A 502,634-nucleotide genomic window follows, 5' to 3' on the forward strand; every position below is an offset into this window, starting at 1 on the left:
CCTCTCTCTCTGCCCCTCCACTGCTCACACTGGCTCTCTCTCTCAAAAATAAACATTTAAAAATTAAAAAAAATAAAATATCTTTTTTATTTTATAGCTTTAATGAGTCATATTATATATATCTTAAAATTCACTCACATCAAATGGACAAGTCAATATTTAGTAAATGGACTGGGTTGTGCAACCATCACTATAATCCAGCTTTAGCTCATTCTCATCACCCAGTAAGATCCTTTTATTTATTTTTTTTTCAATCTTTATTTTATTTATTTATTTATTTTAAACGTTTATTTATTTTTGAGACAGAGAGAGACAGAGCATGAACGGGGGAGGGGCAGAGAGAGAAGGAGACACAGAACCGGAAGCAGGTTCCAGGCTCTGAGCCATCAGCCCAGAGCCCGACGCGGGGCTCGAACTCACGGAACGTGAGATCGTGACCTGAGCTGAAGTCGGACGCTTAACCGCCTGAGCCACCCAGGCGCCCCTCAATCTTCATTTTTGACAGAGAGAGAGAGAGACAGTGCAAGCAGGGGAGCGGCAGAGAGAGAGGGAGACACAGAATGTGAAGCAGGCTCCAGGCTCCGAGCTGTCAGCACAAAGCCCAACGCAGGGCTCGAACTCACAAATCGTGAGATCACGACCTGAACTTATGTCAGTTGCTTAACCGACTGAGCCATCCAAGCACCCCCCAGGAAGATTCTTTAAATGCATGTACGGTTAATTCCGTTCCTGGCAACCACTAATCTACTTCCTGTTCCCATCAGGTTTGCCTTTCATGGAAATTTCACATAAATGGAATCCTACGATATGTGACCTCTTCCATCTGGCCTCTTTCAACGAAGCAGACGACTTGAAGGTCCGTGTTGTGGCACGTGCTTAGCAGTAGTTCGTGCCTTTTCATTGCCAAATAGAACTCCACCAGGTGACGGGCCACTATGTTGCTTCCGACGTTTGGCTTTGAGGAACAAAGCTGTTCTGAAAATTTCACGGCAAGTCTTGGTATGGGGGGGATGTTGTCATTTCTCCAGGGTAAATTCCTAGGAGTGGATTTGCTGGGTCCTATGGTAAATTTAACTTATCACATGACCACATTTAACTATCACATGACCACACCCAAGGGTCTCTTCTGAGGCCAGCGCCCTGCATTACTCCTGGCCTTGCCCTCTTCTTCCTTCCACGTGGCCGCAGGCCTCTTAACCCACGACCTCTCCATACCTTGGGACCTGGGCTAAAGTGATCCCTGCACCCAGAAAGCAACGGGTCCCCTTACCATAGAGTCTGCTAATGTCCCCAGTACCCACTCGCCTCTATGAGCTCCTGAGTGAGCTAGGCGTGTACCCATCCAGGAAAACCTTCCTTGCTGTTGGATATGGTCACGTGAGTAAGTCTGGCTAATGGGGTAGAAGTAAAAGTGTCATTTCCAAGCAGTGTCTATCCAGGGAGGAGGTGAGACCTTCATCGTTCCTTCTTCCTGACAGTTGGAATGCAGATGTAATGTCTGGAGCTCCAGCAGTGACCTTGGATCACAAGGTGGGGTGACCTTGGGAATAGAAGCCACCCACAATGGAGCAAAAAGTCTGACATACCCTACGTGGTGCACACTTTCCATTGTATTCTATGATAAACAGAACACAGAATACAGTGTAAAGGGCATCCCTGGAGTCTGGGCCCCAGTACCAGAGTGCCGCATTGGCCTCAATTACTAAGGGGTTTTCTGCACCCAGTTTCAACATGGGGCGTGTGGTTTCCCCACATCACCAAGCAATTCTCCATCACCAGCTGGGTGGCTTACATAACTCCGTTGTGACACTGTCTACCTGGAGATAGTGTCAGATCCCACAGGTTAAGGGCTTAGTCCCACACGACTGCCCCCACCCACTTCAGATGCCAGTCACAAGCCCAGGCTGTCACCTGTCCTGACCGATTGAATCAGAGGTTCATATGACCCCCTCCTCAGGTTTTGTGAAGTTGCTAAAGCAGCCCGCAGAACTCAGAGAAACACTAGATTACCAGTTTTTATTATAGAAGGATACAACTCAGGAACCAGCAGCAGAGGGAAGAGAGGCATATGGCAAGGTACGGGAAGGGGGCTTGGGGCTTCCACGCCCTCTGAGTGTGCAATCTCCACGTGGCCACCAACCCGGAAGCTCTCTGAACCCCATCTTTTTGTTTTTTTATGGAGGCTTCATTACATTGGTACGATTGATTAAACCATTAGCCGTTGGTGATTGATCTCAATCGCCAGCCCCTCTCTTCTCCCCAGAGGTCAGAGGGGTGGAACTGAAAGGTTCTTTCTTTCTTTTTTCTTTTTTTTTTTTTTAAATATAATTTATTGTCAAATTGGCTAACATACAGTGTATACAGTGTGCTCTTGGTTTGGGGGGTAGATTCCCGTGATTCATCGCTTACATGAACTGAAAGTTTCAACCCTTCCATGGCTCTGTTGGTTCTCCAGGCAACCAGTCCCCTATCCTAGGTGGGGTCCAAAAGTCACCTCATTAACATAACAAAAGACATCGTTAGGAGCTCTGTGCTAGGAAGCACAGACCATATATATAAGACCAAATATATACTTCTTGTTGTAAATCACAATATCACAACTGCCTACCTCTGGACATCATGCAAGAGAAACATCCTTCCATTGTGAGCAAATACCATTTGAGAATTTTTGGTTATCTGCAGCCAGATCTACTTGTAACACCCCTGGTCTAAGACCCAGTCCCATGTACTCCTTTTCTTTGCCCAGATCCGCTGTGCCCAGGATGAGGGACTGTTGGCTCCCTTCAGGAGAAAACGTCGTCCTACCCCAACAGTGGCCCCACGAGACGACCCGTGTAAGTGCCACAGCCCGGATTCCCCCAAATCTAGGCTCTCCTGCTTTGAGTCTCATCCAACCTCATCTTGTGTTTGATCCTCTACTGCAATTACTCCAAACAGTGGCACCACACGCAATTTCTCTCTTATGGGTTTTCTGGGTTCACCAGGCATTTCTAGCTCAGGGTTCCCCCTATGAGGTTGCAGTCAGGTGATGGCTGGGGGAGGAGTCATCTGAAGGTTCAACTGGGCTGGAGGTTCAAGATGACTTCCTTGACCTGTTGGTAGGTGGTGCAGGCCGGGAGCTCAGCTGGGGCTGTGGGTTCCTCACAGCATGGAGGCCAGAGTCCAAGGACTGTCCTGGGAGTAAGGCTTCTAATGCCCCAGCCTTCAAAGCCACCCGGCATCACCTCTGCCACGTGATCTGAGCCAGCCCTGGTTCAAGAATAGGGGACTAGACAGGGCGTAAGTACCAGGAGGTGGTTCATTGGGGGTCACTCTATCATAGAGATAGGAGTCTGGGGCTCGGCGAGAGACTGGACCAGTCACAGATTTGGGTGTCAGCAGCATTTACGTGCTAATCAAAAGCCCAGGAATGGATGAGTTCTGCATGCACTTGAGTGTGCATGTGGCACGTGTGTGTGTGTGGGGGGGGTATTGTGTGGTGTGTGTATATGTGGGGGTGTTGATGTGGCGTGTGGTAGGTGTGGGGTTGGGGGGTATATGTGCCTGCGTGTGGTCGGGAGCTGGAGGTTGGCAGAGAAGAAATGGAATTCAAGGGAGGGGTGGGTCCTTTAAATTAGAGTCTTCCACAGTTGGATTCCCATTTCTGCTGCCTCCCACTCTCCTCCTTCAGAGCTCCTGACACCTTCAGACCCACCCCTGGCCACCATCAGGCACAGAAGAAGCTACCAGAGATCAGAGATCACCTGGAGGGAGGAGCCACGTCCAGGGCCCCTGGGGCAGCATTCTGGTCCTATCCTGCCCACCAGTCCCTCAAGGACCCCCCACCCCCACCCCCAGTATAGCAGGTCCAGGCGAAGGCCCCGCAGCGAGGTGGGCGGGCCTCACTGAGGCCCCAGTCTTGCCGGCAGTTCCCCATGCCAGGAGGCCTCTGGGGAGCATGTGGGGTGTCATCCCTCTGCCCAGACCCTAGGGATGTGCAAAGGCTGCTCAGCCCAAAGTCAGGGGTCCTGGGGTCCACCCCGCCACGTGACTGCAGGGAGGTCACTCGCATTCTCTGAGCCAAATAAAAAGACTGCATTAGATCCCTTAAGATTCCATCCAGAGTCCCACGACTGAGCACAGCCCCACTCAGCCTCTCCAGGATCTGTCATCCATGTTCTCCTACCTTCACAGGTGAAACCTGGAAGGGCCTACAGAGAGGCAGGAAAAGCGCCTAAGCTCCAGAGATCATCTCAGGCAGCCCCTGCCTAGGTTCTAGGCGTCATCTCTGTCTGAGTCAGAGGCCCTCATCTGTCAGGCAGGGCCCAGCGGCTGCAGGGGGGGGAGCAGAGGGGGAGTTAATCTTCCCTGGAATATTAATGGCCCCGTCAGGAGTGCTGGGGACGAGCTGAGCAGCAATCTGCCTTTATTAACGAGGCGGGCGCCAGCTGGAGCGCAGGCGCCCCAGGAGACAGAAGAACCCAAAAGCAGAGGCAGCTGGGAGGAGCCGGCATCCTGGCCAGGAGGGCTGGCAGCAGGTAGCCAGCTGAGGAGGTGCCCAGCGGCCACCTGAGCCCCAGGGCCCCTCCCGCCTCAGCCACACCACCACCTATCCCCGCACCCCCGCCCCGCCCCGCCCCCATCAGCCTTGTCCTCCACCTTTTCTGCCTCTTCCTCCAGGAAGCTCTCCTGTAGTCATGCTCGGCTTGGACTCCCAGGTGCCTCCATGTGGGCTGTGCCTGTCACCCAGACTTGCCGCCCGGCCGGTAATTGGCTAACATGGTGGTTCTCGGTCCTACTGCACAGTAGAGTCACCTGGAGAGTTCTAGCAATCCTGATGTCCTGACAACATCTAGAGATACTGATATCAATGGTCAGGAGAGCGCCTTGTCATGGAGATCAACATGTACTTGACCTAGGGCACCCCTCCCGGCTCTCCCCAGCACCCAGCTGCTGCTGCTGCTGCCAGGAGTGCTAACCCTCCTGTGCGCTCACTGCAGGCCGGCACAGCTCTATGAGCTTTATATACTCATTGGACCCTCACAACAACCCCTGAGACCCAGCCGGCATGCCCCAGTTTATAGAAGGGAAATCTGAGGCATAGAGAGGTTCAGTCACTGCCCCAAGGTCACACATGTGTAGGCAGTGGGGCTCCAGAGCTGGGCTCTTCACCACTCCGCCTGGTGCCTGCCTGCGAAAGGGACCTGGTGGGAAAGGCTTAAGCTGCAGGTCACTTGGGAGAAGACGCGCAGCCAGGCCATCAGTGACTCAGTCCTTTCCTGAGACCAGAGGCCACAGACTCAGGACACATGCCAGAGAAGTCACCAGGACACAGCAAGAGGTGCAAAAGAAAGCTCCAGCACGCCTTGATCAAAGTCCCCGGCAGTTTTCAGAGCTTCCCCCACTTGCCTGGGCGCCCTCCGAGTCCTGTTCCAGTGCCCACGTTACTGATGGAGAAACCGAGGCTAGGAGCGATGAGGGGCCAGGTCAGCTTCTCAGGCCCGTGTGGGGAGGGGTGGGGTAGGCCTGCACATGCACATGCAGAGAGCTGGGTGGGAGGGCCTCCTCCTTGGCTCACGGAGCGTGTGCGTGCACACGTGTGAGTATGCATGTACATGCATGTATATAGGTATGGGGGTGCACGCCTGCCCTGAGCCCATCTGGGTGCCTGACTCACACCGTCCCCGGCCCCCGAGGACATCCGACCCAGGGGCCATCGGCTCCTCTAGGAAAGCCAGCCCTCACCTCACTCCACCTCAATTTAAGCCACCACCGGCACAGGGTTCCGAAGCCGAGATTAACCACTGGCCCTATGGCTGGAAGCAATACACATTTCCCTCCCTTTTGCCTTTTTTGTTCACCAAATTGAATCAGTTCACTAAAGTGGCTCACATTCGATTTGTTGTGATTCCCCAACGGTGAAGAAGAGACAGGAGAGGGGCGCCTGGGTGGCTCAGTCGGTTGAGCGTCCCACCTCACCTCAGGTCATGATCTCGTGGTCCGTGAGTTCGAGCCCCGCGACGGGCTCTGTGCAGACAGCTCATAGCCTGGAGCCTGTTTCAGATTCTGTGTCTCCCTCTCTCTCTGACCCTCCCCCGTTCATGCTCTGTCTCTCTATCTCAAAAATAAATAAAATGTTAAAAAAAAATTTAAAAAAAGAAGAGACAAGAGGCTCTGGGGCCCCAGGGCCAAACTTCACTACTGAGATGAACTCCAGCTGGCCCGAGGGGGGCCCAGCCAGGCGGTCTCGTGCCATTCTGCTCGCCCCCTCCCCCTGAGCTGCCGCACCCCCCCAAGCTGAAGGCCACCTGCCCCCCAACAGGACATGTGGCATGCCCACACCCAGGTACCCTGCTCTCTGACCCTAAACTTCTCAAATTTGAAACCAAGTCCTGACCCCGCCTGCCTCCAGGAGCACGTCACATCACTCGTACCTCAGTGAGCAATGCTTTCCAAGGCAGAAGCCCACAGGACAGGGGCATGGCAGATGCCCCACCCCCGACACGCTGCCACCGTGCCCTAGACGCCACCACCGGAATCGTTGACCTCCGGGCTAACATTTATCGAGAGTCTCCCATATACCAGGCTCCATTGTATGAAGTCGCCTAATGGTGTAGACACTACGCTTATCCCCATTTTACTGACGGAGACACTGAGGCTGGAGCGGTTACATGCGCTGCCCAAGGTTCGCCAGCAGTAAGTGGTTGTGGCCCACCTAGAGAGTAAGTCACCCCAAAGCTAATCTCCGGCCCGCTGTCTCCCTTTCAGCGTCTGCCTCCTGGGAACCCAGCCCACGACACAAGAGCTGGAAAGAGCTGATGCATGTGTGCTGAAGAGGCCCCTGTCATCCATGAACAGGGACAAGAAGCAGGAACTCGGAACGGTGACAGGCAGGCATGAGGCCCCACGGTCCAGGGAGGGAGCGAGATGAAGCCAGCGTCTGTGCCGATTCCCAACCTTGCCCAGCTCCCGGTGAAGCCCTCAGGTTCTGTGAGATCCCCTGATTCCTCATCATACTCCCCACTAGCTTGAGTGGATTTCTGTTTCTTGCCATCAAACTCTCCCGGAACAAGACAGGCTGTTAGTCCACGTTCTTTGAATCAGAAACCAAAACCCAGAGGGAAGGGGCCTTCCCTGAGGTCACAGCCGGCTAGTGAAAGAGCCAGCTCTTCACCCTTTATTTATGTAACAAGGAGCTACTGCGGCCCTACTGTGTGCCATGCATTTCGTCGATTTGCGGGTTATAAGCAAGGCCAACACGATCCCTCTAATCGCGGAGCTGAGGCTCCAGTGAGAGAAAAAGACAAGTAAACAGACCATTACGACACAGGGAGACGAGCACTATGGAATCACTTAGGAGGGGCACTTATCCTGGGTTTGGGACCTCACAGAAACTTCCTTGGTGGGGGGGGAGTGTGTGATATCTATGCCAAGGCCTGTAGGAGAGCAGAGCCCTCCAGGGAGAGGGAATAGAATGTGAAAAGGCTCAGAACTGAAAGGGTGTATGGGCCACATGCTGGTTTTAGCTGCTCAGCATCTTTTCCTTGGTCAGGGGAGGGGGACGCATAGCTTTCCTGGCTCTGTGTTGCTTCTGGGAAGTGGCCAGTCACCATCCCTGTGTCCCTGACCATAGGGTTAGGTCCAGGACACATTCCAGCCTGATGAGCATCTCTCTCAAGAATCTGCGTCTCTAATGGAGACACACGGGGATGGCAGGTGGTGAGACCTGAGGCACCGAGTGGCGGTGCCCCAGAGGGACGATCTAAGCTACTCAGATCCCCAGAGCTGCCCCAGCTCGCGTCCATCCTGAGGCCCATCGTCTAGCTTTCCCTTCTCTTTTGGGACCTGTTCCACTGCCTCTTCAATAAATCCCTCCTTCCTTTCTCACTTTTCGAAGTCAACTTCTGATGCCTGCAACCAAATAGTCCCAATTCAGAAATTGGTACCAGGAGTGGGATTCACGGAAAACCCTTAGGGACGTATGAGCTCCTTAGAATTGGTTTTCGTTACTCCTCAAGGCCCGGATTAGTAAGCCTCGGGTCCGTATGATTGGCCAGAAGAATGGTTACCAGGTGTACACAGTGGTGAACCGCTAGTCGTGCTATACCTCCCAGTCACCTGGGACCATGCACCAACCCAAAGTGAGATCTGGCCACTGCCACGGCCAGTGTATAAAGGATGGGGAATGCTGGGCCCATAAGCTGGATGGTTGTTCCCAACACTGGATAATTTAAAGCAATGAAATGACAGGTTCAAATCAAAATGTTCGCCTCAAGGCCCAGAATAAAATTTAGGGCCATCAGGTGACCACGCTGAAGGAATCTTTCATCACAGATAGCCATGGGAGTTGAAATTGCAGAAGCCTGAACTTACAGATCGATTTTGAAGTTACCGAATTACAGCATCTGTTGAATTCACAACCTTACCTGTTCCCCTCTGTGAAAGGGCAGGCATTGGTCAGGAAACATTTGTGTCCTATTGGAATGGTGATATCTGGGAGGCTTATGAGGAGTCGGAGGACCCTAAGTCCCCAGGTAGCTCACTGTCCCCACCCCCCCGACTCCCCTCATGGCCCACCCTCAGTTTCTCCCAGGATATTGAGGATCTGGGCTCCACGCGGTCCAGAAGGTACAACGAACCATCCGGGGACTGGAAGAGTTATACCCAAAATGAGCTGCAGGAAGTCACCAATTTATATTTGTAAGATATCAAGAATACATGTGTGAATGACTTTTGAGGGTGCCTCGATCAAGTGGGGAGGGATGTAGGCATGGACCCGGCTACATTTATGGAGATGGGTGTAGTCACCGGAAATTCTGCACTCAGGGTGCTCTCTCGGGCAGCTGGCATAAATTCTGACATTTTGCAGAAGTCACTACTGTGAACCTGGGCCAAACGATGAGCTGCACTAATTCGGCAAAAAGGACGAGGAAGCCCCTGGCCTAATTAGAGGAACGGAGCCAATGCAAGACAAGAATGTTTACTGGATCTACCCATCCCCATCAATTCCGGGCACCCCGCCCCCTTCATGCTCCCTGTGAAGATACCGCCAGTGAGAGGGGTTCATAATCTTTTTTTTTTTTTATTAAATTTTTGTTTAACGTTTATTTATTTTTCAGACAGAGAGAGACACAGCATGAACGGGGGAGGGGCAGAGAGAGAGGGAAACACAGAATCGGAAGCAGGCTCCAGGCTCTGAGCCATCAGCCCAGAGCCCGACGCGGGGCTCGAACCCGCGGACCGCGAGATCGTGACCTGAGCCGAAGTCGGACGCTTAACCGACTGAGCCACCCAGGCGCCCCTCTTTTTTTTTTTTTTAAAGAAAAAAATATGGGGCGCCTGCGTGGCTCAGTTGGTTGGGGTCTGACTTCGGCTCAAGTCATGATCTCACAGTTCGTGAGTTCAAATTCCGCGTCGAGCTCTGTGCTGACGGCTCAAAGCCTGGAGCCTGCTTTGGATTCTGTGTCTCATTATCCCTCTGCCCCTCCCCTGCTCGTGCTCTGTCTCTCTCTGTCTCTCAAAAATGAATAAGCGTTAAAAATTAAACAAAAAAGGAAAAGAAAGATAATATTAATTAACAAAACACGAATTTAATATTAGTATTTAATAAATGCTAATTTAACCGAATTAGTACCATATTTCAGATAGACAAAAGGTACAAAGAACAATGTAACAAACATCCATGAACCTCTTATCAGACCTAAGGTGAAATGTGCGAATTCGAGTTCTCCAGGAAAGGAGACATCAAGAGGGGACCGGGGAAACATCTGTGAGGGGAGGGAGAAGAGGAGGTGGGCAGGGCCACCAGCTCACAAGGCAGCCTGACCATTGGGAAGGGCAGAGGGGAGGGAGGAAGGCTGGCTGGGAAGAATCCCAGAGGGCAATGCAGTTGTGGAAAAGTTTCACCAAGGCCAATGGGAGGTCCTGGAGCCAAAGTCACTGATAAGAGGAGCCCTGCATGTGGCAAGCCCTGTCTTGCCTGGTGTCCCTGCCACACACAGTTGGGCTGGGTGCAGCCCCAGGAGGTGTGGCCTTGAGACGAATCCAGTGGAGGACTCAAAGCAGCAGCAAGGGCCGTGGATGTTACGAACCCTGCAGTAGGCGATATGCATTTTCACGGCCAATACCAATCACACTCCCTGTTAACCATTTACTTTCCAAATCCTTAAAATGGGCTCAGCTACCCCCTCTCTGCGGTCCAGGAATTCTGGCAGAGGGCTGCTCTTGCCACAGGCTTTCTAATCTTAGAGCGAGTGGTAGAGCTTTGGTGGCCCAGCCTGCTATAATCATGGTGTGAAAATAGTGGGCATGGTCATCCCTAAGAGACAGCGGGCATCTGGGGGGGGCAGAGATCCCGGGCAGGGGTACTTGCTCAAAGGTGGCCTGGGATGCAATGAGCGAGGAGCCCGTTGAGACCCCACCCACCTCTAGGTTCGCTGAGTAATGGGCTCTGAGTCCCTGTAACTGGGCTGGGTCCAGACCCAAGGCATCTCGAAGGCAGGGGTGGGCAGCGCCTCTAGGCAAGGACCTGTTGCAATGGCATTCAGAGGACACGCTGAATCTTCTTCTATCCAGCTTCCCCCAGAGGAAGCTCCTACCCCTTACCGGGGTTGCTGAGCACAGAAGTGGGGCGACGGTTAGATGAGAATCTGGCTAACTCTCACTCCCAGAGCAGCACGACTTTGGGAGTTCAGGGTCACTGCGTTCCCCGCTGAATTCAACCTACCCTAGAGGTCAATGGGGCCTCGACCGCCTCCAGAGGTTATGTCTCAGGAGATGGAGGTCCTTGTGGGTGACAGAAAACCCACATCAGCTTCCTGAACAGAAAACCAGGGCCTGTTAACAAGAGGAAGGGCCAGGAGGAAGCCATTTAGGCTTCCATTACCTACAAACACGGTGACTGCCCGGCTGAGTGCCACCCTCAAACACCAGAAAGACAGAGCTGTGATGATCCCCATCACACCCTCGTTCTACGCGCATCCCCACCGGCCGGTATGGAAAACAGCTAGATCTCAGCAAACAACAATGGCGTGTTGCAAAGTTATGCGGGTGGTGACTCCATTCGCAGCTGCTGTTCCAGATGTGGGCCCCTTGGGAGAGCACACTCATTTAGCCCCATGCTTGGTATTCAGTTGTCGATCTGGAAAATGGAACGCACTCCGTCTGACAAACAGAGAACAACAGAAGCAGGCAGCGTGCACCTGACCAAGGCAGTAGCAGAACCTTACCGCCCTGCCTCAGGGAGGGTGGCTTTCCAGCTCCTCCCCAAGCCCTCTCCCCATCCCACAGGGCATCGGGTGTTACGATACACCTGACAGGGGCACCTGGGTGGCTCAGTCAGTTGGACGCCTGACTTTGGCTCACGTCATGATCTCGCGGTTCATGAGTTCGAGCCCCGCGTCGGGCTCTGTGCCAACAGCTCAGAGCCTGGAGCCTGCTTCGGATTCTGGGTCTCCCTCTCTCTCTGCCCCTCCCCTGCTTGCTCTCTGTCTCTCAAAACTGAATACACATTAAAACTTTTAAAAAAAGAAAAAGATACACCTGACAGACACAGGGACACAATTCAGGGCCTGCCACCTCAGTAGGGATCCTGCAGGTCTGTGGTCTGAGCTATGCTGGGATACTCTCTTCAAAGCCAAGGAGAATTTGCTGTAACTTGAACCCCCTACCTCTGAAAAGGAGGCACAATGCTTGGTGGACTTCTTTGGATTTTGGAAGCGGCCTTGAGGTCAACTCTGCTGACACCTTTTCTAAGCCAGCTGGAAAGGGTCCAGCTTTGAGCGGGGTCCCAAGCAAGCCAAGTCTCTAGGGGCTTGGGCCGTGATGCAAGCCCCCCCACTCCCCCGGACCTCAGCGCTTGCCCAGTGGTGCTCAGGGTGTCCAGGGCGGGGCGCAGTGCTGGATGGAGTTTGCTGCAGGCAAAAACTTCTCCAGTGGGAAAGTCCCAATGGAGTCTCTCTCTAGAGCTTTTTAATAAGGAACACTTCCTTCCCCCTTGAGGAAATGGGTTCTTGCCTCAGGCTCAGAGAGACTTGAATACCTAACCCTGAGTCTCCAAGCAGTTGGGAGCCTGAGCTATCCATCATGAATCAGATGCCACTGGTGCCCCCAGCCCTACGTGGGCTGTGTCCAGAAGACTTCCATCTTCAGTAACCCCATGCATGTCCCCTTGCCAGGGCTTCTCCTTTCTGTCCTACACGGTAGTGACCTTTTATATTCTCCGGAGCAGAAACCAGGAATATCAGGAAGGAATGTTTTCATTGCAAGCAGCAGAAAATACTGGCTTAAAAAGTAGAAGGGCTCACACAATTTTCAAGAATACAAAGTTAACTGCTTCAGGTGAGGCTGGATCCAGCAGCCCAGTGATAACACTAAAGGCCTTATTCCTGCCACTCCTCTCTGCCTTCCATGGTGTCGACCTTATCTTAACATTGCCCTCTCCATCTCCCACAGAATAGCTATCAGCAGTCTGTACACTTCCTCCTTCGAGTCTGCTGGCAGTGAGCACAACACTGTTGACAATGCTTGGGAAAGCAGAGAGGCTCCTTTCCCAGAATCCTCCAGCGTCCTTGTGCCTCCTGGGCCTAAACTGGGTCATGTACTCATTTGTGGACCAATTTCTGTGGCCGGGGAGTTTCACTGACTGGTTGCAGACACCCAGGCCCCGCGCCTGGGGCTGAGAGGAGCCAATCCTATCCAAACAACACGAGCAAGGGTAGAGAGGGGCAGTCCTCTAAAGGAGATAAGGGGCTTTATTGCCATAAAGTGGGGGAAATGGATGCTGGGCCCCACAAACAGCAGACTCCACACAGGCAAGCGGGTGGGGAGAAGAACCAGCTTTGCTACTCCTGCCATGATTATAGAATCACAGCCCATGTGTTGACTTGAATCTTAGAAGCTCCGACTCCAACCATGTTCATGAGGTTTTTTTTCCTCCTCTGGAACCTCAGCCAGCTGTTTGGAGGAGATAGAGCTGTGGCCCCTGGGTGGACCGCAGGAGGGAAAACCCACCTGCTTCAGCTCTAGTACTATTTCTCCTGAATTCCCAGACACCCTCCACTACCAGAAGGGTTGGCTTCTCCTCTCAAACCACTCCCCCCGCCCCCACTCTGTCGGCCACCTGGCCGTGTAGAAGCCATCTACCAACATGGCTGGGAAACTGGGAGCGGAGTCCTGGGGAGAAACAGGCCGTTGCCTCAGGCTCTGCTCTTGGAGACTTTTTGCCCTACCGGCCCTCCACAAGGTACACAACTTTTCAGACAACAGCTCCTCCCTCTTTTTGTGTGATAAAAACATTTCACCCCCAAACCCAATAATTAAACCTACTCTAAAAGTGATAATTCTGCATGACGTTTTCAGACAAAGACACCCTCCCCATGTGTTTACTCAACTCAGCCGTCTCCGGGCTAGAGGTTGTCCCGTGAATGATCCACTGGAGTCGGGGCCACGTTTGCACGCACCAGACCGGTTTGCTCTGTTGTGCACCGAGCAGCGCGCAGCGCAGAGGCAAGAGGCAGCTCACACCGCTGCTCAGGCTGTTGCCTGCGCCCCCACTTCCATCTGTTTGGAAGTGCTCTCTGGTCAGCCTTGACTTTGGCTGAAGTTCGTTTTCTCTAACTACATCTCGGCGAGATCACCGCGACCCCGGAAGGCGCCGCGGGAAAGCTGGTCCTGGGAGAAGCCCCGCCTTCCCCACTGACGTCAGAGCACTGGCCCCGCCCGTGCGGGAAAGCTAAACGTTCCTCGCGTTATAGTTTAGTTACAAACCACAGTGTTTAATTTCAGGTCGTTGTTTATTCCTTCCATAAACCTGTTTTCCTTGTCCAATGGCTGTTTTCCCGTCTGTGAGAAATTGGGTGTCTTGGTATGGGATGGAACGCACTCTAATTTTTTTCATGAAAATTAATGAAAACATTTTTTCATTTTTATGGCTTTGCAGTCAGGGGCAGGGCTTTTAGAAATTAATTAAAGTCGCCGAGTGAGGGATGGGTGTATTCACCCTGGAGCTTTACCTCCTCCTTGCACCTCTGCTCCTGACAAAACAAACAAACAAACAAACAAACAAACAAACAAAACGAAACAAAAAACAACCCCACTTTCCCTGAGGAGGTCTCCTGGGAAGGCAGGGGCTATCTCCAGTGGGGTCCTCCAGGCGCCACATTTCCCCCTCACGTCATTAGCTTGTCAGCCATACCCCCACCTCCACCCTCACCCCCCAGCCTCAAGGTTAGAGAGGTAAGTGCTGCCCAACAAGGTTCAGCCAAATCTCGCCTGCACTGGGCAGAGTGGGACGTTCTGGACAGTTCCATCCTTCAGGGGATCTCTAAGGCAGCACCGGACTCCGGTCTCCCTCCTCCAGAGACTGGACCCGTGGTCTCTCCCGTCTCTGAGGCACCAGGAACCAGGTTGTTCCCAGAATTCCCCCACCTCCCCTGTCTGGACCATTTGGAGCAGTCCTGCCACACCTCAGCACCCCACCTGAAGATTAGGGACCAAAGAGAGTCTGTCCCCAACACACCTGTGTTTAAAACGAGCCCCTAGCAGGTGCCAGGAATGGATGGGGGGAGCACAGGCCAGGAGGTTGGGAGAGAATGTGAGGGTACTAGCACCGTGAGGTACCAAACGGGTAGCCAAAGTGGCTGTGGAAGTGAAGGAAGCCAGAAGGAAAGGGCAGGCCTGACAGGGGAAGGGCTGGGAGGGGTGAAGGGGACAGTGGAGGCGGGGGCAGGTGCGTTGAATATGAGACAAGGACCTGGTGGGGTGCAGATGGGATGTCTAAGCAGGCATGTCTGGTGGGAAGCTGGGTAGAGCATGTAGCTTCCAGAGCCCAGAGGAAAGTCTGGGTGGAGACAGAGTGGGTGTGGGGGACGGAGCCAGCGGTGCGGGCTCACTGGAGAGACCAGGCCTATTCTAAATATTCTAATGTATTCCTCTCCTTAGCTTCTTCCTTTAGAGTTTAAATACATCTCCACCTCCAGAGTTCTTTCTATTTAAATCCAAATACCCATAGAGAGGTAACATCCTAAACCCTTGTATTCATCAAGCTTTAAGTCATAGAAACCGTATTCAAATTAACTTAAACAAAATAAAAAATGGGGGGGGAGGATGGAATTATTTCCTCAAGTTTATGTAAAGTCTGGAGCTTCAGGTACAGCTGGATCCAGATGCTCAAGTAATGTCACCAGGATTGTCTTGACTCCTATGAGCTGGCTTCACCCACAGGCAGGCAGGGAAGACCCCTGAAAGCCCAGGGTTTCCCTCTACTAGCTGTGAAACTCCCGCAGAAAGGGGACACCTCTTCAAAGCTCTGGTATTGACTGGGTTTAGTGAGGCTGGGGCCACCTGCCCACCTGAGCCGGGAGTGAGGTCAGCTCCACTCAATCCACACAGACTAAGAGGAGGGAGATCCCCAAGTAAAAACTGGGGATCTGTGACTGGAGTTGAGGCCTGAAGGCAAGGCCTTTACCCTAGCACACGAGTTCCCCGAGGACAGGAACTATGTTTCCGCTGTGTCCTCATAGCCCAGAACGCATCTGTTGAATGAATGAATGAGTCGATTAATCAATCAAGTTCTATCAGACGCCGTCAGGAAACCCCGGGACACAGAGGGAAGCATTCCATACCGGAAACTTCCCTTGAGGCCGTCCTCTGTGGGGCACTCAGTGTGAGGAATAAAGAAGGCACAAATGTCAGGAATAAGCTGGTGGAGACAAGGTGCAGCTGAAGACAAGCTCAGCTCTGACATCAGCCAGGCCACGAGAGGAGGAGGGATATGGAGCCTCTGTGCGCAGGGTAGGAGAGGGGTGACTAGACCAGGACCTCCGGGTCCAGGTCCCACTGAGTCCTCTTTATTCTCTGCAGTGACAGGTGTACACCTTCTCTAACTCATCTATAGGCTCCTTAAGCTCCTTTGCACCCCCAGCACCTGGTCTGGTGCTGAGTACCTCTGGTATCTAGGAAATACCACTAAAAAGAAAGGCAGGTGGTGGTCCTGCCCTCACCAGAAGCTGTGCTCCTGGAGCTGAGCACAGCGTCTGGAGAACAGGGCTGTGGGGAAAGAGCCAGCAAAGCCTGGGAGGCTACACTCTGACTGGTTGGCTCCTAGGCCCAGCGGGCCTTACTCCCTCCCCGCTTCACCATGCCCCGGACCAGGGGATGCTATGGCAGGCAGACTAGCACCGTCTCCCTGTAGGGTTATGTCCACAGGGAATGGAGAGGCTGGAGAGGGACAAACTCCCAGCTCCTGTCCTCCTGGGGACTCAGTCAGGAGCAGTGGAAAAGGGGGAACACACCGAATGCGGGAGCGGACCCCTGGGAAAAACTCTGCTACTACGGTATCTGTTTACCTTGCCTTCCAGTTGGCCATCTGGAGCATAAAGACATTTTCCTTAGTCATTTGACTAAGTTCTGGCCAATGGGACATATAAAGAAGCTTCCAGGAATTTTGCTCAAAGACAGTTGGCATACCCCCTTTGCCCCTTCTTATTCACCCCTTCTTCCTTTCTGCTGATGGAATGCAGATGAGATGGTTAGAGCGGTGGCAACCATTTTGGCCCATGAGGGGACCCTGGCATGGAGACCATAGACAATAAAGCCATAAGAAAGGAGCTCAGGTCTCTGAGGACTCCAGAGCAGAACTGCCATGTCATCCCTGGACTGCGTGACCCTGGACTTTTAGATGGAACAGACAGACATGCACTTTCATATTATTTAATTTATTGATATTTTGTCAACTATTCCCGGCTGGCGCTTCCCACTGTGGCCCCTCCCACACAGGAAGCCCCCCCTGCTCCAGACCCCACCCGTTTACAAAGCCCTCCTTGTTGCCCTGCCTCCAAGCCCAGTGACAGAGACCTGGTAACCACAGGAGTGTGGGTGTGACAAGTGTACCTACACTATGCGACTGTCTGGAGGGTATAAGGTTGTGTCAACTATAGGGCCTACTCCCACTGCCCGCCTGTACCCCAAGAACAGAGTCTTTGGCCCACAAAGCACCCCGCAGAGGCGTCTCTCGTTGTCCTAATGTTACTATTTGGCAACTGGCTACTGGTCCGATTCCTGTTGCTTTGCAGTTTCCTCGAGGGCAATGACAAATGACTATCGTATCCCAGAGAGCACTGTGCCTGGCATATAGCAGGTGTTCAAGAAATGCCTATTGACTGAATGGGTGTGCTCTAAGACAGGACAGGAAGTGTCTGTGGGTCTGTGTACACCCCGGGGGGGGGGCAGGGCGTGGGTGCATATGTGTGTGCCCGTGGGGGAGGGGCTGTGGGTGTGCAATGCCTAGCGTGGTCAGGCCTGCATCCCACCTCTCTCACAGAATATTCTGGCAGGGCCAGGAGGAGGGGCTGGTTTTCTTTCCCACTCCGTTTGTGTGACAGGTGTTGGCAGTTTATCTAACTGTGATAATAAAGAGGATGGGGGGGTGCTAATTCCTTCTCACTTTATTGAATCCACCAATCCTTCACAGCCTCAGGGCCCCGAGAGGGGGTGATTAAAAGACACTTCAACACGCTGGTTATTGCCAATTAACAGACTTCAATATAAACAATTAATAAAGCCACCGTGGGAGGCGAGAGGAAGGGATTCGACGTCCCAGCCTGGGCAAGCTTCACCTGCTCCTGAGCGCCCCGGGGCCAGCCACACTCAGAGGGTCCTGCCCTGGGAGCAGGTGGCCAGGGGTAACAAATGCCCGGGAAGTGGTAGAAAGATGCCAGGGGGAGGGTGTTGGTAGGGTCTGCCCAGCCTCAGGCCTGGAGGTGGGGGAGGCTACAGGTTTACTCCAGTGATACCGATAGACATGGTCCCAGGAAGGACAGGGGCTGGCCCAGATCCCCAGCGACCACCTGTACCGTGGTCTTTGAACCACACCCTTCTTCCCCCACCTACCCCTTGGGCCAGGCAGAGACCCAGCCCCATGGGTCACTTCACAGTTGACTTCAAGGTCAACTGAAGGCCAAGGTGACTTCACAGTTACTGAACCTCAGAGGAGAAGCCCTTTGACCCTACCCGCCCCCCCCCCCCCCACCCGGTCAGGCTGGCCCCGCAGCGGTCCTGGCAGCTTGCTTTCTCCAGGATGAAATGTGCCACAGCTAGACCCTTAAGGGCAACGGTGAACTTCTGCTCTGCACCCGTTAGTGCCAGATGCCGCCCAAAGCCATGTGAAATCCTCACAGTGACCTTAGCAGGGGGTGTGAATTACAGGTGGGAAAACACTCATGCCTTGAGGGGTAAAGGAGCGTGGTTCTGTGACCCAAGCACTTCCCAGACTCCGCAGGCCACGGGGCTCTAGACGGGGGTCCACAGACTCAGGCCTGCAAAGGGCCAGATACAGCGATCTGAGGTTCGCAGACCACAACGCAGCCTGTCGCCACCACCCAGCTCTGCAGACGTGGTGTAAAAGCAGCCGTAAACAATACATCAACGACGGAGCGTGGCTGCGGGCCAGTAAAACTTTATTTATGGACAGTGAAATTTTAATTTCGTATAATCTTTACACCACACGAAATATTATCCTTATTTTGATTCTCTTTCCCATCGTTAAAAGTGTAAAAAACCATTCTCAGCTCACAGACCATACAAAAACAGGTGGTGAGCCAGATTGGGCCCACCGGCCACAGTTTGCCAACCCCTGATCCAGGCTTTGGGAATCTCGCGGACTCCCTCAATGCACCACAGGGCACTTCCCTGGGATGTGACACCCCCGGCAGCAGGGAGTTTGACGTCCCACTACGCAGTCTTATTGGTGGTGAGCTGGAAGGGCAAAAAACTGTTTCGCCAGAGAACCAAATGGCCACAAAGTATGACCGTGGTGAGGGACAGAGACAGGCTGAGGGGCGGGATGTGACTCCGCTGTTGCACCATCCAGCTGATTCCAGGGCAGGGCATGGACAGTCCAAAATGGCGGCCAAGCCTCAGCACCGGGACCCGGGCTCACTCCCTGCTCTCATGTGGGATGGTGGGTACATCTGATGTTCCAGGACTTCACAGTACAGGAAAGAGAGCAGACCCTGAGAGGGCCGAGAGGTGGTCCCTCTCCTTACTACTCCCGCCATTCACTCAGTCAACATGCATGTTCTGAGCATCTACTGAGGATGGCTTGTTTTTCAGTTTGGGACAAAGTCTCCCAGCCCTGCAGCTGTCTTCAGAAATGACCCTGGAGGAGGGGGAGTGGTGTGTGCGGGCCGACGATGACGGGGATGTTCCTGAGCTGCCCGGGAAGTGAGAGTAAATAGAGGACATCCGTGTCAACACAGCAGATAAGTGATCTCTTGAGGAAATCCCTGGGCGTTGGCAAAGCAAGTAATTTAGCAAAGCTAATACTGTGTAGACGCAGCAGGAAGGTGTCCTCAAAGACCTTGGTAAAGGGCAGTACTGATGGATGGGACAGGGGGAGCAGTAGCCTGGAAACATGGAGAGGTGGGCTTGCAATCTGGCCCCTGTTGGGTGCTCCGCCCTTGTCCCTGCCTCCTGCCCCAGCTTCCGCAGGGCACCTTGAGGGGCTAGGGGCAGGTGGTGGGACCAGAGCACCATCACGTCTTGTGCAGCAGGGCCAAGAGCCTTCGCTCTCCCGCCAGCCCTCTGGGGGGTCGGGGGGGGGGGCGGTCAGGGAACAGGGCATAGCGCCTCCCTTTTCTCTCCCTGACCTGCAACCCTCAGAACTCCTGCCGGCTCTGCCTGAAAAGTATGCCTCAAATCCACCCATTCCTCCCACCCCCACTGCTGCCACCCAGGATGGGAGCCTGGAGGAATGCAGCCATAGCGCCCCCGTGAGCACACGGGTCAGACCACCTGCCTCCATGGTCTCTGCCATTCCTAGATGGAATCCACATTGTTAGCATGGCTCAAACTTCTGCAACCTCACAGCCCCCACCTTCTACCCACCTGGGCACCCCTGCCTCACTGGCCTCCTCCCTGCTGCCTCTGGTCACTCTTCCCCCAGGGGCCCCCAAGCTCCCTCCCTCACTTCCGCCCAGCCCCTTCATCCCCCTCCCTCCCTGACCTCCTCCTCATTGGTTCCCCCCCCCCCCGCTCACTTTTCATCCCCTGGCTGGTATCTGTTTGTTTCCCTTTGTCTCTCGCTTCTAGAAAGGACCTGGGGTCTAGGGATTCCCAAGGATCCCTGGGAATTCAGCGGGTCAGTGAACGTGAATGAAAAAAAAAATCACGTCTTTATTTTACTCATTTTTAGCTGAAATTTAGCACTTCCTTCCATTGTGCCTGTTTGGCAACAAACCATAGCGGTTGTCACAGAACCCGGGGCTCTGTCACACACAGAAAGTGCAGATAATTTCCGATCATATTATAATCACAGCACAAGTCTTGAAATATCATTTATGCTCAACCCTACTTCAAAGTGATGGTAGTTTTATTAGACCCACTGCTCAATCTTATTATTTAATGCACTCATAAAGAAGCACATGTATTATCTCATCCCAGTTTCTTAATACTTTGATAACTGCATTATCCATAATGCATCCTACTGGGTGGATTTACGAATGTTATTCTGAGAAGGGGTCTGCAGGCTTCTTCAGATGCCAGAGGGTCCAGGGCATAGCAACAGGGAGGGGCCGCTGTAAACTCTGTGCAGAGAGGGCCCAACACAAGGCAAGAGCTGAGTAAATATGGATGCAAGGAAGGAAGGTGGGGAGGAGGGAGGGAGGGAGGGAAGGAAGGAATACAGCACAGAAGTGAATATAGCTTAGGGGTGAGAGCGGGGCTGAGTCAGAGCTCCGTGGGTGAGCCGGGCTCTCTGACGTGCTCAATATGAAGCTTTGGGTTCATCATGTAACCTACTGGAGCCTCAATTTCCTCATCTATAGGAAAGATGAGGGATGTACTAGGGATAGAGACCGGCTACCTGCTTCGTACGGTTGTTGTGAAGATAAACTAGTATGCTTGGTACATGGCCCGGCACATGGTGAAAGCTCTGTAAATTATAACGTATCTTATGGGGCGCCTGCGTGGCTCGGTCGGTTGAGTATCCGACTTCGGCTCAGGTCATGATCTCATGGTTCGTGGGTTCGAGCCCCGCGTCGGGCTCTGTGCTGACAACTCAGAGTCTGGAGCCTGCTTCGAATTCTGTGTCTCCCTCTCTCTCTGCCCCTTCTCTGCTCGTACTCTGTCTCTGTCTCTCTTTCTCGAAAATAAATAAACATTAAAAAAAAAAAAAAAGAAATCGGAGGGCTCCTGGGTGGCTCTGTCGGTTAAGTGTCTGACTTTGGCTCAGGTCCTGATCTCGTGGTTCATGGGTTCGAGCGCTGCGTGGGGCTCTGTGTTGACAGCTCAGGGCCTGGAGCCTGCTTCGGATCCTGTGTCCCCCCCACCCCGCCCCTCCCTCACTCATGCTCTGTCTCTCTCTTGTCTGTCAAAAGTGAATAAAGGTTAAAATTTTTTTTTTTAATTTATAACATATTTTAGTCAATGCTGTGACTTCCCTAGGTCTAGGGATTGGCTCAAGGATTGGGCTCTAGGCTCAAGGATTGGGCTCCTCAGCCGGGAAGGTGAAGGCATTCCACAGAGTTCTCCCCCTGCAGGTGTCTGGGGCATTCTACGGAGACTGGCCAGGGCTGGGCCACAGGCAGTGTCTGGAAACAGGGAGAACTGTCCAGGGAGGCTGAGCTGAGGGTTGTGCCTGCACAGGCATTCTTGTATGGGGGGGTGGGGTGGCATTCTAATCGTACCCCTAGAAGAGAAAAGCCTCCAAGACCCTAACGTGAGTCTGGAGGCATTTATGGGGATGGCCAGGCCAGGAAGGCATCTGGGACAAACCGTTAGGAAAGGAGGTCCTGAGGATGGGCAGGGTGGGGGGGGGCGGTGGCAAACTCCGCCCCCCTGGCCAAGCCCCATCCCTGCTGCCCTGCCACTCCCCCGTCTGAGTTTCCCTGTTTACTGCCACAACGCATCCCGGGGGCCGGGCCGGCACCCTTGCCCTTCCTGCTCAGGGAGGCCTGGGCTGGCCTCTCTCAGCTCCCTGGGCACCTCTTCCCAACCTCCTGGCTGTTACAACACACACAGAAAATGACAACCATTGCAGGGCATACTGGCAAACGGAAGTCAGGGAAGCCAGAGGCAACCAGCCTCCCTCTCCCTGAACAGGCTGGCGCCCTCCCGCCTCAGGGCCCTTGCCTGTGCCAGGCCCCCTGCTCAAATCCACGTATCCACATGATTTGTCACCACCATTTCCTCTCAACCGGGCCCAGGTCCCAACCTTCCCCGCGGCCCTGCCAGGAGTCTGGGGTGGTGGGAAAACCCTGGCTTTGCAGTCTGTTTTCGTCTGTAATTAGGACAGTATCACCAGCTTCCTGGGGGTGGCGGTGAGGACAGAGATGGTGTCGGGGCACTCCTGAGTGGAGCAGGTACACGGTGACGGGGATGGGGCCCCGGGAGGACCGATGGCCTGCCCAGGCTCTGCCTGGGTGTCCTGGCTGCTGGGGAGAGAAACATCCATTGTTCTGGGCTGGGATCTCCAGTGAGTGCCTGTCCCTCCAGGGCCCCAAGTGGCCCCCGCACACCTTCCCCTTCTGCCTTAGAGCTTCCCCAGCACGAGAGCGCACTGTTGCTTATCCGCTGCTTTCACTATCCTTCGAGGGAGGTGGGGTGGACACGGGAGCGCCCATTTCACAGATGCGGGATTAGAGGTTCCGAGAGGTGAGGTGACATAGCATCCAGGGGGTCTCCCACACATGTGCCGGGCTCTACGCTTCCCGCTACGGTCCTTTGTGCTGGACCGTGATGGGCGTTGGTTCCGAGGTTATACTGGGACCCAATCTCTAGGCCCACAGAGGAGGGCTGTGTGCATTCAGGGCTCTGCCGTGATGCCAGATAATCTGCATTTATTGAGCCCCGACCACTGAGCCAGCCAAGCGTTTGACTCTGGGACTTGTCAAGCCTCACACATCTAGGAACAGGCGCGGCTGTCCCGTGCAGAGATGCGGAAGTGAGCCAGCGCCAGGAGTGAAGCCTGGTCTTCGTGATGTGAAAGTCTGTGCTCCCTCCCGCAGGCGGCACTGCTGGGAGAGAAGGGGAGGCGGGGACAAAGAGGAGGGCGTGAAGGGGGAAGAGAAACTTGGAGTTTGGAGAGTCTGGGACGCTGGAGGGGAGGTGGACTCCGGGGAGCCGATTCAGGAGACAGACGGCTCTAGCCAGGAAGAGCAAGCTGGCAGCTGCTGGGACCGAGCTGGTAAGCCAAAGGGCTTGGCCAAGGAGGAAGGAAACTGCCAGCACGCGCACATCTGCACCCTAGGAGCCCAAGCTGCTCTCCACGAAGCTGGGGTGAGGAGGGCGGTTGGTCTAGGGACACGGGGGAGATGCTAGGCCATGAGCCCCGCCCCTCGCCAGGCCTGCTCTTCAGGCATCTCAGCCCCTCCTGGCTCCCACCGTCCCCCCCGCTGAGTCCACACTCGGATAATCAGAGGGTGTTGGTGGACGGGTGGGTGTCAGCTTCTGAGGGCGGGTTTTCCCCGGGGGTTGCGTAGCTGGGCGGGCACGAGGCCCGAGGGCATCTTGTCACTCTTGGTGGCTTGGTGCGTGTGTGCATGCTCCTGCATGTGAGTGCCTGTGTGTGCCAAGTTTATGGTGTCACGCAGGGGCCCCCTAGCGTGTTTGCCTGTACACGTGGTGTGTGCACGAGCACGAATTGACTGCGAACGATCGTGCATGTGTGCATGCCCACGTGGTGGTGTGGGTCGAGGGGGCCTGTGCTGTGCGCACACGCGTGTATGCATGCGTGTGTGCCTGTGCAGGAGAGCTGGGCAGAGAGAACACTCCAGTGATGCTGGGGAGGATCCCTGCTTTCCCATGATCCCCCACTGAAGCTGGCCGAGGACGCTGTTGCAGGGAAGGGAGGCCTGGGAAGCCTTCTCCCAAAGGTGCTGCCAGCAGCAGGGGAGGGAGGGAGGAAACAGCACCTTATTTAAATGCAAATGACTGAAATACAACTTTCTTTATTAAAATGCAAATTACACTTCAGTCTCACACCTCCCGGTGCCAAAGCCACAGAACCCAATCAGGAATCAAAGCTGCAAGGACCCTCAGTCACCCCGGGGTGGTGAGAGGCCCCACTTGCTGGGCACAGGAAGCCAAGGGGGACAGAGGATGGGCCCCAGGTGGGCCTGGGATGTTGAGCCAGATGCTTGCCATCCCCCCTCTAGGGCTTCCGGGAGAGGGAAACAGCTACTGATGCCAGAAGTGGGGGCCGGAGGTTGCCCCCAGAGCAGACCAGGCCAGAGCTTGCCCTGGGCCACCTGCTGGCTCTCTGCCTGGCTGGGGCAACGCGCTGTGTGGTCCCCAGTGAGCCCCGGGCTCCCTGGTGAGCCTGGAGCCCTCAGTTGGGAGACGGTAAGAATTGTTTGGCTACTTGCCAACGCGGTTAACCGGACCGCCTCTTGGATGGTCAGAACCTGGCTGCCAGGGAGAGTATTGGAGTCCACCTCGAGCAGCCCCCAGCTCTGAGCTCAGGCCCCAAGGCAGCCTTGACTCCCTCATCCCCTCCTCTTGCCAGGGGCTCTGGAGCAGGCTGCCAGGTCGTGAGGGGGGACTGCAGTAGGCGACCTGACTCGGGGTCAGATCCTCTGGGAAGAAGGGTATCTTTCTCTTCACACACAGACTCACTTGACTTACACCTTTTTCTAAGTCAGTCCTCCCACAGAGGGTGCCTCTTCCTGATTTGCACGTAGTCGCCGCACAGCTTGGGGGCTCCTGAGACCTCGGACTTCTCTTCTGCTCTACACCTCCCTCTCAGATCTTACTTCTGCTCCCTGTTCCTTGCTCCCCCCATCCCCACGTCTCTACACTTTGTTCCTTGCACCCCCTCTTTGCTCCTCATCTTCTAGCCCTTCTCCACCTCTCTGCACCCTCCCTCTGGTTTGTCCCCCTCCCAGAATCAGCCTGACATGGGGTCCTTATCCACCAGGGTCCGAGACAGGTGCAGGCAGCCCAGGAAGGGTGGGCCAGGCCCTTGCTGGCTCAGGGCCATCCTGGCACGTGCAGGGAGCCCGGGGCGTGGGGGAGGGTCCCGGCTCCTTCCATCTGCCAAGCTCCTAATATAGGCAGCAGCAGCCGGGGCGCCGAGCGGGGGAAGCAGGGGAAGCAGAAGGCAACTTGGAGCTGGAGGGTGACAGGGCTGCATTTCCTCCGTATAAATAGTCCTGTCTGTCTCCCTGGGGGGCGGGTGGCTTCCTGGGGCACTTCTGATGTCATCAGCGTCCCCGGAGAGCTCTGCTGTTATGGCGAGTATAGCTGTCACAGGAGGCTGCAGCGCTGGGGCCCCCAGCGTGCCTCGGGGCCAATGCGTCGGGCAGTCCCGGCCTCTCTCAAGCATCTTCTTGGTCACCGAAGACCCACACCCCAGGCTGTGCGGGTCATGGCGTGGGCCCCTCTGAGGTCTCTTCCTTGATCTCACCCCCAAATTGCTCCGCTGGTCCCACCAGGCCCAGGGACTCTGGGAGGCTGCCCTGGGGGACGCTGAGAACACAGCAACCCCATGTAGACCCCCACTTCTCCGTGCGATGGGTCCAAGCACAAGAGATGACAAAGATTTTGGTGAGAGATACAGGTGGCTCCTGGCTGTCGCCATACTGGCCTCACCCTCCCCGGCAGGGCCCCCGGCTCCATCCACTCCGGGAGGAGAAGGCTCACCCTCAACCCGGCACAGCACCGCCCACCCCGAATGCCAAGCTTCGGTCCGGTATTTTGGTGTCAGCGTGGGCTTCTTCAGACCCTGCTACCCTGTCGAGAAGGTAGAGGAGACAAAGCTCCAGCCAGGGCTGTCACCATCAGGCTGGGAGCTCCCAGAGGACAGGGGCTGCTATGCCCATCAGACGTGTGGGGGGCGGGTGCTGGTTCTTTAAGAGCCGGAGGCCCTGCCTCTGTCCTCAGACTGGGGTTTGCCTCATATGGAGGTGGTCCTGCTGTTGGAGCCCCGTGGGAGTCTGTCTCCAGAGCCCGATCTGTCCTTGAAAGTCCCAGGGGGCATCCTGACCAACAAGAATAGCCTTAGGAGGGCACTGCAAGGGGACAAAGGCACTGGGCAGCTGGCAAAGGCCAGGGCCCGTCCCCCACCTGCACTCCCAGCCACTGGCTGAGGAGGGTATGGAAGGGAAGGCCAGCACGGCAGGGAGGAAACGGGGAGGCTTGGGACAAGCAGGCGGAGGCTGGGGACCCATCTGTGCTTGGTGGGCTTTGAACAGCATGGCTCGTATGGGACAGTGAGCAGGGGCTCCGGAGCCACTCGACTCCGCGCTTACTAGCTTTGTGATGCCAGCAAAGGCGCTCAACCTCTCTGAGCCCTCACTTTTCTCTGAGGGGACTCAACAGGACCAGCGTCGCGGGAATGACATCATACAATGGTGCGTGGCACACGGCAAGGACTGTCCTTAGGCTGAAAGCCCCCGGGTCTCCTCTTACAATTCTTCCGGCTTTTAGAGGCCCTCCCGGCTCCTCCTGCCTTGCAGGGCACCCACACTAAGCAGTGAGAAGGTGCTTTGCTGTGGGGCTGACCGTTGAGGCTGCCATTATCTCCTAGGCACTCAGTGCCCGCGGCTCAAGTCAAGCCAGGAATCTCTCTGAGCACGATGACAGGGCAGCGCAGCCCTCCTACGTGGCAGCCCTGGGACAGCCGGGAGAGCCAGGATTGGGAGCCCCTGGTAGGGTGACTGTGGGCATGCCCCGCACCTCTCCCAGAGGGCTCTGCCCTGGCTGCCCAGGGCACTGCCTTCCAGCCTCCTGGCCTGTCCTGGGATCCTGTCCCAATTCAGTATGAGTGTAATTGGATTTGAACCCTTGTCTCAGGGCCTGCCTCCGAGGGAGCCCACACTAAAACTTTCACATGGCTGTGAGCTAGCTCTCCCCGAGGCCAAGTGACTCAGAGGCTGGGACTGGATAGAGGGAGGGCTCCTCCTTCAGGGGCTCTGAGGGTCCAGGGCCAGGGCTTGGAAGGGGAACTGTTACCAGGCTCTGCAGAAACCTCTGCTGCCCTTGGGGCTGTGACAAGAGCTGTCTCCTCTCGTGTCCTTACTCTGTGTCAACATCCTTTTATCAGCCCTTGTAAAGGAGGCTGCCGGCAGCATGTGGGTGGCAGCAAAGTCATGCCCCGTCCTTGAGGTGGTGGAGTCAGAAAACTAGAGGATAATCACTTACATGCATTAGGTGTGATATCTTATTTACTCTCATAACAATCCTGGAAGCCAGACTGCCACGTACAGTCGGGCAGGTTGTTCACTGCAAGAGCATCTGACCAAGAGGGCAGTGCAAGTTCTTCCTACCAAGCAGCCTACCTGGCACATATCTGTGCCCCTGTGGGTGGTGAGGGAAAGAGGAGGAAAGCTTTTCACCATTTGGAAACTGAGGTACAGAGACCTTAAGCAATTTGCCCAAGAGTTTTCAGCATGTAAGAGGTTGAACTAAGCTCTGATTCCAAGAATTCTGGCTTCAGGGCCTGCATTCCTTACTACACTACTTCATACACCCTTGACAGGGCTGAGCCAGTAATGAGGGCTGGAAAGCTGGGGAGGGCTTCGACTCTTGGGGGCCAAGTTGGTCCTGAGACGTGGGGAGTCCAAAGAACCAAGGGAAGATAGTCATCTCCCCTGGGTGGACCAGGGACCTGGGGGCCAAGCCTGAGCTACGTGCCATGAGGGAAAAGGCCAGAACTAGAAGCCAGGAGACCAGAATTCTGCGGCTTTGTGGTCCTGAGCAAGCCACCTTGCCTCCCAGAGCCTCAATTTTCCCACCTGTAAAATGGGAAGTTTACGGGCCCCAGCTTGTCTGTTCCATTGGCTAGGAATAAACCAGATGTTTGAAGGATTTCAAAGGGAGGGAGGTATTTTCCAGTGCCTAAAATCACACCAAGAATTGCCCAAGTTCAAGCTCAATACATATTTGTCATCTGCTTAATACAATTATTATTTCCCAGGTCTGTCTGTGCAGACCCCACCCCCAACCCCACCCTTTACTGACAGCCCATCCCCCCAAATGCCTGCCTTCCTTCTCTGACTCGGAACAGCACAGCCTGAATGCCAGGGCGCTCCGGGCTAATGACTCAGCCTCCTGAACTAGTCCCAACATCTGGCTGACAAAGGGCACGGCTTGCTCCCGAAGCGACTCCTTCTGCACAAATATGTGCTTAATATTCAATTAGTATTTATCTGCCACGAACAACAATTACGCCACTGACGCTCGATGAAGTGCCTGGTTAATTAATTAACGCAGCCTTTCACATGCTGGCAGTATTTCTCTGTGAGTATGATGGCTAAAAATAATAGCACAGTGACGCCAGGACGAGCCAGGGCTGGCAGGGGCGCCCTGGGTTTTCCGGGCTCCAGATGTGAGCCTGGAGCTGAGCGTCTGCCACCCAAGTCATCTTCTGGAGTTAAAAGAAAAAAACAAAAAACAAAAAACAAGGCCACGCCAGGATTTGTAGCAAGCCGCTTAACCCCTCCACCGCCCAGCCCGGTTCCTCCTCCACAGCAGGAGGGCCAGATGACCGCCAGGGCTCCCTGGTGTCCTGAACACAGGGATTCCCTCTGTGACACTCAGATCTGCACTGAACCCTCCAGGCTCCACACGCAAGCACCGTCTCAGCTCCTGGGTCCGATCTGGGGAGAGGCTGCTGACCGCACCCCCTGCACCTGTTTCCCCTGCAACTGCCCCCTTCCCCTGCTCCCTACAGCTGGGTCCCCCCTTCTGTTTCTGTTTCTGTTTCTGCCCTCTCCCAGCCTCCCAGCCCAGCTTCCCAGCTACCAGCCTCCAGGGCCCTACTCTCCCCTCTGCCCCCACCTCCCTCAGAACCTACTGAGGGGGCAGAGCACGGAGACCAGGCTGCCTGGATTCACCCTAGCACTCAGCTGACTAGGTGTGTGACACCGGACAAGTCACCCAAGGCCCCGTGCCTCAGTTTCCCCACTTCCAGAATGCAGATCCTCACGTGGGAATAATCACAGCCTCCGCTCAGAGTGGGATAAACTGCCAGAATCGGCCCAGAAGGTAATGGCTCAAACACAACAGCTGCTTGCTTCCCGCTCCCATTTCAGCCGGGAAGGGCAGCCCAAGGGCCCAGGCTCCTCCCCTCCTGTTGTTTCCCTTGGCTGAAGGGCCCTGCCTTTGTCCTCTCAGTCTCCTCTGTGTCTGCCCGAGGGGGGAAGGAGCGTGGAGGCAGCACCGTGGCCATCCTGGAGGAGGCGCGCCTCACCTCCACTCAGTTTCCATCACCCAGAGTGCGGTACACGGGCGCGCTTGGGGGCAAGGCAGGCCAGGACATGGGTCAAGTCGTGTGCCCAGGGAGGGGAGAGGGGACTATGATGGATGGGGAGCGGCCTCTGCCGCGTGCCCTCAGAAGGCTGTTAGGAAGATCAAATGGGTTGATAAATATAAAACCCTTGGCACCTGGCATGTGGTAAATATCTTTTGAGCACCTGCTATGATTTCTGTTCCTGCACTAGGTTCTGTGGATAGCAGGGCGGACGGCACCCTCCCTATGCATGAGGACCCCAGGGGAACCCGAAGAGGAGACCCACATATCGTAATTCAGAAGGTGCCACACCCGAGGGCGTTCAAGGTGCCGAGGAAGGGTGGAGGTGAGGGGCTGGGAGGGGCCTGGGGCTGAGTCTTAAGGAGTGGAGCCAGCTGATAGGTAGTTGAGGTCACCTCATGAGGACAGACCCCTAGCGAGGCTGGAGAGTCGAACTTTGTCTCAGGAGCCCTGGGGGTTGGGGGAGCACAGTTGAAGCAACACTATCTGACCTACACTTTAGAATGTTCCTCGGAGGGCCAGAAAGGAGGGTGGACTGAAACAGAGCAGCGGACTGGCCCTCAGCATCCCTTCCCACTCCCATCTGGGCGCCTGCCCGTCCTGCAGGGTCTGGGAAGCTGGACACCACGTTTCCAGACTCCCTTGCAGCTAAGTTTTAAAATAGGAGTTAGGTTCTGCTAGGCGGAAGCAGTTGCCTGTGATCTGGAAGGCCCAGCGGGTGGGGCGATCTTGCTCCTGTTGTCTGTTTCCTGCTGGCAAGGGAGCAAAGACACGGGGTAGCTCTGCAGTGTCCAGCCTCCAGCCTCCTGCAGGGACCATCGCAGGAGACAGGAAGTCGCATCCTCCTCCTGGCTTCCCGACCCTGGCCCTCAGCTCCAGGGTGTGGGATGCGTTCTTTTTTTTTTTTTTTTTTTTTTTTTTTTTATGTTTATTTCTTTATTTTCAGAGGGGGCAGGGGTGGAGAGAGAAAATCCCAAGCAGGCTCTGTGCTGTCTGCGCAGACCCCCACACGGGGCTCGAACTCACGAGCTGCGAGATCGTGACCTGAGCCGAAGCCGGACGCCCGACCGACTGGGCCACCCGGGCGCCCCAGGGTGTGCTCTTAAACTAACAGCGCTAACCTTGGCCTTGGGATTGTCAGACAGAGGCACCACTCTCCCGGCGGGCCAGTTCTTGGGCATCATTCCGGCAGGCTCCTCCAAGCACTGCATCCGCACCTGATGGCCTGAGATAGGCTGGCGTGGAGGCTTCAGGAGTCGTCTAGGCGAGAGAAGGCGAAAAGCTTGAACCAGGGCCGTGGCTGCAGGCTGCGGATTTGAGAAGAGATTTGGAAGACAGTTCTGAAGAGTCCTCTTGGCTCGCTGATCTTCTGGAGGTAGATGGTGGGGGGAGGGGGGCGGGGAATTAAAAATAACCCTAGTTTGTCTCCTGGTTTGCACGGCTGGTGGAAGACGAAGCAAGCCACCGGTCAAGACAGGGAAGAACGAGGGAAGAGCAGGAACGAGGAGGAAGGTGATGTTTCTGAGCTGGCCCATGGGTTTAAGGACCCATGCAGATGGCAGATGCAGACTGGAGTCTGGAGGGCAGAGGACGACGGGGAGACGCTGGCCCAGAGGTGAGAAGAGGGGAGAGGAACGGGGCAAAGGTGTCACCTCGTCGTGATGGCAGCAGTGTCACCGAAAGCCACCAGCAGCTCAGACTGGGTCAGATGCTGTTCGATGTCTCTAGGAAGTCGCATGCATGGGGGCAAACCTTCCCACCCTGCTAGGAGGCTACCTGCCGCCAGCAGCGTCTCTCTTGCCTGCAAGACGTGGAATCTTATCATTATCTCAGTCTCCTCAAGGCTTTACTCACAGACGTAGCTCCTTGGCGGGCCTCCTGAGAAAACTGTGGGGACAAGGTGGGGTCAGAAGCCACACGGGGAGGGAAGGAGGAGTGGGCGGGAGTCCTACAGATGGGGAGAGGAAGCTGCTGTTGCCAGATGTCCGCAGGGGCCTGGGAAGGGGAGAGAGTGGGAAGAAAGTGGGAGGCACCACTTTCTCTGGGTGGGGAGGGGTGAGAGTAACACTGGAGAGCAGCGGGAGGGGGAGACTGAGAACCCGCCACCACCCTCAGCCGGACGGGGCCACCACGCTGGCCAGTGTCCCTCTCCAATGCACCCTCCAGGCCAACCGGAGTGAGCTCCAGCCCACCACACCTCACCCTCCCTTACTCCGAGTCACTCGCTGGCTCCCTGTTGCCCCAGAGTCTCAGCGTCCTTGTGCTCTCAGGCGGAGCCCTCCGTGATCTCCCCACCGCCTGCCTCCCCAACCACTTGCCCTGCTCTTTCCTAATGGAAAAACCTGCCGTGGCGGCCAAACCATTCCGGCTTCATTTTCTCTGGGTACGCCACAGTTGTTCCCGCCCGTGAAGAAGCCGTTTTGGACTCTTAAACTCTTGTTTGAGCTGCCCTGATGGTTTCAGAAACGTGGGGCAGCAAGAGGGTTTGACCCTTTGAGAAGCCCAGCGGTGGGCCCACAGATATACCTCCCTCTTCTGGTGTGGGAACCGAGGGAAGGAACGCTCCTCCCCCAAGGCCAAAGCCGATCACAGCAAGCCCGTTGCTCCCTTTTGCTGTGATTGGTTTAAAGGTGGGCATGTGACCCAGTTTGGGCCAACAGAGAAGTCTGAGGAAGGGTTCTGGGAGAGATTTTACTCCCTGTTAAAAAGGAAGCCGTGTGCTAGCAGCTCTTTCCTGCTTTTGGATACCGAGGTGTGAGCATGTGATGTGGCAGCCACCTTGTGACCATGAGGGGAAACATGGCTGATACGCTGAGAACAGCTGACGGGAATAATGAGCAGAAATGAGGCCCAGGATAATGTACTGAGCCACGGTACCTACCCTGGATGTCCTCGACCTCCTGACATCTTGTTAAGCAAGCTTGTGAACTTCTGTAACCTAGTTCGGCATCCCCATTTGTAAAATTAAGAAGAAGGAGGACAAGGGGCGGAGAGATGATCTCACAGGGCTGTTATGAGGATAAAAGTGAACTATTGGTGAACCCCTTAGTTATCTGGCTGCACCTATACCTGGAAATATTGGTGTTAAATAAATAGAAATAATGAAAACTCCCATTGGCTAAGCCCCTTTCAGCTGGCTTTTCTGACGCTTGGATGGTGAAGAGTGAGCTCCTTCAGCAGAAGGCAGGGGCTGAAAAGCTGACACGAAGGAGCCTGTCTCGGGGCTGGAGTGAATGTGCAGACTTGCGAGGAGCCTCTGGGAGGATGCTGTGCTGTGCTGGCTTCTGGCATATGTAGGGGGAGGGCTGGCATCTCTGTGGCCTGGACCCACATAGATGTGACCCAGCCCTCATCTCCAGCAGCAGCCCCCTGCCGCGACCCCAGGCTTGGCTCCAAGGGCCAAGCCCGTGCCTGTTACAGAGGGGTCCAGGCGTAAACAGAGAGTGGAGCAGGACGTCCTTTCAGTGAGGGGTGGCAGGAGGCGAGGCTCTGTGCACCTCAACCTTGCCTCCAAACCGTCGAAGAGCCATTTCCCTAACTAGTCACGCCGTCCCCTACTTCTGCTGTGCAGGTCCATACCCTTCTCCTTGGTGACAGCTGCAGTGTCGGTAGTGGCTGAGGGTCCCGGGAGCATTTCAGCTCTTGCCAGCTGTCTGAAGGCCAGGGAGCATCCCTGACCCTTTTAGGCTTTGCGCCTTCTGCCAGATTCTGTGAGCCAAAGCTCTCCCCTTCTCGGGCTGGCTCCACGGGTGTAAGACCTGGGCAGTCACGTAGGCCCCACACCCGGCCTAATGTCCTGCTGTTGCTGCCTTGAAATTATTATTATTATTTTTTTGTTACTGTTTATTTTTGAGAGAGAGAGAAACGGAGTGTGGGTGGGAGAGGGACAGAGAAAGAGAGAGAGACATAGAATACGAAGCAGGCTCCAGGCTCCGAGCTGTCAGCACAGAGCCCGACGCGGGGCTCGAACTCACGGACCGCAAGATCATGACCTGAGCCCAGGTCGGATGCCCAACCGACTGAGCCACCCAGGAGCCCCTCTGCCTTGAAAGTATTAATGATTTTTCCAACAAGGGACCCCAGCGGGCCCTACAAATTATGTAGCCAGCCCCGCTCTTCATCCAGGCCGCCTGGACTGGGGTTTCTGTCCTCGCCACCACAGACTCGAGCGCACGTCCATCCATCCCCTGGTTCTAGCAGGTGCGGCCCTCAGACATGAACACCGAACACCTCCCCTCCTCTGCCCCGCCAGAGTCTCCGAAGCACCTCTCCCCACTGCCGAATCCTCCTGGATTCGGATTCCTGTCATGGCCCGGATGACTGACTGTGATAGTTCCTAACTGGTTTCCTGGCTTCCAGGCCTTTCCCTCCTCTGGGCAGCCACCACCAAATTGTTTCTAAATTACAAATCTGATCATGCTCCTTGCCTGCTTATAGCATCTCAGGGGCTCCCAGCAGCCTAAGCTATCAATTCCAAGCCCCTGTGGCCCAGGGCACAAAGCACTTGCCGATCCCGTCCCTGCCTGTGTATGTAGAGATCATCCTAAGCCATGCCCTCCCTGCTCCCTCCAGCCCCCCCCTCTGCCCACACCCACAACATTTCCCTCGATTCCCAGAAAAAGCCTGTTTCACGCTCTGTGTCTCTGCGCACACCGTTTCTGCTGCCTGTTCTCCATCCGGCTAAGCTCTGTCACCTTGAGAACTCGAGCGCCCCCTCCCCTCCTCCTCCCCCTGCACCCACAGCCCCCAGGATCTCTCTGAGTGGCGGACCTGATTGTGCACCTATGTCGCGGTGTCCTCAGCATCCAGCACAAAGCCTCCCTGGCCCCTGGGGTGCCAAAGCCACTTCCCCTCCCTGGGCCTCAGTCTTCTGGTCCATTCCTTCAACATGTGCCGGGCAATTACTCTACGCCAGGTGCCGTCCCAGGCTCTGAGCAGGCACCCGCCATGCAACTGGGATCCAATTAGACCCAAACCCCAGCCTTTGGGAGCGAGAGGGGCAGAAGGAGGGGTCACAAGCATAAACAATGCGTAGGTGAATAGACACCTATGATAACGGCCACTGGTGATGCGTGCTGAGAAGACAGACCACAGCAGGTCAGAGAGGGATGACGGTGCTGTCTTCTGTCGGGTCATCAGGAGGGCCTCTCTGGCAAGGGGATGCTCCCGGAGTGAGGAGGGAGCCCTGCTGGTGTAGGGGGTGGGGGGAAGTTCCAAATAGAAGGAACAGTGAGGGCAAAGGCAGGAATGTTGGTGAGTCTCAGGGACGGTTTAGTGTTGGTGAGTCCCAGGGACGGCTTAGGGCACCAGTGTGGCCTGAGCAGAATGGAACATGGATGAGGTCGAGGAGGAACTTGGGGGCCCCGTAGGGGCTGCACTGGAAGCCCCCTCCCCCCTCCGGCCCCACTCTGCCCTCAAATCCACCTACCCGGGTCCAGCTGCTCTGGCCTCACCCACTCTTTCCATGAACAGATCTATCCCTCCAAGGTCCCTTCTGTCCCCTGCCCCTTGACCTATCCACCACCTCCTTCCCGCCTCAACACAGAACCCCCTGTGACCCCCACCCCCGCCACCTCCCTGCCTGTTGAGTGCCCACCGCATTCCTGTAATAATGATTTGAGCGCCCTGCCCCATATCCCATCGGCCCTCCTGGGATTCCAGCGTAGACAGCTCTCCACACTAAAGCATGCCACCTGGGGACCATCCACCCTCTCTGGGGCCCTGCCCCATATCCCATCGGCCCTCCTGGGATTCCAGCGTAGACAGCTCTCCACACTAAAGCATGCCACCTGGGGACCATCCACCCTCTCTGGGGTGGGGGCGGGGGGGGGGAGAGGGGGCGGGGCGGGACCCACGCAGCCTGCAGACACAGTGGACCCAAGGGGTGGGGCGTCAATACCCCAGGGGCCACCCCGTTCATGGAAGATGGGAGCAAACGGATAAACATCGTTCTGAGGGACAGTGCTGAGGTGCATATTCTGCAGGGTCTTCAGAGGTCCCAGAGGGACTGACCTCCCACTGCCCATCGTGGTGACCAGCTCAATAATCCCGCCCCCCCCTTAGCTTTTCCTCTTTCTTTCTCTTGCTCCTTCCACTCCCTCCCTCACATTTCTTGGGGTTGCCTCACAGGTAAACCCGTCTCCACATTAAACTTGGAGTTTAACTTGTACCAAGTCTAGTCTCAGGCTCTGCTTTCAGGGAACCCAGGTGAAAGCCAGTGCCCGTGGTTACATAATGGAGAAGGGGTCCTTCCTCGCGGCCAAGGTCATGCTCGCCGCCACCTGCCTGTGCAGCATAATTTCTCCCCTTTTCCGGAGAATCGTCCACAGTCCGGCCACCAGTAGCTCCTCCAAGCTCACTTATTCTCTCTCTCTTACCGTTTATGTTTAAACAGACTCAAGTGTCTCCCATCCGAAGGAAAAATTAAACATCCTTCAACCCCAGTTCCCTCTGGCTTCCAGGACCCATCTTGCCCCACCTCTCAGGTGGCCTTGGGGCCATCCTGACCCCTTCTTCTGTCTCTCCCCCATGTCCCATCCATCACCAAGTCCTCTAGATTTTACCTCCTAAATCTTTATGGCTCAGCCTATTTGTACCTATCTCGTCACCACTCCTCCCTCGTTCCGGGCACCTTCACTCAAAGTAACATCCAAACTAGGGTTACCGGATAAAATGCAAGACGCCCAATTAACTTTGAGTTTCAGAGAAACAATGATTCTTAAAGTATAAGTATATCCCAAATGTTGCGTGGGACATCCTTACGCTGCACAATTTTTCATTGCTTACTTGAAATTCAAGTGTATTTTTTAATGTTCCTGTCTAGTTAGAATTCTATGAAATTCACAAAGTATTTCAAGGATCATGTATATTTCTCTGCCAAATCTGGTAAGCCTTACCCTTACGATCTCCATCAACCCCACGCCGTGGCCAGATGATCTTGTTCAAACGAAATTTGCTGCGTAGTCAGAAAAGTTAAGTATATGTATTGTAATCACTACATCTACTACTTTTTTAAAAAAGTATATGGAATGTACAACAAGGTGACTATAGTCAATAACACTGTATTGTATATTTGAAGGTTACCAGGGGAGTACATTTAGAAAATTCTCATCACAAGAAACAAAGTGTGTAACTATATATGGTGATGGATGTTAACTAGATTTATTGTGGTGATTACTTCCCAATATATACAAATATTGAATCAACACGTTGTACACCTGAAACTAATGTTCCATATCAATCATGTTTCAATTTTTTAAAAATAACATTTAGGGGTGCCTGGGAGAATCAGTTGGTTAAACATCCACTTTCAGCTCAGGTCATGATGTCACAATTCGTGGGTTCGAGCCCCACTTCGGGCTCTGTGCTGACAGGTCAGAGCCTGGAGCCTGCTTTGGATTCTGTGTCTCCCTCTGTCTCTGCCCCTCCTCCACTTGTGCTCTGTTTATCGCTCTCTCAAAAATAAATAAACATTTTAAAAGTTTTTAATATCATTTAAAATAAAATTTTTCTTTTTCAGAAAAAAAAGTGTTAAGTACAGAAAATTCTATTAATGGCAACAATTTAAATTAGTTCATATTATATTGAGTGCCCACTGTGTGCCAGAAAATGCCTGGAAACGAAATGTTCCATTTAACCAAATACTCTGATCAGTCAAGTTTTCATCTATAATATATATCACACTTGGCATCAGTATTTGCAAGATTATAATATAACAACATAAGCAACACTAAGACTGAATTCAGCACTTTGAGACCATATGATGCTTCACAGTCACCACCACAAAATACCTAAGGAGGATATAGACCTTAACCTAGGACCTGGAAAGCACACAGGACTGAGTGCCAGGGACACAGGGGTCTGGGCCTGGTCTCATTCATACCACGTTGTTGGATTTGGGCAAATCATTTTACTTCTGTCTGCCGCAGCTTCCCCATCTATAAAGGGGGGGAGGGCACACTAAATGATCTCTAAAATCTCTTCTGGCTTGATTCAATCACCTTATAGTGTGATAGACTGGAGAAGGGCTACCTAATGGTGTTTCGTCTGAGAAAATGCTGAGTATACTCGTTTTTACTATACTTCTGTAAAAATGAAAATATTCATAACTTCGTATCTTTGAGGCGAAAAGATTTATCATCACTGGACCAGAGAAAATGCAGTCAATTTATTATGATTCTGGGAGAGTGGAAAATGGATTAAGAGATTTGTGTAGGGTCTCCAGAAATCCAAGGACAGAGCAGACATGAGATCCCATTAGCTCCAAGAGCAGGAGTCTGTAAAGAAAATCTTCAGGATCTACTGAGGCCAACATCTATGAAATGAAGTCGGAAGACAGTTCCCAGAGCGTTTAGGCGGGGCACCTTCCTCCCAGTTCAGGGAAATCCAGGTGGATCCAGTTCCTCAAAGGCATGCTGATAGCAAAATAATACAATGTGTTTTCAAGTGGTAGCCTCCGCGTCTCTTAGAAGTCTAAAAAACGAGAATCTTGACAGATTCTTTGTTGGAATTAGTTTGTATTATCTCAAGGAACTTTGTGAAAACCTGGGAAAGTAGTTTAGAATCTACCCAGCCTTCCTAAGGTAACAGAAAAAAAAAAAAAAAACATACAAGGAGATAAAGTAAAAAAACAAACAAAACACTTTCAATGAATAAATTAAATAGAATACAGAAAAATAGTCAGATAATCCAAAGGAGAGCAGAAAGAGGGAAAGAGGAACTAATAACATAGGGAACTAATGGAAATCAAATTATAAAATGGAAGTTCTAATCCAAGCATATCAATAATTACATTAAATGCAAATGATCTAAACATACCCATTAAAAATCAGAGAGTATCAGAATGAATAAAAAATCTAATAAGACTCAACAATATGTTGTCTATAAAGAAAGCCCACTTTGTAAGAGATAGTTAATAATAAAAGGATGGAAAAAGATGTACTTTGCAAACAGTAATCAAAAGAAAGCTACAGGGCTATTTTAATAACAGGCAAGATGGATTTCAGAGTAAGGAAAATTACCACGGATATAAAAGGACATTTTATACTGATAAAATGGTCAATTCACCATGAAGACATAACACTTCTAAATGTGTATGCAACTAACAGCAAAGCTTTAAAATACATGGAGCAAAAACTGATAGAACTGAATAAAGAAATAGACAATTACAGGTGGAGATTTCAAAATTCCATTCAGCAGTTGATAGAAAGAAAGTATACAGTTCAATAAAGATATAGAATTGAACAACATCATTAACAAACTAGATCTACTTAACATTTATAGAACCCACCCATGGACAGCCAAATACACATTCTTTTCAACTGCACATAGAACATTCACCAATATAGAATATATCCTGGGTCATAAAACAAATGTTAACAAATTTAAAAAGTTGAAGTCATACGGGGAGCCTGGGTGCCTCAGTTGGTTGAGCATCTGACTCTTGATTTTGGCTCAGGTCATGATCCTAGGGTCGTGGGACTGAGCCCCACATTGGGCTCCACACTGAGTGTGGAGCCTGCTTAAGTCTCTCTCTCTCTCCCTCTGCCCCTCTCCCCCACTTGTGCACACACTCTCTCTCTCTCTCTCTAAAAGTAAAATAAAATAATTTTTTGAAAAAGCTGAAGCCAGGGGCACCTCGTGGCTCAGTCGGTTGAGCGTCCGACTTCAGCTCAGGTCTTGATCTCATGGTTTGCGAGTTCGAGCCCCACATCGGGCTCTGTGCTGACAGCTCGGAGCCTGGAGCCTGCTTCTGATTCTGTGTCTCCCTCTCTCTCTGCCTCTTTCCCTCTCATGCTCTGTCTCTCTCTGTCTCAGAAATAAATAAAGATTTAAGAAAATTAAAAAAAAAAAGCTGAAGCCATACAAAATATGTTCTCTGACCATAATGAAATTAAATTAAAGTCAATAACAAAAAGGTAACTGGTAAATCTCCAAACACTGGAAATAAAACAACACATTTATAAATAATCTATAAGTCAAAGAAAAAAAAATCTCAAGAACATTTGAACTGAACAAAAATAAAATTACAAGTCAAAATTTGTGAATTGTAGCTAACACAGGGCTTAGAGGGAAGTTTATAACTTTAAAATGTTTACATCAGAAGAAAAGAAGGGTCTCAAAACATCAATTCAAGTCCCATCTTGAGAAACTAAAAGACTTGGGGGAGTGGGAGAGGGCAAAATAAACTCAAAGCAAGCAGAAGGAAGGAATTAAGAAAATGGCAGAAAGCAATGAAATTGAAAACAGAAAAAGCAATAGAAAAAACTCGATAAAACAAAAAAAAGTTGATTATTTGAAAAGATCAATAGAATTGAGAAACCACTAACTAAATTGACAATGAAAAAAGGAAAGGACACAAATTATCAACATTAGTAATGAAAGAGGTATGTCACTACAGATTCTCACATTAGAAGGATAATGACAATGTTACCAATTCTACACACATTAAATTCAACAAGGTAGATAAAATGGTTCCTCAAAAGGCACAACTACCAAAACTCACTCAAGAAGAAACAGATTATAAGAAGGAGGAAGAGGAGGGGTGCCTGAGTGGCTCAGTCGGTAGAGCATCTGACCTCAGGTCATGATCTCACAGTCTGTGAGCTTGAGCCCCACATTGGGCTCTGTGCTGACGGCTCAGAGCCTGGAGCCTGTTTCAGATTCTGTGCCTCCCTCTCTCTCTGCCCCTCCCCTGCTCATGCTCTGTCTCTCTCTGTCTCAAAAATAAATAAAAACATTAAAAAAAAAAAAAAAAAGGAGGAGGAGGAGGAGAAACAGATTACCCAAAAAGTTCTGTATCTATTTTATTTTATTTTATTTATTTATTTTTTTAAGTAGCTGAGCCCAACACAGGGCTTGAACTCAGACCTTGAGATCAAGACCTGAGCTGAGATCAAAAGTCAGACGCTTAACCGACTGAGCCACCCAGGCACCCCTGTATCTATTTATAAAAATTGAATTTATAATTTAAAATTTTCCAAAAAAGAAATCTCCCAGCCCAGATAGCTTCACTAGCAAATGTAACCAAGCATTTAAAGAAGAAATAACACCAATCTCTTCCAGAATATAAAGGAAACACTTCCCAAGCTATTTCAAGGCCAGCATTACCTTGAAAGCAAGACCAGATATAGATAGTGCAAGAAAAGAAAACTACAGACCAGTATCCCTCATGAACACATATTTTAAAAATCCTCAACAAAATACTTGCAGATAGAATTAACAATAAATAAGGTAAATAATATACCATGACTAAGTGAGGTTTATCCTAGGAATGCAAGATTGGTTCGGTATTTGAAAATCGATCAGTATAATCCACCATATAAACAGACTAAAGAAGAAAAAATCACATGATCATATTAATTGAAACAGAAAAAAAATTTGACAAACTTCAACATTAATTCATAGTAAAAAAACCTCTCAGCAAATTAGGAATAGAATGGAATTTTCTTAATCTGATAAGGGATGTCTACAGAAACCTTATAACTAACATCGTACCTAATAATGAAGAACAGAATGCTTTTTTCTAAAACCAAGAGCAAGGCAAGGATGTCGACTCTCCTCACTCTTATTCAACATCATGCAGGAAGTCCTAGCCTGTGCAACGAAGCAAGAAAAAGAGATAAGAGGCATACAGATGGGAAAGGGGGAAATAAAATGGTCCCCACTTGCAGACAACAGGATTGTCTTTGTAGAAAATATGGAAAATACCCAAAAGCTCCTAGAACTAATAAATGAATTAGTCAAGGTTGTAGAACATAAGGCCAATACACAAAAATCAATTATATATATTTTTTTACTAGCAATGAACACCTGGAGACCAAAATTTTAGAAAACAGTATCATTTACAATAATTCCCTACAATGAAATACTTGGGTATTGATACAACAAAACATGTGCAGGGTCTCTGTACATTGAAAGTTACAAATGACAATGAAAGACAGCGAAGAAAACCTAAATAAATGGAGTGACATACCATGTTCATGAATCAGAAGACTCAATAGAGTTAAATGTCAATTCTCTCCTATCAAAATCCTAGTAAGATTTTTTGGTAGACATAAGCAAGCTGATTCTAAAATTTATATGGAAAGACAACAGAACTAGAATAGCCAAAACAATTTTGAAAAAGAAAAAGTCAGATGGATCATTCCACCCAATTGTAAGATTTAATAAAGATGCAATAGTAAAGGCGGGGGCGGTATTAGCAAGAGATAGACACCTAGGGAAATGGAAGAAAATAGCTCAGAAACAGGCCCACGTAAATATGGCTAATTGATTTTTTTTAATGTTTATGTGTTTTTGAGAGGCAGAGAGACAGCACTAGCAGCAAAGGGGCAGAAAGAGAGTGGGAGACACAGAATCTGAAGCAGGTTCCAGGCTCTGAGCTGTCAGCACAGAGCCCGATGTGGGGCTCAAACCCACAAACCCATGAGATCATGACCTGAGCCGAAGTCGGACACTTAACTGACTGAACCACCCAGGCACCCCTGGTCAGTTGGGATCCAGCCCCATGTCGGGCTCTGCACTGGGTGTGGAGCCTGTTGAGGATTCTCTCTCTCTCTCCCTCTCTCTCTCTCTCTCTCTGCCCCCCTCAAAAAAAATACCTGATGCAGATGAGGATCTGGAGCCACTGGAATTCTCCTACATTGCTGGTGGAAATGCAAATTATATAGCCACTCTGGAAAACAGGTTAGCAGTTTCTCATAAAGTTAAATATACACGTATCATAAAACCCAGCGATCGCACTCCTGGATACTTATTCTGGAGAAATGAAAACTCTTAGCGCACGTGCACACACACACACACACACACACACACACACAGAGTAGATGAATGTTTATAGTAGCTATATTCCTAATCATCGAAAATTGGGAAAACCCCAAATGCTCGCCAGTAAGTAAAGGGTTAAACAAAAAAATGTGGGGCATCCATCCAATGAAATACTACTCAACAACAAAAAGGGACTGAGATAAATCCCAAAGGCATTATGCCAGGTGATGGAGTAAGATTCCATCTCCATAACATTCTGGAAAAAGCAAAACTATAACAATGGAGAAGAGATCAGTGGTTGTCGGGGGTCAGGGATGGAGGGAAGGATGATCATACATGGTCAGCACAAGGGAGTCTGGGGGCTACTGGAATTGTTCAGTATCCTGATTGTGGTAATGATCACATGAATCTATGCATGTGTTAAAAACACATAAAACTGTATAGCACCCCCTCCCCAATAAAGTCCAGTTTGCTGTACTTTAATTAAAAAAAATTTTTTCTTAATCTGACTATGTCATTCTCCTGCTGAAAATCTTTAAAGGCTTCCCAGTGGGCTCCAACAAAAGCCAAACTCCACACCAGGCAGGGCCTCCAGCCCTCATTTCCCACCAGCAATCCAGCCTTCTACACAGGAGCCTTTTCTCAGTTCTTTGAAAAGTGCGAAGCTCTCTCCTGCCTCAGGGCCTTTGCCTACAAGCTGGGGCTTCTTACCTGAGGCTTCCTCCTGTTGGCCTGCAGCCAGCAGGAGTGAGTTGCAGGGAGGGAGTGCATGAAGAGGGGCTCTCTAACCTCCCTCCGTGGGCCCCCTCCCCAGCCCAAGGGCAGCTAGCTGGCCCCCAGCCTACCCCCTCACCCTTCCCCTGCTCCAACTGCCCTGAACTTGCCAAGGTCCCCAAGGACCAGGAGTTAAAGACGCAGACAGTAAAGTAGATCTCAGGACACAGCCCTCACCGGTGGTCTTCAAATTTGGGCACCTCAGAAACATGGGGGAGCTGGGAGGGTGGCTGCCCAATTCAGATACGGGTCACCACCCCAGGGCTAGGGGCCCCAGAGGCCAGCTCATCCCCGCTCCCCCAGCCCAGCCCTCCTCCCCAGATGGTGGCTTGGCTGCGTGGGAAGTGCAAGGCCGAGCACCCTCTTTAGAGGCAATCGGGAAACCTTTTCATTTTATTCCTTTGAGAGGAAAATGGAAAACAAGGCTGATTTCTCTCCACATAATACTCGGGAACACGGCAGGCTTGTGCGCACCAGGCAACCTGCCTCCTGCGCCCTTCTCGGCCTGGGTGCCCCGCCGCCCCCGCGAGCCCCCGGCCCGAATCTGGGCGCCCAGGAGCCAGGCTGGAGACGGTGGGCTTGGATGGTGCCCAGGTGGCGGGCTCTCGGGAGGCAGGGCGCCCTGACTGAAGGTTGGGGTAAAGGGGCTGAGAGCCCGCAGGGACACCTTCCCTCAAGGCGACACCTCCCCATTCTGACTGCCTGTCACCCCCTCTTCAGCGCTAAAGAGCCATTCACAGCCCCCACAGGATCTCCCACTGTGGCAGAAATCACACACACACACACACACACACACACACACACACACACACCTCGTCCATGGGCAAACCGTGCCTTCCTCCAGGCCCCATTCAAGGCTTCAGACCCCAGGGTGTACAGCCAGGGTGCAGGGATGTCTGGGGTGGGAATGAACGGGAGGGAAAGGCCTCAGTGGAAGATTCTCCCCAGACCATGGGCTGCTTCCCAAAAGCCCCACAAGCTTCCTGGAAGGCTCAGAGGAGCCAGTCATCCCAAAGAGCGTCAAGGCACTGAGGGACAGAAAATGTGCCGGGTGGGAGGCTTGAGCTGCCTGAGGCCTGAGGAAGACAGACCATCCTGGACTCAATCCTGGGTCTATGCTTCCAGTTGGTTCTACCCTCAAAACATACCCAGACTCCCCGCCCTTCTCTTACCTCCGTTGTCCCTACCCTGGTTCAAGACCCCATCACCTCCTACTTGGATAGCTGACGTAGCTTCCTCACTGACCCCTGCTGGCTTCTTCGTCTGCCCTCTGCACTCAATTTCCCCTCCAAAGCCACAGAAACCCTGATAAAACCTTGTCAGGGCTCTGCTCAGATGTCATTTTCTCCGAGAGGCCCTCCCTAACAGCCCCATATGAAAAGCAGCACCTCCTCTCCTATTACTGGGCACCCACTGACCCCCTCTCTGTCCACAGCGCTGACCCTCATCTAAGCCGTGGCTTAACATCAACTCCATGAGGACAAGATCTTTGCTGACCTCACTGTTGTGTCCCCACACATAGTAGGTGCTCAGACCGTATCTGTTAGAAGAATATGGGATCCCAGCTCAGGTTCCCCCCACCCCCCACATCTGGTCTCCCTCTAACCTTCCTCACCCTCAAGCCCCGCCCACCACCCACCACCCACCAATGAGGGCCATTCGGTGTGAAAGGGGTGGGGGGAGCCAGAGCATGAGCCACTGTCCCCAAACACAAGCCTGGGATTTAAGCCAGGCATCAGGCCAGGCCCCTGTCCCCCAGAATCGTGCTCCTCATTTCCTCAGCAGTGTGCTTCACCCCCTCCTGGTCTCGCTCCACCTCGCCCCAGCCACTCCTCTCCCCTGGGGCTGTCCCATGTGGGGGCCGCCTGGCACACTGGGGGTGAGACCAGAATTGTCAGGGCACCTACTGCTATGCCAGGGGCTCAAAGTTGTCTCAGCAGCGTCACAATACTCTGAGAACTTGGTCCCTGTGCCCATTTTAGAGGTGAGGAAACTGAGCCCCAAGAGCGACTGGCCCAAGAACGTTCAGAGAGTGTGAGATTCCTACCCATGAGGCCAGACGTGGGGACCTCTTTTCCTGGGGCCACACACCCAAGTTCCTGTCTACCTACGGCCCTTTTTTTTTTTTTTTTAATTATTTTTAAAGTTTATTTATTATTGAGAGACAGAGAGAGACAGAGCATGAGCAGGGGAGGGGCAGAGAGAGAGGGAGACACAGAATCGGAAGCAGGCTCAGCTCTCCGAGCTGTCAGCACAGAGCCTGAGGCGGGGTCGGAACTCACAAGCCGCGAGATCATGACCTGAGCCGAAGTTGGACGTCCAACCGACTGAGCCACCCAGCCGCCCCCACGTACGGCCCTTTTATGCTTTGGAAGTCAGGAACTACCTGGGTACCACTATTGTTACCACTCCCCACTCACCCCTTCCTTCTCCCTATCCCCAGCCAGGCGGCCCCAACATCAGCACAGGGGCCGTGATTATTTGTGAGGGAGAGGGAAGGAACTGTTGTCTGTTACGTTCCTGCCATAGGCTGCTTATCCCGCCACGCATTTTACATGCATCACCTCTGTGAGCCTCACTGTGACCCCATTACACAGATGAGTGGACTGAGGCCAAAGAGGTTAAGCTAACATGTCTCCCACTGCTCAGCTAATAAGTGGCAGAAATGGGCTCCTGGACTGGCCCCAATATCCTGAGATGGTCTGCCAAGTCCCCGAGGCTTTCCTGTACTTCTTCCAGAAAACTCCAGTGCCCCCTGCCATGGGAAAATGTCCCCATCAGCCCCTCCATGAGCGGGAGAGGGTGAGCAGAAGCAGGCCAGGCCCTGTGGAGACAGGGCAGCGGGGGCGGCTGCTGTGTTTATTAATTTTCTGCCTCGGTGGGTCTGCAGCCCCAGTCAGAGCCTGCACAGTTGCCATTCAGTCTATTAAATAATTCTATCTGGGAAGAGCCTGGCATCCGAGGGACCGTGCTGATGGGCCTCTAAAATTTAATTGCTGCATCAAACGAGATCAGAAATGAGGAGGTGAGCAGGGCGAGGCCAGATGAAAAGGACGGCCGTGTTTCGGGACGTGAGGGGGACATAGCAGACACATTCCTGTCAGCCTGGCGTCGCACACCTCCCGTACCAGACCACAAGAAGGGGAGAGCGCCCGGGCCCGAGCCCCTTAAAACCTCCCATCGCCTGGCCAAGAGTTGGCTCCCTTGAGGCCTGCCATCTTGCTCCTCCTTCCCCACCCCACGGGCTCCTCCAGGCCAGTCACACCAGTCTAGACACCTTTTCCTGAATGTTCCCTGCACAGTCCCACTTCCTAGCCTTTGCTCAAATCCCTTAACTTAAGGTGCTGTTCTCCTTGTACCAAGCAAACTCTCCCCACCCATCATCCAAAGCCCCCCTCGACCTCCAGGAAGAGCCCGTGGCCCTACCGTCTGTGGGGTGAGACCCCTGGAGGGCAAGACGGAGTTCCCTATGGTTCTGATAATATTCTGATGTCTTAAAAGCTCTTTTTCTGAAAATTTTTTTCTCCCCCTGCATTTCTCTTTCCCCCTTTCTCTCTACTAAGTAAGTGGCCGGCTCTGGGCCTCCCTCCTCTGGAAGGCAGGGTCTACTGAGGGCCAGAAACAGGGCCCTCCCTCTGTGCCCCCTTGCCCTGGTGTTTTCCTTTCACATCATTTAGACCCAGAACCTTCTGCCTTCTAGCTGGCTTGCCCCCAGAGCAAGTTTTAGCTCTTCCCACATGCCAGAAACTCCTGCTACCCGCCCCCCATACCAAGGCTCTGCTATCTACGCAGCTGCTCTTTCCCCTCTGTCCATTGTCCCATTGAAGGCCCCAAGCTTCTGTGCTTAAAAATGAAGTCACCCGGGGGCACCTGGGTGGCTCAGTCAGTTAAGCGTCCGACTCCGGCTCAGGTCATGATCTCATGGTTCGTGAGTTCGCACCCTGCGTCAGGCTCTATGCTGACAGCTCAGAGCCTGGAGCCTGCTTTGGATTCTGTGTCTCCCTCTCTCTCTGCCCCTCCCCCACTCATGTTCTATCTCTGTCTCTCTCTCTCTCAAAAATAAGTAAAACATTCAAAAAAAAAAAAAAGTAAAAGAAAATGAAGTCACCCGTTTCTCAGGAAATCATCTCTGAAAAGCAAGCACAAATCCCAAGCTTTGTGCTGCCTGATTCCACATATTTTGAGTTCCTACTGTGTGCCAGGCATGGGGCTAGGTAGGGGCAAGGGACACAGCAGTGGACATGGCAGATGAGGTCCCCATCCTGTGGAGAAACAAAATGCTCAATGAAACAAGTAAGTAAACAAGACAATTGTAGAAAACATGACATATACTAAGAAGAAAAAAGAATCCAAGTGATAGAATGGGTGGTAGCGGGGGTGAGGGGGTTGGGAGGGGGAGGCTGTCTGGGGAGGTGACCCCTGAGCTGAGATCTGAGATCTGAGACTGAGAAGCAGCCTACTGTGCAAAGCTTTGCAGGAAGGAACTCCCAGGTAGCAGACATAGTAAGTGCAAAGGTCCTGAGGTAGGAGTGTGCTGGGGTGGGGGTGGGGTTGGAGGGGCAGACCTAAGACCAGGGCTGCTGAAAGGGAGGGAAGAAGTGAGTGATAAGAGATGAGGCTGGCATTTTAATCCCAAACCTTCACTCCATCAAGGCCATCTCTCAGGGCTGTTTGGAGAGGGGGGCTTGAGTCTTGCTGGTCAGGGCAGATGAGCACTTTCTGTGTAGAGGTCAGAGAGTCGGTAGGGCAGACACACATGATAGAAATGAAGCCAATGGGCATCTTTGTGGCCCCAGAAATAGCCTTAAAGCCTGGCAGTCACCACAAGAGAATTCTAGAAGGGAAGGCAGTTCAGGGCCCAGGGTAGCCACGGGCTCTGGGCTTCTTTGTCAGACTACAGAGCAGGATCAAGGACAGAGACCAGCTCCCATCGACCGGTCCCTCTGTCCCCAGCAGAAGACATCATCATCTTTGTGTACTTTTCTCCCACGTGTGTCCTCATCTGCCTCATTATTTCTGGTACACGTGGCCCCCTGCATCAGATGTCGGCCTTCTCTGAAGGTGACTGAACTTCCCCCTCGCCACCCCTGCCCCTCCCCCAGACCTCCCTCCTAGGGAAGAACCAGCCAGAATGCTCCCATTGCCCCCTGTTTATCTCTGCACCCACAGCGCACAGGGCAAGCTCCTCCCCAGCCACCGGCCATGGACCTGGGGGTCCTGGTCAGGTGTCCATCATGGGTGCTGCTGCTAGGAGCTGAGGTCCAGGCTCACCGAGGCTGTGGCCTCTGTATAAGAGGCAGGTTGTAAATCCAAATCCCAACCCCCTGACCCCAGCTTGCTTGGAAAGGGCCTGGGGGTGGCAACCTAGGTCACTCTCCTGTGGTGACATCCCAGCATTTTCACCGGCAGAGCTCTTTCCTTGAATGAAATCGAAGTAGAATTACAATGGGCAAAACAGATAAAAGTCGTATTCTGCATCTGATATGCTCACATGTATGTCATATTCTTATTATAATAAGAGAGAACAATTATAACACGATTAGATAAGATGAGAACAGGTTGCTTTGTTGAATATAAAATAAAAATAAGGGCTTATGGGTGATGGTTTCTGTCCTCGCCTCCAACTTGTTTCCCATTTTGTTTGTGTTGTACGCGATTAGTTATTGGTACAGATAAGTAATTGCAAGCTTAAAGACGCTGTTTTGTTTCTTACATTATCTCTCCTTGCGATGCTCTTTAATACAGATGCAGGAGAATTGCTAGCCCCGGGTCCACTCAAAGCAAACTTTCTGGTGATTTCGAACGGGTTAAAAGTTGTGTAGCGTAATTGCCAGACTCTCTTTGTTCTTCCATACTGTTTTATTGTAAAAACGGTATCAGAAATGAACTCGAGTCAAACATTTGGGGCCTCTGCAGTGCCTCCGGGGTGCCCAAAGGGTCTGCAAGACGTGGTTCTTTACCGCCACATCTCGCTTAGCAATCCCTCTACCTCGCGCTGTGGGTCCTGCCCCCCAAGCCCACTTCATTCCTTGTTTCCCATTCCTTGTTTTCCAAAGGCTCAGAGCTGGGAAAGACCCCAGGGCCATGTAGTATAAAGCCCATCTTCTGCAGGAATTCCTCCATAGCCCCCCAACAGCATTCCTCCAGCCTCTGCTTGAATGCCCAAAGTGATGGAGAACTCACCCCTTTATGAAGCTGCCTGGTCTGGTCCTTTATGGGGCAGCTCTACTTATTAAACCTCTCCTCCTCTCTGAGCCTCTTTCCTTATCTGTAGGATGGACATAATAATATTTATCAGGCCGGACTTCGGTGAAGACCAAATAAGATGACACAGAGCTGACATACTGAATGTGCAACAAGGCTTAGTCTCCTGTGTCCTCTGCCGCCAGAGCCCTCCATTTTAGAGGGACAGACAGCCTCGTGTCTCCTGGGGTAAGTACACAGTGTGGAATGTGCTTTGCAGGGCGGACAGGGAGTGTGCATCCCCCTGGGACATCCCTAAGGGAGGTCTGCCTGGAGAGGCTGTCCACAGCAGCAGCAGCAGCAGCAGCAAAGAGGACTGCTGTGCCCCCCCCCAGCCCCTCCCCCCACAACCCTGTGAGCGTCACCAACTCCGCCCCAGCCCGGGTCCCCTCCTCCCGCCGGCCTCAGAGCCTCATCTATCTTCCCTCCTGTCACCTGAGCTGGAAATTCGTGGGGGAGGCAAGGGGATTAAATCCCAGGGCCAGCCGCACCCCCGCCAAGGAGCTGGCACTTCATTACCCGCCTGCCTGGCTGTCTGCGGCCATCGATCGGCCCTGGCCTGAGTGACCTCTGATTGATGGGCAGCATGTTATTTACTGGCTTCTGTCCCGACCCCGCTGGGAAGAGGGGAGAGGGGTCTGCTCAGAGCTTCTGTGTTCCTGAGGCAGAAAGAACCCGCCACCAGCAAGCCTTGGGGTGGGAGGGAACGGAGAGCAGGTGGCTGGGAATGCTCCCCGTGGGAGTCAGGGCTCCCGGGCCCGGCACAGCAGTGTGATCTTGGCTGACATCTCTGGCCTCCCCTGTCCCTGAGCCTCAGTGTCCTCTATAAAAGGATCGGGTGCAGGGGCGCCTGGGTGGCTCAGTCGATTAAGCTGCCAACTTCGGCTCAGGTCGTGATCTCTCGGTCTGTGAGTTCAAGCCCCACATTGGGCTCTGTGCTGACAGCTCAGAGCCTGGAGCCTGCTTTGGATTCTGTGTCTCCTTCGCTCTCTGCCCCTCCCTCGCTCATGCTCTGTCCTTCTCCCTCTCAAAAATAAATAAACATTAAAAAAGGATCCGTGAGGCTGGCAAGGCTCACAAACCTAGCAGCCCTCAGGGCAGCAGGTAATGAAGAAGATAAAGGGGCGAGTTGGGGCTGGCGCCCTGTCCAAAGGGGACACCTTGCTCCCTCCATCTTGCCCCACGCCTCGTCTCCCCCACCCACTTCTGACTCAGCTGCAGCTGGGGAAGCTTCCGTGCCCTCTGCAGGTGAGCGCTGGCCCACCTTTTCTCCCCTCCTTCCTGCCACGGGCCTTCTTTCCAAGCCAGCCCCTGTGCCCAGCAGCCGGAAACTGCAAGGAAGTTCGGCTTCTTGGAGGAGATTATATTTGAGAAGGGCTTTGACAGAGCAGAGGACCTGGGGACACGGGTATAGGATTGCTGGAGGTCATCACCCCCTGCCCCCATGGCTCCAGCCCCCTTGGCAGGTCAACCTGGTGCGGACCACATGATCTCATGGCTGCCCCGAGTGGAACAGAGCAGGCACCTGACTAGGGGCAGCTAATCACTAGTGACAGAGGCTGCCTTGACCTGTGGCTTGTGCTGGAATCTGCTCAGGATCTTGACCAAAATGCAGTAGACAGGGCAGTTATGAGTGTAGGAGTGGCGGGGAAGTACAAGGAGAGGCCATGAGGGGCCGCATGGAATCAAAGCCATGATGCAGCACATTCTGGGAGTAATGGGTGAGCAGGGAGCCGGCCGGCAGCACAAGGAGTGCACCATGCATGGGCGGGAGTGCCCAGCCAGGACAGGGGACACTCATCAAGTGTCCCTCCTCCCCATCATCTCGTGTGAGAACAGAGCACAGTGTGTGGGCACACGTATATACTTCTGCACACAAATGTGCACACAAATGTCCCTGCCAGGTTCAGAGATGTAGAGGATTAGAATATCAAATGGGGTAAGAGGCCAGAAGAGTGAGCTGGGGCCAGACGATGGGGACCCAGAGCATCAGGAAGTCCTGTGAGCCTATAGACGTGTGTCCTAGACAGCCGCCACCCAGTGGGGTGGGGAGGGAGCTAGAGACAGCGATGGGATGGGGGATGGGGGATGGGGATGCGGCTGTGGGAGAGTTGGGACCAGCTGGCCACCCTGGGAAGACATTGCCAAGGCAGAAGCTTCTCATTGGATGTAGGGACAGAGAGAAGGGGGCTGTTTCCAGTTTGGACAACCAAGAGAACTGCGGGGCTGTTGACCCAGGGAGAGGGCTTGTTGTGGTTGGCTGGATTTGGGGGCCTGTGGTTTTAAGGTGACACCAGCCCAGGCAACTGGAATCGCTGATCAGAAGAGAGCCCAGGAGAGAAGTCAGTGGTTCAAAACAATTTCGGAGGCGTCAGGATGCAGGGGCCCGAGGGAGAAGAGTTCTTTCTCCAGGAGTAGATATTTGTGCCCATGGAGGGCTGGCTGCCCACTCACGGTCCACTCTGGACCCAATTCCAGTGTTTGGGGGTTTCCCCCATACCAAGCATTCTGTGACGCCAGCTGGGGGTCCTGTGAAGTCAGTCAATTGTGACACTGTCTACCTGGAGATAGCGTCAGATGCCACCGGTTAGGGGCTGGGTCCCACACGACTGTCCCCACTTCAGCTGCCAGTCCGGAGCCCAGGCTGTCACCTGATGGATTGGTCATAAATCGGAGGTTCCCACAACCCCCCTCCTTGGGTTCGATGAATTTGCTCGCAGAGTTCAGAGAAACATTTCCTTATTAGATCACCAGTTTATTATAAAAGGACATAACTCAGCAACAGGCAGGTGGAAGAGAGGTAGGGGGAGGGGTGCAGAGCACCCGTACCCTCTTTGAATCGCCACGTGGTCACCAATCTGGAAGCTCCCTGAACCCCCGTCCTTTTGGGCTTTTGTGGAGACCTGCTCACGCAGATGTGACGATTAAATCACAGGCCACTGGCAACGGATTCACCCTCCCCGCTCCCCCTCCCTGAAGGTCTGCAGGAAGGACTGAATCCTCGTCATCCGTCATCCCCGTGGCTGGTTCTCCAGGCAACCAGCCCCCAGGCTTACAAAAGTTGCCTCTTTCGCGTAACAAAAGACACTCTCTGCCGCCTTGTCACTTAGGAAATTCCAAGAGTTTCAGGAGCTCTGGGCCAGAAAGGGGAAGAACACCAGTAAAACAAACCCTCTCAACCTCCGTCGCAGCTAGTGGTGAGCACGTGACATCCCTGGGCGGCTTGGGCTGGCCGCGGACTCTCCTCTCCAGGCTTCTCGGTGTATGAGAAAAATAAAAAAGGTCGTTCAAGTCTTGCTTGCTTGCTGCTGCAGCTGCACGTGTTCCTGACAGTTTCAGGGGTCAAGGGCGGTGCCTGGGACGTCAGACAGCAGGAGGGTGGAGGGGGGGAGCAAAGCCACTGGAGGTGTGGGGGGCCAGCAAGGTGGGTAGAGGCCCAGGGGAGCACCCCCTGGAGAAGTCGGGGGAGGCGGAGTAAGTAACAGCACTGCACGGAGGCCTAGGGGGGTACAGACTGTGCAAGAGGAGGTCCCCAGGGCCAGAGGTCCGTGGTCACCCTGACTCTGAGCTCCTGGAGGAGGGGCTGAAGGCAGCTGCACTGGAGGGGAGGAGGGTGGAGTCCTGGCTCCCCAGGGCAAGGGGGCTGGGGAGACTGGAGAGGGAGAGAGTGTGAATATTTAACAAGAAGCTTCACTGAATTTCTTCCTGTTGCCGCCCCCACCCCGGGGCAGCCTGGGTGCCCTTTTTGACCTCTTGCTAGTAACGGGGCCAGCCCCACTGCAAAAAGCAAGACGCCCTGTTACGGCGCTAGGGCCACGGGCTGTAGGTTGGAAGGACTTGGAGGGCACAGGCCTGCCCACCTCCTGCCCCAGCTGGAGACCGAAGCCCAGAGGACTCTGGGTGATTAAAAGGCCTGGCTCCTCCCCTTGGGCCAGAGCTTCTCCTCCTCCCTGCTCCCCCAGGCTGGCTAAACCCTGGAAACCGATAAAGCCCCTGGGAAGGAGGCTTGAGAGGAGGAGGCAGGCCCTGTGCTCACCCCGGCTTGGACGTTGGGGGCCAGGGTGGACAGGACACGGTTTTGGTGAATGATCCAATTCTGGCCGTGTGTCCACAGGCCTGTCTGCTGGGGCTGGGGGAATCTGTTTACACTGGGTATGTGTAGACAGGGTGCCCTCAGAGGGAAGAGTACGCAAAAGCCTGAGTGTTTTTGTCTGGGGTAAACGGCTCAAATCGTTGTTCAGATGTTTTGGTCTCAATTAACCTTTCACATGGTTTTCTGGGGATCTGCCTGCTGTTTGTTGGAGATTCCTCGTGTCAGCAAGCCCTCTTGGTCCACTATAGATCCCAACAGTTAAAAACCAGAAATAGACAAGAGCCCTTAAATCATGCCCTAACTAAAGCCCTTTGTGTTTCTTTCGTATCCCACTTTCTTGAGGCATTGATAAAGATGTTTTGTAATGACTGGAACTTTCCAATAGCCAGGCCAGGAAAAGCCCATATAGCAACCGAAGGCCCAGAAGACCTCACCCCACACGTCCCTTCCCCTGCCCAGGATCGCGCACTGAGCACAGACCGACCCCATCCATGATCGCACACACACACACACACACACACACACACACACACACACACACCCGCCTCCTCTCTTGCACGTACCCCCCTCTGAACCTCTCCTATAAAACTCCAGGTGTCCATCTTGCAGGCAGATAGGTCAGATGTTAAGGCTTGAGCTTGCCACCTACCCTGACTGCCGGCACCCAGAATACATCTCTCCCTTTCTCTCTTCCACAGCCCTGTCTCTTGAGTTACTGGCTTCTCTTGCGACAAACGAGTTTATCCCAGTTTGTTCGGCAACAGTGTCGGCACACCCAGCCAGAAGCTATTTTTTCGATGTGTCCAGACCTCTCGGGATTCCCTGCATGGGAGCCGCTGGCCGCAGCAGCTCAGCCGGGCTCACCTGTAGGTTTTCTAAGTCAGAAGCTGATAGAAGGATCCATAACACTCACACCAGCCTCTGTTCTCGTAACCTGGACAATCTCCTGTCTGCCACATTTAGCTGAGTTTAAAGGTCACCGCCTCCTAGAAGCCCTCCTAACTTGCCCCTGTACCTTACAGCAGTCAGTCCATCTTCCTCCCACATCAGCCTTCGCCCCACTGGGTATAACGGTTTGCTTGTTCCCACCCCACATGTACTAGACCATTAGTTCTCAAACCTTTTGGTGTCGGAACCCCTTTACACTCTTAAAAATTATTTAGGACCCCAGAGAGCTTTGGTTTGATGTAGGTTTATCGATATTTTACCACATTTGAAATTAAAGCTGAGACAATTTTAAGTCTTCATTTATTAACTCACTTAAAGATGAAAATAAGAAACTCAGTACGTGCGAATAACAGGAATATATTTTTGTGAAAGATGACTATTTGGGGAAACAAAAGAGAGAAGAGCAGAATTTTTCATATTTTTGCAAATCTCTTTAAACGTCTAGCTTAATAGAAGACAGCTGGATCCTCACATGTGCTTCCATATTCTATCTCCTTCAATATGCTGCTTTGGTTGACGTAGATGAAGAAAATCTGGCCTCATTCAGATAGGGAGCCAGGAAAGGGAGACTTCCAGTAGCCTCTTCCATTATTGTGGACATTCGTCTTTGATATTACACCAAACCTCGACAGAGGTCATAGGTTGTTTTTTTTTTTAATTTTTTAAATGTTATTTATTTTTGAGAGCGAGGGAGACACAGAATCCAAAGCAGGCTCCAGGCTCCGAGCTGTCGGCACAGAGCCCGACGCGGGGCTCGAACCCACGAACCGTGAGAGATCATGACCTGAGCCAAATTTGGATACTTAACCAACTGAGCCGCCCAGATGCCCCCTCTTTTTTCTTTTTTTTAAATTAAGTAGGCTCCATGCCCAATGTGGAGCTTGAACTCACAGCCCTGAAATCAAGAGTTTCATGTTCTACTGACTGAGCCAGCCAGGTGCACCAATCTGCTGTAGATTCTTAAGGGTGAGTTCAAGTCTGGAATCTGAAACCTCACCAACAAACTTTTTGTATTCTGTTACATTAAAATCCATTGGTCTATCTTACACTTTGAATGCTCGTTTACCCGTGTAAGATTTTGTGACACCCTGTGTTGGCCATTCGGAAATAAAGTCTTTAAGTTATTAGGAAGCTGTCAAGCTCCCGGTCCCAGAGAAAATTGGTCCCAAATTCAAAGTTTTGCTTGAAAGCTCAAATGTTATCATTGGCAACAAATGCCGTTGTTTTCCTTGGAGCAACATGCTCCCTTCATTCATTTTCAAGAAAATGTATGTCAAATACCCGAGAAAAATAACTAGTTTGTCTACAGGTTGTTGTTGTTGTTGTTTTTTCCAAGTAAAACCAGTGCCCCATGAAAAAATGGCTGCTTCCGCTTCCGACTCCAACGATCACGTAGCGCTATTCTCTGAGACAATGATTGCGCTTCGAGATGCAGCCGAAATGCCTTCTCTGTCCTTCCCACGTTAGCACACAGGATATTAAAAGGATGTGTACTCAAAGATACAGATTTAATAAAGTTAATGATTTTTATTGGCAAATCAAGGACTTTCAGTGCAGCTGGTGATGGAGTTCAGGGCAGGCCGCCCCCAAATATACCACCTTGACATACTGATTATTTTGAACTACGGTTACTTGGGAAACACGCAAGAAGGATACTCTGACCCTACTTTGTCCCCCTTGAAAGCGGGAAATAAGTCCCCCATGTGAAAGGTACCCTCACGTATGTACCAGGAGGTAGAAACATCCTCATCCCCGGCGGTAGGGAATTTGGGGGCAAGAAGGCCGGATAAACAAAACCTGGTACTTCGTCATTAATTTACTGCCACAAGCCCCCAACTTCTTTGTCTTATCAATTCTTCACAAAGGTATTGTTTCTGTGCCTAAAAGTATGAAAGCTGTCCACTTCGGTCACTTCTCTGAGTCTCATATTTTTATGAGCTCCCATATGTGAAATTAAATTTGTTTTTCTCCTGGTAATCTGTCTTCTGTCAATTTAATTTTTGGACCAGCTGAACCACCTGGAAGGGAAGAAGGGAAAAGTGTTCCTCTCCTTCCTGCAAGAAAAGAAAACCGTGGTCACTGTTTGCTTGGTACAGTTTGGTGCCACCAGCCAGATTTGTATTGAGGCGCTAGCATTTTTTATTTTCTTTCTTCCTTCTTCTCTTTCTTTCTTTCTTTCTTTTTTTTTTTTTTTTTTTGAGGGAGAGGGGCAGAAGGAGGGAGAGAGAGAGGGAGAGAGCATCTTAAGCATGTTCTACGCTCAGTGCAGAGCCCAGGGGGGGGCTTGATTCCACGACCCTGGGATCATGACCAGACCTGGACTCAAGAGTCGGATGTGTAACCAAGGAGCCGCCCAGGCGCCCGTAGAGGCACCAGCATTTTTAGGCGCCACAGCTTGGGCACCATTAGTTGCCAATATTAGCACAATGAAAAAGGCAAATAGCCCCTTAGTATTCAAATGAAAATAGTTTTGACCTCGAGCCCCTCACCCCTGAAAGAGTCTTGGGACCAGACCTTGAGAACTGCAGTGTATGATCTTGTCCGTGGGTCCTTGGCACAGAGACAGTGCCCAACAACCATGCACAGAGTAGGAGTCAACACTGTTGAGCACTCCCTGGGAACTTTCAAGGGACGGATTCATTACCCTCACATCCACCCTTGAGGGGGGTATTTTTATTATCACACCCATTCCACAGGTGAGGGGACCAAGGGACAGAACAGTGTCTCTCTCTACCTCCTCTCTATCAAAACCAGAATCAATTGGGGCGCGTGGGTGGCTCAGTTGGTTAAGTATCTGACTTCGGCTCAGGTCATGATCTCACGGTCCGTGAGTTCGAGGCCCACGCCAGGGTCTGCGCTGACAGCTGGGAACCTGGAGCCTGCTTCGGATTCTGGGTCTCCCTCTCTCTCTGCCCCTCCCCTACTCATGCTCTGTCTCCCTCCCTCTCTCAGAAATAAGTAAACATTAAAAAATTTCTTTAAAAAAAGAGAGAATCAGTCAACCTCCAGAAATGCGTCTGGGAAAGGATTACACCCTGTGTTTCTTAGCCCTTCAAATTCTTAGCTCTTCAAATTCTACAAAGTTCCATCAATACAGGGGCACCTGGGTGGCTCAGTCAGTTAAACGTCTGACTCCAGATTTCCACTCAGGTCATGATCTCATGGTTCACGTGTTCAAGCCCCAAGTCAGCCTCTGTGCTGACAGCCTGCTTGGGATTCTCTCTCCCCACCCCCTCTGCTCCTCCCCTGCTCACACACCCTCTTCCAAAATAAATAAGCCAACTTAAAACAGCATTCTCCATCGATACATGTGAGCCTCCCAGGTAGCCCTCAAGACAGCAACAGATCTCCTCGTCCCTACACTCAAAAGACTTCAAAGGATTGAAGGGTGCCCGGGTCTCATGCCCAGGCCCGCTAGGGTCCTCCTGGACATCAGAGCTGCCTGGACATCAGGTCGGCTGGAGGACAGCCCCGTGCTCTGGCAGCAGCCGTGCCCAGCCTGGCCCCGAGTGCCCGGTGACCACACGGCCCCAGTCCCTCTCCCAGAAATGCTTCCCCTGTGGGACAGGTCCGGCTCTGGTGGGGCTGTGACCTCCCCTCTCTGGACAGCGGGGTCCTGGTGGGGTACAGCCTCACTGACCGCGCGTTTCCCTCTGGCTGGCCAGTGCTGAGCCCTCGAGCTGTCACCGAGGCGGCCCAGACCCAGCATGCCAATCACCTCCGTGAGGTGCCTAGCCGGCTGACAGAATCAGTTAACACACAGACGCCTCTCTGCTGTTTGCTGAGGCCCCCGGAGGCCCCGTGCTCATTTTCTCCCCCCACCAGCATCACAGAAAAGTAAATACCTACCCGGAGACGCTTCAGTGGGTAAACAACCTAGAGTTTGCTCTCCAAATTGCCACCTGCCCCCACCTCCAAAGGCTGCCCTGAGGGCTGACAGGTTTCTCTGTAATTCATTGCCCTGGATTCCCCTGTCACCCACTGCCCACCCCCACCAGCACCACATGCTGTCGGGGCAGGAGGGGCAGCGGGGAGGGCTCCCTGAAGGGGCCGGTTGCTGCAGGAGCTCCCTGGAGCGCTAGAGGCAGAATCGTGACATCGCCAAGCTCAGAAGGAGTGGGCAGGTCTGAGGGGTGCAGAGTGGAGAAGACAGATGGGACCTGCAGCCATCCAGGACCAAGGACCCTCCGCCAAGCAGTGGCTCACACAGGAGCCGCCCCCCGATGTCGTAGCTCGCTGGATCTTTCTCTCGTGGTGTGCCACCCAGGGTCACGTCCCCAAGGCTGCCCAGGTCCCTCTGCCCTGCTCTAAAACTCCCCCCAGCCCCTTGTCATCCTGGCATCTTCAGATCTCTGTCCCTTCCCACCCTCATGTCCACACCCCTCCCTGTTCTTACCTCCTCATCCCATCCCGCCCTAAGGAGCCCCTGTGACTCCCCCTTTCCCCACCCTTGGGTCCCCCTGAGGTGTGTCAGTCAACAGAAGCCCCGGCAACTCAGGTCACCATGACAGCACTGAGTAAGGTCACGGAGGGCCAGGCCGGGAGGGGTCCCTGCCCTAGAGAGCCTAGGAGACAGACAAGAGGTCACACGTATCATGTCTCTGCGTCCCACGCACCCCCCTTTCCCACTTTACAGGTTCAGAAACCAGGTGGGTGAGGCTAAGGGCCTTGCCCAGGGTGACACAGCCAGCAAGGGACTGACTGGCCTTGTCCTCGACTTTGGAAAGCATATAGCCGTCGAGCCTCAGGGCACTTTGGCCTGAAATCCAAACCTTGGAAGTGTCTGTTAACACCTCAGACGGAAGCTCAGTTTCTTCATCTGCAAAATGGAAGCAAACAAGTTCCTGCCTCAGGAAGCATCAGGAAAACATCTGTCACCTGCTAGGCATTTAGAAAACAGTAGCGTTAATTACCATTGCTACTGCTGGGGTCTATCATTGCTGCTGGTCTAATGAAAGTCCCGAATCCAAGAGTGACTTTTTTTCAAGTTTATTTATTTTGAGAGAGAGAGTGTGTGAATGTGTGCACGAGTGGAGGAGGGGCAGAGAGAGCGAGGAAGAGAGAGAATCCCAAGCAGGCTCCGTGCTGTCAGCTGTCAGCACGGAGCCCGATGCAGGGCTCAAACCCACAAACCATGAGATCACAGCCTGAGCTGATACCAAGAGTCAGATTCTTAACGGGCAGAGCCACCCAGGCAGCCCCAAAGGGTGACTTTTAAGAGATAGTTATGCCAGATAAACATTCCCTGGGATGACACCTCCCTCCCCAGGATGCCCCGTTGGGGGAGAGGAGGGTGTAGAACGGTGACGGCTGGGACCAGGAGCTGAAGGCTGAGAGGGCAGCGGGCACAGAATCTGACAGCTGCGAGTGAAGACGGCCTAAGAAGATTAAGATTTGCTGTGTGAACATCGCCGGATGTCAGCAAGAGGGCGGGAGCCTGGCTGATAACCTGCTGCAGGGCCCGATAAGGAGAATTCACCCCCAAATCCCCAGGCCCCGGGAGGAGGGCCCTGGGGGCTGAGAGGTTGTCTGGGAACCCGTATGGCAATTTGGAGCCAGCCTTCGAGCAAAGGTGGGGAGCTGGCCCAGGCCTGAGATGTTTGGTGCTGGGAGCACCCCCTGCATTTGGAAGGTTTTGCTGCAGGCAGGAGGGGCCCTTGCCCAGGGTGCAGGCAGGTGTCAGAGGGTTCACCACAGTGTGGGCCAGGGGGGTACCTACAGCTCCTGGAAAGCACAGCATCCCGTGGCCACCTCAAGTGTGAGGCCCAATGTCCAGGCTTTGTTTTCTGTGTAAACTGAACAGGTCCCTGTGAACTGTGGCTCTTCTTCTAATACCAAATGTTGGGAGAATAAAAGCTGGGTCACAAATCTGTGATATTGGCTGGCTCCAGTTTTTACGTGCGGAGAAACACATTTCTATCTTGTTTAAGCCGCTGTTAATTCGGGTCTCTGCTGTGTGACACCAATCCACAGTTATAACTAATAGACCAGCTACGGCTTGACTACTGCTCTCCTGGGGCAGGAAGGGCAGACAACAATCTCTACAGCAGAGGCTCTTTTTATATTTGTTTTATGTTTACTCTCATGTTAAAATAATTTAATTTTTTCAATAGGTAAAACGTGCACATAATACAACATTTAAAAAGCGCAGAAGTTTGTCATTAGCATAGATTTGACTAGGAGCTCCTGGGTGGCTCAGTCCGTTGAGCGTCCGACTTCAGCTCAGGTCATGATCTTGCAGCTCGTGAGTTCGAGGCCTGCGTCGGGCTCTGTGCTGGCAGCTCGGAGCCCGGAGCCTGCTTCAGATTCTATGTCTCCCTCTCTCCCTGCCCCAACCCACTCGCATTCTGTCTCTGTCTCTCTCAAAAGTAAATAAACATTTTTTTAAAAAATTGAAAAAAAGAATAGGTTTGACTGTAACAGAGGCTGTCATTTGACAGTGGCTGTAATCAGGTGGGTCCCCTTTTCCATGGCCCAACATGGCGGCCATGAGAGCTGTGTCCCAGGCAACAGGAAGGAGGCAGGAGAGACGAAGAAAGGGGCCAAGGATACACCAGCTGTCTTTTAAGGATGGTTTTCATTTTTTTATTTTTTAAAGTTTATTTCTTTATTTTGAGAGAGAGCATGCGTGAGCAGGGGAAGGGCAGAGAGAGAGGGAGAAACAGATAATCCCAAGCAGGCTCCACACTGTCAGCCCAGAGCCCGATACGGGGCTTGAACTCATGAACCATGAGATCATGACCAAGAGTCAGACGCTTACCCGACTTAGCCACCCAGGCACCCCTTAAGGATGGCTTTTAGAAGCAGCCACATGATGCTTCTACTTATACTCCAGAGGTAAGAACTTAATCACATAACCGCACCAAGCCATGAGGAAGACTGGGGAATGTAGTCCTCTCTGGGCAGCCACGTGCTCAAGGGGAGAACGGACGTTGGTGAACATCAATCACACAAAAGTTATACAATGAACAGTCTTTGCAGAGATCCTCTGGGAGGGGGCATAAGGCAACTTTCCGGGGTGATGTCATGTTCTGTATCTTGGCGGAAGTTGGATTACACAGGGATAATCCTTTTTCAGAGCTGTAGGAATGCTCCTCCACTTAAGATTTGTGCATTTCACTTTATGTAAATATCATCTCCAGACATCCCCACACAAACATAAAAAAAAAAAAAAACACCCTATAAACAAACATTGAACTCTAGTTAATGATGCACATCCCGCAGTGTTTAGGGGTGAAGTATACTGATGCTTGCAACCAATTTGAAATGCCTCAAAAAATAAGATGGATGGAGGGATGTGGGATAAAGTAAACCTAGTGAAATGTTGATTATAGAATTTAGGTGGTGGATAGACGGGTGTCCTCTATTCGACTCTTTCAACCTTGCTGTATGCTTAAAAATTATCATGATAAAATATTTGTAAAAAAAAAAAAAAAGGTCCCCCTTGTCCCCCTCCCGTCCTCAAGCCACCAGATCCTTCCACCAGCTTCTCCTACCTCTCACGAGCCTAGACATATGCAAACATACTGTCTACACAGCAGTCTGTGCTGTCTACACAGCCTGGTGTATGTGCTGTCTGCATCTTGATGGAAAGAAACCCCTGATTCAAAACCCTCCTGGGAGCCACTGTCCCCTGAGCTGGCCCAGGCAATCAAAATGGGTGGCCCCTCTAGAGACTTCCCCTCATCACCTCAAATCCCCATGGCTTCCCAGGAGCTCACCAGCCCTTGCCCCGCCCCCCACCTCCTCCCATGAGTCCTAATCCTCTCCCTCCCCCAGGCTCCCTCCTGGGCTACCACCACCTCCCTCTTCTTAGAGCCTTCCCATCACCTCAGGGCCTTGCGAAATCCAGATGATTCCTTCCCAGTACCTCTGTAACCCCTCTTATACCCTTCCCCCACCCCATACTTCAGGATGAATGGGGCCGGAAGTTACCCTCCTTTGCTCTCCTTGGTCTCTTGGTCCCAATCCTTCTTTCAGGCTCTCAGCCCCTGGGCTTCCTTGCCCCGCTATCTAGTCAGCCATCTTGGTGACCCATTGCACAAAGGAGAGGCTCTGACTGGTGCTCTGAGGGGGTCCTCAGCAAGGTACCACCTTGGTGAGGTCTTGAAAGGTGACCAGGGTTTTGACAGATGGAGAATGGAAACAGCATTCCAGGCCGAGTGGATGGCACAAGGAAAGGCCAGAAGTGGGGGGAGAGAGAGCAGGCTCAGTCAGGGAACAGAGATGGGGCCAGCACTGGTGTGGTGATGCCTGCAGGGTGGGGACAGAGAAACAGAGGGACAGGAGGCCCCAGAAGGAGGGAGCCCAGGGCCTTGAGGTCGTGCAAAGGAATGGGAGCTTGTTCATGCAGGCAGTTCATGGGAGAGGGCGTCTACCCCATCAGAAGTTGAAGAGGACAGAGGTGCCTGCGTGGCTCAGTCGGTTAAGCATCTGGCTTCAGCTCAGGTCATGATCTCATGGTTCATGAGTTCGAGCCCTGCGTCTGGCTCTGTGCTGACAGCTCAAAGCCTGGAGGCTGCTTCAGATCCTGTGTCTCCCTCTTTCTCTGCCCCCTCCCCGCTCACGCTCTGTCCCTCTCTGTCTCTCGATAATAAGTAATCATCTTGAAAAGAAGAAGAAGTTGAAGAGGACAGAGCCATCCCAGGGACCCAGGGACCCAGGCCCCCGGGAGCAGTGGAACTCCAGGGCTGGAAGGAAAAGACACTTACTTTTGAATGGCATTGCGAAATTCCCCTCCGTGGGGTTGTGCCAACTTCAGGCTGCTCCAGTGAGGTTTGAGAGGCCTGCTTTGTGCATGGAGTTTCTGCACAAGGTACTCAAGCCCGGGGCCTGGAGACCCAACCAGGTATTGATTTTCCCCAGCAGGTTTGTAGAGAAGCCTCTGCTCCAAAGTGCCAGCCCCCCTGCCTCCCTCTCCCTTCCCCTCCTCCTCCTCCTGCCCAATGCAGCTTCCCCCGCCTGCCCTCACCAGGCTCACAGCCCCAGCCTCTGCACTTAGCTTAGGGGAGCCCCTCCTCCGGGAAGCCCTACCTGAACTCCACCCAGGGAGTAAGAGCCCTTCTCTGTGTGCTGCTCTGTGTGGGCTTTGCTCACCCCCCTCCCCGCCCCTCCCATCTCTGTGTGTTGCAGCTCTTAGTTTAAGGTGAGGCCCCATTCACTGTAAACGATTTGGTGTGTGTGTGTGTGTGTGTGTGTGTGGCAAGTTGGGGGCAGCAGATCTTCTAGCTTTGAGGTGGCCATCTTTCCTATTAGGCCCTAAATCACTGATAGCTATTCAGCCATCACTGCAGGTTCATACCCTGCTGGTAAAATGATCTGTCTGTAGGCTTCCTTGAAAAGAGGACACAGACGTCACAAGCAGGGTGTAAAAATTTGGGTGGGATAAGTGATTGGAGTTCGGTTTCTTGCCAGATTGGGGGGGGTGGGCAGTGGATGTATCAGGGGCAAATCCAAGAACTCACAGCCTACAGATATGATTGATCTAGAGAGCCCGATGGCATGTTACTACTCAACACTTCCTTATCATAGGAGAGGCGAAGACACAGGGCACATTGTGAAAGATGAGATAGAGGGAAAGCCCAGGGAAGTCAGAGCTCAGCACTGAGCTTCTGGGCTTGTTTGTTACTGCAGCATAACTTGGCCTATCCTGACAGCTACAGACACCCTCTGGTCATATAGGAGAGCAGCCTCCATCTCCCCTTTATATAGACAAGGAGAGGTGGTCACAGAGACACAGGGCAGCAGTTCAGCCTCACAGCACTCGCTGATCAATAATTCAGTGGGTATTTATTGAACACGTACTGTGTCAGACATGTTCTAGGCACCGAGATTACTAAGTAATGAACAAGGGTTGAAAGTCCCTGCCCTCATGGAACTTACAGTCCGGTGGGGAAGAGACAGGCAATAAATAAAAAAGCAACAGATACATAGAATGTTTTTATAGCACTTATGAAGAAAGAAAAAGCAAAACCAGAAGATAGAGGCCTGGAGAGTGTGTGCTATTTTAGAAGGGCGTGGTCAGGGGTGACTTTCCGAGGAATGGCACGTGAACAAAGACCAGAAGGAAGTAAAAGAGTGAACCATGCGGCCATCTGGGGAGAGAGCGGTCCAGGCAGCAGTGATAGCAAGTGCAAATGTCCTGAGGTAGGAGTCTACTTAGAACTCGGTATGCATCCTGGATGCTGACGCTGGGACCAAGACCTAGGTCTCTCTCGCTCTCACTCTCCAGCAGCTCAGAAGGACAATATCAGACCAGGTTCAAGAGGAGCAAGTCAGGCAGGCTGCCTCGGGCCTCCTCCCTTTGAGTGCCCCCAAACTGCAGCCCTGGCTGCTCCCTAGATAACAGGTGGCCACATAAACTGCTTCGTGCCAAGAATGCAAAACATGCCTTATTTGCAAATGTCATAATGCCTGACTACCTATAACAACTCTCCCCAACCTGGGTGCCATGGGCCAGGAACCAGACAGGGAGAAGTCCTGTTCTTGCCCACCCTCGGGCAGCCTCTTTAGTGTCCAGGTGTGGGCGGAAGAAGGAAACCTTGCGGGTAGATGCCCCAGCCCACCCCTAGGAGCAAGCAGCTAATGAGAGCCCTGCTGAGGGCTCGGAGCTGGGGACCGTAGGCCCAGTGGAGGGTTACCAGGGGTGAAGCCCCAGGTGGTTCTAAAATGAGGCCACTCTGAGGCCAGCTGCCGGGAGAAGGTGTTTCCCACTCAGGCCACCAGGGCGAGAGATGAACCATGACGTTATGGGGCCAGGCTGCCTGGGCCTGAGCCGCAGCTCTGTCCCTCACTATCTGCCCCCCTTGGGCAGCTACAGGTGCCTCTCTCCTGTAAACTGGGGGTGATAACAACAGGGTTAGTGCGGGGCTAAATGAGATCATATGTAGCCCAAGTCACGTGCTACCAGAGTGTTTCTTAAGCAAAAAGGAAAACGCTTAGTAGAGTGTATTTTAAAATCGCCCTCTTCCATGTAATTGTATTGAAGATGTTCAGGAGGAAAAGGGTTTTCCCCCCTTAAGAATCTGGGGAGAAAATGCTTCTGTCAGCACGAAGTCGGTGATTAGGAACCAAAGCAAGAGTTGCGGAGGGTTTAATTAGTTCCTTAACATTAGAGTCAAGCCCTCAGGTCCGCACAGGTGGGAGCGGCGGCCGGCCTGGGGAGAGCCAGCACGCCCTGGGTGGGGGCACCAGCTGGCAGTGAGCCGCCACCCCAGCCACAGCCAGCGGGCCGAGCTGAGTTGGCAGAGCCCGGTGCCTGTGGTCCAGAATCTCCACCTGTAGGCCTCGGACCCTCAACAGCCAGGGAGCCCCAAGGTAAGGCGGACTGTGGGTGCCGGGGCCCGGAAGCTGGGTGATGGGATAAAACACACGTGTTTTGAGAGACTGAAAAGTGTGGTGATGACAAGAGGAGTAAGTCACACGCCACCGGGGCCAGGCCTCCGTTATCTGTTCAAACTCTCTGGACAGATGTCATGTTATTTTTCCAGCTCTTTGATTACTAAGGCACTTTCCGTGTGTCCTTGAAAGGAAAAAAAGCATGACTGGAGGAGGGGGGTGTGAGCTGGTCCTTTCCAGCTTTGGGTCCACACTGGCGGTATCAGTCTTCCTTTGAGGCCAAAACAAGCGCCCACATGATTTATTGAGTATCTACTAAGTGCCCTGCACTGTGCGTTCTTCAGTCCTCACAACCGCTATGCCACACGGAGGCCACAATCCCATTTCCATCCCACAGACAGGAAAGCACTTTAAATGAGTCCTCTGCAAAATTGTCAAGCTCAGAGAGCTCCCACAGAGCAGATTTTCCTCCAGAGGGGTGCTCGGTGATCAGGACTGTGGCTGGGGTCCTGGCCGCCCCCTTCCCTCCTTAGATCTCTCCACGTGTCCCTCTTCCTCTCTCAGGGCCCCATTCCCGGGTGTCCCCCTGAAGGGCTGCAGCCAGATACGGAACTCTCTTCCAGCAACAGCAGTTACTGCGGCGGAAGTTAGTTCCCACCACGTGCCAGAATGCAGTAGGGTTTTAAAAACAAGCCCGGATGCCAGGAGAAATTAAGGAAGACATCCATGGATGGAGCGACACACCATGCTCCTGGACTGGGAGACTCCATTACAGGTAGTGCCGATCCTCCCCGAAAGGATCTGTAGATTCAGCAGGAGCCCAGTCAAAGGCCCAGCAGGTGTCTGTGGAAATCAACAAGCCTACTGCAAAAGGCATATGACAATGCAAAAGATCTAAAATGACCAAGACAGTCATGAAGAAGAAAAAACAAAGATGAACAGCTTAAGCTACCTGATTTTAAAACTTTCTATAAAGCTATGGCGATTAAGACACTGTGATATCCGGGGCACCTGGCTGGCTCAGTCGCTTAAGCGTCCAACTTCGGCTCAGGTCATGATCACACGGCTTGTGAGTTCGAGCCCCACGTCGGGTTCTGTGCTGACAGAGCAGAGCCTGGAGCCTGCTTCAGAATCTGTGTCTCCCTCTCTCGTTGCGCCTCCCCTGCTCACGCTCTGTCTCTCTCAAAAATAAACATTAAGACACTGTGATATTGGTTTAAGGGTAGACAAATAGACTAATTTAATAGAATCCAAAAATAGACCCACACATACATACATGGTCAACTGATTTATGACAAGGGCACCGAAGGGGAGTAGAATACATGACCCCAAAATATGCCACTTCGGCATGCAGATGATAATGAGCTGGAGCAATCAAGACACCGCAGACTCAGGAAAAGCTTTCACCTCTCTCTTAACTACCTGAAAGAATTTCATAGGGGGCCTGGCTCAGACAGAGAGCTATGACCAGAGATAACTTTCATCTGAAGGACCTGTCTACATGGCAGGGTAAACATCTAATTGCCAAACATCTGTTTTTCTTATTGCCCTTATTACCCTCCTTCCCTCTGAAGCCTCAGGCCCCAATCCCATTCCTCAGCTCAGGATGGCATATAAGCCTCAAATGCTCGACTTGTCCTCGGGTCTTATATTTTTATAAGCCTCCTGCCCGTACAAGATTTAATTTGTTTTTTCTCTTATTAATCTGTCCTATGTCAATTTCGTGTTCGAACGTGAAGCAGTGAGGAGCTTGGAGGGAGCTTCATCTCGGGGTTCACCCCGCACCTGCACAGCCTCAAGAGGGAGCGCCACCTTCAGTCCTGTGCCCAGGAGTCTATCTGAGCCCCTCTGGGTCACTCTAGTCCCAGCAAAGTCCTGGGCAAAGAGCAGGTTCAAAGTCAAGTAGAATTTAGATGCGTGACGGAGTCCCAGCCCAGCCAGAGCAGAAACTCCCAAGGTACTGCCCCTGAGAAATGATTCTGTCAACGAGGTGTCTGAGGGGCACTTAGCACAATGATGTACAGCGTGGCCTAATCACTGCTGTTGGGGGTCCGGGGGAGAGACCGAGGGCAGATAGACACCAGCACACATAAACACCGCATTACTACCTGTGGACAGTGTCCTGAAGGGAAGGGTGGCGTGGTCTCCAGGGGCGTTACCAGAATCAGGACCCCCTCTCCCAGGAGGTGATGTTTAGGCTGGCCAGCCCCTCAGTGGCCTGGAAACTAGCACTGGCCTCCCTCACCTTCTAAATTTTCATAACCGGGCTGCTTCCTTTGTTCCTCTAGCCCTGGGCGTGGTAGCTACTCTGTGTCATTATTAACCCACAATACCTTTTTAATTGACCGTTCTTTACATTCTCTCTGTTGAAAAAGAAAAATTCTTTAGACTAGCTAAAGACTCTACAAGGGTAGAAAGAAAATTCTTCCTCCCCAATAACACCATTGCAATTCAGTGGAGAAAGGACTGTCTTTTCAATAAGTGGTAGACCAGTTGGATCAATTGGATCAAGGGGGTTGTGGGGGAAGTTCGACTCCTACCTCATACTATAAGCAAAAATTAATTCTAAATGGATCATAGATCTAAATGTGAACAGCAAAACAATAAAGCTTCTAGGCAAAAATATGAGAATACTTGCATGACCTTGGGATAGGCAAAGATTTCTCACACATAACACAAAAACACTAACTAGAAAAGAAACAATGGGTTTCATTGAAATTTGAAACATCTGTTCATCAAAAGACAACCATTAGGAGAGTGAAAAGGCAAGCTGCAGAGTGGAAGAAGCTACCTATGCACACGTATATCTGACAAAGAACTCACATCCCAGAATGTATAAAGAGTTCCTACAAATCAAAAAAAAAAAAAAGACAACCCAATTAAAAATGGGCAAAAGACTCTACTAGATACTTCACAAACAAGCTATCCCAAATATTCAGTAAACTACAACAAAATGTTCAACATCATGAATCACCAGGAAAATGTGAATTAAAACCAAAACGAGGGGCGCCTGGGTGGCTCAATCCATTAAGCATCTGACTTTGGCGCAGGTCATGATCTCACGGTTCACAAGTTCGAGCCCACGTTGGGCTCTGTGCGGACACCTTGGAGCCTGGAACCTGCTTCAGATTCTGTGTCTTCCTCTCTCTCTCTGCCCCTCCACTGCTTAAGCTCTCTCTCTCAAAGTAAATAAACATTAAAAAATTTTTAAAAAAACATGCAAGGGGAGCCTGCGTGGCTCAGTCAATTGAGTATCCAACTCTTGATTTTGGCTCAGGTTGTGATTGTGGGGTCATGGGATCAACCCTGCATAGAGCTCTGCACTGAGTATGGAGCCTGCTTACGATTCCCTCTCTCTCCCTCTGACCCTCTCCCCCACTCACGCTCTCTCACTCTCTCTTTCTAAAGTAAAAAAATAAAAACAAAGACAAAACGAGATGCCACCATAACCCACCAGAATGGCTAAGATGAAGGGGAAAAAAAAAACCCCAACACACCTGACAATACAAGCATTGGTGAGGCCGTGGAACAACTGGACCCAGTACACTTACACTTCCCAGTACACCGCTGGGAAGAATGGAAATCAGTACAGCCACTTTGGAAAACCATTTAGCCCCATCTCCTAAACCTAAGCATGTATCAAACCTAAGACCCAAAAGTTCCATTCTGAAGCATTTACTGCAGAAAAATAAAAACATGTTTCCCAAAAGACACCTGCAAGAATGTTCATGGCAGCTTTATCCAGAACGACCCAAATCTGGAAAGAACTTACATGGGCATCCAAGAGAGGAAGAATAAACAGTTGTGGTATAACCATTAGATGGAGTACTACTTGGCAATGAAAAGGAACAAACTCCTGCTGTCTATGACAACACGGATGGAGCTCTCAGATATCGTACGGCTGAAATAACGCAGACACAAAAGAGTGCATCTAGTGTACGATTCCATTCATTTGAAGTTCAAAGCCAAACAAAACCAATCTAGGGTAACAGAATAACGGAGGTTAGTTATTGGCTAGGAGGGCACGTGAGGGACCCCTCTGAAGTTCTGGAAATGTTCTATATCTCTATTTGAATAATGGTGACATGGGCATGTACATGTGTAAAAATTCATCAGGCTGTAGACTTAATCTTTGTGCACTTGACTGTTAAGTTTGTTTTATGGCAATTTAAAAAAAATAATAAAAAGAAAAGCCAAGGGGCGCCTGGGTGGCGCAGTCGGTTAAGCGTCCGACTTCAGCCAGGTCACGATCTCACGGTCCGCGAGTTCGAGCCCCGCGTCGGGCTCTGGGCCGATGGCTCGGAGCCTGGAGCCTGTTTCCGATTCTGTGTCTCCCTCTCTCTCTGCCCCTCCCCCGTTCATGCTCTGTCTCTCTCTGTCCCAAAAATAAATAAAAAATGTTGAAAAAAAAAATTTAAAAAAAAAAAAAAGAAAAGCCAAGGATGCTGGGGCTATCTGGGGCTCAGGCTGTCTCCCCATCAGGGTCTCAACGCCCAGGAAGGCTAGAGACCCCAGGAAATCCAAAAGGGGGTGAAGCGTATGCCTTTGATGAGCTGAGTCCTTGGCCCCGCCGCTGGGCCTTCTTCAGGCCACCTCTCATGCCCGACCCATAAAAAATGGTGAAAAACTTTGAAATGAGAGGAAGACCGCTCAGTGTCCTGTCTACTGCACAGCCCGGGCCCTCTGACTTACACCCACCTTGGGGCAGTTTGTACAAATCTTTAAGTTGTACAAAACTGATGGTAAAGCAAATGATTCTGTTCCATGGAAATGCAAGTGACTTTTGTCTGGTAGGGGTACCAATGATTACTAATCTATGGCTATTGACCAGTTTCTCAACTATTTGTAAACTCATTTCCTGGTGTCCCATATATGGATCTGCTCTTTGGACCCTCCTTGGAAGCACTTGTAACATCTTACTGATTTCTACTAAATCTTTCATACGTGTTTATTTTTTATTTATATGAAAGCTGTGATTTATTTATTTATTTATTTGCTTACTTATTTTTAAATTTTGTTTGAGAGAGAGAGAGAGAGAGAGAGAGTGAGCGAGCAGGGGAGAGGGGCAGAGGGAGAGAAAGAGAGAATCTTAAGCAGGCTTCACGCTCAGTGTGGAGCCTGATGCAGGCCTGGATCCCACGGCCCTGGGATCACGACCTGAACGATGAATCAAGTCAGACACTCAACTGACTAAGCCACCTAGGCGGCCCTGAAAGCCATGACGTTTCAATGTCCTCTTGCCCCAATTCCCTCTCTACCACCCTCTCCTCTTGGTGAAACATCTTGGTTTCTCTCTATCTCCCACATAAGTTCAGGCCTGGGCTCCCTGGAACCTCTGGTTTTTCAAATCCATCCACATTTATTAAGCACTTGGTGTTTGCTGGGCTCTGCAGACATGTAAGGGAGGGATACCCAGTTCTACCTTCCCAGGCCAGGAGGGAAGACCTAACCAGTTTACGAGTTTCCTGTGTCTTATTTGATCCTTGTAATGACCTTTCAAGGCAGCAATCGTTATTACTAAAGTGCTATTCACATCTCCACTTTACTGGTAGAAAAACTGAGACACAGAGAAGTGAACCAGCTCACTCAAGGGTGGACCCAGGACTCAAAGCCAGGACCTCAAATTCCATTGGAACCACTGAGTGCTTAAATATCTATTTCACATAGGCCAGCAACTCCCCAGTCCTCCACTGGAAACCACTGAGAGCCCTCTGCCCCTCTGCCCACCTCAATACCTTTGTCCCTCCAAACAGCATGGTCCCATGATGGGCACCAGAGGGAAGAAGAGAGCTGGAGAGGGGGTGACCAGGGCAGGGGCTGGGGGGACTCACCCAGATTTTGGTGAGAAGGGCTGTGTGTATGTGTGTGTGTGTGTGTGTGTGTGTGTGTAAAGGGGCTGACCTTCCTGTTGAGGCTAGGTCCAGAGGGCCCACTCGCTGAGTTAAAAGCCTGAGGGAGCTCTAGCCAGCTTGGGGGGCCCCTGACACCTGAACAGCTTTCTGACCCTTCAAAGGCACTTTTCTTCCCGAAAGGAAACCAGGTTGTTACCATACCAGGCTGAGCCACACAAAATCAGTGGTGCTTGCTAATAAGGAGCCAGTGCCACGAGGGGTCCTGACCTGAGCCACAGATCCCCCCAGTTCCAGAATCTGTTTTGTGCAAAACCCAGGCCAGCCCCCCGATCCTGCCTCCTAGTCTCACCCACCCACTAAGGCTCTCTTTGGAGACCAAAGCAAAGCAAGAGGCTTCAGAGGCAGCAAGAGGGCTTGAGGGCAGAAATGAGGGAACGGGGACACCTGGGTGGCTCAGTCGGTTAAGGGTCCAACTCTTGAGTTAGGCTCAGGCCATGATCTCATGGTGCATGAGTTTGAGCCCCGCATCGGGCTCTATGCTGACAATGAGGAGGCTGCTTGGGATTCTCTCTCTCCCTCTCTCTCTGCCCCACCCACAGGTATGCGCTCTCTCTCTCTCTCTCTCTCAAAATAAATAAATAAATAAATGAATGAATAAATAAATAAATAAATAAACTTAAAAAGAAAAAAAAAAAAAAGAAATGAGGGAACACAGCAGCTGAAGGTCAGGGAGACCAGAGGCTGGCGAGTAGCCATGGACTTGGTAACAAGAGGTGACCTCTGTGTCCACCCAGGTGTCCTAATCCCCAAAGACTAGAACACAGAAGGAAACCATGAGGGACTTTTGCAGGAGGCCAGGTACTCAGGGGCTGGGGCAGAGGACCCAGGGGAAAGGAGAGACAGGGCTGGGGGCAGGGCCGCCCCCCCCCCCCCCCCCCGCTACAGAACCATGGCATAAGGTTTGAAGAATAAAAGCTGACACTTCTTGAAGACTCACTGGGTGCCACCCCTGTTCTAAAACTTCCTATATTTGAATCATTTAACCCCTACAACAGCGCTATGAGGTCAGTACAATTATTATCTTCATTTAACAGATTAACTGAGGCACAGAGGTGTTGGCTAACATTCCCAAGACCACACAGTAGTTACGTGGAGAAGACAGGATTCAGACCCAAGTTGCCAAACCAGTCTATTCTCCAATTTCCAGCATGGTAGTGTGTGGGTCCCTCTTTCATCGTTGAATAGTCAACAAATATTAAAAGGCACACCAGTGTCAGCAGGGCATCAGGCCACAGTATACAGCAGACAAAGCTCCTGCCCTTACATAGATCACAGTACAGGGGGCTCCCCAATGCTGGGGCGGGGGGCTGTCTCCCATCATGTGTATAAAGACATGCACAGCATGTCTCCCCAAAGCAGCTCAAGGTTGAAAATATATTTCTCTGCCATCACCAGCATGGTTCCTCCTCCTCCTCCTCACCCTCACCCCAATCTTGCACGGAAGGTATGAGCATTGCCCTTACAGAGGAGGAAATGAAGGAGGACCAGAGGGGGAAGTGATCTGCCCAAGGTCTCAGGGCCAGAGGGGACAAGCGGAATTTGAACCCCACGCAGGATGCAGCCTCTCAGAGGCCAGGCTGTGGGGTTCCGAAGGCTGTGCAACGATCACAGCCGGCTGAGCAGGTGGTGGTGGGTTGAAATCAAGTTTTGAGGTGCAGTTTAATCTATAAATCAGCCGTCTCCCTCACACACACACACACACACACACGTGCGAGGTTGCGTGGTAGGTGTAGGTGAGCTAACCAGCGCTGAGTGTGGACGAGGGCCACGACAACAACGGGGGTGGGGCCTGGGCGCTGGAAGGTAGGGGAGCAGAGAGGCCAGCTGGAGTCTAGCTGGGCGCGGCGGCTTCCCTGGTCTCCATGGCGATGCGGGGGCAGAGTGGGGGAGGAGGAGGGGGGCCTCTGCGCATTGATCTCGCTCCAGTCAGATTCAATCCCCGGTGAAAATGGATTTTTTAATGCGTCTATTAGCTGCTTTGAAAACGCAAACGCAAATTGAGTTCAGGAGAGATGGAGGCCGCCAACAGAAAACAATTTGGCGTCCGAGGCCCTGGGGGATCAGGAGCGCCCCAGCATGGGGTCCCCCCAAGCCTGAGCTTAGCCTCGATGGGGGAGGGGGTACTTTGGGTTCTTTACTCCTCTCCAGCCCCCAGCGTGACACGGGGATTTAGCGGGAGCTGTGGGGCCAGCGCTTCTCTAGAAACTAGCAAATTGCGGCCCTGGAGGAAAGCCAGTTTCTGGGAAGGGCACAATCCTGGAAGGCTTCCTGGATGAGGCAGGATTCTAAGGGGCCTTTGAAGAGGCACATTCAGCATATCCCTGCTCAGGTAAAAAATAATGCCCAGCAAGCTTTGACCCAGCGCTTTGCAACGTATAAAGCGCTCCCTCACTGTCTTTTAGTGGAGTCGTATTAAAGACTGCAGACAGCATTTTGAAGTTAAGGAACTCTGGGTTTGGGAAGCACGTTGCCAAGATCATTCAAGCTGGGCCAAAGCCAGACTTGTTTTGTGAGACGTACCTCTCTGGGAGGGAAAGGAGCTGCAGGAGCGGGCCTGGGCCAGGGGACTTGCAGGGCAGGGATCCGGATTGGCTGGGCGGCCCGAGGCAGGTGATCAGCTTTCTAGAGAAGGCTAAGGGGCTGGAGGAGGCAGCAGTAGGGAGAGATTGGAGGGGGGGGGGGGGGGGGGGGGGTTCAGGTACACAATTACTTCTCTCCGTTGTCATTTGCTGTTTAGGCAGCCTTCTTTGCATATGTAAATGAGTTCATCCTCCTGCAATTACACAGTAATCAGGAGCAAATTACCTTCTTGCTGTTTACTTTCAGCGTCCTTAATTAATCTGGTTATTAGACGATTAATGAAGCTTGTTTGGTGAGAAATTCATAGCAAGAATAGAGAAGGGTGTGTGTGTGTGTGTGTGTGTGTGTGTGTGTGTGTAGGGGTAGGAGACATTGCATTTTTCCAGGAATAGAGGCAGTCCCTGGGTTTCCCCTCAACCTTCTCAGCCTCTCTCCTGCGCTCGGTGGGGGGGGGGGGGGGGTGTGCCTGCACACACCGCAGACCCACTCCTCCCCCATCTCTCCATTCTCCCTCTTCCTTCACCAAACCTTTGTGGTTTGGGAAGATGGTCCCAGTGTCCTCCAGAGTCCTTTAAGGACACTGGCCCCAAAATAGGCCTAGAGGTGGGCAGTCAGTTCCCAGAGCCCCTCCAGATACTCCCAACTCATACATACTCTCCTGTTCACTGCCCTCCCCAGACCTGCCCCAGCAGTGTTCCAAAAGTGGCCCTTTCCCCTCTCAAGGCAGAGGTAACCTCAAGCTTCTGCCCAGAGTTTACTGAGTGCACCCCCCACATTACACCCACACATTGGGCTGTGCAACCACGAACCCCTGGCTAAGGGGCCATTGAGATTATATTTCTTTTAATATTTTAACCCCTACCAGATCCTGGGGCAGCAATCAGGCATTCCTCCTGAGGTACCCTTTCCTAGGTAATCCCTGGGCATCCCAAGGACAAGTGTTCACGTGCCACAGTTCCATCGTTCCATCCTGGGGCCATCTGTGATCTGACTTCTCCTATCTGGCTGCTGTTAAGGACTTCTCTTTGGATTTCTGCAGTTTCACTACAATGTTTCAAGGTGGATCTCCTTACTCTGCTTGAATTCTTCATGCTTCCTTCCCAGCATGTGTCTTTCTTTATCATTTCTGGAAAATTCCTTATCACCATATTGTTAAATATCGCCTCCCCCAATTCTCTCAACTATCTCCTCAGGAATTCCTAGATGACATTTGTTAAATTCCTCATTCTGTCTCCCATGTCTTTTTCCCTCTTGTTAATAGTTTTCTGTGTGCTGCATTATGGCTAGTGATTTCTTCAAATCTATTTTCCAGTTCACTAACCATCTCTTCAACTATGTCTAATCTGTTGTTTAACCCATCCATTGAGTTTTAAATTTCATCATTTTTATTTTCATTTTTTAGTCTTTGTTCACGTGCATATTTGCCTGGTTTTCCTGGTAGCATCTTTATTTCTCTAAACATTTTACACAAGCTATTTTTTTTTTAATATTCTGGATCTGATCATCCCAATATCTTAACTCTCGAGGACTAATTCTACCATTTGCTGTTTTCTAACTCACTCATGATTATTTCCTTGTGTACTCTGTAATTTTGTATTGTAAACCCAAGCTCGGTTGAGCTCTATCCATCAGAATCCTGTACAGCAGGAGTTGAGGGTATGTCCCTCCCAGGAGACTTTGCTTTTGCTTCTGCTAGGTGCTCCGGGTACTACTAACATACTTGGAGTTAATTTCACCACTTGGAGTTTCCTGCAACCCATAGGTAATGCAAATGTTTACCCTAAACCCCTGTGTGGGTAGCCATGTGGTTACAAATTTAAAGGCTTTTCTTTCTACCTGAGCACATGCTGAAATAGACAACATTTCTTACCCTTTCTCTTTGCCACAGGATGGATTTTTTCCCCTCTATCCTTTCACCAAAAGTGCAGTCTTTCAAAGCCCTGGTTTTTGTAGAGGGTCTCAATTACAACTCCCCACCGTGAGTGCTCACAGTCCATTTCCTTCTTCCTCTAAGCCTTTATTTCTGGACTTGGACAACTTTGTTTCCCAGGAGACATTTCTGGTTGTCACAACTGGAAGAGGGAGTTGCTATTGGTATCTGTTGGGTAGAGGCCAAGGTTGCTGCCAAACATCCTACAGGATGCCCGACATCCTACATCCTATAGGACAGCTCCCATCCCAACAAAAATTAATACAGCCCAAAATGTCAACAGTGCTGCTATTGAGAAACACTGATCTAGGTCATGGAGATGTGTGTGCAAATGACCTGAGGTCTCCCTGCAGCTTTGGAGCTCCCTAACACCCAGGCTTCCAGCATTCTCTTTATGTTTGACATTCTAAAGATTTTCCTTGCATTTATTCATTCATTCTATACGCACGGCCATGCATTTCAAAGAATAGTTTGTCTATTTTATGGAGCATCTCTGGGTGTCTCATATATTCACTTGTCACTCCTGCCTGCATCCACCTCTCTAACATCTGCTGCTCTGGCTCACCTCTCATTGTCTGTTAGCCGCCCCTCTGTTTCACCCCTTCTCCCTGCTCCTGTGTGCACCTGGCTTGGGAGACAATCAAAAGAGTCATGAGAAGGGGCGCCTGGGTGGCTCAGTCGGTTAAGCGTCCAACTTCGGCTCAGGTCACGATCTCGCGGTCCGTGAGTTCAAGCCCCGTGTCAGGCTCTGGGCTGATGGCTCAGAGCCTGGAGCCTGCTTCCAATTCTGTGTCTCCCTCTCTCTCTGCCCCTCCCCCGTTCATGCTCCGTCTCTCTCTGTCTCGAAAATAAATAAACGTTAAAAAAAAAATTAAAAAAAAAGAGTCATGAGAAGGCGTGACATGCCCACCAGCAGCAGTGATGATTGGGGTTCACAGACCCCTAAATCCTACCCCCGTGGCCTGACTCCGTGAGGCCGAGGCCCGATTCCTACAACCTCCCCCTCCCCAGATCTCCAGGTCTCTTCACCTCCCTGACCCACAGCCTCAGAGAGTGTCCTTTCCTCCCCCCAGCCCAAGGCCCAAGTGATTGCCACAGAAGGAATATTCATCCTGTCCTTGGAGTCTGTGTTGGTCTTGTCCACTCTGGTGTCTGGCCCACAGGAGATGCTCGGTATGGACTCCTCAAATGGATGGATGAATGAATGAATGAATAAATGAATAATGGATGAGGCCTGGTTTTGGGGCCCACCAACGCCATCATAGCAACTGAGCATAGATTTCCCATAGTTTGGATTATTCTATTCAAAGTGACACTGTGTTGGGACAACCATAGTTCAGCCTAGTTCCCTAAACACACATTTAGGGAAAAGGTGTCTCTAATGCTTCAAGGGCACAGCCAGGCTAGAAACGCTCCCAATTTATACAACTTAGCACACTTAACCTCATAAACTGCAACAGCCACACCCCAATTTGTGGTGACATTATTGTTTCCTTTGAGAACAAATATGGGTGAGCTCTTGCTTGTTTGTCAGCACAGGGCCCAGCCTGGGATGAGGAGAAAGCAAAGGCAGACCAAAGCTGTTAGTCTTTACCTCCCGAAACCCAAACTGCCCCCAACCGGCCTCATCCTGGATAAAACAAAATGAGGTCTCTGTTGCCCTAGCAGTCCCTGGAATTTCAAGGTCATTCACTCCATTCATTCACTCAGGAAATATTTCTAGAACGTCTTCCATGTGCTGGGCACTGTTTTTGGCATTAGATGTTTAGCAGAAAAAAAGGGGCACCTGGGTGGCTCAGTCGGTTAAGTATCCGACTTCGGCTCAGGTCATGAGCTCGTGGTTCGTGGGTTCAAGCCCCGTGTCGGGCTCTGTGCTGACAGCTCAGAGCCTGGAGCCTGTTTCAGATTCTGTGTCTCCCTCTCTCTCTCTCTCTGCCCCTCCCCCACTCATTCTCTCTCTCTCTCTCTCTCTCTCTCTCTCTCAAAAATAAACATAAATAAATAAATAAGTTTAGTAGACAACAGAATAAAGTCCCTGCCCACTCAGCGCTTTTGTTCTCCTGGGGAGAGACACAATTAAATGTGTTATGTGATGCCGGAGTATGATGAGGTCCATGAGGAGAAATAAAGTGGGGGTAGTGAGTAGTGATGGGTGTGCTGTTGAGGGGCAATCCAGAAACACTTCTCTGTGAGGACAACTTAGTTCAGTGAAGCTCACCAGCATTAGGAGAGAGAAGGTTCCATGGTGGAACAGCAGTACCTGAATCATGGGCAAGATTGGGGAGCCCCACCGGGTGACTGTGAGAGAGAAGGAGGGAGGGAGGGAGGGAGGAAGGAAGGAAGGAAGGAGGAAGGAAGGAAGGAAGGAAGGAAGGAAGGAAGGAAGGAAGAAGGAAGGAAGGAAGGAAGGTAGGAAGGAGGAAGGAAGGAAGGAAGGAAGGAAGGAAGGAAGGAAGGAAGGATGAAGGGAGAAAGGAAGGAGGAAGGAAGGAAGGAAGAAGGAAGGAAGGAAGGTAGGAAGGAGGAAGGAAGGAAGGAAGGAAGGAAGGAAGGAAGGAAGGAAGGAGGAAGGAAGGAAGGAAGGAAGGAAGGAAGGAAGGAAGGAAGGAAATGAGGCAGGAGAAATACCGAGGGCCCACCCCGAATCTCCCCCGACTTAGCTAGAGATCTGAGGGGGAAACCCAGAGGGTTTTAAGCAGGCGTGTAAAAGAATCCGATGTACGTTTTCCCCAAAGCCCTCTGACTGAGGTTTGGGGAACTGAGTAAGAGGGCAGGAGCTGAAGCTGAGGGCCGCTTAGGAGGGCATCTAAATAACCCAAGCTAAGGATAATGGTGGTTTGCACCCAGCAAGAAGAAGCAGTTGGATTCTGAGACATCCTCAAGGCCAGCCAACAGTATTTGCTGACACGTTGTGTGAAGGGTAGGGGTTAGGGGGTCAAGGTTGAGCCCAGAGTTTCTGACTGTGAGGAGGGGGGGGGGTCTTTTATTGAGAGGGGAGAGGAAAGAGGAGCAGGGTGATGAGTATGCAAAAGTCTGGATCTGCTCACGCTAAGGTGGAGGTACCCAGTAACGGGGTTCAGGACACGCTACCCCCAAATATGGCACCTTGGCGTATTGAATATTGTAAACTTGAATGTGTTTGAGAAAACGGCTTTCTCCCCTGAAACAAGTCATGAAACTCTTGTGGGAGAGACACCTTCCCCATACCCGGAGGAAAGGAGCCTCCTTATCTCTGAAGACAAAGCAGGGACCAGAAGAACCCCAACAAATAGATCAGCTAAGTTCCCATGGCTCCCCTGGCAGTCTCTAACCCGTATTTCTACAGGACTGCCTACTTCATCAAACGTAGCATAAAAATACCCAGTTCTGTTTCTTTGGGTCTCCATTTCCTTATGAAGGCTCCTGTATCGTGTAAAACTCGCATTACATCAACCTGTATGCTTTTCTTCTGTTAATACGTCTCTGTTTTAATTTTCAGACCCAGCCAGGGATCCTAAGAGGGTGAAGGAAAACTGCTGTCCCCTATACTGGCAGAGCTGAGGAGTACCCAGGGGGCCACATGGATTGAGTTCTGGCGCAAGAACAGGGCTAAAGATACACATCTGGGAGTCAAAGCTACAGGACCTGATGAGAACCCCTGGCGTGAAAACAGTTGGAGAAGCAAAGGAGGAAGGAAGGGAGCACCTGAGCACTGGGTGTACAAACATTTCAGAAGTCATTAAAGGCACAGGTCAGGCCCCATCGTGCTTAAAGCTTTCCAGAGGCTTGCTGACTGCATGCTACGAGGTCCTGGGTGATGACGCCTTTGGGCCTCTCTGTCCCCACCTCCCTCACAGTCCCCACAAATCACTGCACCAGACTCAGCCTCCTTAGTGTCTTAAACCTGCTAGACCCTTTCCCACCTCTGTGTCTTTGCACATGCCGTTCCCTTTGCCTAAGAAGTTCTTCCCCTGACCTCATCCCCTGACTTCCTCTTTCTTTGGGTCTCATCTCAAAGTCAGCCCCCTCAGAGAGGACTTCCCTGACTTCCCATTCTCATATAGACAGACAGACAGACACACACACACACACACACACACACACACCATTATTCTCTTTCGTGGGATCCCATTCTTTGCTGGGAGAGTACTTACTGCAAACTGTAATTATATATATATGAGGGTGTTGATTAGAGAAATGTCTGTCCCTCTTCCCCCACTTGCCCATAACTCCGTGAGACAAGGAACATTACCTGTCTTTTGCCACTGTATAGAGTGAAATACATGTTGAATGATGAATGCCTAAGGAGTAAAAACAAACACTGGTTGATCATTGGACTACATTCTCAATACTGAACCAGACCTTTTACATCACTGAGTGTGGCAGACGTCACCACTGCTAACCAATATTTCCAGTTCTCTTCTTCTAGGCACAGGGTTACAAATCCTCATCCCCTTGGAGTCATATGGGTTTGTAGCATTTTTTTTTTTAGTTTATTTATTTTGAGAGAGACAGAGTGCAAGCAGGGGAGGGGCAGAGAGAGAAGGAGTGAGAGAATCCCAAGCAGGCTCCACGTGTGATCAGCGTGCAGAGCTGGATGTGGGGCTCGAACCCATGAAACCATGAGATCATGACCTGAGCTGAAACCAAGAGTCAGTCGCTTGACCAACTGAGCCACCCGGGGGCCCCTATAGCAACTTTTTCTTAAATTTTAAGTAGGCTCCATGCCCAACATGGGTCTTGAACTCATGACCATGAGATCTAGAGTCACATGCTCTAGGGGCACCTGGATGGCTCAGTCGGTTGAGCATCCAACTTCGGCTCAGGTCATGATCTCACGGTTTGTGGGTTTGAGCCCTGCGTTGGGCTCTGGGCTGACAGCTCGGAGCCTGGAGCCTGCTTCGGAATCTGTGTCTCTCCGTCTCTCGGCCCCTCCCCTGCTCATGCTCTGTGTCTCTCTGTCTCTCAATAATGAATAAATGTTAAAAAAAAAATTTGGAGTCACATGCTCTACCAACTGAGCCAGTCAGGCACCAGTTATAGGGGTTATAGACCCTGCTGTGGCCAATGCAATATGAGCGGAAAGGATTGTGTCACTTTCAGATGGAAGCACTTAAGGGCTGTTACGTAATTCTGCCCGTGCTCTTCCCCTGCCAAGAAAAACTTGTGTGGAGGTGATGACATCTTAAGATGGAGAACCTCCATCATCTGCAGTCCCTGAGTAACTATGATATGAGCAGTGCCCATTTGCCCTGACCTGCAAGCAAGGTACAAAATCTTTGTGGTTTTAAGCCCCTGAGAAATTGTGGTCATTTGTTACACAGCATAACCTAGCCCACCTGACTAATACAGTGAGATCACTGAATTCTCCTAAGAGCCCCACCATGTGCTCTCTACGCCCACTCCTCAGAATCATTCAGCCATCACGTATTGGTTGAGTCCCCACTGGAAGAGGGCATTGGCCACATGCAGAGGAATGAGTCATGGCCAGCCCCTGAGAAACCTGTGGCCTTAGATACAGAAGTGGTCAAGAAAATACAAGTGGAGTGGAGTGGAGGCACAGCAGGACTTGTCCCAGAGGAAGAAATACAAGCTAGAATCTTGACCTGATCATGCCCATTGTCCAAGCAAGTGCAGGGAGAGGTAGCAGAAGGGATGGCATCCCTGGTTATAGGGACCAACTTAGGCAAAGGTTAAGACAAGGGTAGAAAAGTCAAAACAGCATGCTGGAGAGTCAGCAGAATATAGGTGCACTCATTCAAGAATATGTAAGCTGCTGTTATAGAAACAGCAAAATATAATGGTTTGAAAATAGAAGTTGAGTTCTCCCGTGCCTAAGAGTCCAGAGCTGGGTGCCCCTAGGCTACAATGTGGTTCTGCCATCCCTTAAACTTGACTCCAATCTCTGAGTTCAGAGTGGCTGCTCCAGCTCCTGCCATCACATCTGCCTCCCAGCCATAGGGAAGAGGAAAGCATTAAATGGAGCGCATGCCCACTCCTTCTAGAGATATAACTAGGAAACACAAGTCGTCATTCTTCCCTTCCAGCAGCTCCACCAACCAGTCATCCCAGCCAGCCTCAGCCCCAACTCTTTCCCCTCTGCATCTAACCAAGTCTCTCCTCTCCAGCTCCTCGCCTTTCTCCAGGTCCTCATCTCTTGCCAGGCCCAAGGCAGTGGCCTCCTAACAGGTCTCCCAGGCTCCAGGCCAGGCCCTCCAAATCATCACCCCTAAAATGGCCATCCCAATTTGCAGTTCTGACCAGGCCACTCGGCAGACCCTACAAGGCCCTCCTCCCCTCACCCTTGCCCACCTCTCCAGATTCCTCTCTCATTCCTGGAGTGTTCATCTCCATCTTCCCAATGCCCCTCCTTGGCTCCTCCTCCCAAATATCATGTTATTTATCGCCTCTGTCTCTTTGTTCATCCCTGAGATAGCCTTTCCTGTTTCCAGCTTGCAGATCTCACATCCTTCTGGGGGGGTGGGGGGCTCAGGTATTACTTCTTCAGGAAATGGACTCAGAGCCCCTGAGCTCCGGGCCGTGGACCTAATCTCCACTTCCCCATTATTTCACAGTTGTTTCTTCAGTTGCTCTGCCTCTTAGTAATCAGCAGTGAACCTGGGCACATAGCAGTGCTTGAGAAGCAACTGAATGGAGAAATGAATGGTGGGCTAGTTGGGGCATCTTGGAGAGGCAATGCAGATGGGGGGCTAAGGGCGAGCACAGGAGCTAACCGCCTGGGTTCAAATCCCAGCTCCACTGCTTCCTGGCTGTGCACACCTGAGCAAGTTACTTAACCTCTCTGGGGTTCAGTGTCTCCGTCTGTAAAATGAGACTAGAGCTAGTACTCCCTTCATCCAGTTGTGGTAAAGATGAAACAAGCCAATACATGTTGAACTTGGAGTGGTGCCTGGCCCTGAGTTAGCCCTTCTCGTTATGAGGCCAACCTCATGGGGGAACCTCTGATAAAAATGAGCAGGAAACAGCCTGAGCGTGGTTGCAGCTTGGAAAGACAGGAAGACACTTCCACTTCCGGCAAAAATGAAGTAGCAGGGACCAGATTTACCTTCCTGTCTGAAACAACAACAAAATGCACGAAATACATGAACCCAGGATTCTCCGACACTGGACATTAAGCAACAAATGACAGTGCTTCCCGAGACATGAGAAACAAAGGAAGGGAGCCCTACAATTGTCATGCTATGCCCAGAGACAGCTTCCAGGCTCTGGCACAAGAGAGGGGACCCAGCCAAGAGCCTGGAGTCTCCCATGCTAGGGCAGACAGAGCTGGGGTCCAGAGAGACCAAAGCGGGTAGAGTTTGCCAGTCAGAGGCCAGAGAAGAGACAGCTATGCAGAGAGAATCCCAAGGAATCTTCCCTCAAGAGCCCAGCTGCATAGCAATCAGGTTCCAGCAGGAAGCAAGCAGAAGCGGATCCACGGATCACCAGGATTACACATGACCCACCAACCCGAGGAGAAAGCCTAGAGGTTTCGCTTTGCCAGTGGGGCGAAATGAGCCCTCACTAAATGCTGCTCTGGCCCCACCTAACAAAGCTTGAAAACAAGACCTGAAAGGATTGAACCGTTTCCAAGTAACTTAACCACATTCCAGACAAAGCTCAAGAACCTTTATATGTATACGAAAATAACCAGCACCCTGTGCAGTGAAATTCACAATATCGGGCATCCAATAAGAAATGATCAGGTCATGCAGAGGAAGGATATGCAGCTCATAATGAGAAGATCAATCAATCAATTGAAACCAGCCGGGAAATGACATGGCATGAGTGAGCGAGGCTATTCAAACAGTTATTGTAACTGTATTCCACACGTTCAAGAAGCTGGAGGAAAACAAACGCTTAACTAGAGCCATGGAAGGTATGAGAAAGACCCACTTGAGCCTCTAGAGACGAAAGTTACAGTGCTGAGATGAAAAATGCACTGGAAACAATTAACAGCAGTTGGAAACCACAGAGGGGGGAAAAAAGGTTAGGGAACCTCAAAACATAGTAATAAAACGTACACAAAATGAAACACAAAGAGGAAACAGACCCAAAATGAAAGAGTAGAGCATCACTGAGTTATTGGGCAACTTTGAGGCCAGATACATGTGTGCAGAGGTCCCTGAAGGAGAGAAGATAGAGGGGAGGACAGAAACAGTTTCGAAGAAATAATGGCCAAAAGCTTTCCAAATATGAGAACAGTAAACCCCCAGATCCCACAAGCTCCACAAAACCCAAGTGCAAGAAACATGAAGAAATGTCACACTGAGGCACGTCATAATCAAATTGCTTAAAACCGGCGATAAAGAGAAAACCTTAAAAGCAGCCAGAGAAAAGGGAGGTTATATACATTAGGACAAAGATCAGGATGACGACAGATTTCTCGCGGGAAAGACACAAGCCAGAAGGCAGGGAGCAGCATGTTTAAGGAACCCAGATGAAGACTGGAAGCTTGGGGGAAGGGCGGGGGGGGGGGGGAGGGGGGCAGAGCCCACCGTCCAGGGCGACAGGTGGTGACGGCATGAAATCCAGGGATGGCAGAGAGAGCGGCAGAGACTTAGCCACCGCCCTGGGGTGCGAAGCGCAGTGTAGGGGAAGCTGTGGGTTCTGGCTCAGGTGGCTGCCGATCACCAAAACGGGGGACGTGGGAGAGGAACACATTTAGGAGACGCTGTGGCTTCCACCACGGATGATTCTGAGTAACTAGCAGGGTGCACGGAAGGAGGTTTGGAGGCTGGGAGAGATACATAAATTTGGCACTTGTCTGATGATAGATTAGTCAGAATAGGAAAAGCTGTAACTCAGAAACAAATAAATCCTGAAATCTCAGCATCTTAACAAAAAAGCTTCTTATTCACACAAAGTTCGCAGCGGGTTGGCAGAGGAGGTGCTCCGGCCAGTGATTCGGGGACCCACCGGCCCTCCATCTTTTATGCCAACTAAACCCGCGAGAGGAGAGGCCTGGCGGAGGAACACCATAGGCCCCCCGGCGAGAAGTGATGGGCGTGGTCGCTCCCCACAGCTCATTGGCCAGAAATGTCACGTGGCCTCTAGCCGCCTGCAAGGGAGGCTGGGAAACGAAGGGGGAGGACGCGGAACTTTGGGAAAGCGCTGAGGCCGTGAGTTTGGGTGGGAGAGAACCCACGGAATTTTGAGGTAGAAGAAAAGAACTAAAGGGCATGGGCCAGGAGCCCCAGAGGGAGCTCTAGCCTTTGAGGAGTGGGGGGAAGAAAAATCCTAAACCACAGAGGAGGGCGAGCCGGGTGGAGGAAGAAGAGAAGGGCACACACACACTGTCCTGGAGGGTAGGGCTCCAGGGCAGGTGCAAGACCTATCCTGACCTGCCCGTGTGTCCTTTGGAGTCTTGACATCGTCTTCAGGAGATAGTATTATCTCTGTTTCACAGATGCAGAAAGCGAGGTTCCGAGGGCTGAGTGACTCAGGTGCCTGAGTCACAGTGACCTGGCAGAGACCAAAGCCAGGGTTCTTCCCCCCAAGCTCTGCTCCCTGCTTTCCCAAGTGCACCCTCGGAAGGGACACTGCTTACCAGGGAGAGCTCTTACTGGGATCCTCTGAAAACCGTGCTTCTCTGATTTTCTAGGTTGATCGGGATGGTGGTGGGGAGGGTCTTTCTGGGGCCTCTCAAATCCTCACCAGCTTCTCGGCCCCCCCCCCGGACCTCAGGTTCCTCCACCACCTCCGTTGACCTGCACCCCGAGCACCACACTGTGGTAAGAGTGCAGGGCTGGCCGGCCCACCTGGACTGGTCCTGCCCCCAAACAACCCACACCCCTTCTCCGTCTTCTCCCCCTGCCCCACAGTATTAACAAAACCTCCTCCCGTCACAGATCAACAGACAACCGGGACTGGGGATGCCAAAGCAAGGGCCTCATTTGCATAGGCAAGCTCCTCCCCCACCCCTTGATGTGTGCACAGTTGCCATAGCAACATGCCCCCAAAGACTCTTCTTCCCAGTCACCTCCCCTTCCTGTACTGCTTGGAATGCTGGCTCCCTACCCAGGCTGCAAGGGCTCAGAACTCAATCCCTCATTTTACGGATGAAGAAACTGAGGCCCAGAGAGGGAAAGCAACTTGCCCAAGGGCACACCGCGAGTCAGCAGCAGGTCCTTACCTAGAATCCGGGTCCCCTGATACCAACTCCAGGGTGTCTCTCACCCTGGGGGGGGATTGGGGGGGTGGGGATCAGCTCCCTTTCCAATCACCAGCTTGCTACATTCAGGCTCACCTTGGGCCTCTAGGGAAGACCTTGGGCAGCTACAATGAAGAAATGACCACTGGGCTTTGGGCAGAGACTCGGTCAGAGCCAAGCACGGGGCATTGTGGAGGTGCGGATACAGCTAAATAGGCCCCTCTGGGTCTCCAGCCCAGCCCCTCCCCCACAACTCACTCATTCCACAAATATTTATTATATGCCTGCTGTGTGTCAGGTGCTGTTCTAGGCCCCCGGGGTTCAGCTGTGATCAAAGTGACGAAACCCCCTGCCCTACGGGGCTGACATCCTTGTGGGAGCAGGAAGATGATGTGCAAACCACGTGGACGTAATATGATGTTGGGGTGAGGTGGTGTTCAGAAAGGGGTAGAGGGCCACTTGCTACTCGAGTTAAGGTAATCTGCGTGTTCTTTCACAACTTACCTGTCCCCTGTCCCACACCCCAGGGCAGCTGGTATCTTCATACCAGACTCCAATATGATTGCCAAGCAATTGATGTGTTTTGGGCGAACGCACCTTGGCCCAGGAGACTGAGGCTTTACCGGTAGAATTTTAAGTAGCACAGGTGGCAGCTGGGAAGATGTTTGGGGGCAGCGGGCTCCCTGAAACGCTGCAGGCAGCTGCCCTTCCTGTTCCTAGCATGGCCTGCAGGCTCAAAAAAATCTGCTATCAGAGGCCCAGCAAAGATCGCCTACCACCACAGTCCAGCATCAAAATACTAGACTGCAGTATAGTTCCTGCAGAAAGACGGCCCTTCACCTCATAGTGAGAAAGAACAGCAAGTCACAAGTGCCCCTGGAAGCGGACTCCAGATGCCAGGCTCTGTTAGCAGACCCCTCCCTGGGAGGGGGGTTTTATTCCACTTCCCATGGAAATCTTCAAGCATGTAAGTGGAGAGTAGTATAAAGAAACTCCCAGGTCCCTGTGTGCAGCTCAAGAAACAGCAACTCGAGGCTACTCAGGTTTTCACCTGACCCCCTTCCTGCCCACTGGACCAGCAAACTGGGACTGGTTTTATAAGGAAAGGGAAGAGCAGGAAGGCCCTCCCACCCCAACCTGGAAGAGGAGGGCTCTCCAGAAGTTCCAACAAGGCAAGCCAACAAGGAGGCATTCTTGGGCAGGGAGTGCCCAGGGCAGACCCTGAAGCTGAGGGAGCCCTGGGGAGCCACAGCCAGGATGGGGGCTCCTGGGCCAGCTGATGGGGTAGAGGAGCCTGGCTAAGGGAGCCAAGCCCCATTTCCTGCCCCAATTTCACCTCTTTGTTTTCTTTCCCTCCTCTCTCTCCCCCCCCCTTGCAATAAAAACATAATTATGGGCTTTATAAAAAAAAAAAAAAAGGCAAATTATGGTGACATGCTTTAATTATCTGCCGAGCAATGGCGGGCTGAATTACACAGGCAGGGCCTTGGAGGTTACCTAAAAATAAAGCAAGAAGCCTCATTAAATGCTAATTGCTGCTTTTGCCAACTGAAGTGAGATTTGGGCACCATGTGCCATTCAGTGCCAGGCTGTCTTCAGGGAGGTCCAAGCCCTGGGAGGCTCCGAGTGCCAGGGCCAAGCTCTGCTGGGCACCCAGGGCAGTGCAAGGCAGGCGGTGGGGGCAGAGAGAAGCTCAGATGTCAGGGAGAGTGCCTCAGTCTCCTCTCGCTGTTGAGTGGGCAGATGGAAACCCCAGGCTGGGAGGAGGAAGCTGCAGGCCTTAGTAAGAGCCTCTAAAACAAAGGGCCTGTGGCCTGTCCTCTGGCCAGAGAGGAGCCACATGGCCTCCTGAAAGGTCAGCATCTTTCTGTGGGCTCCCAAGGACCCCTCCCTGGGCCTGGAAGCTGAGATGGTGTGGGGGCACCTGGCATGGTGTTCACAGGCCACTTCCTGGTCCTTTTTGCCTCTGCCACCAGGGCCTGAGAAGGCAGGACAGGAGAAACAGACTAGGAGACACTGGAACTTCGCATCTGAGCTGGAAGGGACCCAAGCTTGTATACTGCCTCTGAAGCTGAGTCCCCAGGGACCTAGGAGTTCCACAAAGGTGTCCTGTGTGCCCCGCTGGCTTGGTAGCTTGGTGGGCTTCTGCCCAGGGCCAGTAGTAGCCTAGCCTTGGCTTTGGGCCTCCACGAGCTCTCAAGTGGGCATTGTTCCCTCTTGTCTGCAGAACCCCAAGGTCCAGTGCCACATCCACCTCATTCATTACTGCACACCCGCAGCCTGGCCCGTAGTAGGTACTTAGTACCTGTGGATTGGATGCGTAAAGAACCAGGTCTGGGTGGGGCCCATTATTTGCTTTTCTAACAAGTTCCCGGGGATGCTGCTGCTGATTTAAAGGAAAGGTTCTGCCATTGGAACAGCTTGAAAACCACTGAGTTCCCTGGCCCACTGGGCTGCATAGCAGACACCTGGGGAGATTGTAAAATGTATTGTCACCGACCCCACCCACAAAGGAGGAGGCTGCAGCCCTGGGGCCTCTGGGCCTCCCCCTGGGAGCCTGTGGACACCCCATCACCCTGCTTACCGAGCAAAGGTCTCTGGGGGCCACCATCCCTCTCTCCAGGGAACCAGGGACACTGCAAAGCCAACCCCCATCTTTTTGAAGTGTAAAATTCCAAAGGCACTGCTCATCTGTCTGCCTCTCTTGGGTGTCTCACATGAGCCCGGGGAATTAACAGCATGGCAGAGGGAGCAAAGGTGAGCAGCCACCGGGCTTTTCCACCCATGCATCAGAGCACATCCCAGTGGGGCCCACCTGTGGGATCCCAGGCCCGGCTTCACCGGCTGTGCCTTCCAGGTGATGCACGGCACCCACCCTCCCACACCCCTGCGCCGGGTCTGCCTCCCAGAAGTGCTGGGGAGACTAGTCCCTCCTCGCCACCCCTGACCCATGGAGCCGCACACTTCTCCATTTCCCAGACACGGCTCCTTGGAATTCACACCCCACCCAAGGCTTCCCCTACCTACCCCACCCTATTCCTATAACTATGTTCCTTTGGGATATTCGGCATTTCTAGGCTGTAGAAATGCTGAGGCCTAGATCTTCCCCATCAGACGGGAAGCTCCCTGAGGGAGAGGCTGTGTTTCGCCCCTCAGGGCAGTCCCTGAAGGTGGGGCTATGTCTCCTCCATCTGACTGGCACCCCCCTGAGGCCGGGGCCTGGGTGCCTCCTTTCCACCTGCCCCTTCACAGAGTCCTAGGCAGGCTGGACTAGGCCAAGTCTCAGGAATGCCTGATGGGTCTAAGGCCCACCAAGAGCCCACCCCTGGCTCTGGGCGCTGAGGGGAGCAGAGCGGGCAGCACCCCACTTGGAAAGAAGTTGATTCTCCCCAGTGGAACCTAGAAGAGGGGCTCTGCAGATATGGGGGGCTCCACAGATGTGAGGAGGGCGCCTGGGAAAGGCCTGTGCTGAGCATCAAATCCTCCGCCTAGCCTTGGGCCTCAACACCGCAGTCGCCTTGGGAGGGAAACAGACCAGAGAAGGGACAAGGTGCCCGGGCTGGAGATGTCATTGGAGGACTGGCTGCACTCCCCTTCATCCAAACCGCCCCCACCACAGGCACGCGCTCACACACCCCGCCCTGGGAGCTTCTGGCAAACACCCTTGGTCTGACCACCTAGTTTTGCCTGATTAGGCTAGAGCACTGGGTAGAATCTATTCTGGGGCACAGGAACCATCCTGCCAAAGCAAGACAGTGAGAGACACCCTCTTTGCCCTTCCTTTCCTTACAAATACCGAGCAAAAAGTAGGTGCTCTACACACACACACACACACACACACACATACACTCTCTCTCTCTCTCCCGGGCCCTCCAAGGGAACAGACTGCCTGAGCAGAGATGGGCGTGACACCAGCCCTCCCGAAGGAGTTAGACGGGCTTACATAGGGGGCACTGCCCAGGGCACCATTTAATGTACCAGCCTCACCTTTACACACCCAGTCCCTGCCTGGCCCCCACGGGGGTCCTTCCAGGCCCTTGGCCCTCGCGCCCCACACTTCAGCCAGCCAAGGAGGTAGGAGGGGGTGTGGGGCCTGGGGCGGGCCAGAAAGGGGCGGCACAGGAAGCCTGGGCTTCAGCTGCCGCTGTGGCCTCATTGTGTCGCTGGCTCTGTAATTTACCCCCGGCAGGGCCCAGCCCCTAAGCTGCTTCCCGCTCCCTCCCGCCCAACCTGCCAACGAAGCCAGCTGCTGTGAACACACACTTGCACACTTGCCGCTGGCCAGGGACAAGCATCGTCACGATGTGGGTGCAATGTGGTTTTACCCCCACTTGGGCCTAAACAGACACACTAGACAGACAAGCATGCATATGGAGGTACCAAGAGCACACACAGACGTGCAGCCAAAACAGACACACACACAGGGCTGGGGGAGCCACACGCACATACCTGTGCCACACACCTGGCCCACGCGGACACACGCCACACTCCAATCTCTAGGACAGAGACACACATCATCCTAGCACCTGTCACCTGGAGACAGGACAGGCGGGAGGGCAGGGCTGTGGGTGCTGGGAGCCCTGGAAGCCAATTTCTCAAGAGGAGAGTTTCCGGGCTAGATGGAGGAGATGAAGAAGCTCGTTACGGGGCGGGGATCGGAGGCCCAGGTGTAAGGACTGTGAGAGGAGAGGAAGGGCCAAAATGGTACCTTCCTTAGGGGCTGCAGGGCCAGGGACAGGAATAGAACATCCCCCTTAGGGGACCGCCAGCGGCTGATTTCTGGAATCTGCTGCAAAGTCCTGGTCCCTCCCTGCCCAAGGCCTCTCCATGCTCCCACTCGATGCCAGCCCCGGAGGCAGCCTCCATCGCCCGCAAGCCCTAGGGTCCATGACCCACTTGCTCCTTGCCTCTAATTCCAGGCTCTCCGGCTGCAGGTTGAGACTGGGGTCCCCCTGCAGGGCCCTCAGTGGATGTGGAGCCAGGGTGCAAAACCACGTGTTTATTTTTATTAGAAATGTTCTTGGTATAAAAACAATCATGCGCTACACATTGTCATCAATAACCATCACCAAACACCCAGGCACTGAACTCCGTGTCATCAGCAGGACGGGCAGACGGGCAGGCGGGCAGGCGGGCAGGACACACAGCAGACGGGAGGGGGCAGGCGGGCAGGCTGCGGGCCACAGGGACACACACAGAGGCCACCAGGAGGACGCGGCACTTTGCAACACACGCGAGATTCATTTTTGTTTTGGCTTTTTTGTGTTTGGAATTTTTTTGAGCTTTTTCTCTTTTGCGACATGTACGGTTTGGTGAATTGGGAGGTGGTGACAGGGAGAGAGCAAAGGCGGGATGCGATGAAGGTGAGGAGGGGGCGAGGACAGGGAAGAAAAATGCACGAGACCTGGGTGGAGCACAAGAGAAAAACCTGGAGAGACCTGGAGACAGAGAATGCATCAGGGAGAGGAGGCAGAGGCCGAAAGAAAGAAGATAAGAGCAGAGCACACAGGTGAAGACACAGAGAGAAAAGGCAGTGATAAAATAAAGACAGGGATGGAGACGGACTCGGACGGTCACCAGTGGGACAGGCAGAGACGAAGGGAGAGAGAGAAAACCAACACTGGGGCCCACACAGCCTGGGCCCCTGTGATTTGGGGCCAGGAGGGGCCGTGGTCCAAGATGCAGGCTCTTGGGGTGGCCTGAAGCTTCCCCAGCCCCTTGTCCTCCTCCTGTCACCTGCCCGGTTTGCCCAGGCTGCCCAGCAGTGACCGCCGGGGGCTCTGCTGTCCTCAGCACCAAGCCACGTCCGTGGGCGCCCACGGGCAGGCAAGACATCAGCTGGGCCCCTGGGAGTGGCCCTGGCCCGACGCATCAGCCACAAGGGTCTTGGATCCTCCTCTTGTTCGGCTCTGGCGGCCTAGCTAGATTGCATGGTTGGTGTAGGTGACGTAGGTCTGTTTGGTGGCCAGTGCTGGAAGGAGAGAGACCGGGGGTACCCAGGCATCAGGGGCTGGCTTCTTCAAACCCCCCCCTTCCACTCAGGCATTGCCCTGCCCATGGCATCAAGTCCAGACCCCTGAACCAAGCAGTTCACAGCCCCCAAACCGCATGGTGGCCCCACCCCACCCATCCCATCGCTTGCCCCCCCTTTCCTTCCACCACCCTGCACCCCCCACCCCACCTCACTGGACTCGCCCAGTCTCTGAACATCCTTCCCACCTCCACATCTTTGCTGGGGCCAGGCTGCTTGCCTGGAGTGCCCTGCCCTCCCCCCACAGTTGTTTTAGTTAAGACCCCTCCTTAGAACACTCCTGCCCAACCCCCCCCCCCCGACGAAGCCCCTGCCACCTCCCGACTCCACCACACTTGAAGAGAATTGTTTTTATTTGTAATATAATTGTATAGCCTTAAAGTATTATCAACAGAAATTTTCAGGTCAACAGCACACGTTCTAGAAGAACACATGCAAAGAACAGACATTAGACATAGCCTGGCAGCCTAGGGGACGGGAGTGGCGAGTTGGGACGGAGGAAATAAATGATGGAACCGGAGCAGGGGGGGCTCATGAGGCTAGAAACTGACAAGCTGACCAGTTGGCCCCCGTGCCACACCCAAGGGAAGTGGAAGGCCTCCAGGTCCCCTTGGGCCTTTGTCCGGCTACCCTTCCCATTTCTAGGTGTCCCTGTCTCACCTCAGCCTCGAGGCCTCCTTATCTGCACCCATGGCTCTGGCCCTCCCTCAGCCACTCCTGGGGCCCTCCCCACCACTCACAGCTGGGTGACAACATCAGCTTTTCGGGGCAGCACGAGCCTCCCCCTGCCTCTGCCCGGCCAGGGTTCAGACCTCACGGCAGCCTAGTGAGGAGGCTAGGTAAATGCCACCCTCATGTGAAAAATGAGGCACTGGGGTGAGGACCCTGGCCAGGTCCTTGGTTCTGTCCTGTCCGGATCCAGGGTCTCCCTCCACGGCCTGGGACAGCTCAGTGGAGAGTAATCAAGGTCAGCCTTGCCGCTTGGGGTGGGAGTTGTATGCTGGTGCCCAGAGGAGGATGGATGGGAGACAATCAGGGGGCCCTTGTTCGCAAAGCTGCCCTGACACCCCATCAGGGTCCTGTCTTCTCGGGAAAGGAGTGCATGGCCAAGGCATCTGGCCTGGGGCAGAGGGCACTGAGGGGAGCGGTGCGGTGGGCTGCCCACGGTACCCCCCAATCCTCTCTACCCCGTTTTCCCAGGGCCCATGACTGCCAAGTAAAGACTACATTTCCCGAGCTCCCTGCTTGATGGCGTTCCTGCGAATGACACGTGAGGGTCGTGAGGGCTGTGTGTGACTTGCGTGTTATTTGATTAAAACAGATGGTTTCTCCTGTACTTCCTCTCTTCTGCTTTCCACGGGCAGAACAGACACTGAGGGCAACTAGCCTCAGCACAGTCCTCTGGGAGCCAACGGAGCCAAATGGAAGAAACCCGGGTCCCCGTTTCTGCCCATCTACCACACCAGTGTAGCTGGAAGCCCACTGACATGGGCCAGATTGCTGGGTCCAACTCTCAGAGGGCCCATCAAGTGTGGCAAGAAGCAAACTCGTTGGGGGTGGGGTGAGCAGAGGACAGCACCGTAGGACCAGTGGGGAGGCACGCAGGGTGGAGGGCAGGTGAACGAAAGGAAAGGAAGAACTTTCTCCCAGCCAGAGCTGAGTGGAGAGGATGGCCTTACGTGGTCGTGGAAATATTCAAGCAGAACATGAACAATCACTTGGCTGGGCAGTAGCCAGGAAGTTTTGAGTTTTAGGTGCCACTGGGACAGGTGACGGGGCCCATGACTTCAGGAAGAGAGTAAGCACAGCACCTTACAGTGTGCCAAGACTTGCCACCTTCGTTTCTAAAATGACCCATATGCCTCCTGACCGGCGCCGGCTGACCATGAGAGAAGAAGGACCATGGACAGCACCCGTGAGGCGCCCGGCTGGGCATACTTGGGGAAGGAACCCGCCATGAGGCCAGAGGTGCTGAGAGGGAGGTATGAGGGTGCACAGATCTAGGGACAGGAGCCTCTAATCGCCCCCTCTGTGACTTCCGGAAGCTCTTCCCCCACCCTGCTAGGCCTCAGTTTCCCTACCTGTTACATAAGAGCGGTGGCCCTTTTGCCCCAGCTGCTTGTCTTGAGGGGCTCCCCCAGCCCCAGTCTCCACCCTCCGCTATCCAGCACTGTCAGAAAATGAGCCGGCAGCTTAATCACGAGCTGCAGGCCAGGCCGATGAGAATCAGTTCCCCAGGGCTCCATCACCCCCTGGGTGAACTGATAAAATTGAGTTTCCAAACCTGTAAACCCGTCAGCAGCCATGGCTCAGGGGTGAAGGAAAACTGCAGCAGCAGCAGCAAAACCACCAACCGTAGGGAAATGGGCGCCTGAGGGCGGCCGTGGGGGCACCGAGGCGGGTGAGAGGGGAGCAGGTGGTGGGGGAGGTGAGGGACAGTTGGGCCCTGCTGTCCCTCTAAGACCAGAGCTGTCTCCAATAGAAAATCCAGTCCTTGGGTTCCAGAACCTGGAAGCGCATTCGGCCCTCAGCTACAAGCCAGGGGCCCCAGAGTCCTTCAGCGGAGCTTCGGTCTCACCATCTGGAAAATGGGAGCAGTGAGTCTGCCCGGGCTCCCGGGAGCTGACTGTGAGGCTCAAAGGGAAGCGCTCTGGCCAGGAGTCAGGAGACTTTGGGTCCAGTCCTGCCCTCCCCAGGACAGGGGATCTCAGCACCTGCCAAGGAGCCCTTCCAACAACTTGAACCTCTCGAGTCTCAAGTCCCTCATCTGTAAAATGGGATAATAAACCCTTGGCTGGCTCTCAGCCACAGGGTGGATGGAAATCCTCTTTAAACCCTGCAAAGGGACAGGGCTGAAATAACTATAGCAATGAGGACAGGGCGGGGAGAGCGACACTCCAGGGGCATCCTCAGCATGAAGGGAGGGACGGGGTGAGGGGTGTGCACAAAGGTCCCCAAACCCATCCCTTGCCGACGACAGGCTGTTGCTGCTGGTTTTCAGTCCCTGCCACCTCAGATAACAATTAGCTGGGCAATGGCAAGCACGAGCTGACAGCCCCCATTTGTTGCCCCATGTCTCTGTGCCCAATCTGCCCGCAATCAGGCCCCTGAATTATTTATTCTGTTGTTTGTTTAAAGATACGTGGCCTGCCAGTGACAGAGTGAAAAATGTCCCTGTTTCACAGGAGTGACATCTCCCCACTTTTCCCGCTCACGCCCCCTCGGTCTGGCATCCCCAGAATTAATCACCTGGCTCCCACCCAGCACGTCTACAGCCCCTGCTGTCACCGAGCTAAGGGGAAGTGGGGGCAAGGGGCCCTGGCCTCTGGCTTCTACAGCAGCTCTCACCCTTCCCCTGCAGGAAGCAGGGGGCTGGGAACACTGTATGTCCCCTCGCCAACCCTCCGCTCCCCTCCTTGTCTGGTGGGGGGTGGGGTGGGAAGGGGTAGTAATTGTACCCTGTCCCCATGTGACCAACCTGAAGAGAGGCAGAAGGAACAATGTCTATCACAACTGTCAGGGAAGGTCCCACACTCTGCTTCCCTCCTTTGGAGTCGGGGTGTTAGCTCTAGTTAGCCGCCCATGGTCCCTGGAGGGTTAATGCCCCACTCTGATAAACCCAGGAGCGGAGGTCGTTTGACAGACCTGCTCCTGCCCCAGCAGAGTAAGGTATGAGGGATGGAACCCGGGAAGGGTAAATATCCATGGGAAGAAGGAAAACAGAAGTCAGGAGTGGGGGGTGGGGAGCAGTGAGGGGTCCCTGCTCGGGACAGAAGGGCCTGGCTAGGGGCCGCACGTGGGGTTTCTGCAGATCTAGACACAAAAGGCCAGAGGGGGAGAGTTCTAGGAGGACAGTGTCCCTTCCCATCTCAGAGTGGAGGGCCCACGTGGCACCTGAAGGGAGGGCTGTAGGTCCCAGGGAAGCTGGTGTTCTGGGAGGAAGAGCAAGATTGAAAAGAACCAGAGGTCATTTGGCAAAAGACGGCGGGGGGGGGGGGGGCAACACAGAGTCATCAGGATGTCAGTGAAAGGGGTGTGCCAGAAGCCAGGTATACTCCTCTGCCCAGAGAATGGAGACCCAGAGATAGGGAGGCCATGTGAAGTCAGGGTCAAGGGAAAGACACTGTGTGGGGCCAGCCAGCCACCACCTTGCTGTGTGATCTCAGGAGAATCCCTCACCCTCTCTGGGCCTCGGCTGCGAATCAAACCTCTAGCCCTACCCAGGCCTCACGGGTCTCCTGTCGAGATCACGGAACAGGGGAGAGGGCTTTGGGAGTAAAAAGTCCTGTTTGGATGTAGGAAGGGACTCTCCTTCTTTCCACACGTGGCAGTCACTCAACAGGTGGAAGCCGTGCCCAGAAAGGAAGGGAGGATGCTTCACCCGGAGCCACAGGTGGGGAGCCTGTGAGAGGCACTGCCCCGGCCAAAACACACCAGGGAGGCCAGGTCTCCTATTTCTCCTGACCTACTTGCGGATGACAAAGGGCCTCCTCTCCGGAGCCTGTGCTCCAGACCCTCCTGGAGTCTAGCCCATATCCCTCCTGCTGCCATGGCCGATGTCCATTTGGGGCCTCTGCCCCAGGACTAGAGGCAAGAATCTGAGTGTTAACTCCCAGGTCCCTCTGGGACTGAAAGTCTCCTGGGCGGGGGGGGGGGGGGGGCGGGCTCTGCTCCTCCTTCCCCACCAAAGGGAGCCCCCCAGGACTCTCAGAGAGCAGGGGAGGCAGGAGATGCTGCCATTTAAACTATTTGGGCACTTGCAGGATGTCCGGGGAGGGAGCCAGCATCTCAGGGGGGCAGGGTGACCATAGCAACCCCTCTATCTCTCACCCCACAGGTGGGAGACCCCACGGCTCACCTCCCAGGGCAGAGGCCTCCGTCCTTCTGAGAAGGGAGCAGTGATACTACCGTGGAGGTCAAGTCCAGGCCGGGCGCCTGCGGGCTGCGTGACTTGGGTGAGTCCCTAATCTTTCTGAGCCTCCCTTTACTCTTCAGTATTAGACAGATGATAAAAATACCTGCCTTTCAAGGCTGCTGTGAAGACGAAAACTGGTACATGGTAGGTGTGATACACAATCAGGGTTTAGGAAATGGTCACCACTATTACAGGTGCCCCCAAGGTCTAACCTGTCCCTCACACGCTCTGCCTCTCTCTCCTCTCAATCTCTTCTCACAGAGGGCTGCTGCAGGGGGACCAGAAAAGTTGCCAAAGATGGTGGCCTTGCTCCCTCCCATGTACAGTCCTGCCCAGGCCGAGACCTTGGGCCTGCCCCTTAGATGCCAAGGTCCCTGTGTCCTTCTCTCTCCCCATCCCCCTCTACTGCCGAGGTCTCCTTGGACAATCCCTTGGGAACACCCTACTACCTGAGAACTGAGGCCTCTGAAGGCCCTCTGTCCAACTCACTCCTTCCCTTACCCTTCCTGGGGACCCACATCCTGAGGCCCCACACCCTCAGGGCCCTGGTAGAAGGTGGCCAGGCTGGCACCAGAGCCTCTGTGCCCAGGTTACTTAAGGGCCAGAAGGCAAGGGCCCTCGAGACAACCCCTTGACCAGAGAAATCCCAGAGTCCCCCATCATTCTGCATGAACCACATTCCCCCATGGCCTCACCACAGGTGGGCAGATATCCCTGGAAGGGTGTAGCCAGGGCTAGGTAGTGGGGGGGACCTTGAGGTTCTCTCCTGGTTACTAGGATGGGGCGGGGCAGAGGGGCACTAACCTGGTGCATCAGGGTTCTCCCAGAGTTCCCACTCACCTGTGGCTTCGGGGCTCTCCCAGTACCCACTGAGGACCCAGCTCAGGGAGGGGTGTGGCCTGGGTCCCAGGGGGATGGGGGGTGGGGGGGTGGGGGGGGCGGGCCTTGTTGAAGGAGGAGACTGGCCTGGGCGGGCCCAGAGGGAAAGGAGCGGGGCTGGGCACTCACCTGGGGTCTCCAGGTTCTCGCAGAGCTCAGACTTGGCCTCACCATTGGGCCGGAAGCTGCCCTTCTGCGTGAACTTGTTGGACATGGTGGCGGCGGTGACGACGGCTTTGAGGCTGCGCTTGCGCTTGGGCACATTCTGCTCCGGGTGGAAGAGGATGATGTAGACCTTGGGCATGTAGAGCATCCCCAGGGACACCGAGGCGCTCAGACTCACCGAGACGGTCAGCGTCGTTGTCTGGATGTACAGCTGGAGGGGGGCCAGGGGGACGGCGTCAGAGAAGGCTCCGCCTGGCGCCTCAGGGGCCCTGACCCCAGAGACAGACACACGGAGGACAGACCCCGGGAGCCCTGTGTCCCACTGACATTGGGCAAAAGGGAGTCAAGGTATAGAGCTGGGACTTTAGACCAGACCAAATCCTGGCTTTACCACTTCTAGCTATGTGACCTTGGACAAGTCCCACCTTGTGTCTCAGTTTCCTCACGTATAACACTGGCATGATATGATAGCACTTACTTCATAGGGTGGCTGTAAGGGTGAAATGACTTGACAAACGGTGAATGGACGTAGAACGGTGAATGCTACGTGCACGGAAGGGTTCCCCACTCCTACGTGCTATAGGGAGGTAGGGCCCTCAGGGGACCACAGCTGAGCCTCCCAGGAGCAGTCCCCTGCGCGGGGCCGGGAAGGAGAGGAACATCTGTTGGTGCAGTAACTCCCAGTGGGTGTGCCACAGCCCCCTGACCAAGCGTCCATTCAGTGACGCCCCCCCCCCACACACACACACACGCCACCCTGTGCAGAGCACTGGCACGGGAGCCACAGCGCCTGGCAAGATATGGCAATGGCAGCATTGGTCAAAGCTCATTTCACGCTTACTCGCCAGCACTAACGGTGACAGATGTTTAGCAAAATGAAAGTCCATTAATCTGGGTGTCGGCTAATCCATTCTTCAATAGTGGGGCCTTCCAGGCAGGGCCTGACAATTCCCACCGCCTCCGCCTGGGGTCCCCTCCCCGCCTCCTCCTTCCTTCCCAGTCCTCCAAGCCTCAGGTGTCCCTCTAGCCGCCCCCTCAGCCTGGGTGGGGCCAGAGGAGGCCGAGGCTGTGGCCCCCAGGTCTGGACATAGGGAAGGCAGGAAATGTTCTGCCCCCTAAATCTGCTGTTTCTAGGCCTGGGTCCCCTCCCCTAGGGCCTGGCTGATGTGCCACCTCCTCTAGGAAGCTCTCCCTGACCCCCGGCTTTATCCGACCCCCCCCCCATGACACCCATTCTCATATCCCACCCCATCTCCTGCCCTTCTCCAGAAATGCCTCATGACCTGGGTCTAAAGGCTATTGTTCCAGCTCCCCTAGGGAGAGAGGCTGGAGAAGCTCTAGGGTCTGAAAGGAGGGAGGGGTGTGACCCTGAGGAAGTCTCAACCCCTCTCTGGCCCTCAGTTTTCTCATCAGTGCCATGGGATGAGAGCACCTACCTCTCCCAACCCACAGGGCCACCCAAACACAGACCGAAGTTGTGTGATCTTGCACAGAAGCGTGGGGAAGGAGGATGGGAGTGTGGAGAAGCTGTTTCATTGTCACCGTTCAGGAAATTCACAGGCCCAGGGGAATAAAAGCCTAGTCCCCAGGGAGCACACACCTCTCTGGACACAGTCATCCCCACTCTACCCTACCCCCGCCCTTACACTCCCACCCTCCGGTGACAGCGTTACCTCCAAGCATGACTAGCCAGTGGGAGGGTGCTGGCTACCTCTTCTATCTGCTGAGGTGGCCTGGTGGCTGGGGCGGGGGAGGGGGGGGGGAAGGGGACAGGCTTCACACCACTGGAGACAGCAATGAAGGTCTGGGCTAATCAATATCTTCACCATTGGACTGGATGAGGGTATGTCTCCCTCACTAGATTGGGGGCTCCCTGAGGGCAAGGGCAGTCTTGCCTCTCACACTGGGGGTTCTTGGGCATAAGGGTCATGTTTCCAAGTCAGATACACCCTCTGCTCCACCTTGTTGATTGGGTGGGGTTAGGAGGGTGCAGTTGGGCCCATGTGGAGCTGGTGGGACCAGGGACAGAAGCCCCTCTCTGAGCCCTGCAGTGGACACAGCCCTGTGCTGGGGACCAGAGGCCTGGGGGCCAGACTCCACTCTGCCCTGACCCACTATGGGATGCTAGGCCCCTCCAGTATCCCAGGCAGAGTCAGCTCCATGGGTATACATGCTTGGTTTCATGCCCTACTGCCACCATCTTGAATGCTGAATCATTTTTGAACAAGGGGCTTTCCCCTTCTTTTTTCACAGAGCCCTGAAAACCATGGAGCCAGCCCTGAGCAGGCGGAGGGGGGGGTTGTGGGGGGGAAGAGCACAATCCTTGGTGTTCTATTTTCTATTTTGCTCTTCAGCCTAGGAGCCTTTCTGCAAACAAAATACAAGATACAGTGTAAACAGATCAAAGCTAAGCAAAGCTGCTCCCATCTGCTGGGGGCCCACCCTCCCAGCCTGGGCCCTAGGGGCTCTTCTGGCCATGCAGGCTGGGAGTGGCCCCCTCTGTGTAAGCAGAAGTGGGGCTGCACGCCCCCAGTCCCTTTCCTTGCCCCAGCGTCTGGAATGCCCACCCCACCCCCAGATCAGGCACCATTCTGGGGCCTCCTGTGTGAAGGTGCACGTAGCATGCTGATTCTCTCAAAGAAGCAGTGGTCCTCTAGAACCTCTAGAACCCAGCAGGCACCCCCAGAGGGCAGGGGCCCAGGCACAGATGCAGCTCTCAAAGGCAGATGGGGTGAGAGGCAACCTCCGGGATGTGCTTTCTTCTCCCACTCGCCCATCTCCCAGACAGAGGTACCTGAACTCCTGCTCCCCTCTCCGGTCGGGCCCTTGCCACACTCTGTCCTCTGCAAGAAGTCCTGCCTTAGCCTCACAAGTGACTGCTCCCCAGAGTGCAGGCTGGGTTTGATGGGTGTGGACAGAGGTCACCCTGGGGGTGGGGCAAAGGACACAGAAAGGAGCTGCCTGGAGGTTGACGATGCGTTTTCCTGTTTCTGTGCTAGGCCTGAGGGGCATACGGTACAGGGGGCTCTGCTGGGGGCACTGAGGAGTTCTGCCTGCTCCGTGCTTCTGCCCAAGCCGACCCTAGTGGCTACTGAGATCCCCAGGATCTGTTCAGGCCAGATCGATGAACTTCCCCACAACCTGGCCAGCCCCTGGGGCCAGGTCCTGCCCAAGGCTGACTGAGCAGTAACCCCACGCGGTAGAGAAAGCACACTCCAGACGGCTCAGTCATGCCACATGGCTGCAGTGATAACCCCTGGAAATCCGGGCTAATGCTGGGAAATCCGTCCGCCTGCTCATCGGAGCAGCACTGACAGCTTCACTCTGCGCCCGCACCTGCACGCGGGGGGAAACGGGCACCTGCTGGGCACCTGCAGGCCTGTGTGCACACGCACCTGGGCACACACCCGTGCCCGCAAACGTACACGCCCATACACACACGCATCTCTGCATTCACACGCACACACACCTGAACTCACCCCTGTACACTCATGCCTGACTCAGACCCCTGCCTGGGCGCGTACACACACACACACACACACACACACACACACACACAGCAGCCAAGCCTACAGCTTCCACTGGGACACCTTGTAGTGCTGACAAAACACAGCACAGATACAGCCCCAGGACTGCCTATGCCTCTAGGAGGTCTGGCGGTCTGAACCCGCAGGGACTTCAGAGCTCCCCTCCCCTTCCTCATTCAGAAGCCCAGAGGGGAGGGTCGTGTCCCCTGTCCCACCCCTCAGGTGCAGAGCAGGGTCTTAGGCCACAAGTTGGTGTGAGGCCAGTCTGCTGTGTGACCCCAGGCAAGTAAGTCCCTGCCCCTCTCTGGGCCTCAGAAAAGATCATTTCAGAGGCTCCTTTTCATAATCAATACTGAGGGGAGCCTCCTAAAAAGGGAAAAAAGAGAGGCAGGCAGGGTGGCCTAGAGAGATGTGGGAGCTGAGAGAGGGGGCTGGGCCTCGGCCGCTGGAGGGTCTGACACCCCGGGAGGGTGTGGACCCCATGGGGGAGCACTGTGCTGGCAAGCAGCCAGAGGAACCTACGGGAAGTCAGAGTAAGGGGCTCACCCACAGAGTTGTCTGCCTTCCAGCCCTGTACCGTTACTCCCTGAGGAGGCAAGGGAAGGAGCCTCCTGGTAATGCCGAAGGTCATTTCTCAAGCCGCCAGCTTCCTGGAGTGGGGTGTGGCTTACCCTGCTGGCTCTGGAGGCCCCTTGGGCACTGCGGGGCAAGGGGCTTCTGTCTGCACCTGCACCCCGCAGGCCAGTGGGGGGCTGGAGACCTGGCTCACAGCGTGAGCCAGGCCCAGTGGCCGCTTTGACTCAGGTCAGAGTTCAGGGTGACCTGGAGCCAAACCGGAGGGCTCTGACCTCAGGGCACTGACGTCTGCTTCTCAGGACCCCTCAGCCCACAAGCCGCCATAGGAAGACAGGCCACAGGCCCCCCTGGGCCAGGCCACGGGTTTCAGAATGGAGGGCACAGCTCCTGCCCTCGAGGAACCGTTGGAGGAGAAGTGGTACGTGCCAAAGAAGCCCCAGGGCAGGGAGGTGTCCCGGGGCTGCAGGGGGCAGCGTGGACTGGGCTCCTGAGTTAGGCGGAGCAGGGTCAAGTTCAGCCATGCCACTTACTGGCTGTGTGATCTCAGACAAATCACTTCACGTCTCTGTGCCTCTGCGTCCTCATCTGTAAATTGGGATGGTGACATCTACCCTAGCCTGCTGCTGTGGAGCCTGCTGGCCATTAGGCAGAGTGTTTGGCACAGGACAAGCACCCCATCCATGGCAGCTTTCGCAGCAGCCTCACCGAAAGCCAAGCATCCCTAGGAGTTCACACCTGGGCGGGCTCATGGCTTCAAACGCCATCCATGGGCTGACGACTCCCCCGGCTACATCTCTAGCCCGGCCCTCAGCCCCGAACCCCGGACTTGTAGCATATTCAACTTTTGGCTCAACGGAGGCACTTGGCCCTCTAACAGGCATCCCAAACTTAGCACATCCAAAGGACTGCCCGATCTCTGCCCCCAAGCAGGCTCCTCTGCCGTCAGATTCCCCACCTTAGGGCTGGACATCCCTTCCTTCCGATGATCTGCACACCGAAAACTACAGAGCCATCCTTGATTTTCCTCTGCACTTCTTGCCCCACATGCAGTCCATCCAAAATCCAGCCAGCTCCACCTGCGGGAGCCCCTGCTTCCCATCACCCCTGCTGCCAGCAGCCCCTTGTTGAGATCACTGCAGTTACCCCCACGTTGGCCCCGTTCCTGGCTCACTTCCTCAGGGCTCTGCCCAGCAGCAGGAGGGATCCTTCTAAATCTGAACTATGTTCCATTCCTCACCGCTCAGAACCCCACTGTGGCTCCCTTCTCGCTGACGGTAGAAGCCAGCATCCTTCCCACAGCCTCCGGGTCCTCCGCCATCTGCCCTGTCATCTTTCTGACCCTGTCCCCATCACCCTCCTCCGGGTTCCTCAGCCCCAGCCTCCCCCCCGCCCCACAGTGGGTAAACTGCCTTCGCACCCATCATGCCATGTGACTTACAACACCTTAAGGACCGCAAGAGAAGGATCGTGGCCCCAATCTACTGATGAAGAAACTGAGGCGGAGAGGCCAGCTGGCTTGCCCAGGATCCCAGACATGGAGCTCGGACCAGGAGCTGGGGTCCTCGGTCCCCACAATCCCCCCTGTCTCTGGCCTCTGGCTTCAGTGACTCCCAATCCTTTAAGATAAAACCCCACAGAAGCCAGGCAGTGCTGGGGCCGGGTTGTGGGCAAAGTACACAGGGTCCTGGGGTGAGTCCAGGCCCACAGGATGGCATGACAGAGACAGCAGGACACAACCTCTCTGCAGCTCTGGATGTTGGAGGGGATGACATCCCCGGCTCCCGGGGCATCGGAGGCTTGGGGACCAGGAAAGAAGGAGTGAGTGCCTGATCCCTCCCTCCCTCACCTAGGGATCCGTGGGGATCCCATGAAGGCAGAGAGAGGGGCAGACAGAGGAGAAGGAAGAGAGGAGTGGAAGGCAGGGAAGATGGGGCTGGGTAGGGACAGAGGTGAGGGAGAGTCTAGAAGACAATGAAGGCTGACAGAGGGTCAGCGTCCAGGGCTGACAGAGAGGAGAGAGGGAGGCGATGGGAGGGAGAGAGCAAAGAGGGAAAGAGCTGAGGAAGACAGGAGGGAGAGGAGATAGGAGGGAAGGAGATGCAGGAGAAGAGAAAGGGTGGGAGACAGGAGAGACAACCTGGAGGCTGGAGACCAGACTGGAGACAGAGAAGGCAGCAGGGAGTGGAAGAAGGCATCTCGAGAGCAGGGTGAGAGGCCGGGGAGCCCCCGGAGGCTGCCCCCGGGCTCACGGCCTCTCACCCACCCGCACCCCCCCACCCCCGGGGGGCTCCGCCACTCACCTTGTCTGCCGACTGCGAGGTGCCGAAGAAGATGGGGATGAAGGCGAGCCAGACGATGCAGGTGGTGTACATGGTGAAGCCAATGGGCTTGGCCTCGTTGAAGGTCTCCGGGACACCGCGTGTCTTGATGGCGTACACGGTGCACGTGACCATGAGCAGCATGCTGTAGCCCAGCAGGCAGATGAGCGACAGGTCCGAGATGTCGCACTTGAGCACGCCCCTGGCGAAGCGGGGGTCGAGCGTCCGCTGGTCCTGGAAGTCCACCACCGAGTGGGAGGGGTCCACCACGAACCACACGCAGATGCCAAGCAGCTGCAGCGAGATGAGGCTGAAGGTGATGGCCAGCTGCGAGGCCGGGCTGATGAAGCGCGGGGCGCTGACGGACCGCTTGCCCTGCTCGAAGATGCGGTAGATGCGGTTGGTCTTGGTGAGCAGGGCCGCGTAGCTGATGCTCATGCCCAGCCCCAGGAAGATTCGGCGCAGAGAGCAGGTCCCCAGGTCAGGCTCGGCAATCATGAGGAAGGTGGTGGCGTAGCACAGGAAGATGCCAGCCAGCAGCACGTAGCTCAGCTCGCGGCCCGAGGCCTTGACGATGGGCGTGTCGTTGTAGCGCACGAAGGTGACCACCACAAAGAGCGTGGCAGCGATGCCCGCCACGGCCAGGAAAAGGGGCAGCACGGCCCAGGGCGAGTCCCACTCGAGCTTGATGATGGGGATGGGTCGGCAGCCCGTGCGGTTCTCTGTGGGCCGCATGTCATACGGACAGGTCTTACAGGTGTAGCGATCCACCTGGTACTGGTACCCCGTGCAGGGCTCACAGTGCCAGCAGCAGGGCATGCCCTTCACGGTCTTCTTCCGCTCGCCCGGCTGGCAGGGCAGGCTGCAGATGGAGCGGGGCAGCTGCTGCCCACTCCCCGGCCACTGCATCCGCTCTATCTGCCAACGACAGCACAGGGGAGCCGGCCTCAGGATATGCCGCCTGGTGCCCCGGGCCACCCCACTGGCCCCACGCCTCGATCACCCAGTTAAATGGGGAAAATGCAGCCGCCCAGCCCCACCAGGACCCGCCGGATCCAACAGCTCGGTTTAAATAAGCCCCACCGCGTGATTCAGACATAGCTGACCTGTGGGGAATCCTAAACTCTCAAGGACCGTATGGAGACACGGAGCCCAGAGAACAGAAGTGACAACCTAGAGTCACCCAGGGAAGCAGAGAGAGCTCAAGAGTTCTGACCCCCAGCCCCTTATGCCCTTGCTGGTCCCCAGACCAGCAGCAGCAGCATCACCCAGGAGCTTGCTGGAAATGCGACATTTTGGCCCACCCCAGACCTACTGTCTTAGGATCTGAGTTTTAACCAGACCCCACAGGTGACTTATGTGCATGCTGAGAGATGCGCTGCCTCATGGCTTAGCCCAAGGGGCCTCCTCCGGGTGGCTCAGGAAGCTGAGTTCAGCAGAGAGCAATGAACAGAAGTTTTCCCAGAGGATACGTAATATGTGCCCAGGGGTTAGCGTTTCTTTACATCTTGCTCTAAATTCGTGCAAGTCACTGTCATATGTCCCCGAAGACACAATTGCTGTGAGCAAAGGAGCCACAGGCGTGTTGGCACACCCTACTGAACTCAGGGTTACAAAAGTCTGGAAAGTAGGGGAGAGGCCCAGAAGAACTCTAGGCCCTGAGCAGAGGGAGTTTGACTATACTTGGGAGCCATATTCAAAGCATCTGTTCCAGGGGTGCCTGGGTGGCTAAGACAGTTGAGCATCCAATACTTGATTTCAGCTCAGGTCATGATGGAAGAGCTCCCAGGGTTGTGGGATCAAGGAGATCCCAGGGTTGTGGGATCGTGCCCCGCGTCGGGCTCCGTGCTGAGCGTGGAGCCTGCTTAAGATTATCTGTCTCTCTCTCTCTCCCTCTGTCCCTCTCGCCCACTTGCACTCTCTCTTTTTCTCTAAAAAATAAAAAAAAATAAAAAACAACAAAGCCTCTATTCCAAATAAAGTGGCCCTTAGGAAGAGTTCACACTTGGAGAGCAGCATGCCTGGCCAGATAGTGCTCCTTTGGGCTGGGTACTCGCTCCCAGGGAAAGATTAACTGGTTGGTCGGGCGAAGGGAGGGTTTCAGAGTTGAGGAAAAGGTCGGGGGGGGGGGGGGTTATCCAAAGACGGCCTCATGGGAGGCGAGAAGAAAACCTCAGGGGAGCAGCTTGTCCTGTGGCTCCGGGCATGACAGGGCCACGTGGTCCTAAAAGCCCAAGAGCACAGCAACAACCCAGTGCCACCGTCCCGCAGGAACAATGAGGCAGGACAACCCCTGTGCACTGGAGCTGTGAGACCGCAGGGGGACACAGGGCAACAGTGGCTGTGCCAAAAAACTCTGGCTCCGGTGGAAAGAGCAGTGAACGCGGGTGAATCCTGGGACCACAGGTGTATTGCTAGCCAGTCATGAGCCCGGCAGCAAACACCTCAACCTCTCGGAGCCTTTGTTTCCCCACCTGATCCAATGATAGCAAATATGAGGCCACTTTGCCCTTTGTTACTTATTGTGGCTTCCATCTGGGAGTCATAATGAAATTCTTAAATCTCCCCAGAACGTCAGTGCCATGGGCTTTGCGTCTGTTCCCTGAGGCACAGCCAGCCCCCAGCACGGAGCTGGCACACAGGGGGGGGCCAGGGAATCTCTGCGGACTCTGTCACAGAAGAAGTGAGGTCCGGGCACTGGCCACGAGAGGCCACTTCACTTTCAGACCCTGGGGGGGAAGACAGTGGCAGGCAGGGTGAAGTCTTTTCCTCCTTTTCCTTTCCCCACAGCACAGACCAAACTGAGCACTGGACAAAGTGGGGAAGATGAGACGGTTGAGGTCCCCTTCCCCCTAACGTTCCCCCCCCCAACCCTGGCCCCAACTCCATGCTGGTGGAGGGGCCCTGTATCATCCGGGACGAGTCCACGGACCCCCCCACACCACGGCCCTGCCTTCACTTACCACGTCTGTGGAATAGGATAAAAATAGTACCCGCCTCACGGGGCTGCCATCCACACAGCCAGGTCGCGGGTTTACAACAGGAGCTGTACACAGCAGGTGCTCAGCAAGGATTAGCTGCTGTCGCTGCTGCTGCTGAACTGAATCACTGGCCCCCACTGCTCCTCCCACTGCACCCAAATGAGACACGCCCCCATTTGGGGTATTGTCCCACTTTGCCAAGTGCCCCCACCTGCCCTGTTCTGTCTCCATTCACCAACCCAAGGAGCATTGCTGTAGGAATGGGCTCTGCCCCCCGCCCTGCTGTGTGGCCTTTGGAACATCCCTCAGGCTGGGTTTCCAGAGATATTTCCTCTGGCTTAGAAGATTGTCAGAGCTAAATGGAATCACAGGCAGAAAGTGCTTTGAGGAGCTCAAGGGGCTCATCGCTGGAAGATTCTTACAAGAGGGGACAGCAGGGGCACGATGCAACTTGCCCAGGGTCTGGTGCAAAGATAGCTGAGACCAGACATGGGCTTCCTGCGCCTCTCTGGTCCATCTGGCTGTCACACCGTGCCCACCCTGAGCACGTCTCACCCCTTCACCCTGCAAGGGAGGGGCCAAGTCTACAGGCATTTCCTTGGGGGATGAACCACAAGTCCTCTCTCTCCAAAAACATGGCTCCATTCTCAGCCAGGTACACTGAAGGCCAGACGGGGAAAGCCACCAAATCCCTGGGACAATCATGAGCCAGGAAAATGTATTTAGGAGGACCCAGAAGACCCCCACCCCCAGCCGCCCATAACACCCAGAAAAATGACGACCCTCTAGTGCAGTATGATGGCCATAGGAAATGCTCTCAAACAGCTTTCTACCCACCACCAGAAACCCCATCTGACTGCGCCCTCTGCCTTACGCCACTGTCCTCCTTTGTCCCAACACAGCCCTCCCCCTCCTCATCTCCCTTCCCCACAGCAGCCCAGCCCTTGAGCCATTTCACTCCGGGGTCTTTCTCTGCCAGCAGGTGGAAGGCAGGATGGCCCGAGGCCAAGGGAAAGGACAGGGGTCCAGCCACCAGAAGTCCAGCTGTCCTGTTCCTCCACTTCAGGCTGGGGTGGCACTCAGGGCCCTCTGAGCCCTGGAAAGGGGCACAGAAGGAAGCCCCCACTTGGCAGCAGCAAACCCTGGGGTCAGGACTGGTTGGGGCTCCACAGTGGCTGCCTCCCCCTGCTCTTCTCTCCTGGGGCCCCTCCCTGCCCTTGCCAGGCGCTTACTCTGAGGTGTAGGTGGTCGGTCCAGGAGCCGATGACCTTGTACTCAGCTGAGCCATTGCGCAACTGGTACTGGTAAATGTCGTAGCGCCCGGGGGCATCTCCATTCTCATTGAAGGTCACGGGGTTCCCAGCGATGCCTGTAGGGGCCAGGGAGTGTTAAGCACTCAGTGTCTTGGCTGAGCTTTTACTAAGAAGCAGGGAGGATCACGAGCCTAGGGCAGAGACACCTCTGGGGAGGCCCCTGTGTGGAACATCTTGAGAGGTTACACCCCCTGGAAACATCTGAGGAGACACCACCCCCCACTCTCCTACCCCCACAGAACCCTGGGAGCCCTTCCCCTGGCTGCATGGCCCAGGACACCCACCTGAGAAGTTGACGTTGCGGATGTACTTGAGCAGCTGGGTGCCGTCCACGGGATCCATGCGTGGGCAGAGCCCCACGCGGCCCGGACACAGGTCACGGTGCATGGCGTGCAGCGCGTGGCCCATGGCATACACAGCATCAATTACAAACTGCACCTTCCCCTCCTGCTCATATGCCGAGTCCTGCCCAATGCGCTCTCGGTCTGCAACGGGACAGCCAGAGTGGGGGCGTCCGTGAGGCCCACCATCCTCACAAACCATGTGGTGGGAACCAGAGCGGCTCCCCGGGGCCAACAGAGGTGACGCAGCCCTTCCCTGCACACCTAGGCCTCCTGGCTCCTAGCCCAGCGCTTGCTCTGTCACCCAAGAGATGGTCTTATGGAAGCACCCGGGGGACGATCCCAAAAAGTGAAGGGGAGGGTCCACTGCCCTCACCACCGTACTGCCAGACCATGCGCCCTGACACCCCAGGACAGCCAGGACAGGCCCGCACGTCCTGATCGCCCTCAGAAAGCAGTCAGCCAGGGGGTCTCCCTGTGGCTGCGGAGCCTGCCTGACATCCCCCAGCCTGGCCTAGACTAATCACGCCAGCAGCTGGCCCTCGCCCAAGCTGGGAATCGCCAGAACAAAAGCTATGACAGTGAGGGCAGCTCACCCATGGACAGCCACTCCAGCCAGGGGACGCTGCCCCTGGCACAGGATACAGATGGGAAAACTGAAGCCCAGAAAACATGAGAGCCTGGCTACGGATCCCTCAGGGTTCGGGACTCAGGCCACCTGGTGCCCCCCGATGGCTTCCAGTGGCCCCAGACACCAAAAGTCACCATCATCCCTCCCCAGGGCACCGTGGCCGTAGGGCTCCAGTCTCCCATCCTCACCCCCTAGGCCCTGGGCCCTGTGCAAGCTCCTTGGCTGCCTGAGGCTTCAGTGTCCTTTCAGTACAAAGGGGATCATAATCCTGCCCCACAGAAGCTTATATGAGATGAGGCACGGAAAACACTTGGCACTGAGTAGGTGACTAATCCACATTATCATTGTGCTAAATTGTCAGAATGGGGGCGGGGGGGGCGGGTTCTGAGGTGGGCAACAGAGGACCTTAGGCCAGAGCAGGCCAAGAAGGCTTTCTGGAGGAGGAGGCGCTTCCTAGCCTGGGCCAGGGTAACAATCAGACGATCCTAATCACTTCTAGTGAGCATCTGCTCTGTGCTAGGCATTGTTCTAAGCTCTTTATGCATAATAACTCACCAAATTCTCACAAGGGGGCTATGAGGTGAGTAATTATCCCCATGGTGCCCCACAGGAAAGCCCAGCAACGTCCCAGAGCCACAAAGTGCTGAACCTGAACTCAGTTACTCCAGCTCCAAGCCTGCGCACCACTCTCGGCCTGACGGATTGTTAAGAGCGGCATCAGGGGGACAGGAAAGCAGGGAGGGGAGAGGAGGGGGCTGGAGGATGCAGAGTGGAGGCAGGGAGAGGATGGGCAGAATGCTAGAGAAGGCTGGCTTCCGTTCCTGAGGCCACAGCCCCTGCCCGCATCACGGCCTGCGACTTCCTCCCTGGAGACCAGGACAGAGACATTAACCCTCGCAAGCCACGCCCCCCATCCCCTGCCACATACACCCCTGCCTCCCTGCTAGCGGGCCTCCCATGGGCCTCACTTACAGAGGTGATTCCCCAGTGGCAGAAGTGGCTGCACCCCAGCCTAGCCCCACGGGCCACAGCTTGGGCCTCCCACGTCTATTGTGCGGGGGGCCAGGTAGGGCTGGGGCAGCGCCGGGCCCTGCTCCCCTGGGAACTCCAGGGGTCCCCACGTCCATCCCTCTGCCTTAGACACCTCAGAGACAGACACAGGGTACAGAGAAACCCACTGCTGTCCCCATGGGCTCTCCACCATCTAATCCCCTCCCACCCGGAGGACGGTCGCTGCCCCACCAGGATGTGGGGATGACCGGGCTGTGCTTCTGTGCCCCCTCAACTGGCCGGACCAGGTGGCTGGGACCCCACCCCATCCTCAGCCTAGCTCAGGGCTGATACTCCCCACCTGCTGAGTGGATGACAGAAATCATGGGATCCCAATGCTAGGAATGGCAGGACCAAAGGGGTCGTCTGCTCCAATTCTGTCATTTTACAGATGAGAAAACTGAGGCCTTGAGAGGAAAGGCCCAGGTCACATGGCCAGTGGGCCAGGCCTCTTGATGATAAGATGAGTGTCCCCAGCTACAGCCCCTCTCCCCCGCTCCCTCCGTTCCAGACTGCATTCGACCTGAGGCCTCAGGAGTCCCCAGCTAACCCCTTGGGTTCCTGCATTTTTAGCCAGTAGACGGTCACTGTGCCCTACCTGCCCAGGGCTCCCACAGAGCTGGTGGCACATTTCATATCCCTGCCTCGGCCACCAAGACCCTGTGACCAAGGGCAGAACCTGATTCCAGTTACCCCAACCACAGGGTCAGAGATCAAGAGTCACCAGTACTCAGACTGGACAGTTTGAGGGCAGATGTCCAGTTGACTCTGGGGACACTGTTCAGTCCTGACAGGCCCACAGCTCCTACAGTGTGGCCTCGAGACTGGGGGCAGGGTGGACCTCGAAGCTGCCTCCCTGGCTCTCTCCTGGTCAGCTAAGGCCCTCACTGTCCGCTGTCACTGCCCTGCATTTGCAGGAGACTGGACTCGAAGTCCAGACCATCTGGGCTAGAACCCTAGCTCTCAGACTTCAGTTCCCTCATCTGCAAAATGAGGATAATGATGGTATTTACCTCAGAGGGTCAGGATAGGGTCCCTATGAGAATTAGCAGGCTAATACTCACAAGACCTAAAGAGAGGCCTGGTGTTTTGCCAAGTGCTACAGAGGTTTGCCAAATACCGGAGGACACAAAGAGGTGTAAGTCCGTCCCTGCCTCGGAGCTCCTGGGCCAGCAGAGTTTTGCTAATAGACGACATTATTTCTAGGCCAAGGCACAAACAGACGGGAATAAACACGAAAGACAAATTCTCCAGCTTCACCAGCCTGCCCTCTTGTCCGAGCGTCTGATCACAAAGTTCTGAAGACCAGGAGAGACGCAGAAGGGACAATCCTGTCCCGAAAGGGCAATAGAGGGAGGGGGCTGGGGCAGGGTTGCATGGAAAGCCCCAGCCCTGGACCCCACCCAGCCCCAGGTCCTGCTCCCCTCGGCCTGAGGAATGGAAAACATAAAACACCACTCAACAAACCCGCACTCCCATCACACCCTCATTTCTTATGGGTGAGAGACTGAATTATTAACCACGATGGAGGGGAGGCTGTGGCCGCTGCAGAGAGCAGGCAGCTCTCTCCCAAAGTCAAGGACACACTGGGCCGAGGGACCCCGGCTGCACCTCCCCACCTGAGCTACCCTCAGCCTCTCCTCTCTCCTCCTCCAGGGGTCCCTCCTCACTAGGCGGGGGGGGGGGGGGGGGGGGGGGGGGGCGGGGAGGAATGAAGTATCCATTCCTGGGCCTCTTGGGTCCAGGACCAAGTGCTCTCGCTGGGATCACGAGCCACCTGCACGGACACCAGACTGGGGAAGACCCTCCCCAGGAGAGTCCGCCTCTGCCTGGGGAAGCTTCCGCGGGAAGGGGTCTGGGGTCCTGTGGGCTCTCAGGAGCCCATCAGTGCTGCCCCTCCAGAATCTCCACCCCAGAGTTGTCAAAGGGCCAGCCATGCACTTCCAGAGACTTCTCCACACACTTTCGTCACATCCTTGACTTTTATCTCAAATCCAGCCCCAATTACAGATGAGAAAACAGGTCCGGCAAGGACCTTTATTCACAAGGGTACACCAGGCCTTGAGCGCATCCTCTACGACACCTCTCGAACCCCAAGGGCCCTTCTCCTGAGCTCCTCAGGAAGCAACAATGACAGAGCCTAAGTGGCTCACAGTGCTGGGGGCGGGGGGTGGACAGGAATCATAAATACAAGTTAAACAAGGACAAGTGCTCTGTCCTGAATGTTTGACGCTGTGCCCGTAACCAGCACGGCTCCCCGCACCTCCTGATTCCTCAGCAAATAAATAACCCTACGGCATGGCTGGTGCTCACCGAGAGCCTTCACACGCCTGGCATTTTCTCTTCCCCGAGGGAGGCAGGCGGAACTGGCCCCCTCACAGAGGACGTAACTGAGGCTTGCAAGTGGTCAAGCGATGTATCCAGAATCTTACAGGAATCCTGGCAACTAGCACATGGGCATACACACCTGGGGACTGGCCTGGCTGGTAAGCGGCAGAGCTAGGATTTGAACCTGGATCTCTCTAGCTCCATAGGGGTTTCCTCCACCCTGAACAGTGCCTCCCCTTCTTCTCCCTCCATCCAGTCCCTGGTCTGCCTCCTTCCCTCCCTCTGGGGCCCAGGGGTCAAGGATCCCTGTCTCCAGGGCTAGAGGAGGTAGTGGCCATGGAGAGAAGGGGGAGTCAGGAAATCCCCTCACGGATGGGCGGGACCCCCAGGCCCAGGCAGTTCCGGAAGGAAGCATGACACACAGTTCTGAGAGCTATCGGAAGAGACAAATCCCAGACACATGGTGGCAATGACAGCAGCAACAGTTTGAAGATGTCCTAATTGTGTCCCCGGGTACAGTGAGCCAGAGATGCGTTTGGCTCTGCCACGGGTGACAGCCAGCCGGGAAAGCATCGGGAGAGGATTTTCTCCGTCAAAACCCTGCAGCGATGGTTACTACGGTGACTGCAGCCTTTGTCTGCAGGTTGTAAATTGTAATTGAAATGAGTTTTCAAGGTTGAAATAATCAGAGTTCCTCCTCATCTCCCCCATCACCTCCCCACAACTCACCCCACCTAACTGCAACCCTCCTGAGTTCCTCCCTCGCTCGCGTGCCACGCATTCTTGAAGCAGCTCCCTCACGTAAAGGAATACAAAATCAATTACGTGTATACTCGCGCATGTACACGTCTATGCATGCACCTGCATGCATTGATACACAAGGTCTATACACACACCCGTGTTCAAACACATATAAGCACAGGTAACATATATATCGCGTGGCACTCATCCAGAGTCACCAACAGATTCACCTACTGTTGGGCCAAGAAGCCCGCAAGTGTTTTCTTTGGGAGGTGACACCCGGAAGCACCAGCAGGGGGTAGGAACCAGAAATGGGGAAGGGAGGCAGTTGATACCGGGTGGGCTCAACCCCGCTGGGGACCGCTGGGACACTGCGTCACAGACACAGTGTTGCCCATCTGAGGAGACAAACACTCTAGCTGCTGCCAATCTTGGTCCAAGGGCTGCTCCCAGGGGCATTAATTAACTCCACTGGCAGAGACAGGGTAGGGGAGCACCGAGGGGACTGGGGGGGGAGGGGCTGGCATGTCCACAGTCACAGCCACGTGTAATCCAGCAAGGTGCGTGGGCACAACACACACATCTACACGTAGAAGCCTGAATTTACATACAAATATGCAAACATACACACCAGTGTTCATCCCTTGGGCAGACTTCCAGGGAGAAGCTTAAGAGGGTCCCAGGATCCGCCCAGCGGGGCCTGTCTCCTGGCTCCGCCACGGACCAGCTCTATGACCTAGGTCAAGTAAGATCTCCATTCCTCAAATATAAATTCGAGGTACTCATACTGACTTTGAGGGGCCAGCGGGAGGATGAAGGGGGCACAGACATAACACACAGCATCATACCTTATATACAGAAGGGCTTTGTAAACCTGTTTCCTGTCCTCCTGGGCCCTCCTCCCCCGGGCAGCATCCCACAGCCAGGGGCCTCTCCCCAAGCCCGGGCACCCCTTCTGTCCTGCCTACAGCCTGGCACAGGCTGTCTTTCCTTCCCTCCAGTTGAGATAAGCGTGGGGTGCCCACCCCAGGCAGACAGGGGCCCAGGTCAGCCCGCCCGCTGATACGCAGATGGGGGGACAAAGCTGCCACACTGTGCTTTCTGGCCATCCCCCTCTTTCCTGACCGCCTGTGGTTGAGGCATTCTCCCTGTCACTTCCCTGAAACACACAGGTTTCTCTGAGGGTCCCCTGAGTCCTGCTCCTGAGGCTGGGCTCCAAGCTCCCCAGTCCTGCCCGCCGTGCCCCAAAATCACATGACAGACTGTCCCTTGTCCAGGGTCCCATTCCTATTCTTCAGCCTCATACCCTGGTTCCTGCTGAGCCCTGCCCTCCATCAAGACACCTGCTTTCCAGTCTGAGGTATCTCTAACTCAGCCTGGTCCCCTCTGTCCCTCAGCCTGTTTCCCCAAACCCAGCATCCACTCTCCCCTCTCTGTCCCAGGGAACCACCTCAGGTGTCTCCGGGATTACTGGTTGGGGCAGATGGGGATCACCACCTCAGTGGCACAAGATAAGGTGACCTGGCCAGTCGAGGCGGACTCCTGTCTCCCAGGTGTTCTCTCTGGCTCTGTGGTGGTACAGCCCAGCTGCAGGCCCCTTTCGAAGGTAAACAATTCTTGCGGACCCGCAAGAATATGACCTCAGGATAAAAATATTGACATTGGAAGTTGGTGGTCCCAGCTGTGACAGAGACTTCCAATTGCAGATGACCACAGCAGCGGAGAAGCTCTGTCTCTGAAATTGGTAAAGATACCTTCCGGATGGCCGCTGCATGAAAAAGCAAAGTTCAAGTCTCGTCCTGGAACTCCTAGGTCCCTGAGAGTCTGACTTCAAGCACGTGTCTCCAGATGTTCACAGACCCCCAGTTCGAGAAACAGGATATGTGTGTCGGGGCCAGATGGGAGCAGCCTGAACCCCCCGTTCGGCCTCTTACAGACCTTGCGAGTTGCTTAGCATCTCTGAGTTCTGGTCCCGTGGTCTGTGAAAGGCACCCGGCACCCAGGACCACTAGACAAGAGTAATACCTGGAGAAGAGCAAGCAAGGCCGTTCTCTGCCCCTTGCCGATTCTAAGGCCTGTGCACCTCTGCCCAGGAGGAGAGCCTGGGCTTAACTCTCCTGGACAGGGTAGGACGGGACCTGGGGGCAAAGGGGAGGCAGCTCCAGGGACGGGAAACACAGTCGCCCCACACAGTCGCCTCCTTTCCCCCATCACCCAGTCATGTTCCTTCCTCTTCTGGCAGAACCTGGCTTTCCCTCCAGTGGATCTTTCCCATCAGCGTGGAGATATGCTGTCATTCCCCCCATTTAAACAAACAAAACCCTCTCTTGACCCACACAACCCGCCCCCATCTAGCATCCCTCTTTCTCTGTGTACAATGGAACTTCTCAAAAGCATTGTTCCTACCCACCATCGTCAATTTCTCTCCCTTGTCTTCCTGATCAACTCCAATCCTGGTCTGGCACCCATCTCTCCAAGGAGTCTCCCCACGCTGCCAAATCCCCTCACCCGTTCTCCGTCCCATCTCACATGCAGCGTGACAGTGCATGATGGGGACCGAGCTCTGGTCTCCACTCCTGTGCCGGCTCCTCTCCCCACCCCTTGACATCTCAGTGTCCAGGGCTCAGTGCAGGGACCCCAACGACACTCCCTCCCTTGGTGTCCCCAGCCAGCCCCATCCATGTGCTGACAACTCCCCAAATCCCAAGGCCAGCCAGGCTTCTACACCCACATCCAACAGGCATCTCAGGCCTAAACTGGGCTCCTGGCTCCCCCCCAGCCCAACCTTCCTCCACCCATCTCGTGCACGCCCAAGAACCATGCAGCCACCCTTGATTTACTGTCCTCTTTCTCTCACCTCGAATCCTTCAGTGAACTCCATGGCCACTGCCAAACGGACAAAGAAATCTGACCCCTTCCCACCTCCAGGGCCACCACCTGCTCCAGGCCCCATTACCTCCTGCCCAGGCTACAGCACCGGCCTCTGAACTGGTCTCCCACTCTACCCTCACCCCACCTCTTCTCCAGGCCGCAGAGTGAGCTTGTGAGAACAGGAATTGGATCACATCAATCCTCTTTTCAAACCCCGCAATGGCCTTGTCTCATTCTGCATAAAAGACTAAATCCCGACAAACTGCCTACAAGGCCCACTGGGATGGGCCAGCCAGCCCCGCGTCTCTAACCTCACCTCCTTCCTGTTAATTCTCTCCACTTCAACCATTGGGCCCTCCTCACTGCTCCCCAGGCCTGCCAGGTGTGAGCCTGCCTCCAGACCTTTGCACGCACTGTGCCCTCCGCCTGGCAAGCTCGTTCCCGGGTCTCCACACGGCCGGCTCTCTCACTACCTTTGGGTCTTGGCTCAAGCATCACCTTCTCTGCAAGAACGTCTGACCTCATGATTGAAAAGTGCAACCTCCCTGATCCCCCAGAACTTTCCATTTCCTTCCAAGTGACTTCCTGAGTCTGCTCTCTCCAGGCTCACGGTTCGGCCCTCCCTGGAGACCCGTGGCACTGACTGCTGAGGCTATCCTACCCACCGTCACCTTGTCTGAAAAGCTGTATTGTCTCCCAGCTGCAGTGGGAGCTCCCCGGGCAGGCCAGTGCCCCTTACAGAGCCCAGCACGGGGGTGGCATGCAATCAGCCTCCGTGAAAGCCGCTGGAACCAGTGAGAAGCGGCACTGGGGGCCGGGGGGTGGCAGGGAGCCCTCCGGCCACCAAGTGGCTGATGGCTTGAGTAAAGACGAATTGCTCTAATGGGTGGCACGGGCTGGCACCCACTGGAGATAATGGGTAATCCCAAATGTTGGTCTTCCCTCCTTCCCCTAGGAAGGAGGCTTTCTTGGGTTCCTTTGGGAACGTGCGAATAGGAAGATCCTTCAAAGCCAGGCTTGGAATACCCAGGAAGGCCCCGGGGCTAGGACATCAGCTGCTCTGAGGCGGGATATTTGTGGAGCTAGACCGGCCAGGTTCAAATCCCAGCCTCTGCTACTCATGATCTTGTGACTTTGGGCAAGTCTTTAGCCTCTCTGTGCCTCAGTTTCCTCATCTGTAAAAGAGGTTGCCGGGAAGATTAAAAGCAAACCACTAGAACAGAGCTTGACAAGTAACAAATGCTATCTAACGACTAGCTGTTGTTACCATTGGTGGTGGTGTTGTGGCTGTTAGCGCAGTCTGCGTGACAGGAGTCTCCCCACACATCCCAGCTGCCATGAGGCCACCCTCCCTCTCGGAGTTCCCAGCCCCTGGGAACAGCAGGCAGTAAATTTCTCCTGTTTCCTCATAAACCGGGCCTTCCTCTGCTCAGCCATCACCTGGCTGGCAGGCTGTCAAAAAGATAGATGCTACATCTGCCTTGTTTACGGCTTTAATTCCCGAACCCTCTCTGCGTGCTCCCAGGGAGGGGCCCGGGAGATGGGGAGGGCTCCCCTGGGCCTTGACAGCTGCAAAGACTCGCCACTCAGGGACCCCTACCTGGCTCAGGTGCAGGGTGGTCCCTGGGCAATTTGCAAGCGCTCCCCACAGATCACTTCCATCCCTTCCCTGGGAAAAGGGGAGCGAGACAGCTCTGCTGGGACGGGGATGGCCATGGGTACCGTGATTCCCGTTTTACAGGTGAGGAAACCGAGGCCTCAAGAGGTAAAACGCCCCGCCAAGGTCCCACAGCTAGGAAGCGGCCGCACCAGGCCTCACACCCAGGTCTGCTCTCACCCTTACCATTTGGAGACATATCAGCCCGATCTCCAAATGCCAATATCTGCTGCTCTTTGGAGACTATGTCCGGTCACAGCCGTTCTCTCCCCAGCCATTCGGCACGCAGGCTGGAGGTGCTGGGGAAGTGGCGCCCTCCAGGAGCGGCATGTGGGACTGAAACAGGCAGAGGCCAACTGTGGAATCTGTTCGCATCAAGGGGACCAGAGTGGGCCAGTAGGAGGCCACCAGTGCTGAGGGGCAGGCGTCCTGGAAGAAGTAAGTGGGAAGCCAGACTCTGGAGACAGACTGGGGGTATGTAGAGAACAGAGAGCCTGCCTGGGCTGGCAGGGGCGGGGGTGGGGGGGAGCGGCAAGACTGAAGGGGTCTGGAGAAGTGGGAAGGAAGGACACAGGAGAGACAGCAGCACCAGCCCTAGGGCCGGGCCGCCTGGGTATAAATCCAGTTCTGTCAATTCTCTAGTGCTATGATGTTCTCAAATGGCCTCAGTAGCCTCTTCCCTAAAATGGGTGCTGCACCTGTGCCTTTACCAACTGTCCTCTCGCATCCGGGATCCTACAGCTGACGGAATTGGTACCAACAGACTTGGAAATCCCCCTCTCCCACTCACCCTCCATATCAACAACCACTGTACCAACACTGATCATACACATCATTTTGCAGCTAGCCTCTTCGTGCACGGTATCCCCCCGCCCCCCATCCTCACCACAGCCCACGGAGACGGGCAGTGACTCCCCTGCCTTCTCTGACAATCGGAGAGGTGAAATGACCTGTCCCAGTTCTCACAGCAGGGAGGACACAGAGTTCAGATCCAGACCCGGGGATGAGTCCTTCCCCTGCCCTCCCCGCCCCCACCACCAGCTGTCCTGGGGCAGAGCAGCACTCTGTGGGTGTCACCCGGGCCCCCCCCCGCCCCCCCCCGCCTAAGACATTCTCCCAAGGGAGCGGCTCAGCTCAAACCTGGGCGGGGCCATGGGAAGCCAGAGCCGCCTCCCCCTCACCCAGGGTGGGTCTCAGGCCCCACGAACCAACATTCCTGGCTGTAGCCCTGCTCCTCACGTAGCCCGAGATAGACGGGCTCACCGTGCCTGACCTGGGGCCACGCCGGGACTCTTGCCAGCCTCTCCTGGGGCTTCAGCTGCAGCAGGAGGGCTCAGGGTCAGCTGTATCGTGCTGTCCTTCTCCTCACCACCTGTGTTCATGCCAGCCTCAGGCTTTTGTTCATGCCTTCCCCCAGTCTGCAGGTCTGGGGTGCAAGCCGTCCTCCCTCCCATCACCGCCTCTCCCTCTGAGCCAGGGGCTACCACATTTTACTGCACAGTAGAACCACCGGGGGACTTTTTAAAAAAATCCCGATGCCCAGGTTGCACCCAGAACCAATTCCCTCAGAATGTCTGGGGGTGGGAGTCAGGCATCGGTAGCTTTAAAAGCTCCCACGGAAATTCACCATGAACAAGGCTGTCCCCACCCCGGTTCCCAACCCTAGGTACACATAAAATCAACTGGGGGAGCTCTCCCAAAACCCATAGGCCAGGCTCCACCCCTCAGGTTCTGATGTAATGGGGGCTGGGGTGGTGCTGGTACAGTTTTAAAAGCTCCCAGGTGATTCTGATGCACAGTCGGGCCTGAAAGCCACCATTTCCCAATTCATCAAGTGCTTCCATTAATACTTTGTCACTTCCACCCCGAGATATCCTCTGACCCGGTTCACCATCAATCCCATTTCTCAGATAAGAAAGCAAAGGCCCAGAGAGGTCACAGAGCGTGCCTCAGGCTCGCAGGGAAGCCCTACACTCTTCTGGATTCTGCTCTAGGCCTCCTTCCTCCACCTGCTCCTACAGCCCAAACATCTCCCTCGGGGCTGCGGAGATGTACCCCTCTCCCCAGTTCACCAGCGCGGCGGCGGGAGACGTTTGCGAATCCTGACCCGAGACCTGGGCGTCTGGGTAGAGCCTACGGGGGCTGACCAAGGCCCTCTCCCTCCCGCCCCTCCCAGACCAAGAGGTGACTCCAGAAAGCCCCTCGCCTTTGGCAGGCTAGACACGGGAGGCCCCAGATACCCATCTTGCCCCCAGCTCCAGTCTCACCTATTCCCATCCTCGAGTCAGGCCTGGTGACCTATAATCAGGGTGAACTCACCATTTTTCAACGCCACTTAGGCACTTTTAAGAATAAAAGGGATGTGTTCAAACATTATGCCAGGAGAAAAGGAGTGAACAAGAAGCTCGGTCACCCTACCCATGAAGGTTCAGTCTCCTGTGCTCAGGCATGTTTGTACTTCTTAAACCTCCTCCGTGATTGCTGCCTGATGAAGGCATTTGCTGTGCAGCCTTTGGCAAGTTGCTTGGCCTCTCTGACTCCCCATAGTATCCTGTATAATACGGGGATCACAAAAGTCCCTAGAGCTGTTTTAAGAGTGAAATGAGATAATGTCTGTAAAGTATCTGGAAAACAACAGATACTTAACACACAGTAGTATTTATGGTTATTAGCTCATCCAGGAACATAAGCCCCCACATAAGACAAATACACACATACCCCTTCTCCCTTAGACATACCAACTCATGCACATACACAATCACACACACCCGTGTGTGCACACACACACTGCCACATACACCCGCACATGAGCTTGCCTGCTGGGCCCCAGGGGATACCCATGGTCCTAAGTGGCCAATATTCCTGATTCCCAGAGGGCCCTGGCCACCAGAGGGCAGCATCCACCTCACCTGCCCACCAACCTAATCACGCTTCCTCCTCCCCCAGCCCTGGCGATCTCCCCACTGCCTAACATTCCATGCAGCATGTCCCTGCACCCAGTCAGGTGGCCCTGTGCTCATCTGGCCCTCCTCCCAAGCTACACAGAATAGCCCAGAAGGGTACAAGAGGGACTTCACCACCTCACATAGGTACCACTCATGTTGAAGACACCCGGAGCCCCCTCAAAGTCACTGAGGCAGGATCCTGCTACAGGACTGCCCAGACCAAGAGCACACAAGGACCCACACCTGAATGTATACAAATGTGAACACACCATGATGGCTACCCTAGGGGACTTAGGGCCTAGAGCTCAGACCTGAGTTCAAATCCTGCTCAACCACCCTCCATCTATGAGAACTCAGGTCCCTTTACTTACCTTCTCTAAGCCTCTTTTCCAATCTGTAAAACGGACCCATTGTCCCATCCTCCTGGGGCTCATTCCCTATCCTTTTCAGGACTATGCCCGAATGCTACCTTTACAGGAAGGCCATCTCTCTTTTTTTGGTTTGTTTTGTTTTGTTTCTACTGCACATTTTCTTTCTGACATATTCTATAGTTGATTTATTTATCTCGATTAAACGTTTTCCTATTAGGATAAAAATTCCAAGAGATTTTTGACTCTTTCATTCGGTGCTATATCCACAGCGCTTAGAACAGGGCCAGGCACACCCTGAGAATCAAACTGGCGTTCGTTGAATGGCTGAGGGAACCAAGAGGTTTCTGCACAATGCTCACACCGGTGAGCTTCTGGACTCCCACACAGGGCAGCTGGGGTCAATTCTGTGGGCTCGTCCTAGGGACATCCAGATGGACCCCGAGGGCTCGTCCTAGGGACATCCAGATGGACCCCGAGGTGGCCACAGGCCGGAGGGAAACTCTGCCGAGATCCAGGAGCCCCTTCCCCCCACCATCCCCAGCAGCATCAAGTATGCATGAGAGCATTTTCGTGTTTCTCGGATTCTGAGCCCTCCCACACCCAAGCCCTCCATCCAGAATGGCCCTGAACCGCCCCCTCAAACCCCGCCCCCAGGCTCCACACCCCCCCACGGCCCGCCCCACTCCTGCGGTAGGCCCACCCCCCACCCCCCAGGCCCAGCCTGGCCCCGCCCCGCGCGTGCTCACTGGTGCACTTCTTGACGTGGCTGCCCTTCTTGAGCGCGTGGCGGCTGAGCTTGCAATGGAAGTTGTCCTCCCAGAACTCGGCAAACCAGATGTTGCGCCGGTTGTTGTCCAGCGTGCGGCTGGAGAAGTAGCGGTCGAAGCCTGGCAGGGAACCAACCAAGACGTCAGGGCCTCGCGCCCCCCTTCCCCACCTGCCCCCAGCCCTTGGCGCCTCCACTACCCAGACATTTAGGGATGGCCCAAGCAGAGGGAGGGAGGAAGGGAAGAGCATAGCCTCTGATCCAGGGCCCGGCCGGGGAAAAAAACAAAATGTGGAGCTTTTCATTTCATTCAAGATGAAAAGAGCTGTATTAAGTCCCAGGGGGAGCACGTGTAATCTTACAACTGCTGCCTTTATGGAAGAGAAGTGCCCGGTGAGGTGCTTTGCCTTTTAACCACCAGAATGCTAATATCGGGCCTCTGTGAGAAGGAGCCACCTGGGCGTCCTGCGATCAGAACAGAGAGTCTGGTGGGGGCTGACCAAAGCTGGGAGCACCTAAGCTCTCTGGTTCTGAAAAGACCAGACAAGAGAGGGGAGGGGATGACCCAGGTCACACAGCAAGACCAGGGCCTAGATCTTCTGCCTTCAAGTCCAGAACTGCCCCATCATTGACAGACACGGCTTCCTCCTTCAGATGTTCCAAAGACTCACCAACACAGCTCTAAGCCCAGAACCAGCCCCCGCCCCCCCCCCCGGGGTGGGCAGGCTGGCGGGTGAAGAATGCCTCGGCTCTCCTCCCAGTGCCCCTTCTGTATTGATGACTGTTCCAGGTAATGTGCCCAGTTGACTGAGCTCTTTGGGGTGGGCCAAAAGTTCCAGAAGTTCAGTAGGGTCCACACCATGTGGTGAGCTTCCTGTCTAGGGCCAGGTTCAAGTGGAGGCTCAGTGGCTGTAGGAGCCAGCTGCAGGAGAAAAGCTGACATCGGTGAGGGACTGGGCTAGGATAGGGCTTCCCAGCCTTGGTGCTCTGGACACTTGGGGCCCCATCATTCTCTGTTGTGGGGGACTGTCCTGTGCAGTGCAGGATGTGAACAGCATCCCTAGACTCCACCCACTCGATGCCCATAGCATCACCGCCTCCCCCCCCCCCAGTTGTGACAACCAAAAATGTCTCCAGACATTGCCAAAGGGCATTTGGGGGTCAAATCACCCCCAGGTGAGAACCACTGCTCAAAGTCTTCTCTAATATCCCAGAGAGGAAAGGGACTTTGTCAAGCAAGTTGTGGGGTTCTAATCCCAGCTATGCGACTTAATAGCCACTATATGTCACTTAATCTCTCTGAGCCTTAATGCATTCATTTACTAAATGTGGATAAAAGTGTCCTGTGGGGTTGCTGAGAAGACTAAATGAGATGTCTACCAATAGCCAGAGTTACTGTTATTTTGTATTTACTATGGCTCGAGGCTGAGAAGGGTAATGTGGAAACTTCTGTGGCCTGTACTCCCTCTGCCTCAGGGCAAAGAGAGAACACTGCTGTGTGACCTTGAGCAAGTGCCTCCCATGCTCCGGCCTTGGTGTCTTGGAAAGTTCGGTAGAGACAGATGTCTGCAGGCCTTCCCAGCTCCATCAGTGCTGCATTCTATTTAACGAAGCAAGAGCAAGGGAGAAGGCTCTGGGAGTCTGCCTCCCCTGTGGTGAGGACAGTGAGATCCCTGCCAAATTGAGCCATTAATGGGAACTTCACGCCTCACTCACAGCGAGGTTCTGGCCAGGGCAGCCCGTCCCTGCCCAGGGTAATTGTGGGTTCTGCCCCAAGAAGAAGGGATGCCGGGCAGGACAGGCCCAACCCCAACACCACCCAGGGCTTGCCAGACCCAGGCAGCCCTGCAGGGAGAACCCTGCCCCCCCACCCCCACCCCCACCCCCAGCACAGCACCCTCTTCTTGTCACCTGCTGGGAGCTCCCAGCCCCTTCTGACAGAGGACTTGCCCCAGGCAGGGCGAGGGCCTTGCCTCTTCGTCCCAGATGAGAGAAGTGTTTGGGGATGAAGGAAAGTCCTTGATAAATAAGCTTCCTGTATGTGCCACACGTGCCCCATGTTCCCCACGCCCAAAAATATCTGAGAAGGGAGAAGAAAGGTCCTGAATCTGGATTTGAATCCCAGCGGGGCTGAGTGTAGCCAGAAAGGCCGCGCAGCCTAGAACATCAGCACAAAGAAGGTGTGGGCCAAGGTGGAGGAAAGAGGCGGGAAGCGGGAAGATGAGGATTGGGCGAGGAATGGAGGAGGGGGACGGAAGGAGGAACAGCTGGGGATGACCCCGACAGTGGTGGCAGGCAAGAGCAGTGGCACGCGGCCCCCGGGGCTGCCGGGCCTACCTCGCACAGACATCCTCTTGGGGAGGATGGTGACAGCGCCCTCCGCCACCTCCTCCAGGTGCAGCACAGGTGCGCTCTTGGAGCCCCAGCTGTCCGAGCCCATCCAGAAGAAGTGGCCTGTCTGATTAGCCTTCCGTGCTGCCTCCAGCACATGCCTGTGGGAACACACGCCAGCCCAGCCCAGCCGTGTCTGCCCGTGCAACTGCCCCACCCTGGCCACACCTGCTTGGGGGCCCTTGGCTTACCCTGCCCAGACACACACCTGTCCCCCCAGGCCCATCATTCCCCCTGCCCCACACCTGCCTACAGGCCCCTGGCCGCCGCCCTCTCAATCCATACCTGTTCCTGTAGCCCCTGCCTGTCCCTTGGGCCCACCCCTGCCCACAGGCCCAGCATGCTCCCCCAGACCCACTCCTGCCCCCAGGGCCACGTCTGTCCCTGCACTGTACGTGCCCCGTATCTGACTCAGGCCCCTGGAACTACATCTACCCAGCCTGGATCTTCTCGGGTTCGTGTCACCTGGCCCTAATCCCACGACCACATCTCTTGGATCCTTTTCACATGTATGTGTGTGCACATGCGAACACACACATACACACACACACACACACACACACACACACATCACTTTACACCCTTACTCCTCTGCACTTGGGGCTTCCCTGCCAGCAGAGCCCTCTCCACCCCACCTCTTCCAGTGCCAAAAGCCCAGGGCCTCCAAAGAGCTGCTTTCCACACCCTCCTGGATGGAGGGTGTCACAGTCCTACTGTGACATTGGTCGTAATCAAATCAGGGACCCTAGAGCCCAGCACAGGGCACAGCCCACAGGAGACACTCAGGGATGAGAAAACCAAGGAGGACTGGGAAGAATTCCCCCAACCCAGTGCTTCCCATGGGGGGCGGGGGCGGGGGGTGGGACGGGGAGACTGGAGCACAGAGGAGGCAAGCAACTTGCTCGGGATTGCACAGCAAGTAAGAGGCTATGATGCTGGAAAGTGGGACACAGCCACCAGGGCTTGAGAGTGGCTGCTGGGCCTGTGCAGGAGGCAGCCAGCTGGGGTGGGACAGCCTGGGGCTGCCAGGGACAAACATGTTTCCAGGCCACAGAGCCCATACCTTCCCTCCTTCAGCATCTCCCAACTGTCGATATTCCCGGTCCCCCAAATTTGCTGCAGCCCCCCACCTGCCAGGGCACATTAATCTAGCGGGGGGTGGGGGCTGCTCAGAAGCCATACCCACAGCCCTATTAATACCCACTTGCATTTGGCCAGCCAGAGATGACCAGAGCTCCCAGGCCTCCATCCCTGCAAAGTCACCTGGGTTTATTTTTACTTCTGTTTGCTTCTGAAAATACACGTGGATTTCCAGAAATGCCTCTGCACCCCCCACCCCACACTTCCTGCTACCGGTCCTTCTGGAGTCAGCCCTCCCCTCTGTGGGATACATGGCCCAGTGCCTTCATCTCTCCCTCCCAGCACATGGGTCCATCTGAGCTAAGCAGGGGGTCTAGAGCGGGGTGCACCCCTGGGTGGGGTATGGGATCTGAGCGCCAGGCTTTGGGGTGGGGGCGGGGACAGGAATGCAGGGACCAGTGATTTAAGTGAGGCAAAGGACCTCTGAAGGGGCCCTCCTGCCCCAGGAGCTGGCAGACCTGTGGGTAACAGGAATGTCCTGGGGCAGAATTTAAGGGGCCTGAAAGCCTTGAGGGGGGCAGGAGCAACTTCCGGGCTCAGCAGCCTGACTCCCCCTTCCCAGCCTTTCACTGCCTGAGATACCTCCCCCTTAGAGCTGGTCTTTTGGCTTTTGAGGCCTTAATGATCTTCCAGAACTTCCCCCTCCTTCCTTGCAGGGACCTGGCAGTGACTCCTGGGGGAAGTCTGTTTTGCTGCAACTCAGGAGTCCAGGATGGGGTCCTTACCAAGTGGGGAAAGTGTCGGAGGGAACAGGACCCAGATGGACACTGGGTAGCAACAGGGAAGGAGGCGCATGGGGGCAGGGGCGGACAGGGGGCCTTGGCCGGGCTGGAGGGCAGGGGAGGCCTGAGGGCACAGCACGCTATGACGCCTCAGGCCAGCTATCTGAGGGAGGAGGTCTGGGGAGAATCACTCCTACCGTCTCATCCTCCTCTACAAATGCAGGGCCATGCCTCCCCCACCAGACTCTGAGCTGCGTCTCCCCCCTCAGGCTGAGGCTCCCTGAGGGCAGGGCTGTGTCTCCCCTCCCCAGACTGGGGCTCCCCGAGCTCAGAGCTTGTGTCTCTCCCCCTCAGGAGAATCGCGGAGGTCTGGCCCCCCCCTTGGCCTTGATATCAGTCTGAGAGGTAGTAGCAGGGGGAAAGACAGGAAGAAGGGAAGTGGGTTAATAGGGGTGGATACTCAGGGGTCATCTTTGAAGTGCTCCCGAGATTCTGACTCAGGACGAGAGGCAGACGTGCAGACAGGTGACCTGACCCAGCATTTATACTGTGTGGTCCTCGCACCCAAAGCCCACCCATTTCCTCTGCAAATGCTCAGGGAGGGGACTGAGGCTCAGGGGTGAGTGTGTACCCAAGCAGGACTAGAACCGCAGCCCAGGCCTCTTCCCACTGCTCCAAGCTTTGTCCAGGAAAGGAGGCAGGGGCTCCCCACACACTGGGCACCTGCTAGGCAGGACTCTGCTCTAAGCCCTTTATGCACATTCTTGCATTCAGTTCTCAAACCTCAGGCAGGCGTCATTAACCCCCCACCTTTTTTTAAGCAATAAAGAGGCACAGAGAGGTTGAGAAGTTTGCCTCAGGTCACACTGCTAGGAGGAGGGAGAGCAGGATTAGAACCTAAGTGCTTTGGCTCAAAGCCCAGGACCTTAACTCCTCTGTTAAAGTACCGGCTTACCCCAGTTGGCAGAACGGATGTAGGAAACAGAGTAGGGGAGGCGGGAGGGGTACCCATTAGCAGTAGCCTGCGCCCCAGCCTGAGGGATCTCCCAGCTCACACACTTACCCACCCCACCTCTCCGGATCCTAGGTGGGGTCAGGCTTGTCTAGCAAGGTCTCTAGCAGGACCTGCCGCTCTCCCCATGACTGGCTCCTGACCCCCACCCCGCGGCCACCTGCCCTCACCTGATGTCATCCTCATTGGCAAAGATGACGATCGCCCTGGCATTTGAGGTCTCCAGGAGGCGCCGGATGATCTTGTCAAATTCCCCAGGCTTGGGCTCCCGTGGTATCTTCACCGACTGAGCAATGCACACGCCCCCTGTGGGAAGGGCACCAGTCAGCCTGGGTGGGGGAGGGGGGGCAAGACAGCATAGGTCTGTCCCTTCTTCACCCCACCCCCTCGGACACACACTCACTCCAGGAGACGGAGGCCAGGGGCTGCCCTTGGTCCCCCAGCTGGACCCCTAACTCCAAAGTCCTGATTTCTAGGCACAGGCTGTGTGGTTAGAACAGCCACAGTACAGGGGACCTGGGTGGTTCAGTTGGTTAAGCGTCCGACTGTGGGTCAGGTCATCATCTCCCGGTTCACGGGTTCGAGCCCTGCAGCCGGCTCTGTGCTGACAGCTCGGAGCCTAGAGCCTGCTTCAGATTCTGTGTGTGTGTGTGTGTGTGTGTGTGTGTGTGTGTGCCCCTCCCCCACTAGTGCTCTTTCAAAAAATAAATACAGTGTTAAAAATTTTTTTTACAACGGCCACACTACAAAATTCGGTTCCACCACTCACCAGCTGGATGACCCTGGACATGTCACTTAAGTTCTCTGTGCCTCAGTTCCCCCATATATAAACAGGCTGCTAGCAAGAGACGATACAGCAGTGTTGAGGAGCTGGGCTGCCTAGGTGTCAACCTCAGCTCTGCTGCTTACTACTTACTGTGTGACATCAGGGTGGTTACTGAACCTCTCTGTGCCTCAAATACATCATCTACAAAGTGAAGACACTCCTACTACTTACTTTACAGGGTTGTTACAAAGCTAAGTGAGTTAGTGCACATATTATCAACAGGCCCCCTCGGCAAGAGCACCGTGTGGCTGCTGGCTCGTACCCGTACATCCTGCGTATGTACGAGCCAGGACAACCGGGTACATCCCGGGCACATCCCGGGCCGGCCGGCCATCCAGGTCTTCCCAAGCTCCTCTCCGGGCACTCACAGACTCCTCCGTAGGTAGGCTCCCCAGCTCCCACTCCACTCCTTGGCCCTGCAGGGTGCCTCTCCCCATCTTATTCGTGAGAATAACTCCCAGCTGGGAGTTCAAGAGCCATTCCAACAGAGTGCTTCAGGAGGAGCTTGGAAGGGGTCAGGGAGTCTTTGGGAGCCCCCTGTCTCTCCTTCTTCCCTGGCCCACTGCCTGCCTGCCTGGGTCCTGGGTGAGGGGGGGGGGCGTGGGGGAGACAAGACGCCAGGGCCTGCCTATCTCCTGAGCTCATTCCCCTACAAGAAGCCCAGCCCCATGCCTGCGGGAGCATCCGGGAGGCAGCATCAATCTGAGGGCCAGGTTCACAGAATCTGTGAGACTCACAGAAACCCTGGGAGCACTTTAGATTTCCCCAGCCAGTCCCCAGCCTTAGACATGTCTCTCCAGGGCTGGCGGGAGACAGGTGTCATTCATGCATCCAAATCCCACCTGATCTGGCACAAAAGCACTTGTGTATCACTGTTTCTGGTATCAACGGCACCTGACAGATGAGGAAACTAAGGCTCAGAGAAAAGAAGTAGCTTGCCCAGGGCCACACGGTTCCCTGCCCCTACTGGGATACAGAGCAGGGGAGCCCCCAGGGATTAAGAACCCCAGGGCCCCGGGTGGCAGAGTCAGGGCTCGGCGGATAGAAAAGTGTGGGGGGTTATTCTTAATGAAGCAGATCCTTTATCAAAGACTGTCGGCCTCCTCTGGGTTCTGCTCAAGGGTCTCAGCCCAGCTCCACCCCAAACAGGATCCCTTGGGGACCCAGCAATGCCTCAAACCATCTACCTTGGTTGGGCACCCGGCTGCTGCTACCCCTGGGCTTCCAAATGGCCTCTCTGCCCATGCCGAGGCCACCTGATGCTTCTGCACAGGTTCCACGCACCTCTGTGTGGGGGCCTGTGCTGCGAGGGGCCCACAGTCCTGGGACACACACCCTACCCCACCAGGAAAAGTATCAAGACCCAAGCCCCACCACCCAGGAAGGGCTTCTACCCTTGGGCAGGGAGGGAGGTGGCAACCAGGAAGGGCTGCCCAAAGGCAGTGACCCTGAGCTGAGTCTGAGGGAGGAGGCGTAAGCAGCCAGATGTGGGACACTCTGGGGAAAAACAAGGTACCCTCGCTACAAAAGGGGTTGCTCTGCGCCAGGCACCTGCCAGGCCTGGGGCCGCACGACACACGGGCACTCTCACATCCCTGTCCCCAGGAAGTAGACCCCCTGGTTCTCCGCAGCAGGCAAAGCAGCCCTCTGCCCCTACCCACTGACCAGAACCCCCCTCCCTTACTTTCTGCCTCTTTGGGGCAGGCGGAGCTCCTCAGGTCTCTCCTTAGGCACCAAAGAAATCCCAAGTGCTACAGAAGACCATGGTAATCAGAGCTCATGGGAAAGAGAGAGGAGGAGAGAAGGAGGGAGGGTGCCTGGGTAGGACTGGTCCCTCCAGTCCCGGGTCCTGCAGAGAGAGCCAAAGGGAGCCAATCTGCTGCCCACAGCGCTGGCCCCGCACTAATGGCGGCTGGGTAGACCCTCTGCTCCCAGCTAAACCCTCCATATGGTTCCTTTCCAGTTAGAAAGTGGGCCAATTGTGACATTTCCCCCCCATCTGGAGAGACAGATGGACAAGGGGAGGCGGCTGGACGGGGGGGTAAGAAAGAGCCACCTGGCTCCAGGAGGGAGGAGGGGGGTCAGGGCAGAAGGGAGGGAAGCAGGGAATGGGAGCGAATTGTTCTCAAACAGGGAGGAACTCACAGATTAGGCGGTCTTTCTGGGCCATGCCCCCCCCCCCCAGGAGGATCCATGGGATGGTCCTACCTGACACCCCAGGGCGTATCTTGCATGCTTCATTTTGCTGGTGAGAGAAGAATTAAGTGACCACAGCCCCGTCAGCTAGAATGTGAGCCACAGGGTGCCTGAGATGGGAGTATGGTCTGAGCAGGATACTCTTACAACCCCAAGGGAGGGAGGGGATTGGAGGGGAAGTTTGGGGGGTTACGCAGAGCTCAACAACAATCGTGAACATTTATGAAGCGTCTGACGCACGGTGAATATTATTCGGCAAATTTTACAAGGATTCATTCATCTGGGGTGTCGTCGGCACATCGCCAATTTCTAGATGAAGAAACTGAAGCACAGAGAGGTTAAGTGGCTTCCCGAGGTCACACAGACAGTCAGTGGCGAGGTAGGGGTTGAAATGCAAGCCATCTGTCTCCGGCAACCACCCCTTCCACCACTCCAACGTGTCATGGCTTGGGCCACGTGGACAATGGGTTGGGGTACAAGGTCAAGGGTACATCCTGCGGGCCACAGACATGGGCATGTCTGAGCACACTGCCTGCTCTGGAGTAAGCGCCCTCTGGTGTCACTGTCCCAGGGTGAGAAACCAAGTACCCACAGGGTCCCTTTGCGTGGCTGCCCAATTGTCAGCACGGCTGCTCCAGGGACCCCCGAATGGGGGATTAAGTGGCTGGCTCACCAGGGGCTCTGCTGACATGACGCAAGCTGTCAGTAGTGAGTGGCACCGAGGACCAGAGTAGCCTCAGAGGGACCAGCATTTACTGAAACACGCACTGCAGGCCTGGCGCGCAACGAGTCCTCACACACCCTGGGGCGGGTGCTCATAGCCCCATCTTACAGAGGAGGCCTGAGGCTCAGAGGTGCTAGGTAGCTGACGGAGCTGACACGGCCAGTAAGTGGGACTGCAATCTGGGTCTGTGTCCAAACCCTCTCTTAGGCTGAGAAAGAAAAGGCCTGGGTCACTGGGTCTCTGTTGACCCCTACCTCCTGCCACCCCTCCCCGGCCCCAGAAAGACTCCAAGTCAGACACCAAGCCCGCCAGCCCTCTGTCCCCTCTGTCCCCTGTGCTGTCCCCGAAGCTGCAGCTCCATCACCATCACCATGGGGACCATGGCCAACGCTCCCTGGGATGCCCTCTTCAAACCTCTCTATCAGGGACGGTGCACTTGTCTGCACCCCCTGCTCCTCTCCCCATGGCCTCTCTCAATGGATAAAGTAATAATCCAAGGGTCCATACTGAGAGCACATATAATTGAATTAAACCTAAGTGGCAAAAAACACTCTCTGATCAGAGGCTGGAGCCTCCTACCTCTCCCAGACTCCAGGTGCAGGATCATAAGAAGGAAGGGGACACGCAGGAATCTGGGTATGGCCCCTTAAGCCCCCCTTGGCAAGCCCCTCACTCCACACCACAACCTCCCAGCCCCCAGCAAGCACCCCAGCTGCCAGCTACAGGCTCTGATGCCCGCCAAGTCAGTGCCTCCGCTCACAGGGCCAGGGGCAGGAAGCCACAAGCACTTGCCAAGAACATCTGAGCACATGCGGGCGTGGGGACCTCAGAGACCTCCTGGCCCAAGCTGGACAGGGAGCGAGGAGGATGAGGCCAGAGAGGAGCAGCGCTTTGCCCAGGGGCACACAGCAGCTGGGGCAGACCCCACCTCCCGATGAGGCTCTCACCACTGCACCAAGGGGGTTAAAACCCAGGCCAGCCCTCTCACTGCTTCCTGCCTGCTTTGTCACAGCGTAACGGCCCAGACTAAACCCACAGTGAAGGCTGAGGCATCCCCTCACCTCCCTGGGCCCCCGCCAGCCCCCTCACCCCTCCAAGCTCCCTCCTGCAGTGAGTGCCCAGCACACCCCCAGCTAAGGTAGCACAGAGCCTGCCCTATCTCCACACCTTCCCCTCGTCCTGTGCCGTCCCACCTGCCAAAACAGACTTGTCCTTGGTCCCGTCCCTCCAGGCCCTGCCTCTAGTCTGAGAAAGCTGGACAGTTCCACGAGGGAGTGTCCAAGGAACACTTTGGAGACCACAGGGCGACATCCGGTAAAGTGAAGTGTGCGGATTGCCTACAAGCCAGCCCGCCCCCTTCTGCGTTCCTCCCCAGAAACGCACACATGGGGACGGGGAGCCGGCCAGACATGTACCACAGCGCCGTTCGCAATAGCAAACAAACGGAAATGACCTAAATATTTTACAACAGAAGATCGGAGAAATGGGTGTTTGCCCAATGGAAAGAAAACAGCTCTCGTGTGTCGGCCCAACAAAATCCTGGGAGGACACAAAGTCGCTCGAAAAGGCAAATCGCAACCTGATCTGTCCCATTTGTGAGGGATTTAAAGACTGCATATAACAAGATGCGGTCTGTATGGAGACGCACGTACCTCTGAGCAAAAGCTGTGTGAAGGCAGGAGCTTCTGTCTGCTAGATTCGTCACGTGCTTGGTAAACGTGGACCCCAGGACCCAAGCAAGACAAACCTTCCAGGCACAAGTGGCAGTGAGGGCGTTCCAGTCCTCACGTGTGCAGCCTGATGGAGAACATGCCAGGGCACACCCCAGCCTCCCTATTTCATCTGTGAAATGGAGCTACTCAGCACTCGCAGCCCAGTGGCATCCACAGTGCACCGGAGGGGAGGGGTGGGGGGTGCCTGTCTGGGACCGCCCTTCTCCTGCCAGCCTTCTGGCTCCCAAAATCCGCTCTTCCCCTGAGAACAGGCCATGAGCTGGCCAGCTGTCCCCCGTGACTCCCCCGGGCTCCAGGCACCTGCCCCGACTTGAATGTGACATAGAGACTCCACTAGCAAAACTTGATATCGGTTGCCTGTTGTATTTTGTGGTCTCTGAGCCCTTTCCATTTGCGGCCTGGTGACCTTTCCCGGTGTTCTCCAGGCCCAGCCAAGGTATCTGTGTCGGTGTCTGCCTCCAACTACACTCCCCAAGGGCGAGGCCGGGCCTGTGCATTTGTTCGTTTGTTCATTCACTCATCCATCCATCCGCATTCATTCAGGCACGCATGCATTCACTCGAGAATTGCCCCGCTCCGTTCCTGGCACAATCAGATGTTGAGAAGTGATAATAAGTAAACTCCCTACCTTGGAGCTCACAGTCTAGCTGGGAAAGAAAGCAAGACCAGCAAAGACAGCAATGAGCCCGAGGGAAAATGCAAAAGGACCGGCCCTCCTGGCCAACAGGAGCACATGGCAGAAGGCCCACCGGTGCCAGGCCCGCTGCCGGCTCGTCCACGCTTCACGCTGCGTTCAACAACACGCTGTGCCCACATGCTACCACGATTTTCCCTTCACTGAGTCTACAGATGTTTACCGAGCTTGTTAGGTACCGGGGAGGTTTTCGAGGCTAGGCTACAGCCGTGAGGAGGACAGAGCCCCCCACCCTCATACAGCCCACTCACAGTGGCAGAAAACATCTCAGAGGCAGGGCAGAGGAAGAGACGAGTAAGTAGGGTGATGTGAGGGCGGGAAGTGGGGGCCGCATCCCCTCATTCCGCCCGGTTTTGTCCTAGAGGACGGGGAAGTTCAGGCCAGGCCGTGCAGCTTAAGAGGCACAGATTTGGACTCTGCTTGGACTTTTCCCTGGGAGCTGCTGCCTTGCCTGACAGCCAGGAACTCAAAACACTTTGGACTTGTAGATCCCACCCTCAAGTGAGAGCTCGCTGTTGAAATGACCTCATTTCTCTGTCCTCCACTGCCTGGGGTTGTACGCGCTTGTTTGAGGCTGGGGACGTGGAAAGCCACGGGCACTAAGGGATGCCCAGGGGGAGTCAGCCAGCCGGATTTCCTGCCTGGAGGGGTCTCCCTAATGCCCCCGTGGACTTAGGTTCACACACACTGCACCTGTGCCCACTTTTTCCTCCTCCCCACACCTCCCTGTCCCCTGCCACATGGCTCTCCCCACTCAACCTGTCTGAATAAGCATCCCCGCGATCCTGCCACCCCCCAAGCAACCCCCAGATCTCCTCCCTCTGCAGCACCCCCACTTACGGGCTGGGCCCACCCTGGAAGCCAGGGCAGGCAGAGAGCAAAGGCCCTCCCACCAAGGCAGCCTGCTTTCCCCCAAGCCCACGAGGTGGGGCAGTCAGGGGACCTAGGCTCCCTGGTTCCTCCCCAGAGGCCTCAGCCACATCCTCCAGCCTTGGGCATCTGTCTCTTCCTCCAAATCTCGTTCCCTCCCTCACCAGGCCCTGAGAAAGGAGCTAAGCGGCCAGCACACAGGCAGAGGGGTGGGCAGAGTGGCCAGGATGGGGCACCCCAATCCATAGCACTCCCTGTCCTGGGAGGACTCCACATCCACTCTGTCTTTCTCCAGCGCCCAGAGCCCTGGGATCACACTCTGCAACCCAGGATGTCCACTTGGCCTAAACAGCACTGGGGGGCTGGGCTCCAGACTAGGGAGGAGAAATTTCCCCACAGCTGAACCCACCCTTCCCCTCACGGTACAAGCTGGCCGCTGCAGGAGGCCAGCACAGACATGAGCTCCTCTCCTCTTTCTCTTTCCCTTTCTCTTTTCCTTGCTTTTTTCCCCCCCTTTTAAATTTAAAAAGAGAGAAAAACAATGAAAAGACAAATCCTGGGAAATCAAGTGGAAAAATCTACATTATGGCAAAATGTGAAGGCAGCAAACTGCAACATGGAGAGAAAGGTGGGGGGAGTTGCACAACCCGAGGGGGGCCCCCAGGTTCCTGGAGGTTCCTAGCAGAGAGGGAGGTGGGGGAAGGCATGAGGGAGGCTGGGAGTCACCCCGAACCATACGGACACCCACACGCACGCGCGCGTGGCCCTGCTCTCCTTCCTCCCACTCCAAGAGCCAGGCCCTCTCCCCAAATGCGCTTTCAGGAAAGGAAGGTACTCAGAGGGTCAGTGATGAATCCAGAGCTACTTTTTTTTTTTTTTTTTTTTTTTTTGTTTTTTTGTTTTTTTAAATTTTTTTTTTTCAACGTTTTTTATTTATTTTTGGGACAGAGAGAGACAGAGCATGAACGGGGGAGGGGCAGAGAGAGAGGGAGACACAGAATCGGAAACAGGCTCCAGGCTCCGAGCCGTCAGCCCAGAGCCTGACGCGGGGCTCGAACTCACGGACCGCGAGATCGTGACCTGGCTGAAGTCGGACGTTTAACCGACTGCGCCACCCAGGCGCCCCGAGAGCTACTTTTGTTTTCAGGCAGCAGAGCCGGGACTGGAGGGTGTTTTGAGGTCAGGAAGATGCCCAGGCCCTGGGAGAAGGCCCCTGGCCCGTGGCTGTTCCAGGGTGAGTAGGGCTGTGGGAGACGGTGAGGGGTGGGCCCGCACTGGGCCCAGTCTGACCAGCTCTGGCTTCAGCTGGGCCTGGGGCTCCACAGGGGGCTCGAGGCCTCTGGGGGGGGGGGGGGTGGCAGCTCAGGCCCGGGTTCACGGCCACTGTCTCTTTCTGCTCCTGTTCCCAGACCTACTCCCCACCCTCTAGCCTCCACTCTAGCCTCCGTCTGACACATGGCTCCTTCCCTACAACCCTCAGTGGCTCCATGCATGCGTGTGTGGGTGTGTGTGTGTGTGTGTGTGTGTGAGAGAGAGAGAGAGAGACAGAGACAGAGACAGAGACTTGAGGTCTCACCTCCTCCTCAGATCTTCAACATCCAGCCTTACTCGGGTCCCTACCAAAATCTGCCATCCGACCACAACTGCTGCCCCCACAGGCCTCTGCTCCCCCAGCCAGGGGGCTCCCACCCTTGCAGCCCTTCCCTCACTGGGCCTTGGTTACCTGCATCTCTAGTCAGACCCCCAAGGGGTCCCGCACTCATGCCGCACCTGCTCGGGAGACAGGCACTGATTCATGCTTGCCGGATGAACGAGCCACTGAGTGCCCGACTGACGGGGACGGAAGGGACAGGGGGGCAGGAGCCACCAACACGGGTGTAGGGGCAGAGGCTCTGCAGGAGTCCAAGGTGAGCACCTGTACCTGCACAAACCCTTCTAGCTCCTCTGGGAGCTCCTGACCCCTGCAGCCCACTGTGACCTCCCCTCTGAGCCACCACCTGGTCAGGCCGAGCGCCCGGACATCTGTGCGCACAGGCACTGGGCACCCACTCTGTGCCTGGAACCTACTTCATGCCAGGCTACAAAGACAAGCTGCGCACAGCATCTGCCCTTGTAGGATTCACTCGTGAGCTCCATGGACACACCTCACACACACCTGGACATCTCTCTCAGTCCTGCCTTGTCTTGAGATTTTATTTCTCCGCCTAAATGCAAATTCCTCGCTATGGGCGCTTAGGAAACACACAGGCAAAAAAAGAACAAGCAAAGGGGCACCTGGCTGGCTCAGTTGGTAGAGCATGAGACTCTTGATCTTGGGGTCGTGAGTTCAAGTCCCACACTGGGGGTAGAGTTGACATTAGAAGAAGAAGGAGGAAGAAGAGGAGGAGAAGGAGGGAAGAAAAGTATAAGATAGCCATGCAAACTGGCAGGTCCTCCGATTCTGGAAGACAGCAGGGCCAGTAGAGAAGGGCATGAAATAGAGTATCTACCCTCCCCACTGTGGCCAGGATGACTCCAGCCCTAGGGAGGTAGTGGGCCCACTGTGAGATATTTGGCTGGAGCCAGAAAGGGACCAGGTACCAAGGGACAATGAGGATAAGACAGTCATCCAGTATCCCGCCTGGAGTTGCCTCCTTAACGTACCCCCAAGGTTTGTGCAAAGGATGAACACTGCACCTGCATTCAGCTTCCTCCGCCCCTCCAGCTCGAGGCAAAGGATGCAGGCTCCACGGCTTACTCACTGTGTGACTTTGGACAAGTTACTCAGCCTCTCTGAGCATCGGACTTTCCATCTGCAAAATGGGAAAGGACTTAAAGAAACTGTACCCGGTGGAGTAGGAGGGAGGCTCAAATGCAATGGAGTTTGTGAAGGCCTGCGTCTTCCTACTGGAGCCAATGCCTCCGGGGAGTCGGTGAGGCCAGTGGGGGTAGGGGCTGCCCCAGGAGGAGGGCAGGAGCAGGGAAGGCAAAGACCTTATCACCCAGCTTGGGCCAGGACCCAGGGCTAGTGAGCGAAGCCCTGGGGACCAGGGGCACCGTGATAAAGCAAGAACTGTCCCCGGACACAGGGTGCTGGGAAGAACCCACGACCAAAGCTTAGAAGCCCAGGGACTGTCCAGGGCAGAACATACATGCTTCCTTTCCTGAACAATCTCAGCCCCTGCCACCACTCCCAGCCACCCCCCTACACACACACATGCACTCATGGCAACTCACCAAGCAGCTTCGGTGGCCCCTCCAGTGAGGCAAATCCTATGTTTCTTCTGAAACCCTCTCCCTCTGCCTCCACTCTCATCCAGCCCTGCCCGTGTGGAGAACCGGGCTGGCTCTGGGGGTGCAGGGGACACGGGCATCAGAGAGCTGGTCTGGTGTGACACAGGAGGCTGAGTCTGGGCACAGCAGGGCCCATGTCCCATTTCAACCAGCTAGTTGCTTCGTGATAAAAGCTACTTTGCCCAACTTCTCTGAACATCCATTTCTGCATCTGTAAAACAGGATGGCATTACCCCCACCCCAGACACGCAGGGTCATTGTGAAGATTGCAGGGATCACCTGTGGACAGGCCGGGCCTCGGAGGGCACAGGTGGGGGAGGGGAGGGGCAGGTCCGGGGGGTACTAATCAAGGCAGCTGTGGGGCTCAGTGCCTCTGAGCCGAGCGTGGCTGTCCCCTCCCCAGAGGCTGCTGGGCAGTGGCAGCGTTGTTCAGAGCTGCATTATTCATGGTGCTCAGCTCTGAGCAGAGGGAAATTTGCTGAGTGATCGACCTAATATCTTAACACAAACCCATTTAGGCAAAACACCTTTGAAGCGAGAAAGGCAGAAAAAAATAAATAAAAAAGGAAGCAAAGAGGTTTGGAGGCAGGTGGTGGCGACGGGGTGCAAGGCACAGAGAGATGGCTGGTTCCTACCTGTCCCCGCCCACTGTCCCCCCCCCCCCCGCCCCCCGCCGCAGGAGATCCCTGCCCTAACCCAGTCCCCAGGCCCCACCTTCCCCCCACTCTCAGTGGCCATGCCGGCATCCTTTGATTGAGGGAATCCCCGCCCACTTCTCAGATTTGGCTCAGAGTAGGAAAGAGTCTGCCCAAGGCTCACACAGCAAGTCAGGGGGCAGCCGGACACAGGATCACCGAGTGTGAGCTCAGAGTCCTCTGCCGAGGGGCCCCTCACACAACAGGACCCCCGGGTCCCTTGACACCCGCTTCCTCAGCCTCAAACTCCACACTCTACCACAAGAGGACCTCTTTCTCCAACGCAACTCAGCCTTTCCCACCCTCAGCCTCTGCTGGTCCCTTTGCCAGAAACACCCTTCCTGCTCTTTATCCGCCCAACACCCCACAGGGGCTCATTTTCTCCTCCTCTTCCCCTTGGAAACATCCCAGATCTCTGCCCCAGCCGGAACTCATCACTGTCTCCTTGGGCTCTCGTTACACCCTCTCCACAGGCACGTGCCATCCTTTGCCTGTGCTGTGACCCATTTTGTAGCTCTCGTGCTTTGAGGCGTGAGGGCTCCCAGCCACTTCTTAGCTGGGTGACTTTGGACACGTTACTTCCCTCTCTGGGCCTTAAGTTAATATACACGTAAGGCGTTCTGCACACTGCCTGGCACAGAAGCACTCAGTAAGCGTTTGCTATTATAATGTGATTGTCGGCTTCCTCCATCAGTCCATAAGCCCATTTATGCGAAGACCGTGTCTTTCTCGTTTCTAACTCCCCAGTTTCCAGCGGAGTGCCAGGCACACAGTAGGTGCTAATCAACATCGGCTGAACTGAGCCTAACTGCCAGCAGTGTGGTCTGCCTGGCCTCTTCACCCCTGACGCCTTGAGGAGAGGGGCCAGTGATGGGCTGGTGGCGGGGACCCTGCATGGGGCAGGGGCGTGAAGAATCTGACCTCTGGCCAGCTCTACCCCATAGCAGGAACTGACAAAGCTCAGTTGGGCAGGGAGGGGCCGGGGTTGGGGGCCGGCCGCTGGGCCTGTGGTTTGGCCAGGGAGGAACAGGCAGCTGCAGGCCGGGATGAAATATTTAGGAGCCCACATCCCCAGGAAGTGGAAACTGACAAGCAAAATGAAATGTTGAGATGTAATTACCCAGGCAGGCCAAGCATGTCTCCCCGCCGGCGGCGGGCTCAGCACCCTCCCCCCCCCCACCCCCGCCACAAGCAGGCACTGGGTAATGAAGTCCTCCCGGACCCTTTCTCGCGCCAGTCCTCGCCCCCTCCTCTTCAGGCCAGGCCAGGGGGAGAGGTGGCACAAGAGCAGAGCACGCAGCAAACGGGGGGCCCAGCCCCGGCACCGATCTATGCAGGCAATCCCCTCACCCCACTGGGCCTCAGCTACCTCGGCCAGAAAATGGGGCTGTTGACCCATGCCAGGGAGGGAGGACCCAGACGGTGAATGTGCACGTGCTTCATTAACTGGCATTGGCAGAGGACGGTGGCAAGGACAGCAGTGAGGACAGCGGCGGACACCAGCCTGAACCAGCACGCCATGAGAGGCTTTCTGGAGGTAATGGGCTGCCCAGGACTCAGGTGAGTAGGAAATGATGGACAAAGGTCTGGGGCTGAGGTCCAGATGTGGGCCCTGAGCTGCCCGGTGCTCACCTAACCCCAACAAGCTTCCCCAGGCTCTCCCAACACTGTTGGGCCACAGCTTAGGAGCACAGAGACAGAGACCCGGACAGGGGCTCCAGGGCTAAACCCTGGGAACAGCCTTGAGTGGGTCTCCGGAGGGCATCCTGGAGCAAGGGAGCTGGGAACGGATACTCAGCTGACCCTCATCCTGGACACCAGAACTGGGGGAGGCAGCACTCCTTTCTGATTGAAACCAGGGCCCAGAGAAGGGCCGCGATCGGCCCAAGGCAGCCCAGCATGTGCTACTCACACACATGCTGCCCCGGCCCCTCTCCAGGCTGGCTCAACGCTCCCGGGGCAGGTCTGGCCTCACCCGGAAGCAGCCAGCTGACCCCTCAGCTCTAACCCATTGTGCACCCCGACTCCCATCAACACCGTCTTACCAGACCAGAGTCCCACACCTACACAGCCCGGCCTGGCCCCCTAACTCTCCACCAAAACTCCAACCCCACTCCACCACTCCCTTCCCTCAGTGGCTCTCACCTCTCTCAGGGCCAAGTCCAAGTCCTGAGGTCCTGCACCCTCATCATCCACCTCTCCCTACCTCCAACAGCACCTACAGTTGCCAACACACACCAAGGTGTCCCTCTCTTCCTGCCTTTGCTCAGACTGTTCCTCTGCCTTTGTGCCCAACTCCCCTCCCCAGACTCCTCCTTCAAGTCAGCACCTGTCCACTCTTAAGGGTTCAGCACATGGCCCACTCTTCCAGAAAGCCTTCGTGGGTATCCCCAGGCTCCTTCTCCCTTGGGTGCCCTTAACGATCCCAACATCTCAATCACTGCACTTAGCACAGTGAATGAAAATTATGGGAGATGGCCACTGCCAGGCTCGAGCATTCACTGATTCAGCAACAACTTATGAAGCACCTACCCACACCCCCCCCCCCCCCCAGTACCAGGCACTGTCCTTGACACTGTGGGCACAGCTATTCATAGGACAAACCAGAGTCCTGCCCTCATGGAGCTGATAGCCATCTACGAAGTAGATAACAGATGCTGAGGAATGAAAGAATGAACTAATTGGGGCGCCTGGGTGGCGCAGTCGGTTAAGCGTCCGACTTCAGCCAGGTCACGATCTCACGGTCCGTGAGTTCGAGCCCCGCGTCAGGCTCTGGGCTGATGGCTCGGAGCCTGGAGCCTGTTTCCGATTCTGTGTCTCCCTCTCTCTCTGCCCCTCCCCCATTCATGCTCTCTCTCTCTCTGTCCCAAAAATAAATAAAAAACGTTGGAAAAATTTTTAAAAAAGAAAGAATGAACTAATTAATGAAGAGTTGGCCTAGGGGCGCCTGCGTGGTTCATTCGGTTAAGCATCTGACTCTTGATTTTGGCCCAGATGTCACGGTTGGTGAGAACCAGCCCCGAATCGGGCTCTCCCTCCCTCCCTCCCTCTCTCTCTCTCCTTCTCTCTCCTGCACACACACACACACTCCTCCATTATTCCACAGCCCTCAAGCTCATGCAGTGCTCACACATTCTCTCATTAATTCCTCCCAATCAACCCATGGCTTAGGTGACCACTTTATGGATAAAGAAACCAAGTCCCATGAGCCAGAGCTTCGGTCTGGCTGCCTCCCCCTTTCCTTTCTCCAGCTGATCTTCCCCCTCTCTTCCGCCTTTCTACCTCTCTCTCCCACCTTCTGGGGTGACTGGCAAGTTGCCTCCTCTCTCTAAGCCCATTTCCCTATCTGTAAAATGGGGCAGGCAAGGCACCCCTCCCATTCCCCCCACGGCAGCCCCAACTGTGTCCCTCTCCATCTTTGTTCTTCTCCCTCCCTCCCCTCTCCTCTCGCTTGTCACTTTGTCCTGCTTCCTCCCCCCATCCCAAAGCCTCCCTTGGGTCCCAAGATGTCTACCAAATGGTCGTTAGCTTTCCTTCTGGCTCATTAAAAATGAGAATTTGCATAGAATATCCATATGATCATTCTGTCTACAGGAAAATGGGACACGGATATAAGGCATGGATATAATGTAAGTTGGGGAGAAAGGGGAGGACAGTCACAATGCAAGGGGGAGAAACCCCACCAGGAAGAGACCAAGCGCTCACCACTGGGGGCTCAGACCTCAAAGACAGCCCCCCCTCAAGCCCTTCAGCCCTCTCTTGGCCTTTCCGATGGCTAATTCACCTGTTTTTGTCATTCTTACAATAACCAGCAAAGTAGGGATTACGATTATCCCCATTTTACAGATGGAGAAACTGAGAGCCAAAGAGGAATGGTGGCCTATCCAAAGACACACAGCAAGTCTGTGGCATTCCTGGGGGGGTGGGCAGTGGTCTCTGCCATGGACCAGAGTCCCCCAAACCCACGTAGGCCTGCTGTTCTCCCAGGAATGCTGTCCCTCCTCACTCTCGGAAGGAAGACGTCACCAAGTACTGCATGAGTCAGGCAGTTCTTCTACCCAGAATACCCTTCTGCTCTTCTGGGACAGGCCCACCCACTCTTTAAGGCTCTCCTCCCATCACCCCTCCTCAAGGAGGTTCCCCCTCCCCAAACAACTGTTTAGCCAGATGCAGGGATTTTTGGAGACAAATGCTTCCAGACCTCTTCTCTCAGTTATATACAGTTGACCCTTGAACAACACTGGTTTGAACTGTGCAGGTCCACTTATATGTGGATTTTTCTCGATACAGTACAGTCCTGTAAATGTATTTTCTCTTCCTTGTGATTTTATGAATAACATTTCCTTTTTCTTAGCTTCCTTTTTTATAACACTATATAATACATGTAACATACAAAATAAGTGTTAATCAACTATTTATGTTATCAGTGAAGTTTCTAGTCAACCTGACTATTCATAGTTAAGTTCTGAGAGAGTCAAAACTTATATGTAGATTTTCAACTGCACAGAGGTTGGCACCCCCACCCCCGGGGCTGTTCAAAGATCAATGTAATTGCATTTACACCTGCCTCATCCCAAAAAGAATTCGCAGCAGTGCCCAGAAATAAATATGTTTGGCTAAAAAAAAAAAATTAATGACAGAATTGAAGGGAAGAGACTTGCACTTTAAAGATGAGTCTTTGCGGGGCGCCTGGGTGGCGCAGTCGGTTAAGCGTCCGACTTCAGCCAGGTCATGATCTCGCGGTCCGTGAGTTCGAGCCCCGCGTGAGGCTCTGGGCTGATGGCTCGGAGACTGGAGCCTGTTTCCGATTCTGTGTCTCCCTCTCTCTCTGCCCCTCCCCCGTTCATGCTCTGTCTCTCTCTGTCCCAAAAATAAATAAAATACGTTGAAAAAAAATTTAAAAAAAAAAGATGAGTCTTTGCTCAGCAGCCAAAGACTGGCAGAGAACTGGCAGTTTGTTGGGACCAAAGCCAACCAGGGATTCCCCAAACCTTGGGGTGGTTGCCGCTATCCGTGGTGCTGAACCCAGGAGTTGCCTGAGGGACCTCCAGTCCACATGCGATCTAGGAGCAAGTCCTGCGGGCTTGAGCTTCAAAATACACCCTCAGGACGCCTGAGTGGCTCAGTCAGTTGAGCATCTGACTCTTGATTTCGGCTCACATCATGATTCCAGGGCCGTGGGATCAAGCCCTGTGTCAGGATCCACACTTAAGATTCTCTCTCCCCTTCTGCCCTTCTCCCTGCTCCTGTTCTGTCTAAAATTAAAAAAAAAAAATTTAAGACCCTAAATCAGTCCGTTCTCATCATCCCCACTCCCAGTCTAAGCCATCATCGCTTTTCACCTGGATGATGGCAGTGGCCTCCTCAGTGGCATTCCTGCCTCAGTCACCTCAGCCTTCACAGTCTGTTCCCTACACAACAGCCAGAAAGATCCTATTAAACCCAAGTCTGTTAATGTCCCTTCTCTGCTCACAACACTCCAATAGTTCCCATCTCATTTAGAAGCTAAAGTCCTCCCAGTGGCCAACTAAGCCCCCACGTGATCAGCCCATCCTCTTCTACATCCTTCCACCTGACTCACTCTGCTCCTGCCTCCTCTTGGCTATTCTCCAAGAAATGCCAGGCAGGCTCCCACCTCAGGGCCTTTGCACTTGCTCGTTCCTCTGCCTGGGGCACTCTTTCCAGAGATCACAAACGTCACTCCCTTACTGCATTTGGGGCCCTGCCCAAATGCCACCTCTGCAGAAAGGCCTTCTCTGACCACCTTATATGAGATTGTCTCCCCTACTTGGCCCTCTCTGCCAGATGCTTTATTCTTCTCCATAGCATGCCATCAGCTCCTCCCTGAAATTGTAGGAGGGAGATACCTGAAATTGTATTATATAGTGATGCATTTACTTGTTTACTGTAAGTTGCCTCTGGCCCTCTCCCCAAATGTGAGTTCACAAGGCCAAGGATCTTCATCTGTTTGGTCCATTGCCATGTCCCTAGTGTCCTGGTTCAATGCCTGGCACACAGTAGGTGCTCAATAAATATTTATTCAGCAAATGAATGACTTACCATGCAGAGGCGATGGATGAGGGGCTAAAGAGGAAAAGAAATGCCCCACTCTCCTCCTCACCAGCTGCATCCTATGGAGCAGGCTCTATGTGACTTAGAGGCCTGGACTCCATCTTTCTGAGTCCCCGAAAGTCCCAGGAGCATGAAGGGAGCAAGCACTGAAGAAGTGACCACCAAGGAATATGACCCTCCCTACCTCTGGGGCCTTTTTTAAAAATTTTTTTTAATGTGTATTTATTTTTGAGAGACAGAGAGACAGAGCACAAGTAGGGGAGGGGCAGAGAGAGAGGGAGACACAGAATCCAAAGCAGACTCCAGGCTCTGAACTGTCAGCACAGAGCCTGATGCAGGGCTCAAACTCACGAACTGTGAGATCATGACCTGAGCCAAAGTCAGTTGCTTAAGTGACTGAGCCACCCAGGCACCCCACTCTGGGGCCTTTTAGACAAGGCCTGTTGGGGCTCAAAAACACTGGGAAGAGGGCTGGTGGAATAACAGAATAACAAGGCAAAAATGGCTACGAGCAGCCCTCAGTTGTGTCCACATGCATGAGCCCATCAGAGAAGGTACACAGCCCCTTGCTGGTCTTACTGATGAAGAACTGGAGGCTCAGGGGGGGAAAGTGACTTGCCTAAGGTCACACAGGAGTAGAGGATGAGGCTGAGACCCCACCCAGGACACTCAGCAGCCCCATACAGGCCTGAAGCAGGAAGCCTCAGAGTGGAGAGGAAAGAAAATGGTGAGCTCACAGGATCTTTCCAGAGCTTCAGAGAAAAGGCAGTATGGGGCTTGCTTTAGCTAGCTACATCTCCAAGGAGCTCAGAGTGGGGGTACTGAGGACCCTACCTCAGATAGGAAAACAGGCTGAAGTCCAATAGTCAGCAAACAGGTGTAGAGGGTTCCTGGAGGTCCCAAACCTGAGCAGGGGAAGGTCACTGGCCTTCTCCAATTGCTCTTTAACAAAGGGGAAAAAATCAGAAGGATCAGGTTGCTCTGTGCATGGCTACTCTGTGGGCTTAAGTCTGGGCCCAAGAACGACAGACATACCGGAAGCTGGAGCCAACCCTATGGTACCTGGACTTCCATGTGGTGAGGACAGACAGAAAAGCCAAGAGCAGTGGGTGAGCATGCAAAGATGCACGTTGGGGGACCTCCGAAGTCCCCTAACCCATCACCTTCATCTTGGTCATCAAGTGACACTCAGAGAGAGAAAGTGAACAGCCCAGGGTTACACAGCCACCCAGAGACTGAAGCAGAACTAGAAGTGGGCCCAGCTCCCCCACTCTGATTGGTAATGGCGACAACTGACACCTTTGGCAGCCTGGTGTTTTTACAGGGCCCAGACTATCGCTTCTTGGCCTTTTGGCTAAGATCAAGTGTACAGGGCCCAGACTATCCTAAGCACTTTATACACATTAACTCGCTTACTGCTCACAGCAACCTAAAAGGCGGTGAGGGGAGGCTACTATTAATATCCTCCTTTCACAAGGTGGAAACTGAGGCCCAGAGACCATAAGGGACTGCTCGATGTGGTACAGCTCATGGTGACAGAGCCAGCATCTGGGCTCTTACCCACTCCACTCTACCGCAGCATCCAGAGGACAGGGTTCAGAAGGTCAAAGCCACAAAGGGGCTGCAACCAACAAAGGGAAGTTTTTTTAAACCCCAAAGAAATCTTCAAACACGTTCCACAAAGAAGACCAGTGAAAGAAAATGCTGCTTCCTGTCCAGGAGGCAAGGGATGCAAATTCAGGGCAAGAAGGGCTTGGCATCTAATATCTTCTTCTTCCTGTCATCCCCGTCAAGCTTAGAGGCAAACCCAGATCAGTGCACATCCCTGCTGTGATAGGTCAGGGGAAGCACATCAGAGACGAATTGGAGAGAGCAGGAAAAGTGACCCAATGACACCCAACCCAGGGGATTCACAAAATCAAGAGGTGTCAGCGCCCTGCCAAAGGCCAGAGTGGCAGAGAAATCAGAGTGGACAGGCTAAGTCCCCAAGGCGGGCCGGGCAAGCTCGGGGTTCATCTTCACAGCAGTACGAAGATTGACCTGGCAATCACCGAGCAGTCACATCGATGCCAACACCTTGCCAATCTCCAAGCGCTGTCCAGGAGACCCAGCTGGCGCGTGGTAGGCCTCGTGGCTTGGGAGGGGGTGCCCGTGCCAGGTCCACTTAATCTCCACCTACGGTGGAGTGATAGGCAGCAGAACAAGGGAGCAGGAGACGTGATGGGTCTCAAGTTTTTGGCGGCCTGGCTGCTAAGCTAGAATGGTGGGGACCGGCTGCGAGGTAGGGCCCACTTCCCCCTCCACATCCTTGGAGAATGTGTGGCCAATGGCCAGGGCATACTGGGCCTGTGCTGTGACTCCTGGAAGCAGCCGGGGGGGGGGGGGTCCAGAGGTCTCCCCCGAAGAAGATGCTACAAAGTACCTCACTCTCACATACACCAAGCTAAATCCAGTGGCAGGACCCCTCCTGCTTCCAGCTCCCCAGCTCCTTGGCTAATTTCAACCACATTTCATCTGATTAGGGGTGAGAAGATTTGCATGCTCCAGGCTCCATCCCCATGCAATTGGCCCCAATAATCCCTGAACCAAAAGACCGAACTCTGAAGTGTCATCATTTGACATTCACGCCTTTAGGTCTTGAGAGATGTCTTCTTTTCCAGCGCTCCTCGGAGAGCCTTTGCTTATGGAGAAAAATGCCTGGAGCCAGGGGCCATGGACTGTGAGGACACAGCCTGTAGGGGGCAGAGCTAGATGCAGGAGATGAGCTGATGTTTCCGCACCTGTTACGGATGAGCAAGAAGGAGGCCCCAGAAGGGCAGTGATGGACCCAAGGACACAGGGCTGGTCATCTGTTTGCTCACGTGTTCGTTCTATAAACATCCACTGAGGCCCTGCTGGGTGCAAGGGAGCGTGAGGAGCACAGAGCCAAGAGAGCCCTATCCCTCCCCAGCCTCAAGGAGCCCAGCCAGAGTCAAACGGCACAGGCCCAGGGAAAGTTCGATAGGCACTGGGGCAGGTGTGCTTGAGGTCTCCCAGGTGGTGAGCCCTGGGGAAGGTCTTCCTTCAGGTGAGCATCTCCACCTGGGAGGAGAGCAGTTTAGGGAGGGAAGCCCGCAGAGAGGCGGAGCCTTGGCCTGAGCCTTAAGGGCAGAGGGCCCCCCCCCCCCCCGCCACTCAGGGCTCTGAGCAAGCAGGGGACACAGCAGGTAGAGCTGGGTTGTGCTAATACACTCCCTTGGGTAAGCAGACATGACCCCAACTGCCAGAAAATTTTAAAACACAGGACTGGCTTTAAAACACTCTGCTCAGCTCCATCTCGCATCGGTCCCCATCCCATGGCCAGGCCCCTCGGCCAGGTCCCTTCTGCCTGACTCGCTCCTCCCTTCAGCCTCCTTCTCATGCTGTTCCCCCACCTGGCATGCCCTTCCCTTCCGCTTCACGTGTCTAAGCCGGTCTGGCTGGGCCGAGTCCCCCGCAGTGTATCTCTTACTTTAACAGACGCATCATCCCAGCCCTTGGTTCTCATTCAGGCAAACTCTGCTAAGCACCTGCTGCAGGCAGGGCGGGGTGCTGGGTCTGGTGGTGCACTGCTCCTCCCGTGCGCACCGAGAGCCGGCTCCTTCCTCTCCTCACACGGGGGCTGCATACACAGAGAGTGTGAAGCCCAGGCCAGCTGGGAAACTCAAGTGAGTCCGGAAGACTGAGCCTCTTCCCCTTCCTGCCCTCCAGCGCAGGCTGCATCTCAGGAGGAAGCATCCCAAGACGCACTGTGGCGAAGAATGACAGGAGGCTGAGCCCTACATCCCAGCCTGGCGCAGCTGCAGAGCAGCCCTGCGTTCTCATACCCCTGCTCTGCCTCCGGGAAAGGATGCTGTCCTCAGTGAGTCTCGAGAGGGTCGGGGCCAGCCAGTGAGCTTGTTGCGGGGAGGAAGCTGGGGTCCCAAGACAGCTCAACCTAGCCCTCTGTGCCTCAGTCTGCCCTTCTGCAGGCCAGGAGAGCAGCCTCAGGCCCCTAGTGGGAGAAGGGCCAAAGAAGTGAGTCGCTGGGGGCTGGATTTTGTGACCCATTCCACAAACATTTACTAAGCAGCTACTATGTGCCAGGGAGACACATAGCGGAGAACAAAACAGGCAAAAAATCTCTGCCCTCGTGGACCATAAACAAATACACATTTACTTGTCAAGTGCTGTAAGAAAAACAGAGCGGGGAACAGGGAACAGAGAGTGATGGCCCGGGGGAGGGTCTATTTCAGATACTGTGGTCAGAAAGGCCTCTCTGAAGAGGGGACAGCTGAGAAGACACCCAAATGCACCGAGGATGTGGGCCACATGGATACTCAGGGAAAGACAGTTCCAGGCAGAGGGACCCACCAGTGCAAAGGCCCTGAGGTGGGCTTATGCCTGGAGTGCTAGAGGAGCAGTGAAGAGGCTGGTGTGGCTGCAACAGAGAAATGGAGAGGAGAGTGGAAGGAGAAAAGACCAGGGGGGCAGCAGGAAAGGAAGCAGCCCTCTCTTAGGGGGTCTCTGGATCTCGGGTGGGGGGGGGGCCTGGGGCAAACCTCTCTGGTTTCCCAGATATATGAGGAGTGTCAGCACCCCCCCCCACCCCCGTGGCACAAATCTTTCTGGCTGACCAAGCTCTTCCCCCTTCACCTCGGAGCCTCCAGAAGGCAAGTGTCCCTCACAGCAAGAGAAGCTGAGTCCAGAGATGTCACAGAGCCGTGGGATGAGGAGGCGCCCCGGCCTTGAGCCTTGGCTGCCGGTCACCACCCTTGCCGCTGCACTGACTGAGGCCATCTAAATGCAAGTCTGATGCTCAGCCCTGGGAGTTGGAGCTGGAGGTCAGACCAGCAACAGCTTGACTCACCAGCATCTCTGGAATATCAATAGGGGACACAGGGACACAGCGGGGAGATGAGGCTTTGGAACTTCTCACCATGCAAGGGACAGGACGTCCTCCAAGGAGCAGGCCTGACCCACCCGCCCCCTCCCCTTCTTGTCACCACCAGAGAGGCCATGGCGTTCCCACCCTAGAGGCACGGGCCTGGATGTGCCCAGCGTGCTGGAACCACCTACCGGAGAGGACCAGAACCAAATTCCCCAGGTGACCCCCTGGAGAGACCCCTGCCAGGAACTGACCTGTGTCCTTCCTGCCACATTCACCAGAAGTGGGGGAGCCTTCTGCTGGATTCAAATTCCACTCCTGCTATTTTCCAGCTGGGTGGCCTCAGGGGAGTTACTTAACCTCTCTGAGCCTCAGTTTTGCCATCCATATAATGGAGCTGTCTTGAGGGCTAGATGAGTTAACACGAACCAAGTGTGTAAAACAAGACCTGGTCCACGGGAGGACTCCATAAATACTGCCTCCTAATATCATCCATTCTCCTGTCGCCCACATAGGGAGCCTGGGCTGCTACTCCACACTTGCGTTTGACCTTAAGCAGACCCCTTAACTTCCCTGAGCCTTCCTCTTCCTCATCCGTGAAATGGAGCACTGCTGCAAGTAAACCGAGGCTCACAGGGGGGCCCATGGGCAGAGAAAGGCTGTGACCCTATAAAAGCTTACACCCCAGAGCCCCACCCTGAGAGGGCCCAGGACGGTGGTGGGAGGCACCGAGGGCAGGGCCACGTCTGTACCACCCCCTCAAGCCTGTCTCTCCCTCCCTAGGTGACTCACTCAGCATTATCTCGGGAGCCCAGGTGGGGCCTGTGCTGCATGCCTAATCCCAGCACTGGTTGTACTCTGCCTTTCGGCCTTCCCTTCCGCAGCCGCAGCCTGGCAAGGAGGAGGGAGCCCTGGCATTCAAAGCGGGGGAAATGCACAAGCGTGCACACGCACACGGGCCTGTCCCCGGACACCCCTACTGAGGCAGGCCTGCCGGTCACGAGCCCAGAAAATCACATATGTGCGCCCTTCACTCCCACACGTGTCCTGCCCTAGCTGTCTTGGGAGCTCACCTCGCTGCCCTGTCACCACAGAGACCTGCTGTCCTGTAAGGCCCAGGCTGGCCTGGGCTCCTGTGGTTTTGTCATTAGCCCTGCCCCAGAACGTGGCCTGCAGCTTCAGTCAGGGCCCCCACAGGCCTTCCAGCTCGCCCCAGGCCTCCCTAGGAACGGTCAGGGAGAAGGGAGGGCCATAGCCCAGGCAGCCAGACCCCTGATAATAAACCTCTGGTGTATGTCCCAGAGCTCCCACAGCCATGGGCCAGAAGCACGTTTCGTTCTGGTTTACCCCCATTTCACAGAAGAGAAAACCAAAACTGAGCAGCGGAATGACTTTCCAGGGCTCTCACGGCCAAGAAGTGGCCAAGCCGGAGCCTGGGTCCGTCCGCCAGAGCTGGCCCGTTAACCACATGCTGCCACCCCTGTGATCCAGGCTGGGAGAGATGGACAGCATGGGGTTGAAGGGCCTGGGTCTGACCACCTGGCTCCAAGTCCTGCTCCAGCACCTCACTGTGTGAGCCTGGGCAAGCCACCTCACCCCTTTGAGCCTTAGTTCCCCCATCTGTAAAATGGGAACACAAACACCAGGCCCTCAGGGGTTATCACCAGGATTCATGATTGTGGAGGGAGGGTGCCTGGCACAGGGCAGGGCTCAGTCAAGGGCCACAGGATGGCCCAGGGAGAGCACGGTGCTAATGGGGGCTGGGAAATTCGGGGCCAGGGCTTTCTTTATGCCCTGTGCCAATGGCCCAGTCAGCGCTGGGTGCTATGCGAGAGCTCCCCACCCAGAGGACAGAGCTGGGTTCCATCCCTGGTCCTCCACATCCTGGTTACGTGGCCTTGGGAAAATGACCTGCTCTCTCTGGCCTCAGTTTCTTCATCTCTAAATTGGACACAGTTATGTTCCCCTGTAGGACCCCAAGTCCATACAGCAGGCACCCAGGACTTGCTGGCCAAGCTCCCCTCAGCTCTGATGTGCATCCTCAGCCTGGCAGGTGTGCCCTCCCCTCTACACCGCTGACACTTCTCTGAGCAACTCACAGATGATTTATACTTCAGAGGACGAATCAATACAATATACGGCCAAAGACATCTTTAATCTTTCACAGGGATTAGGCTACAAGGTACAGCGGCCTCTTTCTACAGGCCGCTCAATTCTGATTTCAATTTGGCCAGCCGGAGCATGGCTTTCTCTCTCCTTTTCTTTTCATCCACCTAAAGACATTCCTCCAAATCAAATTTCATTTAGCAGGATGAGGGGAGACCTAGCTACCCGAACACGAGGGCAGGCCCAGCCGGGGCCCTGGGGCTGCAAGGGGAGACAGCAGGAGGGTCTGAGGATGTGGGAGGTCAGGCCAGGCAGGAGACCAGGCCCTTGGCGACGGGATGGGGCACAGGGGTGCTGTGATGGGCACCTGTGCCAGGCCAGGAGGGCCCCTGAGCCGCAGGCCCTGGCAGAACAGCTAGTTCTCTTATTTTTCTAGAATTCCTTTTAAAAAATCTTGAGCAGCCTTCATATTTTCTAACTACCAAATGACTGATTATATGCTTGTGGCAAATTCAAACAGTAGTCTGAGTTTCGGCCAAAACACAACACCTAGACTTCACCCCAGTGGGATCTGTGTGTGTGCATGCATGCACGTGTATGTGACTGTCTGTCATGCCCCCATCCATGGGAAACAGGGGCAGAAGATGGAGTGATGAATACAAAAGCAGTTACAACGTCTGGTCCTGGAGCCAGACAGCCTGGGTTCAAATCCCTTCTCCACCTCTCACTTGTATGACCCGGTGCCAGCTATTATTTGGCCCCTCCAAGCCTCAGTTTCCTCCCCTATAAAAGAGGGGTGCCTACCTCATGGGGTAGGGAGGATCACCCAGGACAACAGTGCTCGGCGTGTGCCAGGCACATAGGGAGAGCTTTGTGAGTACCAGGAGTGGCTTCTAGAACCTTATGGCAGGGACTGAACACAACCGAATATGAAAATTCTAGACCTCTGTCCCTGCCCCCATCTAGCGCCTCTGTCCCCAAATCCTGACGCCCACCTTAAAGAGACAGGCGGTGGGCTAGTGTGGGAAAGGATTGAAGCCACTGGGGACAGGCACCGCCAGAGCAGGGTGGGCAGGGCCAGACCAGAGAGAGGCACCTGTGTCTGAGCAAAGCAGGGAAGCACATGTGGGCAGCCAGAGGCAGGGGGCTGGGGCACCAGGGGCCTGATGCTACCAGGGGGCCCCCAGGGAGCTGCCGCCCACCTGCCTGGAGGTGAGAGCAGGGCCCATCTACCCCATGCCCCCCTCTGCCTGGCCAGCTGCCAGAGCGGGGAGTGGCCTGGAGCCGCAGCCATCGGTCAGCGCCGCCCCACTTCCGTCCTCTCCGCCAGGTTACAGGCACCCGAGCTGTGCTGGCTGTACAATTAAAGGGGCTTATCTGAGATTTATAGCAGGATTATGCCCGCAGGGTGTTACCAACGCCAGCCTCTGGATACTCTGTGGTCCTTAGGAAAAGCAATTAGAGTCCCGGGGTTATACGGGTATAAATATACAGATGCCATCCTCCAAGGTCGAGGGCGCCACAGTGAGCTATTTAGAGAAAGAGCCTTGGGAGAGGCCAGAGGCCCCTCTGCCAGGAGCTGGGTCTGTCGGGAGGGGGAAGAGCCTCTCTGCTTCCCCCACACCCTATCCTCTCTGAACTATCCCTCTTATCAAGGCTCACCCAACCCAGCTGGAGCCCTCAGCCCAGGGGCCTGACTGCTGATCCGGATCCCCACCACCACAGCCCCATGCAGGCTACCCTCCCTCAGCTGGGCCATGGGGCCATCGGAACCAAGTGGCCCAGGCTTCAGACTTGGCAGAGCGTTAACCCTTGCTGTGCCTGCCTCTTACTGCTTGCTGATACCTAAAAGCTTTATCCTTGGAGCTTTTGAGGACAATTAAGGGAATGCAGCAAGCTTAATGGGGAGAAGGGTGCCCGGTGGTGAATGGGGGAGACCTCCAGGAGAGCACATCACCTTCGCAGGTCCTCACATCCCACCCAGGGGCACCTCCTTCCCTGCAGCCACAAGGAAGAAGCACAGCCCCGCCTGCCCCATGTAAGACACGGCTCCTTCTCTCACCCCACACCTCCCCTCCACACACACAGCTCAATTCCTCAAACAATTCTTTCTCCAAGAACCTGCTGGCTGATCTCCCAGCTCCTGGGTCCCTGAGACCCGCCCCTAAACAAGACCACCTCCGTCCCCACCCCCTTCCCCTTCTCTCTCTGAGAACAGCAGCTGTCCCACTGGATCCCGCACCCGGAATACTAGCGGTCCCTCTGTCTGCCTGGCCACGTCTGCAGAAGTCATTCCGTCCACCCCTTGCCCCTGGGAGTCACCCAGCAGGCCGGCAAGGCCACAGACTGTGCCCCAGTGCTCCCGGGAAAGACTGAGGCCCACGAGGGAATGGCCTGGGGCAGGACCCAGAGAGTGGCTCTCAGGCGGCGCTTGGCCACTGTGCCCTGACATCCCCCTGTTCCCGAGCATGACTCACCATCCTCCCGGGACTTCTGGATGAAGGCCTCCACGCCGCTCTCACCGTAGCTGCCCTCCGAGGCCAGCGTGGACACGTAGTTCCACTTGAGGGCGCGAACGATGTCCACCATGGCCTGGGCCTGGTACGTGTCCGAGGGCACCACTCGGGAGAAGAAGTCGTAGCGGCTGTTGTCACTCAGGTCGGGGGCTGTGGAGGCGTAGCTGATCTGGGGTATCTGGGGGCGAGAGGGGCCGCTGATGGGGGCTGCTGGCACCCCCACCATCCCCAGCCAGCACCACACCACTACTCACCACCTCCTTTCGTCCCCACCGCCTTGGGAAGGGTCAGGGCACTGCCTCCTCTTGTCTTGGGCGAGACCCTGTGTTATAGGTTGGACCACACACACACACACACACACACCCTGGAATCATACAGGATTACATACATAAACACACAGCAGAGCCTCTGGGTGCCTCCATTTACATAAAGACTGAGAGTCCTTTTGCCCATCAACTCCCCCCCGGCAGCCACTCATGTCACCACCCAGCAGACCCTGTCCCCATGGCTCCTTTGTCCTGCGCAGGTCAGAGAAGACAGGGCCCCACCCACCCCACAGGTAGAATTACAGGAGGACAGAGTGGACAGGGACCCCACCCCGGGGAAGTCCCTCTCCCCACAGCCTGGGATACAGGGCCCAACAGCAGACTCCTGCCCCAGCTCTCCACAGAGCACCTTTCTGCACCCACAGACCCCCACCTGGGCCCTCCCCAGGCAAAAGTGAGATGCAGAGCCCTTAAGCTGTCCTTCTTCCTGTGGTTGACATCCAACCATTCTCAAAGGACAAAAACCTCACAGCCAGCCTGTGGCAACTGAGAGTGGGGAATGTTCCGGGGGCAGCAGGATTTGGGGCACACCCTGGACAAGAGGTTGCCCACTTGGACTGTGCCTTGGGTGTCCCTATCCCCAGGGACACTGGAGGTCTGCCTTCCAATGAGGATGCCCATTAGGAAAAGAACATGGCCCAGCCCAGCCCCTGTGATGCCCCCCCAAGGCGGGCCCCAGCAAGCCCCTCATTGCCTCCCCTCACTGAGCTCATCCAAGAAAAAGGAAAGGATGAGGTGGGAAAAACAGATGTTTGGTTGTCTGGATTTGCTGAGCAACTAAGGGTTAACCCCCAAACCCTCTCATTGTAGTTCTTGTGATCTTTATAAGATGGCATATGCTATGTTAACCACTGTGGCACTGTTTCTAATAGCAAATCTCTGGAGGCTACGGCCACACAGGAATACTATTTGGCCGTGAAAAAGAACCAGGCAGCTTTCCATGCACTGCTCTGCATAGCTCTCCAAGACCCACAGAGGAAAGAAAGAAACAAGGCACAGTTCCGCGTGTGAACAGCATCCCCATTATCACGTGAGGGGGCAGGACAGACTCTCGCCGCCCTGAAACGAAACAGCTAAGTTGCCTCCAGAAGAGGGAACAAGGTGGCTAGGGGACAGGGTTGGGAGGACACCTTCCCCCTCATACCCCGTGTATGTTTCGCATGTAGAATCATGCAAACATACCTCCCGCCTAGAATCTTCCCAAACCGAAGCATCCGCCCCCTTTCCTACCTGTGTCAACAGCCTCTGAAAACTAGCCCGGTCCTCCTTGCCTTGGAGAGCGCGGAGCACGAAAACAACACCCCCAAGAATGTGGACTCTGGCCAGATAGCTGATGGTTAATTGTAAACATCTGTTATGTTTAAGGCCCGCTAAGGTTATCACAGCCGCAGGGGTTGGTCGGGTGTTTAAGAGTCCGTCATTCGGAACAGTCTCCCAGCTTCAGCACTATTAATGCTTTGGGGGTATAATTCTTTGTTGGGGGGCTGTTCTGTGCACTGAGGGATGTTGAGCAGCAACCCCAACCTCTACCCACTAGATCCCAGAAGCCCCTGCCTTCCGCAGTTGTAACAATCAAAAACGTCTCTAGACGCAGCCAAGTGCCTCCCGGGGAGCAGAGCAGAACTGTCCCCGGTTGAGACCTGCGGTTTTAGAGATATGTACTGAAATATTGAAGGATGCAGGGATCTGAGGAGGTCTGGGGTTCGTTTCCAAAGCATCACAGTGAGAGCACATCCAAGAAGAAAGAATAATGGCCAAGAACGGACAACTCTGAGTCACATGTACGTGGGGGCTCACCACCCTATTTGTTTTGAACATATCTGAAATGTCCATATTTAACCAATTTTTAACAATAAAACAAAACAGACAGCACCCCTGAATCATCCCCCTGAACAGAAGTGCCCCGAATTTGGAGCTGGAGCAGGTGGTGGGGACTGGGGGGCCAGGGCCTGCCCTACCAGCCTGCTGTCCCAGCAGGTCCCCGAGAGAAGACAGGTTGTCTGTCAGCTTCCGGGGTGTTTGTCAGCTTCCGTCTGGGCCTGGGTCTCAGCGAGGAGTGCTAATCACAGGCCCAGGAACCCGCTCTCTTCCTAATTAGAAGAAGCTTGTCTCCTGCTTCTGATGTTTCCACCCAACACAGCACTTGTGTCAAAAGGGACTGTGCCCAGCAGAGGGGCACGAAGCCCAGGGAGGTCTCGGGGTCCCTCCCACAGGCAACTTCTCACTCATCCTTCATTCCTCCTTCCAAGCCACCTCCCTGCCTCCCCTCCGGTTCAGGCACTCTGCATGGGCAGGGACGGCAGCCGGACAGACGGACGTCCGGGGATCAGGACCCAGGCCCCCATCCCACCACGAGCCCCCATTCCCACAAAGGATGGGAGGGCCAAGCATGGCGTTCCCACAGGGTACATGTTAGTCAGCCTGCAGGGGTGCCCCGGTCTCAGATTTTGGGAGCCCAGGAGGGGCCCCTGATCTGCCCCCAACAATTCCTGAGACCCTGGAACAGGGATCCAGCCCTGAGGTGGCTGGGAGGGAGGGGACAGCTTCCTGAGCAGGGTCAGGGGATAATCCCTGGCCAGCTCCTCCTCCCCGTCTGAAGGCTCCTCGGTTCCAGGCCACCCAAGTTTCCTAGCGGGGTGGTTTCAGCAGAGATTTGGAAGCTAAACTGCTCAGGTTCAAATCCCAGCTCAGCCACCCACCAACTGGGAAGCCTCCAGCAAGTTGCTTCACCTCTCAGGCCTCAGTTTTCTCAGCTGCCAAATGGGAGGTCGTGAGGGTCACACGAGGGAATTTTCGGGAACTGCGGGCAGGCAGTAAGCACTCAAAAGGTTAGCCCAAAGGTGGGCTATGATCCCTCCCGCTACACCTCCCTTAGCCCTCTATCCTCATGCCCCCACTCCCCCAGCTCTCTCCCAGTGCTGTTACTACTGTGCTCCTGGCGGTGGGGGGCCTCCTCCTGGAATGCTGACCCGCAGGCTCTCCAAGGCCCTCCTCCCCCCTGGCCCCACCCAGGCCTGCAGTGCATGGGGAGACGCAGGGACCCCTCCCCTCACCGGACACCCGGGACAGGGTGACTGGGACAACCTGGCCCAAGGGCGCTCTGACTGATGCCTCCTCAGCTCTGTCTCAGCAGCACAGCTGAAGCCAGAGGGGCATTTGATTAACATTCTCCTCAGAGAAGTCCTCTCCTCTCCCAACAGCAGCACGACAGGGGAGGGGGTGGCCACGCCCCTGCCAATGCCGGCACAAGGGTCAGCCACAACCTGGATTCCAGCAGCCCCTGACCAACCACGGCTGGCCTACTCTCGGTCCATCTGCCTGGCTCCTTCTGCCCACAGGGCCCCTGTCACCTCTTCCAGGCAGCCCTCCCTGAGCTCCAGAGAGCCTGCTCAGACCTCCCCCAGCACAGAGTAGGGCTGCTCCAGGGGCACCAGGCACGTCCTCCTGGGGTGAGATGCCTGGTCTTGTCAACTCAGCAGGCATTTTAAGATGCCCCCATCATGCTGGGCAGGGCTACTTGTGGAAACGCAGAGAAAAGTGGACTGCTCCCAACACCCACTGCACCCCTGGAAGGAGCAGGTGGGGGCACCCCAGAGTGATGCACAGTGTGTCTGGAGCTGGCACCCGGCAGAACCTCCTGCTTGCAGAAGGGATGAGTGACTGAGGGGAGAGAGGGAGGCGGTGAAAAAAATCTCTCTCTCCCTCTCTCTGTCTGTCTGTCTCTCTCTCTCTCTCTCAGGCTTCTAGAGTGACAAGGAGGTCCACGCCACGTGGGGAAAGACAAAAGCTGCTTCCGGGCTTGAGCAACAATGAAGATGAATGCCAAGTGCATCTGTCTGTGTGTGTGTGTGTGTGTATGTGCGCGTGTGCACCCACGTGTGCATGCACGTGCTGGGGCATGTGCCCCGAGCACACGAGCACACAGTACATTCATTCATTCCTCCCACCAATAGTCACTGAGCACCGCCAGCCTGCCAGGCATAGTTCTGAGTGCTGGCGATGGACAGGTGGACAATCTGTCCTCGTGGGGCTCCCAGTCGAGACACAGGCAGGCAATGGAAAGGGGATACCAAGCTGTTAGACGGGAATAAGGGCCCATGAGAAAAAGGAAGAACAGGGCAGGGCACTGTTAGAGGGGCCAGAGGAAGTCTCTCTGATAAGGTGACATCTGAGCCAAGACCCCAAGGAGGTGAAGGAAGGAGCCATGTGGGTAATTGGAGGGAGGGCATTTCAGGCAGAGGGAAGAGCCGGTGCAAAGGCCCGTGCGCATATGTGTGCTGAGAGCCTGAACTTGCTCTCAGGCTGCCCCGGGCCAGGTCAGCAGCCCCGCATACCTGCCTACATGTGGCAAAAAAGCCAGACACGCAGGCAGTGCCCCAGGGTGCCCACAGCGCAGACTCGGGGTCACCGGCTCCCAGTCTAGCAGAATCTAGGGACTCCCTGAGAGTGGCTGGTCCACGTCCCACACCGTCCAGAGGAGAAGGGGGTAGGAGGTGGGACACCCCCAGCACGTAACAGCCAACCAGAGCGCAGTCCCCTGAAAGCCGATACTTCATTCAAGGCTGTTTATAGAACAGTCAGGGATAAGCCTCTACCTTGACCTCAGCAAGGCCTGAAGCACCCTGAGTCACGTAGCCAGGGGCCCATGGCCATCACCATGGATACCCCAGGGCCACACCACAATAACCCCAACCCTCTTCCTGTGAGCTTTAGTGTTTAAAGGCACCTCCCCTTTCTCCAGCTTTGGCTCTAGCACACTACGGAGCCAGCCTGCGCATGCGCAGGGCTGTGCTATGACCCAGCCTTGTCATCCAGCTTTGTGACCTTAGCAAGCGAGCGGCCTCTCTGGGCCTCAGTTTCCTCCCCTATAAAGAAGTCACAGCAACAACAGAAGGGACTGCACGAGCAAGTACTTGCAAAGTGCTTCAAACACGTGGGCACTGCCGGGTATTATCCTTGGAGAAGGAGGCAAGGCTAGGACCAACGTGCCCATTTTGCAGATGACAAAACTGAGGCTCGGGGAGAGGAAAGTACCCTCTGAACATCACAGCCAGGAGACATCAGAAAGAAGGCACCGATTCAGCGGCTCTGCTTCTCGTTCACTATCCCCGAGTCCTGGCCCCAAGCCCTGCCCACCGTCCCAGCTGACTCTGCTCTTTCTGCCCCACCCACAAGCCAGACCAGGCAGCCACAGATTGAAGCTGGGACCCTGGGGCCACCTCCGGCCGCCGGCCAGGCCAGGCCCCAGGCAGACCTCGGGGGCCCCCACGTGGCTGGATGCAGCCCCTCTCACCAGGGAAGCAGGGAGATCCCGCATTGGGCCAGGCAGACCCCGGATTGGCTGCCTGCTCCCCGCCCTTCTGATCCTGGCTGCTTGAGGCCTCGACAGCCCGGCTCTCAGCATCAGCTATTTTCCTCACAGATGAAAGGCAGCCAGGCTTTTAGGGACATGAAAGCTGCACGGGGAGGAATGTGTAGTTCAGAGGGCCTGTGAGAGGAGAGAACGCCAGCTTCCAAAGGCCTGGCCTGCACGGTCAGGCCTGAGGGACCCTGTCCCCCGCCCCCGCCCCCTTCAGCCACCTGAGCCGTGCACCATCGTCTCCCAGGGGGTTCCTGCTGCAGACACAGTGCCCAGCGGAGGAGACACTGCCAGCCTCCCCTTCCTCCCTCGATGGGGCCTCGGGAGGGGCGGGGAGGAGGTGGGCACACAGTAGGCACTTCACACACTCTCACGTGGCACCAAGCCCCTCCTCTCAGCCAGGTGCTCAGGGCCCATTTAAATAACCCACCTTCAGAGAACTAGCCTGGTGGGGGTTGGGAAAGGCGGTCTCGGGGTAACATGCATCCGGGCTGACAAGCCAGGTTTGGGGCGACAAGAGATTCAGTGGGGGTCTCACAGGGGGGCTGTGGAGAGGGAAAATGCTGGCAGTGTGGGGACGAGGGCTTGGACAGACTGAAGGGGTACAAAGACAGGGGTGCAGGGTCGAGGGGGGTTCAAAGCAGCTGGGCAGGGCCGTGACAGCGAGAGAGCAGGGATACGGCAGGGGGGGGGTGCAGGGACACACGAGAGGAGCAGTACGGGGGGACCCAGCACATGGAGGGGGCACAGATGGCCCCTGCCCTTGACCCTGACCAGGCCCACCTCTGACAAGGACCCCGGGGTTTAAGAGCAGAGGATAAGAGTGACCCTACAGCTTAGGACAGCCACAAGGAGGCCTCACACACCCATTCCCCATGGAGATGCCCCCCCACCAATTACTAAGGAACAGAGAAGCAGAGGCCCAAGGCCTGGGAAGCAGGAGGTGGGCAGACACCCTGGGCAGGGGGCTGACCCTGCATCCGGGTGGTCTTTGGAAGGACGAGGATAGACCCCGGGTAGGAAGACTGTCTGCCACCCACCCCGGGGCCTCCTCTCGGCCCACAAGCTGAGGGCCTCCCCTCTCCACACTCAGTAGGTCATTTGGGGGCCACTGGCCACTTCCCCGCTCACTTCAGGACGCCCTCATTAATCAGATCTCACTACCCTGTTCTACAGACACGGATCCGCCACCAACCGCCAGCCCCACGCATCCCGTCACTCGGGGGCCTCGCCACGCACCCCTGCCTGGCCCGGGGCTGGCCTGTGCCCCAGTGCAGTCAGTCAGTCACTCAGCCCCCGGCTGGGGGCTGCATCCACAGTCTCCAATCTGCGTCTAGGTGCCCAGGGCACTCAGCCTCCCTGACTCCGCCCCCCGCCCTGCCCCACCCAGGCCTGGAGACTGGGTGACCCTGCCCTCCGCTGCCTTCACACAGGCCCCCTCTTCTTCTCACACCATGGCCTGCAGTACCTCCTCACCGTGACTGAGAAGTGGACAGCAGACTCTCCCCAGGAGGCAAATGCTATCTTCAAAGACAGTAAAATTTGCCCACAAGGCCCCTGTGGTCCCTTTGCCTCGGCTGCTCCCGAGGCCCCCAGCCTTTCCCTCCAACACAACCCCCCCGCCCCAGCCCACCCACACACACCCCGGAGACTGATGATTCGTTCGTTCATTCACCCACTGGGTAATGGTTCACGGAGTGCTTACTGGGTGCCTTGCACACTCTTTGGCACTGGGGTGAACACACAGAGACAAAAATCCCTGCCTTCAGGGAACAGACATTCTAGTGAGAGAGATAATCAATAACAAACGGAGGCGCACACAATTGATGTTGTCCTTAGAGCCGCTGGGGACACTTGCAGCTCCCTGCCTTCCTGGCACGTGGTAAAATTCAACTCTCTGACCCTGGTGGTTGGCTGGGGCCTTGTGACGTATGCTGGCCAACGAGGCGGGAGCAGAAAATGCCCTTCCTTCGGGGCCAGAGCGTTTCATTGCCATTGTGAGACCCTACAGGGTACCTGCTCCCTCTGTCACCGTGACCAGCGATGTCCCAGGCCAGCCTGGGTGCCTAGGAGATGAGACAGGACACTCAGCCCTCCCGCGTAGACATGTGGGGTAGTAAGCACTTAGTTTATGTATTTTAGACCACGGAGATCTGAGGACGGTTCGTTCTCATGACCTAACCTCACCAAGGCTGACGGACGCAGGAGGCGTAAGCATTACGCTCTAGCTCCGGGACAGCCAGGAAAGTGTCTTATTATTCATCTCCAACTCACGAGCCTGGAGGTGTCAGGTTCACATTCGGCACAGGCTGGTTGGGGCTGAATTGAATCACATTCACACACACACACACACACACACACATGCAATCATCATCATCATGAGAACTAGCATTTACTGAGTGTTTACTATGTGCCAAGAACAGTCCTAAGTGGTTACAAATGCCTGAACGCCTTTGATCTTACAATAACCATAGGAAGTAGACCCTCTTATTCTTCCCATGTTCCCCAAAACTGAGGTACAGAGAAGTTAAGACACTTGTCCAAGGTCACACAGCTAGTAAGTGGCCGAGGCAGGATTTGAACCCAGAGGGACAGTCTCCAGAGCCCATGCTACTAACTGTCACATAAAACCCCAGCCTCCCCCTTGTACAAGAGGGTCTACACAGACGTGTGCAGGCACACACGCATACACACGCAGAATCTCCTGTGGGGCAGTGTCCTTAGGGCAGCAGCAGAGGAAGCCAGCCCTACTACCCCTCCCACCCGCCTCCACCAAGCTCGGCGCCCCCCTCCACTCCTGGCTGTCACACTCTGGGGTGAAGTGGCCCATCTGTCTCCAACACAAAGGATCAGGCAGGGGTGGGGGCCAGAGGCCCCAGAGGGGTTGTGTAAATGGCTCTGCTTTGAGCAACAGCTAATTTCTAAACATAATTATTAATTTCATGCTTATCATATGCAAACCTCTGTCTCCCAGACGAGATGAAATTGATTTAATTAGAAATTCCACCATCAAGCCTTTTGGATCCAAGCTTTTAATTAGGATCACCAACCCCACCCAAGGCTGCCAGAAAGTGGGCTCCTGGCCCCTGCTTCTCTTCCCAAGGCCCCAGGCAGAGCCAGGATGTGTGGGCACCTCCAGTGTCACCAGAGCTCCACTGGCCAGGCCAGGGTCCCTTGCTGGGACCACTACCCATGTCCCACCCCACACAGGATGACACGGCCCCACAGCCACAAGTGGCCTCCTTCTCCTGGCATCATAATGGGGAGACAGCTTGGAGACAACTCATATCATCTCATAGCAGGAAGGACTGGGGTGTTTAAGGTGGGAAGAAGACAGGAGAAATAACAGACCTCCCCTCCTCACGCAAAATTTGCATGCCAGCTTCCCTTTGGGAGACCCTGCCAGGTGCTAATAAAATGCCTTTTACAGCTCAGCTCAGGGCAGTCTGTCAAAATCATCCATAGTACCTGGCATTGTAACAAAGCATCTCCACACATTACCTCTGACCTCACCTCCGGCCACTCCCAGCTTGACGGCATTCACTGGCTCTGGTCACACCAGTCTCCTTGCCGAACCCTGAACATTCTAGGCACACTCTGCCTCAGGGCCTCCGCACTGGCTGTTCCTCCCTGCCTGAATGCTCTTCCCCCAGATCTGTATGTGGCCCCTCCCTCACAGACAGACTGCTCAAGGAAGGCCTTCCCCAACCACCAATCCTACTTCCCTACCCTGCACCCCATTTCCACTTTCCTTGCTTTGATTTTCCTCAGAACAATGATCGCTTTCTAATGTGCTCAACATTTGTTTACTTTTCCACTTAATATCCACCTCCTCCTAAAACGGCAGCTCCATGAATCCAGGGACCTTTCCTTCATTCCCCACAGGACGCCCGGCACAGATTTGGCACAGGGCAGGTGCCCAATAAGCAAAGGGGCCACTTCATTCTTGCCACACAAGCAGCCCGAGGACACGCTCCACGGGGTCATAAGCACCTTAGATGAGGTGAGGAGACCAAAGCACCTTAGACGAGGTGAGGAGACCAAAGCTCAGAGCCCTAGGCTTTGCCAAGGTCACGGAGCTGGTCAGTGGCCGAGTTCCCATGCTTGCATGGTCTGCCGCTTTGCCTGGAGAAGCTGGCCACTCCACAGCAGTGCCTGGCACACAGATGCTGCTCTGAGGTCTCCCACCTCCCTCCCCAGGGCTCAGTGGGGTGTCCCTCACCTCCAGGGCCTGCTGTGCCCACCCCTCCCAACCCCCACCCCGAGTTCACAGCAGCACCCTCGAAGGCAATCATTGTGGGGCTGTCCCACACCCATCTCTGTCTCCCCTTCCCCGGGCCCACCCAGCCTCTTATCAGGAGGCAAGCGGACACTTGGATTAATTTCCAGGACTGTTCTGAATTATGTTTTCCAGGAGAGAACCAGACAGATGAGGCAACAGGACTTTGAACAAATATTTCCCGAGAAAGTGCTTTATTCAGTCCCTTGTCTCACTCTTTTAAACATTATATGTTTTCTTAGGAGCCCGGGAAAAAACGGGGCACGATAAGGCACGGAGGCTGGAGAAGAACAGAGGGCGCAGAGTGGAGGGCCTCGGCCGGCTGACAAAGGAGCCGCTCGGATGCAGACTCCAAGGAATTACCGCCGATAAGAGCACAGGCGGGGGAGCACGCGGTGCAAGGGCGAGAGCAAACAAGATCCTCAATCAGCACTTGTCCTATTTCATAAGCAAAATGTAGATCAATAAATTACACTCACTTGTGCAGGTTTTACATGCTGACTCCGTAACCTTGTCAAGAGTGATACATATGGGCGGGGGAGGCTAGGGGACGAAGGAGCCCAGAGGCCTAGAGAGGACGGGCCAAGGACCCGGCGGGGGCCCTGCGGCCACAAGGCCTGCACCCCTTTTTCCAAGAGGGGCTCAAAGCCCAAGATCCCGGAGGTGAGAAGCAGCCCCCTGCCTCGCTGTGCGGCCTGTGGGAAGTCACCTCCCGTGAGCCTCCGTCTCCTCATCTGTCAAATGGGCACGGTGTAAACCTTACTTTGAGGCTCCTGTGAGAAGATGGATATTAAATTTTAGAAAGAGAGCAGCGGACATCCAAGACGCTAGGAGTCATGACGATACCCCTGGCACACACCCCCGGGGGCAGCAGTCAGCTGACACGGGCTCTCCCTGTGTTAATTCTCACCGCAGCCCCGAGACAGGAAACTGTAGCCCTATTTTAACGAGAAGCTGTGGCTGCGGCTCAGAGGGCTGAGGAGTCCCGGGGTCACCCAGGCCCACCTGATGGCAAAGCTGGGCTTCCTCCCTGTGAGCCAAGGAGCTGGGCAGCCCTGGGCGCTAGGCTACACCCAAGTGTCCAAGCAGGTAAGGGCAGGGCTCCAAACTCGCCCAGGGGGCCAACCTTCAAGTGTTCTGGGCACGTATAACGGGCTTGGTGGGGGCGAGACATGAGGGCCGAGGCTGGGGGTGGGGGGGGTGCAGCAGGCGAGAGGCTGCTTAGGTGTTGGTCGTCATCATAGCAGGCGTGGTAGTTGTGGTTTAATGAGCACCCAGCCCATGATGGGCACCTCCCAGGGATTATCTCATTTAATCCCCACACAGTAACCCCACGAAGTGAATGCTCTTTATTACCTTCGTTTTTTAGAAGAGGAAACAGAGGCCCTAGAACATCCGGAAATAAAATCACAAGTGGCAAAGTGGGACTTGAACCCAGGTCTACCTGACTCCAGCCCCTGAGGGCCTGCTGCACCTGGCACGCGCTCCACGTTCACTCCCGGCTCCTGCCCTTTGTCCACACCATCCCCCCACCCCGCGAAGCAGCCAGGATGGGGAGTCAAGAGTCCCTGCTCCAGGTCTCTCCCCTCCACGTCCGGTGAGCACACCGCTTCCCACGTCTGAGCCTCAGTTTCCACATGTGTTCGGGGCGGGGGGTTTAATGACCTCTGCCTACTGGACTCACGAGGTAAGGACAGAGGGAGGGGCCTCCACAGCACAGGAGTGACATCTGCCCCCCAAGCTGCGGGAAGTGGAGGCAAGGCTGGGACAACCTCAGTGAGTGGAGCACGCCTGAGGGGTCCGTAACTACACCTGCTGTCCTCCTCATGCACACTGAGCGCCGATGGGGGCACAGCCAGGCGGAGGGAAAATTAACCACAGCGTCTGCCCAAGTGTTCTCCCAAGTTAACGTGCTGCGCCCGTGTGTAATATACGGCTCTGTATTACTATAATATGATATAATGGGATGTATTAACATTATTGAACACATAGGCCGATAAAAGTCAATCACCATCACTCCATGTGATTTATATCACTGCCTGGGCCACAGCCAGGCTGGCAGGGGAGGGGGGGAGGCCCTACAGAGACTCTAGGGCTCTCGCTGGGGACAGGGGGCCAGGGCCCCGGGTAGGGGAGGGGGGCCCAGACCAGAGCAAAAGGAACGTACGACCGAGCAGGCAAAGCCAGGCGATCCTCGGGCCACGGTGCCAAGCTGTGGTTTGGGGGCTCTCGGCCTGAGCCCTCCAGCCAGTTCTCACACTACTTGACCCCACAGCGACATCTGACCGTGCAGTCCCTCCACCTGGCTGCCTGGTGCCCTCCTCCCTCTAAGACAGCCCCTCTTCAGCCTCCACGGCTGGTCCTGAACGCTGGCCACCCCGGACTCGGTCCTCCACCCTCTCTCTCCACTCACTCCCAGGCCACCCCATAACCTGATAACACACCCCCAAACTCCAGGCTCCCGCCCACTACCTGCTCCCCATGGCCATCTAGGGGGGCCCCCAGAACCTCCCGAAGTCCTTCCTAGCCAGGTAATTACTGCTCAGGCCACAGTATCGAATACATCCTTGATTCCTCTTTCTCTCAGCAAATGCTGCTGGCTCTACCTTGAAAATAAACCCAGAACCCAACCACGGCTCAACTCCGTCGCCACTACCACCCTGGGCCTCGGCTCCAGCATCTCTGGCCTGGACTATCCCAGCAGCCTCCTCGCTGGCCCCCCACCTCCCACACCCCCGCATCCCATCACAGAGTCCAGTCCCTAGCCGGCAGCCCAAGGGACCCATCTAAAACCCAAGTTAGATCATGTCCCTCCTCTCTTCAAGAGGCTCCCATCTCAGCCAGAGTGAAAGCCAACATCTTTCAATGGCTCACTAGGCCCTACGCAATCTGCCCCCTTAGCCTCCTGCCCTCACTGCCCACTTACCCTCTCCCTCACTTGCTCTGCTCCAGCCACCTGGGCCACACGCTCTTCCTCCCAACACACCAGGCAGGAGCCCGCCCCAGGACCTTTGCACAGGGTGTGCACTCACCACCGCCTGTGACACTACACATTTCATCCACGCGTCCTCCTGATCATCTACCTCCCCACTGGAGTGTCGGTCCCACGGGGACAGGGGCTTTTGTCTGCCTCGCTCATTGCCATAGCCCCAGGACTTAGGACCGTGCCTGGCACCAAAGCCCTGATTTTCCAGGTTCTGCAAATAAATATGAATGACCAATGAACAAACAGATGAACTAGAGCAGCAGTCTGCTTCTACCTAATTTTCGTAAGTGAGTTTCTCTACATGATTCTGTTGGTGAAATGTATCTGCTTCTAAAGAGTTTGAAAACCACTGGCCTGGTCCAGATGAGGAAACTGAAGAATGGACAGGCCAAGTGGCAATGATTTAGCCAAGACCCCGGGGGGGGGGGGTGCGCTGGCTGGCCACTGACAGGGCTCATCCCTCCCCTGCCCACCCCACTGACCCAGCACTGCCTCCAGTGGGGCCCTGGGGTGAACAGACTGCTGAGCACCCAGTCTGTGGGGGGTGTCATCACCCTCCCACAGCTTCTCTGATCCCTGGATGCCCCCACCGTCGTCCCCCAGCAGCCCCTCAATCTGAGCCATCATCTTCTATTGGCACCCTCAGGAAGGGGCCCACATGCGGGTATACTCTGGGTGGTGTTCCACCCCAGGGTGCCCTGTTGGGGGATGTTTGTTGTGGAAGCCCCACATCAGCCTGCGACATGAGGGCTTTGGCCCCTGGCAAAGGTGGAGGTGATATGGGCCTCCCACCCCATCATGCATTCATGCAAAATATGTTGACTGAGCACTCGCGATGTGTCTGGCACCATGACAGACACCAGGGATGCCATAGTGAACATCGAATATCTGTCCTCATGGAGCTGAGTCCAACAGGAGAAATGGTCTCTAACCAGATACACACATACATAATCACGTCAGATGTGCCGGAAGAGGCAAGGGGACTGTGACAGCCTGGAATAAAGGCCTGGATCTGGTCAGGGCACCCGAGGAGGCTTCCTGAGGACAGGCCGTAAACTGACACCTGAAAGATGGATAGACAATACCCAGGTGAAGAGGGAAAAAGAAAAAGCATCTTGGACAGGAGGGAGCAGCAAGTGCAAAGGCCCTGTGGCCAAGAGCCCACGGCAGTTTCAAGGAAAGGCAAAAAATCACACAGAAGATGGGAGAATAGAACACGAGCTGCCCCTGAACAGAAAACAGGCCTGGGGGCAAGATGGGGACCCAAGAGAGCAGTGGGGAGGCCACTGCACTAGTCCAGGTGAGAGGTGAGGGCAGCTGGGCCAGGGGCTTCCTGTGGAGATGAAGACAAGTGTGACCTCCCCACAAGCCCTCCCAAGTATCTCTTTCCTTGTGACACTTCGTGAGCCCTGCCCTAAACCCTAAGCTCTCCAAAAAACCAAAGGAGCCAGAAGACAGGCAAATAAGGTCTCCAGGTGCCTGCTTCCCCTCCGACCCCAGCCCGTCCCTTCAAGATAAGCAGGCTCCCGGGGGATTCTCCAGCTGTCCCAGTGACATAGGCAGGGTGAGGAGGCGGCCAGGGACGAGGCCCAGAGCAGGAAAAGGCCACCCCTGCATCTCACCTCCATTGCCCTCTGCAGCTCTGTGAGCTTGCCACGATGGAAAGAACCTGAATTCTGGTCTGTCACCAACTCACCACGCGGCCTCACACTAGACACTCTTCCATCCTGTGCTCCAGGTTTCTTGTCTAAGAGTCATAACTACAGTAATAGGTCACACCTACTGAGCACTTACTACGTGCCAGGCTCTGTTCTTAGCATTAATTTGTTTAGTCCTCACCAGAATCCCGTCATAGACAGAGATACCAGCATTTTGCCCACTTTACAGATGGGGGAACTGAGGCCCAGAGAAGTCAAACTACTTGCCCAAAGACAGGCGTCTGGTAGGTGGCCAAGCAGGGATTTGCGCCCTTACAGCTGAGCTGTCCTACCTCCCCATGGAAATAAGGACTGGACTGAAGCACCTCGGAGACCCTCCAAGCTCTGCTGTGGCTGCCTCCTGCAATTCTCGGCCCGGAGATTCAGCCTCCAGCCTGGAAGGCCCCAGCTTCTCCAGAAGGAAAGCAGGTGCGATTTGGGGTGGGTCTGTCCCCAGACCCTTCTATTTCCACCTTCCGCAGAAACCTCCAAATGTGCCATTGAGTCCCGCGACCACATTCCTCCTGCCCACAATGTGCCAGGTATTAGATGCAGTGGGGGATAACACGGTCCCTGCCTGGTACCAAGGGCCTGCTCTAGGCAGTGTCCCAGCAGTCCCCAGTGGCCTGGGCCCTGGCCACCCACTGAGCAAACCTGTTCTTTAAGATACCTGTACGGGCTCCTTCCCTTCTTCTCATTCCTCCTCCATCACTGGTCACAAGGTCACCTCCAGCAGACTGACCCCAGACAGTGCTCTCTATCATTACCTCCCTTCATTTACTCCTAACAAAACCCTTTGAGGTAGACATTATTATCTGAATTTTTTAGGCAAAACTTGGAGACTGGGAGAGAGAGAAGTCATCCTCCCTCAATCGCTCTGCTTACTGATTGAAACCCAGGCCCCTCAATGCCAGAGACAGAGCCCACAGCAGGAACCAGCAGCACGTCTGGGTCCTGTCTAGACAATGAGGGGACAAGTAGGAGGAGATGCCCACAGGCCCTCCCTGTCCCAGCCAGATCCATCCAGTTTCCAGCAACTGGTAATCTGAGCTGACACCGCTCTCTGAAAGGGAAGCCCTGAGTGGATCTTGGCCCCTTCCACTCTGTCTCACCCACTCAGACCCCTGCCCCAGAATGCCCAGGCTTGACAAAGCTCTGCCCATTAACCCAGGCCTCAGCAGGTCCCACTGGGGGAGCCTCGGGTAGCAGAGCCTGGAGGAGGGTCCTGCCACCATCACAGCAGGGAACGCCAGGTCCCCCCTCGATGCCAGCAGACAGCGGGCATCCATAGGGTAAATTGAGAGGAGCACAAAGCTCAGCCAGAGTTCCCCAAGCATCTCCCAACACCTGCTACGGGGGCCAGAATCCCCATCGCTGGGATCAAAGTGAGTTCTTTCAAAGCCACCCATGTTACCTGGAAGAGGGAGCCTTTAACCAGAGACTCTTAGATGAGGAGGGTGGGACTGCCCCCTCCAGTGCCCCTGACAGGGGTCTGTGCTTACCCACCTCCTAGGACAGGCAGCTCACCACTTCACAAGGTAGCCCGTCCCAGCTCCAGTATCTGCCAGGCTTCTCGAGACCCTGAATTGAAATCTGTCTCTCTGTCCTCTCATGTGCTCCTGTGTGGTTCTCTGGAACCACAGAGACCCAGCCTGTGCCCCCAGATGGAAGGCCTCCCAGGGCTCCTTGATTCTACTACATTTACACCCCTACCCAGAGCCCTGCTTGGCCATCTGGCCTGTTCTTCGTTTGGTGGTCTAGGTCCACACGCTGTGCACACACGCACACACAGGGGGCACAGTAGGGCACACCCAGGCAGGACCACCACTTAAAACAGGAGTCAGGCCACACCATTCTCTGCCCAACTCCCTCCCCCAGCACCGGCCTCCCGCTTGGGAGGAAATCCCAAGCCCTGTGTGGGTGCTGCCCTGCTAACCTCCACTCTTACCGCCGCCCCACCCCCCCCCCCCCGCCCCAACTGCCCTCCTTAAACAGTCCCTGAGCATCCAAGCGCAGCCCAGCCTCTCAGCCATTGTACCAGCGTGTCCTCTGCCTAGCTGGTTTATCCCCACAGAGCCACAGAGCATGCTCTTTCACTCCATCCACGCCTCCGACCAAATGTCACTGCTCAGAGACACTGTCACCGGACAGTTCGCCTAAAGCAGCCCCACCCCGTGCCCCGTCCCCTCCCCCGTGGCCCTTATCCCCTTTGCCCTTATCTCTCTTTGCCTCAATCTTCTGGCTGTGCCTCACAGGATCGGCAGCCCCGACAGCCTGTGAGCCTCACAGGCCAAGGCCCCCAGGGCTGGAGACAGAGGTGCTGCCCCTCCCCTGGCCCGTCCCACCAGATCCCACCTGGAGGTGGGGGAGACAGCAGGAAGGCCCTCCAGGGTGGGCTGGGGGTGTGGAGAGTCGGGAGCCCGCAGGAAATGGCCCCTCTCCAGGGGAACCCTGTGCCCCACAGGCTGCAAGGAGCCAAGTAGAGGCAGGCTTCTCTTCGATCACCCTTGGGGCTGCCATGGCCAGGTGGACGGCTCGGGACAGTCCAATCTCATGCTCCAGAGTATCAGCTGATGCTGGCAGGGGCCAGGAAGGAGGAAACACACATACAGATGGACATACGCACCAGAACTCAGCCCTGCCAGGGCCCAGCGGGCTCGGAGTCAGCCCATCCAAATGGAAGGACCTGCACACATGTGCGTGCCGCAGGGATATCCCGGAAAGGCTCAGTCATTCACACGCACGCACACTCAAGTGCTCACCCACGCCCCCTCCACATACACCCACGTATACACACACACACATACACACACACTTTGGTACAGTCAAAATGGCAGAGTCTGCATTCACAGTGCCTTTGGGGAACACAAAAGAGTGTTCATAACCACCCCCCCCAAAAGTCACTGCCCTGCCCAGGTGCCCATCAAGCAGCTGGAACTCTTAACTGCCCACGGGTGAGCAGGAAAAGTGCTGACCTGCTATCCCCCATTAACACCCGGCAGGTGGCAGTTTTTCTGCAGGACTGGATGGAGCCAGTGGGAGATCCAGCCTGGCAGGGGCAGAGCTCAAGGTGGGCGAGAGCGGATGGGCCGGGAAAGGGTCTGAACAGGCAGTGGCCAGGGGGCCCTGGGGGTGGAGCAGGACTGAGAGAATGGGCGCCAGCGTGGGGCAGCCCAGAAGCTGTGTGCCCGCCTACTCTACTTGCCCACCTGGCCTGCTCCCATGGATACCAGGGGTGGGCCCTGGGGCTGGCAGGCCCCCCGCCTCCACTCCAGGCACCGACCTGCCCCGGGTCACTGGCTCTGCTGCAGGGAGGGTGTCCTGGCCAGCACCCCCATGCTGCTTTTCCTGATTGTCCAGATCTTCCATGAGGCTGTGGGGACACGAAAACCCCAACAAGAAATAGGAGGGCCTTGCCCAGAGACCCTGAGGTGAGGAGGCCTCCTCCTTCACCCCAAGTTGCACCTTATGTATAACTGTAGTGGAAAGTGGGGTGGGGGGGGAGCAGGATCACTCCCTGCGAGCCAAGCCCCACTCCAGCCTAGGGAGGAGAGAGCAGTATCTGTAATTTGTTTTAATAATCCTGCTGAACTGGGAGAAAATTAACAAACGAGAAACCAGCTCGAAATTAATCAAACTTCTCCCTGTCCATCCCCCCACCTTCCATCTTAATGAAGGTTATTTATCCAACGAGCAATAAAACACGGAATTAAATTAAACAGGCCTTTTCTTTTCGTCCTCTCCCCCACCCCAGGGAGGAGGTGTCTCCCGCTTACAGCTCTATAAGCTGTGCCTCTGGGAGGATGGCTGGGAGGACGACTGGGAGGACCGCGGCAGATCCATGATTCCCGGATGCCAATCACAGGGGTTTCCCCAGAAGGAACCCCTCAATTAGCGCACTCCCAGTTTGGGTCTCACTGCCAGCCCTCTGCCAAAAATATGAACGGCAGTTAACTCAACCACCCTCCAGAGATGGGACAGAGGGAGGTTCCTATGGTTGGGTGGGAGACTCCCCAGTTTCCCTGAGAGGGAGAGAAGGGCCTCGGTGTGGAAGGTGGGGACCATGAGCATCCCCTCACCCAAATGAGGATACCTTGATACCCATGGTTCCAGCTGGAAACGCCATCCTGGCCACAACGCCTTGGGAGGAAGGAGCTGGAGGGGGCGCAGGGCACAGGGCGAGCTGAGGAAGGACTTCCCATGTTGGGGAAGAAGCACCACAGGTCACTGCACTGCCCTTGGGCCAAGAACGCGCCCCACACCCTCGACTTCTGCTGGCAGTTTGTTGGGCAGCTGCCTCCCCAGATTTCTCTTCATTGCAGCTTTTGAATCCATTTCCGCTTGTGCCAGGCCACCTTTTAGAGTCACAGGCTCCTAAATAACTACACTCAGGGACCTCCCTCGACCACTCTCTTTGGTCTTTCCCTCTGGCTTTGAAAACTGTAGGAATAATTGCCTTCCATTTACAGCTTCCACATACATTCTCCCATTTAAACCTCACATCAACCGGGTGAGGGAGGTATTTGTCACTGGTGCTCACTTTATAGGGGGAGACAAGCTGAGGCTCAGAGAGGACCCTGGGCGCATCTAGCTGTGGCTGAGGGTCTCTGTGCTGGTGGGCTGGGATTCGGGGCCCAGGGGGGCAGGGCAGGGCTCATGGGAATTGCCAGGTTCCCGGGAAGCCACCTCAAGGCTTGCTGTGGAGGAGCACTGGGGGTTGATTGTCTCCCTGGGAGGAGGGGAGAAGAGGGGGGAGAAGAACGGAGGAGAGAGGGATGGAAGAGGGTGGAGGGTTATTACAAACTCCTCTGTGCCTGCCTGCCACTGCCCATGCTGCAAATCCAGTCTATACAGGGCAACCAGAGGGTGCCTCAGAGCCTTTGCACTGGCTGTGCCCTCCACCCAAACACCATCCAGTCACCTGGCTCCCTTCCTTACTTTCCTGGGTCTATGTTCAAACACACTCAACCTGACCACGTGTTTAAAAGAGCCCTTCCTGCACCCCCACCCCCCACCCCCAGGTGGCTCAGCAAGCTAAGCATCCAACTCTTGATTTTGGCTCAGGTCACGATCTCACAGTTCATGGGGTCAAGCCCTGCATGGAATTCTGCACTGGTGGCGTGGAGCCTGCTTGGGATTCTGTCTCTCCCTCTCTCTGCCCCTCCCCTGCTTGTGCTCTCTCCCTCAAAATAAATAAATAAATTTAAAAACAAAAACAAAAACAAAAAACAAGAAAAGAGCCCTTCCTCTCTTCCGTCACTCTCAAAATTCCGACCCTATGCAACTTTCCTCCCCAGCGCCTGTCACCACTTGAATTATTGCCTATCTTGTTTACTATCTTTCTCCCCCTGTAGAAGGTCAGCTCCATGTGGGCAAGGACTGTATGTGTTTTCCTTCACTGCTGTATTCCAGCCTAGCCCAACATCTGGCCCACTAATCTGATTGGTGAATGAATGAATGAATGAATGACATTATGCCCAAGGCCACCATTCGGGCCACCATTGCCTCTAATCTGAACTGTTTCATTGGTCTCCCAATCACTCTCTCAGACTAAGTCCTCAGCCTACAACCAACCCTCCACTCCACACCCAAAGGAATATTTCTAATCCCCAAATCTAGCCAGGGCACTGTTCTACAGGATCAAGTCCACACCCTTGGCCTAAGCCCCCAGTTCATCCGAGCCGTCTCCACTCATCCACCACCCAACCTTCCCGCCCTCATGCCACAAGCCTTACTGCTTCCATACCAGACACACCCGAAGTTCCAGCTACACCTGCCCTTTCCACTTAGAGCACTATCATGGCTCCTTTTCTGCCTGCAGGACACTGACCACCTCCTCCAGGCAGCCACCGCATGCGTGCCCTGTCCAAAGCGAGTTCTCCCTCCTGAGGCCCCACAGACCCTCACCTGCACCTCCACCATAGCCCTCCTACACCCCAACTTGAGCTATGACAAAATCGCATGTATGTCACACCTCCCCATCCAGGAAGGACCCAGATTAATTCACTCTGGCAATCTCTCCCATTCCTACCACCTGCTCCAGTATCTTGCATAAACTTGGAGCTCCATAAATATTTGCTGAATCAAATGGAACCAGTTCAAACACAGCCCAGGGAGAGTGCCCATTAAGAGGGGCCTTTCCTCCAGTTTGCTGGCATTTCAGGCCAGTCTGAGGACAAACGGACCTTTAAGTGCCACTTAATCGTGACACACAGGAGCAGTTGGCCCCACATTCCACTAACCTCTCCTTGGGGGGTGCCTGGGAGGAAACCAATTCACCAGGGTTGAGAGGTGGCCAGGGCCCTGTTAAAATGGTCCAGCCCATAATAGCAGCTCCTGGCCCAGCCCGGCAGCCTGCACGTATGAGCACGAGCGTGGCCACCCCCATGGGTGAGGACAGCAGGCACAACACAACCACTGCTGAATTATTTATTCCGTACATTGTTAGCGCAGTAGAGAGAGCAACCGTGTCTCCAGGCTTCAATTAAAATATCAAGGCACCCGCACCGTCTGCCCGGCCACATGCCCAGCTCCCACCAAAACTGGCAGGATAGCACCTCCTGGGAAGCCATAAGCGCCCTTAAGGCCAACACTGCTTCCCTCCCTCACCTCCCCACACCCAAGTCCTGTTTCAGCACCACGGACAGTGCCCCCTCCTCTAAGCCTCCGCTTTGACCTTTAACCCGGAGCTGCCCCTGAGACACTTGGCAAAACTTCCAGGGCTCTAAAAAACCATTTAGTAAATCGATGACCTAAAAGAGCCTTTCTGGTTTCCCAAAGCAGCCCTGGGACAAGCCTGGCTGGGTTTTGAGCTGAACTCCGATTCTCTATCAGCTCCCAGCACACCCTGCCACACTTTACAGCACATGGCCGGAAGGCAAGAGTTCAAGGCTCCCCCCACCTCTTCTCCAAGCAACACGGTAAACTCTGGGCACATCACACCACCTCCCTGGGCTCTGTTCTTCTCAGTCAGAAAATGCAAATGATGATGCCCAGGCTGTGATCTCCAGGGAGTGTCACAATCAATGAAGAGGGGCTTTGAAAAGGTAAAAATGAGATATGAATGTTGGCCCTACTAAGAGAGGGCTTTAATTTCATTTGAATGGGTTTCTGCAGCCTTACCACCCATACCCCAGCCTGAAATTCCCTGCTTCTGGGGCACAGACTCAGAATGAAGACAGAGCTGGCGGATCCTCCAAGAGCTGGCTGGGTCACAAGCTAACTAGGTCACCCACGAGATTTACTTCAACAACCCCCGGACTAGAATATGAGGCCGAGTGAAATCAAAGTGGGCGAGCTGAAAAAGAGCAAGAAATTGCAAACACATGCCGCCAGGAACTGTGGAATGAGCGCAGGCTTCGGGGAAAGGCGGTGCTGCGGGCCTCTGCTGCTTCCTGGACAAGCCTGTCTCCTCACCTGTAGAATTTCCCGGCTGGTCACTTACCTTAGATAATCTATGTGAGGCTCTGACACAGTGCCAGGCACATAAATTCAACCACGGGTGTTATTAAGCACCCACTATGTTCCTGGCCAGGAGGCAGAGCAGTAAAGAAGCGAGACACAATCCTGCCTTGTAGAGCTGACACCTGAATGATGGGTGTTGTTATCCATCAAGATGACGGGCAAGGTAGCATTTGAGACGGACCTAGAAGCCCAGGTGGAATTTCCAAAGCAAAAAAAGATGGCGAGAAGGCATAACCCTTTTGGGGAAATGTTTGGCAGATGCCTCATTAAGCTAATCATTCATGTAGCCAATGAGCCAGCAATTTGTGTGTGTGTGTGTGCGCGCGCGCGTGTATGTGGTATGTGTGTTCACATATATGCAAAATGAGTGCTTGTGTCCACTCAAAGACACGTATACAAATATTCAGAGTAGCTTTATTCATAATAGCCAATCACCAGATTCAGCCCAGACGTCCAACGGAAGCAGAGTGGAGATACGTAAATTACGAACTAAGCACACGACGGAATAGTACAGAGCAATGAAAAACAGGAATATAGTCAAGCGCATGGATGAATCTCCCAGATCACGTGAAAGATGTCAGCCACGAAAGGCTTACTGTATGATTCTGTTTATACAAGCTCAAAGCCAGATGCAAATAATCCATGCTGTTAGAAGTTGGGCTAGTGATTAGCCTTGGGGAAGCTAGGATATTGACTAAGAGAGGCTCAAGGGAACGTTCTAGGGTACTGCAAATGTTCTCTGGCTTGATGTTCATACACATAAACGCATTTATAAATGCTCATCAAGTAGTACATCTGAAATGTGTGCACGTTACTACATATAAGTTATACTTCAATTCTTTTTAATGTAGAGGAAAGGAAAGGTGGACAAAGGAAAGACCGGAAAGAGAAACCAGCAGACGGGATCTTGGGAGGCTGAAGGAGAGGAACCGGAGCAGAAGTGGCAGCAGCCAGAGGGAAGGACTGGGGTGCAGGTAGGCCGGATGGCCTGTAGAGACAATGCCACCGTGGGAACCCAGGGGCTGCTACCTCCTTCTCCAGGCACCCCCTGCCATGCGTCCCACCTGTCCACAGCAAATGGTATAGATGAGGTCATTTCCCCTCCCTGCCAAGCCTGGCCCCCTGCCCACCACCTCCCCTTCAGCCACCGCCCTGGATTGGAATCCCTGAGTTTAATTTCTGGAGCACCGGTGGTGGGCGGGGGGGGGGGGGGGGGGGGTCTTTCACCCAGGGCAGGAATAAAGTGAAACCACAATCTCTCAGCCCCACACCGGTAGTTCAGCTGAGCATGTCTCTCCAGGCCCCCGTGTCCCACGCCCACAGCATCACTGAGGACACCTGGCTCTGCCTCCCACATTCCACCTGCTATGTCCACCTTCCCGTCCGCCCTTTCAGGGAGCTCACCTGAGCACCTGTCTCTCCCAGGATTACCAGTCCAATTAGGCAGGACCCTCCCACCTCCTGCTTCCCACCTACCCAGAACCCAAGCCTTCACGGTCACATCCCCCCATGGAGGGAGAGTCCACTGCAAATGCCCAGACACAGTGAGGAAGCAGCCCAGAAACTCCACACCCCACCAGCCACCAGAGAGATGTGACACATAAAAGATGATAGGGCCCCCTGATGGGGGGTTGTGTAGCCATCACCCACCATGTTTCAGAGACTATTTAAGGATGGTGGAAAATGCTCCCAACCGCAGCCTGGTGGGCAAAAGCTGGCTACAGAACCACATAGATGTTACGGTCGCAGTGTCATAAATTATACACAGGAAAGGCTAGAAGGAAATACACAAACGTTTCAAGTTTGTCACTCTGGATGGCGGGATGAGTGGGCAATTTTCATTTGCTTCTTTATGCTCTTCTGTTTTCTTCCAGATCTGCAATGAACATGTTGGCTTTTATAACAACACCAACAGGAAGGAGTGTGGGGGCATAAGCCACACTCACACATAGGGGCCCAAGGCTGACTCTCCCGCGCTCCGTGGGGCAGAGGGAAGACCGACATGCTTCCAGCCTGCAAGTCATCTTCACCACCACCCATGGACTCACACTAAGAGCTGGTGGCCTCAAAGGATCTGCCTGTGACATCCAGGTGTGTGTAGAGGGCAAGCACTGGGCTGGAAGTCTGGGACCCCTGTTCCAAGCCCAGCTCTGATTTTGACTCACTAGGTGGTCTCCCACACAGTAACTTCTCTGGGTCTCATTCTCCTCAAGTAAAGTCAGGGCATCTGTCCGGACCACTTTGTAGAGCTGTCGTGTGGAATGACCAAGAAGCAACTGTGAAAGATCATCACCTGCCGATGGTTGTGAGTGACCCTGCCTCCCCTATTCCCATTTATCACTGGGCCCTAAGGCCGTACCACGGTTTCCAAGAAATGCTCAGAAGCTGCCTACAGCAGGTGTCTGAAAGTCCCCAAAATCATGGGCCATACTCCTACGCTGACTCACAAGCTGTACATAAAACATACGTATTTTTAATTAAACTGGAAACCAAACAAAAGCTAAGGAAAACTCCACTTCTTCCTTCAAAACGTTACCAAAGACCACTGTACAGATTGTAGCAAAACCCACTCATCGGACCTCTCATGAAAGGTCATTGGGAAATGAACCTGGGAAAGTTCATTGTCAAATCAAGTACCAGCTGCCGAACTTCCAGGAGGCTCTGTGCCTGATTCCTTTGAGGAACAGAGATTTTTGTTCTTCACATTGACAGCTTTCTGTTAAAAATATTTTTTGACTCATCCCTCCAGATTCTGTGGGGACCCACAAAAGAAACAGGTGACATCGTCCCTAACCTCAGGGTCTCTCGGTGGAGAGACCAGAGGGAATGAAAGCTCAGGGGCCAGCACTGACTAAGGGAATTGGTCCAGGCGGGGACTGGTTTGGGCGGGAAGGGTCTCAGGGGAGGAGGACATTTGAAGCTGGACATGCAGAATGGGAAAGAGAGTTTTCAATAAGGGAAGCCACATCTCTTTCAAAGAGAGTTCGGTGAATTATGCAAAATTAACATAATAAATATGTACAATGTGCTCCAGGTGACAAGGCTCTTTGCTCATCTCACTGTGTACCTTGGGGTAGGAGGAAGGAGGCAGCGGATTCCTTGGTGCCTCCGAGGAGGGATTGCATGGAAAATTCACATGGAAAACAAGAACAGTTTCAAGTCCCCCAAAAGAAGAGTTTTGAGGCCCTCCGGGAAGAAGTGGGGAATCTCCTGCCTCACTACCCTCAGAAAGTATTCAGTAAAATTGGATCTGGATGCATCGTGCGGATGGGAAATTGGAGAGGCCAGACAGTCTAAGTGATTTTGCCAAGGGCCCAAGGCTGGTTAGAACAGAAGGGGGGCCCTCCCGGCAGCGGTCAGTGAGAAGTGTTTAAACCGAGATGCGGACGGACGGATGAGCCTTACCTGCGGACCTGGGACAGAAGCACTCCTTGAGGAGCCAGGGAGGCAAGGGACCAGCCAAACTCCACCCCCGAGCCGCTGCAGGACCCAAGGAGTCACCGCCCCTCAGAGCTGCATCTGTTAAATGGACACACAAGGCAGCCATGGGGCCCAAAGACAGCAGAATGTGGGCACAGAAGCAGTTCTGCTGGGAGCAATCACACCTGAATGATGCGGGGGCGGAGGGAAGGGTGGGCAGACAACCAAGCCAGGCCAGCGATGGTCATCCACCCTGTCGGTTCTCAGCACCTTCTCAGAGCATGTGTGGGATGGAGACCCAGGAGCCCAGGGCCTCCGGCTCCCGCTAGACCCCCGCAGAGGCCTGGAGCTGCCCCCTGCCCCTGCCCCTGCCTCCACCTCCACACAGACTCACAGTGAAGTGGGGCCCACTCACTCTTCTGGGCAGCTCTTGCATCAAGGACCGGGGTCCCTGCTCCCCACGATCTGCTGCACAAGGCTGGTGGCACAGGGCTCGGGTCAGCATCAGCCGCAGGGCCTCCTCCCGGCCCCGCCCGGCTGACAGCAGAGGTGGAGACCCAGCCACAGGAAGTGCGGCCCCCACCCCTGGCCGGCAGGAGGGCAAGAGATTACGAATACGCTGGTCCTGTGACCCGGCGCTCTGTAGGAATTCTCCCGACAGAGACACGCAACGTGGCCGATGCACGAAGTCAGCCGCACAAGGGGTGTTCTCAAACGCACGAGGTTGGGAAGCACCTGGTGTCTGCCACGACGAGACTGGGAGCGGGGAGTACTCTGTGGCCGGACAAAGGCCGAGGTCCTTCCTGGCTGATGAGCAATCCCCATGGCCACCAGGCAGGTGCTGCGGCGTGTGAAAAAAGCGGAGGAGAACGTATGCGTGCACACATCCCCACCCCCCACCCCGCACCCCAGATTCAGTGAACGGTCAACGGTGAATGGCGCCCCCGGAGTTTGCAGCACCACAGCCCCGAGTCCAGACCACAGCCCTCTTTGGAAGGTCACACGGGGAGCAGCGGCTGCCTCCACGGTAGGACTGGGGTATGTCCTTTGGTATGTTTGAAAGCCCATGGGAATGTATCACGCGCTTAAAAAATAATGCTGTAAATAGCAATGATAGTGATAATAATATTAACGGTAATACTGTAGGCCTAGGGGGCTCCAGGGCCCCTGGATAAAAGGCACATTCAGAAGAGAGAAGCATCTTTAAAGGAGACCCTCTCAGGCACTTCCACATACAACCCCTCTCTCTGCCTCCCGTCCCTACCCCTCCAGACACCCCTTCCTCTCCCTCCACCCCGCAAAACACTTGAGCGAGAAGGCAGGACTCAAGGCCAGGAGGGCCCAGCGCAGAGGCTGGGGGCTCCCCAGCCCGATGCTGGAGGTGAAAGTAGGGGTCCTGGTGCGGGCTGACGGGCCAGAGCCAGGCCGAGGTGGGCGTGGGGGAGGGGGCTACTCTCCCCTCATTAGGTTTGTTGTACTTTCCTAATTGATTTTGTGTCTGTGTCCCCGGGATACTTAGGACCATCTTAGAAACCACTTAAGCAATTTAAAATAATCAAAGTACTTATAAGGCACTTAACATTTCCTCACACTTCAGGCTTCCCATAAACCCCCTTCCAGCTGCAATCTGAGGCCTCAGTCAGAGGCAACCGCTGCCAGGAGGTAGATGCCTGTGTCACCGGGAGCCTCAGCAGTCCTGAAGCGAGACGGCCAACCCCCACACAAGCACCAGGCTCGCTCCCACTCTCCCTCTCCTCTCTCACCACCAGGCCTTTGGCCTCCTGGGTCCCTCCACCTGGAATGCCCTCCCCCACTGGCCAGCACAGCCCTCCACCTACCTCACTGTATGCTGGCTGTTGAATCTCAGCTAGTTGTCCTCCTACAGGAAGCCTTCCCTGACACCCCACCCCCCAACCGGGCCTCATCCACCTCCGTGAAAGCCCTCATCTCACTGTCATGGAATTACTGACCGTTGACTTCTGACATCAGCGTCCTTGGCCCATACTCCAGGTCTCTAAAACATGGCATGGCCTGCACGGGGCAGTCGTCCATCATGCTTGTTGACCAACACAACGAACCCAAAACCGACTTCACAGACAGAGTCAAGGAGGTACATTGCTCCTCTGGATGACACAAGAGCCCGGTCAGGCTGTGGCAACCCTGGGTACATCACAGACCTCAAAAGCACCAAGCCAACCCCCAGAGGAGGCAAGGGCCAACCCTGACTGAGTCCTCACCATTATCATCACCCCCATTTTATAGAGGAGGACACTCAGGCTCAGAGAGATCCAGCAACTTGCTCAAAGTTGCACAGCAAGTGACTGGCAGATCCAGGCAAGGCACCTCCAAATGTAGGTCCATGAAGCCCCCAGGAGCTTATGAAACAAGACTTCGCACGCAAAGAGTCCCCGTCGCAGGGCCACGTAGGCCCAGGCATCTGGTGAAAACTTGTGTTTTAACAAGCCCCAGGGGGTTCCAATGGGGAGACAGGTTTGGAAACCAGCACCCTGCATCAAAGGTAGAGAGCAACATGGCAGCCTCTGGGGAAGTTCAGGAGGCATATTCTCCACGGGTCTGCAATTCCGCTCCTGAGTGCAACCCACAAGAAAACTCTCCCAAGAACACAAAGAGACACGGGCAAGGATGGTTGGGCAGCACCCCTGGGACGAGCCAGGAAGATCATCAGGGGACTTGCCCAGGTGACCCCAAGAAATGAACGAGTAAATGCACAGGGCGCTGTTCCAGTGAGGAACCACACGGCCAAGAAAAGGAACGGAACAAGCTGAGCAAATGCAGCCAGCCCCAGGACACCCAACATGATCCAATTTTTTATCAAGCTTAAAACACACAAAACTAGAGGCACCTGGTTGGCTCAGTCAGTTAAGCGTCCGACTTCAGCTCAGATCATGATCTCAAGGCTCATGAGTTCGAACCCCACGTTGGGGTCTGTGCTGACAGCTCGGAGCCTGGAGCCCGCTTCAGAGTCTGTGTCTCCCTCTCTCTCTGCCCCTCCCCTACTCATGCTCTGTCTCTCTCACTCTCAAAAATGAATAAAACACACAAAACTATTTTTAAGTGCACAGTCATTAAAAGAACTAAAAACAATCTGCACAGGACAGGGCGGTGGCGGCCTCCGAGGAGGAAGAGGCGGAGCACAAGGACGCTCACACGGGCCCTCTGATGACGTTTACAATGTTTTCTTCCTTAGCATGAAAACAAACATTGATACCAGTAGGGCAAAATATCAATATTTGATCAAGCCAGGTGATGAGTCTAGGACAGTTTATTCATCTCTATAATTCTCCATGTGCTTGAAGTTTGGAGGGTAATAGAATACATGATGCCTTGTGAGAGTGAGAGAGAGAGAGAGAGAGAGAGAGAGAGACCCTTTTCTGTCAAGCCCACCTGGAAGATACCACTCATCTTTGATAAAAGGCTCCTTTGTGAAAGCTGTGTGCACCCCATATCCCCATCTCCCCTCAGAACAGACCTGGTCCTGGAAGCCACACCCCTCACACACCCGGCCCCCCAGTCCTAAGCCTCAAATGTCCCCCCTGGTGGGGGAGGGGGGTTGCCACCCAAATTCGTTCCTAAGGGTCCAGCTTTGCCCTCTTCCTGCTGCTCTGACGAGGGGGCCACACTGGACTCCCTGACAGCAATCAGGGCCTGAACTTGGAGGGAGACAGGGAGGCAGCAGCCCTGAACACAAATACCACCCCCACACACACACCCTGCAGGACCTCCCACTGAACCACAGCCCCAGGGGCTGGAGAATGAGCTAAGTGTCACCTCTCTGCTCCTCAGCCCCGGCCAGAGATGCCCAGACACCCAAGGACCCTTAGGGCCCCCCTATGCTCCTGCCCCGCATGGGGTGGTGCTCAGAGGGCTCCCTCCCTCTCTCCCTCCAGCATATTTCAGCCCTAATGAGTTTTAAATTCCCCTAGGCCCCCGGGGATGGCTAGAGAGCCAGCAGCCAGGCCGGTCCATCTTCGTGGTACCTGTGCCTCATGCCTCCTGGGTCATCCCAGGGTACTTCTCAGTGGCCCCAGGAAAAACAGAAGCCTGGGGAGGACTCCGGTCCAGGAATGAAGGAACGAAGAAAGAAAGGAACAGGGAGAAGAATCCAGCCTCCCCCTCACATGAGCACGCGTTACAACAGCTACTGTTCCTCGAACTGGGCCCTGTGCCACTTTTCATTGTCCCGTTTAATACAACCGTCCTACCCATCTTATAGGTCTGGAAACTGGGCTCAGACGTCATGTGACCCGCCCAAGGATCACACAGGCAGGAGTGGCAGGGCCAGGACTGGCCCCTTTTGAAACAGCTTCACACCCCTGAGACCAACCCCGTCTGTCCACCACCCGGGGACGCGTGCAGAGCCCGCTCACGGTCATCCCACAGGCGAGGAAAACAGCCCCGAGCAGCATCTGCCCACAGCCAGGCCACATCTTCAATCAAGGGGAAATTTCTGGAGCTATGTTGCAGGGGAGAGGACCATCTGAGAACGGAAAGGGGACCTGGAGGGGTTGGGTGCCCACCAGAAAGTGCTCAGCACATTAGGGTACCAATGGCCCTAATCAAGGTGTGAAGCGGGCAGGTGGCCAGAGTGGCCACGAGGCGGGGGCACACCTGTCCAGAAACAAGTGAGCTTGTGGGCCACTCCTACCTCTTGGCCTTAACCATGGATAAGGCCACCCCACATGACCCAGAGAGAGGCCCAGGCAGAGCCAGAGAGGGTATAAAAAGGAGGCAGGAAGGAGAGAGATGGGGGGAGAACAGAAGAGGAAAGCAGAGAAATCCACAGAGTCCCAAAGGAGGAGGCAGGGGCTGGGAACCAAGGCGGGCTCTGATTCCCCCGCCTCCCTGCCCCCCAAAACGTGGCTCCAGGATACAACTCTCCACAGCAGCCCAGAGCCTGGAGGCGGGGGCATGCATCTCCTCACCTCACCCCAGCCCGGGCCCCCAAGTAAGTGGCAAGCGTAAAGGTCAATTGGAATATAAAGCAGAATGTGCCGCCTTTTCATTTCCAACATGTCTGGGTCATAAAAATGCAAGTTTAATAAACTGGGAGGAAGTGGAAAAGCACACAGCTCATTTAGGACTAGGCAGGGGGAGGTACTATGAGCTTAACCCTCTGACAGAGACAGGCGGAGGCATGGGCCACACCCCTGCCCCAGGCACAGCTCCCACACAGGGGTTGCTTTGCGGGGAGGAGGGGGGTTGTGGGGTTGCTCGGTTTTCCCAAGGCTGACAGACAGGGCCAGGGGCACTGAGGGCAAGGGGAAGACCCAGGCCCAGGTCCCTGGGTCCCAGGGAGGCCCAGTCCTGCCCTCCACAAGCCCATGGACGTCAGGGAGACCCACAAGAGCCACACAAAGGACCCCACGTACCCCAGGAACAGCTCAGCCCTTCACGGGTCAGGAGAGTCTTGGAGTTTGAGTCAGGGTTTGAAGAAGGAGTCTGACTCTGCCAGTCGGGCATCAGGAAGGAAGTTCCAGGAGGAGCACACGGCCAGGAAAATCCCCGAGGCAGGTTTTGGAAAGCATAGCACACACTCAGAATATGCAGGGTCGAGGCAGGCTGGACTACACTGGAGAGGCCACGAGAAAGGCCACTGGGGCCATGGCAATACCGCGGTAACCTGACCGCTGGGGAGTAGGCTCAGTGCTCCTTCTCCAGGAGAGGCCACCAGGTAGAGGAGTGGGCTTGGCCCACCTGATCCGATGCCCTCATTTTACAGAACAGCCGACCCACCCAAGGTCACAGCGCGTTGTCAGCAGAGCCAGACCCAGAACACAGGTCCCTGAGCTATGGGAGGCTTCAGTGGTAAGGGGACCCACAGCCCTCCCCTGAGTGGAGAGCCAGAGATCACCCAGCATCCCCCACACCTCACAGTGAGTGCCTGGAGAGCCCCAGGACCAACACACTGGGGGGAACTCAGCTACACTCACCCATCATCCCTCTGCCAAAAGCCAGTGAGCTGCCCCTCCATATTGCCCAGCTCCCCAGCCTGCATGACTCAGATCACTCCCCCTCCCCCCTTGAACCCCCCTTCAATGCTCTGCCTGCACGTGATGAGGACTAACATTACTGAGCCCTACGGTGCACCCACACCACCAGCTCCTCACTACATTATCCTACATCCTTACCCTGAGAGGTACACGTGATTCTACCCATTTCACAGATGAGATGAGCAAGGTCCAGACAGGGTGAGGGATCTGGGGCCAAGATCTGAGCCACCTACCATGTGGCCGCCTCCAAAGCCAGTGAGTGCTCTGGGCTGCCCGCCGCAACCAGGCACTCGGCCGATATCCCCAGTCTACATGCCAGGTGCTGGTCTGAGCATTTTCCGTGTGTTCACTTAATCTTTACCGTGCCCTGTGAGGTGGGGAGCATTTTACAGACAAGGAAACTGAGGCACAGAGAGGTACTCCCAGGTGATAAATGGCAGAGCAGGGGGTTGAGGACAGGCCATCTGGCCCCGGAGCCCATGCCTTAACCATCGCATGCTACCGCCTCTTGGGGCTCCCCATCTGGCTGGCCCTGCCTCGCTCCTGTCTTGAGCTCTCCTTCCTCAGGCCAGGGAGACGGGGTGGAAGAGGGACAAGGGGCCAGGGGTGGGAGGAGGCCAGCAGAGTGGGAGCGGAGGGAAAGAGTGAGCCTCTCCCACAGGCTCCACCCTTATATCTCCTCCCCCACCCACCCATCACCTCTGTGGTTTCACGAGGACTGTTCAGGGACCATTTGCATATTTAACAGGTGAGGAAACTGAGGTCCTGAGAGGCCCAGTGATTGCCCAAGGTCCCCAGACTCCTGCTGACCCCTCCCCCCCACAACACCCTTGGCAGCAATAAGGGTCAGGATGTAGGTTTGGGCACTCCCTTGGTCCCCCTCTCCCATCCCCAGAGCTGTCTTGGTCCTCCCTCTTGAGTCCCTAGGTCAACAATCAAGCAAAGTCCTGCCCCAGGGCCTTTGTATTTGCTGTTCTCTCTACCTAGAACACTCTCCAGATATCCAATGGGCAAGTCCCTTTGCTCTATTTGAGCTTATGCAGAAATAATCCTTCTTCAGTGAAGCCATCCCCAACCATCCTGTCTACATTGGCACCCCTCCGCCATGCCTCAGCTTTGTTCTGCAGGGAACTGCCCCCCCCCATTAGGTATTATACAGTTTACCTGTTCACTGCCTGCTTTCCCCCCCTAACATAGAAGCCCACCGGGACAAGGCCTTACTCCGTTTTGTTTCCTGCTTTACAAAGTTGCTTAGAGCGGTGGTTCTCCACCTGGGCCGGCACATGGATATCACCTGGGGAACCCAAGCCCCATCTCAGACCAATTAATCTGAATTCCTGGGGTGGGGCTTGGGTACTAGGATTTTTTTAAACTCCCTGGGTGATTCCAAGGTGCAGCCAGATGGAGAACACTTCTCTAGCAGTGCTAGGCACAGAGAAGATGTTCGATATGGAGTCCGTGAGTGGAATGAGTGAATGAATTCTTGCCCCGGGGCCCTGTCATCTCCTACCTGGACTCCAGGAGCACACCAGGCCTCCCTCCAGGGCATTTCTGGGAAGCGGCCCCAGAGGCCCCTCTGCCTCCTTGAAATTTCACAATCATGAGCCTGTTTGCCAATCCAGTCACCAGAGCTGAACCCAGGCTTCCAGCCCCAAACCTCCTGTATTCAGAGCTGGGTCTGCAACCCCAGGGTGTACCTGTGAGGCAGCTGGCTCAAGAGGGCTGCAGCGGGGGCAGGGTGCTCCCTGGAGAGCCTGGTGGGATGGGAATACTAGGCCGACTCAGACCACACGGTCTCGTGGCCAACCAAGCCTCCTGGCAGGTGTCCAACCACAGGCCCGGCCCCCAGGCCTCATCCGCCTGCTGGAGCTTGAGGAATCCGATGCTCTAGTAAACTCCCCAGGTGACTGTGATGAGGTGCCAGGCTTGAGAACCACCGAGGCAACGCAACGTCTCCCCCAGCAGCCCTACCCACCCATCCTTCCCCCCGCCTTGCATCCCCGGTATCCGACTATACTGGGGGGGGGGGGGGCACCGCTCCACTGTGGACAGTAACCAGGTGGTTGGGACAGAGCACAGCGGGCAGAGAGAACAGCCAGTGGAGTGGTCAGTGGGGGGCTCTGAGCCCAGTGCCACATTCCCCCCCCCCCCCCACCGCACCTCCCTCCCCTCTCTCTGCAGGCTCCAGCCTGACCCTGACGTCTTGACGTCCCCCTTCCCAGGCTCTCACCAGAGGGACACCTGGTGCTTGGGGGAAAGAGGGACTCTGTAAAAGCATGGGCTATGCACTTCTCACCCGAGAACAGCCCCTGAGAGTCACCCTCAGCAAGACCTACTTCCCCCACCTCTTCCCCTCCTTCCCCACCCCTTCGGCCGCCTAGCCCCTCACAAACGCTATCAAAACTATTCTACCAATATCAAAACTGTTCCGGTAACACCCGCGTCCCCAAAGCACCTACGAAGGGTTTTGCCCACATTATCACCTCTGCCGGGTGAGTGCCGCGCTGCAGACGATCAACTGAGTCTCAGAAAAGCCACGCAGTATTAGGCCAGGTCTCAAACCCGAGTCTATCGGATGGCCAAGAGTTAGGAGAGCAGAGTGGCAAAATGGGTAGATTCGGGGCCGCACAGTTTGCATGCTGGCTCCACCACGCTAGCTGTGGGACCTTGGTCAAGTTGCTTGGCTTCTCTGTGCCTCAGTTGCCCACTTGTACAATGGGGATAACAACTGCCCACCGCGGGCTGCCGTGAGGGTTAAGACGAACCCTGGCACAGGATATGTGTCGTGCAAACGTTGTGATAATTCCACCTCAGACACCTCTTCTGGAGGGTCCCTCATTCACCCCCAAATATCTATTGAGGAAGCTTTGTTGGGACAAATCTCTAATAACAGCCTAAAATGGTGCATGGGGTTACCCTCGAACAGGGAAAAAGGTGTAGGTGAAGGGAATTCCAATTCCATAAGTCAGGGAGGCGCTGGAGGTGTTTGGGAGGGTGGAAACACATCCAAGTGGTCCTGGAGTTCACCAGAGTGATGGGCACTGGTTGGCACTGGTTTGACCCAATGGTTGGATGGGCTGGGCTGCACTCATCCCCACGGCCAGGGGCGTCTGCAGGGTGGTGCAGACCATGGCATCCCTGCTGGTATCACAGAGTTTGGGGGGACATGGGGGAGCAGACGCTTCACTCTCCATGACACCATTCAGCCAAGACTCCTGAGAGCCTACTGAGAGCCTGGCACCAGCCGGGGGTCCTACGGGTGCTGCTGAGGGTCAACTGGTCTCATCTGCTCAGTCCCCAGGTGGTAGTTCAAAAGTAGCCCTATACCTGGCTGGCTGGGTCGGTAGAGTGTGCAACTCTTGATCTCAGTGTTGTGAGTTCGAGCCCCATGTTGGGTACAGAGATTACTTAAAAAATAAAATCTTTTTGGGGCCCCTGGCTGGCTCAGTCGGTTAAGCATCCGACTTCAGCTCAGGTCACGATCTCGCGGTTCGTGAGTTCGAGCCCCACGTCGGGCTCTGTGCTCACAGCTCGGAGCCTGGAGCCTGTTTCGGATTCTGTGTCTCCCTCTCTCTGCCCCTTCCCCAGCTCACACTCTGTCTCTCTGTCTCCAAAAGAAATAAACATTAAAAAAAATAAAATCTTTTTTTAAAAAAAGTATCCCTGTAGGGCACCTGGGTGGCTCAGTCAGTTAAGCATCTGATTTCAGCTCAGGTCATGATCTCACAGTTTGTGAATTCGAGCCCCACTTCAGATGAGCCCTACTTCTCTCTCTCTCTCTGCCCCTCATGGGATTTTTCTCTCTCTCTGCCCCTTGCTCACTTGCACCGCAGCCCCCCTCAAAAAATAAATAAATAAATAAATAGATAGATAAAAATTTTAAAAATAGCCCTAGACAATACACAAATGTAGGTCTTATGTATACCCACAAAACTTCATCGCTGGGCACTGAAATTTGAATTTCATGTGATCTTCCTGTGTTGTGGATATATTATTCTTTTGATTCTTTTTCTTCAACCACTTAAATACCAAGACCATTCTTAGTTCGTGGGCCATACAAAAACAAGTGGTGGGCCAGATTTGGCTCATGGGCCATAGTTTGCTAACCCCTAGTCTAGAGGGGGAAGCCAGCAGCAAAAAGGAAAACAAGCAAATATGGGCATAAGTACAAACTGTGATGAGTGCCATAAAGGGAAAGATGAGGAAACAAGATAGAATAACTGGGGCGGGGGGGGGGGGGGAGAGGCAGAGGGGAGGGAGTCCATTTAAGCTTAAGGTTGAATGAGAAGGATCTAGCCTCATAGAGTCAGGAGAGAACATTCCATACAGAGGGGAACGCAGGTGCAAAGGCCCTGTGGTGGGGAAAATAGCACAGTGTCATGACGGACCATAAGGAAAATAGAGTGACTGTGTGGATTGCACCCAGGAGACACAACAGACGTGGTTGGGCACCAAGTAGCACAGAGCTTCTGAGACAGGCAAGGGTTTGGAAGTTTGCATTTTAATCTAAAAGCAATAAAAGGTTTAACAGAGGTGAGTAGATTCAATTCGGCTTTTAGAAAGATCTCCCTGGCCACTGAGCAGAAGTCTGGCTGTGGTAGGCCCATTTAGAAGCAGGGGGAAAAAAAAGAAGCAGGCAGAAGAAGAGAAGGTTTCTGCAATGGTCTGGATGAGAGGCCCCAGAGGTGGGAGGCCCCAGAGGACACATTCTGAAAGGAAAGCATGTAGGGTTTCCTTGTAGAAAAAGGGTGGTCAAAACTGTTGCCAGGTTTTTGGCTTCGGTGCTGGAAGGATGAAGTGGTCTTCAAGGGAGAAGGGCATGCTGCGGGGGCGGGGGCGGGGGGGTGGTGGGGGGGCGGTGTAGATGGACTCTCTCCAGAGCTCCTCCTGGTTGTGCAATGAAAACACTTTGAAGACACAAAGCCATATCCTCAACAGAACATCTTGCGTTATCTAAGCCACAAAGTCTCCCCAGGAGTCCTGGGCCAGGCGCGGAGGAGCTTAGACAAGCCAAGCACCAAGCAGGCAGCTTTCTCCAGAAACAAGCCACAAACCGTTACAGCACTTACAGCCCCACGTGGGTCAAGAGCATCACACAGCCAGGCGGGGCGGGGGGGGGGGGGGGCCAGAAGGGCTAGTATGCCTCACCACTGGCCCCGGGCTGGCCTCTCTTAGGAACCTGGGGCACCTGCCCACCTCCACCCTCTCCCCTGCTCACCAGTGTCCCCTCCACCCCCTTTCCTGCCTTCCCCCTTCTGCCCTCCCTCCACTCCGCCCAGCTTTTTCCTCCCACATGCCACTGTTGTGACAGCGAAACAAAGCTCGTTATCTGAAAGTTGAGTTGGCTGCTCAGTCTTCAGGAAGACACAAGAGGCCCAGCAGATGGTGGGGCCTCTCCAGGATCGGCCTCAAAGGTCACCGTCTGTCACTGCCCACCCGCTCCAGCCTCTTCCACATCAATGGAGTCTCTCGTGATGGTTTCAGGTCCAGCCACAAGCTGTGCAATGACATTTCCTGTGGGCTGACTGTGTGCCAGGCACCGTGCTAGGCCCTCCCTGGACATTAACTCCTAATTCTCTCACCTGGCCTAGAAGACCATTATCATCCCCATTTAACAAGCGAGGAAATACACAGAGGCGCAAACAAGCTAAACAATTAGCCAAGGTGGCAAGGACTGGCTAGCCTCCCCTTCTTCAAGCCTCAGCTTTTTTGCCTGCTGCAAATGAGGGAGGGACTCTGTGCAATGACTTCTGGATCCTTCTAGCCCTCACAAGTCTGCAATTTGAAAACTGCTTTCTTCCGAAGGCACTTAACGTGTTCCTTCTCCCCCCAACAACGGCTGCTCTCAAGAAAAGATCTTATTGGCTTATTCACACTTTGGTGCAAATGCCCTATATGGTGAGCGAATTCTGGGGGCATGAAGATTCAAACCCAGGCCTAACTGGCACCCAAACCTGGGCTGTCCCAACATAGCACTACATAGGCCAAATCCTCAGGCTTTAGGATGTCTTCCAAAAGGTATGCTTTACACCTATCAGTATTCCCTGTCTCCGGAAGAGAGCCAAAACGAGGATGAAGGGACAGGAAGTAAGGGATATAAGCTATCAAGTCAGATCCAAGACTACTCAGAGTCAGGGCTTCTGGTCCCCACAAAGGCCTGAGTCTCACTTCCAACCCAGTTTATTTGGACAGGCAGTCTGGAAGGAGTCAGGCCTGGGAGCTGGGGACCTGCCTTCTAGCTCCGCCCTGTCACTTAACAGGGGTCAGATTCCACCTCTATACGAAGGGGAGTTGGCCCTTCCAGCTCCAGTAGCTGGGAGGTTTGCTCACCCCCTGGCCCCGACTGCACCCCATTAGCTTTTCGCCAGGCAGGAAATCACCTCTAGTGTCCCCAAGCCCAGAGCTCCTCTCTGAACTGTGCACAGGAAATTCACCTCTTAGAGGAAGGGGAGCTATAATCACAGACTCTGGTGGAAGCTCCCAGCAGGCCCCACTTATTGGCCTTGGCAGAGCAGGGCTGCAGTGGTGCCCTTTGAAATAGACACCTGACACAGCTGCTGTCCCTGCCTGGGTGCCCCTCCCTCATGCTCGCCAGCCTGGGGCCTCCGCTCCCTTTGCCTCTGTAAATGGTTTCTAAGTTTCTCACCCAACCTCTCATTTCTATCAGTTTAATTATTGAGGAGCCCTCTTGTCGCCAGCCTGGAACATTAACGCTGTTAAAAGGAACCCAGGGAATGCAGACCACAGATGACTGACTCCTTCTGGCTCGGTCCCCATCTCCGTGCCCTCCCCCTCCCTTCCCTTTCCCAACATGTCCCCTCTGTCCCCCATTCCTTCTCTCCTCCCAGGTCTCTACCCCCCGCCCCTGTCCGGTCTCTCTTTCTGAGCAGCCAGGGAGACTCCTGACTGTCTGTCCCAACCTATTCATCTCTCTGTAATTGGAGGAGGCACAGATAAAACTGAGGCCTGGGCCATGTTCACAGGTGACCAGATGGGCAGGGAAAATGAAACACTTGTGAGCCCCTGGCTGGTGATGCACTTTGGCCCAGGCACCCTCACCCCACCAGAGACCTTTCTCCAACCAAAGAGGGGTGAGCACAGAGGTCACAGCGCATTCCCATGTGGGGTCACTGGATGCCTCATCCCAAAATATCCATGTTTCCAAGAACATGCTCACCATTCTTGGAGCCTTTACCCTGTGTCACGTGACACCTCTCCACTCCTTTGATCCTCTCTACCTCCCTATAAAGTGGGCACTGGCTTGCCCCTGGGAGGTGGCAGGGAGGCACTCACCAAGGTCATAGCCCCCAGGGCCCCATCAGGCTGTTTTCTAAAACATCCAGAGTAGGGGCGCCTGGATGGCTCAGTCGGTTGAGCATCCGACTTCAGCTCAGATCATGATCTCATGGATCATGGATTCGAACCCTGTGTCAGGGTCTGTGCTGACAGCTCAGAGCCTGAAGCCTGCTTCTGATTCTGTGTCTCCCTCTCTCTCTGCCCCTCCGCCACTCACACTCTGTCTCTGTCTCTCAAAAATAAACATTAAAAAAAAGTAAAACATCCAGAGTCACCAAAAGTGTTTAATAAAAAGCTCCAATAAGGAAACTGCAGCAGCCCCATCTGTGGTCTGGCCTTCTCCAAGGCTGGGGGTCTAGGCCCCATCCAGACAGACTGACAAGGAGTCTGGGGCTTGTCCCCTCTGCTGATGGCCAAAGTAGCCTCACCTCTCAGGCCTGGGGCAGGCAGGCTGAAGTGATGACTCAGCTAGCCCAAGCCATCACCATCATCAGGCCCTGGCCTGAGCAGCTGAGCCCGGCTTCCTCCTCCGCTCTGGGTCTCCACTCCTCAATGCAAAACAGGGCAGGTGGGAAGGCTGGACCAGGCTACCCATTCCCAAACCATCTACCAGGAATGACCTCAGGCAGCACAGCCCCCCAGAGGTTGTTCAGATTATCTATTGCAAAGTTTCCTTCATCTTAATTCTGCATTCTTCATAATGCATCCATTTGTTGGAAAATTAAGATAGTGTTCCTAGACAGTGTTTCATAAAACCACCAAGTAAAACCAACACTCCAGAAAGAAGGCCTATAGGTGAGACAGCATAGCACATGGCCCCACAAAGTTCCAACCCCCACTCCACACTGTGATGGGACAACTCTAGCTTCCTTTCTTTACCACTCATCCCCACCCCCATCCCCAACATGGTGACCTTCCACACCATTCACCCCCACTTCTATCCACGCTCCCCAAAATGCCCCCAAGTACGGATGCATCATGGGACTGGGCGAATGGACTCCAGAAAAGGTCCAGGTGAGAGAGCTTCAGCCTCAGACTTCCCACTCTGCATGGGCCCAGACAGCCTCTCTCAGCCCACTGCACCTAACTCTGGAGACTCTGAGGAGAGAAGGGGCCATCTCCAAAGGCTGAGAGCCTAACACCAGAGTGAAGGAGGGACCCAGCAGCTTCCTCTGGGCTTTTCTTTCTCCTCTTTCCTCACATTCTCCCTCCCTCTCTCTCTCCCTCCTCCCCACCCCTTACACACACACACACACACACACACACACACACACACAGTCGCACACGCACACACAAACACACAGAGCAAACAAGGCAGGCTCCGAGAGCAGAGCGGCTCATAATTATTGGTAAAATGCTTGTAATGTTTTTCTCTCTACCCGGTAGCTTTCAGTTGTTTTAGCAGCTTAGCGAAGCACTTGGCTCCAATTGAATTGCAAATCAGCAGCTCTTGCCCCAGGAAGAGAGGAAGGGAGGTAGCAAGGAGGGGGCAGGGAAGGATTCCAGAAGGAAAGGGAGAAAGGTGTGCAAGGAAGAAGGGCAGGAGGAAGGAAATGAGCAAGGGAAGCCTAGTTCGGGGCCAAGGGCAACAGAAACAGAGACTGCCTGCTCCTTCCAGGCCCTTTCCCTGTCCTCATCCATTCTCTATGGGTTCCGTAGCCCAATGCCCCATCCAAAATATCAAGACACATTTTCTAACCATAATCTTGGGGTGGAGTAGGAGGGCCACACAGGGCTCTCTCAGCTACTAGAAGAAAAACATATCTTTCTTGGGAATTGCAATTATTTGAAAACAATGTCAAAACAAAAGTCTTGCTTTTTCTCCCTGGCAATCTCCAACATTTGTATTTCGATTCTATCTATCTCTCTATCTTTTACTCTCTTTACCTTTCTATCTACCTATATTTCCATGTATCCATCTTTCTGTCTTTATATATACATACATCTGTCCTCCTAGCTCCTCCTCCCTTCTGTTGTTCAGCACTTCCTTTTCCCCTCTTGGTTCAGCATTCCCCACTGAGGAGTACAGTTGATCAGGCCGCGTGTGCTGTTTCAGCACCATGGTCAGCACCACAGCACTGGGTCCCTCCCTGACACCTCCACTCTGCTGAGCCTAGGCTTTGACCATAGGACTGCCCCCAAATTCTCATATACTGCTCCCTGGGAAACATACTCTCTTCCCCAGAGTCCAGGAAGGAACAGGAGAAAGAAGCTGGCCAGGCCTGGCACCCTGGGTGTGGAGGGCTGGGGCTGTTGGTAGAAACACACATCTGGGGCCAACCAGCCAGGCACTAACCTTGAAGAGACGGAGGATGTTGGCCACCATGATGGAGACCGAGCTCCCTGAAGCACCGATGACACCCACCACACGTTCAGGTTTGGTGATGATGGGTGGGCCGCCACTGCCACATCGGACCTCCGTGCCATCCTTCTCGATGAGCGCCTGCACAAAGGTCAGCGACTGCTCGAGGGCATGGGTGTCCCTCGAGCAGGTGTCCAGAATGCGGGCGCCCAGCGTGATGTTGGGCAGCAGGTCCGGGTCATTGTTGATGCGATCCAGGGCAAAGAGCATGGCCTCCAGTCGGTGGATGCCCTTTTCCTTCTTAAGTTCTCCACAAGCCTTGCCCTCTGAGCCCCGGCCGTGCACAGGGAACAGGCCTCCCAGTGTGATGTCCCCATCTATGCGGATGGAATTCATGTGGGGGTGGCCCTTGGGCTTCCCCAGGGAGGAAGGCATCCAGGGGCCATAAAGGCTAAGGAGCAGGCAAAGAGGCAGCCGGGCCCACCACCAGCCCCAGCCTGTCTTCCCAGGCATCTCGGAAATCCCTAGAGACCCATGAATGGCGGGCCCCACTCCTAGCCTTGGCAGGCCCCTAGCCCCGCAGCCTGGGTGAGCATGGGCAGGGCAGCCCCCACAAGTCTCTCTGGGGCAGCTTCAGCAGCAGGGTGGCCAAGGACGGCCAACAGGGTAACCCATGCTGGTGCTCCTCGCCACTCAGGCAGTGCTCAGTTGCCGACACAGGCCATGCCCATGGGCAACAGGGAGTAGCCAGGGAGCAGCAGAGCTCCAGTCTTGGTCCCCACGTCCTGCAGGCCTGTTCTTGATGGATGAATGTGAAAACAGGAGAGTGCTCCTAGCTTGATGTATCTTGGCATCAAGGAGAAAACAGCTCCAATGCTCTCCTCCTATCAACCTTAGAAGGGAGAGAGAGAGAGAGAGAGAAAGAGAGAGAGAGAATCAAACAGAAGCCCAAAGAAGACATTAGCTATTCTGATCGCTCATCAGGAGCTTGAGAGAAGGAGACGCTGGAGGTTATCACCACAGGCTCCACAACTCTGAACTTGGCTCTTGGAGCTGCTGCTCAACTTTGGTTCAAGTGGGAGAGCCCGAGGCAGAAATTAGGTCATGTTTGAAGACTTCTTAAGGCCTGTACCCACTGCCATCAGAAACCTAGGCATCAGAGAGCACAATTCCCAGGAACAGCCTGGAACTGGCTTGGGTGGAAGAGAGGTCTTGCTCACCCACATGAAGGAGTAGCAAGAAACCAGTTTTGCAGGGCCCAACCCCATTTTAGAGATGAGGAAACTGAGGCCCAGAGCAAGAGAGCATTTTGCCCAAGTCACACAGGTAGTGAGAAGTGAAACACTGTGTAGAGCCCAGCTTCCCAGCTGCCAGCTCTGGAACCAGAGACACTCAGGCTCCTTGGGGACTCTGAGAGAGACCAGGAAAGCCAGCAAGGCCCCCTGCAGAAGAAATCAGGCTGAGAGCTGCTAACTCTGAAGGCCAGGGAGAAGGGGGGGCTGTCGGTTCCCGGATTCTCCTCCTGGAACAATGCAAATTTCACATTGCCACCCCAGGCAGAGGGCAACCCCAGGGGCTCCCAGCTCAAGAGGCAAGCCTCCTTGTCATGTGCTTGGCCTCCTTCCCCCACCCTCTTTCTGCTGGTCTTTATCTCTCCCATTTCTCTGCAGCTCCTTCTCTCTCCCCCACTTCCTCCCTCTGAGAGTGGGGCTCAGGTTACGGCCTGAGCCACTGCACATTATCATGATCATTGTCATTATTATTGTTGTTGTGATTAAATATTTATCTGCAAGGGTAGAAGAGACAACACCAGCTCTTCCTCATTCTCGCTGCTAATTTGGGCTAATTTCCCCTGGGGTTCCTTCCTTGGCCCCAGCCTCCCTCTCAAAGCCAGCAACCTCCCTCCCCTCAACTGAGAAGGCCACAGGGAGAAGAGTTAGAAGCTGAGTCAGGGATTGGCCAGGGGCCTCACTCTAAGGCCCCCCGGCCCCAAGGGGTTTGTCAGATGAAGACCAGCAAGCCACTTCTACGCCTCAGTTTCCCTAGCCATCTGGAAGAAGGGCTTGTGTTTGGATCAGGAAGTTTTCCTAGCGATGGGGTCCCTGCATCAAGGCCAAGCAGGGTCTCGGAGCCACCCGTCCCCCACTTGTAGTTCCCCCCACACAGGAATTACTGACTGTTCCGGTTCTGGGGAAAGGAGAGGAGCGAAGAGGGTACAGCACCCAAGGGTCCAGCCTCAATTCCTGGGCTTCTCTGGCAAGCGCCCTCTGGATCCTCACCTCACACCTGTCCCCTCATCAAAATGCTCCCTCACCCATTAGCTCCTCAGAGGCCAAGAACACAACTATTAATTCTCACTCTGCAGGTGAACCGATAGCCCGGAGGCATCACATAGCTCTCCCAAAGTCACACAGCAAGATGGGTCAGGACTCAAAGCCAGCACCAGTCATACTGGGAGACCTGGGGAAGCCTGCAAGAAATCTTCCTAATAACCACCCTCACCCATGAAGCTAGGATCCAGTGACTGAACACTGGGGGTCAGTGCTCGGAGGAAGGCTTAAGAGTGAAAGCTGTTAAAATGCGGGGAGGGGACGGCGACACCTGTACGGACCTGTCATCCTCACCTACACCTTCATGTGGGTGAATTTAACAGCTCGCTTTCCTGGAGGGCCATGTGGGCACTAGCTGCTGATGCCAGGACTGGGCAATTCAGAAAAGAGAAACTGGAGAAGGCTTCAAGAGCGCCCACAGTCCTGCCATCCCCTAGAGGTTCTCAATTTCAAAATCTCTAAAATGGAAGGCTTGGGGCGCCTGGGTGGCTCAGTCGTTAAGTGTCCGACTTTGGCCCAGGTCACGATCTCACGGTTTGTGAGCTCAAGCCCCACGTCAGGCTCTGTGCTGACACCCTGGAGCCTGGAGCCTGCTTCGGATTCTGTGTCTCCTTCTCTCTCTGCCCCTCCCCAACTTGTGCTCTGTCTCTCTATGTCTCTCAAAAAATAAATAAGTGTAAAAAAAATTTTTTTTAATAAAATAAAATAAAATAAAATGGAAGGCTTGGAGTAGGATGCAGTCTAGTGGCCATACTGCCCCTGCAGGCCACTCTCAGTTGTGACAATGATAGGAAGGAGTCACCTCCGGGCCTGCATCCATCCCCTGGGTGGGACAGCCCGCACAATGAAACACTGTCCTGTCCAAGTGCTCTGATGCCCACGGAGAGATAACTTCAAATGACATCATACTGCCAAGTGCCAGGCGCTACACTAAGGGCCTCGCTTACGTTTTCTCAGGTGACGCTCACGCCTCCGGGAGCTGGGCGTGACGGACACAGACGAGGAAGCCGAGGCTCCGAACCTCAGATAGTGGTCCACAGCCCAGGCACACAGCGCCGCGCAGGCCCCTGCCTCCAACCCCCCACCACGCCAGCCCAGAGGGGCTCTCGGGCCCTGCCCAGTCTCACAGCCTACAAGTTCAGGCTTGGTTTGCCTGAATTCAAAGTGGAAGGATTTTTGGCATCGTGACAGGCTGTGTGCCGAGGCCGCAGCAGGGCAGATTCAGGCTGGGAAACCAATGAACAGCAGCTTCTGATGGTCAGGCCCTGCTCAGGCTTCCAGATTCTTCGTGAGGGCTCAACACCGGCTTCTCCTTGAAGCCCCAGCCCCTCCAGACTGAGTGATGTGCATACACAGGCACATGTACACACACACACACACACACACACACACACACACACACACACACACACCGGAAACCACAGACAGACACACATACACGATGGGGAAGGGCAGAGGCTGCATGGAGGAAGGAGCCCTCAGCAAGGAGAAAAACAAATACTTGCAGGGTTAGAATCAAGACCCCAAGGCCCCAGGCCCTGCCCCAGGCTGGCCAGACTGCCCTCCGGCTTCCCTCCACCAGCACTGGGCCCAGCCCCTGCCTAGTGGGCCCCTCTCCACCCCTCAGCCCTGCCAGGTCTGCCTTTTCTGAACATTTCCAAAGAGCTGGGCAAACCACCGCCTCTTTTAGCCTCCCCTCCTTCCTTTGATCCTGTAACAGGAACAAGGGAAAAGTAAAAATACTCTGAGAGTGAAAGGAGCCACCAAGAGCAGAGGCTGGGGGTAGGGCGGGGGGGAAGCGAGGCGTCCTTCCATACCTCACAGGGCGGCTCCATCTTGGGGAAGGGGGGCCACATCAGGGGAGGCTTGGAGTCCTCCGACCACACCCCGAATTCTAAAAGAGCCAGGAAAGCTCATACCTTGGATATTTTGGGGGGGAGGGGATCTATCACTCCCCAAATGAAGTCACCAAGAAGGCAGCAGGTCTATGCCAGTGTGCCCACCCACTCCCAGTGGGGCCTCTTATTCTATCCTTCCCCACCTCTCTCTGCCAACCCCTGTATTCCCTTCCCCTCTGCCCCCTGCCAGATCTCTGGCCCCAGGCAGGCAGGGAGGGATGAGGAGTGGAGGGAAGAACACGCGGTCATCTCTGCACACAACAGTTCACTGGCCAACCGCATTTTTCGGAACATTCTCTTCAGGGAAAGGGGATGTGAGGAGAGCCGGGGAGTAGCTGCAGTGGACCCTTCCCCACCCCCCAACCCAGCCACCCCACCATCTGAGGGCCTCTCTGCTATCTGTGGGCCTGCAGGGAGAAACTCCACCAACCTGCCTCAGTGACCCCTTCCAAGTCCTAACAAGCAGGACCCCATGCTTCCTCACGTCTAACCTAAATCCTTCCTCCCACAACCAGGGCCTAAGCCAAGAAGAACCACAAACCACGGAACAATGACCAGATCCAAAGAGACGCACCGTGATTTACTCTGATTTACTTTTCACGAAGCTGCTTTTTATTCTCCCAAAACTAAGGAAATAGAATTCTCCCAAACACCAAAGTAAAGGGCAGAGTCAGAGGGACTGATCCTGCACTTTGCTTGGGCGGGGGGGGGGGGGGGGGGGGGGGGAGACCCAGGCCCCCTGTCCTCTGCCTTCCTTTGAGCCATGCCTCCAGAGCTACTGGCAGCCCCTTCCCCTCAGCCTTTCCATGGTCCCTCCAGCACGTTTTTTTTTTATCTCTATTCACCTTTGCCTCAGAGGGGCCCAGCCCAGCCCAGGTGCTCAGAAAAGCTGGGGCATTGGGAATGGATGAGTATCTCACATTTCCACAGGAGGGTCTAGCAGCTCTGGTCCCCAGCCGGAAAAGGTGAGGGGGAACCGGAGGCCTCCCTGCTCCTTCCTGTACCACCCCGTGCCCACAGGAGCCCATGAGGACCCGAGACGCCGGACGGCAAGCCACCTCTGCAGCCACCTCTCTCCTATCCCCCTTGGGACCCCGCACTGGCCACACAGAGGTGTGCTTTGCTGGATGGTCTCCTCCCATATGGACAAGGCTTAGACCCAAGGAGCAGGTAATAGGAAGCTGCACCCCCCTTCCTCCCCCCCCCCCAATTGCACCAGCAACAGGCCCCGTGGTTTGATATCCGCCCGTGTGACTCCCAGTCTGTGGGGAAAGGTGGATGGTCAATGAGCTCCCTCAAACCCCCGCAGCCCAACCCTCTCCCCACAGGGACCACAACTGGAGGGGATCGTGTTGTATTCGTCTTGACATCTCTGCACCCCAGCCTGGCACAGTGGAAGTTTGTGAAAGTGAATGAATGATGTGATGGGAGTGAATGATTCTGGGCTCTTCCCACCCCCTCTCCCGGGTCATCAATTTCAATATTAATAGAAACAGCAGTGCTTCTCCTAGATACTCCCTGAGCCAGGCCGCATTCTAAGAGCAAGGAAGAGGGCACAGTGGGCGTCTGGGCCCCCTGCCCCCTTCCTTCCATGTCCCCCAGCAGTTCCAGCCCACCAGCCTGCATCAGGAACCCTCCCAAGTACAGAAACCCCAGATCTCACTCCACAGGCCATCCCTTCCCTGTTCCACCAAAACAGCAAGGGCCAGATTCAGAAGTGACTGGAGACAATGGAGAAATATATGTGGAAGGTAAGAAGAAAAGGAAGGAAGACAGGATGGAAGAGGAAGCATTTCCTTAGCTTAATGCCGACAGAAACTAAGGAGGAGAAAACTTCAAATCCATTGCCCATGCTTCCCCCACTCTATGATTCCCTCCCTGTGACTCTCACCCTTCAGGTATCAACGGAGACCCTTCCTCCTCCAGGAAGCCTGCCCTGATTAGCCAAGTTCCTGTTTCTTCCTTCTTCCACATTAACACCTCTCTCTCTCTCTGTTGCTATTTGGCAATGATGAGCCTGGAAGATTTTAAGGGCCTGCATGGACGACCACCCTCATCTCTGTATCCCCTGTGCCTAGCCCTAGGCTCAGAACACAGGAAATTCTCAATAAACAAGACACAGCCGGGTCCCTGCCCAGAGCCAGCAGGCAGCCCAGGGTAGAGGGGCTGCAGTGGACGCAGAGTAGGACTCAGACCTTGCACTGAATTCTTATAACCCCCTTGTGTGGTCAGGCATAGAATACAATCTGTCGTGCCATGACCCCTCAGTTATTCAACATCACGTTCAGATATGTGCTGAGCACCTACTCAGGTGCTGAGCACCTGCTCTGGGCTCTGGGGAAACTCCTGGGAGTGACAGACACCAGCACCTGCCCTGGGGAGCCAACATCCCACGGGGCGTGGGGGGCGGTGGCACAGGAAAGATGATACACGTACTACACGAAAATGTGTGGCACTTCAGGGAATCAAGGGGTTGTGAGGAAAACTAAGACAGGTAAGGGGGGAGGTTAAGACCCAGGGGCTTTTTCAGAAAAAGAGAGTCAAGGAAGGCTTCTCTGAGAAGGTGGCACACGAGCAGAAACTCAAAAACAGTAAAGGTGTCAGCCATTTCCAGGAGAAAATTGCCCCAGGCAAAGAGCAGGGAGCCAGCGAGTGCAAAGGCCCTGAACCTGTGTTTAGCACTCATTGTTCAAGGAACTGCAAGGAAGCCAGCTTACCTGGACGGCAATGGGAAGGGGCAGAGGCAGGAGAGGAGGTCAGAGAGGGCACTGAATATAAGATCAAGCAAAACCCATGGGGATGGAGAAATGGGGGCCCACTGAAGGGTTGTGAGCCCAGTGATAGGCAAGGATTCATGACAAGAGAAACCTGAGGCTCAAAAGGCAGCCGCCTGCCAAGGCCACAGCAGCTCACATCATTTGGAGGGCAAAGCCAGGCTATCTCATCAGACCTTCGTCCCACCGGCTCAGCCCAGGAAATGCCCAACCCTGACCTTCCTCCTCTCCCAGAACCAGAGCCCAAATCTCCTCCACCCACCAGATCCCACTTCCATGCAGCCCCCTAGGCCTCTCCTTCCTGCCCCAACTTGCCCCACCCCCACCTACCACCACCCTCCCCAGGCTTCTGGCACAATCCAAGTGGGCAAGTGTCTTTGTTTGCAGCTGTTGCTATTGTGGGTTTCATGGCTAATGCGGTTTCTTCCTCTCTCCTCCTCCTTCCTGTCCCCCCTCCTTAAATCAGAGCTCCCCCCCACCCCACTCCAGCACTGCCCTGGAAGGCTGGGTCCCATTGGCTTAGCAAGTCAAAGCCCAAACTCTACAGTCTTGCACAGCCATGAACCACGGCTGTGGGCGAGACTTCCATCCCTAGGCCACACTGAGGCCGGGCACAGAGAAGGGGCAGTGACACCCACGAAGTAATCACTCACTAGAAACAAGAAACCAAGTCAACTCCCCAGTCTTTATTTCTATATGCAAAATCTAAAACTCACCCTGTAGCAATGACAGTGTTTTTACTAGAAGTCACAGCCCCAACCAGCAAACAGGTCCGGGGGTTAGTTTCTGTCTCCCCAAGAAGCAGAGGGGCGAAAGGGCTAAGCTTAGGCGACAGCGCAGGACCCAACCTCCTGGTCCCCATTCGGGTGGCCCAGCCTGGGACCAGCACCTGCCTGGGTTCTCCCAGGACTCCCAGCAACACAGCCAATGGGCAGCCAGTGCTTTTCTCCAGAACAGGGAGGCCTAACTAGACTCCACAGCCAGCTCGTCAGCGTGGCTCAGCCCAGAATGGCATGGGTTGTCATTATGGGCTGGCATTTCCCAATTACCGCAGATAATATCTACCTTAATTGAATGGGGTCCAGATAATGTCATTATGCACCGCGTTCCCCAATTTATTTAATATACGTGTGTACACATATATTTATGCCTCACTGCTGCCACGAGATTGCTAAACGGTGAGGTTAATAATAAAACATTTCGTAGGGAGTCATCAGCTTTAATTTAGGGGGTGATTTTTACTATCCTTGTGGTGCTCGTTTTTCCAAGGAGCCAAGAGAAACATGGACAGGACGGTAGAGGCTCTCTCAGGCCTCCAGGCTAGGAGGCGGGGTGGGCAGGGCTGTGGGGTAGGCCCATCTTTTCCGAGCCAGTTCTGCTGATACCCCTCCCTCTCAGAAGCAGGCTGGGGCGGGGGCGGGGGAGCAGGGAGGACCTGAGGCAGAAGTCAGAAGTCCAGGAGCTTGACTCCAGGACTGGCGGGGGAGGGGGAATGGTGGGGGGGGAGAAGGAAGGAAGCTTGTCTAGAATGCAGAGTTATGAGACTCCGATTGGGCCCAGAGGCAGCGGGGGGTGGGGGGGGGGTGGAGGGGGTGGGGACACTGGGAGAGAGGCAGGGCAGAGAGGACGGACGGAGGCCGGAGACAGTGCACAGCCAAGAAAGAAACAGAGTTCCCAAGAGCCAGGGAAAAGGCAGCCTGCACTCTGCAAGGGCCAAAGGCAGTGAAATCTCTAAATTAATTTTTGATAGTCCCCTGCTAACTAGGGCAGAGTTGACACGAAAACAAGCCCTTCTTGCTCTCCCCAGGAGCCAGCACCAGGCTGGGTGGGACCAACAGAAAGCTGGCGTCCTTGGCTCCAGGCTGCCCACCAAGGGAAGCCCCTCGGCCTCCTCCTCCCTCAGGTGGGCCTGGACAGCCAGCAGCTCTTATGCCAGCCCCAGTGAGCAGAGCCAGAGTCCAGATGCCAGCTCCCCCCCCCCCCACACACACACACACCTTCCCCGGGCAGCAAAGGCAGCTTCCACTCTGCAGAAGTGAGATAACCTTCCAGCCAGCAGCCAGCGGGCCCATCTGCCCAGGCTGCCAGCGGGGCCTGCCCACCGCAAAGTTAGGTTCTCGGCCGAGCAGGGGAGGACAGCAGGGTGGGCAGATGTCGTGGGGTGGGTGGTAATTAGGGGCTGCCGGCTCCACACTCATCTAGGGGAGAGGATGCATCTAAGGCTGTAATTATAAAGCTCAGAAACCCGTGGGTCCTGGTCCCATCCTTTCCTGCCAGCTGTCCCCCTGCAGCACGGTGGGTTCGGGTGTGGCCAAGCATCCTGGAAGCTGGGCTGGGGACCCTTCAGAGATTTTCTGGCCTGGGCCCATCCCCAACCCTGCCTGCCAGGGTAGCTCGCTCGCTCGCTCGCTCGCTCCCTCGTCCCTGTGCTCTCACCTACCTCAGGATGCCTGCCTGCCGCTGTGCGAGGCGCTCCTCCTGGGGACGTCACGCCTCCAACAGAATGAAGCCGCCCAGACGCAGGGTGGGGGAGGAGGGATAAGGGAGGAAGACAGGAGCGGCCTACGCTAGGCCACTGAGGCCGAGAAAGCAGCTCGACTCCTGACGTGCTCCCGCCTCGCCTCCTCCCCCTCAGCCTGCTCGGGACCTGTTCTCGGTGCCATGCTGTGTGCCCCACCCACCCCCCCTGCCATCCCAGACATCTCTCTCCGGAGAATCACCACCAGTAGAGCATTCTTTGGGATTAAGCACGGCCAACTCCCTCTCTGGGCCTCTCTTAAATGCAAATGTCTCAGGGAGGGGTAGCCCTTGGCAGTGACTACATCTCAGAGGGTTATAACTTTCTGGTCTTTTTGTCTCTGAGAGGTTGAAGGTGTTGACAGGTGGGGGAAAGTTTATGGCTAAAAGACAAAAAGTTGGAGGAAGGTGAAAACAGTGGTCACTTAATTCATTTGTGGGCAGGCATGCCCATCCAAGCTAAGCAGAGGCTTGGGGGCACCAACCCAGACCAAGAGCCCCCCACTCCTAGCCAAGGACAGGACTCTGACTCAAGGCTAGAGAGGCCCTCCCAGAAGTGGTCCTCTGGGGGCACCAGGGAGGGAGACCAGGGCTCTGACCCCCACTCTCCCCTGCAGACAGGCCCTCTTCAGGGGCCCTCACCACTGGCCCCCAGAGCCTGCCCAGGAAAGGTGACCACACCCAGGAGCTTCTGTAGGAATTCTCTCTGCTACCTCAGGAAAGGTCACCAGGAAAGACCTCCCGGGGATCCTCACCTCTTCGTTGAAGTTCTCTCCCACCCAGGCCCTGAGGCCTCTGGGGCGCTCAGGACACAGACCCAGAGCCTGCGGCCCAGCTTTCCACGTGGATCTCAGGGGGGACAGTGGGGCAGACCCAGCACACATCCTGGGGGAGTGGGGAGATGGGAATTAGAACATCCTTCATTTCCACCATGAGCTGGCCCCAGGGATGTGAGGCTGAGGACCAGGCTGTGGAAAGGGGGTGTCCAGTATGGAGACTTAGAACACTGGCCGCCCTGCCTGCCCTGAGCCCCCACTGTCACCCCAGAATAGGGGACTACGATGGGAACACACACACACACAGTACTCCCACCCCCCACCCCGCCATCACGGAGAGCTTTCTGACAGATGACAAAGGGTCAGAAAGACTAACCACCGCTCTAACAGACACGTGGATTCGGACCCCCCACTAGGCAAGCCCAGCCCAGTCCCGCAAAGCAGCTTTACCCGCACCCATGGGCAGGGATGGCGCTGAGAGGGGGTAAAGAGGCAAGGAGCCTCCTCTAAAAAGGACCTTAAGTCTAAAGGCAGGGGTGTCACTCGTGGCCTGGGGGCAGGGGGCGCTCGCACGTTCGGGCCTCAGGACTCCCTGCCGCCGCTACCGCCGCCCCATTTCAGCACAAACAGCCTCAGACCGCCCCTGTGCGGGGGCGCCACTCTCAGTCCGGGCCTCCACCTCCCAGCCCCGCCCCCGCGCGGGGAGGGGGCGCTTCCAGTTCCTGGGCGCCGGGGAAGCCCGACCCGGGAGGGGACCCCCCCTAACACACACACACACACACACACACACACACACACACGGCCTGGCCACCCGCCCCCGCCGGGGGTTCACCGGGGTCTCGGAGAGGGTCGGTGGGGAGTATCCGAGGAGAACCTGACCCTGAGGTCCCGGGGCCGCGGGGAGACCCCAGACCCTGGAGCGCCGTCCCAACCCGCCGCGGCCGCGAGCAAGCGGGGACTCGGCCGGTGGCGAAGGTGGCACCGGGGCGGCCAGGGGAGCGGGACGCGGTGCACGGGAAAGGAGCCGAGGCGCGCGAGGCTGGCGCTGCCCTCCCGCCGGGAGACGGCGGGGAAGAGGTGCAAATAACGCCCCGCGCCCCCGCCTGCCCTGCCCCTCCGCAGAGGGGGCGCGCTAATGCCGCCGCCCCCACCTGAGAGCTGGCACGACCCCCCCCCCAATCCGGTAGAACCTGACAGAACACCCCTACACGGAGACACTTTCCCCCAGGCCCGCAAAAAAGCCGCTGCCCCATTCCCTCCCTCGGGGGCCTTCGGGGAGACCCTCCAGCCTCGGTCCCGCGCCCTCTCGCCCTGAGGGCTCAGATCCCCCGGCCCTCCTCCGGGCAGCCCTGAGCGCGGGAGCTCGTCAGAGGCCACCTCCCCGAGCCCCGATGTCCCCGCCGCAGCCCGCGCCCCAGAGGCCGGAGGGCACGGTCCCCTCTGCCGGTTTCCCGCGGGCCACAACTCACCGCGCGCGGGCGAGGTCTGAGCCGCGGCGAGGGGTCGGTTGCGCTCCCGCCTGCCCCGGGGGCGCAGAGAGGCGGCGGCGGCGGCTTGCTGCTCGCGCTGCCCAGAGCCGGGGCCGCGGCGGACGGCGCTGACGCTGCGGACCGAGCCGGGCGCGGAGCCGCCCGGAGTCCCGGACGCGGCGGGGATGAGCTGGCGGCTGCCCGGCCGGAGCCGCCTCCAAGCGCGCTGCGTTCTGCTGCCGCTCCGGCGAGAGCGAGCGAGCGAGCGAGCTAGGGAGCCGCGGCCAGCCCTGCTCCGGCTCCGCGGAGCCCGGCGTCCGAGCCGAAGGGAGCGGGCGAGGCGGCTCCGGGGAGCGGGGTGCAGCCGGGGGCTCCGGGAGGGGAAAGGAGTGGAGCGGGAGCCGACTGGCGAGCGCAGCCGGCCGAGATGCGGGCGCCTGGCGGCGCCGCGGCAGCGGCAGCGGCGGCGGCAGCAGCAGCAGCAGGAAAAAATGAGAGCGAGCGAGAGAGCGCGCTGGAGAGCGAGCGAGAGACAGGGGGAGCGAGGAAGACGCTGAGAGGGGAGGCTGCGGGAGGGGGCGGGAGCGCCCGGGAGCACGAGGGGGCGAGGGGACCGCAGCCGCTCAGCCCCCGCGCCCACTGCCGCTGCCGCACTCGAGAAGGCGCGAGCCCAGCCCGGCAAGTTTGCGCTGCAAGTGCGGGCCAAGCGCGCGGCGCTTCCGCCGGCCTTTTAAAGAGAGAGCACCTGGGAGCCCACCTCCGACCCCGCACCTTCGCCGCGGGAAGGCCGGAGCTCTCCAAGCGCCCCTCCACCCCGCCACACCCGCCCCGCGGTCTTTCCCCGCTCCCACCACGCCCCACCGGCGCCCTCTCCCGGAAGCCCCCTTCCTTGCCCCCTCCCCCCACCCTGCGGGTGTCAGCTCAGCCACCCCAGGACGTGGCGGGCGGGGCCCTCCTGACTCCAAAGATCGAGGGGCAGGCAACACAGCCTCCGACACACACCCTGAGAAGTACAGCAAAGCACTGCGATGCGAAGGGGTTGCGCTTCTCCCCACCCCCGTGCGTCACTAGAACCCCCACCCGCAGGGCCTCTTCTCACACATCCGCATGCACGTGGCGTGTGCCCCCATGTGGCATGTTCATTTGCACGCCCCACCGCTCCTGGTTCGAGCATACCACGCGGGGGGAAACTGAGGCTCAGTGAGGCAATTGAACTTGCCCCCAATCTCACAGCGTGTCAGAGAGGTCCCTTTCCGCTGAGGCCCCAGAACCCCGCCAGGCTAGGGGAACCCCCAGCCCATGGCCCACAGCCTGCTCCTCTCTCTCTCCAGCACTGGTTTGCAAAGTGTAACAGGTGGCCAGGCGGGCAGGCTAACACAAGCCCAGGAGGGAATCCCTTAACCCGGGGGGAGAGGCTGGAGCCCCAGCTCTCCTCCTTCGGGGGGGGGGGGGAGGGCTTGAAAAAACTCGTGGGGGAGGTCTGGCCTTAGAGGAAGACTGAGGAAGAAGAGAGGGAGGGAGCCATTCAGCCCTCTTAGGATTACAAGAGCATCTCGTCCCAGACTGCAGAAGCGGCTTCAATTAGAGCTGTGACGTGTGACTGTCCTTGTCCCGGGAAGGGTGTGCTGCACAGTGTCAGGGAGCTGGGGGGAGAGTGGCTCGCAGTGGCCTGCCTCCCCATCAGTACCTCAGTCCTCCTGGCTGATTTGCAGAGTGCCACCCGATGCTCAAAGGTGCCTAGGTCAGGGAGGACCCACCACCCCTCTTACTGCCCCACCCCTAATTTCCGCAGACAGCACCCTTATGGGTCAAAGGAATGTCTGGGGATAGCAGGAATGACCCTCCCCCCTACTGGTCTTCCCTTTCTCCCTCCAAGCCCCTTATCCAACACCCCTGCCCCTTCCCAGAGACCCACTCAGGCACCCCCTCCTCCAGTATCCCAGACTATGCCAGGCCAGAACCACAACTGGTTCACCGTGGCTCATCCGGTGCCTGGCACGATGCCTGTGAGCTCAGTGAATGTTTGGTGAATGAATAAATGTTGACAAAGCCTGAACTCCCTTTGCTGACATATGTAATGGCCCCAAATACATGTCTCATTTACCCAGTCAGACTGAAGCCTCTGATGGAAGGGCCTGGATCATGCATTCATTCATGCCTTTTCTTTCTTTCTTTCTTTCTTTCTTTCTTTCTTTCTTTCTTTCTTTCTTTCTTTCTTTCTTTCTTTCTTTCTTTCTTTCTTTCTTTCTTTTTTTTAACACAACCAGCACTGGCCAAGATCCTGTTCCATTCCCAGCCCTGGGAATACACAATGACTGCACACCATCCTGCCCTTGAGGAGTGCAGCCCGTGGCCACCCACACCTCAGCACGGCGCATTTTACAGAGACTTAAGCTAAGGCCACAGGAGTGTGTGTTCCTCTGGGCGTGCAGGGCAGTCAAGTCACTCCTGGGGAGGCCTCGTCCCTGAGAACAGCCTGCCTGGGTCCTCCTGGCCAGGGTCCCTCAGCTTCCTACCCATAGAACAAGGACCATGATGCTGACCTCAGAGCAGGGCTGGTGTGCAAGAATAGGAAATGCTGGGAGGCTCAAATCCAGCCTCCCTCAGGCTTGACAAGTGACACGTCCTGTCTTGAGGCTATGTCTGCCTAAAAGGGGGTCCTCTGTCTAACTCATGGAAAGTTAGCTACTGGCCAGGCCGTCATCAAAAGGGAATAAAAGATGGGGCGCCTGGGTGGCACAGTCGGTTAAGCGTCTGACTTCAGCCAGGTCACGATCTCGCGGTCCGTGAGTTCAAGCCCCGCGTCGGGCTCTGGGCTGATGGCTCGGAGCCTGGAGCCTGTTTCTGATTCTGTGTCTCCCTCTCTCTGACCCTCCCCCGCTCATGCTCTGTCTCTCTCTGTCCCAAAAATAAATAAATAAATAAATAAATAAATAGGGAATAAAAGAATGTACACACAGCACCCAGTCCTGTGTTTACATGCCAGTAAGTGGGAGCCACTACGGTTTTTAACACAGGATATTGTCCTCAATATCCTTTTATTTAATTAATCAATTAATTAATTAAACTGAAAATAAATGGGCCACGGTTTATTGAGAACCCAAACCAACCCAGCCATTCTCCCCACTCCCTGCCCCTCAGTGTTGCCTTCACTCTGGCCATAATTATCCTGCCCCCCCGCCCCCCACCAGCTGTGTCGCAGAAGGCTGGGCAGGCTATATTTTTCAGGGGTTAAAAAAAGAAACGCTGTTGGCTGGCAGATGGCTGGGTTTGTGGACTCGTCCAGTGTGAAGGTACTCAGCCTGAAGGCCTAGTTCTTCCGGGCAGCCGTCCTGGGCCACTCCGGGCCTCCCCGCCTCTGAGTGGTCAGCCGCCCACGCTCACCTGTGAGCCCTAGCTTGAGCCAGCTTCTCCTGCCGACTTCTCCCTCCTGCTGACTTTGGCTGACTTGACTTGTCATGGAGACTGACACAGAAACACAGACACATACATAGAGATACATTCAGATACACACACACACACACACACACACACACACGTATACAGACGCACTCACACGGGCACCCTCAGACACAGCTAAACACGCGGACATACAGATACACACACGCCCCTCCAGGAACTTCAATTGGTGTCCCCTGCCCCCAGGGTTGCTGGGGGCATCATGGGGAAACAAGGGAGCTACAGAGCCACCTCTGTAGGTGAGTGATCAGCAGAGGGGTCAGGTCACGAGAGCCCTGGCCGAGGCCGGGTGGTGCAAGGGCCTGACCTCCCAAATGCCCTGTTCAGCAAGCTGTACCCTGACTGGGAGGCGCCCAGGTGTGGGAAGGCGGGGCGCAGGGCTGGAAGCAAGAGGCTAGGTCCTTGGTGCTCATACTGTGTGGCCTGGGGCAGTCAGGCCCAGCCTCTCTGAGCATTGGTTTCCCCATCAGTGAGAAGAGGCGCTGGGCTCAGGTTTCTCTAAGGATGCGGGATTCAGGGTTGGGTCTCTTTCTGAAACCCTTAAAGAGGATGACCTGATTGACACTAGTGGGGTAAACACGGTGGTCATTCTAATCCACCAGTCCCACCAATCCCATGTGCACACGCTTACCCGGAGATGAGGAGACACTCATTTTAGCACTGGGGGGACAGGGGCTTGGGGGAGGGGAAAGAGGTGGTCAATCTTAGAGAAAATGATAATACAAATGTTAACGCAAATAAAAATGCATGTGTGCTTCAGAACTTTTTTTTTTAAGTTTATTCATTTATTTTGAAAGAGAGAGAGCGAGCAGGGGAGGGGCAGACAGAGGAGGAGACAGAATCCCAAGCAGGCTCCACGCTGTCAGTGCAGAGCCCAACGCAGGGCTCAGACCCACCAACCATGAGATCATGACCTGAGCCAAAACCAGGAGTCGGACACTTAACCAACTGAGCCACCCAGGCCCTGTGCTTCATAGCTTTTTGACCTGGAAGTTCTTCCTGAAGTCTGACCTCACTCCCTCGTGCTGCAGCAGATCCTTCCTTCCAGCTCTTATTCTGATCTCCCTGGTAAGGGAAACAACTTCCCCGCCCCTTCCCACCCCCTGCGTTTGGCAACTCAAACCCACCGGAGCTACTCCTACGAGGATGTCTCCATTTCCAAAGAATCCTAATAGGAGAGGGCAGCTGCCTTTGAAAATCCTGAAGTTTAGAATTTGTTGAAATACATCAAAGGGAACTTGAAGGTGCAGGGGCCAGGGGAGAGCCTGGCAGGCTTGGAATACCTAATAAAGGGTCCCCACGTTGCGGTGACCCAGCCGCTGTCTCAACCTCAGCGTCTGATGGGTCTCAATTTGGGTTTCCCCTAAACCAGGCCATTAGACAGAAACGCCTGTGATGGGGGAGTTGGTTTAAACAATAATGGCGGGACATTTCCAGGATGAAAAGCTGACTGCAAGAGAAGGCAATGGCTCCGTGCTCTCTGGAGACTCATAAGTCGCTTTGCAGGCATGGAGGAGTTGTGGAGAGCTGGGGTCAGAGGATGGGACCTGGGGTTAAGAATCCTGGGGTCAGTCATTCCTACTCTGCCTCCCATGGTCACACCAGCCCTTCTCCTTTGCCCCACGGAGATACTGAGTGTCAAGGGCCTGGGCACTCTGAAATACCCCCAGCCTGGGCTCTGGGACAGGCTCCTGACACTCCTGAGGGTTAGCAGAAGAGGGACCCGGGGAATCTGCTCTTCCCTTAGGCCAGTGTGGGTCCAACCTCCAGGACCCCTCCTATGAGCTCTGGGATTTTTCTGAGGAGTCGTGGGCCGGCTGATGCTGCCGTCCCCTTTCCACAATTCCAAAGTCCAGAATGCTCTGAACACCACAAGCTTGTCCATAAGTTTTCAACAAACTCATCTGGCTGCAAAACCTGATGTGAGAGCAAGTCATTGCCACTGTCTGGCTCCCTTGGTGGGAGACACTCTGTTTCCCTGCAGGAATAGGAGCCAGCATATTTGTTTTGGGGATACTGCTACGAGGCCTCCTGGAGGATTGTACAATATATAATATGTGCGCCCTATTATCTTTCTAAACTCCGAAAAGATCTAGCCCCAGGGGTCTCTGATAAGGGTCTATGCTCCTAGTATCATTCCATTTGGACCAAGGACTTTCCAGGTTACACAGCACCGTCATACCCACACCCTCCCACCGGCCCCTGTAAAGGGAAAGAGGGGACTAGACAGAGCAGAGAGCAAAAAAAAAGAGCAGATTCGGAACACAGCTCTGTTAAGCCCAAGCGCACAGGACCGGAGGCAGAAGCCAAATGAGGTATGTGAGGATTTAGAGGACGTTCAGCACCAACTTGCTAGAGAGACCTTAACCCATGCTGCAGGAGCACCCCACAAAAATGGGGGTGTGGGACAGAAGGTTAAAGGCTGGGCTGGGAGCCTCTGTCTCTTCCAGCCTGCACAGCGATCAAGGCAGCTGGGAAGGAGGGGAAGTTCAGCAAGTGGACGGCAGGGGAAGGAAGAGCTGTGGTTGTGGGGCGGGTGAAGGGACACAAATGGTCCAAGGTCAATTTTAGCTACTTCCGGCTGGTCTGGAGCTCCCTGGCCTGAAAGAGGATGCTTCCCCTTCCCTTCCTCAGCCTCATTTTCCCCACCCATAGGGCTGAAGAGAGAGGGGACAGGAGAAAGGAAAAGCCAGGGAGGCATCGGCGCTGCCTCAAGCTCAAGGGGGGCAGGGAAGGGAGGTCAGGGAGGAGCGTCACTTAGACCCTGACGGAGGAGCTGGAATTACAAGCACTGAGAGCCACGCAGGGAGTGGGGCGCACAGCCAGACGGGGCTTTTGACACCCTCCCCCTCGCCACCCCCCCCCCCGCAGCTGAGACTGTGCCCCCGAGCATGCAGTAGGTGCCCAATAAATGTCCACTTGTTAAACAAATGAATGGCTGACCCCCCAGAGAGAAGGAGCCTTCCCCTTTCTCCTCCTTGATTTCCACTTTCACCTCCTCCTTCCCTCTCCCGCTCCTGGCCCTCTCTTTTTTCTTAAGACTCAGGATTTTCCAGCCTCTTTGCCACACTGCAATTTAAAACTACTTATCATCCCTCTCCCTCCACATGTCCGGGGGCTGTCAGCTGCGAGCCAAATGTCATTAGGATGGATGTCACAAGCCAGGATGTCAAAATACAATTAACATTTAAAAGCCCCTCCCGCCCTCCCGTGCCTCGTGGCCAGCCTGCTCCTTTGGCTGAGTGGCAGGGCTCTGGGCGCCAGGGGGAGCAGCCAGGTGACAGGCGCAGGAGGGGACGCGGTCCAGCTGGCCCTGGTGGCAGGGAATGTCTTCGCTCTGCTCTGTCTTCTCCACACTTGTCCCCAATCTCAATCACACACTCCGGGGACCGCCCAGCTGCAGACAGTCCCAGCACTACTGCACTGATGCTGTGGCACGCCAGTCCCCTGCTTTGAGACTCAGTGTCCTTCCTCAACTGTCAAGTGTGGATCGTGATGCTGCAGGGACTCAGGCCACCTTGAGGGTGAAAGGAAAGTACGGGAGGAGAAAGGCTTTTCAAGTGTAAAGGACGCTGTGATTTGGAGCCTTAGATTGTCTTCCAAATGGGCCCCAGGCCGTTTTGGGAAGAGGCAAAGGCCACAGGGCCTGGCTGACGATCCACCGCAGGGCTGGAAATTGCCAGCAAGCCCCTTTGTCAGTCCCGCCCCCAACGTATTCCAGCCTCTGTTCCCCTTAGGAAGCTCCTGGACAGTGCGGGAAGGAAGCCCCAGCATTTGCTCCCTCCAAAGAGGGACCCAGACAGCTGACGGGACAGAAAGCTGGACCTCCCACTGTCGGAGCCTCAGGAGCATCGATCCCGCTCACGATCCCGCTCACGCTATCTCCAAGGTTCACGTCCTCACTGCTGAGGTATCTCCAGCAAACCCTGGGAAAGCCAGGGAGGTGGAGCTGACCTGGAAAGCATCCAACATCCCACAAGGGGCAGGGGGCAGTCGTGGTCAGCTCATGGGGCTGGGGTCACAGCTGCACCGCCCCTCCCCACCCCACAGCTTCAGTTTCCCTGCAACCTGAGCCACACTCGGGATCCAGTTCCCCTCTAAAGGCAGCGGCAACCGTGCAGATACCCTTTGCCCTCCTCCGCCCCAGTTTTCTCTTGCCTCTTGTCCCCGCCTCACAAAGACCAGCCCATCACACACACACACACACACACACACACCCCAAAGAGGACAAAGCAGAGCTGGGAAAGAAAAGCCCACACCCACCCGCTCCTCCCCTCGTGGGCTGCATTTCAATGGCATTTGATTGGATCGGATTCGTTTTTAATTCCCTCCTGGGACATCAGAAGGAGGGTAGAAAGAATCTTTAATTCATCAAACTGAAATATTAATAGAACTCCAACCAGCTGGAGTGGGGTATGAGGCCCCCACAACTGAAGACCCCGGGGGGACCAGCAGGAGGAAGGTGGGCGAGTGGCTAGGTGGGGAGTGGGGGCCTCTCAGCAGGGCTGGGCATGGGAATGAGTGGAGGACCCAGGGCCCCCCAGCCGGCCCACCTCATGCACCCAGTCCCACCCCAACATCCCCACACCTGGGCCTCTCCTAGCCCCTACCACCTCAGGGGTCTGTACCCCCCCCCCCCCGCTTCGGGCTACAGATGAGCCACTGAGACCCAGAAAGGGGCAGCCACCAGGCCAATGCTGCATACCAGTTTCGCTGCAGAGCTCGTCTGACCTCCGTCCCTGGCCCAACTCTGCATAGCCCCAGCTCTGGAGCCCCTACCCTCTGGACCCATGGCTTCTCTGGCCCCAACCCCCGAGGGTCACGAGAGGAGCGGGCACCCTGAGGCATCGGCTTGGCCCCACCAAGTGTTCCCCACCTGCTGGTAGACCCTAACCAGCCCCTCCGGGGACGAAGGCTTTTCCCACACACCGCAGAGGTGGTGGCTGATGGCGGACCCTCTCCCAAGAGCAGAGTGTGAGTGGGGAGGAGAAACAGCAGGAGGAAAGTCAGGGTCACAGAGTAGAAGCCAAGGCCGTGAAAGACCCCATATGTTTCTGGCAGGCCGGCATCAGGGGGTCCAGGACTGTGAGCTGACACGGGCTGCCCCTGGCTCAGTGCTGCCAGTTAATGGATTCCGTGGTTAAAGACCAGGTTCCTTCTCCACCTGAGTCTAATACACCTGCCTTCGGCCCCAGCCATGACACTGTGTCACTGTGGGGCCGCAGCAGGGCACTCGATGTCTCCAGCCTCAGTTTCTTCACTGATAAGGAGGGGCTGGTACAGCTCCCTTCACTGGAGGGAGAGATGGTAGATGCAGGTCCCCGAAGAGTCCTCTGGCTGCCCCTCCCTCCCCTGCACCCTTCAGCCCACGTAAGGCCCTGGGCCCTCCTCCTCCCTCTCACCTATGTGGCTGAATCACCTCCTCTTCTCCATCCAGAAACCCTCTCCCTGACCTTCAAGGCCCAGCTTAGCCACCACCCCTGGTGGAGAATTCCCCAGCTTCCGGTTCAGTGGTCTGCTCCCCCCCAGGGGGAGGGAGAGTCTCTTACCCCTCTATTTCCTGTGTGCAGTGGGTTTACCGCCTGTGGGCAACCCGTGGTGCCTGAGCAGAGGGGTGGGTGGACACACAGACGAATGGTTAGATGGACAGATGGTCGTGACCTCCCTCCATCCCAAAGCTCCGAATTCAGGAAGCAGGTGGGAAACGTGGGACAAAACGAAGAAGCAGGGGAGCAGCTGGGAGGGTGGTCCCGTTTCTCTCCCTGCTGGCTCCTGCAGAAGGGTGTATGCCCCGGCCTGTGCACGCTCGCCGCCCCCGCCTCCTCAGGAAGGGCCCATCCGGCCCCACGTGACCCCCAAATTTCAGGGAGATCCCATCTGAGGGCCCTCCAGGCCGGGAAGGGGCGCGCAGAGCCTCCCTTCAGGAGAGCGGCCGCTGTGGCCCTCCCTCCCCACCAGCCGCACGCTAAGCCCCAGCGCGGACCGCCAGCGCCGCCCAGTGGCCGAGAGCCCTCACTGCAGCGCTGGTCCGGCCCGGGTAGGGTCTGCACGGATCTGAGCTGGACTCGGGCCGATCTAAGCGGCGGGTAGGGCTCGGCGCCACCTCCCTCCGACGCCCGGTGAGACACCCGGATTGAGAGGCCTGTTTTTCACCTGAGCAGATTCCGGGAGGAGGCAGCGGGGGCGGCGAGGGGTCTATTTCAGGGCTGCTTCCCAGCTGGGCCGCCGCCCCCTCGGATTCATGTGCAGCCCAGCTCACCTGCTCTGACGGCGGGGAGGGAGGGGTGCCTCTTCTGATGCCCCGCAAAGTCCAGAGGGATGCCGGCTGACCCGGGGCAGGAGGCGGCAGGTGAGGGATGTCCTGGATTCCTAGGTGGCAGAAGGCAGAGCAAGGGGAACGGAGAGGTACAATGAAGAGGCCCGTAAAGGGAGTGAGAGGGGCGCCAGCCACAGGAAGTTGCACACCTCGCCTCTCTCCCTGCAAATTGCAGCCCTTTTATTTGAGAGAGACGGCGAAAGTGAGCGAGGGGCACAGAGAGAGAGAGAGAGAAGTAGGGATCACCCTGGGGGTCTCGTGTTTTACCCAAAGCGGGGCTCGTGCTCACCGGATGCGGGGCTCGAACCCTCAAAGTCAACATTTACTGCCCTCCCACTATGTGCCAGGCCCGTGGTTGGCCGACCCTACTGTGGCACATTAGAGTCATCTGGGGACTTTTAAAACTGATGTCTGGGCGCATCCCAAACCTATTAAATCAGACCCTGTGGGAGGGCCGGGCCTCGGTCATCCAGGGTGATGCAAAGTCTGAGTATGTCCAAGACGTCAGCATCTGGCATCACGGGCACTGCGATGACCAGCAAGTTCTGTCATGGGGTAGCCCCTGTCATCCTCACCACGGTCCTGAGAGGCACATCAGGGCGGGGAGGGAAGGGAGGGTCCCCATCCTGAAGAGCTTAACAGACAGCTGGGATCAAGCCCCCTGTGCTACGCCCCTGCAAACTACCACAACACACGGCTGAAAGAGGCTGTCACTAACATGCGCTGTTATTGTTGTTGTTTTTAAGTTTATTTACTTGTTTTGAGAGAGAGAAAGCATGAGCAGGGGAGGGGCAGAGAGAGGAAGAGAGAGAGAATCCCGAGCAGGCTCCATGCTGTCAGCGCAGAGCCCATCTCAGGATCAAACTTATGAACTGGGACATCATGACCTGAGCCAAAACCAGGAGCCGTGCTTAGCTGACTGAGCCACTCGGGCGCCCTTTAACACACACTGTTATTTGTATAATATTTTTACTAATAGTCCGGCCATGTCCTCCAGGGGCGCGAGGACTGCATTCCAAGGGGACAGAGTGGAGAGCAGAGGCGGGCAGGCACTCCAGGAAAAGAGCTGTTTCCAAATCTGGAAGTGCAAATGGCAAGGGGCATGTGGGTGGAGGGGGGGGGGGTGTCACACACTGGGGCCCACCCGAGTTCAAGGGCTCTCAGTCACAACTCTGCTCCTTAGATAAAGGGAGTGGTTCCACGGGCGCTGGATGGATCCCCAAAATAGATCCCAAATCTACTCAACAGCGTGGGTGAAACCCACAGTCATAATATTGAGCAAAAAGAAGCCAGACCCAAGTATACATACTGTGTGATTCTGGTGATTCCATTCATACAAAGTATAAACACAGAACAAATAACCTGTAGTGAGAGAAGTCAGAGTATCGGCGTGACCTTTGAGGGGGGTGGTGGCCAAAAGGGACATGAGGGGGCTTCTGAGGACTTGGATGTTCTGTCCTTCATCTGGATGTTGATGGCATCAGTGTGTTCACTCCGTGAAAGTGTGTTTTACTTCAGTAAAAGTGTCAATAAATACACAGGATTATGAAGCCACCCAGTTCCCAGAAATACCCTATCTTGGGGCCCTCGAGATGGTTAAAATCAGGGCTCCGAAGCTCCTCCAGCTCCCATATGCCTCTCCCTGCAACCCAGCTCCACCCAGGTGGCCGGAAACATGATGTTACAGCTAGGATTCTTTGGGTGCAAGCGATACAATAACTCTGGCCGACGTAAACAAAAATAAATACCAGGAACTGGCTTGGTAGCTCCTGTGGAATTTGCCAGTGGCCACTGCCAGTTCACTAAGAAGACCCGAGCCGGGTTCCGGGTTCCCTTAGGATAACGACAGCAGCCAAAATCCAGACCTCTGCACACGTGTTTCTGCCGTGCGGAAGAACAAGGAGGGCGATAAAGGCCCCCGGGCCCCCCCGCCTGCAGCATAACCAGGAAATAGCTGAGAAGAGAAAGCAAGCTCTGAACGCGACAGAACAAGGTCTGGACCTCACAGAGTAGAGAAGGTCAGGGGAAGACTCCGTGCAAAAGAAGAGAGGGCAGCAACCTGCTTGGGGACACAAATAAAATGATCCTGAGAGAGAGAGAGAGAGAGAGCTGTGCCCTGGTGGGAAATACCAATACCTCGAATAGGTCTGATGCCCAGCGGATCAGAGCACTGGCTTCTGCTGGAATTGAAAGGAAGGTGTTGCTGAATGCGCGGGGCCAGAGTAGCCGTCTGGAAAAGGCACCAGTTCTGGGTGACAGGGGCGACCGGGGAGGGGAAGGTGGCCCTGGGAGCCTTGCTGGGGAATGGAGAGAAGGGAGTAAGCTTATGGAAACAAGAAGAATTACCAAATCCACAAACACATCGATCCTCCCCGCCAAAAAAAGATACTTCAGAGATGACAGAGATACTTCACGGAGATGACAAGTACAGCATAGGGAATACAGCCAATAATATTGTAGCCATGTGTGGTCGACAAGTCCACTTAGCCATGGCGAGCACTGAGTAATGTACAGAACTGTCAAATCTCTGTGTTATACACCTGACACTGATGTAACATTGTGGGTCAACTATACCTTAATCATTTTTTCAAGTTTTTTTTTTTTTTTAATTTATTTTTGGGACAGAGAGAGACAGAGCATGAACGGGGGAGGGGCAGAGAGAGAGGGAGACACAGAATCGGAAACAGGCTCCAGGCTCCGAGCCGTCAGCCCAGAGCCTGACGCGGGGCTCGAACTCACGGACCGCGAGATCGTGACCTGGCTGAAGTCGGACGCTTAACCGACTGCGCCACCCAGGCGCCCCTCAAGTTTTTTAAAATTTATTTATTTTAGTAATCTTCACACCCAAGGTGGGGCTCAAACTCGCCACTGACCCTGAGATCGAGAGTCACACGCTCCCACTCAATAATTTTTAAAAAAAAAAAAAGAAAAATACTTCAGCTGATGAAGTTTCCTCCAGAAAAACGCCACTGGGTGGAGGAAAACTCTGACACAACACTCCAACCTGGACTGAATATTCTTTTTTTTTTTTTTTTTTTTTAAGAGAGCACATGAGCGCGAGTGGTGGAGGGGCAGAAAGAGAGAGAGCGCGAGAGTGAGAGAATCCTAAGCAGGCTCTACAGTCAGCACAGAGCCAACACGAGGCTCCATCCCACAACCCTGGGATCGTGACCTGATGATATCAAGATGCTTAAGTGAAGTCAGATGCTTAACTGACTGAGTCACCCAGGTATCCCTGGACTAAGTATTCTTAAACAATCATTTGCAGAGATGAAAAACACTTTAATGTTTTGTTTTGTTTTTTGAGAGACAGAGCACGAGTGGGGGAGGCCAGAGAGAGAGAGAGGAAGAGACAGAATCTGAAGCAGGCTCCAGGCTCCGAGCTGTCGGCACAGAACCTGATGCGGGGCTCGAACTCACGAACCGTGAGATCATGACCTGAGCTGAAGTCAGATGTATAAAAGAGTGGGCCACCCAGGAGCCCCTGAAAAATACTTTAAATCAGGCATTTGGGAACATCAAATAAAAATGGGCCAAAAAATTAGAAGCAGAAAAAAGAGTTAACAAAAATCAGGAAAGGAATTGAAGGGGGAAAAAAGTCAAAATCTTCTCAGAAGTGAAAAGTAAATTTCAAGAGAAATTAAAGTCAACTGAAAATATAATAAGAGGCACTCATATCATACCAGGAATGAAAAGAACCAAGAAAACAAAAGTAAAATCAGTAACAAAGTAAAAAGTAAAAAAAAAAAAAAAAAAAAAAAAAAAGTGCCAGAGAGAAAAAGATGGTTAAAGAAGATAGGCAAAGGGAGTACAACATGCACATCACTGGAGTGCCCGAAGAAGAAAAACAAAACGATCAAAAAGAACTAATATCAAACAAAATAGAAATCCCTGGCCCCCAAAAGAAGGAACTTTCTAGAAATAACGCAACATAATCTACATATCGAAGGGGCATATCAAGTACTTAGAAAAGATGTGGAATGGCCATCTCTGGGGTAAATCTTAATAAAACCTAGAAAAAGAGGAACAGTACCTTTCCCCGGGAGAAAATGGTGGGCCCCACCTTACCTGGCGAGGTAGCTCAGCATTCCCAGGGAAGAAGGTACAAACTGACATTATGAGGCCCAGGTGTGCTGCAGGAAGGGCACAATACCATCTAGGTAGTGTTCTCTCCAGGATTACTTGAACCCGAATCTGCTCATGAGGAGACCACCAGATAAATGTGGACTGTAGCATATTCTACAAGACAGCTCAAAAATGGCACTGTCGTGAAAGACAAAATGCTTGGGGGACGTCCTAGGATACCAGAGTCCTGACAACTAGATGCACTACATGAACTTGACTGGTTCCTGGATTTTTAAAAGAGTTAAGGGGACACTTGGCTGGCTCAGTCGGAAGAGCATGCAACTCTTGATCTTGGGGTCCTGAGTTCAAGCCCCACGTTGGGTGTAGAGATTACTAAAACTAAATAAATAAACTTAAAAAAAAAAAGAGTTACAAAGGGCATTATTGGGACAACATCAAATAGAGACTGTGTTTTAGGTAATACTAGTGTATCGGCATTAAATTTATGAAGTTTCTGTGGTAGTTTTAAAACATAGCCCCCAAGGGGCGCCTGGGTGGCTTAGTCAGTTAAGGGTCTGACTTTGGCTCAGGTCATGATCTCATGGCTCGTGAGTTCGAGCCCCACGTTGGGCTTAGAGCCTGGAGCCCGCTTCAGATTCTGTGTCTCCCTCTCTCTCTGCCCCTCCCCCACTCAGGCTCTGTCTCTCTCTGTCTCTCAAAAATAAATAAACTAAAAAAAAAAATTTTTTTAAAGAACAGTTCCTAGAGCAGGGAGATTGTGTGTGTGTGGTTTTTGTTTTTGTTTGTTTTTTAAGTAGGCACCACACCCAGCATAGAGCCCAATGGTGGGGCTTGAGCTCACAACCCTGAGATCAAGACTTGAGCTGAGATCAAGCGTTGGATGCTTAATCGACTGAGCCACCCAGGCGCCCTGAGATTCTGAGCAGTCATTGTCCAACCATGCGGCAGCATACCCTGGGAACCCCGAGGAAAAGTGCCAGGCTTGGGCCCAGGGTGAAGTCAGGGAAGGTGAGTTTACAGGGTGAGTGGGAGCCGTCCAGGCAGACGAAGGAGGCTTCCAGACCTCGGAGAAGTCTGTTGTGGTGAGCACTCTGGGGCTGTCTCCCCTGCCCTCCCTGCAACACACACACATAGCAGTGGGCTCGCACCCAGCCCGACGTTTTCTCCCAGGAACTTGGACAAGAGAGAAAGAGAGTGACTCTCATGGTGTGTCTAGACCTACAGTTCGTGAACTGGGATGTTTCCCGCGTGTCATAGGGAAGAAGGAGGAAGAAATGAGCTCCCTTCCTGAGGCCTGGCCGTGTCTGTCCCTCCCTTCCCTTAACTAGACTTCTCTGTGCACCACCAGAAGGGGGCTTCTGTTCCTTCCCATTCGCAAAGCCAAGAGGGCCAAAGGCAAAGGGAGCAGCAGGGAGGAGTACTCGGCAGGGCAGGGCAGAAGATCAGGGGGGGCAGTGGGTGGTGGTGGGTGGTGGGCAGAGGGGAGGCTCTCCGTGAGAGGCAGCATGAAGAACGCAGGCCTTGGAGCATGGGCCCTGGATCGGAGACAACCACAAAGCTTGGCCTTGGCCAAGTCACTTAACTGTTCTGAAAAATAGCTATCAGGCGGCAGTGAGCGTCTCTTTCTCACTGGGCTGCCGTGGATGGAGTAGGAGGCTGATGCCAACCACTGTAATCTCGAAGGTGGCGGGGGGGCATCTAGCTGGTGGGGGAGGAAACAGGCTGGAGAGGGAAAGCCACCGTCTGAGAACCGGAAAGCGCCTTGGCATTCCGGGCCCAGGCGGAGCCTCCTCCCTCACCTTGCGCACCGCCTTCCTCCACCCACATCGGCAGTGAGCGCTGGCGCAGCCAGGAGACCCTCACAGTGCGAATGTCAGGTTTGGGGGCTGGGTGTCCCTGCCATTGCAAATGTGCACAGGTGGCTACTGATACCTGTCCCTACAGAGGCAGAAGCTGCCCCTCTCCTCCCCATGAGGGATCTCAGGACAGTGGATGGGACAGCTCCGACCTCAGCTGGCCCCCACGCTGGGCCCTTGGAAGACTTGGATCCGTTTCTCTAGCGGTCGGCGCAGCCCCCTCTGCCACCTTCCACTATTGACCAACAGAGGGCGCTCCCACACCCCTTTTGGTCATTTCAAGCCTATCGTTTCTCCTTTCTGCCTATCCCTTCCCTATCAAGGGGCTAGGAAGGCGGCAGGTGTGAAGGGAGGAGGTAGAATAAAAACCTGCCATTTATTGAGCACCTACAGCGTCCCAGGCACTGTGCACTACTTCGTTATCCCTCACAACTCATTTCTCCGAGGAGACCGGGGCTCAGGAAGGTTGTCTTCAGGAACATTTTCCACCCGGTTTACACACCTCTGAAAAAAGGTCCGCCTTTATTCACTCTGCAGACTGGGGGCTTAAGTTACAAGGCCTTACAAAAGCAGCATGGGAAACCACCCTGCTGCCTCCTGAACTTGTGCCCTCAGCCAGGTCTGGGCTCAGAACCGCCTTGTGTCTCCACCCTGGCCCGGACCTCCCACCTCCTCACTGAGTCCAGGGGATTTGCTCCTCTGGGTTCCAGGGACCTTTGCTGTCGGCTCCCTCTGGCCCGGGCCTGACGCTAGAGAGGGAGAACAGGAGGGCAGGAGGGAGGGCGGCCCCCCAGGATAGCACTTCCTGGATGGCGTTGCCAGCCTAGGAGAGCTCCCTGATGACAACAGCAGTTGCCGCTTGGTACCCAGCAAGGACAAGGGCTGAGCCTCACTCCGGGAGCCACTCATCCCTTAGATTCTGTGTCGCCCCTCACCGAGGGCCCCTGCACAGCTGGGCTCTCGGGGCGCAGAATGGGTGCCCTCGGGGAAGCTGCTCTGGTCACTGGCTCCCAAGGTGCTCAGCTCAGTGAAGGGTGGGGGTGTAGCCATTTTCCCCTAAATCCAACCTTCATCCTCCTCTTCCCATTCCGACCATCTTGGCAAGTCCTGTGGCTTTCTGGTGACTTTCAGATACAAAAAAGACCCAGTTCCCAGTTCCATCTAGTGACAAGGTAAACACCTCACAGCTAATCAAACGCTCATGGTGGGGGAAGGCTGTGTGGGAAGAGAGGGAGAGGAGAGACAAGAGGCTCTGTGTTTCGCTGCCCCCCTGGCGTAATCACCTCCTTGGGGTGTCGGCGTCTCTTTTCTGTGTGGCTGGTGTGTCCAGAGTTGGGCCTCCCTAGGGTGCTGGTTTCAGTGACTGCACAGTCCCTGCTGGTAACTGGTAACTGGCAGAGTGGCAGAGTGGTTGGGGAGAAGCAGAAGAGGTCCAGCCACTTTCCAACAGCCCCTGGAGGGGAGTCTGCAGCCCAGTAGGGTCTTCTTTCTCTAGAATGTGAAGCCAAATGCTTCCTCCTTCCTTTGTCCCAACTCTGATTCCTAAGTGCAACAGGAAAAGTGCCTTTCAGCATCCTTGTTCCCATCCCGAGGTTGTCAGCCCCCGCCATCGAGTCCTTCCCCCTCCCCCGTCAACGTAATTCATTCCATGTTGGCTCTGTACTCTGTCTAATCCTTACAACCCTGCAGAAGACCAAGCATGAAGCCCATGTTGCAGAAGAGGACACTGAGGCTTGCTCGAGACCACACGGCTTGTTGGTGTCAGAACCAGTCAAAGAAGGATATGGGATGCCTGACTGAGAATCTGAGGTCTGGATTAGCTCACTTCATCAAAACATTTCTCGGGTGGCCGGGTGGGGAAAAAAAAATCCTTGCCAGTTTAGTGCTGGGTGCCGAGGACACCAGCCGACTGAGACAGCCCCTCAAATGTTACACTCCAGGCAGAGTGTAGGCCTCACAGGCAGAGGCCCCAGGGGATGGCACCAGGGGCGGGGAGCCCCAGAGCCACTGCCCCATCATCAGGGCCACCACAGACACTTGGCATCACCAAGGCCAGGCTGCTTTTCTTGGGGAAGGTATGTGTCCCACTCACCATTAACAGAATGGACACGCGAGTCCTTGCCCACTGGACGGGTCCTTGCTTTAGCTGAATCTAATGTGTGGAGATTTCATTTCACAAAAACCAATTAGGGTGAGGTTATTTGCTTCACCAAAAAAGTGAATGCAAGGGTTTTTCTTTTTTAATTTTTTTAATGTGTATTTCTTTTTGAGAGAGAGAGAAAGAGACAGAGTGTGAGTGGGGGAGGGGCAGAGAGAAAGGGGGACACAGAATCCGAAGCAGGCTCCAGGCTCTGAGCTGCCAGCACAGACCCCGATGTGGGGCTCAAACCCATGAACCGTGAGATCATGACCTGAGCCAAAGTCTGGTGCTCAACTGACTGAGCCACCCAGGCACCCCCAAGGATTTTTTTAATAATACCTTTGTTTAGGGGGCACCTGGGTGGCTCAGTTGACTAAGCATCCAACTCTTGGTCTCAGCTTAGGTCTTGATCTCACTGTCGTGAGTTCAAGCCCCACACTGGGCTGCATGCTGGGCATGAAGCCTACTTAAAATAATAACAATAATAATAATAATAATAATAATAAAGCTGTTTTATTTTTTAAAATATCTAGATGGTAAAGCGTTTTTTTAATTTTTTAAATTTTATTTTTAACTTTGTAATTTAACTTTATTTTTTTATTTTTTAAAATTTACATCCAAATTAGTTAGTATATAGTGAAGGGATGATTTCAGTAGATTCCTCAATGCCCCTTACCCATTTAGCCCATCCCCCCTCCCACAACCTCTCCAGTAACCCTCAGTTTGTTCTCCATATTTACGAATCTCTTTTGTTTTGTCCCCCTCCCTGTTTTTATATTTTTGTTTCCCTTCCTTTATGTTCATCTGTTTTGTCTCTTAAAGTCCTCATATGAGTGAAGTCATATGATTTTTGTCTTTCTCTGACTGACTGATTTCACTTAGCATCATACCCTCCAGTTCCATCCACGTAGTTGCAAATGGCAAGATTGCATTCTTTTTGATTGCTGAGTAATACTTCATTGTATATATATACCACATCGTCTTTATCCATTCATCCATTGATGGACATTTGGGCTCTTTCCATACTTTGCCTATTGTTGATAGTGCTGCTATAAACATGGGGGTGCATGTGTCCCTTTGAAACAGCACACCTGTATCCCTTGGATAAATGCCTAGTAGTGCAATTGCTGGGTTGTAGGGTAATTCTATTTTTAGTTTTTTGAGGACCCTCCATACTGTTTTCCAGAGTGGCTGCACCAACTTGCATTCCCACCAACAGTGCAGAAGAGATCCTCTTTCTCCGCATCCTCGCCAACATCTGTTGTTGCCTGAGTTGTTAACGTTGGCCATTCTGACAGGTGTAAGGTGGTATCTCATTGTGATTTTGATTTGCATTTCCCTGATGATGAGTGATGTTGAGCATTTTTTCATGTGTCGGTTGGCCATATGGATGTCTTCTTTGGAGAAGAGTCTATTCATGTCTTTTGCCCATTTCTTCACTGGATTATTTGTTTTTTGGGTGTTGAGTTTGGTAAGTTGTTTATACATTTTGGATACTAACCCTTTATCTGATGTGTCGTTTGCAAATATCTTCTCCCATTCTATCGGTTGCCTTTTAGTTTTGCTGATTGTTTCCTTCGCTGTGCAGAAGCTTTTTATTTTGATGAGGTCCCAGCAGTTCATTTTTGCTTTTGTTTCCCTTGCCTCCGGAGACAATGTTGAGTAAGAAATTGCTGCGGGCAAGATCAAAGAGGTTTTTGCCTGCTTTCTCCTCGAGGATTTGGATGGCTTCCTGTCTTACATTGAGGTCTTTCATCTACTTTGAGTTTATTTTTTGTGTATGGTGTAAGAAAGTGGTCCAGGTTCATTCTTCATGTCGCTTCATGTCCAATTTTCCCAGCACCACTTGCTGAAAAGATTGTCTTTATTCCATTGGATATTCTTTCCTGCTTTGTCAAATATTAGTTGCCCATACGTTTATGGGTCCACTTCTGGGTTCTCTATTCAATTCCATTGATTTGAGGGTCTGTTCTTGTGCCATTTTAAAAAAAATTTTTAATGTTTATTTATTTCTAAGACAGAGAGAGATAGAGCCTGAGTGGGGGAGGGGCAGAGAGAGGGAGACACAGAATCCGAAGCGGGCTCCAGGGATGCGGGGCTCGAACTCACCAACTGTGAGATCATGACCTGAGCCAAAGTCGGACATTTAACCGACTGAGCCACCCAGGCGCCCCCAGATGGTAAAGCACTTTTAAAACGCAAGAAGGCAAAAAAACAAAGTAATAATCATCTATCACCTCACCACGTAAGAGGCTAGAATGTAAAAGGCAGAAAACCTGAGCAGCACGGGAAGATGTGTCGGCTTACGTGGTCAGACCACAGATAGCACAGGAGTAACATGATTCCCACTGTCTCTTGCATCTTCTTTTGTCCCTCAGCACCTTGGCTTCGTTCTCTGCAGGCTTTATCCCCACGCGTGGGAAGTAAGACTGCAGCCTTACTGAGCTCACACCCTTATGATGCCCCCAAGAGGAAGAAGCTTCGCCTCCACTCAAATTCAGAAATCCCCAGGGAAGGACTCTGTCGATCTTGGGTCATGTGACCCGCCCTGTAGTCTGAGGGACCGAGTTCTATAATTACAGGGCATGTGACTGGGCTGGGAGAGAAACCACTAGTTCTCCAAAAGAGGGGGCTGCTCTTCTTGTGGACAAAAAGGTAGATGACCACTTTATACCAGGGGAAAAGCACTCCTAATATGTGGCCTTTAGTGCAGGCAACAGAACCCATACAGGGTGGTTTACATAAAAAGGAAATTGTTAGAGACTATAAGGAATCTTCTGCTTCTGGCATTATAGCATCATGGCTGAGGAGAACAGCTGAACTCTGAAAAACATATTTATTTGAAATGTAACTGATCTGACAAGAGATAGGGGATGTCCCTAAGCACACCCCCTCTGGGACAAGGGACCGGGGGCTGGCCAGGGCTGGGGCAGCAGGCAGCCAGATAAATTTCCTCCTGTTACTGGGAAACTGAGGCTTGGTCCAAGCCCAAAACAGGGAAGGGGAGTGTTGGAGTCCCTCATTCAAGGCGAGAGGAAGGAACCCCAGATCATGGTGCTTCCTGGTACCAGCAGAAGAGGAAAAGCAAATGCCGTCTGCAGGGCTGCATCCCCAATCCTCGACCGAGACCTACAGGATTCCTACCAATTTGAAACCAACAATGAGCTCACAAAGATCGCAGGCACACGAGGAGGCAAGTTACTGTGTCTGTGAGTCAGCAAAAAACAATGAACTCCAGGTTTAGATCCCTAAAGACTGAAGATCAAAGGATTTTCAGATAAAAATATATAAAACATACATTTATGAAATAAAACATGCAGTCACAAAGAAGCCACTCGACAAAAACAACTAGGAAAGAACAGATGGGTTTTAAGATGGAACTTCAAGAAATGAACAATAGGGGTGCCTAAGTGGTTCAGTAGTTAGGTATCTGACTTCAGCTCAGGTCACGATCTCACAGTTCAGGCGTTCAAGCCCCGTGTTGGGCTCTCTGCTGTCCGTGCAGAGCCTGCTTCAGGTCCTCTGTCTCCCTCTCTGCTCCTCCCCCACTCTTTCTCCCTCTCTCTCTCAAAAATAAAAAAAAAAAAAAAGAAATGAACAATATAAAGGTTGGAATCAAAAACCTTACTGAAAAGATATTAGAGACAGTTGAAGAGAGAATTAGTGAGCTGAAGCTATAACCAAAGAAATCACCTGGTCAACAGCACACACAGAGAGGCAAGAAAATGAAGAGTTTAAAAGAGATTTTAAGAGACATGGAGGACAGAGTAAGAAAATATAACATATATTGATCAGAATCTCAGAAAGAAGGAAAAGAGAAAAGGAGGAAATGAAATATTTAAAAAGATAATGACTGTGCAGTCTCCAGAAGTGATGAACAACATAAATCCACTAAGAAAGTACACATTCCAGAGTGCCTGGGTGGCTCAGTTGGTTAGGCATCTGACTTGTGGTTTCGGCTCAGGTCATGATCTCATGGTTCACGAGTTCAAGCCCCACATCAGGCTCTGTGCTGACATCTCAGAGCCTGGAGCCTCCTTTGAATTCTGTGTCTCCCTGTCTCTCTGCCCCTCTCCTGCTTGCACTGTCTCTCTCTCTCAAAAATAAATAAACATTTAAAAAATTATATGGTAAAATACAATATGACAATAAAAATGAGTGGGTTGTACCTACATGCAACAACCTAGAACTGTATACTCATATACAGTTCTCATATGCTGAGAGAAAGAAACACACAAGAACATGTGCAGTATGGTTCCACCTGCATAAAGTCCGAAGTAGGCAAAAACTAACCTCTGTTATATCAGATTATATATCGGTGGAACTATAAGGAAAAGCAAGGGTATGATTAACATAAAAAGATAGTTACTGAGGCATGATTTAAAAAGGAACATATTGGGGGTCTAGTGTTAATTTTATAATTATTCTATTGTTGTCTTGTGCACCTTTCTATACATGGGTTATATTTTATAATTGTTCAAAAGTTCCAAACAAAACCAAACCAGAGTGCATACCATCAGACCTACACTAAGGGATGTACTTCAGGAGGAAGGAAAATGATCCCAGAAAAGGAGGCTGAAATGCATGAGGAAACAGTGAGCAAATCAAATGAGGAACATGTGGGGGGAAAATCAAACAAACCCTACCCTAGAAAATAACAATAAGGTAGAGTTTGAGGGGGCCAATCAAAAAGGACAGACCTGAAGTACAGAATAAAATTAGGTCAGGCAGGAGAGGATAACCAGCATCAAAGTGTTGCATTATTCAAGAAGGACATTAATATATTGCTCAACAACACATTCTGTTAATCTACAGATGGATTTTTTAAAATCCTGCTATGTATTGTTCACAAAAGACACCTATAAGGCATAAGACAAAGAAAGTTTGAAAGTAAAAGGATGAAAAAAATATAGCAAGCAAACATTAACATCTCCCCACAAAAAACTTAGCGTAATTTTATTAATATCAGACAAGATCACTTTTAAGATAAAATACATTATCAGAGATCCAGAAAATCATTACATAATGATAAAAGTCAAATTGGTTCAAAGATATAACAACTCTAAACACCTAATTAGTTTTCAAATATATGGGGCAAAAAAAATGGACAGAACCATAAGAGAAATAAAGAATCCACTATCATGACAGAACACTTCATAGACCTTTTTCAATCATTAACAAATCAAGAAGACAAAAAATCCAGCAAGGGTATAGAAGATTTGAATGACAGAATTAACAAACTTGATCTAATGGACATGTATACCAGCCTGCACATGAAATAGATACACTCAAGAATACATAGAATATTCACACAAAATGACCACATGGTAATCATAGAACAAGTCTCAAGAAACATTAATAATTCAGTATCATGAAGACTGTAGTCTCTGACCACAATCTAATTACATCATTACTCATTAACCAAAAAAATAAATAAAAATTTTCCATACATTTAAAACACACTCTCAAAATAAACGAGGTTTGAGTTGGGAGAGCACATGGGACTATAGATGAAAATAGAATGACCATATGTTCACAATTGGACCTGGCTGTAGGTACCTAGGGGTTTATTATATATTCTCTTCTCTTTTATGTATTTGTTTTCCATGACAAAAGATTTTGAAAAACAATACTCAAGAATAACATATGTGTCAAATAATTAACAGTAAATTTTAAATATTTTACAATAAACGATGAAAACTAATCAAAACTTGGGGGATACAGTGAAAACAATGAGAAGAGGAAAACATAACACATTGAAAGCTTGAAAAAGAAGAAAGGCTGAAAATAACACATTAACTGTCCAAGTTACAGAGAGAACAGCCACATAAATTCAAAAACAGCAGCAGTCAGGAAATGACAAAAATAAGAGCAGAAATTAATAGACAGAAAACAATGCAAGACAGAGAAAATCCATGAGGTCAAAATTGGTTCTGTGAAAAGACCAATTAGATTGGCAAACCTTTGGTGAGATTGACCAAGAGAAAGAGAAGTCACAAATATACAATGAGGAAGCCATTGTTTATTGGCTTCCAAATAGGAAGCCGCCCTGCCCAAGAGCGGAAATGAAAGGATGAAGGAAGTGTGGACAGCTGTGGAACATGGGGGGAAGGCTGACAGGGAGAGTCCAGACCAGCTCAGGTGAGGCGCCCAAGGTCACTCCACTGACCCTGGGGCTGAGCATCAGAACCTCAGCCACTTACAACCACATCCCTGAGAGCCAGAGTCCAGCTCACCACTGTCCTCACCAAGAAAGGGACTTCCAGGGAGCACCTGGATGGCTTAGTCAGTTAAGCGTCTGACTCTTGATTTCAGCTCAGGTCATGATGTGGAGGTTCATGAGTTTGAGTCCCACGTCAGGCTCTGTGCTGACCGCATGGAGCCTGCTTGGGGTTCTCTCTCTTTCTTTCTCTCTGCCCCTCCCCTGCTCTCCCCACCCTCTCAAAATAAATAAATATTAAAAAGAAAAGAAAGGTGCCTGCCTCCCTCCTGCCCACCTACCACCCTTTTGCCATTCACAGCCCCTCACAAGCATCTGATTGGCGGAGGCTGAGCTCTAGTTGGGAGAAAGACTCATGGTTCTGCTTTCTTCCTTGAGCAGGCAGGCCTCTCCAGATTTAGGGAACGTGGTCAAAAGATGCTGGAAAGGCTAAGATGGTAATTTTCATGTGATATGGATTTCTCTTACCATAACTAAAACATTTTTAATGCTCAAGCAGCCAAAAGGCATGTCATGGGGCCCCTACAGGTAGTACTTATTAGGACCCTGGGAAAGGCTATGAAAAGTCTGAGGCTTTGCCCTACTTGCAAGCTAACAAGCTAGCCTGCCACCGTTTCCTGGAGACTGGCAGAAGACAGGAGACTCGTGGGTCAGAGACAAAGGACTGTATTACTTAAAACAGAGCAGGCATCGTGAGTTTCATGTTTGCGCTGTTCCTCTTGCCCCACAAGTCCCATGGGGTGATGTGAAGCAGCCCAAGTGGGTGCCACCACACAGTGGGTCTGCATCACAGCTGAGGAGCCCCAGGCTTAGCGAACTCAAGTCTTTTATAAGGAACTACAAGCAAATCTGCCCAACCTTTGCCCTGGAAGGAGACAATATGGGACAGTAAACAAACCTGCCCTCTGCTCTGAAGAGAGATAGTATCTCCATCTTCCAAGGCGGTTCAATATACAAACATACTTTGTCCAGAACAAAGGCGTGCATGTCGTGGAGGTTAACAGCAGGACAGGACAGGGCATTGCAAACAGCGGCCACAGGCTCTGTGGTCAAGACCCTCTCAGAGGAGCAGTGCCTAATGTGGTCAAGAACCAGGCCCCACGGCAACAGGGACAAGGACAAGGACCAGGGAAACTCCAGATTCTCACATGAGCTGATATAATAGGGATAGAGACTCAATAATAGCCCCTGCCAGTTGTTCTGCCAGCCAGGTAGGGAGTGGCTCCAAGCCAATTTTAAGTTTATTTTGAAAAATATAGAAATGTGACACCGCTCAGGCCCAGGTGTTTTAGAAACAGCTCCCACTGCTGTGTAATGGCCTGTCTCCTCTCTCTCTGGGACTACTCAGCAGCTCACCCATCACCTCTTCTCAGCTCCAGCCCCCATTCCAAGTCCCTGGCCTTGTTCTACCCCAAGACAATACAGCAGTGGCAGAGTGAGGGGGGTATTATTTTTACCCCATCTCATCTCAAAAGGATTCTAATTAACCAAAAAAAAAAAAAAAAAAAAAAAAAACAAAACCATGCAAAACAAGACTTGTTGCATCAAATAAGAGGCAAAATTGAGGTAAAGTGGCCTTAATCTTGTACCCTGTTACTCCATGGGTCTCTGGATTGGGCTGTGAGTTTCCTGGTGGCCATAGCAAAAAGGGAAGTAATAACATCATCAGATACAAAACATAAATACAACACGGTTATTCAGAAGAAAGCTGGCCATTCCTGTACTAACATGGGAGAGAGATTTCTTCCCTGGTCCTCTTTGAGATAACATCATGTGATGTAATAAAAGCATCCTCGGGGCACCTGGGTAGCTTAGTCACTTGGGCGTCCGACTTCAGCTAAGGTCATGATCTCATGGTCTGTGAGTTCAAGCCCCGTGTCAGGCTCTGTGCTGAGCCTGGATCCTGCTTCAGATTTTGTGTGTCTCTCTCTGCCCCTCCCCTGCTCATTCTCTGCCTCTCTCAATCTCAAAAATGAATAAATGTTAAAAAGAAATTTTTTTAAAAAAAGCATCCTCAACAATATCCCTTCCACAAATACAGCAATATATCTGTTGTGACACTTTCCCACAGTCTCCCTTAGTGAAGGATACATGTATCCAATTCAATTCAATGAGAGAAGTTCTAAGGGGCTAGAGAAATTCTAGCCATGGGCTTCTCAGAGGTCTCTCAGAAAGATTTAGAGGTTTGCCTTGGTGACCTGGGCCTCACCTGCTGGCTTGACTTGCCTAGACCTGCTCTGGCCTCATTACTGAGCCTTCTGCTTGTGATGGAGTTTCCTCAATGGCCCTTCTCTAATAACCTGGCCTCCACATTGTTGCCTTAACCCAAAGCCCTTGCAGCTTCCCCTCCCACACCTGTGGCAGACATCACTAATCCATCCCAGCACTGATCCTCAGTCCCTGTCCAGGATCAGATGACCGGAGGGCTGTAACAATGTCTGCAATCAGCGTAACCAACAAAAGATATCCAGGACACCTACACGCCAGTAAGAAAACGATAAATAGCCCAAAAGAAAGATAGGCCAAAGATCTAAACAGGCCTTGCAAAGAAAGAAACTACCAATGGCCAGTCCACATGAAAAGTTGTTCAGTCTAACTAGTAATGAAGGAAATGCAAATTCAAACAAGAAGAAAATACCAGTTTGCACCCAACAGGCTGGCAAAGACTGATACACCTCGCGGAGCACGTGGAGAGACAGAAATTATAGTTGGTGGTGGGAGCGTAAATTCGTGCTACCACTTTGGAGAATAGTTTGATGATTCTTAGTAAAGCTGAAGATGTATAAACATCACGACCGCAAATTTTTACCTCCAGATGACAACCGCAGAGAAACTCTGTGTTGTGTGTCCAGGGAGTCATGTTCAAGAAGGTTCTCTGCGGCGTAGATTAAAATCATGAACTCCTGTGAGCAACTATCCTTAGCAGGAAGGTAGATAAATTGTGGCCGTCAGAAAATAAAGGACACGCAGATTACAAGGAGTGGGTTCGAGTCGGCACTGATAGATCTCAGAAGCATCATGTTGAGATAAAGCAACTGGCAAAATGATATGCAATGTGATGATGTCATTCATGCAGAATTTTCTAACGCAAAGCAACTTGTTTGCAGATATATACTTATTTGGTAAGTTGTCAAGCATGTTTGGGAAGGAAAGAATACTTCAGAGAAAGGAGAAAGGAGGTCAAGGGTGGGCTTCAGTTTTTTTCCATGACTTTTATATATATATGGGCACCTGGGTGGTGCAGTTGGTTAAGTGTCTGAATTTTGATCTCAGCTCAGGTCATGATCTCACAGTTTGTGAATTCGAGCCCTGCATCAGGCTCTGAACTGATGGTGCAGAGCCTGCTTGGAATTCTGTCTCTCCTTCTCTCTGCCTCCCCCCTGCTCATGTTCTCTCTCTCTCTCTCTCTCTCTCTCTCTCTCTCTCTCTCTCTCAAATAAATAAACATTAAAAATGTTTTAATTAAAATATATACATATTATACAAAATAAGTCAAAATATTTCAAACAAATAACCTTGTTAGAGTATAGATATTTGTTACATCATTTTCTGTATTTTTCCATATGTTTCAAATATTTCAAAATTTGTGATTAAAAGCAAAACAAAGAGTACTACGATCCTGTAGTGATGCTAGTCAGAGCAGGGATGATGGCAGGGAGAGGTCACTATTTCCATCCCTGCCTGGAGTCCCAGTTTCTCTGACTACCACTCCCCCCACCACACACACTGTGGTAGTCCCCAGTATCCCCAGGGTTCCCACCCTGTCCCCAGGACCCAGCCATTGCTCATCTGACCAGAGGCCTTGCTGGCACTGCCTGGATCCCTGACAGTCACCTGCTCCTGATGCCCCACAACCACGATCTCCTACTGGATGCATGTCCTAGATGGCCACCCATCACTCATCACACAAGGTTGAGCAGAGACCATGGGACTTTTTTAAATTATTTTTTTAAATCTTTTATTTAGTTTTGAGAGAGAGACAGAGCATGAGCAGGGGAGGTACAGAGAGAGAGGGAGACACAGAATCCAAGCAGGCTCCAGGCTCTGAGCTGTCAACACAGAGCCCAAGCCCGACGCAGGGCTTGAACTCACAAACCTCAAGATCATGACCTGAGCCGAAGTCTGACACTTAACTGACTGAGCCACCCAGGCGCCCCGAGACCATGGGATTTAAAGCCAGAAGATGTGGGTTCAAACAGTAGTTCTGCCACATCTTGGCTGTGTGACCCTGAGAAAGTAACTTTACTTCATGTTAAGGATGATAAAACAACAGGAGAGAATTAAGCTGGGTCCCTCATATTTGTGCAGCTGGCCTACCAGCCTTGAAAAGCTCACCCGTGGTCTTTCTGACCATGGAGAGAAGGAAATTCTAACTTGTTTAAGCCACTATGATTTTAGGGATTGAGGTAATACCGCTCTTCCCAGAACGCCCCTCAACATTATCTAAAGCTTTGCTTCTCAAAGTGTGGTCCCCAGACCCGCAGCACAGGCCTCGGCTGGGAACTTGTTAGAGATGCAGAATCTCAGGCAAAATCCCAGAGACCCGTGTGCGCGCTGGACCATGAGGAGCCCGGCTGCAGGCCCAGGATATGGAGAGGGACTTTCCTGTTGCCCTGGAATTGCTAAAGCTGCAAAACCAGGAAAACCAGGTACTGCGCACTCTACTCTTTTGTTCTAAAGCTGCTCCCAGAGCAAACAGCCCCCAGGGTCCCCCCCCCCCACCTCCGTGAGAAGACAGCGGGCAGCCCCACCCCCAGCCCAGCGCAAAGTGATGTTGAGGCTTCTCCCTCTTTGCCAGTTCCCACCTGCACCGCGGCCCCCACTGCAGACCCATCAAGAAGAGGGCTCCAAGGTGATCTGGGAGGGATGCCCGAAAGAGGGGGAATCTAGCAAGTGTCTCATTCCCCAGAGGGGCAGCTCAATAGTCCGGAAGTGACCATCCCCAAACCACTAGAATAGGACATCAGGGAAGAGGAGAGTGGGAAGGGACAGTCTTTTCTCCCAAAGGGATGCAGTTCTGGTACACCAACACCAATGTCCCAGGGGACATTGCTCTGTCCTGGGGGGCAGGTGAACTTTCTTCAGGGGCACTGCCGGGGGCCTGGAGTCTGATGGAGGGATCCCTTCTCCTACGGCTCCTTCCGACCCCAGGTCCCCATTCTTTCAGACTCCCCTTACCTGTGGAGGCCTCCGCCGTGGCAAGGGTCCTGCGTCCGCTCATGGTAAACACACGTTTGCCAAACAGTGGAGGGCGGGCTGCCCTTTCTCTCTGCCCGCTGTCCCTCCTCCAACGTCTATCTCCTGCTCAAATGGAAGACCCGTTCAGGGAAGTTAGCACCCAAACTGCAGGAAGTGCAGAGGAGGGAACAGAAAGACACAGAAAACAGAAAGATGGAAATTATTTGATCAGAAAGCCAAAATGTGGAAGCAACTTGAATGTCCATCAGCTGACGAATGGGGAAATAAAAGGTGGCATAGCCATATAATGGAATATCATTCCGCCATAAAAAGAAATGAAATGTCAGCACGAAATATCAGGATGAATCTTGAAGCCATGCCAGACACAAAGACCATATATCGTATGGCTCCGTTTACATGTAAATGTCCAGAATAAGCAAATCTATCAAAACATAAAGGAGGGGCACCTGGCTGGCTCGGTCAGTGGAGCGTGCGACTCTTGATCTCAGGCATGTAAGTTCGAGCCCCAGGTTGAGTGGATAGATGACTTAAAAAATAAATTCTTCTTTTTTTTTTTTTTTAATGAAAGAAACAGAAAGTAGATGAGTGGTTGCCCAGGGCTGAGGAGATGGGGGAATGAGGGAAGGGTGCCAGCTAAGAGGTATAGGCTATCTTTTGTGGAGTAATGAAAATGTTCTAAAATCAATTGTGGTAGTGGGTGCACAACTTGGTGAATATACTAAAAGCCAGTGAATTGTGCACTTTGAGTAGGTGAGTTGTATGGTATGTGAATTTTATCGCAATAAAGCTGTTTCTAAAATTAAAAAAAAAAAAAAAGATAAGCATTCAAGAACATTTCTCTGAAGTGAGGGATAGGAGTTTCCAGACTAAAATGGCCTGTCAGGTGCCAATACAATGGACAAAAATAGACCCTCACCAGCGCCCATCATCATGATATTTCAGACAGGGATATTCTATGAGCTTTCAAAGAGGAAAAATAGGTCACTTTCCTAAAAAGGGTCGGGAACGAGAATGGCTTCCGACCGCTCTACTGCAACCTTAGATACAAGAAGCCAATGCCTCGTCGCCTTCAACATTCTGAAGGAAAGTGATTTCCCACACAGAATTCTGGAGCCAGCCAAAGTAGCAATCAAATGTGAGAGTAAACTAAAGACATTCTTGAAAGGGTTCCCTCCCACCAGCCCTTCTCAGGAAGTTAGGGGATGTGTCCCACCGATAGGAAGGGGTAAACCATGGATGATGTGGGGTACAGAAGGGGCCCCATCACAGTGGAGGGGAAAGGACATCAGGAAGGGTGAAGGGAGAGCCCAGGGTCCCAGCCGAGCACCCGGCAGAGAGAGGGCAGCCAGATCACATGAGATACCTCTGCTGTCTTTTAAAATAAAATTAGTCGGTTGAGCGTCCAACTTTGGCCCAGGTCATGTTCTCATGGTTCATAGGTTCGAGCCCCGCATCGGGCTCTGTGCTGACAGCTCAGACCCTGGAGCCTGCTTCAGATTCTCTGTCTCCCTTTCTCTCTGCTCCCCCACCCCCCACCCCGCTCATGCTCTGTCTCTCTCTGTCTCAAAAATAAATATAAACATTAAAAAAATTGTTTTAATAAAATAAAATAAATTATAGTCTATACGCCCCTAGGTAAAATAGTGAGTGTTGACTATAGAAAATATGACATAGGGAAAAGGGCAGCCTGGCCCAGCTTCCACATGCTCTTGATCATTTGCTGATGAGTTTCCTCTTGCTCCCCCAGGCACAACCACCTCTGTCAGCTGGGAACCCTCATGCTTTGACCTCATGATTGAACAAGTGGCAACTGAGAAGCAGAAATCCAGAGGAGCCCACTCCCCCCATATACGTTGGCACACATATACACATACACACATACACATACACACAGGCACAGACCTCGCCATCGACTTGCTGGGAGCCCCAGGTTTTCAGGACCCATTCATAACCTCACCAGCTTCTCCAGAAGAGGCTCCAGTCCCCTCTCAGGAGAGCTGAAGGCAGACTGTGACCAGAGGCTCTGTTCAGCTGACCTTCCCTGGAAGCTGTCACCTGCCAAAAATAGACAGCCCTTCTCGGGCTTCTGTTACTTTGTATACTGACTACCATTTTCATTTCTGCACGTGCAAATCCTGCCTGATAAAATTTTCTAAGATTTTCTTTTGATTGAGGCAGAAATTAAAGAGTGGAGAGAAGAATGTGCCCAGAAGTCATGAAGTCCCAGAAGCTGGTATGCAAAGGAACATAGGTGAGTGCACCTAATATGGAAAGTTTGAGGCGGGAGTTTGCAAGAAGTCAAGCCAGCCAGGTGAGCTACAGGGCTGACCCCTGGACCATGGGGGCTTTAGGGCAGAGCAGTCCAACAGATGGCCACACCCTCTCCCAAGGGGCATTCCTGGACTTCCCTGAGCACCAGAGCAGCCGTGGGCACTGCTGGCAAGGGTCTTGGGGTATTGTGAGGAGTCCTGCGGGGCCCAGGGTCTCCCACATTGCTGCCCTGCTGCCCTTGGCTGCTGGGCCTGGAGATGTCTCGGGGCAATGGATGGACACAGTCGTGCTGACACGGGAGCTGCCTTGGATCTGGAAGCCCCACAGGTGAGCAGGCTGGGCCCAGGGAACTTGTCTCTGTTCCGCAGCCACACCCTGAGTTCTGGTCCCAGACAAGAGTTGGGACCTGGGCTGTGGCCCCAGCTCCCCGCACCTGCCCTCAGTGATCAGGAGAGAGTGGACGATGCCCTCTCCAACCCAGGTTATCTCACCTGGGCCACAGATGAACATCTAGAAAGGTTATGGGATTAGACTCGTGGTCAAGAGAGCTATCATGCAGGTAGTGGGGCACTGTTCCCCTCCTGAGCCCCAGGGAGGGTCACCCCCAATCCCTGCCTCTCTAGACTGGACCCCTCAGTGCTTCCTTCCCCACCCTTCCGCTTGCCACAGGCCTCAGGGGCCCTCGGAGCCTTGTTTCGTCCTCAAAGGACAGGAACAGAGGTGGGGATTCGCCTCAGTGTCACAGCCCAAGAGCCCAAAGTGTCCCAACCCCAGCCAGACGCCCCGAGCCTGGAGCCCTTTCAGAGCAGGCGCGGCAACGCCGACCACAGCCACGAGGTGGCGCCAGGAAACCGCCTGAGACGCCCAAACCCAGCCCCAGCCCGGTTTCATAGCTCTTTCTCTGCGCCGGCCGGGGTCCCCTCGGCTCGTCCGCACCCGGGCCTCGGTTCACAGCAGAGCCTGGCCGGTGGGCCGCGGGCCGGAGAGGAGGCGGGGGAAGCGGGGCAGCTGTCGGGACATCCTCGTGGAAGGAGCCTAGGGACCGCTTCGGTCCAGGGCGACCTGGAGGCTGGACGCGTGCACCAGCAATATCCGGGGTCCTGAAGGTGCCCCCATCAGGTGTGCAGCCCACCCTCCCCACAGAACCCCTGGGGTGAGCCGTGTTCCTCCTGGATCGTAAAAGGGAGAGCAAGGGAATAGAACATGGAGGAGAAATAGAAGACCTTGTCGTTGGCAGAGCACCTCGGGTGCCCAATTCTGCCTGTGCCCAGCTCTGGGCCAGACTTAGTATTTCTAATCTTTTACAGGGATGCTCCTATCACCAACCATTCTCCACCTTCCTTTCCCAGGCTGCACAGCTCTCCGTGGTGGGAGCTCACTGACAGTGGAGCTCACCTCTGCCACCCAGCCCCAAACCCTCAGCCAGGGCCACCCCATCTGTGCAGGGGAGCCTCAACCCCACGGAAGGACCAGAAGTGCTCACCACTGTGCGGGGCCAGGAGTCATCCCAGGGACTTGGCACACTCCTAACCTGAAGCCCAGGCTCCTGCAGCCTGAAGAAGGACAGGCTCCCCACCCCCACCCAATGTACCCCTGAACTGCAGCCACCTCCCTCCCGGCCCACACACCCTGTTGGGGAACCAGGAGGCCTGGAAAGAAGAGGAGCTTTAGAGCCCAGGCAGACCTGGAATAAAGCTGGTTCTGCACTTACTGGCTGTGTGATCTTGGGCAAGTCGTCTAACCTCTCTGGGTCTCACTGTCCTCATCTGTAAAGCGAAAGCACTCGTGCCCACCCCGGGAGGTTGTAACTGGTAGAAACCATACCCATGAAAGAATATTCCTGGTGTGTAGTAGATCCTCAATAAACTCTGCTGATTGGATATTCATCGGCTCCTATTTTGTACCAGACCCTCTGCTGGTGTTCAAGGGATCCCAGAGATGAAGGGGATGTGACTGCTGCCCTCCGAGAATGACCTTTGGGGAAGATAAAATCCATGCTTCAAAAGTCAGGCAGCATTTTCCTGATGTTAAATGTGGCGGCATTCAAACATTTATTACGTTTCAGGCTCTAAACACGCTGCAGGAAACAGTGAATGTAGTTACCCTTTATTGAGTATATACTCTGCACCAGGTTCCTCACCTACGTTTGTTCAACAGCTGTGTGCTGGGGCCCTAGTGGGCGCCGAGTACTTGGCGGGGACCTGGGGCACAGCCACCAGCAGGATGGTGACTGCCCACGAGGAGCAGACAAGCTAGCGGGGAGCAGATGACAAAGTCATGACACAGACGCACATGTAATTAAGGTAAGTGCCTCTCAAAGGGACATGGAAGGAGCCTTACCGAGGAGGACACCCGAGGGTGGGGGGAGGGAGCATCCGCCCCATGCAGGCAGCAAGAAGGGGTGTCGTCAGTACCAAATTTTAAAACAATAAGAACCCACTAAAAGTGAGTCTGCTTTTTATTATCACTGCATACCAGCAATTCTAAACAGTGTCCTCCCCCCAGGTTCTGTTGTTGGTTTAAGACCTCAATGATTGTTTCCATTACTGTTAATTTTTAGTAATCTACATGTAAGTTTCAAATTAGTACATTTTCATTACTTATCCCTTAAAAAACATTGTATTCTGCTTGGAAATTAATTGGGACAATTCCCAGTCATTGAGCCACTCCCGGGACCAGCTACCCGCGGTCATGTGGATGCAGAATTGTTCATGCTCACTTCAGAGGAATGTTGTGTCTCGAATCCCTGTTGCACTGTCCTTCATTTAAACAGTCCGTTTGGAATAAACATTGGTAGCATAGTTCTATGTGACCATTTGGAGTTCCTATTTGTTTAAAATTTTTCAACTTAGGGAAGTTATCTGAGAGCTGCTAGAATCAATCCTGAAGAACTACATGTGGACAATACCGCAATTTCTGGAATTTCTTGTTGAAAATGGATTTTTTCTGAATTTCCACCAAACATCCTTATGTTTAAGGCTCTCCCTAATTATTTGTGTGTCTATTGCTTCGGGTGAGAAAGAACATTTCCAAATAAAAATTAATTGAAAATATTCTTTGGTTAATTATGATCAAAGATAAATTGATAAATTTGATCAATCTGAGCTACTTCTTGAACATAAAAATATGCAAAGATCAGGGGAGCCCAGGTGGCTCAGTCAGTTAAGTGTCCGACTTTGGCTCAGGTCATGATCTCGCAGTCTGTGAGTTCAAGCCCCGCATCAGGCTCTGTGCTAACAGCTCTGAGCCTGGAGCTTGCTTCGGATTCTCTGTCTTCCTCTCTCTCTCTGCCCCTCCCACACCTCTCTTTCAAAAGTAAATAAACATTTTTAAAAATATACAAAGATCAGGGTTTTTTAAATGTTTTTTATTTATTTTTGAGAGAGAGCACGGGGTGGGGGGAGGGGACAGGGGCAGAGAGAGAGGGGGACAGAGGATCCAAAGCTGGCTCTGCACTGACAGCAGTGAGCCCATGCGGGGCTCGAACTCATGAACCATGAGATCAGACCCAAGCCAAAGTTGGCTGCTTAACCGACTGAGTCACCCAGGCGCCCTGCAAAGATCAGTTTCGACAGAGTCTGACATGTCTGCAGAAGGCTAGAAAACAGAAAATGCAGTGTTATCATTTATTACCACAATAGATGTAAATAGACATTTTTCCCTTTCCTCAAAAAATGCATTGATTAAAAGGTATTAATCCATTGCTGAAAACATTTTATTGTACTATAATATTTGTTTTATTTTTTACTATGATGATTATATGTATGAAATTCAATAAAAGAAATTTTGCACTGCATTTTTTATTGGTCATGGTTGCTATTCATGTCATGATTATTATTGAAAATCATGTATAGAAGAGGGATATCTTTAAAAAAAAATCTACTCTGGATATCAAATACTCTAAGTATGCCTCTGCAGTCAGGAAAGGCTTCCCTTGAGTAAGTGAAACCCCAGCTAAGGCTTGAAGGGTAAGTTGGAGATGGCCAGGAAAAGAGCGTGCTTTGGGCAGAGAGAAGAACATGTGCAAAGGCCCTGCATCACAGCAGAGGAAAAACTCAAAACTGGCACTATGGCTAGAGCAGAGTGAGCAAAGGTGAAGGGCCACAAGCTGAGACCCCAGAGGGTGGTAGGGGCCATGTGATTGGAATGGGATTTGGTTGGACTCTGAGAAAAACCAAAATAAGTGATTTAACTTAGATCACATTTTATTTCTGTTTCCCATAAGAAAAGCCCATAGGTTGGCAGGTGTGTGCATAGCAGTGTTAGGGACCAGGCCCCTTTTGTCTTATTGCTCTACTGGCCCCAGTATTAGCTTCCTCCTCATGGTCCAAGATGGCTGCTGGAGTCTCAGCCATCATATATACATTCTAGTCAGCAGGAAAGAAAAGGGGCAAAGGAAGCCACCCCCGCCCCCCCCCCCCCACACACACACATTAGAACCCAACACCTGCCTGCATCCAGTCAGTCATGATTTAATCATTTGGCCCATCCCAGCTATAAGGGAGGCTGGGAAATGGAGTCTACATAAATGGCTTTGTGCCTGGCTATAAGCAAGGAGGCTCCTTCTAAAGAAGGAAAGAATGGGAGCGCCTGGTTGGTTCAGTTGGTGGAGTGTGAGACTCTTGATCTCGGAGTTGTGAGTTTGAGCCCCACATTGTGTGTACAGATTACTTAAAAGTAAAATCTTAAGGACGGCTGGGTGGCTCAGTCAGTTAGTCATTTGAGTTGACTCAGGTCATGATCTCACGGTTCATGAATTCGAGCCCTGCATCTGATGAGCTCGAGCCCCGCTTCTCTCTCTCTCTCTCTCTCTCTCTCTCTCTCTCTCTCTCTACCCCTTGTGGGATTCTTTCCCTCTCTCTGTTCCTCACTTACTCGCGCCCTCTCGTTTTCAAAAAAATAAAATAAAATAAAGTAAAATAATATCTTCAAAAAATAAAGAAGGAAAGTCAAAACCACAATGAGATACCACCTCGCACCTGTCAGAATGGCCAACATTAACAACTCAGGCAACAATAGATGTTGGCGAGGATGTGGAGAGAGAGGATCTCTTTTGCATTGCTGGGGGGAATGCAAACTGGTGCAGCCACTCTGGAAAACAGTATGGAGGTTCCTCAAAAAACTAAAAATAGAACTACCCTATGACCCAGCAATTGCACTACTAGGCATTTATCCACGGGATACAGGTGTGCTGTTTGGAAGGGACACATGCACCCTATGTTTATAGCAGCACTTTCAACAATAGCCAAAGTATGGAAAGAGCCCAGATGTCCATCGATGGATGAATGGATAAAGAAGATGTGGTATATATATACAATGGAGTCTTACTTGGCAATCAAAAAGAATGAAATCTTGCCATTTGCAACTACGTGGATGGAACTAGAGGGTATGATGCTAAGTGAAATTAGAGAAAGACAAAAATCATATGACTTCACTCATAGGAGGACTTTAAGAGACAAAACAGATGAATGTAAGGGAAGGGAAACAAAAATAATATAAAAACAAGGAGGGAGACAAAACAGAAGAGACTCATAAATACGGAGAACAAACTGAGGGTTGCTGGAGGGGTGGTGGGAGGGGGGATGGGCTAAATGGGTAAGGGGCATTAAGGAATCTACTCCTGAAATCATTGTTGCACTATATGCTAACTAACTTGGATATAAATTTAAAAATTAATTAATTTAAAAAAATAAATTAAAGGGGCACCTGGGTGGCTCTGTCGGTAGAGCATCTGACTTCAGCTCAGGTCAGGATCTCACAGTTCTCTCATGATTCGTGGGTTTGAGCCCCATGTCAGGCTCTGTGCTGATAGCTCAGAGCCTGGAGCCTACTTCAGATTCTCTCTGTCTCTGTCTCTCTCTCTCTGCCCCTCCCCGGCTTGCATTCTCTTTGTCTCTCAAAAATGAATAGACGCTTAAAAATTTAAATAAATAAATAAATAAATAACTTTTTTAATGTTTTATTGTTTATTTTTGAGAGAGAGAGGCAGAACATGAACAGGGAGGGGCAGACACACACACACACACACACACACACACACACACACACACACACAGAATCTGAAGCAGCTCCAGGCTCTGAGCTGTCAGCACCGAGCCCGACGCGGGGCTCGAACTCACGAACCGCGAGATCATGACCTGAGCTGAAGTCAGACACTCAACTGACTGAGCCACCCAGGTGCCCCCAATAAATTTTTAAAAATGAAGGAAAGAATTGATCATGGGGGATGGGCACATGGCTGCCACACCACGAAAAGAATGTTGGCCTTTTTCCTAAAAGTAATGATAGCCATTGAAGGTTTTAAGAGCAAGAATAGTGTCCTACCTTCATTTTAGGATGGTAAGGAGTGGCTGGCCAGTCAGGGTGGCTTCAGGGAGGCAGGAGGAAGCTCCAGCAACGGTGCAGGCACAGTGGTGTTGGGGTGGAGTGGATGCAGAAGAAGAGGGAGAGGAGATGTTGAAGATGCCAAGACCAGAGTGGAAGAGAAGTAAGTTTGTGGGTGACCGAGCGAGGTCAGTTTGCACTTGTGACGTCCGAGGTGCCTGTAAGACATCCCAGTGGGGATGTTGGCGGGCAGTTGGCTGCACAAGTCCAGAGCACAAAGAGCGGTCCAAAGGGCAGACAGGAGTGAGGGGGTTATGGTGACGAGATGCTAGTAATGCCACAGGCCAAAGGAACACACACAGGCACGAGGGCAAAGGCTGAGCCTTGGTAATCCCATCAGTGACAGGCTGGGAAGAGAAAGTGGAGAAGGAAACAGCAAGACCAAAGATGAGACGAACAGAAGGCAGAGCTCTCGTGGAAGCCAAGGGGATTGAGTGTTTTGAGGAGAGAGAGAAGGCCTTCCCTGCCATGACCTTCCCTGACCTGTACTGATGCAGAAGCAGGGATATGATGAGAAAACCTGAAGTCAGGGGTCAGCAGATCTGGCCCCGACACCTCCCTGACTAGAACTCAATTCCTCATCTGTAAAGTGGGGCCAGGACACCAACCCTTCTGTGTAGCCATTCTTGTCGCCTCTCCAACATCATTCCTCCTGACTTCCTCACGGAACCACAGTTTTGTTGGAGTAACTATGGCAGAGACTGCCGATTGCCCCCACATCCATTCTCCCTTCTTCCATAGAAATGGAAATTTCAGCTGGCCAAAGACTGCATTTCTCAACTCCTTTGCAGTAAGGGGTGGCCATGTGACTTCAGTGGGTTATGTTATAGGAGAGGAACCCCGAGCTTAGGGAACCTGAAACTTTCCGTTATTTATTTATTTATTTATTTATTTATTTATTTATTTATTATTTTAGAGGGTTCAAGGGAGAGAGTGTGACCAGGGGAGAGGGGCAAAGGGAGAGAGAAAGAATCTCAAGCAGGCTCCATGCCCAGCGTGGAGCACCAGGCAGGGCTCAATCCCACGACCCCGGGATCATGACCTGAGCCAAAATCAAGAGGTGGACCCTCAACCAACTGAGCCACCCGGGTGACCCGGGGAACCTGAGTCTTTTAAAATCAGATCTTAACAAACTTGCCCTTTGACCTGGACAAAAACGCTACGTTTAAGGCTGTTTGCTGTACACACCTCTTTGAGAGGTGTGCAGAAACATGAGAGACCCGCAGAGAATCATCTCCCAGCATTGCAGTAATATTGGATTTTGAGTGAGCAGCGGTGTAATTATGGCCCCTGAGACATAAAGTTGAATTGTTAGCAGCTTCCAGGAAAGCTCTCTTCGTTCACTGTACGTTGTCACGTCTAGACGTGACACTTGCCGACAGGCGGCCATCTTGTGACCATAAAGAAAAACATGGCTGACCTGTTGGCAATGGCAGAGACAAAGATTGAAAATAGCCTTGGTACTTGACGACGCTGTTGAGCCACTCACCCACTACTGGCACCATTTCACTTCTTGCCACCTTGTTACGAGAAAGCAGAAATTTCCTCACCGTGGAAGCCACCGGAGTCAAGTGTCAGCTTGAGGCATCCTGAATCTTGCTCTAGTACGGTGCGCCTCCCTCCTACAAGTGCTGTGAGGCCATCCGGTGTGAAAGCTCAGGTGGGAAGTGCTGGGGGCAGGGTTACTCAGAGGGGACTTCGGACCACCATCAGGTCACTTGGGGGTTGGCGGAGGGGGCCCAGAAGAGGCGCGGAGCCAGGCGACACACTCGGCGATTTCAGGGTGGCTTGGGGCTGTGGGTGACAGATGGCTTGTCAGATCAGTTCGTCGGGACTAATGGGCTGCTCTGATACCACCCACGGAACATGCTGGGTGCAGATCTGAACAGTTGAGAGGGAGCTTTCTGGAGGCACTGGCTTTGAAGCCAAACGTGAGTCTAATGGGGGGAGATTTCAAGCACCTTGAACAAGCTGGTGGGGCATATTTGGGGGAAAAGCAGGTATTCTATCACTCTTCAAATCCTCAAATGACCCTCCTCTCAATTAAATTCAAAAGCAATTATTGAGCACCTAGAGTGTGCAGATGAAAAAGACACAAGTGCTGCCTACTGCTGGCTTGACATCTGGAGGTGGCAGGGGATTATCATTTACCTCTCGGCTCAGGCTCGATTCCTCTGGGCAGCCTTTCCAGACCCACACCCTCTTCACCCCCACCTCTGCTGCTCACCATCAGCTGGGTTACCCTCCTGCTCCCCCTGGAGGCCCTCCAACTCAGCTGAGTCAGCCACCCCCCTCCCCACGCCCCACCCCTTCCCCCAAACCGGTCCAGTGTGGATCTTCCCACTCCCCCCACCAGGCCACGCGCAGCACGATGCCAGGCACAAGAAACAGGCAGGACGCATGCGTTGAGAGGGACAGAGGAAGGTGAGCCCCTTCTGGGAGATCCCACCAGAAAAGGGCTCCAGGGAGAGATGAACAGAGTGACAGGGCTGGGCGTGGGGATGGCCTGTCAGGTGGAGAGAAAAGGGGTGCAGGAAGATAGGGGCCAGGCCCTAAGCAGGGGGGTAAAATTCAGCTGGCAAGGTTACACAGAAGAACCTATGGATGTCCTTGGTGCTACAGCATGGGCAGGCCCCTGGGGATTTCGAGCAGGATAATTAACCTCATACAGGCGTGCCTCAGAGATATTGTGGGTCGGTTCCAGACCACCACAATAAAGCCAGTCAAATGAATCTTTTGGTTTCCCAGTGGTATAAAAGTTATGTGGACACTATATTGCAGTCTATTAAGTGTGCAATAGTATTATGTCTGAAACAACAATGTACATACTCAATTTTTTTTTATTTTATTATTTTTTTTAACGTTTATTCATTTTGGAGGGACAGAGCGTGAGCAGGGGAGGGGAAGAGAGAGAGGGAGACACAGACTCTGCAGCGGGCTCCAGGCTATGAGCTGTCAGCACAGAGCCCAGAGTGCAGCTCGAACTCACAAACCATGAGATCATGACCCGAGCCGAAGTCAGAAGCTAACCAACTGAGGCATCCAGGTGCCCCAGGTACATACTTAATTTAAAAAATACTTTATTGCAGGGGTGAAACAGTGACTCTTGATTCCAGGGTCATGAGTTCAAACCTCACGTTGAATTTAGAGATTACTTTTTATAAAATGATTGCTAAAAAATCCTAACCATCTTCTGAGCTTTCAGCAAGCTGCAATCACTGATCACACACATAATAATAATGACTATAATGCCAATGAAAACTTTTGAAATATTATGAGAGTAACCAAAACATGACACAGAATCGTGAAGTGAGCAGCATTTGCTGCTAGAAAAATGATGTCCACAGACTTGCTTGATGCAGACTTGCTTGGCCTTCAGTTTGTAAAAAAATGCAATACCTTTGAAGCAAAGTACAATAAAACAAGGGATGTCTGTAAAGCTTTATTTGGGCAATTGTGATGTGCCAGGCACCAGCTTAGATGATCTATATGTATTTCCTTTTTTGTTCTTTTAAAGTAATCTCGGGGCACCTGGGTGGCTAGTCAGTTAGGTGTCTGACTTTCGCTCAGGTCATGATCTCACAGTTCGTGGGTTCGAGCCCCGCGTCGGGCTCTGTGCTGACAGCTCAGAGCCTGGAGCCCGCTTCGGATTCTGTGTCTCTCTCTCTCTCTCTGCCCCTCCCCTGCTCATGTTCTGTCTCTCTCTCTCAAAAATAAATAAACATTAAAAAAATTTTTTTAATAAATAAATAAATAATCTCTACACCCAATGTGGAGCTTGAACTCACAACCCGGAGATCAAGAGTCACATGCTCTGCTGATGGAGTCAGCCAGGTGCCCCATGTGTTTCCTTCCTTAATCCTCATGCCAACCCCATGAAATGGATATTAGCATCCCATTTGGCTGAGACACTGAAGCACCACAACCACCAAGTGGCAAAGCTGGGACTTGAACCTCAAGTCCTATCCCCAGCAGGAGCTAGTGTTTCATGAGCACTCATTGTGGGCCACACGCCTTATAGATAGCATTCCCCTTACCCATCCCAGCCACCCTTGCTGGAACATATCAGAGGCCACCTCTATGCTACACTGTCTCTCCCCTGCACTCCTGAATGTGGCATCGGTCTTTACTGGGGGAAAACTTTCAACACAGGGCAGGCCCTCAGCACCAGGGTGGGGGTGGGGGTGGGGCTCAGGGTGAAGGTGGGGCAGCTGCTGTATGAATGAGTCATCCTGGAAATGGCTCCTCCAGCCCCCTTCCAACCTTCAGATGGCCGCAGCCGTGGCCAACATCTTAACTGCAATCTCATGACAGACCCCAAGCTAGAACCACCAAGGTGAGCAGCTTCCAGACCCCGACTCCTACGCACTACATGTTGGAGGTTATTAGTAGGTAACTGATACACACATCATTCAGGGTCCGGCCCCTCCTGGCTGTGTGACGGTGGGAACTTTACCACTCTGAGCGTATGGTTTCTCTGGTTCAGACCTTTCTGCTGAACTCCGGATCAAACAAATCAGCAATCCCCATTAAGGTCCCTCAGGCATGGGCACTTAGCATGTCTCCCATATCTCTTAAACCCGCTTCCCACCATGGCTCAGGCCCTCATCAACTCTCCCTTCAATTACTGAAACAGCCCCCTCACTGATTCTCCTGCCTTGTACAAGGCTGCGAATAACAAAATCCCAAAATACCATATAAAAAACATAAAACTCAACACCCCCAAAATGAAAAATCCAACTAAAAAGGGCAGAAGACATGAGTAAACATTTTTCCAAAGAAGAAATCCAGATGACCAATAGACACATGAAAAGATGCTCAACATCACTCATGGTCAGGGGAATGCAAATCAAAACCACAATGAGACACTACCTCACACCTGTCAGAATGGCTAAAATCAACAATACAAGAAAAAATGCGTGTTGGCAAGGATGCAGAGAAAGGGGAACTTCTTGCGTTGTTGGTGGGAATGCAAACCGGTGTAGCCACTCTGGAAAACAGTATGGAGTTTCCTCAAAAAGTGAGAAATAGAACTACCCTGCAATCCAACAGTCACACTACTAGGTGTTTACCCACAGGATACAAAAGTACTAATTCAAAGGGATACGTGCACCCCTATGTTTATAGCAGCAGTCTATACAATAGCCTTTTTTTTTTTTTAATTTCATTTGAGAGAGAGAGCAAGGAGGGGAGAGAGATAGAGGGAGAGAGAAAGAGAATCTCAGGCAGGTTCCACGCTCAGCCCGGAGCCCGACACAGGGCTCAAGTCCCACAACCCTGGGATCATGACCTGAGCCGAAATCAGGAGTTGGACACTCAACTGACTGAGCTACCCAGGCGCCGCCCTACAATAGCCAAATTAATGAAACAGTTCCAGTGTCTGTCGATTAACGAATGGATAAGGAAGATGTAGTGTCAGGGCACCTGGGTGACTCAGTTGGTTGAGCATCTGACTCCTTTTCTTTTTAAATGTTTATTTATTTTTGAGAGAGAGAGAGCAAGCAGGGGAGGGGCAGAGAGAGAGGGAGGAGGACAGAGGATCCGAAGCGGGCTCCGCACTGACAGCAGGGAGTCTGATGCAGGGCTCGAACTCATGAACTGCAAGATGATGACCCGAGCCAAAGTCAGATGCTCAAGGGACTGAGCCACCCAGGTGCCCCAAGCATCCTACTCTTGATTTTGGCTCAGGTCATGATCCCAGGGTCACGGGATCGAGCCTCACATCAGGCTCTGCATTGAGCATGGAGCCTGCTTGAAATTCTCTCTCTCCCTCTGCCTTTCCCCCCGCCACCACCCGCTGCTCGTGCGTTCTCTCTCTCTCTCTCTCTCTCTCTCTCTCTCTAAAATAAAAAATAATAAAATGTTAAGAATTAAAAAGAAAAGAGGTAGTGGTTATATATACAATGGAACATTACCCGGTCATGAAAAAGAATGAAATCTTGCCATTCGCAAGAACACGGATGGAGTAGAGAGTATTGCGCTAAGTAAAATAAGTCTGTCAGAGAAAGACAAATACCGTATGATTTCACTCATGTGTGGAATTTAAGAAACAAAACAAACGAGCAACAGGGGAAAAAAGAGAGAGAGAAAGAGAGAGACAAACCAAGAAACAGATTCTTAACTGTAGAGAACAATCTGATGGTTACTGGAGGGCAGGTGGGTGGGGGGATGGGTTACACAGGTGATGGGGGTTAAGGAGTGCACCTGTCCGGATGAGCACTAGGTGATGTATGGAAGTGTTGAGTCACTATCTTGTACTCCTGAAACTAATATTACACGGTCTGCTAACTGGACTTTAAATTTTTCAAAAGAAATCCCCAAATACCAGCGGATTACACTTGACAAAAGTGTATTTCCCTCTCACATTCCAGAAGTCCAGGAGCGCCTGGGTGGCTCAGTCGGTTAAGCACCCGACGTCGGCTCAGGTCATGATCTCATGAACTTATGGTTCGTGAGTTCGAGCCCCGCTTCGGGCTCTGTGCTGACAGCTCAGAGCCTGGAGCCTGCTTCAGAATCTGTGACTCCCTCTCTCTCTCTGCCCTTCCCCTGCTCACGCTCTGTCTCTCTCAGTCTCTCAAAAAATAAATAAATGTTAAAAAAGAAAAAAAAAAAAAAAGAAGTCCAGAGGCAGGCATGCAGTCCAGGGTTAGCATGATATACCACCGAACAAGGAACCCAGGCTCTATCTGGTTGATCTGCAGTGTGTAGTTTTCATTCCCAAAGTTTCCTCATGGTCTAAAGTAGGTGCTTGTGCTCCAGCCATCATGTCCACATTCCAGCCATTAGAAAGGAGTAACTGGAGAAAAATAAAACACCCCTTCCCTTTAAAAACATTTTGCGTATTTTCCACTGACCACATCTAGCAAGGGAGGCAAGGAAACAGTCTATTTTGTGGGTCAATTATGTGCTCAACTAAAAATACAAAAATGTTGTACTCAGGAAGAATGGCATGTAGGACAACCAGCAGTCTTTGCAGCACCATCCACGCTGCTGCCTAGTGGAGGGTTTTATTGTTACTCTTCGCTTTTGTTCTTCATTATAAAAATAATATAGTCTAGGAAGGGGAGGCCCAGAGAAGGGTCACAGAGAGTTGGTGGTTGTGTCAGAAGTAGACTCCCCAACCACAGTCCCTCTCCACTCTGGCCTGTTTTCTCAGCAGGTAATATTTTATAATTGGGGCAATGCAACACATAAACATACAACAAAAGAGCATTCTGGTTTTGACCTAAGTTACAAAAGAAAAATTGAAAGGAAATCTTTATAGTTACAGCTTTTAAAATAACAAAGAACGCAGCCCCGTGTTTTAAGGAGGCAAACTCTTTCCTGGCTCGGTTCTTGGAATCAGGAAAAATTATCACACCTTCTTTACACCTCAGGCTCTCTGCCTTGAACCTAGAAAAGAGCCTGTGTTCTTCCTTGTAAATATAAAACTTTTATTGTTAGGTGATAGTAATGGGAAACAAAAATGGAATATGTTTGAGCTGCTTCATTTCTAAATGGTGACATAACATGAAAGAAATGTACCTGAATTTAAGATTTATTCTTTAAGTTACCCACAGAATGTTAACAGTGTTTGGACTGATACAAGGGACTTTTCCTATGGGGTTACCTATTTCTGGACCATTTGAACCTTACAAGAAGCATGGATTCCACATATACATGAAAAAAAAAAAAAAGACTTAAAATCAAATATAGCCTATGGGGCACCTGGGTGACTCAGTCGGTTGAGTGTCTGACTTTTGATCTTGGCTCAGGTCGTGATCTCACGGTTCATGCGATCAAACCCCACATGGGGATCTGCACTGACAGTATGGAGTCTGCTTGAGATTTTCTTTCTCCTTCTCTCTCTGCTCCTCCTGCGTTCTTCTTGTCTGTCTTAAAAATAAATAAATAAATGATTTTAAAATGCTGAGTCAGGGAGAGCTATTTTAAAAAAATCAAATATAGCCTCTACTCTCTCTAAATAAAATAATAGGTGCTCATTATAGAAAATACAGAAATATATAAAAAGAAAATTTTAATTACCCACAATTTCACCCTTCAGAGAGAGTCTCACTGTTAATAGGTGTGATGCCTTCAATCTTCTAACTTAGAATCATTCTGGATACAGTTTTTTCCAATATTTGTTATGAGAATTTTCAAGCAGATAGCAAAGCTAAAAGAATTGCTCAGTGACCACTTATTCTCACCCCCTAGATTCTCCCATTAACATTGTACTAGGGGCCCCTGGGTGGCTGAGTCAGTTGAGCGTCTGGCTTCCGCTCAGGTCATGATCTCACAGCTTGTGAGTTTGAGCCCTGCATCAGGCTCTGTGCTGACAGCTCAGAGCCTGGAGCCTGCTTCGGATTCTGTGTCTCCCTCTCTCTCTGCCCCTCCCTTGCTCACACTCTGTCTCTCAAAGATAAATAAACATTAAAAAAAAATTTTTTTAATGAACAACATTGTACTATAGTTGTTTTATTGCATAGTTATCCAGCTGAATATAGATGGTTTTTAAAATTATCATGCAGTAATAGTGACTTCTTTTGGTGTGCATTTCCACAATGTTTACATGTAGAGATATATGTAATCACCACAATAAGGATTCAGAACAGTTCCATCATCCGTAAATAATCCCATCATCCCCCTTGTAGGTATGCTTTCCCCCACCCCTAAGCCCTGGGAACCACTGATCTGTTCTCATCACCATTGTCCTAGAACGTCACATAAATTGAACCATACAGCATGTATCCTTTGAGATTGGGTTCTTGCAATCACATTATGTGCAGCAAGAGTTTGTTCCATAGGAGCACTTAAATATATAAAGCAAATCTTTATGGACATAAAGGAGAAATTGACAGTAATACCATAATAGTAGGGGACTTTAACACTCCACTTACATCAATGGATAGATCATCCAGACAGAAAATCAATAAGAAAATATTGGCCTTCAATGACATATTAGACCAGATGAACTTGATAGATTTATACAGAACTTCCAACCAGAAGCAGCAGAATATACATTCTTCTCAAGTGTACATGGAACATTCTCTAGGATGTATTAGGCCACAAACAAGTCTCAATAAAATTCAAGAAGACTGAAATTATATCAAGCATCTTTTCCAAGCACACGAGTACAAAACTAGAAATCAATTACAAGAAGAAAACTGGAAAAAACACAAATACATTAAGAATAAGCAACGTGCCGGGGCGCCTGGGTGGCTCAGTGGGTTGAGCGTTCAACTTAGGCTCAGGTCATGATCTCACCATTCCCGAGTTCAAGCCCCATGTCTGGCTCTGTGCTGACAGCTCAGAGCTTGGAGCCTGTTTCGGATTCTATGTCTCCCTCTCTGTCTCTGCCCCTTCCTCACTCGTGCTCTGTCTCTCTCAAAAATAAATAAGCATTAAAAAAATTTTTTAAGAATAAACAACATGCTACTAAACAACCAATGTGTCAAAAAAAGAAGTCAAAGATGTTTAAAAAATATCTGGAGACAAATGAAAATGGAAACACAACTTTCCAAAATCTATGGGATGCAACAAAAGCAGTTTCAAGAGGGGAGTTGATAGCAATACAGGACTACCTCAAAAAATAAAATTCTCAAAAAATCTAACTTTACACCTAAAGGAACTAGAAAAAGAACAAACAAAGCCCAAAGTTAGCAGAAGAAAGGAAATAATAAAGACCAAAGCAGAAATAAATGAATAGAGACAAAAAACAAAACAAAAACAACACACACCCAACAGAAAAGATAATGAAACTAAAAGACAGTTTTTTGAAAGCATATACAAAAATCAATAAACTTCTAACGAGACTCATTAAGAAAAAAAAGAGAGGAGGGGTACCTGGCTGGCTCAGTTGGTGGAGCATGCAACTCGATCTCAGAGTTGTGAGTTCAGACCCCATGTTGGGTGTAGAAATTACCTAAGAATAAAATCTATTAAGGGGCACCTGGGTGGCTCAGTTGGTTAAGTGGCCAACTTCAGCTCAGGTCATAATCTCGCAGTTCGTGGGTTTGAGCCCCACATCGGGCTCTGTGCTGACAGCTCAGAGCCCGGAGCCTGCTTTGGATTCTGTATCTCCCTCTCTCTCTGCCCCCGCCCCCCCACCACTCCACTCCTGCTCTGTCTCACTTTCTCTCAAAAAAAGTAAATAAACATTTTAAAAAATCCTTTAAAAAAGAAAATCTATTAAAAAAAATAAGGGTGTTTGGGTGGCTCAGCCAGTTAAGCATTTGACTTTGTCTCAGGTCATGATCTCACAGTTTGTGGGTTTGAGCCCCGCATCAGGCTCTGCGCTGACAGTTCAGAGCCTGGAATCTGCCTTGGATTCTGTGTCTCCCTCGCTCTCTGCCCCTCCCCTGCTCGTGCTCTGTCTCTGTCTCTCTCTCTCAAAAATAAACATTAAAAAATAATTTTAAATGAGAAAAAAAAAAAGACCCAAATAAATAAAATCAGAATTAAAAGAGAAGTTACAACTGATACCACAGTAACACAGAGGATCATAAGAGACTACTATGAACAATTATAAGCCAACAAATTGAAAAACCTAGAAGAAATGAATAAAGCCCTAGAAATACACAGCCTTTCAAAACTGAATCTCAAAGATACAGAAAATCTGAATAGAAGAGCTCCTGGGTGGTTCAACTGGTTAAGTGTCTGACTCTTAATTTCAACTTAGGTCATGATCCCAGGGTCATGGGATCAAAACCCATGTTGGACTCCACACTGAGCATAGAGCCTGCTTAGGATTCTTTCTCCCTCTGCCCCTCTCCCCCACTTGCACTCTCTCTCAAAAACAAGAGAAGAGAAGAGAAGAGAAGAGAAGAGAAGAGAAGAGAAGAGAAGAGAAGAGAAGAGAAGAGAAAAAATCTGAATAGAACAGTAACAAGTAATGAAATTGAGTAATTTGAAAACTCTCCCCTGGAAAAAAAAAAAAAAAAAAAAAAAAAGCCCAGGTCCAGACAGCTTCACAGGTGTATTCTACCAAACATTTAAAGAGTCAGCACCTATCTCTCTCAAGTTATGCCAAAAAATAAAAGGGAAAGAAAGCTTCAGAACTCACTTTATGAGGCCAGCATTACTCTGATACCAAAACCAGACAAAGACATCACAAAAAAACAAAACAAAACAAAAACATTATAGGCCAATATGCCTAATGAACACATGTTCAAAAATCCTCAATAAGATATCAGCAAACCAAATTTAAGAATACATTAAATAGATGATATACCACCATCAAGTGAGATTTATTTCAGGAATGCAAGGATGATTCAACATCCTTAAATCAATTGATGTGATACACCACATTAACAAAATGAAGGATAAAAATCATATGATTATTTTAATAGATGCAAAAAAGCATTTGATAAAATTCAACATCCAATTCAACATCCAACTTCGGCTCAGGTCATGATCTTGCAGTTTGTGATTCAAACCTGCATCAGGTTCTGTGCTGAAAGTGTGGGGCCTGCTTGGGATTCTCTCTCTGTCCCTCTCACCCTCTGTCACTCCCGCACTTGCATTTTCTCTCTGTCTCTGTCTCTCTCTCTCTCTCTCAAAAATAAGTAAATAAGTAAATAAATAAACTTTAAAAAAACTAGGGATAGAAGGAACATAACAAAGACCATATATGACAAACCCACATCTAACATCATACTCAATAGTAAAAAGCTAAAAGCTTTTCCTCTAATATCAGGAACAAAACAAGGATACCCACTGTCACCACTTTTATTCAATACAGTATTGCAAGTTCTAGCCACAGCAATTAAACAAGAAAAATAAATAAAAGGCATTCAAATTGGAAAAGGAGAGTAAAATTATCACTATTTGCAGGTGACATGGTCCTCTGTGTGTGTGTGTGTGTGTGTGTGTGTGTGTGTGTGTATAGACTAAGAAATCCACTAAAAAACTAAATGAACTCACTAAAGTTGTGGAATACAAAATTAACATACAGAAATCGGTTGCATTTCTATACACTAATAATGAACTATCAGAAAGAGAAATTAAGAAAACAATCTCATTACAATTATATCAAAAAGAATAAAGTACCTAAGAATAAAATTAACCAAGGAGATGAAAGACCTGTGCTCTGAACACTGTAAGACATTGATGAAAGAAATTGAAGAGGACACAAATAAATGGAAAGATATACCATGCTCATGGACTGGAAAAAGTAATATTGTTAAAAATGTCCATAGACCAGGGGCACTGGGGTGGCTCAGTCAGTTAAGGCTCCAACTCTTAATTTTGGTTCAGGTCAAGATCTCATGTTGGGAGATCAATCCCCATGTTGGGCTCTGTGCTATCAGTGGAGCCTACTTGAGATTCTCTCTCTCCCTCTCTCTTTCTCTGCTCCTCCCTAGCTCTCTCCCTCTCACACACAATCAATAAATAAACATTTTTAAAATGTCCATATACCAAAGGCAATCTATAGATTTAATACAATCTCCATCAAAGTACCAATGGCAGGGCACCTGTCTGGTTTAGTCAGTGGAGCATGAGACTCTTGATCTCAGGGTTGTGAGTTTGAGCCCCACATTAGGTGCAGAGATTACTTTAAAATAAATCTTAAAAAGGGGCGCCTGGGTGGCGCAGTCGGTTAAGCGTCCGACTTCAGCCAGGTCACGATCTCGCGGTCCGTGAGTTCCAGCCCCGCGTCAGGCTCTGGGCTGATGGCTCGGAGCCTGGAGCCTGTTTCCGATTCTGTGTCTCCCTCTCTCTCTGCCCCTCCCCCGTTCATGCTCTGTCTCTCTCTGTCCCAAAAATAAATAAAAAACGTTGAAAAAAAATTTAAAAAAAAAAAAAAAAAATCTTAAAAAAAAAAAACGCCAATGGCATTTTTCATATAACTAGAACAAAGGATCCTAAAATTTGAATGGAATCACAAAAGACCCCTAATAGCCAAAGCTATTTCTCAAATATTTAGAAAGAAAAACAAGGCTGGAGGTATCAAACTATACTACAAAGCTATACTAATCAAAACATTTATGGCACTGCCATGAAAACAGACACATAGATCAATGGAATAGAATAGAAAGCCCAGAAACAAACCTACACATACAAGGTCAATTAATCTATGACGAAGGAGGCAAGAATGTACAATGGGGAAAAGACAGTCTCTTCTACAAATGATGTTGGAAAAGCTGGACAGCCACATACAAAAGAAACTTAACCACTTTCTTACACCATACACAAAAATAAACTCAAAATGGATTAAAGTTGAATGTAAGACCTGAAACTGTAAAAATCCTAGAAGAGAACATAGGCAGTAAGCAATTTGACATTGGTCTTAACAATATTTTTTTGGACCAGTATCCCCAGGCAAGGACAACTAACATTAAAATAAACAAATGGTGGGGCGCCTGGGTGGCTCAGTCGGTTAAGTGTCCGACTTCGGCTCAGGTCACGATCTCACGGTCCGTGAGTTCGAGCATCGCGTCGGGCTCTGGGCTGATGGCTCAGAGCCTGGAGCCTGCTTCCGATTCTATGTCTCCCTCTCTCCCTGCCCCTCCCCCATTCATGCTCTGTCTCTCTCTGTCTCAAAAATAAATAAAACGTTAAAAACATAAATAAATAAATAAATAAATAAATAAATAAATAAATAAAATAAACAAATGGGATTATATCAAACTAAAAAATCTTTTTCAAAGTGAAGGAAATCATCAACAGAATGGAAAGGCAACCTACTGAAAGGGAGAGGACATTTGCAAATCATTCATCCAATAAGGGCTTAATATTCAAAATATATTAAGAGCTTACACAGCTTAGTATTAAAAAAAAATAAACAACCTAATCAAAAATTGAGCAGAGGACTTGAATAGACATTTTTCTAAAGAAGACATCCAGATGGCCAACAGGCACATGAAAAAATGCTCAACATAACTAATCCTCAGGGAAATGCAAATCAAAACCAAATTGAGATATCACCTCACACCTGTCAGATTGGCTGTTATCAAAAAGACAAAAAGTTATAAGTGCTGGTGAGGATGTGAAGAAAAGGGAACCCTCGTGCACTGTCAGTGGGAAGGTAAATTGGTGCTGCCACTGTGGAAAACAGTATGGAGGTACCTCAAAAAATTAAAATGAGGGGCACCCGGCTGGCTCAGTCCTCTTAATCTCGGGGTTATGAGTTTAAGCCCCATGCTGGGTGTAGAGATTGCTTAAAAATAAAATCTTTTTTTTTTTTTTTATTTTTTTTATTTTTTTTTATTTTTGGGACAGAGAGACAGAGCATGAACGGGGGAGGGGCAGAGAGAGAGGGAGACACAGAATCGGAAACAGGCTCCAGGCTCCGAGCCATCAGCCCAGAGCCTGACGCGGGGCTCGAACTCACGGACCGCGAGATCGTGACCTGGCTGAAGTCGGACGCTTAACCGACTGCGCCACCCAGGCGCCCCAAAAATAAAATCTTTAAAAAAAAATGAAAACACCGGGAGCCTGGGTGGCTCGGTCGGTTAAGCATCTGACCTAGGCTCAGGTCATGATCTCACGGTCTGTGAGTTGGAGCCACGCATCGGGCTCTATGCTGACAGCTTAGAACCTGGAGCCTGCTTCAGATTCTGTGTGTCCCTCTCTCGCTGCACCTCCCCCATTCGCGTTCTCTCTCTCTCTCAAAAATAAATAAACATTAAAAAAATTAAAAATGAAAACACCAATTTGAAGAGATACATGCACTCCTGTGTTCACTGAAGCATTATTTACAATCACCAAGATGTGGAAGCCACTTGTCTATCAATACATGAATGAATAAAGAAGATGTGAGATATACGTAGACATATGATATATACATATATATACATGTGATATATACATATGTGTATCTCTCTATATATCTATAGAGATATAGAGAGATACACACACAATATAGATATATAGATAGATAGACACACACACACACACACACACACACACACACACACACCACACATACACAATGGAATTACACTCAGCCACTCTTCGAGGAAGATGCAGTCGCAGCTACAGCGTAGCTTTGGAGGCCCCTCTCCTGCTCCTGACTCACCACTGTTTATTCTTGCTGAGGAACAAGTGGGTCAGGCAGCGATGCCACAGCTGTGGCTTTTAAAGACACTGGGAAGGGGCGCCTGGTCATGATCTCGCAGTCTGTAAGTTCGAGCCCCGGGTCAGGCTCTGTGCTGACAGCTCAGAGCCTGGAGCCCGTTTCAGATTCTGTGTCCCCCTCTCTCTCTGCCCCTCCCCCGCTCATGCTCTTCTCTCTCTCTCTCTGTCAAAAATAAATAAACATTAAAAAAAAAAAAAGACACTGGCAAGACACCCGTGGAACTAGAGGTGGTGTTTCACTGAATTAGAATTATTCTAACCAGTTGCAACATAAAATATTTAGAGAAGGTATGTGCTGACTTGATCTGAGGCACAAAGGAAAAGAATCTCAAAGTGAAAGGACCAGTTTGGATGCCTACCAAGACTCTGAGCATCACTACAAGAAAAACTCCTTGTGGTGAAGGTTCTAAGACTTGGGACTGTTTTCAGGTGAGGATCCACAAGCGACCCATTGATTTGCACAGACTTTTGGAGATGGTTAAACAGATTATTTCCATCAGTATTGAGCCAGGAGTTGAGGTCGAAGTTACCATTGCAGATCCTTAAATCAACCTTTTTAATAAATTGATTATCAGTTAAAAAGAAAAAAAAGGAATAACACTCAGCCATAAAAAGTGAAATTTTGCCATTTGTGACAACATGGGTGGACCTAGAGGGTGTTACGCTAAGTGAAATAGGTCATACAGAGAAAGACAAATACTGTATGATTTCATTTATATGTGGAATCTAAAAAAAAAACAAACAAAAAAAACAAATCAACAAACAAAAATAGAAACAGACTCTTAGATACAGGAAGCAAATTGTTGGTTACCAGAGTGGGGAGGGGGAGGGGATAGGTAAAATAGGCAGAGAGGTTTAAAGGGTACAAACTTGCAGTTATAAAGTAAATAAGTCATGGGGATATAATGTACAGCACAGGGAATATAGTCAACGATATTGTAATAACTTTGATGGTGAGAGACAGTAACTAGGCTTATCAGGGGGATCATTTCATAATGTATATAAGTATCAAATCACTATGATGTACACTATATGATAAAACTAAAAAGATATTGTATGTCAATTACACAAGGAAGGGAGGGATGGGGGAGGCAGGTAAAGAGAACAAGAGAAATTTTGTTCATTTTTACTGCTGAGTAGTATTCCATAAATGAACTGCTGTTCATTTACCCAGCCTTCCAATTTGGGTTGCTTCGGTTTGGGGGGATTCTGAACAGAGCTGCTACCGACATTCTTGTGCAGCTGTTTGTGTGGATGTAAGTTTTCATTTCTCTAAGGTAAAAATCCAGGAGCGAGACTGCTGGGTCTGGGCGGTTTTAATTTGCACTTGCCCAGTGGCGAAGGATGTTGAGCATCTCTGCATGCGCTCGTTTGCCATCTGTATTTCCTCTTAGATGAAGTGTCTGTTTAACTCTTTTGCCTGTTTAAAATTAATTGGTCGTTTTCTTACTGTTGAGTTTTAAGAATTTTTTTATGTATCCTGGATAAAGGTCTTTTGTCAAATATACCAAATATATACCTTGTAAATATTGCCTCTCAGCCTATAACTTGTCTTTTCATTCTTTTAACAGCGTCTTTCACAGACATTGTTAAGAAATTGATAAAGTCCATCTTACCAATTTTTTTCTTTCCCAGATCATGGTTTTAGTGTTATAGTTAAGAACTCTTTGACTAACCCCAGGCCATGGAGATTTTCTCCTGTGTTTTCTTCCAGACATTTTACAGTTTTATGTTTTGGATCTATGATTCATCTTGAGTTAATTTTAGTATAATGTGTGAGGTTTAGGACGAGGTGTTTTTTTGTTTTTGTTTTTGTTTTTGTTTTTGTTTTGCATATAGGTATCTGGTTGCTTCAGCACTGTTCATTGGCAAGGTGTTTGCACTTTTGGCAAAGTCAGTTGGACATATTTGTGTGGGTCTATTTCTGGACTCTATTCTGTTTCGCTGATCCATTCACTGTGTCCACTCCTCTGAACCCACCACATTCTTTTTTTTTAATGTTTATTCATTTTTGAGAGAGAGAGACAGAGACAGAGTGTGAGTGGGGAAGGGGCAGAGAGACACACAGAATCCGAGACAGGCTCCAGCATAGAGCCCAATATGGGGCTTGAACTCACGAACTGTGAGATCATGACCTGAGTCAAAGTTGGACTCTCAACCTACTGGGCCACCCAGGCACCCCAACATTCACTTTTTTAATGTTTATTTTTGAGAGAGAGAGAAAAAACGAGCAGGGGAGGGAAGGAGAGAGACGGGGACAGAGGGTCCAAAGGGGGCTCTGCGCGGACAGCTGTAAGCCCAATGGCAGGGCTCAAACTCACAAACCGTGAGATCATGACCTGAGACAGTATCAGACACTCAACCGACTGAGCCACCCAGGAGCCCATGAACATTCTTGATTGCTGTTGCAAGTTTTGTTGTAGTAAGTCCCAAAATCAGATAACTCCTTCAACTTTATTCTTCTTTTTCAAAATTGCTTGAGCTATTCTAGTTTCTCTGCCTTTCCATTTAATGTTACAATCAGCTTGTCCATATCTACAAAAAGTCCTGCTGGGGTTGGATTGGAAGTATGTTAAATCTACAGATCACTTTTATGGGTTGAACTGTGTCCCTCCCCCCGCCAAAAGATATGTTGAAGTCCTAACCTGGGCCAAATACATTACCTCAGAACGTGATTTTATTTGGAAATAGGACCATTATAGCTGTGGTTAAGAGGAGGCCATAGTGGAATACGGTGAGTCCTAAATTCAATGTGACGGAGGTCCCTATAGAAGAAGAGGCACAGACATACAGAGAGAACGCCATGTGCCAAGGGAGGCAGATACTAAAGTACTGTAGCCGCAAGCCAAGAACACCAAGGACTGTGGGCGAACCAGCAGAAGCTGGGAGAGGCAAGGAAGGATCCTCCCCTAGAGGCTTGAGAGAGAGCAATCAAATCCTGTTGATTTCGGATCTCTAGCCTCCAGAACTGTGAGACAGTAAATTTCTGTTGTTTTAAGCTACCCAGTTTGTGCTACTTTGTTAAGGCGGCCCTAGGAAATGAACACGATCAATATGGGGAGAAATGACAGCTCTACTCTGTTGGGTCTTCCAATCCATTAACATGGTACTTTCCTGTTTGTTTGCATTTTATTTTATTTATAATTTTTTAGTGCTTATTTATTATTGAGAGACAGAGAGACACAGAGCATGAGAAGGGGAGGGGCAGAGAGAGAGAGAGGGAGTCACAGATTCTGAAGCAGGCTCCAGGCTCTGAGCTGTCAGCACAGAGCCCGGAGCGGGGCTCGAACTCACAAAACAAGATTATTACCTGAGTCGAAGTCGGATGCTTAGTCGACAGAGCCACCCAGGCGCCCCTATTTATTTATATTTTAGAGAGAGAGAGTGAACAGGGGAAAGGGGAAGAAGAGGGAGAGGGAGAGGGAGAGGGAGAGGGAGAGGGAGAGGGAGAGGGAGAGGGAGAGAGGGAGAGAGGGAGAGAGGGAGAGAGGGAGAGAGGGAGAGAGGGAGAGAGAGACAGAAAGAGAGTCATAAATAGGTTCCACACTCAGCCCAGAGCCCCATGTGGGGCTCGATCCCATGGCTTTCGACCCTAGAATCATAACCTGAGCTGAAATCAAGAGTCAGACTCTCAGCCAACTGAGCCACCCAGGGGTCCCCATTCCTGTTTATTTATATCTTGGTTTCTTCCATCACCATTTCATAGTTTTCAGTATAGACACCCTGTATGTTTTGTTAGATCTATACACAAGTCTGTCTATTTTTCTTTCTTTTTTTCTTTCTTTCCTTCTTTTCTTTCCTTCTTTCTTTTTTTCTTTCTTCCTTCCTTCCTTCCTTCCTTCCTTCCTTCCTTCCTTCCTTCCTTCCTTCCTTCCTTCCTTCCTTCCTTCCTTTCTGGAGCTGTTATAATAGAATTGTCTTTTTTTTTTTTAATAAGTTCTTTTTTTTTTTAAGTTTATTTCTTTATTTTGAGAGAGAGACAGAGCACACAGGGGAGGGACAGGGAGAGAGAATCCCAAGCAGGCTCCACACAGAGTCCGATGAGGGGCTCAAACCCACAAACCATGAGATCATGACCTGAACCACCCAAGCACCTGTTTGTTTCCAAGTGTTCATTGTTAGCATATAGAAATAAGATTGATTTTTTTGTGTGTTAATCATGTACTTTGCAGACATGATGAACTCAGTCATTACTTGTAAGAGTTCTAGAAATCTTTTTTTTTTCTTTTAAGATTTCATTGGGGCACCTGGGTGGCTCAGTCGGTTGAGGGTCCAATTTCAGCTCATGGTTGGGGAGTTCTGAGCCCCGTATCAGGCTCGCTGCTGTCAGCTCAGAGCCCACCTTGGATCCTCTGTCCCCCTCTCTCTCTGCCCCTCCCCGACTCACACTTTCTCTCTCAAAATTGAATAAACATTTTTAAAAAACAAATAATTATTTGGCGGGGCGGGGTGGGGGGTGCCTGGGTGGCTCAATCCAACTCGGTTTTGGCTCAGGTCATGATCTCAGTTTCATGAGTTTGAGCCCTGTGACAGCTCTGTGCTGGCAGCAAGGAGCCTGCTTGGGATTCTCTTTCGCTGCCCCTCCCCTGCTCATGTTGTCTCTCCTTCTCAAAAAAAAAAAAAAGATTTTATTTTTATTTTTTTAACATTAAAAAAAACGTTTATTTGAGAGTATCCGCAGGTGCACTAGTAGGGGAGGGGCAGAGAGAGAGAGGAGGGGAGACAGAGAATCCCAAGCAGCCTCTGCACTGTCAGCACAGAGCTGGATGCAGGGCTCTATCTCGAAAACTGTGAGATCATGACCTGAGTCAAAATCAAGAGTCAGATGCTTAACCAACTGAGCCACCCAGGGGCCCTTTAAAGATTTTATTTTTAAGTAAACTCTACACCCAATGTGGGGTTCAAACTTACAACCCTGAGATCAAGAGTCACAGGCTTTTCCCACTGAGCCAGCCAGGGGCCCAAAGCTCTAGAAATCTTTAAGCACTTTTGATGGCATTTCCTCTCTTTGAAAAAATATATTAATTGCCATAAAACATTCCATGAGACTTTACTCTTTAGTTTAGCAATTTCCTCCTACTGGATATTGACATTATTTCCTTGTATTATTATTACTATTATTATTAATGACGGAGTAAATTTGATCCTGAGACATAAATCTCTGACCTCTTTTCTTGAGGGAGGAAGGATTCCTAGAAATGGGATTAGCAGGTCAAAGGCCTGGGCCCTCCTCAAGTACTACACGTGGCTCAGCTGCTTTCCAGAAAGGTCAAACCAACTCATTCCCATCAGCTACATGTGCGAGCACTCAGTGCGCTGAAACGTTGCCAGTACTGGAAATTATCATTTTAAAGCTCTTTGCCATTTGATAGGAGAAATGCAGCATTTCCCTTGCATTTCAAAGTAATCCTTTCTAAAATGCCAACCTATCCCACCCCTGCTAAAAACCTTCCATGGCTCCCTATTACTTTCAGAATAAAGCCCATGCCTCCAGCTGTCAGGTGGGCACCCCAATATCAGGTCCCATTTACTCTCTTGTCAAATTCTGTGGCTTCGTTTTCCAACCCTGCCCTACAGCATGGCTGGCTATTTCTGAAACGTACTGCAAAAGTGCCTTCCCTCCAACACTCTGCCCATCCTGTCCACTCTGCCCAGAACTTGCCCTGTTTACCCCTCCCCAAGGTACCCAAGAGAGGCTGAGTGTCGGATCTGGAGCCAGACTGACTGTATTCCAGCCCAGCTCTGCTGTGAGGCCTTGGGAAAGCTATTCAACTTCTCTGTGCCTCTGTCACTGCAATTGTAAAATAGCAGTAAGGATTAAGGAGTTAAATAAGAGAATATCAGAACTGTGTCTGGAGGCGCCTGGGTGGCTCAGTCAGTTAAGTGTTTGTCAGTTGCAGTTTGTGAGTTCAAGCCCCACATCGGGCTCTCTGCTGTCAGCATGGAGCCTGATTCGGTTCCTCTGTCCCCCTCCATCTCTGCCCTTCCCCCACTCATGCTCCCATGCTCGCTCTCTCAAAAAATAAACTTAAAGAAAAAGAACTGTGTCTGGCAATTGAGAAGTATTTTTTTTAAAGATTTTAAGTAATCTCTACACCCAAACTTTCAAGCCGGAGATCAAAAGCCGCATCTTCCTTGGACTGAGCCAGCCAGGCGCCCCACTTGAGAAGTATGAATATATCTTAGCTGCTACTATTATTATTGTCATTCATAGCTGCCCCCCAGCAACCTGGCCTGTCACCCATAGGAAACAGCCCACATCGCCACTCGTACTCCATTGTGTTGCTTCCTAGATGCATGAGCTTCGTGCTTCCCATTGAAATGAAGCTAACCCCACACCTGTTCAGACGCAGTGATGATGTAAAGATCTAATAGGTATCCGAGCGCTTTTTAACGTTGTATATCACTCCACTAAGGGTTAGTGTCTCCTCCCACCGCTACTCTAGGAAGGAAAGAGCAGGATGGTAAGAGGGCAATTGACCGGGAGGTGAGCCCTGTGCACAGTCAGGGCCCTGGCAGGAAATGGAACCCAACCTGGGGTCTTCAAGAGGCTTTGATGGAGGGGTGCTCGTGGGGTGAAGAGGACCAGTGAGGGTGTGTGTGGGACTGGCATCAGCGGCGGCAGAAAGTCACCGTGACTGCAGGCCTGAAAAGGCAAGGGGTAGATGCGCCGGGAGCTTGAAGATGGAAGGGGAGTCACGGAGGGACACAGCGACAGCCAGACCAAGGGCCACAGCAGGGCCAGGCCTGGGAAGGAGTATCCCCACTTATCCCTCCCTCAGATCTCCTTAGAGTGGGTGCTGCCCAACAGAAAGCCAGCTGGCAAGGGGGCCCAGGCCCAGAGCCAGAGCACCGATGGATGGGGAGGGCAAGGGGTGGATGAGGGAGCTCAGGGGGACAGGATTACTGTCCACCACCACCTCCCATTTTGCAGATGAGAAGACTGAGGCCCAGAGACAGGAAGAAACTTGCCCACTGTTATAGAGCTGGTAAGGTGGAGCTGGGAGAGGAGAGCAAGGCTCAGAGGCGATGATGGTCCGAGCCCAGCCTCTGGGGACAGGCTGCAGGCCCCTTGGGTCAGCGGCACTCAGGGTGGCAGCACCCAGACGCCCCTGCCACCCTTCTCTCCTCCCTCCCTCTCACTGGTCACTTGTCCCTTCTTCTCACTTGTCCGCCTTGGCCTCCGTGAAGGCTCTGGGCTCTCTCCTTCCTGGGTCTCTGTGTCCCTCTCCACTTTATCTCTCTGTCCTCCCAATTTCTTAGCCTTCTTGTCTCTGGCTTTCAGTCTGTCCGCATTTCTCTCAGCCTTTCTCTCCTACATGGCTGGCTTTCCGGCCACCCCGCCTAGAGCTCAGCTTCTCTGCAACTCTCCTCTGGGCTGTCCCCTGTGCCCCACAGTCTCCCGTCTCTGCCGCGGGCACCCAGTCCCTGCACGCCCCGCCTCCTGTCGCCGGCCCGTCCCTCCGCCCCTGCGGCTCAGTGGCAGGGCCCGGGGGCGGGGACAGCAGGGCTGGCGCAGCGCCCGGCCTGAGTCACACGCATGAGGCAGCGTGAGTCAGGCGCGGAGGGAAGTCCCTACGGAAGGGGCTTTCGGAGCCGCAATCGAATCACAGGGAAAGAGAAAGTGTTCGGACGTTCCTTTGACACAGTGACCTTGTGTGAGCCCAGGCTGGGCACACCCCCAACACCCTACCGGCAGACGACCACACACACACCCCCAAGCCCACCACTCCCAGGTGCGCAGTCAGGGTCCAAGAAAGTGGGCGCCCGAGAGCTACCCCCAGCCAGGGCCCGGCGGCGCTTACAGATCCCCCTCTCCCCGCCTGCATCGCTCAGTAGCTGCCGGACCTCACACCCATCCCCCCGCCCAACACACACACACACACACACACACACACACACACACACACACACACACACGGCACAGGCACGGTGTCAGGAAGGCCCCCCCTTGCTGGTCGACAGGCTCACCTTGTGGAGCCCCGCGGGGTGGCAGGGGATTGGCAACTTGGGGTCCTACCTGGGTAAAACATCCCCTTCCTCAGGCACTCCTCCTAACCCTCTGACCTCGGCCTAGGATCAGATCGGCCGGATTCAATTAAACACATTTTTATTGAACACCTATAATAAAATGCAGTGCCAGACTCTTAAAAACCTGGGACAGGACCAAGAAGACCATGAACAAAATATGTTGATTCCTGCCCTCCCTGAGCAGATATTGGGGGGGTGGAGGGGAGACAATAACTAAAAAGCCAAGGATCTAAACCAGCACTGTGCATGGAGGTAGGACGGGAGGCACATATGCAATGTTAGTTTTTCTGGCAGCCATATTAAGATGGTCAAAAGAAATACATGAAATGACCTTTAATAATATATTTCATTTAAGGCAATATGACCAAATAGTATCATGTCAACATATAATCAACATACAAAAAATCAGTATTGCTATGGGTTGTTTTGTTCTAAGCCTTGGAAATCCACAGTACTTGGCACTTCCAGCGCATCTCAATTCGGACCCCCCACGTTTCAGGGGCTCAGTTGCCACCTGGGCCTGGTGGCAACAGTAATGGGCAGCACAGTCTAGATGTCAGATAAGGGCTATGGAATTCAAAAAAAAAAGTAGAGCAAGGTTAGGGGGTGGGGAGAACTGGGTGGGGGAGGGGCAGGATTCAGAGAACTGAGACTTGTAGGTATTCTGAATCCAAGTCACCTGACCTTACTGAACCCCAATTTCCTCATCTACAAAATGGAGATGTGATTCCCCCCCTCCTATCTAGGAGTAATGAGCACTCATGCTATTTTTGTCCCCACCCCTCCAGCTGTCTGTACCACTGGCCAGCACACAGGCTCCCAATCTCCGAGTCACACCCCAACACCCCCAACACTTTGTAACCACCAAAGGCCACCTAGCTCCCCACCCCACCTCCACTCTCCAACTTTTATCCGTTTCTACCCCTTCCTACAGCAAGATACTTAATCTCTTTGGACCTCAGTTTCACTGTGGGATGGATACTCAGAGCTCTTGAGAGAAAAGTATTGTAGACTTCTGGGGACCAAGCCACCGCTTAAGCTGGACCCAGGTGCCAACCTCATGATACTGGAAAGGTCAATTCCCTCTTTGAGAACTAGAAGGATTTCTGCCCACAAAAGATATCCTGCTCACAAAAACCCCTCCCACCAAGGACAAGACTGCCAGAAAAAGACATGCATAGAACTGTGGGCAGAGCCCAGGAGCAGGGGTTGAGGACAGAGGGACCCAAGCCAAGGGGTTGCTGTGGGAAAGGTTCTAGATCACCTTTATACACCCCACCTTCAGGGCAGGTAGGCCAGCAGGCCCACAAACCCAAGGGAAGTTCCAGGATCAACTCCTCCTTGGCTCCTTGGCCCCAGCAAGGCTGGAAGTGGGGGATGGGAGCAGGCCCAGAAGTGACCCAGACAAAGGAGACAGCAGGGTCTGGGCTTGGGATGCAGACGGCCCTCACCCCTCACCCCACCCCCAAGGCCTGGGAATTGGCAGGGCACCCTGGATGGTGACCCAGAAACCTGGCTGTCAGCAGCTCCTGCCTGGCACTGTCCACACTGAGCTCCGCTGCTTCCCGTAGGAGTCCCTGGCGGCTGCCAATGAGGCAAGCCCTTGGATTTTCTCTGCCCACCGGCTCCCTGCTCTACTCCTGTAGACCCACCCCAGACTCTCCAAGGTGGCCCAGATCCTAGTCGCTGTATTTTCCGTCATCCAGACCTCAGAGTGGGGAAAGGGGAGGGGGTGTCCAAGCTCAGGTTCACCATCTATCCACCAGGGCCATTCGGGTATTCAAGCCCCAGAGGGCCACCGACCCCATAGCGGCTGGGTTCCTACAAAGTAAGTAAGAAGACTAAGAATGGCGCCATTCAATTCTCAGTAAGGAGTAGGCCCAGGAAGACCTACGACCCCGGGGTCTTCATGGAGTGGGAGAGAGGCCTGGCGGCTGGGTGAGCAGGGAGTAATGAGGTTTAAGCCAGCGTGATGGAGAGGTGAGCCGGGCAGGCCCGTCCCGGCCGCCATCTCCTAGCCAGATTCCAGACCAGCAGGCTCGCCCTGCTCCGCCCGCCTCCCTCCTCCTCCGCCCTCCCGCCAGTGGCTACCTCCCCTCCCCCAGCCTGCTTCTCTCCCCTCCCCCCAGCTACCCACTTCCTCCGCCCCTCCCCCAGCTCCTTTGGCTCTCATTCATCCATCCATTCACCAAACTTGTGCTGAGCGCCAAGGCCCCCTTAGGCCCTGGTGCGAGGCTCGGGGGTGGGGAGAAGAACAAAACAAAGCCCCGGAGGATTCCGACAAATCCCGGGCCTGGTGTTGGCTCCTCCCCTCACCCCTAGCCCACCTCCTCCTCAACCCCGGCCCCCACCCTTCGACCTCCACCCTGTCCTCCTTTTTCTCTCTCCAGACTCTGGCCGGCCAGGCCGTGAGCCGAGCCCAGGCATCCCACGTGCTACTGGGATCAGGCAGGCAGCAGTCCTCCCGCTCCTCCCCAGTATGGAGACCCCAGAGTCATGCTCTCAGCCCTAAGAAAGGTTCAGGGGGTCCTGGAGGAGACAGAGCACTGTGGGACCCAGGACACATCCCAGTTAGGGTAGCGCGCCGCTACCGAGACAGAAGGACCCAGCGGGGACCCATGCAACCCCAGACATTGGGTAGGAGGGTGCCTCCCCACAAGTTGTGGAGGACAGTCACTCTTGAAGACTTCAGGGGTCACTATTCCCCTTCCCCAGCGCCAGCACTTAGTCTCACACAGCTTGGAAGGCAGGCAGGGAATAGAGACAAGAGAAACAAGTTCAAGACCACAAGAGATTCTCCTGAACCCTCGGGGCCTGTTCTCAAAAGGGTGTGAGGTGGGGGAGAGCAGGTGGCCAAAGGTGCTGGACTGGAGTCCCCAAGTACTAGAGCTGGCGAACAAACTGACACAGAATGTCCAACCCCAGAGGGCGTGTGGCCTGGAGAGAAACCCAGCCCAGGGCCTCAAGCCCGACTCCAGAACACGGCTCAGCCCGCAGAGAGCAGGGTCATAGGCCCGCAGTCGCTGTCCTAACATTTCCTTCCACTGGCTCACCTGGATGGGCTTTCATAGACCACACAGCTTTAAAGTGGGTGCACTTCCAGCCATTCCTGTTTGGGTCACTGTACCTGCAGAGCTCATTGCACTGGATATTATCAGGTAGCTCCCCAGACCAAAGGGAAACTATTTTGTCCCATGCAAAGCTTAAATCTGACACTCACCCAAAGCACACTCTGGAGAGCCGCCACCACTGCCCAGCCACCAACCAACAAGCAACCCAGCCGGTCCGCCCCAGCCAAAGGGCCAAGATGGTTGTCAGGTGGCTGCCAGCTCCTGATGACTAAACCTGAAACCAAGGGAAAAAACAATTTCCCCTGATTGCTGGCAGACTAGAAGATCAGAAGGTAGTGCCTGCTAGAAATGAGTCTGTGTGCAGATCACGTGACAGCGACGGTACAATGATTTTAACACAGTGAGACAAAAAAACAGGTGTCTTGCAAGGTGCAGGCCGGGCGACCCTGTCACTCCCATGATGATCTACTGGGTCCCTCGCCCTTTTCTCTGCCTTGAGGTTTGGGGACAGATGTCCTATCCCCAACCTAATGCCCTGTGGCTTGGTGTCTGTAATAACAGAAATCACTCTGGCTGATCATTCTTCATTCAATACTTTTTTTAGGTCTGAACAATTTGCAAGGCCCTGGGGATCCCCCTGTGAACACAACCATCAAATCCTCGGGCCTTCCAATAGAGAGCGCTGGACAGGAAGCAGATATGCCATTTTTACTGGTAACAGTTAAGTAGAAAGGTCAGTTATACAGTATGTTAGAAATTGAGAAGTGTTATGGGGGAAAAAGCACGGTAAAGTGGATGAATGACCGCAGGGGCAAACGTGCAGTTTTACATAGCGTGGACAGTAATATTGAACAGAGACTTGAAGGCAGTGAGAGGGTAAGCCCTGAGGATATTAGGGGGAAGAGCAAGTCAGGCAGAGGCAATGGCAAGTGCAAAGGCCCTGAGGTGAGCTCTTGCCTGACAGGTCGGGGGAACATCACAGAGGCTGGTGTGACTGAAGCAGAGCAGCAGGCAGGTGATGAGGTTAGGAGCGGGGCAGATTGCAGGGCCTTGTGGGCCTTTATGAGGACTTTTTACTCTGAGATGGGAACTGTTAGAGGATTTTGAGCAGAGGTGGGACATGCCTTATGTTTTAGGTGGAAAGAGATTTAATATCAGGAATTAGGCGGTTATAAAGCCGTTGGAGGAACTGGAGGAGCCGGCTCCAGGCTGGGCCTCCTGGAACAACACAACAGCCTCCCTCTACTCTGATGGGGGTGGGGGGTAGGGAATGCAATCAGAAGACCTCACCTGCAGTGGAGCTGTGATCCAGGGGCAGGAGGCTACTCTGCCCCCATGCCTACCCTCTTGATCCCCATAAAGCTGATGACTGGACACTGTATGTGCTACAGAAAACCCCGAGTTTCCATAGCCCACACAGCAATATCTCCTTTTCTTGCATCCTCCAAATTTCACTCTTTCTTTGCTGGGACCTAACTCACAGGACCGTGTGGGGAATGGTGCTGAATCCAGCCTACCATGCCTGCCACAGCCCCGAGCCCATCTCTGGATCACATGCCCTGCTGCCTGCTTCCAGGGTTTCCTGGGATGCTCCACTCACATGCTGGGCCCTTGCCCTGTGCTCCTCAGGCCCTCATTCCAGCAGGCACCACAGTGGTAAAAGTGTATTACCACGTACTTGTCTGCCCCCCACCCCGCCCAAAGTACACCACTTAAAGACAGGGAATGTAGCTACCTAGTTCAAGGCCACATCCCCAGCGCCCTATCTTGGTGCCTGGAGGGAATCCATCTGGCCAGGCTGGAAGAAGGCAGCAGCCCTACCTAGCCTGGGAATAGAAGCAAGCTGTTTAACGCCAAGTTGTTTAACCTCCCTGAGCCTCAGTTTTAACACCTGTATAATGGGGACAACAGTACTTTTGACCTGGTATTAGTGTTGAGGGATCTGAGAACACATATGCATTTAGTATGTGCTCATAAACTCCTTTTCCTCAGGTTTTTCTGAGGTTGGAGAGGAGCGGGGCTGCCCTGGGTTTCAGCCTTGAAGAAGAAAGCTGACAAAGTCCATGGTGTCCTGCAGCCATGCAGCGTGGGTGGCTGGCTCAGGGCACGGGGGTGCCTGCCTCCTGGGCCTTCCAATTCGTTGGAGAGTTTTTCCCTCGAAAGTTGGAAGCAGAAGAGGCTCTCCTCCCATTCTAGGCCTGCCAGGCCTCCTGGCAGCACAGCTTGTGGTCAGCAGGGCCTGGAGACCTGATCCTGCCAGATGACCAGATGTACTAGTAGCTGGGTGACTCTCCAGGAGAGTGGTCAAACACTGTGCACCAGGGTGACCCTATATTTGACTGCCGTGGGTCAGTGCTGGTTGATATGGTCCTGGGTCAATCCCAGTTAAAATGGGCCAGGCCAGGTTTATGCCCACTGTCTGGTCATAACTACCAACGGTACCCCCTTTTACTCTGAAATGTCCTGCTTGTCTGTAACAGCTGGACATACATACCCTATGATCCCAGAATTCCTTTCCTAGGCATGTACTTAGCAGAAATTTGCACATCTCATCACCAAAACATATTCTAGAACATTCACAGCAGCACTATTTGTCATAGCCCCGAACCAGAGTCTATCCAAATGCCGTTGAACAGAACAGATGCAAACACTGTGGCACATTCATACCACATAACTGTGCAGCAAGAATGAACATTCTGCAGCCACATGCAACATGGAAGAAACCCACACATAACGTTGAGCAAAGGAAATTAACCCAGGATACATAACCCAGGATTCCGTCCATACAACGTGCATAAATGGCGAAACTACAGGATGCTAGTGGGGACAGCGGTTACACAAGGGGAGCTGGAGGTGGCTTCTTGATCTGGGTGCTGGTGACACAATGGTGTTCCCTCTATGAAAACCCATTTGAGCTGATAATGGGATTGTGCATTTTCTGGATGTAGTTCTCATCCGTAAAACGTTTACGTTAAAAAGTATCCCGGTTTGGGTGTTCCTCTTCCTCCCACGTCCTCCCATCTACCTTTCATGTTGGGCTGGACACAGAACATTACCAAACTTCATCCCTGTGACTTTCAGAAAACCTCGACTAATCCAAACACCACATGGTACCATTCACAGTGGTCCTTCCCTTGACTCTTCTAAGAGCTGGAGTTGATTCCGAAGCAAGAGGTAAGCTGACAAGCAAGCGTGCCGACTGGAGAGATGTACAGAGAGACGTGAACCCCCAGGGAATGCCAAGGGCCACCCCGACCGACTATGCAAGCTTCGACTGGGAGCCTGTCAGGCTCCCACCACGCCACTTAGCAAGGCAGGGGAAAAAGTAGCATACATCGGAAAGAATCACAGTAGCTCAGGAGAAAACGAGCTTACCCTTCAGCTGTCCTGAAATACAAAGGTGACCCGAACTCCCCATTCCCTGGACATTCCTGTTGGATTCCTGAAGTTCACTAGGTTGTCCTTGTGGAAACTGTATAACCCGACTCTGATAGTTAAGAAAATGCTTCCTGTGGGTTAGAGCAGTTATGACATGACCAATTCCCCTGGGACTCCTCAGGCTTTGACCAACCAGGTCGATTCCCCAGGCCCAGAATAGCTCTTTCTTCCTGCATGCTCCCCATGGCCCCTCACTTATCCAAATCCCATCAAGGCCAGGTCAAGGCCTGCTCCACCCGACTTCCCTGACTACCCAGAGCTCCCATCCTGTCTCCCTCTGTAGCACCCACTGAGTCTCTGTTTAAGGGCCTGACCCCTTAGTCTTCCGTTTCAAGAGCACAGGGAACTTTGTTATACCCCGAGAGTTTGGACAAGCTCTTGGTACACAGTAGGCCTTCCGTAACTATTGAATGAATGAATGGACTCTGCCTGGTGGTGGCATCTCCTGGATTGTGCCTCAGCTTTCTCTCGGGTGTTCCTGGTTCTGATTCCTCTAAATACGAAATTCGCTGGGGCAAGGGCTATATCTTGTTATAACTACTTCCTGAAGGAGGAAGGGAAGGGAAGGAAGGGAATTCGGGCCATCTGTAATCCCGAAAGCAAGGAGATGGGGGGTCAGTGGGCAGTTCTGTACAAGGGTGTGGGTAATGCAAGTAGCAAGCTACTCTACTTGCACACAAATTTATTTATACCTGCCCCTCCTTCCAGAGAGGGTTTGAGGTGGCTTACAAAAATACACGTAATACAAGGTAAAAAACAAGTCGGTGAGAAAATCAGGACGAGGGGAAAAATAAGAGTAGGAAAAATAAGATCAAGTCGTTTTGTTAGAAGTGGGCCAAAAAGTTGGCCAAGTTTTCCCACAGCCTCTCGAGGCAGAAGTCCGACTCCCTTCCCCACCTCCCTCAGGGACCGCCACAGGCCACAAGTCACAAGCAAAAGGCAAGAGCTGCCCCAGGTTGGCTGCGTCCAGGGAAGGGGCCTACCAGGACCCTTCCCACGCCTCCCGGCCATCAGCCCCGGACCTAGCAGCGCGGGCGGCCTTGGGGAGGGCTGTGTCTAGGGGCGCCGAGGTTCCATGAGGGCTATCCCTGGGCCAGGCGTGGAGGCCCGGGTTGCTGGCGGGGAGCTGTGACCTGGGGGGAGTAGGGCCACAGCCGAAGGGCCATTCTTCCACTCAACGCTGCAAAGGTTCTCGAGCTAACTCAATGCCTCCAGCCAACTCAACTCGCGGCCTACTAAGCGCGCGTTCCGCACGCAGGGCACAAAGATGGAGGGCGCAGCGTGCCTTCCACCCCGCCCCACCCCCACCCCCGGCTCCAGACAAAGGGGCAGGCCGCCCCTCCCCCAGCCTCTCCCTGGCTTTCCCCTCCACCCTCCTCTCCCCTCCGGCCGCCCTTCGGTGACTTCCTCTCCCCTCCAGGGGCAGCCTGGGCACTTCGCAGGAACTGCGTTTCACCTGGGCGCGGGGCGGGGAGCCAGCGCTTGGAGGGCGGCCTCCCGGCCCACCCCCAGCCCCGGCCGGCCCCAGGCCCGCGCCCTCCTCTTTGAACGCGCTCCGAGGGCCCCCAGCGCCTTCCCGCCCGGGCGCCCCCGCCCCCACCCGGCCGAGCACGTGCTGCCCCCGGCCCGGAGCGCCAGCCCGCCGCCCCGGGTGGGGGCTGGGCCCACTCCCGGCTCTGCTCCCCACCCCCACCGGAAACATTCCTGAAACATTCCTGAAAGTAGGAGGCCCGGCCCCTCCGGTTCCCCACCCCGCCTCCACTCCGGGCTCAGGGTTTTCCTGGCGTCCCCCCTCCATCGGCGGCTCGCCCCCTGAGGAGGGGGCTGGGCCGGGGCCTCGGCCGGCCGGGGAGGAAGAAGGGGAGCAAAGAAAAACATGAGTCACAGCCGTGTGTCACTGGGCCGCATTGCATTTCCCTGCATCACGGGAGGTGTGGAAGGCCGCCTCAGGGACGAGGGGAGGGGAGGTGCGCCCGAGAAGGCCCCGGGCCCGGCCTGCAGGGCGCGCCGCTCTGACAGCGCCCTTTCTTCTCCCACCGCCCTCCCCGCCATCTTTTCACTTTGGCTTCCTTCTTCTACGTGCAACAAGTCTTTGTTGCGCCTGGCGCCGGGCGGGCCAAGCGTGGCGGGTATGGCTTGCGTAGACCGTCCCTGCCCTCAAAGTGCTTCCAGGCGACCACTGATTCACGCTTTCTTATTTTTCTTAAAAGTCACAGCGGAGAGGACCAGGTCACAAAGTGGAAACGCACGTCTCCAAAACATCATCCGAGTCACCTAAAGGAATGAAGCCTCCCTCAGGTTTACCTGCAAGCGAGCCAATCGTTTGTTTCCTTTGGAGGCTGCACCTTGATTACGGCTCACTCGCGGCCATTAATAAACGAAAAGTCTGGATTTCACAAGTTTCACGTTTGAATTTCACAAGACTTGAATTTCACCAGTCAGCCACACGCACGTTGGCACTAAAATGCACATGCTGACACCTGTCCGCCCAGGGGAAATCTACGAGCCGTGTATCTGGGCGCAGGGGGCGGCGGGTAGGCCGCCGAATTCTCTCACAGGCGCGTTTCTCTCCACCCGCCCCCCCGCCCGCGCGGACCCCGCAGGCACGAACGCCCGCCCACATCCAACGCGCCCCGCGGGCGTCAGGCCCACACGCCCGGAAGGCCCCTAGAGGTGACTCTCCCGGGGACCCCCTTGCTGGATGTAAAGATGCCCTCCTCCCCCTCCCCCGCGAAAAGCTCCCTGGTGATCCCTCTGTGCACCTTCCCGTGTCTCCCGGCCCGGGACAGTGGGGAGTGGGCCGTCGCCTCGGATTCCCAGCCCAGGCCTCCCGCGCGCCCGCCCCCAGGCACCCGGCACCGCACGCCCCTCCCCGTAGTCAGCACCCACCCGCGCGGCGGCGGCGGCTGGCGGGCGGCCGCCCTTTTAAATCCCCGGGCTCATTTGCATGGCCCCGCCCCCCACAGTGACACGGCTGGCGCGGGCGGGCCCGTCCCCCCTGCCCCTGGGTCGCTCTTTTTAAGCTCCCCTGAGCCGGGGCTGCGCTCCTCTAATTGGGACTCCGAGCCCGGGCTATTTCTGGCGCTGGCGCGGCTCCAAGAAGGCGTGAGTTCGCGGCCCCTCCGGTGGCTTCTTTTTTTTTTATATCTATCATTTAATTAAATTATTTATTTATTGAGGCCGCGCACGGGCCGTGCCTAGCTTCCTGCCCCTCGCCATCCTTCGGGGGAGGGTGAATATTTTTGTCCCCCCGCCTGGATGTGACAGATAAATACCCCGTGGGGGCCTGGGCGGCGAGCACGCGGCGGCGGCGGTCTCTGAGCGCCTCTGCTCTCTCTCCCGGTTTCAGATCCGCATTTGCTACCAGCGGCGGCGGCGGCGGAGCCAGGCCGGTCTTCAGCGCCCAGCACCGTCGCTCCCGGCAGCCCGGAGCGCGCACCGCAGGCCGGCGGCCGAGCTCGCGGTGAGTCGTCCCCGGGGCCCGCGGCGGCGGCGGCGGAGGGGGGCGCCCGCGCCCCCGCCTGCACGCCGCCCCTCCTGCAAGCCGCCCAGGGCTGCAGCGCGCGCCTCCGGCTTTATTCCCAGGCCGGGGCTGCGCGAGCCGCCGGCGGGGGAGGGCCGCGCGGCGCGGGGGCGGGCGGCGGGGCCCGGCGGCGCGGGGAGGGCGCCCGCACCCCTTCCCCCGCGCCGCGGGCGCCCTGCGGGGGGCGGGGACCCGGGAAAGGCGCGCGGTGGGGGAGGGGGCGCGCGGCTGCGGCGAGCGCGAGTTGTGCACCCGGCGGAGCCCGGTGCACCTCGCGCGGCCGCGGCTCCCGCCGGAGCCCGAGCCGGGGCCCGGGGTGTGGGGGGCGGGGAGAGGAACAGGCTGCGGCGCCGCAGGCGGGTAGGGGGCCGGGCGCCCCCCGCAGCCTGGGGAAGTTCTAGAAGTGAGGGGGATGGGCAGGAACCCCGCAATTCGGCCCCGTTCCCGCTCGGCCTTTTTCCTGGTGCCCCCCCCCCCCCCCTACGCAGATGAGGCCGAATCGCGGGCCTGGGTTTGGGGCTTCACCCGGACCCCACCTCTGGCCCGGCCCGCGCCTCTTCAGCCCCCAGGGCCGGGCCTGCCCTCCGCCCCCACAAACAGGTTTCTCTGCTTTGCAGGGCTCTGTTGGAACTAGTCCCTTTGACTCCCCGTTTCATTTTTTTTTTTTTTTTTTCTGGGGCTTTATTTTGCGGGGAGGGCGCGGAGGGAGGTGTCTTTCTTCCTCTGCCCCGCGCCCGCGCGCGCCAGGTTTCCTGCCCCAAGGCGGGCTTGGGTGCCCCCTCTGGCAGGAAGTGGGGCCGGGTGCACCCGCGTGGCGGTGCATGCGGTCGGGGTGCACCAGTTTCCCGCGCCTGCAAGAGCAGCCTGTGCCCCTCCCCCCGTGCGCTCTGGCCCCTAGTCCCGCCGGCCGACCTGCAACGGCCCGGCGCAGACACTTGCAGAGTCACCCTGGGGCCGGGTCTGGAACAGGGGGCGACAGGGACTTAACCATTCTCTAGGCGGGTAGGGAAAGTGGCGGGCTAGAGGGGTCGCCAGGAACCTACTGTATCCTGCTTGCCTACTTGCTGTGTGACCTTGGACAACTCTTCAGGCCTCTCTGGGCTACTTTTTTTTTTCCAGAAAACAAGGGAGTGCCATGAGGATTTCCTAGGGTCGTTCTTGTAGATTCCCTAAGCCTTTGTGGAATACACATTGCGTGCCCGGTGTATGGAGAGGGACAAGCTTGAGGCCCAGAAAGGCTTATTACAAACTGAAGGATTGAGGTCGGGCCCTAAACATGGCTTCGCCCAGCTAGGCCTCTGATTTTCAGAAACAGGTGGAAGAGACAAGCATTTGTTGGTCTCACCAGAGAGGGCCTCAGGCCTTCATTCAGTTCCTGGAGGCCTGGATTGGGAGGGGGGTGGTTGGAGAATGGATTAAAGGGTCCCCAGTAGCAAAAAGTGGGGGGAAGCACCAGATGATGCAAGAACTTCCCCCAGAGACCCACCAGGATTCCCAGGCCTGCTGGGCCCAGGCTTTCTGGGATTAGGGGCTGGCTTGGCCCAACTGGAACCCCCTCTGTGAGGGGGCCTTCAACAGACCTCATGTGAGGTCAGCACTCATTTAGGCTGATTAATTTTGATGTTTAGTTTGAAGGGGAACCTGTGGTGTAATATAAGATTCTAATCACTGCCTGTAATTACAGAGCAGGCCAAGCCACTAATGACGGAGCAGGATAAATCACCAACCACCTTGTTTAAAAGGGTCTTCAAGTCTGAAATATTATAAAATAGAATAATTACCAGACAAAGTCTCGCCGTCTGGAGAATCTTGATGCTTGGGGATGGGGGCCTCCAGTCCTCCAAAAGTCCCTAGTTTGCAAAAAACATTTCCTCCCCGCCCTCATCGAGTTAAAATTGGAAATTGTCTGAAAATCGGAAAAAGGGAAAGAGAAGTCATTTTCAAATGTTCTAGTTTTCGTTTTGATTGGAGTGAGATTTCCCATTGTTTAGACATTTCAACCATCATCTGGTTTGATCTTGCGTCAGTCTGGAGAAGCAGGCAGTTGAGGTGGATGTCTTATCATTACCCCCATTTTACAGATTGCAGGTCTTTTAGAAGTGAGGCTGCTTACGGGGCGCCTGGGTGGCGCAGTCGGTTAAGCGTCCGACTTCAGCCAGGTCACGATCTCGCGGTCCGTGAGTTCGAGCCCCGCGTCAGGCTCTGGGCTGATGGCTCGGAGCCTGGAGCCTGTTTCCAATTCTGTGTGTCTCCCTCTCTCTCTGCCCCTTCCCCGTTCATGCTCTGTCTCTCTCTGTCCCAAAAATAAATAAAAAACGTTGAAAAAAAAAAAATTTAAAAAAAGAAGTGAGGCTGCTTGGGCCCACCCTTTGCCAAGTGCATCCAGGGATTGGTTACCAGGAAGGTGTAGAGCCATAGGTCTCCCAGGTTGAGTATCTTTAACTGGGAAGACAGACGGGGTGGAGCACCCTCACTGTCTTTTAAGCTTCTGGAAGAGGCTCCCAGATAAAGGGGGCAAATGCTGCAAGCAGTGGGAAGTTTTAGGTAAGCTGAAAATTGGTGGGGCTGATTAAACACAAAACGGCCTGTGTATAAGAAGAGGAAAGATGCTAGAAGAGAACCAAGAAGCTTGGGAGGACTGACGACCAGCTCTGCCCAGGCTGGGGGAGTGGGGCATGGGGGAGGGCAGCTAGCATCTGTTCTGAAGGATCCATCTCAGTGCAGAATTCCTGCCCCTCCTGAAAGCAGGCATCAAAGGGGACAATCTCATTTGGCTCCAGGTGGACGGGGGTGGAAGAGGAGACCCACCTTTCAGCTTTAGGTTTCTTTTCCGCCCCCGTGTGATTTCAGCCCACTTCCCCTTCCCAGACTTCCCATCCTTGAGTCCCCAAGGCTCTATCCGGAGAGAGAACAGAGAGAACTAGTGGGGTAGGCACCATCCCTGGCTGGGCGATTGGTACAGAGTATCAAGCTTGGCCCTGGTAGCGCCTGGTCCCGAGGCTTGGGCCAAGGCAGGTGGGCCAGGGACTGATGCTCACGGCTGCCAGATGGAAGCCCAAGGCTTATTCTCTGCTTACCTTTCCTCCCTTGTTGCCTGTGGGCCACTCAGGCTTGGCTTTCTCTTAAGAGAAAGGGCGGCTGGCTAGAGAAGGGACCCCCGGCAGTGTGAGGATCCCCCCACCTCATCCACACCTTTGCCCTGGTGACCTCACCCACAGCCACATCTGAGCCTGCTGTGCCTCTTGGGCCTGGGCCCTGTGGGGGTGGCAGGACAACAAAGCGCCCTTCTGAGCAGGAGATAAGGAGCTGATTAGAGCCAACGGCTCGACCCCACCCTGTAGCAACATGCTGGGCTGGGCGGACCCCCACCCCCACCAGCCTAAGCAGGGTGGGGATCCTGGATCCCTGGGAGCAGGCAGGGTCCTACAGGCAGGCCACCTTGAAGGTGGGAGTGGTAAAGGGGGTAGGAGGTGGCCGAAGCAAAATGTTGTGTTTAAAACGACTTCTCCTGCTTTCCTAGCATCCCAGCCATCGCTCCTCCACCTGCTCCAGAGAGAAGGGAAGATGAGCGAGTCGAGCTCGAAGTCCAGCCAGCCCTTGGCCTCCAAGCAGGAAAAGGACGGCACTGAGAAGCGGGGTCGGGGCAGGCCGCGCAAGCAGCCTCCGGTGAGTCCCGGGACGGCGCTGGTAGGGAGTCAGGTGGGTGTCCGAACCTTTGCCTCGGTTTACCCCTTTGGGCTAGGGAGGTGCCAAGTGAAAACTGGAAGAGGGGTGCAGGATCCTTGCTCAGTGTGTGTCCTCCAACATGCACCCAGCGCATGCTCACCCTGGCCTGTTGCTGAGACCCCAGGAGAGAAGTGGGGGCTGAGGAATCTGAGTGAACTCTGAGCCCTTGCCGGCCGATCCAAGCCAGAAGCGACCTTGCAGTCACACAGGCGAGAGCTCGCACTCTGGTGAAGTACCCACCCTTGACTTCCAGTCTGTTGTGGACCAATGCGTTGATAAAACACAGAAAAGAGGAGTTACGTGTATATAGAAGTTCACGTTTTCAGTCCCGAGATTTCGTTGTACAGACTATTCTGTCAATTGGCTGTGAAAGTTTACGAATACCTGTCAATTTCTGTACTTCCTCATCCCAGGCCTGTAACAAAAAAATCCTGGGCCAGCATCTATCCATGGGCCTCCCTTAGAGTGGCCCTAGGCCAGGCTCTGGCTCTGTAAAAGGAAAACTGAAGCCCAAGAACTTGAAAATGTGGGGGAGTTGGTGAGAGAGTAACCCTCAACCCTGGTGCTGTCCCCTGCTGAGGTCTCCCGGGGTTAGAAGGCCAGCTTGGCCTTTTGGGGGCCCCCTGCCCTGTGGTGGAGATCCTGGATTCTCTCACAGGGGCAGTAACTGGTGAGGCCCAGCTCACTTCCCTTTCCCCAGGAAGAGGAAAGGGATTGAGGGCAACCCTTGCCCTTTATACCGTGGGCCTCGGCTTCCGCATCTGTAGGTTGAAGAGTGCTGTCTGTACTGACTCTTTAGGGAGGTAATGAGCCGTGGGATGTCTGAGTGGTGGGATTCAGCTGCCTCTTTCAGAGGCCACAATGTGTGGAGGGAAGTCAGTCTGGTTCCCTTGGTCTCCACCTGGAGCCAGTTAGCTGGGGTCCACAGGGGGGTGTCCGAGAAGGAGTGTTGGGCTACTGGACCATAGTTCTAAACAGCCTATGGGCAGTCCCCCCGAAACCATAGCTGACCTGCCTTTACTGCCCAGCTTCTATGCATTATGCAGCAGCTTTTTTATCCTGTCAGGTTTATTAAAATTTCAGCGGCAACCATGGCCAGGATCTCTGTTTCTGACATCTGGGCATCATTCCTGCTCTGGGAGGCAGCCTAGAGGGAGTCCAGTTTGCAGGTGGAGGCTGGAGGCTCCCTCCACTGTCGCGGGGCCTCCTTTCCCCTTCTGCGTCCTCCACAGTCTCCAGCCTGTGTCGTCTGAGGGGGTGGGCAGCAGTCTTGGCCCAGTGCTAGACATTCCCACATCCTTCCTTTACTTTTCGTGATGCCTCGTGAGGTGAGTGTGGTCACCATTTACAGTTGAGGAAACTGAGGCCCAGGCATTCTGTGTCTTGCCCAAGAGCTTAGAGCCCTTCGGTGGCAGAGCTCCCTGACAGTGTCTTTCTTCTCCGGTGACACCTTTCCCTTTTCTGGTTTCTTGTCACTTTGTTGTCATAGGGCAGCATGGGAGGGGCTTTGCGAAAGACGGTCAAAGTCAGAACCTGCATCACAAGGGCTTGCCCGCCATGGTTCCTGTGGATTTCTGGGTCGGGGTGATGGCTTGCTGACTGTCTTGCTGGGGCACGGGAGAGAGCTGTGTCTTTTGAAAGGGGCAGGACAGGTGGCATCTGTGTCCCTGATGACCCCATTTGTCTTTGCAGAAGGAACCCAGCGAAGTGCCAACACCTAAGAGACCTCGGGGCCGACCAAAGGGGAGCAAAAACAAGGGTGCTGCCAAGACCCGGGTAAGGACAAAGGAGGAGGGCCCTGTCCCCGTGGCCACGGCTGTGGGGGGCTCTGGGAAGGGCCTGTACCCTGCCCCCTCTTCCCTGGCATATGGGTGGCAGGGGGAGTCTTTGCTAATTGGGGGAAAGCAGGGTGATGATCGAGGTCTTCCTTCCGGGGACTTGGTCCTGCCCAGGACAATGGGGAAGTCAGGTCAGAAGTCCTGCGGCTTTCCTCGTCCGGAGAAGGGAGAGTCAGGAAGAGCGAAGGGACAGCAGCACCAGTCCCTGGGCTGAGAGTGCTTCCTTCCATTCCAGGGTCCCCTGGGTCCCGAGGGAGTGGGGTTAAGCAGGGAAGGCCAGATTCACAGTGGCATCAGCCTCTCGGAGCAGTTGTTTTGTTTTTTATTTTATTTTTTCTGAGACACGACTCATATCCTCTGAGTCATGGGTGGAGGAGGGAGTGGGGGGCGTGTGTGTATATTGGGGGGGGTGGGCAGTGTGGCTGGCCAGTCATCACCAGCTGGACTCGGGTGGGCCTGCCGGGGTGACAGTCCTGGGCCGCCCTGAGCAGAGGTACGTAGTTCTGCTCCTCCCTGCTCTCCCTCACCATCGGGGCCCTTGGTCATTTGGGGGAGCACTGTCAGGAACATTTTTGACTTAGTGGATCTTTTCTCGGACCATCTAGAAAACTACCACAACTCCAGGGAGGAAACCAAGGGGCAGACCCAAAAAACTGGTAGGTGAAGGGACAGCGGTGGTTTGGTTTTTCTGGGGAGGGTGTTGAGGTTGGGTGATGCCTGTTCCTCCTGGGCACTCACCGTGGAAAGACGGCTCTGGCTGACCAGAGCCGGGCATGGTGGGACATCATCCCTCTATCCAGGCCTAGAGAGGGAAAGGGATTCTGGGTCCTGGCACCCAGCCCAGGGCTTTTAAAGGGCTGTGTCCATAGCAGTAAGGGGTCCCAGGTACAAACCAGACTAGACCCCTGCCCTGGTGGGGGGGTGGGGCCGCCTCTCCTTCCTCTACTAGAACAGACTCAACTTTCAGGGAGAACTTGGAGGCCATCTAGTCCCCCCGGCCCCCCACCAGTAGAAATGAGGAAAGAGTGCTACCTGGGCATAGGGTGAGGTTTGTCCTCCACCTATCCATTTCTGAGTCCCCCACAAATAGCTGCTAATGGAAGAAGGTGGCCTGAGTCCGGAGGCTGCCCCTAGGGCCCACACTGAAGTTACGGCCACCCCAGCCTTGATCTTCCTGGCCCTTTTCTACCCCAAACCTGCTCCCTGAACTCCCTGAGGCCTTCATTCCTCGAGCTGAGCCACCACCAGGGTGAGGAGGGGGGTCAGAGGGTGCTGGCTGGGCCCCAGGAGTGAGTAACAGGAAACAAGTTGTTTTGGAGTTTGTGCCTGGCACGGGGGCCGCAGGCCCGTGTGGTGTCCCGACATTCCCGCCCAGTGAGTGAGCCCCGGCGGCACACACTTCCCCTTCCTCCCCGCCCTGGCCTGGGGTCAGTCAGCGGCCCAGCTCCCCAGCCCAGCAGCTGCCCCTGCGGGCCAAGGCCACCTGGTTCCCCTGCACTGCACCCAGCAGGGGGGGCTCACGCACCCTGCAGCCGCACCTTCCCCGGTCCTCTCCCTGGCCCCCTCTCCCTTCCCCTCCTCCAGAAAGCCCGGTAGTGACTTCCTCACTGCCTGGAGCTCAGGGCTGCACTGAGCTGTGCGGGTCCCCCCACCCTGCACCCACCACGGGCCCCAGGGCCAAGGGGGGCTGGCTCTGTGTGAGAGCAGCGTGTGTGTGGGTTTTTTCCCTCCCTTTAAATTCTTCCTTTTTTATGAATGAAACTGGGCCGTGGAGGTTGCTGAGTCACTCACACACTCAGCCCTGACTCATCCCCCTTCTGGAGAGCCAGGGAGCACAGAGAGGGGTGGGGGCAATCTTGGCCTGTGCCCCTTCCCCCCCGAGTGGGAGGGGAGCAGACCTGGCACTCTTGCTGACGGCCCTGCCCACCTCACAGGAGAAGGAGGAAGAAGAGGGCATCTCGCAGGAGTCCTCCGAGGAGGAGCAGTGACCGCGCCGTGCCGCCTGCTCCTTCACCGGGGAGCAGTTTCCTTCTGGGACTGGACAGCTCCGCTCCGCTCCCACCGCCCCCGCCCCTCCCCCCAGGCCCACGCGTCACCGCCACCTACCTGTGCCCTCACCACCACACTACACAGCACACCAGCCGCTGCGGGGCCCCAAGGCCTGAGTGGGGAGCAGTTTCCTTTGGTCTAGGTTTCCAGCGACCCCTCACCCATGCGCACATTTGCCCTTCCAGACAAAGCCGACTTCCCGCCTCGCCGCACCCTGCCCCTGCTGCGTCCCCACGCTCAGTGGTTGGGGACGTTGCTGACTGGGCTCTTGGTATGGGGGTCCCCTCTGCTTCCCCACTCTTCCTTCTGGCTTCCCACTAAGGGGCCTGGGAGGGCTCCCCTGGCCTTAAAAGGGGCCATGCCCCATCTCATTCTGATCTGCCCCACTCCACAGCACTGGCAGCAGCAGGTACGGCCAGTGGGGAGGGGTGCTCAGCCCCAAGATGCGCCCACCCACCCTGTGTCTCACCAGGTGTGGCTCACGCCCACTTTTCTTCCTTCCCACCTTGCTTAGTCTTTGCTCGAGGTCGGACAGCCCCGTTTGGGGCACGGGAAGGAAGGCAGGAGGGGTCTGAGCCCCCTACCCTCTCCAAACGGGCTCCAGCCCACCTCACCGCCACCCTGGAATCTATTGCAGTGAGGGAAATTCGGTCACCCTTTATCCAGGAGGCCCAGGTTCCCTGTGGCAGCCACCTAAGGTGGGCTGGAGCCACTGCCCAACCCTCTCCGCTTCTATCCTAGGCCTCAGTTTCCCCTTTCCTCACGCGGGGCACTAATAACAAGGAGCTAGCCTTGCCCACTCCCACCCTTCTGCTCCTCCCCACCCCCCAAGGTTCTGGTTCCATCTTTCCTCTGTTCACAAACTACCTCTGGACAGTTGTGTTGTTTTTGTTCAATGTTTCCATTCTTAGACATCCGTCATTGCTGCTGCGACCAGCGCCAAATGTTCATCCTCATTGCCTCCTCCTGTTCTGCCCACATCCCCCTCCTCCAAGATGCTCTTAGGGGAAGGGGCCTGGGGCAGAGCAGGCTGGGTTACCGACCACCCCAGTCCCAGGGAAGGTGGGGGCCCTGCCCCTAGGATGCTGCAGCAGAGTGAGGAGGGGGGGGGCCTGTATTGACCGACAAGGGTGTAGGGGCCACCTTTTCCCCCTGTTCTGTCGGGGAGGAGGTAGCCATTATTTGTCCCAGCCTGGGGCCCCCCCATCTGGTTTCCTATTTGCAGTTACTTGAATAAAAAAAATATCCTTTTCTGGACTGGAGTCTTCTCTGTGGTGGGCACCTGGGGTAGGAAGGCTGGAAACTAAGGATCTAGTTGTTGGGGGTGGCTTTCAAGGTGCTCTTCAGGCTGCGGGAGGCGGGGCGGGGGGGGGGGGGGGGGGAGGACAAGCATTAGCTCCAGGGAAGGGTAACTTAAGCCTCTCGAAGAAATCGACCACACCCCTAGCCACAAAACATTTATTTACAAAATATATATACTGAATACTATACATTAGGCCTTGTCACCATGGAAACCAATCCAAAGCCGAGTAGGGGAGGGCTCAGAGAAAACGGTCTCCAACCACCCTTCCACCCCCAGAAGGAAAAACTTGTATTATTAGCCCCTTGGGAGTGGATGGTAGGCTCAGCCCACAAAGGCCTGAAGGCCGGAAGGGGGGCGGGGAGGGTTGGTTGTGAGGTGCTACTGGGTATGGATGGGAGGAGAGGAGACCCGGTACCCAGCAGGGGGAGCTGGGTGAGTGCAAATGGGAAGGCAAGCAGCAGGCTGCAGGCCCTGGGCACTCCCAAGACCCCATGGTTCTGGAGATCAGGGCAAGGGGGTCAGGTTAGGTCTTGACATCCAGCAAGGGCATCCGCTTGTGCTGGAAGCCACTCTGCCAGCCGTGTACCACCTGTGAGGGAAGAGATCATGCCACCAGGCTGGGTTCCAGGGCAGAGGCCACGACACAGCCTCCGGGGCACCCCACACTGGTGGCGGCCCCAAATGGGGAGGGCCGAGGGCAGAAGCAGGTTCTTGTTTCAGGGGGAGTATGGGTGAGAACACGGACCTCTGCTGATTGTCCCTGCCCCCGGAGTGCTCACCTTGGGGTCTCCCACATCAGACAGTAGCTCCTGCTCAGCCTCATGTAGCTCCTCAGCAGGGTCGTAGCTGTACATGGGGAGCAGGTGATGGCGAAGCCGGTCCACTCTGGGGAGCAGGGGAGGGGGCTCAGCCCAGGGGGGTGCCCACTCCCTTCAAACACCTGACTGTCCAAGGCAGGGGCACTTGCAGTGGGTGCCTTTAGGGGCACACAAAGGTTCTAAGCATCCATGCCCGAATCTACAAGGGGCCCCTCTCCGGTGGGTAAGCCGCACGTGGGCAGGAAAACCTAACAATGGGGTGTAGGGAATTTCGGGCTTGTAGAAGGATGGCTGAGGGGCATCTCAACGCGTAGGCAGAGGAACCCAGATCCCAAGGGAAGAAACTGAAGCAGAATGCAGGAGAGGTAACAACAGGGCAGGGACACTCACCGCTTTTTCTTCTGGACATACATTACCTGTAACAGAGACACAGCACTGTGGAGGCTGCTGAGCGAGCCCAGGATGGCCCACAAGCGAGAGGGACCCACCTCTACCCACTCCACTCCCAAAACAGCAGGACAGCTGAGACGATGTGTGCAGGCTGGCTCAGGCCCACCCAGCCGTGCCTTAGCAAAGGTGTGGGTGTATATGTGTGGATGTGGGGGCTCCTTACCACAGCCACCACCACCCCGACCAGGGTGATGAGGAAGAAAGGCCCCAACACATAGCCCACCATGGAGTCGCTGTTGGCCTGAGGGACATTGGGCACTGTAGTGTTACTCATGACATCGGCAGCCGGAGGGCTGGGTAGTCAGCATGGGCAGTAGTGCCTCGGGAGGGCGCCTCCACTGGGCTCCCTGGGGAGGAGGAAGGGAGGTTATCAATTTCAAGCTCTGGATCCCTCCCCAAGAGCGATGTATCACAACTTAGGTCAGGCACCGGGACAAGGGATCCTCCAGGTCAGGGTGCTGGGTTTAACCCTCCAGTGACTCTCAGCAAATCCTGGGTTTGGAGGGCATCGAGGGGAGGCCCAGAGTCCCGCTCGGCTCCTACCCCCCAAATCAGGGTGTGGCCCAGCTCAGGGGGTGGCCAACGTTTGCACATCTCAACTGGGAAAAGCTTAGACACAGGTTCCCAGGTCCTGCTCCCACCTCCTGGGACGCTGGGCTGTCAGCACCTATCCAGGTGGAGCACAAAGGGGAGATTTGTCCTGCACTGTGGCCTAGGGGGTGAGGGAGGAGCATCTGAAGGAGACTGCCTCTGTCCTGGTCCAGTCCCCACATTTTAGACTATGGGCTCTCCCTGTGCCCTCCCTGTCCCCGGTGTGACTGCAGACATACAGCCTGGATAGCCTCTCCCCCCATTGGTCTCATGTGCCAGGGTGGACACAAGTGGGCAGGGCTGGACTGTATCTGTGAGGTGATGTCACCTCCCTCTGGTCCCCACCCGGGGCTCCGCCCAGGTCCCTCCCCTCTAAGCGAGGGCTGACAGGCGGGAGGTGACAGGGTCAGCTCCCATCAACAGATGCAAGGAGACTGTCCATAGGCTCTTGCACGTAGACCCCAACGTCCCTGACCCCGCTTCGCCTGGGTCTCCATCGGAGGGCAAGGTACGAACTACCCGTCCCGGTGTCCGTCGAGGCACCGAGCTTGCCCAGTCGCATGCACACCGTCCCACGGTCGAGGGGACGTGCCGAGGTGGGGCGAGTGTCAGGCCGCTCCGAGGATGCGGACCAGCATCGGCGAGTGGGAGGTAGTTCCCACTGCGCTGGGCGGCTCAGGCCGGGGGAGGGAGGGAGGTTTGGGGAGCGGTGCGCAGAGGGGCCCAGGAATCCTGGAATCCCGGCACCCCGAGGCATGGACCCGTCCGGGCGCTCTGCAGCCCATCCAACCCGTTCATGCCTTACCTCCCGCCGCTGTAGCCCGGACAGGAACGCCCTCGGTTGGCTCCCAGGCCCCGGAAGAGCCGGCAGGCGCGTGATCAAAGGACCCGGGGAAATGGGCGGGGCTTCAGTACAGGGGCGCAGCCAATCCAGTGGCCGAAGGCGGACGGCCCGGAGACGGCTGGAGCGGCCAATCCGGAGGCTGGGGGTGCGCAGTGCGAAGGCGGGGACGGCCCGGGTTGCAGGGTCCACCCTGCGGCAGCAGAGGGCAGCCGAGCGCTGCGCAGAAGGGGGAGGAGAGTGCGCGGGGAGGGGAGGGACGGGGCGGGGCCGGGGCCGGGGCCGCTTCCCGGCGTCCCCCGGGGCGGGACCCCAGCCGAGCGCCCCCGCCGGGGAGCTCAGGTGGCCGGGGAAGGTGTGATGTCCGGCTTGCTCAAGCTTCTGAGTGGAGTTCCGGTGTAGGGCCAAGTCGCGGCGTGGGGCGGCTGGCTGCTCTTCCCTTCACGGCCGGACCCTTGCCCCAGGCCCACAAGGTCTCCATTATGTTTATTTAGCCTTCCAAGCCTCCTAGTGGCCCCCTAGGCTGTGCTCAGAGGGTAGATAGAGTAGGTAAGCCCGGCTTAGGTCCTGCCCGGCCGAGGGACCTGGGCCCACTTACCCACCCACCCTTCTCTGCGCCTCAGTCTTAACGTCTGTAAAACAGGCTGGTGTGCGGATTAACCGATGACATGCGATGCCCTGTTAAAAGCCCTGGGGCGCCTGGGTGGCGCAGTCGGTTAAGCGTCCGACTTCAGCCAGGTCACGATCTCGCGGTCCGTGAGTTCGAGCCCCGCATCAGGCTCTGGGCTGATGGCTCGGAGCCTGGAGCCTGTTTCCGATTCTGTGTCTCCCTCTCTCTCTGCCCCTCCCCCGTTCATGCCCTGTCTCTCTCTGTCCCAAAAATAAATAAAAAACGTTGAAAAAAATTAAAAAAAAAAAAAAGCCCTGTTAACCTTTTCGTGGTTTGCAGGGGCACGGGTGGAGCAGCGCGGTGCAGTCCCCCTGGGTCACAAGCAACTCGCGACACCGGTGAATTTGAAAGCTTTCGCGGTCTGTTAGTCACAATGTCACGCACTGGAGAAATGTGAATAAGGTGGATGGATTTTACCGATATCAGTATCCTGGTTGTGATCTTCCACTATAGTTTTGCAAAAGTTAGCATTGGGGGAAGCTAGGCAAAGCGTATAAGGGAGCTCTATTATTTCTTACAACTGCATGTGAATCTACAATTACCTCAGGTAGGTATGTGTAGTTTTGTACCAGATCCCCGCCCCGCCCCCCCCCCCCCCAGCCCATTACACACGATTAGGAAAACTCCAGACTGGCAGGTGATGGAAGCCACCCAAGAACACAAAAGTTGTGGGAGCTGAACGAGGTTGAGGCCCTCCAGGGTCCTTGGGTGCTACTGGAGATACAGGAATAAGCTGGATCGGCTTATTCTTGCCAGAGACAGCCGGTGGCGTGGACACGGTTGAGCCACTTGGTCTGGTCTGGCCAGTTTCCTCAGACCCTTCCGAAGGAGGTTGGATAAGGGCGGGTCTGATGCAGAGATGACCCAACGGAGAACCAGAGGGCAGTTGAGAACTCTGGCCTCTTGTCTTCAGACACCATCATCTGACTGGTGGGAAATCAGAGATAAAAGGAAAGGAATGACAGAAATGCCCAGGTCTGGAGGCTCCGGGTGGATTCCCTGGTGTTTCTCAGGCTTTTGAGTCTGGAGAGTAAGGAGACCACCCATCCCAGGCTTCTATCAGAGGTGAGGGCAGACGGAGGAAACCACCTCCCCAGGCAGGACTTGCTTCCTATATATGTATTTTTTAATATATGCTTAAATCGACTGAGCCACCCAGACGCCCTGGGCTTGCCTCATCTTGCAAGGTTAGGAGCAAATAATTAGTTTGAGAACTCAGACCCCTTTGGCTGCTCACATACCCAGCTTTTGTCCTCATCCCCACAGCTTCTGACCACATATCTCGAGGGTCCTCTAGGAGTGGGCTTAGTGGTCAACTGGCTAAGCCAGTTTGTCGGGGTCTCAGTGTCAGAAACTCAGCACGTTTCCCTTCCCGCCAGGACAGAACACCGTTCTGAGCTAGGCAGGGCAGGTGGGGGTGGTCCCAATTTACAAATGATTTGAAGCCCGATTTGTTCTAGTGATAAGGCTTTAGATCCCTTGGGTACCCCCAAGCCCAGCCGGGGAATACTGCAGCCCTCTCTGCTCTCTTCACGCTGCTGCTACCTCAGGAAGGGGAGAGAGAGGGCAGAGCTGAGGCTGCACTGTGCCACCCTGATCAAGTTTTGAGTGTTCCCTTACCCGTGTTGCTACGGGGAGTGCCTAGGCTTATGTATCCACTTCCACTGATGCTTTGCTCATCCTTGTGTCCCCCTACTCTGGACCCACCTAACAAATCATAAAAGCAACCTTTGGACAGATCAAAATGTTGGCAAGTAATATAAACTCATTCCAGGACAAAACGCAAGAAGATTTATAGGAATGCAAAACTACCCAACCCCCAGCGAGGTAACATTCATACTGTGTGGCATCCATTTAAAAAAATGGATTAAAGGGCACGTGGGTGGCTCAGTCTGTTAGGCATCCGACTTCAGCTCAGGTCGTGATCTCAAGGTTCGTGACTTCAAGCCCCATGGCGGGCTCCCTGCTGTCAGCACAGAGCCTGCTTCAGTTTCTCTGCCCCCCAACTCTTTCTGCCCCTCCCCCACATTCTCTCTCTCTCTCTCTCTCTCTCTCTCTCTCTCCCCCTCTCAAAAATAAATATATATATATTTTAATGGATCCATAAAGGGGCGCCTGAGTGGCTCAGTCAGTTAAGAGTCTGACTCTTGGTTTTGGCTCAGGTCATGATCTCATGGTTTTGTGGGTTCAAGCCCCGCTTGGGATTCTCTCTCTCCTCTCTCTCTGCCCCTCCCCACTGCCTCTGCCCCTCTCAAAATAAATAAACTTAAATAAATGAATAAATAAAAATGGATTCATAAGTACTTAGATGTGCAAAGAGGCAGGAAAACACAATCTATAATCAACTGAAACTGATCCAGAACTGACAGATGTTAGACCTGAGGAGGACATTAAAACAGTTATAACTGGGGGTGCCTGGGTGACTCAGTTAAGCATCCGACTTCGGCTCAGGTCATGATCTCATGGTTTGTGAGTTCAAGCCCCACATTGGGGTCTGTGCTGACAGCTCAGAGCCTGGAGCCTGCTTCGGATTCTGTGTCTCCCTCTCTCTCTCTCTACCCCTCCCCTGCTTGCACTCTGTCTCTCTCAAAAATAAGTAAGCAGTAAAAGTTAAAAAATAAAAATAGAACAGTTATAACTGTATTCTTTATGCTCAAAAAGTTAAGGGCAGACAAGGAAGATATAAAAAAAAAAGCCCCAGATTGAATTTTTAGACACGAAGTCTCCAATGTCCAAAATAAAATATACAGTGGATAAGATTAATGGCAGATCAGATATTGCAGCAGAAAAGGTAAATGAACATGAAGGCATTAGAATAGAAATTACCCAAAATGAAACAGAAGAAAGAGTCTAGAAAAAAATTACAAGAGCATTGGGGAATTGTAGGACAATCTCAAGTGGCCTAACATATGGTGATTAGAGGCCCAGAAGAAGAGAAAAATGTCCCAAATGTCCACTGATAGATGAGCGGATAAAGAAGATGTGGTATAAATATACAATGGAATAGTATTTCGCCATAAAAAGGATGAAATCTTACCATTTGCAACAACATGGATGGAACTAGAGAGTATAATGCTAAGCAAAATAAGTCAGTCAGAGAAAGACAAATATATATATGATTTCACTCGTGGAATTTAGGAAACAAACGAGTAAAAGAAGAAAGAGAGGGGCGCCTGGGTGGCTCAGTCGGTTAAGCGCCTGACTTCAGCTCATGTCATGATCTCACAGTTCGCAAGTTCGAGCCCCGCGTCAGGCTCTGTGATGACAGCTCAGAATCTGGAGCCTGCTTCCGATTCTGTGTCTCCCTCTTTCTCCCCCCTTCCCCCACTCACACTCTTTCTCTTCTCTCAAATAAACATTAAAAAAAATTTTTTTAAAAAGAAAAAAGACAAACCAAGAAACAGATTCTTAACTGTAGAGAACAATCTGATGGTTCCTGGAGGGCAGGTGGGGGGGGGGGATGGGTTACACAGGTGATGGGGGTTAAGGAGTGCACCTGTCCGGATGAGCACTGGGTGATGTATGGAAGTGTTGAGTCACTATCTTGTACTCCTGAAACTAACATATTCTATGTTAACTATACTGGAATTAAAATAAAAAATATCTTTCAAAAACAAAAGTGAGGGGCGCCTGGCTCAGTTGAGTAAGTGCCCGACTTGATTTCGGCTCAGGTCATGATCTCATCTTTCGTGAGTTTGAGCCCCACATCGGGCTCTGCACGGACAACACAGAGCTTGTTTGGGTTTCTCTCTCTCTCCCTCTCTCTCTCTCTGCCCCTCCCCACTCTCAAATAAAGATTACAAAATAAAGGGGAAATAAAGACATCTTCAGATATATAAGAACTGAAAGAATTCATCACTAGCAGACCTGCACTACAAAATTTCTTTTAAGGGAAGTTCTTCAGGCAAAAAGAAAATGGTACCAAATAAAAATATGGACCGACCCAAAGGAATGAAGAACTCTGGTGATGATAACTACATGAGTAAGTATATCATTTTTTTCTTATTACTTACATCTTTTAAAAAGAGAATTGTGCTGGGGCGCCTGGGTGGCGCAGTCGGTTAAGCGTCCGACTTCAGCCAGGTCACGATCTCGCGGTCCGGTCCGTGAGTTCGAGCCCCACGTCAGGCTCTGGGCTGATGGCTCGGAGCCTGGAGCCTGTTTCGGATTCTGTGTCTCCCTCTCTCTCTGCCCCTCCCCCGTTCATGCTCTGTCTCTCTCTGTCCCAAAAATAAATAAAAAAACGTTGAAAAAAAAAAAAAAAAAGAGAATTGTGTTAAAAAATAAAAAGTGATAATGTATTGTGGGGTTTGTGCACTGAGAATATTTACTGAGATAGACCACATTCTGGGCCATAAACAAATCTCACATTTACAAGGATTCAAGTTAACATACGTAAAAGTAAAATGTAGTATGGAGTCAGACGTGATACAAAATGTATTATGTCAATAGCATAAAGGTTGGACAAGAAATGGAAATATAGTAAGATTCAGATATACATGAGGTTGTGTGATATCACTTAAAAGTGGACTGTGGACGGGCGCCTGGGTGACTCAGTTAAGCGTCCGACTTCGGCTCACGTCATGATCTCACGGTTGGTGACTACCAGCCCCGCGTTGGGCTCTGGGCTGACGGCTCAGAGCCTGGAGCCTGCTTCGGGTTCTGTGTCTCCCTCTCTCCCTGCCCCTCCCCCATCCGAGCTCTATCTCTCTCTCTCCCTCAAAATAAGTAAACATTAAAAAAAAAAGTTTCTCTCTCTTTCTCTCTCTGCTCCTCTCCCCTGCTCCCATGGGCGTATGCTGTCTCTCTCTCTAAAAAAAGAAAAGAAAAGAAACCAATAACAGAAAGATACTTGGAAAATCCCCAAATGCTTGGAAAATGAGTAACACACCTCTGGATCAAAAATAATTAGGGGGTGCCTGGGTGGCTCAGACAGCCAAGTGTCTGACTCTTGATTTTGGCTCAGGTCATGATCTCACAGTTTGTGATACTGAGGCCCATGTTGGGCTCTGGGCTGATGGTGTGGAGCCTGCTTGAAATTCTCTCTCTCTCTCTCTCTCTCTCTCTCTCTCTCTCTCTCTCCCTCTCTCTCTCTCTGAAAATAAATTAATAAACATTAAAAAAAAAAAAAAGAATTAGAGTGGCACCTGGCTGGCTCAGTTGGTAGAGCATGCGACTCTTGATCTCAGGATTGTAAATTCGAGCCCCATGTTGGGTGTAGAGATTACGTAAAACTAAAATAAAAAAAATTTTTCTTTAATAATAGGAAGTATTTTGAACTGAATGAAAATGAAAACACAACACAGAATTTGTGGGGCACCTCCATTACCGAAATTTATGGCACTAAATGCCTTTGTTTGTTTCTTTATTTTGAGAGAGACAGATGTAGTGTGCGTGGGGGAGGGGCAGACAGGGAGAGAGAGAATTCCAAGCAGGCTCCATGCTGCCAGCGCAGAGCCTCACTCAGGGCTAGAACCCATGAAGCCATGAGATCACGACCTGGGCCAAAACTGAGAGTCAGACGCTTAACCAACTGAGCCACCCAGGCACCTTGACTAAATGCCTTTTTTTAAGGTACATCTGACTCATTTATTTACTTAGAGAGAGAGAGAGTGTGTGCAAGCAGGGGAGGGGCAGAGAGAGAGAGAGAGGGAGACACAGAATCTGAAGCAGGCTCCAGGCTCTGAGCTGTCAGCACAGAGCCCAACTTGGGGCTTGAACTCATGGACCCCGAGATCATGACCTGAGTCGAAGTCAGATGCTTAACTGACTGAGCCACCCAGGAGCCCCCCCAAAAAAGTCTTTTCTTACAAAAAACTTTTTAATGTTTATTTTTTTTTGAGAGAGAGAGAGACGGAGCACAAGTGGGGGAGGGGCAGAGAGAGACACACACAGAATCCAAAGCAGGCTCGAGGCTCCAAGCTGTCAACACAGAGCCCAATGTGGTGCTCAAACCCACGAGCTGTGATATCATGATCTGAGCTGAAGTCAGATGCTCAACCAACTGAGCCACCCATGCACCCCCCCTAAAAATCCTTTTTTAAAAAAAGGAAGGAAGGAAGGAAGGGAGGGAGGGAGGGAGAGAGGAGGGAAGAAGGGAGGGAGGGAGGGAGGGAGGAAGAAGGAAGAAAGATCTCATGTCAATGACCTCAGCTTCCACCTGAAACCAAAGTATGCAGAAGAAAACAAAAGTTGAATGCAGAAATCTATGAAATAGAAAACAGAAAAATAGAGAAAAATAAATAAAACTAAATGCTGCTTCAGATCAACAAAATGGATAAACCTCTAGCCAGCATGGTCGGGAAAAAATACAAATCATTAATATCAGGAATGAGAGAGTAACATCACAACAGATTTTACAGATAATAAAAGACTAATAAGGGGCCATTAGGGACAACTTTATGCCAATAAATCCAACAACTTAGTTGAAATGGAGGATACACGGAAAGACACAAATTACCTAAGTGCACTTAAGAAGAAATAGATAAATTTACAACAATCTAGACTGAACTGATACCATCTTAACTTCAATAACATACATTAATTCCTCCTAGTCAATTCCATACCCCCTTTATGTTATTGGTACAAATACATCCGTATACATTATGTACATGTTAACATAGATTTATAATTATTGTTTTATGCAACTGCCTTTTAAATCATATAAGAAACACAAAAGAGGAGTTACATACCAAAAATACGATAATACTGTCAGTACTTTATTTTATTTATTTTTTTGTAAGCATAACTTTCAACATATGGAATGCTTCATGAATGTTATCCTTGGGCAGGGGTGACGCTAATCTCCTGTGTATCATTCCAATTTTAGTATATGTGCCACCATAGGGAACACCCTATCAATACCTACCTTCCTCCCTCCCTCCCTCCCTCCCTCCCTTCTCCTTCCTTCCTTCCTTCCTTCCTTCCTTCCTTCCTTCCCTTTCCTCCCTTCCCCTTCCTTCCTTCCTTCCTTCCCCTTCCTTCCTTCCTTCCTTCCTTCCCTTTCCTCCCTTCCCCTTCCTTCCTTCCTTCCTTCCTTCCTTCCTTCCTTCCTTCCCTTTCCTCCCTTCCCCTTCCTTCCTTCCTTCCTTCCTTCCTTCCTTCCCTTTCCTCCCTTCCCCTTCCTTCCTTCCTTCCTTCCTTCCTTCCTTCCCTTTCCCCCCTTCCCCTTCCTTCCTTCCTTCCTTCCTTCCTTCCTTCCTTCCTTCCTCCCACTTGTTTTTAAGTAGGCTTCATGCCCTGTGCAGAGCCCAATGTGGGGCTTGAACTTAAGACCTGAGCTGAGATCAAGAGTTGGATGCTTAACCGACCGAGCTACCCAGGCACCTGCCTATCACTACTTTAAATATATCATCCTACTGGTTTTAGGCCTTCATGGTGTCTGATGATAAATTAGCTACTAATCTTAGGATATTAACTGTAATCCCCATGGTAACCACTAAGAAAACAAGTAGGAAATATACAGAAAAGGAAGTGAAAAGGAAATCAAAATGGTACACTAGAAAAAAAAATCAAACACAAAAGAACACAGTATTGGAAGGACTGGGGAACAAAAGAAGAGGACATATAGAAAAGAACACTATCACAAAAGTAAATCCTTCAATATCAGTAATCACTTATTTTATTTATTCATATTTTTAAGTAAGCTTTATGCCCAACATGGGGCTCAAGCTCATGACCTGGAGATCAAGAGCCACAATCTCTACCCACTGAGCTAGCCAGGTACCCCACTACTCACTTTAAATGTAAACGGATTAAGTTCACCAATTAAAAGACAGAGATTGGTGATGATTATACATTATAAATGAACTTAATGCCACTGAAGTATATACTTAATGGTGAGTTTTATGTATATTTTACTACACACATAAGAAGACAGATTGGCTGAATGGATTTTTTTAACTTTTTTTTTTTTTTTTGAGAGAGGGAGAGAGCACTAATGGGGAGAGAGTGACAGAAGAGAGAGAATCTTAGGCAGGCTCCACGCTCAGTGTGGAGCCCGCAGGGCTCAGTCCCACGACCCTGGGATCAATCCCACGACCCTGGGATTTCACCCTGGGATGAGCTGAAATCAAGAGTCAGAGACTCAACCAACTGAGCCACCCAGGCACCCCCAGGATGGATTTTAAAATGATCTAACCAGGGTGCCTGGCTGGCTCAGTCAGTAGAACATGAGACTCTTGCTCTCAGAATCATGAGTTCAAGGCCCACAATGGGTGTAGAGCCTACTTAAAAACAACAACAACAACAACAACAAATAAATAAATAATAAAATAAAAAATGATCTAACTGAAAATAAATCAAAAAATACAAAGGACTTGAATAGCCATTTCTCTAAAGAGGATAACAGATGGCCGATAAGTACATGAAAAGATGTCCAACATCACTAATTAGGGAAATGCAAGCCAAAACCACAAGTCAAAACTTCATACACATTAGGATGGCCATTACTTAAAATGTAACATAACAACACAAAACATAAAATAGACAAATGTTGGTGGCGAGGTAGAGAAATTGGAACTCTTGTGCACTGCAGCTGGGAGTATAAAATGTATCATCGCCATAGACATCAGTATGTATCGCGGTTCCTCAAAAAATTAAAAATAGAATCACCATACGATCCAGCAGTTCTACTCGAATATATGCCCGAAAGAGCTGAAAGCCAGGTATTTGTACATTCATGCTCACAGCAGCATTATTCACAGCAGGCAAAAGCTGGAAGCAACCCGAGCACCCACTGACAGGTAAATGGATACAAAAACTAAGGCATATATATGTATACAATGGCATATTGGATATTATTCATCCTTAAAAAAGAATGACATTTTGACACGCCTACAGCATGTCCGAACCTTGATGACATTACGCTAAGGGGGAGAGAAAAACAGACGCGAGAGGACAGATGCTTATGATTTCACTTGGATGAGGTACCTAGGACTTAACATACACTAGTAATCAAATTGACAGAGACAGAAAGTAGTATGGTGGTTGCCAGGGGCCGGTGGGGTAGGGGGAGATGGAGAATTATTTAATGGGTATGGAGTTTCAGTGTGGGGATATGAGAAAAGTTCTGGAGACGGATGGCGGTGATGGTTGCACAGGAATGTACTTACTGCCCCTGAACTGTAAACTTTAAGATGGCCAAATATATATATATTTTTTAAATCCAAGTATATGCTGCTTGCAGGAGACTTGCTTTATTTATTTATTTATTTATTTTAATGTTTATTTATTTTTGAGAGAGACAGAGACAGAGACAGAGCTCGAGAGGCGAAGGGCCAGAGAGAGAGGGAGACACAGAATCAGAAGCAGGCTCCAGGCTCCGAGCCGTCGGCACAGAGCCCGACGCGGGGCTCGAACTCACGGACGGCGAGATGGTGACCTGAGCCGAAGTCGGACGCTCAACCGACTGAGCCACTCAGGCGCCCCCAGGAGACTCACTTTAGACCCAAGGACACAAATACGTTGTAAGCAAAAGGATGGAAAAACATATTCTGTGCAAAGAGCCACCCAAAAGACAGCCAGGGTGGCTGCTATGCTAATCCTAGACCAAATAGATTTGAAATAAAAAACTGTTACAAGGGACAAAGGAGGACATTATATATTGATTTAAGGGTCAATTCGTGAAGAAGCTGTAACAATTCTATATGTCCCAAACAACAGAATCTCAAAATATATGAAGCAAACAATGACAGAAGTGAAGGGAGAAATACACATCTACAATAACAGTTGGAGACTTCAGTGCCCTACTTTCTTTTCTTTTCTTTTTTATTATTTTTTAAAGTTTATTTGCTTTGAGAGAGAGAGAAAGCGCAAGTCGGGGAGGGGCAGAGAGAGAAGGAGAGAGAGAGAATCCCAAGCAGGCTCTGCCCTGTCAGCCAGAGCCTGACGGGGGTGGGGGTGGCTCCAACCCATGAACGGTGAGATCATGACCTGGGCTGAAATCAACTCAAACGACTGAGCCACTCAGGCACCTACTTTCAATAATGGACAGGGGCGGGGCACCTGGGTGGCTCAGTCGGTTAAGCAGCCGACTTCGGCTCAGGTCATGATCTCGCGGCCTGTGAGTTCGAGCCCTGGATCGGGCTCTGTGCTGACAGCTCGGAACCTGGAGCCTGCTTCGGATTCTGTGTCTCCCTCTCTCTCTGCCCCTCCCCTACTCGTGCTCTATCTCGCTCTCTCTCTGCCCCTCCCCTACTCGAGCTCTCTCTCGCTCTCAAAAATAAACAAACATAAAAAATTAAAAAAAAAAAAAATGGACAGGGGCACCTGGGTGGCTCAGTCAGTGGAGCATCCAACTCTGGCTCAGGTCATGATCTCTCAGTTAGTGGGTTCGAGCCCCACATCGGGCTTGCCTGCTGTCAGCGCAGAGCCCTCCTCGGATCTTCTGTCCCCCTCTCTCTGCCCCTCCCCCGCTTGCACTCTCTCATAAATAAATAAACATTAAAACAAATAATGGACAGGGGCGCCTGGGTGGCTCAGTCGGTTAAGCATCCGACTTCAGCTCAGGTCACGATCTCACGGTCCGTGAGTTCGAGCCCCACGTCGGGCTCTGGGCTGATGGCTCAGAGCCTGGAGCCTGCTTTGGATTCTGTGTCTCCCTCTCTCTCTCTGCCCCTCCCCCGTTCATGCTCTGTCTCTCTCTGTCCCAAAAATAAATAAACGTTAAAAAAAATTAAAAAAAAACAAAAACAAATAATGGACAGAATATCCTATACAGAAGATCAGTAAGGAAATAGAGTACTTGGAAAACACTAGAAACCAACTGGACCTAAAAGACTACGGGACACTCCTCCCGACAACAGAATAGGCACTGTTCTCGAGGACACACAGAACAGTCTCCAGAACAGACCACAGGCTGCTATTGTGCCTTCAAGTCCGTCATTCACCACGATGGAGTCTCAGAGTCCCTGCCTCCAAAATGCTAATCACACCTACCTCATAAATAAGACGATCGGCTGACTGGCAGGAATAACATACAAGGACTAAACATCAGGTAAAATAAAATGCTCCTTAAGGGTAAGGGATGATTTCCTTTCTCACCGCAAAAACAGATTACCAGCAAGAGCTGGAGGATGTGCAACATAACACAGAAAAAATGTACTCAATAACCCCAACTTCAGAGGGTGCTTCCTTCTAGGCTTTTTCTCACACCGGCTCACTTTTTTTTGCTAGGTTACTTGGCGTTCTGCCCGAAGCCCCTCTGTTTTTTCGCACCTTCTCTGTGCCTCTACTCAGCTGCTCCTCTGCCTGTTTCAGAAGCCCGTGGGTCTTCCCCCAGGCAGGGGGAGCAGGGGGGGGCCAGCTCCAGAAGGATGGAGGCGTGGAGGAAGAGGTTCTGAGAAGACACTGGCCAGTAGAGCGGGGTCAGCCTCGGCCCCCACCCCACTCTGGGATCAAGGCCGGTTGGGATTGAGGCAGAAGGTCCCCATAGTCCCTGTTCCTGCCGTTGTGATGTCACCGGCGGTCGGAGGAGGTGAGGCACGGGGCCTCGGAGCAAGGCCGTGTCTTTTTGTTGTTTTGGGGCTCTCTCCACTTCAGGGTCCTCGCAGGAGCTGCCAGAAGTTCCAGGAGTAGGGCCCCTCCCACCCTGGCCTCCAGCCCTGGGCTTGCCTCGACTACGTGATGGTCCCACCCCAGGCCCCCAAATAGCAGAGGCCCGGGTGATTTGTCTGCAACTATCAGGAAGGAGGCTCACCCTCTTTCCAAAGCCCAGCAGGGCCAAGGCTAGCGATGGAGGCCATCAGGTGCCCCCAGGCCGGGCCTGCACATCCTGAAAGAGTGAGGAGGGACTAAGTGGGTCTTAAAATGCAGCAGAAGGAAGGGGCGGCTGGAGGCACCTTTTTACTGGCCAGCCCCTGTCACCACCAGAGGCCCAACTTGCTTCGCTCTGGCTTTCCTTCACCTTCTGAACCTGACCCACACCCGACCTATTTTTCCTCCTGCCCTTCACTCTTCCTCCAGGCTTCATTCAGCTCCCTCAACAATGAGGTGGGGATCAAAGCACCCGCCCCTCAGGGTATAAGTGTGGGTCAAGGCCCTGGCCCCTGGCCCTGTGTCGGCAGTAGGTGTCCAAGGAATTGTTTGAACTGATGGGAGAGTACTTTGTAAACTGGAAAGCGCTGGTCAGATAATATTAGCTGTTATACAGGTGGGTCCACTCAACTTTCTCAAATCAAGTTCCCCATCAGTAACACAAATTACCCTGGCCTCCGTCCCTAGATCTGCAAATATCCATAACTGCCCTGCCCTTCTCAGGTCTCAATCCCAACTTGGCCTCCGCGGCTGGTCGCAGGCACAGGCCCCACAGGAAGTGACCAGCCTTCCATTAGGTCCCGCCCTGAGGTTCGCAGGATCCTGGGCTGAGAGATCAGGGGGATAGGAACTGGGGTTTTCCTCTCCCCTGAAGAAGCACCTTCCCCCTCTTCCCCTCCAACCCACAAACTCAAGGCAGGAAGAGAAAGCTGGGGAGGGGGACTCGGTGGGTGCTACGCTGGTTGAGCATCACCCTTATCCCAAAGGGAAGAGACTACTGTGGTGCTCTCCTCCCCCTGTCCAAACATCTCCCTCGCCACCCCCCCCAGATCCCTGAGGTCAGGCCGCCACTGGCTTCTTTCCAAGTTTGGAGAAAAGTGAAGGGGCGTGTGTACGGCTGGTGGTGTTGTCTAGAGTACAGGGTGACATCAGGCATACATTTCCTTGTGCTGTGGACGTTCCCACAATGCCATTTGGCTCTTAGCTTCCTCCAACCTCCATTTCCTAGGTACCCGCTCTGAAGCACTCAGCCAGATACCAAGAACAGAGAGACACTCTCCCTGCCTGAGAAGGTGCCTTCGGAATGAAGGCACATGCCGAATTCCACAACCCCACCTACAGGAGAGAATCGCAGAGATCTTTCCCGAAGAAGGGCACAGCAGAAAGTTCTTTGGGGTCAGAGGTAAAGAAGGGCAAGGTCAGTGGCAGGAAAAGAGTCTGCAGAGGTGGGCAGGGGCCAAATCACAAAAGATACTGAATGCTAATCTAAGGAGTTGGAACTTTACTCTGAAAGCTATGGGTGGGAGGAGAATGAGAAGTATTGCTGAAGACATCAGTAGGAGAAGGGAGGGGTCCATGAAGTCAGATGAGAAGAAAAGTGACCTTTGGACTTGTCAATGTGGCAGTCACTGGCCACTGATGGGTGGCACCGGAGGCTCTGTGGAGGGGAGGCATGAACCCATGGTGACCCCACAGTATATGGTTTTCTCTGGGCAGGCTCAGCTCTTGCATAGGGAGGGATAGGAATGAATGGGGTCATTCCAGGATGGAATTCTATAGGAAGGCTGCAGGGAAGAACATGGGGACAAAAAAGATGGAAGTAAATAATGGTTGAATGTGGGGCGCCTGGGTGGCTCAGTCGGTTGAGCGTCGGACTTTGGCTCAGGTTATGATCTCGCGGTGTGTGAGTTCGAGCCCTGCGTTGGGCTCTGGGCTGACGGCTCAGAGCCTGGAGCCTGCTTCGGATTCTGTCTCCTTCTCTCTCTGCCCCTCCCCCGCTCATGCTCTGTCTCTCTCTGTCTCAAAAATAAATAAAAACATTTTTAAAAAATGGTTGAATGAGTAATGAAGTAATAAACAGGGTTAGACCTGCCTGGCACTGGCTGGATAGTATTTGGTGGCCAGAGCAGGATAACCAGTTAAAAAAAAAAAGTTAATTTCAGGGCGCCTGAGTGGCTCAGTCAGTTAAGTGTTTGACTCTTTTTTTTTTTTTTTAACACTTATTTATTTTTGAGAGACAGAGAACGAGGCGGGGGGGTGGGGCGGCAGAGAGAAAGGGAGGCACAGAATCCGAAGCAGGCTCCAGGCTCTGAGCTGTCAGCACGGAGCCTGATGGGGGGCTCGAACCCACAAACCACGAGATCATGACCTGAGCCGAAGTCAGACGCTTAACGGACTGAGCCACCCAGGTGCCCCAGTGTTCGACTCTTGATTTCGGCTCAGGTCATGATCTCACAGTCTGTGGGATCGAGCCCCGCCTCAGGGTCCACGCTCTCAACAGGGATCCTACTTGCGATTCTCTCTCTCCCTCTCTTTCTGCCCCTCCTGCACTCACACACACTCTTTCTGTCAAAATAAATAAACTTAAAAAAATAAAAAGATAATTTCACGCCAAGAAAGACAGAGGAGCTGGTTATTTACAACACGGCCAGGGAGCTGTGTTCCTTGCTCAGGGTTCCAAACAAGAATACTGTGAAAAAAGAGAAAAGTCCCTTCTCACCGTGCCTATTTCCCAATCTGTAAAACGAGAGGACTGGACAGTTGATCTCCCAAATCCTCCCAGCCCTACCATGCAATGATTCACTGCTATTGCCTTATTTTTATCCTTCTCACACCCACCCGGTAACACGACCACCCTCGGTAAACGTTTGTTGAGCTTGTGATGGTATCTCTCACACGGACACCACCGGGCAGGGGGTGGTACATCATCGGTGCCCAATCTGTCGACTGAGTGACGGTGATATGGCGACAGTCCCTCCCTCTGCCTCCCCAGCGATCCTTCACGTAAGGTATGTGGGGACCGGCTGCCAATCCAGCCTCCAATCGCCACCGCCCTGCCTTTAGTGTCTATTTGCACTCGTCCGTCTTACACTCTGAAGGGACCAGGACAGAGCACCTACTGAGTGGGTTAAGAGGGCAGGATCTGGCACCAGACCCCTCAGGCTTGACGAGATACAGTGTCTCCATTTATTACCTGGGTGGCCCCAGATATATTACTGAACTTCTATTTTTATTCTAAAAAGTATTCATTTTACACATTTGTGAACTTATTTTCATGTATGTTGTAAGGAGCTAAATCTATTTTTTTCCATTTGGCCAGCCAGCTCTTCCAACACCATTTACTGAGGAACCCGGTCTTTCCCCACTCAGGTGCATGTAGCCTCTGGCTCTTTACATATTACCAACTTGCATGGGTCTGTTTCTCGGTCCCCTGTTCTATTGTCTCATTTATTTCTCTATCCCATTGTTTTAGTTACTATATCTTTATATGAAATTTTCTTTTCTTTAAAGTTTATTTATTTTGAGACAGAGAGAACAAGTGGGGGAGGGAGAGAGAGGGAGAGAGAGACAGAGAGAGACAGAGAGAGACAGAGAGAGAGAGAGAGAGAGAGAGAGAGAGAATCCCAAGCAGGTTCCTCGATGTCTGTGCAAAGCCTGATGCGGGGCTTGATCTCCCGAACCATGAGATCATGACCTGAGACAAAATCAAGAGTTGGACACTTAACTAAGCCTCTCAGGTTGCCCCTATAGGAAATCTTTTTTTTTTTTAATTTTTTTAATACATATTTATTTTTGAGAGAGAGAGAGAGGAAGGGGGAGAGAGAGGGGGCAAAACATGAGTGGGGGAGGGGCAGAGAGAGAGGGAGACACAGAATCCGAAGCAGGCTCCAGGCTCCAAGCTGTCAGCACAGAGCCCGATGCGGGGCTTGAACTTGGGAACTGTGAGATCATGACCTGAGCTGAAGTTGGACGCGCAACCAACTGAGCCACCCAGGCGCCCCCGAAATCTTTTTTTTAATGGTATCTGATTCCCTTTTTTTAAGGTTTGTTATTTAAGTCATCTTTACCCTCAACGTGGGGCTCGAACTCACGGCCCCGGGGATCAAGAGTCGCGTGCTCTACAGGCTGAGCCGGGCGAGCGCCCCCCCCCCCCCCATATTAAGTCTTACTACAGACAGAACACAGGACTTCCTCATAGCCTGGTATTCTCCCTTGTTTTTCACAATTATCGTTAGGCGTCCTTGGCACTTTACCCTACGATTTTTTCGAATGAGTTGGTCCAATTCCTTTCAAAAGCAGTCTGCTTCCCTAAGCCTTTACCACCCAGTGGCGATGATACAGGTCCTACGCGTCGCGGGAATGCAGAGCCGAAATGTGAATGCAGAGCCGTGAACACACTGCCGGGCCATAGGGCCCGGAACACCGGGACCGCTCGGCAGATGCTGGTATCATCTTCCTCAGATGCCCGTCCCGATGCAGTCACTGCTCTGTTTTAAAACCTTTGTTGGCTTCCCAGTCATGCGGAGTAAAGTTCAAACGGCCTGCCAAGCCACCTGACCCCAGCTGACCTTTCCCGCGGCACCTCCCGTCTCTCTCTCTCCTCCCGGCTCACTGTCGATATCGTGTTCCACCCAACTTGCCGTTACACGAGCACGGTGCCGTGGCCTCCCCTTGCACACGCTGTCCCCTCAGCTGAGAATTCCTTCAGCCCTCTGAATCCCAGATGGCGGCTCCTCAGTCCCTCCCTCAGCCTTCTTTTTATTGCACTCGTCACTCCCCTGCGTTGTGATGATCTCTACGTGCTGTGACTCAGTGACCTTGGCACGGCCCTTGGCGATTCCCAAACAGGTGTCCACTCACGGCTACCATTGGATGATCACCCACCAACTTGGACGTTGCACACATTCCTTTACTTTTACTATTTATTTTTTTAATGTCTTTTATTTTATTTTACTTTATTTTGCGAGAGAGACAGAGTGAGCGGGGGAGGGGCAGAGAGAGCGGGAGACACAGAATCCGGAGCAGCCGGCACGGAGCCCGATGCGGGGCTTGAACTCGTGAACCACGAGATCACGACCTGAGCCGAAGTCGGACACTTAACTCACAGAGCCTCCCAGGTGCCCTGTCCACACATTCCTTCACCTATTGAAGGCTCACAACAATCACCAAAAAGAGACTTCTCTCCCACCGAATAGGAGGGAACAGGGATGGTAACTTGTCCAAGATCACAGAGCCTGTCAGCAGCTGAGACCTGAACCCTGGTCTAATTGCAACACTCACTCTTCTATTACAGCAGGCAGCCTTTCGACGTGTCTTTCCTCCCTTTTCCGACTCCCTCTTTTCTTAAAAAAATTTTTATTTATTTAAAAAAATTTTTTTAATGTTTATTTATTTCTGAGACAGAGACAGAGCATGAGTGGGGGAGGGGCAGAGAGAGAGGGAGACACAGAATCGGAAGCAGGTTCCAGGCTCTGAGCTGTCAGCACAGAGCCCGATGCGGGGCTCGAACTCACGAACCCTGAGATCGTGACCTGAGCTGAAGTCGGTCGCTCAACCGACTGAGCCACCCAGGTGCCCCTGTTGTTTATTTATTTTTGACAGAGAGACCACGAGCAAGGGAGGGGCAGAGAGAGAGGGAGACACAGAATCCGAAACAGGCTCCAGGCTCTGAGCTGTCAGCACAGAGCCCGACACGGGGCTCAAACCCACGAGCTGTGAGATCGTGACCTGAGCCCAAGTTGGATACGCAACCGACTGAGCCATCCGGGCGCCCGGTCCCTTCCTCTTTTCCATCCTACGGTCCTCCTGCTTGAGCTGTCTCCACTGTCCCCTCTCACCCCACCCCTAATGGCTTACCTCCCCAGGCTGTCATCTCTCCGATTTCATGCCATCTGTCACCCAAGCAGGTGCCTCTGTGAGGACTGTGTGTCCTGGGGTTAGCACGTTGCTGGTATTCAGGACACAGAACATGGAGCCACGTGGCTGCATCCTCAGAGGCTGTTCGTTGGGTGTCACAAGACCGAGGAGGTAAAATAAACCTTTCACACCCCAAATGTGACTGAAACCGGTAAGCAAACAAGATCATGGTTTACAACGCCAGGCTTTCTTGGGTACGATTATCAGGTCTCTGGAGAGGATGGGAGCCAGCCTGCCTGAGGGATGGGCGAGAATTGTGCCAACCTAAGTCTGGCTTGGATGGTCAGAGCTGCACTGGTGTCCTTTGAGCTCATTTCCTCCCCTCACCCGTGCACAAAGTTTTGGGGACCCTACAGACCTCTCTCTTGTCCTACAGGCTATAGAAACACCGGGCTGCAGCAAAATAATCCTAGTTTGCATCTATCCTCCGAGGGTGAAGAACAATCAACATGTAGTAAATGTGATGGTGATGGGCCACCTGCATAATGGCCCGTCACAGTTGGACACGGGAGAGTGGAGAGTTCTGGGGACCCCAGATCCCAATTAGAGATTGCCATCTGGTAGTTTCGTTAAGCATAGCACATCCCTTGTGTCAGTGTTTATAAGCTCACGGCCTCGTTGTGCACACTCAATCTGGCAAAAGAAGGAATCCTTTGATAAAGGAGGGGTGATCATCACAGGACGGACAAAGGAGGGCTGCGGAATCAGAGTTTAGGGGCCCAGGGTGCCCTGGCCAACTGATAGGGCATTTGCCCTTGGTGGAATGAAGTCATCGGGTTATTATTGTTCCGTAACCAACTTCCTGCCTATTTTTGGCTACCCACACAGATAGCCACTGCACTAACCAGGTTAACTTGGTTTGACATTTATCATCATATACAAGAGCCAACTGTCGTCCCGGCACATCCACCTCAGTCCATTGTGAGTTAGGTCTCCGTGTGAGTCTCAGCCTGGTAGTGACCCTCTGGGTACACGGACCACATCAGGTTCGCTTACGAAACTTGGCTAGTGGTGATGCCACCAGAATTCCAGGAAGGCCGGCCCGCCTCAGCGGATGGACATGTTTATCTGATCGTGACATGCTCTTTATTCTTGCTTCTATATCCCTCTCTTCATCCCCAGGTTCATTCACTCCCTGAGTCTGGATCACCTCATGGACTGGGCAGCACAAGCTTCCAAACCACTCCTCTCCGACCTCTCCTGCTGCCTCCTCCTCAAACACGGGCGACATTACGGGACTATCTTGTTCAGGAATGCTTTACGTGGACCAAGCCAAACTCCTTGGCCGGGCTTTCCTGGTCTTTCGTAATTTGGCCTCATCATGCTTTGTTTTTCATGACAGCCCAAAATGTTCTCTGTTGGTCTCCCAGGTTACTCAGCGTGGCTCTCCCACCGATGGCTCCTGCCCGTTCTCCTCTGCCCGCAAGTCCTGCCGCTACACCTCTTCCGAACGCGGCTCCAGCCCTTTAGCCCATCCCGTCCTCTCCAGCCCTCCCCAAATCGCCGGAGAGGACGGGAGACAAGGTCCTTGAAATAAAGGCTTCCTGACTCTCCCGCAGCCAACTCCTGGTCCCACACAGGAGAGCAACTTCTTGCCGTACTCTCGTATTGTCCTAGATGTGGCTCGCCTCTCTTCCATACCCCTTTGGGCTCCTAAGGAAGGAAAGCCCCACTGGGATGGGGGGGGGGCAGGCCACCCGAGTCTCCCTGGGCACCTCGCAGCAGGGCTGGCGGAAACCAAGCGCCGAGTCTCGCTGCCTGCCATGGGCTTCTCCCAATTTGCTTCTCCCTCGAACAGGGCCACCTCTGACTGCAGCAGAGAGCGGGGGTGGAACCCAAAGAAGACTGGTGTCTCGAGGAAAACCTCGAGAAAGAAGAGACCAGACACTGAGCAGGGATGTGTGTGAAATACTGGTTTTTATTGGTTGGCACAAGATTACAACCTACAATTCCAATGCCCTTCCCTCCCACACAGCTCAAATGGAAGGAAACTGATTAACACATAGAAAGGAACAGCACGCTCACAGGCTTAAGCATCGTTTTTACAAAAAGGAGTGGGATGTGGGGACGGTGAAACTTTAGGGCAAGTACCAAAGCTCTATCCAGACTATAGGGAAGGGTCTGTCTGTCCTCTGTTGCTGGCACGGCAGAAGCAGACACTTTAGTAAAGGTGAAAGGTTACATATGACGGGCCTGCCAGTAAAGGGGGAGAGTGGGACTCACATCTGCTGTGTACCTGTCTCGGACCCAAATCTGGGCTGGCTGGACACGGCTCCCTTTCTCTTCAGCCCTTCCTCCACAACCCGATGGCACCCACAGGAGGGCTGTGAAGGAAGCCTAAAAACATCCTCCCTGAGAAGAGGAAGCCAGAATATTCAGTATCTGCCGCCTTCTCCGGACCAAATTCCACTCCCCTCAACGCCTCGGGGCACCGCGCGGGTCTTGCTTGTGAGTGCTAGGATGATACTGGGGAAGGGGCCAGGTCTGGGCAGGTGGCCGCCAGGAGGAAGGAAGGAAAATGGGACTTTCCATGCAATACCAAGCAAGATTGTTTTGGAAACAAGAAATGGAAAACAAGACCGTGCACCCATGGGTTGGAAGCTCCTAAGTCCTGGGGTGCATTTGCATTGGGGGGAAGGGTTACAGGGTTCCCAATCCAGTTTCACATACTGCACCATCAGGTCCCAAGAGGTAAAAGGACCATAACCAACCCCTCCTCCCATATAAGTGCCGTTCCTTGGTTTCCTCAGTTGTGCTGAGCTCGCTGGGGTCATTTCTGCCAGCCTCTCCAAGGATGGCAGTGCTTGGCCCACTGGATGTTCCACTTTCTACCCTTTCTACAAACAGGAGGCACACCGCCGAGGCAGGTGATACACACACTCTCCCTCCAGAATGGTCACCGGCGGGCTAGGTGACCTAATGATGGGAAGGTGAAGTTGTCTGCTCTTCTGGGTGGCCCTGATGGAAGGGGAGAGCAGCAGACTCGTGGTGGGATCAGAACAGTCTAGTTCAAGCATGTGGGGTCCCCCGGGGGACTGGTCCCCGGGGGCATGGGCCCCTCGCTCTCGTCTCAGTTATGGAGGGAGCTATTACTAGACTTGACCTTTTAAGATTCAGCTACAATGTATGAGCACTAGGGGGAAGGGACAAAAGACTTTGTCCTTTGGGGAAAAAACTCAAAACATCTTGGCTGCTTGCCTCAATTGAAGGGGTTCCCTGGAAATTCCTGCTGAACTTGGCCAAAGGGGGACTGCATCTGGACAACACACTTGCGAAAGGGGGAAAAAAAAAGCACATTTAGTTCACCTGTTTTACAACTGGCATGGTCCCGGGGAGTTTAACCTTTTTGATGCTGACGGTAGATGAGTGACGTGGAGGGAATCGTAGTGAGGAAGCCCCTTCAAGAAACCTCATACCGTTTGGAGGCCACACCCTGTAGCCGGGCAAACAGAGCTGGGGCCTCGCTGCCCATTCCCTAGCAAGGTCGTTGGGCAGGATGGGAGACAAGATCCACGAAGTAAAGGCTGGGCTGGCCAGAGCAAATCTAAAGATGCTACCAACGGGCTTCCACGTCCTCTCTCTCTCTGACACACGTGGGCAGGCCACAGCCACCTGCTTTCCTTTCACAACAGCCCCCCACATCCTCAAGTGCTCCTGACTTCCTTACGCACATGGCAAACTGGCAGCTATCTTTCTTAAGACAGAGGTATTAACTAAGTTTTACTTATTCTAGCCATCTGCCTTTTCCTTGATTACAAACCCGGCAGAAAGCTTTCAGACCACGAAGCAATAAAACGGACCTGATATTTACAAAACTGCACCACATACTGTATTTCTTTTATAACAGAGTGGACCAGCTGTTTTTCTAACTACTAAATACAACACTGTGCTGCTGGGCTATGCTCACTTACGCATCCGGGCCCCGAGCGACACGTCTACATCCATCCACAGGTGGGAGTGAAAGGGTGAGTGAGGTTCTCAGAGGTTAACCAAAACGGAAGCAAATTCGATTTTGGAGAGGAGATTCCCCCTGGATTCAGAGCAAAAAGCGCACAGCCATGTGGGAAGCGGCAGAAGGGAAGGTTCGTGTCTGCAGGCTGTGGCCCAGACGCCTGCCATTCCCTTCGAAGCTCCTTCATGTTCTGGGGATGAGCACAAGCTGCCTGCTTGCTGAGCAAAGGCCCTCGGAGTCCTTCCTTCACCTCAGCGCTCTGGAAGTTCTCCAAGACCTAACTTCAGACCCGTTCCCTATGGAGGCTCGCTGTGGAATGGACCACTCTGGGGTCTGGGTGTCTTGGCAATCGGCCTCTACCTTCCCTGGCGTGCGGCATATCGTCATGCTGCTGGACTCAAGTAACCAAAACGAGAGGTCTTCTTCAGATCCTGTGTCAGTGACACATTTTCTCCACAACAAACCAGAGGTTAAAGACCAAGGTTTAACCCTGAAAAGCTTTTCTTCCCCGCAATGGGACCACAAAGAGGTGAAAGCAGCTGTAAGGATCTGTGAGCCGCTCTAGCATACCATTTTCAGTGGAGCATCAGAGTGCTACGACAGCTTCACACTGGGATTATGGTTCATAAGTCCCGTCGGGATTTATGGACAATCTCACTGGAAAAATGATTTCCTGGAGGTGCCACTTTGCCCCACCCTAGGGAGAGGGGGGTACAGTCTCAAGGCCCAGCACTGGGCCGTAGGCATCTTTCCTTTTTCCTAAGGAGGCCTAAAGACTTACAATTTTGACCCAAATGCCTGACTGGGACGTCAAGCCCAGAGCAATTTCACTATACTGTTGAAATGTTCTGTGAAAGGTACACCCCCACGACAACTTCCACAGACGGTAAGCAATTTGGCAGGTGATTGTTCCAGACCCAGAATTTGTTTCTCAACTCAGTGATGACGCGGTCTCCATACCTGGCCGGGCTGCAGTGCGTACGGAAGGATGCGGAGCATATGGAAATGGTGATGAACCTGGAATATGGCAATGCTGTTGTTTTTGTATCTTTTAAAGTCTATCTCCAGCGTTTTAAATGCCGTTTTTGGTGTTCTAGAGGCCCCTGTTTGGGGTTAAGAACTGAGAATGTAAACCAAAGGAAACCCAGAGTTAATTATTAGCCGACTGCCAAGGAACAGAAGCAATGCCTGTCCACCTTTCAGATCTTAATCTTACTTTTTTGGCCAGAGGCACTTTCTTCTCCAGCAAAATCCCTCCTGGTGTGAATTCAGAGTGAACACGGCTTCCCTCCGAGCTCCCCTCCAAGTGGACAATCGCCTTTTTTAAGACAGCTAAAAGTTCGCCAAATCATCACTATAAACAAAGCCTTAGGGGAGACACATGCCTCTTTTGCTTAGAAGGCTTCCTATTGGCAGACTCACAAAATCACGTGACTACTGGCCTCAGCTCAAGGAGTGTGTCCAAACCAACACCAAACGGCATTCTTTCTCTTATTTATTAATTTTTAAGGGGACTAGGAGGACAAACCATTTGATCAATCTGAAGGTGAGAGGTATCGTTTCCTCCGATGTTCTGATTAGGCTTCTCACATCCCTGAAGGGTTATCAGCTAATGCAAAAATGTGGTCAAAATGTGAAACTGCCCTTTTAGAGGCAGAAGAAGGACGCTGGCTTCCAAAGGAGATTCTGCCTCACATCTCTAGGTTCCCAGGGGCTGCGGTGACCTCAAGTCACCTAACATACAGACAACAGTTATCTTTTATGGACTGCAGCCAATGCTTCCCAATTTACTACCTGAAAATCTCGAATATCTTGTCGGTTTAGGTGACATCTAAAGTGACATGGAAAATACAGCTCTTCCGGGATGGTGAGGTCTCTGTTGCAAGGCTCACCCTGGAGAACAGAAGCTGACCCTGTGGTGCTTCCCCACCTACTCTAAGCGAGATGGGTGCCCGGATGGAGCAAGGCTGAGGTCACTGACATGGACAGCTGCAGTCTGGAAGATTCCCACAGCCTTGGGGAAGTAGGTTCCATCCCAGCAGGGCTCAGAAGAAGTGACTGTCGCCTCAACTCGGCAGTATGACCTGCATAGCTTCAGGCCTGACCTCTTGTAGAGTTTCAAGAATAAGAACCACAAGAGCTGTCCCATTACGTAATCACCACTGAATAATCTCCTCACCCCAGAGCTGCTTGCGTTAACACATCTATTTGTTATAAAGATGTGGATTATTTTCTGAAATGCAGATGGGACCAGGATGAGGCTCAATTAGCAATTTTAACTAATCCTCATGTCTCTTAAAGCAGAAATACAGCCCACTGGGAAGACTTCTCCAGGGATTTCTTCCAACTTTAAATTTTCTCTCAACTGGGATGGACTTCGAGAACACTTCAGAAATACTACAAATCACACAGTTGTGGTAAAAATCGCTCTGTGGTTGTTAGATCCTCTTTGTGAACTAAAAAAACAAAAAAACAAAGAAAACGTGGCTCAGGCTAAGCTAAGTTTTAAAAAAAGATCAGCTGGGGAAACCAACGAAGGCATTAATGCAGCACTCACTAGATGGAACTGACAAGCCCGTAAAATGACAAGTACAACGTGTGAAATGCACAGCCGGGTCTGGCAGAAGACCGATTACTCCTCTGGTTAACAAGGTTCAGGGTGAGCCTCCAAGGAGCACTGGATGTAGAGAAGCAGAAGGGGAAGAAGGAGGAACAGCAGCCCTGTGTGGAACTTTTGTTTTCTTTACAAAACAAGAGGTGATTTTTTTTTTCTTTTAAGCAAGTCTAAGAGACTGACTCCTAACATCAAAACTGAAAATATCTGTCAAGAAGGAACTTGACGGGGTAGCAACACGTTTACAAAACTGCTGCAAAAGCTGCTGAAGGGCAGTGACCCACTCTGCTCCCCAGAGGCTGCGAGAAGCAAAGCCTCAGGTGCCTCACAGCTCCACAGCACCACTCAGCATGATGCAGAGGGCGGAAATCCTGCAGCGAAGCCACCTCCTAGGCCTTCCGCAGCCTCAAGGCGGGTGATATAGTCCCACACTCTTTGATCCCACCAGATGGCCTCAGCTCAGACTCAGCAGTGAGGGAGCCCTCTCCCCACAGGGCAGATGGGGCCGCAGACACTTGTAAAAACAAAACATGGTCAACTCATTAACTTTTCCATCGTGCTATGTTTGCTATGGGGAAAATCAAGACTCCTCTGTTTCATGGGCTGCGCCATTCTGGGAGGCTACAAAAAAATCTAATACAGCTGACTCCCGGTAGCCTTTTCTCTTACACACACACACACACACACACACACACACACACACACACACACACACACACACAGTCCTGGTCCAAAAAGATGGCATAACCTCACTGATGTTCCCCCAATGGCTGCAAATTTGTAAACTAAAAACAAAGTTTTATTTAAAAATATCCAATGCTATTTTTCTCTATCCTGAGCATGGCAGACTGTGATGGATGCCCCAGTAATAACCCGAATCTAGGACATGCAAATTCACTGTGAGAAAGAGACTTTATTAACCTGCCCTGTACACAACAACTGGTTTCTGTCAAGCCTGAATCAGGTGAATACTTGTAGAATTCATGGCAAATCAGCGTCAAAGAAAGATTCTGCAAGTAGGATTTCTGTGCTTCCTTTTGCTTCTCCTTGATTTCTCTGGGGAGGTACAGAGGCTATTGCACCCAGGGGTCTAAGTAATCTATCACAAAAGGGCTATGACCACACACCAGGAAAGACAGCCATGTTGTTAACGGTGCCAGGGAGGAAAAAACCACCAATCCCTGCTCATCAGAATCCCAGTGCAACAGAAAATAGCACCAGTTTCAACAATTCTGGTTGGACAAAGCCTCTTTTTGTCAGTTAAGAAAGCATCAGCACAATTTCCTCAGTTAACTGCATTAACAGGATCCATTCATGTCACTGAAAGATGCTTCTTGGCACAGTTCACTTTCCTGACCCAAAGACGCCAACATCAATCCCAAGTGGACCCGGTAGGGTAACGTGTTGTGACACCAGCCCAGTAAAAGCATCCTTAGACAATTAAAAAAAATGCACAAATCACTATGAACGCTGCAGTTCCCTTTTCAGGGGTACTGACTGTTTTCCTGCGAAGTACTTTCAATCCATATCATAAAGGTAGAATTTAGTTGGAAGAATGTGTTTTTGGATTCCACTCAGTGCTTAGTTGAATTTAATTCATTTTCTCCTTTATTTCTTTGGACAGAAACTTACAATGCTCTCAATTAGGCAACAAGCAGCAATATGTTCGTTTCTGAGTAGGACATGTGAACAGCGAGTTGGTATTTAGACTCAAATCCCATGGTACTGTTTCTATCCACTGGGACCCTTACTTGGGGACATCCCTATCCCAGAGGTAGGACAGCATCCTAAGGAAACTGTGGGCACTACTTGTTGGATCGGTGCCTCAAGACTGGGAGAAGATGCAAACTGAGAACAGACGGCAAAGTTTAAAGCTCACCGAAAGATGTCCCCCAAAATGTGGAACACTGAATGACACAGGCCTACTGGATACATACATCTCTTTTAGTGGGAGGGAAGAGCAAAACTTTTCAATGTTTGAGTATTTATTAGAAGTTTTAAATAAAGAGAACTACGATTTCAATTTCACATCTTGGCTACGTTTTGACAAAGGAGATGCCACTAAGAGGACAGCAACGAACTCCTGTCCTACACCAGGGATTGATCAGTGTCCCCACTCCCAGGCCCACCCCTCGATCTCAAGACCCTTTTCTGCTCACCTCCCAACCGAACAACACAACTGGCAAGTGAAGCCAGCATGAAACCTGTATCAGAGACCAACGCGACAGCTGCACTGAGCCAACGCGTTATGTAGCCGTTCTAGTAAATGACGGAGCATTCTCCCACACGATTTCTCAGCAGAAGGTGGACCTTCTGCATCCCAGTGGGAGACAAATTTAATATTTCTGTGCATGCTCCATGGTGCAATTCCAAATGCTGTAACATCACAAAGATAAGCCAACACCTGAATTTTCCTCCCGTGTTACTTTTCAGGAACTTAACATGGTTACCCAGGATGGGGACGGGACCGAACCCTGGCACTTGCCAAGTACAGCTGGATGCTTCAGCACAAGGACAGTATCCCGTTCGGCATGGTGTAAGGCATGTATGCACAAGGAGAGAGGCCACTGTTGGCAATAAGTAGCATTATGGAAAAAATTCCAACCAGCAGGATAGAAACAAAGCTCGATGCTCCAGTTTTTGCGAGAGTAATCCCAAGAATCCAGTTCAAATCCCTATTGTCAACATGTAGGGAGGAATTCAATTTCTATCATTGTTTCTCCAGGTCTGAGCTGAGGCCATTTGCTCCTGACTCGGTAATAAAAAAGAAAATAGGTTTCTTCCTGTTTCTTTCTTGGCATGGAAACACAGCTTTGAGAAGAGACGGCCATGAGTCCTGGGAGCACTAGGAAGGTAGCTAAACTCTCCGTACCCTATAGAACTACAGTCAGTGACTGGGGAAAGGGGACCGGACAGGGAAACTTACCTAGCCACTAGCATCAAAAACAAAAAGGTAAATTAACTCCGAGGCTCTCCATTCCAGAAACACCCCGAATTTAAAAAACAAGACCAAACCTTGAAAAATTAAACGGTTAAATTCCTCTTCTAAAAGTCATTTATTTACATATTATATGCCCAGTATATAATGTGTAGATAAATGTATCCTGCAGTGGAAGTGACCAACCTACTGGACTGAACAGCGCAGTACAGGACAAATTCTTGAAAGGTGTCATCTCATATTGGTATCTTTTTAATAAAAAAAAAAATTAAAAATCAAAGAAAAATGTCTGGCCAGGGCTGGGATGAGACAAACGGGAACACTTCAGAATCCAAGGCAGAGGGAAGGCTGTTTGTCTCCTTAGACAATTGTGGGGGTGTGAAAAGGGAGGGACCGATCATGCACCAAAGTACTTACAAATTACATGCCCATCCCCCCGCCCCCCTCCATAAAAAGAGAAGAAAAAGCCCATCACTTAACACCAAACAGCAACATCATCAATAAACCCTTTCTCTGCCGCCCATCATGTCTTATTGAAGAGGAGGCCTGTGAGGAGAGGTGAAAAGAGCAGGGGAGGGGAGATCTGCACTTCAGTCTAGTTTCCAATTTCCATTCCTCTTACACGAAGCCTTCAGTCATCTGATGCCTGGCATCGAGCTCTGAGCAGAAACCGAGTACGTGGTGGCCACGACCGGGGTGCCGTTGTTGGCTGAGTAGCCTTGCCTCAACGTTTCAAAATACGATGCCTGCACCGGTTTGTGATACTGAAGCACTTTTATGGCATCTTCTATTTTAAACCATTCCCTCTTCCTTCCTGTGGAGGCAGAGAGAGAGAAAAAAAAAAAAAAATCAGCACAAAAGGGAAGCGACAAAAAGTTTCTGATCTTATAACTCTGGAGAAAATGCAGATGAAAACAGGAAAGCCACGGTTATCAACACTTTAAGACGATGCGTTACAGAGCTAGTTTTCCTTACTCTCTTTTCTTACAAGAACAATGCAAGCCCGCTTCTATGCCTCCAACACTACGGGTGTCAGATGCAGGAAAGAGACCATGTGCAATGCTGACATCTGAAGAGTGAGGGGCTAACGGTACACCGCGCCCTCCAGAGAGAGCCACTGCTCGGGGTCTCTTCCTGTGTTGCTGGGCCTCTGGGCCTTGCTCGGCCTGCAGGTACACACCCGAGGTGCAGCCAGCATCCCCACCTCCTGCAAAACTCAACATGAGCGTCAGCTTCCAGAATTATTAGGATGGCTGCTTGTAATCAATCAGATGTTCATTTAAAATTTGTGTTTAAGAGTTATGTACTAACATATTACAAAATATTTTTTAAAAAAGAACACCATCACTATTAACTTTTCGGTCTGTTATCTTACCTCCCCCCCCCCCGCCCCCCGCCCAAATTCGTGTTTTAAAATCCTTTATTTTTTCTCTCACAGTAAAAGAGGATTGCTTAAAATTGGAAAATGGAAGAAAGTATGAAGAATATGGAAATTACCCGTTAACATTATAAACCAGAAAGGACTACTCTAAATATTTTAGTGCCTTTTGCTTTTCCTCCATCGAGCTGGAAAAAGGCACTGCGCTTGACAGCTGTAACTGGGATCGTGCTTTTAAGATGCCCCGAATCCCGAGAAGCTCTAGTAAGAGTGCTGTGGTTGGACACATGGCTGCTGGAGCGAATCTGCTGGGCTCCCATCGCCATCACTGGCTCTCATGAACTGTCAGTTGGGCATAAGTGGCTGCACTAGGTACTGAGCTGTGCCCCACTTTCCTCATCTGTAGGGACAGTGCACCTATCTCACGAGTCTGCTGTGAGGATTAATATGTAAGCCGTCTGAACAAGACCTGGCACAGCACATGCTGTTAAGAGCTTGCTTATGATCAGTATTGTTATGACTTCTTTTTTTTACTTCACGCCGTTTCTGGAGCGCTCTTCTAGGTCATGCCAAACGTGACATTTAATGGCTGCACTACATCGTAACATCCAGCATGGACGTGCTGCCATTCACGCAACCGCGTCCCCATCACTGGACGTCAACAGTCTGCGATTTCAGTTGTTATAAATCATGCTACAATTAAAAAAACCCACTTTATCTGTTTATTTTTTCTTTTAGCCTCCCAGAGGAAGATGCCTAGAACTGAGATGAATAAAACATTTGGGCTCCAAAGACCTTGTGACCTGTAATGCCAAACTGCTTTCCAGAAAGACCATCCCGAGCCCCAGGGCTGCCTGTGTGTGCTGGGATGCCATTCTCGCCGCACCCCGCCGGCACTGCTACCTTGTCTTTCGTCACTGCCAATTCTGTAGGTCAAAGCCAGTCCCTCGTTTTTGTTTTCATTTCAAATTCCTATTTAAAGTAGCTCTAAGTCATGTGTATATCGCTCTGTACCCTGCTTTCCTCACTCACCAACACCAATTCATAAGCACCTCCCCGTGGTACGCTAGCTTTCGTAAGTCCGCGTTTAACAGCTGCGTGACATTCCATCAGACGAGTGTGCCTTAGCTCACTTATCCTTCACGGAGGTGTCCGTTTAAGACCCAATTCCCACCTGGAAAAGGCTCACTGGAAGCAAGGCTTGCAGAGTTAGCCTCCATATTTTAGATTATTTCATTATTTCAGTTCTCAGAAGTAGTACAAGGTGAAAGGCTTGTTGGATATTAATAGAGCAACGGTACCTTGAAAATTCCTCTCACAAGTGTGTGACTCCCGCCTGACAGAGTGCTCTGAGGACAGGGCCACACCACATTCATCTCTGTCTCCTTTTAAAGCCCTAGCACTGGCTGTCAAGGAGTCTATTTTTAATAACCCCCCACTGAATTCATTTACTTAAGCAGACTGCATCCTTACCAGATACGAAGCCGTTAAAAGCTGAAGGGCTGTGAGATGCCCCGATCAGCAGTGTGAGGGCCATGGTGGCAAAGTGCATACACACAATAAAGGGAGAGGTTCTAGCAAGTGAATTTTATCCGTTTGCCGGTTATAACAGACGTTGTTAAATTAATATTACACTTTTCTAGAATATACTTTCCTTTAGAGGCAAAAGATTAAACCATGAACCAACCATTGGATCACCTATGTTTTTAGTTCAAAAGATACACGTCCAATAGTGATTTGAGAGATCAAAGAAAACGGCTCCTTAGGAGAAAGGCAGGGGCACCCAAAGGGTAATAGGAGTAACACTGGAAACTACTCCCACGACTCCGTGTCTATTAAATGACTCTGGAGGGAGAGGCTCACCCCGCCAAACCAACAGCTTTCCCCAACCATGTGAACAAGCATCATCACAAGGAACAACCGAGGGTCTGCTCTCAGCGGGGGTTTCGTGGCCAGCATTGTGGAGAAGGGTCGGTACCTGCTGAGGAGGGTCCGATTTGACTTTAGAAACAGTCTTTTCTTATTTTCACGTGCTATGTTTCTATTTGTGGACCACGTACCCAACTTCAACTTCCTTTTAAACACTTCAAAATACTAACTTTCACAAGTTCAAAATGGACATGTTTGTGTCATTAAACGTATCCTTCTATTATTTCTTTTATCAGGCTCGCTTCTGGCTCTGGGTGATGACCTGTGGGCCAGGGCCCGTTGTGGGGAGCATTTTGGAGGCTATCTGGGGACAACTTACCAATGTTAACTGAATCTTCCCAGTCTTCCAGCACTTCTGTGACAACGAGCACATAGACATACGTTCTGTGCTTCCTCTCCTGGTTCTGAAGGGCAAAGAGAGAAGGACAGAGAAACAGCTTTCCCTTAGAGAGCTGAGATTACTTAAGTGAAACACACTCTTAGCCATATGTCCAGAGCGCAGATACAAGGATTCCTTTCACTTTTAATTGTCCTACAATCAATCATACAGGGAATGGTGCCAGATGGCCTATTTAGAACAGGCCACACTTGCATTTAAGGTTGTGCTCTTTGGCTGGGCTTCTAAAGCCGAGGCTTTAATCTCTTTTTTCTTTCCCCTTCCCCTCAGTACAACCTCACAGGAATGCTGTGAGAATGAAGTTTGTGATCTCTCGTGTAAAAGGCACCAAGTAAATTTAACTCGCTGAAACACAAGAAGGAGAAGAGGCTGCGGGTGGCGGGGGTTCTATCAGTGCTAGCGAGCTCTGACATCACGCATCTCCCCTTCTGCTAACCTGGCTCATCTCTATTCCCGATTTCTCAGTTGCTTCCGCCTCCCTCCAAACCTCTACCCCGGCCTATTTCCTTGTTTCTTCCACCTCTGCGATAGTGACTCGGATCTTCTTTTTCCTCCTGTCTTCTCTACACTTATCTGCCCTCCTCACACCCTGAGAGAAGAAGAAGAGAGGTAGGGATGGGATAAGTAATCCGGGCATACCTTCTTTCATCGTGCTTCACAGCGACTGCTTTTTTACGACTCGAACGTCTACAGCAACGCTGCATCGAGCAAGCCCATAGGTGCCATTCTTCTAACAGTGCTCGCTCACTTCGTGTCTATCCTTTTGGTAAGTCTCACAGTGTTTCAGACTTTTTATTATTATTATATTTGCTATGGTGATCTGTGATCAATAATTTTTGATGTTACTATTGTAATTGTTTTGGGTGCCACAAACGACACTCCTGTAAGACAGTGAACTTAACTGACAAATGTGTGTGCTCTGACTGCTCCACTGACCGGCCATTCTTGTCCCTCCCTGTCATCCTCCCTCTCTTTGGGTCTCCCTATTTGCTGAGACACAACAAAATTAAGATTAGGCCAATCAATAACCCCACAGTGGCCTCTAAATGTTTAAGGGAGAGAAAGAATTGTGTCTCTTACTCTCACTTTAAATCAAAAGCTAGAAATGATTAAGCTCAGTGAGGAAGACATGTGGAAAGCCAAAAAAGGCTGAAAGCTAGGCCACTCATACAAGTTAGCCAACTTGTGAACGCAAAGGAAAAGTTCTTGAAGGAAATCAAAAGCGTTACTCCAGTGAACACACGCATGACAAGAAAGCCAAACAGCCTTATTGTCGATATGGGGAAAGTTGGAGTGGTCTGGATAGAAGATCAAAGAAGCCGTAACATTCCCGGAAGCCGAAGCCTATTCCAGAGCAAGGCCCTAACTCTCGATTCTATGAAGGCTGAGAGAGGTGGGGACGCTGCAGAAGAAAGCCTCGGTTGATGAAGTTTAAGGAAAGACGCCGTCTCCCTCCCACCGCAGCGCAAGGGGAAGCGGCAGGTGCTGATGTGGAAGCCGCAGCAAGTTATCCAGAAGGTCCGGCTAAAATCAATCATGAAGGTGACTGCACTCAACAACAGATTTTCAACCTTCTATTGGAAAAAGATGCTACCTAGGACTTTCATAGTTAGAGAGGTCAATGCCTGGCTTCAAAGCTTTAAAGGACAGACTGACTCTCTGTTTAGAGGCAGCTGGTGACTCAAAGCTGAAGCCAATGGTCAATGACCATTCCAAAAATCCTAGGGCCCTTCAAAGTTCTGCTAAATCTACCCTGCCTGTGCTCTATAAATGGAACAAAGACTGAATGACAGCACATCTGTTTCCAACATGGTTTACTGAATATTTTAAGCCCACTGCTGAGACCTCCTGCTCAGAAAAAAAAAAAAGATTCCTTTCAAAATATTACTGCCATTGACAGTGCACCTGGTCACCCAAGAGCTCTGATGGAGATGGACACTGAGATTAATGTTTTCAGGCCTAACAAAACATCCATCCCACAGCTTATGGGTCAAGGAGCGACTTCAACTTTCAAGCCTTACTATTTAAGAAATACATTTCATAAGGCTACAGCTGCCATAGATAGTGATTCCTCTGATGGATCTGGCCAAAGTAAACCGGAAACCTTCCGGAAAGGATTCACCATTCTAGATGCCCTCGAGGAAAAAGGTAAAAATACCAACATTAACAGGAGTTTGGAAGAAGTTGACTCCAACCTTTGTGAAGGACTTTGAGAGGTTCAAGACTTCAGTGGAGGAAATAACTGAAGGTATGGTGGACACAGCAAGAGAACTAGAATCAGAAGTGGAGTTTGAAGATGGGACTGAGCTGCTGCAAGTTCATTATCAAATTTTTTTTTAAAACTTTACTTATTTAAACATCTTCATTTCTTTAATTTTTTAATTAATTAATTAATTTGAGAGAGACAGAGACAGAGACAGAGACAGAGTGAGAGCAGGGGAGGGGCAGAGAGAGAGGGAGACACAGAAGCCAAAGCAGGCTCCAGGCTCGGAGTTGTGAGCAGAGAGCCTGACGTGGGGCTGGAACTCACAAACTGTGAGATCATGACCTGAGCCGAAGTAGGACGCTTAACTGACTGAGCCACCCAGGTGTCCCATTTATTTATTTTGAGAGAGAGAGCGCAAGTGGGGATGGGGCAGAGAGAATCCCAAGCAGGCCCCACACCACTAGTGCATAGCCCGATGTGGGGTTCGAATTCACGAACCGCGAGACTGTGACCTGAGCCGAAGTCAGACACTTAACTGACTGAGCCACCCAGGACTGCCCAGCTCATATCAAACTTTAACAGATGAGGAGTTGCTCCTCGTGGATGAGCAAAGAAGGTGATTTCTTGAGATGGAATCTACCCCTGGTGAAGATGCTATGAAGACTGTTGAAATGATAACAGAAGATTCAGAGTATTCCATAAATGTAGTTGATAAAGCAGTGGCAGGGTTTGAGAGGACTGACTCCAATTTTGAAAGAAGTTCTACTGTGGGTAAAATGCTAACAAAGAGCATTGCCTGCTACACAGATATTGTTCATGAAAGGAAGAGTTGATCGATGCAGCAAACTTATTTTAAGGCATTGCCGCAGCCACCCCAACTCTCAGCAACCATGACCCTGGATCAGTCAGCAGCCATCAACATGGAGGCAAGACCCTCCACCAGCAAAAAGATTATAACTTAACTTGATGAAAGCTCACAATGGTTAGCATTTTTTAGCAATAAATGGTTTGAAGTTTATTTATTTATAGAGAGAAAGAGCACACGTGTGCGTGTGGGTCGGGGAGAGGCAGAAAGAGAGAGCATCCCAAGCAGGCTCCATGCTGTCAGTACAAAGCCTAATGCAGGGATCGAACTCACAAACCGTGAGATCATGACCTGAGCTGAAACTAAGAGTCAGACGTTTAACCGACTGAGCTACCCAGGTGCCCCAGCAATAAAGTATTTTTAAATAAAGGTATATATGTTAACATAGGTACTCTAAGTGTATGTATACACTTCACAGACTACAGTATTGTGTAAATACAACTTTTATATGCACTGACCAAAAACAAAGAAACATTTGACCTGCTTTATCACAATATTTGCTTTATTGCAGTGGTGTGGAACTGAACCTGCAGTATCTCTGAGGTATGCCTGCACTTACAAATAATGCTATTTGTTTGGAGGAGACTATGGGAGTTTAAAGAAGAAAGCAAGTTATTCTCTGCTAGTGCTGCTTTGTTTTGAAAAGTCAGTGAAACAAAGACAGCATCTATGCTAGATTGAGACTATAACGGACTGAATGTTTACGCCCCCCCACAATTCAGAGGCTCAAATCTTAATTCCCAATGGGATAGCATTAGGAGAGGGCCTCTGGGAGGGGATCAGGTGAGGAGCGCTGACCCTCACAAATGGGATTGGTGCCATGATAGAGACCCCAGCGAGCAACCTTCCCTCTTTTGCCATGTGAGAACATGTAGAGAGACAGCTACTGGAATGTGCTGCTTTTCAAAAGTTCTAGGTATGACGCTTCACTTTTATGGAAGACCTACATTAGTACCCGTTTCTGCTAACTGAAAGAAATCTGAAGAGGAGTTTTGCTTTTATAAAAAAGAGGTGAAAAGCAAAACCACCATTTAGCATTTATGTTGCAGCGAGCCATGAGAGCAGCAGTGCACATCTGGAACGTGGGGAGCGGCACCCCCAAACTCCTTTCCCGGGAGCGACACTCGGCACTTCCTCATCAAGCCGCCAAGGCTTTGAAATGAGGCTGTGAGCATCTGTGCTTTATCTTGATTTACTTTGCGCGTCCGTTAACAAGATGTGTCCTGAGGTATGAGAAAAGCCTGAGAGAGGTACTGTTTTGGTACCTCTAAAAAAAAGTTTGCATATAAATTAATTGCTTATTCACTTTTTATCACTTCAACTTACAAAGGTTGCATACAACACCCTACTTTCGGATAGCAGGAGAAACTGCTATGAACCAGGAAGTGGTTCTCACCAGACACTGAATCTGCTGGTGCCTTGATCTTGGGACTTCCTAACCTCCAGAACTGTGAGGAATCAATTTCTATTGTTTATAAGCCACTGTTTTGTTATAGCAGCCCAAATGGACTAAGACAAAGATATGTATGTATATATACATGTATACATGCATGTATATATATGTGTGTGTGTGTGCGTATATGTGTGTATGTATATATATACCTTGTGTGTGTGTGTATACATACACACACACATACATAACACAATATGGTTACTAATATGATACCAACTGCACCAAAGATTTTAACTGACTTACCTCAAAAATTCCAACTAATCTTCCCAATGTCCCTTTTACTCCAGCCTGAAAAGTGAAAAAGAAAAATTAACACATTAATACTGTTCACACTGCTGGTCTCATTCTGAAGAGGACACACGTTAGGCGAACTCCAGGTCTCTGGAGGTCACCAGTATTTCTGTGTGTCACAGACTGGTAAGAGCAGGGTGTACTCTGGGGAGGGAGGATTTCTCTCATCTCCTCCCCATCTCTCTCCCCACTGCAAAGCTGGCCAAACACAGCAGATAATCAAGGCCATGAAGGCACACAGAAGGTATTTTGAGAGATTAATTACTTCATTAATTAATCCATTCACTTAACAAATACACTGAATGCTAATTTGAGCCAGATAACAGTGTATGTGCCAGAGGTATGGTGATGAATAGGCTAGAACACAAGACCCACGAGAGCAAGATCCTTATCTTACTTATTCTTGGCTGTCTTTATACAGTATGCCCCAAACAGAGCGCATACTGTATAGAAACTTGGTAAAGAGTAAATCAACAAATACACAAATGTGGTGATTCTGCTAGTGACAGGTATTGACAGAGATGCGCAGGACAAGGTGACGAACAGAACAGTGACAGGGAGGGGGCAACTTTACACAGTGGCAGGCCTTTATACACTCTGTATCTTCCATTGGCCCTCTGGTATTTTTTAAAAGATTTTCTGATGCATCATAGGTAAATTTTTCAGTCTATTCCAATTACTTAATTTTCTTTTCAACTGAATCTAAACTAGAGCTGTCCCATCCCTAGTCATTTGATTTTACTCATTTCTACCTGTTCTTTACGTATCTGTTTCCATTATGTATGCCTTTGTTTCCATGATTTTTTTGTTCTTTTAAAATGGAAGTTATTCTTTCTTTAATTTGGAATACCCTGAACATATTTCAGTTCCTTGTCAGGCCATGCTATAAAATTCACTTCATCTCAAGTAAATTTATATTCCAATTAGTGAAGAGCTTCCTTGTGAGGCTGCTTTCACCAAGCTCTCCAAAGCTTGGTCTTAAAGTGACAGTTTAAGGGCTCCTGCTCCAAGGTGACACAGGGAATACCACAGGCAGAGTCATGGAATTAGGGGGTGGTTTGGCTCCATCTTGTAGTATGCACTGGGTCTGTGTCCCCTCTCTACGCAGGCCCACATCTTTCTAAAAGCCTCAGCTCCTGGGGCGCCTGGGTGGCTCAGTCGGTTGAGCGTCCAACTTCAGCTCGGGTCATGATCTCATGGTCTGTGAGTTCGAGCCCCGCATCGGGCTCTGTGCTGACAGCTCAGAGCCTGGAACCTGCTTTGGATTCTGTGTCTCCCTCTCTCTCTGCCCATCCTCCACTTGCGCTCTGTCTGTCTCTCTCTCTCTCTCTCTCAAAATTAAAATAAAAATAAAAAATTTTTAAAACTTTTAAAAAATAAAAAGTTTTTTTTCAAAATGGAAGTCTCAGCTCCTGGTATCCTTTCCGTTGGGAACTTGGGCTCCCCCGACTGCAAGGGACCACCCAAGGCCAGGCCGGCTGCAGCTCTTCCATGATATTCAGCACTTCTACTGTTTCTGATCTGTGGATATGGTGTCCACCTTGCTTTTGAGCCAGGCTGTGTCTTTTTAGCTTTTGATTTTTATATTTTTTTTATCTGTCTATGCTAGGGGCAGAAGTGGGGAGAGATAATAAGGGAAGGAGAAATCTCTGGAAATGCCTGGGGGATGCTGTAACTTATTTCCTATTACCACTGCCATGTTATTTGTACAATAAACTAAAAATTAGGTGCTCATTAAGTTTGTAGAGAATGAACAAAATTTTAAAATGAGTGCTCTAAAAGTTCTCTAGAGATATTTAGTAATAAAAACAATAGAAGCCAATTTAAAGGCAAGACTCCTAGGTAGGTTATACTTTGAAATTAATTTTTGCTATTTATGTGCCAAAGAATCCTTTTCCTTTCTCTTGCCAACATCCTTCTTTCAGTTCCTACCCATTCTTTCCCCTCTGTGGCTTTTGAGTCTACTCAAATAGAAACGTCTACCCTTTCTTATTTAAACTGATTCTCTACATTAAAAAAAAAACAAAAAAACCAAAAAACCACCTTTTAAAAAATATATTATTTTTTTTTAAGTAATTTCCACATCCAGTGTAGGGCTCAAACTCACAACGCCAAGATCAAGAGTTACATGCTCCACTGACTGAGCCAGCCAGGTGCTACTAAACTGATTCTCTACATTTTTAGAGATAACTGCACTCCACGGTGAGCTAAGAAGTTAGACTGTACTTCATGAATTAACCAATGAAGCTGCCTGAACAAGTGGGACAAGATGGCAGGCCAGTTTAGGCTAGAAAGCCAATTCTGTACCCTGATCCCAGGCAGCCCAAAATCTCAGATCAATTTAGCGGTGCTCCTGCACAGCGACAGGTCCCCACTGATAGGGACTAAGGGCAAGGCTGTCAGGCTGGTAGGGAAGGAAGGGGGGTAAGGAGATTCACAGAGGTTCACACAGGCCATCATTCACATTGCTCTTCCACAAAGTAGAGAAAGAGTTCTCTTCAGTAGTTCTAACGGTTCAATTATTTTTTATTAAAAACATTTTTTTTAATGTTTATTTATTCTTGAAACAGAGACAGAATGTGAACAGGGGAGGGGCAGAGAGAGGGAGACACAGAACCTGAAGTAGGCTCCAGGCTCTGAGCTGTCAGCACAGAACCCGACGTGGGGCTCGAACCCATGAACTGTGAGATCATGACCTGAGCCGAAGTCGGACGGCCAACCGACTGAGCCACCCAGGCGCCCCTATTTTTTAAAGTAGGCTTTATGCCTGGTGCGGAGCCCAATGTGGGGCTTGGACCCTGAGAGTAAGACCTGAGCTGAGATCAAGAGTCGGATGCTTAACTGAGCCACCCAAGTGCCCCTAATTTTTTTTCTTAAAGAAACCAAAAGTTTAGAAAATGACCTTCAATTGACCTTCAACAACTATTTTAATATTATGACAACTCAATATAATTTATTTAAAAAACTTTTAACAGTATCTTCTGCATTCAATACCAACATATATCTATGATTTACTGTGCCATAGGCAGTTGGAAAAAACACAACAACAGTTTTCTTTATAAAGCAGATGCATTTTCCCATGGGGGAGGGGAAGGAAAAAAAAAAAAAGAGGTTAGAGTGGGAGAGAGCCAAAGCATAAGAGACTGTTAAAAACTGAGAACAAACTGAGGGTTGATGGGGGGTGGGAGGGAGGGCAGGGTGGGTGATGGGTATTGAGGAGGGCACCTTTGGGATGAGCACTGGGTGTTGTATGGAAACCAATTTGACAGTAAATTTCATATATTAAAAAATAAATAAAAATAAAATAAAATAAAGCAGATGCATTTTTAAAAATTCTTATTTGTTTTGAGAGAGACACAGAGAGCATGTGCATATGCATGCACGAGCAGGAGAGGGGCAGAGAGGGAGCGGAGCAAGAGAATCTCAAGCAGGCTCCACACTGTCAGCACAAAGCCTGACATGGAGCTAGACCTCACAAACCATGAGATCATGACTTGAGCCGAGATTAAGAGTTGGGTGCTTAACCAACTGAGTTATCCAAGGCGCCCCAAAACAGATGCTTCCTTATCAAGGTTAGTGTAAATTACATAATGCTGCCATCTGGACCGTTAAATTTCAGTGACATTTCTCTTCACTTCTAATTAACTGTCAAGTTGTAGAAATTAACAATAGCTTTATTTGTCTCTGTGTTTCCAGTTTTATGCCAATATTTAAGGGATCTACTTTGGAAAATTCTTTTTCAAGTTTTATTTTATCTTATTTATTTGAGAGAGACAGAGACAGTGTGAGTGGGGGAGAGACAGAGACAAGGAGAGAGAGAATCCCAAGCAGGCTCCATGCCCCCGGTGCAGAGCCTGACACAGGGCTTGAACTCACCAAACCATGAGATCATGACCTGAGCCAAAAAGCCAAGAGTCAGACGCTTAACCAACTGAGCGACTCAGGTGCCCCCACTTTGGAGAATTCTAAGGTGATCCTACCAGTGATTCTACCGTGAAAAGCAAAGGAATGTTCTTATGTTTACCAGCTTCTAAATTGAGATTCAGCAGTTTCCTTAAGAGGAGGTGCCTCTCTAGTAAGAAAGAGGATTTCAGTTCTTTAAAGTCACAGTGCTGAGCAAGAGGGAGATTCCTCAGAGGCAAAGGTCCTTCAAGACAGAGTTCACTGCAACTATTTAACGTTTTCACGATTCTCCATAGTCCAATTAACTCTGAGCTAGCTCCCGCTCAACTGCTGCCACAAGCAACAGGAGAGAGTTATTTTTATCTCTCACATGATTCTTGCCTGCGAGTTGGGGTAGGTGTCAGGATCACATGAGACAGAGAGTTGGCTCAGACATTGGGGATAGATCTGATTCGGGGCATATGTAAGTTTGGTCTAGTCCGTGCTGGCATGAACCCGTTCTTCTTAAAGTCATATAAAAGCAGTTATAATTCCAATCCACATGTCAAAAGCCCCTAATCCAGAGGCAGAGTCTTTATTTAAAAGCCCATTTTAGCTAGTAGTAAGAATTCTAAATAAAGTATCTATTGCCCTTCGCTATTCAACCATATGCAGGCAAGTGGTTCCTTGAACTTCAAAGTATAAAACATCAATTCTAGCACTTTAGGTCTAGATAACAAAAATAATTTGAGCAACTGCCTACTTTTTAATTTTTAAAAAATGTTTATTGGGTGCCTGGGTGGCTCAGGTTGGGCGTCCGACTCGGTTTTTGGTTCAGGTCATGATCTCACGGTTCTGAGTTCGAGCCCCACACTGGGCTCTGCGCTGATGATGCGGAGTCTGCTTGGGATTCTCTTTCTCCCTCTCTCTGCCTCTCTCCCTCTCTTTCTCTCTCAAAATAAACAAATTAGTTAAAAAAAAAAGAAAACCCTCTTTTAAAAAATATTTATTTATGAGAGACAGCAAGCGAGCACAAGCAGGGTAGGGGCAGAGAGAGAAAGGGACAGAGGATCTAAAGCGGGCTCTGTGCTGACAGCCCAATGTGGGGCTTGAACCCCCAAACCGTGAGACGCTGACCTGAGCTGAAGTCGGATGCTTAACGGACTGAGCCACCAGGCGTCCAACTGCCTACTTTTTAAAAAGAAAAAAGAAAAAAAAAAAAACCCACAAATGTCTTTTTTCCCTGTGGGGTGTTTTATTGAGATTGGAAGTACCAACCAGGTTGACTCCAGGGATCCCATCTTTCCTTCTAGTAAGCTCTCCGAGTGTGTACACGACACTCAGGCAGAGGCACTAGCATGGATGGGCCTTTGAGAATGCCCCTAAAATGGTCTGGCTTTGTTGTTAGTTTGGGGGGGTACAAAGCGGATCGTCACCTTCCGAAAGTTATTTTTCACTGTAAGGCGGACATTCTGGCAGACATGATGGATGTCTAACCCACAGACATTCCTTCCACTTGGCTGCCAGTAAGACCCAGATCCCGTTCAGATGAGGGCTGTGGCCCTCCCGGTATGGCGAAGGGAGTTCCACTCCCCTCTGCAGTGACAGGTCCAGGTGTGCCGTGACCCACTTCTGGGTCAATGGCTTCTGAGAAGATGTCCCTTGGGGGCTTATGGGAAAGATTTCCCACCATGATAAAAAGAGCTACACAAAAAGAAACCCTACACCTTGCTTGTGAAGCGGGGACCTGAAACTTGGAGCTGCTACGGTCAGTCATCTTGTGATTGTAAGGGGGAGGGCAAGAGAATCAATGAGAATCGATGAGAATCGAACCAAAGTCCTGAGGTGGCTGAACTGCTGAAGCAATGAGGGAAATGTCCAACTTCCGAACTTCTCACGTGAGAAAAATTACCAGTATGGCTGAAGCCCCTTTTTTAGTCAGGTATTGTGGTCCTGAATCAGCACGCTTCCTGCTACTTCCTTTGATTTAGAAGGTAGCTCTCAGAGGAAGATTCTGAACATTCAAGGGCAATGTGGTAGAAAAGCCTGCTCTATTAAAGCAATAAACCCAGACCCAAAAGGAGCTCAGGGGAGCAACTCTAATGCAAGTGTCTGTATGAGGAAACCCATGAACCCAAATATATTGTCTTAATGCACATACCTTTCTGGTACCTGCCAAACTTAAATTACGGAAGGAAAGAATCACAGTGAAGACAGATGAAAGTAGATGGGAAGCCACTGTACTAAGTCCAGTGATATCCCATCCCAGAGTATTTTGTTTCTGAGAGAGAGAGGAGGGGCAGAGAGAGGGGGAGAGAGAATCTTAGGCAGGCTCCATGCCCAGTGAGGAGCCCAACGCAGGGCTTGATCTCACGACCATGAGATTACGACGGGAGCTGAAATCAAGAGTTGGCCGCTTAACCAACTGAGCCATCGAGGTGCCCCTGTTTTCTTTTTTAAATGAAATATTTCAAACATCAAAAAAGTAAATAAAATAATAATGGTAATGTATCATTTTGTGTATTTTTTTTTAAAGAAATAAATAAAACTGCTGGTACAACCGAGGCCCCTTGGGTACTCCCCAGCCCTCAGAGGTAGCTACTGACCTGAATTTGGTGTTTATCATTCTCCTGCATGTCTTTATACTTGTACTACTTAGGTATATACCCACTATTCATGGTAAATAGTGTTTTCTGTATGTTTCTTTACTCAATTAAAAAAAAAAGGATTAGGGTAGGGGCAACTGGGTGGCTCAGTTGGTTGAGGGCCTGATTCTTGATTTTGGCTCAGGTCACAGTCCCAGGATTGTGGGATTGAGCCCTGCTGGGCTCCACATTGGACACAGAGTCTGCTTGAGATTTCTCTCTCTCTCTCTGCCCGCCCCCCACCCCCCAAATGTGTGCCTGCTCTCTCTCTCTTAAAAAAAAAAAAAAAAAAAAAGATAGTATCTTCTGCAACCTTTCCCCCTCAGTATCATGATTCTGAGGCTTAGATATATTGAAACATATAGATCTAGTTAATTCATTTTAGTTGTTGAACAGTATTCTACTTTAGGAATTTGCCATAATACAGTTAGCCATTTACTTGTTGCTAGACATTTAGTCCTGTTATTATGAAAAACACTTTAACAAAAAAAACAAAAACAAACCCCAAACCTTTCTTGTAGATATCCTTGCTACCTACCAGGTATGGGAGTTTCTGGATCATATGATAGGTACCTCCAATTTTCCCACATATTATCAAGTTCTTCTATGCAGTACATCAGTGGCACAAATGAGTGCAATTCCCCACCTCTTCCTGCATCCACATCCTTTGAAATGTAATTTTACAGCTCTTCCTATCAAGAGACAGAATCTATTAACCTACTCCTATACAAGGCTGGCCTTATGACTTGCTTTGGCCGACAGAACGCAAAAGGATGGCATACCAGTTCCAAGCCTAGGCCTCAACAGCTCTCGCAGTTTCTACTTTTTCTCTTGGAACTCTGCCATCGCCATGAGAGCTACTCTCCTAAAGAACGAAAGGGGCACCTGGGTGGCTCAGTTGGTTAAGCGTCATGCTCAGGTCATGATCTTGCAGTTTGTGAGTTCGAGCCCCGTGCCGGGCTCTGTGCTGACAGCTCAGAACCTGGAGCCTGTTCCGGAATCTGTCTCCCTCTCTCTCTGCCCCTCCCTTGCTCACACTCCGTCTCTATCTCTCTCAAAAATAAACAAACATTAAAAAAAAAAAAAAAATGAAAGGCCTGTCTCAGCTGAGGGTGTTCCAAAGCAGCCTAGAGCCAGCTAACCTCCCACTGTGAGAGCACAGCTAAAACCAGCAGAGCTGCCTACTCGACCCAGAGCTGGCCACAGACATCGGAGGAGACACTAGAAGCAGACCCATGGGTCTGTGTCTAATAATCAATACTTTAAAAAAAATTTTTTTTTAATGTTTATTTATTTTTGAGCGAGACAGACACAGAATGTGAGTGGGTTAGGGGCAGAGAGAGGGAGACACAGAATCCGAAGTGGGCTCCAGGTTCCGAGCCGTCAGTGCAGAGCCCGATGTTGGGCTCAAACCCACAAGCTGTGAGATCATGACCTGAGCTGAAGTTGGACACTCAACTGATTAAGCCACCCAGGTGCCCCTGTAATAATCAATACTTAACTAATTTAAGCCATTGAGTTTTGGGATAGTTTCTTATATGGCAATAACTACCTGGTATATTCGAGTACACAGGCAATGTACAAGTTCCCATCACTTTGTTCCTCTTTAACAAGAGGATGGTTTTTGTTGTCAGCCTTTTAAAGTCAACATAATGAATATGAAATTACATTGCGTAAGTTTTCTGTGTACTTTTTCCTGTTTAGTGGGCATTTAAATTTCTTCTGGAAATTCATACTGTTTATCTATTTTTCTTATTTGATTGCAGTGATCTCCAGAAATTACATATTTAAAAAATTTTTTATTTGAGAGCAAGAGTGAGCACATGAGCAGCGAAGAGGGGAAGAGAGGAAGAGGGGAAGAGAGGAAGAGGGGAAGAGAGGAAGAGGAAGAGAGAGAGAGAGAGAGAGAGAGAGAGAGAGAGAGAGAGAGAGAATATATCCCAAGCAGACTTCATGCACAGCATAGAACTCAATCTCACAACCCTGGGATCATGACCCAAGCTGAAATCAAGAGTCGGATGCTCAACTGACTGAGCCACCCAGGCACCCCAGAAATTATATCTTTTTAACACTTAATCTCTGTGGTAAATATATGCTCCCAATCTGACACTTGTCCTTTAACTTCATTTTTTAAAAATTTTATTGTTTTTCAATTTCAATTCCAGTATAGTTAGCATACAGTGTTATATTAGTTTTAAGTGTACAATACAGTGATTCAACAATTCTATATGTTACTCAGTGCTCATCACACTAAGTGTATTCCTTAATGCCCATCACCTATTTCCCCACCCTCCCACCCCCCCTTCTGATAACTACCTGTTTGTTCTCTATAGTTATGAGTCTGTTTCTTGGTTTGTCTCTCTCTCTTTTTGCCCTTTGTTATTTAATTCTATATATGAGTGAAATCATACGGTATTTGTCTTTCTCTGACTTACTTCTATCTTCGTTTCTCATGTCCTTTGCTAAATAAACATGTTTTATTAGATATTGCTGATTTTGCTTATCTTTTCCTTTTGCCTGTTTAGTATTCTTTTAGTCTCCCACATTTTTTCTAACATTCTGAAGTTTTTTCAAGTTTATTTATTTTGAGAGAGAGAAACAGAGAGCAGGGAAAGGCAGAGAGAGAGAGAGAGAGAGAGAGAGAGAGAGAGAAAATCCCAAGCAGGCTCTGCTTGTTAGCACAGAGCCCAATGTGGGGCTTGAACCACGTACTGTAAGATTCTGACCCGAGCTGAAACCAAGAGTCGGACCCCCAACCAAGTGAGCCACCCAGGCGTCCCTAGTTTGAAGAGTTTTATAATATGATCCACCGAAATTAATAGGGGAATTTATTCCCCAATAGCCAGTAGTCTGGATACTCCAGAATAGACCCATACAGATCATTCTATTTTACTAATCTAGTTATTAATTTATATACTAATATCACATGGTTTTAATTAATACAGCTTTATCCTCCGTTCTTTTTCAAAAACTTCAAAGCCATTTTGGTACCTTTATTCTTCCATATAAATTTCAAAAATCAGTTTTTCAGATCTCTGAAAAATCCTTTTGGGATGTTTTATCATTGAATTTTTAGATTAATTATTGAGAAATACCTTTATAATATGTAGTCTTCTCATCCAAGAACAGACTGTATCTCTCCCTTTACTTATGTCTTTTTTCATTCCTTCAACAGAAGGTTTTATTATTTTTATTGTAAAGGCCCTGTACTCTATTAGTCTACAGCAAGACATTTTAGTCTAGTTTTATTGCTATGAATGCTATATTAAAAGTTACATAATTCCTTTTTTAATTAAAATTTTTAAATGTTTACTTATTTATGAGGGAGAGAGAGAAGGCACGCATGAGAGCAGGGGAGGGGCAGAGAGAGAGGGAGACACAGAATCCGAAACAGGCTCCAGGCTCTGAGCTGTCAGCACAGAGCCCGACGTGGGGCTCAAACCCACAAACCATGAGATCATGACCTGAGCTGAAGTCTGAGGCTTAACCAACTGAGCCACCCGGGCACCCCTAAAAGTCACATATTTTCTAATCAATTTTTAAAGAGACACTGCTGGTTTCCGCATATTAATCTTATGTTTTACAACCTTTCTAAATGCTCTTACCAGATCTACTAGTTTCTGTTGTGTTCCTTTGGTTTTTTAAGTTAATAATGACATCATCTTCAAATAATGACAATTTTGCTTTTTTTTTTTTTCTTAAAGTTTATTACTTGAGAGACAGCATGCACGCATGAGTGGGGAATGGAGAAGAGAGAGAGGGAGAGAGAGCGCAGAGCCTGACGAGAAACTGAACTGTGAGATTATAACCTGAGCTGAACTCAAGAGTCAGACGCTTAACCAACTGAGCCACTCGGGCACCCCTGCAGCTTCCTTTGGAATATTTGTAATTTGTATTTATTTCTGTCTTACTTCAGTGGCTAGGACCTCAGTTCAATATTAAATGGTAGCCTTATAGCAAACATAACTGCCTTTTCCCTGTCTGTTGGGAACACTGACCGTTTCAAAATATAATGCTTACCACAGGTTTTATTAGACATTCTATCAGGTTAAGGAGCTTCCTTTTATTTTTAGTTTGCTAATAACTTTCAGGATGAATGGATCCCAAATTTTATCTTAAAGATTTAAAAAAAATTTTTAAGCACAATCTACCCCTTAATGTGGGGCTTGAACTCATGACCCAAGATCAGAGTTGCATGTTCTGCTGACTGAGCCAGCCAGGCGCCCCTGGATATTGAATTTTAATAATTTTTCCTCATTTACTGAGATGATAATTTTAATCTCTTAATGAAGTAAATTACATAAATGTATTTTCTAAGACTTGTACTCTTGGGATAATTTAGTTGTGTGGTATCTTGAGAGAGCTTTAGATTCTATTTGCTCTTATTTTGCTTGGGATTTTTGTATCCAAGTTCATAAGTGAGAATTTATTGCTCCTTTCTACTTTTTTTTCTTTTCTTTTTTTTTTCCGGTGCAAGAGGGTGGTTTTATTAAAGTACAGGGACAGGGACAGGACCCGTGGACAGAAAGAGCTACCTTCTTTCTACTTTTAATTATTAAGATCGGGGGCCAGCAAACTATAACCCATGGGCCAAATCTATCCTGCCATTGATTTAAAAAAAAATTTTTTTTAACATTTATTTATTATTGAGAGAGAGAGAGACAAAGCATGAGCATGGGAGGGGCAGAGAGAGGAGGAGACAAAGAATCCAAAGCAGGCTCCAGGCTCTGAGCTGTCAGCACAGAGCCCGACATGGGGCCCTAACCCACAAACCGCGAGATAATGACCTGAACCAAAGTTAGACGCCTAACGGACTGAGCCACCCAGGCGCCCCCTGCCATCGATTTCTATAAATAAACTTGCATTGGAACATAGCCATGCTCACTCATGTTAAGTACTGTGTATGGCTCATTCATGTTATGACAGCAGAATTGGATATTTGGTGACAGATACCATATGGCTTCTAAAGTCTAAAGTATTTATTATCTGGCCTTTTACAGAAAAGTTTGCTGATCACTGATCAAGATTATAATAGTCTTATGAGGTGTAGTTATTCCTTTCTGAAATAGTTCTTTAAGAGAAAAAAATGTAATTTTGGAAATTTTGGCAAAGTTCAATTAGTCTTAGTATTTTTTTGTTGGTGGGGTGGACAACAATTTGGGTAAAAATTAATAATGTATATAAAGATTTTCTAATTTTTAAGTAAATTGGGGTAACTTCTAGAAAATTTTTATCAAAGTTTTCAAATTTTTGTGTTAATGGCTCTATGTAGCATTCTCTTAAAAGACTCTATTATATTCTATGGTTATTTCTTATTTTGTTTTTACTTGGTGCCTTTTCTCATTTCCTTTACAAGTCCTGCAAAAGGTCTATTTTATTACAAAAATAAAAGTAACCCACTTTTGGTTCTGTTGATCATGTCTATTTTCCTCTATTAATTTCTGCCCTTTTTTCCTGGTTATTTCCATCCTCTTAGGTTGAGTATATCCTGTGTTTTTTGTTTTGTTTTTTGTTTTTGTTTTTGCCTTCTTGAATCGATTGCTTAGTTTACTTAATGTCTATTTTGCTTTCCAATAAAAGCCTCTTTGGCTCAAAGAACTGAATGAGCTGTACCCAATAAGTCATGATGTGAAGTGCTTTCAATTTGTTCGGCTCTATTTACTAAGTTTTATTGTGATTTGTGGTTCAACTTAAGAATTATTTAGAACATTTTTTTTCTGTTTCCAAATTCATGTTTCTCTGTCAAGCTGGCTTTATTGCTAATTTCTAATCTTACTGCATGTGTCAGAGTATATATACAGACGGTCCCTAACTTATGATGGTCTGACTTAGGAGTTTTCGATGATGATGGTGCAAAAGTGATACACATTCTGTAGAAACTGTACCTTGAATTTTGATCTTTTCCTGGTTAGGGATATGTGGTATGATAGTCTCTTGTCATGCTGGACAGAAACAGTGAGCCTCAGCTCCATGAGGGTGAACAACCAACCACTCACACCATTCTGTACCCATTTAACCATTCTGTTTTTCACTTTCAATCCAGTATTCAATAAATTACATGAGATATTCAACACTTTATTATAAAATCGGCTTTATAGGGGGCGCCTGGGTAGCTCAGTTGGTTAAACATCTGACTTCCGCTCAGGTCATGATCTCACGGTCCGTGAGTTCGAGCCCTGCATCAGGCTCTGCGCTGACAGTTCACAGCCTGGGGTTTGCTTCACATTCTGTGTCTCCCTCTCTCTCAAAAATAAAATAAAAACATTTAAAATAAAATAAAATAGGCTGTGTAGGAGATGATTTTGCCCAACAGTACGCTATAATGTAAGGGTTCTAAGCATGTTTAAGGTAGGCTAGGCTAAGCTACATGATGTTCAAGAGGTTAAGTGTATTAAAAGCATTTTCTATTTATGAGGGGGTTTATCAGGATATGACCCCATCATAGGTTGAGGAAGATCTGTGGTCTATATTATTGCTGCTCTAGAATTTTTAATACTTTGTTTATAGCTTACTATATAGCTGGAATTTTATAATTCTTCCATGTGTGCTTGAAAAAAATTACATATTCTTTGTTGAAAGCAAGGTTCTCTCTCCCCATATATAACTGTTTGATCAACCTTGCTAACGGTATCACTCAATCTTTCTATTTTTCCTACTGTTTGTAGCCTTTTCTATCAGTTTCTAGATGAGATGTTTTAAAGTCTTCAATATGGCTATAGATTTGTCAACTTTTCCCCCTAACTCTGCCAATTTTGATTTATATAGATGAAGTCTGGTAGGTGCACCTAAGTTCATGACCACTGTATATCTTGATAGACCGTCTCTTTTATCATTTTATTAAATGTCCCTCTTGTCCCTCCTAAATGCTTTTCACCTACATTCTATTTTGTTTAATATTGTAATTACTATCCAAGTTTTCTTTTGATTAGTATTTGCTGGATACACCTTTTACCATCCCTTCATTCTTAGTCATTTAGTATTACTGTGTTTGAAAACATATGACAAGTTTTATTTTCTTTTTAATACAAGTTTGTGCCTATTAATGAGTAAGTCTAAAGTATAACCAAGTTACATTTATTGTGATATTTAACCTGGAAGCATAGCTTTTTCTGAGCCACATGGGGTCTCTTGAAGGTGAATCAGAATCAGAGTCCTTAAATTTATTTGTGTAGCAAGCTCAATGCTAGGCAGCTGGCATCTGTAAGTTCACTGAATTAGGAGGAAGCTGGTGAAGTGGCACCTCAGCCAGGTCAGTTAGACCTACCCAGGTCCAGTGGCTGTTGGTGGTTTAAAGATTATGGAGCCTCCAGAGGCAAGAATTGCATTTAGTATTTGCCAAAGCCAGTGTGGATGGTATTGGAGTCAATGGAAAGTACGCTGTGGATATACCTCCTAATGAGTAAAAATCCTTTCCTGGAATGTGAAGCTGGATAGGAAACCAAGTACAACTGGTTTGGAAGAGTCATCTGGACTCCATTCATTTAGCAGAAGGCTACTGGCTCCTCTCCCAGCAATTCAGCTTCTATTCAGGGCTCCAACACAAACCAGCTTCAATACAGTACTATATTCTCTAACAGGGCAGATTCTAATCTCTTCACTAAGCCAATGAATTAACTATTCATCAATGGGTAGCATGCAATTGTATGTGATCATGTAAACAGATAGATTGAGTCAAGAGATTTCTTTTATTCTAGTTTTTAAAAACAATGATTAAAACATAATTTAGGAGTTATTTGCAGTAAAAGAGGGCTAACCTTTAGGTTCTCTTAGTAAGTTAAAAATTTTTTAATGTTTTTTTTTTGAGAGGGAGGGAGGGAGGGAGGGAGAGAGAGAGAGAGAACATGAGAGGGGAAAGGACAGAGAGAGAGAGAGAAAGAGAGACAGAATCTGAAGCAGGCTCCAGGCTCTGAGCTGTCAGCACAGAGCCCCAGACAAGGCTCAAACCCACAAACCACGAGATCATGACCTGAGCCGAAGTTGGATGCTCGACTAATTATTCTCTGACCAAGCCACCCAGGCACCCACTCTTAATCAGTTTAAAATAAATAATAATAAATAAAATTTCAATTCTGTGACTAAAGAGTGGGTTCTTTTAAAAAGTGGCTAGTGTTTGAGCTAAATCATATATAAGGGTGGCTGAATTTTAAAAATCATGACCTACTTAGATTTTTTTTAATCTACTAAAAGCAAGAAATCTGTCTTTAGCCTCTTAGAGAAACAAAAATATTTATGGGCACCTGGAGCGTGCGACTCTTGATCTTGGGGTTGTGAGTTCGAGCCCCACATCGGATGTAGAGATTATGTAAGAAAAAACATAACATCACTTAAGAGTCAAGGAAAAAAACAGATATAACTCTAAAAAAATTTTTTTAACTTAAAAAAATACAGTAGTAGACTAAGTATATTATCTCTTCTTCCTGAGACCTCATTAAAATCAAAGTGAGACTAGAAAGTGGCTATCGGAAGAAAGGAGATTTTAAAGAAAATTCCAGGGGCGCCTGGGTGGCTCAGTTGGTTAAGCATTCGACTCTTGATTTTGACTCAGGTCATGATCTCACTGTTCATGAGTTTGAGCCCCACATCAGGCTCTGCACTGATGGCGTGGAGCCTGTTTGGGATTCTCTCTCTCTCTCTCTCTCTCTCTCTCTCTCTCTCTCTCTCTCTCTCTCCCCTCTCCCTCTCCCTCTGCCCCTCCCCTGCTCATTCCCTCCCTCCCTCTCTCTCAAAAATAAACATTAAAAAAAATTCCAAGAATATGCAAAGTGATAAGTGAGGGTTGGAAAGATGAAGAAAAGCAAAAAAAGTAGCTCAGCTTCCAGACTCTGGAGAGGTTCCAGGATAGCAGATGGCAGGAACCCAGGGTGGAAGTGAGAAGGGGTCCTGAAAGTTGAATGTCTACATACCAAACAGCCATCCCCACACATGGAGAATGGCCTGGAGCCAGGCATCTATCACCTAGACAACTCTAATCCAAGCAGAAAAACAGAAACAGGAAGAACTACTGTAGCATATATATCCATAAATACCCCCAAATAGAGTCCACCTATTGTGGCATTCTTTTAGCTGGCTCCTGGTAAGACAGCCCCACTTCCCTCCAGGTCCCTCTTTACACAAATCTCCCATTCAGTGCTGCTACTGACTCAGTCCTAACTGACTCAGTCCTAACTGGGACAGGACACCCACGGATCACCCAACATCCAAGGAGCATCATCAAAAGGAAGGAAAAATCAAAATAAGCAAATGAAAACTAGCTCTAGTCAAAAAAAAAAAAAAAAAAAAAAAAAAAGAAAAGAAAAGAAAACTTAGAGAAAATTAGTTATTATCTTTAAAGAAATTTGAGAGGCTGTGGCATCCCAAAAAAGAACAAAATGTATGCAAAAGCAACCAAGAATAAAAATGGCATTTTAGAACTTAAAAATGTGACTGCTGATATAAAACATTCACTAGGTAGGGGCACCTGGGTGGCTCAGTTGGTTAAGTGCTGACTTCAGCTCATGAGTTCCGAGCCCCATATCGGGCTCTGTGCTGACAGCTTGGAGCCTAGACCCTTTTTCGGATTCTGTGTCTCCCTCTCTCTCTGACCCTCCCTCGCTCATGCTCTGTCTCTCTCTCAAAAATGAATAAACATTAAAAAAATTTTTTAAATAAAAAAAAAATTCAGTAGAAGGACAAAACCCTCAGTGAGACAATGAAAGTATAAGGCAAACAATAAGATATTACTTAATGTGTGCTCTTCCTTAGGGAATTACTTAAGGAATGTTTCTTTTCTTTCTAAGTGTTCCAGTTCTATTTCATTTTTAAGCCATGGACCACACAAAAATATTATTCTGACACAATTTTAGAACTCAGGGGAAAAGTCTATCTTAAAAAAAGGCAAAATTCTTAGGGGCTCAGTTGGTTGAGTGTCCGACTTGATTTTGGCTCAGGTCATGATCTCACGGTTCATGAGTTCAAACCCCGTGTCAGGCTCTGCACTGATAGTGCAGGGCCTGCTTAATCAGTGCAGAGCCTGTTTAGGATTCTCTCTCTTCCTGTCTCTCTGCCCTTCCCCACTTGTGCTCTCCCTCTCTCTCAAAATAAATAAACATTAAAAAAAAAAAAAGAAACATTCTTAGATGGACAGGTCTGTGCCCATATATTGACTCTCATAGTCTTAATTTCCTTCCATAACAACCAACAGATATGGAACTTTGAATCTCAGTGGACGACTGGGCAGGCAAGAATGGAGCAAATGGAAAAGCATCAAGGACAGATGAAGCCTATGAAGAAAGTAAAGGAATCTTCTACTCCAGCCCCTTGACACTCCCTGCAATTGCCCCTGACACACAAACACACACACACAGTCTTACTAAACTCTGCATGCACAAAGCAGGGAATGAACCATCAGCGGAACTTTAATTCTGCAGTGTATGGGAACAGGGGCCCCGCCAGACCAATCAGGTATAAGGAGCAAGCTTGGCAGGCTGGTAGAGGGTGGAGGACTGCTGAGGGCAGATGAGCTGGAGAAAAACAGAGAGAGACATCAAAAAGAGACTGTCCCTAATGAAAACATCCATCATTACTGGAAGTATTTATTTCAGTTACAACTAAGAAACAAACTCAAGAGTTCAGTCTAAGAATGAGCACTCAGACAAAAGTCAAATATAGGAAAAGGCAGTAGTTCAAAACAAAAGGGGAACCAATCTGACAATTCAACAAACAGTTATCATAAGAAAAACTGAATTCTTATTCACTAAGATTGAAGAAGACATTACAGTTCTAAACCAATGGCAGGCTATCACAAATAGGGAGCAAGGTGAAAACAGAAAAAAAATCCTAAATAACATCACCATTATTATTACATACCAATAGTCCCAGAGAAGGCAATGGATAGCTAATTGAATACAACAGAAAAGTAGAGATTTGGAAGGCCAAAGTTTGAGGAATTCTCCGAGCACACAGGTAAACATGTGGAGATCAAAACTATAAAAAGGATATGGGAATACAATATAAAAGAGAAGATTCAGCAAAAGAAAATAAAAGTGATGAAGGTGGGACAATAATTAAAGAAAAAAAGAGGAAAAGTTCCTGAAGCTAAGGAAAGACACAAACCTTCCTATCAAAAGAGCTCATCAAATATGGGACAGACTCCAGTGACATTTCTGAGTTTCAGTGTAGATGAAAGTTTTCATGCATTTACACAGGGCAAAAATAATTTGATACCAGACTTTTCCTCTACAACACCAAATGCTTGAAGTCAACAGTCCTAAGGAAAAAGATTACTTTTCAAGGAATCTATAATTAGGCAAGACATTCAAGTGTGAAAAAAAATTTTAAAACACATAACACTCTTTACTTTTCTTAAAAGTAGTTACCCAGTATGCTGTAGTCAACCAATAACAGATGAGGGGAAAAAACACACAAAGGGGAATACATGAAGAGAGAAAGAAAGGGGAAAAAGAGGTGTGATCAATGATAGCAGTAAAATTCATTGACATTAAATTAAAAACATTTTTTTTTTAAATTTTTTTTTCAACGTTTTTTATTTATTTTTGGGACAGAGAGAGACAGAGCATGAACGGGGGAGGGGCAGAGAGAGAGGGAGACACAGAATCGGAAGCAGGCTCCAGGCTCTGAGCCATCAGCCCAGAGCCCGACGCGGGGCTCGAACTCACGGACCGTGAGATCGTGACCTGGCTGAAGTCGGACGCTTAACCGACTGCGCCACCCAGGCGCCCCAAAAACATTTTTTAATTTAAAATTTTTGTTTATTTATTTTTGAGAGAGAGAGAGAGAGAGAGAGAGAGAGAGAGAGAGCGCACGCACAAGCCAAGGGAGGGCCACAGAGAGAGGGAGACAAAGCCTGAAGCGGGCTCCAGGCTCTGAGCTGCCAGCACAGAGCCTGATGTGGGGCTTCAACTCACAAGCCATGAGATCATGACCTGAGCCAAAATCGGACGTTTAACCAACTGAGCCACCCAGGTGCCCCTAAATTTAAAAATGGTTAATGTTTATTTATATATTTGAGAGAGACAGAGAAAGAGAGAGAGAGAGAGAGAGCAGTGGGGGAGGGGCAGAAAGAGAGGGAGACCAGAATCCCAAGCAGACTCCAGGTTCCAAGCTGTCAGCCCAGAGCACGACAAGGGGCTTAAACCCACAGACTGTGAGATCATGACCTGAGCTGAAGTCAGATGCTTAACCAACTGAGCCACCCAAGCACCCTGGCCTTAAATTTAAATTATTGTTGATATTGTTGTTTTCTTTTTTTTTTTTTTTTAATTTTTTTTTTCAACATTTTTAATTTATTTTTGGGACAGAGAGAGACAGAGCATGAACGGGGGAGGGGCAGAGAGAGAGGGAGACACAGAATCGGAAACAGGCTCCAGGCTCCGAGCCATCAGCCCAGAGCCTGACGCGGGGCTCGAACTCACGGACCGCGAGATCGTGACCTGGCTGAAGTCGGACGCTTAACCGACTGCGCCACCCAGGCGCCCCGATATTGTTGTTTTCAATATCACAGCTGGTAACTTTTTTTTTAAGTTTGTTTGTTTGTTTGTTTATTTATTTATTTATTTTTTATTTATTTATTTTTAACGTTTATTTATTTTTGAGACAGAGAGAGAGACAAAGCATGAACAGGGGAGGGTCAGAGAAAGGGAGACACAGAATCTGAAACAGGCTCCAGGCTCTGAGCCGTCAGCACAGAGCCCGACGCGGGGCTCGAACTCACAGACCGCGAGATCATGACCTGAGCCGAAGTCGGCCGCCCAACCGACTGAGCCACCCAGGTGCCCCTATGTATTTATTTTGAGAGTACATGTGTGCACACAAGTGAGGGAAGGACAGAGAGAAGGGAGAGAGAGAATCTCAAGCAGGCTCCATGCTGTCAGAGCACAGCCCAGTGCAGGGCTCGAATCCATGAATGGTGAGATCATGACCTGAGCCAAAATTAGGAGTTGGATACTTAACTGATTGAGCCACCCAGGTGCCCCAGATAATAACTTTTTGTATTTTAAAGAATAGTATCTTAACAATAATGATAATCTATACCTAAAGTTAAAAATTTAAACAAAATGAGAGTTGTGCAATAGTAGATATTAGTTTTTGTCTTTTAGATTGTGTGTGTTTGTGGGTGGACTATTTTGTTTGCTTACAAAAATAAATACTTGTTCAAATATGCTACTTGAAAAGGAATTTTAGTTTCTGGTCCAGTATATAAGGAGCTTAGAAACTGCCACTCTGTCCTAACAGCAACAAAAAAAACTGAACAAACTGAAAAATTAACAACTCTTCTTAGATTTTTTGCAAAAGTGAAGTAAAAGGGCAAACCACTGCCTCCAAAATTGGAGAGACAGGCGAATACAGAAGGTCACAACTTACAGGAGCAGAAGCCACCAAGGGAACCAATGGGAGTGCGAGAGGGTGGGGAAGGAAAACCTAAACTGTAACTGATGGATTGCGAGAGGCTCAGTAGACAAGTCTGAGAATCAAAAACTTCAGTGGGGAAGCCCCACCATACTTTTGTGTTTTTACCTCCAGGTACCTCCCTCTTGCTTCTAGGGAGAGGAAAAAACAGCCGTTTTCAAATACTCCAGAGCATTCTGTTCTTAACAAAGCCTGACTTTAAGAGAAAATATTTTACCAGAGGCTAATGTATTGTTTTTTTTTCAGAGCCTAGCCAATGGGGAGGAAGGGTAATATCCAATTCCAGCACCCTCCAGTCATCCAGTCCCACCTAAAGTGGGGGTGGGGAGGAGAGGTGAAGAAGAGCTGGAAATACAGAGAAGAATTTATGAAGTTCACAGCCCAAAGGCACAGGCTTGCTCACTAAAAGACTGAGACCTAATCACAGGACTACAGACTTCTTCCCTTCCTTGCACAACTAACCACCATATTACTGAAGTCCTGTTTACCAGAATTCCTTTTATCTGGTACATCATATTCAGCTTTCGACAAAACATCACTAAGGGAGGGGCGCCTGGGTGGCTCAGCTGGTTAAGCGTCTGACTTCATCTCGGGTCATGATCTCACGGTTCGTGAGTTCAAGACCTGCGTCGGGCGCTGTGCTGACAGCTCGGAGCCTGGAGCCTGCTTCAGATTCTGTGTCTCCCTCTCTCTCTGTCCCTCCCCACTCGCACTCTCTCTCTCTCAAAAATAAATAAAACATCTTTAAAAAATTTTTTTAAATAAATTAAAAAATAAATTAAAAAAAATTACAAGCCACACTAAAAGGAAAAAACACAGTTTGAAGATAAAGAACAAGCATCAGAACCAGACTGAGATATGGCAGGAATGCTGAAATTAACAGGCCATAAATGTAAAACAACTATGATTAATATGTTAAGGGTTCTAATAGAAAAAGAACCAATGGGTACGATAAACAGAGACACTGAACTTCTTTTTAATTTTTTTTTTTTTTTAACATTTTTTCATTTTTGAGAGAGAGACAGAGTATGAGCAGGGAAGGGGCAGAGAGAGGGGGAGACACAGAATCTGAAGCAGGCTCCAGGCTCTGAGCTGTCAACACAGGGCTCGAGGTGGGGCTCCAACTCACGAACTGTGAGATCATGACCTGAGCTGAAGTCAGATGCTCAACCAACTGAGCCACCCAGGCGCCCCAGAGACACTGAAATTCTAAGAATGAATCAAAAAATGCTAAAGTTTAAAGACACTGTTAACAGAAATGAAGAATGCCGTTGATTGGTTCATCAGTAGACTAAACACAACTGAGGAAAGAGTCTGTCGACTTGAGGATATGTCAACAGAATCTTCCAAAACTGAAAAGAAAAAAAAATAATCTGAAAAAAACAAAAATAAAAAACAAAACATCCAAGAACTGCGTGATGACTATAAAAGGTGTAACACTGCATAATGGGAATACCGGAAGAAGAAAGACAAAGAGAAGCAATATTTGAAGCAATGATGACTGAGAATCTCCCAAATTAACGTCAGACACAAAACCTAGATCCAAGAAGCTTAGAGAACACCAAGCAGGATAAATACACAAAAAACTACATGTAGACATATCATATTCAAAGTGTAGAAAATCAAAGATATGGAAAAAAGTTTAAAAAAAAGCTAGAGGGAGAAAACCCCAGCTTACCTACAGAAGAGCAAAGTTAAGAATTGTATCTGACTTTACTTTAGAAAGCAGACAAGCAAAAAGAGAATGGAGTGAAATAATGTGTTGAGAAGAAAAAACCATCAACCAAGATTTCTGTATCCTGCAAACTTATTTTTTAAAAGTGAAGGAGATGGGCGACTGGGTGGCTCAGTCGGTTGAGCGTCCGACCTCGGCTCAGGTCATGATCTCACGGTCTGTGAGTTGGAGCCCCGCGTCGGGCTCTGTGCTGACAGCTCAGAGCCTGGAGCCTGCTTCGGATTCTGTGTCTCCCTCTCTCTCTGCCCCTCCCCCGCTCATGCTCTGTCTCTCTCTGTCAAAAAGAAATAAACATTAAAAAAAATTTTTTTAAAAAGTGAAGAAGAAAGACTTTCCAGAAAAACCAAAACTGAGGAAATTTGTTGCCAGTAGACTTGGCCTGAAAGAATGTTAAAAAAAAAGTTCTTTAAAGAAAAGCAAAATGATAATAGATCAGAAGTCAGATTTACATAAAAAGAGCATTAGAGAAGAAGGAAAAATAAAAACTTTTATTTTTCTTATTCTTAACTGATCTAATAACAGTTGGAAATAACAGGAACACTGTATTCAACTATGTGTACACAAACAAACTTATGTATAAATGAAATGAATGACAGAAATGATAGAAGGAATGGAGGAGTAAGGGCTACTTTGTCATTAAAAGGTACTTGCACTATCTGTGAAGTGGAATAGTGTTGTTTTAAAGTGGACTGGATTAGTTACAATATACATATTGCAATAAATACACATTGCAAACACCAGAGCAATCGCTTAAAAAAAAAAAAGAAGCAAAACTGGTATGTTAAGAAAAGACAGAAATGGGATCATATATAGTGCTCAACTAAAACCACAAAAGGCAGAAAAACGAATGGAAGACAAAAATAGGAACAAAGAACAGGAGCAACAAATAGAAAATGGTGTCAATGGTCACTCTGAACATCATGGCCTACGTACAACCAATAAAAGACTTTCAGAGAGGATCAAAAAACAAGAGCCAACTAATATGCTGTCTCCAAGGAGCTCATATAGATGTAAACACACATACAGATGAAAAGGAAAGGGATGGAGAAAGATACACCATACTAACACAAACCAAAAGAAAGTATGAATAGCTATATTAATTTCAGAATAAACAGATTTCAGAGCAAGTAAGATTCCCAGAGATAAAGAATATTATATAGTGCTACATAACAGTGTTACATAATGGTGAAATGCTCAATTCTCCAAGAAGACATAATAATCCTTAATGTGTGTATACCAAACAATAATGTATCCAAATATGTGAGGCAAAAACTGACAGGACTACAAAACTAAATGAATCCACTATTATTGTTGGAGACTTCAACACCTCTCTATCAGAAATGGACAGATCCAGCAGGCAGAAAAGAAATCAGATATAATTGACATCTACAGATTACTTCATGCAACAACAGCAGAATATGCACTCTTCTCAAACTCACATGTGTATTCACCAAGCCAGAACACATTCTGGGCTGCAAAACACACTTATTTAAAAGTATAGAAATCAGGGGCACCTGGGTGGCTCAGTCTGTTAAGTGCCTGACTTCAGCTCAAGTCATGACCTCACGGTTCGTGAGTTCAAGCCCCATGTTGGGCTCTGTGCTGACAGCTCGAAGCCTGGAGCCTGCTTCAGACTGTGTTTCCCTCTCTCTCTGCCCCTTCCCTGCTTGCGCTGTCTCCCTCTCTCTCAAAAAATAAACATTAAAAATAGATAAATAAATATAAAAGTATAGAAATCATATAATATAAGCTCTCAGACGATAATGAAGCTAAACTAGAAATCAATATCAGGAAAGATAGCTGGAAAATCCAAAATACTAGAGAGATTGAAAAACACGCTTGTAAATAACACATAGGTCAAAGAAGAAATCTCTAGAGAGCCGCTCTGGAAAACAGTGTGGAGGTTCCTCAAAAAATTAAAAACAGATCTACCCTATGACCCAGCAATAGCATTGCTAGGAATTTACCCAAGGGATACAGGAGTGTTGATGCATAGGGGCATTTGTACCCCAATGTTTACAGCAGCATTTTCAACAATAGCCAAATTATGGAAAGAGCCCAAATGTCCATCAACTGACGAATAGATAAAGAAGATGTGGTTTATATATATAATGGAATACTACTTGGCAATGAGAAAGAATGAAATCTGGCCATTTGTAGCAATGTAGATGGAACTGGAGAGTATTATGCTAAGTGAAATAAGTCAGGCAGAGAAACACAGATACCATATGTTTTCACTCATATGTGGATCCTGAAAAACTTAACAGAAGACCATGGGGGAGGGGAAGGGGGGAAAAAAAGTTACAGAGAGGGAAGGAGGCAAACCATAAGAGACTCTTAAATACTGAGAACAAACTGAGGGTTGATGGAGGGTGGGGAAGAGGGGAAAGTAGGTGATGGGCACTGAGGAGGGCACCTGTTGGGATGAGCACTGGGTGTTGTATGGAAACCAATTTGACAATAAATTATACATTAAAATAAATAAAATAAATAAATGTGATTTAAAAAAACAAAAAATAAAAAATAAAAATAAACTAAATGAACATAAAAACACAACTTACCAAAATTTGTGGGATGCAGTTAGAGCAGTGCTTACAGAGAAATTTATAGCACCGAATGCAAATATTAGATGAGAAGAAAGATCCAAAATCAATAATCTAAGCTTCCACCTTAGGAAACTAGAAAAAGAACAAATTAAATCCAAAAAAGTACAAAAGAAATAAAATTAGAACAGAAATCAATGAATTTCAAAATGGAAAATCAAAAGAGAAAATCAATAAAACTAAAAGGTGGCTCTTTGAAAAGATCAATAAAATCAGTAGGTCTCCCAAGCTAATTAAGAGAAAAAATACAAATTACTAATATCAGACATGAAAGAGAGGCCATCACTACAGATCCTATGAACATCAAAAGGATTAATAATAAGGGAACACTATAAATCAGTGAATACTACATCCACAAATTCAATAACCTAGAAGAAATGAATCGATTCCTTGCAAAACACAAGCTGCCAGGGGCGCCTGGGTGGCGCAGTCGGTTAAGCGTCCGACTTCAGCCAGGTCACGATCTCGCGGTCCGTGAGTTCGAGCCCCGCGTCAGGCTCTGGGCTGATGGCTCGGAGCCTGGAGCCTGTTTCCGATTCTGTGTCTCCCTCTTTCTCTGCCCCTCCCCCGTTCATGCTCTGTCTCTCTCTGTCCCAAAAATAAATAAAAAACGTTGAAAACACAAGCTGCCAAAACTCACACAAGAATGGACAGCCTAGGGGTACCTGGCTGGCTCGGTAGTACAGCATACAACTCTTGATCTCAGGGCTGTGATTTTGAGCCCCACGACGGGCGTAGAGATAACTTTAAAATAATAAATTAAAAAGTTAAAAAAAAAAAAAAAAAGAATAGACAGTCTAAACAGGACTATGTCTATTAAAGAAATTGAATCAATAATTGATAACCTTCCAAAACAGAAAGCACCAGACCCAAATAGGTTATCTGGTGAATTCTACCAAACATCTGAAGACAGAAACCATACCAATTTTCTACACCTCTTCTAGAATACAGAAGCAATATTTCCTAACTTATTCTATGAGGCCAGCATTAACCTAATACCGAAACCAGACAGATATAACAAAAAAAACTGCAATCTCTCTCATGAATAGAGATACGAAAATCCTCGACAAAATATTAGCAAATGGAATCCAACACTATGTAAAGAAAGAATTATAAATAGGATGAAGTGGGATTTTCCTAGGTATATAAAACTGGCTCATCATTTGAAAATCAATTAATGTAATCTACCACATCAATAGGCTAAAAAGGAAAAAAAACCCACAGGATCCTATCAATAGATACATAAAAAACACTTGACCAGATTGAACACCCATTATTCACGATAAAAATGCTCAGTAAACTGGGGATACAGAACTTCCTCAACTTGATAAAGACAATCTACAAAAACCTACAGCTAACATCATACTTAATGATGAGAAACTCAAAAGTTTTCCCACTAAGGTCAAGTACAAGGCAAGTCCCCTCCCACCACTCCTTTTAAACATCATTATTGGAAGTTCTAGCTAATGCAGTAAGACAACAAAACAAAATAAAGGGCATACAGATTGAACGAAGAAATAAAACTTTGTCTGCAGATGACATGATTGTAGAAATTCTGAAAGAACTGGAAAAAAACACTTGTGCAATTAAGAAGTGATTACAGCAAGGTTGCAGGATACAAGGTTAATATGCAAAAGTCCATTGCTTCCCTATATACCAATAATGAAAATGTAGAATTTGAAATTTAAAACACAATAGCATTTACCTTAGCACTTCTCAAAATGTAATACACATATATGAATCTGACAAAACATGTACAAGATCTATATGAAGAAAACTACAAAACTCTATGAAAGAACTCAAAGAACTAAATAAATGGAGAGATATTCCATGCTTATGAATAGGAAGACTCAATACTGTCAAGATGTCAGTTCTTCCCAACTTGATCTACAGATTCAATACAATCCCAGCAAGTTTTTGTGGATAGCAACAAACTGATTCTAAAGTTCATACAGAGCGGCAAAAGATTCAGAATAGCCAACCTCTATATTGAAGGCAAGTAACAAAGAACTGTCACTCCCTAACTTTAAAACTCAGGATAAAGCTACAGTGAGTAAGATGGTATGGTTTTGATGAAAGAAGAGACAAATATATTAAAGGGACAGAACAAAGAGCACAGAAATATGACCAACTAATCTCTGACAGGGAACAAAGGCAATAAAATAGAAAGAACAGTGTATTCAACAAAGTGGTGCTACAGCAAGTGAATGTCTCCAGGTAAAACAACAAATCTAGACACAGACCTTTCATCCCTTCACAAACATTAAGCCAAAATGGATGAGACCGAAACATAAAATGCAAAACTAAAAAACAGAGCAGAAAACCTAGATGCCTCCGGTATGATGGTGACTTTTTTTTAATGTTTATTTTTGAGAGAGAGAGAGAGAGAGAGAGAGAGAGAGAGAGAGAGAATGGGGGAGGGGCAGACAGAGAGGGAGACACAGAATCCAAAGCAGGCTCTAGGCTCTGAGCCGTCAGCATAGAGCCCGATGCGGGGCTTGAACCCACCAACTGTGAGATCGTGACCCGAGCATGCGTAGGACACTCAACCAACTGAGCCAGCCAGGCGCCCCAATTTTTTGAATAGAATACCAAAGGTGCAATCCATAAAAATAAAGAACTGATAGGCAGGACTTCATTAAAATTAAAAACTTCTGCTCTGTGAAAGGCAGTGTCAAGAGAATGAGAAGCCAAGCCAAAATATTTGTAAACACATATCTGATAAAAGACTGTTATCCAAATAACAAAGAACTCTCAAAACTCAACAGTAAGAAAATGAACACCCTGATTAAAAAATGGGTAAGGGGAACCTGGGTGTCTCAGTCCATTAAGCATCCAACTCTTGATTTCAGCTCAGGTCATGATTTCATGGTTCACTGAATTCAAACCCTGCATCAGGCTCTGTGCTGACAGTGCAGAGCCTGCTAGGGCTTCTCTCTCTAGGGAAGGCTTCTCTCTCTCTCTGCCCCTCACCCACTCACATTCTCTCTCACTCTCTCTCTCTCTCAAAAATAAATAAAACTTATAAATAAATAAATAAATAAATAAATAAATAAATAAATAAATAAATAAATAAATGCATGCATGCATGCATGCATGCATGCGGCACCTAGGTGGCTTAGTCGGTTAAGCATCTGACTTCGGCTCAGGTCACGATCAGAGTTTGTGAGTTCAAGCCCTGCATAGGGCTCTGTGCTGACAGCTCTGAGCCTGGAGCCTGCTTTGGGTTCTGTGTCTCCCTCTCTCTCTGCCCCTCCCCCACTCATGCTGTGTCTCTCAAAAATGAATAAACATTAGAAAAATTTGGGGGGGGGGCACCTGCGTGGCTCAGTCGATGAAGCATTCGACTTTTGCTCAGGTCATGATCTTGCGGTTTCATGAGTCTGAGTCCTGCATCAGGCTTGCTGCTGTCAGTGCAGAGCCCACTTAGGATCCTCTGTCTCCCTCTCTCCCTGCCCCTAACCCACTTGCATGCGCTCTCTTTCAAAAATAAATAAACATTTTAAAAAATTTTAATAAATAAATAAATGAATAAATAAATGTTTAAAATGGGTAAAAGACCTGAATAAGCACCTCATCAAAGAAGACATTCAGATGGCCAATCAGCATATAAAAAGATGCTCAACCTCCTAAGGTATTAGGGAATTTCAAATTAAAACAACAATGAGGGGGGCCTGGGTGGCTCAGCTGGTTAAGCCTCAGACTCTAGATCTCAGTTCAGGTCTTGATCTCATGGTCATGAGTTCAAGCCCCCTGTGGGCTCCATGCTGGGTGTGGAACCTATTTAAAAACAACAACAACAAGGAAATACTTATACCACTTTAGAACGGCCAAAATCCAGAACACTGACAACAGCAAATGCTGAGGTGAATGTGGAGCAGGAAGAACTCTCATTTATTATTGGTGGGAATGGAAAATGGTATAGCCACTTTGGTAGATATTTTGGAGGTTTCTTACGAAGCTAAACATACTCTACCATATAATCTATCAATCATGCTCCTTGGTATTTACCCTAAGGAATACAAAATTAATGTGCACACAAAACCTGCACACCAACATTGAAGACAACTTTATTCATAATTACCCAAACTGGAAGGAAGCAAGGTGTCCTTCAAAAGGTGAATGGATAAACTGTAGTACATCCAGACAATGGATTATTCAGGGCTAAAAAGAAATGAGCGATCAAGCCTTGGAAAGACATGGGGGAAACTTAAATGCAGGTTACTAAGTCAAAGAGCCAATCTGATAAAGCCACATACTGTATGGTTTCAACTATACAACATTCTGGAAAAGACAAAACTATGCAAACAGTAAAAAGATCAGTGGTTGCCAGAGGTTAGGGGAGGAGGAAGGATGAACCAGCAGGGCACAGTATTTTTAGCACAGTGAAACCATTCTGTATGATACTGTAATACCAGATACATGTCATTACAGATTTGCTGAAACCCACAGAATATACAATACCAAGAGTAAACCCTGATATAATCTACGGATTTGGGGGGGATAATGATGTGTCAGTGTAGGACCATCAATTGAAACAAATGTACCACTCGGGTATAGGATGTTGATGGTGGGGGATGTTACCTGTGTGTGTGTGTGTGTGTGTGTGTGTGTGTGTGTGTGTGTGTGGAGGTAGGGGATATATGGGAACTCTATACTCTGCTCAATATTGCTATGAACCTAAATTGCTCTAAAAACTGAAATCTATTAAAAAAAGAAAGTAACCACTGCAGTAAAGAAATAGTATATATAACTTCCATGTCATTAGAGAAAATAAAGAACAATCACTTTAGCAAAATGTAGACTCGTCATAAGAAAAGCAAATAAGAATAAGACAGTACGAAAGGTGACAGGAATACATTTTTTTTACAGTTATAATTAGGGGCACCTGGCTGGCTCAGTTGGTAGAGCATGTAACTCTTGATCTCAGAGTTGTGACTTCAAGCCCCACAGTGGGTGTAGAGATTATTTAAAAATAAAATCTTAAAAAAAATTATCATAATGTTACTAAAAGCTAGATTTCATCATTCCAAGGTCAAAGACTCTCAAACTCAGTGAAAAACAAGGTACAGTCACAAAAGATATAACTAAAACAAAATGACATAAAAAGGCAGGAAAATAAAGGATTAAGTAATACCAGTGAAATAGTCATCCCTCATCACCCATTAAAAACCAGAAGAGGCTAAATTTCAGAGCAAAAAGAACAAATGGGACAAAAAAGGTAATTTTACGCTGATATGACCCATTATGGAAATAAAACAATCATCATTCTTTACATGCTGAATTACATAAATAAAAACAGAAAGCAAAATATATGGAAAAACAAATAGAATTCACAATTAAAAAGAAAGATAACATCTCAAAATTTGACAGCTTAAACCTATGGAACAATAAACAGTCTGTATGTATGTATGAACAAAAACTACAGAATCTGTGTATAAAATGAAATGCTTATGAAAACTGACATGTACTTGGCAAAAAAGATTTTCTTTAAAAATTTTTTTTCTAATGTTTGTTTATTTTTGAGAGAGAGAGACACACATAGAATCTGAAGCAGGCTCCAGGCTCTGAGCTGTCAGCACAGAGCCCAACACAAGGTTCAAACCCACGAACCGGAAGCTTGTGACCTGAGCCAAAGTTAGCTGTTTAACCGACTAAGCCACCCAGGAGCCCCCAAAAAAGATTTTCTTAATAAATTCCTCAAGAGAATTTTACAAGCCACTTTCCACCATTTTTATCATGATTAATTAAGGAATCATCTGAGAGTGCAGTTTTTATTTTCTTTTGGACTCAAGAGTTATTTAAAAGTGTTTATTGTTTCCCAAATCAAATTTGGAAATCAGCAGAATAAGAAACAATTTTTCATTTCTCAAAGTAGCTAAGATAAATAAAGAAAAATACCTTGGCATTTTCATGGAGATGGGCTATAAACAGGTACTCTTCCTAGAGAGCAACTAGACACTTAAACACAAAACTTAAGCATATTACCAACAATTCCGCCTCAAGAAATTGATATTAAAAAAATAACTGGGTGAGTACCAAAAAAAAAAAAAAAACCCACAGGTATTCGATAGTCTTCTCAATGTTGTGTAGAATGAAAGATTAGGATCAAACTAAATGTTCAACCAAAAAATAGTCAAACTAGACCATATTCATTTCTTTCTTTTTTTTTTTTTTTGAGAGAGAGAGAGAGAGAGAGAGAGAGAGAGAGAGATAGAGCATGAGCCGACGAGTGAGGGAGGGGCAGAGGGAGAGAGAGAGAATCTTAAGCAGGGTCCACGTGAGTGCAGAGCCCTACTTGGGGCTTGATCCCATGGCCCTGAGATCATCACCTGAGCCAAAATCAAGAGTTAGACGCTCAAATGACTGAACCACCCAGGAGCCCCAAACTATGGCATATTTATACATAGACTATTAAGAGACCTTTCAAAATAACTGCTCACATATGTGCCTATTACCACAAAAAGATGTTTGTCCACAATAAGCTAATGAAATGGCTAAACCCCAGTATTATTTTTACATATACACACACTTACGGGTTTGTAAGCATGTTTGAAATTACCAAAATGTTAACAAAGGTTAGTTATTGTTAGGTGATGGCAATGTAAATGATTTTTGTTGTTGAGTACTGGTTATTTCTTAAGATTTTAGTAACAGGTGTAGATTATGTGATAAAGCGAGTACAGTAAAGTACTAATGGTAGAATCTAGGTGGTGGACATATTGGGTGTTTACAATAAAATTCTTTTAATAAGGCAGGGAGTTTGAAAATTTGTCTAATACTGGGAAAAAATGTCAAACCTGAAAATTTGCAGGAGAAAAATATCATTTTAGAATCCAAAAATAAGGTACTCCCCTTTCCATTTCATCAACAAAATAGGCTACAGAAGACATTGCAAGGTGGTAGTGGAAGCATTTTTAAATAATTACGTGAACATTTTTTTAAAGTAACAAAAAATTAAATGAACCCAATGCCAAAAATACAAATCTAGGTGTTTTTTTTTCTAACTATGTATGTATTTATTTATTTTGAACGTTTATTTATTTCTGACACAAAGAGAGAGACACAGCATGAGCAGGGGAGGGGCAGAGAGACAGGGAAGCAGGCTCCAGGCTCTGAGCTGTCAGCAGAGTCCAACGTGGAGCTGTAACCCACAGACTGTGAGATCATGACCCGAGCCGAGGTCGGGACGCTCAACCAACTGAGCCACCCAGGCGCCCCTCTAACTGTGTATTTAAAGTAACCTATAATGATGCTCCTACAGTTCATTAACCTTACTAGGATCCTCCTGATTAGGGTCAGAGGGTGGGGTAGGAGATGGGGAAACGAGAATCCGGGGCTTTTGGAAATACTCTTGTGTGGTAAGTCCCGTTCTACTCTGTGATTCGGTGCAAATTACTCCTCTTTTCTAGTAATAATAATAGCTAGTTATTTTAGTTCTTACTAAATGTCTACTTATAAAGCAAGTATTATCGTGGTTCCTATGTTCCAGATAAGAAAACCAGTGCTTAGATAAGACAAATAATGTGCCAACACCACACTGTTAAGCAGCAGCACTAGGATTTGAACACAGGTGACGGATTCCAAAGCCTGTGCACACACCAAATGTATTAATGCCCTCCTTTTCTCTGCTGCTGAGAGAATGAATTAGGACACCTTCTGGAGGGCAGGCAAGCTTATATAAATGGAACCTTAAATTATCTTTTGAGTTTGCAATTACTGAAGGGATATTACATAAATCTGGCTTCTAGACTACCTGAGAATCTAGAAAATCAGTTTGAAGGACCAACTTTAAAAAGGAGGTTTTCTTAACAATACTCTAACTTTTATTTTAAAGGCAGAACTGGCAATTTCAGTTTGAAATGACAAAAAAATTCAGTATTGTTAAATATCACCATAAAGGTATCTTGCTCTTTCTGAACATTTAATATTACATATATTTTTTAAGTTTATTTACTTTGAGAGAGCAAAAGAGCACAAGGTGGGAGGGAGGGAGGGAGGGAGGGAGGGAGAGAGAGAGAGAGAGAGCGAGCGAATAAATCTCAAGTGGGCTCCATGCTGTCAGTGCAGAACGTGACTTGGGGCTCAAACTCACAAACTGTGAGATCAAGACCTGAGCCAAAACCAAGAGTGGGACACTTAAATGACTGAGACACCCAGGCGCCCCAAATATTGCATATTTTTAACTGGTCCAACAGAGATGAACAGTTGATTTGAAAGCAGTGGGCAAATATACTTACATTTCTCAGCCTCAATCTGCTAGTAAATGCCATCATGCAGTTTTTATTTTAGCTATTCTATTTCTAATAGGTATGTAGTGGTTATCTCATTGTTGGGTGGCATTAAAAGTAACTTAAAAAAAAACTAGACCTTAAGAAATTACTCATTTAGATAACATACAAGATTTAGTATCTTTTATAAATATATATTCAAAAGGAAGAAAATGAAGGCTAGAATGGTGTAGCTGTTTAGCTCTGCTTGAGCAAAAGTACAGAATTAAACCTGATAACCTCCTGAAGTCCTTGTCAACAATGTGATGCTATGACTCCATAAAAATGATTTCTTCTTAACATCATAGTCCCTGTAGAGACAGGCACACTCCCCCAGGTTTCTCAAGTCTGGAGATCTTCTCAGTGATGTCCTCATTCAGTTTTGCACCCAGAACTTTGCTGCTCACACAGCCATAAATAGTTGATCGTCTTTCCTTCCAGCTCTCATAAATCTTAGTGAAAGCATGTCAAAGAGGAGCTCTTGGCTGAAAACGATACTCTTCCCTTCTTGAACTGCCTCACTCTCCACAGTAAAAAGCCCTTTTGTGTGTTTTTATGGCATACTTTGAAACTCAAACCCTATCTGTTCTAGGGCCTGACATGGAGCCCTACCAGGTCTCTCAACTGACAGAATAGGCTGTTCAGATGGCATCCCAGACTGCCCTCTTATGCCCTCAAGTCACTTCTCAACCCAAAAGGGAGTAAAGAGGAACAGAAATCAAGCTGCATGAACATTTTAGAGGCATTCAAGGGACTTTCAATAACTGCCACCTCATCTGAAGGACAGGACTGTTCAGTGTGGCAAGATCTAGATGAGCAAGAATGTCAGGTAGATGGATGGAAAAATGGCATTTCATTTGGCACAGATACAATATGCACGGATCTGCTACTTACAGTATAGATTATATCTGTGTTTTGAAACTGTTAATTTCCCATCCTCAATAGCTTGGTATTTCATCACCAATAAGAGGCAACTGCCATACATATAACCCATTAGAAAAAACCAGCAGGATGGTCTCTCTCCTCCAGATTCAATACCTAGAGACTGTGTCAAGACCATGGTGATTATGCAGAAGAAACAGCACCCGAGGGGAAAAGGGCCTGGCTTTAGACGAGCGGCTAGGGGGCTACTAGTACCCGTGGAGCTCAGTGAGCAAGACAGAAGTGAGGGATGAGGTCCCAGAAGAAGCCAGATCACAGGCCATTCTAAGGGCTTCAGCTTAGAAAGTGACGTGATGTGTTGCAGTCTGGTTTCTTTTAACAGGATCATTTTGCCTGTTGTGTAGAAAGCAGACTGAAGGAGGGGTGATGGTGACTTGGACCAAGGTGGTAGTGAGAGAGGTGGTAAGAAGTGGTTGGCCTCTGGATATATACGTATTCTAAAGGTAGAATCAACAGGATTGGCTGATAAATGAAATACTGGGTGTGAGAAATGAAAGAAATCAAGGAAAACTCCCAGTTTTTTGGCTTAAGAAACTGGAAGGAGGGAGTCAGATTTACTGAGATGGGGGAAGACTGCTGGAGGGGCAAGTTTGGGAGAAGGTCCTGGAATCACAGTGTTAGCTTCATATATATTAAGTTTCAGTGGCCAATTGGACAACCAAATGGAAATACTAAGTAGGCAGGTTCAGGAGAGCTGTGGTCTAGGATGAATGGGTCATCCATCTCCCTACCTACCCACTAACTCAACTACCCACCTACCAGATTCAAAACCTTGAGACTGGGTCAGATCACCAAGGAGTAGACGGAAAGACAAACAAGGAAATAAAGACAAAGAACTGAACTCTAGGACATTCAAACTTAAGGGAGGAATCAGCAAACACTCACACGCAGGAGAAAAATCAGCAAAGTATACAGTCCTGGAAGCCTAGTAGAAAAAGGTATTCAAGATTTTTTTCCCCAACAGTATTCTCCTTTGCTTCTTCCAGCTCAGGCCCCAGTCATCAGGGACAAGCCGTCACTGCTGTACCTCGTCTGAATTCATGTCTCACAGAAATCAGGAGATAACATGATTAGTCTTGTTTCAGGTTTTGCTAGGTGGCAATAAATAACACAGTTTCTAAAGTCAAAATTGTCCACATAACCAACAAAAGAGTTCACACAAATTTATCTGACAGCAATAACCTTTAGTTCTCAGGTTGATGAACACATCTGATGTCTTCTCATGGATCGCTTCTACTCCGACTCCTCTAAAGATTAACCTAGTCATCTGGAAACAGCAAACTCTCTGAATGATCTCCATGTGAATCATCCCTTTCTCAACCACCTTATCTTCATCAACCATTTTAATTCAAATCTAAACAAATTCAAAGAATAGCAAGATCAGATGGCAAAGCTAAAAATAAGCTGGCATCAAAAACTAAAACAAAAAGCTAACTGAAGCTCTGACGCCGCTGCCACCAGAGATGGCTTCGCTTTCACTTTCTTACACGCAAGGTCAAGACAATACAGAACAGAATTTCTGCAAGTCTAATTTTAACCTTTCTGAGCTTAAATATATTCCTTTAGAATTCCATGGGGGGATTGTGGCTATACTGTTAAGCACTTTAAATATTGACTTTTACAACTGCTTGACAGCTTCACATTTCTGTCCAGACTCTGGAAAAAGTGATGGGGTTGTAAAAACAAAGTTTAGATAAAGCAAAATTTCCCATGGGCTTCCTTCTAGTCCCACCTCCCCTCCATCCCCACCCCCACAGGTAATCAGTTTAGTGGTTTTCTTTCCAGACTCCATTCTAGGTATTTACATACATACATACAGATATAAATATACACATATATACACAAACAAATGCTTTAGGACATCTTATTTTAAGTGTATTTATTTATTTAGAGAGAGAGTGTATGCGTGTGAGCAAGGGAGGGGCAGGGGCAGACAGAGAATCCCAAGCAGGCTCTGTGCTGTCAGCACAAAGCCCAATGGGGGGGGGGGGGAGGCATGCCTCAATCTCACAAACTGCCAGATCATGACCTGACCCGAAATCAAGAGTTGGACACTTAACCGACTGAGCCACCCAGGTGCCCCCAGGACATTTTGTTATATATAAATCAACCATACTTGCCATTTCATTTCACTAAATGTCTCTGACAGCGCTCCATGTTAGGGTATGTAGATTTCCTTTACTGTTTTTAAACTGCTGGATGATAATACAAAATATGAATACGCCACAACTGAGATAATCATTCTCCTATTGATGGGCACTTAGATTGTTTCCAGTTTTTGCTATTATACTTTAAAGCTGTAATGAACCTCTTGTGCATGCTTTCTTTGTGCCCATGAATAAGCATTTCTCTACAGATACTTAGAAGCGAAAATGCCGGGCTCAAATATGAACCAAAAGGCACCAAAAGTTAGCTATAAGATTTGGTCAAGGTCTCCAAGCCTGTGGTGAGAGAGGAGGATGAATAGGTGGGAAAACAGAAAATGACAGCAAAGAAAAAAGTTAGAAAGTCCCTGCCTCCTTTTTTCCCCCATACTTCTTAAGAACCCCCAGTTCACTTTTATTTCTGATATGCGAGGATACCACTGAGAGGCTTACAGTCAACCTGGAAGGCTGATAGGCAAAAACAAAGAAGTTAAAATACACCAGAATGTTACTAGTGGGGAGTAGAAAACTTTAAATTTGTTTCTTTTACTTTTCTGTTTTTCAAAATGTCCACATTGAATAAGAATACACAGGAAAACATATTTGAAACTTACATTACAATGGGATGGTGGACAGAGCACCTATGTATCAGCCTGGAAAGTCATGACAGCTTTCATAAAATGAAGTGACTGCACTGACAACTCAAACAGGCATGCCCAGGTAGCAAGGGAGCAAGGCAAGCCTTCTCCCTGGAGGGAGTCATGTGCCTTATGTCCGATGTGTGGCATGTCCTGAAATGGAAAGCATTTGCAATGACTCGTGTACAGTGTCCCAAACAGTAAAGACATTTTTCAGATGTTTAATACATACTGCCTCTTTCATCATCGTGGACAGAATTCATTTTCTGAAATCTTCACTCATTTGACAGGAGCAAGATACCAGCGTATTTTAACTGGCCTTTATCTGATGACAAGTGAGATGGAATATATATATTTTTCCACTTAACATTTCCTTTCCGCTTCAAAGTGGGAAAGCCCAGGGAAGAACAACTTTGCTTCAATCACTACCTTTCTCTCTTCATTCCATGAGTTTGTAGGTCACTGAGCAGTACTACACATTCAGCAAGGTACCCACGTCCTAGAACCTTCTCAACTATGAACTCTTCTACCAGGCTGTCAAGGCTCCCCACCATCCTATTGTACTCATGACCTATTCTTTCCATCTACATTACCTGCCATGTTCAGGACACTAGCCCCAACCCTACAGCAGGAGCTTGACAACAGTTACCAATTAAGCTTGAGTAACTAAGCAACTGGGATCTGGAGGACAAAAGGAACTCTCAGGTCATTCAAAATAAAGTTTTTCGGGGCACCTGGGTGGCGCAGTCGGTTAAGCGTCTGACTTCAGCCAGGTCACGATCTCACGGTCTGTGAGTTCGAGCCCCGCGTCAGGCTCTGGGCTGATGGCTCGGAGCCTGGAGCCTGTTTCCGATTCTGTGTCTCCCTCTCTCTCTGCCCCTCCCCCGTTCATGCTCTGTCTCTCTCGTCCCAAAAGTAAATAAAAAACGTTGAAAAAAAAAATTAAAAAAAAAAAAAACAAAATAAAGTTTTTCTACAAGTGCGACTGCCCCCAAGGGCACTGTGGAAATGTGTGAGTGTAGTTGTCATGATGACTGGAGGGCTCAACTGGCAATTAGCAGGAAGGGACTAGAAGTGCTGGATATTCTGCAGTAAGAAGTACGGTCTGTCTCACCCAACAACTCTATACCCTGTGTAACTTTTCAAACTTCTGCCACACGTTTACGTGAGTGGAAAACCTGCTTTTAACTATCTGAGCCTAGAATCCAACTGGCAAGGTTGAGAACCACTCCAATCTAAACAAGCATCTGTAAATACAGGAGCACAGGTAGAGAATGGTTAACCATATTGGCACACAAGCACACGCCGTGTATCATGCCTACAGCCTCGTCGACGCACACAATCAAGAACACCTACAGGCCAGAAATCTACACAGAAGCAATACAACCCCCCCTACCCAGTTCTTCGGTCATATTTCCTAACTTATTTTACCATATCTATGCCTCAAAGTGGTCCCCAAATGGGATAAAGAAGGGTATATTAGGTATACTGTCCCTAATGTAAGTCAAACCATAACCCAGGTTTACAAGAAAAGTGATCCCTCCCTGCTGGTGCCAAAACTTCCTCTTTAATACTGTCTTGTAATTTACCACCAAACCAACCCAGATACAATCCCTAAAGAACCCCAATTAGCACCAAAGTCTAATTCTACTCCTAAGAGCACCCCTCCCTAAAATCAATGGGTTCACATTAAATAGCTTAGAATATTATGAGCCTAACAATTTCGGCTAATACCTTTCTTGAAAGTATCAATGACACAAAAATATTCATGTTATTTATAATATGATAATGCAAATAATGTTACTAGAAAACAGTAACAAGATTATCAGTACAATGTTATTGAGTAAAAGAGATACAAATACAAGGGAAAAACCTTGTAATGTTAAATCTGAAGTGGAAATATTAAGATGAAATCATGATTTTTCTTGTTTTTTTTTTTAAATATTTATTTTGGGGACAGTGCAAGTAGGGGAATGGCAAGAGAGGGGGCCAGAGGATCAGAAGCAGGCTCTGCACTGACAGCACGGAGCCTGATGTAGGGCTTGAATTCACAAACTGTGAGATCGTGACCTGAGACAAAGTCGGATGCTCAACCGACTGAGCCACCCATGTGGCCCACGATTCTTCTTTTTTACTGTGCTATTACTGTATATTAAAAAGGCCTAGGAGCAATGACATTCCAGTATCAGTAAGCACACCAGGCACCAACCTTGGTTTCTAAATAACATTTGCCACTAAAGGAAACTCTGGAGAAATAGCTGACAACAGGTTTGGGACAGGAAGATTCAAGGTGTGCTTGGAATAACTTTACTGCATTACAGAGCAAGGAAGTACTCAAAGAATGAAAAGGTTATGTCAAAAGTACACATGGGGCACCTGGGTGGTTCGTTGGCTGAGCATCGGACTTTGGCTCAGGTCACGATCTCACAGTTTCTGGGTTCAAGCCCTGCATTGGGCTCTGTGCTGACAGCTCAGAGCCTGGAGCCTGTTTTGGATTCTGTGTCTCCTTCTCTCTCTGCCCCTTCCCTGCTCACACTCTGTCTCTCTTTCTCTCTCAAAAAATAAACATTAAAAAATTTTTTTTTTGTTTAAGTAGGCTACCTGAAAGGATACACACTGGCCAAATTTAAGACAAAGAGAATAAAGCCTGTAACTGACTATAATACAATGAAAAAAAAAAATTAAGATCCATGAGCCCAGAGGGGTATTTAAAATAAGCAGAAAAAGGGGTGCCTGCGTGGCTCAGTCAGTTATGCACCTGACTCTTGATTTCAGCTCAGGTCATGATCTCATGGTTTGTGAGGTCAAGCCTCTTGTTGGGCTCTGTGCTGACAGCAAGGCACCTGCTTGGGATTCTCTCCCTCTCTCTCTGCCCCTCACTCTCAAAAATAAACAAACTTTAAAATAAGAAGAAAAAAATGGGAAGGCAGGAGGCATAAAAGGGGAAGAGCTTTTTCTTACAGAAGAATTCAGCTAATTAAAAAAATTTTTAGAAAATCGTTGTATTTCAGTCTCTATTGAAAGGATCTTGGGGTGCCTCAGTGGCTCAGTTGGTTAAGCGTCCAACTTTGGCTCAGGTCATGATCTCGCTGTTTGTGGGTTTGAGCCCTGAGGTGGGCTCTATGCTGAAAGCTTGGAGCCTGGAGCCTGCTTCAGATTCTGTGCCTCCCTCTCTCTCTGCCCCTCCCCTGCTCACTCACACACACACACACACACACACACACACACACACACACACACACTCTCTCTCTCTCTCTCTCTCTCTCTCCCCACTCAGAAACAAATAAAATGTTAAAGAAAAGAAAAGAAAAGAAAAGAAAAGAAAAGAAAAGAAAGAAAGAAAGAAAGAAAGAAAGAAAGAAAGAAAGAAAGAAAGAAAGAAAGAAAGAAAGAAAAAGAAAGAAAGGCTCTATATGGTAAGGATCATCAGTAGAGACTAAAACTGCTAGGTGAAAGATTGCTGGGAGACAGGATATTCATACAGTGTGGATATTCATACTCAATAGATTGCTAACCAATTCTGCTACATAGACAGAAATGCACTTCTACAAGGGAGAGATCTGTCAGTAATGATCTGATGGAACATTTTATCACTAATGGCAAGGCAACCTGACATTAGGTGCCTCCTGACGTTCAATATTAGGAAGCACATGGCATCACCTACTACGATGTGCAGCAACCTATCAAAAAATGTCTATGCTACATCTAATCAAGCCTCTAGTCCTGTGCTGCCCAATACAGTGGCCATTTATCCACCTGCAGCCATGCAGCTAAGCAGCACTTGAAACGCAGATAGTGTGACTAAAGAAATGAATTTACGGTTTTGATTTTAATTAATTTAAATAGCCATATATGGCTAGTGGCTACAGTACTGGACCGTACATACACAGAACTTCAGAATGTTCTACTGGACAGCACTGCTCTAAACTAAGTTGCTAGAAATACAGCGGATAAGGAAGCAAGTTAAAGGACACCAAGAAGAAACAATCAAACAAAACCAGAATGTGAGACATTCTATTAGACAACTACCCTGGGCTCTTTTTTAAAAAGTCAGTATCATGGGGCATGGGGCAATGGAAAAGCTGGGATCATGATTCTGTGATAAAATAGCCTTAAAAAAAAACATACAATCAATTGTAACATGTGAACCTAGATTAGGTCCTGGTGAGGAAACAGAGCCAACAGACATTTCATGATAACCGGGGACACATGAATATGGAGTATTAAACAACAGTATGGGGAGCACCTGGGTGGCTCAGTCGGTTACGCGTCAGACTTCGGCTCAGGCCATGATCTCATGGTACATGAGTTCGAACCCTGCGTTGGGCTCCGTGCTGACACCACGGAGCCTGGAGCCTGCTTCGGATTCTGTGTCTCCCTCTTTCTCTGGCCCTCCCCAGTTTGTGCTCTGTCTCTCAAAAATAAATAAACGTTGAAAAAAATTGTAATGATGTTATGGAATTACGAATTTTCTTAAGTGTGACAGTGGGATGTGGTGATGTAGGGAACTGGCTTCATTCTAAAAAGATGCATGCTAAAGAACAGAATTTAGAGGTGACCTGGCATTATACTTGTAACTTCTTTTTACATGGCAGAGCCCAGGGGCGCCTGGGTGGCTCAGTCGGTTAAGCGGCTGACTTCGGCTCAGATCACGATCTCACGGTCCGTGAGTTCGAGCCCCGTGTCGGGCTCTGTGCTGACAGCTCAGAACCTGGAGCCTGTTTCAGATTCTGTGTCTCCCTCTCTCTCTGACCCTCCCCCGTTCATGCTCTGTCTCTCTCTGTCTCAAAAATAAATAAACGTTAAAAAAAAATTTAAAAGAAAAATAAATAAGTAAATAAATGGCAGAGCCAAGAAAGTACATATAGAGATAAGGCAAATCTGCAAAAAGCTAACAGATATTACATCCAGAAGAAGGTATACAGTGTTTGTTTTGCTATTTAAAAATTTTTCTTAGGGGCACCTGGGTGGCTCAGTCGGTTAAGCGTCCGACTTCGGCTCAGGTCACCATCTCGCTGTCCGTGGGTTCGAGCCCCGCGTCGGGCACTGTGCTGACTGCTCAGAGCCTGGAGCCTGTTTCAGATTCTGTGTCTCCCTCTCTCTCTGACCCTCCCCCGTTCATGCTCTCTCTCTGTCTCAAAAATAAATAAATGTTAAAAAAAAAAACTTAAAAAAAAATTTTTTTCTTATATTTGAAAATTTTGAGGATTCAAATGTTGGGGGAAATACAGCCAGCCATGGTATTATGTTAATATACTGTCTTCTTTGCACCTTCTGGATTTTCGTTCTTCTAGGAACATACATACACACACACATATACACACATATATATTTTTTAAGACAGAGAGAGTCTGTGCACACGCACACACACACACACCACGTGTGAGTGGGGGAGGAGCAGAGGGAGAGAGAGAGAATCTTAAGCAGGCTCCATGCTCAGCGTGGAGCTTGACTCAGGGCTCGACCCCACAACCCTGGGATCATGACCTAAATGGTTATCAAGAGTCGGGCGCTCAACCGACTGAGCCACTCCGGCGCCCCTGTGAATTATTTTTATAATCAGAAAAATGGTGAGCTATCATAAGTCACCAGCTTAACCAAGTGATCAAACTGGCTATGCTAAAAACTTCACTAAGTGCTACAAGGAGGACAGAAAAGCCCTCAGATTAAGAGCACCGTTCAGATTATACTGTTTCTATTTTTAAGTTTTAAAAACTTTGCAAACTACCCTAATGGAAATTCTAGTCAGAAGCACTTGTATATTTAAACTTTTGGCTCACTAACACAAGCGTGTTATAACGTGTTGAGTACCACTTTTCATAAAGCGGCGAGTATCCAGTATTCGTGCAAAAGCCAAAATGACAGTCACTAAAAATTGTCAATCATTTTGAGGTGGACTCTCGAAGTAATCATGGAAGAAACCCAAGAGAAGCCATTTGGTAACAGTGGAGAGATGCCCGCCCACGAAAGAAGAGAGAGGCCTCCTTGCTCTAGGGCCAGAGTTGAATTACACTCTCGGCCACGTGAGCACAGGAGCAAAAGCTGAGCACGAGGATTAGCACAGCGCGCCCCAGCCAGGCCCTTCACTGGAGGCGGTGTCTGTGCCAAGGTCTCCTTTCATCCCTGAACTGTAACTGAGAAGAAAGGCCCTTTCCAAGTTCTCAGCTGCCAGAAACAGGAGATTCAATACGGATTTACTTAAGGGCCTTTGCCAGCGATCTGTGGGATTCATTCTGTCCTCTCACATAAAACAGCCTCACACGGGCTTCCACGCTAAAACACGGTATGCTTTCAACACCGTGTGCTTTCTCTGTTCGTTTTCTTTTCTTTTTTTTTTTTAATGTTTTATTTATTTTTGAGACAGAGAGAGACAGAGCATGAGCAGGGGAGGGGCAGAGAGAGAGGGAAACACAGAATCTGAAGCAGGCTCCAGGCTCTGAGCTGTCAGCACAGAGCCCAACGCGGGGCTCGAGCTCACAAACCGTGAGATCATGACCTGAGCCGAAGTCGGACACTTAACCAACTGAGCCACCCAGGCGCCCCTCTCTGTTCGTTTTCTATATTCAAAATTAGTTGCTCTAAGGAAAAGCTCTTCTTTCACTGTGCTTTTGTATATTTGCTTTCTTAGGAGGTCAGAATAAAGACGCTTCCACATGCAAAAATGTATATCCCTGTTAGGCAAACCACAGGCTTTCCTGAAATTTTTGATCACTGAACCACATTTCCTATTAAATTCTTTAAAAGGAATTAAGTATCAAAATAAGATGTTTTAAGAGACATGATGATTCTTGCATTTTATAATGCTGTGACCAAATGAGCTAAAAATATCTTCTTTCCAAGTAAAAATAAAAACTTGGTAGTACTTACAGAAACACAATCTGTCTTAAGGAAAGTGGAATCCACCACATCGTTGTACGTCATAGTCTCCTCCTCGAGATCTGAATATAGTTGGCACATAATAAGCACTTACGGCTATTTGCTGCCCAACTTATTTTGAAAAAGTTCAAATATATAGAAAAATTCTTTGCCTACTTTTGTACCTATTTTTAAGAGAAATCTGTAGGTGCACACAGCCATACATGTACCCTATTATTAATAACTCATATTCATGTAATTTGAAATTTCTTAAACACTAAATCATGGAAATTCAGAGCACAGTATCTAAATAAAACCTGCTGTTCAACAAACAAATTAGGGTGATTTATGGTCTCTCTTGACTTACAGAAATTTACAGCTGTATGTATCTTCTCATATTAACATTTCTATTAAACAGTGAAAAGTACTGCTAAGGTTCAAAATCTTTATTTGCTTTCATCTATCATTTAGGAGACTGCAAAGTAAAGCTGTCTTTTTCAAAGAGGGTGGAGCTTATCACTTTACAGTTGAAAATAATGTAAAAATCTGAAACACACCTCATTCACCTCATGAACACATCCTTTGGTTGTTTTTCAATTATGGGCCTTTTTGTATTACTACTGTTATTGTCTTAATCCATAGGCACAGGCACGTATTATTTTGATTAACATTCTGGAAACAATTTTTAAAAATTAGTTGCCTATATTGAAAGACCAGGAACCCTCACATGAGAATCTAGCTTTCAAGCTTCTCTTGAAACGTCAGAACCACACTGGGTCCTGACTGCCACATGACAGCTAATGGCCAGGCCTTAGCTGACCAGGCATTAGCTGACCAGGGCAGGCTGACCAGGGCAGGCTCCCCCCACATTGTTAGAGCTACATCTACTGTCAGCTGCTTGTCCACTTCCCTACGAGCTTATGACCTCTGAGGTTCCCTGGTCTGTAGTAGGACTTCCCCACCTTTCACCTACCATGTTAAACCGATTAAAAATATTCTTAAGATACTGTGATATAGATTTTGTGATCAAAGTTTGGGATTTAAAGAGAATCATGTCATTTCTCTAATAAATTCTGTGATACCCTATATCCCCATCTTCCATTCCCAACTGTTCAGGTTGGGGCCAAAAAATAAAGATGAAAATACAAGACAGTCACACAGAGCCTTCACGTTTTTCTCCACTCCGAATAGAGTCAAACACTTACGACCTAAAGAAAAAAAAAAAGGTTGACAAGATAGTATTTTAAATTATTCCCAAGTAGGTATAGGCTTTTTAAAAATTGTTTCCAAAATGTTAACAAGAGACATGAAATACTACTTCCCTGTTAGAGACGGTTCTGAGATTCCATATGGAGACTTCCAGTTGCTATGACACATATATTAGAGAGTACAACCATTGTTTTGCAGGGACAGGGAACACACAGTACAAGAAGTGGGATAAGAGGATACGGATTTTTTTTTCCATTTTAGAGCGAGTACATGAGGAGGGGAGAAGGGCAGAGGAAGAGAGAGAATCTTTTTTTTTTTTTTTTAGTGTTTATTTAGTTATCTTGAGAGAGAGAGAGAGAGAGAGACAGTGAGCAGGGGCAGGCAGAGAGAGGGAGACAGAGGATCCCAAGCAGGCTCCTTGCTGTCAGCACAGAACCCAATGCAGGGCTCAAACTCATAAATTGTGAGATCATGACCCGAGCAGAAATCAAGAGTCTGACACTCAGATGAGCCACCCAGGCGCCCCAAGAGAGAGAGAGAATCTTAAGCAGACTCCACACTCAGTGCGGAACCCTATGTGAGTCTCACAGTGGTGAAATCATGATCTGAGCCGAAATCAAGAGTCAAATGTTTACTTGACTGAACTACCCGGGCACCCTGAGATGATATAGATTTTTCTTTCTTTTTTTAATGCTTTCTTTATTTTTGAGAGAGAGAGACAGAACGTGAGCGGGTGGGGGGGGGGTTGGGCAGAGAGAGAGGGGGACAGAGGATCTGAAGCGGGCTCCGTGCTGACAGCAGTGAGCCCGTTACAGGGCTCAAACTCACAAACCCTGAGATTATAACCTGAGCCCAAGGTCAGACATCCAGCCGACTGAGCCACCCAGTCACCCTGATACAGATTTTTGAAAGGATACAAGAGATTTTGATGGGATGATGTAAGATCAGTAAGGCTGGAGATAACCAGAGAGCACCTGGGCACTCCTGAGACGACCATGATCCTTGATACTATGTTACAGCACCTGGCTGCTCAAAAAAAACTTTCCTAAATGAAGGTGAATTAAGTCAAACATGTGGTGAAAGTTTTACTTTTTGTACAGTGTATTAAAAACTTACGAAAGGACAGCAAGAGGTACAGGGAAGTAGAAGACATCACTAACTAATCTACAGAAATTTCCAAGATGGCGAGTTTATACCGCAAAGCAACAGGTGCTAAGAGCCAGAGTAGCAGGGAAGTGTGATATTAGGATTCAAGTGAGGAAGCGAGAGAACAAGCTACATTTTTTAAAAAAGCTGTGTCTATGTCACAGATCAATTATCAGGCTGCCTACAAATACTTTATAGTTGGTGTGCTGGAAATGGTGCTGAGGATACGGGCCCTGTCCAGACGCGAAGCAGCAGATAAAAGGAGCTGGAATCTGGTCACCTATTGTCAAGTGTCATCACTGACTACGTCTCTCTAGAGGCAGAAGGTACCCATCTCTGTCATCCTTGAAGAGGAGGCAGTTGAAAGTATGCACGTATTTTTCTCCCGATTCTGTTTTCAGATGTTCTTTACCTTTGTGATAACGCTCTTGGTTCGCCTGAGGTGAGAACGGGGGATATAACGAACAGAAGACAGAACAGTTTCAGATCCAGTTTCTCTCTTTTCTCCCTGTCAGCCCAAAGTTTTACCTTTCCTTTTGAATTAGCAAGAAAGAATAGCTCTGAAAACTACACAAAGAGGTGCTTTTCTTTTCATTACAGAGGGTGTCACATGGCTGGCTCACACAAGCCTTTGCTGCCCTGGGCTAGAGATGCACTGTTTCCAAGGCCCCTGCCTGGCCCTGGGAGAAAGCCTCATCCTTCTCGCCCTTTGACGGGTCACTGTAATAGGATTCTGACTATAAGCAGCTAAAAAATGGATGCCAGTTTCCAAAAGGGAATATTTTAGCCCGTTAGATGTGACTGCTAATGTTTCAAGTGCTACAGATTTATCGGTCTCTGAAATTCAGCCAATATGCTGAAATTTTTAAGCCGGGTTAAACAAACCTTCTGAACAGGTTGAGTCTAATGGTACATTGGCCCGGCGACGCCACGCCAGACTTAATAATTTCACTCCATTCATGTTTATATAGAAAATTCTTCCAGTAATAACATATATGTGTGTTCCATGGAAAAAACTTGATAATCTATGAGCTAACCCAGAGAACCGCCATGAGCATTTTGGTAGAGCTTCTTTCAAGGAGCATAGAATTAGAGGAGGATGCGTGCTGAGACTAGATGCTCTGGACTGTAAGACTGGTAAGGCTGGAGATAACCAGAGAGCACCTGTGCACTCCTGAGACAACCATGATCCTTGATATCAGGGTGTTATCGCACCTGGTTGTACCTTGAGCACACTTAGCTGGGCACAATTTGTTCGGACAAAATACTTAATCTCACTCAACCTGTTTTTTCTCACCTGTAAAACGCAGACAGTAACAGCCCCCAGCTCAGAGAGTCCGGAGAGAATTCGATGAGGCAACATTTGCAAAATGCTTAGAACAGAGCTTGGCACGTAGTGTGCAACCAGTGTTATTCATTTTTTCCACACAAACAGACACACACATTTCTTTTCCACTGAATGGTTTTATGTCACAAATCCTGTTTTTGAGTCTGCTTTGACCACTTAGGAATGTGTCACAAACACTTTCCTGTGTTAGTAAATATTTTTTTTTTACTACATACACAGGATCCTCCCGGCAAAGCTGCTGCAGGTGTTCTGAAGCACCAGCCGCCATGCTTTTATAGCACATGATCTGGACACTCTGAGCGCAGCGAGAAATAAGAAATCAGCAACTGATGCAAAGTTGAGGCAAACGTCTTCAAAATAGCCAGAAGCCGATGATGTCACCCGGCAGCTGTGCCCACAGGTCACCTCTGTCGGGAAGGCCGAGTGTGGCGCACAGAGGAGGGAAAACACAGAAGGTGGTAAGCAGAAGCCAGGACACTGAGAGAGATTAGGAAGGCATCATCCCCGTGGAAGACGGGGGCTGGGCCACAGGTGAGGTGACCAGGCTCCTTGAGCTACACTGCACTCCCACCGTCACTCCACCCACCATGAGCGAGGCCCTCCTGTGCACTGTGACCCAAGTTTCCAGTTCTGCACAGCCTGTAGGCACAGTTCTGAGACACCTGTAGGCATGTTTGCTCCTGGCAACCCAAAAAGGGCCTACCTCATATTTATGTGGCTGCTCTAGGAGTCACGTCACCAATGGAAACATTTATTTTGTGAAGCACTTGCTATGTGTTAATAAGCACTGCAGACTGAACAGTGAGCAAAAGAGAATAGCGTCTGACTACAGACAATGTGAAGTCTAGCACAGGACACAATTAAGCAAGCAGTACCAATGATAAGCACTACAACGCTAGGAAGCACGGACTGCAATGGAAACACACAGCAAGAAGACTGAGTCTGCAGGGAGGAATCACAAAGGCTTGATGGAGGAAGGAGCCTGCAGGCTGAAGGACAAAGTCAGCCACGTGTGCCGGATACTGCAAAGTGCTCACGCAACACCCATTCCCACCCAACGTGGACTCCACGACACCAGGCTTTTGAAGCTACCCTCTTTTTTTTTTTTTTTTTAAGTTTATTTATTTATAAAGAGAGAGAGCGAGAGAGAGAGGGAGGGAGAGGGAGAGGGAGAGGGAGAGGGAGAGGGAGAGGGAGAGAGAAAGCAAACATGAGCAGGGGATAGGGAGGGAGAGAAGGGGAGATAGGGAATCCCAAGCAGATTCCTCCATACCACCAGCGCAGAGCCCAACGTGGGACTCAAATCCATGAACTGCGAGATCATGCCTAAGCCAAAAGTAAGAGTCCAATGCTTAACCAATGGAGCCACCAAGGCACCCCAAAGTTATACCTTGACAGAACAACAGTGGTCTGGATCAGCATTTCCTATCAGGCCACCAAAGAGTCTTGGTCTCACTTAACAGGAAGGGCCTGGTTTCTTTGGTGGGTAAACATCTTTCTTTCTTTTTCTTTTTCTTAATGATTATTTATTTTTGAGACAGAGTGAGCGAGCACAAGCAGTGGAGGGGGAGAGAGACAGAGAATCCCAAGCAGGCTCTGCAGCAGGGCCTGATCTCATGAATTGTGAGATCATGACCTGAGCAGAAATCAACAATTAACCAACTGAACCACCCTATCCTGGTGCAATGCTGAAAATATTTAGAATGAAATGAAGAAATGTTTAAGGGAAAAGCTCCTGGGTGGCTCAGTCAGTTAAGCCTCCAACTTTGGTTCAGGTCATGATCTCACGGTTCGTGGGTTTGAGCCCCACGTCCGGCTCTGTGCTGACAGCTCAGAACCTGGAGCCTCCTTCGGATTCTGTGTCTCCCTCTCTCCCTGTCCCTCCCCTGCTTATGCTGTCTGTCTCTCTCTCTCTTTCTCTCTCTCTCAAAAGTAAACATTAAAAAAATTTTTTTAATTAAAAAAATGTTTAAGGGAATCAAAACCATAATATATTTCTTTTTTTCATTACATTTATTTATTTTTGAGAGAGCTCGAACTCAACGAATCGCGAGATCATGACCTAGGCCAAAGTCGGACGCTTAACTGACTGAGCCACCCAGGCACCTCAAAACCATAATATATTTCTATGTTAAGAAGATGACCAGGGAATCTTGATTTAAGGTCAGATGATGATCTTATGGTTCATGGGATCAAGCCTTCATCGCACGCTGGGATTAGAGGGCGGAGCCTGATTGGGATTCTCTCTCTCTCAAAATAAATAAATAAACTTAAGAAAACAAAGAACAAAAAACAAAGGAAACCAGGCATATTTTATGATTTTGTAATATGTAAAAGAATCTGGCCTAGGGCGCCTGGCTGGCTCAGTCATAGAGCATGCGACTCTTGATCTTGTGGTTGTAAGTTTGAGCCCCAGTTGGGCGTAGAGATTATAAAAAAAAAAAAAAAACTTGGCCTATTAGATTGTAACCACAGTTTTGAAAGTATAATTGAATAATTTCTTTCTGACTTGTGTTTTTAAGTTGAAAATCTTAGTAAGTTTACATATATTATGGGAATATTTAAAGAATTTAAGACTCACCTAGTTTGTAAGTTTAATGTATGAGATTCACAGGACTTCAGTTGAAGAGCTTCATCAGGGCTTTATTTTATTTTTTAATTTTTTAATGTTTATTTATTTTTGAGAGAGACAGAGTGTGACAAGGGGAGGGGCAGAGAGAGAGGGAGACAAAGAATCCGAAATAGGCTCCAGGTTCTGAGCTGTCAGCACAGAACCCAACATGGGCCTTGAACTCACGAACCGTGAGATCATGACCTGAGCTGAAGTTGGATGCCCAAATGACTGAGCCACCCAGGCACCCCAGGGTTTTATTTTTTTAAATCAGATAACTGAAGTTCTTTAGAAAGCAATAAAATACATTTAGCTGTATAAAACCAATTTGAAACATCTGAAGGTCTTCAATTAACTGGTCTAAATATTATCTAAAAGTGACTAGTAAAATCTTCTATGTTTATCTAGAGAACAGAGCTGTGAGCATTATGAAAAAAAAAACAAAAAAAAACACAAAGTTTTTGAATGTGTACTTTTACAAAAGTCGTAACATTTTGAAACCTAAATAAACTCCCTGAATAGCGATTTCTGCTTACAAAAGCTACCTTTCAAGGGCAATTAAAAAAAAAAAAAATCTATCTATATCCTCTCTGATTCCAAGTCTTGTACTCTGTTGACGGATGTGGAATTGGAAAAACCATCCCTTCTATTTTGATAGAAGCCACTGAAATGTTTGTTTTCGTAATGACATATTTCACTAATGTTTACTGTCTGTGCAAACATTTGATTTATTCAGTACCGTATTCTAAAGTTGCAAGCAGCTCCCATTCTTTATCTCTCAATAATGCTAGAATAAAGTATATAGTGTGGCAGGACTCTCCTTTGACGGGAGGGGGAAAATCTGCTCAGAGTCAAGCAGGGCTTAATTTCAAGCTCAGGACCCCACCTGGACAGGAGGGAGGGGGATCCTGAACATATGAGGACATGATTCATTTCGGTGCTGCGCCACTACCTTCTCAAATCACAAGCATTCTGCCTCCTCCTTCACCACAGCCTCCCTCTCACCAACTCAGTCGCGTGGGATGGCATTTTCCAGGAAACAAAGGTGAGCAGGGTGCCCTACACCCTTTCTTGCCCCTCATTGCATTTCTCCTAGTTCTCTCCATCTTCGCTGCATGTGTATAGTCAGGGATGACTCAACTGTAACTCTCAAAATCAAACAACAGTAACAGCAATATAAGTTCTCCAGAGACAGACGCCAATCCCAATGTGCTCCACAATGGTACAGCTGTCAGATTCCCCCCATGACTCCTAAAACCAAGTAGCAAGTTTTGCAAAGTTTCTGAACCTTTTCCTTTCTCTCTGTTCTATAACCCTCTATTTCAGGTCTTCCAACCACCTTTCTTAATCCACAACTGCCACAGAACCTCTTTCAAACATCACTTTTGCTTCACGTGTCTTAGAACCTACAGGAGCCAAGTGGATCTGAATTAAGAGTGCGCAGCTTAGGTCCACCAACTGGTCCTGCCACTTACTTAAACAGTCAAGCCTCTGAGATCTTCCAAGGACCAGGCAAAGATGTGCAGCCCTGCGGCATGGGAGGGCAGAGTACATAATCACATCTGCCCCTCCAGGCCACCCTGCCCCTGTGCATTCCCCATTATCCCAGGTCTGATAAGAAAGGGGGACTCTTCAGGACTTTTACTGTTCCATCCATTACTCCATCTGTCATGGAAGCATGTATTCATTACTTTCCATTTACCTACCTGTGTACGAGGCACAGGAAGGGAGGATTTAAACTTTAACACATACTCTTTGCTCCCAGAGATTATAGTCTAGTTATGGACACCAGATATATGATAAAAGGAGAGGCACACGAGCCAACACAAGTCTGCAGGCGTTTCAGAGCAAGCAAAGAACTCCTTGAGTATTCCAAGAGTCAGTCAGTCTCAGAGGACTTCAGCAAGGGCTGAACAGCGAAGAACTGTAGGAGTTAGACTCATTCTTAGTGCGATTTTATATGTCCTTAGAATCAGTTTTAAATTCCCTCTGGAACAAAGAAATAGATCTAAAAAGCACCAACTATGTGGCCAGGGCAAGTAAACGAGGGTGATAAAACACACCACCAAGTTAGGAATCTTAAGTGAAATCATGTAAGCAGAGCACAGCAGGCTATGGAGGAATGTTAGTCAGTTCCTTCCTCCCGGCTTTGAACTGCAATCTCTTTCTTAGTTTCCTCAAAGTAAGGGAACTAGGGGTCCAAGACTTTACTTCTTCCGACTACTTATTCTAGAGTATCTAGTAAGATATCCTGGGCATAGCCCAGGAATTCAGTACATATATGCTGAATGTCATGTGACTAAGTAACAAAGAAGATGCTATTATCTAATGGCACCATTAATAACATCTTCTGGCTAACAGAACTGCTGCGTTAACCACTGTTCTAAGGCCAGGACTCAGGAAGCATAGGAAAATAAGGGCCACCACCTCCTCATCTAAAGGTTAATGAGAATGAGCCATTTATATCAATACTGCCTGTTCCTCTGATTTCTTAGGGCTGATGAACTATTTGTTCTTGATCTTCTGCCACAGGTGACAGAGGCGATGCTGAAAGAGCTCCATGGGAAATCACAAAAACTGTCTGGAATAATTAGATACAGTCACTACTATGAGCCCTCTCCCTGCACAGAGTGCCAGATAAACATGACCACGTCACAACCCGATCACCCCTGTCATCAAGGAAGCACAGGGTAACTGTTAAATGCCTTCCTTCTGGGATCAGGAGTATGTCTAGTCAGTGGGTGGTGATAAAGAACTACACAGACGTGACAGATGCAGGATTACAAGGTACTGCCGTGCCCTTTGTTCTCAACGCTCACCTCCTCACAGACTTCACGGACTGCCGCCACACTCGGCTCCTCCTCGGGCTCCATGCCTCCCCCAGGGACAATCCATCGGTCTGGATGGCGACTACTGCTCACGAGTAGCACCTGAAAGTCACAGAGGTTACATGGGCAGTTAAAAACAAAAAAAAAAGACACGTTTGTACAAACTCAGACTCTTAAACACCACCAAAGTCTAAGTACCTAAGCCTATTTTTTGTTTAGATCTCTCCAGGTCACTTCTGGTAAGGTAGCTTTTATTTCTACTGGAAAAAGCAGACAATCCGCCTTGTAAAAGCAGAAGGGCATGTGAACCAGTGGCCATTACCTCTACCTTCCCCTCAGGCCTATCTATCCTCTTCTTAGCTCCTTTCTCTAAAGCCCTTTGAACACAGAGCTGACAAGGACTGGGGGCGGGGAGGGGGGGTGGAAAGTCACTGATGAGCCTGTGAGCGCTGTGAAGGGCTGGCCAGAAGGAGAGCAGTCCTTAGCCCTGGTTGGCACCACAGTCCCAACACTTTCCCTCCCAGGTCCTCACTCCCGTGTGTCCCAGCTCCTGGCCCATCACCACCCCAAGCTCTAAGTGTGTCCTGAGAACCCAACTCCCTCATCTACAGGTCAAGTTGAAAAACCTCATCAGGCTTGCAGCTGAGAGAAAACTGGATACTTTTTACGAAAAAATTTTAAGAAATGAGAAAACCAACCAAATACACACACAAAATACGGATACAGACTACAGTATTATTAATTCAAAATTAACTGCATTCTAATCATGGCTGAAATAAAATCTAGGATTTCCCCAGCTCCTTTTCCTTATCCTTCTCCAGGACAGGAGCTAAACAGTTAGCTGGACTCCTCCTTTGGAGGTAGAACTGGGTTGGCATTACTTCTAAAACTAAAGGAATCCTCTATTGCTCCCTAAACCATCACTTTCTGATGATGTCTTTTGAGTGTCCAGCCCTAATCCCAACACACTCCCCCTTGAACTTCACTTCCACTCTGCAGTCATTCTTGTTGCCTGAAAGCAAACGCTGTGTCCTCTGGAGCCCTTACAGATTCCACCTCTGACTTCCGGTGACCTACCTTTTAGTCATCTCCCCTTTCTCCTTGACGTTTCTGCAACTACCTGGGCCCCTGGAAATGCTACCTTTTTCTCCATCCTTAATCCCTTTTCTGCATGTCATGATACAGTCCCCTGGTGCTCATCTACAAAATCTGTGATCTGCTGACTCAGAGGGGGTCTGGAGTTAAAAAGAAAATCCATGAATCCATACATAGTCACCAAAATATAGCCCATGGATGGAGAAAATAATGCCTTTAAATTTACAAGTACTATTTCATTTGTTAAGTGTACTTAGGTTCTGCTTTGCATAATGCAGAGTAATTTAAGATAATATGAAACCCACAGTTTTTGGGTGATGTGTATAAATGTATAATCTAAGGGAGGTTAAAGTAAAATGTGGAGGTTCTATGAAATTTTGTGGGTGTTTGTTTAATGTTTATTTTTGAGAGAGAGAGTGAGAGGGCATAAGCCAGGGAGGGGAGGACAGAGGATCCGAAGTGGGTTCTTCTCTGACAGTAAAGTGCCCAACGTGGGGCTCAGACTCATGAACCACAAGATCATGACCTGAGCCGAAGTTGGACACTTAACCAACTAAGCCACCCAGGCACCCGCCCCTGAAATTTTGTTTTTAAAATAAGAGTCCTCATTGTACACCCACCAGCAATAAATCTGAGATCCCTGGCTGGCTTAGTCGGTAGAATGTGTGACTCTTGACCTTGGGGTCATGTGTTTGAGCCTCACACTGGGGATGGAGTTTACTTAAAAAAGTAATTAAAAAAATAAAAAATAAATAAAATAGCAATAAGTCTTCATGACCTTGAATTTGGCAAGATATGCCAATTCACATGACACACCAAGAGTATGAACAACAACTAAAACTAGATAAGTTGGACTTCATCAAAATTAGAATCTTCTGTGCATCAAAGGTCATTATCAAGAATGTGAAAAAACGACTTACAGAATGGGAGGAAATATTTGCAAATCATCTATCTGATCAAGGTCTGGTATCCAAAATAAAAATACATAAAAATATAAAAACTCTTACAACAATAACAAAAAGACATTTCTCCAAAGAAGCAGCATTCCTCCAAAGAAGATCTACAAATAGCCATGAAGCGCACGAAAAGATGCTCAACACCATTAGTCACTAGGAAAGTGCAAAGTAAAACTACCATGAGATGCCACTTCACACCCACAAGAATGGCTATAATTTTTAAAAATAACAAGAACTGGCAAGGATGTAGAAAAATCGGAACCCTCAAACATTGGGTAAGAATGTAAAATAGTTCAGGCACTGTGGAAAGTTTGGTGGTTCCTGAAAAGTTAAATAAAAAATTACCATGTGACTTAGTAATTCTACTCCTAGGTATACACCCAAAAGAACTGAAAACAGGCACTCAAATACTTACACACAAATATTCACAGCAGCATTATTTACTCTAGCCAAAAAGTAGAAACAACTTAAATGCCGATCAGTGAATGGATAACAAAATGTGGCATTCACACACATAGGAATATTATTCTGCCATTAAAAAAGAATGAAGTACTGTGTGGATGAACTTTCAAAATATCAGGCGAACTAAAAGCCAGGCTCAAAAGTCACATACTGTAAGATTCCGCTGATGTGAAATATACAGAATAGGTAAATCAAGAGAGAGGAGAGAAAGCAAACTGGTGGTTGCCAGGGACTGGGGGAAGGGAAGAATGGAGAGCAGGATTTTATTTTGGGGTGACCACAGTATTTTGAAACTATACAAAGGTTGCTAAATGCCACTGAATTAGTGGTACGAAATGCCACTGACTCGTTCACTTTTAAATGGTTAATGTCATGTTATGTGAACTTCATCTCAATAAAATAAAACTGGTTTTAAGATCACAGTAACTTTTCAAAAGCTAAATTTAGGAGTCAGTGCCACTACTTTTTTCCTCAGAGCCTATATTCCAGGGGAGTAGCCTTCCAAGAAGTGATCCTTAGTTTTACATCATATTAAATTATAAAGCTGAAATAATACACTATTTCCGTAAAAGAAAAGGGCAAGGGTGCTTGGGTAGCTCAATTTATTAGCCATCCGATTCTTGGTTCTGGCTGAGGTCATGATCTCACATGTGTGGGTTCGAGCCCTGCATCCAGCTCTGTGCTGACAGTGGGAACCCTGCTTGGGATTCTTTCTTTCTCTCCCTCTCTCTCTCTCTCCCTCTCTCTCTCTGTCCCTCCCCCACTCGTGTTCTCTCTTCTCTTGATCTCTCAAGAAAAAAAAAAGGGGGGAGGGATAAAAAAAAAAAAAGGGGACTGCCACACTCCTCCCATCTTGTGATAATTGTGGCAAATCTTATATTTTTAAAAATTCCTTCTCAAAATAAAAATAAGCCCAAACGCAATCATGTTTGTTAAAAGTTTTTTTTTTTTATAATGTTTTTTTTTTTTAATTTTTTTTTTTTTTAACGTTTATTTATTTTTGAGACAGAGAGAGACAGAGCATGAACGGGGGAGGGTCAGAGAGAGGGAGACACAGAATCTGAAACAGGCTCCAGGCTCTGAGCTGTCAGCACAGAGCCCGACGCGGGGCTCGAACTCACGGACCGTGAGATCATGACCTGAGCTGAAGTCGGCCGCTTAACCGACTGAGCCACCCAGGCGCCCCAAAGAGTTTTTTTTAAAAAGTCTTTCCGAGACTCTCTGGATATTGGCATTTAAATCATACCAATCCAATCTGCAAGGAAAGCTCAAGAAAGGGTAGAAAATGGGTTAATCTTTCAAGGATTTGTTATATAAAGAACATGTAGTCTTTCTTCCTAGAATTCTCCCACTTGTTGGCAAAGTGTTACGTAGCCATTCTGAACCTAAGCATTTGCTTAAAAGGCTGACTAGGGCCATTCAATTAGGTTATAGTCCAAATGAAAGAACTTCATGGGGACAATACTAAAGCTAAAGCAAAGGAAACCTCTAACATAAAGTATAATTTCATTTCTAAATTTCAATCAATGTGAAATATTAATTAGTAAATTTTGCAAGTGTTACTACTTTGCACATTCAAAGCAGGCCTACATGAGGTCAGACTATGTATAATACAGACATTGGGAAAAATAAGCCTCATTACTTTGTCGTCACACTTCAAAGCAAACACCATTACCAGTAAACAGTTCTCCTAAGTTTCCTTGACAACCCACTGAAAAACAAAACATCTTTCCTTTAGCCAGAGGCTTTACTCCTTCCTATCTTATAAAACACTAAGTGGTGTTTCTGGTCAGTAAATTTCGATTCTGAAGCTTGATTTTTAAATATAAAATTATCAGAAAAGAAATCAAATGGCAAAGCTCTTAAATCTGAAAACGACATACTAAGGAAAACAACCACAGAATTTGTTATTTATTCAACAAACATTCATTCAGCATCGTTATAAACTAGGAATGGCGGTTGCAAAGATGAAAACCCCTGCAATTTTAAGGCAGATCAAAGTAGGGGACTGGACAACCAGGTATTAATTAGACCTTTCATGAAACTCTTATCGCCAAGACAGGTGATATCAGTGCAGAGATGGCTAAATGTGCCCACAGAACACACCCACCCACATATGAACATGATGCAGCTAGCCCTACAGAGCAGGGAGAAATCAACAGTGGGGCTGGGACAAGTTGTTATCCACATGGACACAGAGGACAATCATTATATTGATTAGGGACACAGATATACAATGAAAGACTAAAGAAATCTGTGGGAATAATAAACCTAACAGGGAAAGATTTCTATAATGGACTTAAGCTTGGAACAGTAATGTTTTATTTTTTAAGGTTTCTTAAATTGCTTTAATAATGCTTAATCCAGGGACACCTAGGTGGCTCAGTCCATTAAGTGTCCCAACTCTTGGTTTCGGCTTGGGTCATGATTTCACAGCTTCGTGGGTCAGAGCCCCACGTTGAGCTCTGCACTGGCAGCTTGGGGCCTGCTTGGGATATAGTGTGTGTGTGTGTGTGTGTGTGTGTGTGTGTGTGTGTCTCTCTCTCTCTCTCTCTCTCTCTCTTTCTGCCCCCTCCCCAACAGTACTGTCTCCGTCTCTCTCAAAATAAATAAATAAACTTTTAAAAAAGTAATGCTTAATACAACTTCTCAAAAGAATATAAAAGAAAGCCCCTTACCCAGGAAAGGGGTATCTAGTGGAGAGAGGGAAGAAAAAATAAGAAAGAAAAAAAGAGTAGTAATACAGGGTGAGGAGTGCTTTGGTTGAGGTATGCACAGGATACCCCAAAGACACTGAAAAGAAACACCTAATCTAGGCTGGGGGGAGGACAGTAGAGAGATGGCAAGGAAATGCTTCTTAAAAGAAGTGACCTGAGTTAAATTCAAGCTCAAGAAGGACATTGATTCAACAAAAATCAGAAGCCTACTGTGTGCCCACGCGTTTGGGACACAAAAGCAAGATAGATACAATCCCAGCTCTTGAGAAATTTGAAGTCCAGTGGATAGGACAGACCAGAAGTCCGGTAACTATACTTCAGGGCCTGTGGCAGGGACCATCATGCTCACCAGATATTTTATGTTCTTGTCGATGGTATTCCAAGCCCTCCTGCTATTAGGTGGGGCCATCTGACTAGTTCTGGCTAATGAAATGTGAGCAGAAGGGACACATGTCACTTCTGGGCTGAGGCAGGGAGAAGCCCATCCAGCTTCTCTCTTCCTCTGTCCCAGTGCCCAGGAGCACAGTGAGTTCTAGCTGGTGTAGCTATAAGCCAGGGCCTCTAAATGGAAGGGTTCCTATGTAGAGCAGAGCCTCTGACAACCCAAGACTGAGTGGCATTGTAACAAGGAATACAATTGTGCTGTGTTAAAACAATGAGATTTCAGGGTAAATTTGTTACTGCAGCATAACCTAATCAATCCTGATTAACAGTGTGAGAGGTCAGTGAAATGTCTAAGGATCCGTTCTGTTGACTGCCTCAGACCCAAGCCTTAAGCACAGAGCTTGACCCATATTAGTGGCCAATAAAAGTTTAATGAGCAAATGAAAGAATGGACCAAAGGCTGAATGAACAAACAAGTGCTTGAAAAAAGGAGCACGGAAAGCATCCAGAAGGGGTTACTTAGGGAGGCTGAACAAAAAGGCAAGGGTCTAATTATAAAGAGTTTGGATTGAAACCTAAAGGCAATGGGTAAGTCAGGAAGTTGTTTAAGCAAAGAAATAACACAACCCAATTTGTTTTTGTGTTTAATTTTTAAGAGTTTATTTAAACAAAAACGAATTCCTTCTGGGCAGCGCCAAACCAGAAGTAGCCAGGAGCGTTCCTCCCAATTTGGGTTTTAGAAAGGTCACTCTTACTTGAGCTGGAGGTGGGCAAGCTTGGAAGCAGAATAGGTCTCTGCACTGAATTCAGGTTGAGAAAGGATGAGGACAAACGTGGGAGTGGGAAGGGAGTTACAGGTTCTCAGATAAGCAGAAAGAGGCATCCAGAGGACCAAGTGATTGACAGCTACGGGCTGGGTCAAAGGAGGAACTGCCCTCCAAGGAAAATGAGAAAAAAGCATCAGTGGAGGAGGGAACCATAGGAAGCTATCCTCTGAACACATGAATTGAGAGTATAATGAGATATCTAATGAGTATTTTCAGTGGACCAGCATATAAATGTGGGACTGGAGCTGAGAAGAGGGAAAAAGAGATTTGGGGGGAAAAATGGTCTTAGACTCTTCCAACCAGGAGGAGACTAACACAAGACAGAATATGTATCTTTGCAAAGTTCTAGCTAGAGGAGCTATCCCTGTTCTCCCTACCTGTCCACTACCCTTGGTATCAGATAAGTTTCCATTTCCCTCACCAAGAGCATCATGGAGGTAAATATATTTCAGGTATAATTCTGGAAATATTTTCCTCAAAAAATGAGAATATCTACAGTAACGATCTACATCACGGGAAATTCTGATAGGTAAGCTATAGATCTCGGACATATTACCAACTTCCAGGAAACTACATTCAGTAATATATATAACATGGTCTCATTTCCAACAATGCAATGCCTCCTACATTCAGCAGGCCCCTCAGCATTGCTGTTACTGCCGGAGAGCTGTGTGGATATTCCAGACAATCCAAGGGCTACACACTATGAACTCTGTGATACACCCTGCAAACTGCTTCTACAGACAAACCCTTTCTAATCATTTCTATGCTCCTTCTTAAAAATAAGACCAAAATAGGGGCACCTGGGTGGCTCAGTCGGTTAAGCATCTGACTTCGGCTCAGGTCATGATCTCATGGTCGTGAGTTCAAGCCTTGCATTGAGCTCTGTGCTCAGCGCAGATCCTCTGTCTCCCTCCCTTTGCCCCTCCCTTGCTCGCGTGCTCTCTCTCTTAAAAATAAATGAAACATTAAAAAAGAAGTTGTACTTAAAAAAGAAAAAGAAGGGGCATCTCAGTGGCGCAGTCAGTTAAACGACTGACTCTCGATCTTGGCTCAGGTCATGATCTCGCAGTTCATGAGTTCAAGCCCTGCTTTGGACCGTGTGCTGATGGTGCAGAGCCTGCTTGGGATTCTGTCTCTCCTTCTCTCTGCCCCTCCCCTGCTTGTGCATGTGCGCATGCGCTTGCTCTCTCTCTCTCAAAAATAAATAAACTTAAAAAAAATTTTTTTAAATACAAATTACAAAAAGAAAAATAAGACCGAAATAATGAATAATTGTCTGCAGTTGCTTAGATTCCAGAAAACAGAATATTTAAAAAAAAAATTTTTAGCATTTATTTATGAGAGAGAGAGACAGAGACTGCAAGTGGGCGAGCGGCAGAGAGAGAGGGCAGAAGCAGGCTCCAGGCTCGGAGCTGTCAGCACAGAGCCCGTGGCGGGGCTCAAACTCACCAACCACCAGTTCGTGACCTAAACCGAATTCAGAAGTTTAACTCACTGAGTTACCCAGGTGCCCTGAAAACAGGATATTTTAAAGAACAGCCACCACAAGTTCCTGTGCACAGGACCCCATAAAGATATTTAAAAGGTAAGTAAAGATGAGCAAGCAAGATAAATCAATAAATTATCACAGGACCAAGCATTAGTAGGATCAGTTCCTAGAGTTCTGAAGCCATTTTACCCTTCGATTTTTTTTCCTACACAGGAGCTCAAAATACTAACATAAGGAACAAGCAGACATAAACAGTCAGTTTACAAAATGCCTTATAAACATCCCTTCACTTTATCTAGCTAATCAGGCTGTTTATTTAATGAAAGGAAGTTCCCTGTCTAGTACAAAGAACTACCACACTGTGCTGTGAACAGATATTCTGCCAGTTTAACTTTGGAAGTAACAAGGTATTTTAAGAACAATATGAAAAAGTGGTCAGAGACACTAGCCTACACAGCATTCTTAAGTATAAGTCCCAGGGTACAGAGTGTAATACTAGACTTCGAAGTCAGATTGCCCCCCGCCCCGCCTGGTCTTCCTCAATTAATGTCCAAATGTTAAGATAACCACATACAGCACTTTATATTGCCTGGTATTCGATGACTGTTTTATTATTATTATTTTTTTAATAAGCCTAAGAAACCAATAAACTTGGCTATATTTGCAGGTTATAGGAAAAGACAAAGACTAAAAGTTGCTGGATCACACTATTTCAACATAACTTACTGGAATGTCCCAGGCTATTTCTGTAAACCTTAACCCACTCCCACAAGCCCTGTATATACTGAAAGAAAACAGACCAATCCTGGGGGAAAATAAATAACAACAGCAGGTAGTATTTATTCAGTGCTCATTTTGGGCCAGGTGCTGGCTTTTTACATAATCTATTTTTACTATACTATTCCTAATTTTCAAACAACCATACAAGCTGGGTATTATTCAATACTTGCCATTATAAACAATGAGGAAACTAAGCCTGAAGATGATTTGGTGATGTGGCAAAGGGCACATAAAAGATCAGTGCTGAGCCAGGATGCAAAAGTCTCCAGGTCTGACTCTGACCACCGGGCCACTTGAGAGCCTGTCACACCCATGACGTATCAAGTCCTACATGAAAAACCCTCTGAAAGCTTAACTACCACTGGATAAAAGGTACAACACGACTTTCTCCAGGCCAGGTAGAAGGAAAAGATGGAGAAGGTAATCTGATACTGAATTCAAAGATTTGGGCCAATTTTCAAAATTCTCTGAGCAGAGACTATTTATTTGCTTATTACATCTTTCCTGGCCAGAGCTGTCTTCTACATAGAGGGGGACTGTGAGCTCCTCTAGATTGTGCAACTTCTGTAACCTTCTTTTGTGAAAGTGTTTATTAATAAATATTAAAAATGGCTACTAATTTGCAACATGAGTCTCTTATTTTTCACATTTGTTTAGATACTACCATAGTTTAAGTAATTCCTTACTTAAACATTTATTCCATAAACAACGGTTGGTTCAGTCATTATTTGCTTCTAAGTGAAGTGAGGCATGGAGGAAGGGCAGTGTGTGTGAAGGGAAGGCAGAGATGTGTAAAAATATATAAAGCTTACCCCTGATCTCTCTCACGCAAGGACTGGTATGTACACTGTGGCCCATGGGCCAAATCCATCAGTTTTTGTATGGCCCATGACCTAAGTAAGAACGGTCTTTACATTTTCAAAAGTTTGAAAAAAATCAAAAGAAGAATATTTGGGAACATGGATTTACATGAAATTCAAGTTACAGTATCCTTAAATAAAGCTTATTGGAACACAGCCATGCTCGTTCATTACCTACATCCTATGGCTGCTTTCAAGCTACAAGGGTAAAGCTGAACAGTTTTGATAAAGAACATGTCCCCACAAAGCCAAAAATATTTTCTATCTGGTCCCTTACAGGAAAAAGTTTGTCAACCTTGGATCTAATGAAGGGCCCAAGTAGCTCCAACATCATGTCAGCAAGGAGTATGAGAGAGGAGAAAAGGCTCTGAGAGGGTCCCAGGACACTTCTCCAGAAGGAACGTGTGAAAGGGGCCTAGAGGAGGGCTTTCCCGAGCTCAGTAAGGAGAGGCGCTCCAGACAGGGACACTTCAACTGCAAAGGCACCGATGCTCCAACAGTGTATTTTATCCAGGGAACACTGAGCAATTCGAGTAGTTTGATAATGGTGTAAGGTGCATAATGGGAAAGAAAAAGAGGGCAACGAAGGAGGCAGATTAATCAGACTGGAAACCAGTCTGAAAAACTCATACAGCAAGCATGCCAAAGAGTTACAGCAACAGAAGGCAACTAGGAATCCTCCTTGGTTTTTGAAGAGGAAGATGGCAATTTCATTTCTTTTCGAAGCCTGAATCTGAAGGCTGAATGAGCGATGGGCTGGAGCTGGGGCAGAGGGGTTGGTTAGAGAGGATTAGGGACCTGGATATAATCGGCATCCCTGGAGATGGGGAGCAACCAGTGTGTTACGTCTCATTTAGGGGGCAGCAATGGCAGGGACTGGTAATTAATCAGAAAGGAGGGTGCTGTGAAAGGGATGTAAGGGCGGGGCACCTGGATGGCTCAGTCGGTTAAGCGTCCAACTCTTGATTTCAGCTCAGGTCATGATCCCATGGGTCACAGATTCGAGCCTCGCATCCGGCTCTGCACCGACAGTGAAGAGTCTGCTTGGGATTCTCATTCTCTCTGTCTCTCTGCCCCTTCACTTCCCCCTCTCTAAAAATAAATAAATAAACCTTAAAGATTTTCTTTTTTAAAAAAGGGATGTAAGGGCTATGGCTTCCTACTGGGGTTAGCAGATGGACACAGAAACCCAGTTTTCAAGAGACAAACAGGAGGGGAGCAGATGGGAAAAGAGAAAAAGGTTGAGGCACCGGCAGGAGAAGTGAAGCTTCCTGCACTCTATGTGATGGGAACTTCACAGCTTCAATTTAAATGTCCATTTGAAAGCATTCACCCCAGAAACAAAGACTGCCTCTGTAACAGTACAATTGGTGGCACTAAGGAGGAGAAAGCATTTTCTTTAAAGGCATTTCTTTAAAACTTCATGTACAGCTTGAATATTTTAGAACAAGCATTTAAGATTTTTATATTTGGCCAAGAAGAATGCCAAGCATTATTCCCTAGGAAATTTCTGAAAGCCAAATAAGAGTGAATGAAATATTTAGAACATTCAAGCTTCTTGAGGTCATTAAAACAAACGAAGCCACAGCAACAACATTCCTGACATCCACAAACTGCATTATTTTCCCACACACGATCTTAGAACTGTGGGAATACACTGTAAAATCACTGTTCATCAATACACTGATTCTGCTGAGCCAAACACAAATGAAGTCTTCTAAAATACAGGTTCATAAAAAAGACGTTGACAGTGGACTCAAAGACAGGTATGTATTGTGTCCCTACAGTAGCCATCAACGTATCAATCACGTTTCAATCTAACTTGAGATTATATTAATTACAGAGATGTCGAAGTTTAAAACCACAGTTGTATGCTGTCTACTTTATAGAGAACAGTCAGAGACTTGGCTTACAGGTCTGCCTCACACCAATCAGCCATACAACTGCAAAAAAAAAAAAAAAAAATCCACATACTTCAACTTTCTCAGTTTTATGAGACTGTTCAAATAACCTCAAAACCCCTCCCAGTATTAACATTCTATTGCTCTAAATTTACACACGTTTGTGCCTGGAATAGTGGTTCCTAATTCTACTCTTTCTTTTATGACCTATTTTTTCAATAGTACACATTGCACTTGTTAAAAAGGTACAAAGGGACATTCCTTGAAAAGTAAGCCTTCTCTCCTACCTCTCTCCCCAGAGGCACTGCTTATGAAGACTTCTTGAGATATTTTAGCATATAGGAGTATAAATAGAAACACATTTATTATTTTCTTTTCTCTCTGTTAAATCAAATAGTAACCCATCAGACACACTGTTCTACCTTATTTTTTAACTTAAATCGCAGAAATCATTTTATCACTAGATAACCACAAAGCCTCTTTTTTCCTTTAAAGACTACGTAATATTTTTAATAAAAAAATTTTTTTTAACGTTTATTTTTGAGAGACAGAGAGAGATAGAATGCAAGAGGGGAAGAGCAGAGAGGGATGAAGACAGAATCCGAAGCAGGCTCCAAGCTCTGAGTGGTCAGCAGAGTCCCACTCGGGGCTTGAACTCAGGAGCTCTGAGATCATGACTTGAGACCACAGTTTAACCGACTGAGCCACCCAGGGGCCCCAACTATGTGGTATTTTTAAAAACTCTTTTATTGTAGAAAATTCCAAACATACACAAAAGTAGAGGAAAATCCATATGAATCTCCATGTTTTCATTACCCAGCTTCAATAATTATTAACATTTGCCTATCATGTTTCATTTACCTAAACCCATTTCCAGAGTATTTTGTTTACTTGAGAGAGAAAGAGAAAGAGAGAAAGAGAGAAAGAGAGAAAGAGAGAGAGAGAGAGAGAGAGAGAGAGAGAGAGAGGAGAGAGAACGCAAACAGGGGAGGGGGGCAGAGGGAGGGAGAGAGAGAATCCTAAGCAGACTCCACACTAAGCCCTTAGCCCAGCTAAGGGCTCCATCTCACGATCCTGGGATGATGACCTGAGCTGAAATCAAGAGTCTGCAGCTCAACCAACTGACCCATCTAGGTGTCCTCCTCCTTTTTTTAATTTTAGATGCCAGAGTATTTTTTTAAGTTTATTTATTCTGAGAGAGAGAGAGAGAGAGAGAGAGAGAGAGAGAGAGAGAACCCCAAGCAGGCAGCACAAGCCTGATGTGGGGTCATGACCTGAGCAGAAACCAAGAGTCCAACATTTAACTGACTGAGCTACCCAGGCACCCCAGATGCCAGAGTATTTTAAAGCAAATCCCAGACATTAACATATTTCATTATTAAATACTTCAGTTACATATCACTAACAGATAAGGACTTTTGAAAAATATATCCTTATCATACCTAGCAAATGAACAATTGCTTCAATCAGCTAGTAAACAAGCCACATGACAATTTCTCCAACTGTTTAAAAGATGTTATTTTACAACTGGTTTATTTAAATGAAGAATCCAAACCAAGCCCATACATACATTGCATCTGACTGATAGAAGGACTCTTAAGCCTTGGTTTTCTAAAACAGTTCCCCATCATGGCCCATTGTTTTCAAGCCATTTATTTGTTGAAGAAAACAGATCATTTAATTATCTTGTAGGATTTCCCACATTCCTGCATTTGCTAATGCCCTCCCTCTGTTGTAATATTCAACTTGGTCCTCAATCTCTTCTCTCATAGTTCCTGTATCCAGGTTGTTAGATCTTGAAGCCTGATCAGGTTTGGATTTGTTTTGGCAAAAAACCTTCATGCTTCATGCTTCCTATAGGATCGCACTGTCGGATAATAAGATCTGACATCACCTTTAGTGATGAGACGATGAAACTGGTTTTCAAGTACCATCACATGATCTGTCCACTACAAAACACATCAGCAGCCTTTCTTTTATTGGTTTTATCGTCTATTAATGACAGCCATCTATATCCATAATCGCATTAGGGAATGCAAATGGTTATTTTCTAGTTCTATTGTCCCTTTTATATTTATTAGCTGAAATTTCCACGAAGAAATTTCCTCATTGATTACCCTAATGTAAGAAAGGCAAGCTAAATACTTGATTTTTTTCCTTCCTAATTTACTAATTTTAAGAAAAATGAGGGGCGCCTGGGTGGCTCAGTTGGTTAAGTGTTCGACTTCGGCTCAGGTCATGATCTCGTGGTGTGCGAGTTCCAGCCCCGCGTCAACGCTCTGTGCTGCCAGCTTGGAGCTTGGAGCTTGGAGCTTGGAGCCTGGAGCCTGCTTCGGATTCTGTGTCTCCCTCTCTCTCTGCCCTTCTCCCACTTGTGCTCTGTCTCTCCCTGTTTCAAAAATAAATAAACACACACACAAAAAAAAGAAAGAAAAAGTAAAAGAAAAATGAGATAGCATCCAAGCAGTTTCCAAATATTTTTTGTTACTGTTGTACAATTAACTAGTAGATTTAATACTTCCTGTGTTTCAATCTACTGCAGTCATTAATCTTTTGATGCCCCCACCTTTAGCAAGAGCTGCTTCAGACTGGCTCTGGCTCTTGTCTTTTTTTTCTCCAGCACTTAATTATAAAAATTTACAGACATACAGCTAAGTTGAAAGAACTGTACAGTAACCACCCATATGCCTACCACTTATATTCTACCAGTAATGTTGCACAAATCTTGTTTATCTCATATCCTTTTGACATAAATCTTTAATCTTGGTTTTGTCTTGCTTTTTTGTCACTGTAACATCTCAGGCTCATTGTAAGCATTGCCTGCCCCAGATCTGAATTCAGCTATTTCTCTAAGGAGCTCTGGTTCTTGGTGGGAAAGGATATTTAGAGACCTCAATTTAGGTACAGGCGCTGTTGTGTTGTCATCACTCTATGGCTTTTCAATAGCAGATAGGAAATGTGTATTATTAAAACAAAAACAATAAAGAGAATAATTGAAAAGAAAAATGAATTATGGGTTATACCGATATTTCCATTTCTGGTTTAAAGTTACTGAGCTTTTGGGTATTGTATGGAAACCAATTTGACAATAAATTATATTAAAAAAAAAAAGGTAAAAAAATAAAAATAAAAAAAAAATAAAGTTACTGAGCTTTTGGGGCACCTTGCTGGCTCAGCTGGTGGAGCATGCAATTCTTGACCTTGCGGTTATGAGCTCCAGCCCCATGGTGAGTGTAGAGATTATTTAAAATCTGAGGCAGGGGCGCACCTGAGTGGCTCAGCCGGTTAAGCGTCTACTTTGGCTTAGGTCATGATCTCATGGTTTTTGAGTTCAAGCCCACATTGGGCTCTGTGCTAACAGCTCAGTGCCTGGAGCCTGCTTCGGATTCCATGTCTCTCTCTCTCTCTCTCTCTGCCCCTCCCTCACTTACACACGCACACTCTCTCCAAAATAAATAAACATTAAAAAAATTAAAATAAAATAATAAAATCTTAGGGGTGCCTGGGTGGCTCAGTCAATTAAGCACCCGACTTCTGTTCAGGTCATGATCTCACAGTTCATGGGTTCAAGCCCCACAAAGGGCTCTCCGCTCTCAGCATGGAGCCCACTTCGGATCCTCTGTCTCCCTCTCTGCCCTTACCCACCTCCCCTCAAAAATAAAAACATTATTTTTTAAAAATCTTAAAAAAAAAAAGTTACTGAGCTTTTGACTTCTTGGATTTAATCCCTATGTATCTTTTATGCTCAAAATAACATTAATAGAATTATCTGAGTTGTCCTATAATATAATTTAATAGTGTCAAATTAATAGCACTATTAACCATAAAACTACTAACTACAGTTTAAGGTTTCTTTATAGTTTTCTTAGCCTAAGGACAGATCCCACTAGAGATGTTCAATCAAAACACTATTTTAGAGCCACATGAAAGATTTTCTGTAGGATTATGCCACAGCTTGATACGCAAGTTCATTTGTTTGTTTTCCATTTTTAGGAATACATTTTGTTGTAACTGAATTACAATTCACATTCACTGGAATTTACAGATGGTCAAAGTCTAACACATGCACCTGATTTCACACACATTCCTATAAAGATACATGTTTCCGTCTCCCCAGAAAGTTCCCTGTGACTCTTTCCTATCAATGCCTCCAACCCAGGGGCAATCACTATTGTGATTTATACCATCAGATTAGTTTTGCCTGTTCTGGATCTTCATATAAATGAGTTCATAGAGGGGATTTTATTACATGGTTGTACCACAATTTATTTCATTAGACCTCTTGATGGACATTTTGGGCATTTCCAATTTCTGCTATTAAACAATGCTACAATAAATAGCCCTATACACGAATCACTTCCCAAATATGAATATATTGGTAGAATTCACACACTCACTCATTCATTCAAATAATATTCACTGACTATCTGCTCAGTGCCAATCACTGTTCTAGGCACTGTGGATACAGCAATAAGCAAACAAAGGCCCTGTTCTTTTGGAATATACAATCTAATGGGAGAAGACAGGCAATAAACAAAAATAATGTCAGGTGGTCAGAAGCAGTAATAAGAAACCTAAGACCAAATAAGGAAGCAGAAATTAACAGAGTACTTTTAGATTGGGAAGTCAGGGAAGGTCTCTCCTAAGAGGTGAGGTTTGAGCACAGATCTGACTGAAGTGAGGAAAACAAGCCTTTGGTTCTCTAGGGAAAGGTACCCTCTGAAACATAGGTCCTGCCCTGAGGTCACAAGATCAAAGTAAGAAGGCCAGAGTGGCTAGAGCAGAATAAGCAAGGAAAAAAGGATGAGGAGCGGGACAGGTCAAAGAGGGCTTCCCAGAACAAGTTAATTCTTCTTCACTTGGGATAAGATCTGAAGTTACGCCCCTTAGGGGTTCTAAGTAAACACCTGGAACAGAATCACCAGAGTGTAGCATAGAAAATAGACTGCAAGGTGGAACGAAGGCGGGATCAGACCAGTTAGGAGGATCTACGATAATCCAAGGAGAGAAGTGAAGATGGTTTTAGACTAAAGAGGTAACAGTGGGGAGAGTGAGAAGTCATAACATTCTGACTTCTTCCAAAGGTAGAGCCAATAGAATTCTTGATTTGGTCTATGAGAAAAAGAAGGAAGTCAAGGATGACTTTGGTTCCCTGACCTGAGCAAATGGACCAGGTGGGAAAACAATGGGAGGAGCAGGTTTGGTAATTCCAGGAGTTCAGTTTTGCACATGTTAAGCCTGAGCTGCCTAAATGACAACATAGATGGAATTGCTGAGAAGGCAGCTGGAGAGAGGTCTGCTGTTCAGCAAAGAGGTCAGAGCTGGAGATTAACATCTAGCAGTATGCAGAATTTGGGGCTGGATGAGATCACTTAAGAGAAAAAGTCTGGAGCACTGCTGGCCTGAACCCTGGGGCTCTTCAGTGTTTTGAAGGATCCAACGAAGGAGTCCGAGAAGGAACCAACAGTAAGTGCAAAAGAAAACCAAACCATAAGGCATACGAGAAGCCAAGTGAAGTGTTTGAAAGAATGATCAACTAGATTAAATGCCACTAAGAGATCAAGTAAGATAAAGGCTAAGAACTGACCACTGGATTTGACAACATAGAGGCCATTTGTATCATGATAAAGGTATTTCTTTACAGAACCTAAGAACTGCTATGTCAAATATAAGACATAGTTGTAATTTTAATAAATGCTGACCTGGTGATTGTTGATTTGACTTTATAGTGATTTTGCCGTGTAGAAGCCTTCTGTTTTTATGTAATTAATTGTATTCTTTTTTTTTCCCCGCCAATCAGATGCTTTCCCCAGTTTTACTGAGGTAATGTTTGTTTATTAGCTTATTTATTGACAAATAAAATTGTGTAAATTTACAGGGTACAACATATATTGTAAAATGATTACTGCAATAATAAAGTTAGTTAATACTTCACTTCATCACTTCATATAGTTACCACTGTGTGAGTGTGTGGCGAGAATATCCCATTTCAAGCATGCAACACAGTATTATTAACTAGAGTCATCATGTGACACATTAGATTTCCAGAACTTCATCTTATAACTTAAAGTTTGGGTGCCTGGCTGACTCAGTTGGTAGAGATTCTCGGTCTCAGGGTCACGAGTTTGAGCCCCATGTTGAGGGTAGAGGTTAGTTTAAACAAACAAACAAAAAAAAAACCCTTAAAGTTTACACCCTTATATCAACACGTCTCAATTTCCTCCATCCCCCAGACTCTGGTAACCACCATTCCACTGTGTTTCCAAGTTCGACTCTTCTAGATTCCACATATAAGTGAGATCATACAGTATTTGTCTTCCTCTGACATTTCATTTAGCATAATGCCCTCAAGGTTTATCCATAATTGTTACAAATGGCAGGATTTCCTTCTTTCTATAGCTGAATAATATCCATGTGTGAGTGCACACATGCCTCGTTTTCCTTACCCATTCATCCATCAATAGACACTTAAGTTGCTCCCATATCTTGACTACTGTGAATAATGCTGCAATGAACATGGGGGTACAGTTATCTCTTTGAGATGCTCATTTCATTTCCCTCAGATGCTCCCAGAGACAGAATTGCTGGATCATATGGTAGTTTAATTTTTGGAGAAACCTCCATACTACTCTCCATAATGGCTGTTTCAATTTACATTTCCTCTGGTGAGTGTTTAATAGTATGTCATTGTGGGATTTTTTTGCACTTCTTTGATTATGAATGGGTTGGAGTACTTTAAAAAATATTCTCAGGCCATCTGCTTTTATGACAGGCTTTATTGGCCAAGTCTAGGGTCCATTTTCCTACTGTGTTCTTTTCTGATTGTTATAGATTTTTGCTATATTTTGCAAATATTTTCTCCCACTTTTGAAGACTTCTCCTTCCATTCTTTCGTATCTTTTGATGAACACAAGTTACTAATTTTTTTTTCAACATTTTTAATTTATTTTTGGGACAGAGAGAGACAGAGCATGAACGGGGGAGGGGCAGAGAGAGAGGGAGACAGAATCGGAAACAGGCTCCAGGTTCCAGGTTCCGAGCCATCAGCCCAGAGCCTGACGCGGGGCTCGAACTCACGGACCGCGAGATCGTGACCTGGCTGAGGTCGGACGCTTAACCGACTGCGCCACCCAGGCGCCCCCACAAGTTACTAATTTTGATGAAGACACTGTATTACCTTTTATGGTTAGTGTTTTCTGTTTCCTGTATAAAAAATCCTCCCCTTCCCTGAGATTATAAAGCTCTTCTATATCAGGTGTTGGCAAACTTTTTTTTTTTTAATGGCCAGGTGGTTGATATTTTCAGCTCTGTGGGCTGTATACCTTGTCGCAACTCCTCAGCTCTACCAATGCAGCACAGAAGCATCACGGACACTAAATATGTACATGAATGTGGCTGTGATTCAAGAAAACCTTACTTACAAAAATGAGTCATCATCTGCCAGTCCCTGTCCGACACTATCTTTTGATGCTCTTTTAAAATTTCAATTTCTGTTAACTGCTGGTGTACAGAAACACAACTGATTTCTGCATACTGACCTTATTATCTTGTGGCCCTACCAACATCACTTAATAGTTCTAGTTCCTTTTTGATAGATTCCTTAGGATTTTCTACACAGAAGATCAAGTCATTTGAAAATCAAGAGTTTTACTTCTTCCTAATTTATATTTTAAATTAATTAGTTAATTAATTAATTAATGCATGCATGCCTTACTGTACTGGATAGAACTTCCAGAAAAATGATTAATAGAAGTGGTGAGAATAGACATCCTTGTCTGGTTCACAACTTAGGGGCAATGTACTTATTTTTTCAATATTAAAGTATAATGTTAGCTGTTTTGAATAGCCCATTATCATGTTGAGGAAGTTCCTATCTATTCCTAGTTTGCTGAGGCATTTTATCATAAATGGATGTTGGATTCTGTCAAATGACTTTTCTTTTTTAGTCTGTTAATGTAGTAGATTACATTGATTGATTTTCAAATGTTAAATCAGCCTTGCATTTCTGGAATAAACCCAGTTAGATAGTCATGATATGTTACTCTTTTCGTATATTGGTGGATTCAAGTTGCTAATATTTAGTTAATATAAATAGGACTTAGTTAACTTCAAGAGGCTCTACCTGGTCAAAAATCAATATGAACTCATGGACTGAAGCATACTTGATGTACAGTAACTCATTAATTTGAGCGATAATGGTAAATTGAGGGGGGAAATACCAGTTATTTATCTTGTCATTCCTATATGAACTTTTTACAGTATGATTAGGATACTGTACGGGATTTCTAAAAGCAGAGTGTTCCCTTTTAGAAGTACGTTCTAAAAATTTATGGGTGAAATTATTGTCTAAGATTTGATCAGATATCACAAGAGGAGAGAAGTGGTTAACAATACACGTGAAACAAAACTGGCGATAAGTTGGTAACAGTTGACATTGAGTGAGAGGTACATGGGAGCTCATTATACTATCTGGTCTACTTTTGTAAAGATTTGAAATTTTCAATTTTTTTTTAATGTCTTGGTTATTCTTAGCCATATACTTCCATATATATTCAGGAATGAATTTATTTTTTTAAAACACCTACTGAGATTTTTAGTAGTAATGGAAAACCAATAGATGATTTGGTAAGAACGATAATGTCTTCTCATTCATTAGCGAGGTGTGGCTTTCCACTTATGTAGGCTGTTCTTCAAATCTTTTCTTTTATGACTCGAATTAAATGGCATAAATTTAGAAGGTCCTGCCCCTGTCCAAGACTATAACAAAACTGCCTCATGTCTTCCTGTAGCAATTTATGGTTTTAACTTTCTAAATGTTTACACTTCCTATCTACAATGGAAATTACTCTAGTATAAACCTAAAAAAAGAATCCAACTTTTTTTTTTTCTAGATGACCTGCCAATTTATTTCTGGACAACTTATTCTGTTGTATTGATTAGTTTGCCTACTCCTGATCCAGTTTCCAAGCATTCTATTTTAAGTACTATAGCTTTGCAACATGGTTTAATTGGACTAGACATTAACATTCCCACCTTTCACTCTTCTGTTTCAGAGTTTTACTGGCCAGGGGCACCTGGTGGGCTCAGTTGGTAGAGCACAAGACTCTTGACCTTGGGGTTGTGAGTCTGAACCCCATGTTGGGTGTAGAGAGTATTCAAAAAAGAAAATATAATCTTGGGGAGCCTGGGTGGCTCAGTCCATTAAGCATTTGACTCTTGGTTTCAGCTCAGGTCATGATATCATGGTTCATGGGTTTGAGCCCCACGTCAGGCTCTTACTGACTGCACAGAGCCTGCTTGGGATTCTCTGTCTCTCTCTTTGCCCTGCCCTTGCGTGTGCGCTCTCGCTCTCTCTCTCTCTCTCTCTCTCTCTCTCTCTCTCAAAGATAAATAAACTTTTAAAAAAATGCAAATAAAATAAAATCTTTAAAAAATAACAATAATTTTACTAGCTATTCTTCCATGATTGCTTATCCATTTGACCTTCAGAAACTGCTTGAGTAGTTTAAATAAAACAACTTGTGGGGCGCCTGGGTGGCTCAGTTGGTTAAGCATCTGACTCTGGCTCAGGTCACGATCTCACAGTTCGTGGGTTTGAGCCCTGCGACAGGCTCTGCACTGATGCCTTGGAGCCTGGCACCAGCTCCGGATTCTACATCTCCCCCTCTCTGCCCCTCCCCAACTTGTGTTCTTTCTGTCTCTCAAAAACAAATGAACATTTTTTAAAAAATGACTGACTTGTAATTTCTACAAGGATCAAGTTAAATTTACAGATCAACTTAGCAAGAATTGACATCTTACAATGCTGAACCTTCCTACCTAGGAATACTGTACATTTTTCCACTTATTCAAATCCTCTCAGTGACATTTTTAAAGTTTTCTTTCCACAGATCTTGCCGATTTCTTCAGTTTATTCTTTTTTGTTACTCTTGAGCTCCTATTCTACTGCTTATTATTTCAAAAAAATCATACCAACTTTTTATAGATTACTATTAAGATTATATTAAATCCATGCATAAGCACAAATGATTAAGAGAAAATTATTTTCAGTAAAAAAGCAATTTTTACCTTATGCTAATGTACTATAAACCATCATGGTTTCCATCATGACTACAGCTGCCCAGCTATGGCCACGAGCAGGTGTACAGGAAAGCCACATCATATGGTGGGGTCAGATGAACAGTAAGCAGGGGGCAGGCAGGTCACAAGTAACTATTCTGTTGCAATTCTGACCACATATCTGTAGATTCCAACTTACCATTCTTACAAAAACGAAAACAAAAAAGGGCCAAACACATATGGTGCACCAAGAATAAACGAAGTATTTAACTATATATGAGAAAATTAAGACGGAAAGATAATTTTCATGTAATTTCAAATACTGTATTTCACAACTTTCCATGTTTCTAACATAACTGAACTGTCAAACTGTTTTATTCTACCACAAATTATGCTTCATTTACTCTAGTAGAAGATGGAGAGTATCACCAGAAATCAGAAAAAACTAGGTAGCAACTGCATTAAGATTGAGAAATCTTGGCTGAGAGTCCTTTACCTGAAGACAATCCATTGCTCTAAGACTCAGAATAAAGAGGAGTAAACAAGAGAGAGCGAGGGTTCATTATACCCAAGATGTTTTAATTATTTCAACTTCATAGAAAATTAATATGAATAAATCTTATATAATCAAACATCAATAAAAGAACCGTAAGAAACTGATTATAACACTGGTTGTCTGTGAGGAAGGAAACTGGATAAAGGGGGGGACAGGTATGGGAAGGAGAATTTTCATTGTATCCCAATTGTGTCTTTTGAATTTTAAACCAAGTAAATGTACTGCCTATTCAAAAATAAATTTCATTTTGGGGCACCTGGCTGGCTAGGTCAGAAGAGCATGCAACTCTTGGTCTTGGGGTCATGAGTTCAAGCCCCATGTTGGATGTAGAGATTACTTAAATTAAAAACTTAAAAAATTTAATTTTAAGAGCTCATTACAGGGGGGCGCCTGGGTGGCTCAGTCGGTTGAGCGACCAACTTCGGCTCAGGTCATAATCTCACAGTTTGTGAGTTTGAGCCCCGCATCGGGCTCTGTGCTGACAGCTTGGAGCCTGGAGCCTGCTTCAGATTCTGTGTCTCCCTCTCTCTCTGCCCCTCCCCAACTCATGCTCTGTCTCTGTCTCAGAAATTAATAAACATTAAAAAAAATTTTTTTTTTTAAAGGGCTCATTAGATGCTATAAAATGACCAACTGAAGAACAATTCTGAACCTTCTATAAACAACACTTAAAGACATTGTTGGGGCACCTGGGTGGTGCAGTTGGTTGAGTGTCTGACTTGGACTCAGGTCATGATCTCACAAGTTGCTAAGTGTGAGCCCCGCATCGGGATCGCTGCTGTCAGCTCAGAGCCTACTTCAGATCCTCTGTTCCTCTCTCTCTGTGCCCTTCCCCTGCTCACTCTCTCAAAAATGAGTAAACAGTAAAAAACAAAAACAAACAAAAAAAAATCATTAGAACACTCAAATTCCCTACATAAGTGAATCTTAAAGTAAAAGTCTATTTCTAGACTAACTTACATTTGTTCTTTTATCAGTCACTAAAAAGCCATTAGTCCCATCACATTTTCCTCTTTCTTTTTAACTAACCCATAAGAGAGCTAGATTTAGTGGACAACTGCCCATTCTTGCAATATCTCTTCTACTGATCTTTTAAAACTTTTAGCTGACCTGTTTCATATATTTTTATTTTTATTTTTATTTTTTCAACATTTTTTATTTATTTTTGGGACAGAGAGAGACAGAGCATGAACGGGGGAGGGGCAGAGAGAGAGGGAGACACAGAATCAGAAACAGGCTCCAGGCTCCGAGCCATCAGCCCAGAGCCTGACGCGGGGCTCGAACTCACGGACCGCGAGATCGTGACCTGGCTGAAGTCGGACGCCCAACCGACTGCGCCACCCAGGCGCCCCATGTTTCATATATTTTTAATGCAAACTCTCATAAATCTTTTTCTTAAAGAAAACCAAAATTATAAATTACTCTTGACATTCCTTTTTTCAACCATTAAGAGGCCAAAACAAAAATTACTCTGCTCTACTCTGGAAAAGCATCATTCTTTTTATTTTTTTAAAAAAATTTTTTTTTTCCTTTTTCAACGTTTTTATTTATTTTTGGGACAGAGAGAGACAGAGCATGAACGGGGGAGGGGCAGAGAGAGAGGGAGACACAGAATCAGAAACAGGCTCCAGGCTCCGAGCCATCAGCCCAGAGCCTGACGCGGGGCTCGAACTCATGGACTGCGAGATCGTGACCTGGCTGAAGTCGGACGCTTAACCGACTGCGCCACCCAGGCGCCCCCGGAAAAGCATCATTCTTGAACAATTAATTTGGCCACATTTTGGTAGTGCCTCTAAAACTTTTACTGTAACAATTTGACCCTAAATTTATCTCTCGATTATACTTCAAAGCATGTGGAGAATGAAATACCCTCAACAACACCCACCCAATGAAGTATGGTAGAAAACAAAGCCTTTTTATCCATGAAATCATATTAAATTATAAATTGCCATTTAATAACAGACCACTCTAAAAGGAAAACTTTTAAGAGAATACTTCTTAAAAATTACTATAATCTTAAAAGTAGCCTTTTTAAAAAAGGTGAAATACACACAACTTGAAATTAACCTTTTTTTTTTTTTTTTTGGTTTTTATTAAGTTATTTAAGTAATCTCTACACCCAACATGGGGCTCGAACTCACAACCCTTAGGATCAAGAGTTGCATGCTCTTCAACTGAGTCAGCCAGGTGCCCCTAAAATTAACCATTTCAGAGTAAACAGGTCAGTGACATTTAATACATTCACAATGTCATAAAACCACCACCTCTATCTAATCCCAAAACACTTTTATCACCGCAAAATAAAACCTCATACCCATTAAGCAGTTACTCCTCATCCAGGACCTCAGACCTCCAGCCCCTGGTAACCATCAATCTTGCTATCTGCATCTACAGATTTACCTATCTGCATATTTTATGTAAATGGAATCAATGTGACAAGAGGTCTGGCTTCTTTCACTTAGCATGTTTCTGAGGTTCATCTGCAATGTATTAGCATGTACCAGTACTTCATTCTTTTTTATGGGTAATATTAGCCCATTACATATACACATTACAATTTGTTTATTCATTCACTGATAAACGTCTGGCTGTTTTCACCTTCAGCTATCATGAACAGTGCTAAACATTTATGTACAAATATTTGAGTACCTGTTTTCAGTTCTTTTAGGTACATACCTAGGAATGGAATTGCTAAGTCAAACATAATTCCTTAATGTTTGACTTTTTCAGGAACCATCAAACTGTTTCCACAACTGACCTACTCTAAATTTCCACCAGCAGTGTACAAGGCTTCCAATTTCTCCACATCCTAACTTGTTATTTTCCATGTTTAAAATTATAGCTATCCTAGTGGGTGGAAAGTGTAAAACCTAGTTCTAAGAATGTCCTAATAATTACTTAAATACTGAAGGAAAGTAGAATAGTGATAAGCAGGAATGGGAAATATTAAACTCCTATTTCCTCCTCTTCCCCCCACCCCACAGAAAACTCAAATAAGTAGACTTTTTCTCCCAGAAAATAAGTAAAAATGTATTAGATATCAAGAGAATGAGAAAACAAGTCACAGACTAGGAGAAAACATTTACAAAAGTCGTATATGAGGGGCACCTGGGTGGCTCAGTCGGTTGAGCATCCAACTTTGGCTCAGGTCATGATCTTTCAGTTCGTGAGTTCGAGCCCTGCATTGGGCTCTGTGCTGATAGCTCAGAGCCTGGAGCCTGCTTCAGATTCTGTGTTTCCCTCTCGCCCTGCCCCTAGCCTGTTCGGGCTCTGTCTCTCTCAAAAACAAGCATTAAAAAACAAAAAAAGCCATATCTTGTAAAGGACTCATCCAAAAGAATTCTTAGAACTCACAAGAAGAAAATAAGTAACTGATTTAAAAATGGGTCAAAGGGGGGCACCTGGGTGGCTCAGTTAAGCATCCAACTTCGGCTCAGGTCATGATCTCACAGTTCATTGAGTTCAAGCCCTGTGTCAGGCTCTGTGCTGACAGCTCAGAACCTGGAGCCTGTTTCAGATTCTGTGTCTCCCTCTCTCTCTGCCCCTCCCCTGCTCACACTCTGTCTCTCTCTCTCTCTCTCAAAAATAAATAAAAATTTAAAAAAAAATTTTTTTAATAAAAAATAAAATGGTTAAAAGAGGGGCACCTGGCTGGCTTTGTCAGTGGAGCATGTGACTTTTGATCTCAGGGTTGTAAATTCGAGCCCCACAATTGAGTGTATAGATTACTTAAAATCTTAAAAAAAAAACCAAAAAACAAAAAACAAAAAAACTTAAAAACAATTGGGTAAAAGACCTGAACAGACACCTCACCAAAGAAGCTATACAGAGGGCAAATAAACATATGAAAAGATGCTCAACCCCATATGTCACTAGGAAAGTGTAAGTTAAAACAATAAGATACCAGTACACACTTCTGAGAATGGCCAAAATCCATATGGTGTCACAATACTGACACTAAATGCTATGCTGGGGAAGACATGGAGTGAGAGGAACTGCTGTTGGTGGGAATGCAAAATGGTATGAGCACTTTGGAAGACATCTGGCAGTCTCTTACAAAATTAAACATATTCTTACCATACAATTCAGCAGTCATGCTCCGTTATATTCACCCAAAGGAGTTGAAAACATGACCACACAAACGCCTGCACACAAACATTTACAACAGCTTCATTCATGATCACCAAAACTTGGAAGCAATCAAGGTGTCCTTCAACAGGTGAATAGATAAATAAACTGTGGTACATCCAGACAATGGAATATTATTCAGCGTTAAAAAGAAAGGAGCTATCAAAACCATGAAAAGTTCATGAAGGAACCTTAAAAACATATTACTAAGTGAATGAAGACGACCTGAAAAGGCTACATACTGTATGATTCCAATAGCATGACATACTGGAAAAGGCAAAACTATGGGGACAGTAAAAAGATGAACAGTTGCCAGGGAGTGGAGCCAGGGAAGGATGAACAGGAAAAGCAGAGATTTTTAGGGCAGTGAAACTATTCTGTACGATACTATAACGGTGATACATGTCATTATATATTGGTCAAAATCCACAGAATGTACAACACCAAGAGTGAACACTAATATAAAGTATGGCTTTGGGATGATAATGATGTAGCCATGTAGGCTCAGTGACTGTAACACATGTGACACTCTGGTGGGGGATGTTGACAGTAGGGAAGGTGTTAAGTGTGTGAAGTCAGAGGGTACATGGGCACTTTCTACACTTGCCACTCAATTTTTTTTGTGAACTAAAAACTGTTCTAGAAAATAAAGTCTATTAAGAAGTATTAAGGGGCGGGGGCTCTTGGGTGGTTCAGTCAGTTGAACGTCCGACTTCGACTCAGGTCATGATCTCGCAGCTTGTGAGTTTGAGCCCCGCGTCGGGCCCTGTGCTGACAGCCTGGAGCCTGCTTCAGATTCTGTGTGTGTGTCTCTCTCTGTCCCCCACAGCCCCGCTCACACACTCTCTCTCTCTCTCCCTCAAAAATAAATAAACATTAAAAAAATAAAAAAATAAAAAAATAAAAAGTATTAAGGGGCACCTGCCTGGCTCAGTCTGTAGAGCATGGGACTCTTGATCTCAGGGTTTAAGTTTGAGCCCCACATGGGGTGTAGAGACTACTTAAAAATAAAATCTTAAAAAAAGTATTAAAATGTGTTTTAAAGGTACTGGATTTATTTTAAAACACAATTGCTGGATTACTTTAAAGGGTCGGTAAAGGCTCAACCTAAATTCATAGAATTATTAGTAACAGTTGTAACTAATATATCTACAAGCAACTGAAATGTCCTAAATGCTATGCGTGTAAATATAATCTAATGCAATTCTCATAATAACCCTGGGAATTAGATGCTGTTAGTGGATGCATTTCTATTTTACACTTGAAGAAACTGTGGTTTTAGGAGGGTAACTCAGCCCTGAACTACAGGCCTGACCCTAAAACCATGTTCTTTCCACCACACTGACTCCATCTGAATGCTGCAGCACTGGCCCCCATTAGCTAACGAGAATCCTGGGAGTCTGCATCTGGATGAAGAGCAAATTACACTTGTAGCTTCAGTTCTATAGCACATGGTGCCAATTCGCAAAACATGCTTAGTATATGATAATGATTCATCGGAATACTCAACCCAGCAAGAATATCATCCTCCTCTCCATTTTTCTAAGGAACCAAATGCTGACAGATGTTCATAGCTGGTGTAGGAACTGTGTGGCTACATTACGTGCTAGCAGCCACACCAAGGTTCGTTCTGTTCTAAGCTTGCATAGCCTGGGAGTCCTCCAGATGCCCATGCTCACCTCAACAAGGATAAAGGGTTACTTGGGTCCTTTTACAAGTTAACACGTACTGGTATTTCATCATTTCCACTAGAGGAAGGCAGCTATATAAAACAGATCAGCAAAAGTTGGAAATAACCAACGAGAAATAAAAACACAACAGCAGACTTAACTCCTCAACCACCCACAACACTGAAAACTCAATTTTTATCCTTGCCCATTAAAAGGAGTAAGAGAAGGGGCGCCTGGGTGGCTCAGTCCATTAAGCATCTGACTTCAGATCAGGTCATGATCTTACAATTTGTGAGTTTGAGCCCCACGTCAAGCTCTGTGCTGACAGCTCAGAGCCTGGAGCCTGCTTCAGATTCTGTGTCTCCCTCTCTCTCTGCCCCTCCCCCACTTGCACTCTGTCTCTGTCTCTCTCAAAAAGAAATAAACAGTAAAAAAAAAAAAAGGGGGGGGGGAGTAAGAGAAGCAGGCTTGTCATTTAAGGGTAAGAAGCAAACTCAGCAGTCATGGGAGGTTAGGGAGTCTTGGCAGTGGGAAAAGAGGGCCCAAAATAGATGTATTAAACACAGCTAGGTGAGAATTCTGATCAGCACATATTTTTAGTGATTGCACATTTATAACGTTCATATGCCCAGTTCAAAATTAGTTTAGCTACCAGTCTTTTGAAATGCCAGAAAAATTATTCCTCTCCCCACAACCGTCTTCACCATGGAAATAATTACAAGTTCAACGCCCAGCACCGACTATGCCATTGTCCTGTAACCTTGTAAAGCCACCCGGACAGTGTTCACCCCCACCATACACCTTCTCCCCTGCACCCCTGCCTCCAGTCAAAAGGAACCTCTATGTTCCACATCTGATTTGCAGGTGGGTATGATGGTGGGGCAGCCTAAGGAAAGCAGGAAGGGAAAGAAGAGAAATGTGGCAAAGATGACGCCTAGTTGTCCCCCAGTATCTGTTCCTGGCTTCATCCTTGGGAGGCTAAACAAGGAAGCTATTGCTAACTAACCAGATTGAGTCAAGCTTTCAAGTAAAACTATGCTTGACCACAAATTGTTTTAGGTCACAAAATTCTCAGGTGGTATTTTCCGCTGTTGTCAAATTATTATGTCACAAAGGCTGTTTTTAATCTACTTTGGACATCAAGAATCAAAAGACATATTTTAGAAGATTTTAAAAAGTCAGAAAATGAAGGCTGACAGAGGAAACAGTAATAGTTCTTAAGTTGCCCTTATTGTCAATCATTGCAAATATAACTAAATTTATATGCTCTCATTTAGAAGCTCAGTCCCTTTGTTCTCTAGCACTAAAAAAGCTCCTGCATCATTTCCAATATTTCCAACAGCAGTTCAACCTGTGCATCCCTTCTTTAGAAGCTTTTAGAAAAATTAGGACTTGGGGTGCCTGGGTGGCTCAGTCGGTTGAGCATCCAACTTCAGCTCAGGTCATGATCTCACGGTCTGTGAGTTCAAGCCCCGCATTGGGCTCTGTGCTGACGACTCAGAGCCTGGAGCCCACTTCAGATTCTGTGTCCCTCTCTCGCTCTGCTCCTCCCCTGCTTGTGCTCTGTCTCTCTCTCAAGAATAAATAAAACATTAAAAAAAATTTTTTTTTTAGTTAGGACTTGTTTGCATAGCAAAGGAAACCATCAACAGAAAGGCAACCTACCGAATGGGAGAAGATATTTGCAAATGGTATGTCTGATGAGAGGTTAATATCCAAAATACATAAAACACTTGTAGAATTCAACACCCAAAACCCCAAAATAATCCAATTTAAAAATGGGCAGAGGGCTTGAACAGACATTTCTCCAAAGAAGTACATAAAGATGGCTAACAGAAACATGAAAAGTTGCTCAACATCACTCATCATCAGGGAAATACAAATCAAAACCACAAAGAGCTATCATCTCACACCTGTCAGAGTGGCTAAAATCAAAAACACAAGAAACAAGTGTTGGCAAAGACGTGGAGAAAAAGGAACCCTCATGAAACTGCTGGTGGGAATCCAAACTGGTGCAGCCACTGTGGAAAACAGTATGGAGGTTTCTCAAAAAATTAAAAAATAGAATTAGCATATGGTCCAGTAATTCCACTACCAAGTATTTACCCCCCAAAAATGAAAACACTCATTTGGAAAGATATGTGCATCCCGATGTTATTGCAGCATTATTTACAATAACCAAGACATGGGAGCAATTCAAGTGACCATCCACAGATGAATGGATAAAGAAGACATATATATACAATGGAATGTTACTCAGTCATAAAAATGAATGAAATCTTGCCATTTGCAATACCATGGATGGATCTAGAGGGTACAATGCTAAGTGGCATAAGTCAGATAAAGACAAATACCATACGATTTCACTCATACGTGGAATTTAAGAAACAAATTAAACAAAACAAAAGAACTCTTAAATACAGAGAATTGGTGGTTGCCAGAGGGGAGGTAGGTGGGGAGAGGAGTAAAATAGATAATGGGGATTAGGAGTACACTAATCATGATGAGCACTGAATAATGTATAGAATTTTTGAATCATACCGTATACCTGAAACTAATGTAACACTATGTAAATTATACTTGAATAAAAAAAACTTTAAATAGTAAATAAAAAATAAGTACTTGTATTTTAAAATTCTTGTATTTTGGGGGCACCTGGGTGGCTTAGTCAGTTGAGCAGCCAACTCCTGATTGCTGCTCAGGTCATGATCCCAGGGGTCATGAGACGGAGCCCCCACATCGGGCTCTGCACTGAGCACGGAGCCTGCTTGGGATTCTCTCTCTCTTTTCCTCTGCCCCTCCCCCCGCCCACTTTTTCTCTCAAAATAAAAAAATAAAAGTAAAATAAAAATAAATAAATTTTAAAATACTTATATTTTTACTAATAATTTCTAAATAAACCGCTAAGGACAGTTTCTAAATCCAAACAACAGAAATCTATATGTAAATTCAATCCATCCTTTGAGGCTCAACACATGTCACAACCTATAACAGGCCATCAGTTGAATATAGAAGACAGAAGGAACAAATTTCTTTCACAACAATATCTATCAGATGTGCAAATTGTACTCAACTGGGCAAAATCTCTAATATATAACAGGAGTATGTTCCCACACTTCAAAACTAATAGCAAAAGAAAAAACAGAATGATGAATATGTGCATCTGGAATTTTCTTAGTGGGAATTAAAGGTTATTCATACCTTCCATGTTGCTTACTGAAAGATTCTTCCAAAAAGCATCCTGAAATCTCTTCTCTTTCATCATTTAGAAATAAAATTATTCTAAAAATATGAAATAAACCAGTAGTTTTTTACGATTCAAAGGTAAAAAATCCAAATGTCCTAACATATAAGCAACTTTTGTCTATTCTGTAAAACCATAATGCACCGTTACATTTCAATGTACATTTCAACATGTATTAGGTACCAAATAATTTCTTTGTTGAGAAATCACACTTTTCCTACATGATTAAACTAAATTGAGCAATGTGAATTATCTGGTAAATGAGGAAAATGTAGAAATATATTTAGATATTAACATTCATTTATTCATCCAAAAGTTATCTCTTGAGGATGTATATGCATGAGGCTCTTTCTTGTCTGGGCACTGGGGATACACAGATGAAAGTGACAGGAGACTGCGGCTCTCGTGGAGTCCACTGTTAAGGCAGGTAGTCACGTCACAGATAAATAAGGGGGACTTCAGACGGTCACAGGTGCTAGGGAGAAGAAAGAGCATGATGTGATAGTGTGTGATGTGGATGGAATGCTACATGAAAGAGGGCCAGGCAAGACCTCTCAGAAAAAAACCAACAGACTGATCTAAAGGGATTCATCCTAATTACTTCACATCATTTATCACATGCCACCTCAGAATGGTGAAAAGATTTTTAAGAATCCCTACAGAAGATTACAGCTAGCAATGAGCTAAACAGGTGCCCAGATGGTCTTCTCAGGAACCTCACGGAGTTATCAGGCAGCTAGCTGGTATGGACTCTGAAGACAGGAACTCTAACCCTGACCTCTTCCTGGAATGACTAATGCTTGCACCTGTGCTACAATACATACTACTCAAAATCCTGGAAACAAATCTGAGATTGCCTAGAGGAAGTTTATTATAAATCTCTTAACCTGAATAAGGACCTGAAACATAATATTTAGAAAGTCTTAACTTTTTTTCTGGTTTATTTTTAAGAATTGGTGACTTCTGAAAGAACACAGAAAACACTCAAAATCTAAACAGATTACTCATAGAATATTTCTGACAGTTTAAACCTGCCCTAAGCTTGGTTTTGCTGCCTTCTTGGCACCATTCTATGAGACAGCTCCAGGATGTTCTTTGAACCCAAACAGGACCATGTTTTTTGCTCCAGAGAAATATTAAAAGCAAACAGTTCAGGGGCACCTAGGTGGTTCAGTCGGTTGGGTGTCTGATTTTTGATTTTGGCTCAGGTCATGATCTCGCGGTTTGTGAGATCGAGCCCCATGTCGGGCTCTGTGTGAGAGTACAGAGCCTGCTTGGGATTCTCCTCTCTCTCTGCCCCTCCCCTGCACATGTGTGCGCATGCTCTCTCAAAATAAATGAACTTAAAAAAAAAATTTTTTTTTTAAAGCGCACAGTTCATGGGGCGCCTGGGTGGCTCAGTCAGTTGAGCGTCCGACTTCAGCTCAGGTCATGATCTCGCAGTTCGTGAGTTCGAGCCCCGCGTCAGGCTCTGTGCTGACAGCTTAGGGCCTGGAGCCTGCTTTGGATTCTGTGTCTCCCTCTCTCTCTGCTCCTCCCCCGCTCATGCTCTCTCTCTCTCTCTCTCTCTCTCTGTCCTTCAAAAATAAATAAAAACATTAAAAATATAATTTAAAAAAAGCGCACAGTTCAAATCAGCTTGGTTCTTTGGTCTTAGTGTGAGAAGCCAAGCTGTCATGTAACCTGGAGAAAGGCAGAGTTTGGGAAGTGGGGGGAGGGGAGATGGCAAAACTGGTTGCCTTCTTTCCTCCTGCACTTGGTCTTCACACAACTATCCTTTAAGTTCAGGATCTTTCAACCATCCCAGGTTCAAGTCAGAAACCAAGGGGTCACCTTCTCCCTCTCCTTTATCCCTCGTAGCCAACCTGTTCCCAAGTCCAGGGGATCTTCCCCTCTACACCTCGGAAATCTGTCCATTCTCCTAGCTCTGCAGCGGCTAACCTGATTCAAGGTATGTACTTGACAGGACCACTACAGTAAACTACCCAACTGTCCGCCAGTATGTGTGCTCTTCCCTCTCTCATCTATTCCCTACCCTGTAGCCCGAATTATCTTTCAAAACAAAAATCTGGCCAAATATCCTATTCATCCCTGCTTTTATTAAAACTCTTCAAAGCAATGCCTCCCATTACTTTAAGAATCACAACTGTGGGCGCCTGGGTGGCGCAGTCGGTTAAGCGTCCGACTTCAGCCAGGTCACGATCTCGCGGTCCGTGAGTTCGAGCCCCGCGTCAGGCTCTGGGCTGATGGCTCGGAGCCTGGAGCCTGTTTCCGATTCTGTGTCTCCCTCTCTCTCTGCCCCTCCCCCGTTCATGCTCTGTCTCTCTCTGTCCCAAAAATAAATAAAAAACGTTTAAAAAAAAAAAAAAATCACAACTGTGATTAGATGGGTGAAAACAGAAATGAGACAGGATTGGCCAAGTACCGACGAAAGCTAGATGAGTGTATTAATACTAGCCTCTCTTCTGTGTATGTCTGAGATTTTCCACAATAATAAAAAAAAAAAAGTTAAAAAAAAAATAACAACCAAGAAACAAAGACCTAAGGCCAAAGACTATGGCTGACAAGGACCTCTACGGTCTGGCCCCACTTCATGTTTGTGCTCCGCACCTCTGCACCACTGGCCTAATTTCAATTCTTTAAACACTGCACTCCTGCTTGATACAAAGTATTTGCACATGCTGTTCCATCAATCTGGTATGCCCTTCCCAATGCTTACTCAACTCCTACTCATTCTTCAGAGACCAGGGCAGCCTTCCCCAATACACCCCTGCCCACCACGTCCACATCAAGGTTTTCTGTCAAATGCACTCACTTGACTGATGTTCTTTTCCCAGACAATGACACTTCAGTTTGTGATCAAACATTTCTGAGTGTGACAACTCTAAAGTTCATAAGAGCAGAGTCCATGTTTTTGCTTATCGGTGAATATCAAGCATCTAGCACAGGACTTGGCAGAGAGCCAATGATTTAAAGGTAGCTGCTGAATGATCTATTTTACTACCTAAGACTATCAATGGAACTGCTTTCAAACTCCCTGTAACAAAACACATTCTAAAGTTTTGAAAATTATTTGCCGTTTTGGTCTCCGTTTTCTGCAAGTGGCTACAGAGGAATCATTCTTATTTGTTCCCTCAGTAGTGTCTTTCTTTTGGGATATTGGAGTCCTTAGCATTCCCGTCATGGAAGTATCATGATTACCCACCAAAAATAACCACACAAACCCACAACCCGGTCTCTTTTCACTCTTTTTATAGTTGCTTCTCCTCCTTCCCAAAATCAAGATCAAAGGAGTAGAGGACACATGGCGATGAATTCTCTCTCGGACCCCAGGAACTTCCCTTCACGTCCTGCTCCAGATGGCTGGCAAGCAGCTTTCTATTAGGAATGCTTCAACAGAGGCCCCAGGACTTCACCATTCTGCTTCCCTTGTGATCGTCACAGACAGTCCTTCTGTAATATATTCCAGGCATCGTCACGGTGCCATTTAAGTTGTATAATTCATGTGGGAAACTGTAACATTAAATGGGTCTGTCTTTTTATTTTATCAAAACACCTGGGTGACAGGCAGAAATGAGATTTAAATAATTCTGATTATTTTAACGTGTGAACATTTAGGGTAACAACTCATGTATCTGGACAGTGACATCTTGAACATTTATTTCAGTATTTCTTAGAACTACAGTGCTATTAGGACCCTAAGAAATAATTTTATGGCCAGCCAAGAGACTAAATTTATCAAAATATCTTTTAAATAAAGACTGCATCAAGTATGTGGAAAAGACTTCACCAATTAATTCAGCCACCATTAATCCAAATTTGTAACTGAGGAGCTGCTTACAAATTTAACTTTTATTCTACCTATGACCTGCTAAGTAAACTGACAGTAAAGTCCAAAAACAATTTAAGCACCCTCAAGCACTTGCTCATATGGAAATAATCCATGTTAACTACTAATCACTCTTCTTGTCAATTACAGCTAGATAGTAGGGCCCTTCACTCAGTAGGAAATACTTGAACCCTATGTATATATGTATCTATCAATCAAGAAAGCTCCATAGGGGGTGCCTGGGTGGCTCAGTCGGTTAAGAGTCTGGCTTTGGCTCAGGTCATGATCTTGGGGTTTGTGAGTTTGAGCCCCGCATCGGGCTCTGTGCTGATGGCTCAGAGCCTGGAGCCTGCTTCGGAATCTGTGACTCTCTCTCTCTCTGTCCCCTCCCCGCTCATGCTCTTTGTCTCTCAAAAAAAAAATAAATGTTAAAAAAAAAAAATTGAAAAAAAAAGAAAGAAAGAAAGCTCCAGTGTATAGGCATATCTCCAAGATATTAAGGGTTTGGTTTCCAAAAGCCACCGAAATAAAGTGACTATCTCCGTGAAGTGAGTCAAACGAGTTTTTTGGTTTCCCAGTGTATATAAAAGCTATGTATACATTATACTGTAGTCTATTCTGTGTGCAATAGTATTATGTCTCAAAAAACAAAGTACATATCTTAATTTTAAAATACTTTAGTGCCAAAAATGTTAACTGTCATTTGAGCTTTCAGCAAGTTGTAATCTCTGATCACAGGTTACACTAACAAATATAATAATGGAAAAGTTTGAAATATTGCAAGAATTTTCAAAATGTGACAAACACAAAGTCAGAAAATGCTATTGGAAAAATAGACCAATCACACCTGCTTGATGCAGGGTTGCCACAAACCTCCAATCTGTAAAAAGCATAGTATCTACAACGCACAGTAGAATGAGATATGCCTGTATGTAGTCCAGACTATTAACTCGCAATTACTGGAAAATGAGTCTGAATTAAGAAGGTTCTGCTTAAAAACATAAAGATTCTACATATTTTTTGTTTAAAAACACAAAATTGGCCCCAATGCAGAGCATGGGAGTAAGCAAACTTTAAATTCCTTTGTAAAAATTTGGGGTAACCTCTCTTCATAAACATTAAGCAACTGCTAAACTTGTAAGAATAAGACTACTCGAAACCTGAATAAGGGCATTAAAAGATTTTCATTCATTTTTAGAAATTTTTTTGCTAAGAAATTTTCAGTAAAAAGGTTTAACAGAAATTCTTTCCTAATCTAATAAGGAGAGTTCTTAAGACTGCTTTATTATTGGGGTGCCTGAGTGGCTCAGGCAGCTTATGTGTCCAACTTCAGCTCAGGTCATGATCTCATGGTTAAGGAGTCCAAGCCCCACATCAGGTTCTGCACTGATGGTATGGAGACTGCATGGAATTCTCTCTCTCTCCCTCTCTGTCTGTGTCTCCCCTGCTTGTGTGCTCTCGCTCTCTCTCTCAAAAAATAAACTGGAAAAAAAAAAGAAAAGATTGCTTTATTACTTGCTATTATAAAACCAGAGCTAAAGGGCAGACCTGAAAACTAGATCATTCTCTACCTGCAGGAAAGGCTATATTTCAATTTCAGACAATGGGAGACTATCTTTAAGGAAAGACTTGACAGCCTATTACAGTATTTATTTTCTGATTATCACTGGGGTCAAATGTTTGCCCTTGTATTTCACTAATTCCCCCTGGTAACATTAGTCCCATTCTGGTGTTTACTGGAGGTTGAGTTGGTTATATATACCAGGCCACTGACTAAGTAATCCCTCTTCCGTTTTTCTCTTTAAGAAGTATGGCTGGTTTTGGTGTCAGAAAATTTGTCTCCCTCTCTCTCTCTGCCCCTCCCCTGCTTGTGCTCTGTCTCTCTCTCAAAAATACATAAACTTAAAAAAATAAATAAATAAAAAGGAAATTCTGACACATGCTACAACATGGATGAAACTTGGAAGACACTGTGCTAAATGAGATAAACCAGTCACAAAAAGATAAATACTGTATAATTCCACTTATATGAGATACCTAGGGTAATCAAACTCAGAAAGGAAGTAAAATGCTGGTTCCTGGGGGAAGAAGGGCAGACAGAAAATTATTTGATGAATATAGTTTCCATTTGGGAAGATGAAAAAGTTCTGGACTTTGTAAATGTAAATGTAAACTTTGACAATGTAAGTGTACTTAGTACTATGGAACTCTGCACAAAATAGTGATAAACTTCATTGTGTGTATTTTATCACAATTAAAAATTTTTAAATAAAAAAGTAAAAAGAAGTATGGCTGTTTATCTGGTGGTTACTAGAAGACTTAAAGCAATAACCCTATATTGCCAATTAATCATATGCTCCTATGGAGCACCAACCACAGCACTAGTGTTCCTAGGTGGCACTGACCAAATGTTTAAATCAGCCATTCAGTGTGTTTAGCCAGCCTCCAGTATCAGGGCCCTTAAGAAGGTTGTTGATATCTATCGTTGCACAGAACCAAATAACTTGATATCACATTCACTGTACAGCTTGCCTGCCAATTTCTTAAAATGTGTATAGAACTTTTTTTTTTTTTAAGTTGGCTCTATGCCCAACGTGGGGCTGGAACTCATGACCCTGAGATCAAGAGTCACATGCTCCACCGAATGAGCCAGCCAGGCGCCCCATGTATAGAATTTTTTTATCAGTCTTCTACTTCTTTATCTTTCGGCATATTGCCTACAGGTGGAATTAGGTGACAGCTTCCAGTTCTTCCATACTCACAATGAAAAGCTTTGCCTGTATATGTAATTTTTCCAGTGAAGTCTAAGCTATATACCCGGCAATCTTCAGGATTACTGTCAGTCCACAATATAGTGCCAATTCTGCAGAATAGGCTGTCCTCCTCCTGTACACAACCAAGGCAATGATCATTCTCAAGAAGCCCCTGTACCATTAATCCAGGATGCAAAAGAAACACGTTAAGGGCACTGAAACTCAATCTACAGCAATGCCAAGAGATGTGACCTGAAGGGAAAGAAATGTGACAGCTGATCAGCCTGACCATTTCAGAAGGGCTGTGCTACCAGTAAGAGGTGACCCACCACCAAAACAAGCTCCATAAATCCTGGACTTAGCGACATAGCAACAAAGCGAGTGAGAAACCAGCTAATCACCTTTGTCTTTTCAAACCTGCACATCAAATACCAGTTTACAACATCGCAAATACAAAAAAAATGACCATATATGTATGACACGCTAAAGATCGAGAGCAGAGGAAAAGCTGCAAAAGCATGAATGGTGGAGGGTCGGTTTTGTTTTGTTGCTTCTCCTAAAGGTAGCTGTTTGAAGGCTATGATGATATACTTCAATAATGAAAATGAATTTGAGCTTCACACAAAAGAGTAAATATTAAGCAACATAATTTCAAATGTGTAACAGACCACTCTGGGCAAAGTCCTTAAGCAGTTCTAGACATGGGTGACTTGACAAAACTGTGATCTATGGGTTTGTTTGCTTTTCTTCCTTCACTAGAAAGCAACTGGCCATTGGTTTTACAGATCTGCATCATGTATCAAAGTTCAAAAGCACATTTTCCATAACTAATGCCTGCTGCTTTTATTATTAGTGCTAGTAGCCTATAAAACAGACTTGATGTAATCAGCTGTTTTTACCCTTTTGCTTTCCAGTTAATAAAGTTTTCTGACACCTTTCTATATTATTTACAAGAACGGTGAAGTATAACACGACCATTAAAACAAGGATAATTCTAAGGTACAACATGACTGCAAAAGCTAATTGTTTGAACACAAATATTAAGATATCAAACACTAATCAGGCAGTACATTTAAAAATACTCCTTGATACAAAAGGTAAGATGCAAAAATTTAAGTGAACTTAAAAAAATGTAAGTACGTCTCACTCAGTGAGAATATGGAGCCAAAATGGAAGCTCTGTCACAGATAATCCTAGAATTCGCATGAGGTAATCAGATGTGAAGTTCGCAAGCGGCCTAACTTCTGGTTATATCACATTACCCTAGGCTGTCCTTTTGCGGCTTCTTTGCCATTTCACAGCTATACCTGACACGGCACGTTGCCCTTAATTGCTCCACCCTCACTCTCTTGGTTTTGTTTTGCTGAAAATGTAGATGCAATCTGAAAAGAATATCCACATGTTTCCATCTCTACATCTCCCTACCTTACTGCACCCAGGCCCATAAACCGGGTCTCTCCTCTTAGTACCACAGAGGCACTATTTGTGCTCCAAGTGGAAACCAACCCAGTGGTTTTCTATACCCCACTTAAAAACATTGCTCCAAGCAATTCTCCCCCTCTCTTCTGCATAATGACTTTAACTCTCTACCAAAGCATAAAACATGCTGTATTTCTCCCTCAAGAAAAAACAAAACCCTCTCTTGACCCCATATCCCCCTTCTATCTACTGCTCTCCTTTATAGCAAAATTATTCAGTAAAATTGTCTGTAACTACTGATCTATATTCTTTTCCCACTCACTCCTGAATCCACTGCAAACAGAATTTTTCCCCCTTATCAAAGTCACCAATTACCTTCTTGTTGCTCAATCCAATGGCCAATTCAGTCTTCATCCACTTGACCCATCAGTAGCCCTTGTCATGATGACATTCTCACTCTGCGCTGAATCAACTTTTCCTTGGCTTCCAGAACACATACTCTTCCGATTTCCTTGCTCCCTTGCTTGCTACTCTTTCCTTATCTCCTCAGCCTCTAAATCATGCAGTGTTGAAGGGCTTAGTCCTCAAAGTGTCTTCTCTTCTATACCTACTCATTCTCTTTGTGATTTTGTCCAGGATTGTGGCTTAAAATACCACTGATAGGCTGACAACTTTCAAATTTATACCTCCAGCCCATTCCTCTCCCCTGAATGCCATTTTCTATATATACCTCATCTTTTCCCCATCCCAAACCTGCTCCTTCAGTCGTTTACTCCATTCCAGGGAAATGGCAGCTCTACCCTTCCAGATACTCTGGTCAAAAAGCTTAAGGCCCCCCTTGACCCTACTCACATCTTACACTCAACCAATCAACAAAATCCCACCTTCAAGAATAACCCAATTGTGACTTCATATGACCTCCACTGCCACCATTCCAAAGACCTTGACTGAATGAGATTGTATCTAATAAAATTCCTAACAGTGTCTGGCACAAAAAAGCACTTGACTAATAACAATGCCCTTCCTCCCACCAAAATTTCACATCAGGCTGCAGTTAAGAATCACTCAGAAAAAGAGGTTCTCAAAACCTCCTTTGGGAGCTGGGGGGCACAGGTCCCTGAGGGGCCAATACTATTTTCATATTAATACTAAGATATTATCTGCCCTTTGCACTCTTATTCTCTCATGTGTGTACAGTGGAGTTTTCCAGAGGCTACGTGACAGGTAACAATGTCATCACTCCGACCGTTAATGGAATGTGTACTTGTATAGTCTTGTTATCTAGAATTTTCTAAGATAACAGGTTTAGGATACAAATATGCTTCTCAGAGATTAACTCAGTTTGATCGTTCTGTGCTCTTACCAGTCATTTACACCTGCTATAAATTCCTACAACCTGAATATTGCCCTACATATCATTAATCCAAATTCTGAAGCTTTGCTTATGCCTACACAAAAACACAAACAATACATTCTGTAGTCTAGTTTGGCAATAGTATATTTCAAATTTTTAAATTTTTCTAAATTTTTAAATTGTATCTAAAACTGTTACTTTACCACCGTTTTATTACTTTAACAATATTTTATTCTCAAATAAAAGACAATGTGTCTATAACTTTTTTATATTTAAGGATAGACTATTTCTTTAAAAAAGGAAGATTAGGAGACTTGATTTCTCAACACACAGTTGCACCATCCATGTCTAAAGATGCTGAAAATGATGAAACTGACCATATCAGTGAGTTGTCGGATTCATGAAAGGGAGGAGTCTACTCCAAGGAAACTGGATGAAACTGTAGTAAGAAACAAAAATATGGAAGATGGAAGCCATCTTACCCTTAGATTTGTAGATGTTAATAATCTACCTTATTATGTTTTATGCAACAAAGGTTTTTTGTTTTTTTTTAACCTTTTTAAAGTTTATTTGTTTTGAGAAATTGAGCACAAGCAGGATCAGAGAGAAGGAGAGACAGAATCCCAAGCAGGCTCCACACCATCAGAGCAGAGCCCGATGCGGGGCTTGAACTCATGTACTGCGAGATCATGACCAGAGCCAAGATCAAGACTTGGTCACTTAACCAACTGTGCCACCCAGACGCCCCAACAAAGTATTTTTTAATATTATTACTGAAGCATCATACTGAGACTAATCATTCAAAAAAAAAAAAAAAGGAACTGAATATTTTACACACCATAATCAAGTGGGATTTATTCCAGGATGTAAAGATAGTTTGACCTCCACATATCAATACAATACACTACACTAACAAAATAAAACACAAAAATTACATTATCATCTCTGGGTCGCCTGGGTGGCTCAGTCAGTTGAGCATCTGACTTTGGCTTGGGTCATGATCTCGCGGTCTGTGGGTTCGAGTCCCGTGTCGGGCTCTGTGCTGACAGCTCAGAGCCTGGAGCCTGCTTTGGATTCTGTGTCTCACTCTCTCTCTGCCCCTCCCCCGCTCATGCTCTGTCTCTCTCTCTGTCAAAAATAAATAAACATTAAAAAATTTTGGGGGTGCCTGGGTGGCTCAGTCAGTTAAGCGTCCAACTTTGGCTCAGGTCATGATCTCGCGGTTCGTGAGCTCAAGCCCTGCGTCGGGCTCTGTGCTGACAGCTCAGAGCCTGGAGCCTGTTTCGGATTCTGTGTCTCCCTCTCTCTCTCTGACCCTCCCCCGTTCATGCTCTGTCTCTGTCTCAAAAATAAATAAACGTTAAAAAATTAAAAAAAAATTTTTTTTAACTCTGAAAATTATATTGTCATCTCAGTAGATACAGAAAAAGCTTTTGACAAAATTAAACATCAATTCATAATAAAAACTCTCATCAAAGTGGGTAAAAAAAGAATGTGCCTCAACATAATAAAGGCCACATATGACAAGCCCAAGACTAACATCATACTCAAAGGTGAAAAACTGAAAGCTTTTCCTCCAAAATCAGGAACAGAACAAGGATGCCCACTGTTGCCACTTTTATTCAACACAGTACTGGAAGCCCTAGCCAAAGCAATTAGGCGAAAGAAAAGAAAAGAAAAGAAAAGACAAGACAAGACAAGACAAGACAAGACAAGACAAGACATCCAAGTCAGAAGAGAAAAAGTAAAACTGACTATTTGCAGATAACATGGTCTTATATGTAAGCAAACCTTAAAGACTCTGCCAAAGTTAGAACTAATAAATTTCATGAAGTTGTAGGATACAAATTCCATATTCAAAAAATCAACTGCATTTCTATACACTAAAAATGAAATATCAGAAAAAGAAATTAAGAAAATCCCATTTGCAGTTGCATTAAAAAGAATAAAATACTTAGGAATAAATTTAACCAAGGGGGGTGAAAGATATGTACACTGAAAACTGTAACACATTCATGAAAGAAACCAAAGACACAAATAAATGGGCAGATATCCCATGACCATGGATGAAAGAATATTATTAAAATGCTCCATACTACCCAAAGCAATCTACAAATTGAATGCAATCCCTACCCAAATTTGAATGACATTTTTCACAAAAAGAGAAGAATCAATCCTAAAACTTGCATGGAACCACAGAAGACCCTAATAGCCAAAGCAATCTTAAGAAGAACAAAGCTGGCTGGGGCGCCTGGGTGGCTCAGTGGTTAGGTGTCCGACTTTGGCTCAGGTCATGATCTCACGGTTTGTAGGTTCAAGCCCCACATCGGGCTCTGTGCTGAGAGCCTGAAGCCTGCTTTGGAGTCTGTGTCTCCTTCTCTCTCTGCCCCTCCCCCACTTGTGCTCTGTCTCTCTCTGTCTCTCAAAAATAAATAAAATGTAAAAAAAAAATTTTTTATAAAAGAAAAAAAACAACAACAACAAAGCTGGAGGCATCATGCTTCCAGTTCCAAACCACATTACCAAGCTACAGTAATCAAAACAGTATTGGTGTCAAACATACATAGATCAATGAGACAGAACAGGGTGTCAAGAAATAAAACCATGAATTTATGGTCAATTAATTTATGACAAAGAAGCCAAAAATATGTAACAGGGAAAGGACAGTCTCTTTAATAAATGGTGCTGGGAGGGTCACCTGGGTGGCTCAGTTGGTTAAACGTCCAACTCTTGGTTAAACTGGACAGCCACATGCCAAAGAATGAAACTGGACCACTGTGTTACATTATACACAAAAATTAACTCAAAATGAATTAAAGACTTTAACCTGAGATCTGAAATCAGAAAATTCCTAAAAGAAAACACACAGCAGATAAGCTCCTTAACATCAGTCTTGGCAATGATTTTTTTAATTTGAGACCAAAAGCAAAGGTAACAGAGGTGCCACTCTGGCTCAGTCAGTAGAGCATGTGAGTCTTGACCTCAGGGTTGTGAGTTTGAGCCCTGCGTTGGGCACAGATTTTACTTAAAAAAAAAAAAAAAAAAAAAAAAAAAGCTAGGGTGCCTGGGTGGCTCAGTTGGTTGAGCATCCGATTTTGGCTCAAGTCGTGATCTCAGGGTTGTTGAGTTCAAGCCCCACATTGGGCTCTCTGCAGTATGCACAGAGCGCACTTCGGATCCTCTGCCCCTTTTCCCCACTCTCGTGCATGCTCTCTCAAAAATAAATAAACATTAAAAAATATTTTTTTTAATCATAAAACTCCTTAAAAAAAAAAAAAGCAAAGGCAACAAAAGCAAAAATAAACAAGTGGGATTACATCAAACTAAAAAGCTGCAAGAAAAGGAAACCATAAAAAGGCAACCTACCAAATAACAGAAAACATTTGCAAATCATACATCTGATAAGGGTAATATCCCAAGTATACAGAGAACTCATATAACTCCACAACAACAACAAAACAAAAAAGAAAGAAAAAGATGTGATTTTAAAATGGGCAGAACTAAATAAACATTTTTTCAGGGGTTGGGGAGGGAAATTTTAAACCATTTTTTCAAAGATGACATACAAATGGCCAACAGGTACCTGAAAGGATGCTCAACATCATCAGAGAAATATAAATCAAAACCACAATGAGCATCACCTCACACCTGTTATAATGGCTGTCATTAAAATGATGAGATCACAAGCACTGGGTATGGAGAAAAGAGAACCTGTGTGCTATTGGTGGGAATGTAAACTGGTGCAGCCATTATGGAAAACAGTATGGAGGTTCCTCAAAAAATTAAAAACAGAACTATCATATGATCCAGCAATCCAACTTCTGGGTATAGCCAAAGGAAACAAAATCACTACCTCGAAGAGGTATCTATATGCCCATGTTCACTGAAGCATTATCACAATAGCCAAGACACGGGAACAACCTAAGTGTCCATCAGATGGATGAATGGATAAAGAAAATGCGACACACACACATAAGAGTATTATTCAGCCAAAGAAAAGAGAAACTGGCATTTGCAACAACCTGGATTAACCTGGTGGGCATTGTGCTTTGTAAAATAAATCAAAAACACACACTATATAATCTCATTTACATGTGGAATCTAAAAAACAAACTCACAGAAACCGAGAACAGACTGATGGTTATGAGAGGTGGGGATAGGAGGGTGTGAACAGGGTCAAAAGCTACAAACTTTCAGTTACAAGATAAATAGGTTCTTGGGATGAGTGCCTGGGTGGCTCAGTTGGTTAAGTGTCAGACTTCAGCTCAGGTCATGATCTCACAGCTCATGAGTTCCAGACCTGAGTCTGGCTCTGTGCTGACAGCTCAGAGCCTGGAGCCTGCTTCAGATTGTCTCCCTCTCTCTCTGTTCCTCCCCTGCTCACTCTCTGTCTCTCTCACTCTCAAAAGTAAATAAACATTAAAAAAATTTAATAAAAAAAGTTCTGGGGATGTTATGTACTATAGCTAACAATACTCTGGGGGCATGGGAGGGGTAGAAGGTGGGTGATGGGTATTGAGGAGGGCACCTTTTGGGATGAGCACTGGGTGTTGTATGGAAACCAATTTGACAATAAATTTCATATATTGAAAAAATAATAATAAAAAAAGGAAAAAAAATCACAATAAAAAAAAAAGACAAATCTTACATACACTAAAACATACTGGTTTTGAGTATACATTTGGACAATGTGTATACACCTATGTAAATAACATTTAAATCAAGATTGACATAGATTGAAAGAATGGCTGCAAACTCCTGAAATTCCAAGATGGCCATGTGAGTGGACCTGAGCTATCCCCCAGGACGTTAAGAGGACACCTGGAGGGAAAAACCAAGGTAACGCAGCTTGGAACTGGCCAACAACCAGACACACGGATGGGGGGGCCCCCCTACATGATCCAGGTTATATAGAAGTATGTATGAGAGATGTAGATCGGCTGAGCTCATCCAGAGGACAAAAACTATGCAGCAGACCAACAAAATCGTGAGCTAAATAAAGTGAGGTTTGCTTTAAAAACAACAACAACAACAACAACAACAACAACACTCTGTTGTATACAGTTATTTGAAAGTTGCTAAGAAAGTAAATCTCAAAAGTGCTCAACAACAGAAAAAAAGATTTGTAACTATGTTATAGTGGAGAAACCAGACAGACCTCACCTTAACCCAACAATCACGGTTAACATCACCAATAAGTTATACTGACATCATGTACCTTTTGATATGATGCACTGACAAGGGGACATCACTTCTGAGACATTATCGCCAAAAATGCATGACCTCAATCTAATCATAAGAAACCATGAGACCCAAGTTAAAGAACATTCTACAAAATAATTCACTACATATTCTGTGTGAGACTCAATTTTCTTCAGATACTTCAAAACAACCTATCAAAACACTGAACCTGTACTGAATAGCAGATACGAAAACCCGGCTATCAATTATCTAAGAATATTTGTGTATTTGTAAAAAGTGTAAAATACCACCAATCTTTTCACTAAATCTCACACTTGTTTCTTATTAATGAGCACTGGGGGAAGACGGTGGCAATTCTTTAAGATGGTGGGCTGTCATCTTCAAAAAAATGTGTATTTTGTGAGACTGGAGAAAGATAAAACAGTAATTACTGTGGCTGCCAATATTATATTTGTGATTTAACAATGTCATTTACACGGCATTTACAACAACAGAGGAACATTTAAATAAATTATTTAATCTATTCAATGGACACACAGACGTTAAAATGTATATGGGGAGTTCAGATTAGGAAAAAAAATGTTTATCATACATGAAAAACCAGTTTACAAAACTGTATTTAAACCAATCACAATGCTGTAAAACACAAAAACCATAATGATTAAAGAATTTCCTCCCTATGTTTTGGAAGAAATTAAGAGTAGGTATTTATCCTCCCAACAATTGTGAGCCTGCCATGTATAAAGCACCATGTAGGCACCAGGGAAGATAAACTAGAAGCAGGAGAGACGCATTAGATCTCTGGTAATTTACAACCCAGTGGGCTCAAAAGAAGGGAAGTTTTCCAAATTCACTACAACGAGCGTGAAATATCATTATAATGTAAGAAAGACTAATAAAACTGCCTTCCAAAATAAGTTTTTGGCATTCAAAATTTGCCAAAAATATCCATGTTTCTGATAAATTCACTTCTTCCCACAACACACATGTGCTGGCTCTGGGATGTGTGAGCAGCTGCAGCCAAAAGTGACAATAACCAATAGATGCTGCTAAAGTCAGTATAGATTTTATTTCTATAATTGTATCACAGCCTCTCTCATTCCACCTGCTTTTTGTTTTGTTTTCCATGCTGGTGCTGGGAGACAGCTTTAGAAATATATCTTTAGGGGCGCCTGGGTGGCGCAGTCGGTTAAGCGTCCGACTTCAGCCAGGTCACGATCTCACGGTCCGTGAGTTCGAGCCCCGCGTCAGGCTCTGGGCTGATGGCTCAGAGCCTGGAGCCTGTTTCCGATTCTGTGTCTCCCTCTCTCTCTGTCCCTCCCCCGTTCATGCTCTGTCTCTCTCTGTCCCAAAAATAAAATAAAAAGTTGAAAAAAAAAATTTATAAAAAAAAAAAAAGAAATATATCTTTATTCACATTTCTTCCTTTCCACATATTTACCTTCTTCTTGTGGATCTGTCAGAAAAAAACTGTGCCCTTTTCTTCTTTTGGACACATTATTTCACCAGAAATACCACAGTAGACAGCTCTGAACACCCTTTTGGTTTCAGTTCCCTTATCTCACTGAAGTGGCTGGATTTTGTCTAAGGTTACTTCCAGGCTTACAAATGTAAAGATTCTTCCCTCCTTCCGAAGATAAAGCCCTTTGAAAGCAAACTCATATAGCTTCATTTCCTGCATTTAAATCCTTTTTAGGGAAGCCTGGGTGACTCAGTTGGTTGAGCGTCTGACTTTGGCTCAGGTCATGGTCTTGCAGCTTGTGAGTTCAAGCCCTCTGACAGCTCAGACTCCGGAGCCTGATTCAGATTTTGTGTCTCTCTCTTTCTGACCCTCCCCTGCTTGTGTTCTGTCTCTCTCAAAAATAAGTTTAAAAAAATTTTTTTAATTAAAAAAAAATAAAAGTAAATAAATAAATGCTTTTTAAAAAAAAATTTTTTTAAATATTTATTTCTTTTTGAGAGAGAGAGAGAGAGAGAGAGAGAGAGAGAGAAAGCAGGGCAGGGGTAGAGAGAGAAGGAGACATAGAATCCAAAGCAAGCTCCAGTCTCTGAACTGTCAGCATAGAGCCCAACACAGGGCTTGAACTCACAGACCGCAAGATTATGACCTGAGCCAAAGTCGGACGCTTAACCGACTGAGCCACTCAGGCGCCCCATAAATAAATCCTTTTTACAATTTGCTCCATTTAAATTCTTTCTTTTCCAATTCCTACGCTTTTGGATCACACATCACACTAAAGCCTATCTTTGTGCAGTGTGCTAGGCTGTTAAGATCGGGATCTGATATTTTTTCAAGATCTGCACAATCTGTATTAATGTAGTGGAAGCAAACCTCTACTCACCCTTCGACACCCAGATTTACTTCTTTCCCACTATTTCCAACTTCCCAATTCAGTATTAGTCAACCCACTATGCCTTAAGCATTCTGGACAGGGTCCCTTTACGACACTTATCTCACTGCTTCATAATTACTTGTTGACCACTGTGATTCCTTCAGTGGATCCCGTCTTAGTAACAATGGCTAACAATTCCCGAATGCTCCACAAGTACCTGGGAGGCGCTTTATCTTCCCTCATTCAAGTTTCACAGAACTTCATGAGTTAGGTGCTACTTATTCCCACTTTACAGATGAAAACACGGACTCCTCTGACCTTACATAATGCTCTTGAATCAGTCCCCACCCTTGAAACACCTCTTCTGTTCCCCTTCCTCTCTACAGCTCCTACATGCAAAGGCATAGGGAAATACAAAAAATATAAATGCTTCTAGCCTCTCTTTTGAAGACAGGATTTAAGTTTCCAGAGTTCTAAAATTCTCCTTCCTGTTTATAGTTTATTCTCCATGGTGCTCTATACACAGCAGGCCCACAACTGCTCATGAGGATACATACCATTCAACTTCCAAACTTAAAAAACAATCATTTTGATCCCAACCATACCAGTCTGTCAGACCTTTTCTCGCCTCTAAAATGCCTCTGACCAGATCCCTTTCAGTATATACATTTTCCTTCTCAGAATGATGGGGCCATCTGGAAGGAGTTTTGTCAAATTCACATCAATATAATTCAGGCTCTAGGTTTTTTCTTTTCTCCACCCTGCCATCTCAGATTAAAATTCACTTCTTTCCTGAAACCAGTCCTAATCAACCCAAAACCACACTGGATCCCCTTCTAAACATACCTGTTCTCCTCCTTCCTACCTACCTAAATCCTATCCATCTCCTAAAGCCCAAGATTGACTACTTCAGTATTCTGTCTCCAACAGGAAGCCCCTCCAAAGCACAGCCTCTCTATACTTCTAATTGTACCATGTACTTTAGTCCTGTCTCTTCCAATTGTCTATCTGCCCCCACTTAAGACACAAAATAGCCGCTTGCTCAACTGCACTGAAATGCCTAAAGAAAATTTAATTATCAATATAGAAAAGCATTCTTCCTGGAGACCAGTGAACACATCTCCAGTATTAAAAATCATCACTGCATCTAGACTAGGGCTTTATATAGAGGCTTCAATAAATTCTTGCTGATCAAGATAGAACTTGGGAGACTACAATGTGTATTTTAAGAAACATCCTAGAGCTTTCATAAACCTGCATTTAAAAAGCATTTTTCAGGTGCCTGGGTGGCTCAGTCGGTAGGTAGAGCATGCAACTCTTGATCTTTGGGTTATAAGCTCAAGTGCTATATTGGGTGCAGAGATTACTTTGGAAAAATAAAATCTTAAAAAAAAAAAACCACTGGGACGCCTGGGTGGCTCAGTCGGTTGAGCATCCAACTTCTGCTCAGGTCATGATCTCGCAGTTTGTGAGCTCTAGCCAATGCTGCTAGCTCAGTGCTGACAGCCCATCAGTGCAGAGCCTGCTTCGGATCCTCTGTCCCCCTCTATCTCCCCTGCTTATACTCTCCCCCAAAATAAATAAATGTTTTTTTAATTAAAAAAAAAAACATTTTTTAATCTGGTCCTTGACATCCACAAGGTTTAAAATATTAAAAATTCACACATCCTCAGATATTCTTTAGGACAATTCTAAAAAGAGAAACTATAAGCATCAAGGGTAGGGAGGGTATGATCATGCTGATAAGCATTTAGTAAAAACACCAGTGTTCAGGCCAATGTTAGCTACACTGGCTCTAATCTGACTGGATTATTCTTTGGCCATTACTTTAGCAGGAAGAAATTTTTACCACAGAAAAAAATAGAAAAATGTTAAAGCTCTCCCAGAAAAGATAAGATAAGATAAGATAAGATAAGATAAGATAAGATAAGATAATTTGGACTCAACGCATACACATTTCTTCTGGGGTACTGAATTAGTGAGGACGTTACCTTAAAAACTACCCAAGGCATAAGACAGGGTTCTTGGGTTGCAAGCAACAGAAACCAAGTCTGGCCATCTTGCCAAAGAAAATGTGCTGAAAGAAATACCACAGGCTCAGATAATTGGAGAGGCAGGGACTAGAAGGCCAGGCTGGGAAGATAAGCCCACACCATGGCACTCCAGGACTGGCAGCTAGAGCCTCAGCCAGGATCTAAAACACAAGTATCTGGTTAGCAAGGTAGCCACTCCCCTTCCCCAACACTCCCCACAGCCTTCTCAGGACCCAGATCCCAAGCACTGAGCCACCAACTAACGGAGCCTGAGTCCTACGTCCACAGAGGCACAGCAGAGAAGGGAGCTAGTGCACTGGCCATTCAGTTTTGGGGATGGTAGTGTGGGCTCTTCCTCCTCTCCAAAAGAGGATTTCTCCAAAAAAGAAGAATGCTTTGAGGAAAGAGGAGCTGACCAGAGACCCTAGAAATAAAAAGCATTTATCCCTCTCGTCAGAGACATACCCACTTGCAGAGTCACTCTCAGAATGACTCTACATTCTATGCTCCGATTTTCTGCCAGAAAAATCAATCGTTCAATACACTCTAAATCCCTGCACTAGGGCCCACAAACTCCTCTCCAGAGGCTCTAATGTGTGTGCTATTGCCTCAGCTGCCCTTGGCCTCTTCTGCCCAGTCTGGCCACAGCATACGCTCCCCCCAAGTCCCTTGATCAAGTCCTCTGCCAAGTCCTTCCCAGACGCACACCTTATAAAACCAAAGAATTCATCTCCCCACTTCTTTCTCACACAGCACTGTATTTCTAGTTTAAAAATTTTGTTGTATTATAAAACTAATCCACAGAGATTATTTTTTAAATTTTTTGTAAAGTTTATTTATTTTATGAAAGAGAGAGAGAGAGCACGCGAGCAAGTGCATGAGTGGGGGAGGGACAGAGAGAGAAGGAGCTAGAGAATTCCAAGCTGGCTCTGCGCTGTCAGCACACAGCCCCATGTGGGGCCTGTGAGATCATGACCTGAGCCAAAACCAAGAGTCAGACGCTTAACCAACTGAGCCACCCAGGCGCCCCCACAGGGACTATTTTAAATAAAATGTAAGTTGTTAAATCAGTTTTCTTTTATGTACTTAAAATACTTTCTTAGACATGCAATAAAGTACTAGTTTTTAATGGTACAAAGTATTGACACCATGAAATAAAAAGTAAGTTAAATTCTGAAGGATTTTCCTGGTTCTAGTGGCAGCTCCAAGGTTCCAAACTGGTAGGGTTTTCTGTTGAGTGTCTTGTTTTCAAGTCCTTGGGGATGAGAAGTGTCTTTAATTCCTCTCTCAGACGTTGGTTGGGTGAGACCCTCTTACTTTCTCTTTCTCCAAGTACAGATCTGGGGCAGAGGGGGGGAGGCAGGCTGAGGACAAAAGCTTTCTTTATCCAGAGAAAGGCTTCTTTCTCTTTTTTCTGTCAGGCTTGGACATTTGCCTAAATGACGGTAGGTGCTCCATAAATGATGATCTGAGGAAAGACGTATACTACTTAACAGTGCCGTGCTCCTATGAACAGGACCCACCGTCACCAAGTACTCTGCCCTGTCTGGTACCTCTCCTCACGCTGAAACTGTCATAGAAGATGACGAGACCAGAGAACCACTGAAGGACTCTATTTTAAGATCTTCTACTTCAAATATCACACCGTACTGCAATCGCTGGTTTAGTTATCGATCTCCACCGTCAAACTGCAAGAACATGAAAGCAGGGCCTGTGTCGGCCACATTCACTGAAATGCAGCCCCGTGCGGTACTGCTCGAGAAGCACAAACCGAACTCATAAACAAATGCAAACCGGGGCTCACGAATGCCACAACGTTCTTCTCACCACAATTCACTACAAGCGCGGGTTACAATGAAGTCAGAAACTGCCTTTTTCTTAGCTTTCTATTTACATAGCTGACACTGAGTGTTAACTGGTGCCAGGCCCTGGGCTAAATGTTCTATATATTAAGTGATTTTCCTCAGGTCTCCAACAATACAATAAAATAGGGAGGTACTATTATTGCTACAAGAGGGAAGACGAGGCAAAGAGACATAAAGTAATTTGCTTAAGATCACCGGTGTAGTGAGTGTAAGAGCCAGGGTTCCAACCCATGTCTATCTGACTCCAGGGCCCAAGCTCTTAACCACTACAAACATCAAAACTCAAATGCTACTCTATGAGGCCTGGGCAAGGGGGCACAAGTGTGTGAAGTCAGTCAGACTATTCTGACAAGGACTCATCGTGGGTCCAAAGCAAAGAGGTAGGAGTATTTCCATCTCCATAAAGAAATAGGCACTCTCCCATTGTCCTTGAAACATGTAGCCCTTTTATGTCCACCCTTCTACTTCAGAGTGAAATTTACAAGGGTACAAGAACTATTTGACCTTCCTCTTAGCGCTACCTCAGGGAGGCAGTAACACCTCAGCTACCACAATAAATGGTAGCTGTTGCTGGGCCTCGATATCAAAGGGACCACGCGGAGTGGCAAGGACTGTGGCCAACTCAAGAGGGGTGGACAGTCCAAAGGGCAACCACCAGTCAGCTCTGGCTACAGCCATCATACAGGAAAGCTGGCCCAGAACTGCCAGATCTTCCGATTTTCCAAGAAACCTAAAGACCAGGTTTCTTATTTGAACATTTTCAATATTAAAATATTGGCAACTAATTTTAAAAAACTGTTTAATCATCTTGCAGCCCAAACACAGCCATGAGCCATCGGTCTGTGGTCCTCATGACACTTCAGGGCAAACAGGTTTCCAAAGGCCTCTGACCTTCCATGAGGTCACCTATCTGGCCCGATGTCCTCCACCTGGAATATTCTTCATCAGCTACCCAAATCTAACCGAGACTTCTAGGTATGGCCCCACACACTCCATAAAACTGCTCCTGACACTTCAGCTCATCTTCACAGACTCCCTCAAATTCCCTTAAACACTCCTCTCCATCACTTCTCTAATAGGCTTATATTTTACATTCTACACTACATCTTGCCAACAGCTCACAGCCCCTTAGGAGCACACATTCTGTTCTACACATCTTAACCTCCTCAGTTTAGAATATTCTTTATAGATATATGACAACTATTTTTGTAATTAAAAAACAATTCTGTTGAAAAAAATCACTCATGGTGTCTAGCACAAGGATGATCCCAAGCTACGTCCTTATTAAATAGTTGATGAACCCTATGGGGCGCCTGGGTGGCTCAGTCGGTTGGGCGTCCGACTTCAGCTCAGGTCATGATCTCACAGTTTGTGGGTTCAAGCCCCACATTGGGCTCTGTGCTGACAGCTCGGACCCTGGAGCCTGCTTCAGATTCTATGTCTCCCTCTCTCTCTGCTCCTCCCCCACTCATGCTGTCTCTGTCTCTCAAAAATAAAATAAAAAAAAACATTAAAAACATTTTTTAAAAAATAGTTGGTGAACTTATTTAAATAACATAGAAATATAATTATTACACACAGAAACTTTCTGGATTCTTTTTCTAACTCATTTTACCAATAAAATCTAAAAGTTTCATCTTATTATTATTATTATTAAAGGCAGTCTCCCCAAAGTGCAAAACCTCCCAGGAAAAAAATCACTACAGTGATAGGTGTAAAAGCCCTGAGTGAGGGCTCAGCACATTTAGCAAATGATGACTGAATATAAGTCTAACAACCAAGTCATTTCTGCGAAGAGGAAGGAAATATAATTAAAATTCCAATGATTCAAAATATATATTATTTCGAGCTACTCACAAAAATAAAGTGTTCTGGGGCGCCTGGGTGGCGCAGTCGGTTAAGCGTCCGACTTCAGCCAGGTCACGATCTCGCGGTCCGTGAGTTCGAGCCCCGCGTCGGGCTCTGGGCTGATGGCTCAGAGCCTGGAGCCTGTTTCCGCTTCTGTGTCTCCCTCTCTCTCTGCCCCTCCCCTGTTCATGCTCTGTCTCTCTCTGTCCCAAAAATAAATAAAAAACGTTAAAAAAAAAAAAAAAAAAAAGTGTTCTATAAAAGCACATAACTTCTTTTAAAGCATATTTTATTAGGATTCCTAAATATTCAAAGGAAAATCACTATCTTTCCTTTGTTTTTAATTTTTTTCGTGATCTCTACACCCAATGTGGGGCTCGAACTCATGACCGTGAGATCACGAGTTGCACGCTCTGAATGACCCAGCTGGGTGCCCCCATGTATTTCTTCCTTTTAACAGAAGTAGAAGCACTGTATGTCTGAGTTCATATCCATTTCTGTTCATCACTGCTAAGCTGCTCTTATAAAGTACATCAGAGGGGCACCTGGGTGGCTCTGTCAGTTAAGCCTCCAACTTCGGCTCAGGTCATGATCTCGAGGTTTGTGGGTTCAGGCCCCACGTTGGGCTCTGTGCTGACAGCTCAGAGCCTGGAGCCTGCTTCTGATTCTGTGTCTCCCTCTCTCTCTCTGCCCTTCCCCCACTCACACTCGGTCTCTGTCTCTCTTTCTCTCTCTCTCAAAAATAAACATTAAAAACATTTTTTTTAATAAAGAAAGAATGAAAGAAACAAAGAGAAAATCAGAATAGTGTTAAATAACCAACTAAGAAAAGATTTTCCAGGCAGTTCTTTTTTTTTTTAATATCATCTAAAACACATCCATTTTTTTTTTTAAAGTAATCTCTAAGCCCAACATGGGGCTCAAACTCCCAACCCCGAGAACAAGAGTCACATGCTCTACCGACTGAGCCAGCCAAGAGTCCCTCCAAGCAGTTCTTTAAAAGGACTTGACTGTTTTATGAACAAAGAGATCAACTAAGTGTATACAAAGAAAGTCTATTTAAGGGATCATTTCTTTTCTATGTTTATAATAGTCTTGTCTTCTCTATAAGTTTGTTTCTACTTGTGTCAGATTTAAGTTTTTATTGTTTTGTAATAATTTTTTTTACATGGAGTAGAAATTCATTCACTCTATCTCCTTTTGGAAGTGCTCAAAAATGTTTCATGATAATCGAGTTACTAACTTCCCATTTTGAAAATGAGTTAAAAAGTATCGTAAACTGCCTCAGAATTTCTTCAAGTATATTTGGATAAAGCACACAAAAAGCATGATCTTATCTGCCTCAGATACACAACCCAATTTGCACACAGTCCACTTCTGGGTAACTGTGCTAATAAGAAAGCAGCAGCACACACAATACAAATGATAAAATGTCAAAAATGGGGGGGAGGGTGGGGAACCACTCATGTTTGTTTTGCAAATACTTTTGGTGCTCACGTATGAATATTTTTGTATCATTCTGGTAATTTTTTTTCCTATTTCATAAAATAAGGACATCGCACTATGATGATCTTCTTCAGTTAGGTTTCTCATACCTAACTCTGGGTTAGCCTTTTGGGGGACTGGTGCAAGGAGATAGAAAAGAAGGGTAAGGCACAGTTTATGAGAAGGAAAAACCCCAGTTTTCTTCCTACTTGAAAAGGGAAAACCCCAGTTCTTCCCTACTGTGTGTTTCTTTCCTGAGAGTCTCCTTCACTACTCACAAAGCACATTTCACTTCGGGCACTTCTGGTCACCAAATGAGTGGGGTTCCCCTACACCAAGCAGGTCTCTGCAACACCAGCTAGGGGTCCTACAATTTAACTGAATTCTGACAGGCATCTCTCAACCCAAAGATAGCATCACATCCCACAGGTTAAGAGCTTAGTCCCATAAGACTGCCACCGCCCTTTCAGATGCCAGTCACGAGCCCACGTTATCACCGGTGTTGGTTATGACCAACTGGCTACTGACCAGAGGTTCCAACAACCCCTCCATGGGTTCAATTAATCTGCTGGAGTGGCTCACAGAACTCAGAGAAATACTTCATTATGTTTCCCAGTTTATTGAAGAATATGGTAAAGGATACAGATGAAAAGCCAGATGAAGAGATACACAGGGCAAGGAGCTTCTGTCCCGGTGGAGGTGGGGTGTGTCACCCCCTCAGCCCCCCCACCAATATGTGTTCACCAACCTGGAAATTCTCCGAACCCTGTACTATCGGGATTTTTATGGAGGCTTCATCACACGGGCATGATTGATCATTAACTCCATTTTCAGCCCTTCTGCCTGCTCAAGGCAATGGGGGGCAGGGCTGAAAATTTCAAGCGTCTATTCATGGCTTAGTCTTTCTAGCGACCAGCCTTCACCCAGAAACTATCCAGGAGCCCACCCAGAATGGCCTCATTAGAACCAAAGACCCTCCTATCACCCAGGAAATTACATGAGTTTCAGGAGCCCTGCATCAGGAATAGAGGTCAAAGACCAATATTAGAGCAAGAGATGCTCCTAATGTTATCGCGTAAGAAATCACAAGAGTGTGCCAGGAAGCGGGGCCAGAGACCAACACACACCTTCTAGTATCTCACAGTCTGTCCCAGGAAGAGCTGGAAGGCCACAATTCCACTCAGAATGCTGCCTACCCCCCGTTCCACAGCTGGGGACAGAGGCACATGGCCCAAGTGAACAGCTTCCTACCAGTGCTGGGAAGGCACTTTGGCTTAAAAGGCTGACTCTGAGTAGTCCAAACAATGAGAGCTTAGAAATCAGCAAACCCCATCTGACCCAGACAACTGCTAAGCTGCTTTTCAGGGGCCCGAAGGCCAGTTAGACAAGGAGCTTCTACACGGGAGTGCTTTCCTGACACACACACAGCCCACTGCCAACACTGATTCTACACACACACACACACACACACACACACACACACACACCCCACTCCATTCCCAGCAGTTCTTCATTTTAGAAGGATCCCTGGCACTTAAGGTAACCAAACCTCAATAAAACTAGGTAAGTGCTGAAAAATCATAGGTGCCCAAGTGGCCTGGATTCAAATATATTCCTAGGAAAAAGTGGCAAGCCTCGATTAAACAAAAATACCCCTCAATCTTTCATTTGCAATGCACCACAGTCTTATCTTTTATAAGATAACTACCTGAGTCCTTCACTCCATGTTCTTTGTACCTTTTGAATTTTGTACTGGGCACATATATTATCTATCCAAAGTAGCTTTTCTGACTAAACTACCCTAAGATTGTGTAAAGAAACGTTAGGGTCTTTTCTTTGGGTCCTTTCAGATTTCTCTTTTAAAAAGATTGCAGTACAGTACTTTCTTTTCTCTCCACTTGTACATTTCTTAACCACAACCTTTTTTAATAAACTCTCACCATCCTGTCACCACCACTCTGTGCCTCACAGTCAAGGGAAAGAAGGTGGTTTTGAGGGCTGTTGCTGGCGTGTTTGCTGGGTTGCTTTAAGGGACAGAGGAGGACAGAGTAAAGGAAAACCAGGAGAACTGGAAGGATGGGTAACAAAGCCTCATGGGAAATGGTGGCCTCCCACCTCTGCAATATCTCCCACCACTCTCCTCCACTTGGCCGCCAGCCACTCTGGCCTGCTTGCTGCTTTTCCTCCTGGCCAAAGTCGTCCCCCACTTGGGGCCTCGGTAATTGCTCTTCCCCTGCCCTGCCATTCAGAGCCTACCCAGCCACAATTTGCCAATCCCCTCCCCACTCTCAGGACCATCACACACTTATCTCCTGCCCAGCACCACCACTGCCTAAAATCAAGTTCACTGATATTTCTGCTCATTGACTGTCTCCCCGCATTTGTTATCAGAAACTTCACAAGAGCAAGAGCCTCCACTCTGCCTCATTCACAGCTGCATTCCAAGAACAGTGTCTGGCCCAGAAGCAGGCATTCAATAAAGTTTGTAAAATGAATGAATGAATATAAGAATGAACATTTTTCCCTACTCAAAGGGTTAGTAAGCTAGGAAGCAAGGGTTTCAAGAAGGCTGGGAAAAAGACTGTGGACATTCTTGAGCCATGTTACTTTAGGGCAGAAATTCTCAAACTGGATTCAAGGAAGTTTTCTTCGGTCTGAGAGGATTTTACTCAACAAGTTGTCTTCAGGTGCATATGTTTTATTACTAAGTTTTAGGTTTGGGGGTTTTATTTCCAAATCCAATTCCCTATTCTTTTATCCACATATCTTTTTTGCCTGTGATGGTTCCTTTGTTCTGTTTCGTACGTTAACCGCCATAAAGGAAACACTTCAAGACTCAGCACTCACAAACTTGACATCATATCTCTTTCACTTTGACCTAGATAAGGAACAAAACGATGATGACAGGAAAATATTATGACCATCCCTATCAACCTTCATTTTCAAATTAATTACTCTACTATCAACTAAACTTTGGAATCCAGATTTGACATACACTGTTGGCTATGAACCACAATATATTTTTTTTTTTTTTTCTGAGAGAGAGACAGCATGCGGGAGGGGGAGGTACAGAGAGAGAGGGGACAGAGGATCTGAAGTGGGCTCTGTGCAGCTAGCAGAGAGCCTGATGCGGGGCTTGAACTCACAAACCATGAGATCATGACCTGAGCCGAAGGCAGATGCTTACCCAACTGAGTCACCCAGGCGCCCTGGCTATCCACTGCTTGATTATAGTTTGTTGATGTATTTATTTACTTAGAAATAAAAGGTTCCAAGCTATCAGCAAAATGAAAATCCTTTTCCTCAGGTGATGAATCACTAGGATTGAGGATCAGTACATTTTATCAACCATCCAACACAAATCCTGCAAGATGGTATAGATTCACAAGTTCAACATCTGAAAGAAATCCTAAGTGCCCTGTCATGGGACGATCCACTGAGATTCCAAAAAGATTTACAACCAAGTACACATACACTTCCATTGGGCTGATACTCAACATTATCAGACACCTTGTCACTAAGATACTGGAAAAAAGAGACAGAAGACTTCCCTGAAACATTGTTATCACCGCATTATTGGTAGACCCTAGCATTCAGTGTATTTGGGGTATTTTCAATTCCTCTACTAGACCGTAAGCTTAAAAAACAGGGGCAATGTCTTCATTCATTCATTCATACAGTCAACAAATAGTATTGAGCATATACTATGTCCTAAACAACAAGGATACAGGAGTGAATAAAACGGACAAAAACTCCTATCCCCATGAACTAGCTTATATTCTAGTGAGAGGAAACAGACAACAACAAATGAGTACATACCATGTCTTGGTGGTGATTTGTGCTGCCAAGAAAAAACAAAGCCTAAGAGACACAGTGACAATGGACTGGTGTATTATGTAGCATGATCGTTAAAGACCTGTCTGATGAGACGAAAACTAAGCAAAGACCCAAAAGAAGGGAGCTAGCCATGCAGATAATACGGAGAACAAACAGTACAGAGGCCAGTGTGGCTGGAGGAGAGGAATGAGTAAGAGGGAGAGTGGTAAGAGATGAGATCAGAGCTACGGCAGGGGACCCGAACATCCAGAGCCTTAGAGGTCATGGTGAAGACTGTGGATTCACAGAGACAGAATACCACTGGAGCAGAGGAGTGACATGATCTGACTTCTGTGTTGGAAGAATCACTCCAGCAGCTGTGGCAGACAAGACTAGAGGAGTGAGGGCAGAAGCAAGGAGACCAGTCAGGAAGATTCAGCAGTAGTCCAGACAAGCGGCAATCATGGGTTAGGGTAGGACAGCACAGCGGAGGTTGAAGGGTTAAGGTTAGGCAGGATCTGCTGTCAGATTAGACGTGGGTATGACAAAGGCAGAAGTCAAGGATGACTCCTAGATATCTAACCTGAGCAACTGGTAGCATGGAGACTTCACTTACTGAAAGAGGCACAACAGTAGGAGAAGCAGGTTTGTTGCTGTTTGTTTTTTGGTGGATGGAATCAAGAATTCAGTTTGGGTATTTTAAGCTTGAGATGCCTATCAGATACCCAAATGGAAATACTGAGTAGACTGCAGGATATTCAAGCCCTGATTTCAGGAGAGAAATTAGGGCTAAACAGAGACAGCCGAAAGTAATCAGTATAAATACGGTACTTAAAGATGAGACTAGATGAGATCACCTACTAGTGCGTGTTGGGGTGGAGGGTGGTTCAAAGACTGTGTCCTCGTGCACTGCAATGGAAGAAGTCAGGAAAATGAGGAGGAATACAACAATACTAACAAGGAACAACCAGAAAGAAAGGGAAGAACTAGAAAGATACCCTAGAAGCAAGGTAAGGAAAGTGTTTCAGGAAGAAAGGAAAGATGGGGTAACAAGGACTGAGAACTGGATTTGTTAACTTGTTATCTTAAAGACTGGTTTTGGCAGAATCACAGGAAAGAGTGCCTGACTGGAATGAGTTCGAGAGAGAATGGGAACCGGGATCGTGGAGACAGCAAGTACAGAAAAGTTTTGCTGTAAAAGGAAAAGAGAGAAATGGGATGGTAGCTGGAGGGAACAAGGGGCAAGGGAGCAGTTCTTTTAAGATGGGAAATACTATAGCCTATTTGCCCTGGGAATGATAAAGTAGAGAAGGAAAGGCAATGAAGCAGGAAAGACAGGACACCGATCAGAGTGAGGCCCCTGGGCAGGTGGGAGGGGGTGCATACAAATGCACAGCAGGCAGACAGGCTGGCTTCATGAGGAACCACAGCCTTATTTACCTGGGAATTCCCAGGTTCTTACACAGAGACTAGTCCATGATAGGGCTCTCAAAAAATGAATAAACTAATGTATTCTCAAACAAGGGCCCTTCCTTTCTGTACTAGGCTATGAAGAAAAATATAGATTGCTTCACCCAAAGTAGATAGGCAACACTGTATTTACGGAGAAATGAGAATTGCTCAAAAGCAAAAAAAAAAAAAAAAAGGTTAGGGCAAAGAATGGGAGAAAATGGAGATTGCAGTATGATTTCAGAACAGAAGTCACATCTCAGGAAACAGGCAGAAAAGGAGGTAGTGGGAGAAGTGTCTAACTGACTAACCGGTATTATTAGGTAGGCACAAGGGAACACACACACACAAGAAAGCCTCCAGGAAAGACAGAGAAATGAGGATCAGAAATGTCCAGTCAGGTGACTGGATCAACGCACCCATCCTGATCTTAGAACAATGTAATACCGGACAATCACCAAGATCTGTTACAAAAAGACTCTCCAAACAGCCTGGGATCTACTGGAAGCTCTTCGTCATGGTTATCGCCTCTGGGATTACCACTCGTGTTTTACTCCCCTGTCTAGAGCCCAGGGGAAGGTGTGGTCTTGCAGTGACGTCCTTCCACCTGCTCCTCTAGGAGTCAGTTTTACTGACAAACACTAAGGCCACCAGAGTCTCTGCCCACGGAGGATCTCCTGTATCAATCATCTACACACCCAACCTCATGAGTTCAAGGAGCTGAGAAAATGAAACGGCAACCCCTTGCCAAGAGATGGAAAAGCTCAACAAACCAAACTAAGACCCTTAAAGATAGTATTGTCCTTTCTTATTAAAAGCAGTTTTAGGGACACCTGGGTGGCTCAGTCGGTTAAGCGTCCGACTTCGGCTCAGGTCATGATCTCGAGGTCCATGAGTTCGAGCCCCACGTCGGGCTCTGGGCTGACAGCTCGGAGCCTGGAACCTGTGTCAGATTCTGTGTCTGCCCCTCCTCTGCTCGTGCTCTCTCTCTCTCTCTCTGTGTCTCTCAAAAATAAATTTAAAAAATAATAAAAATTAAAAAACAATAAAAGCAGTTTTAATTTTTAATATACAGGGAAATCTAACTGAGAAAGATCCTATCAGTACTTTTTTTTTTTCCCTTGAGTAAAAACAGACCCAACAGGCACAGCTTTAACTTTCCTAGGGACTGTGACATCATCTGGTGTATAGCCTGTGTCACTGGCCTTTGTGAGTATTTCACACTGCTAGATAGTTCAACTGTCTAAAAGGCCTGTTATACTCCCCCCACTCCACTCTGGGGAGGGTACAAAGCAAGCCCACTCCTAGTGTGTCTCACTTCCTGTCATTATAGAGGCTCCAAAAAGGGGGAAGAAGGAAAATCACAACTGGAAGTGCTTTCGGAGAGGCAAAGTTGAATAACAGGACAAAGATGAATGTTATATTACCCAATCCAGAACAATAAAGTCTTACTCAAGAGATCAGTTTCAGTCTTCTATACTGTTTAGGATAAAATATTAACTGGAAGATACGGCAGATTAAAAACATACACACATATGTATTTGCTAATCTTTTTTGTGGGTCCAAGATCTTATCTTAAATGTAGGCCTACTATTGAACAGTGAGTTGTCTTTCACATACCACACCCACCATGACCTATGTTTTCCAGTTCAGGTTTCTATAAAGAAAAAAAAAACCCTGAAAACATTCATGTGCAGATCTATGTGCAGAGTCCTTCTAGACTTTCAAGACTCCCTTTCCAACTCTTACAGTTTGCTTACCCATATAACTGAGCAGTAATTTCTTTTAATGACTTGCAATTGAGTCATTCTGAAGCATTTGAGGGGCACCTCGGTGGCTCAGTCGGTTGAGCATCCGACTTCGGCTCAGGTCATGATCTCACAGCTCATGAGTTAGAGCCCCGCGTCAGGCTCTGTGCTGACAGCTCAGAGCCTGGAGCCTGCTTCGGATTCTGTGTCTCCCTCTCTCTCTGCCCCTAACCCACTCACATTCTGTCTCTATCTCTCTCAAAAATAAATAAACATTAAAAAAAAATTTCTAATAAATAAATAAATAAAGCATTTGAAATACAAAACCATTCTTTTTGAATTCAAATTTCATGGGCTTACATCATAATTACACTGCAGAATTACAATAACAAGAATGATGAATATAAACAAATACAGGAATAAATATAACTGAATCTTTGTAAGCACACAATTGGCGGGGAGGCCTCATGGTTGGGGGGTTATATCAGACCCAGTGGCAGAGAGGGCAACACCAAGTATTCAGTGCACCAAGTTGGTTAAAGCAGTGGCTGGGTAAAAGACTCTCTACTGTGTACCAGGCTCAAAGTACTGTAATAAATATGTTACTTATCATGAATGCCCCAAAATTAACAATCAGTAAAACCTGTAAGTGGGGGGGGGGGGGGGGGGGGTGTGGGGTGTGTGTGTGTGTGTGTGTGTGGATTTTCTGGCTATTGATTCTTATTTATCAACAGGAAAAACAGCCAGAGGTTTGAAGGAAAGGAAATTCCTTGTCTTCATGCTGTTGGGCCTGTTTGTTCTATCTCTCCCACTAGACTCCAAGCTCCCTACATGTCTGTTTCCTTTTATCTCAATAAACTTGCTCAGTTCACTTGCTGAGTATGTTCCCACTTCCTAACGTGGATCTTATAAGTAAAATTTCCTGGGGCTGAAAAAAAACGTTAGAAGGTCTGATTCACAGTCTACTACCTGCTAATATTTTCTATCTCTTTTTCTTTACATTGTATGTATGTTTCCTGACACTGGTTAATTGAATTTATTAACCAGGGTTCCATTTATATTTATATTACTGTTATATTAATACTGATAATATTCTATGAACTATTCCATCTTGATTAAAGCCATAAATTCCCATTACAAAATAAAACCAGGCTGAATGTCCTACTGAGTTTGAATTTCACATTCCCACAATATGTGGCAGCTAATACTTCCAGTTTCTGGCACTTCTATTGAGAACATAAAAGTTCTCCCGGAACTAACAAATTACTTCCCTTCTAACACAATTATGTAATCTGAGAGTTGAACGACACCCTAGAGATCATTTTGTGGTCCAAAATCCCTCCCAATTAAGGGATCCCATCAATAAGTACTCAATTTGGGGGGACAGGGAAGGATGTTTATCTTTAAATCCCACATTATAGGGTTCTGCACCCATAGTAGGCTCTTAATACATACTTGTTTAGTTGAACTGAACAAGTCTAAAATGGGTGCATTTCATTAATTTTCTTGTTCTTTCTGGGCTTTTAGCTGTAACATCCACTGAATCTGTAATTAAAAATTTGCATGAATCTTCTGCTCATTAACCAATGTTCAAAAAGAAATTCAAGGAAACTCCACAATCAGTCAAATGTTTTAACATTAAGCCTGCTAATGGCTAATGTCAGTACATAATAAAACTAACAGAAAATGGAAAATCAAGTTTTAGTTTGTGTATGCCTACAAAGAGTTGCCAATTTATCCAAAATACTCACATGTTCTCAATTTCTAGTATGAGTTTTTAAAAACGAATAAAGTCTTGCCTCCTTCATACAACTAAATTATACACCCTTCTACTTATAATTGGGGTACTCACAGACTTAACCACAGTACTGAAGACATGTTATTATACTAATTAATTTTCCCTCCAGTTAAAACAGACTGTGATCCCATCTGATTTCCCATAATATGATATGATAAGAGAACAAAGCCTGTGGAGCAGTAAACACCACCAACAATTTTACGTTACTCAAGTATGTATTCCAAAACTATGTAATTTACAACATGGCCCTACTTAGTACCTCTATTACCAGGCATCTGTTTTGGGGACTTTTACAATATATGATAGGACACAAAGTATATATTTCCAAATTCCATTTCCTTCTGTTTTGCTGAAAGGGAACACACACACACACACACACACACAGTCCCTCAACAGCACAATTACTGCTTTACTAAATTTTTTCAGGCAATAATTTAAAGTCCCACTTCCTCCTAAATATCTCTGGACAGCAACTCTTGGCAATCCATCTGTCTCTTTCATCACAGCTTCTTTTCATAACTAACGGGTCAAGTTCCGCTCCCCCCATTTCAACACCATGCACTGTACTTGTAGCCTGCCGCGATAGCCCACTGCTGAATGCCAGAATATAGCATATTGAATTTCACTGTCCTTCATTGTTTCCACTTTAACTGCCATTTTACCACCATGCACAGGAGACAAACGCTTTCCCACAGGCATCTTATGAATTTCCAAAGCAGCTAATTCTTTGTGGATTTACAAAAACGTTTGCCTTCTCTAAATTCCCTTTATCACCACAGAAACGGCTCTGAAAAGCTGAGATTTTTTTTTAAGTACCCCAAGCAAAAACTGATTTTAAGCATTTCTATTTAGCTAGCAAATTTAATCCTAAAGGCCTCCCTATAGGGCAATGTCAGGGCACAGATCTGAAACACCGCCTTTGGCCTTCCCAATGAAAATGAAGTATTTTCAGCCCATAAAAATTATCTTATCAAATGTCCTTTCTTCTCAGCTACACCAGAAGGGGCTACCCAGCGCATTGTAAAATAAACAATTAGCTTTGGCTTTTGCACTACGCCCTAAATCTTCCCAACCGCCCCCCCCCCTCCTTAAACTCACAGACACACATAATCCCTCTGCAACCCCGAAACCCGCCAGTGAAGTGGACTATTTCTCTGGCACAAAGGGCCGGCCTGCGCCTCGTGCACCGCGGCCTCTGCACACATGTGTGGGCTGACAAGTGCTGAGCTGCCTTTCCTGGATCCAAAGCTGGAGGCCTGGCCCGAAAGCCACACACTTCCCCACCCACCGCCTTCTCTCCGCCGCCACTCTCCCCTATGACAGGCGACGGGCTCTGAAGCTCCCTCGGCCGGATCGGTGCCGTGTGGCCACGCTCGGACCCGCTTCCCCTCCGCCCACCGTCCTTTTTCCTCTCTCCTCTTCCTCGGCTCAAGAAATTCCGTCGGAACTTCATTCAGACGAAAGGAGCGGCCCTGCCAGGGGCGGCAACACACCGTCCCCCGGCGGCCGCGCCCCCCGCGCCTCGGCTGGCGGTGGCCGCCGACTCCGGCGACCCCCGGGCCCGCTGGGCCCGGAGCCTCACCTCCTCCTCGCTCTCGCTGCGGAAACACAGGCACGCGGCCCGCTTCTTGTAGCCGTCGCCGTCATAGGTGCGAGTCTGATTCGACTTGAGCTTCATCATCCTCCGGGCCCGGGTGGGGGTGCGGAGCGGGTCGCGGGAGTCGAGGGTGGGGAGCCCGCTCCGGACGGACGCGCGCGCGCGTCCTCGGCTCGGCCAAGGGAAGCAGGGAGGGGAAGCCGCTTCTCCGCTACACGGCTCGGCCGCTGGCCCGCCACGGCTGCCTCATTCCCCCCGGCCCAGGCCCCGCGCCGCCGCCGCCGTCACGGCTGCCGTCGCCGCTGCCGCCACGGCCGCCGCCCCCTCTGCCGCCGCCACCCCCGACGACGACCGCGCCGCCATCTTGGGCGCGCTGCGTCAGCGGCGTAAAGCCGCGCCGGCCTGCGGGACGGCCGCGCGCTCGCAGCGCAGGCCGCGTCCGGGAATCGCACCCTCCCAGTCCGCGCGGCGTAAACGAGCGTCTGGAATGAAAGGGCCGTGCGAATGGAGGCGGCCGCAACGCCAGGAGCGTAGGGGTGGGGTAGGTGGGGCGTGCGCGGAGGAAGTCCGGGGAGAAAGGGGTGCAGACGCACGGACTCCCCGCTCGGCTGAGCAGCGGCCGGAGCGGAGATCCGGCTATCCAGCTACGCGGCCTGGCGAAGGGAGAGCGGGGGGCTTGCCCAAGGTCACACCGCAGTTCCACGGGCGAAGATGACCCAAGGTCAGGCCGCCCGATCTCGGCCTTGTCCGTTCATCTGGGAGGGGGTGAAGGGGAAGGTCTGGAGGAAAAAGTGGGATGCGATTAAACGCCCTGGAGTGTGCAACCTAAATTATCTGGGATTAGGCACTGCACGTCAACGCGGGTGGGGGGTGGCGGGTGCACATTCAATTGACATCCAGAAGCTGTGGAAGTCTCAGGGGCTGGGACATTAACAGATGTTTATCCTGCAATCTTTGATAGGTGCAAAAACAAATGCTTTCTCTTAAGGTAAACAGAAGGTCCAGAAAAGGAAGATGGGTGTGTGTGTGTGTACGTACACACATAATGCAAATCATAAGGCATCATCGTTCCTGGCAATAAACTAGGACTATATAGTGTGGATGTCAAACACATATATTCTCCAGGGGAAAATATATACCCACACACTGTAGAACAAGGAAAAATGTATAACCTGTGGATATTCTCAGCAGCCCAGACCAAACATAATATGATGCCCGTTCCCTGAATGTGCAATATTTGTCTATGAATTGTTTATTTCCCTTCTTTAACTTGCTTGTATTTGGCACAGTCAAAAAAACCAGGTTCTAAACCAAACCTGGGTTGGGATCTCAATTATATTTATTTACCCCTCTATTTGGCAACTGGCACGTGGTAGTAACTTAATACATTGCAACTAGTATTACTGATACTTCACTCAATGCTTGACACGTAAAATGTGGAGTTTCAGTTAATTTGGGTCAATCCACATGCAATACAATTCCCAAAATCTTGGTCATTTGGGTTGTCTTTATAGCTTTCTCTTCTGCCATTACATCTCTGAAAGGAAGGAAGAAAGAAAACAAGTTCTGACTGTAGAAATCCTCTAACATGTTTGTCAAAAATCTGAAAAATACAGAGAGCATACAAAATTAAATCACGTATCTCTGAGCACATTCAGTAGAGACTTGTAGCCCTCCCCCCGATCCCCACCCCCACCCCCGGCCTTTTCCCCCATGTTACTACTTTTTTTTTAATAACACTTCTAATTACTACCTAATAGTCCATCGTAGGGATGCCCCATCAATTATTTTATCTTTTCCCCATTGTTAGAAGTTTAGGTTATGTCCCCTGTTTCATTAGAACAGCAATGAATGTCCATGAACATAAATCCTTAACCCTATCTCAGGTATTTCCTCAAGATAAATTCCCAGAGGCAGATCAAGGGGGTAGGAATATCTTTGTGGCTCTTGCTGCCTGTTGCCAAAGCCTTTGCAGAAAAGTCTATGAGTGTAATCAATCCAGCAGCTATACAGCCACAGTGTACTACTATCTGCTGTTTTCTTAAGGTTGAGAGCAGAAATGCAAATGACGTTCCTGGTCTCAGTACACCAGAGTGAAGGTAATAAGCAAGTTAGATCGTAAACTCCTCATGGGCAGGCCCTGTGTCATCTACCTGCATGTCTCCACCTTCTAGCACAAGGCCTTGTCCAAAATAAGAGCTCAGTAAATGTTGATTAAGTAGGTGGATGCAGTTTTTCTGTTGTTTCTAATTCCTTCCCCAGCTTACGGGCCTGTGTAGTTGCAAGAACCCACAGGACCACTCCAGGTTTCTTGCTTTTGTAGTAATTACTTTTTCTTTGTAATTCCTTTTTTTTTTTACTTTCAACCAAAGGATCCCACCCTTTCCTGGAAGATAGCAGTGAAGACCAGATTTAAATTCATTAAAAAAGTATTATCATATTATTCCAGTTAAATACTTCTCCAAAAGTGCCACAAGAAAGAACTAGTATGGGGGCACCTAGGTGGCTCAGGTCATGATCTCACCATTCGTGAGTTCGAGCCCCTAGTTGTGCTGATAGTTCAGAGCCTGGAGCCTGCTTCAGATTTTGTGTCTCCCTCTCTCTTTGCCCCTCCCCTGCTTGTTCTCTCTCTCTCCCTCTCTCTGTCTCTCTCTCAAAAATAAATAAAAAACATTTTTAAAATTAAAAAAAAAAAACCTACTTACAGTTTCTTGAACCTCTAGGGCATCATCCAAGTCTTTGAACATGCTTGCCTGGTGTCTAGAAGGCTTTTCTTCCAAGACCCTCACTTCATTGTTTCTCCCCACCAACCCAGAGGAAGCCAAATTATGTTTATCCTTCGAAATTCAAATTGAGGGGCTCTTGATTTCAGCTCAGGTCATAATCTCATAGTTCATGTGATCAAGCCCCACGTCAGGCTCTACCCTGACAGCACAGAACATGCTTGGGATTCTCTCTCACCCTCTCTCTCTACCCCACCGTCTCTCTCTCCCTCTCAAAATAAATATTTTTAAAAACTTGAATTAAGGGGCACCTGGGTGGCTCAGTTGGTTAAGCATCCGACTTCAGCTTAAGTCATGATCTCACAGTTGGTGGTTTCAAGCCCCATGTCAGGCTCTGTGCTGACAGCTCAGAGCCTGGAGCCTGCTTCAGATTCTGTGTCTCCCTCTCACTCTCCCCCTACCCCACTCATGCTCTGTTTCTCTCCGTCTCAAAAATAAACATAAAAAGATATAAACAATAAATAAATAAATAAACAAATTAAAAGTTACCTCCTCCAGGGGTGCCAGGGTGGCTTAGTCAGTTAGGTGTCTGACTCTTGATCTCAGCTCAGGTCTTGATCTCAGGGTTGTGAGTTCAAGCCCCACCACACAGGGCCCCGAGCTGGGCATGAAGCCTACTTAAAAAAAAAAAAAAAAAAAAAAAAAAAAGGCTACCTCTGGCCTGAGTTTGTCCTGCTTTATCACATTGTCACATGGTACAGTACTGTCACAGTTTTCTTGCCAATCTCACATTTTAAACTTCTTGAAGGAGTCTATGTTTCACTTATCCTTGTTTATTTCACTCTGCAGTTATCTCAGGGCCTGACATAGAACACACCTCAAAACAATTTTGTTAATGAAAAAACAACTCCTGCTCTTCCAAAACCTGATCTTGAGTACAGAGCTTAATTACTTGCTCAGTATGGAATGAGACTCACTTGTCTGTAGGAACACCGCCCCCCCCCCCCCAACGACACACCCAAAATCTGCCCTTTGAATGAAGATCACATAGCATTCTCCTGATCCCACACTTCAGGGATCATCCATAGTAACTTTTTAGGGTTAATCCTGAATGGAATGACAAAATACAGAAAATTGGTTTTCACAGGTTCCTTGCTCCATCCTGCGTCCTTAACATGCCATTCACTCTGTCCACCTCCCAGGACTACCTTGTCCATCCCATCAAGTCCCCCAGGAGCACCTAGTGTTTCCGATCCCTGCTGTTGTAGTACTTACCCATTGATGCATAACAAATCTCAAAACATAGTGACTTAAAACATGAATCATTTCTCATGATTTCTGTAGTTAAGAATCTTGGAGTTGAGGCACCTGGGTGGTTCTGTAGGTAAAGCTACAGGTCTTGATTTCGGCTCAGGTCACGATTTCACAGATCATGGGATGGAGCCCCACATCAGGCTCTTTGTGCTGGGCATGGAGCCTGCTTGACAGTCTCTGTCTCTCTCTGCCCCTCCCCTGCTCTTTCTCTCCCTCAAAAAATAAACATTAAAAAAAAAAAGAATCCAGGGTGCCTGGGTGGCTCAGTTGGTTAAGCGTCCGACTTTGGCTCAGGTCATGGTCTTGCTGTCTGTGAGTTCGAGCCCCGTGTTGGACTCTGTGCTGACAGCTCAGAGACTGGAGCCTGCTTTGGATTCTGTGTCTCCCTCTGTCTCTCTCTGCACCACCCCACCCTCGAGCTCCGTCTCTGTCTCTCAAAATAAATAAACATAAAAAAAAAAAGATCAAAATCTAGGGTGACTAGGTGGCTCAGTTGGTTAAGTGTGGGACTCTTGATTTTGGCTCAGGTCATGATCTCACAGTTTGTGAGTTCCAGCCCCACATCGGGCTCTCTGCTGTCAGCACACAGCCTGCTTCAGAATCCTCTATCTCCCTCTCTCTCATGACCACTCGCTCTCTCTCTCTCTCTCTCTCCTTCAAAATAAATAAACTTAAAATCATCAATGATCTAAGTTCCTACTTTAAAAAGTTAGAAAAAAAACAAGTAAATTAAACCCAATGTAAGTAGAATAGAGAAGAAATCAATGAAATAGAAAACAAACAATAGAGAAAATTAACAAAGCCAAAAGTTTGTTCTTTAAAAACACTAATAAAATTCATAAATCATGAGCAAGACTGATAAAGGAAAAAAAGAGGAAAAAGCAAATTACCAATACTATTAATGAAAAACGGGGGCACAATAGATCTTTAGACAGCAAAAGAGTAATAAGGGAATATAATGAAAAACTTTAAGCCAACAATGTCAACAAGTAGGTGAAATAGACAAATTCCTAGAAAAACAATTTACCAAAAATAACAAAATAAAAAATTTGAACATCCTTATCTATGTAACAAATTGAATTTGTCGAAAGCCTTCTCACACTTTAGTTGATAAAAATGTATTGACATTGGTGACAAAGATTGACATTGGTGACAAACATTACCATATTAATGTAAGATGTCAGCAATAGGATCTGGGTGGGGTTAGGAACTCAGTTACCTTCACAACTTTTCTGTAGATCTAAAACTATTCTAAAACAAAAAGTCTATTTAAAAAAAAAAAGTCTCCCTACAAAGAAAACTCCAGTGTCAGGTGGTATTTTGGTGAAATCTATCAAATATCCAAAGAAGTAATACTAATCCTACACAAACATTCAGAAAATAGAAGACGTAAGAGTACTTCCCAATTTGTCTTATAAGGCAAAGATAACCCTGATTCCAAAATCTGATAAAGACATTACAAGATAAGAGTTACAGACCTATATTCCTTACGAATATGCATACAAAAAAAAAAAAAACCAATCCTGAACAAAAATATCAGTAAAAATATCAGTAAATATGGGCGCCTGGGTGGTTTTGCCTCAGGTCATGATCTCTGGGGCTTTGTGGATTTGAGCCCTGTATGGGGTTCTGCACTAACAGTGTGGAGCCTGCTTGGGATTCTCTATCTCTCCTCTCTTTCTGCCCCACTCCTACTCGTGCTTTGATCTCTCTCAAAATAAACTTAAAAAAAAAAAAAAAAAAAAAAAAAAAGAATCCACCTACATATACAGGGAAATACAAGAATGCAAGGTTAGCTTAACTTTACAAAGATCAAACAATGACATAAACCTCATGAACAGACTAAAAGAGAATAACTATATGATCATCTTGATCCAGGAAAAGTATTTTATAAAAAATGTTTAATAAAATTGTTTCATAATAAAAATGGTTAGCAAACTAGGAATAAAAGTGAACTTGGGGGGGGGGGAGGGGGTGTGCCCCGCTGGTTCAGTTGGTGGAGCGTGTGATTCTTGATCCCAGGGTTGTAAGTTGAAGCCCCATGTTGCGTGTAGAGATTACTTAAAAATAAAATCTTAAAAAAATAAATATAAAATAAAAAAAAAATAAAATTTTTTTCAAAAAGTGAAACTTCTCAACCTGTTAAAGGATATCTCTCAACAATAACTAACACTATACTTAAAGGTAAAAGGTAAGATAAATCCTTCCCCACTAAGATAAGAAACAGGGCAAGAATACCTTCCCACCACTATAGTAAATATTATATTAGAGAACTTAGTGAAATAAAAAATGAAAAATAAATATAAGGCATAAGATTGGGAAGGAAAAAAAACCATCACTATTCATAGACAACATGAGTGTATATGTAAGAAAATCTAAAAACAAGGCTCCACCCAAAATACTAGCACCAATAAGCGAAATTAGCAAAACGAAAGGAATCAAGATCAATACATAAAAAGTCGGTTTATTGTATAACAAGCAACAAACAATTGGAAAATGAAATTTAAACAAAATATCATTTACAATAGCATCAAAAATGTCAAATATCTAGGGGCACCTGGGTGGCTCAGTCATTTAAGCAGCTGATTTTGGCTCAGCTCATGATCCCACATTTGGGAGTTGAAGTTCCACATCAGGCTCTGTGCGACTGCTCAGAGCCTGGAGCCTTCTTCATATTCTGTGTCTCCCTCTCTCTGCCCCTCTCCTGCCCACGCTATCTCTCTCTCTCTCTCAAAATAAATAAACATTAAAAAAATTTTTTTAAGTCAAATATCTAAAAATAAACCTAACAAAAATCGTGTAAGTCCTGTATACTGAAAACTACAAATATTGCTGAGAGAAATTAAAGAAGACCTAAATGAATGAAGGGGATGTGTCATGTTTATGGGTTAGGAAACTCAATATTGAAAAGAATCCATTCTCCCTAAGTTGATATATATATTCAGTGTAATTTCTATTTTAAAAAAATTATCAGATTATTTGGAAAAAGTAGGTATAGTAATTCTAAAATATACATGGAAACAAAAAGGATGTAGAATAGCCAAAAAATCTCAAAAAAGAACAGAAACAGCATTGATATTACCAAATTTTAATACTTACTGTAAAATGACAGTAATCAGGGTTGTGGAATAACAGTGTAAAGACACACTAATAAATAAATGGAAGAAAATAGAGAACCCAAAAATAAACCCGCACTTATATGATTATTTGATTTTCAGCAAAGACACCTGAGCAATTCAGTGGAGAAAGGACAGACGTTTTAACAAGCGGTGCTGGAATAAATGGATATTCATGTGAAAAAAATGAACTATAACTCTTACCTCACACCATATGCAAAGATTAATTCAAGATGGATTGTAGACATTAACATAAAAGCAAAACCCATAAAGACTTTTGTGCAAAACATAAAATATCTTCATTACTCAAAAGGTAAACTTAAAAAAAAGCAATAACCATGAAAGGAAATTGATAAGTTAGACTTCATCAAAACTAAAAATTTCTACCCATCAAAAGACATCATTAAGACAATTAATAGATAAGTCATCAATGTGAAGAAAATATTTATAAAACATATCTGACAAAAGGATAGTATCCAGGATATATTAGTAACTACTACAACTCAGTAATAATAAAGACACATAACCTAATTTAAAACTGGGAAAAAATATAGATTTTCCAACAAATGATGCTAGAATAATCCATAACAAATAAAAAAGAAACTCAACCTAAATTTCATACAAAAATTAATTCAAAGTCGGGGCGTCTGGTTGGCTCAGTTGGTTAAGTGTCAGACTTCAGCTCAGGTCATGATCTCAGGTCATGAGCCCCGCATCAGGCTCTGTGCTGACAGCTCAGAGCATGGAGCCTGCTTCAGATTCTGTGTCTCCCTGTCTCTCTGCTGTCCCCCGCTTGCACTCTGACTCTCTCTCTCTCTCTCTCTCAAAAATAAATAAACATTTTAAAATATTTTTTAAAATTAATTCAAAGTAGATCATGGATTCAAATGTAAGACATAGGGGCACCTGGCTGGCTCAGTCAGTAGAGCATCTGACTGTTGATCCCATGGGCATAGAGGCTACTTAAAAAAAATGTAAGATATAAAAAACTATAAAACTTACAGGAAAAAAACATGGCAAAATCTTCAGATCTAGTGCTAGGCAGACTTCTTAGATTTGACAAGAAAAATATGACCTATAAAATTTTTAAAAAATGGCGCCTGGGTGGCTTGGTCGGTTAAGTGTCCAACTTCGGCTCAGGTCACGATCTCACGGTCCGTGAGTTCGAGTCCCACGTCGGGCTCTGTGCTGACAGCTCAGATCCTGGAGCCTGTTTCAGATTCTGTGTCTCCCTCTCTCTCTGCTCCTCCCCTGTTCATGCTCTGTCTCTCTCTGTCTCAAAAATAAATAAGCGTTAAAAATAAAAAAAGTTAAAACAAAATTTTTTAAAATGGTAAATCAGACTTCATTAAAATTTAAGTATTTTGCTCTGTGAAAGACCCTGTTAAGAGTATGAAAAGACAAGCTACAGACTGGAAGAAAATGTTTGCATAGGACATATATGACAGAGGACTAGTATCTACAATAAAGAGTTCTCAAAACATAGTGATTAAAAAAACACACAATGGGGCACCTGGATGACTGAGTTGGTTAGGCATCCGACTTCAGCTCGGGTCATGATCTCACAGTTCGTGAGTTCAAGCCTCACACTGGGCTCTGTGCTGACAACTCAGAGTCTGGAGCCTGCTTCACATTGTGTGTTTCCCTCTCTCTCTCTCATGTTCTGTCTCTCTCCCAGCTCATGCTCTGTCTCTCTCTCTCAAAAACACCCCCCACCACACACAATTTGGGGCGCCTGGGTGGCTCAGTCAGTTGAGCATCTGTCTTCAGCTCAGGTCACAATCTTACTTTTCGTGAGTTTCAGCCTCACACAGGGTTCTCTCCTTTCATTGGGGAGCCCACTTTGGATCCTCTGTCCCCTTCTCTCTCTGCCTCTCCCCTACTCATGCTTTCTCCCCCTCTCAAAAATAAACATTAAAATTTTTTTTCAAAACCCACACAATTTAATCAGAAAATGGGCAAAAGACATGAACAGACAGTTCACCAAAGGGGTATACAAATGGTAAATAAATACATGACAAGACATTCAGCACCACTATCCATTAGGGAAATGCATACTAAAACCAACTGAAATCTCACTCCTCACCAAGAGAATGGCTAAAATTAAAAATAGGATTAATATTAAATGCTGGCAAAGACGCAGAGAAACTGAATCACTCATATGTTGCTGGTAGGGATGTAATTTGGTACATTTTACCGTATTCTCTGGAAAACAGCTGGACAGTTTCTTAAAAAATTAAACATGCAACAATCATATACAAACCAGCAATTGTAACTCCTGGGCATTTATTTCAGAGAAATGGAGATTTATGTTTATTCAAAAACCTGTACATAGGGGCACCTGGGGGACTAAGTCCATTAAGTCTGACTCTTGATTTTGGCTCAGGTCATGATCCCAGGGTCGTGGGATCCAGCCCTGCACTGGGCTCTGTGCTGATTGGCACATGCATATTCTCTCTCTCTCTCTCTCTCTCTCAAAAAATAAACATTAAAAAATTAATCTTTTAATTTTGAGATATTTGTAAATGTGTATGTTGTAAAGAAAAAAATAGTACAGAGAGACTGTACTTTTATCCAATTTCTCCTAATGGTAATATCAACACCTTCAAAACTATATCTTTTTTTTTTTTTTTTAGAGAGAGAGAGAGAGAGAGAGAGAGAGAGGATCTCAAGCAGGCTCTATGCTCAGCACAGAGCCCGACATGGGGCTTGAGGCTTGATCCCACCACCCTGGGATCATGACCTGATCCAAAATCAAGAGTCAGTCACTTAACTGACTGAGACACACAGGCACCCTGCAAAACCATATCTTAAAAATAAAATATTGCAAAACACTATCACCACCAGGATATTGATATTGATACAGTTAAGATATAGAGTATTTCTATCACCATAAGGATCTCCCTCTTGCTCTTTATAGTCACACCTACTTCCCTCCAACCCAATATCCTTCTTAACCCCTGGCAACCATTGGTACATACTCCATTTCTACAATTTTGTTATTTCATAAATGTTATATACAGGGAATCATACAATATGTAACCTTTTGGGATTGGCTTTTTTCACTCAACATAATTCTCTGGAGATCATCCATATTGTTTCCTATTTCAATAGTTTATTCCTCTTTATTGCTTAGTAACTAACATTCCATGGTATGGATACACCAGAATTTATCTAACCTGTCATTCATTGAAGGACATCTAGACTGTTACCAGTTTGGGGCTACTGGAAATGAACATTTCTAGTACATTTCTATAAACATTTATGTACAGGTTTTTTTTTTTTTAATGTTTATTTGTTTATTTTTGAGATGAAGAGAGACAGAGAGAGAGGGAGGGACAGAGAGAGAGGGGAGAGAGAATACCAAGTAGGCTCTACACTGCCAGCACAGAGCCCTATGCAGGGCACCATTCCATGAACTGTGAGATCATGACCTGAGACGAAATCAAGAGTCGGACACTCCAGTGACTGAGCCACCCAGGTGCCCCAAAAGATTAATTTCTTGAATGTTCAATTTTATTTTTTTCCAGCTTTGTGGGAAGTATCATTTTAAAAGCTTTTAAAGTTTCATTTTTTTTTAATTGGGCAAAAGATTTAACAGATATTTCATTTAAAAGAAGATGTAAGGAATGGCCAATAAGCACCTTAAAAAAGTATTCAGGGGCACCTGCGTGGTTCAGTTAAGCATCTGACCTCAGCTCAGGTCATGATCTCGGGTTTCATGAGTTCGAGCACAGCATCAGGCTTTGCTGAGAGCTCAGAGCCTGTAGCCTGCTTCAGATTCTGTGTCTCCCTCCCTTCTGCTCCTCCCCTCGCAAAAAATAAACATTTAAAAAAAAATTATTTTAAGTGTTCAACATCATTAGTTGTCAGGGAAGTGCAAAGGAAAACCACATGAAATATACCAGCATGGCTAAATTTTGAAATAGTTAAATGAAAAACACTGACAACATATGTTGTTAGGAGAATGTAGGGCAACTGCAACTCTTATCCATGGTTGGTGGAAACGTAAAATGGTACAACCACTTGTGAAAACTGCATGACAATTTCTCAAAAACTGAGAAATATACCTACCACATGACCCAACAATTCCACTTCTAGGTATTTACCCAAGGGAATTGAAAATATATAGTCACCGAAAATTTGTATAAGAATGTCCATAAAGCCAGGGACACCTGGGGGGCTCAGTCAGTGAAGCATCCACCTTCAGCTTATGAGTTCAAGCCCCAACTTCTTGCGGTTTGTGAGTTTGAGCCCTGCATCAGGCTCTGTGCTGACAGCTCAGAGCCTGGAGCCTGCTTCAGATTTCTGTGTCTGCTCCTCTCTCTGCCCCTCCCATGTTCATGCTCTGTCTCTCTCTGTCTCTCAATAATAATAAATAAACGTTAAAAAAAATCTATATAAAAAAAAAAGTTAGCGACATCCCAGAAGGATGTTGGCAACCATCAATAGAAGGGTGGGTAAACAAATCGAGGTGTAACTATACAATAGAATATTATTCATCCACAAACGGGAATGCATTATTGATAGATACATCAACATTGACGAATCTCAGAAACAGTAAAAATAAGCCTCATACAAAAGAGTCATACTGTATAATTCCATTATAGGAAGTCCTAGAACGGGGAGGACTAATCCAAGGTGAGGAAAAAAAACAAACAAAAGAGAACAATGGTTGCTTTGTGGGTATGGATGATGGGGATTAACTGGGAAGAAGAATGAGGGAACTTTCTAGAATGATGGTAAAATTCTATTTCTTAGAGGTTTGGGTTACACAAGTCCCGTTGTCACAACCCAGAACATATTCTTAGGATTTGTGTTTTTCACCTGTGGAAATAGTATTGAGCTATAACTAATAATATCCATGCTGAAACATTTAGGAGATACAGCATTTTTTTTTTTTAATGTTTATTTATTTACTTTTGAGAGAGAGACAGAGCACAAGCGAGGGAAGGACAGAGAGAGAGAGAGGGAGACACAGAATGTGAAGCAAGCTCCAGGCTCTAAGCTGTCAACACAGAGCCAGATGTGGGGCTCAAACCCATAAACCGTGAAATTATGACCTGAGCTGAAGTCAGATACTTAACTGACTGAGCCACCCAGGCGACGTGGAGACAAAGTACTACTATCTGCAGTTTATTTGGAAATGAATTTTAAAAATAAGATGTAAACAGCGCACCTGGGTGGCTCAGTTGGCTAAGCTGACTCTTGATGTGAGATAAGTGACTCTTGATCTCAGCTCAGGTCTTAATCTCAGGGTCATGAGTTCAGGCCCCACACTGAGATCCACACTGGGCATGGAGCCTACTTAAAAAAAAAAAAAAAAAAAAAGAAAAAGAAAGAAAGAAAAGTATGTATTAATGGATGGATATGGATGAACAGATGGAAGGATAGCAATAAGTGAGAAAACATAGTAAAATGTTAATGGTAGAATGTAGGTAGTGGGAATATAAATATTCAATAATGGATTTTACAGTATGTGGCTAGATTTTCATAAAATGTTGGTTAAAAATGGACCTTGACCTCTATGCCACTCCATACACAAAAATTTATTTGAGGTCATAGACCTAAACATAAAACCAAGACTCACAATACTTCTAGAAGAAAGCATAGGAGAATATTTTCATGACCTCAAAGCAGGCAAAAATTTCTTAGAGGCCACAAAAAGCACAATCCATAAAAGGAAAAACTTGATTAATTAGTTATAGCCTGCTCACCAAAAGACACCATTAAGAAAACGAACGGACCAGCCTGGAAAACACATTTGTAATACATATATGTGTGACAGATGATTGGTATCCAAAATATATTTTTAAATTTATGCAAATTGGGGCACCTGGGTGTATCAGTTGGTTAAGTGTCTGATTTCAGCTCAGGTCATGATCTCATGGTTCGTGAGTTCGAGCCCCGAGTCAGGCTCTGCACAAACAGTGTGGACCCTGCCTGGGACTCTCTCCCTCTCTCTCTGCCCCTCCCCTGCTCGCTCGCTCTCTCTCTCTCTCAAAGTAAATAAATAAACTTAAATGGAAAATACAATTAAACAGATGCCTCCCAAAATCAGACGTAAAAATGTCCAGCAAGCACATAAAAAAAGTGCTTAAGACCATTAGTTATCAGGTAACCATCAACAAAACTACAATGAGATACAAGTTCACACTCGAATAGGTAAAATAAAGACGACTCATAACAGCGAATATCGACTAGCTAGGATATGGAATGACTGAGACTCTCAAATAATTGTTGTATAGTGGTTGTACAATGAAACCGAGGAAGTATTTAGAACATTCTTATTAAGTTAAAAACATGCCTAGTCCTAGATATTTTATCCAACAGAAGTGAAAACAAATTTACACACACACACACACACACACACACACACACACAAATTTGTATAGGAATGTTTGTGGCAGTCCTATTCTTTATAGCCTCAAAATGGAAGTAGCCCAAACATACATCACTAGGAGAGTGAATAAATAGCGGCATATTCATTCAATGGAATACCACTCAATAATAAAATAAAATGAGCTAGGGAGGAGGAGGAACAGGTAATGGAGTACTGAGCTCATGTCCTCCCACAGACAGGACCAAAGCTACAGCTACATGTAGAGCAACTCTTTCTGAGAATGACCTGTAGACTAGCAGAACAGCTCTTCCACAGCTAGGGATATAAAGAAAAAGCCACATCGAAAGGCAGAAGGGGCAGAGATGTGGTCTAGTCAGGACCCACAGCCTGGGCACAGGGACCCACAAACAGGAGGGATATCACCAACGCAGAGGTCCTCCCTGAGGAGCGAGGAGTTCAAGCCCCACGTGAGGCAGCCCTGCCCTGGAGACCTGCACCAGAAAGAGCCCACATAATATCTGGCTCAGGAAATCAGCAGGGCTTAATTCTGGAAGAGCAGGGGGCCTTAGGAAACCAAGACTCTGCCCTTAAAGGGCACTTGCACAAACTTAATCATTGTGAACCCAGCAGTTTGAAAAGTGCCTGGGCCGTATGAGAAGGAAACTTACTGACTAATTTTAGGGCATGCACCAGAGGGGCAAGGATCGGTAGGAACTTTCTCTGGGAATGGAAGCACTGGCAGGCACCATTTTTCTTACTCTCTTTCTACCTAGCTGGATTGGCACTGGTAGGCACAATTTCTCTATCTACCTTGCTAGTACCTCTCACCCTGCTAGGTATTCCACAGCCTCAGGGGGGACTGGCTTCCGTGCGGAGTAGGGGGCCAGCCCCACCCACCAGCTCACTCCAGCACCAGCGTCCAGACATCACAGCCAGCCGATGGGGGGCTCATGAGCCAGAGCACCTGGTTCTGGTGACCAGGACAGACTGCACTTCTGAGCCCCACAGGATGTCTTCTACATAAGGCCACTCCTTCAAGACCAAGAGACATAGCTGATTGGCCTAATACATAGACACAAATACAGAGAGTCATGCAAAATGGAGAGACAGAGGACTATGCTCCAAACAAAAGAACAAGACAAAACTTCAGAAAAAGAACTAAATGAAAAGAAGATGAACAATCTACCTGATAGAGTTCAAACTAATCATCATAAATGCTCGCCAAACTCAGGAGAGAAGTGGATGAACAGTGAGAACTTCAACAAAGAGACAGAAAATATAAAAAAACTAGTCAGTCAGAGAAAGACAAACATCATATGACTCCACTCATGTGTGGAATTTAAGATATAAAACAGATGAACATAAGGGAAGGGAAGCAAAAAAAATACAGAAACAGGGAGGGGGATAAAGCACAAGAGACTCTTAAATACAGAGAACAAACTAAGGGTTACTGGAGGGTTGTGGGTGGTGGGATGGGCTAAATGGGTAAGGGGCATTAAGCGGGACACTTGGGATGAGCACTGAGTGTTATACATAGGGGATGAATCACTGGAATCTAGTCCTGAAATCATTATTGCATTATATGCTAACTTAGATGGAAACTAAAAAAATAATTTAAATAAATAAATAAGGAAAAAAAAGAAAATATAAAAAAGAACCATTCAGAGCTGAAGCATACAATAACTGAACTGAAAAATACACTGGGGCAGGGCACCTGGGTGGCTCTCAGTTGGTTGGGTATTCTACTCTTGATTTTGGCTTGGGTCATGGTCTCATGGTTCATGGGTTCGTGCCCTGCATCAGACTCTGTGCTGACAGTGTGGAACCTCCTTGGGATTCTCTCTCTCCCTCTCTGCCCCTCCCTCAATCTCTCTCTCTCTTTCTCTCTGTCTCAAAATAAATAAACTTAAAAAAAAGTTATAAAAAGAAAAAGATGAGGGAATCAACAGAAGATTAGAGGGTGCAGAAGAATGGATCTGGAGACAGGGTAGCAGTAATCACCCAAGCTGAAGAGCAAAAGGAAGCAAGAATTTTTACTTTACTGTTTTAAATGTTTATTTTTGAGAGAGAGAATGCAAGCAAGGGGAGGAGCATAGAGAGAGGGAGACGGAGGATCCAAAGCAGGCTCTGCACTGACAGCAGGTAACCTGATGTGGGGCTTGAAGTCATGAACCGTGAGATCATGACCTGAGCCGAAGTTGGACACTTAACCGACTGAACCACCCAGGTGCCCCAAGAAAAAAGAATTTTAAAACATGAGGATATTTATTGTAAGGGACCTCTGGGACAACAAACATCAAGTGCGCTGACATCGGCATTATAGGGATCCTAGAGGAGAAGATAGAGGGAAATGGGCAGAAATAGGTAAAGGGAATTAAGAGGTACAGACTTCCAATTTTATTTTTTTTAATTTAATTTTATAATCGTTATTTTTTTTAGGGTTTTATTTTTAAATAATCTCTACATCCAACGTGGGGCTTGAATTTACAACCCTGAGAACAAGAGTTGCAAGCTCTACTGACTGAGCCAGCCAAGCACCCCCAGACTTCTAATTTTAAAATGAGTCATGGGGATGTAAGGTACAGCATAAGAAATACAGTCAATCATATCGTAACAATTTTGTATGGTGACATATGGTAACTAGACTAGGGGCGCCTGGGTGGCTCCGTCAGTTAAGCATCCAACTGTTGATTTCGGCTCAGGTCATGATCTCATTTTCATGGGTTCGAGCCTTGTGTTGAGCTCTGCTCTGGCCACATGGAGACTTTTTGGGATCTTTTCTCTCCCTCTCTCTCTGCCCCTCCCCTGTTCATGCTCTCTCTCTCTCAAAATAAATAAACTTTAAAAAATAAAAAATATATATTACATAATTCCACTTATATAAAATCTATATAGAGAGGTGCTTGGGTGTCTCAGTTGGTTGAGCACCAGATTCTTGATTATGGCTCAGGTTATGATCCCAGGGTCATGGGATGAAGCCCCACGTCGAGTTCCACATTCTCTCTCTCTCTCTCTCTCTCTCTCTCTCTCTCAAATTTAAAAAATATTAAAATATCACAAAAATGGGAATAAATTTAACAAAACACCTTGCACTACAAACTACAAAATTTTGTAGAGAGTGAAGAAGATCTAAATAAATGGAGAGAGATGTCACACGAGTGAATTGAGAGACTTGATTGACATGGTTAAGGAGTCACCTCTCCTCAACCTGATCTATGTATTCAAAGCAATCCCAATCAAAATCATGGAGAGCTAATTGGTTTTGGTTTTTTTTTTTTTTTAGAAATTGACAAACTGATTCTAAAATTTACATATAAATGTAAAACGTCAGTAGCCAATACAATCTTGAAAAAGAAAAATGCTGGGGGACTTATCTGTCTAACAGTCTAAAGCCAATAGTAGTCAAGGCTGTGATTTTGGTCTTAGGAAAAACATGAAATTATACAGAATAGAGTCCAGAAATCGATCCACCCTTATACGATCAACTGACTTCAATGAAAAGGAAAAAATTTCAACTAACAGTGCTGGAACAACTGGATATTTGCATAAAAAAATAAAGAGCCTTGATTCCTACCTGACACTATACACAATAATTAATTCAAGATGGATCATAAACCTATAAACCTAAAGTAAAATTTAAAACCATAAAACTTTTAGAAGAAATCATAGAGAATATTTTCAGGGCCTGAGGTTAAGCAAAGATTTCTGAGTAGGACCCAGAAAGCAATGACAATAAAAGAAAAATATGATAAATTAGACTTCATCAAAATTTTAAAATTCTGTTCATCAGAAAATGGATAGCCATGGGGCGCCTGGCTGGCTCAGTCGGCTGAGCATCTGACTTCAGCTCAGGTCATGATCTCGAGATTTGTGGGTTCGGGCCCCACGTCAGGCTCGGTGCTGACAGCTCAGAGCCTGGAGCCTGCTTCAGATTCTATGTCTCCTTCTCTCTCTGTCCCTCCCCCCCTTGTACTCTGTCTCTCTCTATCAAAAATAAATAAACGTAAAAAAAAAAAAAATTAAAAAAAATAAAAATGGGCAAAATAGTGGAATAGATACAAAGAAAAATATATAAATGGCCAACAAGCCCCAGAAAAAGTGGTCGACATAATTGGTAATCAGCAAAGTGCAAATTAAAACTACCATGAGAAGCCACTACATCTATTTTGAATTTGCATAATCATGCAAATTCTTTATAATTTCTCACTTTATACACCTCTATTAGAGTGGCTAAAATTAAAAAGACTGGCAGTATCAAATGTTGAGTTAATGGGAACTCTCCTACATTGCTAGTGAAAATACAAAATAGTACAAACACTTTGGAGGGCTGTTTGGCAGTGTCTCATAAAGCTAAATATATATCTACCTAGTAACAAGGCAATTCCACTCCTGGGTGTATTTACCCAGTGTGGTAGGCAGAATCATGGCCCCCCGAAGAGGTCCACATCCCAATCCCCAGAACCTGTGAATACATTGCCTTACACGGGAATAGAGATTTTGCAGAGGTTAAGTTAAGGATGTCAAGTTGGGGATATTATCGTGTATTATCTGGGTGGGCCCAATGCAGGTCCTTACAGGGGAAAGAGGGAGACAGGAGATTCAGAGTCAGAGATGTGGTGATGAGAGTAGAGAGCATAGAGACAGATTTAAAGAGGCTACTCAACTGGCTTTAAGATAGAGGAAGGGGCCACAGTATGCAGGTGGCTTCTAGAAGCTGATGAGGCAAGAGAACAGATTCTCCTTAAAGCTGCCAGAGAAAACGCAGTTCTGCTGACCCATTTTGGACTTCTGACCACTGGAACTGCAAGACAATTTTATATTGATTTGTGGCCACTAAGTTTGTGATCATTTGTTCAGCAGCAAATTAAGAAACTAATACACCTAGCAAGAATGAAAACATGTTCATAAAAAACTTTACAAAATGTTCACAGCAGCTTTATGCATAACCACCAAACAACACATGTGTCCATGGGACAGTGAAATGTTCTGGATCTGACAGGGGTGTCAGTGCTCTCCAGCCAAAGACCAAGAAGACACTTGTAGTTGAACAAGGTTGGGTTTTTGCTTGTTGCAATGAGGGAGAAATACATACCATTGAAAACCATGGGGTGTCTCTGGAAGAAGATATTAAGAATGACTTATTACAGGGGTGCCTGGGATGGCTCAGTCCATTAAGCATCTGACTTCGGCTCAGGTCATCATCTCACGGTTCATGAGTTCGAGCCCATGTCGGGCTCTGTGCTGACAGTTTGGAGCCTGGAGCCTGCTTCAGATTCTGTGTCTCCCTCTCTCCCTGCTCCTTCCCCGTTGTGCTCTCTCTGTCTCTCTCTCTCTCAAAAATAAATAATAAATATTTTTTTTTATTTTTAAAAAAGGATGTTTTGTAGGATTTGGGTTTGTGCTGGGTGATTTTGGGGGAGGTTTTAAGGAAGTAGGGCTTTGCTCTGGATCAGATGCTTTCAGGAAGCAGGATGATTCTGTGATTGGGTATCTTCAAAAACCTTACCTAGAAGGAGGCTGGAATGAACACAGCTAATGTGATAACTGGTAGAGAAGCAGTAGTCACTCCTGTTAGCTGGGAGAGAGGATCTTTGGTATTTCAGTGGTTTTCACAGTGAACTTGTTTTTGTCTGTCTTTAGATAAGATCATAAAATAGTCTTGATTTTTTTGTCTACTTTATCAGAGTCACAAAGCGACCTTATCTGATGTTGTTGTTTGATGATGCTATTGATGTCCAAGAGAATGACATGACCTCACTATGAATGCCAGGCCAACTTTAAACATACCAAGACCCAGCTGTAAGGGTGAGGCCAGTTCCTGGATGTCAGGGGCTGGTTTTCTCTTTCTCAGGGGTGTGAGTTATATGGTTATAGCTGTTTGTCAAAAGGATGGAGTTAAGATTGGTTTATTTCAATTTTTACCCACAAATGTCTGTATTAAAAAAAAAAACAAAAAACTCACCATGACTGGGTGCTTGGCCTGGCTGGCCTAGTCGGTAGAGCACGCAACTCTTGATCTCAGGGTGATGAGTTCAAGGCCCAAGTTGGACGTAAAGCTTACTTAAAAAAAAAAAAAAAAAAATCAAGATGACTACACAAAGGGTAGAACATCCACTCAATGGAATAGTACTCAACAATAAAAAGGAATCAACTATGGATACATGCAACCTCATGGGTGAATCTCAAAACATTACACTGAGCGAAAGAAAGAAGACATTAGATAAATGGTTGCATTTGTTTATGTAATATTCCAGAAAACTCAAAATTACAGAGACCAAAACAGCAGTTGCCAAGGTGTTGACCACAACGGGTCAGCATGGGGGATCTTTTTAAGGTGATAGAAACGTTCCATTGCTTCGCTATAGCAGTGTGGTCACTGTGCAGAGCTAAATTCAGTCTACTATTTCCTGCAGGGGTTTGACTCCTTGCCACGTGACCACCATTTCTGGTCACTCCTCTCTCTCTGCCCTCTACTTCCGTCATCGCATCTCGGTCTCTGACTCTCCTGCCTCCCTCTTTCCTTATAAGGATCCTTGTGATTGTACTGTGGCCACTCAGATGATACAGGATAATACGACTGTATAGGATACACAACTATCCCTGTTTATCAAAACTCAGAACTGTACCTGTATAAAGGATGGACTTTATTGCATGTAAATGATACCTCAATAAGCCTGACTGTAAAAAAACAACTGTGTTACGGCTGAGAAAGCCTGGGTATGGGGATGGATATAACACAGGAGGCAGAATGTTGAAGCTCAGTGGTGGGTATATGGTGGTTTATTTTACTCATATGTTTATGTAGGTTTGGAATATTCCATAATAAAAAGTTGTTGCTGTTAATTTTGATGGAAGGGGAAATTATGTGATGGAGGCAAAGATGTCACAGAAGTCAGTTGACTATTCATCCCCCCAGGACACTGTTTGCACATTAATGAACTGATGCCCCTAGATTCTCAAACTGACTTCCTGCTTTTCATGCACTTAAATAAGCTAGAGCTTATTTACTTGGACATTTTTTTGCTGGTACTCCTCAAAAATGTTTAATGCCATTTGATTCTGAGCTTTCAGAATTTTTCGCCCTGTTTTAAGATCTCCTTATTCCCTCGGCTTGGGTATCCTCTGCCATTTAATATTTATTTATTTTTAAAGATGCCCTTTTCCTCACAATGGCCTCTTTGATATGTCAGTAAACCATTCAGGGCTTATTTTTCAAGTGGCTGTTCTTTTGGAGTTGTGCCATGCATTTATCACAGGCTTCCAATAAAGCACTTTTAAAAAGAAATAGGCTCCAGGCTTTCTATGGGCTGTAACTTTTTAAACAATTCCTTTCATTTCTCCCCCTTAATGCCCTCCTTCTGTCCTAGTTTCCCTTTCTAAACTGAGCAATCAAGTGATGGAGTTCCCCCCTCCCTTTCCCGTTAGCAGGCTGAATGTGTATTGTGGTCACTATTGACCGAGTGGTTTACCCATGACCACTCAGTGCCCCAGTGTGGTCACTGTGTAGACCCAGATTCAGTCTACTCTTTCCGGCAGCAGGTGGTTAAGTATTTGCCAACCAGCCAGCACTCCTGGAAGCATCAGTCCTCACCTTTCTATTGTTAATTGGCTATCATCTACAGGACAAAATCCAAACTCTTGATAGCTATAAGAATGGCTAAAATGAAGACTGAACAGACCAAGTACTGATGAAGATGAGAAGCCGCTGAAACTCATACACTGTTGATGGGAAACGTAAGATGGTGGAGCCACTTTGGAAAAGTCCGGCAGGCCCTCAAAATGTTAATCATAGAGTTACCATACGACCCAGCAACTCCATTCCTAATTAGATACCCAGGAGAACTGAAAATACATGTCCACACAAAACTTGTACATGAATGTTCGTATTAGTGTTAGTCATAATAGCCAAAAACTGGAAACTGCTCAAATGCCCACCAACAGGTGAATGGATTAAAAATGTGTGTCTGGAGAGTTCGGGTGGCTCAGTTGGTTGAGTGTCTGACTTTGGCTCAGGTCATGATCTCAACGGTTCGTGGGTTGGAGCCTCACATCAGGCTTTGCACTGACAGCACAGAGCCTGCTTTGGCTTCTTTGTCTCCCTCCCTCTGCCTCTGCCCCGCTCGCATGTGCGCTGTCTCTCAAAAATAAACAAACATTTAAAAAACGTGTGGCATATCCACACAAGGGAATGCACACAGCAGTAAGTACTGATGCAAGCAACAACACTGATGAATGTCAAAACAATGATGCTAAGTAAAGGAACCCAGACTATACAAGAATGCATACTGTAAAATGCCATTTTTATAAACCTCTAGAAAATGCAAACTTCCCTATATGACAGAAAGCAGATCACCGTTTACCTGGAGATGAGGGTGGGGTAGGGTGAGGGATTACAAACTAACAGAAGGAAACTCTTAAGAGTGATTATCTTGATTTCTTGGGCATATACGTATGTAAAAATTTATTGGATTGTATGTCCAAATATATGCCCTTTATCAAATGTCAATTATACCTCATTAGAGCTGAAAAAGAAAAGAATTGAAAATAAGGCAAGTCCTAGACCTGGCCAAGGAAGCCCCAGCCTTCTCCAATGCTCAATGGGGCACCACTAGGGTCAGCCACCATTATTGCCTCATACTGTCTTAGTCCAAACTGTAAGATTCAGTTCAGATGGTCATGGGGACCCACTCGTCACAGAAGACCCACTAGCCTTCCCCTGAATAGTGTTTGCTTCCCTCCTCCCTGCAGGCTACCAATTAAACTCTTGCCATTGCCACCAGGCCATTTACTATTTAGTATTTATTTCTAGGTCTGCCTTCTCTAATTCCGGCAGAACCTCTGTAGTAAGGCTGTGTTTCAGCTACTTTCATATTCCTAATTTAGGCTTGCAGAGATTTTTGTTTTTAACTTTACAAGTGTTCTTTGCACATAAGGAGACAGAGTCTCAGAGACAACTCTTTAGGGACATCATTCATGCAGCTAACAACTACAAAGGAGCTACTGCATGTGAGGCCCTGGGCTGGGACCCTGGAGCAAGGCTCAGTGTCAGAGAGGAAATGAACAAAGGTTCAAGCAGTTGCAACACAGCCTAAGTGAGAGATGACGCGGGCACTAACAAGAAGACACCAAACTGGATGTTGAAGTAGGGGTGGGTTCTGTCAGGAAAAGCTTCTTGGAGGTGGTATTTAATCTGAACAATGAAGAATGAATAAGAGTCCTGAGTGGGGTGGGGTGGGAAGAGTTTCCCTGTAAATGGACCACTGCATGCTGAGAAAGAGAGCAAGCTAGTTTAGCTGGATGCTGAAATTTGGAGGCTTGATTTGGTAGGCAGGTGAAGTTGTGATGGATCCGTCAGGCCATGTGAGGAGTTTGGCATTTGTTTAGATTCTAGAAGACTCTGGAAGGCAACATAGAGGTTTTGAAAGATTTTAAGTTGGGGAATATCTCGTTCACATTTGTGTTTCCAAAAAATAACCTTGGTAGGGCAAAGCTAGGGGCAGGGGACCTCTTGGGAAGGGACTGCAGTGGTTCTGGGGAAGTTATTGGCAGCCTGAGGCACCGGCAAAGAGGGAAAGTTGAAGCAGGAGGACCTGTTACACTTCCACTCCCACTCCCGGCCCAGTAACCTACTTGCCCGTAGACCACCGGCTTCCTTCCATAGCATCCTAAGACCAAGTTCTTGTCCTGAAAACCTAACCAAAAAAAGCCATCTCTCCCCAAAGTCGCTGATACTTCCTCTGGGAGCCAAGAGTGCTTCACACTCCTTGGAAATAGGCAAACCTTGTCCCAAGACTGATCAAACCAAGATCTCCCTCACCTGTGGGCTTTGATACAATTGTCCTAATTAGTGCTTTCAGCAAGACTTTCTCCCATCTTTCTCCAAGGTCTAAGAAGTAAAAGGGCTGATAAATCCATTCTAAGGGTTCAGCATTAAGCAGCAGCAGCAGGAGCCCATGACCCCTCATTACTGTGGGGCCGCTACTGGCTGCTACCTTGGAGCAGTCTGGGCATTAAGCGGGCCTTGGCTTCTGGATGGGGCTTGGGATGGGGGAACTCCTAGCCACGATGGACTCATGCTGCCCTACTGGAGGCCCATCCATCCATGTAAGGAGTGTTCCCGGGGGTCCTCATGTCTTCAGGATGCATCCTTCTCAACATCTTTGTCTCCCAGCACCTAACATAGGTATACGGTAGATCTAGTTAGGACTTTAAAAGCATCACAGAGACTTAAAGCTGCTATTGGCACTACCACAGGGGAACTATGCTTCAGGGAGAGATGGTTTGTGTATCAGGAAGTTTGTGATAAATTGGAAAATGTCTCTTCAGCCGCGTTTCCAAAATCCCTTACAAATCCTTTGGAACCTTTGTTGGTGGCAGTAGTGGCGGTGGGGCTTAGCTGGTGAGCTTCGGGGCTAGTGGACAGATGTGAGGCCATGATGGAAACTGACCCCAAAATTGTCCTAAAGCTTTCACCCACTGATAGATGTGGCCATGGAGGCCTCTCCCTGCACTCCCCCCCCCCCCCGCTTTTTTAATGTTTTTATTTTTGGGAGAAAAAGAGAGAGCACCCTCGAGCAAGAGGGTGAGGGGCAGAGAGGGAGATACAGAATCCAAAGCAGGCTCCAGACTCTGAGCTGTCAGCAGAGCCCAAGGCAGGGCTTGAACCCATGAGCCCAAGTTGGATGCTTAACCGACTGAGCCACCCAGGCATCCCTCTCCCTGTCCCTTGTAACCAGCCACCCCAGATGACCTTCCTAGGCACCCGTAATAATCAACATCCATTTTTACCCCAAAACCCTCAAGTTTTTATAGGAGTTTCATAACCTGACACCATCTGACATCTTTATTTTCCAGTAAATCCTCAAGATGCCCCGACTGTTCTGACCCTTCCCCTGATCCACAAGTCCACCTGTGTGTCACTTCAGCTGACATTCATCTGTCCTGCCCTTAGCTCTGGACATAAACATTTACCTCTTATGTAGTATTTGGCATAGGGACTTCTCTCAAAAAGTAAGCTCAATGCCCAACATGGGGCTTGAACCCAAGACCCTGAGAGCCAGCTGGGTGGCCTGCATATGGACTTTTAAGGCTTAGCTTTGGTTTTGTTTTCCTACTTAGACTGTGAAGTTCTTGAAGGCAAATCTTGAGGCTTCTGTTTCCCAGAGCACTTAACACCGATCCCTGAATAGCTAATCAATGATTATTGGCCGGCAGTAGCCAATCTACCAGGGGAGGGGGAGGGCGCTGGCCGGCAGCAAAAGAGCTGCCTCCAACAGCTTGTTTTTATCCACGGGCTATGACTCTACTTTGTAGAATCTTTGGGTTTTCCCAGAGTCCATGGGTGATCTTGGAGAACACATCCTAGGACTAATTGAAATCATGAGGGAGAGGGTTGGCAAGGAGCCCCAGCTGAAAAAGTAACATTTAAGGGCCAGAAAATCACCAGGGCTATAATGGAAACCCATCTGCTTGCTTGCTGGCTTGGGTGGGAAACAGAAAGGCCGGGAGCTACTAACATTTCACAGTGGAATCCAGGTTAAACAATCACAAGGCGTGTGAACACGGGCAAACCACTTGACATCACTTGAGCCAGCAGAAAAATTGGATAAAAAGCAATCTTTGGCTAGGCAGCCAAGGCCGCACTGAAACAGCTTCCCCAAACACCACCTCTTTCTGCCAAGGCAAGCTTCTACTCATTGGTGCCTCAGAATACAAAGCTCATCTCCCAAAACTAAATATTAAGTGCACATTGGGAGTTGCTGTCGGCTGCCACCTTGTGGTCCAAATTACAACTGCCTATCAAGACTGAAATAGATGGCTACCAGCACAAAACCACTCCAGGAATTTTAAATTTTTACATCTCTTTAAAAAGTTCATTTCTCTGGAGAGAGAATCCCAAGCAGGCTCTGCACTATCAGCAGAGCGTGACATGGCGCTCAAACCCACCGAGATCATGACCTGAGCCGAAATCAAGAGTTGGACACTTAACTGAGCCACCCAGGCACACCCCTTCAGGATTTCAAGGTTACAAATCTCACTTGACTAATTACTGTCCAAATCCACACAATGCTTGGCCTGTAGTAGCTCATAAATACTACTCCCAAGTATCCACACCCCCTTAAGGTCCACTTATTAGTTACCAGTTCTGACTAAAAAACCTTACCTCGGTGGGTGGGCACGTCCAGAGTTGCTAGTTGGCCCAGAGCTGCTGCCTCAAACACTTGGGACTCTATGCCGTGTGCTCACTGCAACCGTCGTCAGTTGTGGTTCCATCTGCAAGCCAAGCCGGCATCTCACCCAGCAAACCTGTCTGCAGTATCGTCCCCTTTCACAGGTTGCACCTTCACGGCCCCTGCCCAACACCGAGCCGGCCATATTGCAGTGCAGGGCCAGACATGGTCCCCCAAAAGCCCTCTTGGTACCAAGATGGCACTTGGCCCTGTTGGAGAACATTGCTGCTCTTAGCCATTTACTCATGTCATATGCAGGGTCACCACTTTCAAAGGCTCTAAAAGACTGGACAAGTGTTTCCTCCTTGAAGGAGCCCTGCGAGAGCAAGAGCTCCAACTGCGGTTATTCTGATTACGTAAAGACCAAAAACTCCCAGGGGTCTTCATATTGCTGGCAGTCTCTTTCAGAGGATTTTGTGCAATCTTGATGCAGTTTTCTCCTGATTTGTGTAAGCCCTAAGCTCCGAGAAGGTTGAGATTTGTTAATTCCAGGGCTAACAAAACAGCTACCTTCTTGCCACACAGAGTAGCACCAGCATGGCCTCGTCTAGTGAAGATGCCAACTTTCCAACTACCCCCCAGTATGGTAACCACGCTGGATGGGACTCAACAGGGGAGCACGTGCTGAAACAGACGACCCGTGTCTCAGCCAACTACTGCAGCTCTAACAGCCACAAGTGATGCCACCCTGGATGAAGACAACTCTTTAGACATATACGGTCTTGCCCCATTTACACCCTGATCCTTATATCATTCCTGTTCAGCCCACAGAATGCAAACCAAACAGGACACAGAAGATTAACTTTTTTCTGGCTACAGATTTATTCAACACAAAACAATCTCCAACTTTACTGAGGTGGCTGACCACGTCCACGACCAAATCCGCCTCTCTGCAAGAGAAAACATATGACATCAGCATTAGCAGGATGCCAGACAGGCCTCATTATCCAATGTAAGGGCTCAAGACTTCAAGCCGTAACTCCCAGCCCTGCTCTTTACTAGCTACAAGGCCACCTCCTAGGCCTGTTTCCACATTTGTAAAATGGGAATATGGAGACCCATTCAAGAGTGTGCTCCAATCACACACACACAGAAGCACCCCCAGCACGGGACAGCTGTGGCCTCAACAGTGATATGCCAGCACCTGCCCCGAGCACTTTACCTAGATCAATTAATCTCACAAGTACTCGCGACAGCTAAGACCATCACCTCTATTTTAAGGATGAGGAAACAGGCATGGAAAGAATGTGCCCAATATGACACCACCAAAAGGAAGATGAAGCACCCGATTCCACACCATCTTGGTCCTGGAGCACAATCTCCAGTTTGTAGTTCTTAAATGTAAGTTTTAGTTCACAAAACTACTTACGGCAGTTAGAATTATGATGCTCATCAATGAAGAAATCACTATGCTGTATGTCATATTGATTTGGGGTCTTAAGGTTTCAGTAACTTACATATTTATAGAAGTTTGTATGCTGTATCTTAATGTAAAAACCTGGTTCATACTTCTCTGGGAGGGGGCTCCACTGCAACAAGGGGTGGGACCCACGACACTACACCGTATCCCCAGAACTTACAGACCCCAGGGCAGAGGCCAGAACAATGACTGCCTATCTACGGAGAGCAAACGGGGGATACTCACAAACTGGAATTCAGTTGCTGACCCAGCCCCGGCCTCAGCTTTCTTGTCGGCACCAGCTGGAACAAGAAACATCACTTTAGAACCATCAGATGAGGTGATCTACTACAGACCAAGGGAAGCCATTTCAACAATTGTACACCATGAAGTGCAGGTAAATTATACCCAATGGTGAATCACTTCTGCCCCGTCCCTCTCCTGTGGCAGCTTTCCTTACGTCATCCTTCAGAACTCACAGTTCAAACTACCGCTTCCTCCAGGAAGGCTGCCCAGACCACCAAGTCTGAATTATGTGCCCTTCATATAGGCCCCCACTTCCCATCGAGTTACTTACATGCTTCAGATCAGCACCTAGCTTACAGAGACAGCGCAATAAAGAAGGAAGAGATAAAGAACATAAAGGCTCACAGAAGGAAAAAGTAACTTCATTATGACCACGGTAAAGAACAAAGATGAAAAGATCCGGTGCTGCCCTGTCCTGTGTGGCAGCCACTGGTCCAAACTGAGGTGTGTGCGGAATACATCAGACTTAAAGACTTGAGAGAGTGCAAAACAATGTTTATACAGATTACATGTTAAAATAGCACCATATTTTATTTTTCTTAAAATTTTAGTTTGAGAGCAAGAGAGAATCTCAAGGAGGTGCCATGCTGTTGGCACAGAGCCCAATGCAGGTCTCAATCTCATGAACCATGAGATCATTTACATGAGTCGAAACCAAGAGTCAGACGCTTAACTGACTGAGCCACCCAGGTGCCCCTAAAATAACATTTTTAAAAATACTGGATTTGGGGTACGTGGCTGGCTCAATCAGTAGAGCACACAACGCAATCTCAGGGTTGTAGGTTGGAGCCCCACATCGGATATAGAGCTTAAAAAATAAACAAATAAAATCTTGCTTCTCTCCCCTCACTCCCCCGCCCCTTCGACAAGCAAGCTATCGTGTTCCCAATGCTGTACTTTTTTTTTTTTTTTTAATTTTTTTTTCAACGTTTTTTATTTATTTTTGGGACAGAGAGAGACAGAGCATGAACGGGGGAGGGGCAGAGAGAGAGGGAGACACAGAATCGGAAACAGGCTCCAGGCTCGGAGCCATCAGCCCAGAGCCCGACGCGGGGCTCGAACTCACGGACCGTGAGATCGTGACCTGGCTGAAGTCGGACGCCTAACCGACTGCGCCACCCAGGCGCCCCCCCAATGCTGTACTTTTGTTCATGTTGCTCTCACCCGAAATGCTCATTCCCACTCAAACTGGGGCTCAGGCCCAACCTCACATCCTCTGGAGAACTACTCCAATCCCCATGTGATGTGACTTTTTAAAAATTTTTTTTACTGTTTATTTATTTTTGAGACAGAGAGAGACACAGCATGAACGGGGGAGGGTCAGAGAGAGAGAGAGGGAAACACAGAACCTGAAGCAGGCTCCAGACTCTGAGCCATCAGCACAGAGACCAACACGGGGCTCGAACTCACGGGCCACAAGATCACGACCTGAGCGGAAGTCAGAAGCTCAACCAACTGAGCCACCCAGGTGCCCAGTGATGTGACATCTAGTAAGAGCAACCATTAACTTTCTCTGAACTAGGGGCTGGAGAAATTCTTTCTCACTATCCAGTAACAAATTCACATCAGATGCTCATGTCTATTTCTTTTATGAAGAATCAGGAACCAGGACACGAGGCAGGTATGTGTGGAAGAAGTTGACAAAAATTCCTTTATACCCTGCTTTCGTATTACAATTAACTGCTTCTCAACAAAGATAAAGACTCTTTAAGTGGCCCACAAAGCTATGAGACCTACACCCTCATCTGACTCTCCTGTCTTCTGTGGTTTAGACAAGCCAGACCAGGTGCCTTAATGCTCACCCCACAGAGAGCTGCTGGCTGACTCCCCATACCTCCTTCAGATGTTTGCTTAAATCTCGCTTCTGTGACTGAAAACCCTATTGAAAACTGCACCATCCCCCTGCTTTATTTTTTCCCTGAAGCATCCACACCAGAGGCAGACTATATACTCATTTTTGCTTACCAGTCTCCTACTACTGAAATGCAATTTCAGTGAGAAGGACCCTTTATCTGTTACGTACGCTACTGTCTCTCCAGCTCCTACAACATTGCCCGGTGCATCACAGAAATATATATATATTGGTTGAATGAACAAACACCTGTTATTCCAAGACAATGCAAACACCTATTTAAAGACAAGGTTTTGAACCATTTTTGCAATAAGAAGAAAAAGACAATGTGAATGGGCCCTGCCCGCAACGAGCTTGCGACACAGGAACACAACCACCAACTAACAAAAGCACGTTGCTTTCTTGAAAGTTTTCAGTTTTGCTCTACTTAAGGTCTTCAATAAAGTCTTCCGTGTCCCCAGTGAAAAGGCCTTTTCTCCTAATCCCATCTATCCAATCCCTGCACAAGGCAAGAAACATAAAGGAATCCAGCTAAAGATGACCTAAAGATTGAAACCAAGAATCTTTCCTGGTCACCTTGGCATTTTCAAGGGCTGAGCCCCAGCCAAGGTGACTGAGAATCCAGAGATCCCACCCCAATACCTCGATACAGATGATGCGTTACTCACGGGGCACAGCGCTTCGTCTGTAGGTGTCTCTGTCAGCTTCCCCTCGTGTGAGTCTTGCAGGCCGCTCTCCTTCCAGACCTAGACAAATGAAACCACACTGTGAACATAGAGCAATGTGGGAACTCTGCTGCCTCCAGGCCAAGAAAAGTGAAATTGCTCTCCTGTTCTCACTGGCAACTTAGTTACGACGAGTTCAAGGGGACAGAACTGACACAGAACTACTGGCCAGAAGTTCTGTCATCACTGACACTGGCTCCTCAAATATGATGGAGAAAACTCACAATTAAAATGCCACCCATCTGCAAAAGTATTGCTTTCTTCTAGTGCACTTCTCAACACAGATACACATCTTCCAAATACTTGGCAAATTAAGCAATCTGACCATTTCTACAAATCTCTGAAGAGCCAAAATTTTGAACTTGACCCATCTCTGAAGTGGAAAATCTCCTGTGCAAATGGGTGGGGAGGTGCTGAAAGCCCCACCTCCAACAGTCAGCATACAAATATACAGGCCACCAAGAACCCTTTAGTCCCTGGGCTGTGGGATGTATGTTAAGGCAGATTAACTTATTTCAGAGTTTCTTTATTTTGAGAGAGTGACAGAGACAGAGAGAGAATGAATATGAATGAATATTCCAAGCAGGCTCTGCACCAGCAGCACAGAGCCCAATGCAGGGTGTGAACTCACCAACTGGGAGATCATGACCTTAGAAGAAACCAAGAGTCAGATGCTTAACTGAGCCACCCAGGTGCCCCTAGGCAGATTTAAAAGGTACTTTTAAAACACTCTCCAGGGGCGCCTGGGTGGCGCAGTCGGTTAAGCGTCCGACTTCAGCCAGGTCACGATCTCGCGGTCCGTGAGTTCGAGCCCCGCGTCCGGCTCTGGGCTGATGGCTCGGAGCCTGGAGCCTGTTTCCGATTCTGTGTCTTCCTCTCTCTCTGCCCCTCCCCCGTTCATGCTCTGTCTCTCTCTGTCCCAAAAATAAATAAAAAACGTTGAAAAAAAAAAAAAAATTAAAAAAAAAACACTCTCCAAAACACTAGAAGTCAATCTCATTCTCTCTACCCAGCACCCTAGAACTTTACCTAGAATCCATGATTAGAATATAAACTATAATTGATCTGAAACACGTCTGAACTGCAGGGGTCTACCCAGACACAATTTCTTTTGATAAACGAAGAGTATAGTACAGTAAATACAGAGACACCTCTAACCTCCACATTGTTCCAAAGGTCAAGTGTATTTTTTTTTTTTTAAGTACAAGAAGTAAGACTGAACCTGTAGTGAGTGGCTAAAACGCATGCCAAGTCTCATTTATGCCAACTAAATCAGAATCTGTGGGGGCACAGACTGTTCTTCCCCCTGCCGGGGATTCCAAGATACAGCAGAGAACCTTTGCTCTACTGATACATAATCCCACGTAACCACCAGAATCCCCTAGGGAACGTTCACAAAAAATAGATTCCTGAGTGCTAAGAAGTCTCTCGCCAGGGGAACCTGGACAGTGTGGTGATTATCTGGTTTTAGGACACTGCACCTCATTACCCAAGCCCACAAACTGCTCCTCCCACAAAATTCCTATGACAAGTTCTTCCATAACCTAAGGAAAGAAAACCATAACCTTGACAAAACACAACTGTGAGACAGCAGTGATCTCCAGCCAGAAGGTAATTCACCACCCTTCTCACAAGCACATCCTTTCACACTATGATTAGGAGTTTGAGTTTTGATTATTTTAATTTTTTTTAAACATTTATTTTTGAGACAGAGAGAGACAGAGCATGAACGGGGGAGGGGCAGAGAGAGAGGGAGACACAGAATCGGAAGCAGGCTCCAGGCTCTGAGCTATCAGCCCAGAGCCCGACGCGGGGCTCGAACTCACGGACCGCGAGATTGTGACCCGAGCCGAAGTCGGACGCTCAACCGACTGAGCCACCCAGGTGCCCCAGTTTTGATTATTTTAAATCAAATCAACCAGAGCCCAACGTGGGGCTCGAACTCTGAACAGTGAGATCGTGACCTAGGCCGAAGTCGGATGCTTAACCGACTGAGCCACCCAGGCACCCCTTGATTATTTTTGCTCCCATTGCCAGGAGACTCTATAAATAAACTCTCCGTTTTTTTCACATGTGGTAAACAGCTTTGTTCTGGACTTTTGGAGACCGGCACAATCTCTGTCCTGGAAAAATTATTCCATGCTCTACCACATGTGCCTGGCCACGGACTATATTCTGTTTAATGGCATCACCTGGAATGGCCTGAAGACCTGGCATGATTCCATTTCCATTACGAGTCCTACGCCAGGGGACAAAGGTTCCAGGACTTGGCCCATGGTCCAGCTGACACCAATGGTGTATTATAAGAGCCCTTTTGCTCCCCACCGTTTCACATATACCCTTCCTCTGAGAGAGAGAGCAACTTCAGAGCAGGCCTTCATGTGGGCAACATACCTTTCGGCCGCGGCCTGCCGGTCTCAGGACGGCTGCGACGCAGAGTGGCAGGCACGATCTCAGGGGGCAGGTGGAGGTAATCACGAAGATACTGGATACCCTCGTTGGTAAGGTACCAATAGAAATGTCTCCAGGCAAACTGTTCCTTTACGTAGCCTCGTGATTTGAGAGACTGTAAAACAGAAAACAACTGTCAAGATGCAACCAGAGACCCGAATCTAGAAACTTGGTGCAAAAAGAAGCTAAATTACGTAGACAAGCTTTCAGGATGTATCTACCTCAGCGCCCTTCAAGGCAGCAAGCAGCTCTGGCTGTCCTGACCTCTCCTTGGAATCTGCCTCCAACATTTAGTGGAAAATCCCTCCATCTGCACCCCACTCCAGCAGCCCCCAGGCTACCTGCATGGCTTTCATGACGTGAAGATTGGGCACATTCTTGTCTGCCAGCTCAGGGTGTTTAGGCATGTGGACATCCTTCTTGGCCACCATCACTCCCTCCTTGAAAAGGAGTTCATAAATGGCAATTCGGTTCTTCTTGGGCATCAACATCTGGAAGGAAGTGATCCATCAAGAGCATTTCTGGGCAAAATAGCCAGGGTCCAGCAACAAAGTTCATGACCCCAAAACGATCACACAAAATTATCGTCCAGTGGGTTGAAATCTCAAACCACGCACTTGAAAATATGCAGGAAAGAGAAGTTCAAACTCCTCAAAACTGACACCCGCCAGTTACCCTCCTCCACCTGCCAAAAACGCTCGAGGAAAAAGGTGCCGTGACGTTTGGGCAAAACAGATGTGGGGCGGCCCTTCGCGCCAGACTTCATTCTCACACTCACGGAAGCATAATGGGGGGCGCAAACCCTGTACTCTCGGCAGTATTTGGGGGGATTTGGGGAACTGTACCTAGCGCGGAACGGCGAGGCATGCTTTCAGGGACGCAGGACCCCAAACCGAAGGGCCAAGGCCTTCCCTCCCTCATCTCCTACCACTCTTCCACTAGAGCTGCAAGGCCAGGCAAGGAGGGAGCCCGGAGGAAAGAATTCAGAATCGAAACAAAAACGGGCAAGAGGAGCACAGTGTCCTCAAACTCGCCATTAGGGTCGCCGCGACACAAGGGCTTCCATCCCCCCCTCCTCAGCCTCCGCAAACGGGACGCCAATCTTCTTTCAGCACCCCACTACCCGCCACAGAGCGCCCGCGGCCCCTCTCACTACTCAGAAATAGACGCGCGGGAAGCAGGAGAGTGGTCCCTCCGCCCCGACTGCGGGGCGGAGCGGCGACTACCACAACTGGATGGCCAGGATGGAGGCCGATGGAACCCGCACCACGGAGAAACTCACCTCTGCAGCTACTACGTCCGGGACCCGGGCCGAAAAGAAGGGGCATGCGCGGCGCGGCGTCTCTTCCGGGCTGACGTGCCCCGCCCCCTGCGAGGACCCGCGGGCTGCCTGGGGTGGCCTCGGCGGTGCCTGAGGGACTGGTTGGCTCCTTGCGGCTCGGAACCTCGACCGCTCGGGGGACTCCACGCACGTGGGAGCCGACGCCGGAGCTTGTGAGCCTGCGTGTTTTGTCGGAAAATGATCCCTTTTATGCTTGCGCAGTCCCTTCAGAAACACGCTAATTCTTTATTTCCCACCGATAATTTAACTTCTTATTGTGGAAGTAATACATGTTTTTTGAGCAGGTAGAGAACATATAGGCGAAACAATAACAATAATGTAAGAATAAATACAGAATCCCATGAGCTAAAGGTAATGACTATTGACATTTTGGTATGTATGCTTCTACACTCAAACGCACCCAAGCAAGTATGTAGATAGATAGATAGCAACAATGGGATGTCTTGTATGTACATTATGTAAGATATGGTGGTGACCTGTGTTTTTCTGCTTATCACACATCATGAATCTCTTTTCATGTAATTGAGGGGAATCCACTGGTGGATAGTTGAATCAACACTGTGGGTATGGTTGTTTTTGTTGTTGTTGTTGTTTTCTTTTTGAGAGAGAAGAGGGCCCAAGGGAACGAGGGGCAGAGAGAGAATCCCACGAGGGGCAGAGAGAGACAGAGAAGTGGGGCTCGCCCGGAGCTCGTGTTTTACCCGAAGGGGGACTCGTGCTCATCTGAAGTGGGGCTGGAGCTCCCCTGATGCGGGCCTCGAACTCATGAACTGTGAGATCATGACCTCAGCGGGAAGTAAGATGCTTAACAACTGAGCCACCCAGGTGCCCAGGGATTTTCTTTTTTTTTTTTTTTTAAGTTTATTTATTTTGAGATAGAAAGAGCAACTTGGGGAGGGGCAGAGAGAGAGAGGGGGACAGAGGATCCGAAGCAGGCCCTGTGCTGACAGCAGAGAGCCTAACGTGCGACCTGAACTCATGAGCTGTGAGATCATGACCTGAGCGGATGTCAACCGGCGTTTAACCAACTGAGCCACCCAGATGCCCCTGGATATGTATTTTTAAAATCCTTCACTGTTATAAGTAACAATACCACACACATATTTGTACCATTGTCCAGTATTTTCTTTAGGATAAATTCCTGGAAGTATAATTGTTGAGCAATAAAGCACACATTTTTTTTTAAATTTTTATTTTTTGACATTTATTTTTGAGAGAGAGAGTGTGAGTGGGGGAGCAGCAGAGAGAGAGAGAGGGAGACACAGAATCCAAAACAGGCTCCTGGCTCTGAGCTGTCAGCACAGAGCCTGAAGCAGGGCTGGAACTTGGGACCTGTGAGATCATGACCTAGGCCAAAGTTGGATGTTTAACTGCCTGAGCCACCCAGGTGCCCCTAAGGCACACGTTTTTAAAAAACTGTTTATTTACTTTTTTATTTGACAGAGAGTGGGCGAGGGAAGAGAAAGAGGGAGAGAGAGAATCCCAAGCCAATAGCACAGAGCCTAGGGGGTGTCCATCTCACAAACCATGAGATCATGACCTGAGCTGAAATCAAGAGTGCCATGGTTAACCGACTGAACCACCCACACACACCAACAAAGCACATTCTACATTTTTGACACATTCTACACTGACTTTCAGGAAGGCATTATCAATTTCATTCTAGCCAGCAGTTATTAACAAGACTCACTTCCCCATTAACCCTGCTGGGATTGGGTAATATTGTTACTCATTTTTGTCAGTTTGATAGATGCTCTTTTAATTTATTTTTATTGATTACTTCTGTGGTTAAACAGTTTTCTTTTTAGGCGTTTGTGTTCCTTCTTTTATGAATTGTTCGTTTCCATGATCAGTTTTCCTATTGAAAACTTTTTTTTTCTATTGGTTTGAAATCACTCTTTACATATGAAAGCTATTAATCATTTATCACATACTTTTTCAAGAATTTCCCCATTTTTTTCATTTGTCTTGATTTTCATGGTATTTGGGAGTAGAAGTTTCACGTTTCTTTATATCCAAATCTTTATGATTTTCAGACTTTGGTACAATGCTTAAAACATCACTCAACATCTCACGATTATATAAATATTCATCTAGTTTCTTCAAGTATTTCTGTGGTCTTATTACCTAAAAAATATTTGTCACTTTTTCAAGATGGAAAAAATTTTGGAGATTGGTTGCACAACAATGTGAATTACTTAATGCTACTGAACTGTATACCTAAAAATGGGTAAGATAGTAAATATTCTGTTATGTATATTTTACCACAATTTGAAAAATAAGTATTCATAACATGTTTACAGAAATTTTTTATTTTGGGGTCACCTGGATGGCTTAGTCGAGTAAGCATCAGACTTTGGTTCAGGTCATGATCTCACGGCTTGGGAGTTCGAGCCCTATGTTGGGCTCTGTGCTGACAGCTCAAGAGCCTTGAGCCTGCTTCAGATTCTGTGTCTCCTTCTCTCTTGGCCCCTCCCCTGTTCATGCTCTGTATCTTTCTCTTTCTCAAACAGAAATAAACATTTGAAAAAATAAAAAAGAATTTTTTAAAATTTTTGTTTATTTTTTCAAATGTTTATTTTTGAGAGCACGAGTGGGGGAGGGGTAGAAAGAGAGGACGACAGAGGATGCGAAGCAGGGCTCTGTACTGACAGCAGAGAGCCTGATGTGGGGCTCAAACTCACCAGCCATGAGATCATGACCTGAGCCAAAGTTGGACGCTTTACCGACTGAGCCACCCAGGCGCCTCTGAAATTTAAAATTTCATTTAATAAAGAATAAACAATAGATTTGACACACTTGAAGAACAGACAATAGATTTCACACATTTCAGTGAAATGGGAGATGGAAGTGAAAAAAATTGACAATGTAGTTCAGAGAATAAAAGAGATGGAATATTTGAAAGAAAGGATAAGAAGTATGACGGATAGAGTGAGAAAGTCTACTATCAAGTGAAGTCTCATAATAGAGTATGTAAGAAGGAAACACTGTCAGAATATTTTCCAGAATTATTGGAAAACAACACACTTCAGATTCACTGAGCTCATCGAATCCCAAGGTGGATTTACCTAAGAACATATCCATGCCCACAAACAAACAAACAAACAAAAAACCGCAAAACATAAAAAATTTATACATCCATGCCAAAGCATATAATGAAATTGCAGCACATCAAAAACAAAGAGAAGATCTTAAAAGCTGGAAAAGACAAGTAGGACTGCTCTCTTCCCAGAGCAGCAATAGAATGCCCTCTGCTGAAATGGAGTCTCCCAGGTCACCTCCCTTGTAATGGCTAGAGTGATCCCTCTATTATATCAGACCATATCATTCCCCTGCGTAAAACCCTCCAATAATTCCCTAGTTCACTTGCAAAAATACTCAGTCTTTTTTGTGACTTAACTGTTTGTGTTTGGATCTTTTATTCCGCAATGTTTTCTGATGTAAAATTTTTAACTCCAAAGGGTCAGCTGCTATCTCAACATCATTTCCTCAATAAGCTACGCTTCTATTTCTCTGAAATCCCGCTGAATTGTTTATGAGAGATGAATTCAGTTTCAGGTTTTGTTGCATTTGTGCCTATGAGACGCACTGGTGAAATACCAGTCTCATTTTCTTTTAAAAAATTTTTAAAGTTTTTATTTTATTTTTTTTTTTTTTTGGGACAGAGAGAGACAGAGCATGAACGGGGGAGGGGCAGAGAGAGAGGGAGACACAGAATCGGAAACAGGCTCCAGGCTCCGAGCCATCAGCCCAGAGCCCGACGCGGGGCTCGAACTCACGGACCGCGAGATCGTGACCTGGCTGAAGTCGGACGCTTAACCGACTGCGCCACCCAGGCGCCCCTTAAAGTTTTTATTTTAATTCCCGTTAGTTAACTTGCAGTATTATATTAGTTTCAGGTGTGGTTTCAGTAGAGTGGTTCGACCCCAGTATAATTTTAGATAAAAAGCTCAGAGGGGCGCCTGGGTGGCGCAGTCGGTTAAGCGTCCGACTTCAGCCAGGTCACGATCTCGCGGTCCGTGAGTTCGAGCCCCGCGTCGGGCTCTGGGCTGATGGCTCGGAGCCTGGAGCCTGTTTCCGATTCTGTGTCTCCCTCTCTCTCTGCCCCTCCCCCATTCATGCTCTGTCTCTCTCTGTCCCAAAAATAAATAAAAAACGTTGAAAAAAAAAATTTAAAAAAAAAAAAAAAGCAAAAAAAAGCTCAGAATTTGTTCTGTGGGATAGAGTTGGGTTAGGTTAGGTAAGGGAGTCATCTAAGACCTTGTAAGTATCTGAGATCATCTAGAGAGGGTGTGGGTGAAGAAGGACCTCACAGAACTTCTCAGCTCACCTGGGAATACCTGTGGATGGTATTCCTGTAGGTGTCTCCTTCCCTGGGTAGATCCCTTCTGATGGGCAAGGACCATGCTTTTCTCTCTGTGTCCTCTCCAGCAGTGAGCACAAAGTCTCACACGTTAGGTATACCTAATAAATGTTTCCAGGGGCGCCTGGGTGGCTCAGTCCGTTGGGTGTCTGACTTCAGCTCAGGTCGTGATCTCACGGTTTGTGGGTTCTAGCCCGTGTGGGCTCTGTGCTGTCAGCCCAGAGTCTGGAACCTGCTCTTGATTCTGTGTCTCCCTCTCTTTCTGCCCCTCCCCTGCTCATGCTCTGTCTCTCTCTCTCTCTCTCTCTCAAAAATAAATAAACATTAAAAAAAAATTTAAATAAATGTTTCCAGAATAAACAGCAACCTCATGGGGAAGGAGGACAACTAATAATACCCTCTGACTTTATAGAAGACTTCTCTGATGACAGTATATCTTTGAATTCACTGAATTCCATGCATCAGTTAGGCACTGAGCGCCTGGCGCTGGGCCAGATGGTGGGGCAAGAGTCGGGGCAGGAACACACATGGATCCCATGCCAAGCAACAAACACCTCCATTATGTGCTGGAAGCTATGAAGAAAATGATCAGGGTGTGGTGACAGAAAGCAATGGGGAGTAAGGAGGTTAACACCTATGGAGGAGTCGAGCTTGGGTTGAGAACAGGCTAGGGGAGCAGTTCCTACAACAGGTTCTACTGCAGAAGAGCACTTGAGTTGAAAGGCAGCCAGCCTGGCTGGGACAGACAAGGCACAAGTGGCCTCAGGAAGGAAGCAGGATTTTATTCAAAGGGCAGTGAAAAGCAACAGCTTTCAAGAAGAGCGACAGGGGGCTCTTGGTGGGCTCAGTCGGGAGGGCATGTGACTCTCAGGGTTATAAGTTCAAGCTCCACGTTGGGTCTAGAGATTACTTAGAAATAAAACGTAAAAAAAAAAAAAAAAGGAAAGAAAGAAAGTAGTGACAGGATCAGATGTATGTTTTAAGATTAACTTTTATAAAGATCAACACCATTTTTACCACTGCCATGCTATACTGTGCATAAGGTGTAATTACGTCACCTACCACATGTTAAAGGTTCAGAAACCACAAAGAACCAAAAGCCCAAAACTGAGGCTTAGAGAAACAGATGCTTCTTTGTAGGTTACAAGACGTAAGAAGTGATGGAAGTGGAGTCTGACTGCAGAGCCCCAAGCCTTCCCTGTTGCCTTAGGCTGTCCCTCTGCAATGGGGTCTTTCTGCTGGGGTCAAGGTCAGGGGCAGGGATCCAGAGCCCAGAACTTAGCACAGTGAGAGGAGGGACTCTAGCTCTCCTGGGGTTTGGTCTCACCCCTGCTGCCCATCAGAATAGCTTGGGAGGCTTTTAAAAATCCATTCACCCAGTCCATACCCCAGATCAATTTAGTCAACTGCTCTGGGGGTGGAGCCCAGGCATCAGTATTTTATTTTGTCATTTTTCTTGATGTGTAATATACATGCGGTAAAGTGCACACATCTTAAGACTACAGCTCAATGTGTCGTTACGTGTGTGTACATGTGACTCCATGTTAACTACCATCCAGATCAAGAGATGGAGTATGTGGGGCACCTGGGTGGCTCCGTTGGTTAAGCGTCCAACTCTTGGTTTCAGCTCAGGTCATGAATTTGCTGTTCGTGAGTTTGAGCCCTGAGTCGGGCTCCGCACTGACGGTGTGGAGCCTGCTTGGGATTCTCTCTCTTACCCTCTCTCTCTGCCCCTCCCCTGCCTGTGCCCTCTCTCTTTCTCTCTCAAAAATAAATAAATAAACTTAAAAAAAATAAAGAGAGAGAATGGGGTATGACCAAAACCCTAGTCTTGGTCTCCATCGATGCCCCACCCCAATTCCCACATACACACTATTCTGACTGATGGCACCACAGATGTGTCTGTTTGGGTCGGCTACATGCTCCCCCCCCCCCCCCCCCGCCCAACTCCCAGTCACTAGGTCTGTGAGGATCCGTGTCACAGGTATGGGCAGTCTGTTGCTTTTTGTTGCTGAGTGACATTCCGTCGTATAGATAGATCACAATTTGTTTATCTATTTACCAGTTGATGGACATCTAAGTTGTTGCCAGTGTTTGGCCACTATATATAAAGCTGCTGAGGGGCTCCTGGGTGGCTTAGCAGGTTGAGTGCCCAACTCTTGATTTTGGCTCAGGTCGTGATCCCAGGGTTGTGGGATTGAGCCCTGCGTCGGGTTCTGTGCTGGACGTGGAGCCTACCTGGGATTCTCTCTCTCTCCCTCTCCCTGCCCCTCCCCCAGTCTCTCTCTCTCTCTCTCTCTCAAAGAAAAAAAGTAACAAAGCTGCTGAGAATGAATGGTCTTACACACGTCTTCTGGTGGACCCGGGTGCTGAGTAGCAGCGGTTTCTAAAGCAGCAAACCTTGAGAACCACTGACTTTGAGGAATCTATAAACTCCTTTTGCTATTGCAAAAGATGAAAGTCAGGGTCGGGGTCCCTGGAGCCCCTGGGAGCTCCAGGTTTGAAATGAGGTAACTGTGGCTTGTAAAGATTTTTTTGGTTGCAGTTCCTTTCCTTTTGAGGTTCCGGAGCCTTTAGTAGAATCTGTGTCACGGCAGGAATGGAGGGAGACCTGGGGAGCAGTGCCCCCTATGGCCCGCAGGGTGGCCTCTATTTCTGAGCCTCTGGGAACCCAGTGCACACACTCTTTCATGGTCCAAGTAAGGTGATGCACTGGCTGTAACAGCAGTGAATCACATGTCACCAACAGACACCTTGGGCCTCACCGGTTCCCTGCATCTCCCTTCGCCACATCTAGAATAGCTTTCTAATCCTGTAGCCTGTTACCTCCTCCCACTCCTGAAGAAACCTCCTCAAAAGAGCCATCTGTGCTGCGAATTTTCATTTATAGCTCCCACAGCATATGTGAGTTTGTGATATGTAGGTAGATGGCTGCAGATACATTCCCGGACACACACACACACACACACACACGCACACACACGCACACGCATGCATACATGAGTTACCCACATCTGGCGCCATGGGGCTGATGGTAGGATTTCTCCTCTAAATGGAGCCTGAACATGCCTTCCACATATGCCTTATGGACAACCTCTCCCTCAGGGACTGTCATCTCTTTGTATGTCACTGGGGCAGCTCCTCTGACCTCACCTGCATGGAGCAGCCATGATTAGTTCCCCAAATTATTTGATAATGATCAGTGTTGAGACAAAAACGGTAGACAGAGTTCAGGAATGACACATTTTTTGTTTAGATTTTTTTTTAACATTTATTCATTTATGAGACACAGAGAGCACGAGCAGGGAAGGGGCAGAGAGAGAGGGAGACACAGAATCTGAAGCAGGCTCCAGGCTCTGAGCTGTCAGCACAGAGCCCGACATGGGGCTCGAACTCAAGAGCCGCAAGATCATGACCTGAGCCGAAGTCGGATGCTTAACCGACTGAGCCACCCAGGCACCCCAGGAATGCCACATTTTTATAGTCTGTTGGGTCTGTTGCCTTGAGTCCCTGCTCTTTTTGCTGCTGCAGAGATGATCCACATTGCTGTCAAGGTCTGGTTCATCCACTGTCACCTGTAAACCTCTGAGCATTTCTCATATTCCCGTGTTTTCCTTTCAACTGCCTAATTATAGCTTTGAGTACCCGTTTATGGCAGGAAAAACTGATGCTTGGGAAGCTTTGGAATGTCAGCTCCACGAGGGCACGGATTTCTGCTAGCAGTGCTCATAGCTGGTGAGCTGCTATCCCAGCAGCCTGGACAGTGCCTGGCACACAGGAGGGGCTCAGTAAAGGTTTCTTAATAAACGAAGCTTGTGGTGCATTTTGGTTTTGGAATTCCTAACTCAATATGCTCTTCCTACTGAGCTTCCTTCCTCGGCTCAGTCCAGTAGGATGAGCAAGATAGCCATGCTCCTCTCTGGAGTTTCCTCTCCCCGCCCCCACTGGAGCCTGTCTTTCCCTCTACCCGGTCTGCTGCAAATCTCGGCTCTGCCACTGTCACTGTGGGGCCTTGGGCAGATCGCTTCGCCTCTCTGTGCCTCAGTTGCCTCAATTCCTTTGTGGAAATAACAGCCGTACCAACCTTGTGGGGTTGTGGGAAGGATTATAAGAGTTCACACAAGCGATGGATTTGGAGCAGTGCCTCGCACACGGTGTGCACTCAAGACGTTAATTATTTAGTATTTTAAATTTTTCATGTTTATCTTTTACTATTCCATTATAAAATAAAACCATACAGGAAACCACAGAAAAGAAAGGTACAGTTTCACGAATTTTTTAAAAAGATGATTTATTTATTTTGAGAGAGAGAGAGAATCTCAAGCAGGCCTGCTGCTGTCAGTGTGGAGCCTGGTGTGGGGCTCAAACTCACAAACCCTAAGATCGTGACTTGAGCTCAAACCAAGTGTCAGACGCTTAACCGACAAAGCCATCCAGGCTCCCCTAGTTTCATGAATTTTTGTAAGGCAAATGCTCTTGTAACCACCGTCCATGTCAAGAACTAGAACTTTGCTGTGCACCCCCCCATCCAGAAGCCCCTCCTTACCTCATCCCGAGTACGGCCCCTGGCTGCCTCCAACAGTGTCCACCAGCCCGCCTCATAGTATTCACTTCCACGGAGCATTATCACCTATGTGTCCATCTCTAGATGCTGTAGTTCAGTGCCCAGTTTAAAAATGAACTTAATGGAGGTATAATTTATACCCAAGAACGTTCACCAATTTTAAGTGTGCGGTTTGATGAGTTTTGACAAATATATAGTCATATAACCATCAATCATGATAGAAGAACATTTCAATCACCCGGAAAATTCCCTTGTGCCCCTTTACACTCCTCCCTCCTTCCCACTCCTTGGTCCAGGCAACTACTGATCTGCTTTGTCACAATAGATTAAATTTCCCTTTTCTAAAATTTTGAAACAAAAATAAACCTTTATATACACGAAATCATATATGGTATATTCTTTTTTGCAAATGGCTTCTTTCACTCAACATAATGGTTTTAAATTTTATTCACATGGCGGGGGGGGGGGGAGCCTGGGTGGCTCAGTCGGTTGAGCATCTGACTTTGGCTTAGATCATGATCTCACAGCTCATAGGTTCGAGCCCCCCATCGGGCTCTGTGCTGGCAGCTCGGGGCCTGGAGCCTGCTTCAGAGTCTGTGTCTCCCTCACTCTCTGCCCCTCCCCCACTTGCACTCTATCTGTCTCTCAAAAATAAATAAAACAGCAAAAAAATTATTCACCTTGTAGACTGTATCAATATTTTCTTCCTTATTGTTGCTGTGTAATATTCCACTGAACAAATATATTGAATATGTTTATGCATTCCGTTTTGATGGGCACCATCAAAACACCATCAAAAACATCAATTTTTCTCTATCTGACTAAAGCTTCTGTGAACATGAGTGTACAGGTTTTGGTACAGACGTATGCTTTTCATTCCCTTGGGTAAATACCCAGAAGTGGGATTGCTAGGTTGCATAAGAAGTGTGTGTTAAAATCTGCATGAAATTGTCAGATTATTCTCCAAAGTGGAGAACATTCTCATCAGCAACGTATGAGAATTCTAGTTACTTTGCATCGCTGCTAGCATTTAGAATCATCAGAGTTCTTTTTAAATCCGTTGGTTTGTTTCTTTCTGTTTTTTTTTTTTTAACCCGTTCTATGGTATGTAGGGTATATAGTGGTATCTCACGATAGTTCTAATTTGCATTTCCCTAATGACCAATCATGTTAAGTATCTTTTCATTGGCATATTGACCATTCATCCATCTTTTTCTTTTCCCTCCCAGCTTTACTGAGGTATGATTGACAAACAATCATGGCCTATATTTAAGGTGGACACCTGGTGTTTTGATACCTTCTTTTCTGAAAGGTCTTTTTATCTTTTGCCCGTGAACATTTCCTTAAATTGTGGTAAAATGCACATAACTCACCATCATAACCATTTTCAAGCGTGTGATCAGTCTTTTGCCTGTTTCTAAGCCTGGGTCGTTTTTTCCTCCTATTATTGAATTGTAGGAGTTATTTATATAATCTGGATACCAGTCCTTTTTGCAGATACATGTGCTGTGAATGTTTTCTCCTATTCTGTGGCTTGTCTTTTCATTTTCTTGACAGTGTCTTTTGAAGACCAGAAGTTTTAAATTAATTAATTAATTAATTAATTATTAATAGACTACGTTATTAATTTTTTAACACCGTGCTTTTTGTGTCCTAGCTAAGAAATCTTCGTCTACCTGAAGTTCACAAGGATTGCCTCCTATGTTTTCTTTTAGAAGTTTTGTCGTTTTTACCTCTTACACTCACATCGATGATCGATTTCAAATTCAATTTTGTGTGTGTGTGTGTGAGGATGGAGATTCTTTTTGTTTCCTAACGGCCATCTAGTTCTCCCAGTGTATTTGTTGAACAGACCATTCTTTCCACGTTGAATAGCTTTGGCATCTTTGTCAAAAATCAACAGACCATAAATTTCTGGATCTGCTTCTGGATTCTCTTTTCTCTTCTACTGCTCCCTGGGGCTGTCCTGACACGGGCACGACACTTCCTGGATGCCATTGCTTTGCAGAAGTCTTGAAATCAGGTAGTGTAAGTTTTCTAACTTCTTTCCTTCTTTCTTTCTTTCTTTCTTTCTTTCTTTCTTTCTTTCTTTCTTTCCTTTTCTTTATTATTATTAAAAAAATTTTATTTATTATTTTTGAGAGAAAGAGAGAAAGCACATGATTAGGGAAGCGGCAGAATGAGAGAGAGAGATTGAGAGAGAGAGAGAGAGAGAGAGGATCTGAAGTGGGCTCTGTGCTGACAGCAAAAAGCCTGACGCGGGGCTCTAATGCATGAGCCGTGAGATCGTGACCTGAGCCGAAGCCGAATGCTTAACCGGCTGAGCCACCCAGGCGCCCCGCTTTGTTCTTTTTTAAAAAAAAATTTTTTGTTTTGGTTTGCTCATTAAAAAAATGTTTTTGATAAGCATCATAAGGACAAGGAAAGACTTATAGATTCAAGCAGATTAAGGAAAAATAACAACTAAATGCAGTGTGGGGTCCCGGATCGGATCATGGAAACAAAAAGGGACATTAGTAAAAAAATTCATGAAATTAAAGTCAGGTCTGTAGTTTAACTAGTGTTGTACCTGTGTTACCTCCCTACTCTTGGCGACACAGAATAACACTAAGAGAAGCCAGGTGGAGGGTATAAGACAACTCTGGGTACTATGTTTTCAACTTTTGTCTAGGTCTACAATTAGTCCAGAACAAAAAGGTTTTTTGGGGTGCCTGGATGCTCAGTTGGTTGGGTGTCTGACTCCAACTCAAGTCATGATCTCCAGGTTCATGGGTTCGAGCCCTGTGTTGGGCTCTGTGCTGAAGCTCGGAGCTTGGAGCATGCTTCGGATTCTGTACTTCTGTCTCTCTCTCTCTCTGCCCCTCCCCTGCTCATGCTCTGTCTCTTTGTCAAAAATAAATTTTAAAAAACCTTAAAAAAAAAGATGGAGTCTTATATAACAAAACATAGTCATGGTAGTGACATCCCATCACTTTGCCATATTCTCTTGGGTAGGAGCAAGCCATAGGTCATGCTTGTACTCAAGAGGAAGGGATTATACAGGGACATGCTCACTCGGGGTCACTGAGGCTATGTTGGCCACACTCTTCACCCATTTTTTTTTTCTTAACGGTGAATTTGTTGAAGTCCTGGGTTGTTACTGTAGAGTTTCCCAGCCTAGATTTTCTAATCGATGCACAGTGCAATTCAACATGTCCCTCTGTCTCCTGTGTTTATGGCAAATTGGCAGCGGGACCCAGAGGATTTATCAGACTCAGGTCAGACTCCTTTGCCAACGTTTAGGTGGTGGTGGGATACTCCCTCAGGAGGCACATGATGTCTGGCTCTCTCTCTTTTTGTGATGTTAGCAGCCATTAGTGCTCAATGCCTATATCAGTTAATTCACAGGCTGTAGCAAAATGATGATGTTCAATTTCTATGATTTCATTTATTGGTTCAATACTTTTATAAAGAGATGCTTCCCCTTATCTGTTACCTGGCTACCCAGTGACATAGTTCATCTTGGGAAGGCAGGATAAATGCTTGGGTCATTTCTTTTATTTACCAATTTCCAAGACAATGAATTGGTTCCCTATCAAGGAGGCCAATTATTGTGAGGGTGGGGGGCACTCCACTTGTATTCCCAGAGCCATGACCACTCAGTGATTTTGTGTGCCAACCCTGTAAAGGAAAAAAACCCAACCCCTCTTTGGCGTAAACTTTCAAGAGAAGTGGAGACGCACGTTTTTGGGGTTTCGCAAACTGGCTGGCGATGTGCAAGGAAGGTCAGGTCGTTCTGAGAATCAGGACATGGCCGATTATTTTATTTTATTTTACTTTATTTAAAAAAAAATTTTTTTACATTTTATTTATTTTTGAGAGAGAGAGAAACAGAGAGAGAAAGAGAGAGAGAGAGAGCGCGCGCGCACACAAGTGGGGGAGGGGCAGAGAGAAAGGGAGACACAGAATCTGAAGCAGGCTCTAGGCTCCAAGCTGTCAGCACAGAGCCCGACATGGGGCTCGAACCCACGAACCATGAGATCATGACCTGAGCCAAAGTCAGTTGCTTAACCGACTGAGCCACCCAGGCTCCCCCCAATTATTTTTTAATAGCATTGTGAACCCATGGATTTATGCGTATTTGATTGATTTGAATCCATGGTATTTCTTATCCTCATTAGAGCTCACAGGGTCCAGTGGGAACCTCTTCAAACTGGCTCTGAGTCCTTTTGACACCATCCTCTTAGTCTTTGGAGCCTCTGGCTAGTTGGTGCATCAAAGCTCATCACGTACCTTGCACTTCCTACCTTTCTGCTCCAGCCTTGAAGCCAGGCATTTCTCCCATTTTCTTGGGAAATGATATTTCAGGACCACAATCTGGGCTTTCGGGAAGCTCATTGCTGTTGGGTTGATCACTGCATCTAGCCTTTTTGGTGGACAGACTAGGTGCTCTATGTGCTTCCTTGTGAGCTCAGCTGGTATGGAGAAGAAAGGAGGTGTTGGAGCCAAGAGGCAAGTAAACTTGTAACTGGCACATCCACTTTTTGTCTGGCCCTTCTCCCTCCATTTCTGTCATCCCTGTCCCACAACTCAGTTTTATTCCATGACCAGCAGTTTCTCCCCAGTGTGAGATAAATCCCACCCAGATTCAAGGAGAGGGACACAGACTCCACCTCCTGAAGGGAGCAGCAGGTGCACGCAGAGGGCGATGGATGGGGCCATCTTTGGAATCCCAGTCTGACCCAGAGCCCAAGCAAGTACCATCCCCAGCCCTTGGGAAACTTGCCTGGGGCTAACAGAAGCCTGTACCTGTCACTGTCACTAAGGCATAACCCAAGGAGGGAGGAATGGATGGCTCCCGGCCTCCAGTTCCAGAAGGGAATCCTGCTGTTCCAACTCCACCGTCCTCCACCCTTTCCACCCAGTTGGGAGTTTCTACCTGGGGCTCTGGGGAGCACCAGGATGGGTGGACCCTCCTCCTGGGGACCAGCACGGTGAAAAGGGAAGGAAAATTAGCTCTCATCTTCCTCCCCGCCCCTGGCACTCACAGGCCCTCTGAAGGCTGGCAGGACATATGGCCCTGCCGGTGGTAAGTCAAGGCGGGAGCCCTGCCAGGGAGGGCCAGATGGAGCAGGAGGAAGGCACAAACCAGCTGGCCTGGCCGGTGCCATAAATAACACTGCGGGCATGGTGGTCGCCCTGCAGGCCCATTTCACCGGCCTTGGAGTATCCTGGAGGTGCCCCCTCCCTCGCCTCTGGCCTGAAATGACAAACTGAGCAGCCAGACACCAAAGCTCCTTGCAGCCTGCAGGGCGAGGCCAGATGAAGGGGAAGGCAGATAATTTGACGTATCAGGGCCACTCCAAAAGTCATCATTTTGTTCCTGCCTTGCTGCCCCTCCCTGTGTGGGACGGAGCCACCTGGCTGAGTGTGGAGACGAGTTACCTCCCGGAGCCCCACCATTCTGATGGATGGAATGGCCGGTCATGTTCCCCTCTGATGCCTCAGCTTTTGTTCTGGGGCTGGCTGGGAGGGCTGGCAAGGCTGATGCCATATGGTGGGTCCACTTCCTCAACAATAGAAGTGGGTTTTTGCAAATTGGGAGCAGGCGCTGAGCCGTGTTCCAGCTGCCTTCTGCGCCTGGCTTTTCCCTTCAAGGTGACGATTTGACTTTCTGCCTCCAGTCAAATTCCACAGACTGAACCTTTCATCCTTAAGAATCAGAAACAGGGAGTGGGTACCTTCCAGAATTCCCCAAACACCTTTGCTGTCGGGCTCCCGGTGAGCTGCGGTGTCAGGAGGACCGGAGGGGACAAAGATGAGCCAGGCTGGGTGTGGAGCCCCTACCAGCTGTGGAGGCTCTGAGCGTCCCTGCTACTGTCATCTCCTGGTGCCTGTTGTCCCCCTGTGCTTGGTGTCCTTGGGTTTTTTTGAACTGGGAAACATCTTAGCGCTCAGATTCTCAGAGTGTAGCCCTGGTCCCATGTGAGAGTCACCTGGGGAGCTTTAGAAAATGTCAGGTTCCAAGTAAAAATGCAGCTAAATATCACTTCATAGACATTAGCATGGCAACGATCAAAACCCCCGAAGACACCAGGTGCTGGTGGGGATGTGGAGAGGTTGAAACCCTGCACGCTGTTGGTGGGAATGGAAGACGGTGTGACCACTGTGGAAAATAATATGGAGGTTCCTCAAAAAATTAAAAGTAGAATTGCTATATGGTTTGGCAATCCCATTTCCTGGTATGTAACCAGAAGAACTGAAAGCAGTCTCCAAGAGATATTTGCATATGTCATGTTCATCGCAGCCATCGTTCCCAGTAGCCAAGAGGCAAAAGTAACCCAAATGTCCACGGTTCAATGAACAGGTGGAGAAAATGTGGCGTCTACACACGAGGCAATATTACATGGCCTTAAAAAAGAAAGAAATCGTGTCCTATGCTACAACGTGGATGAAACTCAAGGACATTATGCCCAACAGAATAAGCCAGTCACAGAAGGACAAATTCTTTATGATTGCACTGATAGGAAGTACCTGAAGTAGTCAAAATTATAGAAACAGAAAATAGGTGGTTGCCAAGGGCTAGGGGAGGGAGAAGGGGAAATTAGTGTTTAATGGCTATAGAGTTTTGTAAGATGAAAAAGTTCCAGATATCTATGGCGCAGTAATTTAAATACACTTAACACTGGTGAACCATGCACTTAAAAATAGTTCAGATGGAGGGGCTCCTGGGTAGCTCATTCGGTTGAGTGTCCGGCTCTTGATTTTGGCTCAGGTCATGATTTCATAGTTCGTGGGTTCAAGCCCCGAATCGGGCTCCACACAGACAGAAAGGAGCCTGCCTGGAATTCTCTTTGTCTTCCCCTCCCCTGCTCATGCACTCTCTTTCCCAAAATAAATAAATAAACTGTAAAAAAAAAAAAAAAAAAAAAAAGGTTTAACAAAATAGTTAAGTTGGAAAAATATTTTTTTGGAAAACAAATTTTTAAGTTTTATTTTTTAATTTTTAAAATTCATTTATTTATTTTGAGAGAGAGAGAAAAGCTCACGTCAGGGAAGGGCAGAGTGAGAGGGAGAGAGACAGAATCCCAAGCAGGCTCCACACTGTCAGCACAGATCCTGATGTGGGGTTTGATCTCACGAATTGTGAAATCATGACCTGAGCTGAAGTTGGATGCTTAACCAACTGAGCCACTCAGGAGTCCCTTGGAAAAAATTTTTCAAGATTTTATTTTGTTTTGTTTTATTTTATTTTATTTTATGCCTTTATAAAAAAATGTTTATTTATTTACTTTGAGAGAGAGAGAGTGCATGAGAATAAATGGGGGAGGGGCAGAGAGAGATGGAAAGAGAGAATCCCGAGCAGGTTCCATGCTCAGTGCAGAGCCCAATGCAAGGCTCGATCTCAAAACCATAAGATCATGACCTGAGCCGAGGTCAAGAGTTGGATGCTTAACCGACTGAGCCACCCAGGTGCCCCAGGACCAATTATTTTCGAGTAATTAAAAAAAAAATCCCATGTGATTTATTTTTTTAATATTTATGTATTTATTTTTGAGAGAGAGAGAGCTCGTGCATGTACAAGCAGGGGAGGGGCAGGGAGAGAAAAAGAGAGGGAGAGAGAGAGAGAGGGAGAGAATCCTGAGCAGGCTCCACGCTGTCAGCACAGAGCCTGAAGCGGGGCTCCATCTCACGAACGATGTGATCATGACCTGAGTCAAAATCAAGAATTGGACACTTAACAGACTGAGCCACCCAGACGCCCCTTCCATGTGATTTATTGACTTTTTTTTATGGAAGGAAAGTACACACCAGGTGTTACTATCTAAAGCTCCTATGTTTGTGAATTTTCTTTGTGCTCCTGTTTTTACCAAGTATAATTTCCCTGATCAGATTTTGCAGATGTGAATTTTGTCAAGAAGTTTTGATTCTGGGGTAGCTGGGTGGCTCAGTCAGGTAAGCATCTGCCTCTTGATTTCAGCTCAGGTCGTGATCTCACGGTTGTTGAGTTTGAGCCCCAAGTCAGGCTCTGCGCTGACAGTGCAGAGCCTGCTTGGGATTCTCTCATGAAAATAAGTAAGTAAATTAAAAAAAAAAAAAAAAAGAAGAAGAAGTTTCGATTCTTTCTTTGAGTCATTTTCATGTTGTTTTGATGACTTTTCGGGAACTTTCATTGATCTTCCTTATTAAAGATTATCCTTGTTAAAGATTATCTAACTCTCAGGTCCTATTATTTTCCATAGTACCACCACTCACCTGACATGACTGTGTATTTGTTTATCTGCTTATTGTCTCTCTTCCCACTGGGCTGGGAGCCCCAGGAGGGCAAGGATTTTGCCTCACTTGTTCATGGCTGTATTCCCAGCACCCAGAACAGTGACTGGGACACAATAGGCCCTCCATACTTGGAATGAATGAAGAAACGAAGTATGGCTTGGATAGAATGCTGCCGGTCTGTATTTGTTTCTCAGCGAGTCTGTGAGTGAGACCACGCAGAACCTTATCAGACGGAGAGGCAGAGAGTAAGAGAGAAACAATGCGGGACTGAGAAGGGTCCGGGGCCCGGATGATGGGGCCAAGCCGTCCCACTCCACACTGAGGGTGAGCCAAGTTCCAAGGAGCTCCCAATTTTGCCAGGGAGACAGATACCCGACAGAGTAGCCTGTGCCCCACTGTGTGATTGAGCGGTGCTATGAAGTGGTGACACGTGGCTTAGGGGCAGCAGGGCACATTGTCAACACAACCGGAAATGGTGCTGCTGGCGCCTCCCAGGCCATCAGGGCAAAAGGAGAGACTGAGACAGACAAGGAGGTGGAGCTGTGACAACACTCAAGCCGAGCTTCGAGCTTCGAGCTTCGTGATGGCTGTTGTCGCTGGAGGCTGTCACCGAGGAGCCGTCCAGGGTCTCTGCCTCTCTCCCTCCCCTCTGCCAATCGAACACTACAGTGCAACAGTGCCGCAGCCAAGAACTGGGCGGCAAGAAGAGCAGGCTCACTGTAGGGCCTCCATTCTGGTTATCCACTGCTGGTTTGATGACAAACCAGGCCAAAGCTCAGTGGCTTCAAACAAAAATGTGTTACGTGGTCTCCTGACTCTGTGGGTTGACTCAGCTCAGCTGGGTGGTTTTCTCACTCCCGATCTCTGGTGTGTCTGCAGTCAGACTGCTGCCGGGGCTGGAGTCTTCTGAAGGCCTGACTGGTCTGGAAGCCCAGGACTGCTTTCTCTCTCACGGCTGCTCGTTGGTGCTGGTTGGTGCCGGCTGTCAGCCAGAGCAGTGACGGGTAGCAGGGAGCCGAAGATGCAGGTTGGTTCAGGGCTACACTGGGAGCTAACAGAGCCTCGCTCCTGCCACGTTGCGTTGGTCCACGTAGTTCCTGGGCACCCAGATTGAAGGCTGGTGGAGAAATAGACCCCACCTCTTCCCGGGGAAACATGCAGGAGGGCATATGGGTGGGAGTCATTGTGGGGCCATCTTTGGGAAGTGCGCTCTGTCATAGCTTCAGAATGCATTGTGGTGCGGTTCTGCCCAGATAGGCAGGGCACTCTCGACTCTTAAAGGGCTTGCATCCCAAGTCCATCACGATCCCTGCGGGGGACGGGGACTGGCAGTGCACAGGAGGCGGTATCACAGTGGGTGGCCAGGCCACCTGGGTCTGCATCCAAGTGCCACTGCTTCCTTCCTTCCTTTGCCTCTCTAAGCCTCAGTTTCCTCATCTGCAAACGGGATAATAAGGATGCCTCCCTGGTAGCTTCATTGTGACAAGAGAGGTATTGGCTGTGGGGCTCTTGTGAGCGGTGGGCAAGCCCATGTGAGCGGTGATTATGATTATTGCCCCTTCCCCCGACTGTATTTGTTTCTATCTTCAGGGCGCCTGGGTGGCTCACTCCATTAAGTGTCTGACTCTTGGTTTCAGCTCAGGTCATGATCGCATGGTTTCGTGGGTTCAAGCCCCGTGTCGGGCTCAGCATTGCTGGTGCAGAGCCTGCTTGGGACTCCCCCTCTCTCCCTCTCTTTCTGCCCTTTCCCTGCTCATTCTCTCTCTCTCTCTCTCTCTCTCTCTCTCTCTCTCTCTCTCTCTCTCTCTCTCCCTCTGTCAAAATGAATAGACTTTAAAATATGTGATTTAATTTTTTGAATTAAGTTAAATGCTTAAATAGTTCACACATCAGAGAGGAATATGAGGGTCCACAAAGCAGAGTCTTCCTGCCTGGTATCCAGCCACCTTCTTTTCTTCCCAGGAGGCAACCAGGTCATGTGTCCTGCCAGAAATACCCTCTGCATTTACAAGCAAACATGGGTATATATTCTTCCACCACCACTTAAAAGAATACACACACACACACACACACACACACACACACACACAATGGTAGTGACTATACGCACAGCCTTGCACCTTTTTTCCCTTAAAGTAGATATTTGGTGATTGTTTTGTATCAGAACATCAAGAGCTGCCTTGTTTGATTTTTTTAAGTGGTCTCCTCACCCAACGTGAGGCTCAAACCCACAACCCTGAGATCAAGAGTCACATGTTACACCAACTGACCCGGCCAGGTGCCCCAGCCCCACTTTTTTTTTTTATCAGTTGCATCATATTCCATTGCTCGAGGGGTGCCTGGCTGGCTCAGTTGGTAGAGCATGCGACTCTCGATCTCAGGGTCGTGGGTTCAAGCCTCACGTTGGACTCTGTGCTGGCCTGAAGCCTACGTAAGATAAGATAAAATAGTTTTCCTTTATTTAAATGCTTATTTATTTTTGAGAGAGCGCACGAGAGAGACAGAGCATGAGCAGGGGAGGGGCAGAGAGAGAGACACACACACAGAATCCAAAGCAGGCTCCAGGCTCTGAGCTGTCAGCACAGAGCCCAATGCAGGGCTCGAACTCACAGACCACGAGATCATGACCTGAGCCGAAGTCGGACACTCAACCGACTGAGCCACTCAGGCGCCCCAAATAGCTTTCCTTTAAAAAGGAACAATACTCCATTGCTTGGCTATGCCATGGCGTTTCTAATACATCCCATGTGGAGGGGCACTTGGGTAGTTTGCAGTCTGCAGCTCTAACACACTATGCTGGGATCCATACCCATTGTGTTGGTGAGGAAACTGAGGTTTGAGAGGCCACCTGGAGAGTTGGTGGCAGAACCGGGATCAGATTCCAGTCCCCTTGCTCTACATCCCATGAGGGTATTTTCCTCTTGGCTTGGGTTTCCTGGCTCTGGAATGGGGAGGGGGGGGACCAGCATGAAAGGGGACAAGTGGCAGGAGGGTGGGGGTGGCGAGCAGACAAATTTACCAGTGTCATTTTTTTTTTCTCTTCCTCGGCCTAACACTGGCTGCATGATGAAGGAGAACCAGTTGGAAGGAAGACCCCAGACCCTCAGCCTGGAAAGCAGCAAAGCAGAGACCATGGGCTGAAGGGGGTGTTTTGCAGCAGTGAGCCTCATGGCAAAGCCTTTGCATAAACCTTGGTTTTCCTTCTGGTAGGGTTTGCTTTGGAAGCCAAAACACAGTCCAGGGTTGGAAAGGAACTCAGCCCTAGTATTCAGGAGACCTGCGATCAAGACTCAAGCCTGCCACTGACCCATGAAATCCTTGGGGAGTCTCTGGGCCTGGAAGGTGGGAGTTTGACCCAATGGGGCTTCTCCAATCATAAGATACAGGTTCTGGAGCCACTAGGATTAGGTTCCAATGCCAACTCAATCAAGGCTCCCTTGACAAATCTCATTTCCTCATTAAAAATAGTAAGAGTCAAGGGGCGCCTGGGTGGCTCAGTTGGTCAAGTGTCTGACTTCGCTCAGGTCACAATCTCACAGTTCGTGAGTTCAAGCCCTGCACTGGGCTCTCTGCTGTCAGCACAGAGTTGGATTCAAAACCTCTGTCCCCCTCTCTCTCTGCCTCTCCCCCTCCCCCTCAAAAATAAACATTTAAAAAATAGTAGGAGTCAAAGTAGTACCAGATGTGGTAAGAGTCAAAGGAGATAATGTATACAAAAGCCCTTAGAAAACTAAAAAATCAACACACCATATACATTCCTCTCCCCTAGGTATTAATTTTGAGGCTGATATTACAAATGGTGAACTCTGCCCATTACTGCGTCTTCAATATCAGATATTAGTGAACCACGTCTCTCTGTTGTTCAGGACACGAATTAAAAACCAAAGCCAGAACACAAAATCTTCATTGGGTGTTGTTGAACTTGATACCCAGCATCCAATTAGGTAACCTGCCCGCATTTAAGGTACAATGCCACTAGGTGGCGATGGTGTCCAGGCCACTGTCGTGTGTTTCAGAGCAGAAACCCTATGGACCGTATCAAAGATCTCCTTTTTTATGCTTTGAGGCCTCATGGAAAGACCTGGCGAAACCTCAGTTTCCTTATCTGTAAAATGGGGATAATAGTACTAAATGAGGTCATGTAAAATCCTCCTGTACACAATAAGACCCTCAGTAAGTGTTTGCTCCTTTCCTAGCTAAATGATTAAAAGCCTGGCTTTTGGAACCAGATTGCCTGGGTTTGAATTTCAGCTTTGTTGCTTACCAACTGTGTGACCTTGGGCAAGTTACCTAACCTCTCTGGGCCTTCGTTTCCACGTCTGTAGTAATCGAACCTATCCTCATAGTTAATGTGTGTAAAGTGCTTGGAAAGTGCCTGGTCTAAGAAAAGCACTCTGACTTCGCCATTGTCTGTGTATGTCCTCGGGTGTGCCCTCTCTCATGCATAGTCTGGGTCCCAACTCTGGGCACCTCCCAAGATTGAATGTCTTGTCAAGACAATAGGTCTTCGGGACCTTTTTAACCCCCCTGGCATGAGTCATGAGCAGAGAAAGCTACAATTCCAAGACTCCTGACACTTTGGTCTCCAGATTCAGGGCACAGCTGGCAACAGCCTCTGTCCACCCAGCAGGTGATGGAAACCAATTTGCAAGTGTGAAGCCAGCTGGTGGGAAGATAAGGAGAGGGCAGAAGGGGCTGTGAGGCTGTTTTTACAGTACTTTTGTCCCTTGGGGGTGTCTTGCTCACCTCTGTGCTGTTGGGAGGCAGCTCAAAAAATAAAACACCATGGGCTCCTGGGCCAATGGCTTCCCCGCTCTGTCCTGCCCCACCTCCGTGCAGGTTTGCGGGGGAGGTAGAGGAATCTGGTGATGACAGCACCTGACCAAAAGTCAGGAGATCTGTTTTTAGCCCAGCTCTGTCACCGATGCGCTGTGTGACCTTGACGAGTCACTTTTCCTCTCTGGGCTTCAGAGTCCTGCTCTGTCAAAATTGGGACACACTTCCTGCCCTTCCTTTCCAACCAGAGATGTGGGGAGTATAGAGAAACTCTTCAAAACTTCACCTCCTCCTTGAAGCCTTCCATATTGGATGGAACAAAAAGGGAATCCAAATCTTTCCCATCTCCCCTCCACCGTTCCCAGGCTAACCATGTGATGTTGATCACTAATCCATTATTCGCTCATTGGTGGATTCCACAGGCTTGTTCAGTGCCGGTCTGAACATGTCCTTTTTGTCTTGTCTGCATTGGAAACTCATCCGGGGAGGGCTGTGCCTGCCTCCTTGCTCTGTGTGGCATGCCGAGTCTAGCGCAGGAGGCTAGCATGACCGAGGCATGGCTTGGGGCTCTCAGTGGGGAGAAGGGTCCCATTGAATCCCTGTATCTGGAACTTAATGGGACTGAGAACAGTGAATTGTTGGGGAAACAAGAGATGTGAAAAGTGCCTTGAAGAGTGAAACAGATAAATGTATTATTCTCTGGATGGGGCACAGAACAATAAGGGGGGAGAGAGATGGGGGTGGTCAGCTCTGATAAGCATAAGTTTTACAATCAGAAAATGGAGAAGGAAGCTAGTTCAATTTTAAGAAGCATGGAAATTCTGTGTCAATTTCCAAAATAAAATGTTATTTTGTTTACACATGGACCAGTGTGTGTGTGTGTGTTTTCCACTCCCATTTCCCCCCCCCCCTCCCCCCAGGGCTTGGGCTGCTAGGGTCTTAATTCTAGGTTGGGCATATCTCAACTTCAAGGGGAGTAAGCCCAGCCTGTCAGCCTCTTCACTTCCCTACTGCTCTCTCCATCATCTGCCCCATCAGGTCTAACCCTCTATTCTCCTTCCCACAGCTGCCCTAACTGGTTTCAGCTTCTGTCAACCTCCAGCCCCCTAGCCCTTCTTCCCCTCTGCATTATGACCCCATCCCCTGGGAATACCCATACCCTTCCCACTCTTACCATCCTCCACCAAATGCCTGGCTGCCAAGGGACACCGAGCGTCTTTTATCCGTCAGTGTCCCATGCTCTGGATTTTACTACCTTTTTAAAACATACCAGTCCTGGGCTCCATTCCATCTACATCAAAGCAGGCTAACGTAGGGGAGGGGCAGGTATTGTAGTCTATCCATCCCAGATTGTATTTTAAGAGCTCTTGGGGAATTAGCCCCTTCACATTAAGAAAATTCTAACAGGAACGTCACAGCACCACGGTAGACCAAAAGGGGAGAGATTTCGGGGTACATGTAGTTAATGGTAATAATAGTCACGATTTATTTCACACCTGTTATGTTCCAGGCACTAAACTAGGTGCCTGACATCCTTTGTCTAATTCCAACAACCCTGTGAAGCAAGTGTAATTATCGTGATAATAAAAACAAGAAAAGTCTCTGAGTACTTACGTGCTAAGCAATTCATCTTTATTGTCTTGTGTAACATTCACAGGATCTGTGAGGCAGGTGTTGTTGCCGTGTCCATTTTCCAAACAAGGGAACCAAGGCATAGATCAATTAAGTAAGTTGTCACACAGCTTATTAAGATAAGGAAGTTGAACCTCAGAGGGGTTAAGTAATATGTCCTTTTTTACCCAGCAAACAAGCAATTGAGTGGAGTCCGTGATTTCTCCTCTACATGCTCAACACATCTCCTCCTGGCAATGGGAAATTCCAGGTTGATGAGAGGGCAACTGGAACCAGGAACTGCTAGGGTGTGGAAGATGGTGGGATTTCATCAGCTCCAGACATGGACGTATTCCTTACATGGAGGGTGTCCAGTATGCTCTGGGACCCCAGCCCAGCCACCTGCCAAATGTCTCCTGGCTTTGCTGGCCTGTCTCAATGATCCTTTGCTGCCTCTTGCCCCATCTGGCTCATCAGAATCCCAGCACACTCATCGGGATGCTGCCTCCTTCAGGAAGCCTCCCTGGATGACCCTAAACCAGAGCCCTTTGACCTTCTCTGGGACGTTGTGCACTCATGTGGCTATCCTCTTCATCCTTGGGGTAGGTACTGTCATCTGGCCCCCCTAACTAGGTGTTGAATTCCTCCAGGCTCTAACACCTAACAGGAAATCAGTACTCAGAGAATTCTCATTGAACAAATGCTGCACGTGGGCATTCCCCCTGGTCACTAGGGTCATGAATTTCGTTCGGTGCCTCTGGTGAGGGAGGATGGGAGAGGGATGGCAGGAACCATGTGTGATCAGCCCAGGTACACACAATAGGGAGTGGTGAGGTCTGTGGCTAAGGAGAGTTTGCAGGACCACCTGAGGGTCTTACAATCAGATTCAGCCACCCCCGTTCCCCATAAATGCCTAGTACCTAATCACCCTGTGAACACTCCCATTATCTTCCCCTTTCCCTAGCTTTATTTTCCTACTTTGTGCATACAATCTTAAAACATATTCTTTATACTATTTATTATACTCAGCATTTTCCCCTCACACATGCTCTGCCTGAGGGTAGAGATTTGGTCTGTTTTGCACTCTACCGGAGGGAGCCCAGCCCCGGTGGTGCCTTGCACAAGATAGGCTCTCAACAGATCGGTGTTGAATAAATCATCAGCCCCTTGCATCTATCTACAGTGAGGAGAGCTGCCCCAGTCTCCCTGCAGTGTCCACGCTCCCCCCGAAACATTCCCGGTTCAGGGCAAGAAGAGCGAGGGGTCAAGGCAAAGCCGGTGGGGGTTACAACAACCCTCCCCCCACTCCCCGCCCTCCCCCCCCCCCCCCAGCCCCAAGGAGATGGCCTAGGGTCTATCTTGGGGACAGCACGTCCAACAGGAACTAGGGCACGAGGTTTAATGCCTGCCCCATGGGGTC

At 49.1% G+C, this 502,634-nt stretch overlaps 5 protein-coding genes, 6 long non-coding RNA genes, 1 other non-coding gene and 2 pseudogenes across 29 annotated transcripts; 8 read left to right on the forward strand and 6 right to left on the reverse strand.

The window, feature by feature from the left end:
• Positions 1 to 576: 576 nt before the first annotated feature.
• On the forward strand, positions 577 to 4,082 carry LOC131514057 (uncharacterized). Its single transcript, XR_009262915.1, has 3 exons — positions 577 to 1,530; positions 2,747 to 2,834; positions 3,671 to 4,082. It is a non-coding gene; the product is annotated as an uncharacterized LOC131514057 (long non-coding RNA).
• Positions 4,083 to 55,849: 51,767 nt separating this feature from the next.
• GRM4 (glutamate metabotropic receptor 4) lies at positions 55,850 to 207,291 on the reverse strand. Of its 10 annotated transcripts, XM_058733614.1 has the most exons (13): positions 207,110 to 207,215; positions 205,620 to 205,749; positions 195,340 to 196,237; positions 154,167 to 154,383; positions 127,786 to 127,921; positions 124,688 to 124,842; positions 122,331 to 122,471; positions 108,934 to 109,134; positions 108,569 to 108,705; positions 104,338 to 105,273; positions 98,113 to 98,145; positions 97,899 to 98,034; positions 92,311 to 92,992 (listed from the first exon to the last, which is right to left on the reverse strand). In XM_058733614.1, the coding sequence occupies exons 3-13, from the start codon at positions 195,856 to 195,858 to the stop codon at positions 92,811 to 92,813; spliced, it is 2,793 nt and encodes a 930-aa protein (XP_058589597.1). In that variant the 5' UTR covers positions 195,859 to 196,237; positions 205,620 to 205,749; positions 207,110 to 207,215; the 3' UTR covers positions 92,311 to 92,810. The 10 variants fall into 10 exon arrangements, with proteins under 10 accessions (XP_058589598.1, XP_058589599.1, XP_058589597.1 ...); XM_058733615.1 differs by lacking the exon at positions 92,311 to 92,992 and adding an exon at positions 55,850 to 56,107 and having other exon boundaries at positions 97,899 to 98,145; positions 207,110 to 207,206; XM_058733616.1 differs by lacking the exon at positions 92,311 to 92,992 and adding an exon at positions 90,929 to 91,915 and having other exon boundaries at positions 97,899 to 98,145; positions 207,110 to 207,203.
• LOC131514060 (uncharacterized) lies at positions 163,202 to 164,662 on the forward strand. The gene is made up of 3 exons (XR_009262916.1): positions 163,202 to 163,296; positions 163,738 to 163,893; positions 164,412 to 164,662. It is a non-coding gene; the product is annotated as an uncharacterized LOC131514060 (long non-coding RNA).
• Positions 207,292 to 223,331: 16,040 nt separating the features above from the next.
• Positions 223,332 to 251,615, reverse strand: LOC131514066 (uncharacterized). The gene is made up of 7 exons (XR_009262918.1): positions 250,956 to 251,615; positions 246,591 to 246,834; positions 244,981 to 245,387; positions 240,481 to 240,630; positions 238,288 to 238,440; positions 236,365 to 236,529; positions 223,332 to 224,368 (listed from the first exon to the last, which is right to left on the reverse strand). It is a non-coding gene; the product is annotated as an uncharacterized LOC131514066 (long non-coding RNA).
• LOC131514067 (uncharacterized) lies at positions 238,437 to 242,093 on the forward strand. The gene is made up of 3 exons (XR_009262919.1): positions 238,437 to 238,636; positions 240,814 to 240,959; positions 241,509 to 242,093. It is a non-coding gene; the product is annotated as an uncharacterized LOC131514067 (long non-coding RNA).
• Positions 251,616 to 259,986: 8,371 nt separating the features above from the next.
• On the forward strand, positions 259,987 to 260,646 carry LOC131515391 (small ribosomal subunit protein uS10-like; annotated as a pseudogene).
• Positions 260,647 to 277,995: 17,349 nt separating this feature from the next.
• Positions 277,996 to 287,033, forward strand: HMGA1 (high mobility group AT-hook 1). 4 transcript variants are annotated; one of them, XM_058733627.1, is made up of 5 exons: positions 277,996 to 278,103; positions 281,684 to 281,862; positions 283,582 to 283,665; positions 284,333 to 284,387; positions 285,665 to 287,033. In XM_058733627.1, exons 2-5 carry the CDS (start codon positions 281,728 to 281,730, stop codon positions 285,916 to 285,918), a joined length of 528 nt encoding a protein of 175 aa, XP_058589610.1. In that variant the 5' UTR covers positions 277,996 to 278,103; positions 281,684 to 281,727; the 3' UTR covers positions 285,919 to 287,033. The 4 variants fall into 4 exon arrangements, with proteins under 4 accessions (XP_058589610.1, XP_058589611.1, XP_058589612.1 ...); XM_058733628.1 differs by having other exon boundaries at positions 281,684 to 281,829; XM_058733629.1 differs by having other exon boundaries at positions 284,333 to 284,383; positions 285,662 to 285,853.
• Positions 284,447 to 477,691, reverse strand: RPS10 (ribosomal protein S10). 2 transcript variants are annotated; one of them, XM_058733622.1, is made up of 6 exons: positions 477,585 to 477,691; positions 476,644 to 476,793; positions 476,246 to 476,417; positions 473,795 to 473,872; positions 471,215 to 471,270; positions 284,447 to 284,662 (listed from the first exon to the last, which is right to left on the reverse strand). In XM_058733622.1, the coding sequence occupies exons 2-6, from the start codon at positions 476,791 to 476,793 to the stop codon at positions 284,462 to 284,464; spliced, it is 657 nt and encodes a 218-aa protein (XP_058589605.1). In that variant the 5' UTR covers positions 477,585 to 477,691; the 3' UTR covers positions 284,447 to 284,461. The 2 variants fall into 2 exon arrangements, with proteins under 2 accessions (XP_058589605.1, XP_058589606.1); XM_058733623.1 differs by lacking the exon at positions 284,447 to 284,662 and adding an exon at positions 470,368 to 470,459.
• On the reverse strand, positions 287,221 to 289,864 carry SMIM29 (small integral membrane protein 29). 3 transcript variants are annotated; one of them, XM_058733633.1, is made up of 5 exons: positions 289,744 to 289,864; positions 288,571 to 288,694; positions 288,288 to 288,313; positions 287,859 to 287,964; positions 287,221 to 287,668 (listed from the first exon to the last, which is right to left on the reverse strand). In XM_058733633.1, exons 2-5 carry the CDS (start codon positions 288,619 to 288,621, stop codon positions 287,603 to 287,605), a joined length of 249 nt encoding a protein of 82 aa, XP_058589616.1. In that variant the 5' UTR covers positions 288,622 to 288,694; positions 289,744 to 289,864; the 3' UTR covers positions 287,221 to 287,602. The 3 variants fall into 3 exon arrangements, with proteins under 3 accessions (XP_058589616.1, XP_058589615.1, XP_058589614.1); XM_058733632.1 differs by having other exon boundaries at positions 287,859 to 287,925; positions 288,511 to 288,694; XM_058733631.1 differs by having other exon boundaries at positions 288,511 to 288,694.
• On the reverse strand, positions 297,202 to 297,300 carry LOC131515590 (U6 spliceosomal RNA; annotated as a pseudogene).
• LOC131514068 (uncharacterized) lies at positions 307,437 to 309,458 on the forward strand. Its single transcript, XR_009262920.1, has 2 exons — positions 307,437 to 308,886; positions 309,023 to 309,458. It is a non-coding gene; the product is annotated as an uncharacterized LOC131514068 (long non-coding RNA).
• On the reverse strand, positions 309,799 to 444,237 carry NUDT3 (nudix hydrolase 3). Of its 3 annotated transcripts, none has more exons than XM_058733625.1 (5): positions 443,829 to 444,237; positions 378,175 to 378,285; positions 325,876 to 325,920; positions 321,031 to 321,115; positions 309,799 to 318,218 (listed from the first exon to the last, which is right to left on the reverse strand). In XM_058733625.1, exons 1-5 carry the CDS (start codon positions 443,925 to 443,927, stop codon positions 318,040 to 318,042), a joined length of 519 nt encoding a protein of 172 aa, XP_058589608.1. In that variant the 5' UTR covers positions 443,928 to 444,237; the 3' UTR covers positions 309,799 to 318,039. The 3 variants fall into 3 exon arrangements, with proteins under 3 accessions (XP_058589608.1, XP_058589607.1, XP_058589609.1); XM_058733624.1 differs by lacking the exon at positions 443,829 to 444,237 and adding an exon at positions 443,535 to 443,714; XM_058733626.1 differs by lacking the exon at positions 443,829 to 444,237 and adding an exon at positions 417,691 to 418,040.
• Positions 444,422 to 476,332, forward strand: LOC131514069 (uncharacterized). Its single transcript, XR_009262921.1, has 2 exons — positions 444,422 to 444,564; positions 475,936 to 476,332. It is a non-coding gene; the product is annotated as an uncharacterized LOC131514069 (long non-coding RNA).
• A 19,473-nt stretch (positions 477,692 to 497,164) lies between the features above and the next one.
• On the forward strand, positions 497,165 to 497,237 carry TRNAE-CUC (transfer RNA glutamic acid (anticodon CUC)). Its single transcript has one exon. It is a non-coding gene; the product is annotated as a tRNA-Glu (tRNA).
• Positions 497,238 to 502,634: the final 5,397 nt, after the last annotated feature.

This window comes from Neofelis nebulosa, chromosome 6 (genome assembly GCF_028018385.1).
Source record: "Neofelis nebulosa isolate mNeoNeb1 chromosome 6, mNeoNeb1.pri, whole genome shotgun sequence".
Taxonomy (NCBI): domain Eukaryota; kingdom Metazoa; phylum Chordata; class Mammalia; order Carnivora; family Felidae; genus Neofelis; species Neofelis nebulosa.

Bases quoted from the DNA above. Each gene is read 5' to 3' on its own strand.
- GRM4 (XM_058733612.1), bottom strand. From the start codon at position 195,858: ATGCCTGGGAAGACAGGCTGGGGCTGGTGGTGGGCCCGGCTGCCTCTT. The intron at 127,922-154,166 runs GTGAGTCATGCT...CCCTTCCCACAG, and splicing joins CCAGAAGTCCCGGGAGGATG to GGGGCGTGTGCATTGCTCAG. The intron at 124,843-127,785 runs GTGAGGGCAGGT...GTGTTCCCACAG, and splicing joins GCCAATGAGGATGACATCAG to GCATGTGCTGGAGGCAGCAC.
- HMGA1 (XM_058733627.1), top strand. From the start codon at position 281,728: ATGAGCGAGTCGAGCTCGAAGTCCAGCCAGCCCTTGGCCTCCAAGCAG. The intron at 281,863-283,581 runs GTGGGTGTCCGA...TTGTCTTTGCAG, and splicing joins CGGCGCTGGTAGGGAGTCAG to AAGGAACCCAGCGAAGTGCC. The intron at 283,666-284,332 runs GTAAGGACAAAG...CGGACCATCTAG, and splicing joins AGGGTGCTGCCAAGACCCGG to AAAACTACCACAACTCCAGG.
- SMIM29 (XM_058733631.1), bottom strand. From the start codon at position 288,621: ATGAGTAACACTACAGTGCCCAATGTCCCTCAGGCCAACAGCGACTCC. The intron at 287,965-288,287 runs GTGAGTGTCCCT...CCTGCTCCCCAG, and splicing joins TATGTCCAGAAGAAAAAGCG to AGTGGACCGGCTTCGCCATC. The intron at 287,669-287,858 runs GTGAGCACTCCG...CTTCCCTCACAG, and splicing joins CTGATGTGGGAGACCCCAAG to GTGGTACACGGCTGGCAGAG.
- NUDT3 (XM_058733624.1), bottom strand. From the start codon at position 443,699: ATGAAGTTCCGACGGAATTTCTTGAGCCGAGGAAGAGGAGAGAGGAAA. The intron at 378,286-443,534 runs GTGGGTGGGGAA...TGTGACTTTCAG, and splicing joins GTGGCGGCGGAGAGAAGGCG to GTGCTACTCGTGAGCAGTAG. The intron at 321,116-325,875 runs GTAAGTCAGTTA...TTTGCCCTTCAG, and splicing joins GATTAGTTGGAATTTTTGAG to AACCAGGAGAGGAAGCACAG.
- RPS10 (XM_058733622.1), bottom strand. From the start codon at position 476,793: ATGTTGATGCCCAAGAAGAACCGAATTGCCATTTATGAACTCCTTTTC. The intron at 471,271-473,794 runs GTGAGTAACGCA...TTCTTGTTCCAG, and splicing joins CAGACGAAGCGCTGTGCCCC to CTGGTGCCGACAAGAAAGCT. The intron at 284,663-471,214 runs GTGAGTATCCCC...AGTAGAGGAAGG, and splicing joins CAGCAACTGAATTCCAGTTT to AGAGGCGGCCCCACCCCCCC.